General features: G+C 42.1%; 23 protein-coding genes, 1 long non-coding RNA gene and 2 pseudogenes across 34 annotated transcripts; 13 read left to right on the forward strand and 13 right to left on the reverse strand.

Moving 5' to 3' along the window:
• Positions 1 to 257: 257 nt before the first annotated feature.
• pex11b (peroxisomal biogenesis factor 11 beta) lies at positions 258 to 6471 on the forward strand. Its single transcript, XM_033636252.2, has 4 exons — positions 258 to 540; positions 3666 to 3781; positions 3862 to 4063; positions 4184 to 6471. Exons 1-4 carry the CDS (start codon positions 485 to 487, stop codon positions 4596 to 4598), a joined length of 789 nt encoding a protein of 262 aa, XP_033492143.1. The 5' UTR covers positions 258 to 484; the 3' UTR covers positions 4599 to 6471.
• Positions 6472 to 7390: 919 nt separating this feature from the next.
• Positions 7391 to 14642, reverse strand: ilf2 (interleukin enhancer binding factor 2). Its single transcript, XM_033636297.2, has 15 exons — positions 14502 to 14642; positions 12961 to 13020; positions 11516 to 11558; positions 10849 to 10953; positions 10667 to 10744; positions 10175 to 10277; positions 9740 to 9805; positions 9430 to 9546; positions 9083 to 9161; positions 8870 to 8957; positions 8625 to 8686; positions 8419 to 8533; positions 8197 to 8287; positions 7892 to 8058; positions 7391 to 7623 (listed from the first exon to the last, which is right to left on the reverse strand). The coding sequence occupies exons 1-14, from the start codon at positions 14504 to 14506 to the stop codon at positions 7907 to 7909; spliced, it is 1164 nt and encodes a 387-aa protein (XP_033492188.1). The 5' UTR covers positions 14507 to 14642; the 3' UTR covers positions 7391 to 7623; positions 7892 to 7906.
• A 287-nt stretch (positions 14643 to 14929) lies between these two features.
• LOC117263133 (coagulation factor XI-like) lies at positions 14930 to 22999 on the reverse strand (annotated as a pseudogene). Its single transcript, XR_013493596.1, has 6 exons — positions 16949 to 22999; positions 16641 to 16800; positions 16345 to 16454; positions 16101 to 16244; positions 15860 to 15981; positions 14930 to 15759 (listed from the first exon to the last, which is right to left on the reverse strand). The product of XR_013493596.1 is annotated as a coagulation factor XI-like (transcript).
• A 141-nt stretch (positions 23000 to 23140) lies between these two features.
• Positions 23141 to 28710, reverse strand: LOC117263327 (coagulation factor XI-like). The gene is made up of 9 exons (XM_033636592.2): positions 28551 to 28710; positions 26787 to 26943; positions 26335 to 26444; positions 26078 to 26240; positions 25754 to 25872; positions 25535 to 25667; positions 25328 to 25434; positions 23580 to 23739; positions 23141 to 23419 (listed from the first exon to the last, which is right to left on the reverse strand). Exons 1-9 carry the CDS (start codon positions 28609 to 28611, stop codon positions 23317 to 23319), a joined length of 1113 nt encoding a protein of 370 aa, XP_033492483.2. The 5' UTR covers positions 28612 to 28710; the 3' UTR covers positions 23141 to 23316.
• A 2532-nt stretch (positions 28711 to 31242) lies between these two features.
• LOC117263328 (uncharacterized) lies at positions 31243 to 33041 on the reverse strand. The gene is made up of 3 exons (XR_013493570.1): positions 32889 to 33041; positions 31578 to 31737; positions 31243 to 31445 (listed from the first exon to the last, which is right to left on the reverse strand). It is a non-coding gene; the product is annotated as an uncharacterized LOC117263328 (long non-coding RNA).
• Positions 33042 to 35957: 2916 nt separating this feature from the next.
• Positions 35958 to 39071, reverse strand: LOC117263709 (glutathione S-transferase A). Its single transcript, XM_033637315.1, has 6 exons — positions 38823 to 39071; positions 38609 to 38674; positions 38295 to 38400; positions 37420 to 37538; positions 36354 to 36439; positions 35958 to 36266 (listed from the first exon to the last, which is right to left on the reverse strand). Exons 1-6 carry the CDS (start codon positions 38988 to 38990, stop codon positions 36134 to 36136), a joined length of 678 nt encoding a protein of 225 aa, XP_033493206.1. The 5' UTR covers positions 38991 to 39071; the 3' UTR covers positions 35958 to 36133.
• A 4249-nt stretch (positions 39072 to 43320) lies between these two features.
• Positions 43321 to 47177, reverse strand: LOC117263708 (glutathione S-transferase A-like). The gene is made up of 6 exons (XM_033637314.2): positions 46899 to 47177; positions 46048 to 46113; positions 45813 to 45918; positions 44358 to 44476; positions 44173 to 44261; positions 43321 to 44084 (listed from the first exon to the last, which is right to left on the reverse strand). Exons 1-6 carry the CDS (start codon positions 47064 to 47066, stop codon positions 43952 to 43954), a joined length of 681 nt encoding a protein of 226 aa, XP_033493205.1. The 5' UTR covers positions 47067 to 47177; the 3' UTR covers positions 43321 to 43951.
• Positions 47178 to 47304: 127 nt separating this feature from the next.
• On the reverse strand, positions 47305 to 50565 carry LOC117263710 (glutathione S-transferase A-like). Of its 2 annotated transcripts, none has more exons than XM_078176003.1 (6): positions 50317 to 50565; positions 48581 to 48646; positions 48400 to 48505; positions 48203 to 48285; positions 48030 to 48115; positions 47305 to 47945 (listed from the first exon to the last, which is right to left on the reverse strand). In XM_078176003.1, exons 1-6 carry the CDS (start codon positions 50482 to 50484, stop codon positions 47813 to 47815), a joined length of 642 nt encoding a protein of 213 aa, XP_078032129.1. In that variant the 5' UTR covers positions 50485 to 50565; the 3' UTR covers positions 47305 to 47812. The 2 variants fall into 2 exon arrangements, with proteins under 2 accessions (XP_078032129.1, XP_033493208.1); XM_033637317.2 differs by having other exon boundaries at positions 48203 to 48321.
• Positions 50566 to 50671: 106 nt separating this feature from the next.
• fhod3a (formin homology 2 domain containing 3a) lies at positions 50672 to 121475 on the reverse strand. 3 transcript variants are annotated; one of them, XM_078176004.1, is made up of 28 exons: positions 120907 to 121475; positions 113673 to 113782; positions 108182 to 108249; positions 82474 to 82541; positions 81364 to 81469; positions 75830 to 75924; positions 74908 to 75019; positions 74641 to 74735; positions 74217 to 74360; positions 73761 to 73996; positions 71577 to 71981; positions 70631 to 70690; positions 69667 to 69801; positions 68133 to 68183; positions 65074 to 65291; positions 62268 to 62594; positions 59394 to 60091; positions 58907 to 59047; positions 56791 to 56949; positions 56490 to 56672; positions 55204 to 55323; positions 54822 to 54983; positions 53556 to 53746; positions 53241 to 53445; positions 53070 to 53105; positions 52578 to 52785; positions 52299 to 52463; positions 50672 to 52187 (listed from the first exon to the last, which is right to left on the reverse strand). In XM_078176004.1, the coding sequence occupies exons 1-28, from the start codon at positions 121069 to 121071 to the stop codon at positions 52105 to 52107; spliced, it is 4746 nt and encodes a 1581-aa protein (XP_078032130.1). In that variant the 5' UTR covers positions 121072 to 121475; the 3' UTR covers positions 50672 to 52104. The 3 variants fall into 3 exon arrangements, with proteins under 3 accessions (XP_078032130.1, XP_078032131.1, XP_078032132.1); XM_078176005.1 differs by lacking the exon at positions 53070 to 53105; XM_078176006.1 differs by lacking the exon at positions 71577 to 71981 and having other exon boundaries at positions 51849 to 52187; positions 120907 to 121474.
• On the forward strand, positions 76538 to 78589 carry LOC144467392 (uncharacterized; annotated as a pseudogene).
• On the forward strand, positions 78729 to 80607 carry LOC144467391 (uncharacterized). The gene is made up of 2 exons (XM_078175908.1): positions 78729 to 79822; positions 80433 to 80607. Exons 1-2 carry the CDS (start codon positions 79066 to 79068, stop codon positions 80480 to 80482), a joined length of 807 nt encoding a protein of 268 aa, XP_078032034.1. The 5' UTR covers positions 78729 to 79065; the 3' UTR covers positions 80483 to 80607.
• A 7097-nt stretch (positions 121476 to 128572) lies between the features above and the next one.
• LOC117263272 (sodium-dependent neutral amino acid transporter B(0)AT1-like) lies at positions 128573 to 138247 on the forward strand. Of its 2 annotated transcripts, none has more exons than XM_033636506.2 (12): positions 128573 to 128927; positions 131113 to 131223; positions 131992 to 132129; positions 132220 to 132401; positions 133121 to 133231; positions 133312 to 133424; positions 133550 to 133678; positions 133778 to 133940; positions 134034 to 134238; positions 134336 to 134495; positions 134651 to 134813; positions 137827 to 138247. In XM_033636506.2, the coding sequence occupies exons 1-12, from the start codon at positions 128729 to 128731 to the stop codon at positions 137965 to 137967; spliced, it is 1815 nt and encodes a 604-aa protein (XP_033492397.1). In that variant the 5' UTR covers positions 128573 to 128728; the 3' UTR covers positions 137968 to 138247. The 2 variants fall into 2 exon arrangements, with proteins under 2 accessions (XP_033492397.1, XP_033492396.1); XM_033636505.2 differs by having other exon boundaries at positions 128575 to 128927; positions 131083 to 131223.
• Positions 138248 to 141045: 2798 nt separating this feature from the next.
• LOC117263200 (sodium-dependent neutral amino acid transporter B(0)AT1-like) lies at positions 141046 to 149435 on the forward strand. Its single transcript, XM_033636394.2, has 12 exons — positions 141046 to 141486; positions 142044 to 142184; positions 143340 to 143477; positions 143616 to 143797; positions 143928 to 144038; positions 145833 to 145945; positions 146021 to 146149; positions 146229 to 146385; positions 146479 to 146683; positions 146797 to 146956; positions 148672 to 148834; positions 148960 to 149435. Exons 1-12 carry the CDS (start codon positions 141288 to 141290, stop codon positions 149164 to 149166), a joined length of 1905 nt encoding a protein of 634 aa, XP_033492285.2. The 5' UTR covers positions 141046 to 141287; the 3' UTR covers positions 149167 to 149435.
• A 5276-nt stretch (positions 149436 to 154711) lies between these two features.
• LOC117263861 (sodium-dependent neutral amino acid transporter B(0)AT1-like) lies at positions 154712 to 161375 on the forward strand. The gene is made up of 12 exons (XM_033637555.2): positions 154712 to 154988; positions 156491 to 156631; positions 156744 to 156881; positions 156962 to 157143; positions 158535 to 158645; positions 158727 to 158839; positions 158976 to 159104; positions 159975 to 160131; positions 160213 to 160417; positions 160542 to 160701; positions 160853 to 161015; positions 161196 to 161375. Exons 1-12 carry the CDS (start codon positions 154790 to 154792, stop codon positions 161334 to 161336), a joined length of 1839 nt encoding a protein of 612 aa, XP_033493446.1. The 5' UTR covers positions 154712 to 154789; the 3' UTR covers positions 161337 to 161375.
• A 3452-nt stretch (positions 161376 to 164827) lies between these two features.
• On the forward strand, positions 164828 to 175884 carry LOC117263862 (sodium-dependent neutral amino acid transporter B(0)AT1-like). Of its 6 annotated transcripts, XR_013493592.1 has the most exons (14): positions 164890 to 165282; positions 168192 to 168332; positions 168418 to 168555; positions 169482 to 169663; positions 169746 to 169856; positions 169944 to 170056; positions 170152 to 170280; positions 171240 to 171396; positions 171868 to 172072; positions 172180 to 172339; positions 172563 to 172725; positions 172894 to 173088; positions 174730 to 175523; positions 175627 to 175884. XR_013493592.1 is itself a non-coding variant. In XM_078175727.1 (13 exons), the coding sequence occupies exons 1-13, from the start codon at positions 165084 to 165086 to the stop codon at positions 175328 to 175330; spliced, it is 1812 nt and encodes a 603-aa protein (XP_078031853.1). In that variant the 5' UTR covers positions 164891 to 165083; the 3' UTR covers positions 175331 to 175884. The 6 variants fall into 6 exon arrangements, 3 of the variants coding, with proteins under 3 accessions (XP_033493447.1, XP_078031853.1, XP_033493448.1); XR_013493591.1 differs by having other exon boundaries at positions 174730 to 175884; XM_078175727.1 differs by having other exon boundaries at positions 164891 to 165282; positions 172894 to 172999; positions 175323 to 175884.
• Positions 175885 to 177576: 1692 nt separating this feature from the next.
• Positions 177577 to 183958, forward strand: LOC144467416 (coagulation factor XI-like). The gene is made up of 3 exons (XM_078175998.1): positions 177577 to 177588; positions 181405 to 181550; positions 183596 to 183958. Exons 1-3 carry the CDS (start codon positions 177577 to 177579, stop codon positions 183735 to 183737), a joined length of 300 nt encoding a protein of 99 aa, XP_078032124.1. The 3' UTR covers positions 183738 to 183958.
• Positions 183959 to 185382: 1424 nt separating this feature from the next.
• On the reverse strand, positions 185383 to 189783 carry heyl (hes related family bHLH transcription factor with YRPW motif like). The gene is made up of 5 exons (XM_033636645.2): positions 189226 to 189783; positions 187033 to 187099; positions 186860 to 186943; positions 186682 to 186763; positions 185383 to 186506 (listed from the first exon to the last, which is right to left on the reverse strand). Exons 1-5 carry the CDS (start codon positions 189303 to 189305, stop codon positions 185818 to 185820), a joined length of 1002 nt encoding a protein of 333 aa, XP_033492536.1. The 5' UTR covers positions 189306 to 189783; the 3' UTR covers positions 185383 to 185817.
• A 13234-nt stretch (positions 189784 to 203017) lies between these two features.
• zbtb8b (zinc finger and BTB domain containing 8B) lies at positions 203018 to 208333 on the forward strand. The gene is made up of 5 exons (XM_033636254.2): positions 203018 to 203154; positions 203759 to 203951; positions 205706 to 206615; positions 206773 to 206951; positions 207569 to 208333. The coding sequence occupies exons 2-5, from the start codon at positions 203778 to 203780 to the stop codon at positions 207881 to 207883; spliced, it is 1578 nt and encodes a 525-aa protein (XP_033492145.1). The 5' UTR covers positions 203018 to 203154; positions 203759 to 203777; the 3' UTR covers positions 207884 to 208333.
• Positions 208334 to 210362: 2029 nt separating this feature from the next.
• Positions 210363 to 214149, forward strand: LOC117263990 (tissue alpha-L-fucosidase-like). Its single transcript, XM_033637744.2, has 7 exons — positions 210363 to 210917; positions 211161 to 211295; positions 212212 to 212455; positions 212547 to 212747; positions 212843 to 213033; positions 213162 to 213261; positions 213355 to 214149. Exons 1-7 carry the CDS (start codon positions 210556 to 210558, stop codon positions 213490 to 213492), a joined length of 1371 nt encoding a protein of 456 aa, XP_033493635.1. The 5' UTR covers positions 210363 to 210555; the 3' UTR covers positions 213493 to 214149.
• Positions 214150 to 217386: 3237 nt separating this feature from the next.
• Positions 217387 to 218090, forward strand: LOC144467299 (uncharacterized). Its single transcript, XM_078175592.1, has one exon. The coding sequence runs from the start codon at positions 217474 to 217476 to the stop codon at positions 217990 to 217992; it is 519 nt and encodes a 172-aa protein (XP_078031718.1). The 5' UTR covers positions 217387 to 217473; the 3' UTR covers positions 217993 to 218090.
• Positions 218091 to 219999: 1909 nt separating this feature from the next.
• On the forward strand, positions 220000 to 224723 carry LOC117264177 (tissue alpha-L-fucosidase-like). Its single transcript, XM_033638033.2, has 8 exons — positions 220000 to 220524; positions 220603 to 220737; positions 221023 to 221160; positions 221306 to 221411; positions 221702 to 221902; positions 222150 to 222340; positions 223865 to 223964; positions 224121 to 224723. The coding sequence occupies exons 1-8, from the start codon at positions 220187 to 220189 to the stop codon at positions 224253 to 224255; spliced, it is 1344 nt and encodes a 447-aa protein (XP_033493924.2). The 5' UTR covers positions 220000 to 220186; the 3' UTR covers positions 224256 to 224723.
• Positions 224724 to 236592: 11869 nt separating this feature from the next.
• dlgap3 (discs, large (Drosophila) homolog-associated protein 3) lies at positions 236593 to 399695 on the reverse strand. The gene is made up of 13 exons (XM_033637576.2): positions 399521 to 399695; positions 312134 to 312204; positions 257699 to 258876; positions 250257 to 250471; positions 245873 to 245975; positions 245576 to 245792; positions 242154 to 242692; positions 240424 to 240518; positions 239232 to 239451; positions 238252 to 238546; positions 238071 to 238162; positions 237703 to 237849; positions 236593 to 237041 (listed from the first exon to the last, which is right to left on the reverse strand). Exons 3-13 carry the CDS (start codon positions 258773 to 258775, stop codon positions 236727 to 236729), a joined length of 3315 nt encoding a protein of 1104 aa, XP_033493467.1. The 5' UTR covers positions 258776 to 258876; positions 312134 to 312204; positions 399521 to 399695; the 3' UTR covers positions 236593 to 236726.
• Positions 399696 to 412499: 12804 nt separating this feature from the next.
• gja4 (gap junction protein alpha 4) lies at positions 412500 to 416971 on the forward strand. Its single transcript, XM_033636401.2, has 2 exons — positions 412500 to 412649; positions 414787 to 416971. The coding sequence occupies exon 2, from the start codon at positions 414796 to 414798 to the stop codon at positions 415942 to 415944; it is 1149 nt and encodes a 382-aa protein (XP_033492292.1). The 5' UTR covers positions 412500 to 412649; positions 414787 to 414795; the 3' UTR covers positions 415945 to 416971.
• Positions 416972 to 430237: 13266 nt separating this feature from the next.
• Positions 430238 to 433490, reverse strand: smim12 (small integral membrane protein 12). The gene is made up of 2 exons (XM_033636544.2): positions 433419 to 433490; positions 430238 to 431307 (listed from the first exon to the last, which is right to left on the reverse strand). The coding sequence occupies exon 2, from the start codon at positions 431277 to 431279 to the stop codon at positions 431007 to 431009; it is 273 nt and encodes a 90-aa protein (XP_033492435.1). The 5' UTR covers positions 431280 to 431307; positions 433419 to 433490; the 3' UTR covers positions 430238 to 431006.
• Positions 433491 to 435724: 2234 nt separating this feature from the next.
• On the reverse strand, positions 435725 to 443194 carry pef1 (penta-EF-hand domain containing 1). Its single transcript, XM_033636118.2, has 5 exons — positions 443083 to 443194; positions 440335 to 440563; positions 438959 to 439114; positions 438276 to 438419; positions 435725 to 438106 (listed from the first exon to the last, which is right to left on the reverse strand). The coding sequence occupies exons 1-5, from the start codon at positions 443101 to 443103 to the stop codon at positions 437877 to 437879; spliced, it is 780 nt and encodes a 259-aa protein (XP_033492009.1). The 5' UTR covers positions 443104 to 443194; the 3' UTR covers positions 435725 to 437876.
• Positions 443195 to 444631: 1437 nt separating this feature from the next.
• Positions 444632 to 451457, reverse strand: gjb9b (gap junction protein beta 9b). Its single transcript, XM_033636603.2, has 3 exons — positions 451312 to 451457; positions 446358 to 446835; positions 444632 to 445861 (listed from the first exon to the last, which is right to left on the reverse strand). The coding sequence occupies exons 2-3, from the start codon at positions 446745 to 446747 to the stop codon at positions 445433 to 445435; spliced, it is 819 nt and encodes a 272-aa protein (XP_033492494.2). The 5' UTR covers positions 446748 to 446835; positions 451312 to 451457; the 3' UTR covers positions 444632 to 445432.
• Between the last annotated feature and the right edge of the window lie 125259 nt (positions 451458 to 576716).

Consider the following 576716-nt stretch of genomic DNA (forward strand, 5'->3'; position numbering starts at 1 on the left):
TTGCAGTACTACATAGTTTTGGATGCCAACCACCATTATAGAAGAAGAAGAAGAAGAAGTGTCGATTCTTGTTTTTTAAATATATTTTTATATATTTTATATTTTTAAAATATATTTTCATATATGTTTCTACATCTATGAGAGAGATTTTTGTATTTTTCCCTTTGCTTTACCGCTAAGCCTCAGCTCCAGTCCAGCAGGTGGCGGTAATTCACCTAAAACCTGTCTTAAGTTCTTAACTGTAGGTAAAAACGAGGACGAAGAAGAATAGGTTGAACGGACTAAAGTCCTATCTGTGTGGAAGGAAAGCGGGATTATAAATAGTTAAATCTTCTGTCATTAAAGCTCTCCTCCAAATTCAGCTTTTGACAGCACTAGCAACATTAGCTGCTAACTAGCAGCTAATCAGTCGCCGACATAAACAGGGAGCAGGTTGACAGCTAGTTTAGCAGCAGCTCTTAAAGGCCAAGAGGACCCCGCCAGTATGGACTCCTGGGTTAGGTTTAACGCCCAGAGCCAAGCCAAGGAGAGAATTATAAGGTAATGTCACTCATTTTATTAACTATAACGATAACTTTTGAAATTGTACTTTATGTTAGCAACAGATGCTGGTGTTAACTTGCTAGTTAGCTAACGCTAACGTTACATATCTGCTAGCATAATGAACAAACAGTTGCTAGTTTGTTGTAACGTCAGCTGCAGAGAGCAGAGAAAGGTTGACATCAACTGGGTTGCTCAAGTTATTTTATATATTTAATTTGAAAGATAAATTCTGCCTTTGGTCTTTAAGTAAAGTTCACTGTAGCTAACAGACTGTTTTGACATTCACTTCAGAGGGCTGTTAATGAATATGAAGTAAGTCTAAGTTCATGTTCTCCATGTTGTTATAACAAAACAAGTGCATTTGAATCGTATCTTCCCCTTGCTTTCACTTTGATTCAAGTAAAACACACGGTGGGGAGTTACCATGAAAACCTCTCTCTCCAAACTGGCTTGGTCCTTCAGTAATCTTTCATAAAAGATCACTGGTTAAACCGGTTTGCCTGTTATCAGGGCGCAGTTGTTGAAAAAGTTTAAGCCTGATAAGAATGATCTGTATATGGACATCTCATGTTTTGCTATCCAGAAATCCATGTTCCTTACTCTGCTGATTTATTCAAAGCAACAGCAAAGGAAATACAGTACAGGCCAAAAGTTTGGACACACCTTCTCATTCAATGCGTTTTCTTTATTTTCATGACTATTTACATTGTAGATTCTCACTGAAGGCATCAAAACTATGAATGAACACGTGGAGTTATGTACTTAACAAAAAAAGGTGAAATAACTGAAAACATGTTTTATATTCTAGTTTCTTCAAAAGAGCCACCCTTTGCTCTGATTACTGCTTTGCACACTCTTGGCATTCTCTCGATGAGCTTCAAGATGTAATCACCTGAAATGGTTTCCACTTCACAGGTGTGCCTTATCAGGGTTAACTAGTGGAATTTCTTGCTTTATCAATGGGGTTGGGACCATCAGTTGTGTTGTGCAGAAGTCAGGTTAATACACAGCCGACAGCCCTATTGGACAACTGTTAAAATTCATATTATGGCAAGAACCAATCAGCTAACTAAAGAAAAATGAGTGGCCATCATTACTTTAAGAAATGAAGGTCAGTCAGTCCGGAAAATTGCAAAAACTTTAAATGTGTCCCCAAGTGGAGTCGCAAAAACCATCAAGCGCTACAACGAAACTGGCACACATGAGGACTGACCCAGGAAAGGAAGACCAAGAGTCACCTCTGCTTCTGAGGATAAGTTCATCCGAGTCACCAGCCTCAGAAATGGCAAGTTAACAGCAGCTCAGATCAGAGACCAGATGAATGCCACACAGAGTTCTAGCAGCAGACCCATCTCTAGAACAACTGTTAAAAGGAGACTGCGCGAATCAGGCCTTCATGGTCAAATAGCTGCTAGGAAACCACTGCTAAGGAGAGGCAACAAGCAGAAGAGATTTGTTTGGGCCAAGAAACACAAGGAATGGACATTAGACCAGTGGAAATCTGTGCTTTGGTCTGATGAGTCCAAATTTGAGATCTTTGGTTCCAACCGCCGTGTCTTTGTGAGACGCAGAAAAGGTGAACGGATGGATTCCACATGCCTGGTTCCCACTGTGAAGCATGGAGGAGGAGGTGTGATGGTGTGGGGGTGTTTTGCTGGTGACACTGTTGGGGATTTATTCAAAATTGAAGGCACACTGAACCAGCATGGCTACCACAGCATCCTGCAGCGACATGCCATCCCATCCGGTTTGCGTTTAGTTGGACGATCATTTATTTTTCAACAGGACAATGACCCCAAACACACCTCCAGGCTGTGTAAGGGCTATTTGACCAAGAAGGAGAGTGATGGAGTGCTGCGGCAGATGACCTGGCCTCCACAGTCACCGGACCTGAACCCAATCGAGATGGTTTGGGGTGAGCTGGACCGCAGAGTGAAGGCAAAGGGGCCAACAAGTGCTAAACACCTCTGGGAACTCCTTCAAGACTGTTGGAAAACCATTTCAGGTGACTACCTCTTGAAGCTCATGGAGAGAATGCCAAGAGTGTGCAAAGCAGTAATCAGAGCAAAGGGTGGCTATTTTGAAGAAACTAGAATATAAAACATGTTTTCAGTTATTTCACCTTTTTTTGTTAAGTACATAACTCCACGTGTTCATTCATAGTTTTGATGCCTTCAGTGAGAATCTACAATGTAAATAGTCATGAAAATAAAGAAAACGCATTGAATGAGAAGGTGTGTCCAAACTTTTGGCCTGTACTGTATATAATAATAAATAAATAATAATATATAATACAATATATCTTTTATATTTCCTTAATAACCAGTGCTCTAAATGGCACTACATATCACAATGTAGTCTGCTAGCTGTGTAAAGAACAACAGGTATTCACCCCAAAATAAAAAACACATAGTTTGTTTTAGTAGCCAAATTTTGGAGATATTAGCTGTAGAGATGTCTGCTTACTCTCAATTACAATAGCACTAGGTGGCACTTGGCTTGTTGTGCCCAAAGTGCCAATAACATACATTTGAAAAACTCAACAGCAATGTCTCTTTCCAGAAATCATGGCCCAGATACTCAAGATAATCCCCAGACCTTGTTGTGAGCAATTTCATGTAAGAGCTATTTTCTTTTTACTGAACTTCACCTGCCAACCGTATCACAGAGCAGGAAGAAGCGTGCATCTACTCATGACGAGAGACTTGTGCTCATGACAGCACAGGATGTAAACAGCAATGGCATTCTCCATTGTTCCTACATGAAACTCCTCACAGCAAGGTCTATCTTGTGTAAGGAGGTCATGATTTCTGGGAAGAGACATCGCTGTTGAGTTTTTCAAATGTATGTTACTGGCACCTTGAGCACCACAAGTCGAGCACCATCTAGTTCCACTATATTGGAGAGAAGGCAGACATTTCTACGGCTGATCTCCAACACTCTGCGACTCACAACAAAACAATCTAGACTGATAAATGGCACTACAAGTAAGAGGAAAAACGTCTTTTTGATTTTGGGGTAGCTGTCCCTTTAAGTGTTTTAATTTTAAGATGCAGTCATTTTGATCAACTGAACTGACATGTCCGAACAGCTTAATGAGCATGTGTGTTGTGTACTCACAGGGCTGCTCAGTATGCCTGCACTCTGCTGGGCTACACTCTGCAGAAGGGCGGGGCATCAGCTGAACTTCGCAGAACCATCAGTCAGCTGGAAGCACACATGAGCCTAACAAGAAAGTGTGAGTGAAGCACCCGGTCGAGGTGTTTTCCAAGCACCAAAGCTGAAGGGTTGTGGCTGATGTGTGTTTGTGTCCCACAGTGCTCCGTCTGGGAAACTCTGTAGAGGCGCTGGAGTCTGCCAAGAGGGCCATACACCTTTCTGACAGCGTGCTAAGGCTCTGCATTACCATCAGCCACCTCAACAGAGCCATGTACTTTGCCTGTGACAATATTCTGTGGGCTGGAAAAACAGGCCTCATCTCCAAACTGGACCAGCAGAAATGGAGTCAGAGATCTTTCAGGTTAGTCGTGTAGAGACAAATGCATTCATAGTACTTTTTAAAATAAATAAAGGTATGCCCTCTTTGTGTAGTTAAAGAAACTGAGGCTGATGTGACACCTCATGTGGTTGAAATCTGCAGGTACTACCTCTTTGCTCTGATCCTCAACCTGACTCGAGATGTGTACGAGCTTCGCCTTCTCATTGAGTGTGAAGGGCGTCACAGAGCCGCCAAATCCCCGTCATCACCCAACCCCAGCACCACCCTGCCAGCTGACCACCTGTCGTCCCCTTCCACACCTGCTGCTCTGACTACTGTTGCCCTGCCTGTCATGTTGGCGAGGTTTCGCAGACAGCTCCACCTGCTGGTGACTGTCCTGTACAGCAACCCGCCGCTGCTGCTGGACCTGCTGAAGAACAGTTGTGATATCTTCATCCCACTGGACCGGCTGGGGATTTACCCCACAGGGCAAGGCTTTGTCGGTGCCTGTGGCCTGGCATCCTCTGTCCTCTCCATCCTCACCATGGTCCATCCCTGGCTTAAACTCAAGCCATGACCCCAGGTACACAGTGGAGGGGGCCATCAGTGGAGCTCCCAGGAGGACTGAGATGAGAATCTAACAGGGCTAACACACGGATCATTTGGTGATCACATTTTGGAGTAGTGGCAGGGCTTTTAAATCCTCCAAATATCCTCAAACATGTTGCATCCATGAGGAGCTTCTTTCACTCTGCATCACGTACTGATTAACAGCTCTCGGCTGATTACTGACCTGCATGTTTGAACTGTTACAGCTTCATGCTTCAGATGGACGCATAGCAGCGCTGCACAGAGCCCACACTCTCCAAAGCTAGTCCTTACCCATGATGTCATTCGACATCAAAGTCCTTTATCATCTGCTCCCAATACTTAGTACTAAGATCTCATACAATTCATAACAGGAAGAATGTTGAAAATACTAAACTCACCTGATGGTTGGCAGTGGCCCACAAGGTGGGAACTAATGACATCACAGCAGTGCAAAATCAAACTTTGATAATAAATACACTGATTTACCCTGATAGATGGCTCCCTTTCAGTGAAGTCTGTACATTGAGTGTACAGTTGGTCCATTTATCCCCCATAGCGATGACTCGTTTGACTGGGTCTCTAGGCAGGCCCGCTCCACTTTCCTGTGGCCCACCATGAACTGAGCTCAGTGTTGGCTTCCATTAATTTAGGTTAACAGATCGACGCATACAGAAGCTGAACCAAAATGCTTCAGGGATGAAGGCTATCATTCTGAAACAATCCTCTCTCCTTCCTTTACTTCTCGCCCCTCAGTGTGTCCCCTTTGACAGGCTCATGTTGGATCAGACCCATCATCTTGAGCTTGGCAACCAATTTAAACAACAACCATGATGTTTCGCTTTCATGGAAGCCGCCTTTGTCAGTCAGAGTAAACCATGTTTGTGTTTATTAGCAAGTGGCTAACTCAAGGTGTGTTTCGATCCACCTATTTTTATGAGTTTTAAGTTTGCGCATAAAAACTTGAAAAAAAACTCAAAGCATTTTACTCACAGGGCTGCTCAGTATGCCTGCACTCTGCTGGGCTACACTCTGCAGAAGGGCGGGGCGTCAGCTGAACTTCGCAGAACCATCAATCAGCTGGAAGCACACATGAGCCTAACAAGAAAGTGTGAGTGAAGCACCCAGTCGAGGTGTTTTCCAAGCACCAAAGCTGAAGGGTTGTGGCCTATGTGTGTTTGTGTCCCACACAAACAAACTTGAAAAAAACTCAAAGCATTTTAAGAAATTTTTACATTTAGGCCCCTTTTTAAATCACGTTATCTGCTGCCTGCTTTTCTGCTTATCTCGCTGAACCTACTCCAAATGTTCGCATAAGATCACATATGTTCCCATTTTCTTTTGCTGATTTTGATAGAAACCCAACCACTGTTGTTTACACCTGGTGAGTTTGTACTTTAAGCTTTTGGAAGCCACTAAGTGACTGAACTGTCCTGTGAGACAGAGATGCAGGAATATAATGAACTCCACACTGTGTCTTGTGAGGAGGAAAGCATTGCTGCACTGATCTTTGAGGGCTGTAAGGTTCAGGTCTGTTGACGCCATCCAGCTGTGATGTAGTGTTGTACTCATGAAGGTGCATATCTGAAGTCTGATTGTTGCAGACAGGCTGATCCTACACCTCTCCCACTCTTTTCTACTGTCATCACAGCTTACTCCCAGTCATCGCAGATAACGGTCTTTGGCTATTTAATGGTCAGAGGCTTCCAAGTGCAGCCACTAGATGGAAGTACAAGCAGGATCATTAGCCTGAGTAACTATTTAAAGATACAGAGTGAGCTAAAAGGGGTTTAGGGATACAACATGATAGTCTGGATGTGAATCTTTTTGACTTTTAACTGTCAATAAAAGCTTTTATTGAATGTGCATTTCCAGTTATTACCATGCCTTATACTTATATATAACCAATTTCCACATACGTAAGGTAAGGGGACTCTCAAGGCACCTCTCAAGGGACCACTACAACATGCAAGATCACAAATGGGATGGGAGCAGCCATCCAGACAGCGGCATGCTGTATTTTGGATGAGCAGTTTAATCGGCTATTTTAATCCAATCATCAATCAATAGAGAGGCATACGATTTGATATGAGAAGTGGTACTGGTTTGTTTTAAGAAAGCAGTCCCTCATATGAGTGATGTGACCTATCTATAAACAACATGCGGTCCTCTGGCACCTCCTTGTGCTTCCAATGACATTTGCAGAATTCACCATGCATGTAAGAAGACTATCAACCAATGCTAGGCGGGGAGTCTAATGCAGCTGTCAATCACTGCTTGGGCACAGCAGTGTACACAAGACAAGTAAACATAAAAGAAGATGACCAAAAGCTTTCACAGAAGACCGTTGTGTTTACTTGCCTTGGCTGTGCATTTGAGACTCCTTGGCTGTGATTGGTTTTTGTTCAAGCGCTGTGGATTCTTGCAGGAGGAAGAGGTTTTCTGTCTCGTACTACTGTCAGGATATAGTGATAATTTCACTAAATATGATAAAAAGGTTACCTACTGTACCTGTAATGATCTAATGCCAGTTTTTTAATTAAAAAAAAAATAAGTCACCCATTCATCAGTGAACATTCGATGGCATGTTGTCATTTTGGACCTTGACCATCAGTCAAACTTTACACCCATCTACATTTCTTTGTGCTGAAATCCTTTGATTCTAATGGTCATTGCTGTTTGCAATAAAGAGCATGCGTGTGACTGGACTGTTTGATCTACTTTGAGCTTTGACTCATCAATACTAGCTTTAACTTTGGCACAAATAAGACTCGGGCTAAGTAAAATTAAAAAAATGTTTATTCAGGGTGTTACTGTTACAACAATGACGTAAAAACCAAACAAAGGGAAAGTAAAAACATAATAAAAACTCAAAATAAACAATACTAGTCAGGGGACCAGTGGCTCTCAGGTGGAACATTTTTCCTGCTGGTGTTTCTGTCCAGGTAACATCCAAACACACACCGTGGCCCGTCTGGAAAGACTTCTTAAATAGGCTTGCTGGTAAGCTTATACTGTGGAAAGAGAGCAGTGTGTTAGTGGACCTGTGATCATCAGTATACTCAAACCACTGTGTTGTAGTGGTTGATATCAAAAGCTGCATGGCTAAATAACATTAGGGCTGAGTGGTAAAATGGTTCTTGTGTTCTTGTGTCTAACTTAAACCCTATTTTTTCATCAGGAAAAAAATCAGGAAATAATGAATAATATGTCATGGTATTCTGTAAAATATCTGAATTGGTAAAGCTAGGTGTTGGTGCTACAATGTAGAGATGCCCCAACCTTAGCTCCTCCTCATCACTCCTGGGTCTCCATGCTCTCATCCTCTCCATCTCCTCCTTCGTCCAGAGCTTCATCCTCCTCCTCCTTCCTCTCTGGAGGTTTCTCGTAGGCCTTTTCTGACGGAGTGACGATCACACCGTCCCATGTGGACATCTCTGTTGCCAGGTCTGCAGCGACGGTCACACAAGACTCTGATTAGTATTATTTACTTATTTCATGGTGTAGGCAGGAACAGTTTGTAGAATCAAAAGTAATCAAAAGTATCAAACATGCCACTAGATGTCCAATGAATGACATGATCTTACAGCTGGCGTCTCCCTCGAGGCCGAGGATCTTCCTGTATCCTCCATGAGAGAGAACCCTCACCAGTGTCTGAGCTGTGAAACACACCATGTCCTGCATAAACACACACAAACTCAACATCAATGCACTGTCACGAGGAATACCACTTTTAGAGACACACATCTGAAAGTGTAGGATGCTCATGCTCTGTGTAGCCTGCAGTAAAGTCACAGGAGCAGACCTACCTGCTGTTCCAGAGTCATGACTGTGTGCACCCGGAAGTTTCCACTCTCACAGGGGTCGGTGATGCCCACTGAGCCAGGCAGAAATAGACCAGCAGCCAGCATCTGCAGGCAGCGCCTTTAAAACACACAAGCCCAACACAACGTTACAACAATGTCCCGTCTATAGTGGCGGTGTCTACATGAAACTGAGGTGAGTGGGAACCAACCTGTATGCGACATTCAGTGACAGGGGCTGCCTGGAGGGGTTGTTCATCACCGCAGAGTGGCCCTGGAACACAAGGGAGAAAAGCGTCACCGCTGTGACCTCATCACAGGTATTAACACAACCCTCTACAGCTCCTGCCCAGTGTACCAGTCAAGGCTTAAATTGTAAATGCAATCACTTTTTTTTTTAAATCTGGGTCAAATGTCAGGACTCTGGAAGTGTGATGCAGCCGACATGAGGTCTTACCAGCAGGTCCAGGATCCAGGGAGTGAGAGGTTCAAAACCAGGAAAGCGCAGCCTCAAATCCTTCAGCAGGCGAATTAGCACTTTGACCCTGAAAATTGTAACATCAAAAAAATCCAATACATTATGAGAACCTGTTGTGTATTTGTGCCTATGCATGCACAACCTCTAGTAATAAACAGCAGGCCTAATGGGTGTTACAAGAGACGTCCTTACGTTGACTGAGAGGCATTCTCCTCGAACCAGCGGGCGTGGCGAATGGCAGCAAGCGCACTCTGCAGCACCTTGATGTCCACTGAAAAAACAACAACAAAATTTAACCTTTGCATCCCCATCTGGATTTAAAGGGACTTTGTGGTTCAAAACAAGCACTGTAACCCCTCAACTACCAGGGTGTCTTCTCAGCTGTCCTTTTTCACTGTTTAATTATTATTATAAATACACAATCACAAATGGTGCAGAGATGACGGTAAAGGACGTCTCTGACTAGACTAGAGATCACAGTCTATGCTAGAGATGTGGAAACATGCTGAGTGTGTGTGTGTGTGTGTGTAAGCTCATACAGTGCAGCTCAGGGTCCAGCTTGCGCAGGTTGGGAGGGACGGTGGTGATGAGGATCTTGACTGTGGCATCAGCTGAACTGATCTCAAAGCCCGTCTCATTGGTCAGCATGGACAGCACTGAAACCAGCACATATACATTACATAAGCAGTTTGACATCGCCAGTTAACTTTAGGCCACTGCGGTAATCAATAATCGGTGCATCATATATATTATTATTATTATATTAATGACAGAAACAAGGAAAAGCATAGTAAGTCCCCTTCAAATTGTATATTTCATTTGTTCACCCCAACAGTTCCTCAGTGTTACCTTCAGTAGGATCCTGTGTGCGAAGGGTCTCCACCACCTTGTTGCCAAGAGCAGCGACAGCCTCCACTATAAAGGAAACAATCATCATCCATCCATCATTACACAGGTTACATTACAAAGGACTCTAAATAAAGCTTGCCTAACTTTCTCTCGCCACTTTGATTAATGTAATAAAAAGACAATGAAACAAGAAAGGGCAATGCCATTCACATTGACCAACTCAAGACTGTTTCATTGGCAGCTGGATATTGTATTAAACCTCAGTTCTTTTTTCAACAAATCAACACGTGTCTCTTGCACTTGAGTACTAAAACACTGTCAAATACGCAAAGAATCAATCAATTATCTAAATGTAAAGAATTCATGAATCAAATGTCTTGACTTAGAATCAATATCCACATTAAGCAGATGACATTACTTCCTCAAATAACTCACATGTAGGGAGGATCTTGAGGATTACAACCAGGTCGGCCACATTGTGTCCGGTCGTCATGGTGCCCTTCTTGTACGACCCCACCTGACGCACCTCTTCAATTTGCTATGAAGGGACACAGGTACAACATTTTTAACATGTACGTAATGTAGCGTTATTAACCAGCTCATAATATTTGCAGGCTACACATCTATTTATTTTTAAAACTTGTGAAACAGCAAATATTTACACTAAACTACGTTTTTTTAAGATACTTAATATGACACTGTGTTTATCCAAGTAACACTGTATAGTTTTCTAAATATATAAAAACTCCTGAGATCATTTTTGTTCACACTGACACACTGTTAAACTGGTACGATCTTCTGGCAGAACAGTTCATCAATTCATTTAAATCTTTAATTTGTCACACACATCATCATACAAGCACAATATGTAGTTATATGGTGCACTGTACACACTGAACTATAGTAATGTGAAGAAAAACCACTCACCACTTCAAAGTTGCCCGGTGCAACAATCAGGTTGTCAATGACATTGTTGATCTTTGTGACCAGGGACAAGATGGAGGACTATATGCAGGAAGATACCAATAAACATCGCTTCTGTCAGTGAGCAGTCAACAGAAATTGGTGAGGCAGATTGTTATCTAGTCAGCATGTGTTTGTGGACTGACCTGCTCTGCAGGTGTGGGGCTCAGGTCCTGGTTTCTCTTCAGCAGACACTCACTGAAAGCTGTCTCGTCAGGTGCAGGCTTTACTCTGGGGAAGGCCATCTCACACTTGGGATAAACAACAGCCTATTTCAGTACTCTGAGTTGTGACACTACTACAGTGGTGTTATGAGGGGGCTGGGCGATGCGTGGAAAATCAGATATCACAATATTTTTTATCAATTACCTCTGTATGTGTATTGTGACAATGTTGTAGGGTTGACTGGTGGTGCTTTCACAAAATATTTACACAATTAGATTTTTAATAAATAATCAAGTGGGTGAAGGCAAATAATAAAACAGCTAGAACAAGTTCAGAACATTACATCACTTTACTGTAATGCTGCCTTTATAACCAGGAAAACATCTTGTCTCATATACCGATATCAATATAATAACAATATACTGCCCAGCCCGAGAACATGGTCTCCTTAACATTAATCACACAAAAACATATCATCTGCCTGCAGTGATGCCCAGGTGTACCCCAGGACTGTGACATCACTGCTGGGTGGGGTTACAGGTGCAGAGAACACTTCTTCTAAACTTCAGCCAACCACATCTAAAAGTGCTTGTGGCTGTACTTACTCTTTAAATGCATTTCTTGTGTTAAACAAGTTTTGTTACTCACCACATAAAAATCAAACGGGATGTGTGGGACAAATGGACGGTACCTGAACAGGAATGTAGAAAAGAACAACAGTTTGTAATTTTGTAATAATGACTTCAAGCAATGACCACAGAAATATTCAACTAACGTGGGGCATCAAGGATGGTTGGATGGATGGCATTATTTCACATCGAATTAGTTGGTGATATAGACAAAAGTTAGTCATTATTCTCACAACAATATATTTATTATTAAGGTTGTAAAATGATTCTGTTTGACTAAGGAAAAGTGCTCAAGGTTTAAAACACTCACAATACACAAAAAAAGGTCTACCTGGAAATAAATCATGACATGAGGAACTTGTCAGGAATGAAGCAAGAAAAAAAGCATGATGGACTAAATAAAAAAAAAAAACACTCAGTATCAGCTGTATAGAACCTGTTTCATTTCAGATTCTTTTTTGGTTTGTTCCTGAGATTCATCACATGTAGTGCTTTCTTTGAACAACAGTGTTTCCTAATACACACTGACAGGTGTATGCAGACTAGAGCCATTTTGGGGGGTTAAAAAACAGTCAATTTTGCACTCATTTCAACAACATACAGCAGGTGGACACTGTCTCTGAAGGGCTGCTCTTGGGTGAGTGCTGAAAAGTGTTTTGTTCAAACCCTACGCACAAACCATTACCAAACCAAATTATATATTATCATCATGAAGGAAGCAAAGGAAAGGGAAGGCTGTATCTTTTAGTTTTTCAGCAGTCAAATGTATTTTAAATTAGGTACTAATGTAAAGGCAGGCCGATCACCTAAGTGTGCACTGCCCTGTCTAATAAAATATTATATTGGAATGGACTCTTCAGTTAACACTGTAATAATTCACGTATGGGAAGAAACTGAACAGGATACGGCTATTAAGAGTTTAGCATGTTTCCCCATGGAATCAAATACACTTCATTGTCCCAGTAAGGAAATGTGTGTTTTAAAGATTTTTTTTTGCCTTTAATTGACAGGACAGTTAAGTGTGGAAGGGGGGGGACATGCAGCAAAGGGCCACAGGCTGGACTCGAACCCGGGCCGCTGCAGCAACAGCCTTGTACATGGGGCGCCTGCTCTACCACTAATCCACCGACGCCCCGGAAATGTGTGTTTTAACAGTCTGCAGGTTAATGCTGCTTAGGGAAAATCATACATTTTATATACAGGGCTGCAATAGTATGTTTAGAACAAAATTCTTCACCCAGCCCTAGTTAACCCATCTGTTAGCAGTGAATTATATAAAGTCAAAATTAGAGACAGCTTCAAATGATTTCAGAGATGTGCCAGAAATCAGAACACTGTGGTGTGTGAGGGAAACATTATGAACCTGAATCTACCTGCATGCTAGAGTCCTGCTAGGTTGTTTCAATCGATATCTTTAATATGTTAATGAATAAAAGTGAACAGCAGCTTGGTGGCTGAACTTACCCTTGGACCAGACCTCCGCGGGACCCAAAGCGGCCTCCCCGGCCCCTGCCGCGGTCCCCTCTGGACACAAACACAGAGTCAGAACTTCTTAAAAACACATGCTCATCTATGCTAATGTTGCTGTGGCATCTTAGTTTAGGCATCATTTAATTCTGCCAGAAATCAGCATCTTTATGAACTTACCCATTTCCATATGAACAGCTATTTTCCTACATGTTAACCTATATCTAAGAGTGTAAAAACATAGTTTTATTAACCACACTCACCAACTACTGACAAGACAGAGGCCTCAAAGTTGACCCATATTACATGCCCACCACTCCTGACACAGACATCTTATTGAAATATAAAAATAACAGTTCGGCTTTCTGATTGGAAAGCTAACAAATTCTCCACAATTTCAATAGTTTTGTTCCAAAATAAATAAACAAAGAGTTTTTTTTCCAACCAGTGGCTTCAAAATAAAAAAAGTAAAGATCTGTGCACCTTTGCACGAATTTGCACTAGAAATTTCTGCTGATTTGGGCTTCCTTTTGATTAAATTTCATTTTAATTTTCAGTTGTGATGGCAAACAAATGTGAATTTTAATCTGAGATAAAATAAAAAAAATCATAGGCAGCATTAAGGAATTGTATGTTTGACTGACCTACCGACCATATACTCACAAGTCTGCTGTTGTCTGACCAATATTGGCACAGCGTTAACACTTCAGGAGATGCACACAAGTGTCTAACTTTTTAACATCTTAAAAAAATAAACAAATAAATGAATCTGAGTTTAGCCTTTTTTTTCTTTTTTTTGCAAATTCTAATTAAAGGACAGAAAAGATGCCAAATTTGCATATTTATTTATTTATTGTGGATCAACACTACTGAAGTTGTGGATAACCTTGTTCGTTAGTTATAATCAGAAAAACACACAGCTGCTATTTTTGAAGAAGATATCTGTGTAATATGGGTCATCTTTGAGGCCTCTTATCTTCTCAATGGATGACCGTTGTGGTTAATCAAACCACAATGTAACTTTTACTTATACAGGTTGACGTGTAAAAATATATATGTGTTTAAATGGAAAGAGGTTAAGTAAGAAAGTGATTGATTTCTGGGGGAATGCTCCCAGCTATCAAGCTAACATTATCTCGCTAACCTAACGTAACGTTACTCAAATGCTACACTCATTCATTCATTCACTTACGTTAGCTACTTGTCTGGGCGATGTAGCTAACATTAGCCCACAGTGTAGCTGTTAACTTGCTTGCGTCAAGGTAAAACAAAACTCCACAATTCAAAGATGATAAGAATTAATATGCTTCACGGCGGCGACACATAATAATAATAAATAGCGCTATTGAGCAGGCTAACTTACATCTCTCACATGCTAACGTTAGCTAGTAGCCATCGCTCAAACAATGCACGCTGCTAGCTTCATGTTACGCTAACATAATTCCGCCTACGAGTTAATACCTACAGTCAACACATTGGTTATATATGACTGTCAAACTAAACTGAATATATTATTGAATGTACTGGAGTATAATTACCTCATTGCGTACGACGTTTTGATGATTTAATGTGAAAATCCTAAGAGAATTGTGGACCGGCTCCCTGCGGCGGCCGCTGCTAGCTACTGCTGCGTCCGCCTCCTCTTCTTCGTTGGTGTCTAACAGCAGCTTGCATCCTTTGCATTACTGCCATCTTCCGGAGGTAGTTAACTCCTACAGCAAGGACACTCAACTCGCTTTGTGGGCCACTTTGCAAAATGACATGGGGGCAGGGGCTAGTTTATTAACAAATAATAGTAATATTTATCAGTATATATAATAAATTGCCTGTAGTTTTCAACCTTGCGACGTTTGCTGTCCACATTCATCTTCGTTAAGAGGCACATCCCAGCACTCCACAGGTGTGTGCAGGGGCGTTTCTCAGATTTGCATACATTTGGGGCACATAAAAAACGAATAAAAATCAAGTCACTTTAAGGTGATGCTACGACATGCATGACAAGAATCAAAATCAAAATCAGCTTGTAGCTAGTGCGTAGCCTACACAATCATGGAATTTGACTGTGGTTTTTGTTGCTCTCTTGCTGCTCAATGTTTATTCAATATACAAGATACTCCATAGTTTAGCTTCCCCACTCCTGAATCAATTTATATTAACAGTTCATAAGGAAATAAGACAAACAAAACCATCATAGGGGAGACTGTTACATGAAACATTGCTCATGCTCAAACTGCCTTTTCAGTTATAGCAACAACAATGTAATGCTCTACCTACAAATGTAAGAGATTATATTAATCTTAATCAGTTTAAAACTAATGTAAAAAAAAAAAGCTAAAACTGGCTAAATGCAGGAAATACATAATTTAGTAGTGCTAGAAATTATTGTAATTCTGGAATAATGCATGCCATACAACACCCTTGGTTCCCCAATCATTCAATAAATCATACATTTTTGCCGTTTTCTGTGGAGACATTTTCTCCACAAATTCAAAGTAGCACAGCATAACTTACAGATTTACAAATGGTCATTTTGTGGGTGAAATGTATCCTTAATGCACGTGACTCAAGACACTGCTATTTGGGGAAAGCCCCACACTCCCTATTTCAAGTGCCCCAAGTGTAGGAAAATAACAATATGCATGACCACAGCCAACATACTCTACCTGACGTAAGCAAAGAAGGTGCAGTGGTGATGAGCAGAACACAATATCTGACAGTGTTCAGGAGAGGCCGCAGGCAGAACCTCGACGTTGTGTCCTGGGACGTCAATGTTTGGAAAAAGTTTGCCCTGACATGCTGTATAAAACAAGCAGTCCAAAGAGAAAGCATGCGCGACAACAACCCGCACTGGTTGTTGCTCCAGTCAATACTACCTTTGGTAGGAGTATTAGATTACCTGTGGTACAGTGTCCACTATTGATTGGTAGGTTATGGGAGAATCCAGATACTATACCACCCTTTGCCAACACCGTAGGTGTCCTTGGCACTGTCCAGCTGAATTTGAGGTAGCACTTGTACCTTAACATAAGAGAAACAACATCGTTACAAAACGTCATAACTCAAAATGGCCTTCTTGCTGGTTGAATTACACCTTTGTGGGTAAACTCAAATGAGGACACTGGAGTCAATCAATTTACCTGGTCCTTTCATCTCTGTAGTTCCCTGACAGGCAGGATCACGTGTGCATTCTCTCTGACGGTCCTCATAGTTTGCTGTGAACAAGGTCCGGAAGTCTGCCCCAGGGAAGTCCACATGATGATACACCCCACGCAGACAGGGCTCTAGCAGATGGACAGCCCGACAGAGAGATAAGAGGAGTTTTACCACATGCTATTAATTGCTGATGGTTTTAATGGTGGTTTAATATGGTTGTGCACTTACTTGGGTCTGGGTTGCAGGGTTTCAGAGAAACGCCAGAGGTGTGACCGTGCAGTGTATTCTGAACTCTGGGCTGTCCAGAGGGAGAGGCCTTGAGGTAACAGAAGAACTGCCTGGTGGAGACAGAGCCAGGCGTACCAAGGTCAACAATTGGCATTTAACAAGGTAGACAAAGGTTTAAGGGCAGCTCTGGTTAGACAAAGGTTGTGTATTTGTTAGAACTTTCATTTTGATTTATTTTCATTGTCATGTCATATGTCACCTTTTAATCACTCTGTAATAAGTTTCTAGTTTTATACCTGTTATCTCTGGTCCAGTCTGGACGAAGGAAAGTAAAGAAGCGACAGGCAGGGTGCTGGGTGCAAAGCAGCTGACAGTGCTCAGCATCAGGAGAGGTGACATGTTTGATATCTGATCCTGGGAAATCCACATCCCTCAGGAGCGATTGTCTACATGAATCTACACTCATGAACAAATGGAAAGAGAAACACATAAACATTTACCTGTGCATATAGGCTTAAATTTGACTAATTTAGTAAGTGGTAAAATACATAACAGCACTTACATATGTGGCTACATAGAGTAAGGAAACAGTATTATTTATTACCATAACTCATGGAGACCCCACAGAGGCAGAGCAGACCCACCGCAACCAAAAGTGTTCCCATCCTTTCAGTTCTGAAGCCAGTAAAGATTCTTCAGTCACAACTGCAGTCAAAGAGCTTCCTCAGCAACTGCAGGAATTGCCTGAAAGACAACATTGGAACTGACACATTTATACATTTGATCGATTTGCATGACTGATTGTTGACACCTTCAGCCATTGTTTGGCAGTAACCACTGCACAGGTGACCTGATGTGTAATAACCAAGAAAAATACACACACCCAAACCTACAAGCTAGAACAGCAACTGTCTCTATTACTAAACAAGCATGCAGGAGAGCAGAGCATAGCTGATAATTCTGCGAAGTCATGTCCATCATTTGTTGGACAATACCAATGAACTCCTCACAATCAATAAACTAAATAAGTAAGAGGCCAGAGCCTCTGTCAATGATTATTTTAACATCAATAACTAGCTTGAGTTTAAATGGATGTGATTTTTCCTGTCCTGGGCTTTAAGTCCAGGAAAGCCATGTCTTGACACTCTACACCTGCATGCCACTGCTTCTTGACTGAGCAGCACATCCGTTACTGAGGGTAAATATCCTGTTTTAATAACATCACTGCCATGTACACAGGCTTCGAGGGCTATTTCGGACTGAGAAAACTGTACAAATACTATCTTATTTCATCCATTTTACACGATGACAGACAGACTGTTGTTACAGCTCATTCTCAGGTTACTGTACAGCCCGCTTGAATCACCCATCGGCTCTCCTACTCACGCTTGCTGCACAGGTAGGGGAAGCCTGTTAAGGTTAAGCAGAATTAATAATGGCACTGGTATCAATAAAATCGTAGTCATGAATATTGAAAACATTTTCAGAGTACTAGAATACACTCAAGTGAAAAGTACTGTCACTTTAAAGACATTTCATTCAGGTAAATGTACTTGTATAAAAATGTGCTTTGATGGCATAGAAAGAGATAAAGAGATAAAGAAAACCCCAAAATAAATTACATTTCTATTTATGTGTTGCACTCTTAAACAGACAGGACTCCACCAGTCTTCTGCTTGGCAACTTTGGTCTCCCCACCCATTTGTACGTATGTCCATCCATCCCATTCTTGTGAGATTTTAACAAGGCGTTGTGGGAATTTCTTCAAATTTGGCACAGTTGTCCACTTGACAATGAACTGATTAGATTGTAATGGTCAAGGTCACTGTAACCTTGCATCTGTCTCATTCTTGTGAACAGAGTGTCTCAACAACACCTCAAGGGAATTTCTTTAATTTTGGCACAAATGTCCACTTGAACTCAAGAATGAATTGATTAATTTGAATTTGGTGGTTGTAGGTCAAAGATCAAGGTCCATTGACTGATTATGACACAATTTTACACAAATGTCTAATAGGCCAAACACTGGGCTGTCCAGAGGGAGTGGAAGTAGAAGTGCCTGGTGGAAGGTGAAGCATGTGTACTGAGGTCAGCATTCAACAAACATGAATAAGGCAGACAGGCAAAGGCTTCAGGGGAAGGGTGGTGAGAAAAATGTTAAGTGGCAGTAGATGGCACTTGAATCTGAATGCACCAGTGGAGCAACCAGACCTCCATGTGATCCAGCAGAGTTCAGTAATGTAACAGGATGTAAGGAGTCATAGGTGGCCGAACATGACTTCTCTTACTGCCAAAAAAGTTCATGCCCATCAACTCTATCTGAAGTTAAAATAACAAAAGGTTATTGTTTTATGCTTTCAGTCAATATTTGCCCATCAACCAAGTATCATGTGAACATGAAACATGCATCACTGCCGTTCCAGAGGTGATACGTGCAGGTACATTACAGTTTACATTTGTATATTTGACCTGTGGCATGCATGACTTGTAGCTGACAAAGTCAATACCTGGAAGTAACCACCTCTCAGCTGACTTTATATACAATAACAAAGTAAAACAAACTTAAACTGGAAACCAGCAGGACAGAGATCAGGGATTAAAACCCAGCAAAAATCATGCATATCATTTACAGATGAAAAATGATGTTAAATGTTCAGTGTGTGGGATTTAAGTAGATATATAGGCAGAAATGGAAATATGTTGGCTTAAGGACATAATCACCTGAAAATAAGAATCGCTGGGTTTTCGTTACCTTATAATGAGCTGTTTATATCTCCATGCGGCGCAGGTCCTCCTCTATCGCCATGTTGCACTGCCATATTTATACAATAGCCCAGGATGGACAAACCAGACACTGGCTCTAGTTAGAGGTAATCTCATTTTCTCATCAGCCACCTTAGTTATAAGCCCCTCCACAACAAGCAGCATTGCAAAAACACAGATTTTATAGTGTTAAACTGCTTTATACAGTGTTTTTACTGGTTTTAATTACTGGGTCCATTTGTTTTGGAGAAGATGAGATCACCCGGTCTGTTTGACCTCTTCAACAATGAACATTTGGGGAATTCTAACAGGGAGAAGTTTTGCTGGTTCAGATCTGCAATCCTCACCATGCTACTAAATCATATCTTAATCTTACACACGGTTCCTTTAAGTAAAACAACCAATGCCACAATATAAATATAGCCTACCTTATCCTCTTGAGACCCTGAGTCCTCATATAAGGACATCACATTTTGAGTTCTCTGCAACTTATATTTCATTCCACTTAACTCAGACCTGTTGTCCTTGTTCATGGACACTTTTTTGACCCATGTAGTAGTAAGTAACATAGTAAGACCACAATACACTAATCCATGTAAAAACAAGATGGCAGCCATCTCTCCCAAGTCAGTCTGGAGCCAATCCCAACACAAAAGTCCAAAAGTCCAAAAGTCCAAAACCTGACCACATGTTATGGTTGAAACTTTCTTATTTATGATTAATAATTAATAATTGACATGGCAACAAAATGGACCAATTTTAGCAGCAGTAACAAGCTGAGATGCTGTTAATTCAGAAGTGCGCGTTTGAGGACGCTGGGACTTAATTATCATTGACAATGTTGAGTTTTTTATTTATACTTTTCGGGTCCTACTGATCCAAAATAGCTAGGACAAATAAAAAATGTATGCCAAACAAAGTTAAGGTCTCAGGAGTATATGACACCATAGATACCTTATAGTGTCAGAACAGAGAGCCACTTATTGACTGACTAAATGAATAACAGACACACTGAGAGAAGTAGTTTCTTGTTTGTTCTTCTTTTGAGAGTTTGAAGAATATTGTTCTTCTTTCACTTGAGGGCAAACATGCTAATCATCATTAACTGATGCTTGTTTTCCCTTTTTTTCAGGCCTTTATTGCAATTAACCTAATATAGCAGACTGTATTTTGAGTTATGCTATTGCCTAAAATATAATAGTTGCACAAAGTGTCAAATTACCGTGTTTAGATCATGTTCTGTCCGACGTTTGCGGTTAATTGAGTTAGGCTGACATGCTACGTCATTGGCATTTAGCTGCAATGTCTAATTAAAGCCACCAGATGTCACTGTTTACTCCTAAAGTTTCTTAGGCCTGCTTTAAAGTTAAAGGTGCTGTATGTAAGAATGTGGCCAAAACGGTTACTGCACTCAAAATACTGCTGCGAGTCATGTGTACAAATACAGACATGGCCGTCAAAGATCCTATTCTTGGTATGGGATGGAAATAAAGTAACTTTGGTTCTTGCTGGTTCTCATTTTAAATGCGGTTCTATTTCTGCCGCAGTCCTTTCACGCTGCAGCGTGTGCACCCTCCACCTCCCCATCACCATTAAGTCTTCTCAGAATCAGCCTCATTCGTCTCATCAGCCATCAACCACAAAGTTATCAGCCACCACCACCTCTACCATTGTCTAGACTCCATAGGGGGATTTTTCTTGCTGCCGCATGCGCCCTTAATCACAATAAAGTCTCCCTCTGAAGTCCAAGCGCCAAAAACTTCTGTTAAATCTTATCAGCACAAATTATCTGTCAATCTATACACTCATATCCCGTAATATACGTTATCTTTATTTCATTCTTCTGTCTGTCCTGATTGAATTCACTTTTCAGTTTGTAAGATGATTTTCATTTTGAATTTACTTTCCCCACACACACTATTCTATATCACCAATTGTAAACCCAAGCCGTTGCTAAAGGATACAAGATCAAGGTCACAGATTCTCAGAGGTGAGCATCAAATGTTCATGTAATCAGTTTGTGTGTGTATCATAGTGTGTATCCAACAGGACAATGAACCTAAGCACACAGCCAAGATAACACAGAGGTGGTTTAGGGACAACTCTGTGAATGGCTCAGTGGGGAGAGCTGACAATGGCTGTCCATGGATCTGCTTGAGAGGAGGTGCAGAGAATGGCAGAAAATCCCCAAATCCAGGTGTGCGCAGCTTGTTGGGTCATACTCAAGAAGACATAAGGCTGTGATTGTTTTTCTTGATAAGTGATACATTTACAAAAAACCCAAAAATGATCCCTGAGTCCCAGCTTCAAGCTAGAGACGCAGATGTTACTGTTTATAAAAACAAAATCAGGACACATGAAAGGGAACAAAAATATTTAAACCTACCTGTTTGTTTAAAATCTGAGCTTGCCAAGATTCAAATTAATGGATAACCTGGTGATGATCAGTGCTAGACCTTAAGACAGACCTTAAGGGAACCATGAACCGTAATGGTTGTATCACCTAATCAATTAATTTTTTGAAGATGCATCCACATTTTACTCCAAAGGGGAGAAAAAAACTGACCTTGTGGTGTTGTGGCAGAATGGGGTTTAGTTATATTTCTCATCTGCAGCTTAGAGTGCACAGTTGCCCACGTACAGTTTCACATGGTGTGTGTTTGGGATACAGGTCATAGGAAATTGCAGATTAAATAGTCAACTGAACCCATTAAGAAGAGCAATGTATTCAGAGTTATTGTGAATTTGATAGTACGATTGCTTTATTGAAAGTACAGTAGTACCATTGCCAATAGTGGGATAGTTAGTGAGCTAAAACTGTACATTAGTAGTTGAGGTAGCACGTTGAAAGGCACATAGTTAAAGTCTTGTATGTTGTATTGACTTAAAAGTGGGGCACACTGGTAGTTCACATGGGAAAGGTGCAGCTAGCCCTTGTTGCAGCAACATACCATGACTTAGTCATACCAAAAATTAGAAAAAACCCAAAACATTCGGCCACAGGGGGAGCCACAGCAATCTGTCGCATTTTAGCCATTTTTAAGCTTTTTTCTGTTGTTATAGCGCCACCCAGTTGCCAATTAGAGTTAAATTTCTCCAGTCACCTTGAGGCGTCCTGTTCTATCTACCATGTTTAGTAAAAATCGATACGGCTGTTAGGCCTAGATAAGAAATTAGCTCTCTAGCGCCCCCATTTTGTTTGATGGGGTCAATAATGGAGGGGTCCCCTCAGATTATGTGTGGTCATATGCCTACAAAGTTGCGTGGTGATGGGTGAAACCCTTGAGATGTTATACACCTTTATGTGATGAGCCACGCCCTCCGCAATATTCATTGCCTTATAGAAGCTCAGTTTTAGTAAGTTTTCCAACTTTTGCCAAGAGGGAACTTTAGATATTGGTCCCTAGATTATGTTCATGGAGTTTCATGCAGATCGGTCAAACTTCCTAGGAAGAGATCGATTTGAAGTGTTTTTCAAAAAATTCAAAATGGCGGAAAATCTATATAAGCGGAGGTTATGGGTTCTTGAGGCAAATTTGTTCCTCATGAGGAGAGGCATCTCTGTGCAAAGTTTCATGTCTCTATGACATACGGGGCATGAGATATGCCCATTCAAAGTTTGCAATTTCAATCGGTTGCTATAGCGCCCCCCTTTGGCCAATTGATGTAATATTGCTTCATTTGCATCCTTCCATGACCCTCTACCACTGTGCCAAATTTCACATGGATTGACCAAGTCAGTGAGGAGAAAAACGTGGAACAGACACACACACCCACAGACAGTTTTCGTCATTATAAAGTAAGATAAAACCATCATGTCTGCATTTCCTGCCTGTGACTGTGAGAATTGACCCTACACCATATTAGGTTTACTCTGATATCCTTTAAACTGATGACCAACCTTATACACTGGTGCAGGGTAATTAAGTTTTGGCTCATCTATGATAACAGTAGCTCCTAGAAGTACCTCGGTGTGTAGTAACACAATGACAATAAAAAGTTGTATTGTGTTAATAATGATGCCTAGTGATAGTAGGTTTTATTTTTTTTAATGGTAACTTGCATCAGTTATTGATATAACAGAAAAAAACAGATTTAAAGTAATGATTAGACCATTATATTGTAGATACTGAGAAGTTCATTTCTGGTCTTATTGAAAAACACCAAACCCCCTCTGTTGATGACCATCCTTTATTATAGTGGAGCACTCTACACACAGTTCCTCTGGTGGAAGCCTGACACAACATTGGCCAGTTTGGTAACTTTAGGAGGAGCAGGCATGGTGATGACACGCTTAACATAGCAGCGGCGCCTAAAACACAAAACAACAACAACAGCATCTTAAATTGTGCACAACAAATATAACTCTTATCATATTATTAAGTGTGTCTGATTGCTGAAATGTTGTTGCAACTTTATTGACAGTATTTGTGTTTATGAAGGTTTGCATGTGTGCATAAAGAATACTGTACCGGTAACTGCGGTCAGAGAAGCTTTCAGTTACGTAGGCGTAGAACTGGCAGTTAGGATCAGCAGTACAGGTGCTCTGACATATGTCTGCATTGTCCATCAGCTCAAAGCGTATGTCAGAACCTCGGAAGTCCACTCCCTCGTGAGCAAGCTTAACCCAGCCTGTCAGCAGAGAGGAACGGTTAGACTTCACCAACAACAGTATTTCAGTATTTCACTGACAATAAACTAAAAGGATAAACAGAAAAACATTCAGATGTGCTGAATGATTCCAGTCTTTGTGATATCAAATCACATAATAACCAAATCTAATATAAGAGTTTGTCATTTATCTATACATTAGAGGAAAATTGCTGAGATTTGATTTATTATGAAATTATTGAAACATGTTGGAAATCAGTGGAAGTTGTCTTTTCATAAATACAGACAAAACATGACAAGGAAACGTCCAGATTTGGCCAGTTAGAGCACTATTCGGATTTGGTCATTTGCACCTGGATCAGTGATTTAACCTTACCATATAATGACGAAAACTCTGTCTGTCTGTGGGTGTGTGTGTCTGTTCTGTGTTTTTCCCCTGACTGACTTGATCAATCCATGTGAAATTTGGCACAGTGGTAGAGGGTGGGAGGATGCGAATGAAGCAATATTATATCAATTGGCCAAAGGGGGCGCTATAGCAACCGATTGAAATTGCAAACTTTGAATGGGCATATCTCATGCCCCGTATGTTGTAGAGACATGAAACTTTGCACAGAGATGCCTCTCCTCATGAGGAACAAATTTGCCCCAAGAACCCATAACTTCCGGTTATATAGATTTTCCACCATTTTGAATTTTTTGAAAAACACTTCAAATCGATCTCCTCCTAGGAAGTTTGACCGATCTGCATGAAACTCAGTGAACATAATCTAGGGACCAATATCTAAAGTTCCCTCTTGGCAAAAGTTGGAAAACTTACTAAAACTGAGCTTCTATAAGGCAATGAATATTGCGGAGGGCGTGGCTCATCACATAAAGGTGTATAACATCTCAAGGGTTTCACCCATCACCACGCAACTTTGTAGGCATATGACCACACATAATCTGAGGGGACCCCTCCATTATTGACCCCATCAAACAAAATGGGGGTGCTAGAGTAAATATGGAGCGTGGACTGGTAGCTGGAGAGGTGCCAGTCCCCCCAACTGCTCGGAGCGCCTGTCATGACCGATTGCTGTGGCTCCCCCTGTGGACCAATGTTGTTGTTTTTTGGTATTTTTGGTATGACTAAGTCATGGTATGGTATGCTGTACATAATCACGGAATCTGTCAGTGTGTCATTCTGTCAGTCAGTCATTCTGTCTGTCCCACGTTTTTCTACTCACTGACGTGGTCAATGTATGTGAAACTGCACATAAGCATTGAGGACTGGCATAGGTAGACGGTGACAAAGCTACCAATGGGTATGGACTAGTTCAATGTTACTTTGAAAAAACAGCAAAATATTAAAATGGATTAGCTGATTCCAGATAGCAAAGAATGGGCTTTCCATACATGGATCATTCTGATGAGGGTTAAACATTTTGAACAAATGCACCCTGATAACGAACCAGTTTAACTAGTAACTATCTTGCTCTCTGAAACACCTCTTAGGGCCAAGTCGGGGAGGGCTAACTTTTAACGGTAACTTCCCCCTCTGAATGTTTTTGTCGAGCCAAAGTTGAAGTAAGTGGAAAATATGAAGGAAGTGTTTGTTAGTGACACATACTGTTATCCAGCTGACAGAAGTGTGCTGGGAGCCCAGATGTGACTCCTGCTTTAGCTGTGGTCACCATCTCATTTTTGTTGCCTTTCAGGTGACAGTTGAAGTTATTACTGAAAAAAAAAGAAAATGAAAACTCAATTAATGTACAAAGAACAGACATGACTCAAATATTTATTTCACTCTGAGAAAGTTTTGTCACACACACAGTACCTGACAAAAGAGAAGAAGGTGCAGGACGGATGGGCAGAACACAATGTATGACAGTGTTCGGGAGAGGCTGCAGGCAGAGTCATGAAGTCACTTCCTGGGATGTCAGTGCTTGGGAAAAGTTTGCCCTGACATGCTGCATTAAACACAGGGAAATACAATAAGAAAGCATGCACAAAAACCTGTCAAATGTTTCATTAATACCAATACCTGTTTGTGTACCTGTGTCAGAGTGTTGAGCCATTTGCACATTGTGGGAGAATCCAGATATTACACCTGTCTTTTTTTCTACAATAGGAGTCCTTGGTACGGCCCAGCTGAATTTAAGGTGGCACTTGTACCTTAAACAAAAAAAGAAATAACATAATTAGAGAATTGACCCTACACCATGTCGGTGCCAGCTGGTACTTCCTTCTCATTCGCTGATTAAAACTTTCGACCTGAAACCTCCACTGTTGATGTGTCCCAGTGTGTCAGACGATGTGTGTAACAACTAGTGGGAGAGCATAAAGTGCAGCAATGTAACATTACGTAATCCAGTTTTACCTGATCTTCTCTGTTGTGTAAACCCCAGTAGCATAAGTAAAGAACTGACAGGCAGGGTCCCGTGTGCATTCCCTCTGACACCCCTCATAGTCTGCTGTGAACAAGGTGCGGTAGTCTTCCCCAAAGAAGTCCACGTTCTGGTACACCTTAGACAGACAAGGCTCTGGCAGAGAGACAGACAGAGTAAAGGAGAGTGTGACCATGCATCATCAATTAACTAATGGTTTTCATAATGGTTGGAATGGTGTTGAACCTACGTAAGTCTGAGCTGCAGGATTTGAGAGAAAATCCTGAGGTGACACCCAGCAGTGGAGTCCGAACATTGGGCTGTCCGCTGGCAGTGGTCTTGAGGTAGCAGTAGAAGTGCCTGCAGAGAGGGGCAGATGTTTGTGAACAGATGAAAATGGTAGTTAGTACCCATGAAAATTATATAATAAGCAGTTTTTAAAGATAATACCTTAATGTATAAACTGAAAAAGAGCTTAGATCATAAACTGCATGTTTTTTTCCCCTTTCATTAACATTGCTTTTTGCATTCAGTACCCTCTTGACTTCTGCTATTGCATGGTAGCACTAAATGAAAAAACGTACAACTCCAGTTTTCACTTTTCAGAGATTAGAATTATTTTTTACTGTCTTGCTAACCTCTTCAGAAGAAATAAGTATTACTTATGTATTTCTAATTATGTGTGTACTGCTTGTTTTGTACCTGTTGTCTCTGGTCCAGTCAGCCCTAATAAAGGTGAAGAAGAGACAGGAGGCGTGCTGAGTGCAAAGCAGCTGGCAGTGCTCAACATCAGGAGAGTAGACAGATGTTATGTCTGTTCCTGGGAAATCAGTATTCTCCAGAAGCTGTTGACTACAGTCTAAAGAAATGGAAAAAGCAAACACAGATGTTTATATGGAGAACCTAACATCCTGAAGGGTGATATTTTTGTTTTATCATGTGTGTTAGCCGATTATCTTTCAAGAGATAAAAGGTTAATTACACTGGTAAAAATAAATAATGGAACACTTATTGGTCACAGCATAACACCAAGACAGTTAAACTTCAGGGATATCAATCTGTCCATTCAGGAAGCACAAGTGATTGTCAATCAGTTTGACCTGCTTTGGTGCAAATGATAGTGACAACAAGTGCAGTGGAGAGGAACAAGCAAGACAACCCCGGTAGTCCAGCTTCTCCAAGATGGCACATCAATACATGTGGTTGCAAGGTTCGCTGTGTCTCCCAGCACAGACGGCCATTACAGGAGGAGAGCTGGACAGGGCTGTAGAAGGGCATCAACCCAGCAGCAGGACCAGTATCTGCTCCTTTGTGTGAGGAGGAACAGGAGGAGCACTGCCAGAGCCCTACAGAATGACCTCCAGCAAGCTACTGGTGTGCATGTTTCTGACCAAACTGTCACAAACAGACTCCATGAGGGTGGCATGAGGGCCCAACGTCATTTAGTGGGACCTGTGCTCACAGCCCAGCACCATGCAGCTTGATTGGCATTTGCCAGAGAACACCAGAATTGACAGGTCTGCCACTGGCGCCCAGTTCTCTTCACAGTTGAGTGCAGGTTCACACTGAGCACATGTGACAGGCATGAAAGAGTCTGGAGACACTGTGGTGAACGTTATGCTGCCAGTAACATCAACCAACTTGAATGGTTTGGCGGTGGGTCAGTGATGGTCTGTGGAGGCATATCCTTGGAGGGTCGCACAGACCTCCATGTGATAGCCAGCGGTACCCTGACTGCTGTTAGGGACTGGGATGAAATCCTCAGAGTGACTGTCAGGCCTTACGCTGGTGCAGTGGGCCCTGGGTTCCTCCTGGTGCAGGACAATGCCTGGCCTCATGTGGCCAGAGTGTGTAGGCAGTTCCTGGATGAGGAAGGCATTGATGCCATTGACTGGCCCTCTATTCTGACCTAAATCCAATTGAGCACCTATGGGATGTTATGTATCGGTGCCTTGTTGCCACCAAGTGGCGTCACAGACTGTCCAGGAGCTCACTGATGTCCTGATCCAGGTCTGGGAGGAGATCCCCCAAGACACCATCCGCCGACTCATCAGGAGCATGCCCAGACATTGTCTGGAGTGCATACAAAAATGTGGGGGCAATACACACTACCAAATCATATTATGAGTTGCCGTGATGAAATTCACACAAGTTGGATCAGCCTGTGTTTTCAGTTTTTTTCTTTGATTTTGGGTGAGATTCTGAATCCAGCCCTCAGTGGGTTGATGATTTAGGTTTCCACTGACCATTGTTACGTCATTTTGTTCTCAACAAATTATATAGTGTACATCAGTAAAGATTTTCAACTTAAATTATTTGTTGGTCAAGATAATTACGTCTGCACAAATAAAATATATCAGGTTTCAGGACTTTAAGGCTTTGTACATTTACATGTACAAATACACATATAAAATACACTGTACCACTTATAAGTGCTGAAATGACAGTATCCAATAAATGCATTACCTTGACCAAAGGAGAGGCTGCAGATACACAGCAGACCCACTAAAATCCAATGTGTCTTCATCTTCTCAGTTTTGAAGTCAGTAATGATTCCCGAAGCACAGCTGCAGTTAAAGAGCTGGCTCTGCAACTGAGAGATGGTAAAGGGACTGTTTCTCAAGCCCCAAATTTTAAGGCAGTCCCATGCGAACTATGACCTGTTTTGTCTATTGGCTCTTTCAGAGTCCAGATTAAAATCAATATTGTGATGTTTTATCACGAGGACCTTGGAACAGTGTTCTGTTTACTTTTGCTCTGCTGACCTATTCTTAAATGTGATTTTGCCGTTTCATTGCCAGTAAACTGTTGCTTTTATGGTATGCTGAATCCTATCACTGTTATATTTTCACCTCTTTAGAATGTGACTAAAAAGTGTCTCTTTGTGGTCTTCATATGAAAACATTTGAAAACCGGTCTATTGCCGCCTTTTGGACAAATAAGGAATGACAAGAAAGCTGCAAATTCATGGATCTGAATGGCAACAAACCAAACCAAAGGACAGTCAAAGCAGCAGAGGTTTATTTGACTTTAGCAGCATCAGCTGTCAAAACTAAAAAAATTGCTGTGAGAGAGCAGTTTCGATGCCTGTGGTTCAATATCTTGGTGTAGAAACCAGCAGTATACGGTTACACAGACCTCTGTAAAACACTGACCTTAAATTATTAAAGCACACAAAGCTGAAAGTCAGTTTTTAGTGAAGCTAAAATTTCCTGAATATGGCCACTGCCATAGTGTGCTGGTGACATAATTTGGAGCTAGAGTCTGTGCAATAGCGATCTCTGCTGGTATCAAGTTCCTACCCATACACCTGTCTGACCAATTGCAAACAGCACCATTGATAGCAAGCATATTGGCCTCAATCCACCCTTTTTTATCATCAAATTACTAGCTATAACCAAACTTATCAGAGGGATAAAGACTTGAACACATCAGTGCAATAAGAACAACCTTATACCTTCTACCTCTTGGCCATATCTTTGGAAAATTTGGTATTCAATTCCACTGTTTTGTCGATGACACCCAGCTCTGTCTGTCCATCAGGCCTACTTCCACTCTTCCCCCCAAATCCCTTTCTGACTGCTTCCTGGATATTAAATCATGGCTTTCATGCAACTTCCTCAAACTTAACAGTGATAAAACTGAGGTTCTCCTTGTGGGTAGCAAATCTACTCTGGCTAAACCACACAGTTTCACTCTAACCATTGATAACTCCAAAGTCAATCCATCCATCCCCTCAGGTTAAGAGTCTGGGTGTCATCCAGTACACTGTCCTTTGAGGCCAACATCAATAATGTCACTCAAAAATAACAATAACTGGACAGTAACCATCTTTGGGAAAAATTTATTTGGCATGTACTTGGAGTTTTTAGTTTGAGTCAAGGCCCATATGCTAACATGGAGGGGGTGGGGTTTATGACCTATACTGCAGCCAACCACCAGGGGGCGATCAAGATGTTTTGAGGAGCTTTCATGTCGTCCATCTTTATAGACAGTCCATGCTTTGCAGCCAGTTAGCTTAGCTTAAAAAAATATACCACCCCTAAAGCTCTCTAATTAAATCAACACATTACATCCTGTTACATTTCATACAAAACAAGTTGCAGCGTAAGCTAACTGGTGGTTATGTGCTGGACTATTTCTTGACTTGGCACTTACTGTTTGGTCTGATGTTCTGACAAATAGAGCTAAATGTGTCAGTCATTTAAATCTAAGATACATCAAAATCTATGATTGTCATAATTCTCTTGTTGACCTGATACAATTTCAAGCAGTTACTGCCACCTACTGGTGTAAACAGAGTCCTGCAAAGCCCTGACCAACGTGTGTGTGTGTGTGTGTGTGTGTGTGTGTGTGTGTGTGTGTGTGTGTGCGCGTGTGTGTGTGCGCGTGTGCTTGTCTGGAAACATATCATGCCAGCATTTCAGTCTTTTCACTGGCTCCCAGTACAACACAGAATCAACTTCTTAGTTATCCTCATAGTCTTTAAAGCACATTTAAAACAAATTTATTTAAATGCATTAGTGTAACACAAGGAATGTGCTGAAATCAAGAAAAAGAAAACAATGTCAAAATGTGTAGAGCGCTCTAGATGCTTGGGGTTGATGTCTTTGTCTTGGCATCCCTGACTTCCTCCATCTGGCCACTTTAGAGAGCCAAGAGAAAAGCCTGTGATTCTCCTTAGTTTGCTCAGGCTGTGTTGTTGTAGTGTCAGTTTCTCAACAGAAGAGCTCCTCCCTGACTGCTCGCTCCTCCAGCAGCTGGGCCAGCTGGCTTTTCTGCTCTGTTTTCAATCTTATAATGAGGATGTTGAGGCTATATGCTGCTGCAAAGCTCACAGAAAGCTTACGGGTGTTCATGATCTTTTTTTTACCAATTTTCCACCAACATGGAACGGGTTAAGTTCGGGTTTGTGCATCTAATTATGGACAGCTGTGAGCATTTGACCAAAAATAAATTGGTATGAAGCCTGAAAAGTTGGTTGTTAGCTGCAACCAAAGAAATTATACTGGGTAGGTTTGCATTGACCTGAAGTGTAAACCATGACGACATCGCTCATATTCTACAGGCTGAAAAGAGAGGATGGAGAAGGCAACAATGTTAAAGTCAAGTGAGAGGATACTGACATTCAAATGAATAATGCAGGCTGAAAGCAAACTGATGTTCTCTCTGTTTTATTGCTCTGTTTACACACAGAAAGAATAATCTGCAGCTTAAACAGCATTCAAATGATGTTAAATGTGTGTGTGTAGAGCACTCCACACACAGTTCCTCTGGTGGAAGCCTGACACAACATTGGCCAGTTTGGTAACTTTAGGAGGAGCAGGCATGGTGATGGCACGATTGATATAGCAGCGGCGCCTAAAATACAGTACAACAACACCATCTTAAATTGGGCACCACAAATATAACTGTCATCATATTACTAAGTGTGTCTGATTGCTGAAATGTTGTTGCAACTTTACTGACAGGTGTGCATAAAGAATACTGTACCAGTAACTGCGGTCAGAGAAGTTTTCAGTTACGTAGGCGTAGAACTGGCAGTTAGGATCAGCAGTACAGGTGCTCTGACATATGTCTGCATTGTCCATCAGCTCAAAGCGTATGTAGGAACCTCGGAAATCTACTCCCTTGTGAGCAAGCTTAACCCAGCCTGTCAGCAGAGAGGAACAGTTAGACTTCACCAACAATAGTATTTCAGTATTTCACTGACAATAAACTGAAAGGATAAACAGAAAAACATTCAGATGTGCTGAATGATTCCAGTCTTTGTAATATCAGATCATGTAATAACCAAATCTAATATAAGAATTTGTTTCTTATCTATACATGTTAGCGGAAAATGGCTGAGAATTTGAGAAGTTATCAGCACTCAGTTACAACCCGAGCAAATCAGGCACACAACACTTGCAGGACGCAGGACATAAGGCACCACCTCTGCGTGAAATAACCATGCTTTTAAGGGAGTCCTCAGACAGGCCAGTCGACAAACAACATTTCCAAAAGTGGGCCCCTCTTCCACAATGAATCAAAAAAAATGGGGATCGCACACCTCCGGAATGCAGAAAAGTTAATTTATTTTGTCATCAATACAGAAAAAAGCTCAACACAGAGTGCTTTCGGCTGTCCGGCCTTCCTCAGTGTGTGAGTTCGTGTTCATTGTGCCTCTGATTACTGGCATGCTGTCACTGAGTGCATCAGGTGTGTTTCACTGTTCATTAATCAGGACAGCTGCAGGTAGTTTAAGAAAAGTTCCTTAAATAAATGTACAATTACATCAAAGCCTCCAGGAATCTGTAACCACTGTAGATATGAATGAATATAATACATACATATAATTGCAAACTAATAATTCATTTCATATTCAAAAAATGAAACACAGTAACAAATGTCAGTCACCAAACTTTTCCTTATTAAGGACGCAAAAATGTAAAGACCCATGTAGACCTGCATCAGTGGAATGAGTTTCTCAAACACCAAATATCTAATATCTAACTAACTAAATTATCAAGGTTGTAATGAAATAAATCCATTCAAAATTGTTTGAGTGTGTGATACTGATTATCATGCAACACTTCAAATGTACATTATCATTATGCATAAATATCAACTACAACAATGGCAAAACAGAATAAATGGGCTATGTCTGGAGGATATGATGCTTTTGTGGACTGTTTTACAAGAAAGGAGTCATATTAAAATCCTCATTCAACCCAGAAGGAACCCACCCACCCACTTACTTTAGTTGAGCCAACATTATAGTAAGGGGAACATATGAAGGAAGCGTTTATTAGTGATACATACTGTTATCCAGCTGACAGAAGTGTGCTGGGAGCCCAGATGTGACTCCTGCTTTAGCTGTGGTCACCATGTAATCATTGTTGCCCTTCAGGTGACAGTTGAAGTTATTACTGAAAAAAAAGTGACAAAAATGAAACCTTGAATAATATACAAAGAACAGATGCAACATAAAACCAATACTCAATCACACCACGACAGTTAAGATACTCTCAGCTAAGTTGCTGGAACAACAAATAGGCTAATATAACTCAGCACTTTCTAATTACCAGTGCAGTGCACAGACATTTTATGAGCAAGTGAAAAAAAGGGCCACCATTTGTGAAGCACACCCTGCCAGGAGACTTCTATGTGTCTGCTGGCACCGGAAGAGCTCTTGAGGCCTTAAACAACACATTTGTGCACATGAATGAGCAAGGAACATGTCTGTCTGAGGTGTCTCAAGATCTCAACTACAGTACAGGCCAAAAGTTTGGACACACCTTCTCATTCAATGCGTTTTCTTTATTTTCATGACTATTTACATTGTAGATTCTCACTGAAGGCATCAAAACTATGAATGAACACATGTGGAGTTATGTACTTAACAAAAAAAGGTGAAATAACTGAAAACATGTTTTATATTCTAGTTTCTTCAAAATAGCCACCCTTTGCTCTGATTACTGCTTTGCACACTCTTGGCATTCTCTCCATGAGCTTCAAGAGGTTGTCACCTGAAATGGTTTTCCAACAGTCTTGAAGGAGTTCCCAGAGGTGTTTAGCACTTGTTGGCCCCTTTGCCTTCACTCTGCGGTCCAGCTCACCCCAAACCATCTCGATTGGGTTCAGGTCCGGTGACTGTGGAGGCCAGGTCATCTGCCGCAGCACTCCATCACTCTCCTTCTTGGTCAAATAGCCCTTACACAGCCTGGAGGTGTGTTTGGGGTCATTGTCCTGTTGAAAAATAAATGATCGTCCAACTAAACGCAAACCGGATGGGATGGCATGTCGCTGCAGGATGCTGTGGTAGCCATGCTGGTTCAGTGTGCCTTCAATTTTGAATAAATCCCCAACAGTGTCACCAGCAAAACACCCCCACACCATCACACCTCCTCCTCCATGCTTCACAGTGGGAACCAGGCATGTGGAATCCATCCGTTCACCTTTTCTGCGTCTCACAAAGACACGGCGGTTGGAACCAAAGATCTCAAATTTGGACTCATCAGACCAAAGCACAGATTTCCACTGGTCTAATGTCCATTCCTTGTGTTTCTTGGCCCAAACAAATCTCTTCTGCTTGTTGCCTCTCCTTAGCAGTGGTTTCCTAGCAGCTATTTGACCATGAAGGCCTGATTCGCGCAGTCTCCTTTTAACAGTTGTTCTAGAGATGGGTCTGCTGCTAGAACTCTGTGTGGCATTCATCTGGTCTCTGATCTGAGCTGCTGTTAACTTGGGATTTCTGAGGCTGGTGACTCGGATGAACTTATCCTCAGAAGCAGAGGTGACTCTTGGTCTTCCTTTCCTGGGTCGGTCCTCATGTGTGCCAGTTTTGTTGTAGCGCTTGATGGTTTTTGCGACTCCACTTGGGGACACATTTAAAGTTTTTGCAATTTTCCGGACTGACTGACCTTCATTTCTTAAAGTAATGATGGGCACTCGTTTTTCTTTAGTTAGCTGATTGGTTCTTGCCATAATATGAATTTTAACAGTTGTCAAATAGGGCTGTCGGCTGTGTATTAACCTGACTTCTGCACAACACAACTGATGGTCCCAACCCCACTGATAAAGCAAGAAATTCCACTAATTAACCCTGATAAGGCACACCTGTGAAGTGGAAACCATTTCAGGTGACTACCTCTTGAAGCTCATGGAGAGAATGCCAAGAGTGTGCAAAGCAGTAATCAGAGCAAAGGGTGGCTATTTTGAAGAAACTAGAATATAAAACATGTTTTCAGTTATTTCACCTTTTTTTGTTAAGTACATAACTCCACATGTGTTCATTCATAGTTTTGATGCCTTCAGTGAGAATCTACAATGTAAATAGTCATGAAAATAAAGAAAACGCATTGAATGAGAAGGTGTGTCCAAACTTTTGGCCTGTACTGTATATGCACCCAGCAGCTGCTACACATTCACATTCACATTCTATGTTTGTCATATATTTATAGCAGGCAACAACAAAGAAAGCAGTGCCATGCCTTGTACACTTTGGAGGTCTATACAATAAACAGGCATTCAAAATTAACAAATCTTTATACAAATTTGAAAAATGGTGTATTCTGAACAAATGAAATAATTAACCAAACCATCAACCCTCCAATCTACAAAGGCCTTTGTTCAGCTGCAATAATAAGGCTCAGTGCATTCTACTGTCCTCTCCTCACTTTATTATTCATTGCTTTCCTTTGCGCTCCTCCTTTCAATTTGTTCTCCTCTTTTCTTTTTTTTAATAGTCACGTACTAATAATACTCATAATTATTTCCTAAATTTGCTTTAAATATTCTTAAATATATCTTAAATATTCTTATACCTCAAATTTAAATGGGATTTTGGTGTTTCATTCCCAGTATGCTGTTGGTTTTATGGTATGTTGAATCCTATCACTGCGTTATATTCTCACCTCTTCAGAACACGCTTTTAGCTTGAGCAGCGTGAAACCTTTACAACTATTATGTTTTGCAGTGAATGGGGATGAATTGTTGCTTTTGGAGGCCTGAAACTATCACCCGATTATGATTTTGACTTGCTTTGTTCCCAGGGTTAAACAGTTTAGTAAAATGCTGATAACAAAAAGCCTGGGATCAAGGCCATAATGGTCGATGTTCGGGGGGTTCTGAATCAGCTCACACACAGAATTGCCGTACATTGTAATACTGAAACGGAGGTAACAATGACAATTTTTTATCTATTATTTTGATTACATTTGCTAATCATTTTTAACTGCCATGTTGTGACAGTGGTGCTGGTTCATTGTTGTCATGGCATAGCATTTTTCTTTTAATTTCCTGTGGTTCAAAATCCTGGTGTAAAAACCGATAGTTTATGGTTACACAGACCTCTGACACTGACCTTGAAATTATTAAAGCACACAAAGCTGAAAGTCATTTTTTATTCCTTTCGTTAACAGCACAAAAATAATCATCTGCTGTTTCTGTCACAAATTATGCACAGAAATACAAACCACAGTAACAGCAAATGTATATTTCTTCAAAGTGGTATTTATTACACAACAGGAACAGTTCCAGTGTGTCTGCTGATGCGTGTTTGAATCTCAGATGTCTTTCAGTGTGTCTTGTGACTGTGGGCTCTCCAGCCAGGTAGGAGGCCAGGTGGCTTTGATGCTGGGTCTGTCCTTCAGACCGTTATAGTAGGCTGTCAGTTTAGGGTAACGCTCCTCAGATAGCCTATAGAGGAGAGAAAAGTTTGTGTGAACATTTGCATTAAATTTGCCCAGCAGCTATAAGTTATTTCCAGTCATTTCATCCACGTACCCAAAACGGTAGAGATAAGCGATGCTTGGATAAACAGTCACATCAGCCAGTGAAAAGCTCTTCCCTGCCAGGAAAGAGCCCGATGCCTGAGAAGAAGGAGCAAAAGAGTTAGGGCTAAAGAACGGACAATGATGATACTCATGTCAGCAGCTGAACAGGGCCACACTTTTCGCTGTTGTGGATGCTATACATTAGCTAGTTAAAATACATTATAGTTGCATGTGTTCCACATGTTAGGACATGAACTTATTTTCTTTCTTCCTGAGAGTAAGATGACAAGACTGATACCACTCTTATATCAATGAACTAAGAAGCTAATGTCAGCAGCATAGACTGTAGTCACTTCACAAAAATGAAGCCAAGATATCCTGCATACGCGCGCCGCCATCTTGTCCTGGTGACATAATTTGGAACCACAGCAATCTCTGCAGATATCACGTTCCCACCCATGCACCTGTCCGACCAATTGCGAGCAGCACCATTGATAGTGAGCATACTGATTGGCACACACACCATTTTTAACATCACATTACCAGTTATAACCAAACTTTTCAGCATGATAGGAACTACCTCAAATGACAGAAACAATCTTTGGGAAAAATTTGACATGTACTTGGTTTTTTTTTTATTTTGACCCATGTCCCATTTGCTAACATGTAAGGGGTGGGGTTTATGAACGGACTACTACTTCTACAAATGTGGTTAAAAGTGGAGTAGCTCATTATGTCAGGTTGAAAATATCGATCAGCAGGTGGCTTCACGCTCCCCTGTGCATCTCTTATAGGGATGAACCAATGTTTTGTGTTACCCACAGACAGAGCTAAGCTAGCTGTTTCCCCATGCTAAGCTAAGCTATACCATACAGACATCATACATATCACATCAATCTTCTTATCAAACTCTCAGAAAGAAAGCAAATGCTTTGGAAAAAAAATGCTGCCACAGCTAAAATCTTACAGAACATCCAACATGTAACTGCAGCGTTAGTTCCTGAGCATTGTGTCACTTCCTTCCTCTGCAGCTCTGTGTCTTTTGTCGTGTGTGTTAAAGGAGATTTCATGTTTACCTTCTGCAGGTATCCCTCCCACAGCTTGATCTCAGTAGTCAGAGCCTCTTTGTTTCTCTTTATGGCCGAGTCGTGTCTCTCTCCCTGCGGGACCTTCCAGGTGTAGTAGATAACATCGCCTGCAAAATGTTACCACAGGCATTCAGTCGTGACGGTGGCACTCAGAGGATTGCACGATATCAGCAAACGTTATCCGCTCATCATACAACATCCACTACTACACTGTGCTTAGACTAATTGGTTTTACCTCCCTAGGCGTTGAGGGTGGGGTCAGTAAGGACATTATTATGTAACAACAGTTTCAACGTGAAGAGAGAAAAAGTGGCTACAACAAAGTTTGAGGCAGCCTACTTAGAAACTGTTCACTTTGGGAACTGTATTTCTGATTTTGCTGCCTCTCTTGTTTTTGCAACCCTCGCCAAAAACAACCCCGTCTCATGACTTGAGCTTTGCATGCAAGCTGGTCTGAGCATGTGACCCTCTGTGGGATTAACGTTTGACCTCTCGACATCTAGCTGTTTTAAGGGGTGCACCACATAGAATTAATGCATGGTGCAATAGCTTAATAATATGAATGCACAGCTCATTAGTGCACTGTGTGTGTTTTGAGCAACTCAGGTCCTCTGAGGAGACTGAATGAAGACATGAAGTCTCAGAGGTTTTAAGGTGGCAGCTCTGTGTATGATGTTGCCAAGAGCACTGTATTTCAAAGTCCCATAAGGCGAATGTCTAAATGACAACAACATCAGCCAAGTCATCAAGTTATTAGTGAGACGCTGAACCTAGTGATGCCTTAATAACTTCATGTTCAAGTGGCTCAAAGGTGATGACTATTATTTCTTAGTAAAATACTTTTCATGTCAGGGTTAACATACCCATTTTCTGGTTTAGGGTGAGACCCTCAAACATGCGCTGGTACATCTGTGCTTGCTCAGCTGGGCAGTCAGGGATCAGCTTGTTTCCCTGGGACTTGAACTGGCTCTGTTGTTGGAGACATGAAAAGACGGCTATTATGAACAGCTGCATGGCGCTCCGGTGTCTTTTCCTTTGAGGTGTAGGGTGACTGTCTTTGAGGCATTGTTGAACACACAGCACAATGAGTCCTCCTACTTATTAACTCCTTGGTGGAATATGGCTGCATGCATTTTTAACTAGGAGGCCTGAGTTTGCACTTTAGCCAAGTTCTTACCTCTAGGTACATGCAGGCAGCGTAGGACTCATTCAGGACATAGTCTTTGTGCTTGAATGTAGGAAGCTTTAAGAAAGACAGATTGGACAGAAAACTTTATGTAACTTTTTTAATTTTTCTAATAAAATTAATATAAATGTGTGCATATCAGGAAAAAAAGGCAGTCTGACACTATCAGAGGAATATGTCTAAGTAATGTCTGAAGTGATCTTACCTGTCCCCTGGGATTCATGTCTGTGACTTGCTTGGACTTGTGCTCCATTTTCTCAAAGGAGAGCAGTTTCTGGTTGTAGCCCTGCAGGTTCTTCTCCTCCAGAGCGATCATGACCCTCCAGCAGGGAGGAGAGCCGGAGCCCCACAGCAGAGTCATGTCCTTGGCCATGGTTTCAGAGTGAGCTGCTACACCTGACTGTTGTTCAAGCTGTGAGAAGTGGAGGAAGTGGAGAGAGTGAAGCAATTGTGTGGCAGATGTCTATTTTATAACACACTCCAGCCCTTTGCATCCGGATTGGTGGACTTAAGTTCCAACCCATTTTTGTGTTATCACCAAAGATTTGTGACTCAAGACAGTTGAGATAGTTCACACCCTATCCAAGCATGTTAACCCAACCTTCTGTTAAAGGGATAGTTCAGATTTTTTTTGAAGTGGGCTTTCATAGGGTGCTTATCCATAGACAGTATGTTACATGCAGTAGATGTCAGTTGGCACGCCCCCAGTTTGGAGAAGCAGGAAGGAAGCTGACAAGGGAGCTCAGCCGTAAACTGCTGTGGAGGTGTCTGCAACAAAATGTATTTTAGCCACCGAAAAATATCAGTTTAAGTGTATGCTACATTTAGGATATTTTCACCACTTTACCTTGCTGTCAGACGGTGATTCCCAACTGGAAAATGAAGCTGTTATATCACTCTCTTCAAAGTCAGACTCCATTGAGAAAAACAGTGATTTAACACAGGAGCTGCTGGTCCACCACTGCCTGGAACAGTCATTTTGTTTGTGTTACTGTGTGACTTTGGCATTTAAAAGGTTAATTTGGATTCAACAAAATCACATAATAGCACAAACTAACTAACTGACTGAAGCAGCTGTGGACCAGCAGCTCCCTTGTACAGGGAACTTAAATTACTGTTTTTGTCACTGGAGTCTGGTGGCGCTGACGAAAGCATGGAGGTGGAAATGGAGCTGTTTACGGCTTCTTTGTTAGAACGTCCTAATGCATATTATCTAAATATAGCGTACACTTAAACAGATTTTTTAGGTGGCTAGAATACGTTTTGCTGCCGACCCCCATCCACACCTGTACAATGCTTTGCTTACGTGTCGGACTCCTGTTTGTTTCTCCAACCTGGGGGCGTGCCAACCAACATATACTGTATATTTCAAACTGACTATAGATAAATACCTCATGCAAACCCACATCAAAAAATCTGAACTGCTCCTCTAAGTCAAGGCGACATGAAATTCTGCATTATGCCTCTAGATGCTTATATTCATTGGCATTAGCAAAGTCACATATGTTGAGGAGAGACTTCTCTTGCTTTGAATAAATACTCTTTGATCCTTGTCACGCAGATCATGATAGTAGGGTAAAAAGGGAAAAAAGACAGGCAAGAATCCAACACTGAAATAAGAGGACATTTTGTGCAGTGACAGTAATAACTCAATAAGACAAATAAATAATAATAACACTTATACACTGGAATTATAATCAACAATCACCCTATTCACTCACGTTATGACTCTATTAGTTTTCCATAGCAGTCCAACATATATTACTTGGACGATATGTATCAGAGGAAATTCAAGTGGAAGTGTCATCTTGGTGTATTGATTTTATCTGAAAACTACTTCTGCGGTGATGTACTTTACTATTTCTTGATGCACGTCTACAACATCCTGAAATTTGATTGTTGCAGAGTCACAGTGACTCAGCACTTTACCTCTGCACACAGAGAGAGCCAACCCTGGCACAGTCATTAAAACTAAACAATAGAGTCTCTACCAAATGTAATAGATACCACCTGTTTAATTTGTCCCTACATTTGAGCCTCACATTTCACAAGTGAGCCCCCACTATTCATTGTTCATATATATTTTGCAGTTTCTTTGTGCCCTTTTTCACTGAATCAGTCTTTGCACTTCAGCAGTTGCGCTCTCAGTTGCCCATGTCAGCACTGTCATGTATCCTCCTGAGACAGTCTGCAGTCACCTTCTCTGCTATTTTGTTCTGCACTTGCAGTCACAATACAACTTGTTGCATGAAAGACAGCTAGAGAAATCACATGAAGATCATGTGGTGCTGCTGAGGGCGGTTCCGATGCTTCATTCAGCTGCTGACCATATTATTTTAATCTTTCCTGAGAAGTTTGACCAAAGGATTGCATCACAATCTTAACGACGACACATTCAGTGCATTTAGTCTTAAAAATAATGGTTTGTGACCCGATGACATTCCACGTCTTATCGTTTCATCTTCATTATAAAACTCTTCCTTGAGTTTGTCAGCTTCATTTTGCTCGATCAGCATGACATAGACAGGTTCTGCTGACAAAGCCTAAGTAGAAGGACAATAAGCAATGGTATTTACAATACAGCTGATTTTTCTGCAATATTTGGTCATGTTGGCCGATACAGGTTCTACTCTACATGCTTGACTTGGAACATTTTCACATTTAATATGCTGGTTTGAGTCCTGTTTACACAGGTGCCCTTGAAATTGGACTGCTCCCATTGGACCATTCTGTTTTTTAAATAAAGGCTGAATAAATGAACATGGTGCACAAAATTCAGGTTGTAAGGCAAGGAAGAAGTTATCTGATATGTAAACATCATGGATAAATTACTGAATGGGCTCACCGGTCACAGGCCAAGGGACCTCCCTGGGCTTTACCTGCAAAATGTCACCTAAATTAACACGTTCTGACCAGGAAGAGACTCAAAATGACCACAAAGAGACACAAAATGACTATTAAGTGACACAAAACTACCATAAAGACATACAATTACCTTGATAACACAGAAAATGACCACAAAGAGCCATAAAACCACAAAAAGATGCACAACAACTGCAAAGAGATGCAAAACCTCCACAAAGTCTGTGTGTCTTGCTCTTATGTAGAAGAGGTGGTGTGGCCCTTTGCACATCTGTGCCCGGGGGCCCTCTGTCTCATAATCCATGAGCATATTTCAACCCCTTGACAGTTATCAGGCCCATATTTTACAGGTCTCATGTTTCCAAAGTAACATCATCCTTGTAGGCTGATTGCATGTGATCATCAGCGTTTAGCATTATTTCAGTGTCATGAGGTGGCTGCAGACTTTTCAAGCACACTCCAGTTTGGTTTCCAGAGACTGATCTTGTGATGGCAAATAAGAAGACGCTATTTGATCAGATAAATAGTTTACAATAAACAGTATACTCTTTGAGTCTTCATTGTGTGTAAATGCTATACCACTGAGAAACATTCAGTGCATTGCTTATGTTTCACAGGCAGCACACAATGTTGGTTGGATCGGGCGGCCCCGTGATATTTTATCTCTTCCACAGGAAGTAGTAAATGCCTCTGTAATCATCAGCTGATGGTGCTAAACAGGAGAAGCCCCAAGTCGACATTTCTGTAAAAACACAAATAAGTTACATTTGCACATTTCATACATATCATATCAGCATTTCTAAAGTGACATGGTATATATGAACTGACTGGAGAGGGATAGTGGATGGCGTGTAATCTAGACAAGACGCTTGCTACTGTTCGAGACAACAAAAGCCGTTGTGATGTAGCAAGTCATTGCTTTTTTAGGCACCAAATGTGGGTGTTTTGTAGGGAACCATTGCTGCGTTTCCAGCTGGGATTGTGCCCCCAAAACCAGGTATTTTTAAGCTAACACATGATATTTTCCTAATCATAATCAAATTTTTTTTGTTTCTAAATGTAACCACACGTTAACCTGTGGTGCAGTGGAGGGTATATGCAGGTATACCAGGTATACTCAACCACCTATCAGCCAAAGAGCCTTTGGAATATATAGGGGGTATACTTAACTTCATCTTAGGTAACTTTCCCACCTACCTAGTTGTCAACCCACCTCATCAACTACCACTACACCACTGATATTGCAGCCTAAAGCTTCATGGTACCCGCTACATAATAATGTGCAATTGTGTCTGCAGGGACATACAATGCCAACATTTTTCTGGTGCCCCAAGATGAGTGATAGGATGTTACTTAACACTGCCATTGTTTCTCTACTCAGCACCATGAAGGTGGCTGTACACCAGGTAGGGCGTGCAGGATCTGAAGCCAAGATTGTAAGCTTGCAAAAGCCTCTACATAATACATGCACTTAAGAATTCAAGTAACATATACCAACATACACTGCAGTACAGCTGGGGTTGTTTAAAAGAAGCGCAGCACTCCACATTAAACGTAAAACCATTTGTACTTTATGTAAATACCTCTATCACATTTATGCAAACTCATGATAATGCAGGGCTTCTCACTCACCTTTGTGCACGGCAAACAGGTTTTGGCGCGGCCACAGAAACAATAAAACCACTGGATTGTATCACCACAGACACCGCCTACCTTTTTTAAATTGATATGTGAGATTGAAAACCTGTTGTATACATGACCTGGATATTAAGGGTTATACAGTTTATGTAATGCTGTGCTCAGCAACAGTAAAGTCATAACTTTAATAAAAACTCTCAGACTTTGTTCACGTCTCTGGCAGTGACACGGTTTTATTTGCAATGCTACAGTACAATTGTAGAGGCAGTACACTGGTGTAGGATGCAGTTAGTGTGTAAAGCCTACAAGACACGTTGGCTGTAGCGGTGGTTACTTAGAACAAGAGAGAGGTTGGAAGCTATTAAACGAAAACAACTGATGTCATAGGAAAGCCCAAACAAACTGCTGTTATAGTTATAGTGAGTATAGTGATTAGTCAACGACATTGATGTTAGACACGTGCCATGTATCTTGGCAACAAAATCTGCTATGTCAACAATATCACAATGTGACATTTGCCTGTTACCCTGCAACCTATCCTGTGTTTATTAACGGATTTTTGTCACAGATTTGGCAGAAACATCACTGAAAAACCTAAAAATAAAAGTTAATTTTACAAATTAAAAAATAAGATGCACATTTTTGCCCTTGTAAGACTGATATATTGAGAGCACACTAGTAATCAACACTTACTTTCCTTTTTATAATCAGAAAAGTTAACGAGCTGTATCATATTTGACAAACTGTGAGCTGAAAACTATATTAAACAAAAGCAAAACCCTTTTTATAGAAACCAAAACACAAGCAGACGTGACTGTAACGTGCGTGTGGTTCTCAGATATCTTTGAGTGTGTCTTGACCCTTGGGGTTCTCCAGCCAGTGAGGAGGCCAGCTGGCTTTGATGCTGGGCCGCTCCTTCAGCAGAGCGTAATACTCTCCCAGTTTAGGGTAATGCTCAGCAGACAACCTAGAGACAAAGCAGGAGACATTTGAACTGCAGCGTCAAGACTACACATCACTTATTTGGTTCGTGTGACTTTTTCCCCCCCGCTTACCCAAATCTGAAAAGAGTAGCGACAGTAGGAAAAACGATCACGTCAGCCAAAGAAAAGGACGGTCCTGCCAGGTGAGAGTTTGAGCCCAGCTTGAAAAAAAAGAAATGAAAAATAAAGCATGTTTAAACACATCTATACAGGTTGTTTTTGTTTGTATGTGTGTGTGTGTGTACACTATAAACTACCTTCTGCAGGTAGCCCTCCCAGAGCTTGAGCTCAGTGGCCAGAGCTTCCCCGTTTCTCTTTCTAGCTGAGTCATGCCTCTCTTCCTCAGGTACAAACCAGTCATAGTAGATAACTGCGTCTAGAAACACACACACACACACACACACGCACACACGCACACACACACACACACACACACACACACACACATTCAAGGGTTAGTGGCTTCACAGGGTGTATGATCCTATTTCCTTGGTGTATCAAGTATTGCTGAAAGTGTAGCATAATCAAACATCAATAATTTATTGTTTAAAAAACTGCATTGTGTTACAAAAGCAGGTCACGTACAGTGTTGGGGAGTGAGCAGTGACATGTAATTAAATTACAAGACAAATGTAATTGTGATCAGTTACTGAGAAAAATAATTCATTATTAAATTACAGTTACTAATCAAAATGGTGGTGATTATAAAGGGGTTACATATGAATGTATTTTTTTTTTTCAGTAAAAAGTTTCTATGTAGAAAAAAGAAAGTATTTTGTTTTGGGTTGTTTTTTTTTGCTGTGCAGGAATGCCGTCTTTCTGCTCAGCCTATTTCCTGAAAATGCTCAGCTTCATTGCCAAGTTTAAAACATTTGTTAGAAAAGTAATCAGTAATCAAATGTAATAATTGACGAAGAAGTTAAAATGGTAACTTTATTCTTTACATTTTTAACAGGGTAACTAGTAATCTGTAACCTAATACATTTAAAAAATAACCCTTCCAAACTGGTCACATCTCAAACAGCTAGGTGTAAACATCACTCAGACAGGAGTTAAAAGCACATTTGATGAGGACTATTTTTAGCTGCGGATGAACACACACTTGTTGCAGTGAGTATTTTCAGCACCAGGACAGTGAACGTGACTCTAAATTACATATGTGCCAATGTTCATGTGCACACTCCAATTAACGTACACTAACATGTCGTTTATCATGTCAAATTGTGGAAAAGTGGAACAGGCGTCGCTTGTGCCAGAAGTTTCCACTGGTGGCGCACTTGTTCAACCACGCGAACACATCCTCCCTCTTTCATTCCTTCAAACACCTTCTTGAAAAGGTGAGTGATGTGATATTTGCACATATTCAAAGCCCTCTTGACATCCAAGTCTTTCATTTTGTTTAAAAACAGGTGTGTTTCTCTTTGTCTTTCTTTATGGCCATGCATCTCTGCACCAGCACTGCAATCTGTAGGTGAGTGTGTGTAGTTGTGTGCAATGCATCCATGATGACACACAGAGCTGAGTGTAAACAGACAAGAGGCTGTGTGAAACATAGTCACTGAAACATGTCACCCAGTGTTACTGGTTTTGGTCTTTTAATTGGGATGGGACAACTGGAGAAACAAAGAATATCACAAATCTTCCCCTTTAAATTTTGCTATAACTTTTTTCTTTGCAGTGCTTTAAAATAGATATTCATTTATCTGTCTTACTGAGTTTTTCGTAGAACGTGAGACCCTCGAACATGCGCTGGTACATCAGTGCTTGCTCTGCCTGGTTGTCTGGGATCAGCTTGTTTCCCTGAGACTTAAACTGACTCTGCCATGAGGACAGAAAAGGCACAAACATGTCAACATGTCACACTAATAATGTGGAATTTGGTGTTTTAGTATCTGTTAAATTGCTTCATGAATGGAGACTTGTTGGTCGATGGACAGGCTCACTCACCTCCAGGTAAAAACAGGCTGCGTAGGATTCATTCACGATGATGTCCCCGTGTTTGAAAGAGGGAAGCTTAAAAATAAAACAGGTTTTGATGTAGGGTTAACTGCTGATAGCCTTATCACCATACAGCCTCCTCTTTCCTAATGGCACTGGGAGCCAAATAAAACTACCTGCTGAGATGTATCACACAGGTTGGGAAACAAAAAGCTGGTGCACTAACCCTGCAACTTATTTAAAAAACATGTTGGATAGTTAACTACTAAAAATTAAAAGTGTTAATGTATACATGTTTACAGGAAATTAATGGTAGTAAACTTGGGCTGTGTGGTAGAATCTTTAAGCCAAACTCCATTCAAAATCCAGTCAATTAAACCTTATCTTGTTTTCTGGTGAAATACATCCCACAAAAACCAAGAATAAAGACGTTTAAATGACACCTAAAGGCTTATAATAACTTCGGCATGCTGATAGTTCACCTGCAGTATAAACCTGTCACTCAGCATTGCTTTGTTTTAGCGCCCTCTGCTGTGCGTTTGTGCGCAAGGCATATGAGGGCGTAATACATATTCATTAAGCTGGGAAAAAAAGTGCTGCTTGGTGAATATATTATAAGCCGAATTATAAAGGACATCCAGCTGGATCATTTGCAGCCTTCTGCAATGTTTCAACATGTATAGATTTTTGCCGGCAAGCTGGAAAACATTCAGTATATAAGGTTTTGAATGGAGTTTGGCGCCGCCTTAAAGAATATCCAACGGTAAGACTGCTATTAATACAAGCTGTTGCTATGCTCGTGTTATTTGGGGGAGGGGAATGTTAAGGGAAGTTTAAAGTCTAGCTACTCCATAGCATACCTGTCCCCTGGCATTTATATCTAACACTTCTTGGGACTTGTGCTCCATTTTCTCAAAGGAGAGCAGTTTCTGGTTGTAGCCCTGCAGGTTCTTCTCCTCCAGAGCGATCATGACCCTCCAGCAGGGAGGAGAGCCGGAGCCCCACAGCAGAGTCATGTCCTTGGCCATGGTTTCAGATTTGACAAGTGGAAGGCTCTTCGCCTGTCACTGTCAGCTACTGAAGATACGAGTGCACAAAAGAAAGGGGATTTATTGTAACTCTTTCCACAGTTCTTAAGGAGCTCTAGCTGTAATAGAAGCGCATACAGCCACCTACTGGTTAGGAGGAGGTATTACAGCTAAACAAAAACAGTTTAAAATCATCAGTCATCATTTTAGTGCATTGTCAGTATGTACCAAACTGTGCAATATGTATATTTCTTACATAAAATAATGTGAATTCAGCTACTCAGTCTGTGTTTTTATTATATTTTGCTTTTTTTTTTTTTTTTACTGTTTACTTATTATATTGCTTTGTGTTTTTACTCATGTATCTTTTTCTGCACTGTCCCCTCGACTGCTGTAATGATTCAAATATCCCCACCGTGGGACTAAAAAAAATTCAACGTCTTTATTTTAAATGTAAAATATTACATTCACAAATGCAAATGGACTAAAATGATAATGACACAGCACAACTGAAAATGGAAATCGAGACATATCAGACAATATATTGAAACATTACATAAACTCAAGAAAAGTAAAGCAATGAAAACAATTTAAATTTGTAAAGTCTTAAATGTTTTTCTTTAAAAATTGTATAACTATATTTGTTTAAGTTATTTGTATGGATTAAACATGATACAGCAATTTAAAGAAAGGCTTATCTTATCTTAAATGTACAATAAAATGGTAAAGGCACTATTTTTTGTGTTTCAGAGATCCTTGAGGATGTCATAACCATGTGGGCCGTCCAGCCAGTGTGGGGGCCAGCTGGCTTTAATGCTGGGTCTATCCTTCAACAGGCTGTAATATTTGCCCAGCTTGGGGTAACGTTCAACATACAGCCTAAAGAAAAGAAACAAAGCTATGATGTCATCAAAAATCAAGGCACTCTTGCATCATTCGTCCATACCGAACTTGGCCACCTACCCAAAATGAAACGCATATGCAGTGTTTGGAAAGACGATGACATCAGCCAGAGAGAAGGGCCCTGCCAGGTATGAGCCTGCAGCCACCTTGATGCAGAAATCAAATGAAAGAAAGCTGTCAGTATGGTGTGTGCACATATCTCTCAATGTGTGTGTGTGCTGTTCATACGCTACCGTCTGCAGGTAACCCTCCCAGAGTTGAAGTTCAGCAGCCAGAGCTTCCTTGTTTCTCTTCACAGCAGAATCATGCCTCTCCTCTTCAGGGACAAACCATTCATAGTAGACAACTGAGTCTAAGACACAATATGAATATAGTATGTGATGGTATTCACATAGCCTTGGTATTCCTGCGAGGGCTGTATGTAACTTACTGAGTTTATCAGTGAGGAGGAGACCCTCCATCATGCGTTGGTACATCAGTGCTTGTTCTGCCGGAGTGTTGGGGATCAGCTTGTTGCCTTGAGACTTGAACTGATTCTATCAAAGAAATAGAAAGATAATGTCAGTCAGTATAATGTTCCACATATTCCATATATAGTTTTTACACTTTACCTCCAGGTATAAACATGCAGCAGTGGACTCGTTGAGTATGTTGTCTCCATGTCTGAAGGCAGGCAGCTGGCAGAAAGAGGTTACAGAATATTAGCACAAGAAGGCAGGCTTTAAAGTTTGTATTGTGCAGTGCAGTTTGTGTTACAGGTAACATTACATACAGAGCATGGTCAGTAAACCTATTTAATGACAAAATACTTTATTAAAAATACCATTTGCATATCGATTACTCACCCTAGTTACACTGAATTTGTGAGATAAACTTCTCACGTGTCCACGGTGAACGAAGAATCTAAAAACAGAGAAAATTCTTGATGTATAGAAGTGAAGGGATCTGACTACAGCAAAACTACATTAACTTTATCTGTCTAAAAACTCTCACACAGCTTGTTCAGCATAATCCACGTCTCATTAATCCAGTCTTATTCCCAGTACTTCCCAATCACATGTATTTTTCATAGATGTAAAATAATAACTAGATACTGGATGACAAGATTTTTAAATCACTTTTCTTGGCTCAAGGAAAGTGTTACAAATATATAACCTACATTTTATTTCCAATTCTTTATAGAAAGAGTTGTAATTCACCTTGTTTGCATTTCGAGGTGTCCAGTCAACAGTTTTACAAATGTCCCTTTTATGATGGTGGTCTGCAGGGGAAATGCTTTTTGGGCCACACAATTTTTTGCTGCAATACCACAAGTGGCCACTTGGGAAAATTGGCAGTAAGGCTGAGCAGCATTCCTGGGGCCGTGGTATTTTTGCTAAAATATTACTAGCATGACCGGTCTAATGGACCACGCCTGGGCAAAAATTAAAGGCAGCATTGGAGGTGGGGCCCTGTTCATTCCTATGAGAGTTGCTCAGTGGCGAATGAATCCAAAAAAGCTTGATTTCCACCATATGAAATAACTCAAATCTTCCACACTGGAATGGATAAAATCTGATAAACAAGTAATTTTGCAGGGATTGTGATCCTCAAAAAAATGTATCCACTGATTTACAGATGTCTTGTCACAATGTAAGTCTATGGGAAAAAGTCTTTTTGGGCCCAATGTCATAACGTGATGGACACAGAAGTTGTAATTCCACAGTTTGGCCACAACAAAAATTGGCGTCAAAGCCCTGCACACTGCCTGGGGGCCATTTTTGAACTCTGAATTTAGACAAACATGCTTGCCCAGGTGCGTTACTCATCCGTGCGTGAGACTTTCTATGTGGAAGTGTTTTAAAGGTCTAGTGTGTAGGATTCAGTGGCGTCAAGCGGTGAGGTTGCAGTCTGCAAACAACTGACACTTCTCCCGTGTACCAAGTGTAGGAGCACCTTCGAGCTCATTCAAAGGTAACCAAAACACAAGGCTTTTTATTCAAGTGAGTAAATATTCCATTTCTGCCAATCTGTCCCCCTAAATCCTGCACACTTGACCTTTAAATAGCAAGGTTTTGGCTAAAATGCATGTGTTTAAGTACTGAGAATAAGTAAATGAGACTTGGATTATACTGCACAAGTTGTGTACGAGTTTGCAAGCTGGTGTTTTGATATGTGGTGTTTTGGATTCCTGGGTCACTGTGGAGGTATGAGAAAAACTTCTTTGCCAGTTCAGTGTAACATATGGTGAGGAAATGATACACACGATTTAGTGGGTGAAGATTTCTTCTAAATATTGCTGCACCGTTTATTAGTGTCACTGTGTGATTCCTTTGTGATCACTCTGCACATGCTACAGCACACCCACCTGCCCTCTTGGGTTGATATGCAAGACTTCCTTGGATTTGTGCTCTCCTTCCTCAAAAGACAGCAGCTTGTGTTTATAGCCCTGCAGCTTCTTCTCCTCCAGAGTGATCATAACTCTCCAGCAGGGAGGGGATCCAGCCCCCCACAGCAGAGTCATTGACTTGGCCATGGCAGGAGACCGTAGAGACAAGACGCCGATTCAATGAGACAAAATCAAATTGCACAAGTAAAGTGAGCGGCAGTTGCGCACTTTATGGCGTCTCATTGATCCAAAGGTTGCACAGTAGGAGCACACCCACATGCTCTAGTGTGTTTTCGAGAAGTGAAAGCAGTGAAGAAGAATGACATGCACCTTCTTTTTTTCACTCAATGGTTTTTGTTTTTTATTGCAGAGTGTGTATACACAGCATTTCAAGTGAAAGTGTATGTAACCATGGTTTCAGCTCACCACATCATATTTATGCAGCGATATTTCCCTGTTTTTGTTGCACTGTGAGAGGAGCAGATGGGTCAGCTGAGACTTACATTACCCACAATCCTTTTCAAGTACAATATGAGCACAGAGTTCAAAGTAAATGCCCAAATATTGCTCCCCTCTCTCAGCCCCGAGCAAACACGTGTATCAGCTATGACCACATCTGTCATTTCTTTTTATCTTTTATTACAATTCACAGAATAGCCTCTTTTTACCCTTTTCTCTCAGACTATAATACAAGTTTCTACAGAAATTACAAAAATAATACATCACATGAACCGCACTAAACATGCACACTGTAGTACGAGAGTACTTTGTACCTGGCAGCTGACAAGGGCATTTACACATTTTATGCAGAATTATCTGCATGTCCTTCAAAATAGATTATTAAAATTTAAAAAATGTCTTTATCTTTTTGTCTTTTTACACTTTACAAACAGTTCCTCTGAGATAAATACTTCCTTTTGTCTGTACTTTGAATCAGTCGTTCATTTCATCATTAGAAACTATCAATGTTGAGTAAGGTGCAACATGTCCGAGCTATGCAAATAAATATTTTGCCAAAATAAAAAAAGTTAATTCTCATCAACAGTCACACTCGACATAACTGCACCTGTGAACGTGACATTTGTGAGTTATCTGAGAAGTAGGTGGTGACTGAAACAAGATGGAGAGATGGCGAAAAGGTACAATACTGTCCCTTTTAAATGAAAGGCACACGTCAGATTGAAAACCTTTCATGTTCCTACGAAGCACAGCTACACTCGTCACTTGTCAAACGGGCAGCTGCAGAAGCAAACATTTGCCTTCTCACAAAGGATCCTTCTTAGTGAGCCTCTTTGTTTGTGGTGATCTCTTGGCGATTATTTAAAACTGGATAAGAGAACAAATTAACTTTTACAACTTAAATTCACAGCTTAAATAAATGAAAAATGGTGAAGTCACAGCTGCAAAAACTCAAGCAAAAATCATCCCTTTGGACTGATGCCACATTTCAAATGCATGTTTAGATAAAAAAAAGTATCACTTTAATATAGAGGCAGTTCACTGAATTTAAATTTTCTTTTTCTTGTTGAATACATCAGTCCTCATTTGACGCATTCTCTTTCTTCACTTCCAATTTTCTTTGTGCGGCATTAACAATAAACACTATCATGGCTGCAGCTTCATCACTCAGACACATCAGGCAAAATTAGCAGCTGGCAAAAACCTAAAGGGGTTTGTGACTGGATACAACTCTGAAAAGTGTGGCGAAGGCAGATGGCTGACGGAGATGTCGCTTTGATGATTGTAGTTGTGTTTCCACGGCGATGATCACATTTGTGCATCTGGAGAATCGGTTAGTCCTAAAGCTAGAGCTTCCTCTGGAGTCAGACCGTTCTTCAGAGTCCGCCTCACTGTGAGGAGAGGAGAGGAGAGGAGAGGAGAGGAGAGGAGAGAAGAATTCATATTCATATACATGTCAGAATTAGTTTGTGGTATGGAGAAGTTAAGCATTCAGGTCGTACATGACTTGCGGTTGGCCCTGGACCTCCTCCTCTCTCTGGGCTGGGCTCTGGTTCCTGGGCCCTGAGTGGCGGACCTCACTATACGCTCCATGATCTCGTCTGCGGCGTCATCTCCACAGATCGAAGCGTCCTCCACGGGTGGAGTCCATGCCTGCACAGTGCGACCTGAACAAATCAAGCAAAGGTATGAACAACTTGTCAACTTGTCAAGTGCCCTGACTCTTGTTTTACTGTTGAATTCTCTGTGTGACCCTGTGAGGAACTTCTGGTTTCCCTCACCTCCCCTTCCAGGCCGGGATCTTGTCCTTGTCCGAAGCCCCGGGACTGCACTGACCTCCTTGTCACTGCCACTGAGGCTGGTTCTCAGCACGGCTTTCATGTGCTCGTGCTCTGCAGCATCCTCAGCGTGGCCCAAACCCTGAGGCTGCTCCACCTCCTGGCTGCCACTAGGAGCGCTGCTGCTGCTGCCAGAGCCATACCGAGCACACTGATGGAGAGAGACAGAATGAAAGAAAGTAAGAATTCAGCAGCTTGTATTTAAGTACTTTGGGCTTCGACTCAAACATGCTGAAGCATCAAGAAAAACATCCAACCTGTAAAGATTACAATGCTTACTGATCCAATCAGATGTTAAAATCAATGAAAAGGAGACTTTAATGAAAAGTGGTCCAGTCAGGATTAGTGGTTTCATGCACACGCGCCACACACACACACACACACACACACACACACACACACACACACACAGAGACACATGCAGGCAGCCCGTACACTTGTTGATACTTCACTCTCCTCTTCATCATCAGACTACAGGGGAAACAAAGAGTGAAAGTCAAAGAGTTGAAGAGAAAAACAGCCATAGATTTGGAAAGAGAGCAAGAAAAAGGAGTTGAAAGTCTGAGCGTGTCTGTGTGAGGGATTCTGTCTGTGTGTGATGCTCACAGGCGCGTTGACGTCCATAATCATCTTTCCTCGAGTCTTGTTGCGTTCACGGTGGTCTGCTCGTTTCTGTTTCTGTTGCAGCACGCGGTCTCGGGTGGTTCGGTACTCCAGTGCAAACTCACTCATGATTTTACTGAACCTGTGGACGCTGATCTCTCTCACACTGTAAGCCGGATGACCGAGGAACAACAGGAATGAGTGGAACCTGGGAGAAGGAGGAGGAGGAAAGGAGAGGAGGAGTGATGTCCAGATACATGTGTAGAGAAAATATGTTCTGTTAGATAGATGAAGAGAGATTGTTGTGAGGGGAACTACCTGTTGATGATCCTGCGGTGAACAATCTTGAGGATGATAATCCTCTCGGCGCAGTCTTTGAGAAAGTCAGACATCTTCTGCTTCAGCTGGGGCTTCATCTCATGCTTGGCGATCACCTTCAGGTGGTCCCATGATGCTTTGCAGCGCCGCTCCATCTGACACAGGTTCTCCTGCAGCTGGTCGAAATCCACCTGACAGGAGAGATGTTGATACAAGGGCTTTGTAGAAGGAAGGTACTTTGAGGGAATACTCTAATACCCCTGTAACTGTATTGCTTCCCTCTTATAAAGTGGTTGATATCATTCTGCTAGGCTGTAAAACATCATATAGGAATCAAAAGGAGTCACCTAATCTGTCATCGGTGACGTAGTGTAAGTGCATGATTTATCCACTTTAAATTCATTCAACTTGAAGTATAAAGAAGTAAAGGTTCCCCCGGACACAGCTCCCTTCTGGGTGCACGCTGGTGCAGGATAAACCACATCAACCAAAAGACAAATCAAAGTTCCAGAGGACACCAGGATATCCAGACACTTATTTTATTGATGGCTTACATTAAAAACAAAAAAAAGAGCGAACTATACGTTTCCCATGATGCTTCATCAGATTCGCTCTGTGCTTAACTGCTTTGGAACTTTGATTTCCTTTCTGGTTCAACTTAAATTTTGTTGACCTTTTTCTCAACAACCCAGTTTTACATTACAAGAATTCATGAGCAGACTTTAAACAAATTATTCAAGTTCTAAGTTCACTTGCTATAACTCACATTTTCAAGGCAGCAGGTGCATGTATGTGTTTAAATTGAACCACCTTGAAAATGTTTTAATGTAGGGATGCAAAATAGTGCACATACCATTGACTGTATAAAAATAATCAAGGTAGCAACTGTGATGTCACCCATTGGTTTGTGCTCTTCCATTTTAAAGCCTTGAGTTTGTCATTTTGGAGACTGCCTTCTTGGATTTTTGAATTAGCTAAGGTGACCCTTTGCAGACAGTCACTTAAAGTGGCCACGCCCTTAATTATGCATAAATGTAAGCCTTAATCAAATTTAGAATGGTGACTTATATGAAAATGAACAACCTGTACAGCTGTCGTGAATGGAAAAATATGCTATAGAGATCAAAATTGTTTTCTTGTACCAGGCTGTAAACATGTTTATGGAGGAACTGCAGATTTTGGCACTTCCATGTTGGCTTTATGTTTTAACCCTAGAGGTTGCTGCTTCATCTTTAAAAGTTTTCCATTAGTGCGAGTGAAGCATACCTTTGCAGATCGCGTGATGGCTCCAATCTCGGAGTAGAGGTCGGTGCTCTGAGGGAAGTTCTCCACCACCACAGAGCAGGCGTGATGCAGCAGCGACTGCTTATGAACCGTGTCCTTCACCTCTGGAACCTTCTCCAAATATGTCAGCTCGAAGCCTTTCGCCTGGATATATAATCGAAGAAATAATGATTGAGCTCAGGGTTTGTCTAATGAGGTACATGTGTTCTCACCAGATTATAGTGGCTACCTGTATGTGATGTAATTTTTAATCTGCAAATTACAGGCTTAGAAAATACACACTACAATTACTACAAACTACTACAAACAAGAGACGTTTGTCATTATGTCCTAGTGTGATGAGCCTCTAATGGTCATGACTCACATTGGTGCCATTGAGAAAGTTTCCCATAGAGAGCAGTGTGGAGAGGATGTAGCGGAGAGTTTTGTTCTTCTCCAGCTGTTCCATACCCTCCTTCAGATCCTGCAGAGGCTCTGCAACTTCCTGAGATGAAGGAAACACACACACACACACACACACACACACACACCCACATCATTAGCTGAGTCAATTAAGACTACAAAAAACATGTGTTTCCTTAATGTATGGTTATAAAAGTGGTCAACAGGTGCACCGTGTCTTTCACCACATGACATCTGTGTTTGAGGTCAGGACAGGTTGTTCGAAGGTCGCTGTCTCGGTCAGTCTTAGCTATCAAACGTGCTTCTGATTACATGAAGCATTTGTTTTTGTGCTGCTGGTCTCTCCTGTGTGCATGTGTTTGTGTGCCTGCACGGTATGTTGCCCTCCATTAAGCCTCCCACTGCCAAACCATCCCACAGAGTCGATTCGGGAACGGCGATCTGCTGAACGTGCAGTCAGGAATCGTGCCTTTCATTGAGATTAAAGACAAATGCATCCTGCGGAAAGCCGTAAAATTTACAGGAGGGGCGGTATGTTTCTCATTCTCAGGGTTTTGACTTTGAACTTCTCCTCCTGGATGCATTCTTTGCCCGAGTAAAACATGATGTACCACAGGAAGACAAGGTGCTGCTAATAAGCGTGCATATTTTGTTATGATCCTATGATGTAACTATGTTGATGTTTTGCGGATGTTGTTTGTACTACAAGGGATGTTGATACTTACTGACACGGGCACAAGGCACACACAAACGCACACATGCCGTGCACATTTAGTCAAACCTTTATGGTGCAGACTCAGAGTTCATTTGGCTTTGTGTGTATGTCTGTTTCTGCTTTAATCTCTTCTCCTCCACCCCACAGACCGATTTTTGTCTTGTGTAGGGTAAGACAAGGGATCTTAAGGGGAGATAGCAGGTCCCAGTATGAACCACATACAGGTGGTACACATCATCTAAAAAGCTTGGGACCTCAAGATTCATCTGAGATGCAGCTCAGAAGTGTGTGTCAAGTTTTTCTTGTCATTAATATGTCTTAATTATTGTGTTTTGGTCAGAAGCCTATTCAAACTTCTAAAGTTAGAGTATATAAGGGCCCCTTCCTCCAAACCCGTTACGGCCTCTGAAAGACAGTAATGTGGTTGGGCCTTCCCTCCTCTACATTCTTATGAAAAGAATCTACCTATTCTTTTTTTCCAAGTTGTTATAGTTTGATCTAATCACTACAGCACTGTCCATGTTCATACAGACCTTCTGGGTTGCCTCATAGTCCAACTTGAAGGCCCAGAGTTGGAGTCGGGCAGAGAGCTCGCTGATGGAGGACAGAGTGAGGAGGAACTGCTCTGCTGAGCCCAGTGGGACATCAGGGTTGGCCAGCTGTGCCTCCTGGATCTTTTGCTTCTCCTCCTCTGTGGGGATCATCGTCAGGATTTTCTGATGGCAAGGAGAAATTGGGATCAGAGAGGATGGCAGTATTTATACAGATGATGGGTGTTAAATAAGGGGATGAAGGATCTGGGAATTCTTTTTCACCATCGTCTGTATCCCTCACCTCTATGCCCTCCTTGTTGAGTGCGTACTCGTCAAAGTTAAGGATGGCCGTCTTGATAGTGCGAGGAGGAGGCAGCACCGTCAGACCGATGTTGATGGTGTTACTCCTCTTTGAATCCAAAACGATGATCTCCTGACGCTTGCCGTCTGCTGCTGTTTTCTGGTACACAAAAATACATCGAGGGTCACTGCTTTGTGTCGCTTTTCTCAGTGTGGTCTGCTTTATGGGTTTGTAAGGATTAGAGGGATCATCGCTCAGGTTACACTGACTGCAGCTCGTAGGGGCCGGAAATACCATTACAGTTAAGTCTTTACAGTATGTGTGTTTATGTGGGTGTTTGCATAAGTCTGAAGTCATATTGTCACTGCATGTGAACACATGACCTCACCCGCACTTGAGGCTATTATAGGCTATAAATATAAGGAAGTCGTAATGTGTCAGCACATAAACGTGTAACAGAGTAGGTGTTAAGACCTGGTTACTGCCACCAGGAAGTTTTATACCCATCCTATGGAGGCTGGAAGACTTACACTACAGTGCAACTCTGGCACTACTGAGTTGTTACATCTTACAGTTGATGCTATAATGATATGTAGGACTAACGTTTTTATATTTTCATTGAAAATTCTTCAGTGTATTGGTTATATTTAATGCCTGTTTGAGTGTTTTATAGAATAGATTAACATACTTGTTAATGAGATGTACTCAAGAAAGTGAAACATGGAGCCTATGTATGCAGAATCTGTTGTCAACGGGACAAGATTTTGGTATTGGAAGCATTATGGTTTCTGTTTGTGGTCCGAATTGTACTGACGAATGACGATTGAGTGGCAACTAAACAGTTCGTGTTGGTCTAAATGCAGTCTAGGAATCCATCGGCTATCGTCTGTGGATGATTTGGCTTTTTATTAGTTTTTTGTTTGTTTATCAAATGAGGAGGTCTTAGACTGGACATCTGCTGGCTATATCAAAAGCCCCGAAATATTGGCTGTTGCCACCGGAGGATTATTGTGGTAAGACCAACAGCTGATGGGCACCGAGATTGGGCTGCAACTAATGATTAATCCATTATCAATTACTGCCTATTGTTGCCTTGTATAATGAATTTGTCAATAAAATATCAGAAAAAAAATAGTTTTTCTGATCAACTTATCAATTAATTGACTAATTGTTGCAGCTCTGGAATAATGTTGGTTGTAAGATTAATCAGATGGATAAAACTGGTAAGAGATCGAAAAGAAGCAACGTTTAAAATCCAGTACAGACTGATCATTGTACAACCAAGAAATACACCTAACCAAATTATTCAAACCACAAAGGGTGAAAATCTACATGAAACTGGTTTGAACCTTTTCAGTCTCTAATTTTTAATATCTAAAACACAAACTCTACATTCTGATGGGCGAGGTAAGAAAACTGTAGAACCAAAGGAGAGTCTGCCAAAACAGCCTCAGTAGAGTTTGCCCTGACCTCTGGCTTCAGTATTCTGGTGGTCCTTTAAACCCTGATTTCTCTCATTAACTGGCAGCTTTGCTTGAGCTGTTTCCATACTATAGCTGGAGACCACCATCATACAGTCACAGTACGTGTGAAACAGAAGCCGAGTTGAGGTTAGTTACTAAAATGGTTCGGCTCTAACCAAAGTCTCGGAGTTCAAAGTGCGGGAGGCCTGGTTTCAGCTCCCCATGCTAGCAGACCATACTTTTCTTATTTAGAGGCTTTGAGAGAATTACAAAGGATTCAAACCTCCCATGTTTGATCAGGATCAGGACACACGTGACCTTGCTTAACCGTTAAAACATTCAACAACTTTCGTGTTCTGGAGATGATGGACACCAAACCCATGGACTTTGTGGCTGGCAAAGGAAAGGTGTTTGTGACAAAGATCTCTTTGCCCTCTTTTTAATCTGGTATGGTGGAACCACATTTGAACATCAATGACTTACAGACAAATATATAAAGTTGTAATGTGTAGTGGCCATGACGTACAACTTTTAGTGAAACCTCAATGATGTGATGAAACATGAACAAACTGCATACATTTCATATCATACAGTGAGTCGATAAATTGGTGTCTTTATCTTCTTTAAACCCAGATCAGGCACTGGTTGTTTACCTTTGTAACTGGCATTTCCTTTGATTTCGACTCAAACAGGTGTTCCAGTTTGGCTGTGTCAATTTTCACTGGATCCAGTTTGGACCAGAGCGAGTCTCCGCTCCGTTTGTAGTCCCTGTACTGAGAGTCTGTCGGACGCACCTGGTCACAAACAGAGCAAAAGTCGACTACATTAGGTAGAGACATGTGTCAGACAACCCTTTCCTGCAATAAAAGAGGTAAATGAGAGACTCTGAACACAAAGAACCACAAAGAACAGCACTGTGTCTGTGATGACTCCTTAATTGTATCTGGTAAATGAAAACATGATGTCTTCTAAGAGCTCTTGATCTGCAGGAACTCCAGCCAACAACACAGGTCAAATATTTCTGAAGAATGACACTCTACTTTCAGTTATCATCTTCTGAATAAATGCTGTGTGACACTGGATAAAAACAATGATAGCTGTATCTGATTGACGGGAAACAGTAGTTGTGTCATGACTTACCTCACTCCAGAAGAGCCGTATTGTCTTCTTCTTCTTGTTGAAGAGTGGAGGCTCTGGAGGAGGAGGCACTGGAATTGGGGCACTGAAGGAAGGGGGAGGAGGAGGCCTCATAATTCCAATCAGTGGAGGGGGTGGGGGGCAGCTGCCTAGCATGGGTGGAGGTGGTGGGAAGCAGGGTATACAGGGTGGAGGAGGCGGTGGGGGCGGGAGGTCACCGCATCCTCCCATCAAAACAGCATCCAGAATGTCCTTGTCGTCTTCCTCCGTCAGGTCGGTGAAGTTAATGTCCCCGATGCGCAGCTCTCGAGGGCTGGCCAGGAGCTGGTCCCAGATCGTATCTGATTCCTTTTTGGGTGGAGGAGGAGGGGGCTCGTTGGCTGGGACATCCGGGTGAGGGTGGGGCGAACCGAGGTCCTTGATCAAGTCTCCAAACCGCTCGGCGAACGGTCGGATGGTCCCATGGTGCTCTGTCCTGTCAGCCTTGCGGTCGCTCTCCTGGTTGTCGTCCGGTTGCACGTCAGCATCCTCCAGCGCCTCTTTGTCCTCCCCCTCTCCTTTTTCCTTCTCCTTCTCCACATCCTCCTCCTCTTCCTCCTCATCACTGGGCTTCTTGTTCTGGGAGTACAGCATGTCCAGCATGAAGAGCTTGCTGTTGAGGAGTTTGCTGCACTGCTCGTTTACCTCTGCCTCCTTAAGGCCTGAGAGAGAGAGGTTGATGGGGTTAAAAGGAGAGAGATATATGAAAGAGTGCTCACTGAAAGAGATGATGGACAATATGGCATATAAGTGATATCTTAAATGTTTTTAGGTTATGTCATGTTACACAATTTATACGATAATATGCTGATATTTTGAAATCTCCTCTAAACTACTGTAGACTACTAAAATACTGAGGAGAAATGAGGAGGGAAATGTTAAAAAGCCTTTATTGCGGTGGCTAAATCATTAAAAGAGCCAACAAGTTTCGACCACTGCAGGTTCACTGTTATAATAAAGTTAAAAAAGTACTGGATTAATGAAATAAATCAAAGCGGCGCTCTTATACTGAAGCACTCAGCTCATCTCAGGATGGTTTGTGGATGTTTTTGCTGTGAACTTGAAGCTTCAACTGGTGTTAGCAATTAGGGGAAAGCAGCAGACAGCAGTGCGTGAGGAGTTATTCACTGTTAGCCGGAAACAAACAAACTGCTCTCCAGTTCATATAACAATAATATTTCCTCATATGCTCACACACTATCAACCAGGAGAGAGTGATTAGATGGATGGGGGAGTGTGTGTGTGTAAAGCCTAGTTCACATTACACTATTTTCACCGCGATTTTGACGTCGCAGAGGATCTTGAGAGCCACCTTGGGTCGGAGGTGAGTCGGCAGATAGTCTGCCACGACGAGTCCTCATGTGTGAACAAGCCTACGAGCAAGTCGCCCCCTTGTCTGTGACTGGGACTGGATATCTGGCATGCTAGAATACTGGAGAAGTCTGATACGACTGACAAAGAGCAACAGCCAATGAGAGATGGGATACGTCCCACGTCAGCACGCAGGAAGACGGAAGAAATGTGAGGAGGACAAGCCACAGGGTTGCCACTTACAAGGTCCGCTTATTAGCCGCGACTTTTGGTGTGTTTCTAAAGTGGAGTTGCTTATTTGGGCTTGCTCTCTAAACGTCACCTTTCTCTCTATATATCCGTCTAATAAGTTATTTAAACGCATGATAGTCGCTTCTTTTGGGCTTGTTTCCATAGCCCTGGTTGCTTGTTTCTCCCCCAAGATCTGGCAACACTGACAAGCCGGCAATCAACAACAACAATGGTGGTGGCCACAGGATCACGGGGAGCGCGTTGTGTTTGGACCCAGGATAATAAAGAATATCCATGCCTTTACGATGTGTCATCTCCAAGTTTGGTGACGTCACCACGTTATCTGGGGCTCTGTCGGCGAGGGCCCGGTGGAGAAATCTTGTGGTGTGCACACACAGGTCATAACGCAGTTGGCGAGAGTCCCGCTGACAGAAACACACGTCGCCAGGTATGAACATTCAAAAGATTACGATAGTCTCTGCGACACAAAATCGGGGTGAAAATCGTGTAATGTGAACTAGCCTTAAGTCTCATGCCTGAGTACAATCGATACATCGCCCGCCTCTTAGCAATTTTATCATGTTGTTTGTGGCTCTTGAGGGAGTTTTTTGAAATGAAAAAATGACCGTGACCATGTAATTAGGGAGATCTTGGTTTTGGCTTGACACCTAAAATTTTGACCCTTTTTCTTTCAAAAACTAAAAACACCTCTCTGGGCTGCAGGCAAATGTGCACAAGGGTCGCTTTGAGATGTTTGCATGACTTTTTATTTGTTTATATGTTGTGTGTTTATCTGTTTGTCCCAAAAGGTGGTGAATTAACCTGATCAAATTGCTTGACACACAGGTCACACAACACGTTAGTGAGATTTGGGAGGTGTACTCAGTTCCTGTGCCGACCTCTGCCCATTGTTTTCAGACTACAATAGACTGTCGGTCTTGACTTGAGGGTTTACATCCACTGTTGTCTGCAGCACAACACCCACTCAAACATTGCTCAGTAGCAGTACTGTAGATTAAATATTCCACAGTTTTAACATGGCTATAATTGTGTGAAACAGTTTAAGTTTTGAATGAGGGTGATGCTTTTTATATCGGCAAAAACATGGTCATTTAGTGCCATTAACAAAACCTAATTTTGAATAACGATTAAATAATACATGTCAGAATACAGCTAATAATTTCAATTATTTCAAGAGAATGAAAGCTGAATAAAATCCTTAAAAGCATCTTACTGACTTAAAACTAGATCTTGAAACTTGAATGTTAGTTCACAGTGCAGTGCAAAACTACCCACCATTCTCACTGCTCCCCCTCTCCTCTCTCTCCAGAGTGCTGCTGGCGGAGGAGATGCTGGAGGCCGAGCAGTTGTCCTTCTCATTCACTTCCTCATTCTGTCGCTCTTTGTCGCTCAGGATGCCGCTGTCCTCCTCCGCCTCCTCTTTCTCCTTCTCTGGTTCCTGCTCACACTCTTCTCCTTCCTCTTCCTTTTCTGCTGCTGCTTCCTCCCCTACTTCCTCCTGTACTTCCTCTGGCGCTTCCTCCTCTTTCTGTTCTTCCTCCTCTTCACCAGTGGCCTCTTTTTCCTCTGTTTCTACACTGGCACTGGAGTCATCCGCCTCTCCTGTCACATAAAAAAATCTGTTACTTTCTTCTCTTAAATGGCTGTTTACTTTCTGTAATGAAATACGGTTTCAAACATGTGACATGGCCGGCGTTGATGTCTGCACATGTGACGCCCCTGTATCAACACACATTCACGCACACACTAATAAGAAAAACAAAACACACACCCATACGCTAATGTAAACAATATGGCAGGTACAGAAAGCCAGGTTGTTGCAGGACCAGGATATGAACAGGAAATGAAGAATTAAGTTCCTGTTTATGTCAAAACACACACAAACACGTAACTCAACAGTACAGTCCATGCAGTGATGCAGGCAGGGTTAGAATAACACGACACTGTGAGGCCTCATACACTCTCCTAAGTGAGCTACAGTACCTCAGCTCGTGGCTGCACATGCACTCTGCTCCAAAACAAGGCTTTTTTCTTACACAAGATGTTTTGGCATTACACTTTCAAAAAGGTCTTTCAAAAACCCATTCGACCCTTTCACCCATATCCTCTCTCTGTGTGTTTTTTCTGCCCTCCTACCCCCAATGGTGTTCCCTCCTCTTTCTCAGTATTTTCCACAATCTGTCTCGCCTCCCCTTCTTCTGCTCGGGCCTGCATGCTAATTTAAATGTCAGGCTGCAAACTGAAACAATTTAAGGTTAAGAATGATTGCTTTGTGGCGCACTGTTGGGACTTGAACTGACGACCTTCTGGTTTTAATTGTAAGTCCCCAAAGTGTTAACCAGCAGAATTCAAAGTCATTCAAGTGCTCTGAAATCTTTGACACAGGGTGCGTTTACATGCACACTAATATTTCACTATTACTCTGAATATGACAATATTCCAAATTTAATACAGATCACGTAAAAAGCATATTTTATTTGGGTATTGTGAATAAGGTGAATCAAGCATTTTCCGATAAAGAGATGTGGAGTTTGCCGGTATTCAGATTTTAATAGCATTTTCTTGGGCATGTATACAGTGCGTTTGGAAAATCCGGCTAAGTTGAGGGTTTTACCACAGTTTGCGGCACATGCCATCTTGCCTGTTTACGGTCAGCTCTGTGCGTTGTCATGGATACCCTGTACACAAACCAACTTGCTAACAGTTTGTGAGACTGGGGTAGAGATGCACGCCCAAAAGAAAAGCCCATGTTTGCAGTCGGATTGAGAAACAAACTTACTTTCAAACATTGTGAGAGAATGGGATATAAACAGGGTTTCAGATATGCACAGATATCGCAATGCTGACGTTTTCAAGAAGGTGGATAAAGGAATGAAAGAGGGAGGCTGTGTTTGCACAGCTGAACAAGTCCGACACAGGTGGAAAACTGTTTTAAAAACACAAGCGACAGCCGTTTCACTTTTCCACATTTTAACGTGATAAATGACATGTTGGGGCACAGTAGTCAGAGTATGCACAGCTGCATGTAAACGGGAATATTAGTGGAATATCAGTTTTAATCAGTCACGTAAACAGCTTAGCAGGAATATTGTCTTTTTCGGGATAATGGCAAAAACATGTAAACATAGTCAGACACCACCTTAAAATTATAATCCTCGAGATTTTAAGTCGAAGCCTCCCATTTTTTAAGCTATTAACGTCGCAATAGCTAATCAATATATACATTCATCTATGAGATCTGTACATAGTAACAACAACAAGTAATAATAGTACGAGTAATAACAACAAGAGTTTGTTTGGCTGCACTGTAAACAGATACACCCGTTTCTCTTCTACGAGATTCTTTACAATGTAGCTACTCAAGCAGTGTTTGTAAGTATGACAGTTTAGAACGATAATTACCGTTACCACGGTAACCAAAGATGTCGCTAAACCAACTATGATTATTACTTTATAGGTATACTGTGTGGGATTGTCAGTTACAGTTTGTACACACACTTTGCCAGCGAAAGTGAAAGTAAAAGCCGACATCAGATTCAATCTTGTTTTCGTCCGCTACCTTTTTAAAAAGCCCCAACCATGCCTGAGTGCTGTGGGGGTACATGGACATAAACATCCCGAACACAGAAAATCAGAAGAAAATAAGAATATACAGGTGAAGAGAGGAGATAAATTCTGATAAGTCATAAGTGATGACTGATAGGAATGACTTCTTTATGAGTCTATACATTGTTCTTTAGGAAACTCCTGCATTGTATATCTTTAAGGTTTGTTAAATTCAATGTTTCTGCCACTGTTATGCATAATAAGACCACAAATTGTTTTCTATAACCCCTTTCGTTCATATTAATAGTAGTGGTCATAGTAGTGTTAGTGCAAACAGTACTAAGAGGAGAAACTATTGCAGTTTATCAATCGGTTTACAAGACTATTTTCTATCTACCACATCTCTCCATCTGAGCACTTTGGACTTGTTAATAACTCACATCCCCACAGAGACACCATGTTATTACTCAATACTGCGCATAGCACGTCATTATATAACATCTACTCCATCAAACAGTATTCTCAGTTGTCCTACCAGTCTCAGAGGGTGTGTAAGGGGTGGCGGGGGTCTGGGCTTCAAGGTCAGCCTCTGTGTCCTCCTGGGAGGCGAAGGAGGATGGGGTGCTGCTGCGAGATGACGAGGGCCAGGCCTCCGAAGGCTCAAAGGTCAGGTTGAGGTCGGGGCGAGTCCTTGACACGCGGACGTGCTCCCTTTCGAACTCCTCCGCTGCCAGACGCTCCACGTTCTTATACCTGAGAGAGAGGGAGGAGAGGGAGGATCAGAGGAGGCAAAAATAGACTACAATGCATCTTCTGTCTCGCCTTTCTACGCAGCGCTGCTCTCAGTGGTGGTCTTTGCCAAATTGCCTTAAACTAGTTACCACTTTGCCCATTTACTTGAATTTAGCACAAACTTCCAACTGTCTTTGTTTACCTTAAAAACACTCAGACCTGCCATGCCAATCCTCTACCTCGCCCCATTTATAGGCCACAAAGCAGTCATCACTCATGTCCTGCAGGCAACACTTCCACCATCCTGCTCTCCTCTCCTGTCTAGCCAAATTCTTAGCTATCACAAGCAGTCCAAATATGCAACCAGAGGGAGTTTGGAGAAGAAGAGGCAGTGTTAGGCAGGAGAGTGGAGAGGGAAGGAGAATGACAGGGGAGAAGAATGGGAGAGATGGGGAGAAGTTAATGCTAGTTTGGCTGGTGAAATGCCAAACATCAGAAGTGAATCAGAGTAAACCTGTTCAAGATGTGCCTCGATGAGCTCTCCTCCCTTGTCCTTATCCTGTCTCCTCTTGTCCACCCTCTTCCTCTCTTCCTTCCTCTCTCCCCCTACCAAACTTTACCACTCAACCTGCCAGCCAGGGCAGAGATTTATGGCACTGAGTCAAACCTTTCTCCCCCTCTCTCTCTGTCTCTAACCCCTCCTCTTTCCCACCATACCATGAATGTGTGGAGCTTCTGTTCAGAGTTCATTAGCATCAGGCCACTTCAGAGGACTGGGGAAACCAGATACCAATAAATGTGTGTGTTTGTGTGTTTGTGTGTATGTGCATAGGATTAAGAGTGAATAAAGTTAGTTAGTTTCTTCCTTCAGCCATTATTATTGCAGCAAAAAATATCTATTAAATTGAAAAAAAAAAGCAATTGATTTTTTTTATTCTTAAAATTTAATTTGTATTTGTAACATTAATAATTTAAATAATAAGAAAATCAATACTTGGCATCTGTGTATCGATCCAGTATTGCCACACAAAATATCACAACGCTGTGCTGTATAAATTTTTCCCCTCATCCCTAAATGCCACGAGCTAAAACATCAACATGCTAACACATTTAGCATGTTGATGTTTACCATGTTCACCATCGAAGGCTACATTCAGACTGCGGGAAAAAGTGGCCCAAAATTGGTTTTGGAATATGATCTTTTCAGTTCTCATTTTCATATGTGGTCCTAAATTGGATACCTGATTTTTTTGCAATGGGACCCCACTCTGAACCATTATATCAGAATTCATGCTGCATTTACATCTCTGCATGTCATGCTGTGAGAGTCTTGTGGAGAAGCGCTGATGGATGTCGTTAAAACTAACTCTTGAAATCTGTTTCAGTGAGGCCATTAACATCACAATCCCATCACTCCTGCCTCGGACTCTGCATCCACACATATCCGTGTAGAAGCACAAAAGCCATAATTAAAAATTTGGCTCTTTATCTCCTCATCTTCGTCCTTGTTATCATCTGCTCACAAATTCGCTGGCTTTCACTGCACATCAGCATACAACAGCATGCTTTTATTGTTCTTTTACGCATGTGGGTCAGTTCATGGCTGTGACCAGTCTACACTGGAATATGATATTAGCCACATTTTAAAAAATAATATGAACAGCCAAACATAAAAATTGGGTATGAGCAATATCTTCAAACTGAGCATTAAGGCTTGCAGTGTGATTGTAACCACCCCTGTAGTTTGGGGTGTTGGCATGTGAACATTTGCTAATTAGCACTTTGCAACTAGCAACTAAATAATTAGGAAAACACAGTACAAATGAGGCTGATGGAAATGTTACTTTGCAGGTGCGGTGGCTTTACGAAACCAAAAAAAATGTGCTACATGCTTCAGGAATCCAGTTTCAGTCCAACTCTAGTGTGTCAGCAATCGTTTTTGGACACAGTTGTCCGTCATTACGGCCATTATGTTTCATGCAGGTTACAGTGATGTATGTTGTCAGACAGATACATCGCTCAGGGAGGTGAGCTGAAGGAAAAAAACTCATGTTGTCCTGATAACCATGAAATACACCATGAATACATTAACCTCTCCAGTGAATACATCTCCAACGTGCTCTCTCAGCTGCTTATCTCAACCTCTGTCTGTCTTGTGCTTGTTTCCTCCATCTTTTGTCGAACCAAGCTGCTCTCGGTTTATTCTTCCTTTCGCTCTGACTCTCTGACATTGTGTGTTATTGAATCAGCGGTGCTTTAAATTGAGGGCGAAACAGCTCTGAGCCTACAGGAAAAGCGACAGCACTTGGCACAGTGCATAATGCTATAGTGTAATAGTTTTCAGGTTAAAGGGGTTGGAGAGGGATTCTGAGTCGCTGTATAATATATGGCTGCATCGAGTACGATCAGTCCTGAATCTGATCGTGACCTCACATACCCTCTTGAGTAAACCTCTTGCTTCCAGTGATTCCCATTTGTACACGAACATATATTTATTAGCCTCATGAAAATTCTTTGTGTGTGTGTCTAAACGCACACGTGCTCAAGTAAAACATGTGTCTGTGTACGTGCATGTGCATTCAGCGTGAAAAAGCTTGACAAATCCTGGAATCTGATTTTCTCACAGCATGCAGCCAAAACAATCAGGCCCTTGGCAAAGTGCGGCAGTTAAATACAGCTCCTTAAGAAAAGAGAAAACAGGCAGACAGAGCAAAGAAAATCGGTTCAGTATCCCCCCGACCTTTTTAACCTGAAAACAATTACACTGTTACTGAGCTTCCCAAACCACAGGCTGAAACATATTCCCTGAGGCTTCAGCTGTTTTGTGAGTGTGCGCTGTTTTGATTTAGTGCACACACTTACCTCTCCTCCCGTGCGAGCCTGGCCTCTTCCATTTTATCCACATAGTCGCGGCTGTGAGAAACACAGAGAGAACATTTTGAACTTAATAATAATACTCTGCGCCAGTGTAGTCCTCTGTAGACCTGTCATTGTGAATATGATACGTTTGCACATCATGCACACAAGCAGTTAAGGTATTGGCGTAACCCAAAATCCACGTTTTGTATGGTAAAATCATTGATACTGTCCACTTAGTCTTTTTAAAAGTGTATCAAATACTTTATACTTTCATTTATGCAGGCACGCTTATTCTTTTCTTTATTAATTGTTGTTGAGTTTTATTTATTCCCTGCTTTAAAAGATAATATTATTTATTCTATAATAATCTATTAACATCCATCCATCCATTTTTATCTGCTTATCCGGGGTCGGGTTGCGGGGGCAGCAGGCTGAGCAAAATACTTCATATATCCCTCTCCCAAGCAACACTTTCCAGCTCTCCCTGAGGAATCCCGATGTGTTCCCAGGCCAGATGCGATATATAATCCCCTCAGCGTGCTCTAGGTCTGCCCCGGGGCCTCCTACCAGTTGGACACACGCGGAACACTTCTAACGGAAGGCACCCAGGAGGCATCTTAATCAGATACCCGAATCATGTCAACTGGCCACTTTCTTTTTGAAGGAGCAGCGACTCTACTCCGAGCCTCCTCTGAATGTCCGAGTTCCTTCACTCGTTCATTACCCAAAGCTCACGACCACAAGTGAGGGTTTGGTTATGTGAGGTAGATGGATTGGTAAATCGAAAGCTTTGCATTCCAGCTCAGGTTCCTCTTCACCCTGATGGCGCCCGCAAACCACCTATTCATCTCACACTCCATTTTACTTTCACTTGTTAATCAGACCTTGAGATACCTGAACTCCTTTGCTTGGGACAGTAACTCTCTTCCAACCCATCAATATCTACATTATATTAGTATTTATATTGTACTGTATATCTTTCACACTGTATGGTCACTGTCTGTGGCTGCAACACTCAAAATACTTAAAGTAAACACTCTTGAGTTCGATGAAAATATCGATAGCACACTCATTTTTGCTACAGCCAACCGCCTGCTCACTAATTAACATGTCTCGATTGTTTAGTCTGTACAAATATTGAGGTGTAAAAACGATAAGTTGTGGTTTTACGGAGGGTTACTTGCAGGACTATTTCTTGGCCGAGTGCAGTGACTTTCTTGCCTTGCAGCCTCACAGTGACAACAACACTTGAGAACCATCGACTAGCGGACGATTAGGAGAGGGGGATCTCATGAAAGCCAATTTTGAGTTGCAATAAGGAAATTGTTCCAGAGCTTTTGGAGCCCTTTTGACCCATATTTTTTGGCCTCTATTGTTTCAGTTATTATTGAATTAATCTCTCTCTTGTGAGTCTCAAATATTTGCGGAGGTATAACACTAAACTGTTGGACTAAACCTTCAGATTAGTTACATTTTTTTTAAATCTATACTCTCAGTTTGAACTGCAAAAGACTAGACAAGCCCAGCAATGCTTCACCTGTGTTTGTTCCTCTCCTCTCTCTCTATCCTCTGCAGTCTCTCCTCTCTCTCCACGCGGCGGCGCTCTCGCTCAGCCGCCAGAGATTCCTGATGTTGTCGGTACGAGGACGACAGAAGACCTCCCAAAGCAGGCCTGAAGGAAAGAGATAGCAAAGAAAACAAAAAGACAGACTGAACCTCAAATATACTTTTTCTGTGTCACATTTAAATTCCATGCCTGAAGCTTTGAGGAATGCCTCTACACCTCGTCAGTACGGACCTGCAGCTTGTGGTCTGAAATGTTCTTTTTCTCTCTGCTTTTGTTCTGCCTACTGTGTTTTTGGCACAAAGGCAACATTCATACGTTGCCACATGGATAATTGCAATCAGATGCAAAAAAAAGGCAAATTGCACTCAGCTGCAAAACGTCACGAGCATGTTTGTGCTGTAATATCATTAGCACAGTATCTTTTGTGAACTGTGCCGGGGCAGAGAGACGGGGCAGATAGTGACAGAGGAATACTTTACTTCACTACAATGTGACAATCAACATTTCCTCCAAGAGCAATGTACAAAAGATTTAAATGACGCTCTTGCTGCACCACTTTGATGCAACATGATAGTTCAAGCAGCTAAATCTGTTCATGAACATAACACAAAACATGCTCCTTGCATACACAGAGCTTCTATATGTGTGTCAGTGTGTATGTGAAGCACCATAAATTATGTTTTAATGACTTTATTCTCCATGGAGGTAATAGGAGCCACTTAGTAACTGGGGAACCAGAGAGCTGAGATCACATTCACATCAATATGTCATCACCATAAATGCAACACATGGCTGCACACAGTCACACATGTGAGTGTGTGTTTGATTCTGCAAACACACATGAATGTGAACTTGTATGCGAACATGTTTGCAGTACACGAGTGTGTATTTTAAGGATGTCATGTGCAGGCACATGCCAGTGGAGTCCTCTCACCTGGAGCTGGTGGGCGTACTCGGGCTGCTGAGAGACGAGTAGGAACTGAGACCTCCATTCCTGGGTGAGAGAAGGGGTGAGAAAATGGGTGACAGTGAGTGACCTCTCCAGTCAAGCAGTTACACGACACCAAACTGACTTGTGCAGAGCTGGTGGCGAGGAACGAATGTGACACCTTGTTACATAACAGGAATGCTGCTGGTGCAACACCAGAGTGACCCTAATTTGTAATGGCTGTGGTGTTTATTCCCATGTTTCTGGAAAATTCCAGACAAGGTGTTCCGCCTCACTTAGAGTCTCCTTTGAATCTGTAAAAGACCCTTTACTAAAATATATTTATCTTAACAAGTCGTTCAGCAGGCAACAATATTATTTTTTAAGCTAACAGTAAGTTAGCTAAGCAAACAGGGCTGTAAGTCTTAGCATCTGAATATAGGGTTATCATAACAGGCTATATATGGATCCTATCCATCGAGAAGAAAATCTTACACATCAACACAGTGAATGGGGAAAGTAAAGTTGAGAAAAATCCACTGAAATAATCAAACTCAGAAGCAAAGAAAGAGACTACACAGATATACAGGCACTGTACTTGTTCTTGAAAAGAAGGGAAATGCTGTGGCATTGGGAAACAGGGGGTTGCAAACAAGTGCTGATTATCCAAGGATTGACAGAACTAAGAAAAGAGATGTGAAGCAACAAAAGGTGATAATAAGAAACTGACATGCTGAAGGTGAGAGGCTGTGCAGTCGAAGAAGAGAAAAGAACTGGTGACGAGGGGAGGTGATGAATAACAAAAGTGGTGCAAAGAGATTCAAGATGGTGCAAGGATAAAAGCCAGAAAGTTGGAATTGAAAAAGGAAAAAGCGGAACGCCGAAGAGGTGCAAGGAAAGCTTTCTGTGCTTCTTGAACTCGTGGGAGATTGAGCTCTGCTGTCCGTCTGACCTGGGAGACGTTGTTTTGGGTGACTCCTCGTTGGGTGGAGCTGGGGGTGATGGCTCCTCATCGAGGTCGTAGGAGAAGAGGTGGAAGGGGGAGTGGGGCAGGTAGGGCAGGTGTTCCGGGGAGGGACGGGTGCTGCCCCGTGATGGCGGGCTGACCTCCTTGGTGGCTGGGACTGTGATGATGGACCTCTTCCTGGCCAGCAGGGTGGCCAGAAGGGAAGGCTGGGCCGGGGGGCTGAGAGGGGAGGAGACGGGAGGAGAGATGGTGGGGGTAGAGGGGGAGTGGAGGGTGGGTGCCGGAGGTGGTTCAGTCCAATTCCTCTGCTCCTCCTCTTTTATATTCTCCTTTCTGGAAGTGATGGTGATGGACTGGACGGTTGTTCGGTTAACTATGGATGGAAGATGTCTAGGAAGAGAGGAATGGATTGAGAGGAATAAATGGATGCAACCCGGCAAAAGAAAGAGAAGTAGTACCATATGTACCCCACCAGAGACTTAACCAAGTACAAAGGCCACACGTAGATCACACCAACCAGATATACAACCAAAAAGCTTTGCTGCTTTATATATATTAACCCTCTACATTTCCATGTTACCACCATGTCCTAAAATACCTGAGGGTGGTCAGATTAGACACTGTATCAGCCCCCTCCTGCTCATCCGAATCAGACTCAGTCACTGGAGTCTCCTCTTCTTCCTCCTCCTCCTCCTCCTCCTCCTCCTCCTCCTCCATCCCATCCTCACATTCCTCCTCTCTGTGGAGGCAGAGGGGGGATGAATAGATGGATGGGTGGAACATTTAAGGGGAGGACCGAGGGAGAGATGATGTGATACATGAGAAAAGCATGCAAATAGAAAATCACCACACTTTTGAAGAAATGAAGAGATGGAGAGGGGAGAGATGGAGGGTTAGATGAGATCAAATGACACAAACATTTATGACGCTCAAAGACAACAAACGAGGACATGACATCTATGAGACTGAGATAAAGTGATAGAAAAACAAAAGAATTTAGACTCAAAAATGAAATGGGAAAGGGGGGGATGAATGTTTCCCATTCACTCCATGCCTTCTGAGGTTTTACATGCACAAGTAGACGAAACACGATGAAAAGGAAGCGAGGGAGGAATGCTAGGAGGAGAATAAGCTGTGGCTGAAGGACTGACTTGAGCTCAGTGTCACCAAACAGCTTTGTCTAGTGAAACCAGATGAGCCTTGTTGCAGTCGAGTCGGCGTGTGGTGCCAGGTGTTGTTCCACAAGAGCAGAGCCATGTGTGTGTAACGAATGGGGCGGGCAATAAAAGCTATGTTTGTTTTTCTATGTGTGCATGTATAATATGAAGCAGTCTCTGACATAACACATTTTACCCATCACTTCATTCAGTAAACCATTTGCAAGTGGATTTACACACAATCATGTCCATTTTCACTCCATTTTTAAGATACAAATGTGTGCTCGTATGCACACTCTTACACACAACCAGCAGTTTAATACTAGTGGAAGCATGGGGCATAATCTGCTTTAGTCACGTTACACGCTGACAGGATAAAGAGATGAAGGGAGGAGGATACAGAGAGGAAAGATTTACCTTGGGTAAACAGCTACAGCCGGCTCCAAATTCCCCTTTCTGTGCATACACACACAGCACTGAAATAAGCCTGTGCTGGTTTAATAATGTGTAAGCTCGTATTAGAATTACAAACCCTGAAGGCCTGTGCAGCTGCTGAGAACTTTTTTTTTTCTTTTATTGGAGCACAAGTCCACACCAGTGTTTCATTGCAGAATAAAAAACCCACTCAGAGTGCTTTATGTGACAGGAGACACACTAGGAGCTGTTACAGCATGTAGGTGAGGGGCAGTGGTAGGAAAAAAAAAGGCAAAAGGCCACAGAGGTCAGCAGCTGGCCTTTTTGGAGGAGACCTTTGAACTTACATGGATGGAAGGACACCTGACAGTGCTCTGGAGCAGAAAGTGTTGGTACAAGACAGTCAGAACTTCTTTCTAGGGCTCTGTTAACACATGTAGGGCCCTATGATTTCTACAATGCCGGTATCGTGTAATTCGGAATATGGAATAAACTGTAAACCTCATACCTACAGAAAATCAACCCCTTTATGACACTCTTTCAGTCACCCTGTACTGTCAGTTCATTTTGACACTACTTCATCTGCCCCTTCACTCACCTCTCGCTCATGTCCTCAGCTCTCTGTCCATTGAAAGGCTGGAAGCCAGCTCTTTGTGGGGACACAGGGCTGCAGGGAGAGGCGTGACCGGATCGCCCAAGAGAGGCCCTGCGGCTCCGCCTTCTCTCCAGGCCACGCTTTTTGTCCCCACCTCCTAGGCTGACTCGTCGGCGGTCCCGGCGTCCCATTGGTGGAGGCTGGCTGTCATCGTCGCCGTCTTCATGCCGTAGGGTCATCTGGGGGGAAAATTGATTAGGTGTGAAGTGTGTGTGGAGCGGGGAGGGTGACAGGTGCTTCTCACTGAGAATTTTAGCATTAAGCAAATGCACTAAAAATACTGTCAGGAGTCATATTCGTTGGACGTGAGCAGCACTTACTAGCTGATGTCAGATCTATAATAAATCAGTTTGCAATATTTTCCTGTGATGTGTTCCTATGACTTTGTGCGTCTCAAACCTCATAGATGTTGAGCTGCTCGACCAAGTCCAGATCGGTGCCTTTCCGGCCCAGATGTCTTTGGGACACTGTCTCCATGCCCTGTTCCTCCAGACCATCCACCATATCGTAAAACGAGTCCTGATCAGGCAGCGCTGCAAGTGTCTGCAAAATGAAAGGGAGACCAAGAAGTTATCAAGGTGTAACTGAAGTTTATCTTAAACATGTTGGTAGCTAAATTCCACAACACTGTAATATTGCATACTAAGTCATCTCATTTTGGTTGGGTCAGAAAATCCCTGAACAAGCACCACTAAAACTTGTGTGACCCGAGACACCTGCTCAAAAATGTGGGACATCTTGTGCATAACTGAAGATTTTAATAACAAAACACTTAAAATAACCATATAAACATTTGGTACAAAGACATCACAAACATGCACACCTTATTGATGAGTGTCATGGCATAGACTAACAGCTCCGTGTCCACTCCATCCTTCTCATGCAAGATCTCCATCGTATTGGACCACGGCTTGCATCCTGGAAACCAGTCCATTACAAAGAAAAACATGAAGTCTCTCTCTGCCCAACCACCCCTCCCTTTAACTCAACCTGGGCAACAAACCAAACAATTGCAGTTAATAGCGCAGGAATAGAAAGATAAATGAGAACAAGTTCCTCAGCAGCTGGTGGCATGTTGACTTATTTATACCTCTCTTGGCGTCCACGGAGGTGATGGCATCTATCAGCAGTGGGGCGTTGGACTCGGAGTACTCCACAAACACCAACAACAGCTTCAGAGTTGTTTTCACCACCAGTCGGAACTAGAGGGGGGGGCACGACATAAGAAACTCACACAGAGACAAGAAACAATGTACGTAATGGATATAACATGGTCATGTGATCACCATTTTTGAGATCTGTTGAGATCGGTTATTTTTCCACTGTGCTTACATCATGATAGTATATTGTATTAAATCCTCAACTTTGTTTAGGTGTGTCTAGACCAATTCATTTTATTTAAATTTACATGATAAAGATGTAGCAGTACTTGTGGCCAGGAAATACATAGTCAGTCACTCCAAGCACTTCTAGTTGAAAATCTCTGGACTTTTCAGAAAGGTGCCAGTGACATCACTGCTGCTCCTTTAGCTACGCTACTGTCTAACCACCACAACAAAGACAGGAAATCCCATTTGGGGGAGCAGGAACCGAATTTTGTCTTGTCACTGATCGCGGTGTAGTCAACTCACTGTAAATGAAGTGCCACCTAGCCACCTAAATAATGCCAGTGTAAAGATACTGTTGCCATAGAATTTGTCACAAGATTTTTCCAAAATTATCCAAAGGATAGAAACAACGCAATGTTGGGCTTCAGTCACAGGAATCAAGACTTGTACTTCAAGTGCAAAGCAGAAGTGTACCTTCAAAAATTATGAAAGTACCACAAAACCATAAAGACACCACCCTCAGGTCAGGACACAGACTACAATCAGTAGCAGATGTGTTTGTGTGTTTCTGGGTATGGCAGCTAAAAATAATGCTCACAAAATGAATGAATGGCCAGTTTAGAGCTGATGACAGTGTGTGTGGACACTGAGGTTGTTTTTTTCGGTACGTATGCTCGCCTATACCTTTGAACCAACAAGCGTGTACAGCCACTGGATCGTCTCAGCGTGCCCGATGACACCGTTCATCCCGTCTACGTACAGCATGATCTGCCCCAGTGCTGAGAAAGGGAGAGAAGAAAGAAACAGAAAGTTAGAGAGACGGGACAAATATAGACGGATGATTCATCTTTTGTTGCAACCAAACCAAGCACACCCGATAGCAACTGTGTGCAGCACATGGGTCCATCTACAGTAGCTATAAATAACAGGGAAAGCCATCAGGGGATATAGTTTCCTTCCTTATGCTTTGGGTCTTTATGAAAGCACCTAAAAGTTTTTATTGGAGGAGAATTGATAAGAGAGGCGTGTTAATCATGTTTCTGCGTGATAGCTGCTATGTTTCATTGAATTGGACATAAATCGGACATCCTGTGGGTAAAAAAATCCAGTTGACTCTGTGTTTTTTTCTGGAGTAACAGTGTATTAAATATAAAAGCATTAATTCTGATAATAAACCTGTATCACCATAGATACATGGATACTTTATTCCTTTTTAGAGGAAAGCAGCTGCTTCTGTGTTCTAGTTCGTCCCTGCTGTTGCTGCATGTCAAAGCACAGGATGGATTGTATTACACCCCAACTTTCAGAATGAAAGTGAAAGAGATATCTCTATATAAGTTCTTGTGACAAGTGAACAGAGCTTACACAGCTTTGCCGTCATCCTCCTCGACCATGTATTTGGACTCAAATTTGAAAGTTGAAGTTTTGTCTTCAATTCTTGGACAAATCGTTAAACCCTATGGCAAGAAAGGATGTCTGACAACAGAAAATATTTTGTCTGTTGATGACTTTCATCTCTACACCATCACTGGGAAACGACAGGCTTATGTGACTGAACTTTTCATCGATGAGAAAGATTTCTTTGACCAAAGGACTTCACCAATCTCTCTGACTCCTCTGAGTGTCTGAGAGGTGATGAGCCTTATGAGCGCCTAAAGGTTGGTACCGCATGGCCTTGAACGTTGGAGGTAAATATCCAGATGGAGACACCTTAGCTGGAGCCAAAGGCATCATCAGAACTCACTACAAAGCAGGCAGTGGAGCTATGTATAAAAGAGGAATCTACTCAACACCAGACATACATGTTGCTGAGAGAGAGGACTTTGCCAAAACCTTCACATCTAAGACGACGGGGAAAAGTTACAAAGTGATCCTGCAAAATCAAATCAATCCTGTTAAGAGAGAGATTTGCCAAAGATCTGACTACTGGCTCATTCCTGTTCACAAAGGAGTGTCTCCTGGGGAGGAGAAACACATAGTGGAGAGGTCTATTCGACCTTATGGCATCCTGATTAAAGAAATAAGTGACAACGACGATAGCAGCAAGCAAAATAAGGGTACCATTTGCCACAAACTAAAGAAGTTGCTACTTTCTCAGGCTCTGGGATGCCCTCACCACGGAGTATGCTCATCCACTTCATCATGAAATATTGTTTATTTTATTTTGTTGTATTTTTTGTGTAGCATCAAAGGGAATACAACTGCATTTCGTTGGGTGACCCTGTGTTTTATAATAGCAAAAATATTATCCCGTGAACCTTGATGATAGCAATGATGTTAGTACAGTGATGTGACGTTCGCGAACAAGCAGACTCTTTGAACTGGCTCTTTGAAGTGAACGAGTGAGTGGCTGCACTGTCTTTCTCCCTCACAAACTAGTGTCTCTCAACTTGTTCTGGATCAAATAATCTGAAATTAATGGATACAGAGTAAATTAAAGCAAAAAGCAAATAAATTAGGAACTGGCTCATTCACTCTAAAGAGCCGGTTCACTCGTTCACTTCAAAGAGCCGGTTCAAAGACTCTGCTCGTTCGCGTATGTCACATCACTAGTTCAAACACTGTTTAAGTAGAGCCAGAGCAAGGGTCTACTTTCTGCTGCTCAAGAGCCTTTGAAGAGATTTATTTTAGGCTTTACGATCCAACATTTACATTGACTTTCAAACCATCACCACCACCAGTATAAACCACTGAACAAAGAGCTGTGTCCAATATTCTTGGGATGGACGATCAACACCACAAACACGTTACTTAGAGTGGGAAATTTGTCTTGGGCCCTACACCTGTATTGCAGCCATAGAAATGCAACGTACAATATAGTACATAGACAAATCATTATTACACCCAACATAGAGATAGGAAACACAAAAAGATAAATAAATCAATAACATCATCTGCTAAAATCACCTCTATAAAAATGCAAATCAGCAAATCGTCATAATCCAATGCCAGATCTGACTTTATCTGCCATTGTTTAAAAGCTTTAAAGACAGAGGCATGAAAGAATTTTTAAATCTGTCTGCAACAAGGGCAGCAGCTCGTACTCCGTATGCAGAACATGAGAGGATCTTATTGGCTTGACTTAGAGTAGCCTGGTTGAAAATAGACGGCAAGGAAATGCTCTTAAACACCTATTATTGGGAAAAGAAGAAATTGTAAAAAATCTGCACAGTGATGAAGATGATCAAACTGAGTACTTGACTGTTAATTTCTTTGTGAATAACAATTAAAAATATTTAATTTTTACTTTAATATTTTTCAGAAAATAAATAGTGATTAGGAAAATGAATATTTGATAATTTATTGTATCAGTGCTCTGAATCTTTTAACTCCACAGTAACTTGGTTTTCACTGAAATTCACTCCAGGTTTTCTGTTACACCTGAAAAACATGTTTATTACTTTTTCATCCAACCCAGTATATGAATAAAGAGTTGTGAATGTATATTCCCTTCAGTGTTTCATTAGTACTGGGGTGTTAGAGTCTCTGTAGGAAATCCCCCTGAGATTTCAAAACTGTTTAACTGACACAGACCACTGAAGCGTGCCACTGTGAAACTGCACAAATAACAAAAGTCATATAATACTAGTCCTTAAGTTGATATGGAAGTAGTTTTCTTTTCAAGCCCCAATTGTGGTGTTTTCCACACAGACAGAGTTTTAGTTAGTTTTATATGTACAGTAGTTGAGGTGATTTCCTCTCACTGAATGAGCTTTGAACTCAGTATTTAAATCTTTGCAGTGCCACTCTCCCCCTGATTCATAACCAAGTTTCCTGTGTTGATGGTAGACACATTTTGAAAGAGAAAGAATCGTCTTCTTTAAGTGTGGTACATATTAACGTGTACGTGACAAGAGCTCTGCTCACACACGCCAGAACAAGAGAAGGAAACAACAGCTTTGCTATCATCCTCCTCGACCATGTATTTGGACTCAAATTTGAGAGCTGAAGTTTTGTCTTCAATTCTTGGACAAATCGTTAAACCCTATGACAAGAAAGGATGTCTGACAACAGAAAATATTTTGTCTGTTGATGACTTTCATCTCTACACCATCACTGGGAAACGACAGGCTTATGTGACTGAACGTTTCATTGATGAGAAAAATTTCTTTGACCCAAGTTATGACTTCGACTTCACCAATTTCTCTGACTCTGAGTGCCTGAGAGGTGATGAGCCTTATAAGCGCCCAAAAGGTTGGTACCGCATGGCCTTGAAGGTAAAAGGTAAATATCCAGATGGAGACACCTGGTTGGGCACAGGTGGATGGAGGAGTCACTCTGTACCTGGAGAATGGCCTGTTTCCTACCATGGAACAACCTTAGGTGGAGCCAAAGGCATCATCACCGCTCACTACAAAGCAGGCAGTAGAGCTACGTATGGAAGAGGAATCTACTCAACACCAGACATACATGTTGCTGAGGAAGAGCGCTATGCCCAAACCTTCAAATCGAAGATGACGGGGAAAAGTTACAAAGTGATCCTGCAAAATCGAATCAATCCTGTTAAGAGAGAGATTTGCCGACAATTTAACTACTGGCTCATTCCTGTTCACAAAAGAGTGTCTGCTGAGGAGGAGAAACAGATAGCAGAGAGCTCGATTCGACCTTATGGCATCCTGATTAAGGAAATAAGTGACAACAATGAAAGCAATCACAATGGAACTGGATCACTTAAAGGTAAATTAAAGGGATTCTTTACTTGGTCTATTCTGCAGTTTAAACACTTTTTAAACAAATCCAGAGCAAGTGTCTAATTGTCTGTTGCTCAAAGGCTCTTCAAGAGCTTTGTTCAGATTTATTGAATTTATTAGACAATTTCAGTATAGAATAAAAACACCAGCTCAGCCAAGGCCGTGACTAGTTTCCTGTGTCTGTTATCATACTGTCTTCTTGATGTACAATTTACATTGACTTTCAATCTACTGTATAAACCAATTAACAAAGCTGTGTCCAAATTTGTTGTGATGGAGAATCAACAACACTGACAAATTCCAATAGAAGACTGTTTCAATTGCACAGTGATAGCTTTACTGAGTAATGCAGACATTACTTTAAAGGCCTGAAAACTTTTTTTTGTCAATACGAGTCGTACGTCATCATTACTCTGTTAAAACTACAAAGAAAATTTTGTCATTTTACACAAGATTGCTGTATTTGAAGTGGCTGGGCGGGGCTGGTTGATGATAAAGATGATGATTAGCTGATGATTAACTGAGTTTGTGATTGTTAATCTCTTTGTAAATAATAACTAAAGATGTTTTGTTTCCTAACTTTTACTTGGGCACAGACAGATGGAGGAGTCGCTCTATATCTGGAAGGTGGCCTGTGCCCTACTGAGGGACAAGCTTCGGTGGAGCAAACAGGAAAATCTTTATCTGGTGATTTATTGTACCAGTGCTCTGATGATTGTAACAATTTTTAAAAATATATATATATATAAATAAAGAGTTATCAATCTCTTATCTATCATCTCTTCCCTTAAATGTTTTATTGGTACTGTGGCGTTGGGGGTTTCCTGTTTAACCTCTGACTGACACAGACCACAGAGGTGTCTTGTGAAACTGTGCTAACTGCACAAAACAAAAATGACCATAGTCATATAATACAAATAGCTTGATAAGATTTAGGTACAGAAAATGGATTTCTCTTTTTATAAGGAAGTCTGATTAAAAACACAGATTAAGAAAACACATCTTGAGTCCTTATGATAGTCAGAGATCAAAGTAAAGCAGAAAATAAAGTTGATATGGAAATACTTTTCTTTTCTAGCCTCAGTTGTAGTGTTTTCCACACAGACAGAAGTATGTTGTTAGTTTTATATGTATAGTAGTTGAGATGATTTCCTCTCATTGAATGAGCTTTGAGCTCAGTATCTATAAAAGCAACCTTTACAGTTTTTACAATTCCCTTCTTAGTTTATGACCTAGTTACTAAATGCTGTTATATGCTATTTCATTTACATTTTCCAGATTAAAATCATTAAACAACATTTGGAGAATCAGACGGGACTGTAGAAAAAGTTTCTGCTGCATCTGTTGCACAATGCACACAAAGCATTTTTTCTTTTTAAACATGTAGACCTACTGCAGCAGCCTGGTCTTCTTGCATTTTTCCCCTTGACCTTAGCAATCTGTTAAATATATTTCACAGTAATGTCAGTGCTCATTCTTGCAACACTGTGTCTAATTATGTAGATTAGAGAATGAACGAAATGATACCTCTTAATATGTAGTTCTGGTAGTTCTGGTCAGCCTCTGCTCCCACCTTGATGAGACACGTCAGACCTTCAGCCATCACAAACTCATGGACCAGATCTTTGTCATCCTGAAATAAGACAGAGAGAGGAATGGAGCATACAATAGTTTATACAGTGTAGACTGGCTGCACACACACATTGCATTCTCTTTTGTTACCACATGGTGTCAGTAATGTGCAGGATTAGGACCAAATCTGACAGTACATAAACTGTCAATCCCCCCACTGGATCAGGGCAGCTGACACACACACACACACACACCCACACACACACACACACACTACAAAAACCATGATGTTGTTTGTGATTTTGTTGCTTTTGATAGATCACCTCTTATCTGAAAAACTTAAAGGAAGCTGTCTGACCAAACACAAAGCACCGCTAAACTAATGTTGCATTCAGGTGCACTGTCAAAGCTCTGACGTCTCATTTGCACTTAGTCAATGCTTTTCTGTAAAAAATGAGCATGGAACTTGTAATTTTTGTAGAAACCAGTCAGTACAAAGCTCTATGCAGCAGCAGAAGAATCACGAGGACATGTAATAGTTGTTTTTATTCATCTGTTACTCAAGTGTCACTGCATTTGCCATCAAGTACTGACATGACTTCACGCTGTGGTCACATGGTCAAATTTTTGTGGCCGTTAAAGTGTGTGCAAATTGTACTCATGATACCTACAATAGCACCTAAATGCTGCTATAATTTAAAGTTCTCACATTGCTGTTTTTTGCTGAACTCTATGTTATTATATTTGAGTCGTCTTGTGTGCGTGTGTGTGTGTGTTCCAGAAACTGACTCCTCTCATCTTAAAATAAAGATTCACTCAAACACAAATGCAAACACCCACCAACACACACACACACACACACACACACACACACACACACACACACTCAGACCTACACACGCCCACACAGATACACACAGGGAGAGAAATGCCACGTTGATGGAGATCCCTGTCATCATGGAGGCGCATGGTGGCCACAATAACCAACTGTATTCTGCAACAACAAACTGACAGTAATTGCATGTGAAATATGTGTGTGTGTGTGTGTGTGTGTGTATGTGTTACCTGAAAAATTTGCTTTAGAGAGAACAGAGCCCTTCTCAAGTCACGTCCGTTGGAGTTATACAGTCTTTCTGGAGAGAGACAGAGAGACAAAGAAGTGGTTATTTGTCTATAATTCAACAAACAGTACCAAGGCGTAGCAGAGTGACTCGTTTCAAAAAGCTCATACAAAATATGAGCAACAATTTTAGACAAATGTTTCCATCTGACTTGAATCCTTTTTTTTGACACACTCTGATTGCATTGTTCATTCCCCTGTGCACCTTTTAATCCCCATGTGTTTATATAGATCAATAAAACTTGGAAGGAAAATGAGTCTCAGCTGTGCAAAAGTTGCACAATAGTTTGATACGCAGAGGAACACCGGGGAGTCGATGGAACCAATCACACCGCTCGGCTCTGATCACCTGAGGCAGGCACTTCATCACACACTTTCGCCGTGTCCTCACTCCCAGAGCAACACGTGCGTGGGCTCTCTCTCTGTCACACACACACACACACAAACACATACGCATGTACACACACATCGCAGTGGTGATTAGAGCTGTATTGGAATGTTAATGAGCTGCTGGCTGGACTTTAGCAGTGAGGTATTCAGGTCACGACACGGAAAGCACTCAGAACCAACGACTAGGGGCTTGTATACACTGATATTTATCCTTATTATTTCTATCCCTGAACACAAAGAGATAATTAATGCACTTCTATCATATTACAGAGCTTTAAACTGCTGTAAATTGTGACTCTGAACTGTAATTGGTATTTTTTGGTATTACCTCCTATAGCAACATTACAGTAGTCCTGTATATGAATCTGGGGTTTAAGGCACTCAGTGTTGCATTTATACAGTGGTGAAGGAGGTATTCAGATCCTTTGTTTAAGTACAAGTACTAATACCACACTGTGAAAACACTTTGTTACAAGAGTCCTGCGTTGAAAATGTAACTTAAGTAAAAATAATATATAATCAGGAGCATTTACACAAGGTATTAAAAGTAAAATACCCATTGCAGAAAAATCTTAGAGGGGTCTACAGTCTGTGTTTGAAGGATATATCCAGGATGTCAAACTGACTCAGCAGCAACAACAGGTTAAAAAGACAAAGATAGTTAGAAGCTAAAACCCAACTATAGGCTACAGATCACAGTGTACAAGTGAACCACCACATCACTGCTGATCACCACACAAGACAATGAATATAAAGGGAAACTTTGCTGATATTGAACCAGCTGTGTGGCATCGCAGTGTGTGCAGATGAACGGTGTTCAGCTTCATTCCTGTGCCGCTGCCGGCGACCAGACCGGACGGGCAGGGATCTCCAGGGGAAGTCAAACAACGTTCATCTATGCACAATGTAATGACACACAGAGCTGCTTTTTTTTCACTATTTTTGTCATTAGCACACAGGTACAAACACATGCACAAACAGGACCTATTCATGCACAAAGTGGAGAGATGTCAGAGTGAAGGGGCTGCCAGGCGCCCTGAGCAGTTGGGGGGTTCGGTGCCTTGCTCAAGGGCACCTCGGCAGTGTCCAGGAGGTGAACTGGCACCTCTCCAGCCACCAGTCCACGCTCCATGTTTTGTCCGGATGGGGACTTAAACGGGCGACCCTCTGGTTCCCAACCCAAGTCCCTATGGACTGAGCTACTGCCGCACCTGAGTAAATGTACTTAGTTAGTTACATTTTTGGTAAAACTGTGTAATAAAGCTGTTCATTCCACTCCTATGGTAATTTTTGATGCTGTACTTTGTGCTGTTGTACTACAGTTTTTTATTTTGTCCTCCCCTTTATATACAAGTGTTTTTATTTGCATACTGTACTTCTACACAGTACTTGTATTTGCACGTACATACCGCTGATGATAAGAAGACAACAGAAATATTCTCCTAAGTGCTCTGCATTAAGCTCAAACTGTTGAGCAAGTCTGTTGAGTTGAGTGTTCATACTGTTCATTTGTGTGCATGAACAGTTTCATGTTCAAATGTGTGTCAGCAGGGGGTTTGGGAGTCTGCATGTGTAAATCCAGAGTTTGCGTGTTGATGACAAATCCTTCAGTCCATCAGGAGGGGGTTAAAAGCGTACGGAGGTAAGGGCCTGCTGTCTGGAGTGCAGTGGTAACCGCCGCTAAGCTAAAAAAGGCTAACCCAAGGCCGGGGTCAAAATCATTATCATTCCGCACACAGACGAAGAATTACAGGCCGGTCTGTCTCTCCATCTGCAGGACCCTGTCTGTGAGATCAGCGGCGGCACTCATGAAATACATCTGTGAAAGTCTACAGCAGAGATAATCGAATCATCTGAATCATTAGTGCCAAGAGGCAACTGGCAATGAGTGTCAGTGTGAGGAAAGAAGTGACTCCAAACCTAATAGAAAAGCAAAGAGTATGGTAGGAGGGGAAGAGAGGAAAGAACATTTATACATAAGCATAAAAGAGGCAGACTAAGACATGGGGATGGAAAGAAATTAAAGGACAAGACAGAGAAGGAGAGAAACGGGAAGGAAAAGGAAGGAAATAAAATGAAAACAGAGGAAAGGACAGGGATGACCACTGAGTACAGGCCAAGGTCTGAGTTGAGGAAAGGCAGCCAATCGCTTCTTGGTAATCGAGGCAGAGGAGACAAATGAGAGAGCTGAAATCGTGGAAGTCCCCTTCCAAAAATAAATAAACGACATATATGTCTCTGCCATGTCTTTGGAGTAAAATGTTGATTTTTAACCTTTTCTGAGTCCAGCTGACTGAAGAGATGTTTAGTTTACAGTGAGAGCCTGGCAGCTGGAGGGGAACAACAACCACAGTGTTCAAGTGTTTGTGTCAAACCCGACTGACTTCACATTTACTCTGTTGGGTATTTCTCATTCTGTCTGTCTGACAGAGAGATGATTTTGGCATAATCACTACCTGTGGCACAGAAAAGGGCCTGATCCTGTTTAGGTTACACACTTCCTCTTAAAAAATCCATCACCCCAATAATGATTTATCACACTTGTTCGGTTTAATGTTCTCTTTCTTAGAAGCAGGGGAACACAGATAGGTGGCAGGTGCAACAACCTCATTGGACAATTCACAACAGACTGTGACTCAGCTCTTAACTCTTGGTCTGATTTCCTCGTTCTTGTTACTCTAGGTTTTCCTGGAAATCAAGTGGCCACTTAATGATACGGGCAACGCTCTGTCTAACCCTTGAGGGTCGACAGTTGATCCAGTCGGTCATGTGTAATGCTCATGGTCTTCATCAGGCCGTGAGTGGGGCTGTCAGGGTAACCTTTACCAAAAGTGTCTGCTGTCCATCAGGAGCATGTCAGCAGCAGCGATAAGCCTTGAACTTGGCCTCATTCTGGTGTACTGCTGGTGGTGCAGTCAGGTGTGACAAGGTGGGCATTATAGTTAGCTACAGTTTGCAGGGAGAGCTACCAGCATTATACATAAACAAACACTGAATGAGCAGCCGCAATGCACCTGCCCGGGCTGACTGCAGACGCTCTGGACTAGACTTGGAATCGACTTCCGATTTTGCCGATCCACTTCGGTGTACGAGCTTAAACCAGTTTTATTTTATGCAAAGTAGCTACACTTGCATTTGTCATTAAGACACAGTCTGGCAAATTAAAACGTAGTCTACGTGGTCGAAGTCGGCAACCGTCACAGCACTTAATCCAACTTGTTGCAGCGTGTTTCAGAAGCCTCCCAGAAGCTAATAAAAATACACACCTTGTCTATTTTTGATGGCACTGCAATGTGTTGCACAGAGCAACACAAGTTTTCCTGCCAATAGGCACTACATGTGAAATATAGATATGAAATAACAATGAGAATTCATGTATTTTTCGTGACTACAACTGAAAATCTTTGATCCATGTCATCCATGACTAAACTTTTAACGTTAGTTTTTCTGTGGGCAACGGCATAACAAAGTAGGAAATTAGAACAATAAACACAATTAAAAAAACAAACAAAAACAACTTTTAACTACATAGTCTAATTATGACCACATCAACAAAATCTGCAATCTATAAAATTTTGCTGGCAAAATATTCTGCTCTTAAAACTGTCCCAGTGTGGTACGACGCTGTACGGAGGGCTGAACAAAACTGAGTTGCAGCCAGAATGTGGCGTAGCTGCACTTAATGAAATTGTCCCAACCATACGGTCTAGATGGTGGCAAAGATGTCAAAAAGGGGGATTTATTCAGCTTGTATTATCCCTAACTTCACTGGATCATTACATTGGGTATGGACTTAATCTGCAGATGCTGCGGCTCAAAATGAGACCAAACCTTCTTTGGATGTCAGTTTTTGAGCCATGACAAGGGTCAAAATTTGGCCTGCTGCAACAGACGGTGCGGCTTGTTGTTTTTAACCAAGCTGGAAAACAGGCAGTCCCCACCGAATGGTTAAGAGAAGTGAGCAGTCAGCTGTCAATAACTGTATAAATCATTTTAAATCACTGAAGCCATGAGAGGTCCTTGAGCATTCAGTCATAAATGTGCACACAAAATATTAGGCTGATTGGTAAAGTAGTATGTGAGATTAGCTGCGGGCAGACAGATACACACACGCAGCCACACGATCCCCTCCAGACTTACACCTGACGGAGATACTTTAATGTTCAGAGATACATTCTGATATTTTTTCCTGTTACGCAAAATATTATTATTATCCTAAATCCTACAGGGCCTACCTCTCTTCTTACATCTCTGCAACATACTCTTTATAGCTTAGGGAATGGACTGGTTTAGTGTCTGAAGTCTCTCATCCTTGTACCTTGTGCCTGCCTGGCAAACACACAATTTATTTGTCAATGTAATAGTTACATGGCTTCATTTGCATAGGACCCATTAAGGACCTGCTATGTGAACAAAGATGAGTGAGTGATTATTCTTGCTGGATACAGATGATATACAGTGTGTGATAAGCTGTCGGGACACATTGTTTGAGCCAGAGCTGAATTCTGCAACAGACAACAGATTTTTGCATAATCACACTGTTTTTAATGTGAGCATTAAACATCTTCATAAGTCATTCAGTATAGCAATGGATTCTGAAATATTTTGTGAAACAAGTGATAATATCTTCCACTTGTGAGTGAGGGAATTTTATTTGTTTTTGAAGGGAAAAAACCCACAAACCTTTCACAGATTTACTTCAACCAGATCTCTTTATTTCCTTGATACTCAAACACTGAGAGAATTCTTCACTTGTTTTCTTTTAGACAAACATTCATTAGTAAATTTCTTAAACTTATTAAGATTTTTTTTATAGTGCATAGTTGAACCAACAATCCCACGGTCATGCCAACATTGACGTTGTCATGGCGATACCCCGTGATCACCTGATAGCTGCTAACAAAGTCTTTTCAACATAATTACCCTTCTGCTCCAGAGCAAACAGAATCTGACACGCTAAATAATCAATGGGCCATTTTCCCATTGGCACAAAGGCCTCCAGCTGCCTCAACACTGCATGTCTGGAGTGATGGTGTCTTCAAGTTGGAAATAATTCAAACGAATGACTCTCACCTTCAACCTCTGAGCCAAACAGCTTGGCACAACAACACTGCTTCAGTGCCAGCAATTCTCTAAAGGGAGACTGAAATGACAGCAAAACACAAACTAGGATGATAACACATCTTAACAAGAAGCCATCAACTGGAGGAGGAGAGGAGTAGATGTGGGAATGAGTGAGGAGGAAGGAGAGGAAAATAGCAAAAGGATGGGTTTTAAAGGGAGGATTTGTCTGTCCACGTGTCTTTGCTGGTCATTCTCCTTTTTTCCTGGCCCTAGGTTTTATTATTGTCACAAGAAAAGCTGAAACACTCACTGGGATGTGTCATTGTGGTTTGTGCATGTGTGTAGAGAGAGTGTGTGTGTGTGCATATGTGTGTGTGTGTGTGATTGAGTGCACAAGCCCATGTGTAAGCCAGTGCCTGTGTTTGCTGAGTGCAGACAGACAGATGAAGGAAAGACAGAAAGGCACATTTCATTTATAGGTTCGCTTGGAGTTTTACTGTTTTGTTTTGGAGGACTCTCAGTTCTTGTCCACACTGTTTCACCATGACCTCACATGCACTGCAATATGTCAGCCTTAACGAGTCATGTAGTCCCATATTCCGTCTTAAAATTTTTAATTTTCTTAAAGCAAGGGGAGAAAAATCTGCCAGCAAGATGAGATTGTTATTTCCACTTGTTTCTGATGCTTACTTCTGTTTATAATTTATTCTTATAAAATTTCTTATTAAAATAAAACTCTTGGCTCCTTTAATATCGTTTAACAACACACAAAACCTATAAACTGTAAAACAAGTGTCTGTACTCCATAACTTAAGAGCCTCCCCCAGTATGCCGGGTTTCATCTATAATTAGAGCTTTATTAAAGAAGTGACATGAATACTGGAGTCCAGTTACTGTCAGAGCTTGGTTTGCACTCCCATTGGGTTTATCACATCCTTAACTCCACAAGTGAGGACCCAATAGATGTGACAAGACATTCTAATACTTAGGGTCAAAAAGCCTGTTACAACAACTTAATAAAGTATAAAGAATAGATTAAATACCACAAGCATTTGTTTCAGAATAAATGTATGTGCATTGGCACACGTGTGCATCTGTGCGTGGGAGTGTCCTCTGCAGTGAAACAGGGATTCCCCCAGTGTAGAGGCTGTCTGCTAAGTCGTTCAGGAGTGGTCAGATCCCTCCTTCCCCTCCTGCCATAATGAGATTAGTGCTGTGACCCTTCAGCTTTGACTAATCCCTCAACATTTACTGTACCATCTACACATCTCCAAACAGAAAAACACACAGGCCAACTAAGGCTACTCCAGACCTAATCCACAGCAATTACACTCAAAACCACACGTACTTTGTTGTACTGCTGCAACACATCAATGCAAAATCCCAGAGTCCCCAGTTCACATTCTGCTTAGTTGGCCTCGGCAAAGGGCAGCAGCAGTCTAGTACTACTATGCCTAATCCTCAGATTTAACAATAGGCAGCCAGCTCAGCAGATGTTTGTTAAAGTCTACCTGGTTACAGAAACAGTGGCGTGAAGGTGAGACTCTGCAGACTGACAAAACAAACCAAGAGAATCATAAGCAATTATTTGGAATTCAGCACATGAGCATCTCAGTTATCTATTAGCATTAAAAGTAGGTATTGGTACTCAATAGCTTTAAGGTATCGACAGAAATAAGCAAGGACCAAGTCATATCAAAACTTCTCCAGCCAAGTGACAGCTGCATTTGATCCTTTTAATACCCAGATTTAAACGTTGTTCAATTTAATGCAACGTGTGATTGGCCCATTACTGCAGCAACTAACACCTGTATAGTCTGTGGTGTGCAGTGGTGTGCAGTGTATAGTCTGTGGTGTGCAGTCCAGTGGCGAGCGTAGTGTATCAACCAGAGTTGGCTGTCTGAGTTTAGCGTGCCACAATGCCACCAAATCATTTGTAAGTATGGCTGTATTACATGCCTGCCGCATATGGTAAAATTAAATGCATAAAATGCGGAGGGATAATTTCAGGAAAAACTGGGAATAAGCGCAAGCGCCTCGCCAAGCATGTAAGAAACATCAGGGTGGACAGCTGCACCATGTTTGCAAGGCACCAGCATGGTATTCTCCGCAAGTGGACACGCCGCAACTGTTGATTACTTCAGGTAAAATAAATGGTTACTAAGCTACATTGCTGTTTTTTGTGTGTTTTAAACCTTAGCTTGGATCATATTGAAATGAAAATCTCTTTAGACAGGCTTTATTAGAGAGGTTTGTGTGCAAGGTTTTGGATTTCCCACTACCTTATTTAGCATTAGCGACTCTACTTTGACGTTAGTTGCCCCAGATGTGCAACTGTCAAAGCTAGCGATGGGCACTGCAAATTATCTTCAGCTACAAATGCTGTGGTGTGTGGGTTTGGTTTATGCTTCATACTTGTCCCTATACAAATAAACATTACATATATAAATGCTTAGTGCAATGGTTATGGTAACCAAGTCATAATTTCCAGAAAAAGACATTGCTGTTGAGTTTTTCAAATGTATTTTTTCTGCCCTTTGAGCACCACAAGCCGAGTTTCATCTAGTTCCGTTACATTGGAGAGAAGGTAGACATCTCGATATCTCCAACACTCTGCAACTGACCCCAAAACAATCTAGACTGGTACATACCATGACAGGTAAGAGCAAAAATATGTAGTATTGATTTTGATGTGAACTGTCCCTTTATGGGGTTTTATCAGTAATTTAGTGTGGTTGCTGCTTGCTTTACCAACCTCAGCCCTGTTAGCAAAATTTGGATTTTGTGGCTCAAAAACACTGACATGGCGCTCACGGTAAATCCAGAGCCATTTCTGAAGCTTGATGTAACAGATGCTACATTCATGATGTCCTTGTGTAAGCACGAGAGATCCATGATAACCATCTGCTTTATCTTTTTCCTGTGCCAGGCCTAATCCTTTTTCGAGCCATAGCTTTAATGTTGAGCGTACTTACTGCAAGATTGTAAAGATCTGATGAATAAAACATGTACAGCATTTAATATAAAAGTGCTGCAGAGTGACGTTACAAAGAGAATAGATGCAGGCAAAGAGGCAAACCCCGACATCACAGATAAAAAGGTGGAACTTCTTCATCCACAGTATATATGTAAACCTGAGCAGAGGGATTATTTCAGTGTAACACATTCTTTTGAGTCACAGGAAATTTACACATAAGCATTCACTGAGGTCAACCAAGGGTAATATTTTTTTAGAATGGTACAAATGTCTATGGGTCAGGCGAGAGAGGGGCGGGTCACAGCTGGTGGTGCTGCATTTAAGCCCAGTTATAACCGCTGACTCGTGTTTCTGTAGGATTTCACTGCAGCCCTCTAAAAAAGCCTCCACACGGCTGTCTGGGCCAATCAGTCAGTTGGCGTTCAGACGAGGTCTTCGGTGGGATCTATAATAAAGAAGTGAGAGGAGCATGAGGTGTAATGGCACGCTGGAGAGATTGCTTTAATCCCAGGAAGTCTTTCCCTCTCTGTGCTGGTACCACGCTAAATATAGGTGGGTTGGGTATCTAGCATACTGTAACAAGCCTAGATACTGGGTTCAATCGTTGCCCCGGTCATGCAGTGCACAGTGTGTGTGCTATCCTGTAGCCTTACATTCAGTCACGGAAAAACTGAGTCAACTAAATGATACAATTCCACTTATTGCCAATGCAGTTTCACCTGTGTCAGGATTTTCTTACGAACAACTTTCGTCTCCAGCTGACCATTGGAAACAAGATATTTCACACCACTGGCAGACTTGTTTTAAGACAACTCAATGCAACATCAAATGACGCCTTAAAGGGATAGTTCAGATTTATTTGAAGTGGCATTGTATGAGGTATTTATCCAGAGTCTATTACATATAGGATATGTTGGTCTGCACACCTCCAGTTTGGAGAAACAGGCAGAACATGGAAGCTCAGTGATGTACTTCTGTAGACTGCTGTCAGCCACTTAAAAGAAGTCCTATTAAAAAAAAACATTAGCAGTTTAAGTGTATGCTATATTGAGAGTATTTTTACTACTTTACCTCTCCTTCAGACAGCCTGTTTGGATGAGGAAGCTGTTTACAGCTTAAGTTCCCCATCTATGCTCTCGTGAAAGCTACCAGACTACATTGAGAAAAACACTAATTTTGGCTTGCAGAACACATGAGCTGCTGGTCTACCACTGCCTTAATCGGTTAGTTAGTTAGTGTTATTGTTCAACTTTGGTGAATCTGAACTTATCCTTTTAAATGCCAAATTTACACAATAATATAAACAAACTAACTGATCGAGGCAGCAGTGGTAGACCAGCAGCTCCTGCGTTCAGCAGTGTTAAATTGCTGTTTTTCCCAATGGAGTCTGGCTTTGAAGAGAACGATATAACAACTTCATTATCCCACTGGAAATCATTGTCTGACATTAAGGTAGAGCAGTGAAAATATTCTCAATATGGCAGACACATAAAGTGATATATATTTTTATTAAGGTGGGACTTTTTTGAATGGCTATATACATTTTGTTGCTGACCACTTCCACAGCAGTAGATTGCTCAGCTCCCATGTTAAACTCCAGCCTGCTTCTCCAAACTTGGGGCGTGCTGACTGACATCTACTGTTTGCAATATACTGTCTATGGATAAGGATCCCATACAACCTCACTTTGGAGCTATCCCTTTAATATTGGCCTTTTAATATTTCCCAGTACGGGTTTGCATTTTGTATCAGCACCCATGTGCAAAGGTACTGCTGGGTGGCATTTCCTTCTTGTGTGCACTTCCATTAATCTACAGTTAAAAAATAAATACTCCATCAATCTGTCAAAATCACATATTGTTTGGACAATAATGCATGATTTCAGTCTCATGTCAAGTGAAGTGAAAAGGAAAAGTTGGCAGGCAGCAAAGGCCAGACTGCTGTGGATAACTATTTTGCGACTGTCTATTTTCTGTCTGTTGGTCTTGGCCTACAGTGTGAGTACTGGAGGCTGCTGATGGTACAGATGACGATAGAGGCCCCATGAGCTCAGTGTGTGTGTGTTTGTGTGTGTACATGTGTGTTTGTGAAAAGAGAGCAAGGGAGAGTGAGACCTCCGAGGTTTCACTGCAGGATTCATGAGATTTAAAGAGGCAACGGACCTAGACAGAGCTTAGCACCGACACACACATACTGTACTCACACATGCATGTACGCTTGTCCTCTGGCAGATACAGAACAACAGCAGAGGCCTTAATGCTAACGTACTGAGAATAAAAACACTTGGGAGTACATGAAAACAAACTTTTATATGATTCCCATAAATCCACCCTGTGGAAACAAACGGCTGCTATATTTTAAAGTTAACACACTGGCATACACTGTAAATATACCCACGTACACACTATCACACATGCGCAGTTATGCATCTCCAGACTGACACCTTGACCCCTGATGAATGCCATCAGCTGTGAAAGTAGCTCAGCAGCAGATGTCTTCAGGAAGGAAACTTACTGCCACATCAACATGTAAAAATACACACACACACACACACACACACTCGCAAACAAAGTGTATCCAAACATACTCCAAGACCAGAACGTGCCCTGTGCCCTTCATATGCCCCTGGCACCTCTGAATTAGTCCACAAACACATACACACCGAAATAGTAACCACAACACAAACGCTGTGTTACACTGGTGATGACAGGCCTGAGCCCGACAGGCTGCTACAGGTTTTCTCCATATTCACACACAGACTTAATGGTTACTATACTGTACGCACAGGGACAGTGACAAGATATTGTATAATGTATGAATATTGAAGTGTGCAGTTCTCTCTTGTTAGTCTGTTTTCTTGTAACATTTCTAGACATCAATTCTATGCAGTGTAACTAGTGGAAGGCAGTCCAAAAATGTATATGTACTGGTAAATATTTTGACTATCCATAAATGCTGGATCCACCTGAAGTGGATTCCTGTTCCCAAAGCTGTCCAATCTTTAAAGGAAGAAAAGGAGCTTGCTCACATTTTTCTGTCATTAAAAAATTCTGTTCCATAAAGAGCGCTTCCCACAAACGGAGGTGGTGGCATATAATGTAATAGCATATCCTTATATTTTGCACATTTGCTTTCTTGTCAAGAGTTAAATGAAAAGATGATTAATAAAGGATAATAACAAGTTTTTAAAGAGGGACAGTGAGTTGACGGTTCTTATGTTGATGGGCAAATTATTCCAGTCAGAGGGAGCTTTGAATTCAAAAGAGCATCTGCCAATTTCTTTGTTAGTTTTGGGAACTTAGAAATAAGGTTGTTGAGTATGTTGAAGTGCATATGAGGAAATATATGGTGTCAGCTATTGTTTTGAATAAGAAGGAAAATTAAAGTGGATACATCTGAAAATGCACTGGAGCCAATGGTAGTGTCTTCGAGCACTGAGTGGTAACCAGAGGATTGATACTGCTCCCATGTGTACGGTACATGAAAAGCTACGTAGCCAGTTAGCTTAGCTTAGCATAAAGACCGGAAACAAAGGGAACTGGCTAGCCTGGCTCTCTCCAAAGGGAACTAAAACACTTAGCAGTCATTTCAAAGCTCACAAAAGAACATATAATTTCCTGCAGTCTCTGCTGAAAAACACAGCTGCCAAACTTTAGAATGATCAAAGTCTATATTGTCATATAACTTTTGCCTAACTGTTGCATGCGGCCGATAGAGCTGCTCTGGAACTGCATTTCATCTGCATTGTTTTAAAGTGTGACCTGATTTTCTGCAGCGAGCAGCCAGACACAAAAGCTGATTGTAGGAAATATTGTGGTTTTCAATCCCCCACACAAGTGTGCACGTGTGAAACAAGCGCCCAGTGTTTTCCCTCTCTCTCCCCTCACCCTTTGGCACTCTCTCTTTTCCTCTCTCACTTCTCACGCTTGCTGCTGATGTCATCGTTAATTGACTGGATCCACTGGACATGTGCAATGACAGTCCATGTCAGCAATAAGACTGAGAAAATAAATGTTACATGAGAAGATTAATACGACTCTCATGCCTTTATGGTAAATGTGAAGCCACAGTCAGCAGGAAACAGTCATCCAACTTTTGCCCAGCTGTTGCATTCAGCTTCATTATGTCATGTGTAGCTATATATGTTCTTAATTTCACAAGTACAGTGAGCACTGATGATGATGTAATACCATTTAACAATCATGATACACCAAATGATCATTAAAAGGTGGTTTAAGTGTCTAAACCGCTCTTTTTTGGCTTTAAAAATGTGCTCTGGCAGAGTTTTGACAGTCAGTCAGCCAAATAAATTGGCTGGATTGAGTATATAGAAAAAGGGAGCCTGACAAAGAAGCGAGTGGATTACAGACATAAAAGAAAGGAAGGACAGAGAGAGTGAGAAAGGCAAACACAGTAGAAACAGACGGAGAAACTAAAGTAAGACTAACAGCAGCCAAAGCGAGTAAATAGAGAGGATATTGGAGGATATGTGCTGCTTGCTGAGTGGATTAGCTGAGTGAAATCTTGCTCTGACTCATACCACACTTGCCTGTTATTATACTCCTCCCTTGCTTGTGTGTGTGTGTGTGTGTGTGTGTGTGGGGGGGGGGGGGGGGGGGGAGTTTATTTCTGTTTGTGACCCTAATACAGCAGACATGATGACATATGACAAAAGCTACTGTATAAGGGAGTTCTGGCATAGTTAAGTATATATTTGAACAGAGAAGAGACTGTATCAGGTCCACTTTTTAAGTGGTGAGAGCCCTTTAAAGGTCCAGTATATAGAATCTAAGGGGATATATTGGCAGAATATGCAAAATAATATAATAAGTATATTTTCTTTAGTGTATAATCACCTGAAAATCACAATCATTGTGTTTTTGTTACCTTCATATGAGCCATTTATGTCTACATAGAAAGAGAGTGGATCTTCATCCACATGTTGCCATGTTTCTACAGTAGCCCAGACAAACCAAACACTGGCTCTAGATGAGGTCATTTGCGTTTTGCATCGGCCACCATCCTTAGCAGCCCTTGTGCGATGAGCAGCATCAGAAAAACACTTGATTTCTCTAAAGTGAAACTGCTTTATTCAATGTTTTTACCAGTTGAAATCCCCGGATGCATTTGTTTTGGACGAAAAGAGACCTCTGTGGATAATTTGGTTCCCTGTAAAAAGCTCTGGAACATCTGGATCTAAAGTTATCAAAGAAAAAGGTGAGCACACACAGCAGGTGCTGGGCTAGCAGCCCATTACTGATGAGCCACGCAGCATCAGAGAAACACTGATTTGTAACAGCAAACTGCTTAATTCAATGTTTTTATCAGTTTAAATCATCAGAGCCATTTGTTTTGGACAGGAATTGACCTCTGTGGATAATTCAGCTTACAGTAAAAATCTCCTGAACAATGAACACTGAAGGAATCTTAACCGGGAGGAGTTTCAGCTGGTTGCAATCCTAAATGTTACACACTGGACCTTTAACTCAGTATGTGTGTATTTGTAAGATAGCACAAGATAAACTAAATTTAGACAAGATAAGGCACACTGTATAAAACTACAGAAAGCATTTGTTTATACTGGACTTATCCACAGCATGATTTGCACTGATTATGGTTTAGTAAGTATAAAAAAGTATATTAAAAATACTGGGGCAAGGAGCAAAATTAACTCCTCATCTGTTTTAGCCAAATTATTCTCTAAAATTAAACTGCCAATTCCCCAACTTTTCTGGTCTGGAGTCTGGAGCCCAAAAATAGGAGCACATTAAGAACCACAGTGTGTGTTAAACTAAGTTGAAAAGTTTTCTTTCTTTCTTCACTCTCCTCACCTGTAAGTTGGCGGACCACAGCGCTATGACATAACTCGTGGAGCTGCTGCTCTGTCTGGCAGGTGCATTTCCTCCTTGCTTTGTTTTTCCCTTGTGTTTCCTTCCCTAAATGATTTACCATTTCCCTGGAAATCATCCCTCTCCCCATCTCTCTCCACACATCCCCTAAACCCATCATCTCTAAAACCCAACGCTGCATGAGATGCCAAGCCTGCAGATTCTCCAGTGTGTGTTCTGGATGTTTAGCTTGTGGTAATTGTAATGTTTTATTGCATTATGTAATAGCTTCAAAATGATTAAAACAGACCAGCCAGAGGTTTGTGCAGGCACACTCAGCTGCATATATGAACAAGCCCAGACATAACACTCGGACGCACACACACGCACATATGTAGTGATATATTTCTTACTTTCTTCCAGTAAAAGCACTGAGGGTTGGGAAAGCAAACCTCAAACAGCAGCGTGTTTTGCCACCACACAACAGTTGGGCTGCTCCTGTTTGTCAGCATAACTAGAGCCCAGGGAAAACCCTGCCACATCCACAGCAGGCAAAACACTATAGCATTCAGACAGGATCCAGCGCATCACAGCAACTGATCACGGTGACAACAGGCACACAGCTGCAACATACAGCTGGATTACACAGTAAAACCATGAAATCCATAAATAATCACACTGTAGTTTAATAATATGGAAATGTGGAGCTTGACAGCTGAGTGTATGCAGTGCAAAATGCTCAGGTATTTTTATCTGCTTATGGCTTTCTGCATGGACTTTGTTTGATCAGAGTCCCCCTCTATAGCTGGATCTACTACTAAACTCTAGGAAAGCAAGAGGGAAGGTTACAGCTATAGACAACTTGAAAAGTGCTACTGCAGTGAGAATGGAGAACAGCTGCAGGATAGATGTGCTACAGGCTTTTCTACAGCAGCTACTGCTGTAAAGTTATTCCACCACTTCCACTGCTCTACACCTCCATCCCTAATGCCTCATCAGCCCATCTCTCCATCTCCCACAGCAGTAACTAAGGCATGACTCATGTGGGCGCAATGCTTTCAGTTGCTCCTCAGGGTCTCAGCTGCTGGTGAGGGTAGAGGGGAAACTATTTGAGTGATTTTCTCATTCCTTCTTTCTCCCTGCGAAACACAGATGAAAAGAGAGCAAGGTGTCCTGTATTTTGAATGCATTACCGCAGATGGCGAGATAGTGAAAACAAACTACGGACACATAAACACACATTTGCACGGATGATATCATGGCTATGCACAGATAAAACAGATTGAGTGACAGGTCTAAACTTGCCGAGGAGCATGCAAACAATTCATAAGCGGAGCAAAATATCCTTGTTGACTCACACACGTGCACACGGGGAGATCATAAGCCACAACTCCTTGAGCCAAAGCCACAGGTGTCTATGAGAACAAAGAGTCACGAACAGTATGTGAAGTGAAGCAGAGTAAATATAGATTTAGAGAGCAGAGCAGGCAGGCCAGGAAAAGAAAGGGAATGCAGGGGTTAAACAACAGAGGTGGGGGAGTGTTTGGATGAAACCAGTTAGGAGACATGGAGGAGAAATGGAGACAAAAGGACAATGTAGAGCAAGGAGGATGAAGGGGAAATGATGCCAAATTGGAAGTTGTTAGAGCATGCTGGATGAGTTTAGCACAGATATAAGAGTGCAGCGTGTCAGCAGAACCATATAAAATGTCCGGAGTTTTACAAATGCAGAGCCACAGATGTCCTATACCACTGCCCCCTCCCAGCTTACCCATCACCAAGCATTATCTCCTAGTCACACCATGCCATTACCAGGCCTTATCTCCCACAGCGGGGGGGACACCAGCACAGTAAATCACTGTTACAACCAGCTGTGGCCATCTCTGTCTGCAGCATCTCAAGGCCAGACTGCTGTCACTACCACTGCACCCCCATCTGTGCAGCAACACTGAATAGTTACTACTGCTTTTCCACTAGAGACCACCATGTCAGTAAACTCATATTTACAGACTTTGATTTGTGTAATTCCCACTAATGCCATAAAATCCTCCAAATATCTCTTTACAGTATAAATACAGTTGCCAGGGGGGCCTATTATGACTTTTTATCCAGTGAAAGCAGGATTTAAACATACAGCTGAACCTAAGGCATGAAAAGACAGACAGACACAACACAATTCGACTCAGTTTTCGACAAGCTGCTAATTTGTTATGCAACAGCACAACAAGAGAAAATCAAAGCAAGTCAACCTTCACTCACCTCAACCTCTGCCCACCCCCCCCCCCTTTTACAGTACTGCAGGGGGTGATTAGAGACGGATAATTGGGACGCAGAAATCCAGCTGTAAAGACGCCAATTTTTTCTTTGAAAAAAGGGCTAAATTCCAGAGGTAAGTGCCAAGGGATTGAACAGGTTCCAAAACACATGCGAGGTCTTTTGTTCTGCACTCTGGATCTTTTGTTTCACCTGCTGTACAACTCATTACAGGGAGCTTTACCTGTCAGATGGCATACCCTCTCTATATTTGATAACTTAAACTGTATTTAATTGCTACATATCCTTTCACCTCAGGAGAGGCTGGGAAATGAGGCCACATGGGAAACAAAAGCTTTGGGACCCTGAAAACATTCTGTTAAGTACTGTGCAGCTTAACAGTGAAATAATGAGAAAATTACAGCTTGTGCTCAGTCAGTGCAGCTTTATGTAATTCTATCATTAATATTTAATGTTGTTTGTTTTTAACTTTGGCCTTTATTCATGTCTCTTTACATGAGTGTCTTGTGCTTAGTTCTTGTACATTATGTTTGGGGTAGATAAACAGAGCAATAGCTTATGAGGATCCGAAACAACAAACCAACAAACATAGCTACATTTAATTCTTAAAGTGGCTACAATCAACATTTTTATATTAACAATAGTTCGTATGACTACTTGTATGTGCAACTGTTCATCTGACAGCTCTACGTAGCTTTGTGGCAACTCTTAGCTAACTGTTTTGGTTTTCCATCACACAACTTTTGGCTCACTTTCACCGCTTTAACAGCGTCTTGTTGGCCACAATTCTAAAAAGCTACGCTACGTTCTGTGCTACCTGCCCAGCACCAAACAACAGACAAATGCAGAGGAGCGTTTAGCTTCTAAAGAGCCAGATATTTCCCTCAGGAGGTGGTGGAGACCAAAAAAGAGCTAAAAGACAAGTGAATATTGACCTTAAATTCACCAGGGGTCTCATTTATAAAACAATGTGTAGGATTCATACTAAAAATGTACGTATGAACAAAGCCAAAAATGGTCTGCGCCAAAAAAAAAATTCCACAGTTTCTACAATAAGATTTCCACCTCACCATCTGTGTGCCAATTTCCCGTCTCCAACATGTTCATAAGCATGGGTCAAAGTTTCTTCCATTGATACTCGTAAGTGCTAATATCGTAGGCAACTGGACTTGCTTGCGTTTCTTGAAGACGTTTCGCCTCTCATCCAAGAAGCCTCTTCAGTTCATACGTACATTTAGAACTGAAGAAGCTTCTTGGATGAGAGGTGAAATGTCTTCAAGAAACGCAAGCAAGTCCAGTTGCCTACGATATTAGCACTTACGATTACCATGACCTGGATGACTGAGAATCTTCACCAACAAGTTTCCACTGATACTGTTTTTATACATAACAACTTTTACATGGGAAGTGGTGATTGCCTCTTTTAGGCCTTGTTTTGTGCGTGTGTTATGTTTATAAATGAGACCGCAGGTTGATGGAAAAATGCCCCTAAATAAATGTTGATGTGGCTCTTTATTTGTTTTAAGAGGCAACAGTTTGCTGTGTCGTCATCAGATTTTTTCAAAACTCTCAATCTTGTCTTGTCTTGTCAGTCTGTCTGGGACTAGTATTATCGTGGTCCCATTATGTTTTAGGTGACCCCTTCAACTTTCCTCTGGTGACAGACAGGAAAGTTGGTCATTTATACACAAATTACATTCAACTGCCATGAAATATACTGAGCATATATATGCTCAAAAGCTTAAACCTTTTCCATCTGGGACATTTTGCTCTCAGGTTAACTTTGCACATCAGCCATGTAAGAAAATAATTGTCAAATTGCCATCAAATATGCAAATCATGGTTAGGACAGGGCATTATATCAGTATATTTAGATGTGGTGATTAAATGATGTCTTTTCCTGGTTTTAAAGGCTGCATTGTAGTATTCAAATGCCTGATAGATTTTGGCGTCTCATATTGTGTGATTTACTGAGCACTGATGCCTTCAGGTGCCACTGATACTGCTAGCCGTCTTGTAGACCTAAAGTCTTGTAACATTAAATTCTTCCTTTGTGTAGTTTTAAGACGCAATCATTTCTTGCACTACCTTTCAACATTAATCCTTCCAGTTATCCTCTGTCTCCCTAAATCGACCTTTTTCACACCTCTCGCTTCCTGTAACTGTGAATAGAGGTTCAGCACTGTGTTGCCTTCCCGCATGTTTCTGTGCTGTCAACACTTTCTAAAGATAACACCTCCATTTCACCCCCACCCCTGAACCACCTCACTCCACCAGTAAGCTATGATCTACAATAACTCTGCTGCAACGTCTTCTGCTAAAATTAACCCCTAAACAAGGGTTTCTGATTGGCACCCTGAAGGGACTGCAGAGCAAGGGATCATCTGAGAGAGGGAAGGAAATATAGGGAACAATGTGCACGAGTAGAAAATGAGACACAAGATCAAATGGAAGAGAGACATAAAAGTAGACGTGCACTGCACAATGATTTGGATCAGGTCGAACCTTGTTCAACCTTAAGCTGAGGACACTCAGGACACCTGAGAAAAACATTCCTGTTAAACTGACCCCAATCTTGTGGTGGGGGCAATGCAGTGAGTACTGTGAAGAGCTGGATCATTAAAGTGCCAAGAAGGCCTCTCCAGTACAGACACATTGCCTGCAGAGTATTGCTTACACCAGCAGACAAAGTCACTGCTTTGCTGACCATGCCAGTATGTACTCCTTTTCATATACAACAGAAAAACTCATTAAGTAACACACATTATCACAGCCTCACTCACACACACACACACACACACACACACACACACATCACAGAGCATCCTTAATCCAGAGTTGGCAAGCCTGAAAGTAATTTGATCTTTCCGTTAGCAGTGATGCCAAGAAATGCCAAGGAGAGCTGTATTTCTCATCGTAATACTCCTTCTCATAACCTTCTGGCCCTGAAAGAAGATCAATGAACAACTGCAGAAGTTCACAAACCCTAAGATCTCCCTATTGTTTGACCTTAATACAATCAAATCCTGATCCTTGTCAATCAAACCTGAAAGCTGATGAGGACAGCAAGATTAGGAAAATCTGTGAGTAATTGATCCTTTCCTGCATTTCAATCACATAAACCAAATAATTATCATGCATGTGGCAAAGTCAGCCATCAGTGTACTCAATTCAAAGCCATGCAATCCTACTGCACTGAGCAACTGTATGTGAGTCACAGATACTTGATTCCACAAGCAATTTGCATCCTTGATTGTGACTTTTCATTTAGCGGATGATATGCTGACCACTACTCAGACGATTTGAAAGTCAAGTCCCTGAGGGATTAGAGAGCGTTAAACTGGCAGATGAGCGGATCGCTGAACTGACTCAATGAAACAATGATGAGAGGGGGTGGAAAATGGTCAGTAGATCTCTAAAGTGAATGGATCGCTGATTATACATCTGCCTAATGCAGCAGTATTACAAAGTGCCACTCCAGAGTATCAACTACAGTCAGGATCTGGTTGCTGCTCAGCATCTGTGCCACGCTGAATGAAATCTGGATTGCGGGCAATATGGTGAGCAAACTCTCTCATCAGGCCTTGGCACCCGCAAACTTCAACTCATGCCCTTCAAAAGGCATTGCATCTCATATGGTGATGATACAGCCTTTTCTCCAATAAAAAGTTCTGTTCTTGTAAGTTGTTTTTCAAATTATGCTGGTGTAAGGAAATATAGCCCAGCCGTGCTTTTTTTTTTCAAGCCAATATGAGGCATGGGAAGATCCCTCATAAGAACTTGTTTGCGTGGGTGTGTACATCCCATGTGCATGAGTGTGAGAGAAAGATTTAGCTTTCAGCACTTCACACTAAATTAACTCAGCTGTTTCTACAGGATGCATGTGCATTTACAGTACAGGCCAAAAGTTTGGACACACCTTCTCATTCAATGCGTTTTCTTTATTTTCATGACTATTTACATTGTAGATTCTCACTGAAGGCATCAAAACTATGAATGAACACATGTGGAGTTATGTACTTAACAAAAAAAGGTGAAATAACTGAAAACATGTTTTATATTCTAGTTTCTTCAAAATAGCCACCCTTTGCTCTGATTACTGCTTTGCACACTCTTGGCATTCTCTCCATGAGCTTCAAGAGGTAGTCACCTGAAATGGTTTTCCAACAGTCTTGAAGGAGTTCCCAGAGGTGTTTAGCACTTGTTGGCCCCTTTGCCTTCACTCTGCGGTCCAGCTCACCCCAAACCATCTCGATTGGGTTCAGGTCCAGTGACTGTGGAGGCCAGGTCATCTGCCACAGCACTCCATCACTCTCCTTCTTGGTCAAATAGCCCTTACACAGCCTGGAGGTGTGTTTGGGGTCATTGTCCTGTTGAAAAATAAATGATCGTCCAACTAAACGCAAACCGGATGGGATGGCATGTCGCTGCAGGATGCTGTGGTAGCCATGCTGGTTCAGTGTGCCTTCAATTTTGAATAAATCCCCAACAGTGTCACCAGCAAAACACCCCCACACCATCACACCTCCCCCTCCATGCTTCACAGTGGGAACCAGGCATGTGGAATCCATCCGTTCACCTTTTCTGCGTCTCACAAAGACACGGCGGTTGGAACCAAAGATCTCAAATTTGGACTCATCAGACCAAAGCACAGATTTCCACTGGTCTAATGTCCATTCCTTGTGTTTCTTGGCCCAAACAAATCTCTTCTGCTTGTTGCCTCTCCTTAGCAGTGGTTTCATAGCAGCTATTTGACCATGAAGGCCTGATTCACGCAGTCTCCTCTTAACAGTTGTTCTAGAGATGGGTCTGCTGCTAGAACTCTGTGTGGCATTCATCTGGTCTCTGATCTGAGCTGCTGTTAACTTGCCATTTCTGAGGCTGGTGACTCGGATGAACTTATCCTCAGAAGCAGAGGTGACTCTTGGTCTTCCTTTCCTGGGTCGGTCCTCATGTGTGCCAGTTTCGTTGTAGCGCTTGATGGTTTTTGCGACTCCACTTGGGGACACATTTAAAGTTTTTCGTTTTTCTTTAGTTAGCTGATTGGTTCTTGCCATAATATGAATTTTAACAGTTGTCCAATAGGGCTGTCGGCTGTGTATTAACCTGACTTCTGCACAACACAACTGATGGTCCCAACCCCATTGATAAAGCAAGAAATTCCACTAATTAACCCTGATAAGGCACACCTGTGAAGTGGAAACCATTTCAGGTGACTACCTCTTGAAGCTCATCCAGAGAATGCCAAGAGTGTGCAAAGCAGTAATCAGAGCAAAGGGTGGCTATTTTGAAGAAACTAGAATATAAAACATGTTTTCAGTTATTTCACCTTTTTTTGTTAAGTACATAACTCCACATGTGTTCATTCATAGTTTTGATGCCTTCAGTGAGAATCTACAATGTAAATAGTCATGAAAACAAAGAAAACGCATTGAATGAGAAGGTGTGTCCAAACTTTTGGCCTGTACTGTATATATATTTGCATCTATATGGAACAGACAGGAGTGAAAGTGTAAGACAGACACAATAATCGAGGGACTGAGGTAACTTTTTGCCCACTGGCAACATTGGTAAACTATCTTCATTGAAAAAAACAGAACATTTGCAACATTTCTCTATTTCACTGAACACTTTCCAAAAAATGCAACAGGTCAAAACAAGCTATAAAACTAAAAGCATCTCTTATGCCATGGAACTGGAAATACTAAAATACATAAAGAGGTAAGAGGTTGTGTTTTTCAATTAGTTCCACCACGGCTATATTCAAACATTCAAAGCACCCAAACACTCATCATCTCAGTGATTGGACCATCTGGGTGATGCTGTCAAATGTGCATTTGCATTTTGTACATGTTTCCATTCACAGACCCTTCAACAGTGGAGCAACCCCGACACACCATCCTCATCTTACACACAACTCTTTTAGTTGCTGCTGTAGCTGACCCGGGACCTGTAGATGGGTCTTAAAGCTTCAGGATTTCATTTGTGCTCACCATAGTGTGGCTACCCCATTGTACACAACCTCTGTATGAATGGGACAGCTGGCAGAATGGGATCATAGTGTGTCCTTTTGACAATGTGTTATGTGTGCAACCCACAGCAGGAGATTTGAAAAGTAGCTGCTAGCAGTTGGCAGCTAACCCAAAGAAGAACAGCATCCGAAAATGTCCACAAACTGGGAAAACAATAAGGTCCTTTAGCTCAGCCGCCATATAACAGGGAATTATTGTTATTGCCATGTTGTGTCGTTGTTATTGTTTAGAAAGTGCTGACAATGTGTATGTTTTATGTCACACTACAGGCCAACGCTACTGTGTCACGTCACACCTGTCACGCTTGTTTCGATTATGCGATGCTGGCATGCTGTCTATTACACAAAGGAGCAGAATGATGCCGCCGCTGTTCCGTTCTGTGTAAAAATGAAAAGGCGGCATGAAGACGGGACTTAGTAACCTACATAGCCCTATGATGCGATCTCTGTGTAAAAAGGCCTAGTGACTCACACGACCCGCTTGTTGTGCTAACCTCAGCATATGTTATTGACAGTGCACGGCTAAAAGTTTCCGGGTGGAACTTGCACTTGTGAACTTTGGTTCCACCTTACGTGCATCAGTTTTCAAATAAACACAAGAAGTTTGTGCTCTAGAGAAAGGATCAGCACTCAGTGAATAACCTCGTAAGCCCTATGATAAGCTATTATGGCAAGGCTCAACTATACAGACCAGTGAGCAGTGATAACTAACATGTCTTTGGGGTTATCGGGTGGGAACCTCCTTTCACCAGTGTTTCGTCTAGTTGGTCCCACGACACCTCCAGGAGGCTAGACAGTGATCTCTGGCGTCCCAGAGACACTCCCCTAATGCCAGGTCTCACTGCTCCCCGCACCAACCCAATAACCTCCTTTACCTTACTTATGCATGGCTTTCTCAGCCCAAACAGCACCGCCACCTTCAACCAAACCCAGTATACACATTGTGTATTCTGTATGCAGTTGCATACATCAGACCGTGACCACCAGACCGTGGTCAGGTTTTCCCATCCCAGTAACAGCTTGTCTGTGGGATTGAAGAGCTCCCTCCTTCTAAAAAAGACAGGAGCCATATGTCCATGGGTATCTACTGAAGAAGGGGTTAATATTGAGCATGTTTGCGAGTTCATGTGTCTAAGATTGGGTGAATGCAAACTGCTTTTTACGGCATATTGCAAAAATATCTCTTATAGCTAACTCGGCTTCTTCTCCGGAGCCTTTGTGCTCCACTGTCTCACAGAATAACTCATACCGCAGCGGTGCCTGGACAGTGTGACGTGTGTGGTTGTGCTGCTGCCGTGGTCCTGCCAGATGCCTCCTGCTGCTGCTGCCATCATTAGTCATTAGTCATACTTCTACTGTTATTATACACATATGACTATTGTCACACAAGTATACTGTCAGATATTAATACATACTTTCAACATATTGTACCACAGTAGCCAGAACTATAACTATAATATTATTACTTTCATTAATGTTGTTGTAAGCTACTGTCATTACCTGCATCTCTCTCTCTCTCTCTCTCTCTCTCTCTCTCTCTCTCTGTCTCATTGTGTCATATGGATTACTGTTAATTTATTATGCTGATCTGTTCTGTACGACATCTATTGCACGTCTGTCCGTCCTGGAAGAGGGATCCCTCCTCAGTTGCTCTTCCTGAGGTTTCTACCGTTTTTTTTTCCCCGTTAAAGGTTTTTTTTTTGGGGAGTTTTTCCTTATCCGCTGTGAGGGTCTTAAGGACAGAGGGATGTCGTATGCTGTAAAGCCCTGTGAGGCAAATTGTGATTTGTGATATTGGGCTTTATAAATAAAATTGAAATTGAATAGCCTTGGCTTGTATGATAATTTCATTCATTTCAGGCTTACATATAAAATATGTAGCTCACATCCTGAATTGAGAAACCAATGATTTTTCTGTATGTGCACATTTTCTCCCCTAGACACCATTAGTCCAACAGTGACCTTTCACCTCATCACCTTCTCAACCAATCCAAGGCACTGATTCTAGGATCCAGAATTAGCACTGCTATCACTGGCATGGAGAATGTTGGCCATGCAGACAAGTCATGGAGGGAAGAAGTGAGCACAGGTTCAGGGGAAAGAGAGAATGAAAGTGTGGGGTGATATATAGAGAGGGAGTTACAGATGGAAAAGGAATACATTGGTTACATTGCATTGGTATAGGACTGGGCTATTCAGATTTTATGCATCTGGTGGTGAGCTCCTCATACCATATGTTTTCCTAAAATTAAATTAGAATGGCAGTATATTGCTTTGCTATCACAATATATCGCAGTAGATTGAATTGTAACACCTATATCTTGAACCATATCTGTCGCCAAATTCTTGCCGATACACCGTACTAATAAGAAAACAGACACCAAAACCATGCATGTGTTCTCAGTTGATTATTTTTTGTTAACATAGACCGACTGTACATTAAATGATAAGCCAGTAGGCAAGAAATAAGATCTCAGACGAGAAAATAAAGTGTTGTAGAGGCTGAGATGCTAAATTATGAATTGTTTTAAATTATCATCTTCTATCATCCCTCCCTTGTTAATTTCTCATTCATTTCTTTCCTCCTATTCTTATCATAACAAATTGCTGCTATCTTTTTCTTAAAGATTCTTCAACTCCCTCAGTCTGTCTCTTCCACTCTCCTCCTCTCCACCATTACAAACTGGGAAAACTTAAAGTGCTTCACACCATGAAGACTTCACCAGCCCCAGATGTGAAAAAAACTGCACTCACATTTACAGCCACATAGAAAGCTTACTTTCACTTTTCTCTCTCCAAACTGTGTAAAAGCTCCCATCTGTTTAATGCAGAATACTGACATGATCACAATACCACGTTGAATTCGGAGAGATTTCACATACCAGTCAAACCTGCCTCTGAGTGGGAGGTCTCAGGTCTGACCCCAGCATGGACCACGTGTAAACCCCTGGACGACCATCTAAGCATGTAGTACAACGTGTTCTTAGGGCTTGCTGATGTATCTGACAGGGCGTGTGTGTGTGTGTGTGTGTGTGTCCGGGGGGAAACTTGTGTTAAACACATACATAAACATGTCACACAGCACTCACCGATGCAGGCGTGTACACGGACGGTCAGCTGGGTCCGAAGAATAACACTGTGCTTCTTCCCTCTGGACCTGAAAACGAAAGAAGCCAAATTGTCTTCATGAATGAAAGCAACACAGTGTCTAGTTTCTGCACAATAATTTCACTTACAGCCAAACCTAAAAAAACTTGTTTCATGTACTTTCTAGAATTAAGTGTAATTTTGTTGGCATTAGTGGAGTGATCTGTCTTGACTGTAGAGTAGAACATCCTGCAACAATTGAAACGGCTACTGTACTGTTGGCTACTGCTTTCAAGGTCAAGGTCAAGGTCAAATTTATTTATATAGCACATTTAAAACAACCGAGGTTTGCCAAAGTGCTGTACAATCTAGAAAGCACTAAAGTTTTTTTATGAGTGTCAAGAAAATGACATTTTTAAGACAAAATATGAGGTGAGGACGAGTGACATTTTTGTAATGCAGAGGCACCTGGCCTGACGGGAATAGTGCAGACAAACATTGACCTGCATTGGATTTGTACCCCTATACTGATACACATCTGGGCCCTGAGGACCGACAGCAAAAGTGCAGGAGCAGACACAACACATCCCTCCACATACCATCCTGCCATCACACATTCAGCATATTTCCAGTGGGAAAACAAAATGAGCACACACACAAACACAAAGGTAAAATATGATGGTATTTTGAGAGCAAATCAAACTCACTCCTGACCTCAGTTATCCTCCGATCTGCAGGATCTAATCACTGACTTCCATCACTAACATGCTGATATGGCGTCCAATCCAAGCAGGGAAAGCCCTGCTCTGATAACACACACTGCTGCAATACAGCCATAATGCATTGCATGTAGTAAGGATAACACACACCCAAACAAGAGACCAGCTGGTCTTCTATCCTTCTGTTAAGCTCTGTTATCAGCTTTGCTTGGAAATAGAGCAAAATGTTAACATGATCTGTTGAGATACTGATAAAACTGTTTTTCTTGCAAATTCATTTTTATTGCTGTACCTGTCTGATAATGTCTTGTGTGAGAATGACAGTCAGGAGAAGAATTAAACTCAAGATGCAACCATTGGATTGAGAGTATAAAAGACTCAACATATATAATTTCTAACTGTGAGGATAAAAAAATGTTAGTAAGACGGATGGGAGTGATACGATTATTGTATTTTTAGATTTTTAGCTTTTAAATCACTATTTTAATACATCCTGAATTATACAAAAACAGCTCAAATGGCTCGGAGGGACTCTGGCTACAGTGCGTTATAATCTACAGCAATTTCCTCCCAATTTTTTAATTCACTTTTCTTTAGTGAACGCATACTCTGAGCTGTCCTCGTCACCAGAGGCCCTTGTTTACCGTCAACTGTGGTGAGCAGCGTCCTGCCGCAGCTGGAATCACACCACATTTTTGAAGCATAAATTGTGGGTGCAAATCACTGATACCAATCTACTCTTTATAACACTCTAGGCATTTTTCAGTGAATGCAATTTTTAGTTATCCAGTGCAGGTTTGTCAGTAAAAAAGCAGATTTCAAAGGGACACTTCGCCAATTTTAAAGCAGCCTTGTATTGAAACAATGTGGGTGGGATGTGTAAATGAACTGTGGATGAACCTTCAGTCCATCTAATTACTGCCTAGAATTCCTCCCAGTGGAGTGTTTTGCTGTCTCTCCTGGGCTGTTTAGACAAACATGAAGCACGCCAGGCTTTGAAGCCAATTTTTGCAGTGGCCAAACAGTGGTACTGCAATTTCAAGGGTCATCACATGATGCCATTGGGCCCAACTTTTTCCCACAGACTTACAGTGGAAAAGAAATGTCTGTAACTCAGTGGATACATTTGTTTAGGGCAAAACAACCCCTGTGAAATGACTCGTTTTACTGTCCAGATTTGAACCATTCAGTCCAATAATACTTGGAAAGTCTATAAGAGCAACAAGATTAAGTCATTTTATCCCCATTCAAGTTAGTGGAGTGTTAATTTAGAAGTCAGCTGCTTGGCCAGCAGAAGTTAGCCACTTGGCCATGCCTGGCCATGCTCGGCAGTCGTAAGCCTAATGATGTGGAAGCAGTGCCAATCATCCCGTTAATTTCATATCGCAGACATAGACCATTTATGGCTTCATGCATCACTGAGCAACTTTCATAGGAATGAACGAGGTCCCGCCTTCAATGCTGTATCCAGGTCACTTAATACATCCATGGGGCTGCTGCTTGAACATCATGTTACTGCACTGTCTACTTCTAGCTTGAAATGTTTTCAGAAACGTGTCTTAGTGCCCTGTTTAGCTGTAATAACAAGAGTTTGTGAACAGGAAATGGGCACCATATACTGTGTCTTATCTGCTATCTTTCTAGCAGTGAAAAACTTCTTTAGTGGCCATGTTTAAAGATGAGACAGAATTATTGTGAGATTAGAGAAGCTACAGCTTCAGCGAGAAAAGACAGTACACGTGACAAACAGCTATAAATACAGAACAGCACTATGACAACTGATAAATTGACACATCTAGACAATCCAAAATTCACAACCACTATGCCTTTAAGGTGTTAAAACAGCTGTCAAAAACAGCCTGACTTTAAAACACAAGTAAAATATGCAGTGTGAGGCTGAGATGTTGAGAATGATTAGTTTGTTCATTTCTGACACTATATAAATAGTGCTCTTCTGAGGAGGACAGGTTTAGTCGGAAGCATCCATCGTCAACCTCTGTGAGGGTCAAACCCAGCCCAACCTGTGATTCATTTCCTACTGTCAGTGCAGTGTGACCTTGGTAAAAGCCAAGTTTGATAGGATGACAGACAGGCCTGTCCAATCAGACCGGCTCCCCAAGATCTCACCCACTTCAAAAAACACACACGCCTCTATACACCTGTCCTTCATCTGTCACATGGCTTGCCAGGGGCACAATAAAAACACACACAGGGACAAACAAATAAATGTACACATGGAAACCACCATACAGAAAAAGACACAGATAACAACCTGGCTCTGTGGGTCTGCCATCACTTATCATGATTCCACTGCCCCCCTGGTCTCCAAACAGATCAACATACCACAACTTTTCACAAACACACACACACACACACACACACTTACATACACAGCCAGCTGCCATCTCTGTGTATTTGTCAGAGCTCCACATGACAATGCTTTGTCACCAATGTTGGAGACAACAGCTGAGAACAAAATGCATTTCTGAAGTTGTGACTCAGCCCTCTCAGCAGCAGCACTGAACACAATGTATCTCCTGTTTTTATACTGGGAACCTACTAATTCTCTACTGACAATGTTACTGTACACCAGTTTGTATACAGCTTAGTAACTAAGGTGACAACAGCTGGCCAGCTAGTTATGAAGCAACACAGATTTATTGTGAAACCACTGGATTTACACAACAGTTACACAGATAGTAAATATGCATGCATAGTCACTTATAAGCTACGGTAAAACTACTTATTTGTCTGCTAATTGTAAAGTTCAGTATCGCTAATTCAACTGGAAGCTGGCTAGTTTCCCAGTGGCCACTTGTGATACTGCAGCGAAAAAATCCCCTGCATTCCGAAAAGCATTTTCCCCATAGGCCGAGAGAGTTTTTTAAATCTCTGACACCATCATAATGTAAAGTCTATGAGGCAGGTGGGACCTCACAGGCAGGGCCAGTGGGAGAAAGTTTACACTGCGTATTCAGTGTGCAGCATACCACGGAAATACACCCAGATGCTGGAAACTTCTTTTGGCATATGCTCCAAGTGAGCAACGCCATTGGAATGAAAAGGTGCCATCTTGGCATTTTCAGTGGCTAGATAAGTGTGTAGAGTGCAGGAATGAGTCCTAAAATCTGGAAATGAGTTAGCATGTCAGCAATCATGGTTCCCTGGTCCCAAAGTCAGTGTTTTTTTTAAATGTGTTTTTAATTAGGTGCCTGAAATAAGCTTAAGAGGCTTTCACATTTTGTTCTACAACATAAAATACGTCAGTGAAGCTTTTGTATCTCTTAAAAAAAGGTGATTGCTAATAAGTGACTACAGAGCATCACGCCGCGCTGCACCGCGCCAAACAAGGCTTTACAGTTTGGTTTTGGTGGTGACGTTAGGTCATGCGACTGCATTGTTGCTTGTTTATAGCCTAATGTTAGCTTTTAACTTCTGGCGATGGCATTTTGGCCTCAATAATTATCAGAAAGTGGTGTTAATTTGTGATTATCTTGCTGAACAAATGTTTGTTTGCCACAGAGCTTATTTTCTGCAGTAATCCAAAATCTAATGGAAAAATCCCATAGGCTTTTTGACGAGGTAAACAGTGCTATGCTAACTTCCACATCTGCCTGCAGAAAAATGCCATTCCTGGGGCACTCTATTATAAATCTATTGGTTCGCCATAGCACTGAGAAGATAACTTTAACTTGTGTCACCATAACATAATTTTGGAAACAAATGCAGGCATGTTATTTGGTAATTTATTTTCAGTAACTGTATAACGCCTCTGTCTTTTTTATATGGTTCCCCTGTTGAATCTTACTCTTTGTAGCCTTGTGTTGTATAGCCAGGTTTTCTCAGCATTTTAACACTATAGCAGAGGCTAGTTACCTGGGCTGAAATAAAGACCACTTCAATTAACAGTATAAAAAAGTAGTTCACTTTTCTGAAATAAACAAATAACCTTTAGTTATTTAGTAAGGACGAGGGTATGTTTGAAACACTATGCTGTAACTAGGTGTGGATAACACATGATGACACATGATGATACATCAGGCTGGCAAGCTACTTATCATTATATAGAAAACCTCAAACATGTTGAAATTACAGTATATTTTGCAGATTTTTTTTACAGCACAAAGAGCTGACTTATCATACAAATGACATGATTATTGCACATCTGGCAACACAAAAGTGCTATTTCACACTGAAAAGGCCAAATTTTTGCGGATCTTGTTTAGGCCACAATCTACTAACTAAATTAACACAAGGCATGTCAGGATCTAGTTTGCTCACCACGACTGCCACACAGTTTTCTAGGGGGAAATCTTCAGCCCTAGCAGCAGATATTTATTTTCCATTTCTCTTGTTAACCCAAAGACAGACACCAGCATAACTTTGCTGCTGGGAGGTATGAGAAACTGGGAATACTTCATGACAGTGCTTTTACTTTTTGCTTTACAAAGTGATTATGCTGTGTCGGAGTTGACAGGTTTGTGATCTGTGAAATTTTGTTGCAAACAAGATCAGAATATCAATTATTATAAAAACACAGTCAGAGAGCCGTAGCTATGGAAGGGAGGGCACATCTGTCCCGCTTTCCAGAGAGCTTCATACTTTCCATGAACTTGTGCTTCCAAGAAATCCATATCCAGCAGCTTGTGATGCTTCCAATTTATAAGAATGCATAAAACTTAGAGAAGATATTTGAGTGTGTGTAGGAGAGAAGGGTGAAGAGTGTCAGTCTATATGTCTTGTTTTAAAAGATATGAATGTGAATCGGTCTTACCCTGTGTCATCCTGCTGGAAGCCCTCCAGTTCGTCCTTTTGCTCGGCCAGAGAGGACTCCAGATCCAGATAGGTGCCATTGTGGGAGAGCTGCAGCGTGCAGTCGTCAAGCTATGGAAAAGAATGAAAAAAATCTTTAATGAATGAAATGGACCTGAACTGAGATACTGGAATGGATTTAACTGCATTGAACGAAATGAAAAATTGGCATTCATACCCAAATTAGGGATGGAAAATTCGATTGAGCACTTGGACATAGAGGGTGGCATGTGAAACCTCCCTGGGCATGCTATGATGTACGTACATGAACCACCCACAGGAATGACATTGGACCCTGGGCCCATTATTTTTTAATGCACGCTCACTATGTCGCTGCATGTGTTTTACACCCTTTTTTGAAACAATCTGAGCCTGTAAAATAAAGCCAGTTTACGGGGCAAAGACTTCAACATGAATGTGTACAGTGATCCGTGAAAAGTGGGAGAGCCATATGTGTTGCTGCTCTGCTTTTAGCATTACAAAGCTGTTAAAGGAATTAACTAGTAGAGACGTAGCAATAAAGGCTGCAGAACATGAAACCAAAGCTGGAGGCATACAAAGAGGAAGGAGGAGAGATTTTAGTGCATTTGAATGTCAACTGTAAGTGAATAACACTCAAATATAATTTAAAAAATGTGCACAATATGAAGCTGCAATCACAGTCATTCCCACTTACTTAATCCAAGTAAGTAAATACAGAAATACAGAAGCTTGCAAAGTGCACTGAATGTGCTAATTCTGGCAGTGCATGTACACATTTATGCACATGACAGATTCTGTTTTTCACCTCTCCAGAGCAGACCAATCCTGCACCCATGCCTTCTGTGACTGCATGATCTAAGGTAGCACTGCAGAGTAGCCTACGTCAGAACTGATTGGCTGTGCTGTGTAACGAGAAACTCTGCTGACTTTGAGACCAGGTGCACTGTAATATATCTGCACGCCACTGGCATTGATGTTTATGGGTACAGTCACAAGTTAATAGCAGGTGCACGCAGCCATCCCAGCTACAACGCATAAAAAGTAACATACATCATTGTGTTGCTGTGACAATATGAGCTTTACAAGTAATTGTGAAAAGTATGACTAGGTAAATGAGATCAGAGTCATGAGTTGCATTAGCAGTTAGCACCTCTGTAGTATCTATAGGTCGAACCTAGCCTCTGGTGTGCTGCCAAACGCCCCTTGGCTGTTCGGGGCGAGCAGCATGACGACACTCCCTGACCAGCGGAGACCGCAGATCACAAGACCTGCTGCTGCTCTCTGTCTGTCCCTCCTTCTCACTGGGAAACAGAGAGACGGACTGTCGGATGGACTCATAGCATAAATATAACCTTGCTATATTTACTCAGCACTGAGGCAGCATGCACTCAGGAGCTCAAGGGTGGGTGTGTCCGCAGGGGCTGGGAGTTAAAGGGGGAGGCACTGCCAAGGCCAAAGTGTTGCAAAGGAGAAGCTGATAGCCATCCATGTTGCAATGAACTCTGCAGAGCTATGCCAACCTATCAGAAAGTATTTGAGCAATCCAAGCTCAGAGCAGGGAATCATGCGCTGGGAGAAAATGAGGTGACTCTGGGTTCTGCTCCAGTTTCCCCTCACCCCCTCACAACAACATTAATCCTTGTGTGCCAAATGGCTAATCCGTATAGCAAAACACACAGTTCTCGGACACGTCCCCTGTTGAAATTTAGTCAGTTAGGTAAAAGTAAATCCTGTCATAGCCACATTCTCCAAGGTAGACCCCTCTGATATGGTATAGGCAGGAAAAAAACTAGGGAAGAGCCTAAAAAAATTGTGGCTGACAGCTATGTAAAAAGACAGTAAGAGGACCTTGAGTGGACTTTCCCTTTATTAAGCTAAATGCTAACCTTACAATAGCAAGGTACTTACAGTGACAACATGCTGATGTTTAGCAGGTGTAATGTTTACCAAGTTCACCAGCTTACCTTTCTCTGCTAGCATGCTAACAATTAGCACTAAACACATGGTAGGGGAGACCGGGGATGGTTGTACCACAGATTTATAATAGTACCTAGACACTGGATGCTAAGATGGTACCTATTTGTTGTTCGTCTGGCGTACACGGTAAAAAGTTTCTAGCCTCAGGTTTATTTCCACAGTATGCAGCCCACTGAATATGTGCAGTAGTGTTTCTCCTCCTGGCACCGCCTGTGAGTTCCTGCTCTGCTTATAGCCTTCATATTGTGATGATGTCACAGATTTTTATATTGTGTTTCTTGGGTCAACAAAGTTTTACAAATATAAAACCTCCATGGATCAATCAATCAATTTCAATCAATTTTATTTATAAAGCCCAATATCACAAATCACAATTTGCCTCACAGGGCTTTACAGCATACGACATCCCTCTGTCCTTAGGACCCTCGCAGCGGGAAGGAAGGAAAAACTCCCCCCAAAAAAACCTTTAACGGGGATCAAACAGATCAAAAATTCATAATAGAGAGAGTCATAATTGACCTTGTTAGCAGTTCAAGGTGTCCTGTCAACAGTTTTACTGATGTCTCTTTTACAATAGTGTCAAGTGTCACATTAAAAGCTTTTACTGTAAGTAGTTGGTATCACATTGAACGTGCTGGTTTAAACAAGCTCCAAGATACAGACAGAAATGTCAAAAATGTTAGAACCATCCCCGTCTCCCTGATGGAAATGTCAGTTTTTCTGGTATTTTGTCACAAACCAAAGCATCGGACAAACTGAAATTTTTACCTGATATATGAAAATTCAAGGGATTACCACAGTTGTTACAGCTCGTCCTAAGGAGTACATTACTATGTGCCAAATATCAATCCAAATTCTTGTGATGTATCCAATAGTTGATGAGATATTTCAATCTGGCCTAAAGTGGTGGACCAACCGCTAAACCAGCTTTGCCATCCCTAGAACCCGCTTGGCTGCTAACACAGCTGAAATAAATCCACTAATCAAATATTTTACGGGCCATTTTTGTAGTCTAACCCCAATATACCAGCTGTTGAACCCTAGTGCAATGCTATTCTTAATCAAACTTTTCGTGAGATTTGGTGGTTGAAGTTTAATGAAGTACTCCTTCTTTTGATTAAGGAGACAGGGGTTGAGGATGGGGGGGTTAATCATGCCCTGTCCCACTGCCCCACTTTTTATGTAGGAAGAAGACAAAAGCATTTCTTGTGCCCAATCCATTTGCATTATTCAGCAGTTTTTTTCAATATTCCACATATACATTACTGTCTTGTCCTTGAATGAGGCTTTGTTTATGTCTCTGAAAATCCCTCATTCTGTCTCACACATGTCCCAAGATGGAGTCCCACCACCGCTAATACCTCCAGCTTCAGCTCCAGCTCCCTGCTTTCCTTTGCTGCTCCGCTTTATCTACACACATTACTCAATCATACAAATACTGCTTGGACAGCGAGAAGTGAGTCTGTAACACAATACGTTAACAGCCCGCCGTCCAAAGGGTGTCTCTTTCCTAAAACACTCTGCTTGGGTAATAGTAGTAATAACATAACAAAACACATCATGCTGGACGGAGCCGGCAGAGAAGTGGCTCCAGAAGGAACCGCAAGCTCTTCACACTCAAGGCTCCGGGACAAGCCAGGGAAACACTTAGTGGCTAGTATACTTTACACTCATTTAATCAAATTCTCCCAGAAGAGCAAAGCAGAGAGAGAAAGAAGTGGGGGTAGTGGAGTAATTACTTCCACATTAAAACAACACCAAGCCTGCTGGCGGGTTGACACTTAACAATACCCTTACATAACTTAAACGATGACTTTTTAAGAACGTTTTTATGTCAAAATCAGAGCCACTGAGGATCAGGCTCTTTGAAGAGCGTGGAGGAGGGTGTGTTCTACATGGCTATTAAATCTCCCTGTGTTGCTTTAATGGGAGCCCTTTGGTAATGAAATAAAAGTTGAGCTGTGGAGTCTGGGCTTTGTTGTTTTTGAGGTGAATAGGAGTTTTTTTGCTGAAAAACTGGCTGCTGACTGATGGTGAGGCTTCTGCATTGAGCTGAACATCAATACATCATTTTGGGGGGTGACTTGTCTAAGAGTTTAGGCTAGCTCACCGATCTGAGTTTAACATCTTTAACATTCACATGACACTTTGATTAGCTTTGTTGAGCCTAATTGATCATTTCATTTTATTTTTTACTTAAGAGGAGTCAGGTCATGTAAATTGCATATTCCATTTGGATTTTCCAAATGAGGCCTTTTACGAATATAGCGCCATTTCCTGATTAAGATTTGGGATATGCTGATATAATATGGGTTTTAGGAGCATTCCTTGAACATGTGTAGGCTACAGCACATTCTGAATATGCGTCTCGATTGGGGTTTTCACTGCAGTTTGGGACACACGGCATATTGCCTGTTTACAGCTCTGTGGCTTGTCATGGATGCATTTGTAGACAAACCATTAACCTTGGAAGTCAGAGGTCGAGGCTGGGAATGACATTACACACCTGAGTTGATTGCATTTTAAGTTGAAAAAACACAAGATGTTGTGAGCAATACCAGCTCCAGCCAAGTTAGCCATTGTTAGCAATACCAGTTGATAATGCATTACGCTGTATTTTGGGCATACAAACACTGCCAAAACATGTCCACAGAGTGAAGTTGGACAAAACGGTGTATGAGACTGTTTTAATGTGACACAAAAAAGACAATAATAAATGCTAACAAACAGTACATTACTACAGCTTTCACTACTGTTGATCCACGGAACAGCCATCTTGGATTTTAAGATTGGGGTTGGTGAGGTTCCTCCGACTTTCTGAATCAGAATCTGACTTCAGGGTTTGTTCCAGTTGAAATTTCTGAGTGGGAGCTATTCTGACTTCCCAGCGCAAATGGCAAGGCTGAAATAGAGCTGCATACCCAAAAGAAAAGCCAATGTTTCTGGTCAGAAGGAGAAACACACTGACTTTTAAATATTATGAAAGAACTGGATATCAACAGGTTTTTGGATATGCGGAAATATCACCACACCAACCCTTATTGCCTTCATTAGATAGGAAGGAAATAGACACCAAAGGGGGACGAGCCAGACAGCGAAGGGCCGCAAGTTGGACTCAAGCCTGGGCCACCGGTAAGGATTCAACCTCTGCCAGGTGAGCTACCATGGCATCCCACAACACGGTTCATATGATCCAAAACGTCTACCATTGGTGGAAAACTTTGAAAAGTCCTATCATGAGGCAAAGAAGCAAAATGGCACAAGCAGCTTCACCCATTCCACTTTTCCATATTTTGACACCACCCTATGTTAGGGGGATGTCAATGGGAATATTAATGGAATGTTCATTGTCATTAGCTATGTAAACAGCTTAGAAGGAATATTGTCTTTTTTGGGAAAAGGGCAAAAAGCGAGTTATTTTGGGCATGTAAACGTAGTCATTGTGACTCTGTGAGAATCAAAAGGAAACTTCTTTGTTTAGCAGCTTGGATAAAATGACACATCCCATGCACACAAACCAGTGATGCACTGATTTAGCCCTGGCATGTTAACCTAACTGTGTGTGTGTTTGTGTGTGTGTGCATGCATATGTTTATGTGTGTTTGTGTTCGAGTCCACAAACTGGTGCATGGTCAGAGAGGTGGAAGAGCAGAGGGAGGAAGAGGTCAGGAAAACCACGGCACCCAAAGTGAGGAGAACAAAGTGTCGCAGGGATCCAGGCCCCAACCGCAGGAATTCTGGGACAAGTGACCTATACTTTACATGCAGCCCAGCCAGCCATACACAGAGCTCTACCATCACAACATAATAATACAGTAGGCTTTTCTCAGAGAAGAGCACAGAAGGTTAGGAACAAGAAGAGAAAAAGGCGACTTAAACAAAGAAAGACTAAGAAGCTATTCAGGAGAGTGTCAAGCTCTTGCTCGCTTTGGCATTTTCCAATACACCAACTTTTCGATCTGAACAGTCTGACGGGCGAATTTGCAACAGTTCATTTTCATCCCTATAATCTAAGCACAATATCCAGTTGCCATTGCGCACACAGTCTTCCTTCTGATGTGAACAAAATTGCAAACATGAACGCAGGCTGTGCCATCTGTCTGTGTATAGGTTGTAATCATAAGCTTTTCTGTGCTGTGGGCCATTTTTCATTTGTTTTGTGGCTTTTAAAGATGGGGCAGCAAAAGATCTTTTTGGTCTGGAAAACCACTTTGCTGTTGAACGCTGGTTTGCTGTCAGGGTTGTGTGCCAGCACTGGAGCTCTCTGTTTCTCTCTATGTCTCACTTTTATTTCAATCCATCTGTTAAATGTTTTCATCTTGAATTATAAAATATCTATTTACACATTAAGAATACAAACAAGGTCTCAAAGTGTCTGCTCCACATGTTTGTGTGACTCAACCTTGTGAGTAAGGAATGTGTTGCTGTGTTTATATTTATATCTGGGCGGCTTTAAACACTGAAATTCACTAAGAACCACACACAGATACTTTTTCTCTATCCATCGTAATCTGACCAGCGCCTAAATTTGATCATCTGTGATTCAGGCTTTTCGCTGCCGGACACCAGAGCTTCCACTGACTGTCAATCACAGACAAATGAGGCAACTCAGGATATATCTGGTTGCATGGATGCCTTTGCACACCTGCCACAGTGACAGAGCACAAAAAAACAAAAATAAGACAGGATTATTCGCTTTAAGGAGGAGATTCATCTTCATTCTACCCTGCTCACCAGAGAGGCCAAAGGTTAAAGTCTGCTTCAAGTTTTTTTGGGGGGAGATCCAGTGGCACTACAGCAGAGCAAATGTACGCCAACATGGGATTAAATCAGAATATTTTAGTATAACACAAATGAAGTCCATGTGTCATGTTGCTGTGGGCTTTGAGGCAAACCTTGTCTCAGTCCCGAGGCTGGAGAGCCAGTCAGTTGTGCTTGCATGTGTTCTCAAAATAGACTGTGAATGGTGGGTATGAAAGTTTATTTGCAGCAGGCTTCAAGAGAAAAACAGCAGTCAAAACAACCTCATGTAGCCCTGATTTAAACCTGTATGTTCACAAGAATGTGTGCTTGAATCTAAACTTATGTTTCCATTAAGACTTTTATTTGTCCTTGAGTTTCTATTGATTTTATAATGTGGAATTTATCACTATAAAATTCCTGTATTCGCCATATATGACACATTCTCATAAGGCTACAAGTGTAGGGTGAGTTGTTTACCACGCTGGTAATCCTACCTTGTGCGGCGCTTTGAGGAGCCGGTGGATGCCTGCTAACTGGTTGATGAGTGGGATATCCTCCCTGAAGGTATACAGCGGTGGTCTCGTCGGTTCTGGGAAATTCGTGCTGTTGAACGGATCGGTGTCATCTAAAAACTGAACCCTGCAGACAAACGTGGCCATGGTGCATCCATGCAAGTGTCTCCGCCGAGGGGACAGCCCGGTTCAATGAGAGCTGTACCAGCTATGGCTCGGCTCGCTGTGCGCTCCTCTCCTGGTAACGACAACAAACCCGGGTCGCCAAGTGCGCTCCTGTGCGCAGCCTGTCCTCCCGCAGGACAGGGGTAGGTAGGGGAGAGGAGGTTGTGTGTTTGGAAGCCGAAAAGGTGGAACTGAGGAACCGGTCAAGGATCTTGTCTCGCCTCCTTGCTGTGGTTGTGCTCGCACTGAGCTTTTTTGGTGTGTTATTCTCGGAGAGGCAGGTGGCCAGTGATAAAGGGGAGGCGGCAGGCGGACTCCAGCTTGTTGCCGGAGAGTGAAGGATCAGCGCAGCAGCTTGGGACAGCCGGTCTGCTGTCTGTCTGTCTGAGTCCCAGTAAATCCACCCCCCACACCTCCCTCCCCCGCCTCCAATATCTATTTTCCCCTCTGCCTCATCACTCCCTCCTCCCCCTCCCTTCAGATAACTGTCTCCGGCTTAGCAGTGGCTTCCTATATGAAAATGAACTGCACTAATCATATATAAAACATAAATTCATGTGTGGAAGAATATGAACATACATATGTAATATAACGACCTAAAATGTCGTTGCAAATTTCGAGAAAAGGGAAAAATCATGAAAGCAATTATATTTCACCTTTATTGGACGTTATTGCGTCATTTAATAAATAAGCAATGTCACCAAAGGAGCTCTTAAAAGCTAAAAGTACAAAACGTTTTCTGTCAAACTCAAAGTAATACAGAGATAAAAATATTTCCTGTTAAGTTTAGTCACAAGTTTCAGTCTTGCCCAATGCTGACCTCTTGTGTCTAAAAAGTTTAACTGCAGGTATTTCTGCCAGTTAATCATTTCTACCAACCTATCTATTAATGAACCTTTTCTGAGTCTATTAAACCAACTGTTGACTAACAAGTGTACATTTAGTTACTGTACTGAAACCATTGGAGTAAACGGACTGCCACAGGCACTATCATCTTCTCTAGGAGCATTTCTGTCTTGTGTTAATGGTTTTATCTGCTGATGAGATTAAAATTATCTGAGGTTCTGAGTTGTTGATAGTGTCTCCAAACTTAAACACACTATTTAAATTTTTTTAAGTGTCCTTTTAATTTGTGTATTGTAGGCCTTAGTCTGGCAGGGTAGATGATTGAACTGATTAGGCCCCTGTGTTCTCTGGGGAACATAGACCATAGACATCAGCCCCTCCACCTCTCAGGTATTGTGCCTTTTGATCCAGTTGTTGCCATGCATTGGCGACCCCAAGGGGTGGCCAAGGGGGGCCATGGCATATGCCGCTTTTGATGATAACTGTGAGATTTAAAACTGAAATATTGATAATACACACAAATGTACTGTGTAAATAATCCAGTGCTTCTAAAAGCATTTCGGCTTCTCCTCATTGTCACTTTGTCTCCCTCTGCTGACACCATCCAGTTGCGTCGTCACTATCAGTGGTGCAGTGGATAGCACTGTTGCACTGTTACAGCAAGAGGGTTCCTGGTTTGAACCCAGGGCCCTTCTGTGTGGAGTTTTCATGTTCTGTCAGCATGGGTTCTGTCAGTACTCATCCCACAGTCCAAAGACATGCAGGATAGTGTACTTGATGACTGTAAATTGCTCACAGGTGTGGATGTGAGTGTAAAGGTTGTCTGTCTCTATGTGCCAACCCTGTGATTGTCTGGCAACCTGTGCATATCCTGCCTCTGGCCAAATGTCAGTAAGGATAGGCTCCAGCCTGGTATCATGTTGTGAAAATCTGGTATCATGCCAGCCCTAGCTGGTGGTAATGTTCCATGTTTCAGATCCATAAAACAGAATGGATGTGAGGTTTGAATTAAATCTTTTCAGTTAGCTTATCCAGATGCTATTTGCTGTGTTAAATCATAAATATAAGTAATTTTCCTTTGAACTAAAAAAATGACCACCCCTTATCAAAACAACAGAAATAAACACTGTATTTATTGCTGCTGGAGTAAAATGTAGCCTATTCATAATGAAACCCCCTCTCCTGAAAATGGTATGAGCCATTTTATTTCCGTATGCACCCGATGCAAAAAACAAAACAAAACAAAAAAAAAGTCATTGCATCATCACTGCAGTTCACATGACCTGAGAAATGTACTTATCTCAACTAGGAAAGACAGCATGCATACGTGTTAATATGAGTGCAGCAGATTTGGGGAAGGGAAAATTTACTGGACCTTTTCAGGGGCCCAGCTATTTCCATGGGTGGGTAGGCCCTGATAATCAAGCCATCATCATGTGAGTGTGTGTAAATGAGAGGTACAATGCTTTATGGCACAGTCCAATTACCATTTACTACATTACTAAGCCCTTAGTCTGTGCACCTGTAATCATCATCTGTGTATATGAGCAAAATCTATTGTGTAACATGTCATTAAAACCCTGAGGGAAAACTCAGTAGAGATCTTTGTTAACACTGGAGGGCAGAACAACACTTCTTTTAACACTGCTAAACCAAGAGAAAGACACATCAGTTTCATATTATAATCTTGTCCATCGTTTGTTAATGACTGATTGTAAAAGCAGAACAAAGTGCAAGGATTTCTTCACACACCCTGACAGCCAATCACAAAACATTCTCTTATCTGTAGCTCTGTCACATTTTCCAGAATGGTTAAGAATTACTAGCCTTTGTTAATCTAAACATAGGCTGATAATCCTTAAATTGAACTCATTAGCTTGAATGAGTTGATGTGCTTTTAATCAGCCACAAGCTGAATCATAATCATCATGTGTTAAGTATATGTGAAACATCCTGAGGGTTGAATGAATGCGACAACTGGGAACACAAAGCTTTCTCTTTCCTCAGACTTGTGATACAAGGCAAAAAGTCGCCATCTTAAATACCCATAGTGCTGCCTGAGCCAGTCATGTGACATGCCCCACCTGTCGCAAAAATGAATCACGCCAATAACATATCAAAGCCATTTTTAAACAATATATAAGGGGAAAATACCAGCATGTCCACATTTCATATTCCGTATATTTCTAAATAATAAAAAAAAAAACACATCTTGATTCCACACGTCAGCGGCACCAAAGAGGAAGGAAAAGCCATTTTCTCCCAGGATGCAATGGGGCACCCAACACTGGGTAAGTAACCCTTACCCAGTGTTGGGTAAGGGTTACTTTAAAAGTAATCAAAGTACGTTACTGCGTTACTTTCTTTAAAAGTAACCAGTTACTTTACTGCGTTACTCCCTGAGTAAAGTAACTCAGTTACTTTAAAAGTACTTCCAAAGTTACTCCCTGAGAAAAGTAACTCAAGCACTTTTAAAGTACTTCTGAGAATTCTACATTTCCTATTGGGCAATGGACCACAGGGCGCTAAGCCTACATTTTTTTGTCTCCAAAATTAAAGTTATGGACCACTTGCCCTTCACTGAGATCCAATTCTCCCATCACAGCCGTTGACAGGCTTTGTCATAGTGTGCAGTGTTGTGCAGACTGTAATGTGGCACTGAATATGTTTGTAGACTCGTGGAAAAAGAACAAGAAACACTGATAAATATGTGTGGGTATTTTCAAGGCAAGCCGAGGGTAACCAGTTGTCTCAGGTCAGCCCAAATCAAAATGTTACCTGGATGCTGACGTAATTTACTAATACCTGAGGAAAGCTGTGCGCTCTGTGAGTCTCAGTGGCTCACATAGGTAGACATGCGGTTTGTGTTATATTGTCTTTTGTTGACGTGAAATCGAGCCCAGCTTGACGGAAATTTGTGTATATCATATTTTCTTTCCTTTCTTTTTTTTAATGTCGCTGGTACGTAGTGCTCACTTACAGAAGCATATTCGCTGTGGTAGATGTGGGCTGCGACTTTAAGATCGCAAGTAATATGTTGTGTATGTTTGTGAATTTGTGACAAATCTGCTGACGGAGGCGCAGCACATCTGCAGCTGTTCGGTAAGGAAACCAGTTAAATTGGAAACCAGCAGGGACATAACACCGTCACTTTGACCAGTAGAAACACAGAACGATCTGCTGCTGTAGACAACTGTATGACAACAACACCCCAGCGTTTTTAATATTTCCTCTAGGGATGTTACCACACAGAGTAAAAGGGGGAAATGATGGTGTGAAACAGCAGAGGCACTTTGTCAACCCGCTGAGTTAACGTTACTGTCATTAGCATCAAGCTAGCAAACAATGGTACATCCTCACGGTCGGACATAAAGTAATAACATTAACAAATAGCGGTGGGGCTTTTACTCACCACAACTGCAGAGGCTCCCAGCTTCATTTGAAACAGACTACATTATAGACGGTCCGTTATTTATTAATCCCTCTGTGTGTTTATATATTTACTTTTTATCCGCTTCGTTGTCTTTGTAAAGTTAACATATCGCACCGTCATTTCAAACTCAACACTTGTTTCAAATTAAAAGCCCCTAATAACCTCGGCTAGAGAATCCCTCCATTTTCTAAATAGGCTTTTATTCTGAAACATTTGTCTGAACTTCCTGTGGAAGATACAGTAACTTGATAGTTTACTTATGGCGCTTCAAATGTAGCTCCTGCCATCTGCTGACGCTTTTAGGTGACTACAACAACATGTCGGCTGGCACATGGACAGACAGTGACTCAAATAATAGTGAAAGTAATAAAAACAGGACAAGAATAACCCGATGACATCACACACGCCGTGAAAGACGACCGGCGTTCTAAAAGTAACGGAAGTAACTGATGTCTTGTTTGAAAATGTACTTAAGTATTTGATTACTCAAACAGCAAACTAACGCGTTAGGGTACTCGTTACTGCAAAAAGTAATCAAAGTACTCTACCCAACTCTGCCAGTACCTTACCCTATTATATCTGAGAGTGACAGAGTAGAGTTTCAGTCTTTTCTGGTTGAGTTCATGAAGTTTCTGTGTTGGGGAAGCTACCTTAAAAGCATAGCCTAGCAAAATTGTCCATGTGTGTCTCATTCTTAGTGGGCATGTACTACAACACCATCATCGCCTGGGTGATGTGGCACTTCTTCAACTCTTTCCAGAGTCCACTGCCATGGAGCCAGTGTGCTCTCAATGCTAATCTCACCGGCATGTCACCATTCCAGAAAAAATCTTCAGTTCCAGTCTGACATTTTAAATCCATTTGAACAATTTGATTTTCTCCTTTTCTTTACATGTAGATCTGGTGTCAGAGTGCAACACCTCAGAGGCTATTGAAGATACTGGAGGTCTGCAGTGGCGGATGGTGCTTGGCTGCTGCCTGGATTCTCCCCTATATGTGCTGCATTAGAGGCATTGAGACCACAGGCAAGGTAGGTAGTCTATGGCATTAATGTGCAGTCTTTTGTGAACTATACTTTCTTTCTTTGTATCTAATTTTACTTGTTAATAAAGCACTCAGAATAGGTGACAAAGCCCATTTTGATTGGCTAATTAAACTGACATAATGTAAAGCTGTAAATGCAGCACTAATTTTGGCCAAAATCCAACGAGTGCAGAGGACTACTGTGTGGATGTGCAGCCTCTTTAATGGTCTAATGTGTGAGATTTAGTGACATCTAGTGGTGAGATTGCAACATTACTATGAGGGTCCAAGGACAGAAAGATGGCGTATGCTGTCAAGCCCTCTGAGGCTTTATAAATTAAATAAAATTGAATTGAAAAATCGAATTAAAACTTCTCCTATGTGTCAAGAGTGTAGTGAAACTATAGTGGCCGATGCAATAAAGTAAAAATGTGAATCTTGAGCCATTGTTTGATTTATCCATTCTGGGTTACTTTAGAACAATATGGCGAGCTCCATGAAAGACGACCCACTCCGTATGAAGCTTTGAAAATGAAAACACAACAATTATTGATTTCAGGTGACACTAATACTACTGAAAACATAGTTCTGAATATCATATTTCATTTTCTGCCAATATATGCCCCTTAATCCTACGCACTACACTTTTAACTCACAATTAGTTATCACATTCATTTGAAAACACTTGTGTGGTTACTGTCATAAACAAGGCCATCATTAAGACAGTTAGCAACCCCATAGAATAGTTCAATACTTTTGGAAATGTATTTATTTTTGTTCTTTCTGAGAGTCTTTGCATCACATACAGCAAGTAACTCCCATGAAAACAAAAGACACATTTCAAATTTTCTTTTGCTAAATTTAGCAAACAAGATATGTGTTAATTAGTAAACTTTGGAGCAGTTGGTAACACAGGTAATAAGTCACAAGCAAGTCTCAAGCCTTAACCTGCAAATCTCATGCAAGCTCTGAGTTACGGAGGTAAGAATAAACCAAGTCAGTTTGAGTCTTTGCTGTAATTTAATCAAGTCAAGTCATGTGAAATTAAAAAGACGCATTCACAGACTTCTCTGTGGGTTTTGCAGCGACAGATTAAGGTTTGATGTCTGGGTCTTGTCAATGATTTTTGAACTGCACTCGTATGTTGGCCTCTGCTGGTCTGCTGCGTCATGGTTCTAAAACATAACATAACCTGTCAGTGGCCTATCAAGAAAAATGCAACATTAGAACAAAATACAACCAAAAAAAGTCACATTTGCTTTTATTTTGTACAGAAGAGCAAAAATTAACCATTCCAAATAAATTTAATGTTACTATCACATCTTGAGAGTACCCGAGAAATAAAGATCCGTTATTATCACTTGAATCCCTACTCAAATATAACTGAAGTACCAGCAGGCAACAGCAAATATATTTAAATGACTAGTTTTATTACATGTAGCTCACAACTCCTCAACATTGGTAGTTCTGTTGATATATTTCTAAAAAACTGTTTTTCTGTAGAAATCGAATCACTCTTATTTTATTTCTTTGGTTTTTACTGTTGCTGTTGTTTTCTGTTTCATACTTTTTGAAGTACATACATGTAGACTTTTAGACCACTATATAGATAATGCATGCCTTTCATTCTGCACACCCATCTCACACTTAAATGAGTCAGTAGAGGTTTTTCATATAATCTGTTGTGGGAGCAAATGATTCTTCTTCTGTTCTCCTATCCGTAATCTCACACTGACAGTATGGCGGATCCTCCTATAGACAAAATAAGTAGCTGCCTGGGGCGGAGGGAAGGAGGAATCTTGCCCAACGCAGCGAATCTGCTAGGTCTGGCACTGGCTCTAAGCTCTTAAAACTTCTCAATGGGGTTGTTTATTAACAGTTACTAACGTACACGTGTCCTCACCCTGCTGGATGAAATCCACAAAGATCCAAAGTTAAATTATTACTCGAACTGAGGAGTACCTGCACACTGACAGCTGAGCTGGTGACTTCTTTTTTAAAAAATCTGAAACTATGACTTGATGTATCTGGTCAATAAATTATATCAGATGAAGACATTTGTGTGAACTGCTTCACATTGCCCCGATATGTGTGCAAATCTTACTCTCATTGGCAGGAATATTTTATGATGGTGACACCCAGGTCCACTCGGCCTTCAAAATGGTAGGTGAAAGGGACAGATAAATAGAGCCTGCAGGTCACACACACACACACACACACACACACACACACACACACACACGGTCAGTGTGCCAGCAAGCAGCACTGAGGACTTCCGAGCTTCTATCGAGGCACCCTGTCTGACAACCTAGAGACTGGAATAACTCAAAAGACACCATGAGACTGGTTCTTCCAAACCCTGGACTGGAGGACAGGATCACCTCTCATCAGGACCTGGAGAAGATGGAGAAGGAGGAGGCAGGGGACAGGCCCAAGTGGGACAACAAAGCCCAGTATCTGCTCACCTGTGTGGGCTTCTGTGTGGGGCTTGGCAACGTCTGGAGGTTTCCTTACCTGTGTCAAAGCCACGGAGGAGGTACATTCTTCTTATCTGTAACTAAAATGTGAAATGAATGAAAAAAAACAAAACAGTTTCCATAGTGGACATTAAAATTAAAAATTAATGCAGTAAGTCTTATACTTAAACACTTTGTCTGATGAATACACAGGTTACAATAGTTTGTTTAAACCTCGATTGGCTATCCCTAAAATTTAAATAAAATGCAAGACATTTTGTTAGCATCACTTGCATTATAATTAATCATAATGCCTTTGGTTAGGTTTTTTTTTTTAAAAAAAAATTTGTTTAAGATTCTGGTGTGAGTTGACAACACAAAGCCTGAGGAAATACATACTAAGCAAACACTCTATTATCTAAAGTGACATTATCAAACCATGGTGCATCATTATGACCTTAATATCCACACCTAAAGTGATTTAAGTTAAATATTAACTCGAAGAAGTGAATGGATATTGCTGTTTAAAGCTTAGATGTCCATTTTACAGCAAAGAACCACTGATGCATTAAACCGCTGTACATGGTAATAAAAAAAAAATAAAAAAAAATTCACACACCGATGTATCTGGAGTAAAAAAACAACAAAACAATGACTGGTGGCAAACTGGCTTTGTGAATTGTAAAAGCCGTGTTTTTGCAGATTCCTTGAACTTTACCTCTTGGCTACGAGTGGAGTGGTGTGATTACATGTAAACACAAACATGAACCCTGTGCTAAGGTGTTGCCTGAGAGGTGCTCACATATCACCATCACTTATCAGATTATCCAGCATATCTTGAATTAGGAAACTCTCAGAATGATCAGCCAGAGCAGCACAGATACCAGTACAGTACATATAGCAGCTCTGTGAGGCTACTTGGACACTCATAAAGTATATATTTAAATCTTGACCTAAGTTAAGGTGTTACAGTAACCAACAAATCACTTGGCTTCATCCTCTAGGGAACATGAATATATTTGTACATAATTTAATCGCAACCCAACCAGTAACTGTTGAGGCATTTCAGTGTGGACCAAAGACCAAAGAACGCTCATGCAGCAGTTACCTCAGATATTGGGATGGCATTGTCGCAGTAGTTAACACCATTAGCTCTGTCAACACTGCTGCAGTTGTTTAGCACTGTTAATAGAGTTAGCATCCATGATCGAATGGATTGAATTATGATTGTGCAACCAATCATTTTACAGAAGTTGTATCCACCAATTTATAGACGTCTCTTTCCCAATGTAAGTCTATGGGAAAAAGTATTTTTGGGCCCAGTGGCATCACGTGACATTGCAGTACCACTGTTTGGCCACTACAAAAATTGGCTACAAAGCCAATGTATTTTTATATATCTTTTATACATATAATGGTTAAACTACTTAAAAAGCTTCAACACAAACAATTTTAAGATAACAAAATAGCTAACATACAAAGGTTATTGTACATTAGGCCGGTTGAGGGAAAAAACAACTCTTTTTTATCTTGAACTTCCTGTGAACCCTTTAGTCACTGCTGATATAGGCTGAAAACCGTTCAGAGGAGGAAATCTGATTCCCTTTATTATCTCTGTGCCACTGAAGGTAGCGCATGATCTACCGTTCAGGAGAGTCTTTTAACTTAACATTTTTCTTAACATGTAGTTCACTACTGAATGCTTTAGTGACTCAAGTGACAACCTGTACTTGGATTTAACATAATGATAAAATGGCCCAACTCTACCCCAAGAATTACAAATGATTTATCATTAGGAGCTTTATCATATCAGCAGTTTCGGAAAGTATCTTCTATCTGGAAAAGTCCTGATAGCAAAGTGAACTTTTAGCCCTGAGCCTGCTCATCATGCATGAGAAAGACAACAATAAAAGCACCTTTCAATCCCTTATTGTTTGTTACCATTACATTGTATGTGTAACTGTTTCACATGATGTTGAGATTTTGAGAGATTAAAACTGTATAGAATTAATGGGAGCACAATAAACATTGATATATTAAAGGAATCACGCCGACAGCAAAATATAAATATCGAAAGTACTTCTAGTTTTCTGTGAAGCAGATATTATAAATAATTTTTATGTGTTGGGATGTTGCAACTATCACACATGGCTACAGTAAACAAGGTGTTTCTATGCTAAATACACATCTCTTCTATCTTTCCGCTTATCTGAGCTTACCTTGGTGTGTCCACAGGTGCTTTTATGATCCCTTTTATTATCCTAGTCATCTTGGAGGGGATCCCACTGTTGTACCTGGAGTTTGCCATTGGCCAACGCCTTAGAAAGGGCAGTGTAGGGGTTTGGACTGCAATTCACCCCTACTTGACTGGAGTTGGTGAGTGCATAACTATGTGATTTTTAGTCTTGCTTGAAATCTGGTTTTCTGGTCCTGAGTTAAGATGTTGGATACACTTGTCTCAGTCAGCTTTAGTCATTATGGTTGTGGTTTGAATCCCACATATGCATACTTTGAACGTATCCTCATACAAAACTTTGTATGGCATCATATAGCTCATATGATAGCTAACAAATTACTACACCACAAATGGCGTCATATATTTAATGTAAAGTTATGTATCTAAAAGTACATAGGTTAAGAACAGGTAAGCAAAGTTTCTTTGGTTAGGATTCGGAAAAGAAACATGATTGGGCGTCTTTAGATTCAGGCAAGAAAAAATATGTAGGTTAAGTTTAGGGAAGGAAACGTGGTGATGACGTACCTTAAAATAACTCAAAGGTCACTTGGTTTCACACAGTTCCAGACACTGGTTTCCTGGGGCAAAGTCCTGTGTTGTTTGACACAAACTTTCAGTCTTTATACCACTTCCTTCTTTACTCCCGTCAGCACATTAGTCATATGATTACAGCCAATCTGATTACATGGATTAACCATGAATTGCTGGCTCAAGATTATGTGGGCTACATACAAATTGTGGTGTCTTACTTTTCATAGGTAGGCTATATGTACGAACAGTTCATGAGAACAGGCCGATGCTTTGCACTACTGTCGAGGTTCATTAATACCTGCACTACATTGGAAGATTTTATGTAATATATCTACGGTGCAAAATGTTGCGCTGTCTCTTTTCCCCCTCTGTTGCAGGTATTGCGTCCATGTCTGTCTCATTCTTAGTGGGCATGTACTACAACACCATCATCGCCTGGGTGATGTGGTACTTCTTCAACTCCTTCCAGAGTCCACTGCCATGGAGCCACTGTCCTCTCAATGCTAATCTCACAGGCATGTCACTATTCCAGAAAAAAATCAGTTCCAGTCTGACATTTTAAATCCATTTGAACAATTTGATTTTCCACTTTTCTTTACATGTAGATCTGGTATCAGAGTGCAAACGCAGCTCTCCAGTGGACTACTTCTGGTACAGAGAAACACTGAACACCTCAGAGGCTATTGAAGACACTGGAGGTCTGCAGTGGCGGATGGTGCTGTGTTTGGCTGCTGCCTGGATTGTGCTCTATATTTGCTGCATAAGAGGCATTGAGACCACAGGCAAAGTAGGTAGTCTATGACATTAATGTGCAGTCTTTTGTGAACTATAGTTTCTTTCTTTGTATCTAATTTTACTTGTTAATAAAGCACTCAGAATAGGTGACAAAGCAAAAGTAGCCCATTTTGATTGACTAATTAAACTGACTGTAAATGCAGCACTAATTTTGTCCAAAATTCAACGTGAGCAGAGGACTACTGTGTGGATGTGCAGTCTCTTTAAAGGTCTAAGGTCATTTCAGATTTTCTTTTGCTAAATTTAGCAAACAAGATATGTGTTAATAAGTGAACTTTGGAGCAGTTGGTAACACAAGTAATAAGTCACAAGCAAGTCTCAAGCCTTAACCTGCAAATTCTCATGCAAGCTCTGAGTTACGGAGGTAAGAATAAAGCAAGTCAAGCTGAGTCCTTGCTATACCAAGTCAAGTCATATGAAATTCTGATGATCTGCCTATAAGCTAATGCCATTCACAGACCTTTTTTTGGGGTTTGCAGCGACAGATTAAGGTGTGATGTCTGGGTCCTGTCAACGTAACCTCTCAGTGCAAATATGCAAATATTTTATAAAAATGTCAAGTCCCTTTGAGCCATCTGTCTTAAGTCTAAGTGAAGTCAAAGTCATGAATACCAAGTCAAAGTCAAGTTCAGTCCTGATCATCAGATAACATAATATGTTTTTAGAATGGTACAAATTGCTCCTCTAAGTTTTCTCTTTCCTCTCTCTCAGGCTGTGTACATCACCTCCACTCTGCCATACCTCGTCCTCACCATCTTCCTCATCAGAGGACTGACTCTGAAAGGATCCGTAGATGGAATCAAGTTCCTCTTCACACCAGATGTTAGTTATCATTTAAATACTTTGTCCACGTCATTAGCATGGCAGATGCAACACTCTGCTGATGATGTATTGATTTCTAGCTAGATGAGTTGGTGAACCCAGCAACGTGGTTGGATGCAGGAGCCCAAGTGTTTTATTCATTCTCCCTGGCCTTTGGAGGTCTCATCTCTTTCTCCAGCTACAACCCTGTTCAGTAAGCACAGTAGTCAACATGGCATTCGAGCAAAGTGCAGTGAGGTATATATTTCAGGTAATATTTAATCAAATTAAATGCACAATAATTTTTTTTTTTTTTTTTTTTTTTCACTTTTTTTCTAGCAACAATTGTGAACAAGATGCTGTTATCATCTCCATTATTAATGGCTGTACTTCTATCTTTGCTGCCACTGTCATCTACTCCATCATTGGCTTCCGGGCAACAGAGCAGTTTGATGCCTGCCTTAATGAGTATATGCACAAAACAGTATGTCCAATTTATTTGATTTAACCAAGGCAAAAGTAAAGAACACATTTTCATCACTCTTGTTCCTAAATGTCCTCTTTCAGAAACATTTTGATGCTGCTGAATGTATTCGATCTGTCTGAGGGGTCCATCACACACAGCAACTATGATGAAATGCTGCGAAAGCTCAACAGCACGATATCAGGGTTAGAGGTCATTCAGGGGCTGGACCTCAACACCTGCAGCCTGCAGACTTTTCTAAGTGATGTATGTTTTTTTGGAGCCATCATGATGATTTTACTCCTCTCTTATTTAACAAGTCCACTGAATGTTGCGGTTGATTGTATGCTTGTTTTCCAGGGAGTGGAGGGAACAGGTCTGGCTTTTATTGTGTTCACAGAGGCCATCACAAAGATGCCTCTTTCTCCCCTCTGGTCTGTCCTCTTTTTCATCATGCTTTTCTGTCTCGGCCTCTCCACCATGTTTGGAGCTATAGAGGGAACTGTGGTTCCCCTGCAGGACTTAAATGTCTTTCCTAAGAAGTTTCCTAAAGAGGCGCTCACAGGTAAATGATCCTATAGACCCATGTGTGCGGACAGTACATACATTTCTACAGTGGCATAAGGGTTAAGAACTTTATTTTGTGTTGCTTGGGATTTTAGGAATCGTATGCCTCACTGCCTTCTTGATTGCGCTCATCTTTACTCTGCGGTCTGGGAGTTACTGGTTAGCACTCTTTGATGGCTATGCAGGCTCTGTCCCTCTGCTCATTATTGCCTTCTGTGAGATGATGGCTGTAGCCTACCTGTATGGAATGGATAGGTAAGTGGTAAAGTAACAGGAGATTGCTAAGCCTGTTTTGCCGTAATGAATCCTTGGCATCAACATTTAGTCACAGCGTTTTGTGTTTTTAGGGTGTATGCAAACGTGTGCCATGTTGATTATACCTCTTGAGTCAGATCTCCTTTCTTTCACAGGTTTAACAGAGATGTTGAGTTCATGATTGGACACAAACCCAACATCTTCTGGCAGGCCACATGGAGAGTGGTCAGCCCTTTGATTGTCTTTGTCATCTTTGTGTTTTACTTTGCCACCAAAGTCAGTGCCGAGCTGACATACATCACCTGGAATCCAAGCTCGGTATGTTTCACAACTCCTGTTTGCTACATTTCTCTAAATAATCACATTTCAACCCACGCTCACTCCCAACTCGTCAAACACTGATGCTTGGTCATTGACCCTTGGCATTGCATACCAACTAACTGAGGCACCCTTTAGTGGCAGTGCATGAGACACACTGGGTGGTGGCATATTCTGATGCTCTGAGCAACTGCTGTATTATGAAGAGCAAGAAAGTCTGTGAGCAAGGATGGGAGGGCAGGTGTATGGGTCAGATAATGGACAGGAGCCCGCTATTCATTCCCATTTGAAGCCAAAGGTCAACTGAGTTATTTTAATAACTGTATGTGCTACATATATGTGTGTGCTAAGTGTAGCATACAACACTAGTGATATATGTCACATGACGTTATGTTAAGTTAGTAACAAATGTACTTATCTTAAGTCAATCCCTGGGGCTGTATTCACAAATATTCTGAGAGTACTCAAAGAGAGCTCCTAACTTAGCCTAAAAACCTTTAGTAAGGAGTCTTAGCTTAGGAGTGAGTTAGGAAAGTTCTAAGGGCAACTCTGAGCAAGGAGGAGACAGAAACTTTTATCTTAGTGCGGGAGTGTGGTTGACCCTGTTGCTAGGTGTGATGCTTTCTTTTAAGAGATGTGATTGGTTGTCACAGACACACCCTTTTGTGAGCCTGCAATGTGTGGACACCTAGTGGAAATGAAATGAACTGCATCACACTATGAGATTGACAGTGTTGTCATTGTTAATGTGATCACTCTGCAGAGGGAAGATTGAGACAGACTCAAGTCATCTCTGCTTCACTGTTGCATTTTTCCAGTTTCTCAGATATCTTAGTATTGTGATAATTTTATTTCTGGCATTATAGCATTATTTTGTTAGGTGGGAAACGTGTGCATATCCCAAATGAGATCAACCACAAATATTGTCCCTGCATATTCTCATCTGTAGCATTTCATTTACTCACGGTCATTTTGTGTTTAGAGACCATTTCTCCGACCTCTTTGTGTTTCTTTAATTTTCTCCTCTGCTTAAGAAACTCTTAAGCCTTTTAAAAGTCCTCCCTGCTCCTAACAGTTTTTCACCTTAGGAGCTCTGTTAAGGTCTAAGATGCTTTGTGAATAACTTCTGTCTTTACAAGGAACCAGTCTTAACATTCAGGGGAAATTCTAACAAAATGTCACAAGAATTTTCTTAGAATTTTGTTGCCAGGAGCAACTTAGCACTAGGAACATTTGTGAATATGGACCCTGGTGTTTTTCTGAATCTAACCACAGGCTTCTGTTGCCTAAACTTAAGGAAGTAAGCCTAAGATCAAAGTCTTTTTTACCTATGTTATACATTTAATGTATGCATTTAATGAGCTAAAACTTTACATTTCCTGTGAAAATGGAAGTTTATTGTGAAAGGACACAATCCACGTAATGAACATAAATTGACATCCCTTCCATGAGCATCCAAAATGAACACTGAAACGGTATTTTGCAAAGTTGTAGTCAAGACCACCTAAACCGAGACCGAGTCATGACCAAGACCGGAGTGTGTTGAGACCAAGACAAGACCAGACAAGTGCAAGTCACACACTGCAAGACACACTTAATATCAAATGTGGAACATGCAAATTAGAGGCACTACTGATACTTATCTGAAAGTATAAACACCCATAGAAAACAAAGACTGGTTTTTGGACACCAGTTTTGTTGCCACACAGCATATGTATGTAATGTGACATTTCCTGTTTCACAGAGGATTTATTGGAGTTGAACAATGTCAGCCTTTATTGACATGTAGATAATGAATAACACTCTTGCATTTCAGAAAGACAAAACAATACAGCTGGTGTCATGAAGTGGGATAGCCAACTCACTAATGGTGCAAACTATGAATTAACACACAAATGAATAGCATAGACCATCATTTTCTAAGCAAGCAAACCAAAGACAGTAACGAAAAGATGACATTTGTGTTATGGAACAGAAAACAGCTCAACAGTAACAACAAAGTACTCAGTCCAGCATGCTGGGAACTGTGGCAGAAGGCATTGCAGACGTGAAATTTGTATGTGGGTATTTTACTTTGTTTCTATAACCAAAAAAATCCAAACAAATAAACAAAAAGGGAGCTGAAATGAACTTAACCATCTTTATTTAACCCTGTTTGCTTAAAGGGATAGTGCACCCAAAAATGAAAATTCAGCCATTATCTACTCACCCATATGCCAAGGGTCCTCACATCACTTCCAGAGATCCAAGGGGAGAGGGGGTAGCAACACAGCTCCACTTAATGGAGGCTTACGGCACCCCAGATTCAAACATCTAAAAACACAACTCTGTTTTTAGCCTCATTGTAGCCTGTAGCTCTAACTGCCTCTCTGTGCACCGCGCTCACGTGTGTGCTTGTGTGCCACACCAGCGAAAGCACGTGAACACACATGAACGTGGTGCCCATATTTCACTGTCTCACGCGCAGTGCACAGAGAGGCAGTTAGAGCTACAGGCTACAATGAGGCTAAAAACAGAGTTCAAATGACGTTTTTCCAAACAACTTTTTATGTCGGGGCTTCAGGACACTTGGATCACTACGGACGAGCAGTATGGAGATATTTTGTGGTTTCAGTTATGTGTTTTTGGATGTTTGAATCTGGGGCGCCTTTAGCCTCCATTAGGTGGAGTTGTGTTGCTACCCCCTCTCCCCTGGGATCTCCACAAGTGTTATGAGGACTCTAAAACTTCACCTGAGCCTCCATCAGCATATGGGTGAGTAGATAATGGCTGAATTTTCATTTTTGGGTGCACTATCCCTTTAACACAGTTGTGGTGTTCTTGAAATAAAATCCTGAGTCTTCTTTGTCTGAGTCCAAGACAAGACCAGTCTCGAGTACTACAACGCTGGTACTTAGTTTGACATATAGGGCCACTGACCAAGTGTCTGTATTTGACAAGTTGGTAGTGAGAATGTGTTGCATATTTTCAAAAAAAGTATAGTTTTTAAATAATTTCCTTGTCATGTGTACAGGAAAACTTCCCAGTGTTGGAGGCAATACCGTATCCCAGCTGGGTCTATGCTATCATCTTCCTTCTTGCTGGAGTTCCCAGTCTTTTGATCCCTGCATCTGCTTTGTACAAATTATTCCGACGCTGCTGCAAGAAAGATTGACAAGAACATTACACTGTTGCTTGACAGATGTGATCCCATGTTTTTTCAAAAAGAGGCCTGTGCAATAAGGATTGTTTTTAGGGTTTGGTTTGCTTTACTTTGTTGAAATTTGGTTTGTTGAAGTGATTTAATTTTAAGATATATGTGTGCTGAGATATCTTTATTGTGTTGACAGTGTGTTGATAAAAGGATGAGGAATCAATGTAGATATTTATAAGGATTGTTATAAATGCATTATCAGTGAAAAGCACAATAAATGGTGTGAAATATTCTACACTGACATTGACTTCATTTGCATTTCATTTCCTTTGACTTGAATTATGATCAACACAAACAAAATGGTACTTTTGGTACTTTTTGCTTTGTACTATTATGTTTACATCACACAATTTCACTCTTACTTTAGCATTAGTCAGGGAAAGGAATATTTTAGTTTTAGGGGATGTATTGATGCAGCCACAGTCTGGGATGAAATCACTTTGTAATATAAAGCTTCAAACTGTCATCAGTGCTGAACAAATCCAAACTTGAGGCTTCAGAATGGCAGTTCACAAACTAGAGTCAGAGTCAGAGAAAGCTTTATTTATCCCCGAAGGGCAATTCAGTTTCTACAGTCACCCACTTCACATGAGCAAACATACTTCCCACACATCAGTAACAGAGGAGCGCAATAAGTGACACGTGGAGTTGGAGTTATGCAACAAGTAAAACAAGAAACACAAACCAGAATTAAAAGGAATAAAAACAGCTAGAGAAGTGTAGTAAGTGCATGAGTATACTGCACCGATATGTTGCTCTTAAAAAGAGTAAAGTGCCAAAGTATATTGCACATAAGATATATAAATAAATACAAAGAAAGAAAAACTTACTCTGCATTCAGCAGCTTAATGGCAGAGTGAATGAATGACCGAGAGTGACAGTTTGTCTTCCTGGGTGGGGGCAGATAACGCCGTCCTGATGTCGTAAGTGTGAATTCTTTGGACAGAGCATGATCGCTGTTGATGATACTTTTTGCTTTCTGGAGGACCCGTCTCTCCCACAGAGTGTTTAAATCAGTCAACTGCACTCCGATAATTTTAGAACAAATCTTGACAATGCCACTAAGCCAGTTTCTGTCTTTCGCTGACAAACCGTTAAACTAGCACACAAAGGAGAAAGTTAACAGGCTTTCAGTGTACGACGGGTACACAGTACACAAAATGGGTTTCAACACAAACCAACAGGTGACGTCACGACAGCTACATCCATTATTTTTACAGTCTGTCTAAGAGACTTAAAGTCACAATGTGTCAGCCTATGACTGACTGACAGACCCATCCATGTCTATTTTCACATTACGGTTTCCCCCCCAGATCTGATCTAGCCTGGACTGTTCACATTCATGTTTAAAGTGACGCATGTCTGACATCAGTGTGAACAGATCTCTACCCTGAAGCACCTTGCATGCAACCAGTGACGTCACATACATGTGCATTAGAACAACAAAACAAGTTGCATTTGCAAGACAGGTATATTTAGTGAGAAAAATGAATGACAAAGCGGTGCAAGTGTTCATCTGAATGATTTGCTGCAGAGGTCAGTATGACGTGTACCATGGATGTATGGGAAAAACACATGAATTCTGATGTAACCATTTTTACAGTGGTCGCACACCCTATCACACTGAACCAAAAGAGACACAAATGTAGATTCAGGGACGAAATAAAGTTCAAAACAAGGTCCTTTAATTTCAGGGTAGGTTCAGTACACAGATGTCAGTCATGCAAAGGTATCCAAAAATGACAGGCAAAGACAAAATCCAGAAATCCAAAAAGAGGGTCAATATCACAAGGCAAACAAACTAACAAATAAACAGCTGGAGCGCTGACTCAAAGTACAAGACGAACTGGCACAGACAAAGGGAAACCCAGAAACTAAATAGAGGAGACAACGAGACACAGGTGTGCCACATTAGGACAGGTGCAGGTAATCAAACAGGCGGGAAACACAGGGGAGCAGGAAGTGAAGAGACCTGAAATGAGACAGGACGTGAGTTTCAAAATAAAACAGGAAACACAAGACATGAAACATGAGAATTTGACATGGCCAGGGATCGGATATGTATCGGATTTAGGACAGTGCAAAAAAAATAAAAATAAAAATAAATCAGATTTAGGCCACATTTACTTGTAATGTAAACACAGCCCAAGGTGTATCCTGTTTTTCATTCAATACCAGTTGGGATTAGCTCCAAGCCCCTGCAACCATCTGGTATATAAGTATGTGTTTCTAAATGAATGGACGTATACAAACGTGTAATTTGGGTAGAGGCAAAGGTAGATGTAATTTGGACTGACGCACATAACATGTACATACACTGATATCTTTATGGACATCCTAAAAATAACCCTTGATAGCCGCTATAGATGACAAGTCAGTAAACACCACTCTGTAAATGCCGGCGTTAGTCTTTCATTGGTTACTAATTGCATTAGAAAGGAACACTGATAAGGTATATATGCACTCTGAATTGCTTAACAGCTATACTGCAGAAAAAAGTGATAAAAATATGAAGAGAAAAATCCCTTCTTCTACTCTGTAACATTTCACTAAGTAATTAACATAAGCATTCAGCATTTGAATTTCAAATCTGAGAGAAAATGCACCTGTACACACTAATACTGGGTTGTAGATCCCACTGCAATACATAGTCTAATATCTCCAGGACTGGGAAAGGCCTGACCTGACAAGATAAGCTATGATGGGAAATGTGTTACCTCTTACTTTACAATGTTTCTTTCTTTCTGTCATACAAGGTGAGATAAAGAAAATGTACATCTTGCAACACACTCTATGTTGGATCTGCTTGTTGGCCATCAATGAAACCTTGTGGCCTTTAAAGGAATGACAGTAAATAAACAACCAGTACAACTCTCCATTTCCTGCACAAACTCATCTCTCAGAGAAAAGTGTTTGCGGCGGCACCTCATGTGATGCATTAACCATTATCAAGAAGGTTGCACCTTTTTTTACTTAACCTTGCTGACATCACATAATGCAAAACCAACTGTGAGGAGCTACTGATAACTGCGGCCCAGGTGCCATAGGTCACAGTGGATACCTTCGTACTCCTTCCCAGGACACACAGTTGGGGTAAAGGACTCAACGAGACACAGTCCAAGTTACAGTTACAGTTTTACAGTTTCCAGATTGTACGAGAAAGGACGCAGCCCCTTGAAGGCTCGCAGGAAAGTAGCAGAACCATTAACTGAATACCAAAGGGAGACTTAACTGCTACATTTCACGCTTTCTGAGTCCAGTGAAGTTAACAAGAAGCCACCATGAAGCTGAAGTTTCCAAACCCAGGACTGGATGAGCGGATCCCCTCTCATGGGGACCTGGAGAAGATGGAGAAGGAGGAGGCAGGGGACAGACCCAAATGGGACAACAAAGCCCAGTATCTGCTCACCTGTGTGGGCTTCTGTGTGGGACTTGGCAACGTCTGGAGGTTCCCTTACCTGTGTCAAAGCCACGGAGGAGGTAGGCTGCAATGAGGGAACATAAGCAGTTTATATGAATTATTAAAATGATCTAAATGTCTCTCAACCTGTTACATGTAACTAATTTGTGTGTTTAAAGGTGTGTAAGATGTTTACAGACTGCAGAGATACAGAATTGTACACACAGTCAGCTGAATTTTGCTCTCTTACGAGCTTAGAAATAATAGAAATGCCTACTTTACTCAGACTGAGATCTTAAAAGTTAAAACTCAACCAATCAATGCTTAAAAATAGCCTACTAACTTAACATCACCTGACAGTTTGATTCATATAGAACCATTGAAGCTTACTTTTCCTTTACATTCATAATCGTTATCACTGTGTAAAAGTCAATGGATGAGTCTCATTCATGCTTTATGTAATACAAAGTGTAGGCAATAAAATGTGTACAATGCTTTTTATAGCTTATGGGCTTCTTTATGGCAACAGATTTGTGAATAAAGTTTACTGCTGAATGTACTTACCTTACTTGAAGTGCTCATTAAAGTGAATGGCTAGACGTATTATTGACTCATTATGACATTGTGACTGTTTTAGGAGCATTCATGATCCCATTCCTTATCCTGCTGGTACTGGAGGGAATCCCACTGCTGCACCTGGAGTTTGCTATCGGTCAACGCCTGAGGAAAGGCAGCGTAGGAGTGTGGAGATCAATCAGTCCATACCTGATTGGAGTCGGTGGGTAAAAAAAAAAAAAAAGCAAATTAGGTTGTCTATTTTCTTCTTCATGGCCGTGCCAGTGGCAAGACTTCAGAAATGTCAATGGAACAAATATTTAAACTGTGCCTGTGTTCAAATTTCAAACATGTTATTCCTATGGTCTAAGACAGTTCAAAACTATGTCAGTGAGAACACCATAATAGCATTCATTACCTATGGAGCAGCACCAGACAAGTTTCTGGCTTTGAGAGACAGCAGCTCATGTTTCCAATTATCGATGAACCTTCCTTGGCCGTGGAAATAACATACTGGAATTCTTTACTTCTGTGGTGCTGGTTTAGCACTAAATTTTATACAGGCATTCATGGTCACCAGGGGATGAATCCCACTGCACCACCATGGCATTTGCGTTTGTAATTTAATGTGAAATGTCATTTCATTCATTTACATGGATTGCTATGAACTTTTGCACAGAAATACATGTCCCACACAGGATACATTGTAACTACTTTGGTGATCCCTTAGCTTTTTACCCAGTCTTCATCTACATTTCACCTGGTCTGATACTCATACGTAGTTCATGGAAAACATCGCTTAACATCAGCATGTCAGCACTGCCATTGTGAACATGTTAGCATGCTTATGTTAGCATTAAACTCAAAGCAGAGCCTCACACAGCTTCTAGACTCTTATGGCCAATACACACTGAAAGCTGTAAAGACTGTTTTTGACGTCCATCACTCGTGCATCTCACAGAACAGGTGCACTTCTATTAAAAAAATAATGTCTCAGTCCACACTGATCCACATTTTTTTATGCTTCAAGTCTATCTTTGTCACTTAAGTGAAGCACAATCTGCCCTGGCAGCTGTTAAACCACACAAATCACACACTGTTGATTATATGCTTTAAAGGTATTAAGCAAATCTACATTGATTGATCAAGGCTCCTAGTCTGTCTGCTAGCTGTTAGCTTTTACTACAGACAGATTCCCCTACTTGTTACAGGAGGCTGGAAAAGAAAAATTGTGGTTCAGTACATTTTATGCTGTTACTCAGCTTGGTGAATGCAGGTTAGCGCTGTACACTCAGCTACTGACAATGGGGATCCCTGGTTGGTATTGTTAAAAAAAAACACAAAGCGTCACCACACCTGGTTTTTTCATTTTTTACAGGTGTAGCATCCATGCTTGCTTCATTTCTGGTGGGGATGTACTACAACACCATCATGGCCTGGATCATGTGGTATCTTTTCAACTCCTTTCAAGATCCTCTGCCTTGGAGCCAATGTCCTCTCAATGCTAACGGGACAGGTAAGCCGTTAAACATCCAGACAACAGTAAGAAAGAATCCAAAGAACTCGCATCTGCTGTAGGCTACAGTCTGCGGTTACACTTCTTTCCAAGGTTGCTAAGTTTGACCCTTGCCGTCTACTTATCTGTCCTTTGCAGGTGTGGTGGAGGAGTGTGCTCGGAGCAGCACTGTTGACTACTTCTGGTACAGAGAGACTCTGAACACTTCAACAGCTATCGATGAGTCTGGAGGTCTTCAGTGGTGGATGGTGCTAGTCCTGCTGGGCGCATGGACTCTGCTCTATGTCTGCTGCATCCGGGGCATCGAGACCACTGGAAAGGTCTGGAAGTCAAATCACATCTGAATAATTTGAATGAGAGAGTGATGCCTGCTTGCTCACATATATGTTCATTCAAAAACACAGCTACAATATGTCATTGGATTATGCTGTCATTGTTTTCTTTTCTCAGGCTGTGTACATCACCTCCACTCTGCCATACTTGGTCCTCACCATCTTCCTCATCAGAGGACTGACTCTGAAAGGATCTGTTGAGGGAATCAAGTTCCTCTTCACTCCAGATGTAAGCACTGTTGTAATACACCAACCAACATGTCTCAGTGTAATGTGTCTGTGTATAAACGTACTTTTATATGATGGATACAATACTATCTTATTAAAATAATAATTATTGACAGATTCATATATTTATTTATCAAAGATACATTTGACAAGGATTTGTGTTTAACAGACCACCTATCATCAGTGCTGTCTACTGTAAATTAAACATTTTCAAAGGACAACCTCGGGGTCATGCACGCCCTGGTGAAGATTTTACCTTACCAGAATTTTACCTTAGTCTGAAGCACTTTTTTTTAGCCCTCTTTCGGACAAGCTAGCATGTCATGGTTGGTACCAATGGATGCCTAAGGTTGTCTAGTTACACAAGATAGCACTGCCTTTAGCTTAAAAGGTGAGCATGCCACAGCCTCTTACTGTATGTTCAAACCAACAGCCATTAGTTTTCAATGAGAGCCTGGCGACTTGGGCGACTAGGGCGACCTGATCGTCAGCCGTGCGTCTTGGGCAACCAGAGCGGTCCGGAGGGGAGTTAAAACTTGTTTTACTTTATGGTAATGAGCTCTGACGCGGTTCGGTGTCAATCAATCGGAATGCTGACGTGCTTCGATGAAGCGGGTCCCAGAGAACAAGCCATGTAACTTTGGTTCCTACAGCACACTTGTTCCGTCAATGGATATCGAGAAGTTGATTACCTGTGTTCGGTCCCACTCAGTCCTTTATAATGTTGCTCTTGCACCAGCCGATAAAATCCATTGTGCTGATCACGGCACCGGAGGATTTTGTGCACCCAAACCCGACGGCGACAGCTTCTTCGAATGCACAAGACGGCAGCAGTACACATCACAGCAGCGTTATCATCTTCCATGTTGAGTCAATACGATTTTGGGGGGTAAGCATAACTTTCTGTAGGCCAACTATAAGCTTTTTGACTGGACAACAGCAAGCAGCAACTACGCTGCTTTCAAGCCAGTAGTCCGGTTTGTGGCTCCTTTAAATTGACAAGCACAATCAAACGTTCAATGATTCACGTGATGAGCGACTAGAGCGACCAAAGCTGCCACAGATATTTTTGACAGTCGTGCTTCTTGGGCGTCCGCGAGAGACTTTGCCTCTTTGGAAGCTTCTGGTTTGAACGTACAGTTTAAGACAGTTATTTTTGCCAGGGGGGCCACTTAGGGAGGCAGCAATTGTATCAGGGGGCCATGGTCCCCCCTGCCCTCCCTTGGGGGCGTCACTGCTTATAATTGTCTGCTAAATATGAGGCTACAGCCAACAGCAGCTTAGCTTACCTGAACTATTTGACACATACAGTCTTCTTGATTTATTACTTGCATCTGGATGCTGAATGTCTTGTGAAAAAGAAGCAACTGGTGTAATTTTGGCCATTTTGCTATTTTAATTTCCATATTAGCATTACATTAGTCTTGGTCCTGACTCAAGGCGTGACCTGGACTTGGTTCAAAAGCTTAAAACAGACATATGCAAAGAGGCAACTGATTTATCATCCAGTTTCTTTTTATGAGCTTGCATAACATTCAGTCATGAATTTCCACGTCATGCTTTTATTGTATGTCAAGAAAGAACAGACATGAGATTAAATAAAAGAGATAAAATAAACTATGGTCCTGGTGCACAGTAGCTACTATCACCTATTAATTGTTAACAATACCCAGGACAGTAGAAGGTGTTTACTATCATGTTCCAAAGTGCAGACACATCACAACAGAAAATAATTACCATAGGTCAGTTAGCTCAGTTGTACTGTTTATATGTGATGCTTTCTATTCTTATTCAGGTGAATGAGCTGATGAATCCATCAACCTGGCTGGACGCAGGTGCTCAAGTTTTCTACTCCTTCTCTCTGGCCTTTGGAGGTCTCATCTCTTTCTCCAGTTACAACCCTATTCAGTGAGTAACTGCCCAATTCATGCAATGAGGCTTCTTTTGAACACTTCTGTTCACATGACCATATTTATCTTTTAGCAACAACTGTGAGCAGGACGCTGTTCTCATCTCCATCATCAATGGCTGCACCTCAGTGTACTCTGCGACTGTTATCTACTCCATCATTGGCTTCAGGGCCACGCAAAAATATGACGACTGCACAGCAGAGTGAGTTTTGTATTTGACAAAGGAAGCCCTACAAAGACGTAATAAGGATTTGCTTATGTGAACTTAACTCTTTTTTTAGCAACATCTTGATGCTGATGAATGCCTTTAACTATCCTGAAGACAGCATCACAGAAAGCAACTACGATGAGGTTCTGACCCACCTCAACCAGACAAATCCAGCTGTCATTCAAGGATTACAATTGGAGGCCTGTGACATGCAGGTTTTCCTCAAACAGGTCAGTAGATAACCTTTAGAATATCTGTTTTTAATCTCACTGAAATTATTCAGCAGAGTGTCGGTGGTTGAAATATTTGGTGCTCTCCTACAGGGCGTTGAAGGAACAGGTCTAGCCTTCATCGTGTTCACAGAGGCCATCATCAAAATGCCCTTTTCTCCTTTGTGGGCCGTCCTTTTCTTCATCATGCTCTTCTGCCTCGGCCTCTCAACTATGTTTGGGAACATAGAGGGAGTGGTGGTTCCTTTGCAGGACCTCAACTTGCTGCCCAAAACATGGCCCAAAGAAGTTTTCTGTGGTAAATTTCCAAATTTCCTATTAAATACAAAATACTTTTTGTCATGTTGGGATTTAAACATTTGATCTAAAGATATAACTCCATTTTGTGTGTTTTTTAATTTTTTTTTTTAGGTCTGACTTGCTTAGTCTCTTTCGCTCTCGGGCTTATCTTTACTCAGCGCTCTGGAAACTATTGGCTCGCTCTTTTTGACAACTTTGCTGGTTCTATCCCCCTATTGGTCATCGGATTGAGTGAAATGATCGCTGTTATTTACATCTATGGCATGGATAGGTAAGTCTATCAAGGAAGTGATTATTCATACTAGGGATGTTCATAATACCATTAAAACATTAACCGACAATAAGAATATCAGTTGAACAATTAAAAATACATAAATATAATATACTGACGCTACTGGGGAAATGACGAGACAGCGGAGTGTGCTGCTGCCGACACTAAAACGGCTTGACTCTGTCGTTAACATTAGCCATGTGATGCTACCAGTCAGCCCCGTCACTGTGTAACCTCCCAGGCATGGAGCTCACACAGTGTCATGACAAATCAAGGGAAAGCGAGACAGCAGGGCATGGTGACCCAATATGCCATGCCACGTGCAGCTATTTCAACCAGTGTAAGGACATATATGCAGATTTTTTTAAACGCTGGAAAACCTTCTAAAAATAGGCAATACACAGCTCTGCAGTAGTTGAGTATGTCTTTCTGTGTCTTTTCCGGTGTGTCTCATTTGTCGCCATGCAAGCACCAGATAGGCTGAAAACAGCAGTGTCTCTGTCTCTCTTTAAAACTAGGTGCTGACTAATTTGTAACAATGTTTTAGCACTGCTTGGATAGAGACAGATGACATTTGTGGCAACACTTCTACAAAAGGGGCAAAATGAGTGTGTACATGTGGGTGTCATGCTTCTATCACTGCTGACTGGAGCTGGAGCTGATAAATACCTGTGGCTACTGCAGAGTCAATTGCCCTGTGAAAAAAATGCCTATTGTAACCTTTACCACCGAAGACAAAAGCCAGATATTAGTGGGTGTGATACTCAACGAGGCAGGTCTTTATGCAACTGAGACAAAGAAGGCAATAAGAGAGCATTTTAATCTAACCTCAGAACAGAGATAATGTGTCATTCACCGAGGAGAGATAACGAGGTACAGCGTGTCTCGTGACGTAGCAAAACTGTGGTGAGAAATGCGGAAAATATGCTGTCTGTTCGGTTTCAGTAATACTGTTGATAAAAGCAGTAAAACGTAATCTAAAAGTGATAAAATGTTTCAAATGTACAAAACATTGCGTTAAGCCGCACTTCCAGTCTTGATGCTATTTTAGGACACAAGGTCACTCAAGTAATATAGTGGAGTTTATTCCCTTGTGCAGCTTCAACACGTTGCACGTGGCTACTTTATTTACTGTAGGGGAGACTGAGGGCAATTGAAACAATTTTAGGTTTTGATGACAAAAACCTCCTGAACTATTTGAATATGATTTGTACAGTTGGGGACAGTTGCAGCAACTAATGCCTTCATAAAATCCCAAGTACCACAATTAAATCCCATGGCGAGTTAAAACAATTTAATAGGCTATCTTTTAAACAATTCATTCCAGTTCCTGTCTTTAACGCTTTCATCCACACTGGGAGGCTGTGGCTCAGAGGTAGAGCAATCGTCCACCAATCGAAAGATCAGCAGTTCGATCCTGGGCTCCTCCAGGCTGCATGTTGAAGTATCCTTGAGCAAGATACTGAACCCCAAATTGCTCCCGATGGCTGTTCCATCGGTGTGTGAGTGTGTTTAAACTGAGTAGCAGGTGGCACCTTGTATGGTAGCCTCGGCCACCAGTGTATGAATGTGTGTGTGAATGGGTGAATGTGACTCGTAGTGTAAAAAAGCGCTTTGAGTGGTCACTAGATGACTAGAAAGGCGCTATACAAATGCAGGTCCATTTACCATTTACTCAGCTGACATTACGTCTTCCTCTTATTGTTCTCAAACAGGTTTAACAAGGACATTGAGTTTATGATTGGTCACAAGCCCAACATCTTCTGGCAGCTGACATGGAGACTGATCAGTCCACTCATTATGATCGTCATCCTGGTTTTCTACTTTGTAACCCAAGTTACCAAGAATCTCACCTACTTGGTGTGGGACCTGGAGGCGGTAAGTGTTCTTATCACAGTAGTTTAAGCCTAAAGACCTTTTAAATGTGTTGTCTTAAGCATTCCAGACCTCTTGTATGTCGTATGTTGCTATAAATTTTAACATGTCTTCGACTCTGACCGTAGGAGAACTTTCCCACCCTCGAGCCGCGTCCGTATCCTTCCTGGATCTATGTCATCATCGTCATCCTGGCTGGAATTCCCAGTTTATCCGTCCCAGGATTCGCCCTCTTCAGATTCATTCAGAAGAAATGCTGCAAGCAGAACGACAGAGATGATGCAGTGGACACTATCTCTGCCAAAGTAGAAATGAGTAACAAAATTAAGTTTTAGATAGCTTTTCCTTATATTTCATAGCAAAATATTTCATAGAAAATAAATACAGACTTGTTTTATTGTTTGTATGTTATGCTTATGTCATTTTTCTTCCTAATACCCTGTACAATGACAGAAGCGCACAAAATAATGTAAAATAATGTGATTTTGGAGAAGACAGTGATTGTTGCTTGCTTTTCATACTATTGAGAGATTAGAATTATGCTGTGTCATGTTTTCACATGTAGGTTTACGTTGTACATTAAAGTAATGGTGTTTTTGGGAAATGCCCTTACTCACTTTCTTGCTGAGTTACACTGAACAAAAATATAAACGCAACACTTTTGTTTTTGCTCCCATTTTTCTTGAGCTGAACTCAAAGATCTAAAACATTTTCTATACACACAAAAGAACATTTCTCACAAATATTGTTCACAAATCTGTCTAAAATCTGTGTTAGTGAGCACTTCTCCTTTGCCGAGATAATCTATCCCACCTCACAGGTGTGGCATATCAAGATGCTGATTAGACAGCATGAATATTGCACAGGTGTGCCTTAGGCTGGCCACAATAAAAGGCCACTCTAAAATGTTCAGTTTTATCACACAGCACAACGCCACAGATGTCGCAAGTTTTGAGGGAGCGTGCAATTGGCATGCTGACTGCAGGAATGTCCACCAGAGCTGTTGCCCGTGAATTGAATGTTCATTTCTCTACCATAAGCCGTCTCCAAAGGCGTTTCAGACAATTTGGCAGTACATCCAACCGGCCTCACAACCGCAGACCAAGTGTACCCACACCGGCCCAGGACCTCCACATTCAGCATGTTCACCTCCAAGATCGTCTGAGACCAGCCACCCGGACAGCTGCTGCAACAATCGGTTTGCATAACCAAAGAATTTCTGCACAAACTGTCAGAAACCATCTCAGGGAAGCTCATCTGCATGCTCGTCGTCCTCATCAGGGTCTCGACCTGACTGCAGTTCGTCGTCGTAACCGACTTGAGTGGGCAAATGCTCACATTCGATTGCGTCTGGCATGTTGGAGAGGTGTTCTCTTCACGGATGAATCACGGTTTTCACTGTTCAGGGCAGATGGCAGACAGCATGTGTGGCGTTGTGTGGGTGAGCGGTTTGCTGATGTCAACGTTGTGGATCGAGTGGCCTATGGTGGCGGTGGGGTTATGGTATGGGCAGGCGTATGTTATGGACAACGAACACAGGTGCATTTTATTGATGGCATTTTGAATGCACAGAGATACCGTGACGAGATCCTGAGGCCCATTGTTGTGCCACTCATCCACGGCCATCACCTCATGTTGCAGCATGATAATGCACGGCCCCATGTTGCAAGGATCTGTACACAATTCCTGAAGGCTGAAAACATCCCAGTTCTTGCATGGCCAGCATACTCACCGGACGTGTCACCCATTGAGCATGTTTGGGATGCTCTGGATCGGCGTATACGACAGCATGTTCCAGTTCCTGCCAATATCCAGCAACTTCGCACAGCCATTAAAGAGGAGTGGACCAACATTCTACAGGCCACAATCAACAACCTGATCAACTCTATGTGAAGAAGATATGTTGCACTGCGTGAGGCAAATGGTGGTCACACCAGATACTGACTGGTTTTCTGACCCCCCCAGACCCCCCCAATAAAGGTTAGGTTAGGTTAGGTTAGGATTTGTTAATAAACCTCTCACCAGTTCAGACATAACAGCAAAATGAAGTGGTTACTGTTTGAATAAATATATGCCATAAAAATAAATCATGCAGAATATTATGAGGTTGTGAGCGCTTTTTAGGATTTTACCTGGCAACAGTTGCGAAGAGACACACATTTGAATTTGTTTATAGCAGGGCAATAATGATAGTAATATATATCAAGGGGGGCCAATAAAAAAGCTATGCAACTATAGGCAACCAGCATTGCCATCTAAAATAATCATTAACAAACGTTATCATAATGATAAATAAACAAAACAAATTGCCATTATTATTACATTATGGTGTACTGCAGTTTGTGTGGTTTGTTCAAATGGTGCTGTGCTGTACCCCAGCAGAAGCCGGTACTCAACCTGCTGTGGGTAGATACAATCAATATCAAGCACTGTAGTGTATCTTTATTTCATTACAGTGAAATGTATTAAAAAGTCCAAAACTAAAATGGAATATTAGTGTTAAGATGATAGTCATTTCAGATGCGTTGCATGTGTAATTTATCAACAAAAGTAGCTTTCATTAATTTCCGTCATATTTGTATAGCTTTACTTTCTCAGGAAAAATAATATAATATAATGATTCAGTAGGGCGGCATGGTGTTGTAATGGTTAGCAATGTCGATTCACAGCAAGAGGGTTCCTGGTTCGAACCTGGGCCTTTGTTTTCATGTTCTCCCCGTGCCGGGTACTCCGGCTTCCTCCCACAGTCCAAAGACATGTAGGTTAACTGGTGACTCTAAATTGTCCGTAGGTGTGAATGTGAGTGTGAATGGTTGTCTGTCTCTATGTGTCATCCCTGTGATAGTCTGCTGACCTGTCCAGGGTGTAAGCTGCCTCTTGCCCAGTGTCAGCTGGGATAGGCTCCAACACCCCCGTGACCCTCAAGAGGATAAGCAGAAATGAATGAATGAATGACTGATTTAATAATAAATAAAGGAATTCAGGGACTTGACTCCATGGTTAAGGCCTTGGTTTATAGAACTACTGAAATCTCTGGTTTAATTTGCTGCCTTAACACTGACATACAGTGCTGCAGGCTGTAGGAATGATGTTTATTTGTAGGCCAACCTAGATTTTTGATTCCCTTGACATCACACTAATGGTATTTTTTCAATGGATCTTGAATTTTTGCATTAAATAAGCAAACATAAGTTTGTTCAGCAAGATAATCTCAATAAATTAACACAAATTGTATGATTTTAAAGCATAAATGCAATCACTAGAAGTAAAAAGCTCATTGACGCCAAAAGCCATCTTTGGCAGCAGTATCCGTGCAGTATGTCATGTAGTCAGACATAAGCTTTTGCAGCGTTGTGCTGCGCCACCAGACGGCCAGACGTCACCTGTCACAGCAGCATGATACATGGATGGGTGGTGGCAGTTCATAATGCAGCTGAACAGCACCTGTCACGGTAGTATGATATGCCAGTGGACGGCGTCAGGGGGATATGCTGACAGTAATGACGTGATAAAAGGAGCTGGAAAGTCCCTATAAGGTAGGGATGGGTAGTGAATGGGTCCAACAAAGCTGGACTTTCACCCTGGAGTGCAGTGTTTGCTTCCCATATGAATGTAGAGCCAAATAGGGCTGGGTAAAAAAATCGATTCAATCGATTTAGGATCGATTTCATTTAAATTTTGCAATATCGATCCATAGGGCATGAGATCAATTTTTTCCCATGAACCCCAGTCTCGTGCGCGATGACGCAGAGGCACGTTTACGTCCGGTTGACGTTCACAAGCGTGCAGACACGCAATGGCCAACGCAGGCAAAACTCCGCTCAGCAAGCCGTCCCAACTTAAGTCTGACGTCTGGAAGCATTTTGGATTTAAAACAACACAGGACAAAGAGCTGGATAAAACCAAAGTGGTTTGCAATATCTGCCAAGCGGAGGTCAGTTATTTTAGAAATACTACAAACCTCAGAAACCACTTGACAAGGTATCACACTATGCTAACGTTAGCTTCCGACAACAAGCCGAAAGAAACTGAGGGAATCACTAACATTACCAGCCGATTCTCCGCGGGCCATAAAGATAACGGAGGCCATCGCAACTTTTGTTTGCAAAGATTTACGCCCGTACTCCGTAGTGGAAAACGAAGGCTTCAAGCGGCTCGTTCAGGTGCTCGAACCACACTACGTTATGGTGCAACGTAAACATCTGACTGAGACTGTTATCCCCATGATGTATACACGTGTGAAAGACGACATCCTAACGAAAATGCAGTCAGCAGAGAGGGTCGCCATAACCTGTGACACCTGGACATCACTGTCAACGCAGTCATACATGACAGTGACTTCTCACTACATCGACAATGAGTGGTGCCTCATGTCTCATGTGCTACAGACCACCGAGGTTCTCACGAGCCACACCGCTATTAATATAGCTAATATGTTGACGGAGGCCATACAGGAGTGGGGGCTGACCAGCAAAGACCCAGCAGTCGTGACGGACAACGCTGCAAATATGGTTCGTGCGGTGGAGATAATGCAGCTAATGCACATCAGATGCTTCGCGCACACATTGAACTTAGCCTCACAAGCAGGTCTGAAAATCCCAGCCGTGTCACGTCTGCTTGCTCAAGTGAGGCGTATAGCAACATTCTTTCACCAGAGTACGACGGCAAACCACATACTGAAAGAAAAACAGAAGCTACTTCAACTGCCAGCGCACAAGCTAACAGTAGACGTTGTGACTAGGTGGAACAGTGCACTGGACATGCTGGAGCGCTTTTTAGAACAACAGCCAGCTATCTCTGCCACTCTCCTTTCACAAGACGTGCGCAGGAATGAAAAAGATCTGTGCACCTTAACAGAGGAAGATGTAACGATTGTCGAAGATTTGGTGCGGGTCTTGAAACCAATGAAAGAAGCCACACTGGCAATGTCGGAGGACAAGCAACCAACTCTGTCCGTCATCGCCCCACTTCTCACCCTGCTGCAGGATGCCTTGACCCCCAGCCTCGAAGACTCCACCGTGGTAAGGGACTTGAAGGCTGCTGCAAAGAATAACTTGAGGACAAGGTATGCTGTAATTTACATGTTTGCACTTAAAACCTATTGTTTATAGTGAAGAGAAAAAATAAAGTGCATTTGTATTTTGTAACACAGTTGAGCCATTTTCATTATTTAAGAGCAGATTGAATCGAATCGAATTGAATCGTGATTAATCGATTCAGAACCTTATGAATCGAAATCGAATCGATTTAGGAAATTGGCCACGATACCCAACCCTAGAGCCAAATCATGATGTTTTTTTTTTTTTAAACCTAACCATGTGCTTTTGTTGACGTCCTGACATTGGGAGCAGCATCCTGGAACGTCAACAGCAGGCACAGAAGGATACCGCGGAATATGTAGATGTGAGAGGCCACTGACAAAGCAGCGATATGGATAACCTGGGATGAGAACAACACATCTAACCAAAAACCCATTCAAAATTCATTGACTTTGAGACAAGGAAACTTAATGTGTAAATATGCTAACTCATTTCCACGTTTTAGGACTTACTCCTGCAGCGCTCAATGATTTTAAATAAACCCCTTCAAATTAAAAAAACCAGAGTAACAATTTGCCAAAGCAGTGGGTATGATTCATTCTCACCTGTGAAACAAAAGAGTCCATCCAATGATCAAGCTTAATGATTAATTTTTTTCCATTTGGGCCAAAATCTTTTTACAGACTGGCATAAAATGTTTATAATTTCACATTCAATTGAATGACTGAATGACTATAAAAAAAAAAGCAGACAAAAAAAACAGTGTGCAGCTGCTGGTTAATCTACGGCCAGCAACAGATAAAGTTAAAGATCATAAACTTGTCTCAACATTGCTGAGTGGATCACATGCATACTCTAACTTCCACTAATGACTCACCTCTCGTTGACACTACTCTGCTTCAGTGCATAAGTGGTCACGATGATACTGGTACTGCCTAACCCAGGACTGGATCTCCAGATCCCTGACTATGAGGATCTGGACAGGATGGAGAAGGAGGAGGCCGATGACAGGCCCAAGTGGGATAACAAAGCTCAGTACATCTTAACTTGTGTGGGATTCTGCATTGGGCTTGGTAACGTGTGGCGATTCCCTTACTTGTGTCAGAGTCATGGAGGAGGTAAGACAAAAAGATGTCGAATTAGTGTTTGACAAATAGAGTGTGAGGTATCCAAGAGTGAATTTTGTGAACTGCTGGCATTTTATGGTGTATCTGTATATGATCTAAAATCTCTGAAAACTGAATGTTTTCATTTTTAGTAAAATCACTACACTTTATCAAGGTACTTAACTCTGGCTAAGTTAAATTTATCACTCATACATGGCTAGAAGACAGTGCCATGAAATCACCATCAAGTTATGCAAATGATTCTCAAGAGTAAGATATATTCTCAAGTAATGCCTAGCCCTTAGCATGACATATGTCATGACACAGTTGTGTGTGTGTGTGTGTGTGTGTGTGTTGTTGTTTTCATAAGTGTGTTAAGTGAGTCACGGTGAGTCTTTAAGAATGCAGTTTTTTGAGCCATAGGAGGTGGGACAGGTTTCAAAGGTATGCATACATGCATACGGTACTATCTGTTGTTTTTCTGTGACTTGTTAACTAGGGGGTTGAAGGACTGTCCACAGTCCATGTCATGACACACATTACTGTAACAACATGCAACATACAAAGTAACATGTGACATTTTTTTCTGCAGTAAGTGTTTTGAAATTGTGTTTCATTTTTACATAAAAACCTCACTAAACTGTAAAGTCATAAACTTTGCCTATGACAGCATTACATAACGAACATGAAAACTTTACTGTGGTTAATGCCTAAACGCTAACACTTAATAAACACACCACATTTCAACCTTGACAACAACCCCATAGGCCATGTTGTGATGTCATCTACAACACCTCATCATGCCAATTTGTCTAAAAACTAGCTACAGTACACCAAAATAAAACCTTCTTTAATTGACTCAATGCCTCTTCAAGACAACTCAAACTTAATCTGGCTTGAGCAACTACTTTGCTGATGCCTAGCATGTATAATGTTTACCATGTCATTGTTCCTATGGCCCATAATTCTGAAGCCTCAATGGTCTGAAAAATGTCCCAATCCCAAAAACAAATGCCTATTGCTCAGTTAGGCCATTTTTCTGAAAATACACCCCACAGGTATTTGATCTTAAGTACTGGACAAATTGAAAGTTCTAGCTGATGACGGTACTAGATACAAATTCAGGGATCACCAGAGTCAGCAGGTTTTGTGTTCTGGGGCCATGGATGTCTGTACAAATTGTCATGGCAATCCATTCCATAGTTACTGAGGGATTTCAGTCTTGACCACAGTGGTGGACCGTCAAACAACAGACCAGCTTCAATTCCATCCAAGGTGCTACTGCTATACTGGAATTACCAAAACCACAAGGAAAAGAGGAAACCCTAGCTTTCTTAAAGAGACAGTGCAACATAGCAGACTACCATCCCCTGGTGGCTGATAAACAAACTGACAAAAACATAAATAACATCAACACACACTATGTAACCAAGGACATGAGAATACCTCCTTCTCGCCATGTATACAATTCAAAAATTTCCAACCTACCATCACTTGTCACGTGCATTTTTCAGGTGCTTTTTTGATCCCCTACCTGATTCTGCTGGTGGTGGAGGGAATGCCTCTCCTGCTGCTAGAGTTTGCCATCGGCCAGCGTCTCAGGAAAGGCAGCGTGGGGGTGTGGAGGGCCATCAGTCCTTATCTGACTGGTGTTGGTGAGTAAAATAGGCCCATAAAAATTGCAAAAGAAGATGCCTCCCTGGCACTGCAACAATACAAATTATCATTGTCGAGTGTGGTATCACAATCAATGATGCTGTCCCTCAGGTATAGCGTCCATGTTGGTGTCCTTGTTGATTGGACTTTACTACAACACCTTAATGGCTTGGGTCATTTGGTATCTCTTCAATTCCTTTCAAGCCCCGCTGCCTTGGACCCAGTGTCCTCTCAATGACAATCGCACAGGTATCAAAATGCACATCTGCAACCGCACTCCAAAGCAACCACATTGCAGACTTAACAAGGACTGTTTCTTTCACCCTCAGGATTTATACCAGAGTGTCAACAGAGCTCGACTGTGGATTACTTCTTTTACCGAGTGACTATGAATGCCTCAACCTCTATAGCTGACTCTGGAGGAATCCAGTGGCCCATAGTACTCTGCCTGTTAACTGCCTGGACCATCGTCGCTATCTGCTGCATACGAGGCATCGGCACTGCTGGGAAGGTTCATAGAAGCCTCAGTCAACTGAACATTAGCTAAACCTCGCGTCCCGTACTAACCATGGATGTATAAAGAGAACTGGATACAGTGTTGGAACGTTGCTCAATGGCACATGAAGCCAAAAAATTAAACTGCTGCGTGTTAATTTACTCCGATGATTGGCACTGCTTCCGTATTGTGTGGCCCATAGAGCAGGTGCACCAGAGACACTCTGATTTCAGTCAGTGGTAGATATAAGCAGTCCCCTCATTTCTACCCAGTGACTATTGATATTTTCAGTTGAAATGACATCTGTCGCTATTAAACTTGACCCGTTGTAGCTCATAATCTAAATCAAGAACCCTGTAAAGGTGTCTTAAATAAGCACTGGATGCACTACATAGAGTACATGATACATGACATGCTAAAGCATTGAGGTTAAAGCTCCATGTCCCAGAAAACGTCAGCATCATAGCCAATTAATGACCCATGTAGAGGACATGGAAATAAAGTAACAGCATTGTTCTGGCTGTGTGTAGCTAGTTAGTACTTGTATCATATGTATGAAAATCATCTTCAGCATAATACTTACGGACGAACCAATGTGTTTGATGAGCATAATGCTATGTCAGATAAATTTGCCTGGGGTGTCTGCATTTAAGACTTCCCCGCATTCAATAGAGCAGGACAGAGCAGCTACACAGTCAGTCAAAAATGTAACCTGTAATCCCACATAATAATGTAGTATGACATGCACTATGTTTTGGAAGTTCCGCTCAGTAATTACAGTAGCTCGCAAGCTAGTTCACTGGACATGCTAATGTTTGAAGCTTATGTTAGAGCAGATGAACACATTTTTGAATCCATTTCCATTGCTCTTGTATTTTGAGTTTAAGAGGGTAAAAAAGGATGCTCATTTGTGAGTAAATTTACCACTTTAATCTAGAATATTCAAAATTAGTGAGTACTAGCCCCAACAATGACCTCTTTGCCCTAATCCTAACTGCTTCCAACCTTGATGTGGCAACATGAAGAGTACCAGCCAATCACAGCGTGCAGTGGGTTCCATAACAGCGTGTCGTTGGGATGAACGCATATATCATAGCCAAATAGCGGCAGTATGACTATTCTCACCCGGATGAAAATAGACACTGACGGAAAGGACCCACCTTCAAAACTCTGGAGATACAGGGTCATTGCACAGCCCCATGCACACCACTTTAACATGCAGAAAAATCCAAAGCTTCAGAGACAGGCCTCTGTGCAGAGTTACGGTTGCTAACTTAGCTATGAGTGTACGATTGATGTTCTAGAGAAGGGTTAAGCAAATGGTCAATTGTGATAAACTACTGAAAAAAAGACTTAAATTGGGTGTCCATATTCAGTGATTCAGTTTTTTCTTGTCATGACTTCAGGCAGTTTACATCACAGCCATTCTACCTTACATAGTGCTGGCCATCTTCCTGATCCGAGGACTGACTCTTAAAGGTGCCGTGATTGGATTAAAGTTCCTCTTCACACCAGACGTATGTTTCAGATCTTGACAGACAAAAAAGTTAAATCTCTTAGCTCAAAGCCACGTCACAATCTATGCCTTGCTCTTACAGGTGGAAGAGTTGATCAAACCAACAACTTGGCTGGATGCAGGTGCCCAGGTCTTTTATGCCTTTGGTTTGGCATGGGGAGGCCTCATCTCCTTCTCAAGCTACAATCCTGTTCAGTAAGAGACATTGGGAGGTGTTTCTTAAATTCCAGTTCGAGTTAATTGTGCTTAATTTGGTTAAAAAAGGTGGTTGCCATTGTCAGACCCAAAGTCAACATGTGTCTTGGTTCTTTTGCTCATTTGTTTTCCCAAGCAACAACTGTGTGAGAGATGCAATGATCTTGACAGTTGTAACTGGCCTCACCTCCATCTATGCTGCCACCGTCACCTACACCATCATTGGCTTCAGGGCCACAGAGAAATATGACAACTGTATCAATGAGTAAGTAGTCACAAGACGTGGATGTCGATAATTTCCAGGTTTTGAAAAAGTTGGTGAATATTTTATTTTTTCAATTACAATTAATTGATTATTATCAAAATGCTGATTTCCAATCTTTAACTCAAACAATTCAATAATATGTCCAATGTGTATACAGTCTATCTGTGATTACTTTGTATATCTCAATCTAGTCTATCTCAATTATCATCCCTCCTGGGAGAGTATTTACCAAAGCAATAGTCTGTTAGCCATGCAAGTAGGGTGGCTCTAGCTACACTTCGGAACGCCTTTTTGGCAAGGGGCAACCTCCAGGTCTGAACAATGAAGCCAGTGTGGAAGAGCCAAAAACTGCAGTTCCTCAAATGGCCACTTGAGGGTGGCTCTAAAAGCAATTCAATCCTCATAGACGCCGATGTTAAAATATTCAACTTTACACCATTAATTACATGTTTACAGCCGGGTACAATAAATGGTTGGTCTCTATTTAATTATAGTATAGTATTTATATATATAACTCACCCATTTTTAGAGGCATGGCTGCTTTAGTGTCAGGGTGTTTTTAAGACGCACCCCTCACTTCTCTTCAAATCTGACCTCATGTCCAAATTTGGTCACTTCTGGCTTTGGAAATCCAAGATGGAGACAGCCAAAATGTCAAGCTTGAGGCTTCAAATGTGAGTCCACAAACCAGTCATGGACATCAACATACAGTCTGTTTTTTGCATGTTATAAGGTCTGTGGATGTTGTGTCCTACTTTTACATAGGAGTCACACTAGGTAGAGGTTACTTTACAGCAAGTATGTACTTTTCAATGCAGGTATGGTCATGTGAGTATTGTGAGTGTTAAGTTGACATATTTTTCTCCCTAGTAACATCAGGACATTATTAAATGGATTTGACCTTCCTGAAGACAGCATCACTGCAAGCAACTACAAGGAAGCCTTGGATCATTTCAACATCTCCTCACCTGGTATTGTTCTTGGATTGGACATCAAACCCTGTGACATGCAGAGGCTTCTCAGCGAGGTGACTATATTGATTAATTTCTGTCAGATTCCCAAGTTATTATAGTTTTTTGCTCTTTATGACTAATTTGTGTTTGTGCAGGGAGTGGAGGGAACAGGTCTGGCCTTCATTGTGTTCACAGAAGCCATCACCAAGATGCCTGGTTCCCCAGTCTGGTCTGTCCTCTTCTTCATCATGCTTCTCTGCTTGGGACTCTCAACTTTGTTTGGCAACATTGAAGGGGTGGTGGTCCCACTGAAAGACCTGGGTGTATTCCCTAAAAAATGGCCCCACGAAGCACTGACTGGTAATATGGTTTTAAAAACTCAACCCAGTCAGCTCCTCAGCTTTTATATACCAATGAAACATTGTTGGTGTTTGATTCTGGTTGATGTTTTCACACAAGTTGTATTTGTGTATTTGTGTTTCAGGAGTAACCTGTGCGGTCGCCTTCATCATCACCCTCCTGTTTTCTCTGCAGTCAGGGTTTTATTGGGTAACTCTCTTTGACAACTTTGCTGGATCTGTCCCACTTCTGACCATTGGATTTTTTGAGATGATAGCTGTTGTTTACATCTACGGCATAGAAAGGTTAGTGCTTATTCAGACAGTTTTAGCTACATATTTTCTGTCTGTGTGCTGTTTATGAAGATGGCCGACCTATAAGTGCGGTGTAAAAGAGATGACTTAATGGCATATTTAAAAACTTTTCAAGACTAATTAAAATCCTCTTGTGTGGCAGGTTCAATGAGGACATAAAATTCATGGTCGGACATAAGCCCTCCATCTTCTGGCAGATTTCATGGAGGTTCATCAGTCCTCTCATCGTTCTGATTATCTTAGTTTTCTACCTGGTGACACAAGTTCAGGAGGAGCTCACCTACTTAATCTGGGATCCCAATTCTGTAAGTATACAAGCTCTGTGATCAGCTAGTGTTGCTTTTTCTATGACCTTTTTCCTCTAATGTTCTCTCATTGCAAAATACACACATTATGGCACACTTAACATTTTTAGACTCCTGTTGTTCCTCTGTATCAAAGCATAATAAGCAGCTTGTGAGTAGATTCTGTTTTGCGGTTTACAGGAGGAGTTCCCATCTCTGGCATCAGTCACGTACCCTTCGTGGATCTATGTGATCATCTTTCTTTTGGCAGGAGTGCCCAGTCTGGCAGTGCCTGTGTATGCATTATGTAGGCTGATCTTTGTTTGCTGCAAGAAAAAATAAAATCTAATCGAAAAATGAGCCAAATTTCTTAAAAATCCACATATTTCAGAAGACAATGATTTTTTCCATTTTGTAGTGTTAGATTTTTGCATTAACATGACCAATGTTTGGATTACAAGGGTCTGTCTATTTGTGCCATTGCTCATGGTTTTAAAGCACAATGCTAATATTTTATTGATGCACTTCAATAATGCACCCAATAGGATGTGTCCAAATCCAAATAAGTTATTAGTTATAAGGCACAAATAAAGCAATGGAAACAGATTTGTTCTGCTCAGAGTTTCCTGTTAGTAACTGACATGTTGTGAACAGACACATTACAAACACTAACACACAAACTAGTCCAGCAATAGGCATGATAGGAAATGTGGGCCTTCACTCAGTAATCTTCATCATTTTGGTTAAAAGATAAAAATGACCATTCTGTTTGTAACATATGACTTTGATTTCACTAACTAATTGTTTCATTTAGGCTACTACACATCAGTGAATAGGGATTGCTATATTTTGTAGTTGCCCAGCACACAGCAGGCAGCAGGCTAAGAGCTAACCATTGAAATTCTTGCATCGAGGAGAAGGAGTCATCATGTGCAGGAGTAGCAAGATCAAAGCCCAGTGTGGCAGCTGGTCTCTTTCAAACCCCGACAAACTGAACTCCAAAATAACGCTTAGAACCTGCAGTTTTTAGTTGTATGATGTGTTGATTTCGTCCATTTCAAAAAAGATAAAATATTGAAAAAGAAAAACAAAACTCAACATGCTATCCTATAGCCTGCAAACCATGCCAACTTCCTGCCCTTTATCTGAATAAAGGTACAGAGACAGATTATATTGTTGGTTGAGCAGATACAAATAAGGACCTCTGTACACCTCTGGCACTTATATTTCTTCTCATGCTTTGTGCAAATGTACTGCTGCTGCATCAATATACTGCATCACGTTAATTTGCCTGCTATAGGACAGCACTAGTTCCATCCATCCAGGTTTTATACCTGTTTATCTAATGAAATAACTTTGTCTCTGTGAAATATAAGTTTGTCAATATAACAACACATGACTACAGAATTGGATAGCAAATATCTACCAATATCTGAAAATAAAAACCAATATTTTTTAGATTAGAGGTGAGAACCATTGGGTGGGAGTCAGTCAGGCAGGTTGGTTTTGTTTTCTTGGGCATAGGAAGGATGGTGGACTTTGTGAAGTTATGACAGACTAAGCCAGTGACTGGTTGAAAAGCCTTAAGTTTGAGGACCTGCCCACTGACACCACCTGGGCCCACTGCTTTCTTGGTGGTGACACCGCTGGAAAGCCCTTTTGAGAGAGATGTGAGAGGTACAGTAGTTGTGGTCTTCTTTCTAATATGTTCAAGGGTAGACACAAAGTTTGTCTTTAACAGCATTGGCTCTTTGGTTTCCATTTTTAACACCATACAGTATAAATCTTTAAACAAGCAGGATATGTAGAAGAGCAAGTTGGCCACGAGAAGGAGACACTGTACTGACAGAGCACACAGTGGTAGTAACATCAGCTGTTGCAACAAAGCAAAACATACTGTAGGGAGCAGACAAGATACTTCGCATGTGATAGGGACAGCAGTCTTTGACAGCAATGTTTAAGTGGCTTTAACTAGTAAAATGTTTACTGTGCACTCACACTGGAATAATAAAACTCCTTTTCATGCACTCTTCCACCAATGGTATGTACAGTAGTGATCTATTATGTTATAGTTCATTTAATTAAATTAATTAATTTCCATTGCAGATGGATACTATTTTGCCATTATAATACTGAACAAATGAAAGCTGAGATGGATTGATGTCTGTAGTGTTAATACAGTGCGCACTTAATAACTAATAATCAGTAACTTTATTAACTCATCATAATAACAAATAGGTTTTATTAATTTATGTTCCAGGCCAAACTGAACTTTGCCTCTTGCACTTTAAATGTCCTCAATCAATAGCCAGACTATTCTCCTTTAATGATTCACAAAATAGATACTTGACTTTGTGTTGATGTCTTCCATCAGTCAGTTTCACTGACATTAGTGGAGATGAGAGAGAGAACCTACACTGAGTTGCATACCATCACTAAATGTTTGAGAATAAAATGAATTAGTGCTACTGTCAAAACTAAATGTGTTGTATCTGGGAGCAGAAATGTTCTTGCTACTGCAATCAGCTTTTATATAGGTGGTTTATCAGTTGAGCAGGTCACTAAAACCAGACTACTGGGTGTTAAATTAGGTTAGTTATGGCTTTGGTGGGATTGAACTGATTACATTGTTTCTTTGATGTGAGAGGGCATTGAAATTTCCTTATGGGATTATTCAGACGCATTTAAAGAAAAACGGTTTATGTTTCTAGTGCCACCACGCTGACACAAAACAAAATACACAACGTATATAAAGTTAACAATTGAACAAAAACACTGGCATAACAAAATAAATACCTAATACAAATGGGAAGTAAACAAATTAAACAGATAGGTATTCAGAATAAAAAGTGTAGGAGGACAGACAGGAGAAAGAACAAGGTCGAGAAAGAAAGACAGTCAGCCTTTGTCGGCACTAGTCCTTTGTTGCTGATTTGGTGTGTCTGGGTTTTTACTCACGCTATAGTTAGTATAGTTATATATAGTTTTGCCACCATGTTTGATGGCAATAAATGTATTTAATACAGCGATCTAGGAATATACAACATGTAAGAACAAATCTGAAACAATAATGATAAAATTAGCTGAGTTCAACTCAATGACACTCTTCAAGGTAGGGCCTCAAGATTAGACAATAAAGCAGGACCCACCTTGAGGGCCTTATCAGCTCAGCTGATATGTTTTAGTGCTGAATCCCAATCAAAGCTGGAAATAAATCAGCAAACGTAGTTGACACATGGCAAGGACTAAACTTTTGGGGGCCTTTGGAGTTCTGGGGCCCTGTGGCAGTTGTTCACTTTGCCCATTTGGTAATCCAGCTGCGGGTATGCCATCTGCAAATAAAGAATTAGTTATTCCCATTACACAATACAATCTATTACCACAATGATTAATATTAAGAAGAAAAAAAAGCATGTCCATCTCAATAGTACAACAGATGGTAAAGCGTGAATAGTAAGTGGACTGATGCACAAGACCTTCACACATTAATTATTAACAATGGCCAGGGCAACTGCAGATGACGCCGTGCTATTATCTCTGAAAGAGTTCATGAATTCAAAGGAATCTCTCTCTCCTGTTACAACTCTCCTCAGTGAGTAACTGAATTAGCCATACAGTTAGAGGCAGTTTGACACTCCTCACATATGGTGATTTCCCTTCATGATATTCTTGTGAGCAGGAACCCGTTCTCATTGTCATCGTCAATGCCTGCGCCTCGCTGAATTCTGCAATGGTTATCTGCCCCATTATCAGCCTCAGGGCCACACAACAATATGACTATGGGAGAGCGACTTTCAAGTTGGACAAAAGGTGGAGTGCTTCCTTAAGCATTTCAATCGTACGATATTCTTGCCGTGACTACCATGCCATTGTTTTATTTGTTTAATGTTTGATTAAACTGAATGACTGGTAGTCTTGAATGGTGGCATAAAAAACATAAATGCAGAGTATGCATTGGCTAATCTGTGGATTGCATCTGATAAAGTAAAAGACCATAAACGTGCTTCAACGTTGCAGAGAGGATACACTAAGCCCTCACTTTGACTTCCAAGACTGACAGTGTAACATCTCAGCTTCAGCAGGGTCGCCATGAGACTGGTAATTCCTAACCCAGGACTGGATGACAGGATCCCTTCCTATGAGGAGCTGGAAAAGATGGAGGAGGATGAGGCTGGGGACAGGCCCAAGTGGGACAACAAAGCTCAGTACATTTTAACCTGTGTGGGCTTCTGCATTGGGATTGGTAATGTGTGGCGGTTCCCTTACTTGTGCCAAAGTCATGGAGGAGGTAAGCTCAGGTGAAAACAGTAAAGGAACATTATATGATTATGGACCATGTATTCTTGAATGATTGTTTGAAAAGTGTGTTTGAGGTACAAAGGACTACTGTGTCTTTGGTTTCCTGGAGGGACTTACTGTAGCAGTGTGGAGCGAGTTTGAAAGGGCATGAGATACCTGAGCTGAGAAACCTTTCACTTTCAATACAATCACCTGCCCTTTGTACATATATATTTGTGTTTCTCGTCAAAAGTGGCCGTCTTAAAGGGGAACACCACCTAAGATAAGATATGTTATTTCCATGGCCAAGGAAAGTGTAATCAATACTTATGAACAGGAGCTCCTCTCTCGCAGGGGACAAATGGCACCCTAATATGCACAGATATGCAAAACTTCAGGGGTCTTTCAGTTTAGCTTGATTGCAGTTCCAGCGGTGAGTGAATGTGGCAAGAGCAGGCAGGCAATACTTGAAAGCGGTCTGAGAGTCGTGGACTGTACCATTAGTGCAGGGGAGTCTTTTGTGAGGTCAGATGTAGCTAGCAGAACCAGGAGAATTGAGGGATGCAGGACTGGTGTTGCACCATGCAGCCACAGAGCCGAGCAGGTGGGAACCAGGAAGGGGGCAGGCAGGAATCAGAGTCACAGACAGAAGGCAGAGGTAATTACCAGAGCAGAGACAACGGACGCAGGTCAGGAACAAGCAGGGTCGGTACTGGGGAATCAAGTCACAAGTGAATGCTGGAATTGGAATCTGGCAATGAGGTGGGCGTGGCTGGCTTGCAGGGTGCAGGTGAGTGGAAATTTACCAGTAGCAAGTGAGGGGGAGAAGCAGACTGTGACACTAAGGATTATTCTAACACCTTATGTGTAACAGAGTGGATATAATATTGACAAAATCAGTACTGCAGTATTTCAGTGTCCCTTCTCCTGACCTCGCTTATGTTGGAAAAATGATCCCATTAAATGGCCAGTAGTGAAATACTTTGATATTTACAGCTATTTGATCAAATCACCACGTAAGATCATCATGTAACAAAGATCAAAACCAGGCCTTGCAAAACTTAGTTAGCCTCAAGCCTCAGGATCCCACAGTTTCCCCCTCTTTGTTTGTAAATGGATGTTTGGATATAGTTTTGCTGTAGTTAAATGACAAAAACCAGTACAAAGAAACATAAACACAGCAACACAGAGACAGAAACTGTATACACATGTAGCATTGGTAAGCAGCCAGTTTAGCATTTAGCATTCTTATTTTAACAAGGTACCGTCTACACACAGATTAGCAGTTATATTAACAGTACAAAGGAAAACTTTATGCCCTTTGAGGCCCAGCAAAGATGTTGCAGGTACAAGCAAACGACCCACCTAACTCTGCCTGCCAGCTACAGTACAGGCCAAAAGTTTGGACACACCTTCTCATTCAATGCGTTTTCTTTATTTTCATGACTATTTACATTGTAGATTCTCACTGAAGGCATCAAAACTATGAATGAACACATGTGGAGTTATGTACTTAACAAAAAAAGGTGAAATAACTGAAAACATGTTTTATATTCTAGTTTCTTCAAAATAGCCACCCTTTGCTCTGATTACTGCTTTGCACACTCTTGGCATTCTCTCCATGAACTTCAAGAGGTAGTCACCTGAAATGGTTTCCACTTCACAGGTGTGCCTTATCAGGGTTAATTAGTGGAATTTCTTGCTTTATCAATGGGGTTGGGACCATCAGTTGTGTTGTGCAGAAGTCAGGTTAATACACAGCCGACAGCCCTATTGGACAACTGTTAAAATTCATATTATGGCAAGAACCAATCAGCTAACTAAAGAAAAACGAGTGGTCATCATTACTTTAAGAAATGAAGGTCAGTCAGTCCAAGAAACACAAGGAATGGACATTAGACCAGTGGAAATCTGTGCTTTGGTCTGATGAGTCCAAATTTGAGATCTTTGGTTCCAACCGCCGTGTCTTTGTGAGACGCAGAAAAGGTGAACGGATGGATTCCACATGCCTGGTTCCCACTGTGAAGCATGGAGGAGGAGGTGTGATGGTGTGGGGGTGTTTTGCTGGTGACACTGTTGGGGATTTATTCAAAATTGAAGGCACACTGAACCAGCATGGCTACCACAGCATCCTGCAGCGACATGCCATCCCATCCGGTTTGCGTTTAGTTGGACGATCATTTATTTTTCAACAGGACAATGACCCCAAACACACCTCCAGGCTGTGTAAGGGCTATTTGACCAAGAAGGAGAGTGATGGAGTGCTGCGGCAGATGACCTGGCCTCCACAGTCACTGGACCTGAACCCAATCGAGATGGTTTGGGGTGAGCTGGACCGCAGAGTGAAGGCAAAGGGGCCAACAAGTGCTAAACACCTCTGGGAACTCCTTCAAGACTGTTGGAAAACCATTTCAGGTGACTACCTCTTGAAGCTCATGGAGAGAATGCCAAGAGTGTGCAAAGCAGTAATCAGAGCAAAGGGTGGCTATTTTGAAGAAACTAGAATATAAAACATGTTTTCAGTTATTTCACCTTTTTTTGTTAAGTACATAACTCCACATGTGTTCATTCATAGTTTTGATGCCTTCAGTGAGAATCTAGTAGTATTCTAGTGAGAATAGTCATGAAAATAAAGAAAACGCATTGAATGAGAAGGTGTGTCCAAACTTTTGGCCTGTACTGTACCTGCAGGGGGAAACCACAGCAGAGCAAGAAAGGCAATCATGGGGTCATCACAAGGGTTATAAATGTTAGTTTGTTCACAGGCAGGGGCCCTGTGGGACTGCTTTACAGCCCAAAACATTATCAACATCCAAGCTTTTATAAGCTGCATAATCATGTTGATATTTAGGATGATGAAAAGACCTATGAATATCTTTAATGCACTATGTATAACTATTCTACTCATACATTTTTCAGGTGCTTTTTTGATCCCCTACCTGATCCTGCTGGTGGTGGAAGGGCTGCCCCTCCTGCTGCTGGAGTTTGCCATCGGCCAGCGTCTCAGGAAAGGCAGCGTGGGGGTGTGGAGGGCCATCAACCCCTATCTGACTGGTATTGGTAAGTAAAGTAGGCTCTGGAATAATTTGTCCAAAGCAGATGTGAAACAAAGAAAGTAACATTAGTTAATGATTCTGTCCCTCAGGTATAGCCTCCATGCTGGTGTCCTTACTAATTGGACTTTACTACAACACCTTAATAGCCTGGATCCTGTGGTATCTCTTCAATTCCTTTCAAGCCCCGCTGCCTTGGACCCAGTGTCCTCTCAATGACAATGGCACAGGTATTTGAATATACACACAAAGATGCTCATTAAGCACCCATATATACCGATCAGCCAAAACATTAAAACCACTGACAGGTGAAAAGAACAGCATTGATCATCTTGTTACAATGCCATGTTCTGTTGGGAAAACGTGGGGTCTGACATTCATGTGGATGCCATCTGGCAGGCTCTACCCCCATTTACACCAGTGCAGGCCAGGTAACCCCCCTGATGGCAACAGTACTACCAATAGCAGTTGCCCTCCAGCAGGACAGTGCCCCGTGCCACACAGCAAAAACTTGAATGGCCCGAGGAAGGTGACAAAGAGCTCAAGGTGTCAGCCTGGCCTCCAAATTCTCCAGATCCCAATCTGATCAAACATTTGTGGGATGTGCTAATACTCCACCTCACAACTGAAAGGACTCAAAAGATCTGAAACTAACGCCCTGGTGTAAGACACCACCCAGAGGTCCTGTGTCCATGCCTTGACAGGTTAGAGCCAAATCTGGTCCAAGGAGCACCAACTGTGAATTGGGGGTACCTCTGGGGCACCAGCACACCCCTCAAATGTCCGGTCAGATTGGGATCTTGGGTATTTGGAGGCAAAGTCGACACCTTGAGTTCCTTGTCCCATTCCTGGGGTCATTCCTGAGCAGTTTTTGTGGGGTAGCATGGCGCATTGTCTTGCTGGGGGGGCAATGCCATCGACAAGCGCTACTGGCATGAGGGGAGTTTATTTTGTCTGCAATGGTGTTTGTGTGGGTGGAGCACGTTAAGTAGCATCCACATGAATGCCAGGACCCAAGGTTTCCCAGCAGAACACTGCACTGTAACAGGATGATCCATGTTACTCACTTCACCCGTCAGTGGTTTTAATGTTTTGGCTGATCGGTGTATTACTTAAGATTAAAACACGTAAAGATAACTGTTTCTTTCCCCTTCAGGATTTGTATCAGAGTGTCAACGGAGCTCCACTGTGGATTACTTTTATTACCGAGTGACTCTGAATACCTCAGCTTCTATAGCTGACTCTGGAGGAATCCACTGGCCTGTAGTACTCTGCCTGCTCGCAGCCTGGACAGTCATGTGTGTCTGCTACATACGGGGGATTGGCACCTCAGGCAAGGTTTGTTAGACCCTCACACAAACGATATGCTTTCTCGAATCACCACTGTCAACATTCTTTTCTTTTCTTTTCTTTTCTTCAGGCAGTATATGTTACAGCCATTCTACCTTACATAGTGCTGGCCATCTTCCTCATCCGGGGACTGACTCTTAAAGGTGCCCTGAGTGGATTACAGTTTCTCTTCACACCAGACGTATGTTTCAAATTGATATCATAAAAAAAGCCAATTATATGTCTGTTAAAACAAAGCCAAATCACACTGTATGCCTCACTCTTGCAGGTTAATGAGTTGAAAAAACCAACAACTTGGCTGGACGCAGGTGCCCAGGTCTTTTATGCCTTCAGCTTAGCCTGGGGAGGCCTCATCTCCTTCTCAAGCTACAACCCTGTTCAGTAAGAGACATTTCAAGAAGGCCTGTCACCTAAAGATTGTAGCCATTCTCAGACGTGATGTGTCCTGAATCTTTTGTCTTTTTTCCACTCCCAAGCAACAACTGCAAGCAAGATGCTATGATCCTGACAGCCATAACTGGCCTCACCTCCATCTATGCTGCCACAGTCACCTACACCATCATTGGCTTCAGGGCAACAGAGAAATACGACATCTGTATCAGTGAGTGAGTAGTCACAGGATGTGAGCTTCAGTGTTTTTGGAACAGAGTAGTCCTAAAAGTACATCACTATCACTCACATGCTTATATGTAAGATGAACAGCATCATTCCTCCTGGGAGGGTATTTGCCAAACTGATGGTCCTTTAAAGGCCCAGACACATAAAACATAAAGAACTAGTGGTGACAAAAGCTGACTGTTGCACTTCATGTCGTCTGTGTCTTGGCCAAAAAGTTAACACATTGCGAAGACCACAGCCAACGGCCAACTAGCACGTATGCTCTGCACCTGCATGAGAAGACATAACTTGCCCTACAAAGGGGAAACTGGAAGACTGACAGGACGAATTCAAGATGCTAGGTAGCTCATTAGCACATGGACAACACAACCTCTTGTTGAAAGAATGAAGGACATCCAAACTGAAACATCTCAGTGACTATGGACTGCCATTAAATTTTGTATAGATATTCGCGGCCTCCAATGAGTGATCCAAAATAACTTTGGTGATCGGCTGATTTTTATTTTACAGTGCGACAATTACATTGACATATGTGGCTTAAGAGAAATGTCTTGACAACTATTGGGTGTTACATTTGGTGCAGTTCATGTTCCCCACAAGATGAACTTAATGTGGTGTGTATATATGACTAGCACAGCTGTAGACTGAGATAACAAAGTTTATCCGTACTAAGACATAACTTTGGAAAGAACCATGTTTTCGGCCAAAGCCAGACGACTAAAGCCTCATAAACTTCATTAAAGGATGTATTTTTGCAATGAATTTAGTCATACTAGGAAGTAGTGTCTTTAAAATGGACGTAAGAAATGATTGCAGCAACCAATTAATTACTTTTTCAATGTGCATATGAGTGTGTGACTATTGAGACTTTAGAAATTGAAATTCATCCCTTCATTTAAATTCCAGTGATGTAAAGTTATTGATCACTGACATATTGTCTCCCTAGTAACATCAGGATATTATCAAATGCATTTGACCTTCCTGAAGACAGCATCACTGCAAGCAACTACCAGGAAGCCTTGGATTATTTCAACATCTCCTCACCTGGTATTGTTCTTGGATTGGACATCAAACCCTGTGAAATGAGAAAACTTCTCAGTGAGGTGACCATATCAATAAATATCAAATTCCAACAGTTTGTATGATATCTTACGAAAATGCACATACAGTGGTTTTTACGATATCTAACGAATTAGCGTCCCATGAATGGCCCAAATTTCTTTACGTACTTAACATAAAGTTACATACTGAGGGTAAGTTATGTTTAAGGAAAGAACCGTGGTGACAACATTCCTTAAAATGACTCAAAGTTCACTTGGTTTCACATGGAACACAAACACAGGTCTCCTTGGGAAAGTCCTGTGTTTGTTTGACCCATCCACCACCCAAACCTGTTTTCTTGCAGACTTTTGTTCCTTAAACTACTCCCGTCTTTACTCCTGCCAGCACATTACTCACTTGATTGCAGCCTTCTCGCTTATGTGGGTTATACACAAATAACATGAGTTATATACGAATTGTGGTGCATTAATTTTGCTCGACCTGCATTGTGATTAATGTTTGTGTTTGTGCAGGGAGTGGAGGGAACAGGTCTTGCCTTCATTGTGTTCACAGAAGCCATCACCAAGATGCCTGGTTCTCCAGCCTGGTCTGTCCTCTTCTTCATCATGCTTCTCTGCTTGGGAATCTCAACCTTGTTTGGCAACATTGAAGGGGTGGTGGTTCCACTAAAAGACCTTAATGTTTTACCGAAAACATGGCCACAAGAAGCACTGACTGGTATTGTGTTTTGGAATTACAACAATCTGCACATTGGCTTTGCAACTCTAGATGAATTATATTATTCTTGTTTTAACATCGTCACCTTCTTTTCGTATTTGTTTCAGGAGTAACCTGTGCTGTCGCCTTCATCATCACTCTCCTGTTTGCTCAGCAGTCAGGGTTTTATTGGGTAACTCTCTTCGACAACTTTGCTGGATCTGTCCCACTTCTGACCATTGGATTTTTTGAGATGATAGCTGTTGTGTACATCTACGGCATAGACAGGTTAGTGCTTATTCAAACTATTTTAGCTACATATTTTCTGTCTGTGTGTGCGTTCTTATTTATCTTGATATCTGCTGCAAAATAACCATACCGTTTCAGTAGCACCATGATGTGTCAGTTGTTGAGCAAAATCTCATGGTAATGGCTGATCTATTTAAGTGCAGTGTAAAAGAGATGACTTTATGACATAATACAAAACTTATTAAACTCTCTTGTGTGGCAGGTTCAATGAGGACATAAAATTCATGGTCGGACATAAGCCCTCCATCCTCTGGCAGATTTCATGGAGGTTCATCAGTCCTCTCATCGTTCTGGTTATCTTAGTTTTCTACCTGGTGACACAGGTTCAAGAGGAGCTCACTTACTTAGTCTGGGATCCCACTTCTGTAAGTATATAATCTCATAACCATCATCTGCATTCATTTTTATTTGATATTTCTGATCTCAGCGTCAGCATCCATCCTTTGCAACCTGTCATCAGTATTACCCACACCTCAACAAAGTTTGGACAGTCATTGCATACAGTGCTAATCATACTCTTCTGTGGTTTACAGGCGGAGTTCCCGTCTCTGGCATCAGTAACGTACCCTTCATGGATCAATGGGGTCATCTTTCTTTTGGCAGGAGTGCCCAGTCTGGCAGTGCCTGTGTATGCATTATGTAGGCTGATCTTTGTTCGCTGCAAGAAAAAATAAAATCCAGTTCAAGAAGTAACCAAATTTCTCAAATAAAGTCAAAACTAAATGTATTACAGTCAGGTCCATAATTATTTGGACAATGATACAGTTGTCATCATTTTGGCTCTGTACACCACCACAATGGGTTTTAAATGAAACAATGAATACCTGCTTAAAGTGCAAACTCTCAGCTTTCATTTAAGGCTTTTTTCAAAAATGTAGTATGAACCGTGTAGGAATTACAACCATTTCTTCACACAGTCCCCCAACTTTAAGGGCTCACAAGTATTTGGACAAACTAACATAATCATCAATTAAACAGTCAGTTTTAATACTTGGTTGCAAATCCTTTACAGTCAATGACTGCCTGAAGTGTTGGACACATAGGCATCATCAGATGCTGGGTTTCTTCCCTGGTGATGCTCTGCCAGCCCTTTACTGTAGCCGTCTGCACTTCCTGCTTGTGTTTTGGGTGTTTTGCCCTCAATTTTGGCTTCAGCAAGAGAAACGCTTGCTCAATTGGATTCAGGTCAGATGATATGACTTGGCCATTGCAGAACATTCCACTTCTTTGCCTTAAAAATGTCTTTGGTTGCTTTTGCAGTATGCTTCAGGTCATTGTCCAACTGCACTGTGAAGCATCGTCCAATGAGTTTTGAAGCATTTAGTTGAATCTGAGCAGATAATGGTGCCCCAAACACTTCAGCTTTCATCCTGCTGCTCTTCTCAGCAGTCACATCATCAATAAATACAAGAGAACCAGTTCCACTGGCAGCCATACATGGCCATGACATAACAGTACCTCCACCATGCTTCACTGATGAGGTGGTGTGCTTTGGATCATGAGCAGTTCCTTCCCTTCTTCCTTCTCTTGTCTTCCCATCATTCTGGTAGTTGATCTTTGTTTTATCTGTCCATAGTATGCTGTTCCACAACTGTACAGGCTTTTTAGATGGTTTTTGACAAACTCTAATCTGGCCTTCCATTTTCAAGGCTAACCAATGGTTTGCATCTTGTGATAAACCCTCTGTATTTATTCTAGTGAAGTCTTGTCTTGCTTACAAGAGCAGCAGGATGAAAGCTGAAGTGTTTGGGGCACCATTATCTGCTCAGATTCAACCAAATGCTTCAAAACTCATTGGACGATGCTTCACAGTGCAGTTGGACATTGACCTGAAGCATATTGCAAAAGCAACCAAAGACATTTTTAAGGCAAAGAAGTGGAATGTTCTGCAATGGCCAAGTCATATCATCTGACCTGAATCCAACTGAGCATGCGTTTCTCTTGCTGAAGCCAAAACTGAGGGCAAAATACCCAAAACACAAGCAGGAAGTGCAGACGGCTACAGTAAAGGGCTGGCAGAGCATCACCAGGGAAGAAACCCAGCATCTGATGATGCCTATGTGTCCAACACTTCAGGCAGTCATTGACTGTAAAGGATTTGCAACCAAGTATTAAAACTGACTGTTTAATTGATGATTATGTTAGTTTGTCCAAATACTTATGAGCCCTTAAAGTTGGGGGACTGTGTGAAGAAATGGTTGTAATTCCTACACAGTTCATACTACATTTTTGAAAAAAGCCTTAAATGAAAGCTGAGAGTCTGCACTTTAAGCAGGTATTCATTGTTTCATTTAAAACCCATTGTGGTGGTGTACAGAGCCAAAATGACGACAACTGTATCATTGTCCAAATAATTATGGACCTGACTGTATATCTTTCTTTAAATACAAAAACAAAATATACTGACTAAATTCCACTATTTTATATATGTATATACATATATATATATATATATATACATATATATATATATATATATATATATATATATATATATATAGTATATAAACACTGTCTTTGTGGTATGTTTAAGAGCAAGTTTTAATATGGACGATGACATAACACTGTGCATATGTTTGTATTTGTCTCTTTGGTGTTTCCTCACAATGCATTACAAATATTTCGATGGACAAAAGATGTAGAACAACAAATTGGCCAAAAGAGGGAGGCCTCATGTTGCTAAAATATAAAGGCACTAGATTCAACAGAGCACAACACATGGAGTAGGCAAGATGCCCAGATATAAGGATGTTTATGGGTTATACACACACACACACACACACACACACACACACAAAACCCTCTGTGCGGAGTTTGCATGTTCTTCCCGTGTCAGTGTGGGTTTCCTCTGGGTACTCCGAGCTTCCTCCCACAGTCCAAAGACATGCAGGTTAACTGGTGGCTCTAAATTGTCTGTAGGTGTAAATGTGAGTGTGAATGGTTGTCTCTCTCTATGTGTCAGCCCTGTGATAATCTGGTGACCAAGGTCCAAGGTGTACCCTGCCTCTCACCCAATGTCAGCTGGGATAGGCTCCAGCCCCTGCTTCTCTCTCTCACCTGCTACTGGTAAATTTCCATTCACCTGCACCCTGCAAGCCAGCCACGCCCCCCTTATCAAGACAACTCCTCTAACCTGCCTCCACAGCTGCAGCTCATCAGCCTGGTATAAAAGTCTCTCCAGCACACACGCTCTTTGCCAGATTGTGTTTCAACCTCATGCAAGACTTTCCAGTACTCCTTACCTGCCTACGTCATCTGTTTCCCAGTAAACTCACCGACTTACCGGCCTTCTGTCCCTCACCACAAGTTCTGCTTCAGTGTCTCTGGTTTCCATCTGCTTGTGGCTGTGTGGTGTTTTCCTGCCACAACGTTTCAGCAGGAGTGCTTTCACCTACCTGTCTGCCCCAGAACCCAGAGACTGTGTGTGGGCTCGGAGCCCGAAGAATGAACTTTTAAATGAATATCTTCGTCGGCTCAAGTTTCTGTTTATTCTGTGTTCAAATAAAGGTCATTACCAACGGTCACCAAGTGCTGCATTTGGGTTCAGTCACATTCGTTACATAAGTGTATGTATATATGTAGTAACTAATCATAACCCTAAGAGAAACTGCTTTGGTGTTTTTCAATAAGAGCGGAGATGAACTTATCAGTATCTTATAATGGTCTAATTATATCTGTAAATCTATGTTTTCTCTTAGTTATGTCAACAACTGATGCAAGTTAGCATTAACATAAATACATAAATAAAATCTACTACTACCAGGCATCACTATTAACACAATACATCTTTCTGCCACAACACCACAAGGTCAGTGTTTTTTTGTCTCCTCTTCAGATTTAAATGTGCATTCATCTGCAAAAAAAAAAAGGAAAATATGAATTGAATAAGTGAAACAACCATCATGATGGTTTATTGACTGCATATGAATGGCTAACTTTAGGTCGGTGTAAAACTCAAACAACATCACCAGGTTATCCATTAATCTTGAGTCCAGTCACATTTTAAACAACAGGGAGGTTTAAATTGTTTCCACTTCCTTATATGTGTCTTGATTTCCTCAAGAACTTGATTAACTTCTTCAACAGTAAAATCTATATCTGTGGCTTACAGCTGCACCTGAGAGGGCATTAGAGCATTAAGGATTCATTTCCCCCTCATCAATCAACAACCAACAGGATTTTAGGAATTCTTGCAAACTTATCAAAAAGGAAGAAAATAACTCTGCACCTCCTCAAGCTGATCCAGGGACAGTAATTTTCAGGTCTCCCCAGAGAGACATTCACAGAGTTGTCGCTATACTACCTGTGCTGTGTTGTGTTGTGTTGGGTAATTGTCCTGTTGGAAAGTAGACACACTATGTTACACACACACACTGATTACATGTACATTCCTCTTTGTCTTGTGGTGTGTGTGGTGCTATGGAAAATGGGAAATTCAATGTTAAAATCATCTTACTAACTGAAAAGTGACTTGCAATTTAACCCAAAACACTATGAAATTTTGCAGTGATGTTTCAGGTGAAATGATAAAATAACCACAGTAACACAATATAAAGCAAATATTCAAATTAATATTTACACAAAAACTTTTCTTTCATTACAAAGTGATTGTCATGTAACTCAGGCTGGATGAACCAACGGGGTAAACAGTAACACCTAGTGGCTGTTTTCAAACATGACAGCAGAGCACCAATGACGCTGCAGTTATTTTGCACCACTCAATTAACCACAGATGTCAGACTGAACATTACCTTAACTTGGTAATTTGACACTTTGTGCGACTATAAAACCTTAGACACTAGCATAACTCAAAATACAGTCCACTGTGTTAAGTTAATCATGAACAAAGACAAGAATGCATACAGCACACCCAGTTAAAAATGAATGCAGTCTAAACAACCTGCTCATTTATGCCAGTGATTATTGACAACATCCATAATTAATAAACTTCTCTTAGTTGTGTCCTTATGTTTTTTCACAGCAGGTCAGGGCTGTGCAGAGTTTGTTTCCAACCATCACTACACGAGTCAACAATCAGTCACACAGATAGTTCAGATGTACAAATGTGGGGACTGAACAGCCCTTTGGTCAGTTTGCAGTTGCAGACTTCTTTGACTGTGCTTTAAGAATCTTTACTGGCTTCTACACTGAGAAAATGAGAATGTGTTTCATTTTAGAGGGCCTGCTCCGCCTCTGTGGGGTCTCAATTGGTCAAGATGATCGTCAAAGTAATGCTTAACCATTGGTGCAACATGCAACACCTCTATTCTTAGGTAGATATCATACAAGCACATGCTCTGTGTTGTTATGCATGCTTGTTGTGGCTGCCGATGTGCAACCACACAAGTAATTATCTAAACGTGTTTCTTTTTCCATTTCTTTAGAATGTTGTCCAGAGCTTCAGGAGAACGTGAATTTGTATGGAGAAGACATAACATCTCTCTACTCCCGTGATGTAGAACATTGTCAGCAGCTGTCTCTTATTTGCCTTTGTACGGCCTGACCAGAGTGACGACAACAGGTGTGTTACTAAAAATACACACTGAAAATAGAAAATAAAGCTTATATCTGTAAAATTTGATCATAAAAACAAAATCACACCCACTGTGGTTATCAGATACAATTGTAGGTCTGTGTTTTTTTCCTACTTCCAGTTATACACCCCTGAAAGTTACTTATCAGCTTCAAATATGGGTGTATTGAATATTTAATTGTTCAGAATAACTAGGACTGTTTTAAAATGAGGATAAAAGACCTGACTTTGGCTATGTTTCAACTTTATGATAAAAACATGTCTGGACCACTTTTTTTTTACATGAAGTTCAAAGTTCAAGTCCTGGTCAAAAATGATGCTGAGGTTTCTGGCTGAGGGTTTTACAAGAAGTGTTAAATTGCCAAGGCTTTCCAAAATTAGTTTTCTTGTTGTGGATGGACCTATAACAATGACAATGGATTTTGACTGATTGAGTTGGAGAAAATTGTCTGACATCCAGTATTTTATTTCTGTGATACAGTTGTGGAGGGCTGCTATATTAGACTGATCACCGGGCTTGACTGGGATGTACAACTGTGTGTCGTCTGCATAACGATGAAAATGGATGTTATACTTACGGATGATGTCACCTAGAGGGAGCATGTAAATGGAAAAGATAATAGGGCCCAGGATCAACCCCTGGGGGACACCATAGGAGACATCAGTGGGGGAAGAAACAGAGCCAGCTATAGATACTGAAGAGTATCTGTTAAAAAGGTAAGACCTGAACCAATTCAGGGCCATGTCAGTGATTCCTGCCCACTTCTCTAACCTGTCAATTAAAATGTCATGGTCTACCGTGTCAAATGCAGCGCTAAGGTCCAAGAGAACTAAAATGGAACACTCACTGGCATCTTGAGTCAACAGGAGATCATTGCAAACTTTAAGGAGAGCTGATTCTGTGCTATGAAGTGATCAAAAGCCGGGCTGGAATTTTTCGAATAAGTTATTGACTGATAGATGATTTTTTAATTGTTTGAATACAGTTTTTTTCTAGGATCTTTGATTAAAAAAGGGAGCTTTGAGACTGGTCTGTAGTTGTTCAGAATGGATGGGTCTAGATTGGGTGTTTTGAGCATTAGGCAAGTTAAGTTACTTTGGTTAGATTTAGGAAAAGAAACATGATGACAATGTATCTTAAAATAACCCAAAGTTCACTTTGTTATACACAGTTATGCACAATGGTCTCCTGGGGAAAAGTCCTGTGTTGTTTGACCATTTACCACCCCAACCTGCCTCTATATGTGGACTTTATGTCTTTATACTACTTTCTTCTTTACTCCTGGCAGCACATTTGTCATATGATTGCAGCCTTCACAATTTGTTGAAAAATTGCTGGCTCTCAATTCATTATATACTAATTGTGGTGCGTTACTTTTGGTAGGTATACAGTGCATGAAAACAGCCTGTACAAGCTGGAAGTGTACAGGGCTGTCGCTACCGGACAGGCAAACTAGGCAATGCGTCACGCAAATTAAGACCATGTTCCGCATGATTGGTTGCCACCTGCGCTAGCATTGTTGGAGTACCGTAGTACTACGGTACCTCACGGTACCACTACTGTGGGATAAGTTCAAAGTCCAATCGCAAGAGGGTGAGTGTCCATGCGCCGTCCAATAATGGCGCGTGGTGGTCACCTGGCACTCAATATCAATATAACAAATCATTCAGGAGCACGCTGTGCCAGTACAGGCGAATCCTGCCGGTTGTGGGTTGAACGGGGGTCACAGACGTTGTATTCTTGTCAAATATGGCTTAAGATAAGGGCTTACCAGCGACGGAGAAGTCCGACTCCAGGTCCAATAATTTCCTCTTTGTTGATTTCATGACTGCCCAGTAGTACCTGGATAACCGAGCCGCGGCGGCACACAGGTATGTAACGTGTCAGAGGAGAAACGAGCCATTCACATTTCTCTCTTTGTGGCAGGTAATGGTCCACAAACCTCATCACACTTTAGGGACTGTTCTTTACATATGAAGGGACTGTTCTTTACTTGTCAGGAAGGAGGGTGGCTGGTTGATTTTTATTTTATTTATTTATTTTATTTTGATCCCCTCTATGTTAATCACTTATTGATGCTGTTTTTGAAGTATGAATAAGTCAATAAGTAATTTATTCCATTGAAATATCATTGATGTATTATAGAAAAGTGATTTATCTTTTTATAAATGACAAAAGGCACATCTGCCTCATTTTTGCTGTGGTATCCTGATACTACTCAGAACCATGATACTTTCACTGGTATCGTACTGTGGGTTCCAATTTTGGTACCGTGAGAAGTCTCTGATGACTAAAATTTGCGCTGGCGGCAGGTGTCCCACATTGTCCCTCACAAACTTACTCCTTGTCCCACATTTGGTCCCACATTTGGTTTATTGGGACCTGGTCACCCTAGAGGCGGGGGGGGGGCTCCAAGGTGCCTCTTGCCTAGGGCCCCCAGAGTGTCTTGAAACAGCCCTGGAAGTGTAGGGTGGGGTTTGAAAGAAGTGGGCATTTACTTGTTGCCTGGGAACCAGACGGATCTGTGAACTAATTTTTTATTACCTCTGGCAGATGAATCTGGTCCACTCAGCTTTGGAGAGATTTCAAGCAATCGTGTGTCTAATATGGGGTGTTTCTGAGAGGATGACATCATGCAGTCATGCAGCAACAACTTGTTTATGCAAAATAGTAGATAGCATAATTTTTAGCTCACACACCCTCATGCTGGGGGCACTACAGTGAGCTTACGCCATTAAGGCGTTTTCGAAAATAATCAAGATGGCTGTAGTCAATGTGGAACTTTATGTTGAAACCGCTATTGCGTCAGATGGCAACACTCACTCACTGCCACACTGATGCTTCCATCACAGCTGCATCCTGTAGTCCATTTATATCTGTCTGTCACTCAGAACAACGTTACGTTTCATTGCTACAATTGTTGTCAGCCTATTCATTTGCAGGGGTTGCAATGTGTTTTGATTTAGACCAAAGGTGAATACAGTCTGAAAACAAAGTTAATCTTCTTTTCTTTCATTTTTTTTGTGTGTGAATTTGACTGCTGGACAGTTTGCTGTTTGTTTGCCCCACACAATCTGTTCCAGCTGTACAGTATGTTAGCTGTACGCTAGCTAGCAGCAGACGCACCAACTGTGACTGTTTTCCTGTGTCTGTGTTCAGTTCAGCTCTGAATGATCTTAAAACACACCAGAAATGTTCTTTATGTTATTTCCCTTCAATCTTTCTTCCTCTTTTTGCTTCTCTGTACATTTCTTTTCACAAGTTCACGTTTCACGTCAAATTGCATTTTTACATTGAATTTGTATGTAATCATGACACCTCTAAAATTTGCTTTGCCTTTAGTCTGAACACTCAGTAATTAAAGATACTTTCAAGTTGCATTCTGGGAGATTTTCTCAAACCCTTCACCCCAGACCCAAGTAGGCAAACAACCATTTTAAATAAGTTCAGTGGCTACACAGTGGTTGGTGGTGACAGTTTCCTTTACTCTGTTTGTCTCCCAGACCCTAGGTGTACCACGACGTGGACTTCCCAGGGGCAAACTACGAGAACTTGTTCACAGCAGAGTATGAGGTGTGTCAGAGAGTCTACACTCATGACCCCTCCTGTCAGTTTTTTACCTTTTTCAATGGAAACTTTACATTGGCAGAATACAGGTAAGAGAGGACTTACTTTAAACAATATTTTAAACAATATTGTCTTTTTAATTTCATTGTGCACCACCATGTTTCTACAGAAGCCCAGAATGGACATTCGCTCCCATTATAAACCTTCTGAATAATAAACACTGAGGGAATTCTAACCAGGAGAAGTTTAAGGTGGTTGCAGTCTGCAGTCCTCACTGCTAGATGCAGGGCCGTCGCAACCAGACAGGCAAACTAGGCAATTGCCTAGGGCCCCGAGCTGAAAGGGGGCCCCCAGAGACGGCTGACATTGGTCCATATCAATGACAATATGATGGAACCCCTATAGACACTGCAACAATGACAACATGTTAGAATCCCCCCTAATGGGGCCCCCTACTAGCTGCTGCTTGCAAGTGGTTAAGTAGGTTGACCAGACGTCCCGCATTGTGTGGGACTGCACAGCATTTCTGTCTCTTTTCACACATCACGTAAATTGAGACCATGTTCCACATGATTGGTTGCCACCTGCGCTAGCATTGTTGGAGTACCGTAGTACTATGGTACCTCATGGTACCACTACTGTGGGATAAGTTCAAACTCCAATTGCAAGAGGGTGAGGGTCCATGCGCCGTCCAATAACGGCGCGCGCTGGCCACCTGGCACTCAATATGCTGCTGCGGTGGTTTGTATCCAGTGACATTTCAGGTATTAGCTGAGCTATTGAGTATCTTTAAGCAGTGAAAGTTATTATTTATTTCTTTTTACTCGTAGGTTAGATTTGTTTATATATGCTACAGTGATTTGTTTTCCACAGAGCTCTATGGTGCAAGCATTTTACTCGCGTTTATGACTAAAAATAGTTTTGCGCAAGCAAAACAAATCATTCAGGAGCATGCTGTGCGAGTACAAGTTTCAGCCAGCAGCAGAAACGAAAGGTGAATCCCGCCAGTTGTGGGTTGAACGGGGGTCACAGACGCCGTATTCCTGTCAAATACGGTGCAAGATGGGCTTACCGGCGACGGAGAAGTCCGGCTCCAGGTCCAATAATTTCCTCTTTGTTGATTTCATGACTGCCCAGAAATACCTGAACAGCTGAGCCGTGGCAGCACACAGGTATGTGATGTGTCAGAGGAGAAACGAGCAGTTCACATTTCTCTCTTCGTGGCAGGTAACGGCCCACAAACTTCACTGCACTTTAGGGACAGTTTTACTTATGAAGGTACTGTTCTTTACTTGTCAGGGGAGGAGGGTGGCTGGTTGATTTTTATTTCATTTATTTATTTTATTTTGCAAGGTGCCTCTTGCCTGGGCCCCCAGAGTGTCTTGAAACAGCCCTGGCTAGATACCACTAAATCTGCCTAAATCATATACTGTACACTGTTCCTTTAAGCTCAAACCCTTCACAGTGATCCACAGAAATGTACTTTTATTTTGAATTGTGTTGGTTAACTTTTGCAAGTCACAGCTCAGTAGACGACTGACACCTGTTGACTCTAACACCAGTTTAGAATTAATAATTAACAGGGTGCGATGATGGTGTGCATACCAGTATTATTTCTTCTTCTGTTTGTAGATACAAGTGCCATCTTAAATTCAGCATGCCGGTGCCAAAGGCTGAGGCAAAGGATGGTTTAGTGTGCAGATTCTCACACAAAATACACATAACTCAACAGTATGACACAAGTACACAAACTCTTATAATAAAGCTCATTGGTCAATGAAGCATCTTGCAGGCTGCGTACACTCTTGGGTTCTGTAGTTTGGCCACTAACAGCAGTCTAACCCTGTACCTCTCTGCTAACAGACTGGATTAGAGACTGGAGTAGATTTCTGGGGTTCTGACATTGCCAAATTGCTGACGAAAGGTGCAAAGGCGTGCCAAAGGACATGTACTGAGGATCCCAACTGCCAGTTCTTCACGTATGACACTAAGTGTTTTTCATGGTTTGGTAGCAGGTATGTCTGTGTCATATGCATGCATGCGATGATGCACAAGCAAACTTAAATATTGTCAAACAGAAACACAGAATTGATCATGACACATAATAAACGATGCTGTTTATTTTATGTTGGAGGCGCATATGCCATCTCAAGCATTTAATCGCCATGCCTGCTCCTCCTAAAGTTACCAAACTGTCCAATGTTGTGTCTGGATTCTCCCCGAGGAACTGTGTGAACATGGCTCTAGAAACACACACACAGACAGAAACTGTATAACTTGAGTTATGTATGATCCAGTAAAAGGTTCAGCACTGCTGCATGAATAAGTTTATTTACACATCAGAAGAGAAATATCTCTCATTTCCTGATTTCAGACACTTTTTTCTCTTATTTCTGCCTCCTCCCTGCATCTTTTCCTCTCTCAGCTTGAACCGCTACGTCGGTCTGCGCCGCACACCCTCGCCTCACGTACACACTCACACACGCGCACACTTCCCTCCTTCTTTCTCCATCGTTCCCTCCCCTCCTTCCTCTCTTCTCCCTCCAGCCTCCCCTCCCCCGTGGGAAACCCAGTGCAGTGTGACTGTGGTTGTCCTTCCTGGAAGCTGTGGTGGTGACTCTGGCTCCTCCACTCAGAGGCTAGAATAGTGCCAGCCAGCCTGTGTGTGTCTATGTTTGTGTGTCGTCTGTGTGCCTGTGTGTGTGCACGCATGCACCCTCCACAAACATTCCACCACCGTACCGTCCGTCCGACCGCCGGCCAGCCTCGCACGAGAGCCACGCCGCCACCGCGGTTCAGTCCTGACGCCAGCCCTGAAGACTCACATTACACACACACACACACACACACACACATACATACAAGACGTGTGTGCACACAGCACCACATAAACAAAACACTAAGGGAGGCACAAACACATACACTCACACATGGGGCAGCGAGCACATGAGACTGGCCTAAGCACACACTAGCACACTCACTCAAATAAACAATATGCACTTTGCGGAACACACACATTTTTGGACCACAGACCACAGACATTGCATCCTGAAGTAGATCAAAGCGTTCTCCAGCAGTAAACACACACAGGGCTCTTCTCTGCTCTCTCATCCCCGCGGAGCCGTTTTGGTGAAGCACGACACAATTATGCTGATCTTCTTGAGAAACAACTCGTTGCAACTGTCATTCATCATTGTTTAGAGGGTTTCTCGCTCACCCTCTATGTGCTGGCTGACTCTCGGTGATTCACACCATTTCTCTTTCTGTCCTCTTAAACCTTCACAATCCCTCTCATCTCTCCTTAACCCCGTCTCCTGCCTCCCTCCCACCCTGTTATTGAACGTCTACGCCAAATCAGTCACCCAACCACAGCCCTTCAGATCTTTTTCTTTGTTTTCCCCTCTCTTGGTCTCTCCATCCCTCCCTCTCGCCCTCGTCTTTACTGTCTGTCCATTGTTGAGGAGACAGTGGCGCAGACAAACAGGGAGAGAAGATATCCGCTGGTGTACCACAAGATTGGAGAGAAAGAATGGCAGAGAGACAGCAGAGGAGAGGAAGATACATAGACTGATATGAGGGTAAAGTTAATTACAGGGGACTGCCAATTAGAGGGCAAAGTGATGGGTCTGTTTGCCTCGCCGCGGCATCCCAAAAACATCACCAGCTCCCACCATGTTTATCCTCTGCAGCCACAAGACCACAGCTCCCATCAGCCATCACTGGAGACAGCTTAGATACAGAGGGGGTTACGGCTGGAGAACATGCAGGCAGTGTTTGCAGACATGGCTAATATGGATAAGTGGGTAACATGTAACTTTCTGCCATTCCTGTTCCATTTGTATTGATAGCAGATAGGTAAGATAAGTATGTGTTGCCATTTGATTTTACAGTCAGAAAAAACACACAGAGGAAAACATGGACAAAGGTAAAGGCACTTAGTCTTTATAGATATTTTTGTCAAACATTCTTCAGACTGGAAAATGTAATCAAATGTATAAATGTTTTGGGGAAAAAAACAAATATCACAGTTAAAAGATCAGTAAAGACTCAACATCACTGCTGAGCATTTTATATATGGCTCTGTTGGGCACTGTGTACGTGTGTATTTGTCAAGCAAGATCTTCAATTTTATTCATATCCTGTATTCTTTCACATTCCTTCATTGCTCCATTATATATGATTGATTGTGATTATCTGAAACTTCACCCACAGTCTGATATGGCTTTTAGAGTCCCTCAAAACCAAAGACAGTCATCAAAGGTTCAATACGTCTCTCTCCAACGGTTTCATATTTGCTACATGGTGCACATGGGAGCTCCATGTACACTGTACAGAGTTCATTTGGAAAACCAGAGCTCAGAAAGCTCCGATCTCAGTCCCCCATCCCTGGGCCGACTTGGCTGGTCCGCTCAAGCCCCTGCGCTGGGCTGTGGGAGACCCCAGAGGTGCGAAGGGCCTGAAAGAGACTTGCAGTGGGGCAGAAGATGATGAAGTAGAAGAGGAGGAGGAGGAGGTAGAAGGAGAGGAAGAGGAAGGGGTGGGGAGGGGAAGAGGCGAGGCCCTGGTCGCGCTGTGAGGGGACGGCTGAGTGGGTCTGGATGGGGCTAGGGCCGGGGACGCTGCGAGGGAGGGCAACCTGTGGACTGTGGCCAGAGCTGTGGGCGCAAGAAGCGGTGGTACACCCTGCTGGCAGCCAGCCAGGGGGCCGAGGCGGAGGGAGGCGGGCGGCGGATAGCTCCCCAGCAAGGCCAGATCCCTTCGCCCACTGGGGAACGAAGGTGAGGAGGAGGCCGGTGAGGTGGGGGAGATCTGAGGGAAGGACGCCCACGGCCAGGGAGGAAAAGGCAGGGCGGAGGCTGGGGGCGACTGCAGGAGAAGGGGGTCTAGCTCACTTGCACAGTGGGAAAGGTGGGAGACAAGGCGGGCTCCAATAGGGTCTGGCGACTCCCCATCAAGGGAGCTGAGGTACCGCACCACCTCTCCAACGCACTCTCTAAAGCCCAAGGTCCTGTAGTCAACTGCCAGAGCCCTCGCATCAAAGTAACCTGAGAGAAAAAATGAGAGCTTAGTCATACAATGAATAATACTCATGGAATGCGGTTGGTCATAAAAAATATAACTGTGCATGCTGTGTGCTTTATCTCTTGTCCAAAACACTATTTTCCAGCATTATTCCGACAAAGTGAATTGTTTTGCAAGCAACAAACTCAGCAGTCTCACCTTTTCCCCCCATGGCATGCAGGAGTTTGAGGTGATCCACGGTCATCTGCAGGATTTCCGCTTTCTCCAGCTTGGATGAACCCTGCAGGTGAAAAGAGCAACATTTTACTCATCAGATTTTATGAAGCTGCTTTCTGTTGTTTAAGTAGTAATCACTTGTGGATTTACGAGGAGTCACCTGTTTCTCAAAAGCACTGGGCACCAGCCTCCTGAGCTCTGACAGGCTGTGGTTGATCCGGTCTCTGCGCCTCTTCTCTATGATCTAGACAGCAGGAAGAGCAGAGGGACAGTCAGGGCCAACCAGAGCGACAGGACTAAAAAGATTAGGATCCAAGGCTGTAATCCACTCACCCCTCTTCTCTTCTTTCGGGCCAGAATCTGCGAGGCGCTGCCAGGAGACATGGACCCAGTGACTGGGCTGTACCATGGAGATAGAGGGAGAGAGAAATAAGAAAGAGAGAGATGGCATTGGCACAGAGAGAAACATGTTAACTTTGATTCCACTGCATATTGTTATTATTACTCTTCTTAATATGACACAGAGGCAGGATGGCACATCAGCTCCCTTCAATCTAATTTTCTTTTTGGGCACAGAGCAGCATAGAAGTGCCCGGGAGAGGAGGGAAGACGAGATTGTTTTTGGTTTAATGCGTTTCTGGACATTAGTCTCAGTGAAATGACATGCTGTTCTCCTTTCCATCTGAGCGAAAGCACTTTTAGAAAGATGATTATATAGCTTCGGGGCGATGCTCTCGCTCGCATGGGGCTCCAGCATGCAGCATGGGATCTGCTCCTCCTGAGTACAGTCACTCAATATGGATTGTGTTTGTTTGTGAACTCTCATCTTACAGGGCCTGAAAGAGCCTGACAGCTTGGAGTTCCCTTCAAACTGCCCCACCAAAGACTCGCTGCGTTTCTATTAGATTTTAACATGAGGGCTGCCAATTTAGCTGTGTGTTTTTGTTTAGGTTTATGTTTGATGGGGCTGACTTAAAAAGGCGGCACTGTCTTCTGTTTGCACGTCACATGGCAATTTGATTTATCCAAACTGTCTTTAGCGTTGCTGGCTCACTTGGTTCTCGTGATGTAACCAGAGTTGCTGTGAATCTGTTTTTATATGTTGTTGATGCACTGTTACAGATACACTCCGATGAATGCTTTCTTTAATCCACATTTCTGCATTTCCAGAAGAGGAATTTGATTAATTTGCCTAAAAAGCAAATTGGTACGATGACTTGTGAAGAGTGTGTGCAGTGTTTGGAGTCATTTTAATGCTTATCAGATATTGTTCTGCATTACTGAAATAAGTCATACATAATAGGCTGCAGTTACAGGGCTCGGCATTGTAGGTCACATTTGCATTTAAAGTTTTAAAGGATATTTTTTTCAATCAAACAAAAATAATTTTAGTTTTTCATATAATTCCATATATTTAACTATATATATATGTATAATGAAAAAAACTATTATTAACTGTGTGAATTTGTGACACACACATTTCCTGCATATATAACCTTAATACAACAAAACTGAAATTAATAATCTTCTTTTATTCTTTTAAAATTTCAGTTTTTTAAAAGTGAATTAAATCTTAAATACAGCAAAATGTTTGTATGTCATATACTTAAATATATTAAAAATAATTTCACTGTACTCACTCGCACACACGTGCCTCAAATTTTCCTACAAAATGCTACGAACTCTTCAGTTCGTGGGGAGTTGTCCCTCGTCTCTGTTGCCTCGTCTTAATTTGACAGTTCTGTTTTTCTGCTTTATGCGACATCAGAGTTCCTGAACTGGAAAGGACTGAAAACTTAATATTGCCACATTACAGTAATTTACAGTTATTTACAAAATTAAAAATATTTGGTGAATAAATTGTGAATCTATGAATCTATGTATTTGTTCTGAAGATATTTTCTATATGAAGTGGATTTATTTTCAAACGATACAGTGTCAGAAAATCTCGCTAAAGATGTCAGCCGTTATTTTAACCTATATTTATCGCATGTCATGCATGCAGTGATGATTACCAACTTCTGTATTTACTCACATGGACAAGTAAAAGAAGCAAACATGACGCTGTTTCATTTACAGGGGAATGCAGTGAATATATATTTTGGTGATGATGGGAGATTTGCTGCCAGAGGCCTGAATATCAACTTTAAAATGACAGCTCAGCTTTTTTGAAAGGCAATTTTCTGAAATATATTTTCAGAAAAAGGAAATAGAAATAATGTTGGAGCTGAATGCAGAAAACTTTTAAGAGTAGGAGTAACTATTTTTTAACATCATTGCTTTATGAACAACATCCGCCTCTGAGACTTAAAAACCAAAACTTTTCCTGCAGTTTTTCAACTTGTCTGCAGTTCCATGCGTGACAGCATTTTGGTGTCAAAATGCTTGTAAAGCCCACAGTTTACAGCCAAGTACATTCAGAGCAAATTTGTTTTCAGCTTCTAATTTCAGCTGTATGTAATTTCCCTTTAAAGCGTGATTTGAGGGCATGTTTAACAACCTCAGGTGTGGTTGGTGGATGCTCACCAATAGCTGTCTTCTTGTCCCACGTCAATAAACTCGTCTGTGTCCGAGTCTGGGGAGCTGTAGTCGTGTGGTCTCTTCATGTCTGTGCCCCTTCCTCACTGGCTAGACTGACGGGTAGATGACAGATGATGTATTTGGGTGATCCTGTCGACCGCTCTCTCTGCTGTGTGGAGGCAAAACGCTGAAGACGGTCTCCCCTGTAGAAGAAGCACTCACCCTGTGTGCCCCTCACTGTCTGTTCCTCCTGCGCTGGTACTTATAAAAGCCTTGTTGTCCTTAGTTACTTCTTGTCACTTGTGTTTTTTGTTGTTGTTTCTTCATGTGTCTTCTGTCGTCTCCTCTGTGAGTCAGCGGTGTCACTCTATCGACCCCCAAGGGCCCATGACAACTAAGAAAATTCACAAGCTGCCTTAGTCTTTTACTCTATCACTGGCATCCAATCATAGTCTCTCACTCGCTCTCTCTGTTATTTCTCTCCTGGCTCCCTCTCTCTGTCACAGCCACCCAATGACAAAATAGGACTTTGGCAGTTGGGGCAGGGTTGCCAGTTTTGGCTCCCCCGCCTCTTCTCCCTGTCCCTCCTCCCTGCCTTTAATCTGGCCTTCCTCAGCTTGTCACCCTCCTTCCCTCCCTCCCCACCCCGCCAAGCCCCATCTTTCCACCCCTTTGCTCAGTCATCCTCAGTCAATTAGCTTCCAATCTCATCCTGCTCTCCTTCCTTCCTTCCCTCTTTCTATCCTCCTTTCTTTCTATTTATGCTCCTTTAATTACACTGCTTTTGTAGAACAATGGCAGCGTGAGGGAGGGAAGGAGAGAGGTGAGGAGTGTGGGAATGATGGACTGTGAAAGCACTCCATCATCCACAGGGGAGTGTGTGACAGTGCATAAAGCTTGACTCTCACACAGTCGAACAGGTGACTTAAAGAATGGAGTCACTGAACTACTTTTTGGGAGTGAGTGTGAGGGACAAACAGCAGAGAGACAACACTACTGCAGTGATGGGTAGACAGATGGGTCACCCATGACCCTAGGCAGCTGTCAGTAATCAACCACAATATGAAGAAATCCTTTTTCTTCTATCCTTTAACAATACTTCATATTGCTTTAATGCTGTTTACTAAGATGTAAAATCATTTATAACTTAAATCCTGATCAGTCTGTACCATAGAGAGAGCTGGATACAGTGTTGGAGGCGGGGCCCTGTTAATTCCTAGGAATTTGTACAGTGACGCATGAGGCCAAAAACGTTTGACTTCCCTGATGTAAAATAACGTGGATCCTACGCATCCCATAGAGTAAGCGCACCAGAGATTTCATCGCCCAAGCGGCTAACTTACAGTTTAACCCTCTGCTAACCTAAATGGGGATAAAAAATGAATTCGTGGGCAGCTCTTCCAGACTTTAAAAATGTCATCGGACCGAATGGATCTCGTCCCAATAGTGAAATGGGTCACTTTGTGGGGGTTGTGGTGCTAAAGAAAATGTATCACTGATTTACGCACGTCTCTCACAATGTAAGTCTATGGGAAAAAGTCTTGCTTGGCCCAATAGCATAATTTCATAGTTTGGCCACTATGTCAAATTGGCTTTAAATCTCGGTCTCTTCCCCCACAGCCTTATCAGATGAGCATTACTTACTTTTAGCTAACTACAAATAGCGTTATCCAGGACTTTTAGATAACAATTTCAACTGTTTATCGTTTACATTTACTTAACTATTCCGTTAATGTATTGCGTGCAGCTAACTAATTCAACCATCTATAGATTATGTAACGTTAGCAAACTATTTTAAATGTTTATCCATAACATTTTAGGGAGTACTTCACCCCATGTTATGTTAACTTTCTAAAGGAAGCTTTGTTTTTCTTGCAAGCGTCTGGTGAATGAAGAATCCAAAAACAGAAAAGTCTTCATGAATTGAAGTTATTGGGGTCGAGTTTAGCAACAGTAAAACCATATGAAAAGATCAGTGTACAAACTCTAACAGAACTCGTGCAGTATAATTAAAGTCGAATTTATCCGGTCATATGCTCAGTACTTCCCAAACAGACAGCTCTGTCCAACGGCGATCCGAAAGGAAATTGAAACTTATCTACGCAACATATTCTCGCTCCAACCTCGTCACATATTGACGTTTGGTCATGGACTTTCTGCAGTGACATATGACGTGCAAGGTACCCTGGGTGCGTTGGTTGTTGACGCACTGGGACATCATGTCAACTTCTGACTGCTACAATTTTTGACTGTTTTCAAGATACACTTCAGTTTTCACAGGAAATGAACAGTTTGCATACAGTGTCTTTAAAAATAAACACACTACATCAGTACAACACTGCGAATTGACATTTTTTTTCTTCAACAACAAACACGTGGTTATGTTTAGCCAACGCATGCATGGTGGTTGGGTTTAGGCAACAAAAGCATGTGGTCGAGTTTGGGAAAAAAAAAATAAAAAATCGAAACGATCCCCAGCCTTTCAGGTGAAAGTCTATAGCTGTTGGACACATCCGCCACCACTTCCGCCCACCCTACTCGAACTTTCGCCTCCTTAACTTTGTTGTTGTGTTGTTGCATTTCCCCCTGATGCCGCTGTGAGCTTTTACACAATAATGTAGGTGTGGATATAGGATGACTTCGGAGTGAGACTGTGTTGATCTATGCTCTATTCAAGGTCAGACTCCATTGACAAAAACATTTTGTCATTTTACCTCACTGAACACCGAGGCTGCTGGTCTGCCACTGCCTCGGTTGGTAGTTTGTATGTGTTAATGTGTGACCTTAGTGAACTAACTAAGCTAAATTGACTCTTGAAAAAAAAAGTACACAACCCAATAACAACCCAACCCAATAATGTGACTTTTGACACAGATTTAGCAGTGTTTTTGTTTTCTTCCCAAAATCAGGACATTAAAAAAATCTTGCCAGTTGAAAGAGTGAGAATTTGGAGCTCACTCACAGACCTTTAAGTAAATGTTATACCCAGCCTCTTCCAAACATGTGTGTGTGTCAGTGTGCAGAGATGAGGGCAAGTACAGGGGTCAAGAGAGGAATCAGCCCAGTGAGTGTCTGAACATCTGGGCTCTTCACTGGACAAGATAGCGCTCTCTGTACACTCACACACACATACACACACGCAATTCCTTGCAGCCCTTAGCGCTCGGTTCCGCTGCCACCGTGGGAAGATTGCTGGTACAAATTGCCATGGAAACACGAGGCCCAGGCGCCCGTTGTTGGGAGCAATGCCTGACTGACCCAGCGGTGTGTGCATATGTGTGTGTGAAAGACGGAGAGAGGCCAAGTGGCATGCCCCCTTCCACACAATGCCCAGCTGAGTGTGTCTCTTCCTGCCTGGCAGACTGGAAGGGTGTGTTAGTTTAAACATACTACAATGCAGGAGAACGAGATCTTTGTGTGTGTTTTTTGAACAAGTGAAGCCCTTTTATGTCCTTAATTTGATCCTGTAAGTTGCAAAACACTCTTAAAAAATCAGGTATATATTTTCTTATTTCTCTTACTCCAGATGTTTCCTTTTCTTTGTCTCTTTCAAGATGATGTGGCTTTCAGCAGCTTTGTTTTTCTGTTTGTTTCTCTTGCAGTAGATGTAACTGAGCCCTGCCCGCCTGCATTTTATCATATCATACGTGTAAAAGTAATAAACTAAGTTAAAACATGTGCATGTGCGTGTGTTTGCAATATCCCAAGTGTCAGTAATCAGTGTGACCATCACCAGGGGGCTTAAAGTGTGGTGAGTATGAGTCAGGACCAACAGAAAAGAGAAATCCCTCTTTCTCTCCCACCCTCCGAACAACCTCCCCTCCACATATCCTTTCATTACCAATCATTCCTTAATTCAGATCTGGATCTCATTTCAGCATCAGGGAAGAAAGAGTCTGCGAGAAAAGAGACATCTATGAAGTCAGGCTTCAGTCTCTTCTCTGTTGTTATTTTTATCACCCACCCACCCTTCTCTTCAAAGAATAACTTTCGTCTCTGTATCACTAGTCTTTCATGTTTCTTTGTTGTTGTTTTTAAAAAAAAAATTAAATCACTCTGGTTTCACTCATCTTTTGTGCAGTCCCAGTTGTTCCAGGATGATGAGGCAAGATGCATAAAAGCAGGCACGAAGTGGAAAGTAATTAAGAAGATGAATGAATAAATAAATAAATAAGTTAATTATGAAAATAGTTTCATGGTGGGGGTGTGTGAGGATTGTGATGGCGAGGAAACATAAGAGGCAGAGAGCTGGCACAGAATGGTGGGATGGAATTCTGGGAGATTTCTGGCGATCTTGGTCGGCCACTTCAAGTCCTCTCCCTCCCATCCCTCCAAACCACAACAAGGCGACGTCCCTTATTGAAATTAACAAGCTCATACTTTTACAATTTGCACACACACGCACACATGCGCAACTCCAATATGAACGTGTGAACGCTCAGGGACATACGCACAACTGATTCATACAAGCACACGCACACACGCAACTGCTTCACACGAATGTGGACAGTGCATGCCCACAATTTATAAGGCACAAACACTCAGCTGCAATTATTGCTTCTGATGCATGACTATTGCTATTGTTTGAAAGTCTGTGAGATGGAACCAGCTCAGCAAGATATTTTGTTTGTGACTTTTTCCGCTGCATTCATGTCAAACTGAATAACTGGTCAGATATGTCTCACTGCGTGGTTGACTTTGATTATTTGCACTCTGTTTTTCAGCAACAGAAAACCAACTTTCAGCAGTGTTATTTCCCTTAAATGTAGTGACTCCTGTGTAAAGGACGCTCAGAGGAATACAGCTTAAGGGGGGAAATAAGTAAAACCATTAGACATCAAAAAGATACAAAGAGACAGTCTTTTCAGTGCATTTCATGTCTGTCACAAAATACGATACATCATTCAGAGACACGCTGGTTGAAAGCTCAAAGAGCTGAAACTGGGCACACATCTCATATATCACATTTAGACCATAAACTATCTTCTGAAATATATTCTTTTTTATTTCCTACATTATTCTCCTGTATTTGTGTTGAAATCACTGATGCAATTATGATGATGATAAAGAGGAAATACAAAAATTAAAAAAAAAAAAAATGACAGGAGGGGGCAAAGCCTAAATGGTGAGCCACTGAATTATTGTTGTTGAACAAATCTTGCTGGTCTTTGATTTAAATATCCACTGAAATGCAGTTTTGTTTTTGTGTGAAGCATTTTATAACCATTGCTTTAACTCTTAAAAAAAATAGCTGGGCCAATACATCATGTGCGCTGTCATTGGTCATTGGTTTGTCGACGATAAAGCATTTTTTAAAATATTTTTTTAAAACTTTTTGCAATCATTATACTCCTGTATTTGTGCTGAAATCACAACCGTGTTTATAATGATGCAGGAGGAAATTCAAAATTTTAAAAAAGCCATGGCATGAGGGAGCAAAGCCTCGATGGTGAGCCACTAAAGTCGTATTCTTTAACAATTCAGCTTGTCTTTGATTAAAATTTTCATTTAAATGCTTTTAGTCAAAGGTTTGTTGTTTGTTTTTGGTAATCGTGAGGCATTTTATAACCCCGGCTTTAATCGTTAAAAAAAAGTAGAGATGTTAATTAGAATGGTGGTGTTTGCAATTATATCTTTCAAATAACAAGGTACCTCGAAATAACTTCTCTGATCAAACAGCATTAGTCAAAAGCAAATGTTTGTTCACAGTCTGGAACCCCTGCCAAGAATATATGAAAGGCCAATTGTGGTCAAAGGAGCCCTGCATGGTGCCCTGCTGTATGCAAGTGCTATTGACATACACCCAAAAAAATCAGTAGATTTCTTATTGGTATGAGGCCTTCATAGTAATCGGCCTGTGGCTGGGTGCTCAGTCACTGGGGTCAAGATTGGATTGGCATGGGAACTGGCACCGGAGTAGCTTGGCACTGTCTAGGCTGGACCCATGAGGGAATTATCTGCCCTTCAGACACATAAGGAATGCCTGGGACCTGTGGCACAGCCTGTCTGGCCGTCTCCACGATTCACTCGGCATAACCTGGATACATGAGGCATTCCTGGGAACGCCACGTTTGTTCCTATAGGGTGTTTCCAAAGAGGCCGTTGTGTTGTTTATGATCTGACTGAGCTGATATGAGGTGTGAATAAACCCCCAGAGAAGCAGGGTTAGACACAGTCAGTATATATGTTTGAGATAGTGGCTGCTGTGATTTGAGGTGTCGAGAGGGCAGGAGGGCTGCGGCGATGGGTCATGCTGCCTGTCAGAGAGCAAGAGACGCAGAGAGAGAACAGAGAGAGAGAGTGAGTCCTCCCTCCTCATCCGGCTCCCCTACACACAGATAAATAAAGAGGCTAAAAGCCGGAGAGAAGAAGCAGAAAGGAACTTTTGTGGCTTCCGAGTGGGGTCCCTTTCATGGCGGTTCCCACAGCACTAGGCCTGTGATGACATTCACCATGTTTCACACACACACACTCACACACACACTGATGGGCCCTGTGACTGCGGTGACTTTCGCTGGTGCCGGGCCCCAGACGGGACGGCGAGGGCCCCGAGAGCCACAGGCAGCCATTGTGCTGTCGCCGCGGAAACCAGCCTCTTTATGTCAGACATGTTTTTCTGTTTGTTTTCTTTTTTATGTCTTTAATGTGGGCAAGGGGGAATGTCCCCCCCTCCCCCTCACTGCTCTGCGTTATTTACCCCCAATACCCATCTTCCTCCTCCTCCTCCCCCTCCCACCAATCCATCCACATTTGTTTCTCCTCTTTTCCTCCCTCCTCCTCTTCCACTCCCTTCCTCCCTTATGTTGTCTCCCCCTTTTTCCCCCTGGAGATCGTCATTTGTAAAGCTCTTTGCTTAGACAGCCCATATCTTTGTCGTGGTGTTGCGGCCTCCCTCTCACTCAGCTCCTTTTTATCTATACTTCATGAGGTTTTGGCACAAACTGGCACTTTTTCTTCCTGCACTGAAAAAAAAAAACAATGCGCACAACACTAAAACAACAAAACCTTTCCCCAAAAGAATTCTGCCTTTCCCACGCTAAACCAATTTTCTTCACAAGATTAAACAAACTCCCAATAACAAAAAGAAAGACACGGGGGGGGGGGGGGGGGGGGGTGAAGAGGAATCTGGTTATGATTCCAGTCTCCCAAAAAGCCAGCAGAGGATGCCCCAAAGTCCTTCGATGAGAAAAACAAACTTAAAAAAAGGCAACTGTTACTATTTTTAAGTGCTTGAAGAATGTCGCTCTGTGCCATGACTCAAAGGCACGCCGGCCCTCGTCCGTAATCAGTTCATTCTGACTGCACTCCTCCGCCACATCACACACAGGACGCAATCTTTTATGAGCCGCAGAGAAAGAGGAGGAGAAAAAGGGGAAAGTGAAAAATGAAAGAGTTCAAGGCTAATCCACCGTGTCCCCTCAACCATGCATGCAACTGTGCCTCATTTGATCACTGAGGGTTTTAAGACTCAGCTAATATTAGCCACTGTAAAACTAGTTTTCACTCGGGCGTTTTGACTTGGAAGCTGACTATCATTCAAGTTTATGGAGGAGACTAATTTTTATTGCACTGAGTTATGTGATGCTTAATCCCTCTATCAGCTTTCTATTTCTGTCAGTGTCTAAAGGAAATGGTGACAGTGATATATTCAAAAGGGAAAACATCTGCTGCATAGTCATCTTGAGATTCAAAGATCTGGATTAACTGGATACCAGGGTGGTTTAGCAGAGCACTCACCGAGTCACAAACCCAGGAGATGGTGCTCCATCCCAGTTTTACGCTGCCCCAGACACCCTTGGCTGCTGTTCTCTGACAGCCTCTCACTTCCCCAAATCCCTCCTATAACTTTACACCTCAGATTACAGCCTTATCAGGGAGGCATCCAGCTGACACCTTGTCCCGACGGCAGCTCGGAAGAGACGGCATAAGCCCCTAAAAACCAGCATAAAAACCTGCCGCCACCGCACTGCTGGGCAATTTTTAGCGTTCCCAGAAGGGGATAAGAGTGAGTGTGCAGCGAGACAGAGGAAGACTTTGATGGAGCAAGAATGATAACAAACATCATTTCCATATCCTGCGTACCACTGGTACCACTTTTATTGGTTGTGATAGATGCTTTTATAGGCTAATTAAAATGACTGGAACTAACATAAAGGGTGCACTGAACATATAATTGTTTTTTTCTTTAATGATGCCAAACTAAGTCTGCTAATAACTATCTTAATTACATACTTTGTATTACTGTATTGGAGTAAATTTCGGTAGCTTTGGTCAAGTTTGCATTTCTGCTATGTCCAGAGGCAGAGCCAGACACTGGAAACACTCGGGGCTCAGCCCAAACTGAGAGGTGTCGGGGCGCATGCTCCCCCAGGAAGATTTTTTTCCTATTTGGAGCAGCTATATGCACTGTTTTTCAAGCCATTTGAGATAATAGAAAGCCTAAAAATCTGTACATCATTTAGGAAAAAGAGTTGCCAAGGAAAAACAAAAACATCCTGTAGAGCCTATGTAGTAAACCTTTCTATATACAAGCAAGACGGTGTTAGCGGAGTCTCCTTCATCACCTTCATATCATCGCTATTTAATAAACAACACCTACATCCTATTATCTTACTGACAAAACCTCTGTCTGTGTGTCTGTTCCAAGTTTTTCTCCTCACTGACTTGGTCAATCCATGTGAAATTTGGCACAGTGGTAGAGGGTCATGGGAGGATGCGAATGAAGCAATATTACATCAATTGGCCAAAGGCGGGCGCTATAGCAACCGATTGAAATTGCAAACTTTGAATGGGCATATCTCATGCCCCGTATGTTGTAGAGACATGAAACTTTGCACAGAGATGCCTCTCCTCATGAGGAACAAATCTGCCTCAAGAACCCATAACTTCCAGTTATATAGATTTTCCGCCATTTTGAATTTTTTGAAAAACACTTAAAATCGATCTCTTCCTAGGAAGTTTGACTGATCTGCATGAAACTCGGTGAACATAATCTAAGGACCAATATCTAAAGTTCCCTCTTGGCAAAAGTTGGAAAACTTACTAAAACTGAGCTTCTATAAGGCAATGAATATTGCGGCAGGCGTGGCTCATCACATAAAGGTGTATAACATCTCAAGGGTTTTACCCATCACCACGCAACTTTGTAGGCATATGACCACACATAATCTGAGGGGACCCCTCCATTATTGACCCCATCAAACAAAATGGGGGCGCTAGAGAGCTAACTTCTTATCTAGGCCGAACCGCCATATTGATTTTTACTAAACTTGGTAGATATGTAGAACAGGACGCCTCAAGGTGACTGGAGAAATTTAACTCTAATTGGCAACTGGGTGGCGCTATAACAACAGAAAAATGCTTAAAAATGGCTAAAATGCGACAGATCGCTGTGGCTCCCCCTGTGGACCAATGTTGTTGTTTTTTTTTAAATTTTTGGTATGACTAAGTCATGGTATGGTATGCTGTACATAATCACGGAAACTGTCAGTGTGTCATTCTGTCAGTCAGTCATTCTGTCTGTCCCACGTTTTTCTACTCACTGACGTGGTCAATCTGTGTGAAACTGCACATAGGCATTGAGGATTGGCATAGGTAGAAGGTGACAAAGCTACCAATGAGTATGGACTAGTGTATCTAATTGTTCTTCATCATTCTGAAACCAAAACAAAACAAATGTTGAGTGTGCTGAAATTTCACTCCTGCCCCCAAAAAGGGCAAAAATTGCCTGATGTTACTATTTTAAGTCACAGAACGTAGGTAGGGTAGGAATTTGGCATAAACATCATTACTAGAGAAGTATAGCTCCACTGATTTCCTGGTGAAGTCAGAGAGACCGAGGGGAAATGACACAAAGTTGAAGGTATTTTAAAAACCCAAACGATCCGGGGCTTTTGAAAAAACATTTGGGGCTTAAGCTCCAGAAGTCACACCCAAATGACTTTAATGAGCAGCTTTGATTATCGTAAATTTTCCAAAGATCACCACCACACCAGTGCGTAATCCTCTTTGGCTGCCTATTTCCCTCCTTAACACAAATATGTGGATGTATCTTAGAAATCAAATCACACATTTAGTTCACATTGGCATGATTAAAGACAGTTACACCATAAATTGACGCAGATTGGTGCATAAAAAAATCAAGTGTTTGGCGCTCTGGCAGAATGCACCATTTTATATGTGCCTCCCCCCCCCCCCCCCACCCCTTCAATATTGCAATGAAACCTTTGCTCTTGTGCTTGGGAATCACAAATATATCAGATCACAGGCCTATCTGATGCTCTCGTTGAGGCATCTGGTTGACTGCCATGAGACAACTTCCCAGGCCTCCACTTTCCACATTTTGTTTTTATGTGAACACAAATGCTGACATTTTTGACATCAAACAAACACATGACAATACAACGACACAGCACTTATAGCACAGAGATATATGGATGCAGACAGACAGACACACACACACACACAGTTAAGTACACACAGCAGATGTCGGTGCAAAACTGCCTTGCTGAAAAGCATACTTGCGCAGTGAACTAATTCTATACACTCTGCATGTGGCTCATGCACAAACACATGCTGTCTTTCTCAGACAAGACTTGCTTGAGGTCCATGCTTGAGGACGACTAGCTAACTGTATATAGTACAGGAGGCTTTGATCTTTGGACTTGGCTGTGGCAAAGACAGCCAGCCAGCGCTGAGGCTCTGTGCTACCGGAAGCTCGTGGTCTGGGACGGCTCCATTTACTACTCTGTTCTGGTGCTAAATATACAATAATAAAAAGGCTGGCAGATTTATTTCAGACTGTGATACATTTCCTCTCCAGCAAGGGAAGAAAGGACTGAGCAAGAGACAGACGTCTCCAGATCACCGAAGAACATTAAGTGATAATTACAGAGAGAGATAGACAAAAAGAGAAGGACGAGGTTTCCCCCTCTCGCTTTTCTCTTCCTCTTCCTCTGCCACCACAGAGGAGAGTGGCGTCTCCAAACTAAAGAGGGGCGCCCACTGTATTAGACTCTCAATGATTGGCTGTGATTGCATTATCTGATCCCATGAGGGATAAAAGGACAGCAACACACACACACACACCACATGCCTGTATTTCATTGCTCAATGATTACTGCCTCCTCAGAAGTCGAACATGGCTTTTTTTGAAAACATCTTAAGACATGTAGCCATAAAAGAAAATATGATTCAAATTCAAACATCGTCTTTATCTTTTCAGTCAGTTCTCCGAAACACACAAGCACGCGCACACACACACATCCACACACTCATACTCCCCTATGTACTCGACTTCACCACCAGTCCACCGCACTCCTCTCAAAGCTCTTTGATCCCCGGTCGAGGGTCCTCTCCGCGGTGCCTCTGTCTGAATTCCAGAGATTCTGGGATAATTCAAACGTTTCACGGCACATACTCGGTCCCCCCAGGAGACAGCGGCGGAGATGGAAAATGCCACCACGGTCTCTCTCCCTCCATTGTCCCTACTCTTTAATCAGGCTCTCTCTGTGGCTCGCGCTGCCACCGTGGTGTGTTGTCTCAGCCTGGGAAAATGCCGGCCTAAGTGGCTGTTATGTGCTGAGGCGCAGACCACAGGGACCCAGAGGGGTGCTGCTGGAGCCCTCGGTGCCAGCCGTGGGTCTCACAGTGGCTAACACACACAATGAGTGAGGTCCCAAATCTGGATGCAGCCTTACATAACAGTCATCTCTACATCTATTTACTTTTTAGACTGAGCTTAGATCTGTAAATCATGTGGCATCATAATCACAGGCAAAACCCAGTCATAAATCATGAATATTATTTGTTCCTAAGGGGTTGATGGGTGTAAACCAGCATTCAACTGCCACACAGATAGGACGGTATTGTAGAAACTCCAGTGTGACTACTTGGCTGTGAAAGTTCTGTGGAGAGGGAGTTTCCTGCCCATATGTCAACAAATGACCAAAACAAAGGCTTTGTGTTTCCCTGAGTCAGAGCGAGAAGAAGGTCAGCTACCTCAAAGTTCAACCCGATTCAGCTTTGCTCTGGGATAGACCCGCGTTAGGGCTGGGCAGCTGGGTCAACCGACGGCTGTCCTGCCTTCAGCCGGACACAATGCTCCATCAGGTCAAGTTTACAAGGACTGAGTCAAACCCTGCTGCTTTATACCAGTTTATATTTAGTGCGTATAAGCGTGAATAGAACTTTTATGAGGTGCCATAAATTTCATTTTCAAAAGAGGGTGAGTATGGAGGCTCATGTACGCCTACCCTGTGGTTTCTCCAGGCCACCACGAAGCCTTTGTATTCGCCCTGTTTGCCATGGGAAAATATCTGAAACAAATAAGTTGCTCAGTCGGCACCCATCAGTGTAAAAAAACACATCTAAGAGCTGTGGATTGTGCTGAGAGGGTGTGGCGCAGTGCTGAAGGAACTACTTGTTTACCCTCTGCCGTGTCTGAAAATAAAAAAAGGAATTATTTTCTCTCCGAAATGGAAAGCAAATAAACAAGTATTCTTGAGCAGACAATGTGGGCAGGCGCGAGCCGCCTGCGGCCGTGCAGCCGCATGCTGGGCCTGGTATGAGAGGGAGGGTGACGCGATGAGGTTCCTCCACACAACATCATCACCCTCATCATCGTCATGATCACTATCAATTAATTTATGCAATGGAAATAGGCAAGACATAACCCAGGCTTCTTAGAAGTTGAAGAAGAGAAAATATTCAGTTGTCAAAAACCATTTATCAAAGGGGGGTTAAGACACATGTATATTGTTAACTGCTCAATGATGAAATGTTTTGGTCTGAATGGGAAGAAAAATTCAGGTAAGACAAACATAAAGAGAAATTAAAACTTCCCAAGCTATGAACACTAAAGAAAATCTAACCTGGTGAAGTTTCACCTGGTTGCAATCTGCAATCCTCACTGCTAGATGCAACTAAATCCCCCTAAATCTTACACACTGGATCTTTACTCTCTTGTCAAATAAACAAACTGACCTGTCTATGTGATGCAACTTTCATTTTTTGTTAACTCCTGCTGGAGACCTGTCAGTATGGGAGTCAACTGAAGGTTTTTGGGGAATAAAGTTGTACATTTCTATCCCTTTTTTTAGAGACGGTCATTTTTTTTTATTGATCACAGCTGAGTGGAACATAATGTCTCAGATCCAGTATGTGATGCAGTGTCTTGCGACTATCAACTGAGCTACAGCCACCCCAGGACACAAGAGCATCCATAGCGCGAGACAAGACTAACCACACTAAAGCTTCCACAGCAAATGCAGGCTGACACTGTGATGTTTATTTAACATTGAACACATGAAGAGAAAGAGCTCTATCAAACAAGCTGGTGTACAATCAGTACTGCCATGTAGCAAGGTTATACCATGATCTCAAAGAGTACAGACAAGTCGATAATATACAGATTTAAAAACTTAAATAATCCTAAAAAATATTTTTGTTGAAAACTCAATTAATTACTATAATAACCTATAAAAGCACGGTGTTATAAGTCAGTTTAAACTATTCAATTTACACATGAAATCTGCATGTTGTGCAAAAGCATTTGATCTCACCACTTGATAATTCTGATATTCCTGAGAGTCCCATTGTCATATTACACAATACAAAGAACATACATTCAAATTAATTTAATCTTATAAGTTTGTCTGTCTAATTGTACCTTTACCAATGTTTGCTGGGTTTACAAATCAATTTCTATCCCTTCTAATAAGCTATTTTTCAAGTAAACCCACATTTAGGCTCACAGTAAATGCTGGAGCTGTAGCTGCAACGTCACTCCATCGTCGGCCACTGATTGGTTCATTGGAAACGTCACTAAATCTGACAGCGGAAGTAGTTATGTGGACACGGAACAATAAACGCTGCTAATCTCTGTCTTTGTGTTATGAGACGGGTTTTCCCACTTCCAGTCGCGTAATTATACAGGTGAGACCGTATTATATGTCATTTTATTTTACGTGTGTATCACTAAGCTTCGTAAAGTTCAGTCTGTGTCGTAATGCTTCCGTTTTGTTTGATAAAGTATCACCAGTTGGCTAGTCGGCGCTAGCAACACAAGTTAGCTTGTAGGCAAACATAAAGTGACGTTAGAGCTATCTAACTGTTCTCTTCTCTTTTTATTTCCTCTGTCAAACGTGTGTCTGGTTTAATATTTATGTGTTTAAGACTAGTTGTCTTTTAAGGTATTAAACGTCGCCTAAACGCAGTGAATAAAACTGTACACACACCCAGTGACTAGTAGCTTATCAAGTGAAGTTGCTGATGGGGGTTTCCCACTTCCCCTTACACCCACTTTGACTTAACACTGTAATAATTACATTGGTGTACTCTTAAGTCAGTGGAGAATTGTCTTCTAAACAGACAAATTCAAAAGTCAAGTGTCACAAAAGATCATTGAATATGTAGTACATTTTAAATCAAATGTCTTGACACTACACAACCAAAAAGTTCATCTTTATCATTTTGCTGTTTCCCCCTTTAAATTGACACTCACTGAACTGACTGTCTCTCTCTTTCCTCTCCCTGGCAGGGCTCACCGAGGTGTAGACATGGAAGTGCCTTGCTACATGCCCAAACTCCTGTTTGAGCTCAATGAGCAGCGTAAGCGGGACTTCTTCTGTGACTGCAGCATCCTCGTCGAAGGCCGTGTCTTCAAGGCCCATCGTAATGTCTTGTTTGCTGGGAGCGGCTATTTCCGGGCTCTTCTTGTTCACTATCTGCAGGTTAGAATATCTCATATCAGTGCTGCCTAATGTGCACTTTTGTGTACATATATGTCAAATGCAGTATGCCAGGATGTCCTACTGCATCTGATCATATTTTGCACTTTGCAGGCCAGCATGCTTTTTATGGCTATTCTGACCCACAGTCCTCTGTACAGTGGAAAATAGGCACATTGGCTGAGCTGCAGACAGATGACAACTCATTGATAGGCAGTTGAAAGCTCACTGACAGTTGTCAGAAGCTGTAATGACGGATTGCAGCACATGACCTATGAAATAGACAGGAATGGGAATTGCTTAAGTGAACAAAATATTCATTACGATAACCAATAACAAAAAGATATAACTATGAAAGTTACAATGTCAGAGAAATGCACATGTATTTACAATAAATGCAGTTCTGGGTTTGGTTGAAGATGGCAGTGCTGTTTGGGCTGAGAAAGCCATGTGTAAGGAGGAGGAAATCCAGGAAGAGGAAGGTTATTTAAGTGTGGGAGTGGTCTATTTGAATCCATTTTGTTTGAGACCATGCTGCAAAGTGAGTGTGTTTGCTGATCCTGTGAGTTCATTTATCTCCTTTAACTTTAGCTTACATTGCAGTTATGCTATGTAGCGTGTGAAATAGAGTATGGTGAATGTGCTAGTAAAGGTAGTATCAGCATTGCTTCTGCCTGGAGCTCGCATAAACGGAGCCTGGGTTTGGTTGAAGGTGGCAGTGCTGTTTGGGCTGAGATCACTGTCTAGTCTCCTGGAGGTGTCATTGTTGTGAGGGCTCGTCTTGGGGAGGTAGACTGTACAGCCAAACCCGGCGGGGGAGTATGACAGCCTAACAAGGCTTCCTTCCCTGGGTCTACCTCCTCTGTGGTAGTATAGGAAAGGTAAAGGAGGTTGTTCGGTTAGTGTGGGGAGCAGTGAGACCTGGCATTAGGGGAGTGTCTCTGGGACGCCAGAGATCACTGTCTAGCCTCCTGGAGGTGTCGTGGGACCAACTAGACGAAACACCGGTGAAAGGAGGTTCCCACCCGATGACCCCAAAGACATGTTAGTTATCACTGCTCACTGGTCTGTATAGTTAAGCCTTGCCATAATAGCTTATCATAGGGCTTAGGAGGTTATTCACTGAGTGCTGATCCTTTTTTTTTTTTTTTTTTTTTTTTAGAGCACAAACTTCTTGTGTTTATTTGAATACTTACCTAAAAGTTCAAACTACATATATTTCAAAGTAACAGCAGCAGAGCTCTCTCCAGCATGACGCCTGTCTCTGGCGAGCTCAGTGAATGGTGTTTTGTTTAAACTCATGATTGAGTGATACCATTAAGATCTGCTGTGTTCAAAATCACTTACGTTTTCTTTTTAACACAAAATTTTGCACCACAGACTACAACAGATATATGAGCAAGATTGTCAAATTGCAAGGCACAATGTGACGACGATGCAACAGAATGTAATTTGTAAGTGTAGCTGCGTTACATACTCATAGTAAAAAGAAAAAGTTTGCTATTTGTTATCAGTCATTAATTTAACGCCTTAAAATGTTCCAAAAATGCAGCTCACTTTCTAAGAAAGCACTGATGAAGAGTGTAAGAAAAATGGCTTCCTCATGGTGGATTTTGGAAGCAAAGTGGTTTGGAGGTTTGGTCTGATTTGTTAATGTGACAGCTGATTCTTCATTGTTCTTGCTGGCCATACATTGCTGATCTTATCAAAGAAGGGCATCCAGTGTACCTGCTAAGATATGTACTGTCTATTTTCAGGATAGTGGACAGCGCTACAGCACAGCATCGTTGGACATTGTGACAGCCGATGCCTTCTCGATTATCCTGGACTTCCTTTACTCTGGCCGCTTGGCCCTGAACAGAAGCAATGTCATTGAGGTGATGTCAGCAGGCAGCTACCTGCAGATGACTGATCTGGTAAACTTCTGTAAGGGATACATCCGCTCATCTTTGGAAATATGCAACAAAGACAAGGAGAGGAACACAGAGAAGGAGAACCAGGCACAGGATGGAGCAATGGGTCCTGCAGACAGCGGCACTCCGGCTGCAACAATCTCCAGTGGCACAGGGGCTGCGGAGCCTCATTCGCAAGCTGCAGAGGCAGACAGAGGGTCGGGTTTAGGCCCGGAGTCTGTTACCTCGGCTAGAACCCCCTTGTCCATACCTGTCACCACAACTCCAGGCACCGGCAGGGACATGGAAAACGACTACCATTCCAGGGGGGAATTTGCAACTGGTAATGAAGGACAAAAGGGACACATGGATCAGACTAACCTCTCATCCTCTTCATCATCTGCTTTGACCCCAGAGTTAGTGAACCCCAAGATAGAGTACGACCCAGATGAGGAGCTCATGGAATCCCCTGACACCAAAGACCTAGCCTCATTTCCTGGGCCATCTCTCCATAACCCTCATCATAGCAGACTACTTCCTCCCTCTCCCTCCAATGAGCGCTCTCCCTTGGGATACAGCCCATCCTTTAATGCAAGGCACCTGATGGAGATGCTGGCCAGAGGTGAAGGCCCCAGTCCTCTGGGGGAAAGAGTGGGGCAGCGCTTTAACCAAGGACTAGGTAGCAGCACGGGAGGAGGCCGAATGGATGAAGGATTAGGGTTTGTGGGATCATCTATCATGGAGATCCAGTCTGACTGGCTCGGAGAAGACACAGGTATTTGGCAGAGTGTGACATATGTTTCCCTGTAGCCTTAAATTAAACATCTCGAAAATAATACCATATTGCATTCAGTAGATTTTAAAGAAAAAGAATTTGCAGTGCTTTCCTACTGATGTAAATCTGAACTGTTGGCCTCTGTCTCCCCCTGCAGGTGATGGTTTGGTAGTGCCAGTGAAACTCCACAAGTGCCCGTTCTGCCCGTACACTGCCAAGCAGAAGGGAATCATGAAGAGACACATCCGCTGCCATACAGGAGAGAGGCCGTTCCCCTGTCCTATGTGCGGCAAGAGGTTCACAAGACAGGAGCACCTTCGCAGTCATGCCCTCAGTGTAAGAACTCAGCGTGACTGCAAGATAATCAGCCTAGTGTTGTATCATGTTGTGCCAGCAGGACAGCAGCCTCACAGCCCTTACATGCAGACGTGTTACCATGGTTACCAAATGATATGCATGAATAGGTTATACACAGTTAAATTATAGGATAGAATCGTGAAGCAATTTCATGATTAGCAGATGGATTTATTAGTAGTTTAGTTTTGAAATCCTGCAAAAATCACGTATCTGTGATCATGAAATCCTGTGGTTGGTCACTTTGCTTTCACACCACAAACAAACTGCACCAGCATATGTTTGGAAGCGGGCCGAGACCCTCGTGTTTAAGCGGTCTCAGTTCGGTTGTTTGGTCTGCACCAGCGTTCACAGCAGCCCAAATGTACAGTGCTGTCCAGGCAAATGGGCCTGAGTTTGTTTTAACTGAAACCAAACAGGTTAGGAGTGAAAGCAGAGGGAAACTTTAGGGTGAAAGTTGAAGGTAGCTTTTGTTACAAAAGGCAGTAAATATTTTTGCTCCTATATTATTATTCTTCAGCTATAAGATCTAAAAGTTAATTTTGCCCGTGCAAACTGATTCACATCATGTTGTCTCTCACTGTGTTCACCACTGACAGGTCCATAGGCATTACTGGCCAGTGTCATGTAAGAGCTGCAGGCGAACCTTCACTGGATCCAGCGTTTCGCCAGGACTCAGACGCTTCGGCATCTGTGACAGCTGCAACTGCGTGACCACCACCCATGACGACTCCGCCTCCGTTCACCCCGCCAGCCAACCAGAGCCCATGGAGCGTGCAGACGGGGCCACAGATTGGTCCAGTTTTATGGACGATGTTGATGAAGTGGAAGTCGGCAGAGTTGAGGACTTGGTAGAGAAACAGATGCTTGAAAGGCAGCTGGCTGTCTGCACTGATGTAGGTCACACGCTGTGAATCTGTGGCCCGCTGCACTTAGAGAAGAAGACCATTCCTTAAACTGTTAAACTAGTGTTAAGTTAACTGTGGCCATACTGTTAGTGATGTTAAATTATTACTGTAAGATGGCCTTATTTATTGACTTGTTTGTAACCACAACATGTGCCCTTTTAACTTTTGAAGATATTGTCCTCCAGTGATTTGCCTGGCAGCAAATACTCAGTGTTTTATCTCTTTATTTGTAATCATAAATGTGGTTTTTAATATTTCTTTCTTTCTTTGTGCAGTTGCTAAATTCCACGTGTCTCTGTATGTGCTGCACAAAAAGAGAACGTGGCTTTCAAGCTTACATAAGATAGAAAAAAGCTTGTTTTATTTAATAAGATGGCAGTTTGAGGATAAAGGAAGTTTTGCGATCATACCGGAGCCATTGTAGGTATTGTTACAATAAATGTATTGTGTAATTGTGCACATATTTCCTTTGATCACACTTTATGCATTAATGTGCTTTTCTACGTGTAGATACTTTCTTAGCTTGTGATATTTGTACATTTCCCTGCTGCTTGTCATGGATTCACATCAACCTGCAGTATTGATACAGAAAATGCCGTTTGGCGCCCTCTAGTGGTTTAAACCCAGAAAATCTGTGAGAGTTGTCACTAAAATCAGACTTTTTGCATTGAGGAAGCAACTGACTTCATTACAATGTATAAAGACATAATTTAAAATGATTTTACTCTGTTTATTGGAATAGAGGAGAGGGGACAGTTGGGACGGTGCCTTTTTAGGAAGTTAGAAAGCAGCTTTGCCTGTGCCACTCATTCTCACCACACACAGCCACACTTTTCACTTTGAACGTAAAAGTGGAGACCTGATTAATCCTCACATTTTATTTACAGTTTTAAAAATTACACTGTGTACGTCTTCTACCATACTGTTTTTAGCTATGCCACATACAAAAAAAACACATCATTGGAAAGCTGATTTTCTGGCCTATCAGTTGATGCTACTGTTAACTGTCTGAAATGTTGTTGGTAGCAGGTACAGCAGTCTGAAGTGTGTCTGCTCTCACTGGGACAGCTGAGACAATACTGTTACCCAGAGGCGGCTGGGACAGTTTTGTTCACAGTACCTTGTTACAGATTAACAAAAAGTAGACCAAAAATAAAACAAAGGCTTTTTCTAATTAAACAGAAAAAGTAGTCATTTGTTTGTGATCCCTCAATAAAACAAAGGCTTCTTCTAATTGAACAGAACCCACTGCAAAGTCCAAGAGTGAATGTTTACTGCATGAACTTCATACAGGTCTACATCTCAACCCCTGAGCATAGTGTGTGTCGAGTTCAACTACTGTAAAACTTTAATTAAAAGCCTAGTCCCAATTAAACGCCCAGTCCCCTTACAAGCCCAATGTGGCTACACATTTTGAAAAATAAATGCCTGTCTGACTTAGAGGCCTGATCTGGTTGTTAAGCAGTTCTTTTTTTTTTTAGTAGAAAGATGTATAAAACCAGATTGTTGGCTTCCACAAATTATGTGTGCGTTCCACAATTACCTCGTAAGTTATTCATATTCCTTTAGTCTGTATGGGTCCTCAGATCAAAAGAATCAAACGGGTATTTCGTGAAAATTAATCCAAGTTGTGAGGATTGTTTTAGTGGGATAAAGTGGGGTTGTGTCTATGCCGGATGCTGTAATCCTTGAGAAGCGTTACTCTCTTTTACTGTGATACATTGTCTGTCAGAGCTAGATCAAATTAATGATTCATACTTGATATATTATCTGAAGCCTAATTTTGAAACAACTAGTTTTCAATACTGGATTAAATAAACAATTTGATCGTGTTCCCATCTTTGCTGAGCACCAGTTTGTGTGAAAGAAATTAAAAGCTGTCCCAAATAGACGCCTCTTGATTTCAGTGATTTACGCAAATAATAGCTCAGGATATTAAGGTAAGTTTTATGGTATGCAACTTTTTAAACTTTTTTTTTTTTTTAACTCAACAGCCTACATCAACCTAAAGGCTTCATATAGCCGACCACACTGAGCTGATAGGTGCCACTGAGTGAAGACTTGCAAGACAACCAAATTCCATATCTCAGTAGTTTATGAAAATATAAAAATTTTACATGTTTTCTTTTTCCGAAAGAAATGTGTGAACAAGTGACATTGGAAATACAAGGTGTCCAAATTTGAACTGCTATTTTTAGCTTTGATTTAAATGTTTTCCCCCTCAGAATAAGGTGTCCAAACCCATCCTATCCACAGGCCCAACCGTCCTGCCGAGGCAGAATTTTGGGAGAATGCACTCCTTGTATATCTAAAAAACTTAAATTAGATAACTGTATCTATTCAGGGATCATATTATTTTACTCTACAATAGTAGCCTCTAAGTAATGAGAGATCATTTCATGTCCACACAAAACTGTCCCAAACAACCCCACTCTCCCCTACACAAAGTTGGTATAGTCCAAGTCAAAGTATGATCGATGTTGTTTAGGTATCCCATGTATGAACTGAAGGGCGGTCACACTATTTGTCCGTCCCACAGCAGCCTCAGGTGTGCCTAATGCAAATGTTCAAGACAGGTCACCTGGCACGGCTGAGTGTGCGAGCAGGCCTAATAAGAGCCTTTTAAACGGCAAAGGACTACAGTAGAAAATTGCCCACGAGGGATCACATCACTTCATATGCGACCTACATGTGTTATATCTTCGATATCTGTGTTTCCCCTCCTCATGTGGGGATGTGGATGCACAGCGCGCTACGCAGCAAACTGGACCAGTCTGGATGCCAGACCTCTGCCCCAGTGGTTCGACCAGGCCAAGATCGGGATCTTCGTCCACTGGGGGGTCTTCTCAGTCCCTGGCTTCGGCCAGTATAGTGAGTGGTTCTGGTACTGGTGGCGGTCTGAAAGGCGCACAGAAGAAGTGGAGTTCATGCAGAGAAACTACCCGCCGGGCTTTAGGTACGCGGATTTTGCGCACGAGTTTCGCGCGGAATTCTTCGATCCGGATAACTGGGCAGAGATATTCAAAGCCTCTGGAGCCAGGTATGGTGAGCAGCTCTCTTCCTGGTGCTACACTGCCATGAAAATGCAGCAGGTCTCTTTTGTTGCCAGTGTTTGCTCAGCAACAGCCGCACCTACAGGTGTCATGTGTGCTTGCTTGCAGGTGGTGTTCAGCGCATAGGACAATCATCTCAAAAGTCAGATCAGAATACTTTTAACAGAATGCCTGCTCACTTCCTTGTCTCAGAAATGCATAAGGACATTAATGTGTACATGCTCCTCCAGGTATGTGGTGTTCACATCCAAACACCACGAAGGATTCACAAACTGGCCCTCAGCAGGCTCCTGGAACTGGAACTCAATGGATGTAGGTCCTCACCGGGACCTGGTGGGAGAACTGGCTGCAGCTGTCAGGAAGAGGTAAGAAAATTAGACATACACTGCATCTGCATTCATTCAATTATATCTTTAAAAGAAAATCCCCTAGTGAGTAGACTGTAGCACAAATAAAGAAGAGGAAATTAATGAGGTAACAATAAAATATAATGTGAATAATGTTTGAGTCATATCTACAGGACTGCATCCAAGTAGGATGGAACTAAAAACAAACTTCTAATATTAGACTCTTGTCTGTTGAGCGTGCAGCATAAGGAAATCTCCCTTCCCCTTAACCTTGGGAGCCATGGCAACAGAGCCAGCTATAGCCTTATCTGGGCAGCTGTACTCCCTCTACTACAACTTGGAGATGATAGATGGAGTGCATTCATAACAAAGGTCAAGTAGCCTGACCTCGAGGCCTCTTTTAGGCCCTCTGCTGACCTGACTGTTGCCTTAAGCATAACTATCATCCATTTACTGACTGAGGCTAAAGGCTGTAACACAAAAAAATTCCCTCACAGTGAACGCAATAACCTCAGGAGGTCAAAATGAGCTATTTTGGATTATTTTAAGTAGACTCTCTATCTTCTTTTTTATTTTTATTTTTAACAATCATACATATTTTATAGGCTTCTTCCTGACACTTGGCCATTGTTCTGTTACTGGTTGCTTTAACTGCAGGGCTAGGCTGTCTAGCAGAGAGTAAAGGCCCAGAGAATAAAGCTTGTGCTCAGGTCTTGACTGTGCCCTCATGAATAATAATCTAAACTTTAAAAATGACTTTTTCGTTTATTTTTCTTAACAGAAATAAATTAAATGCTGAGATATAGGCCTACTGTATATTTCTAAACAGGTTTTCTTACACCCCTTCAAATCAAGAAAGCCTCATGACCCCCTTAAAGCTTTGGCGTCCCCTAGTGGGGGTTGGGAGTATTCACTAATACTTCTCTGCCTACAGGTCACTGCGTTTGGGTCTGTACCACTCTCTGTATGAATGGTATCATCCCCTTTTCTTGTTGGACCAAGCTTTGGGGTTCAAGACTCAGTATTTTGTTTCCCGTAAGACTCTTCCAGAACTAGTGAACCTCGTGACGGCATACAAACCGGATCTGATCTGGTCTGATGGGGACTGGGAAGCACCAGATACCTACTGGAACTCCACCCAGTTCCTGGCCTGGCTCTACAACGACAGTCCAGTGAAGGTGAAAGAGCGTTTACAGCAACAAGTTTCAAACTATTTGATAAATCACAGCAGTCTTTTGTTTCTATGGATAACGACTTGTGTCTCTTCAGGATGTCGTGGTTACCAATGACAGGTGGGGTAAAGGCTGCTACTGCAAACATGGAGGCTACTATAACTGTGCTGACAGGTACACGCCTGGTAAACTTCCAGACCACAAATGGGAGAAATGCCAGTCCATCGACACCCGTTCCTGGGGCTACCGAAGAGACATGAAGCTAAGTGAAGTCATGGACCTGCCGTCCATCATAAAGGTGACAGGTCACAGCAGGTTATCACCCACAACTGATACATGTCCAGTTATTTTGTGATTAAATATCTGGGTTAATGTAACACTCTCTTTCCTCAGGACTTGGTATATGTGGTGGCAATGGGTGGTAACTACCTGCTGAACATTGGACCTATGGCAGATGGCATGATTGCCCCGGTGTTTGAGGAGAGGCTGAGGGGACTTGGTGCCTGGTTGGAGATTAATGGAGAGGCCATCTATGCCTCCAGACCCTGGAGGGTCCAGACGGAGAACAGCACTGTCACTGTCTGGTGAGGTTGTTATTTTGTGCTACTTATGCCAGATTTTGTGCCGGCTAAGCCAAATAGCCCAGACGCCCCTCTCCCTATCATACTTGATTTTGTGATGCAAAATAAGCCACTTCTTGCTCCTGTTATAGGTACACCGCCAAAAACAATACAGTTTACGCCATAATCCTCGGCTGGCCGTCCAAACAGCTGCTTCAGCTCACAGCACCAAGGACGTCTGGAGCCACAACGGTAATTCTTACACTTTTATGCCTATAAAGTTTAATCCCAGTTACCTTAATGTGTCAAAATCATAAACTGCACACTGCTCTTTTGCATCCACAGGTTACACTTATGGACTATCCCAACGTGCCACTGAAGTGGGCATCAGTGACACCAGCAGCTGGACTGATGATTCTTATGCCGTCTATGCCAGTATCTCCTGGAAAAGCCTGGGCTCTGAGACTGGAGGAAGTAGTGTAACGTCAGAGAGTTGTGACAAAGTCAAGTGAAAGGGCATCTCTCGCACACTACAGTTTCTGTGTGTGCGTGATAATATTATTTACTATGCGCACAGTAATATGAAAAGGGTGTCAAAATGCAAAGCACCATTTTTGGGTCAGTCACAGTGAGCCATTTAACTCCCTCAGCTATCTACTGTAAAGATATATAAACACACACACTGTATATAATCTCAATCTGCCTTTGAGAATTAGAAATATATATATATACTTACTGGTGGATGGGTATCTTGCCTTAACCACTGTATTAAAGCCTTTAAGACTAGTCATGCTTCTGTTAATCGTGGTTACAAGCCCATTTTTCATAGTTTCCTAAACAAAGATAAATCAAGTGTACAGTACACTCAGCGTGCGTGTGTGTGTGGGTGTAATGGACAGTTACTCGTGGTTATTACTGTAATATTTCTTGTTCAATTTAAAAAGCCAAAGGAAACAGGAAAACAGGCGGGTGGCCCTTCGCGGTGCCCTGGTTCCCGATGCGCCGGGGACATATGCCTTGCAGTATCACCGCCTCCTTGCCTCCCTCGTCCGCCCGGGCCTGGTTGGGCTCTCATTACTGTCCGGTCCGGCGTCTGCTGGTGGCCGGCGCCTGGTGTGGGCCCGTCCGGTGCGGTGCTGGTTCTCTCCCTGGTGGCGGTGCCGGGCCCCCGCGCCTGGCTCCTTGGGTCGGGGGCGGTCCCTGGGTGCGTCCGTGGGTGGGGGCGGGCGGGTGGTGGTTGGGGGGGGGGGGGGTGGCGGTCCGCGTCGGGTGGTGGGTGGGCGGTGGGTGGGCGGGCCCTCCTGCCCCGCCTGTCTGGGGTGTGTCTCTGGCTCTCTGGGGGTGCCGGCCTTCGCCGCCCTGGGTCCTTGGGCCTGCGTGGTGTCCTGCAGCCTCTGCGGCTCCCTGGTCTTGGGGTCTGGGCGCTCCTGCGGTCTTGGGGTGCCATACCGCCCCCCTTCCCCCGCAGGGCTGGCCCTGGACCCTGGTGATGGTTTTCATAAACACATTGGGAGGGTTCAAATACACACATGCATGTTCGATACTTCAGCTCCGTGACGCATCGCAAAGAACCAATGGGATCACTCCAAAGGGGCCCACTTGCTTCTCAAACCTACCACACCGCGCTGGCAACTCTTCTTTGCAATTGGGCTTTCCCCCTCCACCAAGACTCTCACATTTTTGGTGTTCAGTATAGACTTCTCTTTTGTTTTTGTTTTTCAGTACAGTATAGTAGACATGTATATGTTTATTTTCGATAATCTGCATGGAGCACAACCACCTCAAGGCCACAATACATCAGCTACACTGCCTGTTTCTCCCCTGTTTTTTTTTTCGTTTGTTTGTTTATTTGTTTGTTTTTCCTCCTTCTTCTCCGCATGCACTATCACTATATAACTCAGGACTTAAGCACCTGCCCCCTCCCCCTTGCTTGTTTCCTTACTTTCCCCCTGACACACTTTGGTGTATCACGGCCCTCTTTGACTCATATTAGGAAGTTTTTCCAATAAAGGCTGTTAGGCTAGTCTCCAGGGAGGGTGGGTGACGGTCACAACCACGCATTATGGGTATAAAATACTTGACTGCAAGATTAACAGTGCCTCAATCTTCACAAGAAGCTTACACCCTTTAGTGGCGCTAAGCTATGAAGACCAATGCAGACAAGTGAAAAAAAAAAAAAAAAAAAAAAGGAAACAGGAAAACATTATTTTCTTTCAGAATTTTCAAGCAGCTCCTTTGAAAAGCGATTAATCATTGTAAATATTCATAAGCATAAGAGAGCTTTTCATAAAAACCTGCACAATCACATTGTTTCCTACAGGTCCCAGAAGCTTCTAGGTCAGACCGAAATACGCAGTAACTGTTACGGACCATTTTTAATTTGAAGGCCTGACTTTTGGGGTGAAGAGCACCCAAGGGGAAAAATACTTGCCTTATTTTTAGAGGTAGTTGCAGACAAAGTTTTTTGGGTAGCAACTGGTACTGAATCATACATGAGTTGGGTATTTGGTTTTGCTTTATATCATCATATGTTCATATTTTAGTTTGCTGCCTCTGTATTTCCAGCAGCTTCATGTTTTTTAGAGTCGGCGGCAGCGCTACACATCTGCTTGTTACAGGTCGAAGGTGAAGTCAGGAAATTAGGGACATGTTGTGAAGAAGTTGTTATGGATCTCTGCAATATTTCTTTAGAGAACATATGTTGCCAAGTAGAAATTGTGGACGTTCAAACACATCATGAACCCTTACCTCATTTTGCTGACATGTTCAGATAAAATAGGACAGTCATGTTTGTTTTTAAATGGTTGAAGCAATTTATTAGTTCAGTCATTAATTAATTAAATCATTAATGTAACCTGACTATTCATTAAAAAATATCATCCAACTTTTCTGCCATGCTGTCCCTGTTCTTTTCCTGCCTGTTTCCTTGGTGCCATATTGTCTACAATGGACGTGTGTGCGTGTGTAACAATCATAGCTAATTATGGACCACTGTTGCTGCCATGGACTCACTGCATTAACTGTTTTATATATATATTTTTAAGTAACAAAAATACTTAATATATCTGCGATATGACAGGGTGCCACACGATAGCATAGCACACGATTTTATGGCAGTTGGTAGCTTAGGAACATGCTGGTGTCACCTTAGAAAAAAAGGCCCATTTTACTCGAAAACATTTAATACTCACTTGAAATACTTCAACCTTAAAATAAAGCATGAAAATATTTTAATTATAAGTCAAACACTTAATAAAATGCAACATTCTGCAACCACTTTTGTTGTTATGAGCTACCCTGATTGTTGGAGCTGTTCTGCTCTTATTACCAAAATGAGAAAATTAACATGCAACATGGCTTTTCTTGCAAGATCTGGGACCAGAGATTTTTTTTATTTTTTATCCTTTCTCTGTCCATACTAGTTAGGGACTGTTCTCTACCTGAGCCTCTCTGGAAAGTACATGACCCTTCCTCCACCATAAGTTAACTATTAGATTTTTAAAACTTACCCTTTAAAATTTGAAAGTTAAAAGTTGAAGGCAAATTCCTGGAGTTGAAAAAAGCCTTGGTTTTTTATTCACGTTTGTCATGCATGCTGGTTAGTTTGCACAATGGTTTATTTTTGGCCAAATTTTAAAGGATAAATAAAGTGATTTTGATGAAATATTAGTATTTCAAGCTCAAATTAGAATTTTTCTTTATTCATTTTGTTGTCTGACAAGAGGGTTTGTTGCACATGAAATTTGAAAATCCAATGATAATTTCTGTTTTTACAGTTTTTGGCTATGATGAATCCTTTAATTTTTGCCATTATTAAAGAAAACATGCATCTGGAAGCCATGTTTTTTTTTTTTAAAAAAAATTGCCAATAAAATAAATACAAAATACAAACATTAAAATGTGTATGCCCCTCCCCTCAGCCAACATAAAAACTAAAGTCCCTCTCCAGTGCTTAAAATATTTGACATGCCTCCCCCATTTTTGCACCACCCTCTCTCTCCCCCCATGAGTAACGAACAGTCCCTTATCTCAGAGTAAAAATTATTTTCATATAAAACACATTTGTCCTAACAATGCAACATGTTTGGTGACCCTTATTTGTCCCATTTTACCTGAGTTAATAAACATAACATCTTGTAGGGGATGTGCGTAAAATTAATAACAAAATGAAATAAAATAGGCTGGTTGGAGACACATAAAATAATAGAAAAATAATTTAAAAAATAAATAATGCATAAAAATAAGAATTATAAAAATTAGTTGATTAAGTATCACCCTATTATGCACAAATGGGCAAAGAACAAATCACGGAGCCACCTGAAGGGGGCGACAGAGAGCCTACTTTGAGTCTAATGTGCCAAAAACCACAGAAGAAGAGCGATTATTTTACGACTTTGTTTTGTTTTCAGCAGAAAGCGAGTATCAGGTGCTCCTTGAAGTCCCCACCGGACTGAGCGGTGACACATGGGGAAGTCTCGGGACCTGAGTGAGTTTGAGCGGGGCATGATAGTTGGAGTGCGGCGCGCCGGCTGCAGCATCTCAGAGACGGTGAACCGGCTGGGCTTCTCAAAGACCGCAGTGTCTCGAGTTTACAGGGAATGGTGTGAGAAGCAGAAGACCTCGAGCCACCGGGGGTCCTGCGGGAGGAAACGCCTCGTCGATGACAGCGGGGAGAAGACAATGGAGAAGGTGGTGGAGGCTAACAACCACGCTACGACCGAGCAGATCCAGGCTCTGTACAACAGCAGCGGGCAGAGGAAGCCCATCTCACTCACCACCACCCGGCGGACCCTCAAGAGGCTGGGCTACAGCCGCAGGGCTCAGCGGCAGGACACACTCGTCCTGGCCGGGATGGACGCTTTGGCTGAGTACACATCCTGCCCAGAACAGGTGGAGACATCCACAGACTTATTAAAGAGCAGCAGCGACAATGAGCAGGACCCAAGTGTTGCCACAGACTTAACGTGCAGCAACGAGAAGTAGCATGAAGACTTTGCTCAGAGGAAAGCATTTGTTTATGAACACAACATTATGTAAGTTTTGTAAAAAATGAAAAAGTAAACACATTAAAACAAGAAAAATCTGTGTATTTAATTCATTTACTTTCATTCAACCAGAAAGTCCCATTGAGATTGAAGATCTCTTTTCAAAACACACTGAAATGCAACAAATAAAACATCCTCAATAAATCCTCAATAAAAAAACACGTCTCTATCACCACATTCTTAATGATGCCCTTAAATTCATTGATGGATATTACTGTTTCTTATTTTAATAAAAGTTTGTCACCTTCCTCTGTCGCCCAGCACATGCTTATCTAATTATAGGTTTGGGCAGAAGTTACTTTTGGTGTCAGTGAATTTCCTTATTTCATTTTTTTTTAAGTTATTCCTTCTACCTTTTACAAAAAACATGATTCATGATATTGGATTTTTTGCCGATGACAACTCAATTGACCAATAACTGATACCAATGTCAATATATCCACTTTTTTCCCTGAATCAGTTTCAGCTGCTTTGGTGCAAATCAAAGTGACAGCAGGTGTAATGGAGAGGCAAAAGAAAGACAACCCCTAAAAAAAAGGGAATATTTTTTTACATGTGGTGTCCACAGACAGTCGCTCTCTCCTTATCCTTCTTGACTGACTCTGCTCTAGATTTGTCTTCTGTTTGTGTCCTTGTCAATACTGTTAGCATTTGATCGGAGGTGGGCCAGAGCAGTGAAACCAATGCCTAATATCCTATAAATAACAGACACCTCCAAATTTCTTTCCTTTTTTTGTTCAAAGAAGTACATTTTAAAATATATTCATACATTTACAAAACAGATGACAAACAGCCTGTGATGTCCCCAGAAGAATAAATGCACTTAAAATAATATTTCTCAGTTTCTCCACAATCAGTCACTACTCACAGTCATTACATGTGCATGACTCCATACACTTCCACTCCTGTGTGGTAATCCTGACATCACCACACCAAACTAAGTGAAAGAAAAGAGCTATATTCTGGTCGGGGTGGAGAAGCCTCTGAAGCTGCATTTTACATGAGGAAAAGCTACACAGTGTTTAACTTGCTCCTGAAACCTGGCACCTCTCAGCCTTCACAAGTGCATGACTATGGCCCCCTTTACACCTGGCGTCAACATGTGTTTTTTGTGATTGGATTAGATCGGATAGCCCTTGACCACATACATTTACACCTGGTATTAATATGTGTCTCTGGTGTCCACATCCAGATCCGTTTGCTATCCGATCACGCTCCGTCCCGCTGACATCACATCCTCCTCTTCTTCTTCTGCAAACATCTCCAGCAGCAGACTACAACATCATATCCTGTGCATCGCAATAACAACACTTTTGTCGGACTAAATGGAGAGCAGACACTTAGTCTTGTCGTGACTCCATCCTCGACTATCATCCACGTTTTCTTTTTCTTGGCAGTCTACAACTACCCGTTGAGTGTTGTTGTCTTCTCCTTCTTCCTGTGTCCAGCTGGCGCACCTTGCTTACGTATTTTTGCCCAGGGAGTTGTTGCATGTGGATTGGAAACACATTTGCATTTACACTTGTGTTCGCTGTGGTCACAATGCGTCCCTGACTGCCTTCAGAAGCGGTTTGGCAAACAAACAATCCGTCCTCAATGTGTGTCGGTACACCTTTCATGAGGTCAAGAGCAATCTGATTGCAATCTGATCACATAAAAACGTATGCTAATGCAGGGTGTAAAGGGGGTATATGAGGTGTGCAAGGTCATCCAGTGGGCCGGATTGGACCCTTTGTCAGGCCGGTTTAGGCCCCCGGGCCATATGTTTGACACTTAGACCTTCATGTGGGCTGCGTAAAGTTTACAACTTATGACAGGTATTTTATTTAAATACAAATTTAAGAAATGTCCCCTTGTATATTTTACATGAATAAGTTTCATGCCTCATACAACGTTTATTTGTTAAATAAAGTTGTAATTTACAAAAAAAAAAAAAACACGAGATGGTCACGTGATAATCCATGTGTCATATGATGGGAAACAACACACTGAAGGGTCACAACAAAAAGTAAAATCCCCGTCTAATGCAGCCAGCAGTGAAACCACTTTATATCACCGGAGTCTGGTTGACCAGTCTCTAGCATTTAGCTTCCTGTTAGCATTTAGCATCGAGCTAACCTGCAGGAGGAGCCATGATACCCGCACTGCTTCTTCTCGCTGTGGTTTCCCACTCGGCGGCTCGGTACACTCCGGACTGGACCAGTCTGGACGCCAGACCGCTTCCTTCGTGGTACGACGAGTCCAAAGTGGGGATATTTATCCACTGGGGCGTGTTTTCTGTCCCCGGGTTTGGCAGCGAGTGGTTCTGGTGGCACTGGCAGGGACAGCAGCCTCCGGACCCGAAGTGTGTGAGCTACATGACAAAGAACTACCCACCTGGGTTCAGCTACCCGGAGTTTGCGCCCCAGTTTCACGCTCAGTTCTTCAACCCGGAGGACTGGGCGGACATATTCAAGGCTTCCGGTGCCAAGTGAGTGCACTGAACATGTTGTTGACCTGCATCTGCTCTGATATACTGTGTGTCACTTCCACTTTATATGTATTGCAGGTATGTCGTCCTGACTGCCAAACACCACGAAGGGTTCACAAACTGGGGCTCTCCCAACTCCTGGAACTGGAATTCAGTGGATACTGGTCCTCACAGGGACCTGGTGGGAGACCTGGGGGAGGCAGTGCGCAACAGGTGGGGCATCAAGTGTTATAAAGCTCAGGGAAAGTGTTTATAGCTGATAGGAAAGTGCTGACAGGAACATACCAAGACCAAAACTTAAACTGCTGTGACCCTATTTTCCTCTGACATCGGTGAATTGGTCTGTTGGTCAGCAGTGTGGTGTATTACCAGCCTGACATTTGCTGTGAGAGAAAACCTGGGTTTCATTAGTTTAAATGCCTGAATTTTAGTTTGCAGTCTTATGGATTCTGATTGTTGTCAATGATACAGTCTGTCTTTTTTTATTTCCTCGTTTAGGTCATTGCACTATGGACTCTACAACTCCCTATATGAGTGGTTCCACCCTCTCTACCTGATTGACAAGAAGAATGGATTTAAAACACAGGAGTTTGTGATGCATAAACTGCTACCAGAGCTGTATAACATGGTTGTAAGGTCTGTAACTCTTATATTACCTCATCAGCTGATTGCAATTGAAACGTGTTTATTGTGTGTAATACTGATAATAAAGTCAGACTTGTTATATTGATATATGCAGCCTGCAGTGTGTTTAAACCTTTGCCTTCTTGTTGTTCTGCAGGTACAGACCTGAGGTTATCTGGTCCGATGGGGACTGGGAAGCACCTGACACCTACTGGAACTCCACCGAATTCCTGGCGTGGCTCTACAATGACAGCCCTGTCAAAGTGAGTGTTTTCATAACAAGGAGGTGTAACTGAACTGTGCAAGAATGCTGGACATCGAGTTGGGATGGGCATTTTAAGTAATTTCCATATTCGAGTACAGAAACTAAAGAAAGTCTGATGTAAGAATAGGGTGCAGAATGAACGCTTTTGTGAAATGTGAGCAGAGGGTAAGCTGAGAACACACTCAATATGAAGTGCATCAAGTGCCGCCCCAGCTCCTGTATGCAGCGTCAACAGAAGACAATTCAATTCAACTATTACATGTACTAACCACAATTTCCTCGCCTTAGGATACCATTGTGACCAATGACAGATGGGGAGCTGGCTGTTCCTGTAAACATGGCGGCTATTATAACTGTGACGACAAATACACTCCAGGCCAGCTGCCCAAGCACAAATGGGAGAAGTGCACATCTGTGGACACGTTTTCCTGGGGTTATCGTCGAAACATGAAGATGAGCGAACTGATGGACTTACCCTCGATCATAGAGGTGAGGATATGTGATTGTATCATTTTATAACTGATCACCAAATCTGTAATAATAGCAAGGCTGATTCTGCTTTCTGCTGTTTATAGAATACAGGTCATGTCTGTTCTTGTGCACAGCTGTCATGGACAGATTTTTATGGCTCATTTTTCACTGCTTCAAAATGTATATAAGAATAACACTGATCAGTGAGGTGTCTCTGTCCACTGACTGGTTGTCCTCCTCCTCCTCCTCATGCCTCTTGTCACAGGATCTGGTTCGCACCGTGGCCCTGGGAGGTAACTACCTCCTGAACGTGGGTCCCACACCTGATGGGATGATCCCAGCAGTGTTTGAGGAGAGACTCAGAGGTGTCGGAACCTGGCTAGAAATCAACGGGGAGGCCATCTACGCTTCCAAACCCTGGAGGGTCCAGACCGAGAACACCACTGTGCCAGTCTGGTAAGAAGCAGAGCGAGAGCTGAATCATGAGAAGTGGTCTGTGATCTCACAGTTCCTGTCAGTAAAAAATGAAATGAGTGCGTTCATTTGTTGTACAGGCTGAATCACCATGATGTCACACTAACAAAAACGATGATTTCTGCGTAGACACCTTGCAGTTGATTTGAATTGCAGAGATATGTGAAATCATCGTCATTTCAGCTGGAACTGTAGCATTTAAAGATGTGTAGTTGAACACCAGTGGTCTGACCTGTCTAACGTTTCTGTTGTGCTTTTTCTATGTACTGTGTACTGCAGATGACTCTTAAACACAATCATCAGCCCCTTAGCATTACCAGCATCGACCAACAGGGGTCCCACAGGTCCTGAAAAAGTCTTAAAAGGCATTAAAGCTATTAATCTAAAAATAAGGCTTTAATTAGTACTAAATGTCTCAAATCTTAAAAATGCTAAGACATGGGAAGTCAGATTGTATGAATTGTTTTTTTCTGACGTTGCATTCTAAAATCCCAAAATAATTGGTAACGATGATTTAATTTAGGCAAAATTGTCCCTAAGCCCTCCTCACTGATGTCATTTCATGTGTTTTTTTTTCATCAGTTTTAGTTACTGTAAAATTCGTCGTAAATTTAATTCTGACTGGCATTTTAAAGTATTAAATTTAACTTGCCTTTAACTGCAGGAACTCTAAACTAATCTGACTCACTGACCTGCTTTGCACCTCAACAACTCGGTGATGATGTAGCTGGCCATGCTTGTCCATTCACTTACTTTGCTACTCATAGTGTAAACATACCGTAATACATTTAAACAACACTGATTATAAAATTATAGTGTCTGTGTTTCAACCTACCTGACCCTTATTTGAAAAACACAGTGTAGCCTCACCTGCCTCAGTGGTCAACAGTTACGTTAAGTAGCCTACAATACCTTATGCTTCTCACAAAGTCGGCCATGTGGACCAGGCTACCAGATTTTCCCAAATCCTGTCATTGTTCGGCCCTCATCTTCTCGACTGGCACTAGCTGTTGTCTGTCTGTCCCGGATTTCCTCGCTTTTCAGACGCTGAATTCAGAGCCGTCTTTGAGCTTTGCTTTTCGCAGATGAAAACACCCTTCTCCACTCTTTTATTGTTATCAAGCACCCCCACAGACAAGAAGACTGAACCATTTTCTCCTGATATCTCAGCTATTCCTTGCCCCCATTTCCTCAGCGCTGTTAAATTGTATGTATGTGACACAGGGGTTGTGATTCAGTTTGTAGAGGACAAAGGTAGACTGAAAACAGTGTTTATACACTCAATTTTAAGTTTGATTCGTTAGGCCAAATCCCACTTAAGTTAAGAATAACATTTGCTATGATCATGTTGAAGTGAAGGACTCACTGACTGAAAGGCATTTGGGGGTATTTTGTCTTTATTTGGATGCAACAGTAGAGTTACATACAGGAAATGCAGGGACAGAGCCACCACTGGATGCCCTGAAACTGAGATCATTTATGCAGCTATTGTCTCCATTTTTTTAGGTATACATCTAAAGGAGGTGCTGTGTATGCCACCATGACAACCAAACCCCCCAAGCTCACATTGCAGCTATTGGGACCCAAAACATCAGCAGTCACTAAGGTAAAGAGACTGAGACAGTGTTGTCTAGTTTGTTTTTCAGGTTATAAAAACTCCAAAGTTAAGCTCTGACAATAAGAAATATAACTTTGTTAAATACAGCAATTACTCATACATGAAATATAAGGAACTAAATAACTGACCTTGTCCCATGTCCAGGTGAACTTGCTGGGGAACCCAAATCCACTCCCCTGGGCCCCGGTCCAACCCGATGCTGGCCTTACCGTCCTCCTGCCTGAGCTGCCGTATTCCCCCGGTCAGGCCTGGACACTCAAACTAGTCGGTGTCCTGTGAGCCTTAAACCCTGGAAGTGTTCAGCATCTTAAAGGCTGAATATTAAGAACTGCTTCATCTCAGGTTATGATTATGGTCGTAGGATTAAGGGGAAACTTGTGCACTTTGGTTGAAGTGACAGCACATGTGTAACGGATTTGTATATGTGCCAAATGAAAGAATGCAACACTCCTCTTCAATGATTCCTTTGTGGCTCAGATGACTAAAGATTTAATGTGTCACTGCCTCTTGATTATGCTCTTTTTTTATTAATAACTGATTGAATGATTATGACTGAACATTGGAATCTTCTGTTGAGCTTGTGAAGATTTCCTGGCAGCTTCTCAGCTGTCTAATTGCTGTGTCAGAAATGATTCACTTCTTCAAGTGGTTTGTTGGAGAATGAACAGTTTACATACAAAGCTGTTTTTTTATTTGTTTACTGTATGATGCTTTTAAAATGGCTGAATAAAAGATGATTTACGGTAATTTTTCTGACGAATGGTGGGGTTGTGTCATACTAATAAATTAGGGATCTGGGGAAAGCGGCAAAGTTTGGTACATAGTTCAAACTTTAAAGATATTAAAATAGTGTTTCTTGTAGAGCCTTTAGTTTTAAAACACTGGAATCCCTTAGAGTAAGGTCGAGAAGTTGCCTTACTATGTGTCTAATGGCACTTTAAGCACCCTTCACATCTCATCACTTCAGGAACTTCATGTTCCTTGCTGCCGTGTTGTGTTGTACTCAGACACAATTACCTCCTCTAAAAACTCAAATCGTATCCCTCTGTAGTCCCTGACAAGATGTTCAAACCTCTAAAGTGCTTTTTACACTAAGTATGAGTGAATCACTTCTTTTTTTTTACACTAGGTAGTACAGTCACGACTGGGAACAAGATGACATGGTACTTCCAGATGACTGTTTTGATGCTCTGTGCCGCACTTGTTAGCGCCTTTAATTTCAGCTTCAGTGCCTCAGGACGCCATTACTCATTCACCTCCCGCACTTTTATATTTTACTAACTCCCGACCTTTGCTTGTAACCTGTTTCTCGTACCCTGAGGCTACTGCTGCATACTCTTAAATCTCAGCGGGACACTTTATATTCAGTAGCAGCGGCCTTTATTTGTGAGCACAGTTCTTTACGGCTATCGTGTGAACGGACAAAAATATCCCCTCGAATTGTCAGTGTGAGTTTAGACCTGACTGGGAAGAGTATACCCAGGGGGACTGTGTGTTTGACTCAGGATGCCAGTGCTAAATTGTTCCCTGTCCTCTCTTTTAACCTTCCTTAATGGGTGGATGTGCTCTGCTTTGGCATTTGCATTGCAAATTGCTACAGGCAGAGAGAGAGACGACGAAAACGGGGAAGAAAATGGAAATTCTCTAGGTAAAATCCTTTTCTTTGACCTCTGCTTTGCATTTTGGATGGATGCTGCCCAGGTGGGTATGTCTGCATTGCAAAGAAATGTCTACCTATGAAGTCATTTAGTCTTTTGCTCTGTTTCAAATTATATTCTCATCATTGGGATGAGATAATGCCAGATTAGGACAGATTTAGAACTTAAAATCAGTGGTTCTCAACCTCTTCTGTGAGGGATACCTTTTCTATCATTGTGTGAGTGACCACTGACTGTCATATTATAATAAGTGCATAGAACAACTGATAAACTACAATTAAGCCAAAAAGTGAATATAATAACTGCAGGACATTTACCCTCCAATCCTCCAATAAAAACATGAATGTAGTACTTTTATTTTGACAAACTGCTAGAACTCGACTCATAGATGCAAGTTTGTCTCTGGTAAAGTAGGCGGTGGAGATATGCAACCTCAAAAGCAATGGGAAAACATAAAATGTAAAGAAGATGAAGCAGCATGACATTTTGTCCTAAATTGAAAGAGAAAAGGCACAAATTGTTGCATAACTTAAACATTTTTCAGTGAAGGACATCATCATGCACATAACTGTACATATTTCCTGTTTGCTTTTATTCTTTTCTTGTTGTTACAGCCGCCACTCTCTCCACCTTCATTGTGTGTGTATGTAAGCCTAATTTTTTTCTCTGTCTGCCAAGCTGCCTGCACAGACCCTGGACCCCGAAGCTCCACCCCCTCTGTCCTGATTGGTGTGGCCTCCAGTGCTCCTGACTGCCCAGTCCACAGCTCACCTGGGTTCCTGATTGGCGTGGCACCAGTGCAGTAGGCCAATCCCAGCCGCCCAATTAAGTCCAGCATCTACAAAAGCCCTGCCAGGCTGTGAGTCCAGTGGCTGACTGTTAGTGGCAGGTCAGTGTTTTGTTGGGAGAACTTTGTGTTGTGTTGTTAGAAAGCCAACTTGTAGCTTTTTGGTAGATCTTGTGAACTCTTAAAACCTTGAAGTGTGGCCAGGTTTTAGAGCTTGTTCAAGGACTTTTGACGAATTCCACATTTTCCTCCACACACAGGTGATTCTCTGTATTAAGCCTAGTTCACATTACACAATTGTCACCCTGATTTTGCATCGCGGAGATTATCGTAATCTTTTGAGTGTTCATACCTGGCGACGTGTTTCGGTCAGCGGGAGTCTCGCCAACTGCGTTCTGACCTATGTGTTCACACCACAAGATTTCTCCACCGAGCCCTCGCCGACAGAGCCCCAGATAACGTGGTGACATCACCAAACTTGGAGATGACACATCGTAAAGGCATGGATATTCTTTATTATCCTGGGTCCAAACACAATGCGCTCGCCGTGATCCTGTGGACGCCGCCATTGTTATTGTTGCATGCCGGCCAGCTTGTCAGTGTTGCCAGATCTTGGGAGAGAAACAACCAGGGCTATGGAAACAAGCCCAGACGAAGCGACTGCAGTCCGACATAGTATCATGCGTTTAAATAACTTATTAGACGGATATACACTGCCTGGCCAAAAAAAAAGTCACCACCAAAAAAAAAAGGTCATACACTCTAATATTTCATTGGACCGCCTTTAGCTTTGATTACGGCACGCATTCGCTGTGGCATTGTTTCGATAAGCTTCTGCAATGTCACAAGATTTATTTCCATCCAGTGTTGCATTAATTTTTCACCAAGATCTTGCATTGATGATGGTAGAGTCTGACCGCTGCGCAAAGCCTTCTCCAGCACATCCCAAAGATTCTCAATGGGGTTAAGGTCTGGACTCTGTGGTGGCCAATCCATGCGTGAAAATGATGTCTCATGCTCCCTGAACCAGTCTTTCACAATTTGAGCCTGATGAATCCTGGCATTGTCATCTTGGAATATGCCCGTGCCATCAGGGAAGAAAAAATCCATTGATGGAATAACCTGGTCATTCAGTATATTCAGGTAGTCAGCTGACCTCATTCTTTGAGCACATACTGTTGCTGAACCTAGACCTGACCAACTGCAGCAACCCCAGATCATAACACTGCCCCCACAGGCTTGTACAGTAGGCACTAGGCATGATGGGTGCATCACTTCATCTGCCTCTCTTCTTACCCTGATGCGCCCATCACTCTGGAACAGGGTAAATCTGGACTCATCAGACCACATGACCTTCTTCCATTGCTCCAGAGTCCAATCTTTATGCTCCCTAGCAAACTGAAGCCTTTTTTTCCGGTTAGCCTCACTGATTAGTGGTTTTCTTAAGGCTACACAGCTGTTCAGTCCCAATCCCTTGAGTTCCCTTTGCATTGTGCGTGTGGAAATGCTCTTACTTTCACTATTAAACATAGCCCTGAGTTCTACTGTTGTTTTTCTTCGATTTGATCTCACCAAACGTTTAAGTGATCGCCGATCACGATCATTGAGGATTTTTTTTTTCCGGCCACATTTCTTCCTCGAAGATGATGGGTCCCCACTATCCTTCCAGTTTTTAATAATGCGTTGGACAGTTCTTAACCCAATTTTAGTAGTTTCTGCAATCTCCTTAGATGTTTTCTCTGCTTGATGCATGCCAATGATTTGACCCTTCTCAAACAGACTAACATCTTTTCCACAACCACGGGATGTGTCTTTCGACATGGTTGTTTAGGAAATGAGAAGCAACTCATTGCACCAGTTGGGGTTAAATAACTTGTTGCCAGCTGAAAGATAATCGCCCATGCAATAATTATCCAATAGGAGGCTCGTACCTATTTGCTTAGTTAAATCCAGGTGGCGACTTTTTTTTTGGCCAGGCAGTGTATATAGCCTAGAGAAAGGTGACGTTTAGAAACAAGCCCAAAGTTGGGGCGCCGGTGGCTTGGTGGTGGAGCGGGCACCCCATGTATAGGGCTGTTGCCGCAGCGGCCCGGGTTTGACTCCAGCCTGTGGCCCTATGCTGCATGTCACGCCCTCTCTCTCTCTCTCCCCCTTTCACGCTTGTCTGTCCTGTCCATTAATGGCTAAAAAGCCCCAAAAAATATCTTAAAAAAAAAAGAAAAGAAAAAGAAACAAGCCCAAAGTCGCGGCTTATAAGCGGATCTGGCAAGTGGCAACCCTGTGGCTTGTCCTCCTCACATTTCTTCTGTCCTCCTGCGTGCTGACGTGGGACGTATCCCGCCTCTCATTGGCTGATGCTCTTTGTCAGTCGTGTCAGACTTCTCCAGTTTTCTAGCATGCCAGATATCCAGTCCCAGTCACAGACGAGGGGGCGACTTGCTCGTAGGCTTGTTCACACATGAGGACTCATCATGGCAGACTATCTGCCGACTCATCTCCGACCCAAGGTGGCTCTCAAGATCCTCTGTGACGTCAAAATCGCGGTGAAAATAGTGTAATGTGAACTTTGGCGACAGCTTTAGAGACACTAGGTGCAGGAGTGCTGTTTTTGTTGTTTGGTTTTACAGTTAGATTAGGTAGTCAGAATTTGTTTTCCTTTTATTTTTGATTAGTCAGATTGTAAGCTTCATAGCTCCAAGAGAGTCAATTAAGTATTTATGATTCTGATAAAAAATTTTTTTTACCAGAATGCAGGAAATGAAGTGTTGACCTATGCTCTCGGTCATAAGAGTGACTATAGTCTACAACTAGAATTCGGGTCTTAATTATATCTAACTATCCAAATCTTTTCATAAGGAGTTCCCTGAAGTGAAATCTTATCAGTGGGGGTCAGCGGAAATTTTGGCGACCCCCCCTCTGTGTGGCCCCCTATATTGCCTGTAAGAAGTTCCTTTCACTGCTTAAATCATTTAACAGAGTCAGAAAAAGAACACAAAAGAAGGACACAGGAGACACAGCACCTTTCATTTAACTCGCTAAAATAGCTTTATAATAATCATATTAATAGTAATAATATTAGCCATTAGAAAATGTTTTGACAACGTTGACAGTGTTACATTCTGTGTTGGGGTAAACCACGTCACAGTGTGCCATCTCTCTGGGCTTCAGCGCTATCAGACGTGCTCCTTTGACACATCTAGATCCATAAAACATACAAGATCAAGAAATAAATTTGTATGTACAAAATGAGAACCACAACACCACAAACAGAATCATGATTTACACTTCACTGTGCGACACCCTCCACTGCCGTCCAGCACATCATCAGACTGCATCTCCCTCTCGTCTCCGTGGTGTTCTCATGCATCTTGTGTATCCACTGGTGGCGTTATGAAACAAAGTTCATGTCTTATGGCATCGCTATTGCTATATGCTCCAGTCAAATGTTTGTATAGGAGAAAAAACAAAAGCATTTAATGTTTGTATGTACAATATGCTGTCTTGGCACTGAATCAAACGTGTATAAAATAAGAGAACTCAAGATAAAGCTGAGCTTGAAGACAGAAAAGCTCGCTGTATCAAACCCGTTTGATTAAAAATCATGGTGTTCAGTGAGAAATACATGAAAGAGGAGGAGAGGTGGAGAGAGTAGACAACAAGGGGCTATTTAGTTTTTGCTACATTATAGAGTAGAATACAGAGAGAGTGGAGAGTCTGTATCAGTTTGATGTCCATGTTGTTTTCCTCCTCTGGCAGAACCAAGAGTTCAGAGTGGAATAAATGCACATGGAGAAAGAAGGTCTCATGTTTGGATCTTCCGTTCAGTCCATCTGTTCAACGCTGACTGTCCTCTTGTGATCTCTCACTCCTCGTTGGAGTGTCCATCATTGATCCCAGAGAAAAATGTCTTCCCAGAGTTAATGTCAGTTTGCTTTACTTGTACTCCGTCTCCTTAGTAGCAGCGATTTAAGACTTCTCATCATAGATTCAACAATTTTTTCTGTTATTGTACACAAGACTCGCCCTTGAATATAGAACAATGTTTACCCATAGCTATAATCAACAACACCATTTATAATAATGCGAGTGATGGCAATAATTAATCCTTTCAATGACAATAATCATACTAATAATAATCATATTGTAATAACAATATATGTAATAGTGAGAATAGCAATGTCCATTGGCAACAGGTATTTACATTTCTTTGTAAACGTGAGGGTGGCAGGGTATTATTTTTTGTTAATTACACAGTAATTGCTCAGTTGTCTCTGACCCACATGGTTACCTGTGTGTATACTGTAAAGCAAGATTACAGTTTGAATACACGCGCTCACACACACACACGCACACACACACACACACACACACACATACATACAAACACAATTACACCTCAGTGCTAAAGGCACATTGGAGTTTCAGTTAAATATCATCTGGGGTGTGAGCTGCTCTGGAGGCAGAGGGACGCAAAACTTCTAAGAGGAGAGCCACGGAAATGTTTTAAGGAAATCTGGTTAAAGTATAGATACGTTTTAAAGATATAATCCTTTAAATTTTTTTCTGAAATCAGACCTTATTTTTGATACAGTTCATGGCTGCCATTTTATCAGCAATACCTACTAATCCATTTACATTCTCTAATGCCCTTTCAAAGTAGCAGTTTTCAGTGTAAGTGGCAGGGTCCACCACCAGACGGAAAGTTAACATGAAACTATGCATTGGCGCACACAGCGTTACCTTATCAACATTCTTAGAACCCATCAGCTGTATTCGCTGTCTGACTTCCGGCAGACGGCGATACAACCTCTGGGGGCAGACCCACGATTTTTTGGCATTCCGGTTTGATTTGGGCAGAGGAGCCAAATTTCCGTTTCCGACTTCCGTTTATATATAAGTAAATATGCTGAACCACTGTGATGGATTCAGAGTTTGCAGTGACGCTAATTATGTTCCGCCTTGTTAGTTCACCGCACGGACCGTGTAACCTGGCAACAACTGCAGCCAGCTCAAACGTGATTGGTCAATATCACGCAGACTACAAACAGCCTACAACCAGAAACCAGGGCTCTTCCGCTCTTCTTCCGGAGGCAAGATCTCCGGGGTTTGCCTACAGACTCTACATTCACTGAATGTAGAGTCTGTATATAGAGACTACCTTATCAATAATGATATCAGCCTTGTTGTTTTGATCGTTTCACTTGAATTTCATTGCTAGGCGACAGCTTGGGCCTATGTTTACTTCCTGTCAGCTAATGTCATTCACATACGCTGGAAGACATTCCAACAGGAAATACAAAATATTTATGTTGTCAAGTCTGAAATGGTCTCATTAAGTTACTGCAAATGCTATCCCCAAATTTCCTATTGTTGCTAGTTAAAAGCTTTCAACTGCTAAAACATGGGGCAACTGGGATTGTTCTCTAAACCAGTGGTTCCCAACTGGTCCAGCCACGGAGTCCAGATCTCTGCTCAGTCATTAGTTCAAGGTCCACTCGGTTGAATATATTTAGTGTTATACATGAGTTTGGCCATGTCGTCAAGCTCACTCACTCTACAGCAGGAAATGGTACTTCAAAATAAAAGCTTTGTGCTGGAAATTCAATGTACTCAAAAAATGAAATGTGTTTTTTACAAACTTGCTGTCCATTTAGAATGGACCCGGGACCCACAATCTGGGACCACTGCTCTACACAAATGCCTCTACAAAACAAGACATGGAAAATTTTCTCCATTTTTTGACAGCGGATCAGTTTTAAATATTGTAGGGAGTGATCGAACAAGAAATAGCAGCCAAAGCTCACAGCTCGTGTTACTTAGCGAGACAAAATAGGTCCTTGGCTTCTCCCACTGAGATTTAACTCAACCAGTAACTTTGCTTTTTCCTCCAGAGCAGCTCTGCCTCTCAGAAATGTCTGCATAACTAAAACTCAAATCTGCTGCTACAGCATCCCTCCTGCTCCCCTTTGTTGCAGATGCACAGTATACAGCCCACACACACTGGCTACAATTGAGCTCTCGCCTCAACCACTTCTTTCACTGCCTTTGATTCAGCCCCTCTCCAGTTTCGGAAAAAAATGGCTACAAGAGAATCTGGGCTCAAATGATCTCCCCTTTCATTCAGAGAATATGGACAACATTCCTGCGGGACTGATCTGGTCCTGTATTTTCAGGGTCCGTCGGTTGTGTGGTGTTAGAGAATCCCCTGAGGACAGAGGCCTGGGTCGGGGTTGGAGACACTGCTGCTAGAAACTGAGGTACTCGGAGTTGACTTGTCCGTCTGGCTGTCCACGAGGGGTTTTTGCACTTCTAGAAAGAGGTGAAAGGGTTCGTATAGTAGTCTGTCTGGTGTGTTGGTGAGTGCTCAGATCATGTTTGTACAACTATACACCCAGGTGCTATTTCTAGCTGAGGCTCCTGTATTTATACTGTGAAGATATCGCACAGATGGGTGGGTAAAATACTGAACAAAAAGTATGGAAATCAAACCACCAAAAATGTGTTTGCAATGGACCTGTTTCAAGGCAAGGTGGCTGGCTAACACCTGTGATCTAAAGTATAGAGGAGAAAGTCAGCGAGAGTTGAAGAAGTAGTAGTTGCTACGGTGGATAACGATCCAACAAAGCCTCTTTGATTCCTGGTGTCCCTCAAGGACGTCTCGTAATGGAAAGACCTCGCCATCCCTCTGTGTGTAGGTTTGAGGATTGTGAGGGTGGAGTCAAGAGGCCTTCACAGTAGAGTAACAGTATAAAAGCAGGTATTTGTGCTTTGTTTGATGAGGGCTGTGTCAAACACCACTGAGATGTTGTCAAGTTTGAGGGTAACAGAGGAGAAGGGTGAGGGGATAAAAGGGCTGCTCCGCAACCCACACTGCTGCAAAGGAATTAAACATGAAGTCTGATTCTCAGCCCTTTTCTTCTCCATTTCCAGGGCAGCTTGTTTTACATGGAGGCTGTTAAATTGATCTGTTGAGATTCAAATCAAAAACATTGACTGCTGTTTCAAGGTTGCCAGTTTCATTGTCCTCCAAGGGTATCATCTTTGTACAAAGGCATGACTCATTGAAATAACGACGTTGTAAAATCCTGTCAATTCTTTTCAATCACAAAAAAAGGTTCGTAAGCTACAAAATTTGCTTCGCTTTTATCAGTCAAAAATGAGATTCTGCTAAATTTTTCCAAAGGAGGTCGACAAAAAACATGCAGTATTAACATCAACAAAATCTGCCAGTCTCATGTGGGTATTGCACGTGAAAGTGAGGGAGACAAGGGATGGTGTGTCAGTACAATAAAAACATTTTTTCAACAATAGTCTCTGTAGATTTTTATACTTTTCTATTTACATATCTTTCTATATATATACTGTAAACTGTGTTCAAAGGAAACCTCCACATATAGCTGGTTAGGCACATGTAGTTGGTTCTAAAGGGGGAATACAGGGAGAGGATACAGCAGTATATGTTGTTAGAACCACAGACAGATATACAGTAGGCCTAAGGAGGATCATACTTGGCAAATAACACTCTTGCCAGTTATACCCTGTGAACCTGACCCAGCACTCACAAACTGAAGATAATAATCATTTGAAATTGTTTTTCACATGTACTGAGTCTGGATATGCCACACAGCTGTAGTATCACACAACGCTATAATCTATCATAATAATACTGTAGTATTTCACATTTGATATATGCTGTTTTTGTACATATATTGTACTCAATAGTCTCTACTAATCTAGAAATGTAGATTATATTATAAAATATACATCTCCCATTAAAATATCCCATTTAGCCAACACATTCCATCCAAATGTTAGAAAAGGGGGGAAAAACAGATCATGCTTAAAGATTCTTATATTTTATGTCTTTAAAACGGCTGATTTGGACTTTTCATTGGGCTTCATCACGTCCCTTACGACACACAGCCCTTCACGTTCACATGACACGCACAAGCCGATATGCACCATCCATACCAAACAACTAAATTAGAAATATGTGTCCAGACATAAATAAATAAGACCCCTTCGAAGCTTTGTAAATCATGCTACACTTTGTTCCGCGGAAACACCAGATAGTATGATTTCAAGAAGTAAATAAATAAGAGGGGAGAGGAACACATAGTGCAACAAACATACAGTATAATTCCAGTCATAACTAGTGTTACTTAAAGGTACAGTGTGCAGGATGTAGAGGGATATATTAGCAGATATGGAATATAAAATGTTTTCTTTAGAATATAATCACCTGAAAATAAGAACTATTGTGTTTATGTTAAGTTAGAATGAGTCATTTATATTTACATCAGGAGCGCCATGTTGCACCGCCATGTTTCAGTAGCCCAGAACAGACAGACTAAACACTGCCTCTAGATAAGCAATCCTTCAGTGACAAGCAGCGACAGAAAAACAGATTTTTCTTAATGTGAAACTACCTTATCCACCGTTCTTAATGTTTTTAATCACCTGGTCTGTTTGTTCTAGAGAGAGGGAACCTCTCTAAACCTAAACATCCTAAACGTCTGGATGTTACGTTAGACAGTGCTGGGCTAGCGGCCCGTCAGCGACACACCAAACAACATCAGAGAAACACTGATTTGTAATGTGAAACTGCTTTATACAGTGTTTTTATTGGTTTCAATGTCTGTCTGTTCTGGAGAGGATGAGACCTCCTAACCTCCTAAAAGTTAAACACTGAGGGAATTCTAACCAGAAGAAGTTTCAGCTGGTTGCAATGTGCAGTCCTCACCACTAGATGCCACTAAATCCCCCTAAATCTTACACACTGCTCCTTTAATCTCATCATATTACCAGTTACACTATGAAGTTGCTTCTTTTCCATCATTTCACAACAGATGGTTTCCTCTCTTGATGACTCTTTGGACGGGCTTTGGAGGGAGCTACATTAAACACGACTCCTTTTGTTTTCTTTGCCGTTGGAGAAACTACTTTTCTCCTTTCATCAGCGGTGTGTGAAATTGAGGGGATTGTACTTCAAGTTAGGCGAGTGGATTTTGCTGAAGACTTTGGCAGCTCTCCTCCCTTTCACTTTATTGATCCACTGCTTTATCTTTGCAATTATGCAAATGCACCAGGGCAAAGTCCACTCTCAGTATTCAAGAGAAGACAAGAGAAAGAACTAATAAGGTAATAAAGAAACTTATCTCCTTTCATGGCTGTTTCATCAGGGCATCTGTTAATTCCTGACTGAGGTGGAAAGAACTCTCTACAGACCACTGTTGTTGGTTTGGGTCCTCATTTGACCACTTGGTGGTGCTATAGTCTCACAGTGAAGTGGGGGCCTTCTCAGTAAAGTCTTGAAAAGCCACCAAAATATATTCCCCTAAAAATTCCCAGCAACCCCACCCCTGAACACTTGAAACTTCAGAGAGACTACATAAAAAGCCAAACGGCTCTGTGTTTTTTTGTTTGTGATGCTCTCTAGCTGTCAAGGCTGTGATGCTACACCGCAAAAAAAACTCCTTTTGGCAAACACAAGTGTGCACTCTATGTACAAATAGCACTTGCACATTCAAACAGCCTCACTGCTGAATGCTGAGGGTAGTCGATGGATATGCAGGGAAGCGGGGAATATTCTTTGACTTGGTGCCTGGGTGCACAGATGGCACCTGGGTGAAAAGTGCCAGCTGTAGTTGACTGACTATGCCTCGAGGATGTTCTTTGGGGATTGCCAAGCATCTGACTTTAAGGGCATTTAAACTGATGGTGAGAAATTAATCCATGTTTATTCATCCATACTAGTAGCATCAGTTAAGAGTGCGGATATATCGTAGTTGATTCTGTTGCAAATGGCATTCAGGAGATGACAACAGGGGAATCCATAGGGAGATTCTGTCATCTCTTCATCTCCAAAGAGGTTTTGTGCCTGTTAAGCCCTTTATTTTCAGTGATGGAGAAGTGCTAGGTGAACACGCACAAGCATGCTACTACTGCGTGAACCTCCGCTGACAACTGTTATAAAAGTGGACTGTTTCTTGTTTGTCAGCCAAAAAGAAATTCAGAGAATTCTTAAAAAAGTCATATCTGCTAGCTACCATTTCAGGTCTAGGCCTCTGTGTCAGTAAAACGTCCAAATTTCAAGACACTAAAATGGCTGTCATTGCTTGTTTAATGAGCAAGAGAAGTGAATTTGCAGTAAGTGAAGTGATGGAAATGCTGAAGGGGAGGGAAGTGGATAAACGGCGATGACCCACAGAGGATCCAAAACTAGGCTCAGAGAAAGCCTGAGATTCAGATCAGATTCGCAGGGGTGAGTGAGGAGGTGTTGTGGGACACACCTCAGTCTTGTGTTCAGAGTCGTGTCTGGGCTTCGGGGATGTAGATCTCAATGCTGTCCGCACTCTCTGTGGCCGAGTTCTGCCTGAAGGAGGCAGTACGCTTCGTCTGCAGCAGCCTCCTCCTCGCTTCTGTCCTCTGACGGTCCCCAAGGTCCAGGGACTTCTCCCTGATGGGTAGGGTATGTCCACCAATCCGAGGCACAACCAGGCCCCCTGGCCCACCTCCTCCACCTCCGGCTCCCCCATCCCCGACGCTATCGGCCCGGAGGCTGCCACTCACCCCGCCTGCTGGCTTCTTTGGTAAGGGAGGAGGAAGCTTCTTATCCTCCTGGCCCAGCAATGGTGAGACGTAGATGTAAGATGAAAACGGACAGTGGATTTTTGTGTCAGGTGGTGAAAAAAAAAAGGTTTTGTATGGTTGAATCAAAGGGATCCCATGCAAATGCAGTGGAGATATTGGGAGAAACAAAGAGAATGACAAACCAAAGAGCAAAACCACCAACAAAAGGGTAAAATTCAAGTGAGGAAGAGTCACAGGCCGAGACATTATGAGAGACAAAGGACCAACCGACAAAAAAATAAGCAAAAGGCATCTCAGCATGCATCGGGTGATGTAAAAAGACATGAAATGAGAGAGGAAAAAGAAAAAGAAGAAAGGAGAAACAATTGTTAGTTTGTTATCAAGAATAATGTAGTTGATCAGTGAGTAGCCTAACCTTTACAGACAATAATGAAACAAGTTTTTTCTTCTGTCTGATCAGCTGCAATAAATCAAAAAAAAAGCTGATATGCATTTAGATTCCTAGCGGTTTAAGACTCCATCGTCTCGTGGGCAGTTCAGCTCAGTTCCTCTTGCTGTTCTGTATTTTCACAGCCTGCAGAGGCTTGGAGGGCACGACCATCTGCGTTACTCTTCTGCACACTGCCATCTTAGGTCTGGGGGATTGCTGTAGGGAAAGCAGGGCTGTTTGGTTCCTTGGGCCTCTCACCTTCTTTTCAGGTGGGAGCCTCCAACCAGAGTCCTTGAGCCTCTGGAGGTCCTGAAACTTGACCCTGACATCCTCTATGTTGAGCTGGAGCAGGTCCCAGAAGCTTGCCAGGTCCTGAGAGGTTGGCTGGGGGTACGCTGATGGGTCCTGGGTGAGCAGGGAGACAGGTCATGACATGTGATGGGTGACAAAGTAATATACAAGGATTTGAGAAAGAAATACAACAAATTAACACAGGACAAGTTATTTGCAACAGTGTTTTTGCAGCCAAGCTAATTTTGCCTTTAGCGGTATTGAATCTCAGTAAAACCATGCACCATAATGTAATGTGTGTTGTCATGGTTTTGCATGCAATCGCACATACTCACCACACTCTGTTGGCAGAGGCGGAAGAACTGCTGGACTTTCTGAGACATGAGCATCTGGGCACTGCCAACTGCATTTCGTATCAGCTCAAGAACTAGAGAGGAAATAGCACACGAGTAGTTTTAGACATCATTCATTTTTTATCCTTCCCCTGATCCCATTCAAACCTCCTCCCAAACTCACTCTCCTCTGGCAGTTCGTTCTCCTCCGCCTCCCTCTCCATGTTCTGACACCAGCCCTCCATCCTCTCCACCTCTGTCTGCAGGAGGCGCAAGAAGAACTCCCCGTCTCTCATGCAGGGCGAGGCTCGGCCCGAGTCGGGCAGGCTGCGGGGCCCCTCCAGGGATGGCGTCCCTGCCCAGGCTCTCTCAGAGCTGATTGGCAGAGGGGAGTGGGAGCGTGGAGGCAAGTGTGGGTGCTGGTGGGGCCGTGGGTCCGCTGAGCAGGTCTCAGTGGTATAACCACTCTGGATGAAATCCTGGGTTAAAAACAGTTGGACACATAGTATTCGGCAGTGGTGGGACCAGGTCATTATTATGCAAGTCACAAGTCAAGACTGACAAGTCCCAAGTCCTAAACTTTAAGTTTCGAGTCCTAAAGAAGTCATAATGCACTCTACACCAAATGTTTAGCCATTTTAACACCTGAGTAAGAATATATTACAGTAATTTTTTTTTGTTTGAACAAGTTTGTTGGAAGTTGTTGTGTCCCCGTGTGTACTTTGCTAGGACTTGGACTTGGACTTGGACTTGCTAGGGATAAATAACATTAGTTCATTAAGGAAATGAAGGGAAATTAATTGATTAATGGCAAATACTTTTTAACCTTTGGGTTTGGGGGAAGGGAAATGTTTTCAAATCAAAGGGCTCAAGTCCAAGTGAAGTCCACTTTATTGGTGTTGAAGTCCAAGTCGAGTTGCGAGTCTTTTTTGATTTTTTCAAGTCGAGTCTAATGTTATTAGATTTGTGACTCGAGTCTGACTCCAGTCTTAATCATGTGACTTGAGGACACATTGGTGCACCTCATCCTCAATCCTCATGTCCTAGTCTTGTGGGAATTCATTTGACCATAAGGTAGGATTGAACTCTGTCTTTTCCCTACATCTACATGAACGAAGAACGACACTGGACCGCTGAGTAATGAATGTATTACTGCAGATTTACCTCTCTGTAGGCCCACTGTCCCTGTGTGTGGACAGTGCGATGACACTCTGTGTACTGACTAGCTGACTCCGGCTCTGACGAATGCCTTTGGAAGGAACAGCCAAACTGGAGACTCTTGTCCTGCGTTGGCACGGCGATGCTGAGCCCGGGGAAGCCCTCGGGGTCCAGGTCGGCCTGCACACTCGCCGTCACGCTGTTGGAGCGCTTGAAACGAGCCCGCCTGCAACACAGAGAGTCACAGCAGGCCCAGAGCCATCCAGTCACGCAGAGTATCGCATGCAAAAGCAATGCTCAAATCATTTTTTTTTTTCTTCTGATAATTGTGCATCCCTGTTGGAGCAGGGATAGTCATGCTGTCACTGCAGCCACTACTACTCACTCAGTTGTGATAAGCCCTGCTAAATCCTCTGGCATATGACGCACCAGTATGTTCAAATGCCATGTCAATGGACTCAGTGATGAGTGTTTACTCTATTACAACTTTATACCCCACCTCCCCTCATCCGTCTTTGCTGTCTGATGAGGTGTGAGATGTGACTCACATTTTCGTTCTCGCACCTCTCTTCTCTCCCCAGATGTCACACTGTCATCGTCGATGATTGAAGGAGGTGGGGGACATTGTTAACAGGTGCACGATTACGCACTGTTCGGGGTTCGGAGTATGTGATGCTGTTAGTACTCACATGCATGCGTGTAAATCTGACCCATAAGCAATGCTGGATATAATTAGGAGAAGGGCTGCGTCACGTGTGAAAGTCATGTCAACCCGATGAGTTGCAGTAGTCATGGTTACAGCAGAAAAACAAGACATTCTTGGAACAAAGTGTGAGTGAGTTCAAGCTGTGATGTCTGATGAAATGTTTAATGAAATAATAGGATCTAGCCTAGAAATCAACTATACTGTAGGTGGCTGCACAGTCGGGCGCCAGGGAGACGAAGGTTTTTTCAAATTATGTATTAAAATTATTCACAAAACTTCCTGAGCAAAGACCAAAAGCTCTTGATGAAGCCACGTATTTTGGGGAAAAGATAAATTAGCAAATAAACAAATGCACATCTTAGTTTGCATGTTTATGTCCATAATTAAGGCAAGTTAAATGTCAGGCAAAATAAAAACACCTCAAGTTGGGAAGAGAATTAAAAGAAAAATACTTTTTTCCCCTGCTTTGATTTCTAGTTGCATCACTATTACCTTTTGTCATCTTCCACTTGGACTCCTATAGAGTGGACCTCCGTAAGAGCTTTGCCTTCTGCGTCTGAGTCTGACAGAGTCTCTGAGCTGTCCACCTGGAACAGAAGAAGCCACAAGGGACCACAGTCAGGGCGAAACACAAACCCTAAGGACGTCATGCAAAACCAAAGGAATAATTCGACATTTTCATTCATTCATCATTTAGTTCTCAGATCTGTCCAATAAAAGGCTATAACCACAAGGGGAAATAACTAGCTTGGCTCTGTCCAGAGGTAAGAAAGTCTGTTGTTTGTTTTATCTGCACAAAAAGCAAAAGTTTAAAAACAAGTTGTGGTTTTATGACAAAGATACAACATGCTAATAATTGATCTGTAGAGGGTAGGCAGATTTGTTGCCCATGCACCGAGCCAGGTTCGCTGTTTCAACTTTATCCAAGTTTTTAATGGATGTAGCAACTCAACATCACCCAGTGGTTTGTTGACTTGTGCCAAGCTGTAAACGTGTTAATTTCTCCTGTAAAGCAGCACATTTAACATAGAGGTCTACGGGGATTGATGTTTTGGAGCGAGCCCCAAGTGGCCATTTGATGAACTGCAGTTTTTGGCACTTCTGCCTTGGCTTCATTTCCCAGCCTCAGAGGTTGCCGCTTGGCTAGGCTACGCTCAATTCCAGATTGTTGCTTTATAGTTAATGCACAGACATGACAGTAGTATGAATCTTCTCATCTAACTCTTGGCATTAAAGCACATTTTCCAAAATATTAAACTGTTACCCCTTTTCCTCATATTTCTGTGTCTAAGTGACTTATGGAGGCAACAATTTTTGTAATAGGTCTAGTATTAAAGAGACTGCTCCAGCCACAGCAGCACAACATGCTGCAATTGAATCCTTATTGTGCACCATCAATTTACTTCCACTAAAATAACTCGTTTTTACCAGTGACAGGTTCAGATTGTCATTTTGAGTGTCTGACAACATTTTGGAATGAACCCTGAAAAATATATTTGTACTTTTCACTGATCTGGTATGCTTTAGTATAACCAAGTCTCTCGCTCAAGGAGAAGCCTTGTTCTGAAATATTGCAGACTTTTCCACATTTTTGAAATACTCAGCCATGACATTGAAAATCTTATAGATACAATTAAGCAACACTTCCTGTACTCCAACACAACAAACTCTTCCCAGCACTCCTCTCTTCAACTCTAACTAATATTTCCACCATGATTTTTCCTGCAAGAAATCACCCCTCGTGAGACTTCTCCTTGAGCGAGACCAGATCACAATAAAAAGACAGATGAGCAAAAGGTACTGAAAAATGTTTAATTTCTCTGAAGGGTCCTTTCCATAATGTTGCCACTTCTAACAACAATCTGATCCTGTCAGTGGCAAAAACAGGCACTTTTAATGGATGTACATTGATGTAGAGATTACAGTGCAGCCACTTTCACTGCTGCGGCTAGCGCAATCTCCTTCTACACTGAACCAGTTTAAAAAATCTTCTCCATTAGTCACTTAGACACAAAAAGGTCCAGGTTGACAAATATTCATGGTTCCTTTTAACATGTACCTTGCGCAATTGTGATTGTATTTGGATTAGTCAATTAATCTTTTAGTTGATCAACAGAAGAAAAATCTAATTTTCCACTATGTTCTGACATTCTGTAGACTGACAGATAAAAATGATGAGACTAGTTGGTTGTAGCCTGATGAATGAAAATGTTCTCTCTCACCTGCACAGCTATGGATGGCCTCCATTTTCTCCCACCGCGTCCCTCGTCCTGACCCGCAGCTTTACTCAGCACTATGCTGTTCTGAGGCAGAGACACTGACTTCCCCAGGCTGCCCCCGACCCTGCTGTCCCTCTCCCTGGCTGGCCTCGGTGGCCCCTCCAGCAGACTGTCAGCCGAGCTGCTGTGTTTGGCCCTCACTCCAACTCCTGGACCCCCTCCATAGGGCACCAGCTCCCGCGAACCCCTGACCCCATCTAGGCTTTCTGCCGAGTTACTGTGCTGTCGAGAACGTCCAGGGCCTGTGGCGGTGTAGTAGCCCCCTCTGGAGGAGCGACCCGAGGGGCCGTCGGAGCTGCCCAGGTCCACGGAGTTGCTGTGCTGCTTGGGGCGCCCGGGGCCTGAGCTTGAAGCCAACTGTCCGCTGCTCTGGAAGTAGGCATCCTGGGTGGACTCGGTGCTGCTCTGCGCTCGCACAGAGAGTGAAGACTTGGACATGCGAGGTGGGAGTGGGGGAGGAGCACCTTTACGATAAGGAAAGACTGAAGTGTCAGAAGAGCGGGAGAAAGGAAGACAAAGGCATAGTGGGCTGTTAAAGCGAAACGGGTACATCAACAGGGAGCAGGGGAGATGGATACTTACAAAAGGGACAGACTGGAAGGAGAAAGGTGAAAGGAAAGAAAAAGAGTGAAAAGAGGGAAATGTTGGCATGAAAGGGGGTAAACCAATACAGAGAGAAAGAGAGAAAACATCAAAACCATTAAATAATAATGTCAATGCAAGATGTGACAGAAAGATTCATAAACGCAACTCAAGAGCTCCATTTCTTTTCACCAGAAATCAGCTTTTGGTGTGACTTTCAGTGAGAGGCAGGAAGCGATGTGGTGGAAACAAAAGACATGACAGAAGTGACAAAAGAAAACCTCTTCCCTTGAGCTAACTTAACTCTGCTTCTTAGGAAGATAAAGTAATTTTCTTGAGAGAAATATTAAAACTAGCAGCACAGATTCTGTCTCTTCCTGCTCCTGCACAGCCTCCTTCAAATGTGCATGCACACACACACACACAACACACACACAGCCACACTTTATTTTCGGCAAATAATGGATCAAACTTTAATGCATTTCTTTCCAAGCATCTTAATCCCTCAGCCAGCTTGTCACGGTTAACAAAGATCCTGACCATGAAACTCTGAGCTCCAGTTTGGGAGCATGCATGTATGGAAGTATCTGTGACTTTGAGTCTGTCGACTGCACATATGTGTTCATACTATAGTGGAGGTACAGTATATGACACTTCACAGAGGCTTTAATAAATATCAGGGGGGATTTGCTGGTGTAAAATTAGACATTTGAGTCCTGCATGGAACTGGAGTGGCTTTGTGGTCTCCTGTGCACACACACAGACACACACAGACACAGACACACACACTATCACAAATTACTGCAGATTTACTGTTTACATGGATGTATTACTGAACAGGTCTACCAGGCACAGGCCCGGCCTTCACCTGAAAAATGCAACTCAAAGACACATGCTACGGCCAGGACAAGTCAACCACAAAAAAATAAAAATAAATAAAAAACAACTGCAAAGAGAAACAAAACAACTACGAAGAGACATAAAATGACCATAAAGAGATGCAAAACAACTACAAAGAGATGCTAAATAACTACAAGGAGATGCAAAACAGCTACAATGAGATGCTAAATAATTACAAGGAGATGCAAAACAACTACAAAAAGATGCTAAATGACAATAAAGAGACACAAAACAACTGCAAAGAGAAACAAAAATAACTACAAGGAGACGTAAAACGACTACAAGAGAGGAGAAATGACAACAAAGACACACAAAACAACTACGAAGAGACATAAAATAACTACAAGGAGATGTAAAACAACTACAAGAGAGGAGAAATGACAACAAAGACACACAAAACAACTACAAAGAGACATAAAATAACAACAAGGAGATGCAAAACAACAACAAAGAGATGCTAAATAACTACAAGGAGATGTAAAGCAACTACAAGAGAGGCAAAATGACAACAAAGACACATAAGACAACTACAAAGAGATGCTAAATAACTACAAGGAGACGTAAAACTACAAGAGAGGCAAAATGACAACAAAGAGACACTAAACAACTACAAAGAGATGCTAAATGACAACAAAGAGACACTAAACAACTACAAAGAGACATAAAATAACTACAAGGAGATGTAAAACAACTACAAGAGAGGAGAAATGACAACAAAGACACACAAAACAACTACGAAGAGACATAAAATAACTATAAGGAGATGTAAAACAACTACAAAAGAGGAGAAATGACAACAAAGACACACAAAACAACTACGAAGAGACATAAAATAACAACAAGGAGATGCGAAACAACAACAAAGAGATGCTAATTAACTACAAGGAGACGTAAAGCAACTACAAGAGAGGCAAAATGACAACAAAGAGACACTAAACAACTACAAAGAGATGCTAAATGACAACAAAGAGACACAAAACAAGGAGATGCAAAACAACTACAAAGAGATGCTAAACAACTACAAGAGAGGCAAAATGACAACAAAGAGACACTAAACAACTACAAAAATACGCTAAATGACAGAGGCACAAAACAACTACAAAGAGACACAAAATCACAGAGAGACATGTAATGAGCACCAAGTAACACAAGAACAACAACAAAGAGATGCTAAACCACCACAAAGTCTGTGTGTCCTGTCCACCCACAACTGTATATTATGCTTGAGTGTGAACATGATCCAACAAATAAATCAAAAAATGATTAGGAGAACCATAACACACCAAAACATGTTTCAAATAAAGAGTGATACAGAAGAAGAAGGCAAAAGATTGAGACTACAACAGGAAGACAGACAGCCAGACAAACAGAGAGAAGGAAGCAGCTGGAGAGACTCAGCTATCATCATAATCATGAGCACTCCTGTACCTGCGATCACACTGGGGAGGGTGATGGGAGAGATGAGATACAAAGATGACAGAGAACAAAGAGCATGCACAATAACATGCACACAACTCTATACTTGTAGCATATACACAAACACAAGGAAAAGTTCTGCAGATTTATTGGGTGAAAAAGTGAGATCTTACAGACTGACGGAAAAGAGAATAAAAAAGGTTAAAAATTAAAAATGGATGCACACATTGCACGCAGCTGTGCAATGAGCCCGGGTGTAGCCTATGTGTGTGTGTGCGTAAACTTGCTTTTGTAGAGGTAAGCAGACACAAGCTGTCATAAAATTCCTTCTCACACTGGCTGTCCCACTGTGTCTCCCACCAGGTTGCCTCCACATAAAAGAAAACCACGCGTCCCTTTAACACTGATGCAGACACCAAAGACTTGCATTTATTGGTATGCCACACCACACGCACGCACACACTCACCGGCCCCGCCCTTGATGCTTCCCTGGGGGCCCGACATGGAGAAGACAGAGAGGCAGTCGTCATCCTGGGAGCAGCCGGCCTGGATGGCACGGACGTAGCTGTGGCTGCGAGTGCGGAACACACCTGGAAGGTCCAGAGCCTCGACGGCTTGAGACTCCACCTCCCCGAACATGGTCTCACACACCGCCTCGAACTGGCGGTTCAGTGTGTCTCCCAGCTGAAGGTCAAGATACTTAAATTTAATACATTATAAATATACACAAATGCATAATTCACACAAATAAACCAGTTTGTTACCTGCGAGCTGGTCAGAGAGCGGGTGTAACTACGAGCACGGGTGTGGGTTTTGGGTGTAGTTCGGCTGTTGGGGTAGGAGTCTGTACACTGCTTACATGAGTACCTATAATAAAGAATACACAGCAGTAACAATTACAGTGTGTGATATCATAAAAAGCAATCCTACACTTACTTGCTATTATATTCTGACTGTAAAATCTTCAGTTGTGCTATTTCTGTCCAAAACTCACTGCAGCAGCAGCGGCACACATTTAGTTATCAAATAAAATGTCACTGAGTCACGCTCTATGACTATGCCAGCTGGAGTCATTTTGAGTGTTGTGATGCTGCCATGTCACATGGGAACTACTGCAATGCATTGCATTATGACTGTCACTTGTTTATCTTATTTGAAATCATTCTGAGCATTTGAGTGAATGTGTTTGTTCATGGTGGTTATTCAAAAGTGCAGTTGAATGTGTCCAAGATTTTAAGAAGGTTATGTGACGTTATTCACAACTGTATATACTATCAGGACGTCGATACTTTTTAAATCTATTTTTTAATAAGGGTGTTTGAACTTTGCTGGTGGGATAAAAAGATTGGATTGTTAATGTTTGAGCTGTACATATCGACCCAATCCTTATCTCGAGATACTGTGGTTTGCAGACCATTTGAATTTAACTCAAATCTGTCACAGAATATCTTAAAGGGGGCTTTCAAACGTCTGGGAAAATAACCCCAGTGACATCATCAGGGTTATTGTCCCAGCTTAAAGGTGTCACACTTTTAACGCGTGGTTTGCATTACAAACTATTAGAGTTGGGTACCGTTCATAATTGAACCGATACGGTACCGGTACCGGTATCTGGAATTCGGTACTGGTACCAAACGGTACCTTATTTCGGTACTTTTTAACCCTATGGGCCCTAGGCGTTTTTGGGGTATTTTTACTGCCTTCACTTTTAAGCTCATATCACAGTCATTCTAAAGGCTACATACACATGCTATATCTTGTTTTTTTTCTCAGGACAATCTGGGCTAACCAGATTTGCCATCATTTCATGTTCTTCTATGTGCCTGTATTTTATATTAATATTTATATCAATGAAAAAAACAAATCTGTGTGCCTAAATTCTTACATTTTTACATGTATCTCAGCATAGCAAGTTGGAAAATGACATATTCTGCTCTTGAATCTGGCAATATAAGAACCACGATGCTGGGACATTCTGTCACTTCACAGCTGTCCAAAACATGTGGTTTGTGCCAGGCGGACATGTTTGCCAGTATTTTTTCATTATTGCAAGAAATTCCATTGACTCATTCAAAAGTCAAAAATGTGTTTTATCTGAAAGAAACATGCAATATTTACATCTTAGATCATAGAAAAATAGTCAACCAAGTGCAATGATGTCCTCTAAGATAATATTTGTTTTTCAGTTTCAGTTATATATTGGAGAGACATTTTGGGCATTGGTGGGGGGACACGTGTCCCCCTCAATGTATATGGTGACTACGGCCCTGTCAGCATGCATTAGGCTGCAGTTGTCTGGGTGCGCAAAGGTGAAGTGGCTGGTCTTGTCATACAAAGTTTGATGGAGTGTCAACTGGACAATATGGAGATATTTGCATCTTGAAAGCTGGACTACAAATGTGGATAGACAGGGAGAAACACACGCAAGCCTAAGACGTGGTAAGATACGATATTCCTCACTATATGAAGTGACTGGTAACAAGATCTGTATAATGGGTTGTAAAGAAATTCGTCAAGTTTTTATTTTGTAGACAATTGATCTGTATTTAGAGCGTGATGGGATGACAGTACAATGATGTGTGTGGTCCTGCGCTTTCATGTGATATGCGTGGCATTTCTGTGCAAGCCTGCGTTCGCGAGTAATCCATCCAAGAGTAATGTGTGTGTGCAAAGCTGTATGAAAGCTCTGTTAAACATCATTTTATTGTAATTTTTCGCTGTGAAAACACTGGATTACCGACAAGTGCTTGGCCTTGTCGGAAAGCTACAATTCTGCTGTTTCCGCTGATATGCGTGGCTTCTGGCTATGACATGATCGCAGAGAAAATCCACAGAGAAGAACGGGTGTGAATTTGGACGCACTATGCGTCGTTCGGGCCCATAGTCTAAACTTCTCAGTTTCAACATTTTATTGAGAACATTTAGGAACACTGCTGCACATTTATTTTTCTACCTTTATATAATCACGCAGTGATTGAAGTTAAGGTCTCTTTTCTAAGAGAGACCTGAATAAGAAACATTAATGAGATAAAGATAAAGCCTATGCTCAATAACACTGGCATAATCACGCCTCTTTATGTAATTAACAAATAGCAACGAGAGTAGGCTGTGAGTGGCTCAAATAACACTAATAAATAACATAAAATAAACAAAGTTAACGAATGAAACGAATGAATTTAACAAATGAATCACTTGGCCATAATATTGCTGTGGTGCTGTTGCTGACAGACTGCGGTCCCAATCCCATGCGTCTCTCTTCCAAGATGCGCCCGCAGACGCTAAAGGCCCGCTCTGAAGGCGCACTGGATGCGGGGATACTGAAGATGAAACGCGCCAGCTTTGAGTGCGCTTGGAAGTAGAGGGCTCAGTGTGCCTTCAGACCTTGTTTGAGCTTCTTTTCCACATTTGTTAACTCCATCCTGTCGCTATAGGCTACATCCCGATCCCGCAGTGTTTTTTTTTTTGTCATGGGGGGATGCGAATGAAACAATATTACATCAATTGGCCAAAGGGGGGCGCTATAGCAACCAATTGAAATTGCAAACTTTGAATGGGCATATCTCATGCCCCATATGTTGTAGAGACATGAAACTTTGCACAGAGATGTCTCTCCTCATGAAGAATTTGTCTCAAGAACCTATAACTTCCGCTTATATAGATTTTCCGCCATTTTGAATTTTTTGAAAAACACTTAAAATCAATCTCTTCCTAGGAAGTTTGACCAATCTGCATGAAACTCAGTGAACATAATCTAGGGACCAGTATCTAAAGTTCCCTCTTTGCAAAAGTTGGAAAACTTAATAAAACTGAGCATCTATAAGGTAATGAATATTGCGGAGGGCGTGGCTCATCACATAAAGGTGTATAACATCTCAAGGGTTTCACCGATCACCACGCAACTTTGTAGGCATATGACCACACATAATCTGAGGGGACCCCCCTATTATTGACCCCATCAAACAAAATGGGGGCGCTAGAGAGCTAACTTCTTATCTAGGCTGAACCGCCATATTGATTTTTACTAAACTTGGTAGATATGTAGAACAGGACGCCTCAAGATGACTGGAGAAATTTAACTCTAATTGGCAACTGGGTGGCGCTATAACAACAGAAAAATGCTTAAAAATGGCTAAAATGCGACAGATCGCTGTGGCTCCCCCTGTGGACCAATGTTGTTGTTTTTTTTCTAATTTTTGGTATGACTAAGTCATGGTATGGTATGCTGTACATAATCACGGAAACTGTCACTGTGTCATTCTGTCAGTCAGTCAGTCATTCTGTCTGTCCCACGTTGTTCTACTCACTGACGTAGTCAATCTATGTGAAACTGCACATTGGCATTGAGGACTGGCATAGGTAGAAGGTGACAAAGCTACCAATGGGTATGGACTAGTCCTCAGTAATTACAAAACACATGTATTTTAGGTAAAATTCTCAAAGTTAAACCTATCCAAGCTCCCCTCAAAGCCAGACTTCATTAACAAAAACATTTATTTTACCTCACTGAACACGAGAGCGGCTGGTCTACCACTGCCTCAATTATTTAGTTAGTTTGTGTTGTTGTGTAACTTTGCTGAATCCAAACTAACCCTTTAAATCACCAAAGTCACACAATAACACAAACAAACTAACTGACTGAGGCAGTGGTAGACCAGCAGCTTTCATGTTCAGCGAGGTAAAATTACTGTTTTTGTCAGTGGAGTCTGGCTCTGAAGAGAAGAGAGCATGGATAAGTTTCACTTTCAGTTTAGTTGGGAAGTACTGAGCATACGACTGAATATATGAGACTTGCATTATATTGCACGAGTTGTGTGAGAGTTTGTAAATGGATGTTTTGCTGTTGTTAAACATGGTCCCCTATAACTTTCATTAATCAAAAATTTTCTCTGGTTCTGGATTCTTCATTTACTCTGGAGGCATGTTAGAAAAACAAAGCTTTCTTCACAAATTCAATATAAACCGGGATGAGTAATTAGTACACAAATGATAATATGGGGGGTGAAGTATTCCTTTAAAGGGATGTATTTCAGAATTTCTAAAGCTCAACAATAGATAAGCATTGTACAGAATTTCCAAGCTTTGAAAGGAGCAAACAGGTGTTCTACAGAAACATTAAATGGGCTTGATCACAACATAACAAAGGCTGACCTTTGATCCATGCTGATCGATCGTCTGAAGGCATCCCTCTGGGCGATGAGGGTGGACTTGGGTGAGGCTTTTGGGCTGGTGTCAGAGTCGGCACTGTCGTCGTCACCCATGGCCTTGATGTAGCTGCCGCTCCGCATGCGACGGCATGGAATCTCCCCTCCGCTGTCTGTTGCACCACCACTGCCATATCCACCACCCCAGTCTTCTGAAGGGACCTAAGGTGCAATCACATTCACATGAGCGTTCCCATAGTCATAGGTAAGTATACAAAGGTCAGAGGAGGATTAATCAATTGCATTATATAGTGAGTGCAACCATGTACAGACATGGTCAAACGGTTTTAGTAAGATTTTCTGTAAATGGGTTAAACACTGTTAAAATGAGTTCAAGTTCAGTATGCATTCTTCTTCTACACCACTGTTAAGGGAAAAGCAGTTGATCACAGTGTGAATTAATTAGTGTTGAGATATTGAAGACGTTTTCACTGCACTGTTGGCAGCTTCCTCCCAATATCTGCTATTAAAGTCAAAGGACTTCTCAACAGGAAATATATTTCATGACTGAAAAATATTTCACACCTCGAACAGAAGGAGAGTGATGAATCAGACATACAGTCATCGACCATGGGCACCCAGCGTAAAGCCAACACACCTGCATGCTCATGCACACCGATGAGAGCACATACACTCATGCACGTACATGGGAGATGATGTTTAAGAAATGGAGAAAGGGACAAAGGGACTTACAGAGAGAGAGAAACTCTGACAGCTGGAGAAACACTGACACAGAGAAGGAGAAACAGCGTAAGCTAGAAGCCGTCAAACAGAGAGCAAATAAAGCGATGAACAAAAAGGCAGGAACACGAGCAGAGTAGACAGACAGACAAAATGTAAGCAGACAGACAGGAAAAGGGGCAGAAAGAGAGATGGACACAGATGCACAGGGTGGCAAAATGAGAAGCAGAGACTTAAGCCGGCAGAGAGCAGGAAGACAGATGGGGAGATGAATGAGAGTCAGATGAGGAAACAAAATGAAAAACACACACACAGGAACACGGTCAAGACAAGAAACTGAGGAGGTAGACAACACATAGAGAATTGATACGAGCGATGATGTGAAACACAAAAATGTACATAGACAGGTTCCCACTGTGGCCATCATGGAAAATATATTACATACATTATTAAGTCAGGATGCCGAAACACACCCCTAAAATTCAATGATATTCTAAAACATTCCAGGATTTGTGGCGAACCTGACCGATGAAAAACAGAGAGCAAGGCAGCTCTAAAGAGAGACAATGAAACACATCACAGTTCCTGTCTTTAAAGCTGCATTAATTGATTTTTTGGCCATTTGAGCTCACCATAAAAGCTGCAAATGGAGAAGCAATTACCTTTTTACATTTCCAGCTGAGAAAGAATTAACATCAGCAACGTTTTGGAGCTGTGCTTCTGGCCACCTGATGAACATAAGTCCAATATTCACTTTCTTTTTCCTTTTGTCTGACCAGCCAGCAAAACAGGTAGATTGTTCCTTTGGTTTATTTGCTTAATTGACACTTGGCTGACCCAGTTACAACTTTAAACCCCTCCATTTAAAGAAAAGTGCCAAAATGGATAAGACAAAATGCAAGAAAGGCACAGAGAAGTTATGGTCCAAGAAAATAATTTTAACCCGGCCTTTTCAGACCATTTTAACAACTTGCTGGCTGGTCAGAGTAATCGCAGTCAGTGGCTCCTCTGGTAGCAGCACAGCGTCACTCCCTCTCCTTTTTTCCCGTGCACATGCAGGCTGGAAAGAGTTACTTTGATTATGGTCATTTTATCATCAGCCTGTCAAAATGTAAGCCTATGTGAAGCTCGACAAAAAAAGTGTGAATGTGACACAGCCTGCCAAAATAAATGCAGCGGTAACATAGACTATAGAATAATAGTTGCAGTCACCCACAAATTTGTGGGCTGCCATTTTGAAGCCTCGAGTCTGGCATTTTAGCTGCAGCCATCTTGTTTTTAGAGCCAGAAGTGAACATATTTGGATTAGAGGATGGAACTGTGGAGAAGTGAGGGGTGGATCTAACTCGCAGACTGTAGCTCAGCCTCACAGGAAGCCTGTCACTCAAGCAGCCACAAATCCTTAAGTATGTGTAACTTTGGGCCTTTCTAAAATGCAAATGTGTGAGTTATACAAAAATTCAACCCCATAAAATTGTCATGAATGCGGGGAATTATACTGTTTTGGAGCCAGCCTCTAGTGGCCATTCGATGAACTGCAGTTTCTGACACATTGGCTTCATTTTCCAGCATCAGAGGTTGGTTGAGCAGGCTGTTGATCTTGAGCATACAGGTCCATGGGAAAAAAAAATCTTTCTGAGTCATCCAAAACAGGCTTTTTATCTCGCTAGACATTCTACATTCTAAACCAGCTGGTTGCTAACATTTATTTGTGTGTGGACAGCCCGATGTCACTCCCAGCTCCTAAAATCCTGATGCCTGATCGGTGGCCATCGGCTTCAAACACCAATGAACAGAGGTACTCTTCGCAGTGGTATGAAATGCATTGGGCAGTGGCAGTTTTTAGTAGTAGTATAAATAGAGAAAGTCTGTATAGCATGGGTGGCCGAGGAGGCGGATGGGTCCAACTCTGGTCTTTCAGCTGGGAGAACGCTGTTCATGTCCTGTGTGAAACCAAAGTCAGTTGAGGTATTTTAATAACAACGTAGCATGCTATGCTGGTGACGTGTGTCGTATGATGTTACATTACTTTAGAAATAATCATAGTTATTTTAAGCCAAACCATGATGTTTTCTTCTAGACCTAACCACATACTCTTGTTTTGCGTTGTAAGTTTATTTTGAAAAGAGGCTGTATGCATTTAACGAGCATAACCTGTACATTTCCTGTGTTTTTTTTTTTAAAGACACAGTGCATATAACAGGTGTAAACTGACACAGTCCCTGGGCGTTATAAACTGATGCTGCAGGTAGCATATGGACAGTTTATCTGAGAAATTGCTTTGATGTAATTAGAGCTTGTAGGCAAGAAAACCAAAGCTAAAGCTAAAAGAGGCTAACAGGCTCTGCAGCACTGATGGGAACTGCAGGGTTGGGTGATAATTTTCTGTGGCTTTGTCTGATGCCTTTCACATTACACATATTTCATTCATTGTTAATATAAACTGTTAATATGAACTGACAAGTGAAGCTTTAATTAGCACCATATCAGATGAGAATACCAATTAACCTTGCACAGAGAATTCTATTATTCTGGAGGACCACTCAGTTGGAGATGTAAATATGTGTCTAACATGTGACCCCACTTCTTTTCCACTATGGTGAAAGCTTTACACCGTCTAACATGAAGTACTGTGACAGCAGCTGCTTGTGCATAAAGCCCTCGATCTCTCGGTTTTTGCAAATGCTGTGAGGTGTGTGGTCTAGCACGAGCATGTGACCAAATAAAAACACCTACACACGCTGACACACACACACACACAGTCAAGGCCCCCAGGGTTTGGCATCTAGCTGAGTGTGTGTTTTTAAGGTCATCACTTAAAAGATGATTCAGCCTAATCTCCTGATCCCCCTGGCCTTCTACTATCTCTCTCATTTTCTCCTCCTGCTCTTTCTCTGCTCCTCTCGTATTGCCCCCTGGCTACCATCACCTCCTTTATCTCTTTTCTATCCCTGAGCTTGCTCTGCTATCTCTGCATCCCTCCACCTTGCTCTTTCCCCCCCGTCTATCTTTGTCTCTCTCTTCCTCGCTGTTTCTGTCTTCATTTCACTATCACTCCATATTCTGGTTTCTATCATTCCTTATCTATCAGACACAGGCCGATGGGAAGGGAGAGGCTGAGGAAACGGAGAGCGCTGGGTTCTGACTCCACACGTCAAGTTGGCATCGACACCATGGGTGAAAGCTTTGCACATGTCCCTTTGACCCTGACCACAGTTATTCAGACTTGTGAAGGTTCACTTTTTTTTTGTTATTTTCACTTCAAGCTGCTTCACGTTTTTTCTCGTTGTGTGACAAAAGGAAGGCGAGAGAGATGACCCAGTGTAGACGAGTACGTACATGTTATTGTTACAAAACACCAGTTGGTAGATTGGAAGTATGAATATTTTGTCTCTCTCTGATTTAGGCAGGGGTGGATCTAGAGAAGTATTCATGAGGTGGCATAAATATATATGCTGATTTAATTGCAAACATCACTGTTAGGTGCAGCAGCATGGTCTCCCTCTGCCTGCTTCACACCTGAGTGCAATGTACACTCAGGTAGAGAGAGGAGGGGACAAGAGGGACAGGGAGTGGCACATGGCACAGCACATGGCACACAAACAGCAGATCAGGTAGGGAGGAATCTTTTTCTTCCTCCCTTGTTTTTCCTCTCTCCAAGCAGATTCTTTTCCCCCCATGCTCTTTTAGGTGCTGGGGTTTTGCTGTTTTAGTTTGGGCTGGAGAGTGGCAGTAGTTACGTTATTCGTCTCTTTTGTTTTCTTTAGGTTTAATTCATGTTTTAGGTAGTTTAGATGGAGATGCTGGGAGCGACGACCCACTGCGTGGTTGGCCCAGCGTCTTCCCTCCGTTTGTTCCTTTTGGCCAGGGTCTCCAGTCCCTTTTGTTTCTCTTTAGTTTGTTTGTGCATTTGTTTAATGGTTTGGGGGTTACACAATAAAGCTAGTGGGTAAACTGTTACCTTTGGTGTGGCGTCCTCTTTTTATATGTTGCAGCCTCCTGCCTCGATTTTGTTTCTGTTTGTATGGAGGCCGTAACAATCACATGTATCAGTACTGGCTTGGAAGAAGCCTCCAAATATATTTTAACTAAAAAAAATGACATTATTGTGACACATGAGTAAACTAGTGAATAAAAATACCAAAGCCAAGAAGCCATCAGCAGTCATTGTGTGTGGTTGGAGGAGAAAACTGAGCTGCTGCCCACTGCAGGCACAGCTAGCGGCAGCTCGGTAAAACCTGCAGGCAACATCTCTTGCCTCACTTGCATTCAGATACTGGAGTTTGCTCTTGTAAATTTCCAACATACATATACTGTATATATTTTACATTAGATCCATCCCTGCTTAAAGGAGCACTCTGGCATATTTGAATTAATTTTAAATGTACTGTATTTGCACTGCATGCTTTCTGTTTCTCTTCAGAAGAATCACTTTGTTTTCCAAGTTCTCTACTTTGAGATTTTAAGACTATTTCAGTCAGACAGCTCATGTTTTAAATGTTTATTTCAACAGTAGATGATAGAGTTTGGCCTCTAGACTCCGGCCTCATCGCTCCCCGCAGGTATGTTTACATGAGATACTGGAGTGTGACGATTAAATATATCCCCACCCTTAGCCGGAGCCTGCAGGTGGATGCTGGGTTGGAGGTGGGGCTGAGAGAGCAAGCAGCAGTACTGATGCAGGGCAGCAGCAGCATTGACAAGGCAAAGGGAGAGCTGGGAAGAGTTTGCAGCTTCAATAGATCACCGATTGGGAGGGTGTGTTTTGGAGAGCGACGTATGACGTGTGTGTATGAAGCAGTGCAGCTCACGTGTCACTCCGTTGTATCCATGACTTTGTGATCACTTTTTTTTGCCATGGAAACAACTAATTTGGGCTCATCAGACCAACAAACTTTGTGATACTGTTGAATATGAGGATATTTCTCTTTAATCTCTCATGTCCTTGTCGAGTCAAGGTCATCAAGATCTTTTCAAAACTTTTAGTTTCAAAACCTGACATGTTATTGATACACATTGACGCAGTGAACAGGCAGAAAAGGAGCAACATTCCCATTCATTTGGAGTCGTGTGTGTTGCCACCTGATGAATGGAAGTCCAATATTGACTCTCCTTTTAGCTCTGTGCTTTTGTTGCCTTTAACACCTGAGGGAAATATGTGGCTATTTAACCAGTTAACAGCTCGCCGCTAACTGTGGAGGGCAGGTCGCCCACAGCTGGTTTTTAGAAGTTTTTTTTTTAACACTAAAGTTGCAGGTTATAAAACAAAATGCTGCCAGAGATGGGTGACCGCTTTCATTTACAAGTAGACATGTAATCCATTTTTAGTATAAAAATATCAATAGTCCTTTAAAGTCAGTTACTGAATGCATGATGTCTCTGCCTCCACTTATCTGGCAGCGAAGGTTGTCTTCCACAGAACAAGGCTTCACTGTGGAGCTGTTGCTTCAGTATGGCACCTGTGCCGCTGTTTGTCCTGAGGTCGAGTACTAGCAGAGTCGACCTGAACAGCTCTAAATCTGCAGCTCCAGGAAGCTATCTGCTCTGAAGCCATGGATCAATCTGGCTGACTTCAGCACATCTAAGAGCACACACAAAATTCACTCCTCACATCGGCTCCCTCCCTTCTCCCAAAACTGCAAGTGACGCCTGAAGATATGAGAAAAGCTGCAGTGGTGAAGTTCATTTTGTGTCCTAAGGTGTGAATGTGAAGGTAGCCGAAGGCACAGACGCAAATTGTTTGGGGTTTGTCCTTTGAAAACACTAACACACACAGCCGTGCTCTCTCGGTCTCTTCTATCAGCAGACCTCAGCTGTGTCTAAAGGATGAGAGTTGGAAAAACACCAGGGACCCCTGTGGCTACCTGCTGTTTCCGTAGAAACACAGCCTGCATGGCAGCTCTACCTCAGCACAGCTGGAGGTTCGTACGTGTGTGTGTTTGTGTGTGTGTTTGCGAGCTCTTTCAACTGACTTTGTAGGTGCACTGTATCAGCCATTAGCTTCTCATTTTGGGGAAATCATGTATAGAAAATGAGAGAGAGAGGGCAAAGGGAAAACTGCACAGATTCAGTGATTGATCGTGATGACTGGATCTGGGAGATGGATTGCTGGGAGAGACATTAAATCTCTCAGCGTGGGAGACAATCACTGCTCTGTGACAGTCTCTCAGGTTGACGTCAAACCCTTTCAACCCTGTACTGAACCCCAGTTTTTTGGCACTACCGTCATGCTTTTAGTCATGCAAACAGGAAGTGTTATGTCGTCAACGACACATGAGCCCCATTTTAGCCTATATTTCTTTACATTTAGGGGACTCTGCACCACGGCGTTGTGCTGCATTAGCTGATAGGCTTCAAACAATATGATGGAATCATTTTGAAACAGAGGAATGAGTCCAAATTTGGCGATTAATAGGGATGATGTAGTTACAAGAGCACTGTCTTAACATGATTTTGAAGTGATTTATAGATGCTTATCTCAAGTGGCGCTAGAAACACTGCCATCACCAGAAATAGTAACATGCACCCCAGTTTGAGTTATGACTCAGAGAAGAAGGTGTGAAATACTTGATGCAAAACCTATAACCTGGAGCTAAGGGTCAACCTGCATGAGACAGGTAATGAGCAGCAATAAAATCACCCACATACTATATTTCCTACACAAAAACACACACAGAATCATTGGTTGACATGCAAGCATACACACACCTGCAGGTAGTGAAAGGTCCTCTCCTTCAGCTTACTCTCCATGGGCACAAGAGCCTTCTCGTAGCTTCCTCCCCTGGTGGAAGGGTACACCTCCCTGGCCTGACTCACTGTCATGGCTGACCAGGTGCTCCTTTTCAGGGAGTGGCCGTGGTGCCCGTGGTGTCCCCCTCCTTCACTACCAGACAGAGCCATTGTGGTACAGGCCATGCACTCCCCAGGTCCTGGCCCCCCACCACCACCACCACCACCACCACGCTCCTTGGGCCTCTTCATGGTGAGCTCCTGGATGGCTGCGTCCAGACTCTCATGTCCGCTGGGATATCCCCGTCTACCCCCGCTGACTAGGAAGCTGCTGTCGCTGTCAAGGTTGTCGTCAGAACTCCACCAGCCTGCTGTCCTGCTGCGGTGGCGCCTGCCCGACTCGTGCCGCGAGTCTCCACTCTTGCTACGCTCTCGAGATTTAGACCTCCTGGTAGAACGGGGCTGGTGACCTGTATAGTGGCCTCCTCCATCCTCCCCTCCGCTCCTGTGGCCTCCTCCTCTCTCGCCACGGTAGTCCCCGCCTCCTCTTGTGCCGTTGTACTCCCGTTTGGTTGGTGCCTCTAGGGAATGGGACTTGGCAAAGAGGCGCTGCACCGAGTTGACCAGGTGGCGGATACGTGAGGGGCTCTCACTGCGCGGCTCAGCACCCCCACTAGCGGTGCGCTGGTACTGCAGCGTGTGGAAGCCATCAGGATGAAAGGGCACCTGCTTCTCAAACTGGTCCATCAGGTTCGGGGGAATGCGGTGCATCTTCCCTCCGTGGCCTGTCGACAGGCACTCTTCACAAGAGTCAAACGACTGGAGAGGTGGGTGCTGGCTCGGGTGGGAGCGGGGAAAGGTTCCCCCTCCAGAGTGACTATGGGAGTGGGAGTGGGAATGGTGCCTCTCCAGCGCCAGGGCCTCAGCCGGACCCCCTGGAGGGTAATAGTGGCCATCGCTGTGACCCTGGTAGTAGTCTCTGCCCAGGCCGTCACAGTCATCAGGTGAGCAGTGGCAGGGGCCTCCTCCACCACCACCGGAGGAATGCTGGGACATGCTACGGCTGACATGGTACCCTTTCACAGGCGCCGGGGCGTGGTGGGCCGTCCGGGCCGAAAGGGGGCGCTGTGGGCGTGACAGGGCTGCACCGGTCTCACCTGGAGGCATAAAAAAGAGCAACAGTTGAGATTGTGTGTCTGGGGAGATGGGAGTGAACGCAGCGTGTTTATGCATAAAAATTGGGGAATCTTATCAAATAATTGAATCAAGTGTTCAGTCTTGCAGTCAGTAATATTTAACTGTCTCATTACACAGACTAACTGAGAGATGATGAGGTGCTGTTGATCACTGCACTTGTGTTACCTCAGTAGCTGCTGAGATTTCAAGATCAAGACCGAGCAAAATAATGTATCAGGATACATGAGAAAGCAGTGGTATATTCCATAAACAATATGATTCTGAGTGCTTACAGGCATGAATAACGTATTTGATTTTTGCCCTGTATATGTTTGCGTGAGACAGAAAGGTGGGAGGTGCAGTGGAGTGTAATTTATTGTACGACTTTTCAAATGAATCACAACAAAAAAGAAATGGACTTTGTAGATTGATGTCCAGATTGTTTTCTCTCTTCTATCAAGTGGCCTGTTAAATTGAAAGTGACAACAATGTGTTTTTTTCTCCTTATTCTGATTAACATTTTTATTGATGCTGCACTTCATTCTTTTTTACCCAAGCAAAGACAAACAGTGCAATAGTGAGCATTCATCCCGCAGGCTGCAATAAGGGGGCCACAGACAGCTCTCTTCTCCTCATTCATCTCAACGGCTGCTGGGCTGATAAATCAAGAATATTAGCCTTTCTTTCTTTCTCACAGTGCCTCTTCAGTTTCTGCTTCGCTCTCCCATTTAGCACCTCCTGCTCCTCTCTCCTGTTTATCGTTATATTCATCAGCTCAGGCGCTCCTTGTTGTCTGTCTCTTTTTCCTCCATCCATGCCTGTGGGGAGTCCCGGAGCTTTCGCATGATTTACAGCTGAGGAAAAGTGTGCGTTTATCGATCACATGCATCCTAATGCAGGGGAGATAGAGAGCGTCGGCAAGTGTCCAAGCAAATTCACAGACCTCCGCGTTATCAATTACAGGGTGAATTCAGTGTTTGAGTAGCAGCCGAACATTAACATGATTCACAATATGCAGGTGAACAGGCAGAAACTAACCCTGCTGTATTCCAGTGCAAGAGAGGATGAGAGCTTCTCCACGAAACAAATGAAATCAATACACCTTGCCAAGCTGCAGCAACAACGTTGCACAGTGTAAACCTTATCACCCACACACTCTGGTTGCTGTAAGTAAAAGTAAACAGAATGGAAACAGCCAATCTTTGTATTACCTTTCTTTTCAGCACATGGATAAACACTGAGATTACACTCCAAATGTGGTAGTCATGTATTTTATTGGACTGGCATTAATTGCTGCTGCTGTAATCTCATCCTCTATTAACCACATTCTCCACTAACTATATAATGAATCAAGGGCACGCAGCCTCTTTATAATGCACACGAGCATTTCCTGTCATTTCTAGATTTGATTAAATTGAGATGAAATGAGTCGATGAAAGCCTGGAATCGAGCCGCTCGGCTGGATGGGAGTCACCGAGCTCCTGCAAGTCTATCTGTGCTCGTGTTTGCCGGCTCTCTTACAGAGATGAGAGATAGGGGACAGATGCTGGGGTAATCATTAAATAGAGCTTGGCCTGTTTGCCTTGATTGGCTGAATGAGAGCTGCCACCCAGGAAGCACATCCATATCCAGCCGTGTCATTGGGGTAGCCGTGACGACCGGGCCTCGCCAAGTCAGCGTCCCACCGTGGACAGATTTCTGACAGCTGTGGTACCTGGGTGGATGGGGCCGCATCTTGTTCGCTTTAACAAGGCTAGGACCAGTGGTGCCCAAAAGGGGGAGAGGGGGGGCTAACATTACTGACTTTAAGAGGATGTGGGGTGCTCAATTTTTAAGCTAAGGCGAAGGAAGTGGCATCATGGGAAACTAGACAACCTAATGCATTGATTGGTACCAACCATGTGGGCATTGCTTGATGGAATAGAGGCTAAAAAATACTGCTAAAATTGGCATTTTCAAAGGGGGTCACTTAAACTTTCACCTCAAGATATCTGAATGAAAATGGGGTCTATGGGTACCCACAAGTCCCACCTCACAATCAATGAACCTCCCCTAGCAGCACCAAATGTCCGTCAACCGTTGTCATGGGAAAAGCCCACCCAGTCGTCTGACGTTTTGAAACAGTTTCCATCAGTATGTCAAAAAATTACTTTTATAAAACTAAAATAATATGCACAATAACTGCTGTTCATTATAGTTATTTTTCCTTGCACAGAAAGTGCAAAATTCTTAGAGATAAAAACAAAAATAAAGATACACGTATGTATCTCAACTCATTTGGCGAGGTGGATATCTTTTGCAGTGTGTCATGCCTGCATGTGTGTGTCCCCGTTTATGAATAGACAGCAAAGTGAGCAGCGCCGCTCTGCCTGGAGGCGTAAATTAAACCATGTTCTGTTTATTATGAAGTCTTTGGCTTTGGAGCAGGCTGCCGGCTAGGAACTGTCAGTCACGGTGACACGCATGCACGGGCCCGCATGTGTGGTTGAGCTTGCAACACATTAAAAAAAAAAAAAAAAAAAAAAGACATCCATCTGCAGACAGACAAGTGAAAAGATAGAGAGGTATAAAAGACGCAGCAGAACGTCGGCTGTCTCTTTCCTTTATTTCCTTCCCTCTATCCATCTCTCCACATGTCTCTCTCTCCTCTCAGTCTCTCCTCGTGACCTACTTCTATCCATCCTCCAGTCATGTCTCTCCCTCCCTACGCTCTCCTCCTTTCTTTGTTTTTTCTTTTTTTTTTTGTCTTAACCTGTCAGTCCTTCTGGCTCTGTGCCTGTCAACACTTCTCAGTGTTGAGTTAATTACAAAGTTTGTTTCCATTCTTCATCTCTTGGCCTCTACTGATCTTTCTGTCATCCACCCGTGTTCTCTCTTCTTCATTTCTTTTTTTGTTGGATAATTGGAGTACTACAGTATTTTGTACACACACTTTATACACCAAACAATAGTTGCTTCCTGTGTTCTTGTGTGTTTTCAGGGATCTTTTCAAATCTGAACATACTGCTTCTATTTGATTCGACCCTACCTACATCTTCTTGTTTTCTCTCTGCACTTCCACTCCTTTTTGGTAAACTCCCGCCGTCCTCTCTGTGTAGGCAGAACTATATTCTGTATCTGCTCAGTAGGGAGTTGGAGCTGTACAACATGCTGTCATTGTTTAACACCGCTTGGCATCAACGTGATTGTTACAGAGGCTTCAGTCTGGAGCTGCTTCATTTTAAATATTCATGCGATCATGCCAGCTGCTCTGACCCACTTTGCTCACAGCTGAGTCTGCCCGCTCTCTGCCATCGCTTTGAGTTGTGGGTCAAAGTGTGTTTCGTGTCAGCGAGATAATGTAAATTCAACAGCAGAAATACCGGAAATGATACATGCATTTTGGTATGTTTTTTCTCACTTAAAGCAAATATGCTTGTCAGGAGGCAGGACGAGTGAACATGAACACCTCAATATGACTGAATGTGACCAGTCAGTAGATTGCAATACAGTGATGGTGGAGCATGAATGAACCAGCTGACGATAAAATGTGCCACCTCCACAGAATGCATGTAACGGTACATATTTCATTAATTAATATACATTCTCAGCGGCTGGGATGAGAATCAGCACCTCCAAGTCTGAGGCCATGGTCCTCAGCCGGAAAAGGATAGATTGTCCACTCCAGGTCAGGGGGGAGGTCCTTCCTCAGGTGGAGGAGTTTAAGTATCTTGGGATCTTGTTCACGAGTGAGGGTAGGATGGAGCGGGAGATTGACAGGCGGATTGGGGCGGCGTCAGCAGTGATACAGGCGTTAACTGGTTCGTTGTGGTGAAAAGGGAGCTTAGCCAGAAAGCGAAGCTCTCGATTTACCGGTCAATCTACGTTCCAACCCTCACCTATGGTCATGAGCTCTGGGTAGTGACCGAAAGAACGAGATCTCAAGTACAAGCAGACGAAATGAGTTTCCTCTGAAGGGTGGCTGGGCTCAGCCTTAGGGATAGGGTGAGGAGCTCGGACATCTGGGAGGGACTCGGAGTAGAGCCGCTGCTCCTCCACATCGAGAGGAGCCAGTTGAGGTGGTTCGGGCATCTGGTAAGGATGCCTTCTGGACGCCTCCCTTGGGAGGTGTTTCGGGCATGTCCAACCGGGAGGAGACCTCGGGGCCACCCCAGGACATGCTGGAGGGATTACATCGCCCGGCTGGCCTGGGAACGCCTCAGGGTTCCCGCGGAAGAGCTGATGGAAATGGCTGGGGAGAGGACTGTCTGGGCTTCTTTGCTGAGGCTGCTGCCCCCGCAACCCGGACCCGGATAAGCGGAGGACGACGAGTACAAGTAATATACAGTATTTTATGTCACAGCTATTTGAGGAAGCAAAAATAGCTTTCAAAGGGTCAGTTCACCCAAAATCAAAAGTTCATATTTTCCCTCTTACCTGTAGTGCTATTTATCAGTCTAGATTGTCTTGATGTTAGTTGCTGAGTGTTGGAGATATCAGCCATAGAGATGTCTGCCTTCACTCCAATATAATGGAACTAGATGGCACTCGGCTTGTGTTGCTCGAAGCACAAAAACATTCAAAAATTTCAACTGCGCAGAAGGAAACGTGCATCTACTGCTAGTTCACCTAACGCCACTGAGCTAGCTAACGTTAGGGCTCACCTGAAGAGGACGCTATTAATATTTACATCTTGTGATTTCACAATGAGTAGATGCACACTTCCTTCTGCACTGTGATACAGTTGGGGGGGGGGGTGGTGTAGTTCAGTAGAGAAAGAAAATAGTTCACCACACATGCCAACCGTATTATCATGCAGAAGGACGCATGCATTTACTGCTAGCTCTCCTAGCACCACTGAGCTAGCTTATGCTACAGCTGAACTGACGAGGACGCCATTAATGTTTCTTGTCACACTGTCATGAGCACAAGCCTCACATCCATGAGTAGATGCACACTTCCTTCTCTCCACTGTGACACAGTTGGGGGGAGTAGTTTGGCAAAAAGGAAATAGTTCCTACATGAAACTGCTCACAACAAGGTCTGTGGATTATCTTGAGTAACCTGGTCATGACTTCTGGAAAGAGACAACTCTCAGAAAGAAAGTGTTTTTAACCTAACCGTTAACTGTTCCTTCAGTATATACTGTATATATGTAAACTGTCATGATTACTTTAAATAGGTTTTCATTTTGCTACCAGAATGTGAGACAATGAGAGACAATCATTTGGACAAGGCAGCCACTGTCTGGGCTTTTATTGAAATGGGATGACGCTGCGCGGCAGTGGGTATTGTGTGCCTGAAAACTGGCTTTGTTTGACTGCAGATACAATGAACGAAGCCACAGCGTGGTCAGGGCCAGATATGTGGACTCATTTGAGAATACGAGAAGTGGAACTGCACAGAACCCTTATAGAAGGGTCTTACAGTCAAACAATGGGAAAGTTTTCATTAGTCTGGTATCTGTCCATATGTGCCAGTACAGTAGACTTCAAAGATGCTATTAACCACTGGAGCTGTGCATACCCATAATAGAGAGTGCGACAGACAATAGTGAAACATATAAAAATGGGAATGGAAATAATAGAGGATTGGCTCAGCTGTGTGTTGGCCTGCACTTCCTTCTTCGCCAGCCAGAGAGACATGCATGCTGGGAAACTGGCAGAAGGACTGATTTGCTCTTCTCAGCTTTCAGCCATGAATGATCTATTTTAATTTTTCCACTGCCTTCTCTCATACACAAACACACAACACGCCACACACACTGCTCTGGCAGACGGGTGACTGCCGTGGCTAACCCATCGTGATCCAGAAAGAATCAAGGATGATGGGAAAGATGGAGCACTTCAGGGGTGACCCGCGGAAGAGGACCCGTAAACTATGACTGCAGCGCTGGGCTAGGCGGCTGCGGCATGTCAGCTCTGTGCCTACGGAGAGGGAGGCGGATGTGGAATAAGTGGTAAGAAATATAAAGAAAAGATGATGTCTTAGGCTTTTAAAAAATGCAAGGCACTTACTGGCCTGGTAAGCATTCATATCTGTTTGGATGAAAATGTTGAAGCTGCACACTTTCAGGTGGGAATTGGCAAGAGTTAATATGAAAATATGTCGGTGCAGATGGGTACCCTGCACCTGCAAGCTCACATCCATGTGCAGTCGCACGCTCGCTGGGCATAAAAATAGGTGTTGGTGAAGATGGCTGACAACTGACTACTTGAGACACCTATAAGAGGCAGAGAAGAGTGAGAGGAGGAAAATGTAGCAGAAATGCAGCAAGGCAGACGGAGAGGAAATGTTGGAGTGAGAGGCAGAGAGAGTGTAGGAGTGAATGCGAGTGAGAAAGAGAGAGATGATGGCCATAACACAGGGGAAATATGCTCCCATCATAAGGGCAAATTTGAAGAGTGCCTAGGGGGCAATTCCTCTATCTTGCTTTCCTAGTCTCCTCCTCTTGCCCTGTTTTCCCATCCCTCATCTTTCCTATATTCTATTGCACAATCTGCTTCCTCCATCCTAATCCTACCTCCAATTCTTTCACTTTCACTCCTCCTCTTACAACACGTTAGCAGAAACAACCGTTGCAAAGGTTTTTGACATTTGGTGACATGCAGTAGTTAAACAAGTCCGACTGCTTAAGTTTACAGGACCTGGAGGTCAGCATAACTATTTTTAAATCAAGTTCAATTCATGGAACTTTATTTCTTCATCAAGAATGTTGGTTGTGGTGGCAGCACAAAATACAGACAAACTGCCTTCCCAAACAACCCATGATGCTGTCTGATCTAGCACCACTATCACGCCACCTCTGTGGTTGAGCTTTGGTAAAGTTTAGACACAAAAACTACTTGGCTAAGATCGATTGCGGTCATGGTTAAACAGGGCTTCTTCAGTGTTCACCAAGTTATATTTTAAGACCTTTTTTAATACCATATAAAATGCAATTTAATACCTGTTTTACAATCACACCACTCAAAGTATGATGGAAAACCAGCCGGGAAGATCTGGCCTAGAATTATCTATTATATCACATTTTTGTCGGTACTTCCCAGCGGTATATAACAATAACTCCTAATGATATAATAAATTAAATTAACACAACATGGATCATGACAAGCGGCAGAAAATTAATGGATGGATTTACCAATTAAAAATGATTCATTTAAATTGATTAGAATTGGCACTTGCCCATTATGAGACGATAGCTTCCTCACTACTGTAGCTGGCAGTGGTGACAGTGTTTGTTTGTTGGTGCTGACTGAAACTGAAAGAGCCTCCTGCGCACACAGCCTACTGTCGCAACTATTCCACTTTTAGATGGATAACATCTCCCACCAGTCCAATCAGATACATAAAAAAATAGGATTAATACTGTCTATAGCATGAAAGACTTTACACTGTAAAACATCACAGCCCCATTTAATTGTGTCCACTTGACTTTTCTCTATAACTTAAAGAGCTCTGACAAGTTTTGGATTGATTGTTTGAGTTTTTGAAAGTTAAACTTACAGTAATTCATTGTATTTGACACTGTCAGATCCGATGAAGAGGTACTAGGTCTGCTGAAGTTCCTTAATCCCTAAGCCTATCAAGGTCTGCAGACAGGGACGTAACTTTTTCATTCCTTACAGATACACAAGTCTCCTCTTGGAAGACTTTAGTTCTGAAGTAATACATCGACTTCAACTTCCCCTATGGAACCAGTGAAACTTTCGAGAGACTTAGTTGACATTGTGTCATCTCCCTACTTACCTAGCTGGTCTCAAGAAATCTAACAGCCACCTCACCAATGGTTGAAATGAATCATAACAGTTGACTTTATATTAATACAAAGTCACATTTGCATTCTGGAGCATAAAGGCCTCATAGAAAACTTTAAACTATTAAATAAACACTAGATCAGCAATATACAGGCATGGTAGGAAATGAGGGCAGTCCCATCGTTACTAGACTATCAGCTAACTGTGAAATACATTGCTGGAAAGTCAATAAACAATGATCCCATTTCACACTACACCCATCCTTGTCATCAAAGTGGGCTGTATGTAACCCCTGAACTAAAATGAGCTTGACATCCCTGTCTTGGATCTCTGTTTTCAAGGCAACTCAACTTACAGCCCATGGGCCAAATCTGTCCAGTGATTGTGTGTGAGTGCCCCCCAACCATTTTCTAATTCACAATGAAGTAACTAATTGACACTGGCAAGTTTTTTTAAACTTCAAATGTAAATAAGGTGCCAGAGTGCATAAAAACCATCAAAATAGAGCTGGTTTATCAAAAACATGAGCACAATGACTGGCCCATAGCCCTGTCATTTTTTGTCATGGCCTCTAGGCAAAGCAAGTTGACTATCCTTGTTCTAAGGCTTTTAAAACAAACTTTATCCTTTTCAAGTCTTTTTGAGATCTGCAGATACAATGTTAAAAGAAACCAGTGTTGACAGATGATAGGATGCGCAGCAATCTCTAATGTCAGAACAAACACTTTGCAGGGCAATCCACCAACCCCGTCCTTATCCCTAAGAGATTTTGTGGCGCTCCAACAACTTCAAACTGTTTAAGTCTTTGTATCTTTGCTTGAAAAATGCAGGTTTTCAGAGTTTCTGCAGGGTCAATGCAAATCTAAATATGTGCAGGGCACTTTTTAGAACTTAAGCCAGCTCCATACATTTTATTTAGAGGAAATGCTATGCTCCATGTGACCAAGGATATCAAAAAGAAGGTACCTCAATGGGCAGTGAGTACATTTTCTCAACTGACAAGGAATTTGATGCACTTTCTTCCTCTATTCTTGTATACAATAAAATCAAACTGGTCAAAATGTATTCCTGCGTCTTCAATGAACCTGATGAAGAATCACATTTAGCATTGAGCTGTATGTTTACGCCACTGAAAACAGCCTGAGAAGGCTTCTGACTGTGACTTAATGAGAAGGAAAATACCAACACCACTTAGCAGAGTGCTGCTTGGTAGTAATTGGCCCACATTTTCCCTCTGTACCTCACATAACATGAGAGGACATTGCCGGGGATATTAGACGAGGTTAAACGGAGATCAATGAGAGAATAGCAGAACAGGCCCATTCAGAGAGTCAGTCATTAGACATCAGTCCTTGACCCTCTGTAGGAAGGCGCTAGTCCTTCAACATACACACAGTCACATACACTGTAGTGATTGTGCTCCGGGAACTTCTCCTCTCCTTCTTCTTCACTCTTTCCTTCTCTCTCTTTCTACATCCACATTGGATGTCTCTCCTCAGCTCTTAAGTTGTCACTTCACAACTCTCTTTCCTTCGCTGTGTCTCCCCCTCGCTCCCCCTCTCTGCCACTCTCCTTCTCTCTCTGTCTCTCTAGTCACTCGTGTTGTGTTGTATTACAAACTCTCCTGACAGAAAATCAAAGGTAGATGCAGAAACCACAGCTCAGAGGAGAATCAACACACACACACACACACACACACACACACAGGCACACACACACGACGAACAGCAGCTCAAAGTGTCTTCCCACTGTCATAAAGTTTGGTCGCCTTAAAGTGTCAACGTCTGTGAAATGGTCTTTTAAAAACCTCCATTTTCACCTGACTGTGCTGTTCTACTTGGACTTCATCAGTAGTAAAACAATGACATAGATGTTTTGAAGGACTGTTTAATCAGAAACTTCAGAATCAGAACTTTTATTCTCAACAAACGAGTTATCAGGCCATTAAATGGCCATTATCAGTAGTAATAAGCATCATAGATAAGGGTTAGAAGGGGTCCTGCCACACCTATTAGGTTTAGAAGGCCATAATCAGGGCATGAAATGGCCGTTTACTATTAGGCAAAACCTCTTGTGGCTGCATAAGAACAACAGAAGCAAAAGAGGAAGTCGAGCGACATAGTGTCCAAAATAAACTTTTTGACTTACTGGCCAAGGGGACTGGTAGATAAAAAAATCCAACAGCCAAGCTACCGCACAGTCGAGAGCAGGAGCAGCAGACCGGCGGTAAGTGATAGTTTAGTTTATGTATATTTTTTAGTGGCTAAATTGTATACACATGGATATGACTTTAGTTTTTGATGATTTAATACATTATGCAGTAGAACATTCTCAGAATAATCACAGAGGTACCAGGGGACCTGTTGAACCAGAATATTATGGGGTTTGCAACTTGATTTGATTTTTAAATAGAATTTTTAAAATCTGCTCATGTAGAAATTAACAGGATATTGTTGTGATTTTGGCATCTAGTTTTTAAAAATCCATTCCATCTATTTTCAGCACTTATCCGAAGCCGGGTCACAGGGGCAGCAGGCTGAGCTGAAATCCTTTCCATGAATATCAAAACAGCATTGGAGACAAGGGGCGACCCCAGTGGAGGCCAACACCCACCAAAACCAAGTTTGACTTTGTGCCAAGTATGCGTGCATAGCTCTCACTTTGGTTATACAAGGACTGGATGGCTCATAGCAGTGACCCCAGTACCCCGTATTTCCGCAGTACCTGCAAGACTCCTTATGGGATGCAGTCATAAGCCTTCTCCAAGTCCACAAAGCACATGTAGACTGAATGGGCAAACTCCCAAGACCCCTCCAGCACCCCTGCAAGGATCAAGAGTTGGTCCACCGATCCACGACCAGGACGAAATCCGCTTTGCTCCTCCTAAATCCTGGGTCCATCAGTCGGAGACCCCTTTTCATCACCCTGGAATAAACTTACAAATGTATTTCCCTAACCCTACTGAAACAAACAAGAAAAAATTAGAACCTTTGCTGTTTTCAATAACCTTCGTGGCTATTCAAGTATAGTTTACGGAGTCTACAGGAGGCAATTGAATGCACCATGAAGTTCCTGTAGCTGTGTTAGTGAGAAATTCGTCTCTGACACAGAGGACAGAAGCAGTGCGACCATGAATGAAACAAAAATGCAGTATAAACTCTTGGCTATCTTGACTATTTAGTGTAAACATTTATCCGCCGGTGTGACCGATAGCCTTCTAAGATTTACTCACCAAACAGAAAATGTACCTGCATTTGGCACTTACCCGGTGTTAATAATGGACCCTGAAGTGACAAAGTATAAAGAATGAGAAGGAAAACTTGTGGTGGATGGAAGGGAGGGACAATAGATGGGTCAAACAAATACAGGACTTTCAGCTGGGAGAGCTGGATTGTGTCCAGTGTGAAACCAAAAATCAGCGTTGACTTATTTTAACTGACCTACTATGATGTTTTCCTGAACCTAAGCAGAAAGTTTTTGCCCCTAAAGAGTGGAAACTGACAAAACTGCGACAATTTCATAACATTAGATATGCCAACAGACATTCAATGGGCTGATGACAGCCTCTGAACATAACAGTAGGTGTGGCAGGCCTGTTCTAACCCATATCTATGAATCTAACAACCACAGGTAATTGCCATTTAATGGGTTGGCCAAACATGCTTGTAAACTGGCAGAAGGACTGATGTGCCCATCTCATATTCTAAGCATGAATGATCTATCATATCACACACACACCTCTCATGCTGCCAACTGACAATCTTTGCCTCTGCTTTGCCAACATGGTCAAGAGGTTCTTAAAGTGTTGAGAAAAATGTGAAGAAATATGAAAATCCATCCATGACAACTGGGCTAAATCAATCTGTCGAAGAGGATCATGTGATATGATCAAAGGCCCAAGAAAAAGCTTCAAAATGAACTCTGTAGTGAGGTTGGTTAGTCAGCTACTGTTTCCAAGATAAAGAATTTCTTACTTCTCCTCCAGAAACTCAAACAATGATTATGTTCTGGACCCAAAGTTTGACTGACAGGTGATCACCGGGAAGGAAAAATCACAGCAAGGTGTAATTAAGAGCAAAGACGAAATCAGAAAACATCATGCAGTGTGACAGAGCTGTAATTCAGGACTTTACCAGTTTGTAGACGGATTCCCGGCACACACACGCTCACTTCTAACTCCTCCAAATGCTGCACATACATGGACACTGGCTGCAGCTGTGTCCACAGATGCAAATCGCAGACAGGCCGAGGGATGGACACACACACACACACACACACACACACACACACACACACACACTTCTAACTAGCTGACTAGTGTTGCTAGGTTACTTGGTGAACTAGATTACTACATGTAGAGCATATTTGCATAAATCTCACATGGGTGTTCATACACCATGAGAGAGAGACAAGGAGTATAGTTGTCTTCTGGGGTCAGTAATGACGACCAGCCTCAGCTTATCCACCGAGGGTGCGACCATGTCAGCAGTGCGGAAGGATTAGGGGTTTATTTGTGTATGTTTAGTTGAATATGTTTTAAATACAAATGTAAGCATGTTTGCAATGCAAATAAAGCATACATGCAAAATGTATATGTGCATTTGCATAATGTATGTGTGTATGTGTGAGGTTGCTAACGCTGCTGCTTTGATGTGGGATTGCCTCGTACACTGGCTTTGAGGAGTAAAGCCAATACAGAGGTGGGCCAACTGCTCTCCTCCAGTTTCTTTTCCTTTCCTTTCCTTTCCTTTCCTTTCCTTTCCTTTCCTCTGCTTTGCTTGTCTTTCTTTTCCTTTCCTTTTCCCTGCCTTTGTTTCCTTTCCTGTCATTTTCCTTTCCTTTCCTTTTCTTTCCTTTCTCTAATTTTCTTTCTTTTTCTTCCCTTTTTTCTCCTTTTGTTTCCTTTCCTTTCCTTTTCTTTCCTTTCTCCAATTTTCTTTCTTTTTCTTCCCTTTTTCTCCTTTTGTTTCCTTTCCTTTCCTTTCCTTTCCTTACCCCTTTTCCTAATTTCCCTTTTCTTTCCCTTTCTCTCCTTTTGTTTTCTTTCCTATCCTTTTCTCTCCTCTTGTTTCATTTCTCTACTCTGCTCTCTTTTTTATTCCTTTCCTTTTCTCTCATTTCCATTTATCTCTATTGGCCTCCTCCCCTCTCCTTTCTCCAATTTTCTTTCTTTTCCTTCATTTTATTTCTCCTTTCCTTTCCTTTCCTTTCCTTTCCTTTCCTTTCCTTTCCTTTCCCTTTCCTTTCCTTTCCTTTCCTTTCCTTCCTTGCCTTGCCTCTCCTTTCCCCTTATTTCGTTTCCTTTTCCTTTTCTATAATTTCATTTACTCTTCTGTCCTGTCCTTTTGTTTCCTTCCCTCTCCTTTTCTCTTCTCTTGTTTCCTTTCCTTTCCTTTTCCTTGTCTCTCCTTTTTTATTCCTTTCCTTTCCTCTCATATTCGTTTCTCTCCTTTGTTCCTCCTCACATTGCTTTATTCATATTGTGCCTATTACATTTTTCGCTCCTTCCAGTCCCCCTGTCCTCTCCTCCCTGTGATTCCTCATGAAAGCAAACTAATATCAATGCTAAAAGTGCAGCGTACAGTCTAGAGAACTCTAATATCGAACAGATGGAGGAGGCTTAATAACATTTAATCTCATTAAAGTGCAAAGGAAATAGTTTAGCAGTCATCTCTGCTAAAGTGTTTACATCATTTAGTTAAAAGGCAGGCTCAGTGTCCGCTGTGCCACACGCAGCATCAATCAATAGCCGTTTGGATTTTACACAGTCGTGCACACATACAGGTACAAAGACACACATGGCAGCCTATGGATACACACAGAAAGATGAAAACGATGTCGTGCTGAGAGGTGTTCTGTCGCTCTGGTAAAAAAGAGACGCAGCTGTGCAATAGGTGAGAAGTGGCAGGAAGTGAAAATACTGTTATTTTGTGGTAGAATGTGCATGTGTAGCCTACTACATTTTCCTGCAGGCTGTGCATGTACCACTAGCTTACCCCCGTCCAGCTACCACCACTAGTACCTATTAAACAAGACAGACGTGCACTTTCCACAGAGAGGCTACGAAGTGAGCATAGAGCTCTGCAAGAAGGATACAGCAGCCTCCCCAGATTTTTTTTCTGATAAAAGTGATCTACTCAGCAATACTGATACCATATCAGTGCTGAGATGCACATTTCTGCCTTGAGCTCCCATCTTGATGCAATACAGTACAAGCCTAATATGGGATGAGAGTGGAGCTATGTGCTTGACTCTTGAGACTTGGGTTTGGATCTTTAACTTGATTTAAAGCAAAAATATAATTCATATTGAAATCCCATGTTTTGACCCAGTAAAACTGATGAACAAGACAAGCCTGGACATTCAGACAAGTCCAGCTGGAGTAACACACTGACGCATTCAAAGGCTTATCAGATATCAAAACAGTGTAATACTCACAGAAAGGATTTGAATGATGTTATCTGTTGTTACGACAAACACGAGGTAAACAGTAGCCTAGGAATACGTTGTTCATGTTACAAAGTAATCTATCAGCAATGTGTGCTTGCATGTATGTTATTTGCCAGCACAGTGCCTTGCCAGATGACCACAAGTTGCCTGGCAGTAAAAACTAAGACAACCCTTTTTTTCGGGATGAACAAGGCCTAAAGGTCTGCAATCATGCTAGCAGCTATGAGACTTTACTGAGACACATCATTGCTTGAGCTAAATGCTAAGGTCGGCATGCAAACATGCTCACGATAAGAATGCTAACATGCTAATGTTTAGCAGGTTTAATGTTTACTGTGTTCACCGGCTCGGTTTAACGAGTTAGCATGCTAACATTTCAGTAGCACGTTAGCTGAGGTTGATGGGAGTGTCAGTAGGTTTTTGGAGATGTATAGCTGTAGATGCATTATGTTTGAAGTGTACACAACCACGCCCATCACACATACAAGACAAACCCACCAACATTATTTGAACCGTGACACAGCGCAACTGTACCGAACAAATGCAAGGCCAAATAGCAAAATCCATTTTAATTATACATGAAAACATGACTCACCTTTTAAGTAATGAGATGTGACCCTTACCACGTTGCCTAAGTTTTAACCCTCTCTAATAACCTGCTACTTTATAGCTAGCTAAATGCTAACTTAGCATTTCCTGTAGGGCTTCTGCTTCTATACCAAGGGGGGGAAGGGTGTAGACTGACATGTAGGTATGGTGGGCACATGGTGCTGGACAAACTGAAGTTTTGGCTTGGTGATGGTGGCATGGTGCCTCACAGCAAGATGGTTCCTGGTTCAAACCGGGGGTGATGGAGCCCTTCTGTGCGAAGTTTGCAAGTTCTCCCCATGTCAGCGTGGGTTTTCTCTAGGTACTCCTCCCACAGTCCAAAGACATGCAGGTTAGGTGACTCTAAATTGTCCGTAGGTGTGAATGTGCGTGTGAATGGTTGTCTGTCTCTATGTGTCAGCCCTGTGATAGTCTGGCGACCTGTCCAGGGTGTACCCCTCGCCCAATCTCTGTTGGGATAGGCTCCAGCCCCCACTGTGACCCCTATCAGGCCAAGCGGTCAAGACGCAAAATGAATGAATGAATGGATGGTGCTGGATGAATCATCATGTCTGAACCAAATTTCAAGACAACCCATTCAATAGGCTAGTTGATGAGACATTTGACTCAAGACTATAAATGTCAACCTCATGGTGGCACGACAGGAAAAGTCTGACAGTAGAAAATTTGTTGAGATACTTTAGTCTGGATCAAAATGGTGGACTAACAATGTGACATTGCCAGAGAGCCCCACTGCCGGCTGGGCAAGTCTTGCATAGCCATACACCTTGAACATTTAATTTGTAGGGGCAATCATTCACAGGACTTGGTCTCAATTATGTAAAAAACAACAACCTCTTGAACACTTGGAGCTTGACATAGACTAGTCCCGAAACATTTGAAAAAAGCTCTTGATGTAGGCATGTGTAATTTTGTCTCAGGTGTTGGGGAAAAAGAAGCAATAGTCTCCACAGACACAATAACTCATCGAGAACATTGTATACGGCTGTCACAGAAAATGTCCCATTTCTTATTTACAAGCCTCCAAAGCATTCAAGCATTACCAAGACGTTTTTCAGTGGAGATGAGCGATGTATGTAATTCCATTATTGCTTCGCTTACGTGCTGCCCTGCCAGACAAAAGTCATCTATTTCACTTAGTGTTAAATTCGTCGGCGCTGCACCGTGGCTGGCTTTTGTTATTACTGTACTCTTTTTGTGTCAAGATTATGTCCGAGAAAGGAAAAAGAGAGAGAGAGCAAAGGATGGAGGAATAGCGAAGGATGAAAAAGACAGCCTTGAAATCCCACCGATGCAACTGTATGCCACATGAATGTACAATCCTGTTCACTCAATTCATATTCAGCACAGAGAACTGCACACTTCTATTAGCCTAATATTATCCAAATCAAATTAACTGAGGGTAATTTCATTTCTGTAATAGATACTATCTAATAGGATATGCACACTGCCATGTAGCATTACAACTGCTGTTCCTTCAAAAAGACAGATAGTCACCCAACACTGCCAACATCTGACATTTAGTCATGTCATTTAAAATCACACACACACAAATTTGATAAATAAATGGAACGCCATAAATCGGCATTGTGGTTTGAAGCCGCCTACTAACCCAGCACAGTGAAAAGTCAGCAGTGTTATAAATGGAAAGGTCTTCTCATTCATTCCAGTCACCATTCATAGTTAAGAATCAATGAGAATTGCTCGCAGAAAATGAGGGAGGGAGAGATAAAAATAAAAACAGAGTGACATTCAGGAGTCATTCATTGAGGATGCAGACAATAGAAGTAAGTATCGTGCAGGAAGAGAAGTGAAAAAGTACTTTGCTATTGTTCCCAGTCTCATTATGGAGTACAAAATCGGCGCAATCTAACCAGGCAAAACAATGAGACCACACGAGAGCGGGAATGAAAAGAAGTGGGAAAACAGGAGATAATGAAGACTTCATTAATCAGCGCTGATACCAGCCCTCATTTATCATGCCATTGTTGAAACCAATACAAATTCCACCGCTGAGATGTCCTTAAAAAAGCCTGATGGTGGAAACTTTCCCACTTTCTGTCATAATTGGTAGAATTGCACACTGAAAGAAGACATTTGCCAGAACAGGAATCCAAAAATCTTTACACACTTCACGCAGCGGCCTCGGGCGAAATTTACAGGTGGTGCGTGTACTTTAGATTTCCAATCAATTCAATGGAGTAGAACAGGAGGATTTGAATGCAGGAGCAAAGGGAACGACAGTCTCTCCCTGCTGTTAGTGGCTCACTGTGCCTTTGATTTTTATAGCAATGAAAACTGCCGCTTCAATAAAATGTTAATGAGATAAAATTGTCAGACACAGTGAAAATGAGTTTGCAGATCTAATAAAATTGTCAAAGAAAAGATCAGGGAGAGCTGCAGGTTTCACTATAGGTTATGCAGATGAATAATGCAAGAAAGCTCATTTTGTTTCTGGGTGTGGTGACTAAAGACTATCTTACATGTCAGAGATGTTCATATACAGTGATATAGTCATATGTTAAAAAACTGGGAGTATAAACATGAATGTATAATCTTTAAGCTTCTTTTTTGTTATCTTTGCTGGACTAAGGTTGGTCATTTTGCACCCTCACTAAAATGACAGATGCTGAAACTACGACAGATGCACGCTGCAACAGAAACTGTGACCTTCTGTTTTAAGTCGCTCAGTAAATCACTGAACAGTATTTCAAAAATACATGTCATTTTCCAAAAGGACACAGTAGCCTCCTCCTGCACCGCTTCAATTACTTTGACATATTCTGTGCTGGTGGTTTGTATCATGTCTCAGCAGTGACAGGTACAAGAGGATTGTGTTATCTTGAGGATGCCTCTATCCACAGGAGTAAGTAATGCTGAGTGATACAGACAATAAGTTGTTAAGATCACTTGTTTTTTCCTTTTCAGGGGAAAATGTGCTGAGTTTTATGAGCTCACAAAGCTGCATTGTTAAGTATAAGAAGGTTTTACGTGTGTAGGCCTGATAAAAGAATATCTGATCATATCTAGTATTAAAGGATGAGCTCCATTTTTTAAGCCTGTCTTGAAACAACACTCACAGGCCCATATATACATTCATATAGTTACTGGTTGCTGTGACTCATCCTACTGGCTGTAAGGAGGTCACTTCCTATTGTGATCCCAATTTAAGTGGTGCAGGGCAAAATCTACAGTCCTCGTCTGTTCAAAAGTACGAAGTTAGACGTTTGGTCAAAGCTAACATGAGGCCTCAGCATTCTGACTTGGTCAAATCAAGTGGCTACTTTCCAAATAGACTTAGGCCATGTCCACACGGAGACGAGATTAGGTGTATCTGCAAAGGCTTTTTATTGTATAGACCTTTCGTAAACACGGAACTGAAGATGCCACCTTCGCGTTTCCGTATTTACAACACAATATGCCTCTTTTCTGAAGCAAAGCCACCATAACCCCACCTCTCCCTTAACCCGCATGCGCTAGGCGTACAGGCGCCACAACAACAATGGCTGACTACGCAGTGGTTGCTTTTGTGCTGCAGAAGAAGTATCAAGAATCAAGTGTGACCCTTGTGTTTGTTTACATCGCACAAGTTTTATGCGCATGCTCCATTTCTTATTCTTATTCTCTGTTTTTGGTGTACTTTGTACTCTACTAGCTAAAGCTCAGGCATAAAGCAAACGTTCCCACTGCTATGTCAAAAGTTCACCTCAAAATCAAAAATACGCATATATCCTCTTTCCTGTAATACTACTTATCAATCTAGGTTGCTCTGGTGTGAGATGCAGAGTGTTAAGATATCAACCGAAGACTGCCTTTGTCTGAATATGATGGAACTAAATCATTTGAAAAACTGGCATGGCACTTTGAGCACCACAAGCCGAGTGCCCTCTGTTTTCATTACATTGGAAAGAAGGCTGACATCTGTATGGGCAATATGGCGATATCTTCCAACACTCTGCAGCTCATGCCAAAACAATCTAGACTGATAAATAGCACTACAGGTAAGAGGAAAAATATGTATTTTGGATTCTGGGGTGAACTGTCCCTTAAAACCGTCCAAAGTTTTAGAAATACTATGATAGAAAAATTTTTATGTTCATGACTGAGTAATGAGGACTGCACTTTTTTGTAGCAATACATAGTTTAATATTCAATATAACAATGTCCCTTTTACAGGTCAAGCTCGAGAAACACTGGATCCTTTACTTCCCATAATGCAACTCAAAAACCAACTGCTTTACTTGTAGATGTGCATGACATTTAAAGTCCACACCCTCAGCTAGTTATGCAGGCTTTCCATTAAAAATGGTCGTCTCCAGGCTACAGAAGACATTATATAACTGTTTCCACAGGCTGAATTCGTGGCCCTGATGTGTAAAATCAGTGGAGCTCCATTTAAATGAGGCTGTGCGAGACTTCCCTGACTTGAATGAAATTAGCTTGCAAAGTTCAAGGGGTCATATATTTTAATGCAGCTGATACCTCATTTAGAAACAAAAATTCTAACTGATAGATACTAATTATCTCAGAAAAAAAATAGGCTGAGTAATAATGAAATCTGGCTGCATGCTCACACGATAAATGAGGTCTGTTGCTGTTTCTCTGTGTTCTTGAAGAGTAACTTCAGATCCACAGATAATCAAGATCATGGAAGTAGTGGAGGGGAAAACGCTTATGGGTGCTTATGGGGACAGAACGCATGGAAACAGCAACTTGATTACCTGTCTGACTCACAGTAATTGAAGACAATGTATCCATGATTAGTGTTTCAAACAGTAAAACTACAGTGTGTATGTGTAACTCATACTTTTGCACTCCCTCCACCATGTGTCTTCTTATCTATGCCTGTGTTGCTGCTGGGGGACTTATCATTTTTTTAATTCCACACAGCTTCACTGGCTTGCAAAGTTTGTGTGTGTGTTTGCATGTCTCACTGAGCTAGCGAGGATGTTCTGTCCATCACCCATCAATGGAGACAATAGACGACAGCCATGAACCCTCAGAGAAATATCCATAATCAGAGGGAAACAGAGAGCTGGGATGACTCAGAGGGACACGCTTAGCGAAAACTTTCTGAGGAATTTTGGATCTCTAGCGAGTTGGAGACGAAATGACTGACAAGCCATCTGTGGGAAACAGATGAGCTAGACAGCTTCAGCTGAGAAAGTCTTCCTACACAGAGGGAGCAGCTATATTCAGCAAAACAGTGGGGAGTAAATCCACCTTAACTCAAATTTACACATTTGTAGAGGAGCCTACCCATCTGCTGCTGATATCTTCATGATGAAATCACTGCTTCACGGTTGTATGCCTCCATGCACATGTCAGTTGCGCAGTTTACATCCATGTCTGTAAAAACATGGATGCTTCACACACATCTTCCCCTCAGTGGTGCAGAAGATCTATACAATCAGCACAGTTTCAAATGTCACCTCTTCATCATTTCCTCTTACTAGACATTTTTGTGTCATAATTACCACAGGAATTCTTGAGTTATGGCCCAAAACATGTTTTGTGAGGTCGCAGTGAGCTTGAACCTTTGACCACCAAATTCTAATCAGTTCATCGCTGAGTCGAAGTGAACGTTTGTGCCCAATTTTAAGAAATTCTCTCAAGGTTTTCTTGTGATATCACGTTCACAAGAATGAGAAGGATGCAAGGTCACAGGCACCTTAACCTTTGACCACCAAATTCTAATCAGATCATCGCAGAGTCAAAGTGAACATTTGTTCCAAATTTGAAGAAATTCCCTCAAGGTTTTCTTGAGATATCGAGTTCACGAGAATGAGAAGGATGCAAGGTCGCAGAGACCAAAAGCACCAAAATGAAATCAGTTTATTGTTGAGTCCAAGTCGATGTTTGTGCCAAATTTGAAGAAATTTCCTAAAGGCATTCTTAAGATTTACGAGAATGGGACGGACGGACAACCTGAGCACTTAAGATGTGACCAAACCCAAAAGGTAAAACCCTTGCAGGAGCTCACTCTAAGGACAAAGTAATGCTTCATCTGAATGTTCAATATGAATTATTGTCCAACTGTAATGCAATTGATTTTTCTAGCTTAGCCACCTTTTTAATTTTCTTCACATCCCTGGCTGGAATACAAGCTGGACACCTGCCATTTGGTTGAAGGAAGTATGCAGGGAGGGAGGATTATACGAGCTCAACAGGGAAGGATGCAGATCCGTGAGGGGAAGAATTCACAGACAAACAGTGCTACCATCTTTATTAGGAAACATTTAACTCCCCCAAGTTGTGTACGGCTGTCACACAAGCATATAGCTCTTCATTTGTACAGACAAGCTTATAAAAAAGAATCATCTTTAATAATTCTGTCAATATTCAATCCACCTGTAATTCATGTAATCCCATTGTTGAACCCCAGAACCGCAAAGCAATTTAGTTTTAATGTGATGATGCATGGAACAACTCATAAGTGTTTGAGCAGCGGTGATTCATTTAGAGGTCCAAGTGGTCCAACTTTTTAATAGAAGTGATTCTGCCAAGCACCGTTTAGTCTACAGAGTCATATTTCAGTATAATGCAAAGAGATGTCAGAGCTTTTCGAGGGTGGATGTAACATTTGTCTCACTTGTAATTATAAGAGAACCACTTGTATTACAGACCTTCTCTTTCAACTAATAAACTGCTCTGACTGTACTCTACAGTGTACTACTAAGAGGTGCTGTTCAGTGTTGCACTGGAAAAGTAATGCCTTGTGTGTGTTCTTCAAACAATGGTAACACATCAACGTGTTGTTGTGTCGCTTTAGAGTTGCACTATCAATACTTCATATTGACAATGGATCAAATGTGTGCGTGATTATCACCTTCTCAAGTCTATCGGGCATTTTAGTTTCTTTTACTAAGTGTTTTGATTTTCTTCTGGTTTTCTGGGGTTGAGCTGAATACTCGGATGAAACAAGTATCCGGTTCCGACATTTCTGGTTTAACCCTCACCCACTTCCTGTTTAAACTCTGCCCATCCTGAGTACTGACACAGATAATTCGGCGGTTGAACAGATGTAGATACAGATAATGGTGTACACACTCATTCCTAATATTTTCCATGTTTTAACGTTCAATATTTTCAGTGTAAAAGGCTCACATAAACCCACTACACTCTACCTGCCCAGCACCAAACAGCAAACAGAACAGTTAAGCGGACACTTGTGATCATAGTTGAGCATCTACAGGCTAAAAAGTCACATATTCTCTCATTCACTGGTGGAGACCAAAACAGAGCTAAAAGGAGGTGGTCAGAAATATGACTCCTAACAAATGCTAATGTTGTCTGCTGGTTAAGAGCCAGCTGTTTGCTAATGCAGTCACCACTACAGCCTCAAAAAATGGTAATATGTGAGATGTTTTGTAGCCGCATGGTCTGTTGCCCCATGTGGCTACAAAAGAAAAAATCATCTCATGTAGCTTTAAAGACATCATCATCATCATCATCATTAGGGAAACAACATATTCTCCAGTGAGATATATAGGCCTAGATTGTTTTTACTTAACTTTTGTCACAAATATTTATCTGTGACCTGTGACTTACTGAAACTTAGTGTGACAGTGACCAAAGTAAAGAAAAGTAGGCTAATAGAGTCAGCGCAGTGCTAATGCTAACATTAGCCACCGCTAATCACTAATAACTCAGTAAAGCAGACCAGGATAGAGTGTGTTTAATAGCTTATAAATGTAATCTATCATTTGTAAGTGGAAGATGGTGTTATATCTTCTTTCAAAATATTGCCTTAATGTGTTATTATTTTTTCTATCTTAGCACAAAGTCACTGAACTGTAGCCTAGCAGCATTATTGCAAAGTGAAAGGCATGGCTTCTGGGGCCCAGAATCCATATACTATTCCCTAAAGTAATAATTGAGTGTAGTAGATGTTCTTCTCTTGGCCTAATATTCAGTTTAGGGTATTGAAGACGTTTACTTGCCATTGTTGGGGATCCTTGATTTACATTTAGAGCAGCCTAGATTATTATGGCATGGCTTCAAATGAGGCAGATTTGTCAGCTAAACATTCATTGTGTGAACTCATCTCCAGCATAATCTGACAAAATCGGTTTCATGATTAGAAATATTTACGTCCAAATTCATACCTCACAAATATAGATAACATAGAAAAATAAGTGTTGCATCGTTTTAGTTGGCAGGAGTGAACATTTGTTATTCTCATCATTTATTGTGTAAGGATTTCAGAATAATGAAGACAGATGGAGAACTAGGATCTACAGGATTATTTTTTCCTCTGCAGCTATCATGTTTTTCCTAAATGATGTACAGATTTTTTTAGGTATTCTATTAGCATGCCCCTGTATCCCCCTGGGTTTGGACTGAGCCCTGAATGTTTACAATGTCTGGCTCTGCACCTGTTTGGCACATTAAGTACATGTTTATTGTGTATTTTATTCAACATTCACGAGTATCTCCACTAATTAAAACCCAGAATAACAAATTGTTCTATAAAACATAAAAAAAGGTTTCCGAGCCACTGAGTTATAAAATTGAGGGGGTGACAGAAAACTGTAGCCGTAGGAGGAAAGTGAGAGTGCAGACAAGGTGCAGATGTGTTAAGAAAGCTTGGTGTCGAGGTTCACGAGCCTCGTTAGTTCTGCCTCTCACAGGAAGCTGATCTCTCTAATCAGAATAAGCAGCTTGTCAGCGCACACTTCTCATCATCTAATTAATCACAATCAGACAGGAATCTACAACACATTAGCGTTACCTAGACATCACACAATCTCACACACACACACACACACACACACACACACACACACATGCACACACACAGAGAGTAACGCAGTCTGACTGGCTATGTGTGTTTTTCTTCCTCAATATACTCTTAAATATGTACATGCATCTGCAATGCGACCTCACTAAGTTTCAAGGGCGCCGTGAAAGTGGAACGATTTGGACTCATCACACTGATACTAACCCTTAACGGCCTTAACTTCTCAGCCAGCTGTGACGAGAAGGAAAAAAAAAATCTGGAGTCAATCAAACGAAAGATAAAATCACAAAAGCTGAGAATGAGAGCGAGAAGGAGGTGCGAGAGTGGGAGAGAGGAGGCGATAGAATTGCTCGGGTGGGGAGACAGAGCGATTTAAGGAGCACCGTCAACCACTCGTTCCCATTCTTGACTCCTTGAGGATCAGAGGGAAGCTTGGTGTCGTTCGCCTGTCTGCTCTTTGATGTGTGCTGTGTGAGAGATGAGGCTCCCGGCCTTTCATGTCGTACTTTGTATTCAAGCATCCCAACCCTGGCAAGAATTACAGTAAGATAGTCATTTAGTTCAAGCTCATCACGCGGCCGATTTGCTTCTTCAGAGGCATTCAACTGTGCTTATGTTAAGGTTGCGCCCACTTCAACAAAGAACATCTATTTCACAGCACAAAAAACACATAGAAAATATCAGTATCATATATTTTTTATAGTGAATTAATTCCTGTGCCTTGAACACACCACACTTACCACTATTCAACTACTATGTAACATCAGTATAGAGAACTGCATGGCAGTAAGGGTATGCAGTGATTTCCAGAGGCAAAGGTACATTTTTCCTTTAGCAAATAGATTTAATAAAAAGAAAAAGTAGAGTCTAAAGGTCAGGGCTTTGTGCAGTTACAGTCTTCCACTCATGGTCAAGAGGAGCTCCAGACTGAAACACTGGTAAGAGATCATCAAGCAAGGTCTGGTTTATTCATTCTGAGAGAAAGAGGTGCTTCTGAGCGGTTTGTCCCAGTCTCCAAGAGGAACATGAGGCTGAAAATAGAGTGTTTTATCCACCTTAAAACATGGTGCTACAGGCAGTGTTCCTACAAATGAACATATAAATTGAGGCAGTATATATATGTGCTTTATATTGGTGCCAGATTCTCAGAATCAAAAAGCAAGAATTTCATCTGGGATTTATCATTTTGCCAAATCAATCCAGTGAGAACTCAGCTGTGAAAAAGACATACATTTCTTCACCACAGTAGCTTCAACATCCGAAATAAAAAAAGAGATGGGGCTTTAAATCGACATGTATTTCCTTTTGTAATATGCTACTGAAGCACTTGTGCCAAATATTTTATCAGTGCTCTAAATTATCCCTCTATCATTTTGGCTTAGCAGAGAGTCACTTCTTAATGACTCCTTGCTCTTATATTAAGGATGTTAGGATAAGTTAATATGCTGTGAAGAATAAAAATTTAGCACAATGACAGACTGCTGGGCAAAGTACCGAACAGAGACAGAGAGGCATATTTTTAATCAAAAGTTGGACCCACTTTGGATTGTGTAACACTGATGGGACAAACAAACTTGATGACGACGATATAATCTGTGACACCTGCCTCTTGGAAATGAAGCAGAACCGCACAAAGAACATGATTAGTTACCTCGTTCGTCATCATCACAATTTTGTGGAGTGAACGGGTTATACAACCACACCTGTATCGGCCTATAGAAGATGTGATGGTACTAAAGGAAAGCTGAAGCTGTGCACTAGCAGGTTTCAGCATACTATAATGGTCAGGAGGACAATAGGACTCGCTGTGTTGATGTTTTGCAGGCAAAGCCATGCGCTAACAGCAGCCATCATTCTGCCATAAGGTTCCATAATGTACTGTAATATACCATTAAAGCATTATTTTCCTGGAACAGCCTGGGTTACACGGGTAGCTTTTCAAGGCAACACACTGAGGAACAGTTTGTCCTTGTTGCTTTGCTAAAGTGGTCAGGGACTCACAGCTGACACCAAGACATTGCACAACACCTTTATAGATGCTTGGAAGTGTAACATTGAAAGACTGCCAGAGAGCTCTGGAACAATACAGCAGATCCCTGAAATAGACCGTTTTACCAAAAATGAAATACACTTTTTTGCTTTCCTGCCAAAAGTTAGATGGGAGGATCGTTACTCCTCTCATGTCTCATGTCTGACTGCTAAATAAGAACATAGAGCTGGCAAGCGGTTAGCTTAGCATAGCATAGGCTGGGAACAGGAGGCCTGGCTCTGCTCAAATGTAACAAAGTTTGCCTACCAGGACCATGTCATGTTTTATTTATTTAACATATGAAAAAAGAGGTGTAAAACAACATTAAGATAAGCTTACAGGCTACTGGCTCCACCTGACATTTGGTGCCATGCCATTGTTCCAATTGACCTATGGCTAAGCCCCGCCCTCAAATGCGATGAGCCAATCACAGTGTGTATAGCCATTCCCATACACTCGGACATTCTCTGCCTGGACGTTCATTGAAATGCATTACAGAAAGTCAGTTTTGTTTGGTTTTATGAGCTTTTTTGGAGATTTGAAGTTTAAAAATTGTCAAACGGTGTGTATGGGGTACATGCAACTCCGACACAAGGTATCCTGAGAGGCTGGGTGACGAGGTGTATTTTTTACACTTTAAACCACATCTCAACCGAGAAAAGTGTCTCCTTTGGATAAAGTTGTGCGCTAACGTTAGACCACAACATCAACTCAACGTGAATAAGATTAACAATGATGTCTACATCTGTTCTAAGGTAAGTCAACATCGTGTTTGAGGCAACATATTGTCACTTTGCTGGAAAGAAATATAAAATGATCTTTAACATCACTAGCTAACGTTAGCTAAAGTTAGCCTAACGTTAGCTCCTAGCTGCATTGTTCATCATGTCACCTTGTTTGCTGGGAGTTCATTAGCCTATTTTGTTCTAGCTTTGTACTTTGGTGATCGTACATCATTGTTAGCTGTTGTCCAAAGGGCTCTAGTTAAGCTAATGTTAACTTCTTGAGCTTAGCTTCATTAATTTATCTGTAATTCGCAGAGATAACAAAGGTTGGCAAACGTTATGCTGAATGATTCAATGTAAATAATGTTACTGCAGCACCAAACTAACGGAGAGACAATCTTGGAAAAGATGGTAAAAAGGCCGTTCCTTTTCTCATATTCTGAGCCAAAAACCTTAACTTCAGTGGAACAATGCTGATCCTCTATCTTGTCTTTGATGGCGACGGCAACGAGATGCGGTTCACAAGCGTACACTGTGACCTGTAAATTTAGGCTTGTAATTTAAGCTTTTCATCGACCTTCTCAGCAATAAAATGATGAATATATCCCTCCAATGTGTAGTTTAGGCCCTTTTGGTTACTTCTCAATGACATCTGATCGTTATGTCCCCAAAAATCATCAATTGCCTCCTGCGAAATGCCGTGTACTGTGACACCTGCCATAGCGCCGGTCACTGAATGTTGATAGTTTGTCCGAGTGAGCTTAGCCATAGGTCCAATGCTGTGCCTCAAATCGCGTACTTCTGTACTTACACTTAATATTTTGCATGCATAAGTGCGTTCACTCTGAGAAGTATGGAAAAATGCAGTGCACTATGAGTACCCGGATGGTGCAATCAAAACGGTCAAGAAGTTGAGTGTGGAACTATGGACACTTCTCGTCCTCAATGGTCACCATCTTGGCTACGTAGCGGAAGGGGAGGGACCACTTTTCAATCTGGAAATGGCGGCCGAGGACTGGTGACCGTGAACGTCGCTGCATTATACAACTATACATGTGTTTTTTGCACTAAGCACCACTATACTCAGGGCTGCCAAGTTTCAGAAAATGACAAGAGTGAGACTTTAGTGTCATGATGCGTTTGGAAAAAAATTGGCCTTTTTTAACATCGATTTGGCCTGTTTTAACGTCGATTTATACCTTAAGACTGATGTCCTCACCTCCATGCCAGCGGCTCTCTCTGCACTGTGGCCTCCTAATGCTAGTTTTACAGTGGTTCTCAAAGTGGATTCCAGGGACTCTGTGGGTTCCTTTAGGGGGGTCTAAATTGACCCTTACAAGGTCTGTAACTCTGACAGTGTACAAATGGAACCAAATGGACCCCAAGGATAGACCTTGAAATTTCGAATTTTGAGAAACACTGCTTTAGGGGGGTCTAAATTGATAATTACAAGTCTGTAACTCTGACACACACACACACACACACACACACACACACACATTGAGACTAACGTTAGAGTCTCTTTTTCAAGTGTGAACTGGCCAAGAGAAGAGGCAAATAAATGTTACACAGCTCTGCAACAAATACAGGACAATGATAGACTTATAGCAGCCTTAAAACAGTACATGTTAACTAGGAAACTCAAGGAGAAACAGCGAATCAACAGTGAACAAAATTGGGTAGTTACCTACCGTCCGTCTTCTAGCAAGCAGGAGAACGTCGAGTGGGTTTTAAATGTCGGCGCTGTTGTGTGTGAAAGATAGTTAGAGACGCCAAGACCCGCCTTACGTTGCTTCTGATTGGTTTATATTGCGTGGTGCCTTCCGTGGTTGGTTAGATTTAGGCACAAAGGACTGATGGATTGGTCTGGGATTGGTTATCTCAGTCAGTCAATCAGAGTTACTCGAACTACGGCAAGCCGCGAGGACCAAAGTTTATTATCATGAAAAAAATATAGAGTATTGAATGGGGAAATATAAGCGTGAGAAATGTCAAGTGTGGCGTGTGGTGTGAGAATGGGTCAAATTGCGTGACTGTCACACTCAAAGCGTGACGCTTGGCAGCTCTGATACTGTTGCCAGAATTTAAGCCAGCATTATGTTTATTGGGTTAATTTGGCAGTCTGTTATGATTCAGCACCGCAAACGATAACGCAAATGCTAATGCTAGTTTGCTAACTAGCTACTCTGCGGTCATCATTTCCGGTAAGTGCACAACGGCCATGTTTGGTTTGAGACAACACTACTCTGTCGAAATTCGCGCACTATGCCAATAAGTACATAGTAGTGCACATAGTATACTACATGGAAGTGTACTAACGGAAGTACGCAATTTGAGACACAGCACATGTGTCCAACAGCTCAGTATCCCGAAAACAAATGTACAATTGCTCCGGGGTCCTGTTTCTCCGAAAATAATGTTACACATTCTCCCAAACAGGAGCACATGGCTAATTATTATGCAGAATGATCACTGGACCCTTCTACTACGGCAAAGGAATGATCCACCCTACCTGCCTCTGATTGGTTTACCCTGATAATCTTAATTAAAAAATTCTGTTTGGGAAAGTGTGAAGCATACTTTCAGAGAAACAACCTATCTGAGCAATTCGTGTTTGTTTTTGGCATACGGGACAATCTGACAAATGGGCTTTTGGTCATTTTTGGACATTTTTCAGACTGTTGGGACCCTCATATTTACCATTCAAACATAAGAATGGTGTTGATCTCGGTGTTCAGCAAAGCCAATGAGCAGATTTCCCAAAGGTCCTTGTATGATTAACTATCCTGGCTCTGTTTAAATGCTCACTCAGAAAAGCTCTTTAATTTATGCCACATCTTGGCTGTTTTGATCCATACAAAAACTATAGTTTAATAATAATGACAAGTTGTGGTTTTACAGGGTGCTGCATGCTTTTTCTTGATTAATTGCAGTGACTTCATCAAGTCTCTGGTTGTCTGGCAACCTCATAGTGATGACAGGCTAGCAGTTCCCCCCTTCTTCCAGTCTTTATAGTCTTAATTCTAATTGCTAAAATAACCACCTGCTGGGATTGAATTCTTATTTCGCATACAGACATGAGAGCTGTTCCTTCAACTTCACATGACCTATTTACGTGGTGTATTTAGTGTCAGTAATATACTACATTCCAGCAGAAATACATGACCTTTCATTTGAGTGACAACAAAATAAAGACAGAAAAAAGTCTCCGTGTGTATCTGACCTGCACTTTGTAATCCAGTGGAAAGGTTAGCGAGCAGCAGGCTGACTCATGCTCGAAACACACAGAAATACAAACACACACTAACACACAGCACACAAAAGAGCGGGTGGAAAACACCCCGAGTATCTGAAAAGGTCAAGGGTTGTGGATCAATTCTGACAGGGCCACTGGGATATGGACACAGATGGCGCATAATCTCCCATCCTCTCTGAATTATGCAGGGTGACTCTCTCTGTGTCTCCTCGCTCGCCAAAATCACAGCCAAAACATTCATTCAGTCCTAGTTAGTTTCTACTAACAGCTCTTGTTGGTTCACACTCCCGTGACACAATGAAGAGAGAGACGATGCTATGGTCAGTCAAAAAAACTATTTTAAGAATAATATAAAATGTGCAATTGTCTTTGTTTTAATGTGTAATATAATACAAACTGGATTTGTGCCATTGACAGCAAATTTGAGGACAAACTTGTGAATCCATGTCCCATTTTTTATAACATTACTACATACTTATATTAAAATCCTGGCAGTTCATGATGTCATCCAGCATAGTGGATATGTAAAGTTTATTTTTGATTTAATTGCTGATGGAAAAATTTCAGTTTTAGCACTCCTGTTTTAAACTTTATAAAAAATGTGTTCCCATATGTAAATGAAAGAGTAAAAGATCACGGGGATGACAATGTACTTGTCCATGCAAATTTAAATTCTTTCATGTGGCTAAAATGATTATTTCTGCCGTCGCACAGGTAATTCAATTATTGATTAAAGTAAGGGGCTTTGATTCAAAGCAAGGTAGAGATCAAAATACTTTTTTGGGGACAAATCTGGGACAGCTTTCTCCTGCCTACAAAAGCAGGGACAAAGAGAGGACGAGCACCATGTCAGCTGTGCTCATAATTAATTATTTTTTGGATTACTTCACAGACTGTCCAAAACGACCAATGCTGCAGCAATAATGACCCAGTGACATTAAAAAGGGGCAACACAAATGTCCCCACAAATATGAGAGAGATGTAGACAAAAGAAATGAAAGTAAAAGAGGAGGACAGAGGATGAGCTCCACTGCCTTTCAATTACTGTCCCCTCTCTCCTTATGTTCCTCCAGCTCTCATCTGAGACAGAACTGTGAAATTGAATTGCCGAGCACATCTCAACAAACAACGCGACTCTCCACCTCTCTGCCAACAGAGGAAAGGACCGGCACCATGACAGCGACAACACACCCATGTCAGAGCCTGATAAGTTCACTAACTATTGGAAAGAAAACAAATCTGGGGGTTTAAATCAAAAGTGCAGTGGAGTAGCTGAATGGACCAGTGAGGTGGGAGGTATTGATGCACTGTATGATTGGATATGGTCCTGTGCTCTGAGACACTTCCCAAAATCTGGTCCTTCAAGTGGTGAAAAATGTATCTATTCACATTCTATATCGTCAAAATGTTAAATAACTTCTCCTTCAAGAAATATCTGGACATTTTTTGGAAATACACTTGTTTGCTTTATAGCAGAGAGTCAGGCTAGATGAGAAGATGGATACCAATGTCACGTGTATATGTAAAATATGAAAATACATCTAGCAGCTGGTTAGCTTAGCTTAGCATAAAGAGCAAAAACTGGCTTCATTGTTGAACTTTTTATTGATGCAGTATTGAAAATGAACCTTTTTTAATTGTAATTTTAATCAACCATGTGTTTCTCTGAGACAAAAACATTTCCATCTGGTCCATTTCTTGTTCTAAGAAGCAGTCTGAGAAATATTTGTCAGACAGAAGCAAACTGTTTGACCTCACTTTTCTGAATAATAGAGTAAAAACTAAGTTAACTGCGTCTCCAATATGCTGAACTTAAATTTGACCAAGACATACAGACAAAGTAGTATTAAGTATTCAGAGTGAGGAGGGCACGTCTGCATTTAAAAAAAAGAGTGACAGTAGCATTCTCTTTCTGAGTTTATTGGAAAATCACTCAGACAAATCTGAGTGACACTGAACTTTCACTTGCAGACAGCCTGTCTGACATGTGCAGGTTGAAATCTAATGATTGAAGTACAGAAATAGCCACTGTAGCACAAATTGGTCCCTGTGGACATTATTGCTTCAGATTTTACCACCACGTTGGAAGAAATAATATGTAGAGCAGTCTCCCTCTTGTATCCAAAGTGTTCTGACATTACAGTTGATATGGCTGAAGGGTTGACAAGGATGACTTTCTTTGGGAAGAAAGCAAACACAGCAGTATCTGTAAGTGCGTTTCCATAAACCATAGAAATGCGCAAACATAAATATCGCAATAAAAAACTGGTAATGGAAACACCTACATTTCGAAAAAACTCTCAAATAACAAGAAAAAGTTTTTATGCTCTCATGAGGTGGTTTTTCAGACGTGTCGATATAGAAGTATATCGCAAAAGTGTAATGGAAACACTTTTTTCGCAAATATACGTCACCGGACATGTAAGTCCTCTGTGAATTCCTCGTTCACGATCCTCTCCCAGAAATCCTTTATCTGTGGTCACTGCCACACATAAGGACTTTGCCTTTGGAATACCACTTGCTCTCTTCGTCTTCGGTTGTAGACTACTGCAACAGCAGCAGCGGCAACCAAGATGGTTGTTCCAGCTTGCAAGAGATTTGGAATGTCCACCTTACTTCCGCAAACAAATTGGAGTCTCGCGGGACGAGATTTTACGAGAATTACGGCTTATATGCAAAACACCTTTAAATGGAAACACCTGCAAGTCGCAATTGTACTTTGTAGAAACTTTAGAGATATCGCATTTATTTTGCGCAAAACTATAATGGAAATGCGACTAGTGTTGATACAGTGTAAAACGTACTTTTTAAGTTTATAGGCCACTTGGGGGCAGTGGAAACAAACTGTAAACGCAGCAACGGTATCACTGTTTAAATTGGTGAATGTGTTAGCAATAGCACACACTTAATTATTACACAGTCATGTGTCGGTCCACCAGATAAATATAAGTCCAGTATTAACTCTCTTTTTGCTCTGTTTTTGGTCACTACCAACGTCTGAGGGAAATATCTGGCTCTTGAACTATATGCTCCATGTGTTAACCAGTTAGTTTTCTCTGGTTTTTGGTTCTCTGCAGGTAGAATAAGGTGGGTTTTCGAAGCTTTTTTGCTGTTAAAAAAACAAACAGTTGATGAGGCTGAACTAAAACACTAACGTTGTGGGCCAATAAACCAAAAAAAGCAGTATATTAAATTAATAACTGTTCTAAAAATATCTTCAAACACATCAGAAAAAATCAGATTCCTATTATATGTATGTATATTATGTATACCAGGGTATTTTAAAATCTCGATGGTATGATTTTTAATACTACCAAAGATACAGATGCGCCTCTCTCTATTAAACTCATTATATACAGTGCACATCATGCAGTAGGTCAGTCTCTACTGGTCTTGGTTGACTGATATTCTGCCTACTCTTCAACCAATCAATTGGTAGCATTGTGTGTCCACCAAAGCATTTTTTTTCCTGTCTCAGGGCTTGACATTAACGCTTGCCCAGACCACGTTTACTGTATGTTCAGACAAGCGGAATGCCTCAAGTGAAAAATTAATCGCATGTCCACTGTAATATTATCTGAAAAATAAACTGCACTGTATCGCTGGGAGCAACCAGCTAAGCTGCATGTGTGACCACCACGTGTTAAATGGGACTGATGAGGAAAAAATAACATACTGGACCCTGTTGAAGCTACCTCTGGGGTTGATGTCATATACAGCACAATGTTACTAATGTTAAACATCTCTGTACACTGCATGTGAGAGAGACCTGTAATTTTTAGCCCAGTAGCTAACTCTGGTGTGATCCTGTTCCTTTCACAAGGTTTATAATTCAGCTTTGAACTGCAGTTTCTTGTTGGAGACTTCATAAAATAAATCCAAGGTGATAAATCCAACACTGAATGTCTTCTGTGATTATTTTTCAGGTTTGGGACAACACCACAAAGACCAACAGTCACATAGGAAAATAAGTCCTGAACAACTACTGCCATTTACAGCTGGGAAAAGGAAAACACTCTGGGGAACACACAGCCTTATTAAAGTACCACCAGCGATTGTCCGACCAACCAGTCGACCAGAATGTGACAGCCCTGGGATATAGGTGTGAGAATACTACCTTTCTTGACATTTTTTGAGTTTATATTGTTCATATATGTCACAGTCTGCCTCTCTCCCTCACCTGCTCCTGGTAAATTTCCATTCACCTGCACCCTGCAAGAGCCAGCCACGCCCTGCTCATCAAGACAACTCCTCTCACCTGCCTCCACAGCTGCAGCTCATCAGCCAATCAGCCTGGTTTAAAAGCCTCTCCAGCACACACGCTCTCTGCCAGATTGTTCTTTGACTATATATGCAAGACTTTACAGCATTCATTCTCAGCTTGAGTCCCAGTTACTGACCCTGCCTGCCTCTGACCCGTCTATGTTACCTGAATGTCTTGGTCAGCTCAAGTTTCTGTTTATTGTGTGCATAAATAAAGGTCATTACCGACTGTCAGAGTGTTGCATTTGGGTTCAGTCACATTCGTTACAATATATTAGACTAAAAAAAGCTTGTGCACTGTGGCGGACTCGCTGGTGGTGGTGGTGGGTAGCACCACACACGAATACCATCATATATCATATACCCTGGTGAAATTTCTAGAAGGTCTGTCAAATTAGATACCGTCCAAGCCCAGTGTGGATGCAACAAAACACACAAAGGACACATACACAATAACAAAACCTCAATCCAGTCACACTCTACCAAAGTAATGATGGATAAACGGGCAGTGTTTCTGTAGATGCTCCTGGCCTGCTTACACGGGCCCTCTCCAGTCCCCACTATGTGTTTGTCACCCTGAGGTGAGGCACCGCACTGTGGACAGTCTGCCTGGTCCTGCTTAGCCTCAACCCACCCACCCCCCATCCATCCCCACCCTGGAGGCCCTGGGGCACCCCTGGGCTTACCAAGCTTCCTCGGGCCCACAGTTGGTGATCTAGTTTTACAAGCTGACACATATGGGATCCCTCTATTATTCATACTCCAGGGAGGTGGAGTATTGGAGTCTTGTACCATGGTGCCACAGTGGGAGGGGGGCGGAGGGGGTGTTTCTGCATCATTAACACAGTGCGTATTAGTATGTACGTGCTTATTATTTCTGGATGGAAGGGGTGTTTAACTTTGACATGGGGTTATGTAACATATCAGATGATCCCCATACAGCATCAGTGTATTACAAACTGACACACACATAGAGGAAGTATGGCTGAAAGTCTGTCTATGCACATTTTGCACACAAATGATGCAAACACACACACGCTGATATTCCCATGAATGCAATCAGAATGAAAGAAACACACGCTTACAGGCAGTGTGGCTGAAAACGTGATTTGAAATCTACAGGACTCTCTCTTTACACACACACGCACGCACACACACACACACACACACACTGATTACTTCTCTCTGCTTGTACATGAGTGGGCCTCCTGACCAGCACAGAGGAGCTGGGAGTGAATTACAAACCATTATCCCTTGTGCTAAAGCAGTTACAGCTGAAACCTGAGAGCCCTCACCGGAGGGTAGAGATGGAGAGAGTGCAGACAGAGAGAGAGAGGGATAAGCCAGAGCGATGGAGAGAGTGTCTTTAGGACAAATGGAAATGAGGAGAAAACAGATGGGGGAGAAGGTGACGGAGGGATAGAATGACAGGAAAAAACATGGCGATGGAGAGCGGTAAGAAGGAGTGGAACGTCAGCTCTTGACATTTCTCTGCCACTCCACATGAGGTGAACTTGGCTGATGGTGTACCTTTCGGGTTTGTTTTTTATTTTCACCTCTCACTCCTCGCCCATTCTGTTCTTATCTCACCCCCCCCTCCTCTTCTCCCCCTCTTTGCCCTCTCTCTGTTCCATTTTCCTCCGTCACTTTGTCACAGGTTCATGGTTTCCTTGGAAAGATGACATCACATTAGTCACAGTGTTTAATCAAATGTCATGATCATTTCACAGAACTCTCTTTCTGTGCGTGCGTGCGTGTGTTTGTGTGTGCGCGAGTGTGTCAGTAATGTCACTTCCACTCTTGGCAGGAACAGAAGATTTATCCCTATGGGGACTCATCTCACGGCTCTCTGAGAAAAATATGAGCAAAGGAGAGAGGGGGGGTTAGAGAAAGCTGAGGAAAGGGAGCTAATAAGAAAGTGTGTGTGTGCATGTGTGTGTGTGTTTAAGTTTAAGAGAGTAAATGAAAAAAATTGAAAGGGGTTAAGGGATGATGAGGGTGAAAGAGAGGAAACCAACTTGCAATTATGAAACAAAGGACGAGAAAAAGAAAGGACAAGCTCTGTTGCTGGCTGCAGGAGAGACGAGGACAGGAAGTGGAGGGGAGGATGCACAGCAGTGCTGTCCTCGAGGAGTGGGTATAGGGTAGTGGCGGTGGTGGTGGGTGTGAGCCGGGGATAATCCTTGTATCCCATTGTCTCCTGTTTTCAAACCAATTATTGTCATCTGCAGCCCCATGAAAGAGAGTTAATGAGGGGAGCAGAGCTTTGGAGTGTCAGGGCACAGTCAGGGGAACGGAGATAAAAAAACAGAGGATGGAGAGAATGAGGGGATACGGGGGGAGAAATGTGGCGGTGATGCCAAGGGATAGAATGTAAAATAAGCGAGAGAGAAGAGAAAAAGTCAAGTGTCAGGGAAGCAGGCAGCTCAGTGATGCATTTTGTATGCCCTACACTTTCTTTTCCTTCGTCACTGTCACATACAAATCCTCCTTTTTACCTTTTTGTCTTCGGAAAGAAACTAAAAACTAAGTTTAACTGGTTTCATTTTATGTGTTTATACTCACAAAATCCAACCAAATCAACTTCAAAGAAACATACATCAAATATAACTTAGAGAAAACAAAAGGTGTGCTAGCTTAAGACAGATAAAGGCATCTCAAGTGTTGGCAAGAAACAATGCGACACGTAGCAATACCACTAGCTGAAATTCATATCCCAGTACCAGTCAGGTAGCTACATGTCAACCCTGAATGTTAGTGGCTGGAATCAGGAACTTCCCACAACCTCAAAACTTGTCAGAGCTCAAGTGGTTCTCGGGAATGGTCAATGATAAGGGCAAATTCATACCAGAGCTCTCTACAAAAGGACAACCCCTCTACGAGCTGCTGAAGCCGAAGGTGGACTGGCTGTGGGGAGCTGCACAGCAGACTGCAGACCACCTTTCAGAAACTTAAGACTGCCTTAGCATCGACACCTGCACTCTCCTTCTATGAGGGTAGGAGGCAAACTGTGGTATCAGCTGATGCCAGTAGTCACAGGCATGGAGGAGTCCTGTTACAACAGCATGGTGAGGAGTGGAAACCTGTGGCCTACTGACTCAGGGACGCAAAGACCAGGTATGCTCAAATAGAGAAAGAATGCCTGGCTGGTGTATGGGCATGCGAACACTTTGAGAAATACCTGTTTGGACTTGACAGCTTTAAACTGATGACTAACCACAAGCCCCTGGTACCCTTCATAAACAGTAAAGACCTTGATAATGTCCCAATAAGTTGCCATAGACTGCCGATGAGCCCGATGTGCTTTAATGCAGAGGCCGTGTATGCACCTGGGAAAACTGTAGCAGTAGCTGATGCACTCCCAAGGGGCCCTGTGCAAAGCTACGGGGATGAGACATCCAGTGATGACGTGGCTGCACAAATAGACTTGGTCTTAAGTCATGTCCCAGCTTCACTACAGAGGATGCAAGAGATTAGAGACCACACAGCCACAGACCCCCAGCTCCAGGCAGTAAGGCAGTTCATCCAGTCAGGCTGGCCAGTTCATGAAAAAACAATACCAGAGACAGTCAGGGACTTTTACAAGGTGAGAGGTGAGCTGTCAGGGGTAGATGGGTTAGTGGTCAGCGGTAATCATATCATGATCCCCACCTCTATGAGAACAGAGATACTAGACAGGATTCACTATGGCCAAGAATTTTACAGGACGTAGTAACAAAGGTGACTCAGTGTAAGTTTTGCAGAGAGAATAGAAGCACACAGAGGAAAGAGACATTGATGCCAACTGGTGCTGCTACCTTCCATGCCATGGCAAAAAAGTAGGCGTAGACCTGTGTGAGCACAAGAAGCAGTCACATTCGGTAGTGTCAGACTGCTACTCTAGATACTTAGAGATCCTGCAATTACCTGTGACAACCAGCAGCCAGGTCACAGAAAAGCTAAAAGCCACATTTGCGAGGTACAGTATTCCAGAAGTGCTCGTGGGTGGTAATGGACCTCTGCTAGTTTCTGAGGAGTTCACACATTTCAGTGAGAATTATGACTTTAGTCATGTAAGATGTAGTCCACATTATGCTCAGAGTAATGGCCAAGCTGAGAGGGCTGTACAGGTAGCAAGAGGTTTCCTTAGGCAGGAAGACCCTCTCCTGGCTCTGATGGTCTACAGAGCCACACCCTCTTGTCCACTGGAGTGAGCTCTGCTGAGCTGCTGATGGGACGGACAATCTGGACAACTTTACCCACTCTGTCCAAGAACTTGGACCCAAACTGGCCAGACAGGGAGGAAATCAAACAAGCAGATGCAGCCACCAAGCAGAGTAAAGCATACAATGCTACAACAGAAGGAACGGAGTAAGGAGCCTCCCCCTGCTGAACTCAGGAGACAGTAGCCCCTTTTACACTGGCAGATTTTCGGTGAATGTTGGGCCGTTTTGCTGGCAAGCTGCGAGTGTTTAGACGGATTGGTGAGTTGATCCGAGGTGCCCAATTTTCTGCCGCGTAGGGGTAAACATCTTGGTGGAACCTTTTTGGTTTAAAAAGAACGAGGCGCCCTTCCGCCACGGGAGGGGCTGTTGATGACGACGCATGTGCGACCAACTGGCAGTGGACTAACAGGAAACAGCTGATAGCAGGAACGAGCAGCTAGTAGCAAGAGGGAAACGCAAACCTGACAGACACTGTAAAGATGAGCAACTGGGGAGACTTGCGCGCCCTCCTTGCCCTCGCAAACGAAGAGGCCATTAACCGTCAAATGACCGGAATGGTGACGGACAGGCCAACTTATGAGAGAATCGCCGAAAGACTGACCAGCCGCGGCTTCCCTTGGAGTATGTCACTGTTTACGTCACACACATCTTATATGGTGGACATGGATTAAGGGGGACAGTACGGGAGAAACCGACGACATCTGTTAAATGTACCTACAGTACCTACACACCCACCTACACCCACGGAGCAGGTTACTGTAGAGGCAACTGAAAATTCTCACACTGAAATAAACACTCATCACACAAATACAGACAATTTGGCTGAAGCAGCTGCCACACGCACACAAATGACAGTTACTGTGACCTGATCAAGTAGAGCTGGATTTGTGAGGAAAAAAAGAAGATGAGAAAAACAGAGATGTGTTACCTGTTAAATGAAACAGACATGTGCTACTTGTTAAGTGTTAAAATTGAGTTGTGAAATTGCTGTGAGAATGGTTAAAAGAAAGGTGACTGTGAAATACACCATGGAGGTAGAAAGAGCGACATAAGAACTGTAAGTGAAAAAGTTCTTTATTATATTCAGTAATGTTGCAAGGAGAATGTTAATCTCATAAGAGGAAAAGGTGTGTTAAAGGATGTTTAAGGAATTTTCAGAATTAGCGGGTTTAATATTGAGAGGAACACATCTTTGAGGGGGAGATGTAATGTTTGGAATTTCCTACAGTAAGTGTACCTTGAAGGCATCAGTACAGATCTTGCGATAGCTGCAGTAACAAGATGTTACGAGATATCCAGGAAGACAATTGATGTTATGTTGTGTTGATAACGTGGTCCCAGGCTTACAAATAAATGCCCCCAAGCGTTGGACATTGGGGGCCTCTTTTCCAATTATTTTTTGGGGGCCCCAAGCACATTGTCTACACATTGTTTCATAGGAACCCCCTGCATAGTGTATCTTTAATCAATCGATCTGTACATCTAATCCTACCTGTGTCCAGTATGTCAACATTTTGTGTTTCCTGTGTTCACTTGGTCTGTGTTGAGTATTTTCTAACCTGTATATATGTACCATGCTCAAGGCTATGGCCCACGTCTTCTCTCTGCGCAGACCCGACAGGTTGTCTGTTGTGGGCTGCTTTTACCATGGTAACCACACAACATTTTTATCTTCAATCCATTCAGTCAATCCTCAATCTATACAGTCCATGCAGTGTTTGTACATGGCTCCCGACAGTATGTCTCTCCCTCTCATCTTGTCAGTAATGTCTGTCTCTTATTGATATTTCCAGTGCAAAGATGCCACTAATGCAAGATTTACTGAGTCACAGTTACACATGTGGTTCTATCTTTCAATGTGACGGCCAAACTGTGAGCCAAAATATTAACATTCGGTTAGAGATGACATAAAATGGAAAGATTTATTATGCTGTGTCGTCCAGTGCTCCCTGTATTATGCTGCCATAGCTTCCAGGATTGTGCCAAGTTAATAAAAATACAGTGTATTATTAAAACTATATCAAATTACCCAAAGCTGGAAACCCTAATATACTAATTTCACATATAAAGGAAAGGAAAGTATCTTTTGAGCATTTTGTGCTTTTTACTTGGAGCCAACAGTAAAAGACGACAGGAAATGAGAGGAGACGGATGAGGAATGACATGCAATAAAAGTCAACGAGCAGGATGGGTAATCATTTTGTTGTGGATCTATTTTGTCTTCTTAATAAGGTTGTTTTTGGGACTTCCTTTTTAGATGTCACAGCAGTGAATGGGAAATGTATTTCAACCCTTATAGTGAGTAAGCAGCGATGCCTGCTTACATTTATGCCTATGCATTATTCAAAGACATACGGCATATTATGATGCTTTTCAGATCGGTGAATAAACACTTAATGCTCACATTACCCAGTGTGCACGTGTCCTCTGTGTGTGTGTACGTGTGTGTTGTGTTGCTTAAAGCACATGTTGTTTCAGCTGTGACTGGCAAGGCAGGTCACTGTGGGAGCATGAATGCTGCGAGTGACTAGAATTTGCAACTGCCTCCCCCTAGACACAATACACACACAGTCACTCATGTGTGAAAAACACACACACTGAGAGCACGGCCTGAATCTGTTGAATTTTACAGCTTCAGAACTGCACCTACCTCACTTTACCAGCTGCTTTTGTGTGACAAATCCGTTCTGTTTTAGGCTCAAACCCTCTTATTACCTGCTCCGACAACTCAGTCACAACTGAAATGAAATGCAGCGAGAAAGATTGCAGCTGATAAGGTGATAATGACAAATGAGGATGTGATTTTCTTTTGCAGGTTTTTTTTTTTTTTTTTTTGGCGTGTGTTTATTAGAGTGTGCAAGATGAAGAGAAGGTGGCAGAGAAAGACAAGACAGGAGAGATGTTCTAGCAGTGATGAAGTAAGAAGACAAGAGGAAAAGAACGCTGGGAAGTTTTCACCTTCTCTTGAAAATCTCGACGCTGCATTCTTGTCACTTGTTCGCATGATCAATGTGAGGATGTGTGAGGAATGAACAAGGGGAAAAAAGATAGCTCGCTGCTTTTAGTCAGCAGTGAGGGAGACTGCCATTACTGCCCAAGATCACCCCTTAGTGTATAAGCACTTGCATGCATTCATTACAATATGTGCACATTCATCAGTCTATATTGTTTTAAATCCTATAAGAGCCCACAGATCCACCAAACTCCCCCTCATCAAATCAATGTAAACACAAACTCACCATTAAAACAGGATCACTCAAAGTATAAGAGCAGCATTGTCAGTTGATTACGAGCTAACACAATGAAAAAATTACATCTTGGCAGGATTACTGCTAATCTGTAGTTGCAGTACATATCATCCTCTGATATGCATGTAATTGGCAGAGTCATTAGTGAGTGTCTTTTCCATATTAAGCATTCACAAAGGAGGATCAAAGCAGATCTGCGATGCAGGGAAGGTGTGGAACGGCTTTTTGTCTGTTTTATCTAAATAAAAGAATTTAACTGTACAGCTACAGTATGCAAATGTAATCCTATATCTCACAGTAATCTACTGAGACAACATCAACATCATCAAAAACATCTGAACACTTGGCACTGAGTGTATTCATGTAGTCATTTTTGGAATGTCAGGGTGTGATAGACAGCTATGATGGAAGGCTTGGCAAAGTGTCAAGTCTCTGCAGATACGGAGGTGTCAGGCTACATATCAGCAAGGAAGGACCTGACCGAGATAAGAAATCAGGACCAGCATCTTACCCTAGTATGCCATGTGCACATTTAAACATCGCTGTAAAATTTGATCTTGTCTACAGGTTTATTTAAAGATGCCAAGCTAAATATCAGTCAAATACACAGTAACACCTTATCCAGATAAATATGATCTTACATATATAAAAACAGTAAAAGATGGTCTTGTAAATTTCAGGAAATGGCACTTAAGTTCTTGAAATTAAAAGAAATACATGAGATTTTTGCAAAATTGTTTTTCATATGTGCAAAGACTGATGTAGAAACTTTATGTAGAACTACATAAAGTTGTACCAGAACAAGACTGAGGTTTGGCTCAGACTGCCAGCCCAATATGGTTTTGGGCACATCCAGATTTGTGCACATTGATTCTAGAGAGTTTGGACAGCAAAAAAAACCACTTGAAACCATTTCTTATGCCTGGAAGTTTTGGGGGGTGCAGCGAAATGCTGCCTACCTACTTTTGTTCATACAGAATGTGCCTTTTTCGGGGCAATGGGGGACGTGAGCAAGTAACAAAACGTGTAGCTCAGCGTGTGACGTAAACAGTGACGTGGGAGGGAAGCTGCGGCTGGTCAGTCCTTTGGCGATTCTCTCGTAAGTTGGCCCGTTCTTCGCCGTTCCCGTCATCTTACGGTTAATGGCCTCTTTGTTTGCGAGGACAAGGAGGGCGCGCAATTCCTTGTCTCTTCAGTTGCTCATCTTTACAGTGTCTGTCAGGTTTGCGTTTCCTTCTTGCTACTAGCTGCTCATTGCTGCTATCAGCTGTTTCCTGATAGTCCACCACCAGTGGGTCGCACCTGCTGCATCATCAACAGCTCCTCCCACAAGTCTTCAACAGCCCCTCCCGTTGTGGAAGGGCGCCTCGGTCTGTTTAAACCAAAAAGGTTCCGCCAATATGTCTACCCTACGAGGCGGGAAATTGGGCACCTCGGATCAACTTGCCAATCCGACTGTGTGTCTAAACCAGGGGTAGGCAACCTGTGGCTCTTTAGCCCCTGTGCAGTGGCTCCTTGAGCCTTTGAGAAAAGAAGTCTATGGAAATTCATTCTATGAATCCAAATGTTGCTGAACCTCGATAGCAGTGGCTGATTAGCTATGGATGCCAAATCCAAAAAAGTAAATTGAATAAAATAGAGAATGTAGTAGTGCATGGGCAGATTTGTTTGCTCTTACTGCCAGCTCTGCAAAATTTAAGTACCAGATAATTATTAATAGTGCCCTGCACAGTGTCCACCTTGTGGTAAAACATATTAACAAATGCTTATTTAGACCATAAGTATACACTAACTTAGACTTAATAGGCTATTTACCTTGATTATAAGGCTCAAACATGTTTTGCGGCTCCACACAGATTTTTTCAAATTATTTTTGGTCAAAAATGGCTCTTTTAATGGCAAAGGTTGCAGACCCCTGGTCTAAACGCTCGCAACTTGCCGGCAAAACGGCCCAACATTCGCAGAAAATCTGGCAGTGTAAAAGGGGCTATAGAGAACAACAGTCTGTGGAGATATGGCAACAGAGTTCTGTACTGTGACTTGACAGCGCAATCGTTTGGAGGGTAAAAATGATGGGCATACATTTCTCATGCTCCCACATTGGAAAGCCACGTCACCAGCACAGCTCTGGAGTTGACGTTGCCTTTCTTGTTACGACAGCAACCCATGCCGATAGATTGGCAATGTCTAGAAACACAAATCCGATGTGATAACTTGCAAATAACAGCACAGACAGTGTGTCTTAAAGATCTCTTTTGAGAAACAAATTGGGTTTGCCTGTAGTCTGAACGTAGTCAAAGAGACCACAGCCATGCTAGCTACTCTGTGAGGCTGTACTTAGGTGCAGATGTGCTTTAAGCTAAATGCTAATATCAGCATGCTAAGACTGCAAACCAAAACAAAACACAGCTCCCCCAATCATCTGAACAAGGACAGCCTGTTAACACAGAGTGGGTGTCAATACTGAGAGTTTTGGCAAAAAAACAATCACCATGACATTACATCTAATAGTTTAATATTTATGAGACATTTCACTGAATACGACAAATATCCCAATCACAAAGTCATTAGGATGTATCCCCTGGAAACCATGAGCGCGTGTTCCTAATTTTGTGCCACTCTATTGTGTAGATGTTGAGGTATTTCATTGGATGAGTAAAAACTATACCATCTGGGATACTGGTACCAAGTTTCATCCAATCCAATGGTTTCTGAGATATTTCATTAAAGTGGTAACTAACCAGCTGACATCGGGGCACTAAAAGCCGTGCTGTGAGCATGGTTACACAAATGGAATGCTAATATATCATATTTTAGGACTACTTTTAAGACATGACTTTACACTGAATGACTTTTTGTTAACATTTTCTGCAGTGAGGCCCTGTGTTCTCATCATTATCTGGCTTTGCGTAGAGCTCTCCGACTGCCAGCACTAATTTTACACATTTAATTGCCTATCAAGCACCAAAAAACCCCTCAGATGGAGACAAACTTACACAGACTGGCTAAAACTGCTCCCAACTCTATCGCTGGCTAATTATTTCTGAAATTTGTGCCAACATATTTTAGCTGCGATGATCCTGAGTGTAGACAGAGAGGCAGAATTGGACCTCAGACCTCAGTCTGTGTTGGGACACTCCTCTGCTGCTTTTTGGCCCTGGCATATTTGTGTAGAGAAAGAGATGGGTGTGAATGAATGTGTGTGTGTGTGTGTGTGTGTGTGTGTGTGTGTGTGTGTGTGTGTGTGTGCGCAACAGAGATAGGGAGGGGGGTATCAGAGGTAGAGGGAGGCAATGACTGCTTCAGCCTTCATATGATTTAATCAAAGCCATCCATCACATCTGGATAATTAGACAGCAGCATGGCTTGCATGACCAGCGCCCATCGGTTAGAACACACACACACACACACACACACACACACACACACACACAGGTTGGAAACCCTTCAATCTCTCCCTCTTCTCACACTGTATGATATGGGACTTGAGTAGTTCAGAACAGATGAGCCCTGCTTTCAACATTGATAAAAGATATCCATAAATCATCTGGAGTGAGCGAGGGAGGGAGAGAGAGACGGAGAGAAAGTGAGTGACACCATGAGTGGAGGAAAAAGGGAAGATGGACAGCCAGAGAGGTAGAGATGCAGAGAAACAGACAATCAGAAAGAATATAATATCACAGCCATTTCCAAACTAATAACACTCGCTAAATGTTAATTTTCCACACAAAATAGCTAATTCCATCTTCTCATTGAAAGTTGGATAAGCAAGAATGTTTCAGGAAAATTGTATTTATCATTTTAATCATTTATAGGATTCATTTTGTGGACTTGTTTTGCAACATTTACTGACTATGAATTTAGCAATTGGCTGAGTTTAACCTGTTCTGATCACAATCGAGATGAATAGCAAAAACACGGATGGAAACCACAGTTTGCTACGATATTTATGTCAAAACATCAACGAACACCACTGACCACTCGGTGAGTTTCATGGCTTTGAAAACAAACTTTTAGGGTGGTTTTAGGACCGATTCACACATGGCCATAGGCAGCAGTGTTAAGCCAGGCAGGGGAAAGCCAAATTCTTAGAAAATGAGCAATCGTCTATTTCATCATAAACAACCCAGAAATGGGGCTCAAAGTGCAAAATACCGGACTTCTCCTTTAACTATTCATTAAAAGTAAATAACCCACGTTTTTTGGTTGAAAAAAGGTCTGTTTTGAACATTTATTGTCATTTTCCCTGTTAGGTGGTCTTCGTCTATTGTAATGCATGAAAAAAACCCACATAATTAAGTATCCTGATCAAAAAAACGTTTTAGATAATGATTTATGAGTGCATTTAGAGTAGAAATCCACCATTAAAATATTTTGATAATTAACATAATAACATAATTTGGTGTTGAACGGGTTAAGTGGTTGCCTTTTCTTTGAACTGGAAAACACAATCCGTTTTTAAAAGACCTACAGGAGCCCTGTGGCACAAAATAGTGGACACATTTACAACATGCTTTTTTTGTTATCTCTCTTTTATTGTGTCTATTTTGCTGTCAGTAATACAAAGCAGCAGCTTCGGCTTTTGACAGTGACAGATGGCCCTCTGTCTGTGCGGCTCGGAGAAGAAGAGGCAGGAGAGTAAATAACTTTTTGATCTGGAAATTTAAACAATCCTGTAGGGATGATAGCAAAAGCAAAGCTTATTTTCTAGCCGTGAGTGCGATATAAAAAGTACATCAAATAATATGACTCTCATATTAAGTTGTTGAGAACGGGGTTGGCATGCAGAACTGCTACAGAGAAAATGATTCTCAGGCTAATTCTCTTATCTGCGGCTGATAAGCTGCACTGCAGATAATCAGGAAGCACAATTGATAACCTGTTCTCCTGCAGGCTCACTACAGTCTGCGTCTTCTTCACAGCTACACAAGCCAAATTACACACGTCCTGATGTGCCTCCTAATGAGATGCTGTCCTTCACTGCTACAAAAAGCTGCTGTTTGAAGTGTAACTCTCGCAGAAACCATATGCTGACAGTAAAGAGACCTGGCACAGAGCACATCCAGCAGCATGGATAGGCAGTGCAGGTCCAGGCCCCCCCACTGAGTCACTTGCGCCTGTCTTGGATGAGCCTCTGTCCCACAAGTTAGACTAGATAAATTTAATGTATTATATCATTCCTTATTGCGGGGTGAAAGTTTGAAAGAAATGGTTCCGCTTTTGATCATATGAAGTCTAAGTATATCCTCTGCAGGTGATGAGCTCGGCTGGTTTTAACTTGTGTTTAACAATAGCCCTTATTACACTGCCTATTGAAGGCGGGAATGTAGCACTGTTATTTTTCCTCGCCATTCCCTACATAAGGTACGGCTGGGAAACGTGGAGGCAGAGTTGTCTCATCTTTAAAGCAGCAGTGAAGGTGGTAACAGTGCCAAATCGACATCTGTGTTAAAGGGAAATCCAGAGGATGGGATCATGAACGTGCCAGGTTGGTTGTTTTGACATCATTTTATGTGTAAAAAGCAGCTAGAAGCAGTTAGCAGCTAACTCGAAGACGTGACAATGAAGTCTAGGAGCTCCTTACCCGCTGGGCAGAGGACTAGATCAGCTGCCTTATAACTGGGATAGTAAATTATTGCCACGTTATGCCTTTTATTATTGTCTATAAAGTACTGCCAATGCCTCTCCAAGGCACTGTTGTGTTTCAGGTCACCTCTGTCATGCCATTGACTTCCAGGACACTGGTGTGCTATCTGAAATTTCACACTGCGGCAGTATGATGCTGCTGTTGTTTGGTCCTGTGTAAAAAAGCAAGGGTGGCTTAAAGAAGGGACTTCAAAGTGACCCAATCGCACAGTCTGTGTGAAAAGGGCTTACTGTATGTAAGTGACGCCAACTTGTCAAGAGTTTTGCAAGAGTTTTTTTTTTTTCATTTCAGCCAACGTGTGCCCATTCTCAGAACCCATCGGCTATCGGTCTACCTATGATGAACCTCTGAGGGCAGCAGGCAATATTTCAGGAGGTGCAGCATTGCAAACAAATGTCAGCTGATCTCTATAAACAGATATCTGCATATGGATGCCTGTACATTTTTCAAAAAAGCTAATAAAAGCTCATGGGTTCGGCGATTGCATTTTGGCCAATGTGTCCACCTGCCTCTAAAATGTGATTGGTCAATTCAACTCAGATGACAGACTGACACCAGTAAACTTATGGTATGAAAATCTTGTCCCGTTGCCTACGACTTCTGGATACATATGCAGATATCTCTTTATTGACATCAGCATATAGCTAGCTTGGTTTAAGTCTTAGCAATGTAAGTATTGGTAATGAAACGAAAACTAGTGTTGATGTTACCAAGCTAGCAACCTCAACAGGGACAAGCACAGCCACTACCCTGCCATCTTCTCTCCCTCTCCTTCACCACCATCACTACTGGGACCTGGGTTTTCATTTTTGCCACCAGCAGCTACCAAGTTACCTCAGAACCAGTTGTGCATCTGTTAGAAGCCGCTCTCCCAACGCTCACAGGAAACTCTAAAGTGTGCCGTTTAAACCTAAACAGGTAGCTCTAGATAGTTTTCCACTTCTAAGGTAAGAAGCACCAAAACAGACTGTGGCTTAAGTTAGAAGAAATGCGAGATGGAGTGGAGAGAGTTTACTGAGGAGATGCCATTCATCTGGGAATCACCAGCTGCAGCTTTATTAGGTGCAGCCTGAGCCACAAAGTGCAGTAATTAGGCCACAATTATATTACTCATATCTTTTTGTGTAAGTTGTTCTCCTGAATTGTCTCCCAGTTTTTAGGTGGTAAAAATAATGCTCCTCACTGTATGTTTTCCAAAATCGAGTCATAGATCCATGAGAGTAGAATAAAAAGTCCCCTGAGCTGTATACTGTCTTAGTCTTGCTTGTAGTGCTGTCCATGGTGCTGTTGTAACTGTCACAATGTTTTCTCATTTTTAAGTATGTGAAATAAGGTATGGTGAATGTGCTAGGAAAGGTAGTATTGGCACGGTCACTACCTGGAGCTTGCATAAACGGAGCCTGGGTTTGTTGAAGGTGACGACATGCGCGCGTTCCCTAGCACCCATTTTTCAGGGCGCAGATAACCTGAGTTCAACTTTTGGAACGCAGCAGCACGCATCGCATGTCATGTGATGAAGAGCAAATAATCACAACTGACAGATATCTTTCCCTTTATCCATAAATACCAGTCTGTGGTTAATATGGCGAGGAAGTTGATCGTTTTAGTGCAGGGCTGCCAGAGCTTTACATCTGTCTCACAGACAATAGGCCTACACACAAATAACAACTGAAAGAAGATCAATTCAGCACTCAGGATTTCAGGTAAATAGGCTGTGATACTGTGCTCGTTAAGGTTGCTTAGCACCGTCAGACGCAACCCGCCACCGTACACAAGAGGCACAAGAGTAGCACCCAGCACTTGACCTCACGTTTTCCAGCATGTGTACTGACTGTTTGTGTATGGATTATTAGATTTAATAGTGGGGTAAGACTGCACAACTTAACCATACTTTGCCATTCACATAAATAACAGGCTGTACTATCAGGTCACAATTAATTCATACAGACATCATTAAAATATTCAGTACATGCACATTAATTCATAGCAGTCTTTTAACATATGAACCTACATTATATCGAACTATTCAATATGAATTCATTGTTGCATTAAAAGGTCTGGAAAAAAATTACCAGAACTAAATGCTTGGCCAGCTTCTCTCCTCATTCTCCAGGACTGGCATAGAGCCACGAAGCCATATACACATGCAAGCAAGTGAGCACAGATACACACAGACATGAGATAATGTATGCACACCCACACACAGGCACCCATTCAGAAGTGGGACTTGAGTGAAGGGGAAAAATGGAGGGAGGTGACTCATTTCTGCAAACTACAGCTCACATGACATCAATTTAAAGGCTTTTGAGGACTTCGCTGTACTGAAAAATGATGTGGAATCACACACGCTGGAACAAACTGCAATAAATCTCAGTTACAGGGGATGACAATTATCAACGGCAATGCTATATATATACTATACACAACACCATACACTGTACACAACATTTATGGAAGCAAATAAACCATGGCCTTTGCAGTCACTAGATCTCAACCCTGTTGAACACTCAATCAATCAATCAATCAATCAATCAATCAATCAATCAATCAAAGCAGCACACACTACACCACATTCAAGAGTAATATACTGTAGGCACACATTTGTACTCCCGTGTGTTAGTTTAACAGTATCACAACTTAAACAACAGAAGGCAACAAGACCACACAGGTGTTTTCACTTTGCTGATGAGACATTTCCACTCATCAAAGTGGGAAAACAGGTGTTACTAATGACAATAATGACGGCAACGTTGCATCCAAGGGTCAAGACAGTGTGACAGTGAGCCAGCAAGCATGGTACCAGGACTCTGAAACTGAAGCAGCTAAACAGAATTCAGACATTATTCAATTATTATTTACACTTTAGTTTTCATACTGTGACTGTCAGAATGTCCTCAAGTGAGAAAGGCCTATTCATTTGTTACCTTTACTGGAACTATGACATCATGTCCAGGATGGAGGGCAGGGTTGGGCTGACATGACTATTACTCGATTAATACTTAATAAATATGCGACAGCTGTTCTCAGTCACACTGAGTAAAACTCACAGGACAGTTATGGAGATGTCAATCAAGCACAGTTACACGCCCTACACGCCCACATTGTCTTGAGAGCTAATCTGCATTGTAAGTGAAAACACCTGTGCGGGTGCCCAGAGTGTGTAGGGTTTTTAAAACCATATACTGGGACACCATTTTTTATTTTTTTTCCAAGGATGATGAAGGAACTACCCACCCCAATATCCCTCTGATTGGCAAGTACTCATGGTTGGTTAGGTTCAAGCATGAGGAGGAGGAGTGAGATTGGTTAGGGTAAGGGTCATGCCTTCGCCATATAGAAAAACCGCTGGGCAGTTGTATGTTTCCATGAACCAGTCAAGTTGCACTTACACATTACATCCATGTCGGTGAAAACATGGATGCTTCACACACATCTCCCCACCAGCAGCACAGAGGATCTATGCAATCACCACATTTTTAAGGTGCCCCAAGATTAGTGTCACTAACTTAACATCTGACCAAATGTCTTCCCTTCTGTTCCTGAGTCATACAGAAAAGTGTTTTTGCAGAATGTTATGATGTCACAGTGAAGTTGACCTTTGACCTTTTGGATATAAAACATCATCACTATCATTTTATCCTAATAGACATTTGTGTGAAATGTGGTCATAATTAGCACATGAATTCTTGAGTTATGACCAAAAACATGTTTTCGTGAGGTCACAGTGATGTTGACCTTTGACCTTCAACCACCTAACTGTAATCAGTTCATTCTTGAGTCCAAGTGGATGTCTGTGCCAAATTTGAAGACATTCCACTCAAGGCTTTCTTGAGATATTGCTTTCACAAAAATGAGACAGACAGGGTCACAATGATCTTGACCTTTGAGCTATGACATGTTCGCAAGAATGGGACGAACATATGTATGGACAGCTCGAAAACATAATGCCTCCAGCCATGGCTATCAGCAAAGCAGAGGTATAAAAAAGGTACTGTAACCACTTGTAAAAAGTTTTGAGTACATTTAATCAAGCATAGTGCTTAAGTACAATTTTGGAATACTTGTACTGTACTTGGATGTTCTGCTATGTTATGGTACATATCAGAGAGAAATATTACTCTATGCTCTTTACTACTACATTTTAGGGATGCACTGATCCGATATCTGGATCGAATATTGGCCCCGATATCATCAAAATAGATGGATCGGGTATCAGAAAATGCAACCTATACCTCGATCCTTTCCCTTTAAATCTATTGTGAAGCGAGCTACGTCATACGTCATGGAGTGAAGGAGAGAATTTGCTGTGTGGAGGTATTTCACACTATTTCAACTGCTGTTGCACAATTGTTAATTTTTGTTAATATAAATAGTTCATCATTGCATTAATCTGTTTTATCTTGTTTCATTTTATCTTAGGAAAGAACTGTGTAGTCATCAATGCCTAATGCCTCTAGTCTTTTCTGTTCTACATGTAAAGGTATATAGCTTTTTAGGTCAACCATGGTATCGGATCAGTATCGGGTATTGGGTATCCCACAGCATCGGGATCAGTATTAAAACTGAAAAAGCTGGATCGGTGCATTTGGCAGCTGTAGTATTTTCAGATTACAATCTCTGCAAAAAAATACTGAAATCTAAAATACAGTGCATTGTGAGAGTTTAAACCGGTGGTTTCCAACATTTTGTGCTTGTCACCTTACAAAAAATGTAATGTCTAGTGTCTAGGGCATCTCGTCTCATTTCTGTGAGTTGTTTCCTCCCTAAACTTCTCAGATAGTTACATTTAAAATGAATCATTATTTTACAAAAAGCAAAGATTAGAGAAACAGAGAATACAAATGTATATAGCATAACTTTTTTTTCTATTTGCATTAATCATCTCACCCCCTTCAGATTTATCTTTCTGTAACTCACAAGGTGCAGGCTATTAAATTGCAAGTAACTTGTAAATTTTAAGTTATGCTTCACTGATTAAACCTAACTGAATTGTGAATTCAACTGAATGCGATCTATGGTAAGTGGCTCTTGTATAAGTGCGATGTCTCCATATAGAAACTGATGGACATGGCAGAGGCAACATCTATCATCACCTAGCCCATGATTTTCATGTATCAGGATGCCTCATCATGTGTGATCTCTTACGTAACCCACACACCTGTCAGAAGCGATTGCTCTGCACTCGCCCTGACGGCAACAACAGGCATGGCATATCACCGTAGCAACAGTGCAAAGCCACGTTTAGACTGAAAACTGAGGGTTTCCTGTTCTTACAATTACATTTTGATGATTCTGTTATTACACTCATAAAGAACGTCACAACCTATCTTGCCCTGCCATCACACCAGAGAGGATACACACACAAACACACACACACACACACACAAGGTGCACTTTGTCTCTAAGTGGCCCTCTCTCTGGCTATAAATAAGTCAAAGCTTCAAAGCTCCATGTTTTTCTGATTAATCCAACACTGGACAAAAAAGAGTGATGCATAACTGTATGAGCTGAGGTGGTGATGGATAAAGAAGTGAATAGCAAGGATAAATAAACAAAATGACAAATGGATGTGAGGCAGATGAATGGAAGACAGTTAAGTGGTTTTAGCCAATTAGAGAGGGAGAGGAGATAGATCCAGAGTGCTCCCAGACACCAGATGGACTGAAGAGTGCTGGCGTCACAGCAGTAACAAAAGACTCAGGAGGAAGGAGGGAGGGGAGAGGGAGAAGAGAGTGAGGAAAGGAGGAGACTGAGGCTAAGAATAGTAGTACAACCTCGGGCCAGCACAATCGGTTGGCCCTGCTTGCTATTTTTTACTTTACTACTGTGCCAGCCAGCACTTGTCTGCCATCTCTCCCTCCTCTCTTTTTGTATCATTCTCTCCATCAGTCATTTTCCAAAATGTAAGGCCAACTTCAGCATCCATATGAAACAATCAAGCCGCATTCCCAACCAATGCATGATGGTAGGTACACCTCAAACCGTTGTATGGTTGCAAATGTGAACCACAGCTTCTAAAGCACACCATCTACAGAGACTAACTCAATCAATACCGCTTCACGCGTGAGATCAAACACAAGACACTCGAGGCCGAGGGGAGAGAACAGAGTGAGTGGCACGCTTCTGATCCACACCCGCTTAGAGCTGCTTCACTGACGTGGGTTAATCCTTAAGAGGTTCCACTGGGAACCCTCACTCACTCCTCCAGGGGATGGATTTCAAGGACGTACAAGACAGAAGAAGGATTTATATGTGAGGGTGCAGGTGACAAGCAGCCGCAGGAATTGCATGTGAGTGTGTGTGTGCACATGCATACTCTCTGCTTACCACAGTCTCATCAGGAAATGGTGCTCCATGCCATCAGGTAGAATCGGCCGGCTAAATAACTCTCAGTCGCTCTGCAGACAGGAAGAGACAACAGGAGAAACATCAGGGAAGCTCAAACAGCAAGATGCTCACATGAGCTGAATTGTGCAAACTCTATACCTGGCAGGAAGCGCTAAGCTTTGTCTCTCTTCCATTTCTCTGCAGTACATCCCTCCCTCTGTCACAGGAAATGCACCCCTCCCCATAAGCTCCGACCTGTAAAATAGTCCCTGGCGGTGGCTAAAGATGTAATGTGGTGGAAAATGTGTGGCTGAGCCTGTTGGTCCCGAAACAAGAAGCTCCCCTGACTGCCTGGCTAAGGCTACAGCCCCCCTGCTTGGAGCACTGTGGGCCCTGCATGGACCTATGAATGGAGGGACGACAGGAGCACATGAGGAGAACAAGTGAAGAGAGTAAAATCAGCGGTGGAAATAAATGTTTGGGAGTGGAAAGGAACAGATAGAGAGACAGAGGAGGGGATGACTAAGAGGCTAACAGCTTAATTGAGTGTGTGCTGCATCCAATTACCTCCTAAAGGTAGCAGAATGTGTGAAATCACTTGGACTTCAGAAAACAAAAAATACACACACACACACACACACACACACACACACACACACACACACATACTGGGGCTTACACAAAAATAACAGTGTGAGCGTGTCAGCTGATGTCAGAACATGTGTGTATGTAAATCTGTACACACCAATGGGGATAATAAGACAAGAAACAGAACAAAGCATCTTTCATGTGTTGGAGTGAGCTGAATGCTAAAAAGCTAACCGCGGTTGCGTTGGAGGCTGCCACGGGGTTCCACACACTTTATTACCCTTCCATTAGCATTAGCATTAGTCCAGTGATTACTATTAGCTGTTAGCATTAGCTCCCTGGGCTGTTTTCTTTCTGTCGTTTTGTGCCTCATTATAGCTAACGCACATCCTCAGCATGTGTTAGTTTGAGGTTCCATGGCAACAGCGGCTAATGCACAGACCACATTTACAGAGTTTGAATCCATGTGAGTCATCTACAAGACTAGTGGATACATCCTCACAGTTCCCAAATGCCACAACCAAGAGTCTGATTTCATTTCAACAGCGCATCACCTGGTAATTATATTTGCTGGGCAAAATAGAGTTGTGTCACACGCATGCAGTCGCATTCAGAGACCAAAGTACATAGTCCATGATCACAGAAGGATTTTAATATGCACTGTGTGACACGAGGTGCTGTATCCTCGCCAGTCCTACACGGAGGATCTGCCGCTGTCGTTCGTCAAGCGGAGCATGGCAGATGCTCTCATGAGCTCCCATTGATTTGCCGAAAAGCGCATGTGCGCGTGTGCTTGTGCTTGTGCGAGTGTGTGTGCGCGCAGGGGTGATGTGTCGCTAGCTAGCTGCAGAGATAATTAGAACACAACTCTTTTGCTGTCCCTGCAGGCCACTGATCCAGCTGCTTTCATCTAATATAGGTCAGCTGTGACAAAGCCCTCAGCATGGACACTGATCAGCTCTGCTCGCTCTCTCATACACAAAATATGCAGTTGATTTACACAAACACACACATGGACACGCTGTCTCACATGCATGTTGATGGTACATATGTTGCACATACAGGCGTGCACACTTTGCAGGTGCGTAACCACACTACGGCCTCTACTTTAATGATGGCAGTCACAACGGGTGTGTGAGTTCAGAAAAACTCACTGGCTCACAGCTTCATCTGCCCACCAGTTTCCAGCTGCTGCCCACACACTGCCCAGTTCATGAATACAGCAAATGAGTAACTACAAGCTCTTCACAGCAAAAGAAGATATTGCCAGACGAAGTCAATGCAAATTTGCTCACTCGTTCCAAAATCAATACCAGACTGGAAATAATCTTTAGTTTCTTTGACAGTAAGTTTGTGTGTATAATACTCTGTGGAGCAGGAATTGCATTAGTTTATAGTTTAGTGTGGTGCTGAGATGTAATGGCTGTATCACAAACACTAAATTAAAATTGGATGCAGAAAAAAGATGTAATAACTGAACCCATTTGAATTCTGATTATATTTTGATTGTTTTCTAATGATATGTGACGTTGCTTGGTGACTCTCTCAAACGCATCTGTCACATCAAGGTTGTCACATTTCATATCATGTAATACTTTCCGTTACATAAAGCTTCACGGTTACACAGTATAACAGGCTGTTTAGACTCTGAATTGAGGATTCTCATAATGTAGCAGACTTTTGTTTACCAGTAAATGCCTGGAAATCGTGTTCTTTTGCTTAGCTTTTCTGTAAGTTTATCCTCTCTCTCTCTCTCTCTCTCTCTCTCTCTCTCTCTCTCTCTCTCTCTCTCTCTCTCTCTCTCTCTCTTTTTCTTTCAACATAGCTGGAAGAGCAAATTTATCTGAACACTTTGTTCTCTGGCAACAACTGTGGGATTCAAAGTTCTCCTCTGCATATAACCTCTAAAAATGCAGAGAGGGCTACAGCTTAGTTAACAGCAAATCCTCCATATCCTCACAGACACTTTCTCAAATGGCTGCACAATATGTCTTTTCAGCATCAACGCTGCAATGTACATATGCACAATGGTTGCACAGCAGGATGCGCAATGTCAAGCAAAGCAAATCAGCTCAAACATATCAGGGCATGGTCACACATGAGCAAAATTAACAAAGGCAATTTTTCACCCACTGTCCACTTCCATTCAGTCTGAGCAGAGGGGTGAATAAAACATTAGCTTTCTGTGGCAAAGCAAATTTGCATCGTGGCCTACGCATCACATGGAGTTCAACTTTCGTAAACTCTGAGCGGTAAGTTGTTGCCTCAGCCAACAGCAAAGAAGAGAGTCTGATATTGCCATGTTTAACCACAGCATGAAAAATACAAACATGAAAGATGCTGCCTGGCTGGTTGCGAGTCTAGAGACAGGCATGGAACGTAAGAAAAAGGAAAATGTATCACTAATTTTGTGATATTTATCACTACCGCACAGTGGTGTGGTGGTTATCACTGTTGCCTCACAGCAAGAGGGTATCTGGATCGTTCTCAGGAGAGAGCCCTTCTGTGTGGAGTTTGCAAGTTTTCCCAGTGTCAGCGTGGGTTGTCTCCGGGCACTCCGGCTTCCTCCCACAGTCCAAAGACATGCAGGTTAATTGGTGACTGTGATGTGAGTGTGAATGGTTGTCTGTCTCAATGAGGCAGCCCTGTGATAGTCTGGTGACCTGCCCAGGGTGTACTCCACCTCTTGCCCAATGTCAACCGCGACCCTCAAGAGGATAAGCGGTGAAGCGGTTACGAAAATGGATGGATTGAAACCCAGTAAACACAGTTAAGCATCTGAAGCTACAGTATTCTGCAGTGTGTGTCTGTTGTGATTGCTGCACAGAAAATTCTTCACTGCAAAGTTGCAGGACTGTAAAGGCTAGTTACCAGCTACAAGCCAGGCTAAAGCTAACTGAGTTAGCCTAAAGAAACCAGAAGTCTCCCAACTACGGTCTGGAGCCACAAGGCAGGAAAGGTAACGTTAACACTAACATTAATCAGCAAGAGAAGTTAGGCTTATAAACAACGGAAGCATGCCCCGCTACTAGTCGACCACATCCTGAAAATGAGCGAGGAATGTGACGGGAGGAACATAAGGGGTTCCCTTATTTTATTTTATATGACATGTTAGATCATTGATTAGCCTGGATTTATAGAAGAGTATTATATGAATACAATGGTGTCATGGTGAGTTTCCCCCTCCTCCCCCTCAGAAAAGCCTACAGAATAAAAAGTCATTTTCAGCTTTTATAATTATCTTCATTTTCTATGCAGATGCACTCCCCAAGTCATCTGGTGAAAATGCCTGTATTTTTTCATTTCACAGCATATATTATATTGAGGGAAAAAAATCACTGTCAGTTTTTTTTTCCATTATTGTGCAACCCTACTATACACACACATGTAAACCTTTTTGCACCCTCAGACCCATTTTCTGTACTTCTTCCACACCAACGTTTAGTATCACATATAGTCCAGCCACTACCTGCTTCCACGGGGTCACCAGGGGTCACCTCACTGAGAGTGCAGCGGTCAAGACTGCTGAGCTTGATGGGATGTAACCGAAAGAGAAGCTCAGATGAAGAGGAGTGAGGTAAGAGCAGAGAAAAGCAATTATTTTCTCCATTTTTTTTTTCTCTATGCACTGGACTCTGTTGCCCCTCTTATTTCAAAGGCCAAATTCATTTAGTCCCACCACTGGAGTACAGGGTGCGAGTAACAGTGACTGCTCCACGTCCTCAGGTGTTTTGTTCAACCTACTGTATTGATGACCAACTCAACAGAAGAGCATCATTATCTTCTGTCTGCTTTACTACAGGGATCTCACTAATGGGGCAATAATTGGTGCAAATTACAAAGTGAACAAGTAGTGGCGTAGCCTTTGGGATGGCTTGATTGAGAGGCCTACGCTATGTCGCATTGCGGGAGATGCATGCATTCTCTTGACTCTAATCACCACTTTTCTTTCTCGTTCAGCCTCTCTTTATTTTTTCTCCCTACGCATGCCCGGAGAGTGCAAAGCGAGCAAGTGGGATCATGCAAGGCTTTTAACAACTGCGGCTATTTATGCAAATACAATCAATATTTGATAGTCCCCTTCTCTACCGACGCTCTCCTCCCCTCTCACTTCCTCTCTCCATCTCCCTCTCTAACAAGAGACTGCAGTAGGGGCATTAATTAGGGCCAGACATGCGCCAAGGATTCCCCACAGGGATGAGCAGTAAGGCCAGTTCATACCAGGCCAGGAGAGGACAGGTTTGGCCTGCCCACTGCAATCAGGAAACAATGAGAGACCACAGAGACAGCAGTTGCCGCACAGTGATCCACAGCAGCCCTGCTTAACTTTAACAGCTCTATTGAACTGGCTACTGTAGTATCTGTTATAAACAGCTTTTCATTTGTTTTAACTTGGCAGTATTTTGTAAGGTGATGAATTGTTTAGTGAAGTTGGCTTAGGCCCGTCCCCTTTAGTTATTGTTGTTATGACTGCGAAACTTTCTGTCTTCACAGGGCAGTTTAGAGCGATAACACAGGCAGATTTTACACTAGAAACTCATAGTATTTTTTGAAATAACGGGTAAAGGTAAGTCGCCAATATTGTAACCTTTTTCACTACATCTGTAAAATTTTTAGGTAAACAACCTGCATGTATCTGCTATCACAAACCACCTAACGTTTCTCAAGAGAGAAAACAAGTCATTAGGAATTAAACCAAAGGTGTAACGATGAATGATGTGCACTAACTCCCGGAGAGTCAAAAGTGTAGCAAGCCACTAAGCTTTACAGTCAATGCTATACCCACAAATTCCATTTATTTTTGTAGTTTTATTGACAAAACTAGAATTACTGTCTCTGCTACTCAGTGAAGTTGCAGTTACAACATGTAGCCACAACAGTAGACAATGCTTCAGATATGGATGTTGCTGCAAAGAAGCTACATATTCTAAAACATGGGTGCTTTACACACACCACACAGCACAGTTTCAAGATTAGCACCCAAGATTAGTGTCACCAATTCAGTGTCTGACCAAATGTCTCCCCCTTAATTGCTGAGGTATGGCGTTGAATAATGACCAGGAAAGTGTTTGTGCAGAATATTATGATGTCACAGTGAAGGTGACCTTTGACCTTTGGATATAAAATGACATCACTTCATCATTATATCCCTTTAGACATTTGTGTGAAATTTGTCATAATTAGTGTGTGAATTCTTGAGTTATGGCCAAAAACATGTTTTGTGAGGTCACAGTGATGTTGACCTTTGACCTTCAACCACCAAATTCTGATCAGTTCGTCCTTCAGTCCAAATGGATATTTGTACAAAACTTCAGGAAACTCCCTCAAGGCTATCTTGAGATATTGAGTTCGTGAGAATGAGACATATGCAAGGCCACAGTGACTTTGACCTCTGACCAACAAATTCAAATCAGTTAATCATTGAGTCTAAGTGAACGTGTTTGTCAAATTTGAGGAAATTCCTTCAAGTCCCTCTTGAGATATTAAGTTCATGAGAATGAGACGGATGCAAGGCCACAATGACATTGACCTTGACCACCCAATTCTATTCATATTATTGCTAAGTCCAAGTGAACGTGTTTGCCAAATTTGAGGAAATTCCTTCAAGGCCCTCTTGAGATATTGAGTTCATGAAAATGAGACGGATGCAAGGCCACAGTGACACTGACCTTTGACCACCCAATTCTAATCATATCATCGTTAAGTCCAAGTGAACGTGTTTGCCAAATTTGAGGAAATTCCATCAAGGCCCTCTTGAGATATTGAGTTCATGAGAATGAGATGGATGCAAGGCCACAGTGACATTGACCTTTGACCACCAAATTCAAATCAGTAAATCATTGAGTTGTTAATAAGAATGGCACAGATGTATGTACATACGTGAGAACCCAAAAACATGATGCTCCCAGCCATGGCTATTGCCACCATGGAGGCATAAAAACAAACATACAAGTTATGTACAGTACAGGCCAAAAGTTTGGACACACCTTCTCATTCAATGCGTTTTCTTTATTTTCATGACTATTTACATTGTAGATTCTCACTGAAGGCATCAAGACTATGAATGAACACATGTGGAGTTATGTACTTAACAAAAAAAGGTGAAATAACTGAAAACATGTTTTATATTCTAGTTTCTTCAAAATAGCCACCCTTTGCTCTGATTACTGCTTTGCACACTCTTGGCATTCTCTCCATGAGCTTCAAGAGGTAGTCACCTGAAATGGTTTCCACTTCACAGGTGTGCCTTATCAGGGTTAATTAGTGGAATTTCTTGCTTTATCAATGGGGTTGGGACCATCAGTTGTGTTGTGCAGAAGTCAGGTTAATACACAGCCGACAGCCCTATTGGACAACTGTTAAAATTCATATTATGGCAAGAACCAATCAGCTAACTAAAGAAAAACGAGTGGCCATCATTACTTTAAGAAATGAAGGTCAGTCAGTCCGGAAAATTGCAAAAACTTTAAATGTGTCCCCAAGTGGAGTCGCAAAAACCATCAAGCGCTACAACGAAACTGGCACACATGAGGACCGACCCAGGAAAGGAAGACCAAGAGTCACCTCTGCTTCTGAGGATAAGTTCATCCGAGTCACCAGCTTCAGAAATCCCAAGTTAACAGCAGCTCAGATCAGAGACCAGATGAATGCCACACAGAGTTCTAGCAGCAGACCCATCTCTAGAACAACTGTTAAGAGGAGACTGCGCGAATCAGGCCTTCATGGTCAAATAGCTGCTAGGAAACCACTGCTAAGGAGAGGCAACAAGCAGAAGAGATTTGTTTGGGCCAAGAAACACAAGGAATGGACATTAGACCAGTGGAAATCTGTGCTTTGGTCTGACGAGTCCAAATTTGAGATCTTTGGTTCCAACCGCCGTGTCTTTGTGAGACGCAGAAAAGGTGAACGGATGGATTCCACATGCCTGGTTCCCACTGTGAAGCATGGAGGAGGAGGTGTGATGGTGTGGGGGTGTTTTGCTGGTGACACTGTTGGGGAATTATTCAAGAACCAGCATGGCTACCACAGCATCCTGCAGCGACATGCCATCCCATCCGGTTTGCGTTTAGTTGGACGATCATTTATTTTTCAACAGGACAATGACCCCAAACACACCTCCAGGCTGTGTAAGGGCTATTTGACCAAGAAGGAGAGTGATGGAGTGCTGCGGCAGATGACCTGGCCTCCACAGTCACCGGACCTGAACCCAATCCAGATGGTTTGGGGTGAGCTGGACCGCAGAGTGAAGGCAAAGGGGCCAACAAGTGCTAAACACCTCTGGGAACTCCTTCAAGACTGTTGGAAAACCATTTCAGGTGACTACCTCTTGAAGCTCATGGAGAGAATGCCAAGAGTGTGCAAAGCAGTAATCAGAGCAAAGGGTGGCTATTTTGAAGAAACTAGAATATAAAACATGTGTTCAGTTATTTCACCTTTTTTTGTTAAGTACATAACTCCACATGTGTTCATTCATAGTTTTGATGCCTTCAGTGAGAATCTACAATGTAAATAGTCATGAAAATAAAGAAAATGCATTGAATGAGAAGGTGTGTCCAAACTTTTGGCCTGTACTGTATACACTGTTGTATTCATATAAACATTAATCAATCAGGCTGTGCTGACAAATCTAGTCAGTTACAAATGTAATGTGTTCTGGTCGCGTCTATTCTTTGGCATTCCTTGCAAACTAGAACTAGCCTGTAACGTGAAAACTACGCTAACTAAAAAAAGAACAGATATATGAGGACAACTGAGTGGATTTGAGATCCATGATATACAAATTCAACTTTATATTAAGAAAAATACCCCTGGATCTTAATTTTTACTTAGTTTGTGCTTAACTGGTTTTCCAGTTGTTGTTCCCTGCAGCGTGGACGAACGAACGACTCTGCAAACATGATAATGTGCCAACAGATCGATGCCCATGGTGAATATCCCAGGCAAAGAGTCAATATTCTTTGAAGACTGCCGTTCTTGTTTTGCAGTAAGCAAGTCAGTCTTTCTTTTACCTATTCTTAGTATGATAAGGAAGAATGTAAGATCAGGCATTAGTAATTCTAACAAAGCCTGCTGTGATGCTGCTTAGCTTATCTACTTTTTTATATACATGTTTTTACTGTTATCAGTAATGGGACAAAGCTTTTAAGATAATCATGGCAAATGTAATGCTAATGTACCTGATTATTCTGAAATATTGTATATAAACGGCAAACAACAATGTTGATGTTATTATTCCAAAATGTCCTTTCCACTGTTTGTTTTGATGTTTGTTCCTTTGCATTTTAGGTCCATGTAAATTACTGTACATAACAACATTAATTTGGCACTACAACAGGAAGACTGTTGACCTTACAGACGACAAGACTTATTTCCAACCATATACCACACAAATTCCCCTTAACTTTCAAGAGCTGTAATGAGAACATAACTGGAATTGGTTAAAATATCCATCCTGTGGACAGAAGTAACTGTGAATAACTGACTGGTGCTGTGATGACCTGGACATATACCTCAACAAACTACTATTTTTCCCCCATTAAAAATCATGTGTAAAGAGCATTGTATTACTGTATTCTCAACTTTGGGGAAACTGCTAAAACCGAAAGAGTCCAAAGGCTTAGTTCCGTTTGCAAACCACTGTCCTACATTTAGGACATAGCACATAGATTCTTATTAACTTCTTAGGGATTTCCACAGGATTAGGTTCAGACAACCCAAGCAACTTCCTTAACACCAGCCATTTCCAATTAGATCCTATTAACAGAACACTGACTTCAGCTCTGCAAACACCCTATAGGGGATTTCCGTCAGCTTAACAGGGGGGAAAAAGTTTAATAACAGTTGCTTGTATTCCTTCCATATAGCTAGTGTGTGCTGCGCAGATTTTCATTCCACGCCATGAAGTAACCCCCGGATCCCACCGATGCATATCTTCAGTAAGACATACAGTTAAGTATCATGCCTATCACACATACACACTCTAAGGATCATGCTAAGAACATTTCTAGGAGATCATGTATACTGCAAATGCCTTATGCACCCTGCCTGCTGAAAGGATCTCTATTAAGCTGCGGGAGATGACAGAGCTTTAGAGACTGCATGGGTCAGGCTTTCTCAGAAAGTGAAGAAAAAGAGATGAGGAGAGAAGAAAGCAAGGACAGGTCAAATGCTTCAGATGTAGCAGATGGCTGACGAAAAGCAATAGAAGAGGAAAGGTTAATAGCATGAAACAGGGACGGTTGAACTATTTTGCTGCTTTTTCCAAACAGAGATCAGTCTAAGGGTTAAGCTTATAAATGCACCTGCATTTATAACAACAAAAATCATTGCATTTTATCAGAATTAATAGATGTGCAAGCATTCACTCATAGGGGTAAAGTGACACACAAATATGTGCCCTGGTCTGAAATGCAAACCATTTTGACAGTGCTGACCTTTGAGAGGACTGGACAGTCCAAAATGGAGGAACTTATCATATAAGCTATGTCATACCATGCAGGTTTATGTAACTCTTGTTTTTTTTAGCATAAACTGCTCCACAAAAGAGCTGTGGCATTGTTTACAGTCACCCACGCCACACAAGAGAGAACAAGAGGTAGATGAGACGTAGAGTTCCATAGTTCCATCCATCCATTTTCTACCCACTTCATCCTCTTGAGGGTCGCGGGGGGCTGGAGCCTATCCCAGCTGACATTGGGTGAGAGGCAGGGTACACCCTGGACAGTTCACCAGACTATCACAGGGCTGATATGTAGAGACAGACAACCATTCACACTCACATTCACACCTACGGACAATTTAGAGTCATCATTAACCTGCATGTCTTTGGACTGTGGGAGGAAGCTGGAGTACCTGGAGGAAACCCACGCTGACACAGGGAGAACATGCAAACTCTGCACAGAAGGGCTCCCGCACCCGGGATCAAACCAGGAACCCTCTTGCTGTGAGGCGAGTGCTAACCACCACACCACCCCACGTGCCGCCCACATACCGTGCAGACGTAGATTTGTGGATGGTAAAATTGGAGTTAACTGTAACTTGATGTCCAGTTAAAGGGATATTTTGCTGATTTTCAACCAGCTTTGTGTCGTAAACATGTGGGCCGTATGTGTAAATGTGAGATGAAACCTCACTCCATCTAACCAGTGCCCAGATATTCCTGATCATCTCTCAGCTCAGGGCCAGTGACATTCTGTCTGATGATACGGATTTTCACGGACTCTAGGGATGTTGCTCAAACTACAGATTGTACTTTTGCATTTCTGTATGCCCACTACCATGTACACAAAGAGCATAGAGGCAGATCGAGAGAATCAGACCAAGCTCTCAAACTCAGACCAAACTCCAATCAAGCTGTGTCAATTAAATATGAACCAAGAATCTGTTACTGTGTTGCCTATTTCTCATATAAAATATTTTAGAAACATTTTTAGAAAAATTCAAGATGTTTTGTTAAAAGCTAGCTGCCATTTTGTTTCCTGTGCCAAAACAGACAAGTTCGCATTATGTTACCTACCAGCAGGAGCGTTTATTGTTCCAGTGCGGCATTCTGGTAATTGTAGGATTTCTACTTCTTGGGCAACTACTACTTCTTGTTTTCTCTGGTCATTCACCACCAGTGTCAAAAGGATGTGCATCTTTCGACCGCACAGGCAGCCCAGTTTCATGACTTCCAGCAGTAAAATACTTTTTTAAGCATCAAGATTTAAAATGGGTGTAAAGTTGAGGCAAGGGTTTGGATTCAGTTTTGGATAGATAGATGTACCATGTGTGATCAGCTCATATTATGTCTTTGATTTTATTATTCACAGTAACTTTACATTTTTTATTAACCAGGAACGCCCACCTTGTCTCATCAATGCAGTCGACATACTGATGTAATTTTATTCTGGATTAGACAGCAGTGATTGCGGTGACCATTTGCAGTGGAGATGGCTTTGCTTGATGTCTGTTTCAGGAAAGGAGAAGCCACCTGATCCTTTTACTTTGAACTAAAATTAAATGCTAATAGTGTAACAAAACGGTAACACAGAACTGTTGTTTGCACTTGCACACTGTACTTTGAAACTCTTTTGTATGAAACCAACATTAAATGTATGACATCAGCATAGAAATGTCACACTTTTGGCCTCCACATGACCTGTTCCATCACCAGGACTGTCACCTTGCCAAATCCTCTCCACATGAACAGCTGGACAAAGATCTTGTAAGTACACACACACCGACACACGCACACAGGCAGCTGGATGCAAAACAAGCACCCCTCATCTCCTGTCTTAATGGGTTTTAGACTCTGTTCTGACTGTACACAAATCAAATGAATGTACCAGCTCGGGGCACGCCTGCAGACACGCTGAACATTAGAGTGAGGTTGTGGTGATATGGTGCTCTTAAGCTGGCACAGAACTGCATGCATAAATCAGAGGGAGCACTGCTGAGCCGAACAGAGGAAGTAAACGGAGAGAAGGGCATGGGATGTTTGAAATGAAGGTAAAAAAGTACGAGAAGGACATGTGGGGAAAGGTTGAGATGGATCAGAAAAATGAACACGCAGCAGAAAAGCGACAAAAGTCTTTTTTCTGCTTCACTGGGTTTCATACAAGTGAGCCATGTGTTATTGTTACATCTGTGCATGTACTGTAAATATGTATGCGTGTGCTTATATGAAAGTGAATGTGTGTGCACAGACACAGCTGTGCTTTGCTTTACACTCCACTCACACATATTCTCTGTGGTCAGGGCAAAACACTTAAAGCCCAGCTCCCTCTCCAGTACTCAGCTGACAGCTCACCATTTTTCATAGCATTTCTACTGCTCTCTTCCTCCCTCTCTTCCTCTCCCTCGACTCTTAAGGATCCCTCGGTTCTCATTAGGCGATTCCTTGGCAGCAGCTGGATACAGTAAGTGAGTGTTTCTTCTCCCTTCAATCAATCTTTCACCCTCTCCTACTCACTCCTCTTACCCTCTCACTGCACTTCCACTTGTACAGCTTAAAAACCTCTCCTTGCTTGCTTCCTCTCTCCTCACCTGCAACCTGAGCCTTGCCTTTTCATTTACTGCTATTCTTCTATCCCGCCCTTATTGTCGCTAAATTGCTCAGCTCTCCTAGGACATGACGGATGATGAGGAACAACAGAGCAAAACAAGGCAACAACATTTCAACAACAACCTGAAAACAAATTTGCAGAGCTCACGGTGGCCCCACATTACCTCGCGTTATTCGCGAGTCACAAGCGGGCAATTTGGAGAATGACTAAAGTTATGATTAATTCATTCCACTGCTGCTGGTGAATATAGCAGTAGCAATGATGCCCCTGAGCATCCAAACAATCAGTATCTTTCTCATTATTCTCAGTCAGAGCTGCAAGAGATTTTTTTCTGTACGTGTGTGGGTACATATCTGAAATGTATGCACATGTGTGAATCACTAAATGTAATTTTTCATCTGTGTCCCTTCACCCGAAACTCAATTCTAAGCTTGCTAATGCATTATGGATCATTAGACAAATATACTGACGGCGCACTGATTACTGAAATGAATGATGCATGCTGTTTTGCCCCATTGTGGGTGCATAAATGTGTGCACTCGCAATTGTGTGCGTACAGATGCAGACTCAAGGCAATGAATAGGATGTCCATTAGTGGCAGACTATTGGTAATATGACACAGGGGTTACAGCTACAGCATCATCCTAAACCACGTCATCAGGTTCCAATCAAGGTCACCTGTAATTTAACATTGAGAGTGAGAGTGGGAGGTTTTGCACCGACATGTAAAAAAGACCAACATATTTACAAGCAAATTTAAATGAAAACCAAATTTGTACAAGTGTGGTTTGGTCATTTTAGTTTTTATTGTTTCAAAATGTTAAGTTTTATTTCATTTTTTATTAGTTTTAGTATTAGTTTTAGTTTTTTTATTTATAATATGGGGGTTACTTGTTCTGAGAGAATATAATATTTATTTACATGAGCACATACGTGTGAAAAGTCTTCGGCAATAGACCCCATTGTGATGTCATCTATTCCAGGAGGGTGGTAAAGACATACTAGATTAGGGAACACCCCTTTTTGTTGGGTATCGGCATTCTCCTCCCTCTTCCCTCATGTTTCTTGATTTTTCCCCTCTCCCTAGTGTTTCTTGTCTGTCTGTGTTAGTCTCTCCCGTGCTGCAGGGCGTGGCTGGTCACTCTCCCACTCTTGTTCATCCCTGCCTTCTCTGCCTCCACTGCCTCCACTGCACACCTGCCATTAATCAGCCTATCAAGAACTCACCTGCCTGCTCACTATAAAGACTCTGAAGAATCTTCGTGTATATTTCGCTGCCTGTTTTTGCCTTTTTGTCGCCACGTTTTCCCTGACTGCTGCTCATCTCCAGTCGTGAGCCAGCCTTGCCCTGCTTTGTGTCTGTCCCTGAGACTCTGAGGATTGTGTTGAGTTTTTGTTTGGTGATATTTCTACTCAGAGCATTCCATTAAATTTTTGTTATCTTTTGACTTTTTGTCTCCGAGTCTGAATTGTTGCATTGTGGGTCCTATTCAGTACTCAACACTTCTATGGAGTCTAGACGCTGGTGGTGGTGATGAGACGAGATGAAGAGGGAGCTGAGGAGCTGGATGTGAAGATGAGTGGGCTTTTGATGAGCTCATCCTAGGCTCTGGATAAGGTGACTGGAGGTGAATGGGGTGGGGGAGGGCGAGACGATTCTGCGTAAAATGACAGCTGATAGTAGCAGAGAGGAGAGCAGTTTTAAAGTTAAACAGCAGCAACATGATTGGCTGAAGGAGATGGTGGCAAAGTTTAACTAGCCGCCCATAATCAGCTGACTGGAGAAAGCAGTGGAAGAGGGGATAGAGAGAGACAGTTGTGGATGGATGTAGCATAAAGATTCCTGATTGAACACTTTGCGAAAACAGTTGACTCACAGCCATAAACATCCCAGTCTCAGTAAACATATGCATCAGTGCCTCCTCATGCTTGTTGTTTTGACAGCTATGACCGACTTGGCAGAGACTAAAAGGAAAGACATTTGCTGTGTATTATTATTCCAGTAGTTTTGTAAGTACACACTATCTTTCCACTTAGTCTTTTTTCTCAGTTGACCAAATATTTTCCCACAAGTTTCAGTTTTTAGTTACGTTTCAGCAGTGTCAGGGAGTAACTAGTTACATGGAACGGAATGAAAATACTAAAAAATGAAAAATTGAAATAAAATTTTATATGTAGATTCATTCTGTTGCTTTCAGGGTGCATGAGTGCCTTCTTTTGGCATATTTCCCAGTAATGAGGTTCAGCAAAGCTGTTGGGACAAATTTGGGTGCAACATTTCTGAAATCATGTTTTTAGGTCTTTTAAGCTTTATTGCTCAGTTTAAATGTTTGTTAAAAAAGTAATTAAAAAGTAAAAATGTAATCAAATGTAATAATTTACATTACTTTGATAAAGTACATAAAATAGTTTCATATTTGTAGTTATTACATATTACATTTTAAACAAGGTAACTAGTAAATATATTACATTTCAAAAGTAACTCCGATAACCTGGGATTCTCGCCTTTAAAGGGATAGTGCACCCAAAAATGAAAATTCAGCCATTATCTACTCAGGTGGTTCAGGTGAAGTTTTAGAGTCCTCACATCACTTGCAGAGATCCAAGGGGAGAGGGGGTAGCAACACAACTCCACCTAATGGAGGCTGACGGCGCCCCAGATTCAAACGTCCAAAAACACATAACTGAAACTACAAAATATCTCCATACTGCTCGTCCACAGTGATCCAAGTATCCTGAAGCCCCGACATAAAAAGTTGTTTGGAAAACGTCATTTGAACTGTTTTTAGCCTCACTGTAGCCTGTAGCTCTAACTGCTTCTGTGTACACCGAGCTCACGTGTGCACGCTTGCGCGAGACCGTGTGACATGGGCACCGTGTTCATGTGTGTTCATGTGCTTTCGCTGGTCTCGCACGCAAGACCATAAAACAATTACGTGTTTTTGGACGTTTGAATCTGGGGCGCTTCACCTGAGCTTCCCTCGGCATGTGGATGAGAATGGCTGAATTTTCATTTTTGGGTGCACTATCCCTTTAAGAAATACGTAGTCATATTCTTGTACTTATACCATGCAAATGTTTTAATTATCTGTGACATTTCCAGTGTTGTGCAAGTTCACAATTAACAAGAGTTAGCTCAAAATTAACTTTACACAGATTAAAATGAACTAGTTTGTGTTCATAGTACATCATTTGAATTTTGAACTAAGTTCAGGTTAATTTCTTATGTATTTTTCAACTTGATGAGTCATTTCAAATTCATTGCAGATGTGGCTGTCGCTCTGACTTGTTTTTTAAGACCAGGCACGCACAATTAGCATAAAATGCTTAGCATGCCTAGGTTCAGAGTTAGGTAGGGGGAAACGCATTGAAAGGGAAACTGTCGTCGACACAACACCGGCATGCCTGGTGCCACTTATTCTCAGGTGCCATAAAACACAGTGTGTGAGCACTGGTAACTCTCACAAGAGCACAATCATGTCTATGCACAACACCAGGTGCTTCGACTTCGACTTCAACTTCAACTTCAACAGAAATGCCACTGCTCATCAACTGACACTTACATTTTTTATGGACTACTCAAATACTCAAACTTACTTTTAAACTGTAAAACTAGTTTCGCATAGCCAGAGCTATCTCGCACTGTGCCAGCATTGGAGAAAGGTCTTGCTGAACCCATCATAATTCCACACAAAGGAATGATAGTGGAATAGCGGATAGTGGAAGGAAACGAGAATTCCGTCTGTAATAGGCGGGCAGTGGCAGGCTTATACACACAGTCTACATTTTGAGCCAAACTATTCAATCTGAAATTTCAGCTATTTAAAGTGTATTTAAACCATCCCTGATGCTTCAACTTCAACTAAAATTTTAATTGCCTCTATCGTTTCAACTGTAATTTCAATTGCTTTCCTTTCTTACCCTTTAAACTGTAAATAAAAATTTGAGCTGCTTTTGTTTCTTACACATCACAAAACGTCAGCTGACACTTTAACTGCTTTAAGCGCTACGGTTTAAATCGCAACTCCCATTCAACATCTCAGATGCAGGCAACTGACAGTTTCAGATATGTGTTTACAGTGTCGTATGTTTTCAGCGTGAGCAAGCGCAACTAAATTTCCCTCTTGCCTTTTTCTCATTACTCTAATGGGTCCTTGTTGCATGAAAACAAGTGGGACCTCTATGTTGGCCCCATTTGTACCACTTAGATAAAAGGACACCTTCATGAGCATATTGGATCATTTCAGCCGTCTTTCAACAGCCATTAACAGTTCATTTACATGAAATGAAGCTTATTGATTTAAGGCCCTTGCATCATTTTCAAGAGTGCTTTGGATTTCTTTTTCACCACAGAGCATCAGCTGTTTCTGCTATCCTCTCAGTTGACCAAAGTGCAGCTAAATAAGTGTGCCGACACCAGTCTTCCCATCTCACTTCATCTGATGCAGTGATGATCAGCCAATCAGAAGTGTAGATTTCCACCAAAGGAGGGGGTCGAATGAATCAGAGCAGTGTAGGGGTCAAATGAAGGTCACAGATGATGTCACGGTGGAGCGAGTCTATTCGTGTGAAGTCATCAAAGCCTCATTATTCCTTTCACTCAGGCTCGCTCGGCCAAATTAGCTCCACCACTAAGGTGCGTGTGCGTGGATGTGTGTGTGAGTGTGTGTTTCTCAGTCTCATTTGTGCCAGTGCTCAGTGTGAGTGCAAACCGAGCTGGTTTTTGTGCGCTTGTGCATGAGCGTACAGTATATATGTGTGTATCTGGGTGCTAATTGAGTTTAAAATTCAGCTGTTCAAAGAAACACACAGCACTTGTGGTCAGATGCTGTTCATGGAAAAGGACACATCATCAAAAAGTGCACCATCAAACAACCCCATTACAATGACAAGTATTATGGAGGAGGCAGAGAGAGACAGAGAGGGAAGCATCCGAACAGAGGAAGGACGAATATCTCTCCTTCTTTTACCTGCTCAGCTATCCTCACTATTTCCATCTGAAACATCTTTTTAATCAAAGTGAAAGACAGACAGAGAATGATAAACAAACAAGAAAGGAGTTTATATATCTTATCATCATCCTGGCGTTGCGCGCACCAGCGGAACCAACAGGCGCAACACTCGTCACTGACTGGCTGCCTCCGCTGCAATTTGCATATTCCTGCTTGCATAATACGCATAGGTTTGTGTGTCTAATTACAGTATAACGAGCATCAAAATTGATTGCTTGCATATCTCCTCTGTTTGGGGAGTCATTCTCGATCTAAACAGTCATTTGCAGTGTGTGAGTGAGTGTGTGTGTGTCTGTGTTTATTTGCATGTCTTGTAAAAGCAAATGATCCTGTGACCTTTACGTGAGGGAGGGGAGGAGGATCGTCGGTGATTCACACACCGCAGCAACCACACACTGAATGTCACATTAGGTTAATGCATTGCTTTTGCAGACTGAAGATTCACCTTATCATTGGACGATGTAAAACCCTCCATCACATGAAGCTTTGCTAAAGGCCAGCACTGTCACAGCTGCTTTGTGAGTCCCCAGGTAACTGCTGCACATGTTAGCCACATACATATGGACGAGGGATGTCATTTTTGGCTAGTTTGCTTTTAATAGCCCGACTCATTAACCAGTTAGTATAGACATTCTTTCCAGCAAGCACGCTGGCATGGAAACCAAAACATCCAGTGTATCTGACGCAGGCACGACTCAGTTTTCCTCTGATAATGAATGTGTTTTTTACACCAAACTGCCCTTACGTCTGCGTATACATGTCCTGTGATGTAAAACGCAGCAGTGACAAAGCCCATTTGGAGACCATGCCTGAATTTAAACAACCATTTTCTGACACCAAGTATATTCAGCTTATACCAATTAGAAGGGGAAAAGGGCTGCAAAGACTAAAATTGCACTGTAGATGTCAGCCGGGCCTACGTGCACACCCAGCAGAGAGTGAAAGTGAGGGACATCTAGACACTAATTAGCGCATGGGAGCAAAGTGGCGCTAAGAGTTTTGACAATGAGGAATGTCGTAATTCTGAATCTTCCTTTCTCCCTCCTCTCCCATCCCGTCCCTCTCATTAATTGGCTGTCACGCTTGTGAGCGTCTTGATGTATGCCTGGTACGTGTGTGTGCGAGCGTGGTGATTGTCAACATCAGAGTGCCGTGGGCTGCGGTTGCCCCCGGCGATGAGTGGCCACATCATTAGAGGGAGGTGATTATCTTATTCCGTGTGACGATGCTGACTACATTGGTGACCTACACACACACACGCACACACTCTCTGTTTCTCATTCTTCGGCAGTTTGTGTCACACTGTTTCCATCAATCTGTCAATTTTCAGACATTTTATTAAGCGCTCAATTCTTTCTTTCTCCTCTCCTGATTTCTATCTTTGCTGCCCCTCACTTTAGACCCATGCTTGAACACACACACACAAAGAAATGTGCATAGTGTGTGTTTATGTCCACATAGTAGAAAAGTTTAGAAGACCCAAAAAGAAAGAGAAAGACATCACACAGAGTCAAGGCGAAAGGAACAGAAATAGAAAAAAAAACAACTAAAAAGATAGATAACTCATTTTCTCTCCTACTGAGATTCATCTACGGGCTGTGGAATTGTGCAACGCCATCTTTACTGCTTGGCTTGTAGCCCTTAAGCAATACAGGGATTAGCGTAGAATTTGTTCTGTGAAGCTCCTGCTGTACTATGTGGCTGTGATCTAAAATAATCTATCTCAATGCATTAAGACCTGAGGGAGAGCTCTGTTAAGAGCAAGGAAAAACAAAGAGATGAGGGTGTTCGCTACAAACAGTGGCTACAGGATTCGGCCTATTAAGTCACGGTGTAAGATCTCTTTCAGCCTCTGCAGAATGTCAAACAATTGGTGAATAATAAAGGGATGCTGTTACCTTCATGTTACCTGGCAACTTGGGGAAGCAACACGACTCACTTCAACTATTACCTTTAACTACTTTATGTTTGAGAGGGAGCATTCTATGGTAATTAATTTGCTGTATAATGATTTGCTGCTATTATGCAGAGGCTGACTGAAAGCATATTTTCTGTCCGACACTGCTGGATGCTCGATCTGACTCCAGCCTTGTTACTTAGTAACATGGAAGTTTTGCTGCTGCTTCCTCATAATGTGTTTATGAGGTAATTTTCTATTTCCATTGCCTGTGTTTGTTATTTCCTGTTCCTCATATCACTGATTATGATGCTTTAAGAATGAAAGATAAGTTGAAAGATGATATGAGAGATAGAAACACTTTACTTTCCTGGCCTGCATTTCAATCTGGAACAAATGAAGCTGCAATCTATACAGGAAAAACAGCAGGTTTTAATGTGTTTGCAGTTATCTGTTTTGGTTTGTTGTTTGTTTTTTATGCTTTTATGCAGCTCGTATCAGATATGACTGGATTTGGGATACATGACTGTACTAAATATGGCTGTCACAGCTCAGCCAATCAATGTGACTGGAGATCAACTACGGACTCTTTGTATTTCCATGATTTTCTGCTACAGAACTAGTTTGAAAGAATAGTTCAACATTTTGGGGAAAACACGTATTTCCTACCCCAAAAAAGTTACATGTGAAGGTCAATAGGCTATCACTGTCATGCCTTGGCACTAGCAGCTAGAACCAGTGGATGATGAGCTTAGCCTGTTTCTATTCAAAGTTTTACAAGAGTAAGAGTCTACAGTCATGATAGTGGCTTTGTGGTCTAGATACTAGAGACAAGACTTTGTCAGGCAGTGCCTCATGTTGTTGGGTGGTGCTCTCGCTACGAACTGATGCCTGTTGCTGGGCTCCTCCTTCGTTTTGCCTCTCAACGACAATGCAAACAAGATGATACTTGGCAAGTTTGTGGCCAGCAGAACTCAGGACAGGACTCCAGGAAGTCACAGTCGACAGAGATTATAGTTGCAGCACAAATCTGTCTCTAAGATCACAAACTGTTAGCCTATTTTTTACATTACTCTTGGTGCACAGATTAAACAAAGATACAGTGTAATGAGCTTTTGTGGAGAGGTCTTTGTTTTGATCTCAACGATCTGTCTCCCTGCCTGCAGTCTATATGCTAAACTAAAATAATCTAGCCTGGTGAGACCATCCTCTCTCGCTCTCTGTATCAGCCTGGACTCGCTGCTGCCCCAAACACTTTCAGTGGGTGGGAAAACTCCCCTTGAGAGACAGTCCCTCAGCCAATCAGCATAATAAAACATCCGTTAACATCTTCTTCATCACCAGCTGAGCCAACTGATTTATCAAGCTTTTGCCAAATCCAGTCTCGAGAATAGGAAAAACCTCTTTTTCTCCAAGAAACTCTGTGAGTGGATACTTGTGTTATTGACTCTGTTTCGGCAATAACTTCACTTATTACTGTGTTTACTCTACTGACCTTAGTGTTAGCACTTGTTGCTTTGGGAGCTGTCATTACTGTTCTGCAAGCGGTGGCCTGCATGTTATGTCATCACCTACATCACAGTCCCTGATTGGCTGCTTATGTTGTCAACTATGACTATGGTGCAGATCCCTTGAATCTCGGATTTTAGTTTCTGGATATGAGAATATATGAGATATAAGTCCAAACTGATACAGAGCTCAAAACAGAACGTTAAGCTCACTTCATCAGGATGATCTTACAAGGCCAAAGCTAATCGACTTAGCCTCTAGCTAAATAGCCTACTTAATGGACAAACATGATGGCAAGAAATTGAATAGTTCCCAAAATGCCAAGCTGTTCCTTGAAATACTGAACCCCTTCATTTAGTTTTGTCCCAAGCAAGACTGAATTTGAAACATGGGACAAGCTAAGATCTAAATCATGCTACAGAGAGGATGGTAGGAGTGCAACAATTGAATTAGTTGCTCACCGAAATGTGGAGATTCAGTAAGTCAGCAACTCTCCCACAATTGTCCAAATTTGATTTATAAATTCCTAAAGTTGATTAATTAGCTTGGCTCACTAACAAAGACTTACTATGTTTTGGACACTTGCTGCGGTAAATTTGCTTTGCTGCTTCAATACATTTAGACATAAGCATGATTTCTCATCTTATCTCTGTAGGAGGGTCGTAAGAGTCAAAACGAGTTTGACTGACACCTTTTGAATAGACTTGCACCAATTAATCGGCAGTGCTCGGAATTGGGCTGGTTTTCACGTCGTGACCCGCCGTGACCTGTGACCGGCCGGTCAGTCTAAAACATGACGATTTAAAACGGTCACATTCCTGGAGCGCCGCATGGTTGACATCGTGTAACATAAGAATCGGCCAAAATCGGAATCGGCCATCCAAACACTCTGCAAATCGGAAATCGGCCCAAAAAATTCGGTGCAAGTCCACTTTTGAAGCAATCATTCGAGATCATTTCCCTCCCCACCTGTCATGTTCAGTTTCTCAAATGAATAAAGTAGATGCTTTTTGGATAGTCAAAAGATAAAAAGGAAAGGAAATGATGATACAGATATATACTAGATTTGTGACATGGAAGTATTTATTTCAATAATTTACATCAAAGGGCCAAGTGTCTGGAATACTGTGATGTCGATATACAGTGAATCTGATGACAAAATGGAGGTGGTGCAGGAAAGGCACAATGAAAACAGATTTTTAGCAGTTTTGAAGCTTTACACAGGTGACAGGTGCCTCTAATGGTAAGTCAGTTCACTCAAAAGGAATTGAAATGTATGTCATGATTATGTGAAGCCAGTCGGTAACCGTTCTATCTGCTTAGCTTTCCTTTCGAACCATGAGCAGGTTATGGAAACACAAGTCAGTCTGATGTGCAGCCGAACTAGCAGGGTGCTGAAAATTTGAACAACTGTTTTGGCACTCTAAGTCTCTTCCTGCGATGCTGTTTCTCATTATCTTCCTGTGTTAATCCTAAGATCTGCTCATTAAGCAGAGCAAGAACATCCACACACTGTCAGCAACTCCACAGGAGCAAAGTGCCAACACACAGGGACGTGTTCATGTACAAAGAGACACACACTATAACTCACTCCCTCTCCATATGTGTCAGTCACATGATGGAGCCATATCTGCTTTCATTACACGCTGAACCGCCTCAGATTTCCAATATGATAACATGTGGCATTTCACATTGCAATTATTCATATATGACAGTCTTTATAAATACACTGAAGGCCAAGATTTTCACAGCTGTTCATGCTGGTCTGCCAAGTTGGTCTGTTTTTTTTACGTGGGTTGGAGTCTGTTTGGGATATGAATTATCTCCCCAAACATAAACAAATACAATATGTATATTTGGCCAAAGAAATCTGTCAGACCTGATCTCCGTCCGTGCCCACTGTGTGCATCTGTGCATGGTGCTGCCTATTTTAAATTCATGCAATTCTCCTTCGCTGACCAAACTCCTCTGGAACAGCTCACAACAAAAATGACAGTGTATTCCTTGAACCACATACTGTAAAACAGTTTCACACAAGATGCAGCCTTGCATAACATAACTGCGGTTTTGCTTTGCTGCCCATCCCCGCACGCTCCCTTCTAGTCCACTCGGAACACACAGTGACATCCATATTGCATGAGAATATTGCTGGGTAGCCCACTAGTCAAACATGCAGACAAGTATGCATACAACCTCACACAGAAACATGCAGACACAGAACGCACATACAGTACGCGTGCACGCACACAGGGACACTCATTATAAATTATGAGTTCATGCTTGGAGCCTGCAGCCCAGATATAGCACCTCTTTTTCTTGTAGTTTTATTAATTCATTGAATGGGAGCTGTGTGCACCGCAAGCCTCACTGACCATCATTTACCATGCAGTGCACTAACAGCTGGAGCGTATCTCAAATAGAGTATAGTTGCATTTCCCCCACTGTCCTTTACATGACAACAAAGCTAGCAGCGGAGTTATTTTTGATCCGATGAAAAGCGCAGGAGAGGAATGCTGCAGTCAGACAGAGTCAGAGAGAGAAACTGCCTAAACTCAGTAAACTCAGTGTGCTTGTGATGTTTATCAGCGAGCAGAAAAGACGGGGCTTAAATAAAGGAGGAGATAATTATTGCCAGTTAGGGAAAAGAAAAGACAGAGTTGTTAGCTACGGATTAAAAATAATGTAAATAATGCATGTAGCATACTACACAGTTTCTCAGAGTACATACTTGGTTATGAAACCTCTCCACTTTTCTGTTTTTCACACTTTGGGTTAACCTTACCGTCTCTCTCTGCTTCCTTTTGCTGGATTTCTCTCCTCTCATGCCCTGAGGTTGTGGGCAGAGTGCCAGCAGAGAGAGTGTGTTTGTGGGTCTCAGTAGAGTGTGTGTAAACTCGACCCCTCGCCCACCTTGAGATATCCGGACCATCAAATATGCATATGGCAGCTGGAGCAGCTATATGGTTTTTGTGCAGTGAACTTTGCACCAGGACTAGGAATGTCAGGTTTGGTTAATTTTGCTTTCCACAGCTCGACACCCATTAACCTGTAACTTACAGGCTAATTACAAAATCAAAGTTATATCACATAGAAGACTTTCCTTTTAGTCCGGGGCTCTGTTGACTCAGTGAGCTTTAGCATCACATTTCAAAGTGCTTTCCATTAAGAGTGGGTGATATTTTATGTTTTGTGCTGTAAATGCCTTTTTATTTCATTTTCTGTTGGCTGCGCTGACAGCCATGTTAACATGTGGAATCATACTGCCCAATGTTCACCCTCCAGTCTCCACTGGTCACCTCCCCAGTCAGGTGGGAGCCAGCTAACAGCCCCGACCTTTGGAGATTAGTGCTTGTCACACGGTGGCAGGCCGGTGTTGCTGCAGAAACGTGGTACCCACCTTCCATTCTCGCCACCTTATGGCCCCGTTGAGTGAGCGGCTTAGCCAGACCTTAACCACAGGGCATCATGATGATTTTGGAACAACGGGACTTCGGAACAATGGGTTTAATATGGTCGGACCAATGGGCTGTCGGACCAATGGGCAGTTCCCCCCACCAGGTTGGGCACAATGTTTCCGAAGCAATGCTTTTGGGTTGGGATACATTGCTAACAGTAACCGCCAGATGAGCAGTGCAGCTAGTCAGCTCCCACCAGGCCCACTTAGACCCCGATCACACAGAAAACGTTTGCCAGGGCAGACGTTGCACTAGACTTTTTTGTCGCCAGTCATTTTGACCGACAGGGTCATAAAAATACGGTCTTAATCTATTTTTACCGGTCATTTTAATTTTCGTTTTTAAATGATAATAAAGATATTCAAAGACATTGAGTTTTCATTCATTCGTTTTTAATAAATCCAACAAGCAAGTTATAAAGTGTGCATTAATAAGGACATGAACGAAAAGATAAACAGACATCCACACACCCGTGCCATTAGCCTTCTTATGTCAACAACGCTACATGAAGCAGATGAATGACTTTTTCTCTGCAGTTTGAAAACAGCAGGCACTTAAACCACTGACTGTGCATAATATATTAACAAAGCAATTTAACGAAATTAAACAATTACAAATAAAATCTGAACAAAAAATTGCAAGAAATCAGGTGACTTGAACATAGCTCACCTGCAGCCTGAACTCTCAGTCACCTTCCTCCTCTTGCGCATGGACTGGAACTCTGTGCCGGCTTGTGTGTAATCAAACACATCAAGGGAGGTTGCTGCGGAGGCGATTGTCATTAAGTACTTTTGCCTTGGACAGACGACTTCTCGTGGCTGTTTTGATGTTGATGTTCTGAAGGCTAAATCCGCGCTCTGCTGCCACACTGGAAACTGGAATTACCAGCGCCACTTCAGCCACAGTTTTAAAGTCGGGGAACATTTCTCTCAAAGAAGTTCATCAGAAGTCAGCAAGACTCTCTGAATGAGGGGTTTCCTGATCCTGCAAGCACTCGCTTCACCAGGAGGAAATCCCGCAGCATGCGCTCCTTCTGCACCAGTGGTTCAGCTGCACCAGTGTGTGAGCCGTAGTGGTCACGGACGTGCTCCAAAGCCTCCTGTCCATAGCTCTTCAGCGCGCACTCCACCGCCAAGTGGGCAGGGGTGGTAATTGCAACCGGTCAAAATGACCGACGGCCTTCAGATTTTCCGGTCATTGTTGTAAAAAAACGGTCAATGACCGAGAATATCTGGTTAACCGCAGATCTGTGTAGGCACATGAGAGATTATGGTAACTGTGGTAACTGCGGTTTGTACAGTTGTATCGCTCTGAGTATCCAGCAACCTCTTCCACCAGTTTCTCCTCCATCGTTTACGAACTGTAAACTTATTGTTGTGACCACCGCAGGAGGCCCACCTCTCAAATCATCCAATTGGACAATGGGGAAAAAAGCAGAGATGACAACCAGCAAAAAGGCCAGGTGCCTATAGAGCGCAGAAATGCGAGGCACCTAGCGACACAAAAACTGCGTTCAAGAAGCTTCATTCTCATTAAAACAATTACAAACAGGCACCCACAGCCCCAAAAATGCTTTCTTTGTGATTGGGGTCTTAGTGTGCAGTGCAGCACACTGAAGAACAGCAAAACTGACCTGTGTGTAACCAATCAAACATAACCAAATAACCTGACTGTTGATATTTCTAAGACTATACTGTATATAGGAGATAAAGCACAGCTACTGTATGCAACATCCCTCCACTTAACGCCATCTCTGAAGCCGATGCCAAGGGTGAAACTTTCTCATTCTTGTTGCAGACCCCTTCCTCTACTCTTGCCGCCTGCCTTTTTTATCTTGATTTTTTTTTCTAGCTTAGCATCAGCGATTTCCTCTCCTTTCACCAGCACAAGTTTCAAGCTGAGACAAGGTTGCGCCTGATGAGAGAGGTTCACACAAAAGAGCAGGAGCGTGATGAAACAAGGATTTGCCTCACATTTACTGAGCGTGCACTACAGTTCCAGTCTGTTCACCTGGAAAAGTATGAGACAATGGGAGAGAGTCAATCCCAAAATGCCACCCACAGTCCTCACTCTGGCCACGGCTTCACACTGTTTCAAAAGGGATTGTTAACATCCAGCCAGGATGTATTTGTTGGCAGCTATGTGCTGTCCAACACTATGAACTGTAATCCAATGAGCCACATCTCATCTCGAGGAGGCCTGGTTGCCACTTGAAGGAATTTCTATATAAAGCTAGACACAATCCCGCCATAATGGGCTCAATCACATCCTCTCATAAAGAGGAATCCAACCCAAAAATGACTGACCTTGTACTGCTGGGCTTATTGTATTGTTCAGTGTTTTTCACCGCCTCTCAATATAACAGCATACAATGTTGTGGCCACAAGAGAGTCTGTGTATTTTTGAGCCTAGAGACTCTCCTTGGCTGGATAAGTTTTCACATAACACTCAAGTTGAAAGAGTCAAGGCATTTTAAAGGTAAATTGGGTGCACCAAAAAAGTAAATTGCAACACTTGGAATGTGTTATATGTACATTTTGTGCATTAGTGCTTTCATCTGTCCGCCCTTGAATTAAGCTTGGTAATGGATATGCTGCTGCCTCTAACACACAGTATAGATTTCAAGTGATGAATATGTAAATCAAAGCATGTCCGCCTTTTGCAAAAAATGTGCAGATTCTGGTTGTTTTTAAGCTCCTGCACCTAAAACTATGCAACAGCAGGTACACATCGGTCAATTAATCTGAAGCACAAGAAATGCATACTGATCAAGACCCAATACATGGAAGAAATTGGAAATTCCTGGCCATGCTGGGGGGCATGGCTCTGTAGGGTGGTAATATTGGTCTGTCAGTTGTTCCATCAGGGTGAAATATATATCAACAATTGCCATGAAGAAATTCATGTATCCCACAGAATGAATCCCACTGACTATGGTAATCCCTTGCATTTTCCTCTTGCACCAGTTTTAATTTTTAGTTACATGCCTCAATAACTAGTGGGTGGATTGTTTCAGATTTGGTGCAGACAATCATGTTCTTTTCAGGATGGATGATTTATTATCTCTTTGGTGATTTCTTAACTTGTCATCTAGCACTGTCTGCAGTGACTTCAATTTATGGTCAAATACCTGCAAGACTAACGACATTCCCATCAACCTCAGCTGTACTTTAAGGTGCAAATTAGCATACGTTAGCATGCTAAAATTCAAACCTAAGATGCTGACAATGGGAAACATTATATACCTGCTAATGCATGTTACCACACTTACATTAGCATTTTGCTCAAAGCACCACAGTACGGCCTCACAGAGCTGTATGTAAAGATGGACGACATGTCTCCACTCCCTCCTGTAAAGAAGTGAAGCGAAAATATCCCAGATACTGCCACTGCCATCTTCCTTTGGTGAAATTATTTGAAGCCAGTTTCCTGTCCATACACTTGTCTGACCAATCGCGAGCAGCGCCACTGAATGCGAGCTCACCAACTGGCTAACACTGTTGTCAATCATGTTGTATAATCTCCGTTTTATAGCATTAACAAACTAATTAAGACCAAAGTTATCAGAAAAACAAACACTTAAACAAACAGTAGCATGACAAAAAACTACCTTTAACGACAGAAACCATCTTTGAGTTTTTAGTTTGGATCATACTATTACTATTGGGTGAGCTGTCATGTCATCCATCTTTATATACAGTCTATGATTTCTGGGGCATTATGTGAAATTGAGAGCTTATAAATGGTCTGGACACAGATCAGAACATGGCTTCTGAGCCAGAAGCTAACAGCTAACAGTGCTAACTCCACAAACAGCGCTAACAATGGAAACAGTGCTGACAGAGCTAACAATGTTAACCAGGGTGGTAGCGGAGGGTGGGCACTATGTGCTTCCACGACGTGCAAAGCAGCGGAAATTTGGTAATCATGCACACAAGGCCAGACCAGCTTACCACAACAAACCACAAAGAAATTCGGATTGCAATGCTACAGAGGTAGCGTGACTCTCTCTGCTTGGGATGCCATTACTCCACCGTATCTCTACATAGCAAATAGTAGTTCGCTGCTATATTAATGCTCTGAATGCTGCACACAGAACCTTTAAACTGCACTGAAAAATGAGTCTCTGCAACGCTGCCAATTCCTCATGACAACTGGACTGATATTTAAAACAGACTGATGATTCTCTACGCCTAAGCAGTCATGATGAAGTCTGAACTGAACCACAGTGAATGGGCATTTCAGTCATGCACAGAGACAAAGCTGGTGAGCAGGACAAGGTATTATGGATAGATATTTAAATAAATATATCCCTGCAAGATGGATAACTGACATTTTCAGGCCATGTGTGGCTGCCCAGAGATGTGGCCTCATAACACAGAGGATCAGATCTCAAAAGTCCCATTGAGATGATGAGTGGAACAAACTTACTCCTGTGTTGAAGTGCAAGAGACTGATACAGCCATGCATGGATGGTCACAGTGACACACACACACACAAAGACACACACACACACACACACTTAAGTCCAGTGACATACTCATAGTCTCTAATTAGCACTGATACTTTGTTGTAAAGGGCAAAGCTGTCTGCTGGCTTTTGGGCATGACACTCCAACGATAACCTTCCAGTCATCAGGAGGAGGAAGGGTGAGGAGATGAGAAAGAGAGATTGTATCACATACACACACACACACACACACACACACACACACACACACACTATAACAGCAGATAAACACTCAAAATGGCACTGTGATATGTCGCCTGTGTCTTTCCAAGGCTGCTTTTGTGCGCGTGTGTCATATAGTTGATCGTTTGGTAATGTCATTGTGAGTATGTGTGAGTCATCTCTGCGAGGGGATTCGAAACGCAGCGAACGTTATGGAGCAAAAAGCACAAACAGTTTGACTCTTTATCAGTCCCTGTCCCCCTGAGGAGGTGTATGCAGAAACCTGTGATTCCTCTCACCTGAGCCAAACTCCCCAGTAAGCAGCAAAAAAGAAGATATGAAAAGATTGATGGCAATTGTGTTTAGAGTGGCTATCGTGGTGTGAAGGGAGAATGGCAGGGCATGTAATAGAGACGAAGGGAGGCAGTTAGGGGGCACATGTGCGCGAGGAGGCACGGACAAGAGAGTCAGAGAAAATTGACTATGTGGCACTGCGACATTCAATGAGAGAAGAAAACAGTGGCAAATTGATTTTGGATCAACTTCTGAGTAGAGATTTGAGTGCAACTATGGACTCGTGCAGTCAAGATATTACCATATTTGAAATGATCTGCATGCTCTGCTTAAGTAATTCAAGTAGCATAGGTCGAGGAGGTGTCTCATACAGTAGACTCTCCCTCAGTCGCTCAGAAATCCATCCAGGTGTCAGTGGAGCGTATACAGTAGGTGAGCTGAACGCTGCGATGGGCTTGAAGCTCAATGAACCGTGAGTCCTCCACTCTCTCTGTCTCATGTCGGAACAGATGGCAACACTGCCAAGCCTCACACTCATCCATCATTCGCCATTCATTTAGCCAGGCAGTACATAGGTGTGTGTGTGTGTGTGTGTGTGTGTTTGTCCACAGTGTACTCTGAGGTGAAACGACACTGAGGAGATTGGCTGTCAAACAGGCCCACACGCTGAAGCTCAGCTGCAGGATTTCAGGTTCTTTCTGTTTGAGCTGCCCCCCCCACAAACACTGAGCTACATTTTAAAAATATGCATGCGTCTCAAAGTCGCAGCAGTACATCTGCCTGACAGAAAAAAAGGAGAATATCGGATACGTTGAGCAAAATGTAAAATAAAAGGGTATTGGTAAAACATATCATTAGATGATGGATGCCATGTGTCAACTGTGATTGCTCTGAACACGGAGGCTACTGAATGTGGCACAGTGTTGGTGATGCCTGTCAAAACCCCTCCGGTTTTCTCCCTCCCCTCTCCGAAGCACTGGAGGAGAGGAAGTGCAGATGTGTAGTTAGTGTTCAACTCATCATCTCTCTCCATCCCTCTCTCCCTCCTTGTAGTGATTTGTGTGAGGATGGAGCGCCTTGGGCAAAAACGCTGAAACCATCTGCTCTGCTAAGCCTGCCTCTCTATCAGCTTTTTGCTTAGAGTTTCTCCAGCCTTTTTCTGTGGTCTTTCTTCTTCTCCTTGCCCTTTATAACGCTGTGCGATTTCCTCCCCCTTTGCTCCACTGATCATTAATTGTGCTTTGTTTAGTTTGTGCAGGGTAGCTCAACAATGAATTCAAAGCATGGTCATGAATTTCCATGCTTATCGTCGGAAAATTAGGCTGTTTTAATACTGCTTGCAATTAAAATGCTTAAACTCAATGTTATTTTATTATTTAACTGAACAAATAGCTGGAGCTCCGGAGCATAGCTGCTGATTTTGATCAAGGAGCTTTTCACGGCAGGTATGATAGATGCTTTTTTTTTTAAACTTTTTTTTTTTTTAACCCATCTCAAATACTGCTGAGCCTTTGTTTTCTCAACCATCTGCTCACAGGAGATGAGCACAAACGCCTGGCTTCTGAAAAGACAGCAAACTCTCTCAGTTCTTGTTTTAAAGTCAGCTTAGCAGATAACACATGATGCTACGCGTTTCTTATGGCACACGCCTTCTGTCAACCTAAAGAAGAACAGCTGGTTAAATTTGAATGCTAACAGGCCTGTGCAACAGAGAGCTTCCTGGTTTCACACCTGACAATGTTTTCCAACCTTCAGTCTTCAGAGTCTAATAACTTCCTGTTACCCCTCCAGACCTAAGGCCCTGGTCTCACGGCAGGTGTGTGTTGCTCTGACTCTGTTGACAGAACATAACAGACAGAGAAAATGAGTGTAGTGTTAATACTGTTCCTGGCATCGCTGCAGGTTCTTTAAGTTCCCTCACCCCTGTAGTGTGACAGCCAACTCTGTCCGATCGACTAAGGAAAGTGAGCTTCACTGGGTTGTAAATGTATTCTGGTCTTGCTGCTAAAAGACCATCTAGTGATCTACTGGTTACTCTCCGTCCATCTGTTTGAAACAGCTTTGCTGTATTTTCCTTGCAAAGCCCCAGCCCACTTTATTACTTTTGTGCCTATCAAGCTTTTTGTTGATGCATTACACCTCTGCAGTTTACAGTGGTGGTGGCAGATTTACCTCTCAAATCATCATAATATTTCAAACAACAGCTGCTTAATTTCAGGCAGAAGCAAAAGCAAAAGCAGCCTACTCATTTCCATCTGGAAATTGTCAGTCTTGCAGCTGAACTGACGACTGTCATGAGGTGATTTTCCATCCGCCTTTTTTTGTGCATTCTCAGTTTGCACAACAAGACCTGCTTGGAAACACAAAAAAATCTCACAATTTTGCAAAAATGTTTCTACTCTTGGAGGTGGTGATAAAGTTGGTGTAACAATAAAAGGTGCAACCAAGTGCAATGGAAACAAATGCAGAGCGTAAATGATGACATACAGTCATGACGTACTGCCATTACACAGACGATTTCACGCTCTCTTTGCTGTCTCTGGATGGCTTTAACACCATTTATGTATGCACCACAGGCCTGTTAGCAGAACTCTTCCAAGAGCACATAGCTCTGATATTAGTAGTTTAAAATTCTCTGTTGTCATTGTTCATTGTGCTCTATGTTGTAATACATACTTTGTTTTCCTTCGTTTGAGGTTTGACTGGTGCTCTTTCAAAGCTAGCTACTTAGGCTAACATTAGGTACATGAGTTAAGCTGGTTTGCTTAGGAGTTCTCTACGCAGCAAACCAATTTGCTATGTAAAGATACAGTGGAGTAATGGCATCCTGAGCCAAGAATTCAGTCACACTACCTCTGTGTGTGTTGTAATCAGAGCTTCTCTGTGGTTTGTTGTGGTAGATGGTCCAGCTGTGTGTGCATGTTAGTGCATCAGTGTATCCCACTGGCTAGCTAATCGCCATCAATATGCACTGTGCTCATACGGCTCTGTTTCCTCCCTGGTTAACACTGTTAGCTCTGTCAGCACTGTTGTTGTTCTTAGCGCTGCTTATGGAGTTAGCACAGTTAGCTGCTAACCTCCGGCTCAGCCATACACTCTAAATATTGTATAGAGACACTTAAAGGATCAGTGGCTTCCTGCAGTGGTGAGGCTGTGATAGGACCTCGACTCCCATGGTAACAGGAGTGCACAAAATATCAGTGGCTTGAAAAATGGAAATGAATCTGATGTCAGACGGAAGGAAAAGCCGCGGATGAAAAGAGAGAACATGCTGGGAGTCAGGACAATCCCTCAGACTTTAAAGACGGCTTTAAAAGTCTGGAAACACTCTCTGTTGTGCACCCTGGCTTGCATCTTTTCTTTTCAACTTCTGCATTTTATCTGTCATTCAGTTTGCATCCCGTAAAATATAAACCAGCGGGGAACACTGCTTGATTCATTGCAACAAGGGGAGCCGCTCTCCAGTAAACTGCTGCTTTCTAAACGTGATCAAGTCAAACAACCCTGCGTCCAACCCATTCCACCAGTCTATTCATTAACTAATTAAGATAAATGGCCACTTAGCCAAATCAATTCGATGAAGACTGCTGCACTACCAAAGTCCAGCCCTCTACCAATGAAGAAAGCCCGGTGAAGCAGTGAGGCTGACAGAGAGCTGCCTGAACCCAGGAGCTCAGTCTGGGTAAACATAGTTGGGTGACCTTCCTTTTATTCCTCATGCTCTGGTGTATTTTTATGTGCATTTATAAAAGGTCTAAGGTTTGAATGCCTGGTGTAGGTGTAACACACAATCGCACAGAGAAAAGATAATAATGTATTCATAAAATATATTGCATTCTGGACTATGAACAGTATCACAGGCCTCTGTAAACAAACAGGCAGCGATCTGACAATGCTTCAACCGATAAATTATTCTGTTTAAATTATGCTTTTATTATGCTGTTGGAGGTATTTGCATGACCGGAGAGCAGATCTGTGTGTTCATGTGTGTGTGTGTGTGTGTGTGTGAATTCAACAATACAAGCCATTCAATTTAGTCCATAACAGTCCTAAATTTTTAAATGAGGACACAGAACAAAAGGGTGGGTGTGTGAGGGAAAATGTACTATTAGAAAAACCTGTGGACAATGAGCCAGGGGAGAACTTTTTAGGGTTTTGATCATTTGAGACACAAACTACACAATACATCCATTCCACACTTGGGCTACTGCTGGCAAAGCAAAGTCCATTCAGTAATTATGCTGCTTCAGCTTTCACAGGAATGAGGAAGTCACTTACTATTGTCAGATATGTCACTTGTCCAAATGATTCATAGGACACTTCTTGTTTCCGATTGAATGGTGTTAGTAAGTTTGTGAATTTTACTCGTCTAGATTCTGATGCTGCTTGATTTGGGGGTGTAGCTGCCGAGCCACAGCAGAATCCCTCTGCTGTTACCTAATGCAGCAGTTCCAGATTTGTGAAACATTTCGTACTGGGCTGCAAGGAAACAATATGCACTTGATCTGCATGTGCAGATTTCCTGTTATGGTTGCAAATGGCTAGCAGAATAGAAAATAAAAACACAGAGTTTAATGAAGCTTGAGAGTTTCTTCGGAGGATGTAGTGGAGAATAAAACCTGTAACATGTGTGGTGCTGTATAATACGTTATCCAAATGTAACAACTTTTTCAACTTTAAAGGGATAGTTTGGATTTTTTGAAGTAGGGTTGTATGAGGGACTTATCCACAGTAAGGTTGTCATTAGTCTCGCCACCAGACAATCAGAGATCTCCGCCTTCTGATAGTCTGGGGACACTCCTTTCTAAAGTGTGTTTAACACACCGGCGAAAACGGCCGGCAACAAAGCAACGCCTCTTGCATTTTTGAAAAGGACACGCCCTCCCGGAAATGTGCACTCCCCCTTTTCTCGTCTGCAAGGAAACAAACACACAGAGAGCTCGAAAATGGATGCCGAGAGATTTAACTCCGTTTTATCAAACGTGTGCTCAGTCCACAAGATTGTGGAAATGAAGGACTTACAGCGACTTGAGCCATTTTGTACCGCTACACTTGTTTCTAGACGGACTATATTTATGAGCACAAGAGTTCAGCGAGCCACTGAAGGACCGCCCTGCGGATTTACTATTGGTTCTGCAACGTAGGGAGTTGTTTTAAACTCTGAAATTGTGGGAGAAAGTCATCAGTCTTCAGTCAAGCAAAGCGTCTAAAGACTGACTTGTGAGTCTAGGTTGTCATGAGAACCGATACTTCGGAACCAAGTCGATGCCAACATGCAAAAAATACGTCGGTGCCTGTTTTTTTTCGGTAACCTAAGTACCGGATACAACTTTGCCCTTAGCGGGCCGCGTCGATTCCTGTCGGAACTGACGAGGGTAGTATACGTGCATCAGTCTGTGCCGAGGACAAGTGCCGAAGAAGAACGCCTGTTCTCCATTGTCTTTGCTAGAAACAATGGCTTCTACAAGTGTTGCTGGAGCCACAACACCTCGGTTTGTTGTTAACAATATCGTCTGTAACGTTACTTAACGTTGCGTTTCACATACATGAGTTCTGTTTTTTTTATGTCTATCGAATGAGTAACGAGAATCGTGGAAATTCGCTGGTATTGGTATCGACTACTGAAATTCTGGTATCGTGACAAGCCTAATCCATAGTCAGTGCATCACCTACAGTAGATATCAGTTGGCACTCCCCCAGTTTGGAAAAGCAGGCAGGAGTGCAGTCATGGAAGCTAAGCAATGCACCGCTGAGGACAGGGCAACAGCAAAATATATTTTAGTCACCTAAAAACCTACCTTGCTGCCAGACGTTGATTTCCAACCAGGAACTGAAGCCATTATAATGCTCTCTTCAAAGCCAGACTCCATTAACAAATCCACTTATTTAACATTGCTGACAAAGAAAGCTGCTGATCTACATCTACCTTCATCAGTTAGTGTGTGTTTGTTATTATGTAGATTCGGCATTTAAGAGTTGATTTGGATTCAGCAAAGTCATATACTAACACAAACTAATTAACTGATCAAGGTCGTGGTAGACCTGGTCTGGTGGCTTTGACTAGAGCATAGATGGGTAACTGAATCTGTTAACAGCTTCCCCGGTCTGAAAGGGCTAACAGCAAAATAAATTGGTGAAAATGTTCCCAGTATAGCGCACACTAAAACTGTTATTGAGGTTTTTTAGGGAGGACTTTTGTTAGGTGGTTAAAATACATTTTGCTGCTGCCCTTTCGGCCACAGCAGCACATCACTTAGTTTCCATGTCAGCACCCCAGCCTGCCTCTATCCCTTTAAAGGCTCAAGTTCGAGTTCAAGTTGGGTGTCCATGTTCACAACTTCGAGGAAAGAACATGTGATGGACTCGACTGTGACATCAGTCTGTCTGACACCCTCTCTGTCCAGCTGCATTAACGGTGCAGGTGGGAAGAGACTCGGTGGGTCTCAGTGGTCTTTCTGTCTCTCACCGTCCCTCTCCATCAGTTGCACCTTTTTCTGTCTTCTTCCACCAATCTTTCTTCTGTCCCTGTACTCACAGATATAAAGCAAAGTGTCTAGTCAGACAAGAGATAAACTCGAGGTCTGGCGAATCTGCAACAGATGGATGATGATGAGTGAGTGTCTTTTACTGTACCACCCAAGGTTTAGCTATGGATCTTTTGTGGATTCGGTGTGATCCGCTGGTGGGATGAGCAGCTATCATAACTGAGAACAGGCTTAACTAGTGATCACAGCTCTATTATCACAGACAGCATGTGTATTATAGGAAGGAGTTTTTTAAGAAGGACTTCCCTGTATTTTAGCTTCTTATACTCCCTGTCCACGTGCATCTTGAAATGGCAGTTCTAAAATTAAACAAAGTGTCATAAGAACTATAGAGAACATCACAGATCACTAGTTTCATGCATATTACACAATCTAATAATGAAACGAGCGTCTTGGACCACACTAATCTGAAGCAAAATATACAAAAGGTCACACATTAGAAATGCATCAAGGATTTTTCTATGGTTTTAAAGGCTCTGTAAATGGCAACAGTGTCAAGGACAGCAGGCTGATGCATTTGATTCAGACTAGTTTTATCTCCTCTGTTGCTACGCTGCACATCTCTGTCCTGATAGAGTGCAATCTGTTTTCCCAACTGAGCAAACAGGCCAAACCAGAGCACACATGTTCACATGCGTACTAATAAAACACCCATGTGCACAAATGCGCACACACATGCACAGAAATAAATGAAATAGAGGCATAAACACACATGTGCATGTATAAGCACATCATGCACGCACTAGATAAACAAAGCAGAGAGCATTTGAACTCCTCTCGCACAGTCCAAACTGTAGCAGGGGAGCTGTATCAAGCAGAGATTGGTAATAAAACTTTTCCTTAGTCAATGGAGTCTGTGAGAGTGTGTGCTTGTGTGTGTGTGTGAGTGTGTACTATTTGCTGCTCTCAGCGGTGTGGGAGGTCTGATTTGTAGCTGTAATATCGACAGGCAAGGCCTTGGAATGAGGTCTTTCCTTCAGGGAGTCCTCCTACCCTTTCGTGCCTGCACAGAAATGCTCACACAAATCTCCAACACCTAACCTTAATACCACTCACCACTATGTGCACAACTTTACCTTAAAGAACGAGTCACATCAGCCTTTGAAAGGGTGAATCTCTTGGAAAAATTAATTCCAGTGGAATTACTGCAACCACTGGCTTAGCTCGTGGGTTAAAGAACGTGTTAAGTTTTGTTGAAAGGTGACATGCAAATTCACGCCATTGACCAATGGCTAGTCTCTATATACAGACTCTACATTCAGTGAATGTAGAGTCTGTAGGCAAACCTCGGAGATCTTGCCTCTGGAGGAAGAGCAGAAGAGCCCTGGTTTCCGGTTGTAGGCTGTTTGTAGTTCGCGTGATATTGATCAACCACATTTGAGCCGGCTGCAGTTGTTGCCAGGTTAAACGCTCCGTGCAGTGAACTAACGAGGCAGAACATAATTGGTGTCACTGCAAACCATCCATCGCAATGGTTCAACATATTTACTTACATATAAACGGAAGTTGGAAACAGAAATTCGCCCCCTCCGCCCAAATCAAACCGGAATGCCAAAAAATCGGGGGTCTGCCCCCCAGAGGCTGTATCGCCGTCTGCCGGAAGTCAGACGCCGAATACAGCCGATGGGTTCCGAGAATGACCAATGGCTAATCTGGCTCACAGGCCGTACACTGTGGGTATAAGCCACCTATCTCAGATGGTAACCCACTTCCTGAAAGTCATCATTTTCAAAACACCTGTTGCTATGTGAAACTAGTCTTGCAAACCTATCTCCAACCTTATTGTAGCGCTTTGTGTGAAACAATTTCCAAGGTAGCAACCAACATACTAAAACAGGGGATTTAGCAATTGTAATACCAGCTTTCGTCCCTCCACGAAAACAAGTTCCCTCCCCTAAACTATTTTGCAAGGGCACCGTTGCTGCATTCTGGGCTTAGCCCCACCAAAGACAATATGATTGGTTTGAAGAACTATAAACAACACATAAGGTTTTCTTTCCATACTGCAGAATTATGACGGGTTCAGCCAGACCTTTCTCCAGCACTGGCAAAGCCCAGGATAGGATATGTGAGACGAACCAACGGCAACGGTCTTGACATTGCTGACCTTTAGAAGGGGAAGCCAGAATGTCCAAGATAAAGGAAACTATTGTGGTTGAATAGCTAGCTGTGCATCACCATTTACTTTTATAACCTCTGAGTATAAACTTGTCCTCAAAAGAGCAACGGTTCACAGACAGCTGCAAAACAGGAATCAACGGTGCAAATCATCTTTGGAATACACTGAGTGAACTTAGTTAGTTAGTGACGTAGCCAATGACCTTAACATCAGTAAGCATGTAATCTTGTTTGCTCAAAGACCTTTTACTCCTTCTCAGTAACTCTTTACTGAATGAAATTATATACAATCTTGTGAACAAACTTCCAGGGGGGGTAATGGCAGAGTACAGAGAGAAAAGAAAGAAGATTGCTATAGTGACCGACTGGTGCTAGGATGTTCCTGACTGGCTCGTGTGTTAGATGTTTGCTTACCAACCAGTACATAGTTTATCAATGAACCCTGTGAGTACTCACTATTGTCGTATTTTCCTCACTGTCGATTGGAGCTGGAGCTGATAAATACTTGTGACTACTGCAGAGTCATTTGTCCTGGCAGTGAATGCTGATTGTAATCTTTCCAACTAAATACAAAAGCCATATGTTAGTGGGTGTTAGTGAGGTTGTGTGCAGTTGGAAAGAGGCTTATGTCACCAAGATACAACAACAACATATTGTAATTTGCTAAGACAACTAGATGCATTTATCTGTGCCATTTTTATGTTGTGTCCAGGCCTTAACTTTGACATAATCCAAACTCCTACCTTCACCCTAAACCGACGTACAAAAAGGTGTCCATTTTGTTTTCAAGAACACAAGCTGCCTGTCAGAATGCACAAAATGGTCTCACACCAAACAACTCCACATCTAACACAAGGACAGCTCCATACTCACCTTTCTTGCTTGTAACATTGAATGGAACAGTTGAGACACAAGGGAATCTGACAATCAGACAGGAACACATCTTTGGCTGTAACATCTTGTAAATCAGAGAGTGCTTGGAGGGCGATGCACTCTCTCTGCAGTTGTCCATACTTCTCTCACACCCTGTTCCTCTACTGACACACTGGCCAATTAAACTTCTAAACCCTGACACTCAGACTGCCAGCTTTTTGGAGTATCTGGGGTATTTTTCTGAGTGTGAGTGTGTGCACACTCAGGATATACCGTCCCGGCGTTTCTGTCAGGCAATGGATGGATTCCTGTTTGACGGTGAAACTGCAGAACTTTTAAAAGGTATGAGACAGCAAAAAACAGCCCACTTCCCTCCCCCGCCCGCTATCCCTGTGCAGTATGGCATAACAGAAACCTAAAAGAGGGCTTTTCATTTTCTCTGTCTTTGTCTTCAATCCTCACTGGAGTCACTTTAAAACATATTAAGCTGTTTGTTGTCCGTATACCAAGTCTTATCCATGAAGCTCAGCCAAACCTCAGACAGAAAGTAAAACAATTCTTGTGATGCCAAATAGCTCATCCTCAACCACAATTAGGCTGAAGAAGGGAAAGAAAAGTCACCTTCAACTAAGTAAGGAGAACAAGTCCAAATCACTTCAGTGAGGTTGATTATGAAATTCACCAGAGAAGGGGATCTTTGGGACGTCTGGGCAATAAATACTCTGTATTTCTTTCTTTTTTATATATCTTCATGCCAGTGATAACCATGGCCAAAGGCATTATGTTTCGAGTTTGGAATCAAGAGTCTGTACATGTATCTCTGTACATCAATCCATCCGTCCATCTGTCCGTCCATCCGTCCGTGTATCTTAGGGATGCCTTCATGAGCTAAAAGCTATTTTTTTGCATTCGGGTATGTTTTTCAATGACAATTTATGATTGTTTTTTTCTTCATGTCTCTCTTGGAGGGATCAGTGGGTCAAGAAGAGCCTTTCTGTCCTCTGTATGCCAATTGAATATAAACAGTTTCCTTGCCCCTCCCTTCAAACACCCCCCTCCATGCCAAAATGTGAAATTAAGAAAAAAACAATGAGATTGTCCCTGAAAAACACATCAGAAAAAAATACCAAAATAAAACACTGCTTAACACCTGTGTTTTATTTTTCAGTAGAACTTTTCACTGCCAGTGTTTCGTTTTCAATGCCAAATTTTATTTCTGATGCCAAAAATAACAGTCACTCTTCTAGCTCCATATACCTTGAGATAATTTCCTCAAATTTGGCACAAACGTCCACCTTGACTCAAGGATTAACTGATTAGAATATAGTGGTCCAAGGTCAGAGTCACTGTCACCTCACAAAACATTTTTGGCCATAACTCAGGGATTCATACACTAAAACAAATGTGTTATAGGATAAAATGCAAAGTGATGACATTTAACATCCAAAAGGTCAACTTCACTGTGACATCCTAATGTTCTGCAAAAACACTTTTCTGATCATTACTCGGTGTCATATCTGAGGAACAGAAGGGGAGACATTTGATCAAATACTGGTTTGTTGACACTAATCTTGGGTGCCCACCTTGATGATGTGCTGATGGTACAGATCTTCTGTGCTGCCAGGGGGAAGACTGGTGTGAAGCATCCACGTTTTAGAATTTGAAACTACTTTGCAGCAACATTCATATGTGAAGCATTGTCTACTGTCATGGCTATATCTTTGTGCTCTGTCCTGACCACAAGCTCATTGTTCTTTTCATACAGTCTCTAATACAGCATGTTTCTCACTGCAAAATTATCCACTGGAATCATACATGTGATTATTGTGATCCACTTTGCAAAAAATACACTTAATAAATTTAATAAATTCCTCTTAAAGTCTTCAGTACATTTATTACATGAGTCTGGACACACATAGATGCAACAGAATTGACTGGTTGGCCTAGCCATATAACAATGTTTTAGTAATTCTAGTTTTACTAGTCCATACCCATTGAGTACAGCATACCATACCATGACTTAGTCATACCAAAACTTAGAAAAAACCCCCCAGAACATTCAGCCACAGGGGGAGCCACAGCGATCGGTCACATTTTAGCCATTTTTAAGCATTTTTCTGTTGTTATAGCGCCACCCAGTTGCCAATTAGACTTAAATTTCTCCAGTCACCTTGAGGCACCCTGTTCTACATATCTACCAAGTTTAGTAAAAATCCATATGGCGGTTAGGCCTAGATAAGAAATTAGCTCTGTAGCGCCCCCATTTTGTTTGATGGGGTCAATAATGGAGGGGTCCCCTCAGATTATGTGTGGTCATATGCCCACAAAGTTGCGTGGTGATTGATGAAACCCTTGCGATGTTATACACCTTTATGTGATGAGCCACGCCCTCCGCAATATTCATTGCCTTATAGAAGCTCAGTTTTAGTAAGTTTTCCAACTTTTGCCACGAGGGAACTTTAGATATTGGTCCCTAGATTATGTTCACCCAGTTTCATGCAGATCGGTCAAAGGAAGAGATCGATTTTAAGTGTTTTTCAAAAATTTCAAAAATGGCGGAAAATCTATATAACTGGGTTCTTGAGGCGAGGCATCTCTGTGCAAAGTTTCATGTCTCTACGACATACGGGGCATGAGATATGCCCATTCAAGGTTTGCAATTTCAATCGGTTGCTATAGCGCCCCCCTTTGGCCAATTGATGTAATATTGCTTCATTCGCATCCTCCCATGACCCTCTACCACTGTGCCAAATTTCACATGGATTGACCAAGTTAGTGAGGAGAAAAACATGGAACAGACAGACACACCCACAGACACAGAGTTTTCGTCATTATATCGTAAGATGACATTATGACAATATTGTGCCATTGGCAGCACGTCATTGCTCTCACATGCATGACAGTCCTATCACAGTGGGGCCACACACTCAATCACAATTTCAATCACTCATTTTGCACTACAAAGTGACAGCGCTCAAAGTATTTTGAGCTAATCATATGATTTCCAGGTGGCTTGCTAAGGCTGATTGACAACCCTATTCATTTTCTTTTCAGATGAAAAAAGCTAGAGGAGATGAAAAGGCCAGAAGATCTCTGAGTATTTCAAAAGCGTGGACGCCATCAAAGATTCAGTTCACATTTGACAAATCCTGGTCGGCGCAGAGCCATAAAGATTGCAATAAAGACTGTAAATGATTGTCACACACGGGCGGACCGTTTCTGAGGGTTATCAGAAACACGGCGAACACCTGCAGCAGGCCTATGCATGTGTGTGTGTGTGTGTGTGTCTGCTCGTGTGCTGATTTGAATATGTGTGTGTTTCAAAGTGACCGGCTGAGCGCGTACATCCACGCAGGATTATGGAAACAGTGGATTACTTCCTCCGCGCCATGAAGAAGCTCCTTTAAATCCTAAAATGAACAGTCAAGGAGAGGACAGCAGCTTGAAAAGACTTGGAGAGATGAAATGGTTTTCTTCTGAGTCATTCCGAGTGTTTCCTGCTAATATGGTTGCAACAAAAGTGACCTCGGGTTTTCAGAAAAGAGATGCTTTGTGAAATAAATCAGCTGTTAAAAAAAAAAAAAATCACAAATACTGTGAATATTTGTCAACATTTGTTTTGGGTGACAGCACTTTTTTGTTGAATAAAGTGTCAGTGTGTGTGTGTGTGTGTGTGTGTGTGTGTGTGTGTGTGTGTGTGTGTGTGTTTGTGCATGCACATTGAAGCATGAAAGAAATGTGTGTGTGTGTGTGTGTGTGTGTGTGTGTGTGCATGGCACCAACTGTGAAGGCCCTGACACCCAGCAGTAAACAGTCGAAGAAAAAGCAGGATGACTGAGCCCAGCAGCCTGTTAGACTGTTGATAAAGGAGAGACCTTCCTCTAGAACACAAGAGCAGCAAAACATCAAGCCTCTCCTCTCCCTCTCTCTACTTCTCCTCTCCCTTTCTCCAGATTTCTCCTTCACTCCTTTCCCCCTTTCTGCCCAGCATCTGTCACTTACTGGGAATGCCAATGGCAAAGACGAAGGAGCAAAAGAGAAGATGAGGGTGAGAGATGTGAGGAGGGAGGGAGGGAGGGAGGAAGAGGAAGGATACTCGAGGAAAGGAGTGACAGGTGGTGTTAAGAGTCCTTCCAGGAAACTACAAAGAGATGGGGGGAAAAATGGATGGATGCATGAAAACAATAAAATGACAAGCAGCCAAAAAATAGATACCTAGATGAAGACAGGCGTAAGAAAGAGAGGGAGATATACTGGAAAGTGTGAGTGTGTATGTGCGCGTGTGTGTGTGTGTGTGTGTGTGTGTGTGTGTGTGTGCATGAGAGTGTGGGATCTGGCAAGCGCTGCTTTTGGCCTTCGTTGGGGAGCTGATAAATCCAGAGCCGTTTGACTCCTGCCAGACGCCGCCCCGCACACACACGCGCGCGCTCGCACACACTCAAAGCACACTACATCTCCATCTGTTTGACTTGTGCCAGTTGCCCCCTTTCAATTACCCAGCATGCCTTGCTCCCACAGAGAAATGAGCCTATTCAATGAGCGCTGTGAAAGAGAGACAGATGGACAAACATAAAATACAGATAAAGACTTTAGGAAGAGACGACAGGTGCTAAAATTATCCTCTTAGTCACGTGAGTTCGATACTCTCTGTAACTTCTGTAGAGGTTACCTCATTAGGAGCATCATTATAGCAGGAGCGTTGCTGCTCAGGTTGTGCATGTCATTAACGAGAGTATTTGAAAATACACAAAGCATATATGTGTTGTTATTCCTCAGTGTGCTCCCAATCAGTCAATGCTGCCAAACTAAAATATTAATTTTGCTGTGCGACATGCCTCGTCTTCTTTTAATGGATGTTTTGAACGGGGAAGTGTAAGCATTATGTATTTGTCTGGGTCAGGAGTCAAACTGACTCGTTTTCTAACCCCAGGATTCTAATGTGGGAGCTGGCATGATAACCTACTGCCCTAGAAAGTTAGGCAACAGTACAGTGGCAGTATTGAACCTTCTGTCATCACAATTACAGGGCAGAGTATTGAATTCAGATACCACTGTAAAGATAATGCTTTTTTCAATGCAAGGTTTTTACTTAAATAAAATAGTGTGGAGCAGGCATGCTCAACTTGCTTTGCCCAGGGGCACGCTGACAGAAATGAATAATATTTATCAGTGTATATAATGAATGAATATCTTGTTTTTGACCTTTCAGCTTTTGCTGTCCTCACTCATCTTTGCCCAGAGGCAAAATCAGTCGCAGCAGCCCCACACAGGTCAGGCGTTTACAGGGGAGTTTCTAAGATCTGAGGACATTTGGGGCTTAGCCTGGACCCCAATGGGGTGGGGTCCGAGGGATCCTCCCTTGGTACAGTTGAGTGTGACTGGTGTAAAGGCTCGATCACAGCAAAAAGTAGCACAGCAAAGTTCATCCTTGTGAAAAATATGGAGCTATGATCTTGGTGATTAGAGTGCAGTAACTTTTCACAGGGGCTACATTGCTAACAAGGTTAGCTAACAATAAAAAAATAAAAATTTGTGCAACACAGCTAAAAGCTAACCTGGAAACCCAGATGCCCCCCCCCCTAACAAATTCTAATTTGCACTGCACGGGGATCTGGCCCCGACGAGCAGAGCCCACTGAATCGCCTGTCGGACCAATCAGATCAGTCTATCTGACAGAGGCGGGCTCTGGGCGGGCGTAACATGATGAAGACAGCACTGCGCTGTAGGAGTCGAAAAGTAAACAGCCAGGCAGCTGCCGAAGGACCGCGTCCATTCAGTTTAGCTTTGGAAGAAACGCTAAGCCAACTACACTTATCTTTTTCCTTGAGAGAGGAACAGAGGACTGCTCTAGAAGCCTTTGCTTCTAGGAAGGATGTTTTTGCCGTTTTGCCGACAGGCTACGGCAAAAGCATAATATATCAGTTAGCCCCACAAACAAATGGGGCTTAATGCAATGAATACGTCACCTTGTTTTTTGCTCTGATTGGCCATCGTGCTATCCAACTGCGTGCGGCAGCATTTGAAATGCCTCAGTTAGTGCCGCCCCTTGGGTAGGAAGGGTGTATCGGTGAGTGCCAGACTCAAAATCTTTCTAGATTTGAGTCTGGATTTCCAGGCTAGCTAACAGCTTCCTCTTTTTGAAACTCCCTGGTTTTCCATCCCTTCAAATGTCAGTTCAATCAGGGCTATTTACTATTGGGCGAAGGAGCAAACTGGCTTGTCAAAGGTACCTACACTGAATCAAAAAAAACTCACCCTCATGCACAATTCCACTGATTGTGGCGATTCTATCGAAATAATTGATTTCACTGCTAAATTTCTTAATTTTGAATGCAACATTTTAATTTAAATCATAAACTTTTTGATCAAAGAATAAGTATGCAGATCTGACAGGACATTAACGAGCAGCTATTGGTACTTGATGTTATGGAGACAGTTTGTTGTGTACCAAAAAGTAGGCTCTTGAGGTTACATACCCAGCTCTAGTCAGGACAACTGCACACCATTAACAATACTTATGTATCGCTCATTTACCCTGTGAGGTCAAAGGTCAAGGCAGGGATTTAGCCTTTTTACTTATGTTCACCTCTCTAAACATCACAAAGACTGTTACAAGTGTGTATTTCACACAGTAGCAACTCAAGGTCAACGCTTTATATCTGTCCATCACAACAGCATGTACTCATTACGTTTTATCATGAATGACAGCGTGTTCAATTTGTGCAATTATGTTTCTAGCATCGAATGTCTTGAACCAACGTGTCACCTGAGGCTGGGGGTATTGTCTCTCTTTGTTGACTGGTTGCATAAATTAAAGTGCATCCATAGCCCTGATATATGCTATACTGAGGGATAATGAGATGTTGTCATATCTGTGGGATCATCTCCCTGGTAACAGGCAAAGGCGGTCTTGTCGATCAAATGGAAATGCTGTCACTCATAGAGCTCTGAACAGGAGGGAAAAAACAGGGAAAACAGGAAGCGGGGGAGGATTAAGTAGCGGTCTGATTTACATGCTACGGACTTGTCTGCCTGAGGCGAAACCTTCAAAGCACCTTAACTTTCTTCAATATCACACGAACCCCCCTAACAAGTGGGGAGGTGAGAGTTAAGAGCCGTGAGGTAGATTTCTGTAATAGTTATCTCAGCCCTCAGGTGAGTCATGGTCACTACATTGCATTAAGCCAGCTGCTGAGAACAGCATAAATTCAAAGACTCAACGCCAGGGTGGCCTGCAACTTAGCCTCCATAAATCCTTTTTGGTCATTAAGATATTCCTTGGAGGAAACAGGCTAAAGCGGCAGAGCTCCTTAGTTGTTCCTGTGTGGAGTTTGGAAGCGTTGATTAACGCGCGGCGGTTTCCATTCTGCTGACTCATTCGGGGACCAGCCTCTTCTCCCCACCTCGTTCAAATAAGAGCAGGGCAGATAAAGGGCTCCACTTGGTCAACCACTGCCGGAGAATGTGAGATGGGCTAATGAGAGCTGCATGGCCCAGGCCTCCAGAGTGGTATGTGTGTGTGTAAGAGAGAAAGTCTTTATATTTTGGCTATTTTACAGCTAAGCCTGTAAAATTAATAGGGCAGCAGCCGTGAGGAACTGTTGGTTTGAAAACAAATCGCACACACACACACAGATGTTAAAAAAAAAACAAAACAGAGCTGCGCCGTATGTTGGCTGAACATGAAGCTAAACGAGTTACAGATACACACTCACACCCAGAAACAAATTGGCGTGATGTAATGCACAGAAGAAGAAAAAAATACAACATGCTTTGCTCGCTTCCAAAATCTAACATCATTCCAGCCTCCCACCCTCCCTCTCCTGTCTCTGCACAGCCGCTGTAAGTAGGGCACATCAATTTTTCACACTGCCTCTGTCTTTCACTCACTATGTGGCTGTGACCACCTGTCTGGGCCACATGTGTCATACTCCTCTCTATGTGTCCCGTCACACGGCATCCCGCCCATCTCGTCAAAGAAATCCTCACATCTCTACTCCCCTCTGCTCCTCTGTGGTCCCTCCTGTATGCCTCTCCATCCATCTTCCTCTCTTTCTATGTGATTTCTATTCCCTCGGCTGTGAATCTCTTACAGCAACATGCCATCCATCCTCTAACGTATGCAGTATGTAATAATCATGGAGGCAGACACACACACACACACACACACACACACACACACAAGTCATGCAGATGGCCTGATAATGACATGGAGATTAAATGGCGAAGAGAAAGCATGGACTTACTGATGCTGATTCAACCCTACAGACACACACACACGTGCACAAAGGCCATATTCGCCTTATTCGTACATCTCACTGTTTCAGATTCATACAGAATCTATAGCACAGATATAATTTCCCTCAATAGAAATATAATTCAAGTTCAATAAATGAAACCACCCATACGCCCATGGAGGGGCAGCAATCCCACGCTACTTCACGATGTCATCAAAGTAAGTCTTTTGTTCCTGTTTTGATCCTTTTACTGTGAGAAAATACTGACCATGGTTAAGATTTTTCTTTTGTCTGTATCTTTTGTTCACATTATCAGCTAAAACGCTTACAGAATTTGTTAAACCATCTGTACAAAGAGTTTGACATGCTCCTGAGCAGATTAAGGTTTCTTCGTCTACTCATTGTTTTATTCATTGACATTTTTCATTATCATTGTTTTCAATCTATCTCAGACTCTCAGGCAAATGTTCTGACAATAAATAAAAGTATGATTTCTTCAGCTTTCACTCTTGTTTTTATTTTATTTATTGGTTTCAGAAACAAAAGAGTGACTAAGGGCCCTATCACACACACCTCTTTCACTTTGATCTGAACCAAATTCTCCCTGGCCACAGTTCAGACCCAACATTTTTTGGGTAGAGGAGACTCTGCTGGATAAACTCCCAAAAACTCTGACACTTCTCAATTATTTATCGGAAGGATGAGAAATGGAATAAAGGAGGACAGGAAAGCCCATCTACAAACCTTAAATGTATCGGGGGATGACGTTCACGTTGGTGATGACGACAGCTATGTCATGTATAGTTCTTAGTGCACTCGCATAATTGCAATGTAAGACCAAAACTAACCAGATCAAAAATGCAAACCTTGGTTCGGACTTTTTAGGTATGAAAAGGCCAAAACATTAATTATTTCCCCAGTTAATATTTCAGATACTGAATAACTTGGGCAGCTGTGGCTCAGGAGGTAGAGCGGGTCGTCCTCTAATGGGAAGATCGGCGGTTGGGTCCTCCCAAGTGTTGGGCAAGACATTAAACCCACTTGCTCCTGATGGCTGTGCCATTGCTGTGTGAGTGCATATGAATGTTTAAATGATGACCAGGTAGCACCTTGTATGGTAGCCTTGGCCACCAGTGTATGAATGAATGTGTGTGAGAGGGTGAATGTGGCATATAATGTAAAATACTTTGAGCGTTCGGAAGACTAGAAACGTGCTTTACAAATGCAAGTCCATTTACCATCCTTTGCCCAAAACATGTAGCCTGGAAATCCAGACTGAAATCTAGAAAGATTTTGAGTCTGGCACTCACCGATACACCCTTCCTACCCAAGGTGCGGCACTAACTGAGGCATTTCAAATGCCGCCGCACACAATTGGATAGCACGATGGCCAATCAGAGCAAAAAACAAGGTGACGTACTCATTGCATTAAGCCCCATTTGTTTGCCGAACAATGGGGTTGACTGATATATTATGCTTTTGTCGTATCCCGTCGGCAAAATGACAAAAACGTCCTTCCTGGAAGTGAAGGCTTCTAGCGCAGTCTTCTGTTCCTCTCTCAAGGAAAAAGATAAGTGTAGTTGGCTTAGCGTTTCTTCCAAAGCTAAATTGAATGGAGGCTGTCCTTCGGCAGCTGCCATCTTGGCTGTTTACTTTTCGACTTCTATGGCGCGGCGCTGTCCTCATCATGTCTGACTTTGGTCACAACAGCACTGCATGGACGCATGGCCTTGTTATGTAAAACACCACATGGCTTCAGTGACCAATTAAACGACAGCTGACACTATTTGGACATTTAATGAATAACTTCATGTACAAGTTCATCACTGCCAGAACTGACGTTCACCTCTATCACTGCTTAAGTTAAGGCAGTCAGTGTCTAAGGAACTTTGTCAGTATGACCGCCAAGACTGAAATTGTACTAATAACCCTAATAATAGAGGCAAATATTCTCTACAGTCAATAAACTCTGTTTGATTATTTATGTGCAATAGTGAGTACTGTATCCCTTTTCATTATCTATCACTTAATCTTTACCCTCAATACTTTATCCAACATGCTGCTCTCATTATACTGGCTATGAAAGTGAATGTATGGTAAGATCAGTCACTTGGCTAAATCAGACAGACCCTGACATCCTATCTCGTCATCAGTGTAGTTGCGTTGTGATGTAAATTCCGTTTGCAGTGGGATGTAATGCCCCTTCTTTCTTTCCCCTGAAGCTCAATAATTCTGTAACATTAATAATTTCTTGTGATGTTATCTGAGTGGATCTTTATTTCAGGAGAGGTAGGGTGCCCACATGATAAAACCCTGCGCGCACACACAGGATATAATGTGAAATCAATAAAAGAACCCCATCATTAGGAAGACAAAGGTCAAATCTCTAATTTCATTACTTCTAAAACTTGTCTTTAATGTACTTTCCGATGCAGCTGGTGAGAAATGTCAGGTCAATTGGTGTCACGGTTAAAGTTCAGAGTCGTGCGGTTGATACAACTTTTTCCTGACAGAAATATGGGCCAGGTGTGACGGGCTGGAGTCTTTACTGGAGGCTTCCTCTGTGAAAATGCTAAATAATTCACACAAAAGGGCAGTTTTGAAAAGCCTTAACCACCTGGGCTAACTTATCCAGTATTGTACAGGGGGCAAGTCACAGCCCACATTGAATAATATGCTTTCATTTCAGCCTACTTCAAAGCTAATATGTCTCTAATACCAGAGGAGCCCACCTGGGATCTCCTTGACATTAATATTTGGGCCTGGGCGGAGCAATAAGAGAAAGATTGAGAGGGAGGTCAATCCAGGTCACATGAGTGAAGTCAGAAATGTGAGGACATGTGTTGTTCTTACACCACATAGATGAGATTATAAGGATGAGATAATTGTAATTATTTATTATCTATGCTACAATTTGTGCCTTTTCTGCATCAATTTATAGCATGAATCTCTCCATCTTGTCAAAATAAAAGTCCTCAGCTGCTATCATGTTTTTATTGGGAGAGGGGAGGCAAATGTGCATGTTATAAATATTGAGGGGGAGGTGTCCCCTGTGCGAAAACACTTTAAGAACACCAAGAAAGGGCAAAAGAACTGCAGCAAAATATGCACATATGTGTGTTTGTCAGGGGGCGTCACCTCGCCAGTAGCTTTCTGCAAACATGACAGCTATAAAATAGCTGTAGCTGGTTAAATAAAGAGCTCCGGAGATGGTTATGTGGTGTCTTTGGTGAGATAATCCATTTGTCAACCAAGCTGTGGGCTGAGGACAGGACCCAATACACAGAGACAGACGGAGAAAAGGAGGAAGGGATAACACTTGGCGGTAGAGGCGCAAACAGAGGAAGGGTAGAAAATAAGAAGTAGACAAGAGGGAAAGACAAACAGCGAGAAAAGACTGCAAGGAGGCGATTGAGTGGTTAGACAGATGGAGGGTGTAAACACAGGAGAGAGGGAAGGAGGAAGGAGGAAGGAGAAAGGACGGAGTGACAGTGGCAAAAGATGAAACTGGGAGCAGAGTGTATGGGGAGGAATCAAGAAGCATAGACTATAGCTGGAGGCTTTGAGATACTGTATGAAGCAATAAAACAAGCAGGCCTGACAAGAGAGCCAGGGGGATAGAGGAGGGCAAAAGAGCAAATGAAATGAAGGACAAAAAAAGATGAAGACAAAGCAGAATCATGAGGACATTGGTGTGTGTGTGTGTGTGCGGATGAAAGTACAAAGAGAAGAAACAGCAGAAGGAGAAGGGGGGAAGAGAAGATGGGAGGAAAAGGGAAAAACGAGGACGGAATGAGAGAGAATGGGAAAGCAACGAGAGAAGATAGAGACGTGAAAGGGCAGCGGAGCGGCAGAAATCATTTCCCTCTGGGGGTCGCAGGATCGGGGCAGTGGAGTGCAAATGCAACATTATAAACACTCAGTAGGCTATGGCCGCAACACAAGCCATCAATTTGCCCTGGATGTGCAATGAAAAATATCCTCATTGCTTCCCTTCCAAGCGTTCCCCACAGGAATGGAGCTGCTGTTGACTCACCGCATGTATGGGCAGCAGAATCCACGTCTCATAAGGTCGGCATTCAGAGCATTTTACACCACCCTTTATGACAAAGCATGTCCCTACTCTTGTGGCAAAAATGTCTCAACAAGGTGGTTGTGTTCATGCTGTGTTACTTCATGTGGGATGGAAGGTTGCGAGGGGCAAATTTCTTGTTCTTGATTTGTGTGACTGTCGAGTTAAAGCCATCCTCCAGTGTGTTTTGGCATTTTTATGATGTTTCTGAGTCATTTTCTGATAATCAGCCACACTGTTCAGCAAATATTTTTTTGACAAATAACGTATTTTTTTCCTCAGAATTTAAGTAAAAGAAGGTTATTGCTAAAATGGGAAGAGGATGTATGGCTATAGAGTGCTCGGTGTTGGCTGACACGGAAGCTAGCATTGCCCTTTTATGACTTTTGAAGCCTAAATGCAATCACCAGAAGAAAAAAGCCAACGTGAGGCTATAAATGAACTACACCACAGTCGTAGAAGTATCTGATCTGCACACCATAAAGTCTGAAGCCACTGCTACGGCTGAGGACATCAGCGGACAACTCAAGAATGCAGATTACTCGGGTTATGTAAAGGAGACCAAACTGGCATGGGAGGAAGGAAAATTGTCTGCCGTCATCACTGAGGAGCAACGGGGAGGCTCAATCAGGTGCCCACAGTGGGCTTTGCCTCCTCACAAGTGAAGCCTTACAGCAAGGGAATCTTCAAGGACAAGAAGGCCATGCTGTTCCCCTGGACCCACCACTGGGTCTCATGAGTCTATGTTCGGTGCCACCACAACAAGGCGTTCTGTGGTCTTATTTAGCCACTTGTTGACCTTTTTCAAGACACATAAAAAGCTTGATGATTCACAAGTGAGGTATTTAGTACTGTATTTCATGTCATAGAACAAAACGATAAAGTCTCTTAAGCTTGTGTCAACCAAAGACTTTCTTTTCAGGCATAAGGTCGAAACCCATTCAAAAAACGTATTGACTTTAGGACTAGAGAACCGGGAGTGTTAATTGCTAACTCGTCTCCAGGTTTTAGGACTCATTCCTGCAGTGCTCTATAGTAGAATCTACAAGTAGTATTATAGCCTTGGTTATGTCTCTCTGTTCAGGTGTGTCTATTTACCCGTCTGTCTGTTAAATTAAGTGCAATACCACTGTTTTCCAAGATACTGTAGCTGCAATCTGCTCACCATGGCAATGGTTTACATCAGACCATTGACCACACCTCCATTCTCTTTTAAGAAAGAACTGTTAGACAGGAAATAACACTTTAAACTGTTCTGACCACACTCTAAGGCATGGCAAAATGATTGCCTTCATGGAAGGCTGCCAATCACACATATGGGGATAATGGTACGCACTTTCAGGCAGTGGCTTTCAAAAGTGACAGATGTAGTTCTGTTAAGAATGGAGAAAGAGAAAGAAGTTTCAATCCTGCCTTACTTCCTAACCTTTCGCACATCTGGCCAATTGCTGTGTGGAAGTGATGGACATCCGAATTCTGAAATAAATTAGGTAGGAGGAGGTTTCAGATGCTGTTCAATGATCAACAGGGACGTTGTTTGAATCATACTAGCATCTTTAGTCGAGTGCATGTTTAAAAGATACACTGCACGATCAATCTGGCGCTATATCCATTAACATTTCATTTCATTGAATGATGGATTTTGGCTGATTGTCCATGCTTCATCCATGACACTTCTGCATTATTTACTCAATTAAGTATATGCAATTATGACTTGGCTGTTGGCGTGGATGGTATTCACGAGTCAGAGACTGGATATGATGATGATCACAAGAGCCAAATGATCTATAAAAAACCTCAGTCTGTGTGCTTTAATAACTGCCAGTTGATCCATCATGTGAAGATGAGCTAATCAATGTGATCCTCACGGGACGAACAGCCATCGCCCTCATCATGCAACCTTGAAAGTTGCTTCTGTGATGCACACAAAAGTAGGGCACAAACTGTTAGAAGAAGCAGTTGTTTGTTAGTTTAAGGGAGTGTGGAGCAGGTCTTGTGTCCGAATGAACAAGGTACTCATTGTGCCTGGATATGTTGTGCTCTTATGTGCTTAATGGGCTTAGATAGGACTTGAGAGGATTGCAAGCAATAATACTACCGAGTTCTGAGGTTTAATTTCATTGATAATATCACCTTGGTGCTCTGAGCCTCAGCCTTTATCCCTTTGTGCTGCTATGAATCAAACCTCTTCCTTCTCTCTCTCCCTTTTCCCCTCTGTCCTTTCTTGTTGAGGTATTGCTAACGTGTGTAAAGTTTGCTTCTGCCCTTGGATTATGTGGTCAAAGATATCAATAAATAACCTTGAGCGTTTCTTTCCCCACTGCGCACTTTTTACTCCCTCACACACGGACATACAGAAATCTGTGCACATGCTGGCTTAAACACACACTTGTGTATGAACCAATAAACATGCCTTGCCGGAGGCGTTTTCATTATTAAAATTCCCACAACCAGTGTGGGAGAATGGACGCCTCCCATGCAATCAGTGACACACTTAATAGCTGGTTTTCATTCATTCATCTGGGTTGTTTCCCTTACGTCTGTTCTTTCTTGCCATTATTTTTCATACGCTCTGCCCCCAGACTGGCTGCCTCAAAGCCACTCTAATTGCATTGGGGATCGGCCTTTAAAGGGTTGCCATGGTGACCGGTAGAGCCTTCACCGCGCCACATGCCTCGCTCGCTTTCCTAACTTTAGCTAAAGCTTGATCGCTTGCTATCTCGCTCTCTCTTCCCCTTTCATGTGCCACTGTACTTCCTACCTCATCTATACTTTTCCACTTCACTCCATTCACCCCTTAATTATTTCCCACTTTTCCATGCGGCTTGATGAAAGCGAGGGGGAGGCCTCCCTGAGGATGAGTGATCTGCAGATGTGGGAGGAGAAGGCCTCGCCAATAAACACTTTACATGTATGGATGCACGCATTCACACCCACACACACACACCCTCGACCCAACCCCTCCAAAAACACACACACACACATTGCTTTGAAAGTCATCCTGCTGTGTTGGCCAGGGGTGAAGCAGAAGGGATTGAACGGCAGCCCAGCCCAAAGTGTGTGTGAGCGTCATCACAGCTGGCCAGCAGTAAATACACGCCGGGTGACAGCTTTCACAATGAGGAGGCAACGTTGTCAGTCAAGGAGAAATACCTCACCAGAAACTTTCCCACACTTCAACTTTAATCACTGCAGTGTTGGTGAATACACAGCACTCAGGAATGCAGCAGTGAAGTGTAGATAAACAAGGACCTCATGCTGGAGATATTTACACATAAGCAAATTCTTAATGATATTTGTGTTTTGGAACTTGTAACTCAAGCAGTGCAGTTGGTAATGTTTTGAAGCATCACTGATAAAGTTCTTTTGCAAAACCCTGGATTTAGCTGACAGTGAACATTAAAAATATGAACACTAAGATCATCAAGGTATTGATAACATCAGGGGAACACAATGGTTATAGCACATAGAGTCAATGTATGGCTAAGGTTAGCAACTAAAACCCTTGGTTTAAGGTTTGGAAAGGTCATTCTCAATCACACATGGCACAGTGGTGCAGTGGTTAGCATTGTTGCCTCATAGCAAGAGGATTCCTGGTTTGCATGGAGTTTGCATGTTCTCCCTATGTCAATGTGGGTTTTTTCCGGGTACTCCAGCTTCCTCCCACAGTCCAAAGACATGCAGGTTAATTGGTGACCCAAAATTGGCCGTAGGTGTGAGTGTGAATGGTTGTCTGTCTCTATGAGTCAGCCCTGTGATAGTCTGGTGACATGTCCAGGGTGTACCTCAAAGTTCACAAATTACCAGATCCTTGAGGACACTCAAAGTTATACTTCAACCCCAAATAACCATTTGCATATCAGTCAGTCACCCCGTGTCACAGTGACTTTGGACAACTTTGATTTTATCTATGCTCTCTTCTCCACTGATAAAAATGTATGGTGAATATTTTAACCCTAGCTCTATTAGGACTATTGGCCCTCTCCAGGGCTCTATGGGTAATACTCAATGGGCAAATGTGTGCATGTGAGGAGGATAGCATATAGAAGGGTTAGTCTGTGTGAGACAGAACAGGAAATTTCCCTTGCTAAACATGGGAGCTGCTGGTCTACTGCTGCCTCAGTTGCTTTGTTTGTGTTAGTGTGTGACTTTAGTGTTTAAAAGTTTTAGTTCAGAACCACCAAAGTCACACAATATCACCAACAAACTACCGATCGAGGCAGCGGTAGACCAGCAGCTCCTGTGTTCAGTGAGGTAAAATTACTGTTTTTGTCAGTGGAATCTGGCTTTGAAGAGAGCATAGATAAGTTCCACTTTAAGTTCAGTTCCCCATCGGAAAGGCTGTCTGTGAAGTACTGTGCATACGACTGGATAAATGGGACTTGGACCATACCTCAAGGGAATCCTTATGATTTCAGTTTATCAGGACTTTTCTCAGTTTTTTTAATTCTTCGTTTACCAGAGGCATCTGAGAAAGTTTTCCTCATGAATTCAACATGACATAGGGTGAGTAACTGATATAAAAATTGTCATTTGGAGGGTGAAGTATTCCTTTAAGAAAGGGGTATGATCTATGTAGTCCAACCACATCAGAAGGCAAATCCTTTATTGTCATCCCAACAGCCACTTTCCGATGTGGGGTGAAGAGTGTGCTGTCATTCAGAGACTATCACATTATACTCTTGATAACTTCGGACAATGTCTCAAGAAAGAGCTTCACCTTTCACCACACCAAACAGTGATGTCCCAACATACACCTGTACACCAGTGCAGCAAGGTGAACAAAAGTTAAATCACTCCTGCAAAAAACACAAAAGAACAAGAATATTTCAGAGATGATAGACAAACTTTTGTGGGTATCACATTCAGCTGTCCAAATGGCTGCGGATTAAGTGGCTGTTATCTATGCCACCTGCTGTTCAAACTGTAAACAAGTCCAAGTGTGCATGTAAGGGTGTGCATGTGTGTGTGTGTGTGTGTGTGTGTGTGTGTGCACGCACGTGTGTGTGCATTGGAGATGACATTGATCTGCAGCCATGTTCAGCTGGGTCCTGATCCACAGCCAGCACCAGAGGAAGTCAGAGCTCCAGTAGATTTGCCAGTTTATAGCACACATACAGTATGTTCCTGTCTCCACTCACACACACACACACAAAAGTTCACACACGTAAACAGTGACGTGAGCAATAAAGCGCAAAAAAAGCCCAACGGCCTCTGCAGCTCTATTGAGCGGTGTAACCTGAGCATGAAGAAAACATTACTGCAGAGTGTCTGTTATTCTTTCCCTTCATCTCCTTTGGTCCTGTGGGGCATGGACTTTTCATGCGTGCGGGTGGCACGTGTGTATTTCCACAACTAGTTAAACTCAATGTAGGTAAAAGTCCCTGCTGATCTAGCCATTTCCTCTTTGCATCAAACAAGCCACAGGGAGAACCACACATTCCACTTACCTCTACCTCTACCTCTCTTTCCTTCCTGTCACTCCTCCTCTCTGCCTCCTTCAGCATCTCCACCCTCTGATGCCTTTTCCTTGTACTGTCTAGTGTCTACTCCCTCCCAATGTGTCTCCATGCCTTCTTCCTTCTCCCTTTCCCCCTCCGCTCCCTACCTCAGCCTAACCGGTCCACGTCTTCCTCATTCCTCCATGCACAACTTCCCCGCTCGCTCTCCATCTCCCTCCTTCTGCCTTCAATAATTTAAGCGGCTTTTCTCTTGGCGTACAGTACGTGAGGTAGGAGTCCCTTTAGAGACACAGACAAGCAAGCCTGAGAGCCTGAACATCACTGATGGAAGAGTGAAGAGTGTGTGCTTAAATGTGCGTGCCTCGAGTGTGCGTCTGTAGAAAGAGCGCTCTGCATGTTTAAAGAAGAAGAAATGGATTGCAGGACCTTGGATATATCTATTTTAAAATGTGTGTGGTCAATGTGTAGATACTGTCAGCTGCTCGAGCTGCAGTTTTGTTGTCTGTGTTGTGTTGAGCTGGCAGTGGGAGAGTATGTGAGTATGTCGACAGGACGAATGTGTTTGGTCTCTACAATGCAGTTGTAATTTAATGTTTTCTTTGTCATAAGTAGCCAGTTTAAAATTCACCCTTCAATAATTTGGCTTAACCCACTGAAAAGCAGTATCTTAGCGAGTAAAGCCTTAGTAATGTGTAAATTGGTTACCAGGGAACAGTAGTGTCATCCAGTAAAGCAATCAATTATGGAAACAGGAAGGCAGAAAATGACAGTTAAGGGGGCAAATTATGCCCCCAGGAACAGTGCCAGGCTTTGACGCCAATTTGACATAGTGGCCAAATCGTGGCATTACAACAGACAGGCTGGTAACACGATGGGCCAAGAAAGACTTTTTCCCTTAGAATTACATAGTGATAGAGACATCTGTAAATCTGTGTATCCATTTCTGTAAGTCTCAACCCCCTCTCAGGATTTGATCCATTGGTCTGAAAACATTTCAAAAGTTTAAAGGAGCCCCATGATCAAATCTTTTTAACTACATTCAAGTTAGCAGAGCGCTAAAACGGAAGTTAGGTGTTCGGCTGGTGGAAGACTCTCGTGCACTTTTTCTGTGGGCCCAATGATGCAGAAGATCCCAGTAATTTTATACCTAGGAGGTTAAATGTTTTTGGCTTCAGGCACCACTGTGCAATTTTTATAGGAATGACCTGGGATGAACTTTCTCCAACACTGTATCCAGTTGTCTTTATTGATCCATGGGGCAAACGATATATTGAACTTCCCCACTGATCTGTTGTAAATGTACTATATTACTTATGATATATATCTCCATGGAGAAATGTGTGTTTCAGAGTTTGTAGAAGGCCCACACTATTCAGCAGCTTAAGCAAGGTTTATGCTTCTGCATACCTACGACGCAAAGGGCTTTGCGGAGGCGTTGCGTCCCTCTGCGACAGATGCAGAGTCGCGACGTGCACCTGCAAAAAACTGTAACCACGCGTTGAGGCAACGCAGACCCAACGGTGATTGGTCCTTCAAACTACATCATTTTTGGCATTTTGCAAGGTTTCACTTCCTGCTGCAGTACCACAACACCGCCATTTTCAAAAGTCGGGCCATTCAACGGGCGTACAGACCATCGGCACAGTCGCCTCTCTCTTCGTCGTCGTCGTCGTCACATTTGTAATAAGAGCACTTGTTGTTCAATGTTGATCATTTCGAGCTCCAGCAACAGTCTTTCTCTCTCAGTTGCCATCTTCACTGTGACTAGAACAAAGCCGGAAGATAAATAAACAATGAACGAGCAACGATGCTGTCACAGAGTCTGGGTAGGTATATAAGAGAACACCGCACCCCCAAGTGCTTTGGCGGGGAATTGCATAGTGACATAGACCAACAGGACGGAGAACTATGATAGGCACACAGCAACTGCGGAACAAATGCGTGCATGTTGTGTCGAGTGTATGCAGAAGCAAAAAGAAACTATAAGAGTGAGTGAGGAAATATCTGATTATGTAAACCTAGCAACCATTATTTGGTCAATTAGTTATATTTGGCACAATGGATTTGACTCACTGACTTCAGGGGGCAGCCATATGTATTACCTTATCTATACAGCTCACATGTTAGCAAGCTGATGTTTGTTTTCTCAGTTTGGTTCCCGCACCTGGACGTTACTGGGTGTAAATACTTAGTAACACGTAAGAACTAGTTTGTGTGTTGCAACCCCTTTTAATTTAGTAAAACTCAGAAAGCACTCCTGTTATAGCAAGGCTAAATTTGAACTTACAGAAAGCTGGTGCAACCGCCTCCTGGTTCTAGTTTGATACTACCTATACTGCTGGATAAATGGATGGATGGATGGATAGATAGGACAGAGGCTGGGAAAGGAAAGGAAAAAAAGGAAAGAACAATGCAAATTGTAACACGCTAAGAAGATTCAGGCTAATGCCGCGTGTGAATAAAGCAGGTAAATCCGTTAAATCTTCCACTGTCTTGAGGTTTGTGGAGAGTGAGAGAGAGGAGCAGTCAAAGGGAATGATGCAAAAAGATGAAGCCAGAGAACAAGAAAGGCTAGCATCATTCCCCCCAACCCCCTACCCCCCACCACATGCAGGGAAAAAGGAATTTTAGGTCAAGTAGGAAAGCAGTTACTGAGTGCGCTTGTACCAGCGTCCAGAGAATTCAAATGGGAAACCATTCGACTTGACAAGGACATTAAAATCCAATTTATTCAGATTATGAGGCCCATGCGTTTCTGGGGTTATTTTGGACAGCTCCTCCCCATACAGCACACATGCGCACACACATATCGCTTTTTGAGCTGAAGGCAGCTCTTCTGGAGTTACATCAGCAGTATTATTCGGGATTTGTCACTTTGGGCACTTAACTATGATCCAGGCAGAGTATGAGCCTGATCAGTCTTCATCACTGCTCGCCACATGTCGATGTCCATAACTGCACATTGATCTGTGAGCTGGGGATGGATTTGGCTACACACACGCAGAAATGTTAGTAGGTGTGCCTCATCTTCTGACTTCTCTAGCGCACACTGACATGCACGCAGATGGTGAACACATCATGCACACAATCATGGAGTGGTCAATTCTCATTGTTTACCGTTACTTCAGGAAACTTCCATATGCCTTTAATGAATGGCATTATGGTGCCGGTCGGAGTCCACTCACTAATGGGAGGGTGAGTCTGACATTTCACCAGTCTGAGTATTACTCCTACAATTACCTCTTGACATTTCTGCATCAGACTCATATTTAGACCTCTTTCACTGGGCTCAGTTGAATGTGTGTGTCTCTGTGTGTGTATGTCGAACGTGGACGATTAATCCTCTTATTTACCACCACTGCAAACATTTACAGCTGTAATTTCCATCCCTGCCTTTGATAGTGAGTGGGCTTTTGGGGCTGCCAGTGTATCTGCATGGACCCAGGCTCCAAATCCCCACAATGGCCACAAACTCAACTCAGTCAGGACGTAATTGAGTTTACGTCTCTATCACCTTGCTCTCATTTAAATAGGGGATGGGATTCGATTTTTGTAAAGGGGTGTTTTTTTTGTGGCTGAGGCGGGAGAATGTTAAAACGTTGTGAGGGATCACATAACGGCAGTTTGAATCAAAGGCTGTCTGAGCAGCAATGATATTCCCTCACTTTACTAGGCTATAAGGAAGAAGCTGCCTTTGTGTGTGTGTGTGTGTGTGTGTGTGTGCGCGCGCGTGCGTGTGTGTGCGTGTCTATGCATGTATGTAGCTGCTGCTTCTTCTACATTGCCTAACTTCAAAAGCAGCGTCTCCACTTTAATCTTCTCTTCTCCTGCACTGCGGACCCAAGGAAAGACAGAAGAGAGAGACCCAGGCTCTTTGTGCCACTCCCATCCCTCTGCTTCCCAGGCATGCCTCCTTTTCTCTTTCTGCTGTTCTCCCTCAATTTTAACACACTGATGCACACATACACTTACCCTCTGTCTCACCCACACGTATTCACATCCTCACTGTCTGAACACACAGCTCTCACCGCACACACTGGCTGGCCTTATAGTGACTTACAGTAATAGCCTCATCTTTCTTTCTCCGGCTCACACTCGCACAAACATACACAGTCACACTGCATTGCAAAGTGTTGGCGCAGTGAGGTGAATGTATCAGGCATATTAAGTCATAGTAGGAGGCTGCTGAGCAGCGGGGTGGGGGCGGGGGTGGGAAAAGGCTGGCACTGCCACCTTGTGATTTCCACCACCACAGCGTCAAAAATTGAAAAGCCAATTCCAATTGGACCCCAGTAATTAGAACTGACCCGAGTGGCTGCACTGAATGTGGAATGAGAGAGAGATGGAGAGGGGCAGAGGGGAAACAAGGACAAATGACCTAAACCTGGAGAAGTATTGTCTCAGTGGATAGGTTTAAATGAACCCCACGGAGGCGAACTGTCATCATAACAACCATATAATTATGTTTTACAGCCAGGTTTGTTACATCTGCAGGATTCTCCGATCTTAAGGGAACTGCACAAACGTTTGGGGAAGAACATTTGCTCTGTTTTCAGGCATAAGATGAGATGATAGATATTAATCTCAAACCAAGAATTCTACATTCACATTAGGGCAAAGAAATACATCAATATTTTCAGTGGCATCCCCAAGCAGGGGGCAGGGAGGGCCATGGCCCCCCTGATACAATTGGAGGCAAATATTATTGTTTTTAAGAGTCTGTGAAACTAGATGACATAAGGCATCCATTGGTACCAACCATGTCAGCATAGCTTGTCAGGAACGGGGCTCAATAACACATCAGAGTTAGACTACATTTTTTTGATGGAACAACTGGATATTTTCGAAGGGCTCCCATGTACTCTTAGTACAAGATATCTGAATGAAAATGGGTTCTTTGTGTACCCACAAGTCTCTTATTAACTTTTCCTAACAATCAATGTACTCCTTCAAATTAAAGCTGTATATTTGCCTTTCTAAGAGAAGGACAAACAGCCTATTTGAAGAACAATGCATTGCTTAACACGTACATAAAGATACATCACATATTAAAACAAGATTGTTGTGAAATTTTAAAATATTGAGTGTGACAGAAGTCTATTTACATCAGATTAATAGTAATATTAGCAAATTACCAAAGTATATCAATAAGCAATTCCATAAGTGTAGTGGTTAGAGCACTCGTCTTCCATGCGGAAGGTCGGGGGTTTGAATCCTGCTGGGGTCAGCGTCAGCAAAGGCATGCGGTCGCAAGAGGCTCCCATTGCCGAATCAAACGGGATCAGATTCCTGAAGGAGGCGTCAGGATAAGAGAGTAACTCCGGAATCTGCGCCAAGTCTTTAACAAGGTTGCGTCTCAGTCCTGTTGTAGATGGGAGGTTCCAGGTGTAAAAGCGGATTCAAAATCCATAACTCCATATTGACATAGTTTTCAACTAGACTATATACTTCAACAGCATAGGCAAATCCCTGTTATGACTCTTGGTTTTGGTGTGCCACCCCAAGATTTTCGGTGGCCCCGTCTAGCCACCCAAATTCTGTGAGCACTCCTGGATACTATAAATCCATGTCGTGATATGAGACTAGTTATATTTTGGATATCATAATAATTTGACCTTCATCAGAGCATACAGGGTCATATGGACTGAGAGCTCAACAATAAAGTGAAACACTGCAGAGATGTAAGTGAGCGGAAATCTTCTTCTACCAGTTTGGACTTATTCATGTTTCCAGCACCTTGTGAGGACCTAGCTGGGTAGTGCGGTGGTAATTCTGCATCATGGTTCACATAACGAATTCATATAATGATCTATTCCACGATTGGCTAAATGAATTTGTCATTTTCACATCTGTCTTTCCTGACAAACAAGATAGGTTGTGTTAAAGAGTTTGGATTGGCCAGGCTAGGCGAAAGAAATCTTGATTCCAGCGCCGTACCTAATTAGCACACGAGACTGATATCAACCTTCTTAAATTGTCTTACTTTTATTAAGGACGCTAATTAGATTATTTCCCCAAAATGTCGAACTATTCCTTCAAAACGATGTCCATCTCAATTTAAAGTTTAAAGTCAGTTGTATTTTTCAAGAAGTAAAGTTTCCAGGGCTCGGACATGATTCCACTTGCTTTTAATGCAAATGAATGTGTTCGTAAGAAATGTCTTCAAAACTGTCTTCTGTCAAACATATGTAATGGAAAAACCTTAAAACAAGTCTATTAGCATTGGTGAAGTGAATGACTCAGTCCATTGGGAGGAAGAAAAAAATATATGGCAAATGTTGTTGGGCTTAAAATGAACACAGTCATGCTATTACTCACTCCTCCACCGGTCCCCGCTTCCTGCGCCCTCCCTCCACCTTTTAGAATTTCACCTTTAATTCACCTCCCCTCCTCCTCCTCTGTCCTTCCCCCATTCTCCATCGTCTCTTTCACCTCACCCTCACCCCACCACCATGCTCCTCCTTCCTTGATTCATTCCGTTCCAGCACCCTCGTCCAACCTTTCTGCCGACCCGTCCCTCATCTCCCAAGCTCTCCATCACTGCTGACCCTTACATCTCCTCTCTCTCACCCTCTCTTAAACTCCCCATTGGTTTTACCTTCACCCTCACCTTGTCCTTCATCAAGCTCCAAACCCAGAGACCCTGATATGAGAGGCTGGAAATTAAAGAGAGAGGAACAAGAGGAGAGGAGAGGAAGGGGTGAGCAGAGAGAAGGGAAGTTATAAAATGTCAAGACTGAGTGACAGGTGGAATCATATAAGTTGGAGGGGAAGCTACGTATATATATGAGGTAAAGGATTTATTTTCAAAGTGCACACACACACTTGTACTTTCACAAACATACACACCAGTGCACAGCAGCTGTCAGAGAAAATGGTCACACTGGGTTGCCCAGGGTGCAGCAATGTGAGCTCAGAGGACACAAACACACACACACACACACACACACACACACACACACACGCCGCAACATGACCACATCACTCGTTTAATTCCTTCCAAAACTAAATCTAACACAGAGCTTTTAAAAACCCTATTTAACCTCTGCACAGCTAACAATTTGAAGTGGTCATTTAACTGCCTTTTGAAATGGAACTGAACGATTAAACAGAAAATTGTGGCTCACAACTCCAAACCTGAAACCTGCACAGAAACCATATCAGTTTACTGATATGAGATAATAAGGTGCTCTCAGCTTGTAGAGAGCACAATCTGTTTCAGCATTTAAATAAGGTATGACTTGGACTGAAAGACTACGCTTTCAAGCCCAGTTGGTTTTATTGGCATAGGTAGATCAATGCTTCCAATTATTCAGCTACTGATTATTTTAACGATTGATAAAATTGACCGTTTTTTTTTTTTGCTGATTGATCACTTAGACTTGGATGCTCTCCATAAAATGCAAAAAATGTCGATCACAAATTCCAAAAGCCCAAAATCTTCAAATAGCCTGTTTCGTCCAACAGCCTGAAAGCCATGTGCACTTACAGGTTGTTTTCACAAACTGTTCATATGGTGTCCTATGAAAAGTAATGCACCCAAATGCCCATGTATGTGAAAAGGTTGTGATCATGTGACCAATGCACTGATGGGAGTAAACATTGAAGTCGTTGCACGGTCTTGTAAGGACATTGCTTGGGGTGGTGGATGGGGAATAAAAACCTGGACCTTCCCTCTGGACTTTTCCCTGGAGTCGCATTAAGGTACATCTTCGGCACGTTTCTTTTCCTAAACCTAACCTCAGTAACTTTACCTGCTTAAACATAACCTCCTCAACTTTACATCAATTATCTTATTGTACATAAAGGATGTAATGTCATTTGTGGGGCAGTAATTCATTAGCCTGGTGAAACCATCCTGATCTTGTGAGCTCATATTCGATTTCGCTCTGCAGATCAGTCTGGCCATGCAATCATTAAGGCGCATTCTGGCATTGGTTAAAGCTTACCTGGCCAATCACAACCGTTTATTACTTTGGGGCGGGCACGTCATCAGAATAGGAGGGACAAGGAGTGGAGTGAATGCATTTCGTAAACAACCAACATGGCTACTGATTTTGAAACTGCAATGGTAAATGTGTTGAACGGATTGGAATGTATATTTTCTTTAAAAGCAGAACAAATGGCTGCATTGAAAGGTTTTATTGGAAAAAAGGATGTGTTTGCCGTCCTTCCTACGGGGTTTGGTAAACGTTTAATTTACCAACTGGCTCGGTTGATCGGGAAAAAGATGGGACTCAGTGAAAACCCAGTGGCTATTATTCTCTGCTAGTTGCTCTCATGGAGGAGCAGGTCAGGAAAGCGACCAAGCTGGGAATCACAGCCATGCAACTCGGAGTCCACAGTGAGGAGGAAATCTGCAAAGACGGCAACACTCTTTCCCAGACATCATCACAGCTAATCTCCGCTGCAGCTTTCTGGTCTGTTTACAGTGGCGTTGTGCTAGCCTATGTCACACGTTTCATTTACTCTGATTGGTTTTCCGTCTTTCCAATTGCGTGAAGGGGCACTTTGAGTGACAGCCGTTGATATCGCCCCTCGGGAATAGAGGAAATGTACACTCCGTGTCCAGACCCATTCGCGTTTTTTGGGAATTGGGTCTGGACACGCCAGGCTAGTAATTTGTAGGATTTCATACAAACTGCTCTATGAGAATACATTGACTCTTACAAGACACTAAAAATGCTGTTGCCAAGATAAAAAACTTTTTACATACATTAGATTTTAACCAACGACCTCCAGTTTTCCCAGTTGGGGTCATTACTCAAAAAAAGTAATGTCTTACACGTTACTCATTATTTCTAGAAAAAAAAAAAAAAGAGCAATGCAGTACTTTACCTAATTACTCCCTGCTTAAAGTTATTTGGTACACGACTTGTCACATTTTTTAAGATTAAAGGCTCTAGTTTCGCAGACCGGGTGAGGTGGAGGCACAGCGCACCTGCGCTTCACCAACTGGGTGTGGCCAGGCGGATTTTGCAAGTTTGGCACACCGTGCGCCCTGGCGCAGCTACTCCTCTTTCCCACCTCTGTCCCTCCTACCTGCGCAAGTCGGAAAGAGGGAGGAGAGAAGGCGTGGAGTGGGTTTTACACACATCACACCAATCAAATGAGCCCCTCTCCTCGCCCTTAAATGCGCCGCGCGAAGGCGTAATGAGAGTTTACTCAATTCACCATGGCAGAAGAGAGCAGCAGCGTCGCACGGCCAAACTTCTCCCAGAAGAAAACTGATGTTTTGGTCCAGGAGGTCCAAGCTCGCAGTGTCCGAATATATGGAACTGCGAGCAGACCTCCACGGGCTGATGATGCAAAGGTAGCCTGGGAGGAGGTCACCACAATTGTAAATCAATGTTGCATTTCTCTCGTGCGCGCGCACTCTCTCTTTCTCTCTCGCAGTCTCACTCTGTTTCTTTTCTTTTGACTTTTCTGAGATGACAGATGCTGAATATATACTCCCTATCTGATGCTGTGGCTGTTTGTGGTTGGCTGAGAGGGATGTGAACTCATTAGTTTACAACTGTGTTAATCAAATCAGGTTGGGTTTCCATTACACGTGCCAAACGTGCCAAACAGTGCCAATCCCCTTTGATCTGACATCAGATGTGACAGGACAGTCGATATAGAGATACATTTATGTGCTGATTGCAGATAGTTGCATTGAATAGTGTTTTTTTGGGTATTTATTGCATCGTTAATGTGCCTGATATTCTGGAAAAGCTGCCTGTGAGGTTTTGGTGACATGTGCGCACTGTCCGCTGGTCAGCCAAACTTCAGCTTACACCAGCTGCGCTCCGCCTGTACTGACAGTAGACCTGGTTTCAGCTGGCAAGCTTTTAGCGCACCTTCGGCGAAGCCTTTTGGCATGAAACTGTCACTGCGCCAAGCTGGATCTGTCGACACCTCCCCCTGCTGCGCCGCCACACCCATCTCAGCGCACCTCGGTCTGCCAAACTACCAAACTGAGCGCGCCTCAGGTTGCGCTGCTCGAAACTAGCTCTGCACGGGGTTCGCCACCCTGCGCCACTCTGCACTGCGCCGGGAAACTAGAGCCCTAAGTTTTTACCTTCATTGATAGGGCCAGGTAAAGACAAACAGGAAACATGAGAGAGAGGGAGGGCTGCCTCACTGCTGCAAAGGACTAAACCTGTATGGGGTGCACACTTTACCATGTGAGCTTGAGGTGGCACCACGTAATTTCAAATTAACAATAACCTCTAAACCTTTTAACCTCATATATGCACTCATATCAGCACAAAACAAGGCTCAATGGGAGAATCAAGACGGCAATGATTACAGTAACTTAGGCCTAACACTGAAACTGAAGGACATTTTACTAAAACATGTAGCCCTTAAATCATTATATAATGAACAGTACTAATGAAGGCATCAGCATAGGAGAAGCTGGAACAAGCAAACATTTGAATTCTTCCTGGATGAATCACTTAAATGATTATTTGCTTATCAAAATCAATAAATAGACCGAGCAATAGCACCAATCCTCTTCACAAAATACCCACAGGCAATTATCTGTAACACTGTACGAGCATTCCGACAGTAATCATTGTGAGGGAGTGTGTGATAGTGAATCGGTGATGAGTGCAGCCAATAGTGGGGGTGAGCTGGAAACCAGTAGCATGACAGGAATGGTGGGAATGTATGCATTCATGCATTTACAGGCAGCAACACATATAATACATACACTGGAAGTTTTGATGTGTTGAACTGCACGTAGACATTAAAACGCACATACCCATACACACACACACACACACACACACACACTCACTCATAGGGGTGGTGAATGTATTCCATTAGCGGGTGCTGTAGGTACCAGAACTCTGGCTGTGCTCAGTCTCTAATGGCCTTAGTCCTGCAGCCCTCCGGTGAGCCAACAAATGCAACTGACTGTAACAGTGGCAGGGGTGTGTGTGTACGTGCGTGTGTGTGTGCATGTGTGCGCCTTGGGAGTGTGGCCCCCCTGTGGAGCTTGTCTCTCACCTCTCGCCTGCTGGTGGCACTGCATTTGCCACCACTGTTTACACAGCCAGGGGTCAGATAGAGTATTAAATAACTTTTGCTGTGTGTTCGACAACCACAACCTCTACTGTAAGTGTTATTTCTACTAGTTAAAATAATTGTACCACTACTGCTGACATTGTCCCACATATCTGTCAAAATAAAAAGATAAGTTCACCCCTGTATTTAATTCTATTATATATATAATTATGATTCATATTCAAGTGTGTTTCCTCATTAGCTGCTGCCGTCACATTGCAGACAGAGGTCAGGGTCCCTGCAGTATCATGTCAGGCCACTGGACCTTTGCTCCCCCTGTATTCAGTCAGGTCAGAGCTGTGTGACAGCTGTGGGCCCCTCCTGCTCTCGTCCTGGCAGCTGCCACTGCCTCTGGCACTCCTCCAGACGCACCACATTTAACCCGAACTGGCCCCGACTGTAAATTAGCATTGCTGTTATAATGACATGTTGCAGAGTTTGTACAGTTTTACTTTGGGGACAATATAAATGACAAACTTGCAATTCCAGTGTTCAAGCTGTTTTCATTCAACTGTCAGATTATTATTTTTAAATAATGAATTCCATCAGCTGGAAAAAATCAAATAAACAGGCTTAAATAAATGTTGTGTTTGGCTAATTCAAAAAGTGTCAAGTAAATGGAGTTACTCTGTCGTGAACTGATTAGCACTGGACAAGTTGTTATTGTAATAAGGTCTGAGCTGATTCCATATTTCTTGCTAGCTTAAGACGACAGCACTGAAATTCATTTTGGCAATAGTACAGTGTTTCAGCTAATGACACAACAGGTAAGACTTCATTATATTCTGTTATAACTGTTGTGTAATAAGATTAACGATTATGTTTGGCTGGTCAGAGAAAACATATCACCTCTGCACTGATTTATTTTTGAAAAGTGTCAATGTTTCAGTTACAGCAGCCTTTTTCAAGACATATCAAGCAAGAATAGACAAGAATATGTCTTGACAAAAAGCTTTTTCCCCATGAACACCATTTTAAAAGTGACATCTGTAAAACTGACAGGACATCTCGAAATGCATATAAGCTCAATAACGACTCTTTCTGTTGTGAATTCTTAATCCATGGAGGTTTTATATTTATAAAACTTTACTCGAGTCAAGAAAAATTATTTTAAAACATGTGACATCATCATTATGTAAAGTCTATGACTTGAGCGGGACCTTGCAGGTGGGGCCAGCTTGAGAAACACTACTGCATATAATCCATGGGCGGCAAACCGCAGAGGTCATCCAAGAAACTAGAAACCTTTTGTGGCACAAAGTATTTTGTCACTGACATAACATTGCATGCATTACTAATGTAGCACGCTACACATACTAGCATACTAGGCTATGTTTTTATTAAAAGAAGTCAACACTGACTTTGGGACATGAATACTGGTCTCCTAGGTGAAAGTCCTGTGTTTGTTTGACCTATCCACCACCCCTCCTGTCCATCCTTTCGGGGATCCTTCTACATTTGAACAACCTTAGGCAAACTGTTGCTTTTTATGTACGGTTATGTCACTTTCTCGTTTGCCCCCGTAATGGAGCTGCCAAACAATAAACATAAGTATGGGTCATACTATGAGCTCACACTCAACCTTTTTTTGGTAAGTGCGGGCTGGGCCAAAACGTTGACACTTTTGAAATTAAATCAGTGCAGAGGTTACCATGTGTGATTGATTTCACTATTTTCTCTGAAAACAGAAAATTGGGGATATAAATTCCTGCATCACAAAGGACACAAGGCAAGTGGTGTGTGTGTTGCCTTCTACTTATGATTATATTTAACCCATATAATTTATTTGAAGGATGTATTATCAAATGTATTGATTGTATAATTTCACTGTGCTGCAAAAATTCTGATTCCATACATCACCACTATGAAGGAAAAGGAAAACAAGTCTGGAGTAAACCCCGAACTTAGTGTTGTGTTGCTGCGAAAGGAACATAAGCAGTAAGGTAAATGTAAATCTGTTTTTATGTATTTCTGGTGACATGCACTGTGACTACACAGTAACAAATCCCACTACACAACATCATCCTGGAGCAGGCTCGGTATTGTCGGAGGTGTAAAAGTGGAGCTTTTAGGGCCCCGCATTTGTCAGCTCCGGAGAAAACACCGCTGACAGCAGACTCTCTCGCACACAGTAATATACCTCTGATGGATGGCAAAACGTACGACAGGATTTTTGCTTCATCTACCTTACAGATTACACTCCGACTCAAAGACAGACCCCCACAGAGACAGAGACAAGGAAAAGACTTGTGTGCTCCGCATATGTGTCTGCATGTGTGTTTCTTCTTCGAGACACGCCTTGAAGGAGGAAGGAGACCACGGACGTTTTACTTCTCAAAACTCACATTTAGTCTGTCTCTTTCGCTCTGCTTCCTCTCTTCCATCGCAAAGCACCAATCTCTCCATCACATCCCGGGGTGACTCAGCACCGCACTGATCAAACACCGTCTAGTCCTTCCTCTCCTCCATTTCCATCTCCTTTCCTCTCTGACAGACAGTCAAAGGCGCCCACACACAAACCGCTCCCTAAAATGCCCCCCTGAGGGACCAACCCTGTATTCTTGAAAAGTAAGAGGCGCCCTCCAGGAGCAGGCTTTACAGAAGAAGTAGTGAATAACTAGCAGGAGAGAAAATAACAAGATAAGATCACAAACACAACACACTCTCTCTCTATTCTTTCCCCCCTTCTTTCCTCCAGCACCAGTGCATAGCTCGCAGCAAGGATACCAGGAGACAATGGGGCATATTTTTCTTTCTTACAGCTCCACTTATCTCTCCCTTTATGATATTTTCCTATGACTTTTTCTGCGACACTGTCCTTAAAACCTTGAAAAGGCTGAGAAGCACAAAAAGTCAGGGGCTAATAAATCTACCTACATTTGAAAAGAGTCTTTAAAGTCTCCGTCTTTCCATTTAACTGCAGGTGTTACAAATCATTCTGATAGACAATCCAATCTCAGATGAGCTGCCCAGCAGTCCAGAGGATTAGCGCTCATGACGGAATGGATAACACTGATAGTTATTAGTGCAGTGGCTTGTGGGAAAGCTAAACAATCACCCATATGATTAGGTTTCAAGAAAGCATGACATGAGATCAAATGACCAGATCAGCCACCATCAAAGGGCAGAGGAGGAGGAGATAAAGAGGACTGTGCGTTGGTGATCTTATCTTTGTGGTCGGGTTTCAGTGGTTAATAAGTTCTCCAATGGCATTATCTCCTGATCACCAATGACACCTATAAACAAAGGGCAATGTGAGTGAAGAATGATGACGATGGGGGACGCAATCACCTTGTTAGCATAAGGACCAGAATGCGTCCCCTTCTTTAACTTAGCGTCCCTCTGCATCTGGGTCCAGACCAAGACACTGCCGGAAAAAGGAGATTCTTGGCAATCTAATGATAATGGTATTGGTTTTGTACCCCATCGATTAATCAAAATACGTCACGTTACGTAATGATTGTCACCAGGCCATGATTTTAGAGAAAGACAGAGCCCATTGGCCCAAACTGGGAGTTCATGCTGTACTCCAGGGGGCTGTCCCATTGGTTTATGTCAGCAGAACTGCGGCCAATTTGACTAAAGATGTTAGCATTGAAAGTTAGCAATTGTCTTGACACAATATTGAAAATTTGGATTAATTTTACCATAAAAAAAGACTTTTCTTATGCAGGACTGGGCTGGACTTTAGGGCCTCTTCAAAGGTAGACAGTAACCACTTTGTTTTCATCCCGCTTGTTTACCATTGTACCATTGTTCCAGTAAAACTGAATTAATTATACTTAGGTGGTTTCCGTAAACTGTGGAGAATCTAAAGCAGGTAACAATGTGTGGTACTCAAATTTGTTTATCTGAAACCAAACAAAAACCCCACTGTCATGAATTGTACCACTGCCAACACAGAAGATAATCAATGCGTCCCTGGTAATATCTGGTCTGGTGCTCCAACCTCAGCATATGACTTCACCTCAGCAGCTTTAAATTTAGACTGTAAGTAATTTCTAATTATTCGTTGCAGACTCTGGGATTTTATTTTTTAAATGCTCAAAACGAATGATTCATTTGACATTTTGAACTACAGTACCACAGTGTATTTTTCCCCATTTACGGTGATTAATAATGAAAAACAGTGTACTCCATTTAAAAAAATGTCTGTGCTGTGATTGCTCATTTTTATTATTCCTTATTATTCCAAAAATAAATGTGGCTGCACCAGCTATCAAGTTGCTGATAAATGAATTTTAAAATGGAGTACTACGTGTCACCTGTCACACATAGTATATAAATTGGCTGTGTATATTCTTGGATGTCAATAGGTTAGTGCTTGAATTACTGCCCTACGGTTGTATTGTCATGAATCCTCCCACTCAGTAGTTTGTTTTTGGTGACTAATTCTCATGTCATTCCAGACCCTGCCATTCCTCCATGCCTGGCCTTCATTCATTCCCTTCACCTGACGCTCCCCGCCCATCTCCTCACCTGCACTCTATTCCCTCATCAGTTCCCCGCCCATCTCCTCACCTGCACTCTATTCCCTCATCAGCTCCTCATATACCAGCCCATTTCCCCTTGTCCTCTGCCAGATTGTCTTAGTTTCTTGCTAGCATTCCAGCCCTTACCTTTTCAACTGAAAATTGTGTAACTCTGCCTGATTCCCTGGACTCTGATTCCCTGCCTCACCCCTTAGGTTTGCTCTTTCTGACTGATCTTCTGGTTCTGACCCTTGCCTGTTTGTTGGATTAAACCCTTTGGACTTTGAATTGAACTGATTGTTTCTTGTCGTGCTTGTGGTTCAGATTGCTCTGAGTCAGTGACCGTCACATGTATGCCTCCACCAACCAGTCAAGTTGCAATTTACATCCATGTCTGTCCAGACTCATATGTAGCCACGATAGTACAATACAATGCATCAAATATGGATGTTGCTGCACAAAAGCTACAGTATGCATTCCAAAATGTGGATGCTTCACACACATATTCAACCAGGCAGCACAGAGGATCTATACAATCAGCACAGTCTGAAGGTGCTTTAGATTAATGTCAAATTCATTATCTGACCAAATGTCTCATCCTCTGTTCCTGAAGTACAGCGTTAAATAATGGTCAGAGAAGTACTTTTGCAGAATATAATGATGTCACAGTAAAGCTGACCTTTGACCTTTTGGATATGAAATGTCATCACTTCATCATTTCATCCGATCAGACTTTTGTGTGGAAATTTTGTAATAATTAACAAATGAAAAATTGAGTTAGGGACAAGAACATGTTTTGTGAGGTGACAGTGAAATTTGACCTTTTGCCACCAAAATCTAATCAGTCCATCCTTAAGTCCAGGGACATTTGTGCCAAATTTAAAAAAAATTCCTCAAGGCGTTCTTGAGATATTGCTACACAAGAATGGAGAATGGAATGGACAGACAGACAGACAGACGGAGGGACGGACAACCCAAAACCATAATGCCTCTGGCTTTGGCTTTCGCCAGCACAGGGGCATGAAAAAAAAAACTTCCCACAGTGGCAGTTCTGCATGTTTAGCTGCCGTACATGAACTTTCATTCTTTTCTACGATTCCAAAATGGATTTATGGGTGTTTATCTGCGACATGTATCCACACTTCTCTGCATGTCCACCTTGCACTGACATGTCGTAGACAATGTTGCCAGTACCCAAAACCAGCAGCGTGCATGGCGTGCACCTGCAGCCTTTGAGGGCTCCAATCATGCACAAAAATGAGTCATGGCTGGACTCTTCTATTTTCAGACAGAGCGTTTTGTAGGCTTGAGCAGAAATCCTCACTATTTTCTAACTGAACTAGACCCGACCTTGTTCCACTGTAATTTGACTGATTCATATAAAATACAGTTTTGTCATCAGTGTAGTTAGAAAATGAAGTGTTTCTGCTATTAGTCACATCCATTCAGAGGCAGCAGGTCACCATTTTTAGTGCCACAGCAATCCCTCGTCTCACGTCACCTTACATAATAATGAATCAAATTTGTTTCACACAGCAAAGTATTCAAATCTTAATACGGGGAAAATCCTCATAACTAGATCATGTAGGGCAGTCATGTAACATGTGGGTGGACTGTAGGCTACTACTGAGTACTAAATGTTTTTTTCTACTTGTGAATACATCCAACCAAGTACACCGTGGGTTTCGGCCCTTCGGTGTCGGTGGCTTTTTGGCCGATTGAGCACGTTGAATCGGTGGCAAAGCTAGTCGGTGAAAGAGATCACTCTGATTGGCTGTTCAGGTTTTATTCCCTCGCCCCTGTAGCGAGTGAATCTGCCTATAGTGAAACCGGGGCTAACCAGTGCTTCCTCCTCAGGCTCCACTTCAGTCAGCTGCCCACAGACCCACTGCTTCTTCCCACTTTAACCTGAATAACAAACTGGAGCTAGCTGGGAGCATTAGCCGAGCGTTAGCCAGTTAGCCTCCGCTAGTCTCTGAGCTAGCCCCGGCTCTCCGTTTGGATCCAAACGGAGCACCAAGCCCTGTTTTTTATTCAGGTTAAAGTGGGAAGAAGCAGCGGGTTTATCGGGCAGCTGAGTGAAGCTGAGTGAAGTGGAGCCTGTGGAGGAAACACCGGGACCGTGTGAATGTAACAGTCTGTGGAGTTCCTGCAGTGCTCGGCTGCGCAGATAGGTAACACCTCAGCTGTCAAGATGTACCACTCTGTCACTCCGCTCTCTCTCACGCAGGCGCAGAACGTACGTGCCACTTGGCCGTTGGATGTAGTCCGTGTAGTGTGTTCAAATGCAACTGACACAGGGTGACGTGAGGCGACATGAGGCAACGTAGACAACGCAACAGTTGGCTTTTGTCGCCACTAGTTCTTTGATGTCGGTTTGGTGTGTCCGCACCTTAAAGAAACCAATGTTGATGCAGGAAATTGGAAATGAACAGTTGTCTCACATGACAGCGCCTAACATTTTGTTAGAGCATCAAACCACCCCGATCTCTCTCTGCAGACTGTGGCTCGATAATAATGTAACGCTGATTCCTACTTTGCTCCCAATGGACAAGAGTCATATGTGATCGTTGGGTATTTGATGATGTTGTCATTGTTCATTGAAGAACGCTCTCTTCAGCTTAAGGGTCAAGTATAAGTAGAAAGAACAAAGCTGGCATATAGGGGGAAAAATAAAAATAACTGCCGCGGAGTCCCTTTTTCTCTCTTGATATCAATATTGCAAGCTTGCGGGCTGGCGTATGCATGTCACCATCAGCGATGCCTGGCAACAATGCCTTCAGGATCTCCTGCATTATTCAGAAGGCCCAACAAGCACTAGGGCTCTGCCATTATCTATTTAAATCTGAGTGCAGGCATGTCCCACTGAAAGCATGTACTTGCATTGCCACCTGCCCTGCTTACAAGAGATTGAGAGGGCCACAGAAAAGAGGCAAGGGACTGCCTGATGCAAAAAAGGTAGGAAAACATGCAGAGAGAGAGGGTGGGGAGGCTGAAATGTTATTGTTGGGAGGAGGGGGGGGTGACAAGGAGGCAGAGAGGTAGAGGTCGCAACAAGATGAGGACAAAGGAGGGGGAGGAATTAAGCATGACAGCTATTAGAGTAAGGCTGAGGAGTTAGACAAATGTAGTAAAATAAAAATGGGAGACAAAGTCTAGAAAATGGAGGCAGGGTTGGAAGTGATGGAGGCAGATATTAAGATGGCATTAGGGAAATAGGCAGAAGATGAGATGGGGGAGGAGTGGAGAGAATGAGATGATGAATGAAGTGAAGGAAGAAGGAAGAAAGAGGAAGGAAGGAGGCAGCATGAAAGGGTAGGAATGCAAAGTGAGAAATAAAAGCCAAAAGAATAGGGAAGACAAGATAGAAGGCAGGAAGAGAGCCAGAGGAGAAGGCGAGGAAATGAAGGAAGGACTGAGTAACTGAAACTGAGCAAAAGAGGAGGAAAGAGATTTTAAAAAGTGGTGTACCTTTGGGAGAGAACGGGGGGTAAATGAAATGAATAGCAACCGTACCATGTAGCATTTAAAGACTACTCCTCTCTATCATTTCATGTCTCTCTCCCTCCCACCTCGCTCCCCTCCATCACCCATTCATCAAATCACTGCCATCCCTTCATCCTGAGTCATCGACGCAATTGCTCATCCACTCCATTAGGCCATCATCCCACCCTCCTTTATTCGTGCTTTTCCCCCTCTGCTCCTCCATCCTCTGATCATCTTCAGGTGAAACACATTCCTCTCATGGTGCCAGTGTGAGGGGAAAGCCACATCTCGACCATAAAAACATCCAGTTTAACACATCATTTAATCTGGTTTCATGTCTTTTGATTTCATTGCCATTTACTTGCCACTGGGGAGAGATAATTTCATATCAAATCAATCAGCTTGTTTCAAGGATTTTCCATGAATCGGGCTACATGCTTTTCAGCATGTATGCCACTTGCTTTTTTTTTCATTTAACTAAAAGCAAAAGACAGAAAATTAAAAGAAACTGACTAAAAAAGTGTGTTTATCAGCTCTAACTTGAGCTGCATGGTAGCCTGCTCTGGCTAACTAGCTTACTAACTACAGTAGTAACCCAGAGATGAGTTAGCTTTCTAGCTCAGTTCCCTGGTCTTACAGTCAATGGGTTTGTTTGAATGGGTTTTGGTTAGATGCCTGAGATAAGGTCTGTGGTTAACAAAAGAGACTTTCACGTTTTGTTCTACGACATAAAATACATCAATAAATACTCTACGTGTAAATTTTGAAGCCGGACCTTCCCACATTTTCAAAATTCATACATTTTATTCCTAGGGTCTAAGACAGTCCAAAAATATCAGTAAGAATTAACAACTCAAAAGTCAAATTTGTGGTGTCATAGGGTATAAACTCTAAAACTGCTCCATAGACAATGAATTGGGAAAGGTGTTCGAGATGCCACTGAGAGCACCCAGGGTAATGTTCTGAGTGTATGGGTATGTTTTCTGTTTCAGAGCTGAGAGCACGACAGTAGAATAAAGTTAATTTGGGTATAAAAAGGAAAACAACATCCTGTGGGTTCATAATATCAGGGTCCCATCATTGTCTGTGGAGCAGCTCCAGACTTACTCTCTGGTTTCTGGCTTTGGGCGAGAGCAGCTCATGTTCATATATTGATTGATTCCCTAGGCCATGGAAATTACATACTGGAATTCTCAATTTAGGTGGTGTTCCCCTTTAAGTCATGGTGCAGTTTGTTCATAGCCTAACCATAGCTTTTTACTTCTGCCCATTGCCATTTAGGCTTCAAAAATCATAAAAATGGTGTCCAAGACTATCTTGCTGAACAAAACCCATAAGTATAATGAACGTTTGTTTGCCACAGAGCTTATTTTCTGCAGTAATCCAAAATCCAATGGAAAAGTCCCACTGGCTTGTTGTCGAGGAAACCAGAGCAATATCAACTTCCATGATGGCCTACAAGTAAATGTCATCTCTGCAGCATTCTCTAATACTAGAACACTAGTGCTGTGTCTCAAATCGCATACTTCTATACACTTACTATTTTGAGTGCAGAAGTGCGTTCACACTGAGAAGTACGGAAAAATGCAGTGCACTATGAGTACCCGGATGGTGCACTCAAAATGGTCAAAAAGTTGAGTGTGGAACTATGGACACTTCTTGCCCTCAATGGTTGCCATCTTGGCTACATAGCGGAAGGGGAAGGACCACTATTCTACTACTACTGGACACTACTGAAAATAGCAGCAGAGGACTGTGCGACCGTGAAAGTTGCTGCATTGTACGAATTGACATGTTTTTTGCACTAAGCACCACTATGCTGTTGTTGGGTATAAGCCAGCAGTATGTTTGTTGGGTTACTTTAGCAGTCTGTAATAATTTGGTACTGCAAACAATAACGAATGCTAATGCTAGTTTGGTAACTAGCTAATTTGCGGTCGTCATTTCCGGTGAGTGCACAACAGCCGTGTTTGGTTTGAGACAACACTACCCTGTCGAAATTAGCACACTACACCAATGAGTACATAGTGCACATAGTATACTACATGGAAGTGTACTAACAGAAGTATGTGATTTGAGACACACCATAGGGGTGCGTTCATAAATCCAATCTGGTGCTCTGTACTTAAATGACAGTGCCGTTGTTCTATTTCTACATGAATTAACGAACCATTAAGTTGATCCTCTTGGTGCTCTGCTTCTCCCTATCCCCAGACAGTGCTCCGGCATTCAGAGCGAGTATTTCTGAACACACCCAAGAAACTAGCTGACTGGCTAACTAGCCTTCAACATCATCAACAGAAGAGAATGCTGACTGTTTCTGACCCAGGATGGTTAACTTAAGCTTCAACCTTTGGCACTACATCATGTATGTAGCTTAGACTCACTGTATTTTGGACACTTTCTGCAGTATACCTGCTTTGCTGCCATAATACATATACTGGACTACAGTCAACGGACATGGTATTCCAGACCTGTGCTGCTGTCAACTCACGGTAATCCTTACCCCTCTGCCATGTTCGTGCAGCCGTGGGTGCACATTGGAAACTCACCCCAATTATTCTCAAATGAATTAAGTAGATGCTTCTTGAATGGTCAAAAGATATGAAGGGGGAAAAATGATGATACAGATATATGTTTGATTCATGACCTGAGAATATTTATTTAAATAATTTACATCAAAAGGTCAAGAATCTGTACCATGATGTCTACGTCAGCCATCATGTGCACTTTTCCAGGGTTCTTTAATCAGGTGGAAATATTGAAAGTCAGCTGTTTTTCCAGTTAACTCATGGAACTAGTGTCAGTGATTAAGCTAATGTTAGCTCACAGCTAATGACAGTTGTCACAAAAACCATCATCTTTATGCCTTTTTCTTTGTTAAATTGAAGATTTGTTCTTTCGAAAATTACTATAATTACAAAAACCACTGTTCCTTGTCACAGTGGAGAGGTTGGAAAGCACAGCAACAGTAGGCTAACTCGGGGGGGGGGGTCGGGCTATTGAACGGTCAATTTAGTTCAGAAAAACATTTTTATGACACTTTAAAAACTTCTAATGGAATTACACAGATTCTTGCGCTCACTAAGAGTACAAATATAGATGCTTTATTTCTGTTTTGATGACAGTAATTGTATGATATTTTCATGGAAACAGCTGCCCTATCATCCTATCAGTCATGCAGAGGAAAAAGTGTTTTTCACAACTGGGTGCCGGCTGCTTATATTATTTCTGCTGCACACAATTGTCATGGGAAACAATGAGCAGAGTGTATTCCCCCTGACAGTTACTATGGAATATACAGTTAGAATATACAGTGCAAACACACATCTCCTGGGCTGATTTTCTCAAGCACATAACACAGCAGGAAGCATGTTTGATATATCCTATGCCGTTGTGCATTTACTGTGAATATAGGGATTTACACACACACAGAAAAGCACACACACACACACACAGAGGAATGGGGCCATAATGTTGAGCTCCCCACGTAATGAATGGCTGTGACTCACAGTCATCAATCACAAATTTGTCAATTCATCAATCGTCAAAGAAGGCAAGGCTGAAACACCCCTATCCACACGCAAACACACATTTTTCTATCAATATATGAATGAACATATGCTAATATGATTCATTTCCAGAAGCACTTGAGCCACAGTCCTCGAATCAGCTTCTCTCATACTGTTTCTCTCTCTCTCTGATTTTAGCGTGAAATGCTCAGTGATCATTCTACCGCAGTTCTCCATGCAGCCCATAATCATTGCAGCGTTCGCTCACTTATTCTGTCAGTCAGAGAGGAATGGAGAGGGCCAGCTAACACCCAACACCCACCCATCCTCCTCTACCCCCCACCCCCCACCCCCTCACAAACACACACACACACATATCAACAACAACCGCTCAAACAAACACACACTGGCGAGCGAAGGCAAACAGACAACCCCTGCGTTTAAAGACACACATGCAGAGAGGCCAACTCGCCTGGCTAGAAATGGGCAATGGACTTGGGCTTGGGGCTTGCTAGGGTGGAAAGGGGAACAATTTCATGCCCAAGTGCATCAGAGAAGAGTACACTGGGAACACGAGCAAACATTTTTCCACCCAGATAGGTTACAGCAATTACCCTCGCCTCTTTAACCTTCCCGCTCGCCTGCGAGCTCTGTTTCAGGTCCCATCCACAAGACGATTCAAACACAGAGTTCGTATTGGAGCGTTGAGGGGGTTGGGCGCGTATCTTTCTCTCCATTACATCATTTTGAGCACGATGAGCGGCCCGCACATCTATTGTGGGCGTGTACTGCACGGATGGCGTTTCTTAGTTTGGGTTGACCCGTTATCCTGCAGCATGTGTGATTAAATACTCATCACCCGGGATGGGAGGTGGGATGTGTCAAAACAAGGTGCTAACTCTCCAGTAAGAGCAGCTCCAACAATAGGTTTATGGATATGAGGGGGAGTGCTTACAATTAAAAGTGTGCAAGTGTGAAGGATATGAAAATGCATCTGTATGTGTGTGCATGTGTGTGTGTGATGCCCTCACTCCACCAAACCTGGATTAACAATACAGGCCTTGCTATTTTATTAGTGTTTGTCTTGTCGCCAACTCTGCAAGCCTGCCAAAAGAGAGTGGGGAAAAGAAAGCCTTCCTGACACAGGGGATAAGATTATCATTAATATTACTACAAACACACTTAGAAAATGTCAGGGTGGTATTAAGCACGAATGGAACATCTATTTAATGCCTCTAGAAATATTAGATTGACCATCCTGACACTCCCTGCTAAATCCCTGTGTATGTACATTGGTATGCTTCCAACTTTCTAAGTTACAAAACTTAGCAGAGGTTAAGCTATCCCGACTGTCCGTCCCTAGTGAGGGTCAAGTTCCAAAAACGTTGGTTTCTACATTCCTCATAACGCAACCAAAGCATCTTTTTGTCAGACTCTACCTATGTGGTCAACGCCCATGCCAAGATCATCAGGGTAACTCTATCCGGGTGTTTTCATATTAAGTACGATTGATTTGTACTGTGCCCAAGTGCGATTGCCCCCCATTCTCCGCTCCCCAGCCGCTCAGCTTTCACATTATTAATGTTACTTCATGCGAGTACACTTGCATCATCATCTAGACAGCCGCTGCTGTCAGGAGCAGCGCTCTCCACCTCCTGCCAGAGCTCTGACTGCAGGTCAAAGGCGACAGTGGAGCCAGATTAGGGTCTGTTCGCCATCTGATATAGAGGCATCAGCACTGAATTGAGACTGTTTCATAACTGGATAAAAACTCTGTTAATAGCAGTCCACTTCCCTGTTTTGGTACAGTTGGTGTTTACACCTGAGTATCGTGCCCGGATACGGTACACACTGTTCTCACTTATCACATGAACTAGTTTTTGTGGTCAAGTGTAATCCGATCCAGGCTCAGGTCCCTGATGTGTAAGCCCCAAAGCTTGGGTGTATTATGGGACAATGGGCCCCTGGACATAGATATGCAAAAGGTACCACCACCCCTCCTACATAGGAGCCAGAAACAAAGACTTTCGTGGTGTTTTTTTGTCTCTTTGCAGACCCTTTGCATCCTTCAATGGTCATATTGAGTCTCTTCCTGGTCAGTACTTTTTAATTTGAGTGAAATTTTGCGGGTGGAGGTCAGGGGATATGACACTTTGGGCCCCTGGGCTTGCGCTTGGTAGATCCATTCAGTATCCATGCCCCCAAGTCTTTGGAAAGCTCCCTCTAAAGCCAGCTGTTTGAACAGACTGAGTAGTACTAATGAGGTTATGTGTAAAATTGGTGGCATACCCCTTTAATGTTTCCTATACTGTGCACGCTGCATGAAATAAATAATTTCTTGAAGCCTCTTGAAGCATTTCTTTTAAATTGCCTCTCCTAACTGATGTGGGATGGAGAAGGTGAGTGGGGCCTTTAAAATGTTTGACTCGCTGTATGAAATTTCATGAAGTTCGACTTGTATCTCTCAGATCGAAGTGATGCACCTGCTCAGTTTGCATATGCATTGTGTTCTTGACTAATGTTTGTCTACAGCAAGCCTGAGGATAGCAGATTTTCTATCCACTGCAACATTCAGTCAATACTGACTCCACTCTGCATTAGAAAAAACCATCCATGCACCTGGTTATTTTAGCTTCAATAACGTCTGCAGCATCTAATCATCTCATCTCTGCCGCCCAGCGTTTCATAACGTCAGTAATCTCCCTCCTTCTTTCTGTTTGGCCCCGTGAGGCAGATACAGCTGCAGGACAGGCAACATCTGAAATGACTGATGTTACAAACACTGATTAATGCAAAGGTAAATGTTATACCGTTAATTACCACAGGGATATTAGCAGGCAAGTCAGATTAGAGCATGAATCAGTCATGGTGGCCCCTGCTGAACCTGAGCTGATTATTACGCTAGAAAAAAAAAAAATCTGCATCCTAATAATTCAAATCAAGAACCACGCCCATGCCTCTTATCACTCCACTCCACATCTTATCCTCCGCGCTGACTTTCATCCACTTAGAGTGTAGTTTATTTCACATCTGTCGTTGTTATTGTATTTTGATTTGTTTTAACACTATTAGATGTTTAATGATACAGCTGCAAAAAAACTGCTTCCATGTGGACTGGTTGATGTCTTGATCAACCGGACAACATTTTAAACCATACCTCTATAAAGCACGTATATGACAGAACATGGCGTACTTATATTGTGCATGAATGGAGGCCGATCTGCTGGTTGTGTCTGTGAGAGCCCAATAAAACCCCAAGTGCTAGAGTTGAATGCTCTTTATTGATATGCAATATGCAAAATGGCCTCTTTATGGCTTAACACTCAGAGTGGTTTATAAGAGTCAGGGGCTGAGGGGGAAGGAGAGGCAGAGAGATGAGCAGAAAACATGAAGAGAGAGAGAGAGATGCGGGGAAGGAATATGTGGATAGCCAGCCACCGCTACCTTAAATTGTGCTTTTCTGCAGCAGCATTCATCTAGATTCTAAATGAATGCACTTTATCAACATAGAGAGGTTTTCTTTCAAATAACACCATCTCCTCTGCCCTACGTTTTCATGCAGCAGTCGGCTTTAGAGGCAACTGTAACAATATGAAAACCCTCAAAGCCCTTCACCTTGTCATCCAGACCAGTATTGGTTTCCCACCACTGCAGGTTTTCAGCACGGAGCTTTGAAATACTGTAAAGATGATAACAAAGTGCTTTGTTGCAAAGGGATATGCTATCAGTGCCAGATAGTATTGGGAGAATAAAGTCATGGGGATTCTGAAAGGTTTAACTCCACAGAAGCTATTAATGGCAGGGAAATCTGATATGCAACATTGTCCAACATTCTGAAGACGGTCTATAAACCATTACAATTCTCAATGCTCAGTGCATTACATTAAGCAAACCTTGAATCAAGTTCAAATTAAGTCTGGAGTTATTTTATGATGTTAGAAGTAATGTTAGAAAACCTTGGCACTCAGCTTTTGGCATCACTTGGTTTGTATGGTTGGACATTTTCTATTCACCTTCATCTATTAACTGTTTTATTCATCTGTTCATTATATAGAGCCCAGTCTCACTCCAAAGTCTTCGAAATCTGGTGCTTGGGCAGTGACTTGTGGTGTCAGACACAGACGGAAAAAGCCGTCATTTAACGTCGGCATGATACGCAACCGATCACGTTATAGTTTAACGGCGCTTGGTGGCATCAAGGGGAAACACGGCGGGACAAGGATGAAAGTTAAGGCGATGAAAGTCCAAGTAGGGTGGCTGTGAGGGGTGGAGGATGGGTCCAACAAACAGCTACTTTCACCCGGAAGGCCAGTGTTCGCATCCCGTAAGATAATAAAGCCAAACCTTGTTCTTTTTTCCTAAACCTCACCACGTGCGTTAGTCGTTGGAGAGGGAAAAAAAAGTCAATTTGCGTTATTGTACTGATGTAGTGTGTTTATGTTAAGAGACTGTATGTTAACGGTAAATTTCCTGTGAAAACAGAAGTGTATCTTGAAAGGAGACAATTCATGTAACAGGCAGAACTTGACACAGTGTCCCAGAACCTCAACAACCTACACACCCAGGGTACCTAGCACGTCGTATCTGGACGTGGAGGGTCCATGACCAAACGTCAATATATGACGAGGTCGGAGTGAGAATGTGCTGTGATACTAAATACTAAATACTTTGGTTTATGACCAAATACATGCAAAACAAATAACACTCCCATCAGCCCCAGCTGCACCATGCACGTTCACAATTCTCAAGAGCAAATTCAAAGTTCAGTCCCCACAGATTAAAATGAACTAGTTCACGATGAAAGTTTCACTGTTTGAATTTTGAAGTTCCCAGTTCAAAAAATGAAGTAATTTATGGTCCTGTCTTCTGTTTTGTTTTTGTTTATTTGTCAATTTAAATAATGTCCTGTGATCATTATATAAATGCCCAAGACTGGTCAAAATGCTTCAACAGTGTGTCGTTTCAAATTCGTTGCCAATATGGCTGACGTTCTGACGTTCTAAATGTTAGATTTTTTTTCCATTTGAGTCTGTAACATACTGATTTTGTTCATAAAAGTCTTTCAAATATCTGTATGAACTGCCTTCATCAGTACTGGTAGCTGTGTAGCCAGTCAGTGTTGTGTCTGTGCACTGGGTGCCATAAAATAAAAGTTAACTGTCACGAGAATGACGCTCACAGTCAAGCTTATAAGTTGCAAACTGATGCATTTGGTTCACTGTTCACCAAGATGAGCATTTAGTGCATTCATGAACAACACTGATGTTAGCAATGCCATCATAACCATGTTAGCATGCTGTTGCATTTAGCTCAAAGTACAGCCACACAGTGCCACTAGCAGGGCTGTAGACATTTAATCTTATTATTGGGTTTGTATGAGCAAAGACTGAATCAGTGTTGAGCACAATCAATTCATGTTATAAGTTGTTTGGACACTGACCAAATCATATATCCTGTCAGTTATTGGACATTGTGCAACTTTGTGCCAAGACATTGTTTGTGTCCCAACTTATTATGCAGGATAATGAACTGAAACCTCTCAGTGTCTGTCATCTTATTATGGATCCTCAAGGTGTTGCCAGTCCTGCTCCCTGCCTCTCTTTCCCCTCCCTGAACACGGAGTGTGCAGAAACCTTACACAGACGCCAACACGGTACTTAATCTTCATGCACCCATCATGACGGAGCATCATTACCGAGCTTCTTATGTGATGGTGAAAAGAAATAATGGGATTTGTGCAATGCGTGTTGATGCACCAAAATGAGCCCTGGCAAATTCAACCCTACACACTGCAAGAAATGTCCAGAGCCATATTGCCTATTCTGTTTTTTTTAACTTGGTTCAAGAACTGAAAATCAATTTTAAGGTTGAGTGAGACTTGAGAAGTCACAGTGAACTGGAATTTTGACAGCATCTTGCTTTCTTAATGCCCTGTATTTCCTGGCGAATGAAGACAAGACAGTTTGATAAGACAGAAAAGGATTGTATTTGCTGTTGGGAGTTTTTATTTACGCCCACAGCGATGAGTTATAATTAAAAATGGAAATGTGATATAAATACTGCAATTTCTATGGATGTGTATTGTGAATAAGTTAACACAAAAAAACCTTTGTTTCCACTGTCTTTACAATCTTTGTTCTGCGTTATCATCCACTGCCCCATCAAACTGAACCATCTTTTCCATTTGATGGACAAAATGAGCACTATGTCGTGCTACAACAGAACCTGCTGTTTCATCACACCAATTTCACATCTGACAGATTGCAGGCAGAAAGTGCAATTGATTGGACGGTGTCTCCGGCTCTTTCTGCAAACTGATTGTGCAAGCAGGACAGACTCGAGAGGAAACCAAGAAGGTGCAGGAGGGAGTCAGCTGGATGTGGCACATTCACTCACCATACCAGAAAATAAAAAATGAATCCTGAGGTTTGAATGATTTCGAGGAAGGATGGGTTCGAGTGTACCGGGCAAGTGTGACACTTATGACAGTATTTATGGCTCTACTGTAGCTTTAATCATAGGTGAGGATTTCGGGGCAGGGGACACGGCCCTCAATCCTGTCCCCCACAGGATGCAGGGAATTAGTCGCTCATAATGTTCAAGTGGACGACCCCAAATCACCCATTTCATACGTGTCCCCCCCTAATGGTGAAATGAAATCTATACCCTTGGCTTTAATCATGCCACAGTACCTGGTCAGTCAGTCAGTCAACACTTCGCTTTGATATCCAAATGTATTTTGTTTCATGTCCTAATCAGGTTTTGGAGGCCAATGGTGTTTGATGCAAGGACGTTTAGCTAATGTACACCACATACAACATCAGAGCCCTTTTACGCATTAACTAAGGCAACCCCCCACCCACACACACATGCACTAGTGCACACACTAAGCAACATACAGCCTGGATTCCCAGTAATCAGTGGGGAAAAAACGCTACTCAGGTTCCTTTAATTAACTCCAAATGCATTACATGAACACAAATCAAGCTTATGCAGTGTGCGGTTTATCCATAATTTTCCACAATCAACCTTCACACCTGCATGGTGTGGATGAGCCATGTTCCATATGTCAGATCTGTCCTGTCTTCTCACATTAACCAAATATTTCAACTAATACCATGAGATACAGCAAGGCAGTGCCATAAGAGGGGCTATATTGCAGTGGTGTGGCTGTAGCATGAAGCAAAAGAGGCGGTAACTGAGACAATTCATGTGAAACCAGATGTTAAGGAGGGAGAATGGTCACCATCTTTCAAAGGAGCGCCAAATGTGCATTAGAAAGGCACGACTGCGCTGTAAAAGCTCGCCTCCTTTAATCCTTTAATCATGTACAGTACACAGGTAGGGTAATAAATGTGCAGCATCTTTAACGACCCCCACTTCGCCCCCCTGGAGGATTTCCTGGACCGGGGTGGTCCTGAGGAATCATCTCCTCCCTGTCCCAAGCGCCGTGCTCGGTATACGCGGCTCTCGTGTGATTAATTAAGCCATTGTGCACCTCTTGCTTTGCAGTGTAAACGGGCTACTTCTGCAGCCAGCAGCCGCCAATTCCTCTCCGGGACATACACACATACAACACACATACACGCACAAGCGCGCTTTCACGGTCAGCGAACAGCGAACATTTACGCACGAATGAAACTCGGCGATCACCAACACGTCCGAGTCTTTTCCATATGTGTTTTGGATCGCACAGCCAAAGACCATTTGGTGCTTCTGTGTTTGAGTGTGTGTGTGTGTGTGTGTGTGTGTGTGTGTGTGTGTGTGTGTGAGGAGGAAGGGGGGTCGTCCTGCGTTCACAAATGGCGCAACTTCTCATTTTTCTCCTGTCAAGTTGACACAGCTGGGAGCCCCGCTGACAGCACGCCGACCTGTCCCCGCTGCTCGATGCAAGGCTGCACCGATGCACACCAACATCTAGTCGGTATCTTCTCCACATAGTCAAAAAGACAAAAGCCTGCTTGCGCTGCATGCGCGGACAGTGAGCGTTCAAAGAAGATGTGCAGAGGAGCACCTGCACCTCCAGCCTCTTAACCCCCCCCCCCCCCCCCCCCCCATCCAACCGCTTCACGAGTGTCCTACCTTGAAGTCGAGGTTTCTTCGCGACGTTTTCACTCAGTGTGATCTTCGGTGGAGTATCAGAAAGAGAAACACACGCCTATTCCGCAGCTCCCCGGTCGCTGTGTGGAGGAGAACGGAGGTAGCAGGAACAGCAGTGAGAACCAGCGGTGCTTCATTCTCTCTCTCTTCCTCTCCCTCTCTCTGGTTCACAGGCAGGGCTCCCCCACTGAAATATTACCGACAACCGATTGGTCCACGGGATCCACGGCGCCCCGCTCAGCTGCTCTAGGAGGGGCCAAATAAAACCGAGGGGACCGAGAAGACCAGCACACCACAAATGAATCGGTCTTATGAACCATTCAGTTATAATATCCAGTCATATATATACATATATTTATTTATTCTAATCAAAACGAGTGATACTTAGATTTTAATCAGGCACACTGTTTCCAAGGTGGTTGCATTTGGTTACAGATTTTCTTTAATGCAAATAATTCTAATAATAACTGTGACTCTAATAATAATTCACGCTTATATAATATGGCAGGTTCTTCATTGGGTTTAAGTCTACTTCATCACTTTGCCCCAAAACACTTGACTTTGAAAGCAGACCTATAGCAGCTATGCTTTAACTATAGTAACAGTGCAGAACCTTGCACATTCGGCACTCAAGACCATCCAATAACCTCCTGAGACCTTGTATCCTCATATGAGGACATCACATTTGCTGTGTCCTTTGTTTGTGTGTCATTCTACTTAACATTGTCCTGTTGTCCTCGTTCGTGGACACTTTTTTGTCCCATCTAGTGGCCCTGGTGGAGCACCGAGAACATGATCAAACTCGACTATCTAGAGGAAGTAAAAGTCGTAACAAGGTTTCCGTCAGTGAACGTGCAGAGGGAGCATTTGCATAATATTGAATTGAATTTAAAATCCTACTGTTAACTTATAAAGCTCTAAATGGTCAAGCTCTGTCATATCTTAGAGAGCTCATAGTGCCTTATTGTCCCACCAGAACACTGCGCTCTGAGAACGCAGGGTTACTCATGGTCCCTAAAGTCTCCAAAAGTAATTCAGGAGCCAGAGCCTTCAGCTATCAGGCTCCTCTCCTGTGGAATCATCTTCCTGTTTCGGTCCAGGAGGCAGACACCGTCTCCGCATTTAAGACTAGACTTAAGACTTTCCTCTTTGATAAAGCTTATAGTTAGGGCTGGCTCAGGCTTGCCCTGTACCAGCCCCTAGTTAGGCTGACTTAGGCCTAGTCTGCCGGGGGACCCCCTATAATACACCAAGCACCTTCTCTCCTTCTCTCTCTCTCTCTCTCTCTCTCTCTCTCTCTCTCTCTCTCTCCTTTGCTAACACTCATGTCCTGTTACTGCATCTCGCTAACTCGGCCATACTGCATGTCACTAACTCGGCTTCTTCTCCGGAGCCTTATCCGCTGCGAGGGTCATAAGAACAGAGGGATGTCATATGCTGTAAAGCCCTGTGAAGCAAATTGTGATTTGTGATATTGGGCTTTATAAATAAAATTGATTGATTGATTGATTTGTGCTCCACTGTCTCGCAGGTTAACTTCTATCACAGCGGTGCCTGGATAGTGTGACGTGTGTGCTTGTGCTGCTGTTGTGGTCCTGCCAGATGCCTCCTGCTGCTGCTGTTATCATTAGTCATACTTCTACTGTTATTATACACATATGATTATTGTTACATATGTATACTATCAGATATTAATATTTACTTTCAACATATTGTACCACAATAGCCAGAACTATAACTATAATATTATTACTTTCATTAATGTTGTTGTAAGCTACTGTCATTACCATCTGTCCTGCATCTCTCTCTCTCTCTCTCTCTCTCTGTCTCATTGTGTCATATGGATTACTGTTAATTTATCATGTTGATCTGTTCTGTATGACATCTATTGCACGTCTGTCCGTCCTGGAAGAGGGATCCCTCCTCAGTTGCTCTTCCTGAGGTTTCTACCGTTTTTTCCCCCCGTTAAAGGGTTTTTTTGGGGAATTTTTCCTTATCCGCTGCGAGGGTCCTAAGGACAGAGGGATGTTGTATGCTGTAAAGCCCTGTGAGGCAAATTGTGATTTGTGATATTGGGCTTTATAAATAAAATTGATTGATTAATTGATTGACTGATTGATTGATACACTACCCTATGTAAAACAAGATGGCAGCCATCTCTGTCATGTCGGTTTACATCGAATCCCGACACAAAAGTAGACAAGATCCAAAACCTGATCACATTTTATGTTCGAATCTTGTTTATTTATCATGAATAATGTTTGTAGTTTGATATTAAATACAATTGTGACTCATTTTAGCAACAGCAACAAGCTAACACACTGTTAATTAGGAAGTACTCGTTTGAGGACATTGGGACTTTATTATCGTTGACAAAGTTTTTTTATGCTTATCAGGTCCTACTAGTCTCAAATAGCTAGGAGAAATTAAAAATGCATATCACACAAAAGTGCGGGTCTCAGGAGGATGTAAGAACACAGTATGTAATTGTTCAGTTTTTGTACTGAGCCTTTCTCCTTTTCATTTTCTGTCACTCTAATGTTCTCCACTTACAGAAGTCTCTGCTTCACCATAACCATCAACCATTGTGGTGATACCCCCCACAGAGGGTCCTATGGGTGGCCATCTGTGTCGCCTATAGGAAGATCTTCCACTGAAAAGTAATACGTTACTCATTACTGATAATTGTAGGGGCTCAAGATTACCGTCCTATTGTATTTCTTTGTCTGTGTGTTGCTTAGGGTTCTATTGAAGAATCAAATTAACCTGAACCTGAATATGGATGAGCCATTCACACAGATGCACAGCATTACTAGAGTGCAGACTATACATCACTCTGAGGTAAAGACCTCACCCAGGATGTTTTTAACAGCGGAGCCACTCTGTCATAATCACGCCATCACGTCAGGCACTTAACTCAGATGGCAGCTACTGTAAATGGGTCAGGAAGAGAGAGAAAGCCAGAGGAAACAGAGGGTCGTTTTCAATAGGCCTTAAGGCCATTTCATGATGGTGTGGGTGTTTAGTTGCATGATTGAATACTAAGTGGGCTCATACTTGAAAATAATAATAACAGTAATAATAATAATGACCTACATTTATTTCTTCCTTTAACTTTTCAGCTGAACTGCTGGAAATGCGTAAACTTGTCATGCACTTGTCGCATGACAGTGTGAGAGTGAAAGCGGAGTCAGAGACAGACTGAACAGGTGTGCATGTGCACATGAGAGGGCGTCAGAGCTTTCTTTTTTTGTCAGTTCCTAAAGAGGACCGTCAGTTGGCACCTTTGGTGTTAATTTCTCATGATGCTGCTTAAATACATTCAGCGCCGCTGCACCCACAGAGACAGAGAAACAGAGGTTCCTCAGAAGTAGGTAGCTACAACGGGACCCACCCTATGAGCTCTTTTATTCCATTATTTTCAAATGCAGCCATCATGTGTATGTTTTGTGAGAATCATTTTACAGAATGCTAAATGACAACTTCTATCTCAGCTCATCTAATAATGGCCTGTGGGGGATGTCGGCCATAGTGCAGAGTTTATGCTAAAACTCAGCTTCCCCTCTTTCATTAGCAGCTGATAAATATTCATAATACGGTACTTTAAAAAGGAATATGAATGATGTCTAGTAAAAAGTGATATTTTTCTGAAAACATAATGAATTATTTTACTCGATAGCTTGTGATTTTCACCCACAGGCGATCACACAGTATTTCAGCCACACTTTAATTTACTGCCGCAGCCCTTTTCACAAGGATTCAGCATCTTGTCAAGTACTTAGTCATCATGGGAAGTGATCATGCAAGTAGATTTTGGTAATTCCAAGTATTTTTAATGTATCGACATTTGTATAATCGTTCAGTTTATCTATTAATAGCAGTGACGGCTGTGGAGCAGGAGCAGCTCGGTTGCACTGGCAGTCTTTAGTTTCAGCACCATGGTCAGTGACACTGATACAATACCACTGTGTGAGACTGTGTGTGTGTGTGTGTGTGTGTGTGTGTGTGTTGTAATAATACAGGAAAAGACCTTGAAGTAAATTTTCTATTTTGTTTTTTTTTTATATGACCAGAAACAGAGGTCCACACTTGGTAGTGTACAGCGACAGTCCACTGTTGGTAATGTAGAGGTGTTTGTGTGTGTGTGTGCATGTGATAACTGTTGACACTGAAATACTGAAACTAAAAATAAATGTGTTGACTTTCAGGACGAAAGTGTCAAGTCAACCTCAGATGTGAGTTTCGACTTAGTCCAAGTCAGCTTAGTGTCAAACTCCATGAACACAGTGTGCTCACATCTGCCTTTGATTACTTTATAAGGTGATGTTTCAGATCATGCTGAGAGCTGCCTACATGGAAAGGATGTAGATCTGCATGCCATAACACACACATGCTTCCAGACTCCAACCCCAGCAGTAGGTTGAGTTATCACAAAGTGATTGCAGGGAAAGGGCTATGAGTATTAAACATGCCAACCTCCCACACTGACATGTAGTATATCAACATGCAACCTTGGGGCCTAAGCTTTGCTACAGGCAAGTGTGTTTTATGCACTCAAGAGTGCATTAATGCTCATGTAAAGTACAGGAGAGAAAATCACGCTTTAGTATATTAGCCTTGTTATGTTTGTGGTGTCTCTCTGAGTCAAATGCACTCCAGCTCAGCCATGGCACACCATTTTCCAACATAACCAGGCCACTGAGATGTAACTGTACACCCCCTCGCCCCCGATGGAAGGCAGCCTAATGAATATTTATCGGTTCACTGGGTCAAGGTGTAATATCCGCATTTTCAACACAACACAACACGGGCCCTCACCCTTCATGTATGTGGCAGGGCATTCATCACCGGGGCTAGAATTGTTTACAGCTCGGCCTTGCGCCACCTGCTTCACAGCCTGCCAGCAGATCCCTTTGTATCTTCATTAGCACTCATCCGAACTGCGCTAAAGCCAGATGTCAGAAGGTTCTGACCCCTAGTTCACTTCGAATAAAGTCAACCCACTGGTTGCAATTTTGTGTCATGAAAGAGTTTGGATTTTCTCCCCCTGTGAACCTGCGACTGTTCTGCAGATCTTGAGATTGAATTTACCATGGTAACAAATACATTGTAAATGCTATTTCCTGCTCGAGAAACATTGGCTGGATTGTTATTTGAAAAACCCATAACCCCCTTACACACTTTAACAGGCCAAGTGTTAGCAATGCAGGTGTTTCCCATAAGAATCAATCCTTGGAAAACAAATGAAAGTCAATGGTAAAAACAAATAGTCTTTCTCTCTCTGCGGCTCTCTTGGAAATGCAGAGTCCAGAGTAGATTTCACTTTGCACAAGCTTCCCCACATATCCCATCAGCATATACAAATACTCATCCATGCATCACATTGAATACGTAACATTCAAGAGATGACTTGACAGAAACTAAGTATGGCAAGTACTGCAATGTAAAAAAAACAAACAAACAAAAAAAAGCCAACTACAGTATCACATAAATACCCTATAGAGAGTTTTCCTTCTGCGACGGCTCGTGTTTACCTGTGGCTGGAGTGCATTAACCCCACTGGGCAAAACAAATTGATCACCTTCCAAAAAAACGGCCACTCAATTGATCCCTAAACAAATGTGATGAGCTCTATCCACGGCTCATCCCCTTTGGGCCTTTTGACGTGGGGAAACTTGCTGATCTGCCGTGTCCTCCTTTTCTAATAAAGCTGTCATCAGCTGCCAATGTGCACTTTCATGGCGTCGCTCCAAGCTGGCTGAGATCAATAGCGCCTGTCAGGGACGGATCCCTAGGCATAATAAGGCTGGGAGACACATGGTAAGTAGACCACATGGGGGATCTAGGCAGTGCTCTGATTGGATATGGCCCCTTAATTCAACACTGAGACTTGACACTGTGTTTACACATGGGGAGGAAAAAGACAAGAGAAAAGAAGAGATTTGGTCATGCATAAATATAAGGTAAACGGTACCCTACTGAAGAATCACGAGTCAGTGGTGACACTGATTTGTCCACTAAAAGGGGAGAGACTTGATATAAAATGTATGAGATGCAGGGTGCAGCTGTATTTAGTTCCTGTTGGCACAGCGGTGATGTCACAGACCCTGTTAGTGTAGTGGGATATCACCCTTCTCACGTCAGCCTACTAGGCTTCAACACATGCTATATATATATATCTATCTATCCATCACTTCAGAGGATCTACAGCTCTCCCAGTATCATGCATATTTCATCAAACAACATGCAAGGCTTGGGAGCCCATAATTCATGTAGCTTTGACATCTTTACTAACCAGGCAGCACTGATAGACACGCACCGCTTTTTGTGCTTGGAAATGTACTGTTAATGTGACAGACTGATTGGAGTAAGAGTGATTCTTGTGCTGTCCCACGCAAACACACACTCACACTCACACAATACACAGTATTACTGTAGATCACGTAATGTAACCCCAGAAAAAGTAGTGATATATTTACTTAGTCTTGCAGGTTAATAAAACATGATAAAACATGTCACAAGAACTTCCCTGTTCCCCAAAGACTTCTTTGTATCAAGGATCAGCCAAATCCTTTTGTAAGATAAATTCATTTTAAATGAGAAAGTACATCACTGCATATGCAGTATGTATGTATGTATGTATGTATGTTTGTATGAAGCCTCTCTGTTTCTTATAGATAAGATAAAGGCAGCTGATCATCTAGGCAACACGGAGCTGAGATAATGAATTGATTATGCACAAGGGTCAACAGCCATGTTTGCAGCTCTGTGAAGCTGTAATTAGGCACAGCCGTTAATGTAGAGACATGCTAACATCAGCATGCTAAATGTTTACCATGTTTATAATCTTAATTTAGTGTGCTAGCATGCTGATACGTGCTACGTAATAGTAAACACACGGTATAATTAAAGCTGAAGGGCATCTGATTTGTCTTGTCTATTCACAGACTGAATCAAATAATGGTGGTAACTTCTGTGACATTACTCATTGTTTTGTGAACTCCCATTTTGAAGCCTCGAGAGCATTTCGGCAGTCGCCATCTTGGTTTTTTGGAGCCAGAGTTGCCATGTTTAGATGAGAGGGTGGAGCTGTAGAGGAGCAAGGAGTGTATCTGACTCATGGACTGAAGTGACACCTTGCAGACAGTGACGACGCCCCTAATTATGCGTAACTTTAAGCCTTAATAAAATATAAATGGGTGAGTGATATAAAAATACAGTTGTCATGAAACAGGAAATTAGCTGCAGAGACCAAACCATTTTTGTACCACACTGTTTTTTTATTCTGCTTTAAAGTCGGCCATTTTAACATTGGTGTCTATGGAAATTTACTCCCTTCTGGAGCCAGCCTGAAGTGGCCATCCAAGGAACTGCAGTTTTTGGCACCTCCACACTGGTTTCATTTTTCAGCCCCAGAGGTGGCTGCTTGGTATTTAGTCATAAACTAAAGTACTGCACAATTAAAATTTGACCTGATGATGGGACAAGAAGAAATGTCAGGGAATTACGAGTTCAGCCTGAGGGGACTTGGAATGTTTGTACTTAATGTCATGGCAATTTGCCTATTATCTCAACAGTTTCGATATTTCACTCAAAACCACAAATGTAAACCTCATGCTGGTGCTCAAGGAAATAACTAAGATTCATCCTCTAGGAAAAAATGTCAACCTCTTGGTGGCGCTAACGGTAGTAGCCAAAAGCTGCAGTTCCTTGAATGGCCACTTGAGGCTGGCTCCAAAAGCAAGTCCTCATTGATGCCCATGTTAAAATGCCCAATTTTAAAGCAGAAACAAACACATTTACAACCTGGTACAAAACAAACAAAGTACCTAACTAATATAAAATGTTTTTGGTCTCTCTAGTTCATTCCCCCATTCTTGACAACAGTACAAGGGGTGAACTCTTATGTAACTCACCCATTTAGATTTCATCAAGGCTTAAAGTCATGCATAATTAAGGGTGTGGACACTTTGAGTGGCAGGAAGGCCTGCATCACTGCTTGCTCCTCTACAGCTCCACCCTTATCCAAAATGTTCACTTCTGGCTCCAAAAATCCAAGATGGTGGTGACGGCCCTAACTCCAAACTTGAGGCTTTAAAACAGGAGTCCACAAACCAATGGGTGATGTCACAATGGCTCCATCCATTTTCTTTACACTGTTAATGGGCGGCACCAGAGGATATCACTAGAAGGCAGGGGATCAAAGTCAGTGAGATTGAAAATTTAAAAATTTAATGGCAATTCCTTCAATAGTTGTTGAGATACTTAGAAAGATTTTAATATTCAACTCCATTAAACAGCTTTATGTGAGTAAATGAAGAGACTGGGTAGAAAGTGTTCCAGCCTGTTTTTCTACAGGCAATGGTTGCAGTTCATCATTTAGCGAAGCAAGGTAAGGTTGATTGAATACTCCACCATTACTTATTCATGTAAAAAGAAATCGCAAACATGGGCATGATTTGTTGGCTGTCAGTATTTTGTTTTTTCTTAAGGAACCTTTGCTGTCAAGTAAATGGATCCAGTCATTTTGTTGTGTTCAGTTGTTTCATATCAGCCCCTGAGGATAAACCTGCCTGTTTGCGTTTACTGTGCAGGTTTTAACAGATGACAAAAAAAAGTTCCAGCGATTATTCATCCTCAAACTCATACTTTTGGTGTTGCAACCCATCTCTGAATTAGTGTTCCCATTCCACACTTGGATCTGAATTATTAATTTCTCTCATGTACACTCAGGACTGAATAAGTCATAAAGCACAATAGTGTATGTTAAAATCTGTCCGGCGGAGAAGAATTGAACTTGAAGCTGGCAATTATTTTCATTGATAACTGTACCGGCAGGGAAGGAACACACTGAACACAGGAAGGCATTACACATCTCCTGAATGGAAACAGTCTCATTACTCTCTGTCGGCTGTCCTCACTTCCCTCCTCGCCATTCATCTACAGATGTAATGACCAAAGAAAGAGAAAGACGCTGATCTGTCAGGATGACTCACTGTCAATTTACCAAGCTTTTTATAAAGCTCCGCTTCTCGCAGCAGCCGGGTAGATGGACCCAGCCTCCTAACTCTTCTTATAATCTACATATTGACACATACAGTATGATGGTGCAGCACTGATTGGGAATGACTGTCAGGAGATGACTTCTCCGCAAAGACTTTAATGTGACTGAGTGTGGTGTCAGGAGGTGATAACCGGATTGGCCATTAGCGGTTGGATTTGTACAGACTGTGTTATGACATGTGATTTGGTGCTGAACAGTGTTATGGCTAGTGAGGCTTTTTTTGAATTTGTGCCATCATGCAGTTAATGTATTTGAATAAAATACTTGTTTAATCAATCACTATTTCAATTTCTTGGCGCCATGAGAAAGCCATTGGGTTTAATGCTCACAGCGGTGTACAGCCTTGCTTTTGTCAGAATTGATTTAAGATATGAAATCTAGTCTTCCAGCAACCTTTTATTTACGGTTCATACTCGGTTTTGCATCTTCAAAAGGAGAAAGGCTTGTTTTGTAAATATGCATTTTTCCATTCAGTTTATTGCAAAGATGCGCCTCAAGGTTTTGCATTATCTCCGTAAGGACTTTCGATGAGCAAGCACTAAGCACAAAGAATCTGAATTATGGCAACATCCTGGGCTTGTTCGGGTTAGCTGAAGCCACACATCTGCAAAACAAAGCCTGTGCACCACCAGCTGTCTGGGTCTTGATGAAGAAAACTAGACAGGCTGCAGGTTTTTCAATAAGCACAAACACAAGGTGAGATCTCTGTGCATAGTTTACATCAGCAAACAGAGCTTCTCCTAATAAGTGTGGTAGAATCTATTAAACTGCACCGAGTAGGTTATTTTATTATTTGAAAGTAAGATACATGTACATAAATTCCTTTAAATCACTTGAGTCTAGGACACACACTCACAGTAGGGCTGTACCTACATTTAATTCAATTCACTAAAATCATTTAAATACAAATTGTGGCCTACAGGCAGGGGCCCACCATCAGGACAGGGACACCAGGCCCCCAGAGAAATCTGGAAAAAGGGGCCCCTGATGGTCACTCATATTGGCACATTTTGCAATGACAACTATAAACCCCCTTACACCTTCTATAACGGCACCATACAGTGCACCACCACTGCCAACAAACCCCTAAGTGGGCCCCCTTCTGGTACCATATGACAGCTGGATGCCTTTAGTAAAGACAGGGTTTAATGGCTTTCTTTGCCCGGTGCCCACCAGAGTCTAGGATGCCTACATGATCTAATTATAGCATTGTAAACCTTAATGGGAAGTAAACTCAACTAAGTACAGCACTTAGTATGACGAAGCAGCAACCTTGTTATTAACTTAATTCCAGTTGAGAGGAAGTGCTCAGACCATTTACTCAGTACCATACGATGAAAACACTCCATCACATTCAGAAATGTTTTGTTTGGGTATAATCTCCTGGATGTAAGAATTGTGCTTTCCTTATGAGCAGGTCCTTGTCTGTGGAGCTCAAGATGTTACCTGCCATTTTTCTAAAGTAATGCACAAACCAGCCACTGGCTCCAGATAAGGCTGTTAACGTTTCCATGTTTTAGAAGCCCATCTGCAAGAAGCAGCATCAAAAAACCACTGGTTTGTAAGTTGATACTACTTTATTCAGTGTTTCTATCAGTTTAAATCACCTGGTTCATTTGTTTTGGAGAGAACAAGATCTCTGTGGATGATTCGGCTCCTGGTGATGACCTCCTGAACGTCTGGATCTTGTGTCTTCAGAGAAAATAAGGGAGCCACCTGTCTCCAATATGCCAAACAGCATCAGAGAAACACTGGTTTGTAACATGAAATAGTTATTAAGAGGAGCTGACCGTGACGGAGACCCTAATTCAGCTCCTGGTAAAAACCCTCTTAACGATGAACATTGACAGAATTGTAGCTGAGAGACGTTTTAGCTGGTTGCAAACTGCAATCACTGCTAGACACCACAAAACCCCCTTAAATCTTACACACTTCACCTTTAAGTAAAATAACTAAAGTATTGGGAGCGGAGGATCCAAACTATGATGATGGTGTAATGTGAACACTTTTTCTCTCAGCACCTGTAACAAGCTGAAGTTTTGTGTTAGAGCTCTTGAATTTTTGCACCACGTACTCTTATTTGTCTACTACAAACAGAAATGGTTCCAACTTCTCAAACTATATCACATAATTAATTAACTGATGTCAAATACAAGGAGTTCCATTGTTACAACTTGCAAGTTACTTACCAGTTGTAACAAAAAGAGTGAAGAATTAAAAATTAAACAATTACAAAAATACAGATAAAAAAGTGACACATATACTAATTACCAATACCTACTATGGTTTAACTTGCTAAAATGTACCTGTCAGATGCTTGGTAAGGTGAGTTCAAAATACAAGTCTGCCGCCTCAGTCAGGACTTTTGTGCTGATCCTTGTTCTCTGAGGTTTCGTAATATCTTGAGTATCTGCTCAAAGTCACGTGCCAGATAGAGTATTATCTAGGGACAGTCCTTACTGTCTCTCCCTGATAGATAGATAGATAGATAGATAGATAGATACCATCCTCACCCGTCAGCCATAGTTTAGATAGCCATCGCAACATGGTGGTTTAAAATTAGAGAAGATAAAATGCTTCACATTTTGCGTAAAAATGACTGTCATACTGGAAAATCAGTATTTTGCCTGTAAAATCTGCATAATTCATCATCACATAGCTATGAAATTATAGGTCAGGAAGGAAGGAAGTGGCTGTACAAAAACATATTACATGAATCATATACCATCCTGTCTTGGTTAAAGTGGTGCCGTTACAACCACCCTGTTATTATAACCAGTCTCCCCTACATTGATGTTGTAGTTGGCAGAGATGGAGCTAATTTGAAAAGGTAGTTTAATCTCTCATTTTAATATATTTTGTATCCAAATCTGAAACAGAAAAGAAACTTTCAACTACAATTTTGAATAAATGTACGGGAATAAAAAGTACAATATTTTCCTCAAAATTTAGGGTAGTAGATGTGTAAAGTAGTAGAAAATGGAAACACTAAAATAAGTGCAGTACTTGTGTGAATATACTTTCCATTCCATTTTTCTACATTAATCTTAATGGACACAATTTGACCCACAACATAACTCATCCACAGTATACCTACAGTTTGCAGTGTGATATGAGACAGTAGCAAAACAGATGAGCAAAAAGTTTGACTAAATCATGCAGAAGATGCAAACCTATGGAGCTCACTGAAACGGTCTACAAGTGAAAATATAAGGTTTCATAAGAGGCATGTATATGTGGCACCATTGATCGGTGCGTCATGGGCTTTTCCGAAATAAGGTGACTGGCGCCATTGCGTGGCATCATGGAAAATTACAGCATCACAGTCAGTCCCGTTAGTAAATAAATAAATAAATGAAATAAAAATAGAAAAACTAAATTAATAAAAAAAAACAGCTGGTGTGTGCGCTGAATGGACAAAGACATGATCTGAAGTATTCTGAAGGCTGCTGCACAAAATACTATAAGTTAAAATAATGTTTATGGAGGACACTGGGAGGCTGGTCTGGTATTCGGTGAGTTCCTGGTCTGATTATGGTGCTCTAATTGTGAGGTTATTTATTATAAAAGTGCCGCACTGACTGTAAATTAAAGTGTTTAATTTCCCCCCTAAAAACACGACTTTTAAAACCATGTCACTCTTTCCAGTGCAGCCTATTGTTCATTCCTGCCTTGACTTCTTAAGCTCCTTCACCTCTCACCTTTAAATAAGCGAAGTCAGGCGATATTCCCGTGTCATTAATACAAATCTGTGCTCTTTACACAGAGTTAAACCCTAAACGCCGGAGCGCAGTTACGCAGAGCTACTTTGAGTTCATCCATCCCATTTCCTGGACGGAGTTCCTGAGGGAGGGCCAAAGGAGCGGGCATGGGAAAGTTCTCCCCACTTTTTCCGATTACATCGATTCTTTTTAAAGAAGGCAAACACAAACCCGAGCGGAGCTGCGGACCGCTGCTGTGAGGAGCGGAGGGACACGGCCAGAGGACACTGAGTGCTGAAACCAGTGCGCCAGTAAGGAGACAAAGCCCACTTCACGAGAGAGAAAGGTAGGCACCTTTTCCAATTAGGAACAAACACAAATTAGAATACTTAATGTGACCAAAAAACAGCACTTGTATTGTCATATTACATAATCATGTCCCTGTAGTTGCCGTGTATTTGATATTGTTTTTTAATCCCACAAAGTATCACAATAAAAAAAGTACTTTCTACTGACTTTTGGTGCGTAATTATACTTTTGTGTTATTATTTTTTCACCTTATGTGCAGTGAATTAAAGAGTGAGCTTTCTAAAGTGGAGTGGAATCTCTAGTATTTTAGTTTTCAATATAAATGATGAATCTGTGGGACTTTATATTGTGTTTTATGATTATTTATTAATTTATTTACCCTGCTTTGTTGTGGGCGTTGTTTAAAATTCCATATGGTTTCTATAGACAACTTAAAAAACTAAAAGTATGCCAGTAATAAGGCGAGAAATGATACTAAAAATAGACTTATCACTGGTGTTGTGAAAAGCCTTTTGTAACTTGTAGTGTCTGCGGCAGGAATTAATTTTTTTGGGTTAGTGTTTTATTGTATTTTATCACTGCCTGACTGAGCAGATTCAGTGCCCGGGGAAAGCGTCCCCTGCCCCCAACCCTCACACCCCCCCAAAAAACTTTCATAATTTTATTTATGTACTGTGTTTATCACAAACAACAAAGAGACATGAACACAAATAACTTAACTAAGAGGCACATATACAAATTTTGTTGCCTTCTTTTTCTGTACTAGGCCTTGGATGGCTTTCGCCTTTCCATTTCTTTACTCTAATACTCCCTGCATACGCTCCACAATGCTCTAGCATGTTCTGACTGTGGTGATCACTCACTGATGAGCACATTAAGGTGAGCTGCGTTGCCACGAGAGGTGGTACCCACACTGCGGATGGTTAACACTTTGGATCATTTCCCCCTTATATTTGTTGCTTTCAAATTAAAAAATAAAATAAAGTTTTTGTTAACAGTCTTATGTCATGCTACTTTTCTATGTTGGAACTATTTTCAGTCTGTTGGTATTCTGAGGAATGTCTTGTAGAGATAAAAGTAATGCTCCAGACAATACTCCCAGAAGTGAATCAGTCCATTTGTCATTTTTGTGCTTGTTCAGCAGGCCAGACTCTTTGACAGTCCATTGTCTTGTCTCATCCTGTCACAAGAGTTTGTATTTTCACTGTTAGGGACAGTTTCTTTTCTCAGAGGGGAAGAAATAACAAAAAACATAAATAGTCTAAACAAGTGGACAAGTGTCACAGCGGTGCCTCAACTCCCCCACACAGGATGTTTATTCAGATGCATTTGTGTGTGTGTGTGTGTGTGTGTGTGTACAGAGACGCACACACACAAATTGAGCTTCCCAGCAAGTCACTGACTGTGTCATTTATCATTAACAGTTTAAATCAATACCTCAGTATTGTCCAAGCTTTAATTGATTCATGAATCCAATTAGAAAAATGAATGTGCTTGTGTATAATAATGCTGTATAGTGTAAAAGTACGAGTGGCCCCCTCTTGGACTGATTCAATCCAGTTTCACTCTGCACAGTTTCCTTTCATATTACACGTTAACTTAAGCACCATGTGTTTTTGCTTTAGTTCATTTTACTGTATGGAGGCCTTGTTTTTCACATCTTGATGATGAGGAGTTGAACGATGATGTGAGCTCATGGAAGAACTAATAGAGGGGGGCTGCAGCCAGATACACATGTTCCCCAGTAAAAAAAAAAGACACCATTATAGTGAAAAGGTTGGAGAGACTTAGCTCATGTGTTTGCTTATAGAAATCATTAAACACTTGTGCATTAGCCATGCGTTAATAAAAACCTTTGAGGATTTTGTTGTGGAAACAAAATATGCCAATTAGGTGTTAAGTGGCATATTGAAGCCAATCTGTTCAACAATGGAGCAATAAATATAAAGGTAGAGGAACTGTATGACCTGCAGAGCGACTACACGTGCAGGCAGGTATAATGGGGTCCAGACACGCGCTTCACATTAGGGGAGTTCAAAAGGAACAGCCACTAACTTAAAAGTCCTCATTTAGTGTCCTTGGTTATATTCTGTGCTGCAAAAGGTGAGTTTATTCAAAAATCTTATTTCTGACATTCTCTCGTTCTCCCCTGTCCGTCCAACTGTCCTTCTCAGGAGCAGAGGATGTCCAGAGCTGACTGGTCCTTCCTGGAGCACCTGCTGGAGGAGGGCCAGGAGTATTCGACAGGCGTCGGCCGCGTCTGGCTCACCGTGCTCTTCCTGTTCCGCATGCTGGTTCTGGCAACTGCCGCCGAATCTGCCTGGGATGACGAGCAAGCCGACTTCGTCTGCAACACGCGACAACCTGGTTGCACCGCCGTGTGCTACGACAAAGCCTTCCCCATCTCCCACTTTCGCTACTTCGTCCTCCAGGTCATCTTCGTCTCCACGCCCACCATCTTCTACTTTGCATACGTGGCTATACGGGCGGGGAGAGACAAGAATAAAGAGGAGGATGGGAAGGAGGAAGGAGAAGGTGCTGGGGGTAAGAGAGGAGAAACAGTGATAGAAAGGGACAATAACAGTGTGAATAAAGACAATGCAGAAGAGACGGAGAAAAAAGAGGACAGTGGGAAAGTTAGAAAAGCTGACAGGGCTCCTCCTGAGGCTCCAAAGCTGAAAGGCAGGTTGCTGTGTGCGTATGCATTTAGCATACTGTTAAAAGTCCTACTAGAAGTCGGCTTCATCGTAGGACTGTGGTTTCTTTATGATGGCTTCTTCATTTCAGCAAAGTTTGAGTGCACAAGGGTTCCTTGTCCTCACACAGTGGACTGCTTTGTCTCTCGTCCCACGGAGAAGACCATCTTTACCATCTACACTCAGGTGATCGCTGCCATATCCGTACTCCTCAACCTCGTCGAGCTTCTCCACCTCCTCCAGCTCGCCATCTCTCATCGGCTGGAGAAACGCTACCTTGCCCAGCACCAAGACTACCTACCTCGGTCAGAGCAGGTACCAGCTCAACAGGACGCTCCAGAACTCCAACAGGATGCGCTACAGTCCTACAGAGCAGGGAGTCATGTCAACATCCCCATGCAGGGGGAGGCTGCGTACTATCCCAACCCCTGTGAGAGCCATGGCGATCTGGCGATAGAGGTGAACTGGGGACCTGGGGAGACTGGGAGCGACCTGCTTCCTAGTTATATGAACTGCATGGAGGCTATAAAGACAACACACTCCCCGAGAGTCCATTATAAGAAACACGCACACCACACTGGGAAAAACACTAAGGGTGCTTATAAAGGACACTCCAAGCAGAAACATTATGTATGACGCATTCAGATGTGGTGATAAGTCTCTTAGGACCATGAAAGGTTTGTTTGGTGTCGTTCATTTTATGGTATAAATACTATCCTGCACATGACACTTGACTATCAGGAGTGAGAGCTTGAACAATGGAGAAAGGAAGAACAATTATTGCACTGTGAACTCGATGCCTCAGAGGCAGGCAGATATTCAAACAGAGATTTACGAAATAAATGGACCTATTGAAAACATTTCAAGAACACTCCTCAAGGCAAAGAAAATGAGAGTCCACAATGAGAGAAGATTACAGTCATAAGATGTTACATTTAATGGCTTTAGGGTGGACTGCGACAGTGGAAAAATACAGTGCGATGGGGGTCTGCAGAGGGGCTGGGGATACGTGTGTATGGGAGAGTGTGCAGTAGAACCAGATTTAAGCATATTCCTCTGAGATCTGCACTGTAACTGCTGGAGTTCTTTGAAGCCCCCCCCCCCTTCGTCGTCTCTCCCTCTCCCATGGCTCCGTCCACACTGCGGAATGTGCTGGTCTCTGGATCCCGCTTTGCTCCCAAGAGGATAAGGCCTGCGTGGATGCATGCATGCATGCATGCACACACGCAATGTACTTTTCCCCTTTCACCCAGTGAGTCTCGGTCACTCGAGTTGGGGACGTGAACTGGGGAAGACACAGGGGAGCCAAACCAGAGGAATTCTGGGATTGTAAGTGAGTTGTCATTGCCAGTAACCATAGTAATTTAGCTATGAAGAAAGAGGGGCGAGAGAGGAGCACTGCATACTAGATCATGAGAGCTGAATAATGGAGGAACGACAAGCATCCAGTTGGAAAATCAAACCTTTTTCGAGAGCTTGAGAGGACTCAAAAGATGCATTAGTGATTGCACATCGAGTGGACGGAAAGCGGTACAGACATGTGCAAACTTAATGAAAGTAAATGACCAATTTTGGGAAAACTGTATTTAATGTTTCAAGTATTATGAAATACCAATGTTATTATTTATTATTTTGTGGGAAATAAAGTTTAAAGTTACATAAATTTATGATGACATGGTCAAATTACGGTATTAAAATGAATAACTATCAGTATATGCATTTTACCTGTTCTACAAAGGATTTACTGAACAAAAATTTCAACATAACACTTTTGTTTTTACTCCAATTTTTACAGATTTAAAGAGAGAAAGACTTGTACACACACAAATGAATAATTTCTATCAAATTTTGGTCACAAAATTGATAAAATACATGTTCATGAGCACTTCTCCTTTCCCAAGATAATCCATCTACCCGCTGGGAATGGTAAATGGGCCTACATTTGTACAGCGCCTTTTCTAGTCATCCGACCACTCAAACCGCTTTTTACACCACGAGTCACATTCACCCATTCACACACACATTCATTCATTGGTGGCTGAAGCTACCATGCAAGGTGCCACCTACTACTCAGTTTTTTACACACTCACACACCGATGGAAGTATCCTCGGTTCAGAATCTTGCTCAAGGATGCTTCACATGTAGACTGGAGGAGCTGGAGATCGAACTGCTCATCTTCCGATTGGTGGATGACCTGCTCTACCTCTGAGCCACATGAGAAAAGCCCACCAAGTCACAAGTTTTAGGGAGGGTTCCATAGGCATGCTGACTTCAGAAATGTCCACCAGAGCTGTTGCCCATGAACTAAAAGTTAATTTCACTATCATAAGCCATCTCCAATTTGGCAGTACATCCAACCAGCCACACAACTGCAGACCACGTGTCCCGACATAACTTGTGTACATCTGTAGCTCTAGTCATGTGAAATTCAGAATTCATAGTAATAAAATATACTTTTCAAAATTAAAACTGAACATTTTCAAGTGACCTTTTATTGTGACCAGCCCAAGGCAAACCTGTGTAATTCTGATGCCGTTCACACCTAAATTTGAAAGAAATTAGTCTTGTGTGCATAAAAAGGTCTTACATCTTTCATTTATACTGCTAAAAAATAGTACAATAACAAAAGTGTTACATTTGTATTATTGTTTGGGGAATTAAAGATGCCATACAGAGACTATATTCCATACAACCTGGTCTCTTGTGTACTGTAGGGATGAGATTTCTGTGTGGGGAAAATGTCTCTTTAGCGTATATTGCTTGTGTCCAACCACTATCCAAATACTGTCACAATATGGAGGCACTGAATCGCTCAAGTGAAAGCACTTTGGGAATGATCGAAAGGCGGAGGTGTGGAGAAGTGGATGAGCCGTACAGGGCATCATGAGCATAACCTCCTGAGTGGGAAAAATGGAGGGAAATAATGTTAATTCAATGGCTTTCAAACCCGTCGCTCTGGCTTAAGAGGGAAGAAAGACATCAATTATATGCCAGTAAAAGTTCATACACGGTGGAACAGCACTTTATGCTGGCTCTATTTAATATCCCTCAGGGAGCCCTGACTGTTAGCGCTGTTTTTGTGGATAGAAATTGATAAAAATCCAGCACCTTCAACAAAGGTGCTCGCCCAGGCTCTCCATGAATTAAGCCATACGTCTTTTCAGAGACACGGCCGCAGTGCTCTGCAGCATAGCACTCATTTCCAGCAATTTACAGAACTGTCTCCATGACGATAAGCAGTTATCTATAGCAGGAAAAGGAGGTTTATGGGAAATTCGAGTGAGACAGGTTCTCAGAAAACAAACTGCTTGAACAGCATGAGGCCAAACAAGAGCTGCAACAAGCAGCTGAAAACAAAAATAAAAAACTTTTTTTCCTCTTCTGCTGCAGTTTTATCAAAATGTTTTATCGTTTAATAATAATAATAGGAAGACTGATTCTCTGTCCTCAGAGTGGAATGTGTTTATTGTGGGCAGCTGCTCCCTGTGTCAAGAATAAATTGGCAGACACTGCTGGGAGAACAATCCAAACAGAGCCTGCCGAAGCTGCCCAGTTCAATGCCTGTTCACAGAACTTGGCTGGCATTCCCGTGCTGTCTTGTTATCGCAGCGCAGGTGGGTGGGTGCATGAGCCTGCGCTCGCGTGCGTGTGTACACGTGATCGTTCATGTATGTGTTTCCACAAAAAGCCAGGGGGTCACGGAACAGATTGCACAGTGTGACCCATATCGGGATCTCTGCTGCCAACCAAAGCCAGCAGCGGAACAGCAGAGCTCCCTTTTACATCCATCTTCCTTATAGCCGATCGAGCCGGAGAAGCCCGACGCCCCGCTCTATTCTTTCCACAGAGTAAACTCTCACCTCTTGTTCAGTGGAGCAAATACAAACCTCCAAGATGAGAACAACATTGCAGGTTATTTGCTGCTCCAACGACCATTTTTTCTCTACAGTCAATACCTACCTGCCAGAGAAACTGCAGCCCTCCTATCAAGCCTCCTAACAGTGCAGGTAAAAGTGACGCTCAGGCTATACGTTCCTCCATCACAACAGCTTTTATCAAATTTTCTTATATTTTTTGTTTTGATTGGCTAATATTCACTAGTCTAGACTATTTCCCAAACACAGACACATGCTGCTTCAAGAGGATATTCCAATAAGGACTTCACAATGGAGCTAATTGTTTGTGTAAAGCTGTGCAAATAACCTGAGTCATTAGCTGGAAGACCCCAATCTGTGCGACAGGTCATCCTTAACGGTTATACATGCAAACTCTGGGATCAGCTGCCCCATTCTGACTGTGTTTCCTGACATTGTTGAAGTCACCGCTGATGCACTTCCTCACTCTGCTGGTGAAGCCACATACCATTGATCACACATGAAGACAGGCAGTAGCTCAGTTTAGTGAATGAGCGTACACTTACGCACTACAGCAGGGCCGTAATCACCTATTTAACATAGATTGGAGGGGGGCACCTTTTCTAATCAACACTTTTTGCGGCACCCTCAACAGTGGTCTGGGGTAAATTCCCACCTGGACAAAAATTTTAAAACTTAACAGCTGAACTGACCATTTCAGAGCATTTCGAAACAAACATCTTAGATCAAGGCTTCTCAAAGGTTTGACAACTGAGTGCCATTTTAGGGAGCCAACATATGATTGAGGGGAACACTCACATCACATACTTCCATTAGTACACTTCAATGTAGTACACTATGTATACTAGGGCATTAACAGAAAAGTTGACGTGTCGACGTCAGTGGCACAAGTCGACACACCTCGGGAAGAGTCGACAAGTTGTGTGTTTTTTCCCTCTCTCTCTCTCTCTCTCTGTGTGCTTGTGTACGGAATGCAATCGCTGCCTCTGATTGGCTTACACTGATACTTTATCCTTGATAAGTGAACATACTCGGGCGTACTATAAGTGGAGCAGACTCCGCGAGGAATATCCGAAGTCATTCGGGCTTTCATAGTCGAGCGCACTTCTGTGTTGTAGTTTCCTGTAAAAATGTCCGTGAAAAATCCCTGTGATGTGAAAAATACATGCCGAGCAGTCATGGGTGCGCGGAGCGGAGTCCGCACGGTCGTAAAATCTGAGCTTTGCGCACACAGGGCTTGCAGACGTCAGCTTTGAGTCTACGCGGACCTCCGCAGAGTCCGTTCCACGTACATTCCGCCCGAGTATGTTCGGGCCTTCAGACACACATCACATGTGTGGAGATACTTCACTTTCCTCCGCCGTGTCGATGTGATGATGTCATCAAATGACTTGTCAACTCGACTTCGACTTTATTGACAGATAAGTCGACCTGAAAAAAATCAAAGTCGTTAATGCCCTAATGTATACTATATTCTTCTTACGTGGTGCACTGACTTCAGCAGGGTAGCGTTGTCTCAAATTCTGCACTGCCATTTTGCACTTACAGGAAGTAACAAAGATTTTTTAATTTAACTGCCTCCCGTTCTTCTTCATCCTCTTTTTTTGAGAATTGAAAATGTTGGGTGGAGTATTATTGCCAATATTTGACCGCTATCTCCACTCACACAAAAATCAAACTTACGTCACAACGTCAACGCTGATCAAAAAGTGCTGCCATAGCTAGGAGCAAGTTAGCTAGATAGCAAATGCTACTGTTAGTTAGCAAACTAATGTTAGCACTCACATTCTTGCACAGAAGGGCTCCCCCACCCTGAGTTCACTGTAAGGTGACAATGCCAACCACTGGAACATTGTGCTGACACATCGATTGATTGATTGTACCTACCCACAGCAATCCAGTAATAATGAAGGGACACACACACCCCCACCCCAGTATTCGAATTTGCCCTAAATACTCTCAATGTATGAATAAAAAATATATAAATAAAAAAAATGTTATGCTGTGTTAGGCAACAATGCACTGCTATCCAGATTGTCATTAGCAAATGCAATCATAATGATAAGAAAATAAACAAACTGAAAATTGCCATTATTATTACCACCAGTTGTAGTATTACAGTGTGCTGCAGTTCTGTGTGAGGCAAGTGGTGTTTGGGGGTCATTTTGAGCATATTTGAATATATATCATTATTATTATTATTGCCTAGCACTACAGTACAAATGCTTTTAGAGTGTAAAGCAGTTCAAAGTGCCATCAAGTCGCTACTGGGTTTCAGAGGGCGGCAGCTCTTTCCTTAGGGAAGGTCTTACAGTCTGCCCGGGCTCTGGAGGGACTTTACAGGACACTCCTACTGTATGCGCCAAGCCTGTCCAAAATGAGCCACTCTGTTGTCATACTTCCTGCCAGCTGTAGCGCTGAGAGTCCTGCGAATCTCCAGGAAGCGAACTGTATAGGCAGAGAAAGCAAAGAAGGCACACTGAAGAAGTTTGGAATGACCAACGTGACCTCAGATCACAAAACTCAGACTTTCACTTTCTCTGTCTCACACACTCACACACACACACACACACACACACACACACAAACACAAACAGCAAGCTAAAGGGTGAATGAGGTTGTCGAAGTTATACAAGTTCTCTTTATTTGACTGTAATTAGAAGTAATGTGCCTCACACAGCAGAGACCACTTTTCAAGGTTTAGCTTTTATGTTATAGCTTTGCGTGTGCCAACTCCCTTTGTTTCACTCAACGTTCTGTGCACGCACACAATGTCGACACACGGTTTTCTCTGTATCAATAACAATGTCATGTCCAAGGCACCCAGTCCTTAATTTGGGCATTTGTGCTACTCAACAAAACAAGACAAAAACTGCTTTGAGCAGTTCCTAAATTTAAACTCTGGAAAGGAAGCGGGTCTGTATCTGTTTCCTCTTCCAGTATTGTTTCTCCCCAGGGATTGGTCGGGTGGGATTGTCCACCCTGACAATTGGACGGCAGTGGGCATTGTTGCATTGTTTTGTCCCAGCTCCCCCATGTTTTGCTGACCTAATGTCACGGCCGCTCCATCAAAGGCCAGTGAAGGATGAGGGAAGTGGGCAAAGTGCCGGCTACGCGGCTGGAGTCAATTAAGAGGGCTGGTACCACTTATAGCTTGCAGAGTGTGTGCGTGCATGTGTGTGTATATGAGGTAGGGTGGGGCACGCACAAGGCACGCTTGTGCATGTTTATTTGGTGGTCTCTTTTAAGCAATTGGTTGTCAAGCTGAATTACAGGTCGAATTATTTAGGACTGTTTGCATCACTGAGTAGAGAGTGGTCTTTTGGGGTGTTGAATTTAAAGTTGGACAAATCAATATTTTTACATTAGTAATAAGTCAGATGACTATAAAGGTCATTCATAGTGACAAACCCACAGATAAATATCGTCCAACTCTACAATCTGCTTCAGCTCTGTGGAGCGTATTAGCGTTTTTCATCTCATTGTTTTGGTTTGTTTCATAACTTCAATGTCTTGCTCCTCTCTCATTGCCCTCATCGACTCCAACTTTTTTCAGTCACAAAACTCTGCTAAACAGACTGTGCGCCACCTGCCCACAACCAAACAACAGACAAAGTTGGCAAATCTAGTGAATTTAGTGGAGCATTTAGCATGTAAATAAGCAAGTACGAGCTGGTGGAAACCAAAGAAGGAGCTAAAAAGAAAGTGAATAATGGCCACAAACACCAGTTAAAATGGATGCTAATGTTGCTCAGTGTCTGCTGGAAGTGTTTATAGCAAAGTGTTTGCTAACATGTTCATCACAACAACCTTTTCAAACAACATTATGCAAGAATTAGTATTTTGGCAATTTGGTGCCCCTACAGTTTTGCACCACCGTCATAATAACAAATTCCTCCTGCTGGGTTGCAAACTGCTCATACTGTCTTGATGTCAGCTGTATTGACCTGTCTCATGGCTGATGGGAAGACAATAACAATCCAACAGCAGGGTGTACATCTCTGCCGATGTTATTTATGAAAGATTTTGACAGGCTGTATCGCTGTCACCCTATCTCCCTGAGTCTCACGGACAGCTGGGGCTCATTCAGCCCTGACAAAGGTAGCAAAATGTTTATTTAAATGGAAAAGGTGGTGCCTTGAGCCCCCTGTTACATTATGCAAGTGCACTACCTTTGAATAAACGTCGCTGCTGACTGGGTAACACCACTGACATACCAACCAAACGAGAGAAAACCTTTGTTAAGGTCTGTTGCTCACCGCTTTTCGACATTTCGAGGAAACATGTTGTTCAACTTATGTTTTCAAATTTAACGAGACCCTGTGCATGTGTACTTGTTGACAACTGAAGGATGTGAAACCAATAAATATAATATCAGAAGCCAAAGAACCATGCTGACTGACAGTGTAAAGTAATATTACAAAATGTTTCACACTGCATATTTGTATTTGTGGCATTAGAGATGAACCCTAACATAACAACAAGAATAACAACTAGAGACTACTCCAGCCCTTTTCCTTCTTCCTATCCCCCTAGTTCTGTCTCAACTACACACCTGTAAAGTTTCGTGACTGAATCTTGCACGGTTGTGAGGCTAATGTTTGACTAAATCTGTCTACGGACAGACAGAAGGACATAAACACTTATGTTCCCAATACAATACAGTCTCCAGGACCACATTTCACAAAGATAACACACACACAGGCTTACGAGGCCCTTCTAGTTTGCTAAGCGTTTCATTGTGACTTCAGGCATTTCTCAATCTGCGTTCTTGCCTGTACTTGTGTTCTTTCGGACTTGTGAAACATCATCAATCGCAACCCAAGTACTGTTCCAATTCAAAGTCCGCATCCTGCCAGGCACAGTCCAAATGCCCGGATGTGAGCTTGATCTGCCTGTTCCATCTGGGATGCATCGGGAAGTGACTTGTGTGGACTTTTGACAGCCAGGTATCCCAGAATGCATTTCTCATACACCAGCGGCAAAGGCAGCCTTTTCTTGGGAGTTTGTACTCCCGAGTTGAACTTGCCAAGTCCGAACTTCCAAGTGCGCAAGTCCGAACTTGGTGTACTTGGTATTGAGAAATGCCTTCCTCTTTGGTCTCTTTACCTGTGCCATGATGTCCGTACTAAAAATACTGAGGTCGCTTTTTTTTCTTCTTTTTAAATCTGTATTTCAAATGGTTACCAAACATAGTTGGTATAAAAGACCCCACCAGAATCCCTGCACACAAAAATGAAGCATTGAGAAAATAAAATAGAAAGCTGCAAACAACTGAGCTAGCTACTGCTGTTAAGTGTTATCCCATCTTCAGGGAGGTCCTACCAGCTCACCAAAGTTACATGGTACAAGAATAGGTGATTGGGGTGTGGAACAGGAATCAAAGAGTTGCCATTTCCCTTGATTCAAGTCAGTGTGTGCGCAAAATCATTTTGAAGTGTTATTGTAAGGTAAAGAAGTTGACTAATGTTGCTTAGTGAACATTTTTCATTCTTAAAATGTCCCTGAAAATATACCTTCAAATGTTTTAACTTGGATTTCTGCTACAAGTGTGTGTATGAGTTTGACGCACAGCAGTACCTTTATTCCTGGTAGTGTGTGTGTTTGTGTGGTTATTTAATAGGGGATGTGGTGCCCTTCCAGCAGGCAGACAGCTCTATTGTTCCTGCAGCAAAGGGAACACCGTCTCCGGTCTGTCCACTCAGGATGTTGGATTGGACCTCCTTAAAAAACAAAAAAGGAACAGCCAGCATCACCCGCACCCATTATCCCCATCATCCAGCAAGAACAATGGAGCACCTCCAACATCCCCCCTCCTTTCCCAGGAGCCTCTGTGCTCGGTTCCCACAGTACTGTCCAGTTCTGGACCATTGTTAGACGGCAGACCTGTCCTCTGATTGTTCCCTGGAGGACACACATACCTTTCACACACCTAAACACACCACACTGCTTGTTAAGACTCTCTGTCTCAGAATAATTTTGCTGCACCTCCACCTCCACCGCCACCTCTCCATCCTCACTATGGAAACTTCCAACAGCTTGCAGTAATTGCCTCTCTGAGCATGCACAAGCGAGGTCACCGGAGTGAAGCGGGTCATTCCATTGATAGCAAACTTAAGAGGGGAGTACAAGCTGATGACTGCCGATAGCACAGCATTCACCACTCCGGTGCCAATGTAAATCTGGGCCTCATAATCTTTCCCCATTTCACTAGCTGGCAGGGTAACGTAGCGGAACTTATCCTGGCACACTGGAAAGGTTATCATCCATTAAGAGAGCTCCTGGGGCGCGGGAGAGGTGGACCTTTCTGCTACATTATTTAATGCAGGAAGGGACGCGGGACTGGAGTAAAAGTGTCAACAAAACAATCATTACAATTCTCTCTAAGTGCACATGAGTTATTGCGTGTCAGATTTAAAAAGCTTCATAAAGTTTTCTCATTTTGTAGTGTTTTACAACAACACTAACTTCTCCGTCTTCAATCGATGGTGGATTCTTATTAAAGTCTTTGTACCCTGACCACATCACTGCTCTTGTTTTAATAATGAGGATGGTGAAGATTTCCTTGATTAGGGAAGGTGGAAACTTTTCCCTCTTTCTGCCTACACAGGGAGATCAAAGGTCACACAGGCAACGTCGTCCTACATATTCTGTCAGCACTCGGCTACATTAGTCCAAATAAGCACAGCATATTTTTAATCACCACACGGGTAAAATCACAGAGCTGCGAAGGTGAATCATTGTTTTTGCTAGACTACTATATAAATCTGTCAGTGATGGAGTGTGAGATAAGAGCAGAACTTCCCTTAAAAGGAGAAAGTGAATTTCAGCCTCATGTTGTGCTGATTCTTGTATCAAAAGGAATGTTTTCACAGAGCTATCTTGTTGCACATGTTGCTCTATAGTGTAAAATTAACAGCAATGACAGACAGCAGCAGGAGCAACTGTGATCTGCATACAAACGGTGAGACATAAACGCATCAGTCACTGACATAATGCTTGCTTTCACATCGTCATACTTATCCAACGACAGCTTGTCCAAGTTGATCCCAAATGCAGATTAATCTGTGACTGTTCTTCAGACGTGGTTAAACTAATCCAGGCTATCACAGTTATCAGGCTATAATTATATTAATCCTTATCCAGCTAACTGTGGTGTTTCATTTAAAGGACTGATGGGTTAATCTTAAGTAGAACAGTACACGCTTATTTTGAAATAAAGAGAACATGAGTGAGTTGGAGCACCAATAAGCACTCATTTGATTGACTCAGTCCTTAACTTAGATAAGATTAGTGTGCCGGGTAGCCTCCCAGCATGCACTGGGGCAACAGATTCACAGATGTAAGTGTCACTTTGTGAGTGTTTTTGCATTGTTATTGGTATCATCTTTATTTTATGATTAGTTACAAGCAAATGCAGGTGCAAACCTGTTCTGCAGACAAATTTAAATTCACCTTTAGTGTATAAACTTGTTCCAATTTAAAATAAATGGTTTATTTTCACTTAAATCCACTCTGCTCTTATAATCCAAGTTCAGTTCAGAAATTAAGGTGTTCAAATGTTAAATTTATCATAGTTAAAGGGCATGTTTGTGGTTGTATTAGCAGGGTGTCTACACGTGTCAGACTCTTAAATTAAATGCTTTTTAAGACATTTTCAAGAGTTTTTAACCAAATTTAAGACAGATTTTTGGACAAATTGTTTTCATATTCAAACATTGTAGGTAAGACGTATACATGTACAGTACAGGCCAAAAGTTTGGACACACCTTCTCATTCAATGCGTTTTCTTTATTTTCATGACTATTTACATTGTAGATTCTCACTGAAGGCATCAAAACTATGAATGAACACATGTGGAGTTATGTACTTAACAAAAAAAGGTGAAATAACTGAAAACATGTTTTATATTCTAGTTTCTTCAAAATAGCCACCCTTTGCTCTGATTACTGCTTTGCACACTCTTGGCATTCTCTCCATGAGCTTCAAGAGGTAGTCACCTGAAATGGTTTTCCAACAGTCTTGAAGGAGTTCCCAGAGGTGTTTAGCACTTGTTGGCCCCTTTGCCTTCACTCTGCGGTCCAGCTCACCCCAAACCATCTCGATTGGGTTCAGGTCCGGTGACTGTGGAGGCCAGGTCATCTGCCGCAGCACTCCATCACTCTCCTTCTTGGTCAAATAGCCCTTACACAGCCTGGAGGTGTGTTTGGGGTCATTGTCCTGTTGAAAAATAAATGATCGTCCAACTAAACGCAAACCGGATGGGATGGCATGTCGCTGCAGGATGCTGTGGTAGCCATGCTGGTTCTTGAATAATTCCCCAACAGTGTCACCAGCAAAACACCCCCACACCATCACACCTCCTCCTCCATGCTTCACAGTGGGAACCAGGCATGTGGAATCCATCCGTTCACCTTTTCTGCGTCTCACAAAGACACGGCGGTTGGAACCAAAGATCTCAAATTTGGACTCATCAGACCAAAGCACAGATTTCCACTGGTCTAATGTCCATTCCTTGTGTTTCTTGGCCCAAACAAATCTCTTCTGCTTGTTGCCTCTCCTTAGCAGTGGTTTCCTAGCAGCTATTTGACCATGAAGGCCTGATTCGCGCTTAACAGTTGTTCTAGAGATGGGTCTGCTGCTAGAACTCTGTGTGGCATTCATCTGGTCTCTGATCTGAGCTGCTGTTAACTTGGGATTTCTGAGGCTGGTGACTCGGATGAACTTATCCTCAGAAGCAGAGGTAACTCTTGGTCTTCCTTTCCTGGGTCGGTCCTCATGTGTGCCAGTTTCGTTGTAGCGCTTGATGGTTTTTGCGACTCCACTTGGGGACACATTTAAAGTTTTTGCAATTTTCCGGACTGACTGACCTTCATTTCTTAAAGTAATGATGGCCACTTGTTTTTCTTTAGTTAGCTGATTGGTTCTTGCCATAATATGAATTTTAACAGTTGTCCAATAGGGCTGTCGGCTGTGTATTAACCTGACTTCTGCACAACACAACTGATGGTCCCAACCCCATTGATAAAGCAAGAAATTCCACTAATTAACCCTGATAAGGCACACCTGTGAAGTGGAAACCATTTCAGGTGACTACCTCTTGAAGCTCATGGAGAGAATGGCAAGAGTGTGCAAAGCAGTAATCAGAGCAAAGGGTGGCTATTTTGAAGAAACTAGAATATAAAACATGTTTTCAGTTATTTCACCTTTTTTTGTTAAGTACATAACTCCACATGTGTTCATTCATAGTTTTGATGCCTTCAGTGAGAATCTACAATGTAAATAGTCATGAAAATAAAGAAAACGCATTGAATGAGAAGGTGTGTCCAAACTTTTGGCCTGTACTGTATATGGTTTGATGCAGAAGTAGGTTTTATGTGGGAATATGGTTAATAGAGTGACTTGGGTCAAACTACATTTTGGCAGGTAAGGGTAAGTATAAAGTAAAAAGACAGTATTAGGTTCAGTACCAGTGGCGGCTGCTGGTCTTTCAAACAGGGGAGGCTCACTTTAAATTTACATCATAAGATTTGTCATATTGTGGCGAGGCAGTAACTTATAAAAGGAACATTTAATTGAAGCCGTTTTTCAACAACACTCATGCCATAGAACCACAGCAAAACACCTCAACGATTTTCAGATGGGTTTAAGAAGAAGAAGACTCCACTCGCAAATATCCGCATGGGACTGAGCTCGGAATGCGACGATGCCAGTGTGTATTTCCAAAGTGCTGTCAATCACAAAGGGGTTCAGCCTTTTAGACAATTCCTCCAATCATCATGCATACACCGAGCGTCCTCTCCCACCTACCGCTCCATTAGGTCCCAGGGAAGCTGAGCCTCCCTGGAAGTGACGATTTTGTCGCATTTATCCAATGACCATCTCGCTTTGCTGCATGAAAAAAACCTGCTCAGCGCTGTCTCATAGGAATGCTTGGAGGCTCCGTGTCCACCATGCTGACACGAGAATGTATGACAGGGGGTCGTGTTTGAAAACCGGTGATAAACAGCTGATATTTGAGCATCATAGTCATGATGTTAAACGCATCCTAGCGCACATTTAATGCAATGTGAATCATTACTTTAATGTAAATTCAATAGTGCATGTTTGCCCATTTCTTCTATGAAATTTTAGGGAAGTTCGGCCTCCCTTGTTGTCTCAGAGCAATCGTCCCTGGTTCAGTGGTAGGTTAAAAGATTAATAACATAAGAAATGTGGACTTTGAAACAGAACAGCAGGACTAATTTTGACAAAAAAATGGATAAATTTGATAAAATGTTTGTGACAATTAAGACCTGACTATTTAAATGGTTAAAATGTATAAACTGAATTTAAGATGTTTTAAGACTTCTTAAGAACCTGCAAACACCCTGATTAACCTTCGAACATTCAACAGGTGTCTTTTTTAGGGTTGTTATTTAAAGAATATCCATTTAATTTTGTGTATTTTATCATAAATAGATGTGTAACTATCAATAGTGGAAATTACATTGTAATAATTGCCCTAACAGATTGTAATGATTTCTCAATAACCTACAACTTCTCATCTAAAACCATCATACCTACTATATAAGAATGATTTGTATCTGAAATTGACTTCATGTGTGGGTGATTGGTTAACTTTAAAAACACTTGTGACTATGTCTGTGACTTTTATCATTTCATATTATACCAGAGGCACAACACTGAAACGTCCACAAGTCAGACTCCAAAAGGTCAATGAGTTGGCGGTTTCCCCGTTTATCATTGCTTTGTCTACTGCGCTCCCTCGAAAATCATTTCCTCCTTAAAGCAGAATGAGCAGAGTCATTACTTCCTTCCTTTGACTTTGATGTTTCGTTCTGTCCTTGGCTGCAGCACTGTTTCATAATCAAGTGGGATCAGATATTTTTTTTGGACCTGAATGTGAAACAATGCTGCTGAAACGCGTGACAAAAACCGAAACTTTTATTACTTTGTTAGAAGAAATCATCAGTAGGAGAGAGACAGTGAGGTCGAGAATTCTCTGAGACGACTGCCAGCGATAACTGAAATATCACACAGTAGCATGTACTTTCAGAAAACAAATTTCCTTTATTCATCATATTTTTCATAATAATTAAAACTTGGTGTGCAAACCATCCAGACTTTCTAAAATGAAAGTATTGTGTAGATTTTCCAGACTAACTAGCTTAAACTTCCTGAGAAACCTCCCACACTGTTGGCGTCTTTTGTCACATACCATCAAAGGTTACATGAGATAAAAGGAACTAGAACAAAGACCTGTCTCTCTCCTCTTCCTCCGCTTTTATGTTCACAATCAGATGTCCTTTCTCAACATACAGAAATGATTAAAAGGAGAAATGCTTTTCTACAGACTTGGAACATGAAGATGATTTGCATCTTTGTCATCTCTTGCATCATTTGCATGTGATTTAACAGCGAAGACAACAGTTGTGTCATAATACCACAACTAGATATAAATATAACAGAAAATGACCAATGCCCGTCAAACCATGTCATCAGTTCAAAGCTTGGGTCCGTATTTAAGGGTGTTTTAATTATAGTGTCTTGTTTTAATTGTTGATCAGTGCATGAACAGGCTTTATGTGTGACACCAAGGGGAAGGTCAAAGAATCACATCCAGCACATAAAAGCTAAAGTTGACTCCATAAAAGTCCAAATTGTGTTTTTACACAGGTAAGCTGATGCAGGAGTGAGGATGTATGGCTCATGTGAGTAGGAGGAAACGGTGTTTTTGCCTTCTGGTTCACCCTTGTTGCCCCGTTGCATTATCCTCCTGCTGAGAAAGGGTAATCGCAAGTGTCTCACGCCAGCGCAGGTTAGCTCTTCTCAGACCGGTTCCTATTCAGAGCTGCTCTAGGTGTGAACTCCAGTTTCTCTTTGAGGCTAAGCACCTGGGTGCTGTCCATACCCTCTTGTTCCTGCAGCTTCCTCTCCTCCCTCAGTTCCAGGATGCTCACCTCCTCCCGAGGTTTTGGGGTCCCTCTGATAAACCACTCCAGGTGGTAGCCCACTGCTCCCACCACAAAGGCCACGGGGAAGGTGACATAAGGGGCATAGGTCCGTACCGCCGTCCAAACTACAGGCCACATGACTGCAGTCCGCTTTGGCTCCCGGGTGCTCAACAGGGGAAAAACATAATTGTGTTTTAACTTACATTAACAGTTGATCACAGTGTAATTCAATATTAAGAGGGAAAATGTAGCTACCAGAAAACTTCAACTAATAGCCTGGGCTATTATTTGCTTAAATCACTGAAATATTCGGGACAGGTGTCTACATGGGACAGGCCTTTAATTCATTTCACGCAAAACTGTTGCTCGGCAAAGAGCGGGAAAGAGCGGGAAATACAACCAAATTTAAACCCATATGAATATTATTTAAATAAAAAATTAGACTTCAGATAATATATCATACATAGAGGCATACTGACACTAGGGCTGCAACTAACAATTATTTTCATTGTCGACTAATCTGTTGATTATTTCTTCGATCAGTCAACTAATCATTTTATCGAAAAATGTGTTAAAATGTTGAAAAATGTCGGTCTGTCTCTCCCAAACCCAAAAACTATGTCATTTAATGTCTTGTTTCGTACTCACGCCAAAGGGTTTTAGTTCACCATCATGGGAGAGTGTGTAAAGCTGCCAATATCTGAACGTAAGAAGCTGCATATAAGAGTATTTTGGGATACTTTTATAGTACTTTTCTATGAAAAAAGACTCAAACCGATTAGTCGACTACTAAAATAGTCACCAATTATTTTAATAGTAAATTAGTCATCGATTCGTCGACTAATCATTGCAGCCCTAACTGACACAATCCCACTTTATCCTGTGAAAACAATACTCACAACTTGGACTCATTTTTATGAAAAACTCTTTTAGTTTTTTGATCCGAGGACCATAACGGATTGAAGGAGTATGATTAACTTACAACGTAATCAAGCAATGGACACCTAATTTGAAGTAGCAAACAACCCAGTTTTATACATCTGAAGAATTTCTATTAAAAAAAATGAGCTGCTTTACAACCAGACCAGGCCTCTAATTGAGACAGGCGTATATTTGTCAAAATGTGCAGCCACACCAGGCTAGTAAAAAGTTTTACTGGAACTGGGCTTTTAATTTAAGTTTTACGGTAAATGTACCTAACAGAGCATTACGTACAAGTGCCAACATGTAACTGACTTTAATAACACACTGTTACCAACAAGACAGTATATTAAAAAATGTCATTTTGTCTTCCATCAGGTTTTAACCACAAGGGGGGAAATCTGCAGAGAAAGTGTGTCACATTTTAATATCATATCAAAACTATTGAGGGCATAATAATCTTTATTAGACATGAAAATAATCCAGCTGGATTTGTAGTGTTAACACCTGGGATGACTGAAATTGACAGTGTCCACACATGCATACAGTATAAATCTAGTGTAGTGTATTTATAACATAAGCAAGACGCCAGTCAGACACCAGACATCAAGGCCTGTCTGTCCTTCTCATGCCCTCCTCACCTTTGCTTTGCCCCAACCAACAACATGTAGTTTACAAAGCGAATGGCGGAATAAACGAGCAAAACAGCCCAAAACGTAAGTCCAAAGACAAACAACAAAGATGTTAACAGCTTAAACATATGCCAACATAACGTTAGCATTGCTATGTCAACGTTAATGCTAACTTGGGCTCTCTCAAGGGAACTTCAGACATGGTTTACAACGTACAAGTTAAAAAACTATGACAAAATGCGTTTATTGTTGTGTTGTTGTCTTGCCGAATTGGAAAGAGGTTCTCCTCAATTCTGAAAGAGCATTTATTTATGTCTGGCACCGTGTGGTTTACTTTGTACGTAACAAACAAAAATTAAATGGTCAAATTTGCTATGGAGTTTGGCATGGCGCCGGCTAACCATTATCATAACCAACCGATAGCGAGGAGCGTGGCGGGAACAAACTTGTGAGGCATGTTAAAATATGAGAAAATGTTTCGTATTTATTTCCCTAGGACTATCGTTGAGTTTTGAATTATGTAACAGGCGTTATTGCGTAGAAGTCTCGACACGAAACTGCTTGTAACCGGCTACACTCAGGTAAGTTAATAAGTAACGTCACAGTCCGAGCGGTGACATTCAAAAGCTGCATCCGCCATGTTTGTTACAAGAGTCTGTGTGGCGTTTATATCGCTCTAATATTTTGAAAATGACATTAGTTTCATTCATTAGCCTTCACTCACCTTTACCGTTAGCACTTTGGTGCAGCAGTGGAGATATACGCAATATCTGTGCGACAGTCTGTCACTTCCTGGTTGAACTTGATTGGCTGATGAGCCTCGCTCTGCTATAACGAAGAGGGTTGTAACTGTGTTTTCCTCGATGTTTTAGCACCGCCTAGTGGTCAAAATAGGACACTACATTGAGATGAGGAATGCCAAAATATGCATTTCATTTTTTGTTTGTTTCTTTTAGGTACCAATTGCATAACACCTGACATTACTTACTATATACACTAACTATAAATACATGTATACTCAATTTAAGATCATTAAAATGTGGACTCACTGCAGTAAAAAAGACTCAGTGATGCACTACTTGGGTTATATAGTATGTTAATATAACATTGCAACATTTATAATGTAATTTTCTTGTTTGTGTATCATTTGAGACCTGACACAAAGGTTTCCCACATCTTATTAAGCTGTAAAACAGTTTAATACTTCATAATCAAATAACCTAAAAGCATCTGCTTTATGAATAAGAGGAACTGTGCTCGTGCATACATGCATGTTTGTCCCTTCCCTGACTGGAAGCCTCACAAATACCATCTCTCTCTGTGATCAAACCACGACGGCATTCTTGCAAAAAAAAAAAAAAAATCCTCCTCTTGGGGAATACTCATGAAAGGCTGACAGATCTGTCACCAGCGTTGTCGTACGCTGACGAGGCGTGAGCTACCTTTCTTGGATGACAAACCTCTCAAGTGCAAAGATGGTTTTTCTTTTAGTTCTGAGAGCGCAGCTTGGCATATGAGGACTGATACACGTTCAGAGGCTTGGTGCGCTGTATAAAGACAAACAGTTTCAGAAGTTTTGCTGTTGTTTACTTTAACTGCGTATGAGGGATGCAGAGAAATTGTGTACATTTCAGCCACCCGGTGGGAAGCCATAAATTGCAGCGTTGACTGTAGGGGGAAGAAAATATGCTACTGTAGTTTCTGGGTAGTGAATCGGTAAGTGTTCTTTGCGAGGCTCCGTATGATTGATGACACTAATGTTTCAGCTCCCAGGCTCAAAACTATAGCATGCAGAATGCGGGGCTGATCCATAGCGACTGGAATGCAGCCTGTCATGGAGCGATGACCAGTTCTGACTCATTGGTCATTTGTGCAGAGGCAGAGAGTTTAAAACACAGAGCTATATTTGTATTAATATGCTACGACTTCAAATGAGTGTTCAAATTATTGTGATTAGCAGGATTCTGTGTGGGTGATTATGCTTCACGCTTCCAAATGATTCTTTTAAGCAGTTCCTCCCTCTATGCTGTCCATCTTGTAGTTGCCAGAACTGGCATTTGATCAGTGCTGTCAGATAAAGTGAAATGTGCTCATCCCCCCTGCAGGAAAACATTACTAGTGCCAGTTCTGCTTTACCAGCAACCTCAGCAGCGCCAGGATTATTTCATCAGCTCCTGTTCATTAGTAAATGAGATTTAGAGCTGCACTAGCCAAGAGTTTTATGTAAAAATACAACCATCTTATCAATCTCAATCACAAACCGGGGCTGACAGAGTGAAGCGTTACATCCTCACTAACCGCAGCCCCGCAGACCTGCTCTATTTGCCCGAGTTAATTACAGATGTCAGACATGGTCAGTGGTGGGAAATTTCCTCATTACACAGGAAATGACAATCAGGACTTTGGTTAAATTACTGTTGAATCACATTAGCCAGAAAAGGCTCTCTCTGAGGGCTGAAACCTACAAGCGTGGTGCACTTTTGGTCCCCAAACTCAATGTTTAGACAGCGGTCAAGACACTAAAGCACATGCGTGTTCAGGTGATGTGTCAGACGGGAGGGAGAGTGGAGGACCTGGGACGGCTAAGTTTAGCCTCAGATTGAGGCGGAGGGTGAGGGGGTAAGGAGCAGACGGATGAGAGATATGACCAAAAAAGATGCACCAGAGAATTTGATGGATTGCCTCTGGTTTGGAAAGAGACGAGGAGGAGCAGGAGGACTCTTGACACGGACTGCGATCAAGCAGAGTCACAGATGGTGAGGGATAGAAGGGCCAGATGTGGAAGGGGAAGACAGGGGCTCTTTTGCTCTTTTGTGCAGCCAATCTGGCCTGCGAGGGAGGGATTAGTCACTGATTTGGGGCATTTTGGGTTCAAGGGGTCATGAGTAGGGTTTGGATTTCAACTTGCCATGACTGATATTAAACAAAAATACAGTAAACTACAGTAACAACTGCACTTTAGTTGAGATAAAACATCAATTCTGACGTGATTTTCCTCCATTTAAGTACAAGAATATGAATCAGTCAAAATGTGACAAAAAAAAGCATTTATTTGTTTTTGGCAGTTAGGACCATTTTGGCATATTCACTGATTTCAAAACACAAGTGTATCATCTCTCAAAGTACTGGCCCCACCATCACTGCAAATCCCATTTCACTACAGGGAACACACTGTCGTGCTGTTGGGTCTCTTCTCCTTTGTCCACAGATATTTTATTTATTATTATTATTATTATTTTTATTTATTTTTATTTAAAACTCGCTAACGGAGGTACACCTTAGCAAAAACTAAAATAAATTTCTTTCATTCTCAACACTTACTGGCAGAGCTTTACCAGCAACACCCTACTAAATGTGAGAGTGTAATATTTCTGATATTATAAAATGTGGCCCTGTTTAGCTTGATTACACACATACAATATAAAGCAATGTTCGAAACAATGTGCAACCACTGCATGGGAATACACTCTGGAAATGCTGAATATTTCCTGATATACATACATTTAAAAGGCGGTTGCATAGGAATAATTTAAAGGGTACCTGGTATTTTTCAACCTGGAGCCAATTTTCCCAGGTTTTTGTGTCGAAGCAACTAATGGGAACAGTTTTTGAAGTCCAGTATTGAGTGAGAAGGCTGCAGCTGGCAGCTGTGAAACAGGCTGCAATATAACCAAATGGGGCATTTGTACACTGTGATTTCACATCCACTGAAGTGTTTAGTTTTGCCACTGAGGGGCTCAGATTATTATTCAAAGTGTCTGACAACATTATAGAGAGGATCCTACTGAGACTGAGCTTTTTGTTGAAGTGTGAGATCCTTTTTGTTCAATGAGGAAACAGTTGCCAAACACACCAGACTCCATTTCAATGAACAGTAATTTTACCATTGTAAAACATACTTCTTTAAAAGTCAACCAAGACCAAATACAACTCACAAAAACTGTCTTGGTTCATCTTTCTGCAGTTCCAACAGTCACCAACTCTGGTTTGGTAAATAAACCCTAAATTCACCCAGTTAGATGTGAAAACATGCTTCTTCTATACACCCCAAAATGACTGTTGATTTAAATGGAGTCTGGTGAGGTTGTTGGCAATTATTTCAGGGCTGTGTCTAGCTAAACTAAAAGGATCTTACTCATGAAAAGCAGGTCTATCTCCTTTCCATAATGCTGTTAGACACAATCTGAGCCTGTCAGTGGCAAAAACAAGTTTTAGAGGACATCAACTGACAGTGCACAAATGTCCCGAGTGGTCAAACTGCAGCCTGTTTTACCACTGGAGACTGGACCAAGTTCACAAAATGTTGTTTTCATCGGTCACTTAAGGTGTTTTCACATATAGTCCTTTTTAAATAAACTGAACTCAGTCCTCTTCAAGTGCACCAAAAAGTGGACCAACAGAAAAAAGACTCACAGTTGAATTCAAAGAGGACACAGTTCTCTATCTGGTCAACTTCAGCTCTGACGGACCCTCAGTCCTCTTTGAAATATTATGAAATATATTGACGTAGCTTATTTTTTTCACTTTGACCTGGCACTTGATTATGAAGCCCCTCGCTTTCAGATGAACCACCAGATGACCACCTTCTGAGTATGGTTATGGGTCTGAGTTCTCTTGGAGTGTTCACATATGTGCAAAAGTCGTCAGAGGTCGTTCAGGGCTGAAAAGGACCAAGTGTGAAAACACCCTTAGACACAAAAACTTGAGAAAATAGGATAAAGTTTGAAAAATACTCAAGTAACTCTTTAATGCTGCATGTGAGCAAATTCACAGGATAATGACTGTCAGCAAATCTCACATGTAAACAGAAGCTCTCCTGTTATCTCAGTTAAACTATTCAGAATTTCAATCAAATACTGGTACTAGTAAACAATAATCTTTGTGTCATCAAGGCATGTATGGTAAGATTATGACTGTGACCTGCTGACCCCTGGTGAAGGATAAGCCATCAAGTAAAGGCTTCAGCTGCCTTTATAACAGCTGCTGAACTTTATCCAAGTGCATGGTGTAAGGCTTTATCTATTTACAGCAACAAGCCATGGCATAATGTGTTCTGGCTGATATACTGTATGTATACCAACAGGTAGGGGCACTTATGGTAGAGCATTGAGTAATATATGACCTGAACATGGAATGATACTGTGAATCCACAGTGCTGAGGGAATAGCCAGTGGAATGAGGCTCACATGAGCCTGGTGATGGCCCCCGAGAGGAAATCCTCATAGTTAAGGCGGATGTTGCCTGTCATGGTCGTGTCTTTCTCCCTGAAGACCTGCGTCATGCTCTGGAGCTGGGTGCACACGTGGATGAAGCGGTCCATCTGAATGCCCGGCCGTGCGCCTCGCACGGCGAAGCGTCGCACCAGCGTCTCGGAAAACTGGGGACTCAGGTTGTAGCCCATCTGAGCGAGGGCTGGGGACAGGAGAGGAAAGAGAAACAAGGTCGGAGTTAGTTTTGTTTTTCCTCTGCTGAAAGTCTTGGGTTTCATTTTGGTTTTAAAGGTCCAGTGTGTAGGACTGTGGGGGATATAATTGTTAATTGTTCAACTTTAACACACACACACACACACAACTGGGGATACCTTGGTGTAGCTCTGCACCATTGATAGTGCCTGAGCGGTCCCTGTCGTACTGCTGAAAGAGTGCTCTCCACCGCTGCATGAAGTCCCACAGTGCTGAGAAGCCAAACAGGTCCATTCGGCCCGACCGCGTCTTGTCAAACATGTCTAACAGGAAACACAAAGCACAGCACGTTCACACAGTTTTCTTCACTTAAAGATCCGCATTCTTTTAAAACAGGGCAAAAATGTGAAGCACATTTTCAGCATGTTTCTGGCGATCCCGTCGTCGATCATCATGGATCCTCTTGTGTTGTTTAAAAGTAGCCCATAAGAGTCACACATTTGTCATTATGATAATGGAACACGAGTCCCTGCTTTGCAAACACAACTGGAATGTAGAGACTAACAGGTACCGTTTTTTAGCCTGACTCCAGGCTGCCTAAATGTCTCCCTTTAGAAACACAAGATATTCAGAAGGTTGAGAGATTTAAAGGGCAACACACATATAAAAGGAGCCAGCGTTCTCTGCCCTGCCCTTATCTGTTTGTTTTCCTAAATAACCTCTTCCTGCTCTTTGCTGTAGCAATTAAGATCACTAACAGTATCTTACATAGTTAAACACTGAGTCATTTTGCCTGAAGAAACACTTTCAAACACCGATTTATTAACACTGTTGAGCACCTCGCTGCAGCTGTATGACTTACTGATCATCATGAGGCAGGTCTCGTCATTAAAAGTGGACCAGTTGGAGTTGAAAAGAGCCTGCTTCAGCTCCTTTAGGTTGATAAAGCCACTGTGGTCCGTGTCGACAGTGTGGAACCACTGGTATGCCTCTGGGTTAACACCAGGAGGGATGTTACCTGCAGAGAGGGGAAATAAGAGCAGTAATAAGATGGTGAAGACTGACTCTGAAGGTGCCCGTGATTGTTTTCTTAGCATGCTCTTGTTTCCATCACTACTTCTTCAATCTGTCTGAGCCAACGAGTTTGATTTATTCCCTTTATTATTTCCCATCATTAGGTTTTTTTTCCCAGTTTTTATTTCACTGAAGCTCTCATGCTTTGAGGGGTAATGGATATGAAAAGAGAAATAGAAGAAGAGCCAAGAAAAAGAAGAGGGTTCTTGGAAATGAAGCGGCTGCCTCGTTCCGATGCAAAACAATTACTTATTTATTGAGAGATGAAGAAACACGCTCCTGCTGTCTGACAGTTGAAACTGCGCTGACTCTGTCAAGCAGAAACTTGATCATAAAAAAGAATACATCTGTGCTTGACTCAGGCTTTTAGCTTTGGCGTTTAGAAGGCACTGGATTGGGAAAAAAGCACAATATATAATGACCATAACATAAACTGTGTGTAGCACTGACATGGCAAATATAATTCCTATAACTAAGACGGTTTTATATGCAGTTACGGTATTTGCTTATAGAAATTAAAACAACACAGCAACAAAAAACTGCAGCTGCAGGGTCAAGGGTTGAGGACAAGTCATTTCAGTGAGAGGGAGAAAGTGTCAGGGCAAGAGGCCATTACCTGAATACATGGTGGAAGAGAAAGGGGATGTTAGAAAATACAGTGTGAGATGAGGGGAGGAGCAGAGGGAGGGCTGATTGTCAGGAAAATGAATGGGTAGAAAGGGACAGGTGACACTTGAGGCCAGACCCTGATGGAGTCTGTCCCTGTGGGGAGTGATAGCAACATGGGATTTCAGGTTCTGACTTACGCTGAGCTGCTACTGGAAACAGTGTAATCACACACACATATACACACACACACACAGCACACTCTTTACCCATCTGTCTCGTACTCTGTTTAGCCCTCACTCAGTATTACCGGAGTCATGACTCCAGCCGTGTAATCCTGCTGAGGGGCACAAACTGAACCCTGTCTCTACATGACTGTCTGGGAACGTAAGTCATTTTCTATCCGTCATCCCACCAGAGAGTGAGGAGGAGAGAAAATGAGGGGGAAGCAATGAAGAAAGGGAATGAGAACCCATCTGCAGTCTCTCCGTGTTCAGAATATGCCTCCCACAGGCAGAGGTACCGCAGAAGCAAGCTCCAGTCTCGGCCGATATTTACCTGCAGGGGCATGGTGCCCGTAAGGTCCTCCATGGGGCTGTCCCCCGTAACCCCCATAATGCCCGGCAGGGGCACTCCCTGGTCCATGCCCATATGGCACTCCTTGACCTGGGACCCCATAAGCACCATGAGGAGCTCCTGTTTGATGTGCGGCACTATATGGCCCATATGGACCACTGCCTCCCCCGTATGGAGCACCTGGTTGGGGGTTGCCTCCTCCTGGATAGCCCTACAGTGACACACAAGAGAAGGTCACTGAAACTGTATGATCAGTGCTAGATATTAAACGGGCTGTGTGTGGCTAGATGGATCCTTGTACAACCTCTTTTGTGAGATGAAAAACACATGAGCTAAATACTCCCTGCCTAGTGATGCAAGGTAACTAAATACATTTACTCAAGCACTGTAATTAGAGAAATACCTCACCTACAAAATGACCATTTGTAAATCAATTAGTCATGCTGTATTACCTTCAATTTGCAAGGATAATGTTTTTTTCTCGCATGCCCCCCAATGGTGAAAATATTAATTTAATGATTGATTGGGGACCCTATTTAACATCAGCAAAACTAAATCAAAACATTTGCGTGCACACTCTGTATCATCCAAGTCTCATTTATCCAGTCTTATGCTCAGTACTTCAAAACACGTGAATTGTCAGCAAAACCTTATAATTTAAAACTAAACTGAAAGTGAATCTTATCTATACTCTCTTCAAAGCCAGACCCCAATACTCAGGTTTCGTGAAAATTCATGTGTTTAGGAAGTACTGAGCATACGACTGGATAAATGAGACTTGGATTATACTGCACAGGTTGTGTGAGAGTTTGAAAACACGTGTTGATTTAGTTTTGCGTTGTTGAACGTGGTCCCAATCTATAATAAATCAATATGTTTCCTTTTTCCATGGAGGCATGTGAGAAAAACAGTGTTTTCTTCAAGAATTCAAGGTAACACAAGCTAAATAATAGATTTACAAATGGTCTTTCTGTGGGTGAATTATTTCTTTAAATGCACTTTTGAGATACTATATACTTATACTTTGCACCCCACTACAACTCAGAGGAAAATATTCTTTGTAGCTCACTACATATATAATTAACATGCAGGTTAAGATAACACTTACAAACATATAATTAGGGTTGCAGCGCAGCCATGTGCCCGTTTTAAGGTATACTGTGATGCAAAAGTTGACAGTTATCATTATCATACCGTGTACATTTGCTCATCTACGATACTGAAAAAAAGTGCAACTGGATGAAGAGTCTCCCCTTTATTTTAGTTATTTTTTAAACCGTAGAAATTTTACACATACCTCTGTTAACAAAATGGTTTCAAGTTTCAATTATAGTAATAAAACGTTTGTTCAACCAAAAATAACCGTTCCTTTTTAATTCCTTTAAGGGTCATTTTGACTTATAATAATAAAAATTCTGTGATACTGTGATAGTGTGCGCCACTGTCACCTCAGGTTAACTTATATCGCAGCGGTGCCTGGATGGTGTGACGTGTGTGGTTGTGCTGCTGCCGTGGTCCTGCCAGATGCCTCCTGCTGTTGCTGTTATCATTAGTCATAGTTCTACTGTCATTATACACATATGATTATTGTCACATACATATACTATCATATATTATTATATACCAACAACATATTGTACCACAATAGCCGTAATTATTATTATATTATTATTTTCATTAATGTTGTAAGCTACTGTCATTACCGTCTGTCCTGTCTCTGTCTCCATCTCTTTCTCTGTCTCATTGTGTCATACGGATTACTATTAATTTATCATGTTGATCTGTTCTGTACGACATCTATTGCACGTCTGTCCATCCTGGAAGAGGGATCCCTCCTCAGTTGCTCTTCCTGAGGTTTCTACCATTTTTTCCCCCGTTAAAGGGTTTTCCTTATCTGCTGTGAGGGTCCTAAGGACAGAGGGATGTCGTATGCTGTAAAGCCCTGTGAGGCAAATTGTGATTTGTGATATTGGGCTTTATAAATAAAACTGATTGATTGACAATATTTTCAGAGACAGTTACTGTACCGTAGAATCTCATACCACAGCAACCCTACAGGTAATTAGTTTAAAATATTATACAGGATCATGTAGCCTGGATTCAAGGCAGCCAAAATTAGCTCAATTAAACTTATCAAAGCTTCTTGCGTAATTAATACATAATAATCCAACTGTAAGTTTACTATAAGATTCTGGAGGAGGTCATTTTCAAGACTATTACTTTAACGTTTTGCTGACTTACTTCTGTACTTTCCTGTAAACATTTTAAACGTATGACTAATGTGTTTACAGTGAGATAATGTTACTTTAGCTAGCAAAGATGTGAACACTTTTTCCGCCACTCAAACTACGTCATTTAGGGACATTTTGCTCAGAAAAACTACAAAAACATCGCCACAAGTTAACAATAAATAAGACAGACTACCCTGTTAAGTTAAAAACATGTACACACACAGTGTTAAACTATAACACCAGCAATGTTAGCGCGGTTTAAACTCATATAACGTTAGCAAAACACACCTCAACATAATCATCGTAAGCTACTAACTGATGTTATCATGTAGCAACAGTTTACATTGTTAACTGCTACCCTTAGCACACAAATGAATGGCTAACGTTACCTGTGTTTCTACGTCATAAACCATTAGTTACGTTACGTCGAGGCAATAAAACAGGTAGTACAGCTATTTAACAATATCAACATGTTATTTTTATGAACATATATAGATACCTGGCCGTGGTGGAAACTCATGTTTGACAGACTTTACTTCCTTCAACAAGGCAGCAGCCGTGAAGGCGGATACAGCATCGTCAGACTCGGGCTAACTATTGGTGCATTTCCGGGTCCGTCACAGCCGCACCCGCGTCTCCTGCTCCTGATTGGACGGCAGAGTGGAAAGGCGATGACGTCAGAGCGAAGAGGTGTGAATCACTGTGTCCGTCACTCTCATGACAACCCAATACTTTGTAAGTTAGTCACTTAACTGTGTCGTTATGCAATAGACACCGGCTTAACTGAGAGTATAATGGAGGTTTGGCTTCACAATAGGCCTTCTTAAGGGATTTATTTTAATCTCATCAAGTTTTATAAGTTCTATACTATTCCTATATTCATAAAACATAAATAAAATGCACAATGCAGTAGTATGGGAACTGTATTAATGCTTAATTATTGTTTTATTTCAATGCATTTATTTTTATTTTGACTTTTTGTAGCAAAATATATCGTGTCCTTTCCCATTTTGTATCTTTACAGTCAGACATGAACCCTCAACTTTAATTCAGAATCAGAATCAGCTTTATATCAATGTAATGAATGTACACATACAAGTATTTTGAAGTTCTTTAAATATTTGTCATGATCCTAAGTTTGTTTATATTCTGTTACCCTATGGATTTTGCTTTGGAGTTTTCTGTCTGTGCTCCTTGTTTCATATTATTCATTCATGTGTTTTATTTTGTAGATTCTCTCCTCATGTGCCGTGTCTGGTTTTACATCCTGTCATTGTGTGTTTTCCCGGCTGTTTTCTGTCACACAAGTCTCATTAGTCCAGCTGTTCCCAGAGTCTTCCTTTCACACCTGTTCTGTGTTAGTCTTGTCTGCTCCACCCTAGTTGTAAGCCAATCTCCATTTCCCTCCTCTTGCCCATGTCGTCCTACCCCAGCTGTGTCTCGCTCTTGTGAGTAGTTTTCTGTGTATATACCTGTGTGTTTCCTTTTGTTCTTTGTCAGTTCATCTGGGTTCATCATGTGTCATTCCTGTTCTCACCCTTGTGTTCCTGGTGTCATTCCCTGCTCCGTTCCCTCCCTGGTGTTCTGTTTGGATGGTGGATTTGAGTTCATTGTATTTTCCCAGTTGGTTTTCAGTTTAGTTTTGCCTCTGCTTTCATGGACTCTTAGTTAGGCCTACCTGCTTGTACCTGCATTTGGGTTCTCCTTGAACTGAGGTGACAATATTAACTGATAACTGGATTTGATTTTGCATTTTACTTCAAAGTATTTTAAGTGTTTTACTTGGCAACTTATTTTCTTAAAAGAAATATAGCAAAGATACATATCATGCACTTAAAGTAACACTTGAGGTAGTCAACTGAATATATCCTTGGTAATCTACCAAAAAATGTCCCAAATTAATCGACTTCACTCAAAACGGAAGTCAAATTTCCATACGTGTGTTCACATACTTCGAAACATTAAAGCTGATTCTGATTGCTGATTGTTTCACGTATGATAACCCTGAAAAGGTTTTTCGAAAAGAACAAAGGACACTTACTCGGAAATATTTTGACAGTGAAATAACTTTGTAGATATCAACAATAAATACAAAAAAATAAAATATATCATCTGGAGTCTTCATTTACAAAAAAAAAAATCCAAATTTGTGGGTATAAAAACATTTGTGTATTTTTTTTTCAATGGTATGTTCATACATGCGTCATACCTTCATTAAGCAATTCACAAAATATCAACAGGAGTAACTCTTGAACAGTAAAGAGCATTTTCTTCATCTTGCATGTCTGAGAGTAAAAAACCTTCAAGTGATTTCTTCCAATTACTGCGTCAACCCGACAGGAAGTGCTCTGTGTTTGTTGTGTTTTGTTTTATCTATTAGAGGGCAGTGTGTGTGTTCAGGGAGAGGGCCCGCTCTCTGAACTGTACAGTATTTACATCACTTGGGGTCTTTCAACATTTTATACTTCTATTTACAAAGTACTTGGTATAACAGCTTAAACATACTGTGTACTTCTGTCCAAAAAATACAATTACAAACACAGACATGCACACATTCACACACTCACACACACACACACACACAAACCAATTCCAAAAAATATTCTAAACCCTTTTACTTCCTCTGTAATCCTCCCTTTTGAGGGATTAATTTGCATGCATAAGGTGTGCGTTCCTGCAGACATGATAATATTTACAAAACGCTGCCTCAGAAATCCCTGAATTTGATGGATATCTCTTTGGTGTTGAGCAGCAGTTCTCTACAGAGTCTGATGAATGCATTTGCCTGCAATAGCCCCTTCAGTACTTTGCTCAGTTTTTTTTCAACATGGCCGCCGCCCAATTGTTCATCATTTTTTCTGAGATGGCCCCTCCTCTTCCTTGATGTTACTGAGATTCTGGATAGAGACTGTAGGATCCACTCTGACTGACGTTTGGGACCTGAACTCCGACCTGGGCGCTGCCAACGGCGTCATCTCGTGATTCTCTGCGAACAACCTCCTCTCCGCCTCGGTTTTCCTCTTGATGAGTTTCTGGATGCGTTTGCAGATGAGGTAAATCATCTCGCAGATACACATGAGGATGCAGAAACCAGAGGAGACCACCATGAAGAGGGTGAAGATCTTCTTCTCGGTGGGACGGGATATGTAGCAGTCCACCGTGTTGGGGCACGGCGCCAGGGAGCACTTGGACAGGCGGGGCATGTCGTAGCCTTCATAGACGTGGTACAGGATGTAGAGGAAGCCAGCGTCGAAGCCAGCCTTGAAAATCAGACTCACCTATTGGAAAATAAATGAGGGTTAAACTGGGAGAAACATTTTTCAGGAAGTTAAAATAAATGAAGCAAAAGTCAATTTTCCTGTCCATCCATCAAACAAGATCTATGCAATTTTTCAGTCGCCAGTCTGAGATAATAAATGAAGGAAGATAATTGACCTAATGCAGGATCTATAATAAAAAAGATAAAGATTCTCATACAGCTTCTGTCTCATTTGAAGTGATGGTGAAACTTGTTTGTGATTGGGCCAAGAGGTGCAAGATAAGCTGTCAGAGCTGGGTTTTTTTTCTTGCGATCAGGACAAAACAAATCAAACATAATTACACAAATGTCTTCTCCTGCCTTTTGTGCATAGCCACTCGTCCATGGCAATTATTTTTGACATTTTCTAACTATGACTAATTCGGTCTGGTTGAGGCCAAAGCACAGCTGTGTCTGCTTTTCGCATGTGACGTCTGCAGCGAGGCCAGAAATAAACTTTCATCCTCTGTTCTTACCAGGTATGTCCACCACAGACCCCCACGTTTCTTCCCAGGGTTGGCATACAGATGGGCGCCCTTGTGCGAGGCGGTGTACTGCATGTCCTTCTTCTCACGATACTTGACGTGCCCCACCACCATTAGCGACGGGCAGGTGACAAAGATGAGCTGCAGGGCCCACAGACGGATGTGGGAGATGGGGAAGATGTAGTCGTAGCACACGTTGTTGCACCCTGGCTGGGCTGTGTTGCAGACAAAGTCTTTGCTCTCGTCGCCCCACACTCGCTGGGCTGCCACCACGAACACCATCACCCGGAAGACGAAGACCATGGAAAGCCAGACGCGGCCGAACACAGTGGAGTACTTGTTGACCCCACTGAGGAGGGCCTCCAACGCAGACCAGTTCATGACTGCTGCCTTAGAGGTGGAGGAGGGGACGGAGGAGGCTGAGGGGGATGAAGGAGCTCCTCAGGAGACCAGGTGGGATGAGATGAACCTGAGAAGTGAAAGAAAGACAAAGCAGATTAGAAAAGGGATAATGGTTCAAGAACTTATTGAAAAACTCTCTTTACATTTATTAGATAAAGAGCAGTGCACATTCTTCTTTTTATATCTATTTCATTTTATGAAGTAAGGAGTGCAACAAAGTTTAAGTGATTTAATAATGAACCTCCCTTAAGTTGGACGACTTGAGAGAGACAGCTTTACAAAGACGTGTCACAATCGGTGCTGCAGCTAAGATATCCTAAAATTTAGTCCCTCAAATTGTGTGAAATTCCGGATCAATCAGATGGTGTCGTTTTTTTTACACCCTTCCTGCCTGACAAAGGCCCACATCTTTCGAACTCTACACTGCCAGTTTATAATCCAGACATTCTGATTTAAATCTGCTGTTGTCACGTCCAAGCTGACAACCTTGATGACACCACTGTGACATCATCAGGGTAGCTTCCTCTGATTCAACAAAGCTCCTCCACAGCCCCAAGAGATATTATATTAGCCCCTTTTACACTGCCAGATTTTCCACGAATGTTGAGCTGTTTTGCCGGCAAGCTGCGAACGTTTAGACACACAGAGCCGGATTGGCAAGTTGATCCGAGGTGCCCAATTTTCCGCCTTGTAGGGTAGACATATTGGTGGAACCCTTTTAGTTTAAAAAGACCGAGGCGGCCTTCCGCAACAGGAGGGGCTGTTGAAGACTTGTGGGAGGAGCTGTTGATGACGCCGCACGTGCGAGCCACTGGCGGTGGATAAACAGGAAACAGCTGATAGCAGGAATGAGCAGCTAGTAGCAAGAGGGAAACACAAACCTGACAGACACTGTAAAGATGAACAACTGGGGAGACAAGGAATTGCGCGCCCTCCTTGTCCTAGCAAACAAAGAGGCCATTAACCGTCAGATGACGGGGACGGTGAAGAACGGGCCAACTTACGAGAGAATTGCCGAAGGACTGACCAGCCGCGGCTTCCCTCCCACGTCACTGTTTACGTCACGCGCTGAGCTACACGTTTTTTTACTTGCTCACGTCCCCCATTGCCCTGAAAAAGGCACATTCTGTATAAACAAAAGTAGGTAGGCGGCATTTTGCTGCACTCCCCGAATTTGTTTTTATACTGCCAATGCTGAAAAAAGACTGATTGGGCTTTCCTGCAAATTTGCACAACTCCTATCTAAAAAGGGTTAGTGTTTTCACAGACTGAATGGTACATGCATGTAAACTGAGCCTGACATATAAAATAGGGGCTCTTTGATGTTTTAGACATTTTTAGCTGTCTCATCAACAATGCTATCACTAACGCAGGGTAATCCAACCTGTTCTCATTCCCAGAGCATCAAATACTGATGCTTTATCATATCAACACCAAAGGAAGCCGTCAGTGTCTTAATGAAATTCACCAGACATACTTATGTCACATTATGTTACGTAACAATCTTATTCAAGCCAAAACATGATCTTTTTCCTGAACCTAACCACGTGTTATGGCTTATTTATGCTCAACGTTAGCTACATACAGATACGGACAAAGCCCTCAGTCCGTACTCTGCTGTTTTTTGTCTGTATTTGCACACGTCTCCCAAAAGCTCACGTATACGGACAAAACGGAGCAGTACCACTGGAGATCATGGGGGCAGCGTAGCGAAGTTCAAGCGAGATACGAATGTAGGACATCACAAAGACATTCAGAAAATGGCAGAACATCCACCTGTTGCAATGAAATTACTGGCCTCACAGACCACCACTGTCTGCAATGCTGCTTCCGTTAAAAAGTACATTATTACAGCCTCCACCATTGTCACCTTGTTTGTTGTATCTATGCCAACATACTAATGCTTTTACAGCTGTGCATCATACAGATGTGTAAAGGGTAACTGTGTGTCTATATGAGATGCCAGTGTCTGTGACAAAGTGACAATGTTTGACGACGTGGGAAAGAGGCAATTCTGGTTGATTTCAAATTATATAAAGGACACAACTAATGACAAAATACAAAAGTGTTTTAATAAAATTATCGAATAAATTTTCCATTTTCAGATCAATTCAACTTTCATATTGTTTTTTTATTTATATGAGTAATACTGTATTATAGCAATACTGCAAAAAGATATTACCACTTTCCTATTGTGTCACTCCCCCGCACTTAGAAGCTGAAGAAACAATGACAAACAAAAAAGCAATTTTGAAATGATGATCAGTTGGGAGGCGACAAAACAACCACACATCATTTTCACAAACACACTCCCGGTCATAGCTGATCCGTCTTTACACAGAGCTGCCTTTTTTACAACCGCCTCCTTATACATTAATGAGTGAGTCATCATCGGAGCCTCCCTTTGCTGAAAAGACAAACCAACACTCTCAACTCTATTAGTCAGCTATTTGAACAGTGTGGCTGATCAGGCCGCCACAGCCATCTGTGTAATCCCAAGTGCCTATTGCAGTCTTGCTTCTTCAAAGCACTGTTAGGGGATAGCATTTCATTTGTGATTGTTAAGCATGCCTTGATGGTACTGCGGGACCTGTGCTCTGTGACAGAAAGGGGATTTTAGTTAAAATAACACCATGCGGATTTAATGGTGCGATCGTGTGCAGACTTTAAAGATGGAGCTGTTATGGATGACCTGCATAGTTAGCTGGGTTTCTGTGTTTCTCTGTGTGTGGGTGTGCTTCCAGATTTCTTTGGCTCGATGTGTTTCCTCTTCCCATTTGTCTCTCTGAGGTTTGGTGGTGTGTAAATGAAGTGTTTGCACGTAGGTGTGTGCATGCATGTGCAGAATGAGTGCTTAAAAAGAGTCATTGTCGAGTGAGGGGTGGAAACATCTTTCAAATCCATATTTGATTTTGTTACGTAAGTGTAAACACAAGGAGGGTCGAAGATTTCTCTTCAGCAACAGAAAAAAAGTGTTCCTCTTATGCATTTACATCTCATTCTGATGAATGCTCACGGCCTGACAGGGAACAAGCTGGATAACAGCCCCGCTGTCCACTGTTCCATTTCAATTCTGTCTCGTCTAATCCAGAGTATTTGAATTCAGAAACACTTCCCTCCTGCTTTTCCGACATCACTGTAGACATATTGAGCTGTCAAATTAGTTGCTATTTTCTCTCTCATCCAGCATTCCTGACTATTAAATTACACGGCATAAAAAGACTCGCTGAATGCCTTCAGAATCACAACATGGGCTACTGAAAGCCAGACGCTTTCAATCACCGCTGATGTTACCTGCACTTTACCTCTCCTTCTAAGTGGATAACACAACCAGTGGTATTAATCATCTGTCGCTTTCGCACTAACATATAGAACATTTATCAGGGAGATTTCTCCCTCAATTTCATACAAAAAGCACACTCACACATTCACAGACTTTGAGGTGACATTCACGCCGGATAGGGAAAATAAAAACAACCTCAGAGACAACAGTATATCTTGTCTCGGGGAGATGGCAAAGCTGGACCACAATTTGTTTTCCTATTTGCTCTAGATTGCAATGTCGCCTTCCCCGCCAACAGCAGGCGGCCTCGTCTATCTCTTTGCCGTGTGTTTGTCTTTCTCTTTGTTTTGACAGACGAGACGTAGTATTATGCTTTCTCAACTGAGAATCCTCAGGTTATGTGAAGCATTTGATTCTAAAATATTCATACTCAGTGCAATGCAAATACAGCTCCAGTGTGGGATCCTGGATTTATATAAGAGTCTAACACAATGTGCAAGAGTTTTGATTCTAAGTGACCATACACATTTTCAGCATCACACAAACAGGTGCAGTATTATGGGCAGGGATAGTTAGAAAATACCCCTTTACACTTGTTTAAATTCCCTTGATCCTCAGGGCAGAGCTCCATTATGTCTACAGCTTTATCTAGCTCCCTGTGTACATAACTGCCTCATCTGACGCAGCGTAGATCCTTGACTGCGACTTGCTCTACAGGTTGAGCTAGTTGCAAATACTTTTCTATCCACCAAGTCTACATTGTCTGTATGAGTCAGCGCTCCTGGCTAATAAGGTGGGGTTCAAGTTCTCCTGTGAGCCCCCCCCCCCCTTCCTTTTCTTCTCCCCAGCTCTGCTTTTCTGTCTTTCCCTGTCATTCGCACATCTCGCCTTTCTCACCCTCAACCTGACTTTATTCCATTTTTTTCAAGGTAACACATACCAACCGCAGGAGTAAAGCACAAGCAATCCATGTATAGTTTTATTCGCACTGCTTCCAGTTATCTGTCTTTACAAATCTCACTCTTTTGTATGCACCGGGGCTGAACTCTTTCCTTGACATACAAGATCTTCCCTCGCTGCGTGATGGAAAAGAAACAGAATGAACAATGTTCTTGCCCTTTTAGTGTCCCTTTTTCTTACACTATCTTTTGACCTCTTGAATCCTTTCTAGTATTCATCTGTTATGAAACTGAAATGTATCTACATTACATGTATTTTCTTGATTTAACACTCCCTACACATATAGATAAAGTCTCTTACCTTAGACACAGAGAAGCAGTGTAATAGACAAGTTTTCCTGTCCCCAGCTGGCCTCGTGTGGATGCTAACTGACAGTCTCACCTGGATATTTTTGAGGGGGTTGGCTTTGAGGTGTGGACCAGCTGGAAGAGTCGGGAATGGGAGGGACGGGTGGAGCATCGCATACTGACACATACTCTCACACACTGGCAGTTTCAATCTTGGCTTGTTTTGCATGAGCAGACCTGCCTCGGGATGTTTTTGAAGGAAGACAGAGAAGTGACAGAGGTAACGTCAGAGAAAGGAAACTGTACTAGTCAGTTGGACAAAGGAATGGAAAATGATGATAATGAGTTAGACCAAAAGGAAAGGTAAGCAACAGGCAGGTGGTAACCAGACAGATGGAAGACTTGTATAGTGTTGTATATGATATGAAACTGATGCACATCAGTTTGTGAGAATGCTTAGGTTTAAGGTATTTAAAGGAACAGTTCACCCCAAAATTAAAAGTGCATAATTTTTCCTATTACCCGTAGTACTGTTTTTGTTTGAGTTGCTAAGTGGTGGCGATACTGGCCATACAGAAAAATAAAAACATTAAAAAAATATATATTAAAATATATATATATATATATATATACATTTGAAAAACTCAACAGAAGCATCTCTTTCCAGAAATTACGACCTGGTTACTCACGATAATCCATGGACCTTGCTGTGAGCAGTTTCATGTAGGAACTATTTTCTGTCTATAGAACTACACCTGTTAAACGCACCAACACACCAAAAAGCATGTACATCTACACATGGATGAGAGGCTCATGCTCATGACAAATTAAGATGTAAACATTAATGGCATCCTTCAAGTTTGAGCTGTTAAAATATGAAGCCAGTGGAGATGTGCCAAAAACTGCAGTTCCTCTAATGGCCACTTGAGACTGGCTCCAACTGTGGGTCAATTCATATAAACTCCCACGGTGAAAATGTCCAACTTGAGTGCAGAAATAAAAACGTTTACAACCTGGTTTTGGTCTAACTTCAACATTCATGGCTATACGGGAGCTAACTTTAAGATAACTAACCTGTTCACATTTTATAAGGCTTAAAGTTACGCATACGCTTGAGGTTACAACTTTCTGCGATGCAACACAGCCACAGTCTATGAGTCATATCCACCCCTTGTTCCTCCGCAGCTCCACCCTCTCCTTCAAATATGGTCACTTCTGGCTCCAAAGATCCAACATGGCAACAGCGGAAATGCCAAACTCAAGGCTTCAAAACAGGTGTCCACAAAACAGTGGGTCACGTCTCAGTAGCTAGGTCCATTTTTTATACAGTCTGTGATCGGTACAAAGAAAAGTCTGCAGATTATCTGAGTAACACATGATTTCTGGAAAGAGATATTGCTGTTGAGTTTTTCCAACATTTTTTTTTGGTGCTTTGACCATCACAAGCCGAGTGCCAACTAGTTCTAGACTAATAAATAGCACTACAGGTAAGAGGAAAAAATATCCTATGTTTTTTTGATCAGGGGTGAACTGTTCCCTTAACCTTTAGATCCCACTTAGTGTCATCAACTTGCATTTCCTGCCATACTACTGTGCACTGTGATGATTTTAAGTGCACAAAAAGACAAAAAAAATGTCAAGTCTTCCTTCTGAGCCTGCTCAAAATGTAAGTCTGATAAATATCTAAACAGTAGTTTGGAATAGAAAGTAAAAGAAAACACAGGGGAAATTACAGTATGCCATTTTTAAAAGAAAACCTGTAATGGGCCTGCTGATGTCAGCAAACATATCAAACAAAAACACACCCAAAACCCCCCATTGAGATCATATTTATATCCCGCCGTCTTGTATCACATTTATGTCTTCCAAGCCCTGTAATCAAAATTAACACATGGCAGCTAATCCCTGCAGGAAACAGATATTAGATGTGTCTTCACTGCAAACAATCCCATGCATTCCTCAGGAGGGAGTGGCTTTCAGCCCTGTTTGTGTTTTTTTTTATTGTTTGTTTGTTGGATTTCCAGGTAGTAGACTGACACACCCACTTGTTGGCTGTGTATGCCATGAATGCAGACGAAGTAAGAGATAGCAAACAGGTAAACAAAGGTTCATGTGTGCACTTTTAGAACACATACATGTGGTAAATGACAGTTTCGACAGTGTTGTTACCATGTTTGTAAGACAGAGAGAGAGGAGAGAGGGGAGAGACGAAGGGAAAGAAAAACAGACCTCAGGCTAATTACTAAGTTCAGTTAGGGTGTGCCAACGTGATGTTAGACAACCTTCTACACAAACTTCCTCACAAGCCACAGTGCAGTTTTTCTTATTTGCTTCCTCTTGTTACATCACACCAGTCAGTCCTTTTCCAAAAAGTGTCAGAATCAAAATGGTACAGTCTGCTAAGCCTGTATTCTGCAATAAATATTATAATATCTTGCATTGAGAGGAGGCAGACAGGAGAGAGATCAGACAGAGAGAAGATGAATGTCTCTCTACAAAGAATATGTTATGCCCTTCACTGGCCTCTAGAGAATGCTGATGCTCCATCGTTTTATTGCAGTTTTTTTTTCTGTCAGACAGAGGGGAGAGGAGAGAGAGAGAGAGAGAGAGAGAGAGAGAGAGAGAGAGAGAGAGAGATAGAGAGAGAGGGAAAATGTTAAGCAGACAGAGAAGCAGAGATCTCATCTCCCCTATTAAAACTAAGCAGCCACATCATCTGTGATAAAGAAAGAGGCAGCATCCAAGAAAAGCTACAGAGTCAGTTGTCAATAGGGATGCTGCTGTCTAAATACAAGCTATTCCAGATGATTTAATTGGACTGAGCAACAGATTTAATATTTAGACTAGAATCAGCGCCTAGCAGCTGTATGCCTCTGCACACCAGTCAAGTTGTAGTTACAGTTCACATCCATGTCAGTGAAAACATGGATGCTTCACACACACCTTGCCCCCTGACAGCACAGAAGATCTATACTATCAACACAGTTTCAAAATGGGCACCCATGATTAGTGTCACCAATTCAGTATCTGACCAAATGTCTCCCATCTGTTCTGAGTTTGAAACTTTGACCTTTTGGATATAAAATATCATCACTTTTATTATATTATTCTATTCGACATTTGTGGATTTTTTTTTGCGTGATTAGCATATGAATTCCTGAGTTATGGCCAAAAACATGTTTAGTAAGGTCACAGTGACCTTGACCTTTGACATTTGACATTTGACCACCAAACTCTAATCAGTTCAGTCTTGAGTCCAAGTGGATGTTTGTGGCAAATTAGAGGAAATTCCCTCAAGGTGTCCTTAAGATACTACGTTCACGAGAATGCGACAGACGAGGTCACAGTTACCTTGACCAAATTTTAATCAGTTCATCCTTGACTCAAAGTGGATGTTTGTGCCAAATTTGAAGAAATTCCCTCAAGGTTTTCTTGAGATACTACACTCACAAGAATGCGACAGATGAGGTCACAGTTACCTTGACCTTTTACCTCCAAATTTTAATCAATTCATCTTTGACTCAAAGTGGACGTTTGTGCCAAATTTAAAGAAATTACCTTTAAATGTTCTTGAGATATTAGGTTCACAAGAATGAGGCCAATGTTGGCTGACACTGACCTTAACCTTTGACATTTGACCAGCAAAATCTAAACAGTTCATTGTTGAGTCCAAGTGGACATTTGTGCCAAATTTGAAGGCGTTCTTGAGATATCGCATTCATGGACAGACGGATATACGAACATATGTATGGATGGACGTACAACCTGAAAATATAATGCCTCCAGCCATGGCTATCATCAGTGCAGAGGCTTAAAAACCAGCAGCTTTTTGGTGAGAGTAAAGAAATGATATCACTGCTATACATGATCAGCGCTTCACTTCACTTAACCACCCACCACAGCACATTCAATATAAGAAGGAAGAGGCTCACTCAAACACATGAGCGATGATGTGGACATGCTTAAGTTTTCCTTTTATTCCCCTCACCGACAACAATCATACACTGGAAAGCTTCTCATCATCCGCCCGGTTGAACAGTCATGATCTGAAATCTTCATTTCTCTCTTCATAAACTTCATCTTCATAAACCGAGGACACTGAGATGGAGCAAAAACACTGAGTGCAGCATATGCCTCCGTTTATTTGTGAAGCAGTGTTTAAGTGTAAAATAACCATTAAAGCAAGCAGTGCACAAAATGTTAGCAAACCAGTAGTCTGCCATTGTTGAGAGGCCGAAACATAGTTGAAAGATCGGTTTTCAAAAATATCTGTATACATGTAGACGGGGCCTAATCATATCCCTCTAACACGAATACACTGCTTTCACCACTGTTTTCATTATGTGAGCATGTTGGTGTCAAATTCCCATTATCATAGTGCACGTCACCACTGTTGCCAGGAAACTATACTGGTTTTGATGCAGGTTGGACTGGTGAAACCACATTAGCATAAATGGCTAATGTGGGACCATTCGAGTCAGCTGCAAAGAAGTTGAAACTGAACACCACTCTTTCACTGCACCCCTAGAAAGAAACCCCCAATACATTATGTTGCGCTTGGATATTATCCTCTCCCCCATACATTTGTAAAGCATTTTATCTTGTTTATTTATCTCCTATCATCCAGTGCTATAGACCTCCCGAGGATATCATTATCACTGCTTGTCCATCGTGATTAAATATCCATAAATCCACATGGGAACCACTGAAAGAAGACGCTACAGAATGTTTTCATCAGTATCAAATCCTGATATTTCTCAAGTTACCACTAATGATGTGAATGGGACAAGCAAACATATATTTTCTTCTTCTTCTTGCTAGCATTTGTTTTGGGAGCGAGTAAAAGAGAAATGCAACTTCTTTTAAATACTCCTTTTTTTTCTTTTTTCAACACAGCTGTTTGCAGGACGCATAGTGATGAGGTAATATATCACTTTGTTGCTGTATAAGAATAATAACTGTCGTATGACAATGGCGAAACAGAGTAAACTTTATTGTAGCCACCAACTTGAATGCATGTAGAGATGGAACCTGAATACCTGTCAGAAAGAGGGACAATTCAGGATCTGTTTTGAATCCTTTCAAATCCCACAATTCTCTCCATCTGTTGACCGACCGAGGTTGACTCTTATTTCCGCCTGTGCTCTATCACTGTCCCTTTTAGCTTTTTCCTTTTGTTCTTCCTTTTAACTGGCTAAGGTGCTACTCACTGTAAAACTTTGCCAGGGAAATGTTAACCTAGGCTCTTTCAGCCTGTGTGCCAGCTCCGGGGTACAACCCTGACTCTCCGTTGGATTAGCAAACCTTCTGTTGCTGCAGTTAAACAGGTTTGATCCAGGGCTGTTGCTGGCCACCAGCCTGCTGTGACCCACAGTGCTTCAGGGTTTGTGCTGAACAAACATGAGCCGCTACAGCCACTGACTGAAGGTCTGTCTCCTGAGCTGCTGCCCCCTCACCTCCCAGGGAAGTGAGGTGGACCATGGGGTGGCTAGCTAGCTACGTCTTGTCTCATTTGTGGTCTAATAAACAGAGAGAAAAGTTTGTGTGCAACTCTGTAGTGAAATAAAACACCTAAATGGTGCCACTAGGACACATCATCAGAGATGAACCCAGGGTCATAGGGTGTTCGGGTCTTAGATCATCAGGCACTCTCACCTGGGCGACCCAGCCGGGGGTGATCAGTCCCTCTGCTCTCCTGTAGGCCCTCTTGATCCACAGCCACCTTGAGGGTTTCTCTGCAGCCTCACTGATGTTTCTGGTGGCTTTCCTCTCCTGCAACCCTCTGATGCCAACGAACCTGAGTGCCTGCTGCACAGATTGCCAATACCAATGTATTCGAAACACTGGATAAGGCCTACACTGCGAAGCACATGTATGTGTCCGTGGGTGCTTAGAACAGACATTGGTGAGGGGAAAGCTGCAGGAGGGGGATGTATTTTCAAATTCTGCCGTTCCAGATTTCTGCCTACCTCAGCTTTAAGAATAACTATATACAGTAGTAGCTGATGAAGTGGGTGTTCCACTACAAAGAGGAGTAGGTTACTGAGGAGAAAGTGGGTATACTATTTCGATAGCTTTGTGGTTGAAAGGAGGGTATACTGTTAATGGCCAGAAAAAGAGGTCTGTATATCCTGTAGCCTCCATTACACCACTTACTGTATAGAAATAGCCAGCCTTGTTGCTGCTGGTGTCATTTTCTTATGTAGGTCATATAGAGGCATCAGTATTACACTGAGAAGGTTTCATAACAGTTAAAAACTCTTCGCTTTAATTCTAAAGGAGTGTCTGAGGCGAAGCGCCTGAAAGCGATGGGATTCAGAGCTCCTTTTAACTGGAAGATATCTGAAATAAAGTGAAAAATACACAAGTAACTCACTCTTGTGAGTCTGCAGGGCAGACTTAGTGACAACAATTTAAGAGAGGCCTGCCTGAAAATGTGGGTTCACAAGTGGTCTTAGGGCCTGAAGAATGAAAAGCAACTCCTGCTGAGGGAGTAGAGAATATATCAGTGAATGTTTTCTTCCTATTGCAGAAAAACATTTTAGGTGAGGGCGGCCAAAAAGCAACCTCTTCTCCCAAACCCCTCTTGAAAGTGCAGACGTTGTAGAATCGAGAAAACTGAACCAAATGAGCAAATCACTGGATCAACACCTCTTTTCCCACACTGCTTGTGGAGAGCACCATTCAGCGGTGTATCTTGAAATGGTGGATTACACCACTGCATTCTCTGGATAGTGTGCACAATGTCTGCTGGCAATCCTGAATGCATAGAGGAATCTTGTTGCCTCTGTCTTTTTATAGGTCAGAACCCTGAAAGATTAAATGGGCTCAGACTGATTGGCTGAGCATGCACATGCATATTCTTGTAATGCTGGAGCTGCTAAATGAGTCCCATTAGAAATGTGTGAAATAAAACTGGAGGACAAGTTTATTATCTGTATGGGAAATCAAAGAAAATGAGGGCTTTATACTTGGTAATGAAAGCATACTGAGATATTTAATTTCGAGACATTTAAGAGAAATAAGTCTCTCGCCAAGAAGACTGCGAGCTTCTGTCTCTCACAACAAACTACAAAGATGGAGGAAAAGGCAACGGTCAAATAAAGGTTCATGTTCTCTTGACATTGGTCTGTTTGTTTGTACAAAACCATCACCATTAATTTGACATACTGATGTTCAAAAACGCAACACATAGCTTTTCGCTTGTCAGGTCTGAACGGTTTTACTTCAAATATCCAAACAATGCTGTATCCATCCATGCTGACACAGTCATCCTGTCGACTCTTATGCCTTGTCTCTCTGATCATCCTCAACATACCACTCTCCCACAGCTCACCCCTCCACCTTCTCTTGTTTCTATCCCCATCCCTGCCACCACCCATCCCTTTCCCAGAGACCTGTCCCATTACTGTCACAGTCACTGCTCCAGCTTGGGTCATTCCCCAGTGTGTCAGAGCTGGTGACACAGAGCCGGCCCCCCCTCGCTGTGTGTTGTGACAGCACCATGTCTCCACCGCCACTGTGGATGATGTCAGGATGCCCCCTCGAGGAGGTCACCATCTTCTCTTTCTCTCTCTCTCTTCATGTCTTTCTCTGTCCGTTACAATGACTCAACGGGATGCTGGTTTGTGGAGAGGAAGGTTTGTCAAGAGGGACTGACTGGAAAAACACAAAAGTGTCTGTGAGCTGATTTATGCTGAGAGCCACTGATTACAGCCAATCAAATAACCGTTAATTATACTCAGTGGGCCCCACATGAAATTCACAAAATGAGTCAGAGTTGCAATAAAAATGTGTAGGATTGTTTGACTCCATATGTACTTGGCTTTTTGCTGGGATAACAGTCAATTATGCTTTTCACTAAGGTGAGCATGTAATTTGCTCAACTGCACAACAACACTTGAAAAATCCTCAGCAACAACACAGGCTGCAAACATTATGTTTTCACCTGTTATTATCCTGCAGCGGTTTGCATCTTCCAAGGTACGTATATTCACCCGCCGTGGATGAAACCAGCATTTAAGGTCAGTATTTACACAAACTGTGGCTAACTTTTCAGAAGCAGAAATACAAACATGGCCTCACTGTCTTCTTCTTTGCTGCACTTGTACAGCATCCAAACCAAAAGGGTTATGTTAGAACAAATACAGATTAATTTATCATGCTATACTAACAGGGCTAACCAGCTGTACCTACAGTGCTAACAATGTTGCTCCTTATCACCTGGAGGTGCGGTCCAGTTGCCAGAAGAAAAAGTTGGCATTGTACGTTTCAGCAAATCACAGATATGGTGCGTTGTATGCTTCCTACATATCATAACATTTCTAAAGTGATGTAGATTATGAGCTTACTTTGTCATGTGGATGTAGGGGATGTTAGATAGCATGACACCTGAGCGAGATGCCTGCTAAGCTGCAAGACCATTAATCGAGCCAAACAAACAGCAAAACAAGTTGCATTTTTACGAATCGTCACAGCATTTCCAGCGGCTTTTTAGCCACCAAATATGGGTGTTTCTAGGTGACCTTCCAGGGGGGATAGTACCACAAAAAATGCATGTTTTTTACTAAGACACCACTGTGTTTCCTGCTGGGATAGTGTGACACAAAAGTGGTTGATTCTTACAGAGACATTGCTGTGTTTCCAGCAGGGATAGTGACATGAAAAGAGGTTGGCTTTATGAGGCATCGCTTTATTCCCGGCAGGGATAGTGCCAAAAAAGCAGTTGGTTTTACAAGATGTAGTTGTGTTTCCAGCGGAGGTAGTGTCATGAATAGCAGTTGGTTTCATGAGACATCAGATTATTTTCATGGGAATAGTGCTACAAAAAGCAGTTCATTTTACAAGATATAGCTGTGTTTCCAGCGGGGATAGTGCCATGAAAAGCAGTTGGTTTCATGTGTCATCATTGTGTTTCCAGCAAGGACAGCACCACACAAAATGTCTTTTTTTTCTCCAAGACATCTCTGTGTTTTTGTGCCACAAAGAGTGATTGGTTTTACAAGTCTTTACTGTGTTTCCAACGAGGATTACGCCATCAAATACGGGCATTTTAAGCTAGAAAATGATATTTTCCTAACCATACCCAAGTGTTTTTTGTACTTAAACCTAACCACACAATAACCACAGCATTGTTGAAACAAAAAGTTTTAAGATATCTGCAACATAATAATATAGAAATATAACATTATCTGTGGTTTGCAGAAACATACATTGCCAACATTTGATTTGACGACTGTGTTTGGAGGTGATGCCGACTTCTAGCTCTACCCTTTTACAGGCTGCTTGTTTTTAATTAAAACTAATTAGCTGCAAACATTAAAAAGTAAGCTGGAGATGAAATTTCCAACCAACTCACAGTTTTAGTTTTAGCACTGGCATCATCTGATACTTGCATTACTCTGAGCCAACAGTTTTCAGCTAACGAGATGCCTGCCTTTGTTTTCTTTAGTTTGAAATCTGCTGTTTGGAAAATTCCTACAAATTTTGAGTTTCAATCTATTATTTCAAGACTGTGTTGCAAACGCAATAACACATAACTACATGTAACAGATTTGGGGAAAGGGTCTGTGGTACCATGGTAGCACATGCCATTTATTGTCTTCTCTGCTACAGTGAGTAGGTCAGGGTTTGCTATTCCAGAGAGCAACCGTTCCTTTTTGTATGTGAGTCTGGCAGTGATTGTGGTGTTTGAGGGAGCAGTGAGCTGCATGTAAAACTACACTACATTGTTTTGTTGTCTGCTAGAGCAGACAATCTGGCTTCTAGTGATTAAGCAGTGAAAGGCTATGATGTCTATTGTCTATTAATAAGTGGAGGACTGTGATTCTGATGTTAACTGTTGACCTTGTTAATTTAGGTTCTTCAAACTTAAATAGTTTGTGTGATTTATATTTCAGGTCCATGGCCCGGAAATATAAAAAAAGAACGCCAGTAATTTGAAAATCTATTATTATGTAAACTCTCATATAATAAATAATGCATGCTATTCAGAAATTATCTTCAATTATCTTGGTGGTAAAGTGATGCCTTTAGCCTGTGACCCTGCATAACAATGCAGTGTAGGATGATGCCAAGTGATGGGAATGCATGCACAGCAAGGAGTATTAGGGGGAGATCTTGGGCAGATTGGATGCCACTCCTTTGGGGGTCTCCTCTTCTAATCTGTGTACCACTTCTCTGCAAGGAGACATATTCATCATTATTCTACAAACATCCATTATTAATCTAATCCTACACCTTTTTAGAGGCCAACTGCTGCCCTGCATAACAATGCATTTCAATTTAATGTTCTCTAAAATGCAGGTGTAGTGTTAGTGAAGTTAAAGATAATTTCTATTGATTGCAATTTAGGTCTTGTTTGAATAGTTTTGGTTATTGTTATCAGACTCTTCAGTCCTATTTGGACAGGATTAAAATTACAGACAGAGGTGGGGATAATATAGTCACTGTGCTCCTCTGTAATTTAACTCATCACTCCAGATGGCATTTTAACAATCTTAAAGTAACAGGACATGACCTGTAATAGGTATGAACATTTTAACTCAGTCAAATCTTAACACGCAGACATGAAACACATTGATATCATTCAGCTATTTACACTTCTCGATGACATTAGTATTGCTGATGTCCATCGTGAATGAATCACTATAATTGTGCTCAGAAATCATAGAAAAAAGGTGCTTCATAACTTGACTGAGAACCATTAATATCACTGTTTTCTTAATACCAAAGTACATTGCAAATAGGAACTGCAAATAGCTAATTTGGCATACGTTTAATTGTGCCAGTGTGCCAAAATATGAACAAATCTAAAGGTTAAAAAACACAACTGACATTTTCTGTCGTCATATATACTTCTGAATAGGCCTTGCACATGTTAGCTCTTCTCACTCCAAAATACAACGATGTCAGGCGACCAGTGAGATCACAGAGAAACAGTCAGTAACTGCAACTGCAATCATTATCAGGTTGGGGGTAAAAAATTACCCACATACGCAATCTCAACAGGATTAAAATCACTGACCAGAGCCAGTGATGTTACGATCAGCTCACTTCAAGACATAAATCCAATCTGAATGTGGCTTAAAGGGAAACGTACTTTGCCAATTTTCAACCAGATCTGTATCATAGCAATGTAGGTAGTATGTGTAAATGAACTGTGGGGAACTTCTCTCCATGTTACTTGCACCCAGATCTCCCTGCTCATCTCAGCTCAAATCCTACTTGGGCTGGGCCTAGGTCTGTTGCTCAAACGACAGATTTTACTTATGCACCATGAACACAGAGTATGGAGGCAGATTGAGAAATAGAAAACAAGCTTCTGTTGCTTATTTTTCACCTAAAATGTCATTCGACACATATTTTAGTGTACTGTTTGGCTGTAATATGAGAATTTGTAAACAGGAGGTTGGCTCCATACTGTTTCCTGTATTGTAAAAATGGAGGAACCAAATATTGATGTCAAAGGGTTTAAGTAAGCGGTGCTGATAAAATATGAAACACGATTCTGTTACTACATTGCCTATTTCTCACCTTGCATGGTTACAGAAACATATTTTAGCTTAACTGTAATTTGAGATCATTTGTTACCAGTCAGCCACCATATCATTAACAACGTTAAAATGGCCTAGCTTGCATTGCCCAACAGCAAGTAAGTTTATTGATCCAGTATGGCCCAGTGCATTGCTGTAGGCTATTTGTAGGATTCCTACCTCTTGAGCAAAAGCAACCGTCACAGCCAGCAGCTCTGTGAGACTGCACTTAAGTCTGTGGAACTTGGGGCTAAATCCTAAAATTACCATGTTAACTTGTACACAGTGACAATGCTAACATGATGATGTTTAGCAAGTTATGTTCACCATGTTCATTGTAGTTTAGCATGTTAGCATGCTAACATTTGCTAATTAGCACTTAACACAAAGTACACCTGAGGCTGGGTAAGCTTCTAGTTTTTTGTAGATTTGGTCATAGGGTACTGGTCAAATTAAACTTTTGAGAGTGTCAGATGAATTCATTATCCGGTTTATCCTGAGTGGAAGACAAATGTCTTTCATGACAATCCATCCAATGGCTCTCAAGAGAACTGACCTAGAACCAAAATAGTGAACCTGCTGTTTGCTCCAGAGGGAAAAATCAAGGATTTTCTATCGGCATTCGAATTTATCCTCTGGGCATTAGGGCTATATCTATGAAATGTAATGGCAATCCATCCAATAGTTGAAATATTTCAGTAAGAAGCTAAAATGTCAAGTCAGTTTAGTTTGAGCAAAAGTCAACAGATCACCAAATCATTAGGATTCACCTTCTGGGGTAATGTCCGTGCAAGATCCAAAGGCAATTCATCCAACAGTCATTGAGAGTCTTGACCACAGTGGTGGACCGACAGATGGACATTTCCATCCCTCGCAACCAACATGGCTAAAAAGACAGTCAGTCAGATTGTTTAAATCAGATGTTTTAAACAAACCCCCATGTTAGCCTTCTTTGAAAGAGAGAGCTCAGATGATTTTTAAAGTTACTATCCAAACTGTCCATTGTTAACTTCCATCACAGTGTACAGACCAACTCAATACAATGAGGGAATTTTACAAACATTTTTTGGCTGTGCTCACTTTTACCACCAAATGAAAATGTCTAGATAATGACTGTTTGTCTTTTACCTGGTAATGAACCTCAATGATCCTTTAAATAGTTGTAATGTGAGTTTAAGTGAGGCTTTTCTGGGTGATATTCTAAATACTCTTTTGTGGCCACATTCTCTAAGGATAGCTATTTTTAAGAATTTATTTGTTTGCTTTTTGGAAAGCATTCCAATCAGAAATTGAGGCCAAAGCCAAGTTTGTACCCCAGTAGACTCCTGTTCAGCGTCTAAAATATCCCAGGCTATTTTTTAACAGCCACACTAAAGGCAGCTTTCAGATTTTGCTGATGCTATCTGTAAGCTCTTTAAATTTTAAAATACCATCTTGTTATGTTTCAGTTTCTGAGAAACTGTTGCTGCTCGAGAGAATGACCTGGCTCATAATGACACAGCAGAGGTGGTTAGTACACTCGGCACTGAAGAGCTTTGCAGTTCCTCTGTATTCTAGCTTCAGTTATCTACTGCAGAAATAATATGTGCACACAGACATACACACTGCTGGTAGTCAGATCCTGTCAGTCAGAGCAGCGCCCTTTAATTTCCACAGGGTGCTCAGTGGAGTTAGGAGATCACACTGTCTACAGAAGAGTGTTACTACTTATAGTGTCTGAGTGAGGCAAAGCTGACTGACTGACTGACTGACTGACTGACTGACTGGTGAGCATGGCCCAGGATCCCAAGTATCAGGGGCCTCCCTGGCCTTTATCTGCAAAATGTCACTCAAATTAACACGTACTGACCGGGAAGAGACTCAGAGACCCAAAAAGACTACAAATACCCATTTTGCATGAACGTTGAACAGGTTCTCTCTCCCTCTGCACCTTTGAACTGTTCAGTGCATTTCCACTAAAAGCACATTGGTTTACAACACAAACAGTTGGTTCCCCCTTGTAACCAAAAGTAGTAGCTTTTTCTTGACTTGAAATACGAACTGTGACAAGAGGATAGGGAAGACAACAATAGAGAGGTTGAGTGAGACATCATTGGAAATAAAGAGCCTGCAGTGATCTCATTAACAGTTCGTCCGTGCTTGTTTTTTGGATAAAAACAAATACCTGTAACAACAGAACAAACGCTCCGAGGTAATCAATGCAATCAGCCATCCTACTACTACTGTCTACTTGTGTTAGTGCATTGTTGATGACACATCCTTGATTACAATGGTTCTGATCAAGAACTAGAGCTTATGTACTGTAGAGAAAAGGGGGTCAAAGAGATGCAAAGCCACCTCAAACAAACACAAAAAACTACAAAAAGAGGCAAAACAACCACATAAAATATACAAAATGACCACAAAGAGACACAAAACAACCACAAGGAGACATAAAATAATTACAAGAAGACACGAACAACCATAAAATACACAAAATGACCTCAAAGAGACAAAAAATGACCCCAAAGAGACACAGAACAACCACAAGGACAGAGAAAATAACTACAAAGAGACACAAACAACCATAAAATATACGAAATGACCTCAATTGACACAAAGTTACCCTAAAAAGAAACAAAATAACCTCAAAGAGACAAAAAAGACTACAAAGAGACACAAAACAACCACAAGAAGACACAAAACGACCAAACAATATAAAAAATGACCTCAAAGTGACACAGAGATACCCAAAAAGACAAAAATGACCTCAAAGTGACACAAAGTTACCCTAAAAAGAAACAAAATAACCTCAAAGAGACAGAAAAAGACTACAAGGAGACATAAATTACCATACAATATACAGAATGACCTCAAAGAGACACAAAGTTACACAGTAAAACACAAAATGACCTCAAAGAGACACAAAACAACCACAGGAAGTCACAAAATAACTATAAAGAGACACAAAGGCACCTCAAAGAGACTAAATATGACCACAAAGAGACACAAACGACCACATGAAGATGCATGATTACTACACAGAGATACAAAACCACCACAAAGTCTGTGTGTCTTGCTCCTATGTGGCAGAGGTGATGGGGCCCTTGCATGTTTCTGCCCATGGGCCCATGGTCTTATAATCCGCTCATGCTGGTGAGGGTCAAGAGGAGTTGTGGTTAGATCACACAGACAACTTGTTCACACATTTCTACCCACATATGATCCTCAAAGTATACCCTCAAAGAAAGAAGATGCTCTGCATGACTCACTGCAGCCTATTCAGAGGACTATTAAACGTGTCAGCGGTTTGAGTCATGAGAGTGACCTTTTCACTGTTTCTAGCGAGATGGATGTAGCCAAAAAGAGAAAGCTTGAAATATCATTAATCTAGCATGGATGTTAAAAACGAAACTTTGATGCTCATACTGACGTCGGCAGTTAATGTGCTACAGAGCTTGGACAGCGTATTCCTAAACGTTTTGGCTTCACACAGCGCTCTTATTACCGCAGATGTGAAATGACATGATTAAATTTGCCTTAATCTGAGTGAATTTTGGCCACATAGGAGTCAGAGTAAATTTAGCAAGGAGGACATTTTTCTTTTTTTATGCTAAAACTTTGCAATGACTTTTAAAACTTTGTCGCTAATGAACACTGCCACTCTCTTCATATCTTTTGTCAGTCTCTCTTATTTTCCAGTCTTTTTTGTAATGACTTTTCAGCTGTGATACTGTTTGGCTCCAAGTGACTCAGCAAGATGCCATACGTGCATCGGAGCGGCATGGAGAGAACAAAGCTGGGAGAGCGAGTAAACAAGGATCGGAGCTTTCAACCCAGTTTGAAATCATCAAGCTACAGAACTTATGATAGACAAGTTCTGTGCCACAGATTTATCCCAAATGAATAACACATTAACACCTGTCAAAGGAACCCAGGAATGACATGTTCTGTTTTCTTCTTTTTTTTTGACAATGTCTGTTCAGATAGTTCCACTCCCATCGCCCACCCCTACCTCTTTAACAACATCTTCATCAGTCATTTAAGTGGCTGAGGAAATGACTTGAAGAGACACTGATTATAATTTCACTTCTTTGTTCTGTGAGGCTTCTCATTACAGATGAACAACTTGTTATGCAGCATCACCTATGCACGTGAGGATCTCTAAGTGGCAGCCGACTAGCTTCTACCTTAAGACTATAATATAAGAGATCACTGTTCTCATTTTAAGCTGCTGTAAATGAATGAACAAAAACAAATGAATTGAACTGATGGGAATGACAAATGAATGAGCTGACTGGGTTGTTACTGTTTTTTTGGGAGCTCATTGCAAAGACCATTTTCTATCCCCATAACCCCCGTATAGTTGTCATGAATGTTGACAATAGCTATGGAGCCCAAAAATGTTTTTTCCACCAGGCTGTAAATGTGTTCTGCTGTAAAGATGGGCATGTTAAAGCAGCTGTGCGGAACTTTAAGTTTTCATTGATTATAGTGCCCCCTTTGGTCGAAGCAGTATGACACCCACAGTCTGGTGTCATAAAATTCCGACTGCAGCTGGCATTCGGCTTCATTCGTAAAATCTCGACTGCAACCGGCAATTACCGCATGCATTTGTTTTGGAGAGTGAGAGGAAAATCATAAATGTTCTGGTGTAGCTCTGAATTTCTTATAAACTGAGGACATCTGCCTGCTGTATATTTGTGTTCATGGTCACAGTCACAGATAATTTTGTGGCGTTTGTTGTAACGTTACTAGACAAAAGCGGTTCACATCAGCTCAAGTTACATTTAGCTTGCTTATAACTTCCATGTCGTCATATATTGAAGTGAAACAACGTCTAACAAGTTGCGGTATATTCTCTAAATAAAAACAAAAATGACATACCTGTCGATTAGGAAAAGGGCCAACTCGGGATCAGTTTTAAAACCTTTCAAATCTCTTAGCTCTCTCCACTGGGTGAATGCCCAACGGAGGTTTACACGTGTTTGGGCTCGAGCCCTATCACTTTCCCGTTTAGCCTTCTTCTGTTCTTTTTCTTTTAGATGGTGCTCCTTCTTTATCCGCCATGACATCAAAAGTACAACCAAGTCCTTATAGATACATCTGGTAAAACTGTTATGTGTTCAGCAATGCCTGTTGCGTACCGCTTACTCGAAGAACACTCTCTATAAACATGGCTCTTCTTCTTCTCTCAATTTATTGGCGGATTGCAAACAACTTCCAGGTGCATACCACCACCTACTGTACAAGAGTGTGCAATGTGTCCAAAATCATTCACTGCTCCCTACTACATGTCATTTAGCCTGTTTCTTAAATCCTACTCGTAAACACGGCTCCTTCTTCTTCTGTGGTTTAATGGCTGCAGGCCACTGCGGGCGTGCAGACTTACTTCCACCTCCGGGTGCCATATTCTGGTTTGCTGACTTCCGCTGTGTCCAACCCGACCGAGGCTACGCTAAATAGACATATAGAGAAAGGCTTTTTTGTCGCTGTTGGGTTCAAATAAATATGCGGATCTTCAAGGGGGGGTGATACGAACTAGGGACAGTTTTATAAATGGTAAAAAGTTCCACACAGCTGGTTTAAATGGAGGTCTATGGAGAATGATTCACTTTTGAAGCCAGCTTCAGTTTTTGGCACCTCTGTTTCATTTTTCAGCCTCGGAAGTTTCTGCTTGGTTTTATCCTAGTTAGCAACGGCCACAGTGCTAAAGAAAATATTGAAGAACCTTGAGCTGCAGTTCCTCATATGGCCACTAGATGGTGGCTAAAAGACATTTTTTGCATTTATATCAAGGCTTAAAGCTATCCATAGTTAAGTGCGCGGCCGCTTTGAGTGACAGGCTGTCTGCAAGGCATCACCACAGTCTATGAGTCACATCCACATATGGTCTATTCTGGCTCCAAAAATGCAAGATGGCGAAAATGGGAGTGCACAAACCAATGGATGATGTCACTGTGGCTCTGGCCATGAGTTTTATTTTTATACAGTCTATGGTAAATATGTAGGGAAATCTCCAACTTTACTATGAAATAAAAGTCTGTACATTTTTTCCAACAACAATCACAGCTAACTTTATATAATGTTTTGGGTCCTGGAGACCCAGCTCTCTTTGACAATTCAAAAAGCAGACTTAATATTGAATTATAACCTTGATGCTAATAAAGGCTTATTTATACTCGTTTTACATATGAAAGTAGATATGTCTATTTCAAACGTTGTAAACGTCTCTGCCCTCATAACCAGGTCTCATTCCGAAGTCGTCAATATCAGGCACTGGGGTAGTGACTTGCAATGTCAGACACAGACGAAAAAGGAAGTCCTCTCACAATAGGTTCGTTCGAGATGAGCCAGGCCTGCGCAGATTCGATCACCGGCGATCGGCGCACAATGCATGCCAGTTAGTTTTGTGTCCGACTTCATCCCGACTTGCTCTAACGTATTACAAAAGTGGACGGCGATAAAGCCACGTGAGCGAGGCGGCCGCAGTTTTTAGAGCCAGGCACTGCAGTTGCTCTCCACCGACTGCACCGCCTGGCTCTCACCTGATCTAACAGCTGATTGGTTCAGATGCCGACTCAACAATATGACGTTTTAGATAAACTACTCATTTTTGTTGAATTCTAGAGATTAAGATTGTATTTGTCTGATCTGAAGGTTTATTCTGTGAACAGAAAACATGTTGTGTGACTGATGGTGAAAACAAACTGATAAATGGGTCTGATCACTTTTTTAATGAACTGACATCATTCCAGACAGGATGTAAGTGTGTCTGTGACTTCCTGCACGGACTGAAGGCTGCTGGAAACTGTCGGGAAACTGTCCGACTTCACCGCAGCTTTTTGTCACCGCCCCCCGCTGCGGCCGCCTGCTCTCGTCTACTTTTCAGGCGAGGCGCAGTTCATCTCGAACGAGCCTATTGAAATGATACATGGCCAGTTGCTGTTTTAGTTTAAGGTTCCCGGCGGCGTTGGGGGGGGGGGGGGTCCTGCCCATTTTTCCAACAGCCCATTGGTCTGACATCCCATTGTTCCAACCATATTAAACCCATTGTTCCGAAGTCCCGTTGTTCCAAAATCATCATGATGCCCCGTGGTTAAGGTCTGGTTAGGTTTAGGCACAAAAACCACTTGGTTAGGGTTAGGAAAAGATCATGGTGTGGGTTAAAATGAAAAAGAAAGTGGCAAACACATAAGCCGTGACCCTGCTCCACCTCAAGCCTTTCCCAGCTGACCCAGAGCCGGTCGCGACGCACCATCAAGGCAGAAATACGCCCGCCGGGAGCCGTTCAGCACTGCGGAGAGCTCCCCACACAACACCAACCCCAGAGTTAATAACAGGAGGTTATGGTGTTTCATTCTCTCCTCTCTATGACACTTGTATCTCGACCAGTGGCCTACTTTTGTTGCGTTGCTGATCCTCTATGGTACACAAATACAGTAATAATCACATATCGGAACAACGGGACGTCGGACTAATGAGAGGTCGGAACAATGAGAGGTCGGAACACTGATACGGCACCGTCAGGGGGAAAAGTGGCAAGACAAGAACGAAAATAAAGTCCGAGTTGGGTTGACGGGAGGGGTGGTGGATGGGTCCAACAAACACCGACCATCACCCAAGAGACTGGTGTTTGCGTCCCTTGAGGTTGTAAAGCCAAACCCTATTCTTTTTTCCTACACCTTATTTTTTTCCTAATCATGTGCTTACATTGGCTTAACCCAACCATGCTATTTTGTTGCCTAACTCTACTACATCTGTTTATTGTTGGGGGAAAAAGTGTCAAGTCGCAATGTTGTACTAACATAGTAAATTTATTTTGAAAGAGACTGTGTGTAAACGGTAAATTTCTTGTGACTTCGGAAGTGTATTTTGAAAGACGACAATGCATGCAACAGCCAGAACTTCACATGGTGTCCCAGAACATCAGCAACCAACACACCCAGGGTACCTTGCACGTCATATCTGGACATGGAAAGTCCATGACCAAATGTTGATATTTGATGAGGTCGGAGTGAGAATGTTTTGTTTCATGTGTCCTTTATGCTGGCATAAATACAGGCAACAGATAGCACTCGAGGGCAGAGTCAAAAGTTTCACACAACAACAAACGATGTGATGGTGGAGGAAATCATAATAATGTACCTTTAAATAGAGGCATCATTGTAGACCATTATATGCATACATCCAGACATGTGGGCAGAGAATTCTTTTCACTTTATTACCGATTCGTTCCAGTCCGCTATTATTTAAATTTCTTTGTCGTCTCCTAGAGTTGTATCTCACTTGAACTACGCTACACTGCCTCAATGATCTCCAGTATACAACCCCCATTTAATCCATATCCATAAGCTTTCAGAAAATGTGCACAAATATGGACAAGATGAACATAGACTACGGACAGAAGACATCCGTCTCCGTATCTAACGCTGAGTTTGAGCCTATCAAACTCAGCGTAGTGGTTGCCATTTTTTCATCCCAATTGACCCACAACCAATTTCCCAATTTTGTATTTTTCAGGCTTCAGTAACTGTAGAAATTGCCCCTAATAACAGCCTCCCATCCTCAAATCTCCTCCCAGTTCAGTGTTTTTGTTTGGAAATTAAATACAAACAGTCAGCTGGGAGGGATTGTGGGAATTGGAGGGTGTTGGTGGATGCTATAACAAAATCTGGTCGAGCTGTGTCCCTAGAAAGTCCAATACAACTGAATGGAGTGAAAAAATAAAGATTGATGCCCAACCTAAAGCGCTTCTTATTAAAGAAGTTCTTTTAACCTTGAAGACAAGTGTCGAGGTGGAATCATTTTACTCTTGAGTTAATTCTCCATGGATTGTCAAGCTCCTCCAGCCACCTTCAGAGACGTACTCCAGGTGAAAAACAAGGTGTTTAATTCTATGGATAATGTCAGCAGTTTGTTTACTAACCAGTATTTGCTCATGTCTCTGCATAAATTATGACTTATCACACAAACTCCAACAGCATGATGAACATCCGCGCCTTTAGAGAGTTGAGGTCAAGCATAACTTCAGGCAATGCAAGACCTCTTGTCAGCTTTGTTGTAGTAACATGGATGCGCTTTTTAAGTGAGTCTTATTTACAGTAAAAATTGCAACTTATTTTGGTCAGTGATAAATAGTCTGGAAAAAAAACATAGGCCTTTATTCAACAATGAAACAATATCTTTCAGAATTAAATGTATTCATTTGAATTTTAATTCGACCTCCTTAATTACTAACGGAGGAACAGCAGGAGTTTTTCGAGCCACTGCGGCTTGTGGAGCAGTGTCAAGCAAATTAAAGACAACCACATGTAACCATTCTACATTAATGATGAACTCTTAAGTATCAGTACCCTTATTACAATACATTAAAGCCGTATTATGTACCCCATATGTTGCTGGTCCTTGAATCCCCTGTAGAAGTTTTCCTCTCAGAGTCTCCATCTGGCATGATGGCTTTCTGAGACGTCTCAGCAATAATTGCTGCTATTTTGTCATCTATGGATAACACTGAAGTGGTACTCTGCCCCCCTCCTGTGGCTCTGACATCTCTTTTGTGTTCTGCAATACCGCTTTTGCAATCATTTTCAGGTAAATCCATTTTTTCTTCACCTGTGGCACACTTCTTATTACAGGTGACAAAGCCTCCACAAGATTTGTCTCCTGGCCCCATGCTGGGATCGTTTTTTTCTTGGACAAGCCACTTGTAAACGTGGTAGATAAAACATTTTGCTGCAGAAGACCCTCATTAAGCAGTAGCTCAAACTTATTGTTGGTGAAGTTTTACTTTTATGTCTTTTTTATTTGCTCTGTTTTTCCAGAACATGCAGACCTACATCTAGTTTACAAGAGCTTTTAAGGGGATGCTTTCTGGTGTATTTTATTATGTAAAAAATATGTTTGAGTATTATCAGATGGGGATCGTAGAATTATGCATACAGATGTATATTTGATTAAAGGGGCATTCCAGCAATTTATTATTCAACAAAGTTGGAGGAAGTACAAGACACAGATTAAAAGAAGGATGGTCAAAATTGAAGCAGTAGAGGCTGAGATACCCAAGTATTGGTTTAAGACCCAAGACACTGGATCCTGCATTTCCCATCATGCAACTCACCAGCATATTTTATTAGACCAGCTCATGTCTTTCAAACTACATACATGCCCCGAATATTTGTAATATATGGGCTGAAAATTTGCAGTCTTCAATCCCAAGAAGAGATAATCCCAATGACATCACATTTCAGCTGCAATAAGAATATTTTGAAATTGTACATTTCTGCAGACCACAGATATGTGACATTTGTATGTTTCATATGTATCATATCAACATTTCCAGAGGAATGCAGTTGTGATGACAGGTATAGGAGCTATGCCATTAGGAGGAGGAGACTGGATTGCATGTCACCCATAGGCAAAATGGCTCCCAAGCTGCAGATCACTGCTCAAGACTGGTGAATCCAAAACCAACATCATCTTGATTTCATGTAGTGATTGTTCTGCCAAATCTGTCTGTTTTTAGTGAGACATTCTTGGCATTTGTAGTCATGATAGTGCCACCATAACCCTGTGTTTTTTAGAGAGATGTTTTTCAAGTTATGATTGCACCACGTAAACTAGGTGTATTTTATCAGGACACTGGTGGTATTTCCAGCTGTGACTGTGCAAGCAGAACTGGCTGTTCTTTAGTGAGACATACACCGATCAGCCAAAACATTAAAACCACTGACAGGTGCAGTGAACAACATTGATCATCTTGTTACAATGCAATGTTCTGTTGGGAAACCTTGGGTTCTGACATTCGTGAGGATGCCACCTGATGCTCCACCCATTTAAACACCAGTGCAGACCAAGCACCCCCATTATGGCAATGGCACCCCCCAGTAGCTGTGGTCCCCCCAGTAGGACAATGCGGCATGCCACACCACAAAACGGTTCAGGAGTGGCCCGAGGAATGTGACAAAGAGCTCAAGGTGTCAACCTGGCCTCCAAATTCCCCAGATCCCCATCTGATGAAACGTCTGTGGGACGTGCTGGTACCCCACCTCACAACCCACGGGACTCTAAAGATCTGAAACCAACGCCCTGGTGCCAGACACCAAAGGACACCCTCCAGAGGTCCTGTGTCCATGCCTTAACAGGTAAGAGCCAAGTCCAGTCCAAGGAGCACCCACCATGGATCGGGCGTACCTCTGTGGTATCAGCACGTCCCTCAAATGTTCGATCAGATTGGGATCTGGGGTATTTGGAGGCCAGGTTGATGTCTTGAGCTCTTTGTCCCATTCCTTGGGTCATGCCTGAGCAGTTTTTGTGACGTGGCATGATGCATTGTCTTGCTGGGAAGGTCACTGCCATCGACAAGTGCCTTTGCCATGAGGGGGTTTATTTAGTCTGCAATGGTGTTCAGGTGGGTGGAGTGCGTTTAGTAGCATCCACATGAATGCCAGGATCCAAGGTTTCCCAGCAGAACACTGCACTGTAACAAGATGATCAATGTTACTCACTTCACCTGTCAGTGGTTTTAATGTTTTGGCTGATCAGTGTATTTCCATACATTTCCTGTTGTGACTGCACCACCAAAACTAGGTGGTTTTTAGCAAAACAATGGCAGTATTTCCAGTCGTGATTATGTCACCAAAATCAGGTGTTTTTTAGTAAGACATCAACAGTATTTCAAGCTGTGATTGCAGCCCAACAACTGGGTGTAGCTAGACATTGGCGGCATTTCCAGCCATAATTGTTCCACCAAAACCGGGTATGCCCTATTGTAAGCCGAGACATGATCTTTTTCTAACTTCTACAAAATAGTCTTCGTGTCTAAACTCAAACACATGTTAACCACAGCGCTTTTGAAACTTAAAGTAACATAACGCTTCAACAAATGAAATGTTACATATTTGTGGTTTGCAGGAACGTATAATGTCAATATTTATTCTGACATTTGGGTTCCACAGTTACACACCATCAGGGCTATTTTAGACTTCAGAAAAGCTCCCTCTAGAACAACAGAAAACATAACACAATTGTTCTCCTAAGCCGAATGATACTCCCTAAAATGAGTAAAGTGAAACAGTAAAATCAATGAGTGCCCCTTTAATACCAACATACAGGCAGTTCTTACTTCCATACTTTGCATTTGTTTTGCATGTGGTTTGATTAATGTGTTTTGAAGAAAATACCCCTAATGAATAACAAGGCACAGCTGAGGCTCTAAAGGCTGGACCACTGGATAAGAAAATAATAATTCAGGAAAGCAAAGGAAATTTCACTTTTGTCTGCACTGCAGCTTAATACTATGCTGTAAATATATGGAGTGGCAGTCTTTGAGTGTGTGAGAGCATTCAAAATGTTGTGGGCACTTAATTAAATATCCATCTATTTACATGTGCAACCAAAGAGCGCTCTTTGTTTTTCATGTTTGTGTTTTATTCCCTTATCTCAAATTACTGTGTTTCATTAGTGCTTTGTGCACATATACTTTGCACGTACAGGTGAAAGCTCTGCACAGAAGGCTTTTCATCCTAATAGGTGCAAACATGCACATATACACACATCCCAAAAGTGATTACTGAAGGTGGGAGAGGTGGAGAAAATAGGTGTCTTGTCTCTCTTCCAACTTCTTTCCGGGCAAACAATCAATGGTGGCCCAGCAACAATTGAGTTACTATCATTTAGTGTTTTCCGGCTCTGCTTTGATGCCGTCTACTTTCCAGACGAGGCTTGATGGGACTGGGGGGAGAAACTGAATTAACTTAAGTCACAAGGGGAGAATGGCACCTGAGAGCTTTGGTTATTCAATAGACCACCTTTCATTCACTTGCTCTCCTCCCTTGCTTTTTCTCTTCCTCTTTTTTTTTTTTTTTTTACTCACTTTCCCATGTGTGCATTAAATGCCTGGCTTCTTGGAGACAAGGTGAACAGAGACACCCAAACAAATGCACAAACAAAGTCTCTAATCCACGAGCCAGACCTGGCATCTTCGCCAACTGTTTGGACTTGTTTGCTTCTGTTGACTGTGAATTGTCTTGGATTGCGAGTGTTTAAAAATCTTTAAAGGATTATCGTGGGCATTTCAGGCAATTTCCCGGACTAAAAACAGCATTTGCATGCTTGTTTGTTATCGCTGTTGTCAATGACATTCGGTTCGATAATTGAATTGAATAAAGCAATTATACTACTCCCTTTAAATAGACTAAAACCTTCAGCAACTTAATTGAAAGTCGGAGCTCCATTATAACCTGAAATGTTTTTACATCCAATTTTGGTGTTATTGTCTGTGTAAATAATAAAGTAGGAAAGCTGCCCACTTGGGAGCCATTGTAAATGAATACACAAGCCACATTATTTGGACATGAAACAATATGTTTCCTAAACAGAGTCCTAGTTTGAATTATTTCCTTTTTGTTTAACCTTTATTTTATGCCCTGTTGAGATCAGGATACCTCTCTTTTTGGGAGAGTCCTGAATACAAATGACATCCAAATTGGAGCAGCTAACTGTGAGACGGTCCAGAGAGGCTTTCCTGCAAACTAGAAGGCATTTGGAACTCCAAATAAAACAAATGCAGCCGTGTGCAAACAAAACATTACCTAATCAACAGTGTTGACAACAATAATCACTTTACCTTCCCCAGTATTGATTGGAAAAATGCATTCAATGCGTTAGCATCTAATAGTTTGTGATTACATTACTGTAATTAGTTGCATTATAAATTCCACTCAATTATTCCATGCTGCTTGTGAACATAATAGCTAACCTTTCTAGTGTTTGTTATTGCTTTGATATGAAAATGAAACCTGCAGATTCAAATATGTAATGTAAATAATCCTCATTCTGCTCAACACTGCTGTTTAATCTGAAGACACATGTTAAAGGGGAACACCACCTATATTAAAGCCACAGTGTGTAGGAATTTCTCCCATCTAACGTTGAAATCATATATTGTATTCAAACAGATGGCGCACTCTAGCGCCTCACTGTTTCAAACGCGTATTGCAACAACTGTAGCCGCTGTGTACCAAAAAGCTATGATAACACTGATGAAACCATGTCATCCGATACTACATGGAGTAGTCATTCAAGCTCCTACACAGACACACGCGATGCGAGTTGACAAACCCCCTCCTCACCATGCTGGCTGTGTTTATAACGTAGGACTGTTAGGGCGAATGTAAATTGAAACAAACCGATCACATCTTGTCCTTTGACAACTGACAAGTGGCTCAACCTCACACACCTCATCCCCCTCCTCGCATTACTGCGCCGCTAACAGCTGTTAGTGGCCAGCGGCACTACTGCCGCATAACAAAGTCCCACTCTTTGAGCATAATGCAGGATCATGTATTATGCAGCATCACGGGAGACGGAATCCTCGTCGCCAAGAAAGTGCAAAAGGGAATCAAAAAGGCAGCGTGACCGGCGAATTAAAAAAACAAGGGTCAGCATTGGGGTTGCCTTTCCCAGGTGGAGAGAGCTGCTGAAGGAGAAAGGTAATACAATCACAGGCCAGCACTAACAGCGGCTAACAGCGGCGCAGTGATGCGAGGAGAGGGATGAGGCTGTTAGCGACTGGCCGCTAACAGCGGCTAACAGCGGCGCAGTGATGCGAGGAGAGGGATAAGGCTGTTAGCGACCGGCGAATTAAAAAAATGAAGGCCCACATTGGGGTAGCCTTTCCCAGGTAGAGAGAGCTGCTGAGGGAGAATGGTAACTTAATGCAATCACAGTCCAGCGCCGCTGTTGGCTGTTAGCCGCTGTTAGCGGCCAGTCGCTAACAGCCTCATCCCTCTCCTCGCATCACTGTGCCGCTGTTAGCTGTTAGCCGCTGTTAGCCGCTGTTAGCGCTGGCCTGTGATTGCATTACCATTCTCCCTCAGCAGCTCTCTCTACCTGGGAAAGGCTACCCCGATGAGGGCCTTCGTTTTTTTAATTCGCCGGTCACGCTGCCTTTTCTATTCCCTTTTGCGCTTTCTTGGCGACAAGGATTCCGTCTCCCATGATGCTGCATATGCATGATCCTGCATTATGCTCAAAGAGTGGGACTTTGTTTCAAATTTGCCAGGGTAGTAGCGAAGCGCCTCTTGCTTCTCTCCTTCGGCTCCTCAGTCACGCAGTGCTGGCCTGGCTCTCAACGAAAACGCCGAAGGCGGTGCTGTATGTCCCTTGCTGGCGGGTGTATTCTCAAGATGGCGAAACGTAATGGAACCCCACAGACGACTTACCCGCACAATGTACAAACAAATCCCAAATTCTCCTTTTACGAGAATAAGTCAGATTATTGGTGGAGGTAATAGTACACCAGTGATGACATATTTATGAATGCAGACATCAATTTTTGCCAATAAACAACTGAAAATGTTACACAATGTCCCTTTAAGAATTCCAACATGTTATTTTCATGGCCTCGGAAAGTTCAAACAATATTTGTGAACATGAGCTCCTCTCGCTTAAAGCCAGAAACTAGAGAAGTCTTAAACTTGTGATGTCATCGAGTATTAAGTCTGGAGCTGTTTCACGGAGCATGAATGAGAGATTGATTTTATGGACCCACAGAATGTTTGTTTGCTTTTCCAAGCTCAATTCAAGAAACTATTTTAAAATGTTACAGGGAGAAGTTGCAGTGGATATAACTGGCCAGTCTTAGCTCAACTTAAGCTGACTGATTGTGTCACCAGGGACTCAAGCTTGTCAAGTCACCAGTGGCTGGTTTTAGAATGTAAGGCACATCACCTGTTTCACTAGCCAATCAGCTTGTGGCAAAGACCGCTGGCCAAGTCAGTTACAAACTGTCTGCAGTCGGTGTGTTTGCTTGCGGTGCCAGTCTCTGACAACAGCCTGTTGTCCCCGCTGAGCCCGTTGTCGAGTCCGTCTCATTAACACCCCCACGGCTGCTGACTGACATCACTCTCCGTCCTCACGATGGGTTGCTGCTATTGCTTGCTGTATGTGCACATCACACACATACTCATTGACTGATTAATTGACGCTGGTCATTTTGTTTATTATGATGTATTTATAAAGAATATGTCCATCTGAAGCTCAAGTCGTCAAACTGTAGCCAGTATCTCACTATCACTATCCTCATTCATTATCTAAGGGTGCTTTCAGACCTAGAGTTGTCTTGCTCTGGTCTGAATCAGGGTCTACTTTTAGTACAAAGTTGCACAGTTGCCTAGAGTTGGTTCGTGTTCTCGCGGCAGCATTTACAAGCGGACCAGATAAAATGCCTTGTGTGAGAAAGCTGCTCTTGATTGGTCAGAATTTCCATGTGGGAAAAATCCAGGAAGTAAACAAAATGTTGAAGAAGAGTACAGTTGCAAGATAAATGTGACACTTTCTAATGTCACAATGGAGGGACGGCTACGCAGGTTGATTTTAGCGCTGCTCATCATGGACTATATTGCTGTCATTGGTCATTTTAGTCAAACCATACAGTTTGAAAACGAGGCGCGGCTCCAACTAGAAAACAATGTTTTGATGCATTGGATGTGCTGAATGTGCATATTAAGGCAGTACAGGAGGAGGTGCACATTAATAATCCTCCAGGACCGTAACATGCTCATGTTTAACCCAAACAATGTGTCATGTGACTGCAGTTGGTTCAGATCCAGGTTGGAACACGTTCTCACCACAAATGAACCGCACCAGAGTTCGTTTGTATTCGGACACAGACCACCTCTTCAAGAAGGTCTCGGTCCGGTTGTTTTGGCGCACACCTGTGTGCGATTGCTGTGTTCACACCTGCCCAAATAAACCCCACTTGGGGGAAAATGAACTTGAGCTTGATTGAACCGAACCAAACAGGGCAGGTATGAAAGCACCCTAAGAGGCTAAAATTCACAACATAAAATAACAGTTGTCCATATAGAGATGATACACCGTTTGGTCTAGTAGCATCAGTGTGAACTTACAGGGTTTCAGAATATTGCAGACCGACACATTGGAAAACGTTGTTTTCAATTCATCTTGTTGCGAGTCTTTGTCTGAACTGGGCCACACACCCAAATAAACTTTATTCTATTGTAGTGCCCTCAGCTCTGAAACAGAAAATGTATCCATATACTCAGAACATTCCCCTGCGTGCTCTCAGTGTTAGCCATAACATTTTTCATCATTCATTGTCTGTAGAGCAGCTCCAGACTTTATATTTGCTGACATCACAAGGTGAATTTTATCACTTTTCTTTTAGGATTTGGGAGAGTTGTTCATGTTTACCCTTAAAAGGAAACTCCAACAAACTTACACGTGAGATTATAGTTTATTTGTGTCCTGCAGGACTTTTCAGCCTGTGAAAACAGGTCACTTCTGTGGTTCTGGGTGAGTCGCCTCTGACTGATCTTGAAACTTAACAGGAAGTCTCCTACACACTGGATAGTCTGCAGTATCAGAGATGTGGGCATTTGTCAGTCTGGGGAGTTGCATTATGGGATGAGTACTGTGGGATCCAGTGTTTTGGAGCTTCACTGATACCAAGGATGGAAAGTTCTACTTAGACTTTGATTATGTTTTTTTTATGTCTCTTGCAAGTTTCCCAACTTTACTTAAGTGCAGTGCTAAAACATTAAAGTAACCCTTTAAAAGATACGGCTCTGCAGTGGCCGTCAATAAACTGTGGTATCGTTCAAAAGTTGAGCTGGACTGTTCATTCTCGACTTTTAAACAGAAGTCGACAAAAGAAACTCAACTCAAGGTCAATTTACTCAGTTGTTCTGGACTTTTTGATCATGATCAATGTTTGCTCAGTCCTCTTTATGAAACTGTAGATGCCACACTTTACATGATTCTAAGTCTTCAAGGAGTTTTCATTCATGTTGACTTTCAAGTTTTGCTTGACACTCATTCAGAAACTAATCTAATGGACAGTCTGAAGACACAATACATGATAATTTGTCTGTAGTTCTTTGGTTTACATACAAATATATATTCATTCCAATAAAACTAGACTCATTCAAATAAGCTTTCACTGATGTGGACTGAATAATTTCCTGGACTTGAAAATGAATGTCCTATCCAGACATAATACATAATATGAATACATATTGAGTTTTCTGCCTAGGTCTGATGTTGTCCATACACTCTTTACGTTTAATCTGGATGAGTGGTGTCTTGCCTCAGTTCACTGCAGGTCCCTGCAAAGTCAGAGAAATTACTGTGACTGTTTGTGACTGTGTGGTCTGTGAGTGCATGTGTGTGTGCATACGTTTGTGGGAGTGTGTACAGTATGTGTCCCTGTGTGTATGGGCCATTGCGTCCAGCTCCTTCTTGCTTGAGCTCCAGTCTGTGGAGGTAATGAAGATCAATGAGAGGAATGGTGGAGGCCGGCTGAGATCCAGGTACTGTCTCCCTGTTTCAGGCCAAAGCTCTATCGATCCCCCCGTGCTCCACTCTGCCAGCATCTGATAAAGGGCTTCTGTACACACACACAGACACACACGTTTCGAACGCACACACACTCGCACAAACTCACTCATGTGCACTACCAAAGAAACACACCAAGTTGCTCAGGCTTAGTCCCTAATGCTGGGGAAGGAGTTAAGCCTCCATCACCCCTTTACAGTTTTCTGCACTGTCTCAAACACCTAAAGGAAAATGTAGAGCTCACATTTCATCATTGTCAAATAATGCTAGCTGAGTATAGCTATTTTTCACACTGCAAATTGCCTTGTGGTGGTGCTGCTTTCAAGTACACTTTGTAAGCTCTTAACTTCAGAATGCAGACGATGGGAACACAAGAAGTATATCATGCAGTCGAGAGCTGTTTTCACTGGCAATAATGAGAGGACGGGTCCTGCAATAATAGCAGTCAATTTTTAATGGCTGTTATAGTACTTTAGAGATCAGTGGCGCCTGCAACATTCTATCTTGTAGAATGTAAAATAACGGCAGCAAAAACTCTTTCACTCTCACACTGGTATGTGGTGGTGTGTAATTTTTTTTATTCATTTACAAGGCATCCTAATATGTTTCTACACTAAATTAAATAATTAAAAGTCAGTAGCGGATCTTCCTAAGAGTATTGATGGGTACGATGGAGTGCATTAAATCCCTTTTCCGCTGCACAAAAAAACGTCTAACATCTGGCTTTTGTATCTCATGGGAAAGGTTACAATCGACATTCACACCCGGACAAATAACTCTGCAGTTGTCAAGGGTATTTATCAGCTCCAGCTAATATCAGCAGAGATGGAAATACAACACTCGGGCGGATGTGCTAATTTTAGCCTCTTTACCGGTGAGATGCAGTAATGGGCCACCACAAAATACTGTCTGTCTCCGTCCAAGCAGCACTTGAATAGGCCTACTGATCCAAATTTAGTTGGCACCCAGTTTGAAAGAGAGACTGATAAAGTAAAGCCCAGCTCAGACCAAAGAGTCGCGACGAGACGAGTTGAAACAGGCAACAACTTGCAATGAGCCGTTCTAACGTTATAAAAATTTGCCAGTTCACACCAATGCAACTAGATGAGATATGTGTATCATCTCTATGCAACAACTCTCTGTTCTTCTGTTGTGATTTCCAGCTTTTCAGGCTTATTTTGTGGCTGAATATATTTGTAGCTTGTGAACATATGAATGAGGATAGTGCATTTGTAGTAGTGATGAAACAGCAAGAAAATGAGCATCAGATGGACTGTAATCATTATAAATATGCCACAATAATATAAATAATCAGCACCAATTAATCAGTCAGTGAGAATGTGTGTGTGGGGGGGCATAAGCACATACAGCAAGCAGCAGCAGCAACTGACCGTCTGACACTGGCACACCGTGAGGACGGAAAGAGAGGGCTTGGCGGGGACAGAGCGCCTGCTTCAGCAAGTGAACACACCAATTGCGGTCATTCTAACTAGACCAATGGACTTCACTACAAGCTTATTGGCTGTTGAAATAAGTGCTTTACGTTCTAAAACCAGCCGCTGGCAATTTGACCAGCTGAGTTCAAACCAGCCAGTTCACACGGCTGCAACTTTTCTCTGCAAGGTCCCGAATCTTTGGTCTGAACTGGGATTAAGAGATATAAATAAGAAGTAACCATTGTGACATTTCTGGCCTTCAAGTTATTTTCTACTGTTTACTAACCTGTTTGCCGGTCTGTTCATGACATCGGATGTGACACACGAGTTAAACAAAAAAAAGAAACAAACAATAAAGTCACACTCATCCACTACAGGGCCTGTACACAGCTCTAGTCCACTGGCAATGGGAAAGGAGTCTTTCACCCATTTTTTAGCAGGTTTTGCCATAGAGACAGAGCGCAACCTGTCATAATCTGAAAGCCACGCCCCCAAAGGGGAAATGAGGCCTGCTTTCCCCTCACACTCTCCCCCTCCGTTTCCAGCCCATTGAGTTTTCCCTAAGTCCAAAAAGTTGCTGTGTGGTGGGCTGCACGGCCAATAAAAACCCAGAGCCTAGCTTTTATCAGCTGCTGAGCAGAAAAACGGAACATTGTAGAAGACAAAAGTGGATACAGGCAATAAAACGTGAGGCTTCAACAGGGAAGAAATTGTGGGATCCTGACACTCAGTATGCCGATGTGCGCAGCAAACACTTTGTCAAACCCTCCAAATGTATCTTTTAGAGTATCAGTTAACTGTATTTATGTATGTTAAGCTGAAGCAGTGACAGTATGAATGCAACTTCTGTTATAATTGTGCCCAGCACTCCGCGATTCAAGCAGTCCATTCCTGCGGTCCGCTCTAGCACTTCTATCAATCTACCAGGATGTAGAGGCATGTCTCAAAACAACAATGTGTGCAGGGAGTAGGAGCAGGCTGACGGCTGAGCATGCCGAAATGCTCATCTTCTTGAAAAAGAATCTCCACGTCATGTTTTTTCCAAGACGAGCAAGGTAAGGAGAAGGGACACTGAGGTAGACCGGCAATATCAAGCTTATCAATATACCGTTGCCTCTCTGGTAGGCATAGCGTGCTAAAATAATCCTTTGCCATCTTATTATTAGCTAATTATTAGCTAGCTATAGCTAATAATTTTAGCTAGCTAGCTAGCAATTCAGTTGTGGAGACTTGAAGGCGCGGCTATGGAGGCAGAATGACAGCAAACGAGCGAAGAAGCGGAGGGCAGTGTTGCCAGATCTCGCCAGACAAATAAGCAACCAGGCCTGTGAAAACAAGCCCAAAACAAGCGACTTTTTCTACGGAGCCCCCCTAGGTTCCGGTGAGAGAAAATTAAATAAACTTTTACAATCCGTGGGGACGGATTTTAAACTGTGGGTACAGATTGTCAATTTACATCCATGTGGACAGATTGGTAAACTGTGCGCAGTTTTGCAAAACTGTACCCATGGTACACAGTTTATTTATTTTTCTCCCCCATGAGCTTCAGGACAATGACTACAAGAGGGAGTTAAACCACCTTTTAACATTATTTAACATTAGAAAACAGATGGGATATCAAATATAGACTGACATACCAAGTACATTATATACACAGTAAACCTCTGATAATTAAAATTTGCACACACAAATAAATATCATTCTGAATTCACAAATTCTTTATTTATTATTGCTTTTTATTTACTCATCTAACTTGTTTCTTTTAGTTACAGGACTGATGTTTTCCTAACCAGAAAAAACACATTGCCCTGCTCTGCCTCTGATTGGCTAGTACTCGTTGCCATCAGGGTCAGAGCCAATTAGAAGCAGGATGTGGGTGGGAAAAAACTCTGCTGTCTCCTGTGTGTATGGGGAAAGGGGAGGGACAGAGGGAACAGGCAAGACAAACTATCCTAAGTTTAAATAACATATTGAAAATATCTGCTTGACAACTTATTATGGAGCTGGGAACAAGCCTAAATAAGCAACTACGCTTTAGAAACAAGCCCAAAAAAACGCGACCCGCGACTACCAATATTTGTAAGCGACTTTACAGAACAACAAGCCCAAAGTCGCTTATAATAAGCGGACTTGGCAACACTGGCGGAGAGGAAAGCGGGCCTCGTTTCCCCTTTGGGGGCGTGGCCTTTAGATTATGTCGTGTTGTATTCTGTCTCTATGTACAAAAAAAAATGCCTACACATTAATTTTGGTGAAACAGGAGTATGCAGTAAGAGAAAAAGAAAAGGCAAAAGGCATCAAGGGTGCAGTACAAAAAACACAAGAAAGATGAAGAGGAACATACAGTTTGCAGTTGCTGTATTCTTTTATTGTTTCTTAATTATTATTGTTTGTTAGTTAAGTTGTTTTTTTTTAAAATAGTTTTCTCATTAGCTCTTGTTTGTAATAAATGCAATAAATACAAAAGATAAGACGTTTCGTTTTTGGTGGGTGAGGGCTTGCCAAGAGTACCAAATCTGCTATTAATTTTTACAGACTGCACTAGTATTTATGGGAGCTACTTGACACTTACACATATGGTATAGATGTATGTGTGCACATGTGCCTACTTTAAATAATTTAGTTGTAAGAGCCACTACATGGCATGATAATAATGATATTCATACTGGAACTAAACGTGCAGTCCCCGAATGAAAGGATGCCCCATTGTAATCTCCGTGTTCAGATGTTGAGGAAGGATCTCAGTATCTTTAACAGCAGTGCCAAGTTCCAGCTCAAAAATCTCAAATGATCACATCATCTCCAAATGCCTTTTGAAATTTGCCCAAGATCCATCTCAATATGTTCTAAAAGGTGCTAATTGTCTTGGCTTTCCCAGAGCTGTATTTCCAAGCGAAATAGTTCAAAAGAGATTAGATAAGTGTACTTTCCAGACAAATAGCTCCTTTTTCCCGCTTTATAGTGTATGGAGCAATTAAAAGAGGCTGTGAATGCCAGAGCCTGGCTCGGTACCGCTATTTCATTTAAATGAGCGAGCCAGAGAAGCCTTTTCCCTCAAATGGGTGGTGGCTGGTCCTGGGCCAGTTTTGCATGTCTCCCTCTGATGAGAAAGGTAAGGCCACGCAGGAGACTAAGCTGAGCCTGTATCTGAGCCAAATGGTGGTGTCTGAGCAGAAATTTGCTACAGACTCGCAATTAGCATGACATGGCTGTTAATGCTCTGCGAACTGCACCAACCGCTTCGCGATGCCAAACATGCATTGTATTAATTGACCTAATTAGCATAGCTATGAGAAAACAGAGCAGACCTACATTTTCTACATGGTGGTGTGCTACTTCCTCTTCATGTCTTTTTGGGTAATGTGTCTTTGTATGTATGTGCGTGTGCAAGACAGACAGAGAGGAAAGGGAGATGAGATATACAAAAAGTTCAATCAAGCAGGCGTTAGCTGTGGGCCAGTGTTAGCCTAAGCCACCCTGTGTTTGCATCTTCCTTCGCCGGAGTCTATTTCTCTGTCACAGCAGACATTTCACTTTTCTGCCTTTTCTTTGTGAGCAAATGAGACAAGAAACTTGAAGACTCGTGGGCATCTCCTGGCTCAGAGCGAGGCACAGAGGCATCTTGTCTTTCTCCCCCCCCCCCCCCCCCCATTCTTCCCCTCTTCTCTCTCCTCTCCTGTTGATCTCTCCATCTTATCGTCCCCGCTTCCACGTCTCCTCGGGCGAAGCTTAGGGAGAGGCAGTGCTCTCGGATGGATGGATGAGAGGATGGTGGGTGGACAGACAGGAAACACTTGTCACCCATTACGACAGGCGAGAATCACGTTACATGATTCGCGTGGCATTTTTCCCCCGAGGGTGCCTGATATGCCCATCATGCAGCTCAATCCACTTAGTGATGATGAGGGGCCACGCACCAAGATGCATATTGCGGGTGTGTAAACACATTCAATTGTTTAAATGCATGCATGCACAGTCACACGAGCATGCACTCACATGCTACTTCTCTTTGGCTCTTCAAGGTTATGAACAATGCAATTAAATTAACCCTCAGTGTTCAAATGCAAAAAATAAATCAATGTAAAAATAAAAAAAGCAGCAGCAGGCATGACAGCGCTGGAGTCTCTTTACTGGCCCCTGCAGACTTTATCTACTCAACTACACATTGAAATTTAACACACTTCTGCATTATCATAAAGCACACATATACACACACACAGACATAGTGAGCTTGGCCCTGGTGTTCACCACCTCTCAACGCGGTGATGGTGTTATGCATTTTTATGTTGGGCCGAGGCCCCTCTCTAAATAGGGGTGTCACGGGTGCGAGGTTCGGTAACCTTGTGCTTTATTGTCTCGGAGCTGGAAAATGGGTTTTTATACCAGGGTGAAGATGAGATAAGGCTCTGTCAGGAATACTGGCCTCTCTGCCTCTTACCATCGCTGCTGGAGGCTTATTGCAGCAGAGGGGACTAACATTCCATCTCTTCTGCGCTCTGTCTTGTATAGATTTTCCTTACTGCCACTTTCATTACATTTGGCGCTTTCTTTTCTGCTTTGACTTTCATGTTCTCTAACTCTTCCCTGGCACCCTCAATTTCACCCATCTTCATTATGCTGTCATTAAACCAGTTCTGATTTCATTGAGATCATTTATCATTCTGTTGCATGGATTCATTATCGGAATCTTTTATTGCTTGCCTTTTTTCCCCCTCCGCCTCTGTCTTTTTCTCAGCCTGACCCTGCAGTGAGACGGCCCTGGTGCATAGAGATTTTACTGTAGCTACTGTGAGTGTGTGTCTGCCTGCGTGGGTGAGAGAAAGACAAAAGATACAGAAAGAAAAACTATATTTCTCACAGACATTTGTCCTCTACTCTTTCCCTCTCTGACCACTACTTTGTCTGTTACCCCCACGTCCTCCTCATGCTGTCCCCTTGTTGTCTTCCTCAGCTGAGGCCATGTCCCATGGGGTCACATCTGGTGACGGGCCTCCCTTCCCATAAATTGCTGCTGCTGGATAAATATGTGTGCAGCTGTGCTGACACTTTACCTCTAAGTGCCCCCTGTTGCCCAGGGTTGTCTGGCTATAAATTGTCCCAGGCTGAGAGGCAGGACGGAGGCTGGATGTGTGATGCTCCTTGATGTTAAATCAGATCCTTTTCTCTGTTGCACACAGCGGTGAAAGATTCCATTAGAAAATGTATCAGTACAACACTATCAATACAAACTTCTCTGTGCATGGTCATACAGTTGGTGGGTGTAGTTTTGTAGAAACAAAATGAAACTGCTCAGAACAAGGTCTGTGGATTAGCTTGAGTAACTGGGTCACGATTTCTGAAGAGACATTGCTGTTGAGTTTTTAAATGTATTTTGTTCTTCTGAGATTAAGAGCCGAGTGCCATCTAGTTACATTATATTGGAAAGAAGACAGACATCTCTAAGGCCGATATCTCTAACACTCAGCAAATCACACCTTAATAATCGAGATTGATAAATAGCATCGCAGGTAAGAGGAAAAATGTGCTTTTTTTGGATTTAGGACAAACCGTCCAGTTCAACGTATGCAAACTTACCTTTAAAGCTACCTTTCTTGCATTTCACACAGCACTTAGAAAAAACATCCACAACTCCCACCTCCCTCCAAAGTCCCATCCCCCTCCTCCAACAACTCCACCTCCCTCCAAAGGCCTACTCCCCCCTCCTCCATTACGTCCTCATTACGTCTGTGATAGTCGTAGGCGGTGGCAAGGTAACGTTAGATACACGGAAGAGGAGAGCGAGTGTAACGTTACAACCAAGACAGTCAAACGCAACCCCAGAGTTTTACAACTCAACCGGAGTCAGTGGTGACTGATGAGTTTTAGAATAAAGTTACAGTGCTAACGTTAGATAGTAGCGTTAACGTTACTAGTAAGTGGAAACGCACAAGGAAGATAACGTTAATGTTTCAGAGGCTACACTACAGTAGGCTAAAGTTAGCCATTAGCAACTGGATGCTGTGTTGTCATATATAACGTTATATTAGAAGCAAACTAAACATAACGTTACCTGTCCTGCACAGTCCAACGCAACCCCAGAGTTTTAAAACTTATCCGGGGTCAGTGATGATGAGTTTTATAGTATAATGTAAATGCTAACGTTAGATAGTACTGGTGACTGGCAACAAACAAGGAAGATAATACAGAGGATCAGGCTAGGTTAGGCTACAGTAGGCTAATCGTTAGCAACTGGATGCTGTGTTGTCATTTATAACATTATAGCCTAAGTTACATTCGAGGCAAACTAAAAATACCTGTCCAGCAGAAACTCTGCGACCATCTCGTCCCTTTTTAGCTCAGGATGAAGCTGCATCAGTCTTCGCCATCACTCGAAAGCAGAGCCGATGTTGTGATGTGAGCGGTTACGTCAGTCGGAGGCCTCCACGTGGGGAAGGCAGACAGGACGCTCGGCCAGTCATTGTCGCTTCAGATAGCAAAGAAGTTTGTGAGGAGGAGCCATTCATTGTTGCCGTGCTTAACTAGCTAATATTGTATGATATTGGCCATTTAAAAAACTAACTGCCTCACATGAGAGATGCTACCTGGCTGGCAGTAAGTCTGGAGAGAGGAATGGAACATAAAAAAGGAAAATGTATCAATAACATAATATTTTGTTGTATTTAAGGCAACAATTTAAGGTGGTAATTCTCATGTGGCCCTCAGTAGGGTCCTGGGTGGCCCTCTGACTACTTTGTTATTCACAAAGAAAATAAAATTGATTCACACTGGGAATTTTTTTGTAGTTTCAATGTGGAAAAAAGTGCCATAGTGCATAAAGGCATAAGAACAGTGCTTGGACCCTGAAAAAGGTCCAGGCTGGGCCTCAAGTGTCCTTAAATCCTACGCCAAACGCCTCTGCACACACCTGACCCATGCCTCTTGGCAAAAATGAGAGAGGACAGCAAATGTTGAAAAACTGAAAACATGCAATTCATTTTTTATGCAGTGTGTTGATAAAAAATATGGTCATCAGGATTATTGTTTAATAACTAGCCTGCGCTCTTCTGTTACTTTCCAAAAAGTGCCCCCAGGCAAAGCAAGTTGAGTTTCCCTGATTTAAGGTGTACAAGCTCCACCCCTCTCCTTCCTCTCACACCTGTACTGCTGCACTGCTAATCAGGTAACTGCTGCAACTTGCTGCTACCTCTTCTTCCTGTTGCAGTCAAATTAATATCAGCCTTAACCCAGTACTTTTACATGGAAGTGGATTTTCCCTGTCCTGCTTAGCATCCCTTCACCTCTGGACACTTTGTGGCTCTTTTGAAAGGGATATCTTTCTGCTGAAACACAGCTTCACTTCACCAAGGTAAGTGTTTGCTGCTGCATGTGTTAATGTCTTGGCTCTGCTCAGTTGGTGTTTGTGTGTTTGGTAATATGCTACAAGGTTTGCTGAAGCTGCTGGTTGTTTGTTTTGCTCTCCCAGGTCTTTTCCTGGACCATGTCATGATGTCTGCCAGCTAACTATCTTCTGCTGTCATGCTGCTATCTTTGTGGCTGTGTCATTTTGCTCTGGTTGTTTGGGCACATGCATTGTGCTTTTAATGTTGCATACGTGCAACATGAATATTCATGAAGTATTAATGAGTACATATTTCCATGTCATGTTAGGCTGTGGTTGTTTTAGGGATGACCTTTTAGCTTAATGCCAACTCTGGCTTCGGGTTTGTAACATCATTTTATCTTGTGCTCAGCTCATTCACATTCAGCTTCACAGGAAACTCATGTCCACATGGGATAAGTAGATTTTTCCACATATGTCATTCAGCTATATAGCAAACAATAAGCAGTAAAGATATATTTCAACCCAAAGCAGTGGGTTTATATGTCAGCTTGCTTTATTATTTTTCATATCATAATTGCATCTAAACTGCTGAGCTCCTCCTCTAAGGTTTACACGGCTGCTACACCCTGCTCCACTCATTACTGACGCTTATCAGTGCCACAGGTTCCATAAGAAGAGACTGTCTGCTCGCTTCAAGCCATAAAATGTGGTGTTTAAAATGCTTAAGTTAATTATTCTATGCTGCATAACTGATGTGCCTTTACTTGCTGCTGCATATCAGGTGGGTTGATATCCAAGTTATATCCCACAGAATGGTTGGGGGTGCTGATGATGGTGCTGAAGACTTGCTCACACACGTTATCTACGCTGTGCTTTGGGGTGAAGTTTGTTATTGTCACTTCCCAGTCTGTGCTGTGTTGAGGAGAGTGGGGTGTGATGAGGTCAGAGCCTAAAGGGAAGATGCTAACTATCCACTCTGTGTTGACATAATTGGTCTGTTCTACATTATTTGGTTGAGTGAATGCATTAATGGCACGATTGCTAATGATTCTGAGAGAATAGAATCTCAGTGTATGTTTACAATAACTTTAGGGTAGAAAAGTCAAGTGTCACAGACATAAAATCAGATAGCGCTGTGCAAACACTGCCTCATTTGGTAAGTTTGTAGCCACCAAAAAAGGCCCACCTAAGAAAAATCGATAAGTGTGGGTTAATGTGTTAGATAAAGCAGAGAAAATATTTGAAATGTAGCATACACTTACACTGATGAATTTGGGGCGGCAGTAGCTCAGTCCATAGGGACTTGGGTTGGGAACTGGAGGGTCACCTATTCAAGTCCCCATCTGGACCAAAATATGGAGTGTGGACTGGTAGCTGGAGAGGCACCAAACCCCCCAACCGCTCGGAGCAGCCCCCTCACTCTGAGATCCCTCCACTCACTGCATTTATAGGTCCTGTTTGTGCATGTGCGTGTTTGGACCTGTGTGTAATTGACAACAGAGTGAAAAAATTGAATTGAACGAAAAATTTGAAATTGAATTTAATAAAGTATATAAGAAGCAGATTTGCCCCTTAAAACCCAAGAACTCTGATGTTGTTATTTTGCAACAAGTTACAAGTGCATACATTGTATATTCTAACATATTCATGATAGTAAAAGCTTTGCATTTCTCTGTCACTGTTATTTAATGTTCATGCCATTTTGTTTTTGGTCATATGTATGACTATTTTGTTCAATGAAACAATCAGTATTCCTATTATCACTTACTGGTCATCGGTCACTTGTATAGTGGTTAGAGCACTTGTCTTACATGTGGAAGGTCGAGGGTTCGAATCCTGCTGGCTCAATGTCAGCAAAGGCATGCGGTCGCAAAAAGTTCCCACCACTGAATCAAACTGGATCAGATTAATCTGAGCTAAGTCCTCAACAAGGGTGCATCTCAAACCCATCATAGAAGGGTGGTTCCAGACATAAAAGCAGATTCAACTGGTAATCGGCCACTTGAATGTGCTATCATCTGTGAGTGCTTTTTTTTTTTGTTATCCGTCATTGTGACTTCTGACATCTGTTTGTGGCTTAGCCAATAGGACAAATCTTCTGCTGTGCAGAGGATTGTAGGTCAGAAAAGCACACTGGCGTGCTTACTACAAAATCAGACCGGATGTAGTAGAACATTCTGGCATTTTTGGCATACTGCATTTGACATACTATGTATTGGGACATACTAAATATTTTTCTGGCATACTATAGTATGGTAGTATGGGTATTGGGACGCACAGTGTCGTCTCTCTTTTGCTTAGAAATGGTGAATTTACAGCTCATGGTAACTTAATACGACAGTTTCTGGCTTTTGTTTAGTGTCAGCAAAAACATTTGTCGCACATTTCTGATCGATTGTTGCCACAGTTAGCTTGTTTAGTATATTACGTGAATGCCGCTGTCACACGATATGCTCCACTGAGCCCGTTCAAACTTTCAAACTTTATGTGGAGCAAAATCCCAAATCCTTGAATAATCGTATTGAACAGCCAAATTAGATTTCTTTATTTGTAATTTTTGTGCTCCACATAAAAACCAAATAGTGTTTTACACATGCCACCAATCGATAACTATGCTTCAATGCAATATATCAATAGAAATATAATTGATTCGACTATCATAATTCTGAGTCAGGTACAGCAGTAGCCACCAGTTCACAGCAGTACATTGATTAGTTTCCCTGCCAGTAGATTTGGTTTATCAAAAACACAAGCCTAGCAACACACATGAATTAAGTACAGCAGAAATGACGGATAGGTAGAACCACTGTGTTTAACTATATATCTGTAAACGTTGCAGTTACAGCCTAAAATTACAACAGAATTAAACAAGACTGTAGATTTTACATCTCTGTAATAAAAATCAATTGCCAGTTGTCAACCTGGAAGTGATTGTTGTTGTTAGTGAGACGTCATGGTGATTTGATCTATAGTATGACAATCTGAGGTTGCCAGTGGTGACACTGGGAAGTCACTGCACCTTGCCATTAAATAGTTTGGCATATAACCTCCTACTTAAAGCACAACATGTTGTTTACACTTTGGAGTTTGTATGGATTAAACAAACAAGATATAATATGCTAATGAGTGAGTTTTAGATGCACAGGTAAGCAGATCCAGGATAGCTGTGTCCCTCTGTTTCCAGTCTTTATGCTAAGCTAGGCTAATCAGCTTCTGGCTTTTGCCATTTTTTCCATCTTTGATCATGTAACTTTAGGTAGGAAAGCAAATAAGTATATATTCCAAAATGTAGAGCTATTCCTTTGTCACATATCTACTTGTCTCATGTGCATTTGCTTTCAATTTTGCTTCATTAATAGGAACAATTGTGTTGGCAGTCATTTTTAGATCAGTCTTTCATTCATCCCACCATCTGATATTGACAGATTCTCTGCAAGCTTCAGCTCTGCTTGTGCTAGAAGAACACGGCTCTTTTTGTGCTTTGTGCCATTATGCGAAATCCCTTTATGAACTTAAGTAATCTCTGTTTTCTTGTGAATTCCAACCTGCTGGCACACAATGTAAAATACAGCGTAGAGGTTGACAGTAAGTAATTAGTGTGGTGAGGACATTTTGTCTATATTTATGTCGTGTGCCTGATTCAGACATGCAGAGGTAACACATTTTCACATCTAAAGCCTCGGCAACAGTCTGTTTCATCAGTGTAATGCAAAAATGTCTGTAATGTCAAAATAGGAAAATGACCCTGGATTTAATTAGTGTCATCACCTCTCTCAAAGTACACAAAACATATGCACCTGTTTTGGTTGAATCGCCAGCTTATTAGAAATGAAATTGAAGTTTTCTTTGTGGGGAAACTGAACAAGTTATGGCTTACACAACAAGCTAAGTACATTGCAGCATAGCACATGAACCTTGTGTGTGTGTGTGTTAGGAGTCAGAGATGTTATCCATGAGACATATCAAAGGCTATCATCTCTTATTATCTTGTGCTGTGTTTGGGTTATTCTCCCTGCTTGCGGTTATCACCCGTGGCTTGGCTAAAGGGTGCATAAGTGAGCAGGGTGGTGCAATAAACCAACACGCTTGCCACAAACCAAACATAACCAGAACGCCAACTTTCATCCCTTCTGTGGGAAGAGAGGATGTTAATTGGTTGGACAGAGCAGCAGTTTAGCCCGACTGTTTGATCTCAGAAGAACAAAAGTCTTAAATGCCCTGAGGGAGTCAAGGAGTTCAAGCTAGGCTGCTCTCTTTCTGACATCAGCTGAAAGAGTGTATTTTCATGTAGTGTTCTTCGTCTTGCTTTCTCAATTGACATGTTCTGAACTACTTTTGAAAGCTATATTATTAGGAAGTCACTTTGAGGAGCAACAGTCTCAAGGTCCGGAATCATGAAGCACTTGACATTATCACGAGTGGATGAGTCTGTAAGATGCTGTTTCAGTTAGATGCTGGTAGCTCTGATTGCTGTGTCTGATTGGATGCTCCTTCATACACAAAAACCACCTGAGCCCTCAGTGTCACATTACTCCTCCTGAATAAAAGTCAGGGGTCATTATCAGTCGGTGAGTAATGCGCAGGCAGGATGCTCGGGGTACAAGCCACTTGTCTTTGTTGTGCACAGTGGGAGGCTTGGGCTGTAATTAAAGAAAGTTAATTTGACTCCTCATGTGGAGTAAAGGATCTTTTCATCTCAAAGACAATATGCTTGCTTCTTGCCTGATTGATGCTGTAGGATAATGTGTGCTGGCGTGTATTTTGTGAGAGTGTGTGACTAATCTATTGTGCAGCTGTGAATGGCCTTCCTATGACACTCCTCTCCTCCATCTGCCTCGGTTGCCATGATACATCACAGATGTGCTCCCTTGTTGCCTCACCTTCCTTATCTCTTTACAGTATTTTTCAGCGAGGGACAGGCTCAATTATAGTTCTGAAAATACCAACTGCTATCTGGTAAAGGGATATGAAAGTGTTGGCCATTGTCTGCCGGTACCTTTGTCCTCTTTTGCAGCATAAGTCAGTGAAATATGTTTAAACCCTGTGTTAAGGGAGGATGTTTGTTATTAAGATTTATAAACAGTGCTTGTAAGATACTGCTTTTCGTAGCATATAATATTACTGCAATGTGAATCAGAGTGAGCTGAAAGGCGAGCATGATCGCGTTTGATTTACTGCGGCAGCTTGTGTCTTTGATGCAGAGAACAAGTGCAATGCAAGCAGTGTTCAGATTATTCAAAAATTGTTTCTCTGAGGGGTACGGTGAACTTTTGATTGGTGCCTATCCTCATCCTGGAGCAGCGGCGTTCCACAGCACCACTTCGGTTAGTGGGGGGCAGTCGGTGCTACTGACAGAGTGAGACTGCCGCCTGGCTCAGTGAAGCTGAGCGCCGGGGCTTGGATTCCCCCTCCTTCTGTCACAGCGCAGAGAGTCTCAGCTCTCTGTCTCAGTGCTTTTCTAGGTCAGGACGATCACAGCACTGCAGCAGCACACACACAGCAGGCACAAGTGCATCCACACAGACACCGACGGTGTACAGTATGATCGCACAATGAAGTGCAGATGTTTGTGCATTGCACACACACATGCATCAATAAATAAATGCACAGAAAAACACTTTAAATGCAGTTTGATGTATTGAGACACAGCAATTTGTTGTCTTGTCCACTCCTGTTAAGCCTATGGTACAGCCCTCGAACAGAGACAAAGACAGCTCTATTGTAATTCTGCAATTGCGAGACCAGCATAAAGCACGAGGTCGTTTATACAAGGTCAGTTAAGTCGAGCACACCTGTTCTTTTGCTCCTACGCGGAGCACTCTGAGGTGCAGTATATGGGCATTATGATTCATCAGTATCCTCTCAGCATTACTCATTTCATTCTTTTTTAAACACTTGTGCCAATCACAGTGGTGCACCGCAAGGATGGCTCACCAAATGGAGAGAACTGCATCTCCAAGTGGGAAAATAATCGGCAATGCAAATTTTTATCCAAAGGAAGATGATGAACTCCTTTTTAAGAATTCGATTTGTTGTGGAAATGTTGAAAGTCTGGGCATGTCATGTTTTCTGCATAATGTCCCACATTTCATTTCGCAGCTCAATTCTCCACAAAGTATTTGTCATATGCAGACTTTGGGAAAATTAGTACAATAAAAGTTAAAATGAAGAAAAGAACACTGATTGTTTTACTCAAACTAAAACGGTAGCACTTAATTAGATTTGGCCACAGTTCCATGTGACAATAACGCCACTGCTGCCAAACTAAGTGAAGCGGTTCGTTTAAGCTGATTATGATTGCATTAATTGATATATTTCTATAATCCTGTTTACATGACTATCAGACACAGCTATTGACTCACCCGCAGACAACATAGTCCAAACTATCTCAGCAGTTATCCAAGAGCCATTGTTTGCATCACATCACTGAAAAATGCGTTTTTGAAATAAAAAGAGAAACACTGCTTTGGACAAGTTGGAAAGGAGGCTGTGAGGCTCGGGTTGTCAGGGGCAACAGCAACATTATCATGGCTTTCTTGGAAGGAAAAAAGAAGGGAGAGAGAATTTTTAATAGTCTTTTAATAGTCCACAATGAAAACCATTTTTCATTGTGGACTTTAATTGTGTCCCAGGATGTCACACATAAAACGGGATGATACTGAGTTTTAACTGTGTCTGACGTGTGCTGGAGCACAGAAGTTTGTGTGCTCATTCTGGGGCAGTCAGGTTGTGCATGATTGAAGTGAACAGTGGATGCCTTCAGGTGGCAGTAGGGATTCAATCAGCTGAAGCTGAAGGCTTACATACAGCCAGGAAGCGGAGGTTGTTGAGTGCATTAAACATTTCTGATGCTGGATGTCTGCTGCTTGGAGAGTGTTTAAGAGTTTGTAGTGTCTGTGCATTTTTGTCAAGTACTTGGTTTCTGATTACTGACGGAGTCGCCAATTATCAGCTGAATGGCACTGTGCTGAAAACACCTGCTCCTTGGATTCTCCATGCAATTTCAAAAAGACAGCTTTTACTAAAACATCTCCATTTGCAATTCTCTTGTCTGCATAATCTGTCATCTTTTTGTGTCTCTTTGTCTGTCATTGTACCGTCTGCTCTGCGTTAGGCATGGAAATACTTAAGTGACTAGCAAAACATGTTTTAAAGGTCTAGTGCGTAAGATTTATGGGGATTTAGTGGCATCTAGTGGTGAGGATTGGAGATTACAACCAGCTGAAACTTCTGCCGATTAGAATTCCTACAACATTTATTGTTACTGGAAGCCAAATTATCCGCAGAGGTCTCCAAAACAAACTGACCAGGTGATTAAAACCAGAAGGAGAAGTTATTTCTGATCTAGACGTTCAGGAGGTTTCTACCATGAGCTGAATTACTCCCAGAACTCTCCTCCTCTCCGAAACAGACGTACCTGGTGATTTAAACCGTTAAACAGTTCACTTTACAAATCAGTGTTTCTGGGATGCTGTTTGGCATGTCAGAGACAGGCCGCTAGCCTAGCAGCTGCTGATGCGTGCTCACCCTTCTCTCTGATAGCTTAAGAGCTAGACACCGAGGAGGTTTTTACTGTGAGCTGAATTATCTGCGGAGGTCTCTTCCTCTCTAAAACAAATTGATCCAGTGATTTAAACTGGTAAAACCACTGAGTGAAGCAATTTCACTTGAAAAAAAAATCAGTGTTTTTCTGATGCTCTTGTCACAGAGGGCAAGAACTCGTATGGCCCTATGTAGAGCCACGGTTTGATTTGTCCAATCAGGGCTACTGTAGAAACATAGCAGTGCAACGTAGTAATCTCCATTGATGAGGACTTGCTCCCTAAGGTAACACACACACTATTCTTATTTTTAGGTGATTATACACCAAGGAAAACAAACCTATTGTATTCAATTTCCGCCAATATATCCCCCTAAATCCTAAACATTGAACATTTAAGGTCAAGAAAATACAAACTTGTTGCAGTGCTGGTGTGCCAGCCATCATTCTGCCATTAAATTACAGCCCAGAGACAGTTAGATGGATAGATGGACAGACACAGAAAGATTTAGAGAACATTCAGAAGACTATCTTGTTTTGAGGGGGCAGAGGTTTGTTTAGATAAGGAACAGGCTGCCATTACCCCAAATTAGTAGCAAAGTGTTCAAAGAGCTCCTTCTGATTAACAGAAATGGTCCTGTCGGCCAAATAGACAGTGCCAGGCACAAATTAACCATCAGCTTTTGAGACACTAATTGAACGTTCTCTCTAAACAACTGATAGTATAAGGTTCACATTTCTATTTATGCTTTTTCTTCCCAAACCTCTATCCAAAACTGCTTTTCCCCTTTAGTGGCCATTGAGACTCCCTCACAAGGAAATAGCTTTTGACAAAGCAGCCGCATGAATAGGAGAGAGGATAGAGAGCCACAGTGATTTGAACCCTCATTGAGAAGTTGCCATGTCAGTCTTGGCACCGTGCGGAAGAACATTTTAAAACAGCTAGATGGTGTGCATATCAAATGGAGAGGAGTGCGATATCACCAAGAGATGAGCAGCCCTCAGATGAGACAACACAGTTTTGCCATTGAGAGATAAACAGGAGAGAAAGGATGGGGGAGAAAAAAGCTACACAAACAAACAAACAAACTAAAAAACACACAATAATGAGCATTCCCCTGACTGGTCTGATTGCATAACTCATCAGCTTTCACCACTGTCTTTTTTGCACCCTCCCAGGAGTACCTGCTGTGCAAAGTTTGCAAGCAGAAGTTTGATGCTTCTGTGGGCTGTTTTGAGGGAGAAAATAGAGCTTGCAGATCATTATCTGTAGTGTCTGAGAGTGTCCCGACCAGAGTACTATGAAGGGTTTATCAGATGACATAGTGATAAGGTCATATTTGATCACAACTGAATGAGTGAAAGGTCAAATAGAGAAGAGATACAGTGAGAAAACATGCAGTTTAAATGAACCAAATATTTCCCAGCAGTGCGATCATGTGATGGTTTTGTTGCTTCGTGAAGACAGCAAAGACAAACTGATGCTGTTTGACTGTGAATCCCATCATGTGCTACTACTACACTACATGGTGACACCTGAGAAATCCATATGTTAGAGACCTTTGCAAGGCTCAACCAGGCTTATTCCCTCAACACTAGTGTACACAGAGATTTACTGAGCTATTCATCTGTTCATTTCTATTCCCCTACCTGTCACAGAGGAGGTTCATGTGGTTGCCAGTGTGTGTGTGTGTGTGTGTGTGTATGTGTATGTGTGTGTGTAGATGTGGGTCTTGTCCCACCGTAGAAAGCCACAGAGACCTAACAATAATGTGGCAAAGTTGCTCAACATGGCGTGAAATGACTTTATTGCATTTTTACATTAAAAGCACTGATAGAATACATTTCTAATAAAAGGGACCACAGTGCCCCGGGGAGCAGGCATGGGGTCTGCCAGTCATGCGAGGTGACGTGCGAACATGCTTTTTTTAGTGTGTGGAAAAGAGAGTGCGAGCGTGGAAAAAGGAACCCAGTAATCAAAACGGCACGAGAGCCAAATGAAACGCGTCAAATTTGCACTGTGACGTTCTCGCGCCCAGACAACCTTTGTAATGGTGCTAATCAGTGTTAAGTTGTCAAGACTAACATGAGTGTTATCAAAAAAAGACTGATTACCTGTTACTCATGTGACAAGGGGGCGATTGTATGCACGAGCAAGGTGCAATGAAGCAGGCTAAATGATAGATAGCATGGGGAAACAAAGTGGTTTGCCTCTATTGGGATTAGACTGATGACTTAACTCTACGGTATGTTCACCTGAAAGACCTCTGCCTGTTGTGTACACACTCAGAATGGAGCACAACAGCGGCTGCTCAGGGAATACCGCTTGGTACATGCACACATGGCGCAGATGTTTCCAGTCATCTCTGTCAGCTTCTTTAAATCTGTGCTAAATTTATGCTAAATTTACGCTCCTGTGTCTTTTTCGCAAGTGTTGCTGGTGCTTTTCGTAGTTTGCATTGTGGTGGCGTGTAGCTGCAAGTCACTTTTTGGGACGGGGAAGTCAACTCATTACTGTGCAAACTCTCCTCCTGTCGACTCTGCTATCTGGCTAGGTCGTGATTTTCAAATGTAAACATCAGTATGCATATAGGAACAGATGGAGAAGATGGGCACCAGCCAAAGTAGCATCCTGCCAGTCACTGTACCAATGTTGCATAGTAAACTTGATGACCTCCATGCCCTCAATAGTTTTTAGCTGGATATCAGGAGCTGTTTTATTTCACTGAAACTTGGCTTAATCCTGGCATACTGGACAGCATCATTAAACCAAGAAGTGTGTGCCTTGTGGTGAATAAGGACTGGTGTGACAGTGGGAATGTGAGGTACTCTCCTGTTCCTGCTCATCCTGCACCACAAGGAAGAAACTGGATCATTGCTATGCGCTGTCCAGAGGCTGTAGAGTAAAGTCTTTGCCTGCGTTTGGGTGGTGCAACCATGCGGCCATCTTGTTAAGGTCAAGACATGTAAAAACAAACTACAGTGCATGCCCCCAGTGACAGGAGAGATGCAGCCAATCAAAGTCTGGAGCAAGTTCCAGGACCACACTGATGATGTCACAAATGACTCTAATAAATTCACTGAGTTTGTGGGGATTTAATTTATAAAACAACAGAAGCAACCTCACCTCTGACTACACCCGGCATCATATGGTGTTTCTGGTTTTTCGGGCAACAAAAACTGATCTGCAGTTAACTCTCAGCTAAACAGACATCTCACTTCTCTGCTTGCAGCCCTCTGTGGTGGAACGTTTTAAGTACCTCCAAATGTTTCTAAGTGGTATTGTTGATGCCGCTGCTGTTGCAAAGAAAAAGCAGATCCCTTTCCATTTTCCTCAAAGTAGCAGCTACCAACAACACGGGACACAAGTGCAAGTTTTTCATTCAGTCTATAAGGAAATATGAAAGCAGATAGAAATGGTGCCAGGCTGCCAGAATGACTGGATTGCCAGTCAGCCTTCATTTTCCCAGTAGATTTCGTACCCGTTGGCAGACAGAATTGCATAGTGAAAGTAAGGTTTATGGGGAAGCAATGTAGCCTACATTGCATTTACTTCATAATGATACGCTAAAGCAAAGAAAAAAGTGTCTATTGCCAGTTTAAGTCACTTGAACTGTTGGAAGCTTAAACCCAAATTAACTGAAGGGATCAAAAATGACTGAAAATGATTCAATCAGTGGATTTAATAATGGATTTAGTTTCGAAATGCTGTTTTAATGTTTTAAAAGACATGGCTAAAGCAGCCAGTGCTGTTTGTTTGTGCAGTGTTGCGTCTTACTTACCTCTTCCTCCTACACAGCACCCAGTATGAGCCCCCAGAACTGTGTTTCGCCCATCCAATGTGTGGCTGGACCAGCATTACTCCCAGCCTTCTAATGTGTGTGATCAAACCACAAAGGCCTCTGGCTTGCAAGGCTCCAGCAGCTGTCCAAAGAATATCTTGTTGGCTTTGGTTGTCCAACACATTCTAGCTGAGATCAACATTCAGAAGAATTGTGGGGAGGAAGACATTTTGTCTGTGCTGACATCTGAGGAACAGGTCTTATTACAGAAACCTTTCTGAACTACAGTTCTAAGGTCACATTTTGTTCTGTCCTTTTTGTTTGCAATCGCCAATGGACACTGTGAACATGTGATAGAAGCAAAAGAAAGGAAAATGCATGGGAGGGCAGTATTGCCTTTTAGCAGCTCCCTACAGCTTCCATTTTAAAAGAATATCCTGCACGGTACACCTTTTAAGGTTCAGTCTAAGTGCAAGCTTGGAAGCGCAGTTTAGAAACCACAACTACAATTAGGTGTTGAAGTAAGGCCTCATATTTCAAGCTTTTGAATGGTGCTCTTAGCAGTTAAGAACAATAGCACCATGGACTGAGGAGATTTCCGCAGCACAGTGACTGAATTATGGCACTTAAAAACAATCTTTGAAGGATCTACAGTTGCAAGACACAAAGGTAACAATGTAATGAGGGTTGGGTCTCAATAGCAAGATCCATTTGTGTTGTGTTGTATGTGTTTTACTGCCCTCTATGGTGGAAAGTTTCAAGCCAGTTTTACCTCTGACCACACCCAGCATCACGTGTCTCTGATTTTTTTGGGCAACAAAAACTGATTTGCAGTTAAAAATTACAAAAGCTCCCAGTTAAAGTGGAAACAGACAACTCTCCCTCCCCCAGGTGTTTTCAGGTGGTATTGGTGGCGCTGTTTCTAAGACACTGGATAGCTTTCCATTTTTCCTCGGAGTAACTTCTACCAAAAACACAGGACAAAGGCATGAGTTCAGTCATTCATTTAGTCTATAATGGAGATATGAAAGCAGATAGAAATGGTGCCAGGCTGCCAGCCTGACTGAATCGCCATTCAGCCTCCATTTTCCCAGTAGATTTTGTACCCGTTGGCAGACAGCATTTCATAATAAAGGTGAGGTTTATAGGGAATGTTGGACTAAGAGTCTCATCCTACTCTCCAATGTGCTATGTGTGAGCTCAGTCCTGCGTGTTCTTTAATGAAGCAATAGGAGAAGATATTCGGTCTCAGTTAATGTAGTTTATTAAGCAGTAAAGGAATAAAATTACAGAGCTCTGGGTCTCAACTTCACGTCCCTGACGAACAACAAAGGTGTGTCAGTTCACGAAGTCTGACCTCCTGTCCTTTCCCTGACCCAGTATATTTGAGCGTAACAGAGTGTCATTGTGCACGCAAGGCGTTGTCCTCTTCTCATTGGCAGTTCCACTTCCTCCTTCACCACACCACGCCCCTGCCTCCTGTTAATCTGACTCCTTCCCGCTGGCGGTGGGGGCGTGGTTCCTGTTTTGAAAGACAAGAGAACAACACAACTCCCTACACGTGCTGTACCTTACTATCTGTATATCACTTTCTATTCTTTTTAACATATTTGAAACTAATTATCTAAGCATTGCGGTATGTGCTCCTCAGACTTCATGTCTCTTCCTCTCCTGTACTTCTCCACTTCTGCAAAGCAAACACATTCAGATCAGCTGAAATCATCTCAGTATTCTCATTGTTCACACGTCTAAAACTTATATAGTGAAACACAACTTATAGTAAAACACATAAAATCCTTCTATTCCCAACAGGAACCATTCTAGCCTAAACACAGATGGTGGTTCTATAGGTCTTAATTACATTGTGCAGTCAACATTTACTTCATAATGATATGTTAAAGCAAAAATTGCCAGTTTAAGTCACTTGAAACTGTTTGAAGCTTAAAGCCAAATTAGCTTTGAGGGCATCAGGGATTTTCAATGATTCGATCAGTGGATTAAATAATAGATTCAGTTTCCAAATGCTGTTTTAATGTTTTAAAAGACATGGCTAAAACAGCCAGTGCTATTTGTTTCTGCAGTGTTGCTTCTTACTTACCTCTTCCTCCTACACAGCACCCAGTATGAGCCCCCAGAACTGTGATTTGCCCGTCCACTGTGTGGCTGGACCAGCATTTCTCCCAGCCTTCTAATGTGTGTGATCAACCCACAAAGGCTTCTGGCTTGCAAGGCTCCAGCAATCATCCAAAGAATATCTTGTTGGCTTTGGTTGTCTGACACATTCTAGCTGAGATATCAACATTCAGAAGAATTGTGTGGAGGAATGGGTCTTATTACAGAAACCTCTCTGAACTCTAGTTCTAAGGGTACTTTGTTTGGTTTCCTGCCCTTGCTGTTTGTTATCACCAGTAGGCACTGGGTACACATGATAGACGCAAAAGAAATAGGTGAATGGATAGGAAGGCAGCGGAAGTCCAATTTCGCCTTCCAACAGCAACCTATCATGCTTTCACATCCCATCGTCAGTGATGATGCTGTCAGCCCTCACCAGAAACCCCAGTGTCGGACAAGCGCTTAATTGCCTGGCAACATGTGTAAACAGCCCATCCTCTGGAAGGGAAGGAGGCTAATTCAAGCTGAACCCCATGGCCGGAGGGACTCTGACACATAACGTGACCTAGCAACAACATCACAGCATGGCTAGACCTGTGTAACGTGTGAGTGTGAGTGATGGAGAGTGAGAAAGAGAGGGAGGGATAGAGAAAGAGAGAGATGAGAAACCGAGAAACGGGTTATCATCATTACAAGGCTAATCACTAACATCTGCAGTGAACTACCACATGGGAGCAACGGAGGAGGACCATTTAGTTAGTGCAGATTTGTGTGTTCGTGTATCTCTAAAAGTTATTTTTGGCATGACTATTGAGGGCCAAGGCAAGCGAAGCAGTAGCAGGTGTGATTTTGAAAATTGCCAAGGGGCCAAACAGCCTATCGCTCAAACAAGGCAAACCTCCATTACAGGATTGTCCAAATGGAACCAAAAATATTTCTTCCTTTCTCACGCTCTCCGTTACTGTCTCTATCAGTTCCTCCTCTCCGTCCCTCTGCTGTCGTATGTTACAGACTGTGCTGACGGATAGCAAAAGAGCAGCAAAGCAAAGGCAGAAAATTCATGTTGTACCTTAGAATCATTTTGCATCAGATAGTCATGAGTTTCAAAAAGATTCAGGTGTTACATTTGAAAATCAATCCAGTGTTCTTGAAGGTTTGATCCCTGCAAACTCGATGCATTTCTGTCCTCAGGACCTGATATTCATCGAGCTTTGGATGTTCCCCTCTATGCGCCAGAGTGAGTGTTAGTCAACTGACTCTTTTAGTCATTTTATTTTCTCCTAGCTTTTAAGATTTCACTTAGAGGGACTCATTCAATGCATAACCTTGGTGAATTTTAGCACCAGTATACTTCGTCAGAACTGCTCGTCAGAGGGTTGAATGGTTTGAGACTCCCCCACACCTTTCTGACGTTGGATTGTGGGGGGATTGTAACTTTCTGACACCAACAGTCTGACATTCACAAGCAATGTTGGCCAGACGTACAGATGTGAGAAAGTCAGGTTGGAGCTTTTCTCTGTAGCTGTCTCTTCCAACTGGCTGTGGCGCTATCTTGTGCGTACAACCAAGTGCAACACTATGACTGACTTCCAGGAGAAAGTCTGAAAATGTGTGCCATTGTCTCCACATCATATGATATTATTCAAACTGGTAAGTGAGGACATTTGAGGTTAAGAATAAAATGAGGATTGAATTTAAGCTTGTATATGTTAAATTCAACTGTGATCTCACCTTCACAGACAGCTAAAAATAAATCAAGCCATGATCTCGTATTGAACGCCCCATCAAATAACTTTTTAACTGATGTTGTCTATAAATATTCATCGGTGATGAGAAAACTATTCCACAAATGACAGGGTAACACAGATCACTTGGAGGAGCTTGTTATGATCAGGTTCCTGATGGGATGAATGATTGCCAGTGGAAGATCCTCACACACGCTTGATTCCCTGCCTGGATGGTATGAGTTTTGTTTTTTGCTTTGGTTCAGCTTGGAGAGAGATTACTGAGCGGGGCCTCTCTGCCAGTAGTGCTTCCAGCAGCCGTTAGACAGTTATCAGGGCAGAGAGTGTGAAATTATCTCTCACCGTGGTGACTGTCCACTCGCTCTGTCCCATGCTCCACTGCAGCATCTAATTAGCACCTTCCTGATGCCCTGTGCCACCACAGAGATACTGTACAGGCAAAGAGAGATTGACACAGAGGATTGAATCTTTAGAAGCCAGAACATGCTCACATGTACAGACACACTGTTGTACTAGCAACAAGGCAATACTTTTGATCTGCAAGGGGTTTGTTCAGTATTGTTTAACATGGACCCTATTTTCTCATTTTTTTGTGTGTAAGTGACTAATGGGGACAACATTTTCTCTGGAACTGGTCCAGTATTGAGTGAGCCAGCTGCAGTCGGCTACAGTGTGTCAATTTATGTCCACCAAAATTGCTTGTTTTTGCCACTGGTATGCTCAGATTGGTATTCTAATGGTCTGACAATTTATGGAGAGGATCCCTACAGAGATAGACCATGGCCATCTTGCACCGGTGATGTCCTTTGGAACCGAAGTTGGTGTAGCATCGACTTCTGTGTTATTGAATACGCTCTATCCGTCCAATTGCAAGCAACGCTATTGATTACGAGCACAGCATTGGCACACACAGCTCTCAGTCATTATATCAAACCCCCTAGCTAGCTGTACCCAAACAGAACAACGAATATTTGGACACATATGGGGCAGTAGCTCAGTCCATAGGGACTTGGGTTGGGAACCAAATATGGAGATTGGTAGCTGGAGAGGTGCCAGTTTGCCTCTTGGGCCCTGCCGAGGTGCCCGTGAGCAAGACATTGAACCTCCAACTGCTCGGGGCACCTTCCACCTTCCACCTTCTTCTTCTTCTTCTCAGCATTATTATTATTTTTAGCATTATAAGATCTACCTTATATGATAGAAACCATCTTTGGAAAAATATATATATTTGATGTCTGCTTTGTTTTTTGGAGTTTTGTTTTGTTTCTGTTGGCTTTGAATTAAGTGTTTATATGGAGATGAAATTACTCTTTATTTAAATGGAGTGTGGTTGGTTTGGCTTGTTTCTTGTTAAACAAAGGATCTAACTCGATAACCAAAAAGTCTTTCTCAAAAGGGATCCTTTCCATTAGTTGTCAGTTGTCACTTTTAGTGGCCTCAAATGGTTACATTGCAGCTTGTTTTGGCACTGCCAGCTGCAGCAGTCTCACTTTATACTGGACAAATTAAAAAATTGCTGCTCCCATTTGTCACTTAGGCACAAAAACATGGGAAAATAGGATGCTGGTTGAAAAATATTGAACTTATCCTTGAGTGAAAACACAACTGCTGTATAACATTATTTCAGGTGTATGATGTAATCAAAGCTGAACTGTAGACGCAGGTTACTGTATCATTATGCTGCTGAAGTATTTCTAAAGAAAACTGAAGCACCTAAGGTTAATAAATATGAAGAAAACAAAGCTTTCTATGAAGTCTCAGGAGAAAGCACCAGATGTTCCCTTCCCACTAATGAATCTATATTGTGTTTAAAATGAAATTTGCCGGTAAAGCTATAAACCTTGGTAAACATTTTATAGAAACATATAGTCATACAGTGTGGGCATGTTGGAGATTGTATCAAAGATCAAGTGATTTACAAGTGACATTACAAAATGGGTACTTCAGTTATAATTAAAGACGGCTGCATACCATGATCTTATGCATCATGCATAAGGTGATCTCGCTCGAAGCACTTGCGCAGAGTTTCTGGCGAGCTGCTGTTTAACTTTGTAATTTTACTTTATAATTAATTAGCATAATTTTCTAACAGAGATGTACCCTTCTGACATTTTGAAAAATTAATCACATTGTTATTCGTGATTCACCAGACGAACACATGGCCAGAATTGTAAATTAACACATAAGTGCAGCTGTAAATATGTAAGTAAATACCAGCCGCACCACCTTTAAAACACCTTCAGTGCATAACTAGGCTGCCAGGACAGGTTTATGAAAACAAAAGCTGAAGTTTAACATCATAATTCTGTTACTATTGTGTTGCCTTATTCCATAAATTAATACATAATGCACCGTAACATAACCTGAGCTCTTTTTCTTGTCTATGATACAATTTGTGACTGTTATTTTTAGGATTGCTCACTCATTATCTTGTGTATGTAAAAGAGAGACGGGCATGCAGGGGTGAAATGCCATAGACCTCATGCATTTCAAATAAAAGATCAAATAAAACAGTAGAGATGAACAGGATGGCAGGAAAAAGAGTTATGCAATGGTTTCGATCTAAGTAGGACAATCATGAAATTGTTCTATTCTGCTTTTATTGAGTCTCGTCTTTCTTTGAACATGGTCCGTTGGTTTGGTAATCTGAGCCTTAAAAACAAGAACAAGTTGTGCTGTAAGATCACTGGTGTTACTTTTAATAACCTCCAACATCTGTATGAAGAGAGGGTCATCTCTAAAGTTTGGTCGATTGTCTCAGACTCTCAACATCCCCTCCATGTTCAGTTTCAGATGCTTCCATCAGGGCGGAGGTTTTGCCTCCCAAAATGTAGAACAAAGCGTTACAGATCATCCTTTGCTCTGTCTGCCATCGCTTTTCTTAACCAGCGATGACCACTAATTGTCCATGATTTATCCCTGGCAATGTGTGATTGTGGATTCTGTGTTTTACCTTACCTTACCAATCCTTACCTTACCGATCCTTACCTTTCCGATCCGATCTTTACTGATCCAATCTGATCCTTACCGATCCGATCCTTACTGATCCCATCCAATCCCATCCGAGAACTGTCACTATGTAAATGTATTAAAGCACAAAATTAAAGGCCCAATCCACTGGAACAGTTTTGGACATTACTGCATGGCTATATGATAGTGTTTTAAATGAATAAAGTAGCCAAGATTGCAACCACCTGTTGGTGTTTAAGAGATCAAAGCAAATGTGGTGTCTTTGTTGGTTCTCCTAATCTCAGCAAATCTCAGCATCAGCCTACTCACTCAGTTGTTACAACTGATCAGTTAGCTTGAGCAGGTTGCAGACTTACTGAATGACTAAACAATTGCAGCAGGTAGTAGCTACAGGATGCTGTCAGGGTATTGACGTGGGAAGTGTTTACTCAAGTATGCAGGGTTTCAGTCTTGGTTATGTTTTTCTATCCAGTAAGTGGTTGTTGAGGTGTTTCCAACACAGGGAGTACACATTGTTGCTGGGTAAATCCTCAGAATATCAGCAACTGAAAAAGCAAATTAAAAAATCTGTAACAAGTGTGTTTGAATATGAACACTCGCTGTGTATGGCAGTGTGTGACATCTACCTCATACCAACTCAGAATATGCTCTGGCATACATTTTACCAATGGAGTGTGTGACCAAACAAAAGCATTGTGTCTTAGCAAAAGATGAGCCAGGTCAATTTTTTTTTGCTGAGCAACCTTTAGTTTTTCTGCTGGAGCCCTCAGCATCCTCGTTAAAACTCAGATTTGTAATGTCATCAAGTTTAAACTCCTGAGCTCCTCCATAATGAATTGGTGAAGATGTTATAGATGACACTGAGAGCACCCAGGGGAATGAGTATGGACCGAATTAACATGTGTACAATAACTTCTGGGTAGAAATGGCACTGAGCAATCGCTGCCCACCTAAAAAGCCCTACCAAAAAGTTGATATTAATTTTTGTGTATGCAATATTTAGAATATTTTGACCACCTTAACTTAGCCATCAAGAGTGCTTTTATGGTGTGTAAGCTGTTATCACAAAGCCCACCAGAACACTGCGCTCTGAGAACGCAGGGTTACTCGTGGTCCCTAAAGTCTCCAAAAGCAGATCAGGAGCCAGAGCCTTCAGCTATCAGGCTCCTCTCCTGTGGAATCATCTTCCTGTTACGGTCCGGGAGGCAGACACCGTCTCCACATTTAAGACTAGACTTAAGACTTTCCTCTTTGATAAAGCTTATAGTTAGGGCTGGCTCAGGCTTGCCCTGTACCAGCCCCTAGTTAGGCTGACTTAGGCCTAGTCTGCCGGAGGACCCCCTATAATACACCGGGCTCCCTCTCTCTCCCTCTCTCTCTCTCTCTCTCTCTCTCTCTCTCTCTCTCTCTCTCTCTCTCTCTCTCTCTCTCTCTCTCTCTCTCTCTCTCTCTCTCACTCTCATCCTATTACTGCATCTTGCTAACTCGGCCATTCTGGATGTCACTAACTCGGCTTCTTCTCCGGAGCCTTTGTGCTCCACTGTCTCTCAGAATAACTCATACCGCAGCGGTGCCTGGACAGTGTGACGTGTGTGGTTGTGCTGCTGCCGTGGTCCTGCCAGATGCCTCCTGCTGCTGCTGCCATCATTAGTCATACTTCTACTGTTATTATACACATATGACTATTGTCACACAAGTATACTGTCTGATATTAATACATACTTTCAACATATTGTACCACAGTAGCCAGAACTATAACTATAATATTATTACTTTCATTAATGTTGTTGTAAGCTACTGTCATTACCTGCATCTCTCTCTCTCTCTCTCTCTCTCTCTCTCTCTCTCTCTCTCTGTCTCATTGTGTCATATGGATTACTGTTAATTTATTATGCTGATCTGTTCTGTACGACATCTATTGCACGTCTGTCCGTCCTGGAAGAGGGATCCCTCCTCAGTTGCTCTTCCTGAGGTTTCTACCGTTTTTTTTTTTTTTCCCCGTTAAAGGGGTTTTTTTTGGGGAGTTTTTCCTTATCCGCTGTGAGGGTCTTAAGGACAGAGGGATGTCGTATGCTGTAAAGCCCTGTGAGGCAAATTGTGATTTGTGATATTGGGCTTTATAAATAAAATTGATTGATTGATTGATTGAAAGCCACCAGAATCTTTTGATAAAGCAGTCATTTTAGAACATGGGAGTTGCCGGTCCACTGTTGCCTCAGTTAGTTAGTGTGTAATGCCATTTTGGCCAGGCCTTGCTCGTATCATTTGATCTCAAGCAAATCTGCCTGGTAAAATAAAGGTTTAAATAAAAATAAATAAAGAATAAAATGTAAAATATTTGCAAAATAAAATAATATTATATATGGAAAATAAACTATTTAAAATATATGCAGACTTAAACTGATATTGATGGTTTTAGTTGGGCTGTTTTAGGTGTTTAGCAAAGCAGCACTACATAACATGAGCACAGCAGAAACGTCAGATACATTGGACCACTGTTAAGGATATATCTTTAATCGTTACATTTACAGCCAAATATTACAACAGAAATTAACAAGTTTGCAGATTTCACATATCTCTGCAATTCATAACAATTGCCAGTTGTCTACCTGGAAGTGTTGGTGCAATGTCACGGTGATTCAGTCTATGGGTACATGTTCTGTTTCAGGACTGAAATCACTACAGTAGAATATGTGGGTATATAAAGAATACAATCATTTTGTGGGTCCATAAAATCAAAATCTCCCATTCATTGTCTATGGAGCAGCTTCAGACTTTATACCCTATGACATCACAAGTTGGAGACTTACCTCTCTGGTTTCTGGCTTTGAGAGAGAGGAGCTCATGTTCACAAATATTGACTAAACTTTCTTAGGCCATTGAAATAACATACTGGGATTCTTTATTTGGGTGCTGTTCCCCTTTAAGAGCCTGTGTTATGCTGCATGTCCACCATATGCGACCAATTTGCCGAAACTTGCGTCTGATCTGCACCACCGGTCACTTGTGGTTGCAGCTTGATTGGCTCTGTTGATGTGAGCACAGTTTGAATTATTCAGATTGTCACACCCTCTCGTAGCTGCACCATCACATCACTGTGGGTAAAATAGCTGTTACCTCCATCAACAAAAGTGGGGTGAAGTTGGAGCTGAATCTTTTGAAAATGTATTGGATAAATGTCATTAACCATGAATCAAGTCACTTTTGGATATTGTAATTATTTATGCTCATACCAGTGACACACAGAGCTCACATTGAAAGCATCTAAACATTTAATTAGCAATTAAAACAAGGCTTTATTTAGGTTTTTCGGGTTGGCACCTCAGGCCATTCATTCAGTCAGCTCAAACACCATTTTTGCAATTATCTTATGTTTTGTAGCGTCTGCCGAACTTGTCTAAAAGTGATTGTGGTTTACATGCATGGCCGTTCTAGTAATCAGCAACCTGTCAATCAAACCTCCATTATTAACATAATTGAAATATCCACATCTATCAATACTGCTGCTGGGGGTGAGTGAAAATGTGGATACAAAAGGCAAAATATGGCCTTTTTTGCTATTTAAAGTTGACGCAAAATTCAATTATAAACCCACCAAATCTATAAAAGTTAACTCTACTTGGAGTTTTAACGTATGTCCGAAGCAAAGGTATTTCTCAGTGCTTTACTGGGAGGGCCACATACACATTAGAACACGCGCTCCCAAAAATACAACAAGCTCTCCTGTCTGGTGGCATCAGACCCCAGAGAGCTACACGGGATAAATCGTCTAAGCAGACTAAAGCACAAAAGTATAGACAGAGTAAAACAATGGCAAGACAAAAAAACGTCGACAAGAAATGGAAATGGGGACTTTGAAGAGGTGCATGGGACTCACTGCAAAGGAAAGACAGAAACGGGAATATATAGAGATTTGAAGGAAGTGGAAATGGAGCGCAGGGAAAGAATTGAAGCAAGTTGAGAAGTAAGATGGAAAGGGACAAAGCCTCTGAGAGAGAATTGAGGAGAGAATGACGGAGCGGGGCTGGACAAAAGACTCTGCTGAAAGCAAGACAAGAGCAGCTGAAGAAAGAAACAGTCCAGTGGAAACAGCTGAGGATGATGGAGGAAGGCCGACACAAATGTACAGAATCCCAGTGGGAGATATTGACAGTGGTCGAGAGTGGAAGCTGAGTAGGATGAGCTTTGTGCTCAGGGACAGACACTCCTCTGTAACACGCTCACTTATCTAACCTTAAGGCCACTGCTGCCATGCAAGTTAGAATACTAACAGAAAAATCAGCAAAAAAAAAAAAAAAAGATGACCAGAGTTAGTTTCAACAATTTAATTAATCTCCCCCACTGTATCCTTTTAGTTTAATTTGGGAATCCATCCATCCAAAGCCAATCAAACGGCTGCCTCAGGATTTTCAAAGGTCATGGCATCCGCCTTTTTTGTGATATTTTCCCCAGACCTGCTTTAAGGAGTTGCACAGCTGAAACACAAACTTTTTTTTCCCCCGAGTGTGAAATTGAGGCATGAACATTCAGACTGATAATCTGGGATAGTGTGTGTCTTATTTCGGCTCAAAATGTATCTGTCTAATTAGTGAATTTGGAGCTGAAAACCGTGTTGAATTTTTAATTTCTGAGGGAACACAGCGTGAGTGTTAATAATTCAGATATTTATGGCTGGATGCATTTAATGCCAGCGTTCTAAGCTATTTAGGTTGCAACAGAGGTATTTAGCACCAAAAATACATTTAATGTTCTGTTACTCACTTCACATTCACAAAGTTTGGCTTGTTTAGAGCAAAATCCATCTTTTTTTCCTGCCAAAGCAAATGCCCTACCCCTGTATGTCATGCACTGTATAATATGAACCCAAAACTACATTTTATGTTTTGTTTTCGTGTTTGTTATATTTACATGTGTGTTGACAGGGAGACAGCACGGAGAGGCAGTAAGAGATGTGTGAAGGATTTGTACTGTCTGTCAATAAGGCCATAGTGTAGGCCTTGGGTTATTCATTTCCTCTAGCATTGTGTTCTCTCACATCCTCTTCAAAATCTATTCCAACAGGCCTGACAAGTGGTAGTGATGCATTAACACTGAATTTTGCTGCCTCGGAGACCATCAGCCCCACACAAGACGGAGTGATAGAGACAAGAGAAGCCTGAAGGATCCAAAAAATAATGAATGCAGCCACCCTGGACCAACAGTAAAATACGTTATATGGCCTTTGGGATCTAAATGTACTCCATGACTCGGCCTTCAACAGCACACCTTGTTTAAAACGAGAGAAAAATGCACACCTACACTTGACAGCAGCGGCACAGAGCACAACGCCGTGAAGCATCTGCCATCCCCCCTCCATGCCACGTCCCATTTTGTGCTGCCAGCCCACAACTTTCTTCTTTTTTTCCCCCCTCTCTCTCTCTTCCTGCAATGCAAAAGAGTTGCTGGTGTTGCTAATGGAAACGTCCCATTAACCAGGAACGATGAAGAGATGAGTCAGGGAGGATCACAGTGACCACACTTCTGTCTCGCCATTAAGCCGGCTGGAAGTAAAGACCATAATGTGCAGAAGGCTAGATCAAGAAAGGGAAGCAGCATTTTCACAAACAAACAGTGTTTGTTAGAGAGGAATACAGTTAATTAGGGGGCAAGTCGTGCAAGATTCTGCGAATCCCTCAGGCATCTATGGATACCGGCCCCAGATAGTCTGTGGTTACTATTCCTTTCTCTATTTAAGTGGCAGGTTGGTTGTTGTGCATAGTAAGCTTACTCACCTCAAAGAGAATCGGTTGGTGCTGTTAATATTATTTCATGATGTGTTGTACCCGTCTCAGAGGCCTGCGCGTTATTGGTTTTCTTGTTTGTGTCTTTCACTGTGGGGGACAAAAAGAAGAGAGGCAGAGGAAATGCAGAGAAGGGCATAACTAGATTCTTAGAGATAGATGCTATGCAATTATTTTGAGTTATGCAAACATGTGTTTGCTGCATGACTCACAGCTCATGTGGGTGGTGTTTTTTCCGTAGCCCTCCGAATGCAACCCAAAACAAAGTGCTCTGTCACTTGGTGCAATCGAACCCCATAGGATGGCACAAAATCTTCTGCGGAGGACAAAGAAAAATAACACATGCAAATAATCACAGCAAGAGGAGGGGATTCAATACAGATGATTTATTTGCATATTTGTTGTTATGCCTGGACTTGCTCGCTGTAACGGTTAGCAAATGTTGCATTTTGGGAGGTATAATCAACCTCAGACAAACAAAATTTTGTGCTCTGTCGTTATCTCAGTTTGCTGTAATAACATACACAACGCACTGCTGTTGAAGGGCATGTTCCACCCTGATGTGATTGATGTAAACATGGTGAGGCATAAAACTAGTCATATAAAACATTCTTATGTGCACTTGTCATGCCTCGCGATTGGCTCTGCATGTGCATTTGGCACGGCATTGGGAGAGCACTCATGTCCATACTTTACAACATAACTCCAACGGTGGCTTGTATCCGGCAACCTTAATCCAAATGGTGAACTGCTCTTTGATTTATCCACGTGTCAGACATAGGGCTCTTGGCACCGCCGTGCATGAACAAAGGTGGAAATTATGTGAGATGTAATTCATGAGGACAGAATGGACAGCCATAAAGGGATCCCAGTGATGACTGCTCAATGTGTTTCAGTGGGCCTTAGGGGGGAGTAAGTAAAGGGACATGAGGTAACACATCTCCGACTATTGCACTTAATCTCAAAGACGAACCTTACACAAGGCTATTAATATTTCCCACACGGAGAATCCGACACCGTGGGTATCTGGAGGGCTGCAGAGTTGTCACCAACTGTGCCCTCACAGAGCAGCACTTATTCGAGAAACTTTTTGTTTTTGCATCCATTATGCTGATCTATTTTAACCGCCTAATAATCGAGACATAAGGGTATAGATGGGTGAGGAGTAAAGTACACAGAGCATCAGCAACTTTAGCCTGCAAGGAATTTATTTGTTATTTTGAGTCGTTTTGAGTTCTCTTCGTCAGCACTCTCTTCTTTTATCGTATCCGCTGGGGTTTGTCTCCATCTTTTACGCAGACATAAATTCTCACACACCATGCACGTCTGTCATGGTGTCTCTGCTCTGCAGCTGTGTCTCGTCCTCTGTGGGTTTTGACTCAGGTGTGGCTGCATGTTGGCATTGTGGCACTAGTGTGTCCCCTGGTGCTCAGTCCCTGGAGGCTACACACTGGCCGCGGAGTGTGTGCATATAAATGTGTGCGTGTTTCTAAATGTCTCACTATGAGTCTGTTTTGACTTTTATTTTTCATTTAACTTATCCAGATGACAGAGCCTAGAAGCTGTGTGTATTTAAATCTAAATATTTATTGCCAACATCTGCAACAACCACTTTTTTGTTAGCTTTAATGATTCAGATGTCTTTGAAATGGAATTGAAGTTTTAATCTCGTGATTGTATGCCCATGTTTTCTCACTTGTCTCGCCCATCTACAGGCAAACATTTGCATCGTAATACTCACAAAGACGGAGAGAGCCAAGGAAGAAACTACCAATATTTACCCAGTCTCACTCGTCTCTGCCAAACATATAAACAAGGGGAAAAAAGACAAGAAATGCAAATTAAACTGAACAAGAAACAATAAAACTCTCAGATATAATTCAAGATGAGAATTGACCGAGGGAAGAATTGGAAATGATGTTGCATTACTATTCCAAACCCCCCCCCCCTACAGAAAGGGGCTGGTAGTGACGGATGAGCTCATACATCACACACACCACAGCGCTGACAGCTGCCACTGTCACAGCTCAACTCCGACCCTCCGCTTCATTCATCTGACTGCGTGTGCGAACACATTCCAGGCAAGTTGTTCGCCTCTGCTGACATGGAAACATAACCACACACACACTTGCACATGCACTGAAACTAACAAAGTCTCATATTTATCTGGCTCTGCATATTTATGCTGATACTGCACGCATGTGTTTGCACCTTCACAGACACACGGAGTTTATTCCTCGGGGCTAAATCCCCTTATTCCCCATTTTCCCAGTCCAGTGGCCCTGCAAGTGGGTTAATAGTGTGCAGGGGGGCTCGGACAGACCCTCTGGCATCGGCTAATGGTGGGTACGGTTAGCGTGAAAATGCCACATTGACCCCACTCAGGTACCCCCATTACTCACACACTACCTCTGCACATGTTCCCACATTCCCCATGTAGGTGTGTCTTGGGTTGTTTTTTGTCTGTAGGTCTTGATGTAACAGATTTGCTCTCGTCCACGGTGGTCATATATCAACTGGAGGAATCGACGGGGGTGATGGGAGACAAGTAGCGCTCATGTGGATGCTGGTTGTTAAGCTTCATTTTCAAATGCATTCTGTCCTAAAGGGCACATTCAGGCCTGGCTAGTGACTCATCTGGATGTGGTGTATCAGACCACTTTGAGTAATCGTATCAAGATTGCTCTGGCCACGCTCGTGACATGGCTCTGGGGTTGGCAATGTCTGTCCATTTTCTTAAATGATCTCGGGACAATGTCCAGGAGTCAGGTCTGAACATTATCTAGATTTTCCATCTAACACATGTAGCACATAAAAGGAGACCACCTATGTCAGATTTGCTTTCACCACGCCTGTGGAGCGTGTGCAGGAGGCAGGACATGATATGGATTACACTGCGGTCTCATAGCTGGTTCTTAATTTGGTCATAAACGAAAGTCTCTTGCCGTTCCTTAAATCCGTCCAAGGATTTCTGCATCAGCCCTTACCGACAGAAGCTGCCGAATCTCGTCACCTCAATTTAGACGTTTTCATTGCCATTTCACATAAATGACTCTTCGTCTTCAAACGACATGATAGAAACATCACCTGCTCACTGTGAATTCTTCGGACACCTGCATTATTCACATGAGTTCGATTCGACATTACGAGTTTTTACTAGGTAGCTGGCAGAGTAAAGTCTGTTTAATGTCTGATCCAAGTGATTCAAACATTTGTGTTCTTGCATACTTGCGGGTAATGCTTAATTTCAGGTTTGCCGTGCATGTGTAAAAGGGGCTTCTGTTAGTGTGTGTGGTTGAGCCGTCCACTACTTTGGTCCAGACCAATATATCTCAACAAGAAGGATACTGGATGAATTGCCGTGAAATTTTGTACAGCGATTCATGGTCTGTGCCGCTCTGAAGGTATGTGTCTGTGTGTAAATCTGTGATTGTCACTAGTTTGCCTTAACTTTTGCCAAAAAGATTAAAAATAACTTTTGTTTTATGACATTGTATTGTGCTGCCATGATTAATTACTGCAATGAACTGAATTATCCGTGTCAGGCCGACAGATCCTGACGAAATTTCTTCCCTTATGATCAATTTTCATATGGCAGTAAGTGCAATAATTTCCTCTGATGTTCAGGGATATGGTCTCTCCTCCCTCTGCTTTATAACACTGCAGGAAAAACTGCAGCGAGGAGTGCTTGACAAAAATCATCCAAACTCATACTAAGAAATTACTGTACCACCAAATTGGCAGTTTTTTTCCCAATTAAATGCTATGGCAGCTGATTTCACTGATGAGCACATATCAAACCAAAGAGGGGGGGACTAATCAGTGAAATCAGCTGGAGTGTTGTGAGGAAGATGAATGAAACGCTGCAGACTCTTGGCACACCATGGCCCTCGGGTGGAGACCTTCTGCTCTGTGTAGTATGTGCCTAAGCCAATTGAAGCACCAGGGTGCTCTGGGTTTGAATTTTCTCTCTGTTCTCATGTTTCAGAAGTGAGTGCACACACTCTCCACATGGTCATTTGCAAATCAAACCCGTGATTATGTGCATTTTGTCTGTGATCGCGATCCTAAGTCATTTTCAGAGTCAATGGACCAGATCAGTCTTGGAGGCAGCCTTTTATTCTCTTTCTCAGTTTTTGAATCCTTCCTGTCTGCATCTCAGCCGAGGCTCTGGATTCACCACACAGGCGATACTTGCCTCCCAGAACCCTATTATTATTATTATTATTACTTTACTCCCTCATTTACTTTTAATGTTGCAGGCCCTAATAAATCCTGCCTGGTTTCGCCTTCCTCAGATCTTACTCAGCACAGTGGCTTTGCAGGGGAATGAGGACCTTTTCAAAGCATGATTCACCGTGTGAAACAGTGCAATAACGACAACATCATCGTGACGGAGCGGTAAAATACAGAAGTTAACCGACTTGCCTGTGTAAATAAAAGTAAAATTATGTAAACAAATAGCAACGGATGGTATTTCAGAAGGTTAGTGAGGGATTTTGCGCCGCAGTTGGAGCTAAAGGCGAATAAAATCAGTTAAGAATCCAAATGAAGAAAACAAATAATATAAATAGAACAAAGTGTGTTTTTACTGCTCTTCGAACCATCACATAGACTTGTTAATTGTTCTTTCTCCTCTGTCTTTATTCCCTATATGTTTCAGCGTTCCCTCTCCGCCACTTGCTGCTCCCTTTATCCAGCACATGATCTACACTTCACAGAGCAATCTTTTTATTTTTATCTGCCTCTGTATCCCTCTTCTCCTTTTCATAAGAGGCTTTACTGTTCGGTTTTCTTTAAAGTTTAAGAGGCCTAATCAAACTGAAGCACACACGCAGATGTGTGCAGCATATCTTGGATGCTAGGTGAAGTTGCCAGCTTTTGAATTCAGGGTGTAGTGTTTGATTGACATCTACATGTAAGACAGTTTTTTTTAGCAATACTAGCAACATAGTTCTGGGGTTGGCAGTGTTGGTTTGTAAGTCTGGTTGGTCCACCAGCAGACTGAAATATCTCAACAACTATTACACCATGTCTACACATCCTGTAGAGCAAGAGCAGCATGTTGGCAGAGCAGCAGCAGCACCTTCAGTCCTCCATCAAGAGCTCCACACAGGATGCCTTCAGGCACCGTACTGAAGTGTAAAATACATGTCCGGTTGAGGTTATGGCTGTGAATTCTCGGAGCCTATCAGCTATCATCTGACAGCAATAAAGCCTCCGAGGGCAGTGGCCAATATTTCGGGGGTTCCAGTGTAGCCAGCAGATATCTGGGCCAAGACTTCCTCTTCCCTGTGGCTGTCATTGTTTACAGTTCAGTTCAACTTGAGACAGGTCCAGACAACATTTCGGCTGATCTCTGTAAACAGATATTTGCATCCCAATCCAGATAAATTAGAAAAAAAGAGTTGCAATATTGCATTTTGGGCAATGCGTTCAGCCTCTTTTGCTCTCCACATGGACTGTTTACCTGCAGGCAACCAAAGTACACTCATCTGTGACTAGTCGGTATAGTTCTGGGCAGTGTGGCCCAAAATTGGCATCACGGTATTTTTCAAGATTCTGGTGGTTTCATGGGGATCACAATATTTTTTCTTTTTATATAGGTGGTGTGAGGTGTTTGGGGTGGGATAAGGTTTGGTTAATGGTTATTCTACTGTCAGGAGGACAGCGTTTCCTGCAGATGACAACAATTTTTTTTGGCTGTTTATCTTTGTGTATCAGTCTGTGTTCCCTCTCTAAATTCTGAGTTCTTTGAGGGTCCATGAATGCAGCACAGGTGGAACTTTCCTCAGCAGTAGTTTGTGGAGCTTTTAGTCACACGGTACATTACTGATCAGTCGATCCAACCAGAGCTGATCAAATCAGATCCATGGATGTAAGAAGCAAGTGAAAGTAAACTTTTAGACCCAACGTAATAAATGGTTAAACTTCACTTTGTCTGCGCCTGACGTGCTGCTGCTCCATATGCTCCCACAGTAAGCTCTATGCTGTGAAAATGTGGAGCAACAACAGCGCACCTAATGAACCGTCCAGCTCCAGAAAATCAAAACTTGTCAGTAAATATTTTAGTCATGGCGGGTTGCCACAAAAAATGGATGTGTTGGAAAACCCTGGACGTCATGGATCTAAAAACATTTCAATGTCATCATACTATGGGGTCACAATTCTCTAAATTCACCATTTGATTAGACTTTTGATTTAAGGTCATGATGCGATTTGAATTTTAATTTTAACTTTTTTTCAGTAATGATGACTATGCCGTTTTTAGAAATTTGAATCTTGTTTTGTAAAACTCAACAGATCATAGGTTTTATGCCCTGACGACTCTTCTTCATCAAGTGTGATGTAACTGCTTTAATTTTATGGATGGGAGGGATTTACCACAGGCCATATGTTCAGATTGAAATAATTTATGTAAAATGTGGCCTAATAAATAACAACAATTTATTTCACCAACTGTCAATTAAAACACCATTTAACACAAAAACAATGGCCACTAGATGGCAGAATTTTACTTTACAGAAACAGCTTGAGTTTCCTCACCTGCAAAAAGCCATTTTTACTTTGACTTATCAAGCATAAAATGCAGACTGTAGTTTTTCTGTCAATGACAAAAAGCCTCCACATGTATTTTCACATTTTGCACAGATATCCCTGTTTCTCAGAGGTTGTATCCAAATGACTTTTGTGATTCCTTGACTTTACCTCTCGCAAGTTGACATGACTTTTTTGTTTTGACCTTCATGTTCTCCTCAGGATGAACTGTATCACTGCGGTGATCCCTTAACTCTTCATCTAGCTCATCAGATCAAAATTTATCCAGTACTTTGATGTATAACCAAATAACCTGTAAAACTAATGACACCAGCCTCAACTCTACTTTTTGTTCGGTGCTATTTAGCAAATATTAGCATACTAATGCTGTGTTTCAAATCGCTCACACTGAGAAGTATGGAAAAATGCAGTGCACCATGAGTACCCGGATGGTGCACTCAAAACAGTCAAGAAGTTGAGTGTGGAACTATGGACACTTTCACCCTCAATGGTCGCCATCTTGGCTACGTAGCGGAAGGGGAGGGACGCTACAACCATTTCATTGTATATTGTATATATTTCAGATTGTCTACTTTACTATTTTATTACTTATTTTATTTTATTGTCTACTTTAATATTTTATTTTATTTTAATGTCTACTTTAATATTTTATTTTATTTTAATGTCTACTTTAATATTTTATTTTATTTATTTCATTGTCTATTTTAGTATCTTATTTATATCTTCATCTTTATCTCTTGTTTCCATTCATGCTGTATTTCTATTTCTACTTTGCACGGAGCATTGGAACAAAAACAATTTCCCCCTGGGGATTAATAAAGTATTCTGAATCTGAATCTGAATCTGAACCACTTTTCAAACTGTAAATGGCGACCGTGAACGTCGCTGCATTGTACAAATACATGTGTTTTTTGCACTAAGCACCACTATACTGTTTTCAGGTATAAGCCAGCAGTATGTTTGTTGGGTTAATTTAGCAGTCTGTAATGATTTGGTACCGCAAACGATAATGTGAATGCTAATACTAGTTTGCTAACTAGCTGATTTGCTAGCTAACAGAAGTATGTGATTTGAGACACAGCATAACTCACTAAATTAAGAGTGCACATGATGAACACTTTACCTGCTAAACATCAGAATTTTAAATAGTCATTGTGAGAATATTAGCATGCTGACATTAGCATTTAGCTCAATACACTGTTGTGACTAAGTACAGTCACATAGAGCCTCCAGCATGGCTGTAGATTTTTTAAGTCTTGTTAAACTCCCATTTGGTGGTAGAGTATAACTCTACCAGAGAAGGAGTGATAAATTTTGCGCATGTATTTTGTGTCAGTACATTCTGAAGTGTTTTTCAATGTAATTATTCACCTTACAAATTTCCTGTAGCTGTGTGTGAAACAAAAAATAGTGTGCGCTTGTGTGATGATAATGTCAAGAATGTGAAAAAGCCTTGAAGTGAAGGAGCTGAATGTGAGCGGCAGGTTTTGCGTTGTTAGTGTTGGATTTCAGAACGACTTGTCAGCTACAGTAAGTGACAGGGGAACAAGCAAAAGCTGTTATTGTTGTGCCTGTCAGGCAGAAATTCAGGACAGCACACCCATCCCTCTCTCAGACATTTATCTATCCTTCCAGCTGCTTGACTCCAACCCAAACAAAACACTGATTGCTCTCACTTCTACACATTTTTCATGAGGAAATAATTAAAAGACATGCCTCTGATTGGTGACTGAGTGTGTGTTTGCAAACAGTACATCACAGCAGTCAGTCTACCATGATATCTTTGTAAAATAATAAATAAAAAAAAGTTTCCTTTTACTTCTCAAACCATTTTTTCCCTGCAGAAAATAATCTCAATTATTAGGGTGTTGTAAAGGTACTTGAGATATGAGTCATGAGTAATAATACCCGGAGCCGACATTGAGCACAATGGGCTTTATTTTTCCATCATTCACTTGTTGCTTCTGTGAGAGATGACACTGTTACAATACATGAGACTTTTTCTGTCTCATAGCACAAAATAGCCGCAGCTCTGCAGAGCTTTGATAAGGTTATTGATCCAAGCCAATGACTCAGTGACTATGTGCACACTGCAGCTACTGTAAATGTGTCTAATACGTCACTCTTCACAGCAAGCCGACTAAATCCTGAGAAGTTCACACAGCTTGAGTAAAAAAGAAATGACAAGAGACTGAGACAGGTGTATCCAAACACAGCAGAGCTGTAGCCACACTCTCCTATACACTCACTGTATCGTTGAGGTGTATTAAGTTTGTTTTAGCTTTGCAGAAATAGTGAGATCTGGCAGTCTAAAATTTTCAGTCGCTGTCTTTTTACCTCAGTTTTTCTCTCTAGGCAGCGACCCGAATCTGAACTTTACACTGGTAAGTGGTTCACTTAAAAGGAATAAATATCTCAGGAGTGGGTGAAGTTCCTGTCAGAATGGGTTTATCACAAGCTGAAGGATAACCTCACAGCTGCACAATGGTAAATATGGCTATCAGACACATACAATGGCTGTATAAATGCAGCCAGTGATTACTCACTGTAAGTGCTGTGATTTCTTGGTTTTCAAAAGCTCACCTTTTTGCACACATTGTTTGGGAATTGTTATTTTCTCCCCATGAAGTGATGACTTTTTTTTAAATAATAGGGTATTTTTACAAAACTATCTTGCACTCACTCTGGTTATATACTAAGTCTCCCCAGTACAATACAAAATGCAATCTCTTTCACCCATTCATGCATTGAAGGTATATTCATTTTTCTACAAAGCTGATTAAAGTTAACTGTTTTGAACTAGTGATAAAGTTTGCTTGGTGAGCTTGGTGAATTTTGGACAGATCCATACACAGTGGAACAGAATACCTTTTACCTTTTAGTTCTTTATCAGTCTCTTGTATGTCTTCTTGAATATCCACTCCATGCCTCTAACCTGTCAATGGTGGACTCCTTAAGAGATGACTTTTGGAGCATACACAGATGTAACAATCTGATTTTTAGCCAATGTCTTTTGTCTTTTGAATTATAAATGGCTCCGTTTATAGTTGAGACTTAGATGAAAATACTCATATCTGTCCAGTAAATATAAAGTAACAGGCAACTGCCATTTAGCCTCGCTAGCATAAGAACAGGAAACAGGAAGAAACAGTTAGCCTAGATCTGTCCAAAGGTAATAAAAAATGTGCCTACCAGCACATCTAAAAATCACTAATGAACACCTTATGTCTCGTTTGTTTAATTAGTTCAAAAACCGAAGGGCAACAACGACAAGCTGTGGTTGGGGATTTCTTGGCCAGGAGCAGTGACTTCCTGAAGTATTGCTGTCACCATGAGGTTGCAAGGCAACAGAGCCTTCAGGAAATGAGATTCACTATTTAATTAATGACCTTTCGAGGTGTTGGTAGGCGATCTTGTTGCCTTTTGACAGAACCAGGCTGTTGTTTTCCCCTTTATTGTTAGAGAGTGGTGTCTATTTTCTCTCACCTAACTCTTGGCAAGAAAGTGAGCAAGCATATTTCCAAAAATATTGAAATTCCTGTGAATGCGTGTTAATAACTTTCCTTAATACTTTTAAAACGTATGTGTGAAGCACAAATTGGTAGGAGTTAAAGTAACAAAGATGAACACTGTTGCAACAGCTCTGTGTGACCCAAAAAGTCCCAGTAAGTGTGAGGTATGTCAAAAGTTTGTCAAAGGGAGCTGCCTTAACACTTTTCAAAATTAATGTGCATCTCACACCCTGATGATCTGCCACCCAGACAGAATGGAATCAATAGGTGAAGAGGTCACTCTCACTGCCACCCCACTGCATTTCATTTTCTTCCTCATATACATAACACTTCTTCATTTTTATATTCGGACCACAACTGATTTTCAGCCACAAACACTGAGCTCCTGTTATGAAAAGTGGTGCCCCCAGAATTTTTTTATGTTGGGGGCATATGGGGCCACTGAATGTCTTGGGATGGCACAACAAAACCAAAAGATGTAACTGAATTTCAGGAATTCTGTGCTGATGAACTATAAAGGCTGGTTGAAATCTATGTCAGTATGAAAGTTAAGGAATCACACACTAATATACTTTGGTTTCTTATTTTGAAGGTAATAATACTAGGCTAATTATCTGATGTGCATAGACTAGTACCGGTTCATTCATCAAAGTTTAAGTTCCCCAACGATCCTGGGTAATTAATATATACATGTTAGACAATTTGCTGTTCTTCAAATAGGCTGGTTGTCCTTTTCCTTAAAAATACATATACACAGCTTTAATTTGAAGGTGGATATTGATTGTGAGAAACAAAACCTTGACAGGGAACAAGCCCTCTCAAGTTTAGGGGCGACTCGTGGGTACCCATAGAATCCATTTTCATTCAGATATCTTGAGATGAGAGTTCAAGGGACTCCTTTGACAATCGCAATGCCAGTTGTAACCTTGCCAAAATTAAGCCTAATTTTGGAGCGTTATGTAGAATGATATGGTCGGTACTAGGGATGTTCCTGGCGACTAATTTCCCTAGCAACTAAACAAAAATTTTAATTTTAGACTAGTCAACTAGTCAAAAAAACGGAAAACACTCAGAAGTCAAAATTTAGCACAATTCATGAAGTATTTGAAACATTGTCCTCAAGATATATTGTGTACTTTAAAAGCCCTTTGAAGCCTTTAATCACGATCTTCAACAACCATGTTGGATTTTAAATGCCGCTGAAGTACGAGACACTTTGTGCCGTGCGGTATGAATGTGGACATGACAGCAACTCAGTCTAAAGTTAACCACTAAAATAACATCTAAAATAAATAAATAGCCTCTGACTATTAATATTATTATTATTATTATTATTATCTGACAACAACTCACTTAAAGTTAATAAATAATATAACATCTCAAAAAAGATTCATTGCTGCTGAATTAATTTTTTAGATCAAAGTACTGCCAACTGATAGCTCTGTAGCACCCACTAGTGGCGGGCAGCTGCATGACAGTTAAGCAGCCTTGTACAAGGTTCTGCATTTGAGTGGGAAACTGTGTATTCATTAGCATAGTGTGAACCAATATTGATCCAGTTTTAAATACCACACATTGGCCCGGTCGGTGTCCCCACAAAGATGGAGCTTCCACTCTGATCACAGCTCTAGTTAAAAGTTTTAAAAGAAAAGCTAGTTTTCTGTCATCTGTGTGACAACCGTATTGACATGAGCTCCTTTCAAAACACAGTGAATTAAGATCTTCATGGACTTGTAGCTTTTAAGTAAGTGGTTTAGAAAGAACAAAGGATCTTGAGGGACAAGGATTGAATATAAAGTGTTTTTCTAACCCAAGATTATATTCATTCATATTCATGCCTGCTTTCATTTGAAGGCTGGCTGTCTCCAATTTGATGACATATTGCGGCCTTCACCCAACTTAAACTTGGAGCTTCTGTTTTGAAATGCAGCATTTAATATTGGAAGATGCAGGAAAGGGCAACTGCCATATGTGATCCAGTAGCAATTCTGCAAAGTATGCAGCAGTATGTGTCTCTTTTAGGTCAACAACTCTCTTAACCCAGTGAGCAGTAGCCATGGGCAACTTATGGGGAATGTTTTACCAGACATATACATGGATGTTAAGTTTGAGGGTTAGAGGTGGTGGGGTCAGGCCGTCTTGTGAATAATAAGTTGGTGCCGACGGCATCATTCTGCACTAAATGAGTTTATTTCTAAAAAACCCTCCAGAGAAAGCGAAACAACAGTGTCAAACTTTACATTTATCACAGGGAAGCTAATGCTAATTTCCACTCTTTGCACTATTGAGTGTACTCCTACAGTGTTCATATAGCCATGGTACTTTAGATTTTGGCTGAATTTTTGAACTGGCTCGAGAAGAACAAAATGATGGGACTCCAGGGTACAGATATTTGACATGTATACCCATGTAATGAGGGATAAAATGACCTGAACCACTCTCTCCGCCTGACCAGGCAACATAAGTGGTCCCGAGTGTGTACCCTGCATCCCTGAGGCAAGAGCCCCTCAGTTTCTGCCTTCTCATCCACCAACTGTCCGAGACAAAAAATGGCTGATCCATTAATAAAAAAATTGACACACTGTCTAAGCTTAAATGTCTGCTCTAAATTTTTCTTCTGATAGAATTTCCAGTACAACAGACGGCAATTAAAGCAAATGACTGATCTCAACTTCTATGAATGGCAGTTGTAATAGTACTCTTTGACTTTAGGCGCTCTTTAAATTGGCTGTGAATAAGATTCGGATACGAGTAGTTAGATTGGTTAGGTGGAGTCACGGCAGAGAAGAGATTGTTTAATTGGCAATAAAATTGGCAAAAAAGTAAAACTGGAGTCATTCGTTTTGAAATAATTCGATATTACATTTACTGAAAGTGATAAATGAGCTATTACTTTAATAGCTTAATCTGAAACGGCTTGGTAAAGAGTCCAAAATACATTCCTAAAGTGACTCCATACATGAATTCATTACTGAAATATATTATGTAAAACCAACAGGCTTACACTGTCTTTTCCATTCTTCTGAATTATTTTCAAGTTTTGAGAGTTGAGGCTTTTCTGTAGATTTAAACCCTCTGATTCTCTGCTGGTTTCAATAGGGTTGCACACACACACACACACACACACAGTCCTCTGTTCTGGTAACATCCCATATCTGTATTTCTGATTAATACTAGCCCGTGGTCATCCATCAACATATGGCTGTCATTACCCCAATCGAATCCTCACTCTGAAATGCATTTAGGAAAAAAAAAGAAAATCTGACTTTTTTTTTTGCTCATCGTCCCATCTGGTGACATGGATAATTAATCACCTAAGCGATGTGCCTCCGTTCTTCATTATTTAGCCCCGGAGAAGAGGCTGACGCTCCTGTGTGTGTGTGTGTGTGTGTGTGTGTGTGTGTGTGTGTGTGTGTGTGTGTGTGTGTGTGTATGGGGTTTGTAGCAGCAGAGAGCAAGAGCGAGGTCTGGCTCACTATTTCAGCTTGTTTATGGCAGCTTGTTTGCTTGGCTCCAAACACAAACATGATCAGATTAACAAACAGTACTGCTCAGGCAATCAGCCCCCCTGTGATACAGTATAACAGTTCAACTAATGAGGGGCATGAGGTATGAACTTGTTCTCTTCTCTTTTTTTTTTCTTCATTTGTTCCCAGAATAAGGAGGATTACATGGATTTTTGCATCAGGTAATGCAGCATACAGAATAGCAACAATGTATAGAGGAGTACAAAATCCCCAGGGAGTGGGCAAGATTTCAACTATGCAGAGATTTCTGTTGCCAAGACGTGAAGGATTTACTTATGCTGGAGCTTTGCCAGTCCAGACTTTGGCCTTACAAAAACTGCTGCAAGAATTTTGTGCGCTGGTTTAATCACAAAGCTGGTTACTTTCAGCCCCCCCGTGAAGATGATGAAAAATGTGTACGCTGATTGTGTTTTTGCTGTGTTCATTGTTTCCCCTCCAATTTATTTCAGGTTTAGAATGGCAAAATGAGAAATGCACCATTTTAAGTGCTCATAATGAGTCATGAGGGCAACATATAGTAATAAAAAACTTCATTTTGTTTTTCTGCTGCATGTCTGTAATAAACTATAAAGAATTCTGTGAGTTTGCAAAAGTAAAAATGTGTTAAACTGTAGAGAGAAGGCAAAGATTACATGAGATAACCACTAAAAGACGAGACAAATATCTCAATGAGTTCATTTAAAGGATGGTGTGCTGCACACTCATCTATCCAGACTGCTGAGTTTAGGTGCGAATCAATTACCTGCTGCTAACAACTGTAAAATCTGATTCAAAGTTTTCAAATAAAGCAGCAGTGAGGTATTCACGCGTTATCCTGTGTCTTATTTGCGGAGAAAGGTAGAGCCCATGTAGGTTTTAGTTCAGAACATAGAAAAAAAGACAAACAAGGGGAGCATATTCCTCCTTGCAGATTTCTTGCCGGCAGACAAACACATTACAGATACATTATTAAGCTTGAGCCTCTCTTCACTGTAGGCCAGCAGCAACCTTATAAGCCTCTACGTGGGAGAACTTGTGAAATACATTCATGGGCAAGGTAATGGAAAAATATTGGACAACTGAAAGGTACATATTGATCTTCCTAATGGCTCTCAAAAACCGAAGTACTCCATGTAGACTAAAGACTAAAGGTTTTACTTTTACTATTGCAAAGTCAAAGGGCTGCTGTGAAACTGAGCCTACTCGGGGCAACAAAGACGTTTATCTTGGGTGCTTCGGCACAATGGACCTATGGCTAAGCCACGCCCCCTCCACTCACTCGGACAAACTATCAGCATTCAGTGACCGGCGCTATGGCAGGTGTCACAGTACACGGCATTTTGCAGGAGGCAATTGATGATTTTTGGGGACATAACGATCAGATGTCATTGAGAAGTAATCAAAAGGCCCTAAACTACACACTGGAGAGATATATTCATCATTTTATTGTTGAGAAGGTCGATGAAAAGCTTAAATTACAAGCCAAAATTTACAGGTCACAGTGTACGCTTGTGCATTGCATCTCGTTGCCGTCGCCATCAAAGACAACAAGTTAAAGTGCCACTGAAGTTAAGGTTTTTGGCTCAGAATATGAGAAAAGGATAACAGCCTTTTTACCATCTTTACCAAGAGTGTCTCTCCATTAGCTTGGTGCTACAGTATTTACACTTAATCATTCAGCATAACATTTGCCAACCTTTGTTATCTCTGCCATTACAGATAAATTAATGAAGCTAAGCTCCAGAAGTTAATGTTAGCTTAACTAGAGCCCTTTGGACAACAGCTAACAATGATGTACGATCATCAAAGTACAAAAACTAAAATAAAACAGGCGAATGAACTCCCTGCAAACAAGGTGACATGATGAACAACGCAGCTAGGAGCTAACGTTAGGCTAACTTTAGCTAACATTAGCTAGTGATGTTAAAGATAACTTTCTTTCCAGCAAAGTGACAATATGTTGCCTCAAACACGATGTTGACTTACCTTAAAACTGATGTAGACATCATTGTTAATCTTATTCACGTTGAGTTGATCTTGTGGTCTAATGTTACCACACTACTTCATCCAAAGGAGACACTTTTTTCGGTTGAGATGTGGTTTAAAGAGTAAAAAATACACCCCGTCGCCCAGCCTCTCAGGATACCTTGTGTCGGAGTTGCATGTACCCCATGCACACCGTTTGACCATTTTTAAACTTTAAATCTCTGAAAAAGCTCATAAAACCAAACAAAACTGACTTTCTGTAATGCATTTCAATGAACGTCCAGGCAGAGAATGTCAGAGTGTATGGGAATGGCTATACACACTGTGATTGGCTCATCGTGTTTGAGGGCGGGACTTAGCCATAGGTCAATTGACAACCAGAGGATATACCCTCACATTAATACAACTGGGCTGGACAGATCTCATCCTGTGAACCTTTTTTGTGCCTGTCCAGCCCACTTGTATTGGTGTGCAGGTATCTCCTCTGCCATCCTTACTTTTACTATTGCCGTGACTAAACACTGCGATGCTTATAATTCCTTGCCTCATACAGTTTTGAAAACAGGATGCTAATTGTTCTTGTACTCATTGATCTAGTATCACTAACAGTTTGAGACTTTGTAAAGTTCTCACTTATGAAAACTAACACTGCCCATAACAGGAAGGAAAGAGAAGAAGAAGAAAAACTGGCATCATCTCAAAGCCTTGCTCCAGACCCTTCCAGAAATACTCTGTAGAATGTAATTATCCGGTGAGATAGAAGTGGCTCCAATATCAACCACATTCGGTTCGAAAAAGGAGAACATCAAAGCACATGACCTTTGTAAGTACTACATACATACATTCACCACAGATCTTATACATGCCCACATCCTTATCAGCTCACTTAGGCCCCTCGCATATGCATTTATAGAACACAGTGATTATTCTGCATGCTGGATTAGAGGTGATCCTCTCTAAATCAGCCACGCAATTGACCCAGGATAACACAGCAAACCATAAGCCTAGCAACAGTATGTGTTTTATACAGAGACCAGCTTTTTTAAAATGCTCCCCATCACTATGTAAAACTACAAATGCTTTGAAGCTGTTACATTTGTCACCATATTCCAAATACCTCTCAGACAATGCAAAGAGACAGTTTGGGGACACACTCTATAGGCAAGAGTATGAGAATTATTTCAGGTTTGTTGCTTTTTGGCTTTTGTAATTTTGTCCTGAGGTTACAGTAGAACTTTCAAATAGTACTGTGCATGCAGAAAACTTAGGGATGGTAAAGACTGTTTAATGCTTTTTCAAGGATAGACACAAAAGAGCACCAGACAGGCTGCCCCTGTACATTTAGCATTCATGCCTTTTGTGCATTTTATGATGTCTGTGTGCCTGAAAGCGGCAATTTTTACTTTGGTGCAGGGTTCATGGCAGATCCTTAAAAAGTCATAAAAGGCACTGAATTAATTCATCTCAAACTAAGGCCTTAATAGGTATTATAAGTCTTGAATCAATCTTTCAGAAGTCTCAAAAATGCTAAAACATGCAGATTAGGATACCAACAAAAGTCATATTTTGTTTCTGGCTAGAATGATTAGAGGATCCACTGCATGCTAGCTAGCGGTCACTGTACTCTGGATGACATGGGGAAGAGCTACTTCAACGTAATTGGCTATTTAACTAAGATATTGTGGCATGGCTGACACCGGTACATGGCAATGCATATAAGCAGGGGTGATGGGAATCTGGCACTGTGCCGGATTTCCAGTGTGCGGCGATCGGCACAGACAGTAGACGAGCTCTGGTAGAAGTGCTTTAAACAGAGACCTCTCGCTCTCAACCTTTGGCTTTTGCTCCCCACCAGACCAAAGTTAGGCTACTAGCCAATCAGAAGTAGAGCAGGGGCAGGTCTTTGGGGGAGGAACAAACTTGGTCCAGAGCCAACTTCAGATTCTAGTGGAGCGCATGCTGTAGACACTCTCATCAAGATGGAGAGTAAGTTAATGAAACCCGGGGAAAACGTTCAGATAGTCGATAAAGGACTCAAAAATAAATGGCGTTGGGCATGGGTAGAAGAGATAGGCATAGACAGAAAGCCTTTTGGGAGCTGGTGCAAAAAATTAAGGGAACCGGGTGCGTGTTTCTGCACATTGTGCTCACGTAAATTGATGTATTCAACCAGCGGCAAGAAAGTCCTATCAGGGCATGAATTAGACTCTGGTCATAAAGCTGTTGTGCGTGCAATAAAGCACGTAACGCGTTTACCGGGGGCTGCAGTCACCACGGACATATCGGCGTCGATGACATATCATGTTGTTGACCAGAAAGTATGCGTGTGCTCCTTCATAGCAGAACATGATTTGTTGTTCGCGATCCCACAGCCCTTTGTGAATCTGTGCAAAAAGTTAGCGGTGTAAAGTTAACTTGACTGTAGAGTCATTGTTTCGGGCCTGAAGCCTCTAGTTATGGGGCAGTTAAAGCTAGATGACGACCCATTCCTGATGCCTCAACCTGAAATTTTTTTTTTTTTTTTTGCTATCACCCCTGTATAAGCCTCAGTGTATTTTATGGAAAAGTTTTTCAAACTTAGTATGGGAATCAAGGCAGTGGAAGCCCACATGCAGCGTGAGGAACACAATTGCCAAGAATACTTGCCAGTTCTGTTGATGTAAAGTCATGGCTTTTTTCTCTCCGGTTTTGTTAATGCAGAACTGGTCATAAATTTAATTCTGAGTATCATTTAAGAAGTTTTTAAAAAAAATCTTAAATCTAACTCGCTTGAAAGGGGCTCTATGCAAAGAGGCTTTGAGTTGTTCAAATTGTAACACATTTACTGTATTTGTTGCGTTGTAGTGGTCGTCTCTGAGAATACTACTTACAGTAATTGAGAACACTTGCAATATACAGTAAAGCAATTTTCACAAAATATTCTGCTTTCACCAAACAAAGTATGAGTACGTTGTTTTACAGAGGGTGCCTCATGGTGCCTTGTTGCTTGGGTATAGGTATTAAATCTATTTTAGCATGCCGTGACACGATTATCATCATGGAGAGGGCCCACTGCTGCTTTAAATAAATGGGAAATGGTCCAGCTGATGGGCACTTATTAGACCTTGTGTGAATTGTGATTCATGATTGTATTATTGTATTATATTGTATTATATTGTACTGCAGCGTCTGTGGATATAAATGTACACTTCAGTCAGGAACACTTTATTCAAAGAAAAATTAATTTCCATTTGCAGTATTATATTTGGTGGTATGGCTCTGTTCTGGGGCCTCTCTGCCTTTCATCGGCCAACACAGAAAGCGTCTTCCATGCGCCTACGTGGATAGCCCAAGGTGGAGAGAGCATACCTCTCCACTCTTCTGCGTGCCTACGTGGTAAGCTGAAGCTGGTGAGAGCACACCTTTCTGCCCTTCCGCACGCGAACGAGGAAAGCCTGAGGCAGAGAGAGCAAACCTCTCTGCCCTTCAATGCGCCTACATGGAAAGCTTAAGGCAGGGAGAGCAGCAGCAAAGATCCCCTGGGAGCAGAACAGAGCAGCATCAATGACAAACAGACATTGATAAGTCAGACACAACATGAAAAGGAGGAGCTGGGGTGGAGGCAAGTTGCAGAGCGGCTTGCAGAGGAAGCAGCAACAGATCGCTGTTTGCGATCAGCTGATGTAGCTGGGATGTGAGCTAAGGGTGACATCGTGTCCTGCCTGAACTATCGCTTTGCTCAATTTTTTGAAGCTTGTTTGGTGTGTTGCGCACTTATGATTCGGTCTTTAACAATTCTTTATAATAGATATTTGTGTGTATTTGAACATACGGCTGCTCTCTAAATGTTATCTTGGGCATTGCCATAATTAAATGGTGTTGTATGTAGTTTGTGCATTCCTCCACTGTGTGGTACTTCAGGTCTGAACAGGTTAACTTTGTTTGTTAAACAATAATGCCTAATGTCTCAGCGGACCAATCTCACTTTGCTCCAAATTTTTCCCACGCCTGGCCAGTGTTAAAATGAGCGCTCTGTTTCAGGGCTAATTTAATTGTCCCGTCTAAAGTATCAACTGGCTGCAACAAATGGCCCAGAAATGCCACTGAAGCCCAGCAGAATCAGTGAGCAGATCTAGTCCCTTTTTACTCGTAGAAGCTTAAATGGAAGCACTGCAGCCATAATTATGCCGTTTGAACATGTGCACATATTCCAATGTTCCTGCATTAAGCTTTAACAAGCATTTATAACAGATGAAACGGAAAGCACACAGTTTTTGGGACCCATCGAAACATATGAACCCAGTTTTACACACACACACATAGGGAGAATGATTGGGTTACCAGGAAATGCATTTGCAGAAACCTCCAACCTCCATCCTCCCTTGGCTTACACTGATTTCACTGTAATGAAATCATATCATGTTCCCTAATCAGAACTTTATTACACCATGTCAGAACAAAATGAGTGGGTGCAGGAGAAGAGCGGGGGAGCATGGATTCAGCATGACAATATAGCTTACATTTGTACATGAATCACACAGCAGAATGGGAACATGTTGTACTGTTTGACATTACTGTTTTGGCCTTATTTAGTGCAGTCAGGAGGTTTTGGGGGCAGTATTATGTGGACCATCACTTTGGCTCGCCTACAGCATGTTGGATTTAAAAAGAAACAGTAAGGTTCAAGTGCTAACTGCTCATTTAAAGTGTGTGGTTATTGAGTGAACAGTGTGCTCCAGTTTCAGAGCAGCGCAGATAAGGAGTTAATAACCCTAAGCTAGTTGCACCAGCTGTTGGTACATTCAAAGTCAGTAAACATTACGTCTCATTGTTTTATTTTGACCAAATATTCTGCTGTCTAGCTCTGCAAAGAACACAACAATAACAAATTTGTCAGCAATGTAGCTTGTTTACTTCAGAGCCTCTTGGTTACAGTAACCTGTCAACAACATAATCATCACATCACCTGTTTAACTGATTTCAGCACTTTAGATAGCAGACAATCGACTGTCCTGTTGTTATTGCACACATGTGAACTAACCACAGACACTTGCCTCGTTCATGGACCCTTGGCTGAAAATAGGGGAAACACTGGAATAGATATTTGGCAGCATTTTTGGCATTAAAATTAAGATATTTTTGGCCTGGGTGTTGTTCCCATAGGGGAAACACTGCCTTGAACAAGCAGGAGATGAACATGGCTCCAGTACAGGCCTGGCACATGATCATCGGGAGGATACCAAGTCTCTGCTGATGCAAGTCATTGACTGAAATGGATTGCAGACAAACTATAAAATATGATGACTTAATTTAAGTTTATGTTAACTCATCCAAATGCTTGCGGTGTTCTAAAATTGTATAAAAAAATGTATGAAATGATGAGGATGTACTTTAAATTACAGCTAGACTACAATGCCAAAAAATGTACCACTGTCGAGTTTCTGATGCACTGTTTCCAGGAAGTGAGTGATAGTGCATGCTAGCGCAAACAAAATGACATTGCATGGGTAGTATAGTTTAATTATATATCAATAAGTTGAAGAGACTTGTGATATCTTGGGGTGATTATCTAGATCCTTCTTTAATTTGTCATTTTATCAGTAAGCCATTGCTTTGTCAGTAATCTCAGAAAACAATTTTATTTGAATATTCAAGTTAAAGACCCCTCGATATAGTTAGATACACTCCCTTTTTTCTAACTGATTAAGATTAAATGTGTATTAATTCTTGCTCAAATGTTCAGTTTGCCTGGGTATTTGTCACACCAGCCTGGTTTCTCCTGCCATCTTTGAAAGTGATTTAGGTGATTTTTCATGTGGTGTCAGAAAAGCAATCTTGAGGATATAAGCAATCACCTACTCCCTAATATTATTCCATACACAAGTACAAATACACACATACACAATATAACTGTGTGTGCCAGGCATCCAAAAATGGTTTGAAAGCCTATTAACATGCAACAAAAGGAAAAAAAAAATAAGAAAAAGAGAGTAGGCTGATTCATTCAGCAATGTTGATAATATATTCCATCCATGTTATCATCTATAAATGAAAGGGTATGTGCAACCAGGTGATACTGTACACAAGACCCAACTGGCGCCAGAGACTGCCATAGCAATCATATAGATTTTATTAACTATGCATGAAAAGACTTGTCTCCATTCAACTAGGTGGCAGCAAGGCAGCTTCAATAAGAGCTCCAAATGCAGGCCATAATGCAGGAGGGATTGTACAGTCAGTGCATAAATCAAAACAATAAATGAACAGGTAAATATAATAAACATGAGCCTCATGCAGCAACATTCCCTTAAATTTCTCTTCTATTTTCTCTTCATGTTCTGGTAACAGCAAATATAACTGAAACAACCATCTTAATTTGCTCTTACCCATGTGTGCTGAATAATGAATCCCACTTGATCATAAGAACCCTGTTAGCAGAGGTACACTATATAGGGCAGGTGCTAGTGTTACAGGACAGCCATGACAAAATATTTGTCGTGCCAGCAAAGGAAGAAGTATTCAGAAACTTTACTCAAGTAAAAATACTAGTACCACACTGTAAAAATGCGTTTATCCTGGTAAAAACCCTGCAGGAAGTCCTGATACATGTATATGCATGATAGGCTGGAACCATGACATGTTTTTTTGCATGAAAAATTCCGATTACAATAATTGTTGCTAATTCATATTTTAGTCAATAGACTTCCCTTTGAAAAAGTACAGTATTTCCCTCTATAGTGTTATGGAGTACTCAGGTAAAGTAAAAGTGTTTCAGATTTATATTAAACCACAGGACTTAAGCAAATGCACAAACTTCTTGTGTTTATTTGAATTAATTCCACCACAGATCAGCAGAGAGACGCAACTGAAATTACAGTGACTGGGATCAATGGACCAACTATAGTAGTAGTATAGCAGCCCTGAAATGTAATCATCCAATCATTGTAATTACTTTAAGACATAATCTAAATTTGATTATATTACATTCATGATTTTTTAAATTGTTCTTCAAACATGAAACGTGTTATTCCCTAAGCTGGCAACAATTTGTGGTGTGTGAACCCGCAATGTAGTAGTTTCTTCAAAATAGCCACCCTTTGCTCTGATTACTGCTTTGCACACTCTTGGCATTCTCTCCATGAGCTTCAAGAGGTAGTCACCTGAAATGGTTTCCACTTCACAGGTGTGCCTTATCAGGGTTAATTAGTGGAATTTCTTGCTTTATCAATGGGGTTGGGACCATCAGTTGTGTTGTGCAGAAGTCAGGTTAATACACAGCCGACAGCCCTATTGGACAACTGTTAAAATTCATATTATGGCAAGAACCAATCAGCTAACTAAAGAAAAACGAGTGGCCATCATTACTTTAAGAAATGAAGGTCAGTCAGTCCGGAAAATTGCAAAAACTTTAAATGTGTCCCCAAGTGGAGTCGCAAAAACCATCAAGCGCTACAACGAAACTGGCACACATGAGGACCGACCCAGGAAAGGAAGACCAAGAGTCACCTCTGCTTCTGAGGATAAGTTCATCCGAGTCACCAGCCTCAGAAATCGCAAGTTAACAGCAGCTCAGATCAGAGACCAGATGAATGCCACACAGAGTTCTAGCAGCAGACCCATCTCTAGAACAACTGTTAAGAGGAGACTGCGCGAATCAGGCCTTCATGGTCAAATAGCTGCTAGGAAACCACTGCTAAGGAGAGGCAACAAGCAGAAGAGATTTGTTTGGGCCAAGAAACACAAGGAATGGACATTAGACCAGTGGAAATCTGTGCTTTGGTCTGATGAGTCCAAATTTGAGATCTTTGGTTCCAACCGCCGTGTCTTTGTGAGAAGCAGAAAAGATGAACGGATGGATTCCACATGCCTGGTTCCCACTGTGAAGCATGGAGGAGGAGGTGTGATGGTGTGGGGGTGTTTTGCTGGTGACACTGTTGGGGATTTATTCAAAATTGAAGGCACACTGAACCAGCATGGATACCACAGCATCCTGCAGCGACATGCCATCCCATCCGGTTTGCGTTTAGTTGGACGATCATTTATTTTTCAACAGGACAATGACCCCAAACACACCTCCAGGCTGTGTAAGGGCTATTTGACCAAGAAGGAGAGTGATGGAGTGCTGTGGCAGATGACCTGGCCTCCACAGTCACCGGACCTGAACCCAATCGAGATGGTTTGGGGTGAGCTGGACCGCAGAGTGAAGGCAAAGGGGCCAACAAGTGCTAAACACCTCTGGGAACTCCTTCAAGACTGTTGGAAAACCATTTCAGGTGACTACCTCTTGAAGCTCATCGAGAGAATGCCAAGAGTGTGCAAAGCAGTAATCAGAGCAAAGGGTGGCTATTTTGAAGAAACTAGAATATAAAACATGTTTTCAGTTATTTCACCTTTTTTTGTTAAGTACATAACTCCACATGTGTTCATTCATAGTTTTGATGCCTTCAGTGAGAATCTACAATGTAAATAGTCATGAAAATAAAGAAAACGCATTGAATGAGAAGGTGTGTCCAAACTTTTGGCCTGTACTGTATACTAACATCAAACTGCACTTCATAGCTCGGTTAGTGTTAATTTCTTTTCATTGTTTAATGCATTTTAAAACAATGTAAATACTGCTGCCACTAGGTGTATGTAAAAAAAAAAAAGAGAGAGAAAAGGTCTAAATATTATTTCATGATGTAAGTTTAGGGCTCTATGAACTGTATATGTGAATATTGTCTAGATTTTTTGTTTACAACAAATTCTAGCAACCATAAAGGTCTTTTTTGTTTTCCTGTTCTGACATCCAGCGGTTTTTCTGCCACCAGTATGCATGCACAACTGCTGTGACATGACCATGATGTCCGCTCAGAATTGGTCTATTGTTAAAATCTCAATCTTGCAAGCATCGCAAAACTTTACCGGAGAGGTAGATATATTATTTGTCTGGATAAAGTAAAAAATGTCTGAGACACTCAATGGGAGGGATGGGAGGGAGGGTCTCAATGGGAGGGAGATGGGATCTCTTGTTGCTTAGAGGCAGGCAGAGAAAAACTTCTAATTCCTATTGCTTAAGTAGGCTCATGAGCTGAACGGAGACAAAAATGCTTTTGTTTTGATGTATGAATTCTGTATGTGGAGTGAAAATTGTGGGAGTGAGAGCAATTTGTTCAGAACTTTAAAAGAAGATTTTTCCTCTCCTCCACACTCTAGTGATGATGTCATCACTCTAGCTTTGCTGCACTCTTGCTCCAGAAAATGTCTGACAAAAAGCAAACTGCGTTGACTGCGATGATTCAAAAATGGTAAAAGATATCAAAAAGATAAACATAATTTTGATAGTTCAAAGTCTTGTAAACGTTTTAAAGTTGAAATGAAGTCTTTAGCTGAAAGTCTGCAGAAGCAGTAGCATTTCAAAGTGCAGTGGGTTTAAGAGGATTTGAAGATTCTCTCCATTGTTTTCAAGTTGCTGTTTTCTTATTGATGTCACAGAATGTCCTGATGACGCATTAAAGACACTTCCAACATATTTTTTAGGCCTAATATCTAACCTATCAATTGAAAAATATCATTAGATTTGACATTAGCATTTAGCTCAAGGCTCTGCTGTACCAAAGTGCAGCCTCACAGAGTCCCTAAAAAGGCTGTAGATTGAAAATGGATGCTGGTTTACAGTTCTACGCTATATAATAATATGTATATTACATCATATTATATACTGTATATGATACACAATATATTTAGGTGATGTCTGACAGTTTTGCATTTAAGCCATATCTGGCTAAAATAATAAAATGTCCCTCTTCATTCTTTGTGACACAACATGTAACATATAATACACATTAGCCTGCACTTTATATTGCTTAATGAGATCACTGTAAGCCTGTTTCTGTGACCTCTATAGCATCACATTATCTAAAAGATTTCATTTTCTCTCTAATTACAAGAAAGATTCAGCAGTGCGATGTGGAGCTATTATATCTGTGTGTCAGTGCAAAACAACAGTAAACTGAAGCAGCCAATCTTCATATTCAGATCTCACCTCATTATGGTTCAGTAATGTGTAACTATACATACTGCTGGGAGGTATACGAAGGCTTGTTTATTTTTTCCTCATTGCAGCTTGTTCAGTGTCATCCCTTCAGAGTGTGTCCTTGTATTTATTTTATGTACAGGTGTATCATACATGTCAGTTTCATTGTCTTGTTGAATATATCCAATGTCTTTCTGTGCTGTTGCAAGCTTCAGATAATAAAGCGGCATCTACCTCCTCCACTCTGCATGCCGCTCTATCTCTCTTTCTGCTTTTCAATTTCTGTCAGCCTCCCTTGCTCTTGCTCTCTCCCTCTTTACCCCAGTGGGCATCGCTGCCAAGGACGTGCTTCCAACTGCATGAAGGGTACTGCTAACGCTGGTTATAGGCAACATTCTGAAAATAACGACTGCACAGTAAAAGCCGGCTATATGTGCTTGCATGTGCACAAAAATTACAGTTCAGATCATCACAAGACAACTCGCTGTCATTTGTCTTCCACACTCGGGGTGACATAGCTGTTTGTAAAGCTGTCAAAATAATGATTCTTTATCTCTGTTGATAATGACATCTGTTCCTCTTGAGGAGTTTGGTGCAAAATGCCCCTGAATGAGATGTACGTGGTGACAGTGTGTGTGCCTGTGTGTGTGACCATGTGCTCCTGAAGGATGAGCTGGGGGTAGGGAGGAGACGTGATGGGGCGGGGTGAGCAATGTAGTGACGCTAGTCTTGCGTAAAAGACATTTGTGGGAGACAATGGCATGTCTCTTGTCAAACATTTGATCACAGAATCACACCACTTAGTGCCGAACACCTGGTCCTTTAATGGTGTACTGTCAACTGTCAGAAATGGGGATGACAGTAACAAGATGACAGGATCTTGGTGTTCGGAGAATCTTCTTGGGGCAATCCCACGACTGTGATGATGAAAAAATAGTTTCTATAAGAGGGGTTAATCATTTTTTATAAAACGAATAGTTCCAGTCCTTAATTATGATTGGCTGAGCAGCGTCTTAAATACTCTATAAACACACAGCTGTGACTGCATTACAACAGCATTACTGTGCCAGTTATGCACAGCTGAAGAGGGCAACCGCCAATTAAAGCTCAAATCATTCATTTATCAGTCATTCGATGAATGCAAAAAAAAAAAAAGCCCGCAAAGATGCCGAAAAACAGAAACAAAGAGAGCCTACAGAGATTTATATATGAGCAGCCTGGGACCTCACTGTATCACTTCATTGGAGAAATACCTATCATTGCCATTGCCTAGTCCACTCGCCCTTTCTCTCCATCCAAAGCGGACAAACTACAACAATGATCTACAGTAAGACAGGGCTCAACAACAAGGATTGACCCATGCAAGTAGAATGCCACATCGGGCTAGTAAATCCAGCAACTCACTTGCCTGATTGGCAAAGTGATAAATAAGAATTAAACATGTTTTAAACAGGTTTTTTTTCAGAAGCTGATGATAGAAGTAACTAAGGAATGGGCCATCTCCCTTCCTTCCCAACTCTGTTGAGAGTTGCACATGCGCAGTACCGATTGGACACTTGCGAAAAAATGGTGACGGGTGTCTCAAATCGCATACTTCTGTTAGTACACTTCCATGTAGTATACTATGTGCTCTATGTACTTTTTGGCGCAGTGTGCAAATTTCGACAGGGTAGTGTTGTCTCAAACCAAACACGGCCGTTGTGCACTCACCGGAAATGACGATTGCAGCTGTTAGCTAGTTAGCAAACTAGCATTAGCATTTGCGTTCTCATTTGCGGTACCAAATCATTACAGACTGCTAAATTAACCCAATAAACATACTGCTGGCTTACACCTGACAACAGTATAGTGGTGCTTAGTGCAAAAAACACATGTATTTGTTTAATGCAGGGATGTTCACAGTCGCACAGTCCTCGGCCGCCATTGAAAAGCGGTCCCAGCAGAAAAGCTGAAGTGCGAGCTAGCATTTCAATTATCCTGGAAACAGGAGTTTGGTTGGGTGGTGTTAGAGGATGTGGGTAAAGCTCTGATATGTATCCAGTTGTATGTCTTAAGTTTGAGAGCATTCAGTCATTCTTCATTCTTCTACCCAGGAAGAACGTGCAGACTCCACACAGAAGGGCCCCAGCCGACTATCTTACTTAAACCCAGAACCTTCTTGCTGTGCCTTCTCAAGGGCGCATCAAGTTTCTAAAAAATGTTGCTGGGTTGCCACAGCAAGAGCAGTTTGTCGTTAGTCTTTGTTGCTATTTGATAACTGCTAATATGTGAAACAATTTGTATAGGTACAAGTAAAAATTGACTTTTGGCAAACATTATCCCTGAACACTGTAAAGTGAGTTAATGATGTAGCTTGTAGCTTGTATGTTTTTATTCGTAACCTAATATGCTCACTCATTTGCTAGCCAAGCAGGCTACACTGTAAGAAAAAGGATATCGTTGGCAAGTGGCAACAGCTCGGGGAAAGTGAGCATGATAGTTGCTGATGGTATACATATGTGGTAATAATGTCACTACACCAGGATGATAACTTTTATACTGTCCGAGCCTGAACCCGACCTTGACCCAAGTGCAGTACGATGCTGGTATATGACAAAAAAAAGACGGGGACCTCGACACTTAAGAGGCACATGACGAAGGCTTGCCATGGAAAGAAAGACAAGAGTCAGCCTTCAATGTCCATGTTCATATCCTGAAAAAAAATGTCAGGTTTTAACCGGGCTCAGGCTCATAATTGAAGTTAAAGGGAAGGGCGGGGCCAGGCTCGGACAGAACACGAACGGGCTCGGGTGGGGTCGGGCTGGATTTTTTGGGCCTGATCTAAGCTCTAATAGTAAAGCCCATGGGGGTGAACGTCTCTGTCTCCGTGTTGCTCAGGATTTGTAAAGCAGCCTTTCCACTGTGTCTGTGTGTTGCTGCTTAATGTCACTAAAGACGTACACCACTTAGCGAACAAGTGATTATTTGTCATCAAAAAATTCTTGCATTTTTTGTTGCTGTGTGTTAATTTTATGAACGTTGCCAGGTTTTGGTAGTAACCGTTTTATGAGTTTTATAAGCTTATGATTATTGTTGATACGCCTTTAAAAAATGTTGCAGGTTATTTTGAAGTGTCAAGCTTTGATACTGACATTACAGCGCGCTCAGAGACTTTGAGCATTGGAATCAAGCTGTTGAGTGCCAGATCATCTGCGGGTGGTATTTGTATATTCTGGCATGTCCTCTCTTGACCTTTACACTTTCTGCATATCTCAGCCATTACAGCAGCTAAATGAAAATCTTTACAAGGCATTAGATGTTCCAATTAGCACACATCCTGCACACCCAAGTTCATATTGTAATTTATAGCTACAGCATAATGGCACAATATCCTGTGTATTAAGTAGAGAAAAGTACACTGTCACACATATCAAAACATTCCTTTTTTAGGCGTACTCACAGGTTTCTTTATTCCAGAGCTCATTTAAACGAGTTGCCATATAGAGAGTAAAGATCCTTCAATCTCTTTCTACCCACTTCTATCAGATTTCTCTGCATTGCAGCGACACAAGCTGTGGCAGAAATAAATAAATAATAGTGTCGCCATATGATAAAAAATATCAAGAATCAACCTTGGCAAACGCTGCAGGTCCAGTTTCTGCAACCGAACTGAACATTTATACCCACTTTAAAAAAAAAAATAAAAATCCCTCCTATTTCTGAAATTGCATCACGGCCTCGAGAAGAAGGCATCCATATTTATAAGACCTTCTCCCTGACAAGAGTCACTCGGAAGGTAGAGGCAGGGCTAGAAACAAGGAGAGCCTTGGACAAAAGGTCAACCTGGTGTAAATCCCTGCGTCCAAAATGTTCCCCTGCAGTGCTGACACCCAAGATCATCCCACAAGTGCAATAAGTCCCTTTATCAGAAGTCTCATCAAGTCTTGTTTATCTTCAAGAACAAAAGCCAATCCCATAGGACGCTATGAATATGATGAATAGCTCAGCGTTTGTTAAGAAATGCCCAAATTACCATCTAAATGACACTGTAGTAGTAATTACGATGATAACAATAGCAGCTGTGATCAATGAGATAATACTTCCATTATAAACATGACATCTCATGGAGAAATAATGGGGATCATGTACTGCAGTTAGCTGTTACGATGTCCTTTGTGAATCGGATAATTAGAAAATGCATGGGTCAATGACAATGCAGCTGAGGACAAATCTCTATATCAGACGGAACAAAAGAAGCCAACAATAGATGAAGCATACAGCAATTGTTATTGTATTAAGCTGTGGGTGATTTACAGTGACAACATGACCAAACAGCTGATTTCCTAAGGAAAATCCAATAAATATTTCACATGATATAGTATAGGCAGTTTCTCACGTCAGCCTGCTAAAAAGTCCTGCTCCTTTCTTCCACTGAAGTCATTGGATCTCGGCGTAGCCTTGGTGCGGCATCGCAGAGCCTTGCCCCGAAGTTGCTGCTCAACAGAGGGGAAAGTGTTATGGACTGAAGCCCATCAGTGAGCGCTGTAACCTGAGCCTGCTCACCTCTGCAGAAGGGGGAGTATTCAGCAGCAGGCCAGATAACACAGCCGAACCACTCAATAGCTTTGTCTGGCTGGCTTGTATTCAGGCCTGTGAACCCTGTCCAACTCAATCTGCTGCTATTGTTACGCTGAGAAAGCTACAGCAGCTTTGTGACGGGCTGCAGTGTTATATGGCCGTACTCTCCCTCTCTCTTTATACCGTTTCGTCTTCTCATGCTGAGACCCTCTAATTCTCTTGCAGCATGATGACTCTCCTCTCCATCTCAGCCGTCCTTCATTTCCTCATTTTTTTCCTCTCCCTGAGTGCTATGCCTTATTACTCCCTGTCCTCCTCTCCTGTGCATTTTTATGTCACTTTCTCGCCGTCACCTGCTCTCTAACTCACGTTGCTCTCTTCGCAGTCTCGTCAGTCTGCTGTTTGTTGTCGTGTGCCAAATAATTTTGCTCCGTTTTATGTTTCACGGAGCAGGAACATTGACGAGAGACATGGAAGTTCACTTACACAGACATGAGCAGCCCGGGGGCACAAACAGAAACCATCAGCTTCATAATATGCCCGTGTCTCCTGGGCCGGGGTTTAAAACCACAGCAAAGCGGGATTATCTTTTCCCATAAACACTACAACATGCTTCACTGGTGCACGCCGTAAGAGTTGAGGCCAGTCAGTTTATAGTCCGTCATCTTTAAAGATTTAAGCTGGACTTGGTCAGATTTTCATGTAAAAATAAACTTTTTTGGACAGCCCAAATCACAAAGTGGGACAACAAAAAACGAGAAGTCTTCCACCCCCCTTACTGAGATCCTGAACATTCACTGTGTTGTAAAACCAAACCCAGAAAACAAACTAGAAGAAAACATGGATGTTTCTAAAAGAATGCGGAATGGGTAGCTTTGATGAAAGCACACTGACTCCAAGCTCTAATGCTCAAAGACATGCCATACACCAAGCTACAAAATCTGAGACTTTCAAGACAGTCTAGTTTTTCTCTGTAAGAAACTACCATTTGAAGTAGTGTAGGTATATCTACATCACATGAGGATGCAAGGCTACTGGGAAATGGCATCAGCAAAATAAGTAACACCTGCACTCTGACTCCAAAACACCATTCAAATAGGCAGTGCTTTTAATTTCAGTTGGATCTGTCGGATCCAAAATGTATACTGTATGTATGGAGCCCCTAAGAAAACATGATGTGGTGCTCCCTGCAATTGAAAATACATCAGTGTTTTGGAGTCGATGTGTTCCTTATGTAATTGATGCTGCTTTCCAGTAGCCCTCAAGTGCACATGCTGTAATTTGCTTCTTCAAATTGATAGTTTCTCCCTTTAAAAACACTGGCAAGTCTCAGATGTTTTAGCTTCACATGTAGCATGCCTTTCACCAATGAGAATAATATCAGGGCTATGACTACCAATTATTTTAACTTCCAGTTTAATTAATTTAATGATTTTATTTCTATCAAAAAGATGTCAAAAAATTGTGAAAATGACCATTGCGAGTGTTTTTGGACCTAAAACTGTGAGTAAAAGTGCAAGTTTTGGCTATGTGTTGAAGGACTGGGGGTTATGATGTGCCCGCATGAAATCTATAGGCTGAGCTGCGTGAAGATTTTATTTCCTTTCGAAGTATCCACGAGGAGGCTTATTCGTGTTCAGCTTCAGCTTAACCTGCTGATTTTAAAAGGACAGCGGTGAGGGCGAAGAAGGTGGCTGGAGTAAAGAACATATCTGGGAGCTCACTCTGAAAAGGGGAAACTGCCAGGAAGTTGGGTTTAAGGGGAGTTGTGTACGTTGTTTTATGTAAACGTATTAAATGTTTGACTAACTTGTATATATCTATGCAATCTAAAGTGAATCTACTTAGTTATCCATGTCTATAGCCCCTTTTACACTGCCAGATGTTCTGCGAATGTTGGGCAGTTTTGCCGGCAAGCTGCGAGCGTTCGTATACACACAGAGCCAGATTGGCAAGTTGATCCAAGGTGCCCAATTTTCCACCTCGTAGGGGTAGACATATTGGCGGAACCTTTTTGGTTTAAAAAGAACGAGGCGCCCTTCCACCACGGGAGGAGCTGTTGAAGACTTGTGGGAGGAGCTGTTGATGACGCAGCATGTGCGACCCACTGGCGGTGGATAAACAGGAAACAGCTGATAGCAGGAATGAGCAGCTAGTAGCAAGAGGGAAACGCAAACCTGACAGACACTGTAAAGATGAGTAACTGGGGAGACAAGGAATTGCACGCCCTCCTTGTCCTCGCAAATGAAGAGGCCATTAACCGTCAGATGACGTGGACGGTGAAGGACGGGCCGACTTACGAGAGAATCACCGAAGGACTGACCAGCTGCGGCTTCCCTCGGAGTACGTCACACGCTGAGCTACACGTTTTGTTACTTGCTCACGCCCCCCATTGCCCCGAATAAGGCGCATTCTCTATAAACAAAAGTAGGTAGGCGGGATTTCGCTGCACTCCCCGATTTTGTTTTTATACTGCCAATGCTGAAAAAAGACTGATTGGGCTTTCCTGCAAATTTGCGCAATTCCTATTTAAAAAGGGATTAAAGCACCAATAGGTTGGTAAACCTTAATAAATAGTCAGCTCTATCTTGTGGAATAAACACCAGCTAGCTAGTTGCCTTCGTAGTATAATTAGTAAAATTATGACCATTTGCGTTTATTTGCTGTGCTGCACACAGGAGCCGTAGCTACTAACAACACAGATGTGCTGCTAGGGAAAAGGTATAAGCAGGTTTTGATAGGTGCCTTGTATCTGTGTCTTTCTTTCATGTTACAAAACCCAAAACCAGTGAAATTGGCACGTTGTGTAAACCGTAAATAAAAACAGAATACAATGATTTGCAAATCCTTTTCAACCTATATTCAATTGAATACACTGCAAAGACAAGTTACTTAATGTTCGAACAGGTAAACTTTGTAATTTTTTGCAAATATTAGCTCATTTGGAATTTGATGCCTGCAACATGTTTCAAAAAAGCTGGCACAAGTGGCAAAAAAGACTGAGAAAGTTGAGGAATGCTCATCAAACACTTATTTGGAACATCCCACAGATGACGGGCTAATTGGGAACAGGTGGGTGCCATGATTGGGTATAAAAGCAGCTTCCCTGAAATGCTCAGTCATTCACAAACAAGGATGGGGCGAGGGTCACCACTTAGTGAACAAATGCGTGAGCTGATTGTCGAACAGTTTAAGAACAACATTCCTCAACGAGCTATTGCAAGAAATTTAGGGATTTCATCATCTACGGTCCGTAATATCGTCAAAAGGTTCAGAGAATCTGGAGAAATCACTGCACGTAAGCGACAAGGCCGAAAACCAACATTGAATGCCCGTGACCTTCGATCCCTCAGGCGGTACTGCATCAAAAACCGACATCAGTGTGTAAAGGACATCACCACATGGGCTCAGGAACACTTCAGAAAACCACTGTCAGTAACTACAGTTCGTCGCTACATCTGCAAGTGCAAGTTAAAACTCTACAATGCAAAGCGAAAGCCATTCATCAACAGCACCCAGAAACGCCGCCGGCTTCGCTGGGCCCAAGCTCATCTAAGATGGACTGATGCAAAGTGGAAAAGTGTTCTGTGGTCTGACGAGTCGACATTTCAAATTGTTTTTGGAAACTGTGGACGTCGTGTCCTCCGGACCAAAGAGGAAAAGAACCATCCGGACTGTTATAGGCGCAAAGTTCAAAAGCCAGCATCTGTGATGGTATGGGGGTGTATTAGTGCCCAAGGCATGGGCAACTTACACATATGTGAAGGCACCATTAATGCTGAAAGGTACATACAGGTTTTGGAGCAACATATGTTGCCATCCAAGCAACGTCTTTTTCATGGACGCCCCTGCTTATTTCAGCAAGACAATGCCAAGCCACATTCTGCACGTGTTACAACAGCATGGCTCCATAGTAAAAGAGTGCGGGTACTAGACTGGCCTGCCTGTAGTCCAGACCTGTCTCCCATTGAAAATGTGTGGCGCATTATAAAGCGTTAAATACGACAACGGAGACCCCGGACTGTTGAACAACTTAAGCTGTACATCAAGCAAGAATGGGAAAGAGTTCCACCTGAAAAGCTTCAAAAACTGGTCTCCTCAGTTCCCAAACGTTTACTGAGTGTCGTTAAAAGGAAAGGCGATGTAACACAGTGGTAAAAAGGCCCCTGTGCCAACTTTTTTGCAATGTGTTGCTGCCTTTAAATTCTAAGTTAATGATTATTTGCAAAAAAAAAATAAAGTTTCTCAGTTTGAACATTAAACATCTTGTCTTTGCAGTGTATTCAATTGAATATAAGTTGAAAAGGATTTGCAAATCATTGTATTCTGTTTTTATCTACGATTTACATAACGTGCCAACTTCACTGGTTTTGGGTTTTGTAAATTAAAAAAGCAATATGATAGATTTGGGTATGCAGATCCAAGGACTTGCTTTTCTGTCCTTCGCCAATCACAATCCTGCCCCAGAGGCCAAGGTGACATCTTCAGAATGCTTGGTTTCAACATCCAACAGTCAAAAACCCAAAGCTACTCAATTAAAAGTGATGTTGTATGAAATGGAGAAAAACAAGTAAGCTACATTTTTGAGAAGGAAACAATTAACCTCACTCAACAGTTTGTTTTCCTTCCTCCCAACTGGCATCGCCCTGAATACTGTCATGAGCTGAAACCAGTGGATATCTCTATTGCAGAGGTTGACACTATTCAGTCAGTTGTTTTGGTGCGCTTCAGTAACACACATTTACAGGTGCAGATACAGGTTACATTATGATGTTTGTTTGAATGTTTATTTCATGTGCTTGGAAATAAAAGACGACCCCTGCTACCCGACTCCTCCTTTTCCCTTCTAAGATTCACAAATATATTTTGCTTTTCTCATCCCTTTGGTTGCAGTGCGCATTCAGTTGATATGTTACATCATTTTAAGGTGTCAATTATAAAAATAACTTTGATGTGTGACACGTGGAGACCAACAGGAAGACGAAGTGGAAGTTTAGTCATGGTGCTTACACCTAGAGTTCTGATGCAAAACCAGACAATGCTAATAAATTCAGTGAACCACTCACTCAAACAGGTGAGATATACACAGACAGTGAGACAGAGTGATGCAAGCCAAGTGAGTGTGAAACTAGAAAGCAGAACACAATGCAGAGCAGAGGATTTGGTATGCATTAGGTACGCAGTCATAGATTTGTCCGAGTACCTCTTCTTAACCTGTCCTCCTCTTCAGCCGCTGGCATTATCATTCAGTCTCACTGCAGTCGATAATGCCAAGACAACATCACTCAGGCTGGAATCATCTGTTTGATATGCACTGGGAGGCCTTTGTGCCTCATCACATTTTCTGTCTGATGTCCAGTGCTGCGCTTTAGGAGAATTCATCACGTCCCGTCCCCTTCCTGTCCTGCACTCTCATCTCTCCAACGCACCCTGAAAGTAAACAACAAACTCACCGTCCTCCATCTTTCCTTCCCGCATCCCTCCATCTCCTGCCTCCAAAAGTCCTCAGATCAATTTCCCATCTGAAGGGGCCATCTGAAAATTGTGATTTGTTTTTGCTGCACCTTGCCACTTCTTGTTTGTGTCAGTTATACTCTTAAAAACTCCTCCCTCGCATCTTTCTTGGCATTAAACATTTGTGCTCATCACTCCGTGGGTTAGATTAATCATATGCTGTTGCTATGACTAACGGATGACCCCATGAACCCCATATGGCCACCCTGTAATCGTCCTAATTAAGCTTGTCCTGTCATATTCCACTTTCCTGCATTTCACTCTGCTGTCCAAAACCCATTTTTCTTTTTTCTTACTGGCGCCTGCTCTTTTTCTTCTTTTCTTTTTTTTTTGAACCCCCATTCACTCACTTTAACCCCACGTCTCTTTCCCTCTTCATACCCCTTACCTCCGCCACCTTGGAAATGTAATTGAGGCAGTGCTTGTGAGAGGCCTGGCAGTGTATCCGCACAGGGAGCGAGGAAGCGAGTGAGAGGAGCCGGGTGACACTGAGGTGGCCTCCGCTGGCACGGAGACTAACTACCTCCTCAGCCATCCAAAATCCCCAACACAACTTAGGTGATTAAATTAGCAAGTTCTACAGCGTGTACTTTTGATGCATGGCAGAGTTATGCTCTAAAGGTATTTCACCATCACCACAACTTTTTATTCACTGCACTATATCACATTTATATCCCCTGCTATTTCATCTCACCTTGGTTGGAGGTTTAAGAAATGACGACATTGCATATTTTCCAGACTCATTTGAATGCAATAATTGGAGAGCACGTAATACAATTACATTTTATTAAATGTAATTTAATGTCTTCATTAGTTTCCCGACTATTGACAACTTCCAACTGATTTAAGAGTCTGTACTTTGTGTAATTACATATGTAGATGCAAGGTTATCATATCAGATTTAGATGCTCTGAACATTTTCTTAAAGCCACTGTTGCCATGTCCACATGATCGGATTCCTATATAAGCCGTTATCTAACAACAGCATTTACATTTCAGTGTCAAGGTCAGAGTGATCAATTGATCCGTGTACACTACTGTAGCAACATTCAGCACTTCCTCTCGATGTGGAGGAAGAGACAGTGAGAGGCACAGAGAGAAAGACAGATATACAGGGAGCACTGATGGGGAAAAAAGACAAGACACAGGTTACAAGAAAGGAATATAATAACGATATGCAGATGTGGGACTTTATTGCCATTGGCTCTTTGTCTAAACTCACCGTACCCTTGGCTGTCCCCGAAATTAAAGATCATTTTTAATCACTTTGATAATGGAAGCTTCTTTTTTTGTTAAGAGGAAGCTCTGATAGATATAAGAGTTTATGGGAGTTGACAAGGGACATTGCACTGAGGGCATTAGAACTGGCAGCTTGTCAAACAGCCCACTGGAAAAAGAGCAGCAAGTTAAGAGAGGAATACAAAGATGGGGAAGGGGGGAGGGAAGGAGGGAGGGAGAGCCTCTGAGGGCAACCGGCAGGTCACCAGACAGGACGAGTTTCCACTTTGCCTCCTTCCTGCTCTTCATCCTCCACCTCCTCATCTTCGCATTTTCCATTAATTACAGTACAGGACACAAGAGGGGTGCAGAGTGCTCTCATTAGACAAAACAAATAGCCGGGACATGAGAAACTTAATTACCTGGGGACCGGAGATTGTTCCGGTGCTTAGGAGATTTTCTACCTCTAAACAAGATCTTTGCCCTCGCAGTGTGGAGCTCACAGTGACTGTAAAGCTGGGGAAAGGGACATGAGGAAATTCATGATTCCGCTCGGTGCCATTTCTATTCATAGACATAACCTCATCTGCAGGGATGACCTCTTTAAAACATTTTATTGTACTGAATATTTGGTTTTCTTATTAACATCGAAGAGGTATTCTCTCAAGCATGGGCGGATTAAGAGACAGTGAAACCCCTGAGCCCAGACGTACAGAGGGCCCCACCACTTCTTCTGCATAGGAGCAAGACACACTGACTTTGTGGTGGTTTTGCCTCTTTGTTGTTGTTGTTTCACATTTTTTTGGAATTGTGTTGTCTCTTTGAGGGAATTTTGTGTCTCTTTGTGGTTATTTTGTGTTTTCTTTTGCTGGTTTTGTGTTCTTTGTAGCCTTCATGTGTCTCTTAGGGTAACCTTTTTTTGTCTTATTGAACAGTTTGTGTCTCTTTGTGGTAGTTGTGTGTCTTTTTTGGTTGTTTTGTGTCTCTTTGTGGGAAATTTATGTCTTTTTCAGCCAGTTGGTGTCTCTCTTTGGTAAGTTTGTATCCTTTTTGGTTGTTTTGTGTCTCTTTGTGGGAAATTTATGTCTTTTTCAGCCAGTTGGTGTCTCTCTTTGGTAAGTTTGTATCCTTTTTGGTTGTTTTGTGTCTCTTTGTGGTAATTGTGTGTCTTTTTGGTCTTTTTGTGTCCCTTTGTGGTAACTTTGTGTCTTTTTCAATTGTTTTGTGTCTCTGGTACATTTATGTCTTAATTGGTTGTTTTGTGTCTCTTTGACATAAATTGATGTCTTTTTTGACCATTTTGTGTCTCTTTGTGGTAGCTGTGTGTCTTTTTAGGCTGTTTTGTGTCTTATTGTAGTAACTTTGTGTCTTTTTTGGCTGTTTCGTGTCTCTTTGTGGTAATTGTGTCTTTTTGGCCATTTTGTGTCTCTTTGTCATAAATTTGTGTCTTTTTGGCCATTTTGTGTCTCTTTGAGATAATTTCCTGTCTTTTTTGGGGCCATTTTGTGTCTGTTTGTGGTAATTTCCTGTCTTTTCTTTGGCAGTTTTGTGTGTCTTTGTGGGAACTTTGTGTCTTTTTTGGCCATTGTGTGTCTCTTTGTGGTAGTTGTGTGTCTTTTTTGGCTGTTTTGTGTCTCTTTGTGGGAAATTTGTGTCTTTTTCAGCCAGTTGGTGTCTCTCTTTGGTAAGTTTGTGTCCTTTTTGGTTGTTTTGTGTCTCTTTGTGGTAGTTGTGTGTCTTTTTAGGCTGTTTTGTGTCTTATTGTGGTAACCTTGTGTCTTTTTTTGCTGTTTTGTGTCTCTTTGTGGTAATTGTGTCTTTTTTGGCCATTTTGTGTCTCTTTGTCGTAAATCTGTGTCTTTTTGGTCTTTTTGTGTCCCTTTGTGGTAACTTTGTGTCTTTTTCAATTGTTTTGTGTCTCTTCGTGGTACATTTGTGTCTTAATTGGTTGTTTTATGTCTCTTTGACATAAATTGGTGTCGTTTTTGGCCATTTTGTGTCTCTTTGTGGTAGTTGTGTGTCTTTTTTGGCCATTTTGTTTCTCTTTATGGTAAATTTGTGTCTGGATTTTTATTGATTGACATTCCTTATGGAGTCTGTCATATTCAATTAATGTTATTCATTTCCCTCACCTCTCCGTATGAGTTCTGGACAGATGACGCTCCTTAATATCCCAGCAATTGTTTCACGGCCCTTTAATTCTGGTTCTATTCTATCCCTCTCCTCTCTTTTATGCCATGTATTTGTCACTGTAATCACAAGATTTGCCTGTAAGCAGAATAACTGATTGTGCAGGGTTCGCCTAGACCAGGGCCCTAATCTGCACAGGCCCCAATGTAGAGCCATGCGGGATGCCACTGCAATGATTATCTTAATTAAAGTCTGTGTCATTGGGAAATGTGCACAAACGTGCAATATCAACATAACCTCTCATCCAAAGCGAAAGACACTTGCATAACAAGCCAACAGTGCACACACCTCCACAACTCTGCTCATAAGCCTCAGCAGCGGCAATCAGATATTCTAGTCAATAACGTGCCCTCATAAGAAGGAGAAAAAAAGCAAATAAGAGAATAAAACGGTAGATGCAATATTCCAGATGGAATGTTGCCCACGCCTTTGGGCTTTGTCAATAATTGTCAATATTTTCTAATCTCTCGCAACGACTGGGAAGGCGCATATCGGAAAGCGTTTTTGGTATGCAAATCAGGGCGCTATTGTCATCCAAGATGGATGGGCTCAGGAGATGGGCTGAGGGATGTCAGAGAGAAATGGGGCGCAGTGAAATTTGTCTCACCCCCGCTCACCCCCCCACACACACTTCTCTCTGCATTCTTTAGCTTATCGTTATCGCCTTCCCTCGCCTCTGCCAGCGTTACCTCTTGTTTCAAATTCCCCCAATAAAATTTGCCCTACTATTGTCCTCCATTTACCAACTCTTTTGTGTGACCTCTCTCTTTTTTTCCCCCCTCTGCCTGACTCTCTGCGTGTTCACAGATTTAAACAACAGAGATCTCTCCTTTTGCCTCTCTTCCCCTCCAGGCCACATGCAGGTCATTCCAATTTTTACAGCCACACAGAATAGCCTCTCTCCTCCAAGTACAAAAGCCTTTCTAATTGGTGAGCTGTGCTTCTATTTAATTATCTGGGAGGAGGTATATTCTGCTGTTGCTGCAGAAAGCTTCCCTTTTTCCCAAAGTTTCCATTTCTTCATTACTGGCCCTGTTGTAATTTACAACATTGGGCTAATTCACACGGTAATTCGATGAACCCCAAATTAACCTGGTCGGCTAGTATTTTCCCCATTAGCTCGTTTCGCTCCCCCACTCCATTGTCTCGATGATTAAGAAGCATCAATGTCCATGAGCCGCATCAGACATTGTCAGCGGAGGAGCCGGTGTCATTCTGTGTCTGGGTTCACCGGAGCACAGCAGCCGCATATTAAGGACAGGGATGACGGGTGAATTACAGCCGATTAAGATCTGGTAATCACATCACCTGCCTGAAATATTGTCACACTGTGGTGCCAGCCTCATCTCCCAGGCAAGAGGATAGCTTGTGGGGGCGTGGAGGTGGAGGGAGCGGGGGCTGGGGGCTATAACTCAGTACCATTGTACTGCAGAAATGTCTTCAACCTAACCTCTTAATTTACCTACATCATATTATTGTAAGGTGTCCCCCTCCCTCCATTTCCTACCACATGAGCTAAGGTGTAATTGTGTTTTGCAGCAGATGGTTAAGTAGTGCAGCTGCCTTTACAGTCACACTCCACTATAATGTGCATATCATATCATTTAATAATTTGTCATGCAATCAGTGGTTGTCTTTGAGGCTATTAAACAACCAAGACTATTAGAGTGCTTTTACATGACCAGGCAAGCACAGCTCTGGCTGCCACGTGCCATACGGCCCACACTTGTGTCAGTGCTTTGATCCAAACACTGACCATAATTGATCTTCTTTGAGAAGTTGTCAAGTGGCTCTTATTTGACAAGCCAATTGTTCCACTCCCTGCCTCTCTGTGATAGTGGGCATTACTCATATCACTACTGCCAGCTTGACTTGGACATTAGACTGGTGAGCAGAGGCCAGTTTGGTTGCATCAGGGCACACACTCATCCACTAACACAATAACACACACACGGAGTGAATAATACACTTGTTTTATCGCTTCCTGTCAGTAATCCTCAGCAACGGTTGTCTCACCGCAACGCGTTTTATGTGCAACCAAGGCCTGCGGTCCCTCTCTGAGTGTTCAAGTGAGTCGACAATGTCCACTTTCCTCTCAGTGTGTAAGAGCATCAAACATTGTGGAATGCACTTCACAGTGTAAGTGCATTTGAGCCTTGATATGATTTCCTCTCAATTGAAAAGGATTTGGTTCATTTTAATCGTTTAGCTCAGGTTATGCTAAATGTAAACTGTTTGAAAGAGTAAAAGCTTGTAGATGGGAAAATCCCTAAAAGGGTAATTTTTATGTGATATTTCTCGAGATACACATCTTATCTAAACAGTCACATCTGAAGCTTTATCTGTCTCATTGGAGTCATGACAGATATAGAGATGCTATGCATCATAGTTTATCTCACTGATAATAATCTTTTTTATGTGTGGTTGTCTGAATCTTATGGGGATCGTTTCAGTTGGATTTTTTAAATGTTTTTGTCAGTGTAGAGTAATTGTGGCTGTCACATCTGGTCCACTTGGAAAAATCTTATCACTAGAAAAGGAGGGATAACCGCACCTCCTTTGTTTCTTTTCCCCCCCAGCACTTTATGTTCAGTTAAACAAGGTATTAAATTCCTTATCCTGTGTATTCGGAGATATCATTTCTTAAAAATTGTAATGGCTTTTCAATTTGATGCGGCCCATTTCAATTACGGGAGAATTATCTTAAGTAGTCCCAGAAGACAAAAATCTAAATGGAGGTCTTCAATTGGGCAAATGGGAGAGCAAGTTAAATGGTTCTTGACTTCACACTACCCATTATCCACACCCAGGCTGGCACAGCACAAATATCCATCCTTGACCCCAGATCACACCCTCATCACTCTCTTCTCTCATCCCCCCCTTCACATTATTCAACACCCTGTCACTAAGAAGAACATTGTTTGCCCTGCGGGGAATCTCTTCAACTTCATTTTTTCCCACTAATCCAAGAGCAAACCGCGTTGAAATGATTGTTTTTGATCGCTGAAATAATTTATTATTAGTCGGTTTCACGTTCAGAAAGAAAAATCCCCAACCCTCTTGCTTCTAGCTGATTTTCTGCCTGTCAGGTTTATTGATGAGAACACCGCTCCCAAAAGGGTGTCTGATAGTTTAAGCAATCAATCAGGGGTCGGGGGTCAAGACAAAGTTATCAGGAGCGTATTAGATTAGTGACCTAAAGGGATGAACTACTCTGGCGGGTTCTGCTTGGGGTATTAACAAGGTAGAAGTGTGGGCAGTCTGGGTCAGAAGAGTAATTAGATTACCAAGAAACACACATTGTCAACATTATGTCTGTATCGAGTCACACTGGGATGTTTGGCTCCAGGGCAGCTGTTGCCAAGCTGCATTTACTTGCTGACTGTGGCTGTGTTCAAATGACTGCTGGTGCTTTTCTTCACTTTGTCTGGTCTTTGAGTATCTGTAAAGGATCTAAGCATCAGGAAAAGATGCTCACTTGTTCCTTTTTAAAACAGGTAGTCAATACAAAAAGGGCTGAGATCCTTTAAACACAATGCATATACATACATCTCACTAGATGGCACTGTTCCCACTTTCCCTAAGCAGACAGTCTGGCAGAGTGAAGAGCATCCCTTTAGTCTAGCAGGGCTTCCTTATCTTGTCTTGTACTGCATTTCCCATCCAAGCAAATCTGTGAAAACCAAGAACGGGTTAGATCAAATGTTTGCAAGTAGGTGTGCTTGCAAATGTTTGATTCAGTTTTATCAGATTAAGGTGAAGGGCCTGCAGAATTAGAGGCTTTAAGATAATAGTGCTTCAGTTTCCATGAAAATAAAGCCAACAACGACACTTAGAGGGGGCAGATCTTGGGGAAATGCATTGGGGATGTTATTATAACAGTCTTGGGTGAAACTGTGGCAGAAATCCTGTTATTTTTTTATTTTAAAGGGATGATTTGTAGGACTCGAGGAGTTAGGTGAATCTAGCTGTGCAGATTTATTAAATTATTTATTTTTTATTTAACTCATATTTAACCAGGTAAGTCCCTCAGTGGTCAGTGGTCATTGGTCAGGGGGCTTTTAACAGGAGCTGAATTATCTGCAGAGGTCTCTTCCTCTCCACCGCTAACACCAGTAAAAACACTAGCTTAACTTAACTTAAGATCCACACATTCAGGAGGTTTTTACCAGGAGCTGAATTATCCGCAGAGGTCTCTTCCTCTGCAAAAACAAATTGACCCGATGATTTCCTCTGCTAAAAACACTGCTTGAAGTATTTCCACAATAACAAATCAATGTTTTTCCAATGTTGCTCAAGGGGCCACGGTCTATGTGGCTGACACGCAAACTGGAAAACGCAAAAACAGGAAAGGCTCTATCTAAAGCCAGTGATTGTTCGTTCCAGGCTGTAGAAACATGGTAATGCAACATGGCGGACTTTGTGGACAAAGACCTGCTCCCTATCTAGATATCAATGGCTCGTTCTACGGTACTGAAAATGCAGTGATTCTTATTCTCAGGTGATTATGCAATAAAGAAAACACTCATCACATCCTGTTCCATTTCTGCCAATAGTTCCCCCTAAATCCTCCACACTGGACCTTTACCTGTAGAGATGATACTGTGTTAGTATTCTGCAGTCATCAGATGCAAGCCAAGCATCTGCTATGCACTAAAACAACAGCAGCCGAGACAGGCAGAAGGTAAAAAGGGGGAGAGAGGTGAGCAAAGGAACCACAGGGCTTAAAGAGCGAGAGGGGTGAGGGTGGCTGGGATGACTGTGGTGTTGGTGTGGATCAATGCTTATGTCACAAACAACCTTTTTGCTTTTTCCTGCCATCATGGGGACTTGCTATCTGCATGGCTGGGAGGCACGCAGAGAGAGAGAGCAAACAATCCACACCTCGGCGCACCGCGGCGCTTTCTCGTGTTTGAGCAATACAACACACCTGCTCCACTCTTGTGCAGCACGAGGGAGATAAAGAGCGAGAGAGGAGATATTCACAAGGACATCTCCTATTCCAAACATGCCAGGTGACTCCTTTTTGTCACCCAAGGGAGCATCCGCCAGCCATACTCTTGAGGGCTTTTGGAGATGCATAAGCTGGTCATGTTCACTTGAATTCATAAGCGCTACAGGAATCCAATTTCCCTCTCTAGATCCATACCACTAGTGCATTGCAGAGTGAGGGGCTTAGAAACTTAAAATATTATTTCTTGGAAAGTTGGGGAAAGTGTTGGTGGATTAGGCTGATGGTGTGAGGTTTTCACTCTCTACCCTATGAGCACAAATCACATTGTATCATGGCATACTGTCAGTGCAGAGTGCATTCTCTACCTATGCAACCTCATCACCCATTTGCAGATTTTCACATGCTGCTTTACAAACCACTATCTGCCAGATTCATGCATGCATGCCCCCCCCCCCCACATGCATAGACACACACACATATGCCAAGCAAATTATGCTCAGGCTTTGACCCGCCACATCTCACATGCGGATATAATTTCTGTGTGCATATTCTCACATAATCGTATAAACCCGTCTGTGGACTAGATCGCACACACACACTGTTTTATTCATTCACACACACACACACACACACACACATACACACACACACACCTCTGCCCTCCTTTGGGATTATCATGCTTGACGCCTCTCAGACTGAATGGCTGGTTTCACACTGACAGACTGGTGATCTCTGTCTCGGTCTGCTCCTGAGAAGCAACAGAACTTCCCTCCACCCTGCACTCACACTCCAATCCCTTTTGTCCATTGTGTGTATTTAAATCTCTGCCTTAGCGTTAGTGTATCTCAGGAAGGAAGAGCAAGGCAGACAGACGGCGGCAGTAAGAGAGAGAGGAAATGAGTATTGCTTATGTAAAAGAACTCGAATCCAGGTCAGGCTGTAGATTCTTCATTAGGCACTGCTTCCCTTTTTATACGTGGACTCAAATGGGTCCAATGGCAGATTTCAGACACTGAAACTATGCAACTGTTGTCACATATCTTATTAATATCCGCTATAATTAGTTGTGAAAAAAATTAGCTCAGTCAGTCATGAGAAAATTACACACGTGCACATACTCCTGCATGTGATAGTGTGTTGTTGGGTTCAGTGATTTCTCTTAAATACAGGTTGAGTCTTTACACCACAGACTTGTGTCTGCCTGAGGCTAACATATCGCCCTTTACTTTACCTCTTCCTGCCCTTAACCTGACACTTTCTCACTTCTGCTCAACACCCTGTTATCACAAGGAGGGGCTTTAATTAGAGAGGCAGCACCATCCTTCAGTAAGTGAACGGGAAAACCACAGGCTGCCACCGCAGGCGCTACTCAGCCATATTTGTTGCGTTTGTTGGCCTTCTTTGTCACATAACAGAGAAATTTCATTCAGATTACTCATATTTGACACAGCAGATGTAGTGCCACTCAGGAATGAGTGTGAGGAAGTTTAATGATAAGCGTTAAAGATGCAACACTCAAGTCTGATCAGTGATAAAATGATCAGTCATCGTATGAAAGAGGGTGGGAATTTTAATGTGAACGCACCTTGTGACTCGTTTCATTGCTGTTGCCCTAAATCAGTACAGTACCATCAAGCATCTTCTCTTAATTTCCTCATGGGAATGCCACCTCCCTCCTCCGAGAGCAGGCGTGACTTCAAGTTGTCCTCTTGGTAACTCTCCAGCACGTATTTATGTTGGTGTGATGGGGTATAACTGTGTTTATGATGCTATAAAGCCTTTTTGGCCAAAGCCCTCGCTGCCCGCAGCGTGTCTTTAGGTCCGTCATAAAGCTGGAATAGGCTCTGCCCTTGGAAAGGTACTGTGAGTATTAGTGTGTGTGTGTGTGTGTGTGTGTGTGTGCACCCTCTTATGTTAAGTTGATCGTGAGAGGAGCTCCGGTTCCAGCAGCTATCTTTATGGTTACAAACACAACATCATTTGGACTGCTTGCATATCAAACCCAATGGCTCTAAAGTGAATATGTCTTGTCATATTGTATTTACAGAGACTTCTCAACTTCCTCCTATATCAGCAACTTGTTATTATAAATTTTTTATATGCCAGTAGGGTTGGGCTAGTGTAAAAATTCTCCAACTGGTTTAATATTAAGAGCCGAACCAAACCAGACAGGTATAAAGAATTTTACAACTGCGTGTCCTACTTGACTCAGCAGTTGCTCCTCATTGGAAAAAATAATGACACCGTGTCAGAATATTGCGTTCCATTACAAAATATCGGAGCTCTGTGTCCACACTGAGTCTAACAAATATGCATTTCTGTGTGATCGATGTGAACACACCATGCAGGCAAAGCTGTGCTTTTGAGATCAGACTGTAGACGTAACCACTTAGAAGATGGGTGAGTACTTACCATCTGCCTATGTTTGTAGTTTACATTAAAACACACTTTTTATACTGTGATATTTACTTAAAATGACATACAATATAGCCAACAGCAAGTGGCTTTTTAAATATGTTAAAATAAGGACATATCATCTGTGTGTGTGTGTTCCATGTTTTTCTCCTCACTGACTTGGTCAATCCATGTGAAATTTGGCACAGTGGTAGAGGGTCATGGGAGGATGCGACTAAAGCAATATTACATCAATTGGCCAAATGGGGGCGCTATAGCAACCGATTGAAATGGCAAACTTTGAATGGGCATATCTCATGCCCCGTATGTCGTAGAGACATGAAACTTTGCACAGAGATGCCTCTCCTCATGAGGAACACATTTGCCTCAAGAACCCATAACTTCCGGTTATATAGATTTTCTGCCATTTTGAATTTTTTGAAAAACACTTAAAATCGATCTCTTCCTAGCAGACGTTGCGCTAGACTTTTTTGTCGCCGGTCATTTTGACCGACAGGGTCATAAAAATCCGGTCATAATCTATTTTTACCGGTCATTTTAATTTTCGTTTTAAATGATAATAAAGATATACAAAGACATTTAGTTTTCATTCGTTCGTTTTTAATAAATCCAACAAGCAAGTTATGAAGTGTGCATTAATAAGGACATGAACGAAAAGATGAACAGACATCCACACACCCGTGCCATTAGGCTTTGCCCTGGACACACCGGACGGCACTAACACGTCACTAACGCGTCCGGTGTGTTCAGGGCATTATGTAGTTATGCCTGTAGGCTCAGTGACACAAATTAAAATTGTAATGAAGTGATTAGGGTATTGAAAAATGTGTTTGGTTATGCACTGTTGTGTTATTTTAAATTATAAACATGGTATTTTCTCCTCACGTTCATCAGTGCGTGCTTTTGTTATTTTATTTTGAAAATTGGCTGGATTCTCTCGTCTTTTCTGTGTCCGACTTCCTGTTTGGTACGATTCGCTCGATCCAGCTAGACAGAAGCGCTCGCAGCTCCCGTGAAAAATAGACCAGATGCCGAACTGAAGCGCTGCCTCTACTCCGCAGGTGCTGCGCTCTGCTCAGCGGCCTGTGTGGACAGTCAGATAGGTTAACATGGGCGCTGACAGAAAACTGCCTCCGCTGCTGGGCGCCGTGCTTCGGTTCTGCGTCCGGTGTGTCCAGGGTGTTACGTCAACAACGCTACATGAAACAGATGAATGAGTTTTTCTCTGTGAAAATGGCAGCCACTTAAACCACTGACTGTGCACTCCGCCGCCAAGTGGGCAGGGGTGGTAATTGCAACCGGTCAAAATGACTGACGGCCTTCAGATTTTCCGGTCATTGTTGTAAAAATCCGGTCAATGACCGAGAATATCCGGTTAACGCGACCCCTGCTGACTAGGAAGTTTGACCGACCTGCATGAAACTCGGTGAACATAATCTAGGGACCAATATCTAAAGTTCTCTCTTGACAAAAGTTGGAAAACTTACTAAAATTGAGCTTCTATATGGCAATGACTTTAAATATCTGCCTTTCAATGTGCTACCTCAACTACTAATGTACAGTTTTAGCCCACTAACTATATCACTATTGACAATGGTACTACTGTACTTTCAATAAAGCAAACTCACAAAAAGTCTGTCTGAATACATTGCTCTTCTTAATGGGTTCAGTTGACTATTTAATCTGCAATTTTCTATGACCTGTATCCCAAACACACACCATGTGAAACTGTACGTGGGCAACTGTGCACTCAATGGGTATGGACTAGTATAGATAATAACTCATTTAGACTTTATGAATGAGCAGTTCCTCGGAAATTGTGTCCCTTTCAAAGTGAGTGATAGAAACAGTGGTGTAGTGGAGGGCATGTGCATGTATATGGGGTGTACCCACTTCTTTTTTGTTACTGTTTATAATATACCTCCCTATCAACCAAGAAGCCACTGGAATATAAAGGGGAGTATACCTACTTCCTCCTCTGTAAACTACCGATCTACCTAGTATTACACCCACCTCATCAACTACCACTACAACACCAGATAGAAATAAACAGAAGTTCAGCTTATAACAGCAGTGCTGTGTCTCTCACAGACAATTTGGACACCTCTTTTATCGATTTCAAATCCAAAATGTTGCCATATTGGTGCAGTTTTAGTTTTCTTGAGAGACTTAGTCTGCCGTGTCTTGTCGACCATAAAAATACATTGCACTTTGCAGTAAACAAACACAACATGCGGTGCTCTACCCCCCTCCCACTCTACTGAAATTTGATCTCCTTCATATCACTGTGCTTGGCTTGGCAATCAATTTGGGTGCTGCCTGTCAAACACTAGTGGCTCCTTTAGTCAGTTTCTAAACAAGCTGGGGTAATAATAATAACATAATGATGTTATGTTAATCACATGTCAAACTGCTTATTATTGCGATACAAGTTAGATTTAGTGGAGTGAAGTCGTCGGCACAGGTTGCTGATGTAGGCTACTTTTCAATTTGCCAGAACGTGTTTGTTGACAAATGCTGGTTCTGCCAATTTGCATAAAATCAAACTCATATACCGAACTGGACTGGCAAGAGCAGAAATCAACCCAACCCTATGTACCAGCATTGTTACAGTGACTGTATCAAATTCTGCTCACCCTCTAGGCTTGAAAACTGGCTGTAAAAAGTTTGTGCTTTTGTCATCCATAAACAACAGTATGGATGTCAGTGGGTGACAAGTCTTAACAGCAGGAAAAAGTACAACTTCTCTGCTTCCAATCGATGTCCTTAGTGTGCTTCTTTACTTCAAAATCACAGTATCGCCCCAGTTTTTAGCCCCGAAGGGTCCAGTGGACAATGATTATTTAGAACACACTGAGTTTTCAGATGGACAGCGAGGGACTGTATTATGCTGCAGGGATGGTTTGAGTGGTTTCTGTGGACATTTTGATATTTGTTTTCCCACTGTGAAAACTTGACAACATTGCAATCCATTAGAACCCAACATAGCTGCTATTCCTTGCAGTAACAACCACTTTTCCAGACCTGAAAGGGCTGGTTATTTGTTAGTGCAGAGACGGACTTTGGCTGGAACGACACTTTAGACATGGACTTTCAGCTTGCTTTAAATGTTCATTTCAAATATTGTCACCATTGTCAAAATAAAACACTTGAATCAAAGCCACTCTACAAGTGTTTCTTCATGAGATAGCATGATGTTTGCTACTGGAATTGTTTCCCCCTCACCTTCCATTACACGATGGAACAACAGCCAAAAGGTTTTTGCCGCTGTCAGACAGTGAATGTGCCTCCAAGATAGCATTTCAGGTTAATGACTGCTCATTGCTTACCAGCTCTAGAGTGCACACAGGAGTCACAGTGTCAGAGAGCATTTTGACGTGTGAAAGGGAGCAAATGCTTGAACACACACACACACACACACACACACACACACACACACACACAGCACTAAGAGGGGCCAAATGAAATGAAGAAAAGTGGCATCCTGGTAATGTCAAGCAGACAAACAAGCAACTGTCAAAAGGATTAATTGGACGCCTACACATCTTAGCGAGCATGAGTTGGTGTTTTGTTGTAAATGTGGCTGGCTGTTCACTCGCGCTGATGCGCAGTCATTAATAGGTGGGAAACTTAACAGCAAGCACTATCAATCCAAACCACGTGTGTGTCTATGCATATGCGTGTGCACTTGTGTGTTACAGTGTTCCTGTGTAATGTACGTCAGGCTTGCCGCAAGCAGTCAGTTTCAGGTTGGTCTCATTACCAAGGTAATTCCTCCGGAGCAACAGCTCGGTAATGGCAGGAGATGGTAATGATCCTTTAATAGCCCTCCTCATTGCCCACTGGCCAGATCCTAAAACCCGATTTGCCTACTGTGCTCCCACTGAGCCAAGAAGATGAATAGAGAACTAACCATCATTATATCTGCCATAGAAATCAAATCAGAACACCCATAATCTACTTCTCAGCTTCTTCCTTTTTGTCTCATTTTCAAACCAACCATTGCTCAATCTATACGTCTCTCTCCCCCAGCTCCCTCCTTTCTGTCTCTCCAGTCTTTTCCCCTCTCTTCTCATTCTTTTTGCTCGTCTTTTGTCTCCTTGTATCAAGGCTCAGTTTTCCATTTCTATACTTCAAAAGGCGTCAGTAGATTGGGTTCTTTTTTATTGGCATTTGGAGGTAATGAGGGATGACACGATGCAAGTCGAGAGAGCAAATCAACCAAAAACCCCCATGCCAACCTCACGGCACGGAGCATGGGAAGCGGGGCTAAATGGAGGAGCTAGGCCAAGCAGCGGCGTGTGTGTGTCAGCAAATGTGTGAGCATTTGTGTGCTCCGGAGTGTGTTTCATTCTCAACAAAATCCTTATCAATCCTAAGCATTGAACTGGGCCTTTTATCACCTCTCAAAGTTTCAAAGAAAACAATGGTAAATGTTTGAAATTGATTGTGTGGTTGTACGCGCGCGGGCAAGTGGGCATGTGCGTGTCCGACACCCCTGTTATCTGAAGTGAGGAAATCGAGAAAAGGGCCAAAACTCCACACTAATCTCCTCCACATATGGTTGGGTTTCTCACATATCCTTGATAAGATTTATAGGGATTAGTTTGTCCCCCAAAATAGTCAGAGTGTGGAAAAAGGGATGTCTGGAGGGTCCTTTAATCTCTTAGCCATCGGCACTGTTGACACGACGGGCCGATACTGAGGAAGTGAGACCATTTCTTTGTTTGATTCAGAAAGAAATCAGTGTCCAGGAATTGTGTTTGCTTAGTTTAACAAGCTCGGAATGAATAGAATAAAGAATTGGTTGGCCACAATGGCCACACAGACAACAATGTACATGGGGTTGCTATGTGGTCGTTGTCCCTTGGGTGGCTGAGCCTTTGCTGAACTATCTTCCCCCTTCGCTTTCTCTGTCTCTCGCTCTCTCTCTCCGTCACTATGTTCATCTAAATAATTCAACCCAAATCCAGGCCAGTCTTTAATCAGATGTCAGTACTTCCCCACACTGACGGGTGCTCAACACATTATCATAATCATCCGTATCTTCAAACTCGCCAGCTGCTAAAGTCATGGGACACTCGAATTAAACTTAAATGATGCTTTACACGTTGTCTGATGCATTTGTGGCATCATTGGTATTAATGATGTTCAACTCTATCAATATAAATGAAGCTTTTGAATCTGTCTCGAAACTATGCTTTTCACACCAGCCTGAGTCGAGTTAAACTGACCTTGAAATACTGTACAGAGCAATCCTGCAGAAACAAATGCTGCATGAGATTCTTAAAATACTACATTATTTTGTCGAGTATTATACATCCAAGTCTATCCAACCCATGGATAGATTACTATCACCTACTTGTCACAGACCCAGGGGCCCAAAGGGTCAGGGCCCCCCTGGCTTTCACCTGCAACATGTCACTCAAATGAACACATACTGACCAGAAAGAGACTTAAAATGACCACAAGGAGATGCAAAGCAGCTACAAAAACAGCCAAAACAACCTTGAAATTTCCTCAGAGACACACAATGACCTCAAAAAGACACACAACAGCACAACCAGGCACAAAATGACCACAAAGAGACACAAAAAGAGGGAAAACCACCACAACATCTGTGTGTCTTGCTTCTATATAGGAGAGATTTTGTGCATGAGCCAAGGGACTCATTGTGTCGTAATTTGCCCATGACTTAACCAACAATTTTATGGCTCTTCTAGACTTTCGAAATGTTATTAGACCAAATGGATCACATTCTGATAGTAAAATGAATCATTTTGGGTCTGTGATACTCACAAAAATGATCCACTGATTTACATAGGCCACTTTCACAATTTAGGTCTATGGGAAAAAGTCTTGTGGGCCCAATGGTGTCATGTGATGGACCTGCAAATTGTTATTCCACGGGTTTGGCTGCTATTTCAAAGTGGCTTCAAAGACTGGCACTCTTCCTGGGAGCTCGGTCCTCCATCATGACGGGGGCAAAGGAGGAAGTCCATGTACGGAGGCAGTCTGGGTGATGGATGGGTCAAACAAACACAGGACTTTAATGACTGGTAGGGGCGCCAATTCATACAATATCATATGAATCATCAAGATATACTGTTGCACAAGGATATGTTCATCTATGATAAGTGTAATTAGGCCAATAATAAGGCCATCTTTAGTAATAGTCAGGCTCCAATAACCATTTCAGTCAAGATTTTGATTGAACATGAATGTAAATGAAGTCCGACATTGGCACAAACAACAGAGGACAGTTTATTATAAACTTTAATCTGTCAAACAGATCTACTTTATGGCTTTATACTGCAGGTACTGTAGACCTATTACTAACAAATTCAGGCACTGAATATAGATTAATACACAACTGGGTAATAAACCAAATGTAAGAAATGTGTTGCCGAAGTTCATAGTTCAGTTTTGACCCCTCGGTGTAAATTTGGTGGTTTCTCTATAGCTTTTTATTACATCACGTGATGTGCTATGACTTTGAGGCTGTTAGAGACATATGATGTGTCATTAAAGTGTTCAGGGGAAAAAAATGGAAATTTAATTCAATTTTATTTATAAAGGCCAATATCACAAATCACAAAACTTCCCAAAAAACCCTCTAACAGGGGGGAATATGGTAGAAACCTCAGGAAGAGCAACTGAGGAGGGATCCCTCTTGCAGGACGGACAGATGTGCAATAGATGTCGTACCAAACAGATCAACATGATAAATGTTTAAACACAAAAATTTAGACACCAACAATTCTGATGGCAAACTCCATCTGCTGATGAAGGTTTTGTGAAATGACTGAAAGCTCCAGAATTAAATAGACATTGAGTGGAGACTGTTTTGTTAATACATGTTGTCATTCCCAATCAAAAACATATCTTAAGTGCTTCTCTAAGGAGATGCATGCATCAACATAACATTTCAGATTTTTAATGTTTTCTGGTTTCTGCTTCTGAGACATTGATCCGCCAATTAAGCGAGTCGATGTGTGCGCTTCTGAATTAACAACATATAAATGTAATATGACATAGTTCTGAGAAGCCTTAGTTGAGCCTCTGCATCGGCTTTGCATATCCTTAGACTATTATAGCTACTGTACTGTACTGTAGATACAGCTCACTTGCTAACGAGATAAAATGGAAGAAAATTCACCATGGCTACGCAACCTGAGGCGAAGAGGAAGCAGTGATAGAATTCAACTCTTATCAGTCTTCTCCATAGGGGATACAGTGCACATAGGATATGCAGACAGGTTGGGTGAAGTGATTTGTCAGGGGCAACATGTCCTGGAAACAGATTTGTTTGAAGGTGTCAATGTGCAATCTGTTGCACATGTCTGCATGTGTGTGTGTGTTTGTGTGTGTGTTTGTGCTTGGAAAGCTCAGCGGTCTGCAGTTTCACCCACAGTTGCTTGGCAGCTTCTCTCCTCTTTTTTAATTAGAGAAAAAGCTTCTGCAACAAGGGTCACCACTGAAGGAGTGAGAGAGAAAAAGAGGGAGCAGGGTTTGCATTGTAAACTAACGCTGCCCATTCAGCCAGCAGAAATGCAAGAATCCCTCAAGGTTGGTCCTCACCTAATTTAAAACTGACTCAAAAGAAAAATGAAACAATTCAACATATCACTTGCAGTACACTCCGTGTTTACCTCTGGCCTTGTCCTCTCTCAACAAAGACTCTGGGCAAGGTTGCAGGTAACCACTTTTTACAGTTTCTGCTGTTAAATTAAGAGTTTTTTCTGACTCTGTACATATAAAAGCAAAGAACGTTGGAGAGGAAACATCAAACTGTATGAAAAATTGATGGTGCAGCCATATGTGGAACTGTACTGTACAGTATGGCTAAAAGTTAAGGTAAAACATTAATGACCGAAACTAGGCTACCATTAGTGATAGTGCCTTGTTTACTATAGCATGAAGTCGACTGCTTGTATGGAATTTATGAGCGTGTTGTTAGGCCAAACATTAAAGGTCCAGAGTCTAGAATTTACGGGGATGTGTTGGCAGAAATGGAACGTTATATAATAAGTATGTTTTCTTCATTGCACAACCACCTGAAAATGAGAATCGCTGTGTTTTCATCACCTAAAGGCTCATTTATGCTCCCTTTACGTACGAAAATGTATACATCCGTTTCAAACGATGTTACCGTCACTGCCCACATACTTCCATGCGCCCTTTAACGTTGGCATGGATGTTAACCAATATATCCACCAGGGGGCGGCCCAGCGTCAAAAGTTTATGACAACAACAAACTCAAAAACAAACATGGCGACTGTGGAGGAGATATTGATAATGTACCTCTTGTATAAAAGACAAAAACAGAGGCAGCGTTGTAGGAGGCTGTGGTCGGTGAGGCCGTTAAATACATCGCGACTGGAGGATGGAGAATTCTTTTCTCTAGTACTGCCGATGAGAGAAATTGAATTGTTATTTCTTCTTCGTGTCTCACTAGAGCTACGTATTGGGTAGTGACAACAATACTACCCCCATGGTTTCGGGTGGTACTGCTCCATTTGGCCCGTATCTGTAAGCTTTATGGAAACGTGCAGAAATACGGACGAAATGAACGCAGAGCACTGACAGAAGGCTCCGTCCGTATCCGTATTTAACATTGAGCATAAATGGGCCTTTAGAATGAGCTGTTGGGGAGCAGGTGTTTGTCCACGGAGATCGCTATGTTGCCAGTAGCCCTGAACAGACAAACCAAACACTGGCACTGGTAGGGCTATTTGAGTTTTTGCATCAGCCACTGTATTTAGCAGCCCCTCTGCAATATGAGCATAGAAAGCTACCAATTGTTTCAATGTAATACTGCTTTATTCTGTGTTTTTTTTTTTTTAACCGGTTTAAATCACCCAGCCAGTTTTGGAGAGATGGTAACCTTCAGCTCCTGGTATGAACCTCCTGAACGTTTGCGTCTTCAATTATTAGTGCACATTGGCAGATGCAGTGCTAGAGGCCCGTCTCCAATTTGTAATAAGAAACTTTTTTATTCAGTGTTTTACCAGTTTAAACCACCAGGAGTCTCTTTATGACAGTCATCTACATGAAAAATGTGTCCAGAAAGAGGCTTACACACTTTCCATGCAAAAGTTGTGATCTATAAAAACAAACTTGACGGGAGAATGTGCTCACATGTAGGGAAACTGTGACACGTGTATGAACATTTAGGAGATGGGAAATCAGCGACGCAGTTGGTGAGGTGATGAGCCGAGGCCAAATTGTAGAAATTAAATGTGAGAAGAATCATTTTACATATAATGATGTCTCTCACATTAAATCTGCCTCAAATCACACGTTACTTATAGATCCCACTTGATCATAAACAAGTCAGTCCAGCAGTTTTATTTGAGCTAGCGAGCCATAACTTTTCCATAAACAACTTTCAGTTGCAAAGATTAAAAGCCAACTCAAATTTCACATGGAATTGCGCTCAGTATTTCATCAGCTCTGTCTCGCCATCACATTCCCACCCCTGGAGCGCAGAGCAGAGGGCTGGATACTCGTGGTCAGCTGTGGAGTGCACTGCAGCTGGTGAACTGCACACATCAAATAGCATTAATTCACTGCAGAACAGAGCACCAAAAGTGGTCAGTAATATAGTCTATAGTCTATATATCACCAAGTACGACTTCATTTGTCATATAGTTGTGCAGTGAACATGACTGTGCATGTACAGAGAGTACTGGAAACACCGCCTTGGCTGCCACACACACTCTGCCGTCTCCAGTCACCTTACGTACATCTTCACGACCTGCACATATGGACTGTGTAAATCAGCAAAGTCTGGAAATAAAACCAGCGCCAGCTCTCGCACAATCATCACACTTTATATCCTCATCATGGGTCCCAATCATATGGGCAAGATCGCCATAAGAAACTTCAATAAAGAAATACATCATGTTCACCCATCAAACTTCCATCTTCAAATGACATCTCAGGGTCGGGGCTTCCACTGATTATCGCAATCTTTTTTGGCAAGGTGTGAAGCAATCAGTCCGATTGTTGTTAACATATAAATAGTGCGTTGACAATCAGCTGTTGCCATGATTCACCGTTAAGAGTCATTGATCAACAGGCTCATTTCTATGCATCAGCATTCATTAGGTGCTTTGCATTGGCCTTTTATAGTGGAATGTGGGCATGTAGAGCGTGCAATACGGGGCTGATAGACATGCGGACAATTCTGAGTTGATTTGGGATTTATAAAAGGAAGTTGCACACTGGCAGTCGTATGCATGGTTTTATAAATCACAATATTCTTGGGCACGTGCCATCTTCAGCTTTAGTTCGCAGGTACACTTTAAGTGTGGATACCATGCACTGTTTTATGAATAAGCCCGTAGGTCAATTTGCAAAGGAGAGAACACTAAAGGAAATCTAACTCAAAGACGTTTCAGCTGGTTGCAATCTTTGTCATCACCACTAGATGCCACTAAATCCTCTAAATCTTACACACTGTTCCTTTAAATGAACTCAGAACCCTGGAATCTGCAGCACATATGCTTTTTAACTAGCAATATTGTTTTAGCTTCTCACTATCTGTGATGAACCATTCATGAGGGGTAGTCCCACTCCTTTGTTTTCCTTTGTTGCTTATCTACAGCAACAGCACGACATCTCCTATTTGCCCTCTGATGTCCTAAATTAAACACCTCAGAGTTGCTCGGATCGCGTTAGCGTCATTAGCAGTGGAATAATTACTGTGCACAATAGGCTGTGCTGGTATTTAGCAGTGCTGTAACTACTAGTCTGCTGTTCTTTTTTGTTCACCCTGCACCTAGGTGACTTATTCCCCACCCCCTGTTTGCAACTTTTGTTTTGTCCTGTGTTCATGCTTTTTTTTTTAACATCTCTCATCTCTCGTGTGCTGCTTCAAATCCCAAATAGTCTCAAATTTCTTTAGTCTCCTGCAATTTTTCTCCGTGTGTCAGCCAGTCTGAGGAATTAAGTCTCTCTCTGTCATTCTCCCTCCCTCTCTCTTTCTGAACCCTCTTTCTCTCGCTGCTCCCTGCTGTCCACTTTCATTGTCTGCCAGGTACTCTATAGCTCTTTTTCGTGTTTCAGGTGTAAAAATTGGATGACATGTGGTGAGTTGTGGATTAAAGTGAATGTCAATCACCTTCTTTTTTATCCCCTCTCCTCCAGGCAATGCTCCCTGGTGGCTTTACGTACCTGCAGGGATTTTTCATTTCTCTCTCTCCCTCTCCTTCTCTCTTGTCTTCTTGTCTTTCTCCCGTAGCCTTGTTCACACACACCTCACCACACCACATGCTAATTGCATTCCTCAAGTAACTGTTGCCCACACACCAAGTCAATTTCTGACCCATCCGTAGGTCTTTTTTTTCCCCCCACTTCATCCCGCTTGACTCCTCATCTCATTTGCCTTTCCCTGTTTGCTGTCACTACCTGTCTGTCTGTGGCCCTCTATACTTCCCTCCTTCACTTCCTCCCTTGTTAGCCTATATCTGAAGCCTGTGAAAACTAGAAGATGAAAATCTCTGTTCTTTTTACGTGATAAAATCACACAGAGCCGCTGCTGCACCCAAAGCCACTAAGCCTGTGAAGGGAAAAGAGCTTTGAGGTGGAGAAAGATTGGCAGAATGAGTTGAGGGAGAAGAGGTAAAGAAGAGCCCCTTCTTTATCTGTTTGCAGCTTAGGTAGTAGACCACCAGAAATGGCTGATCACATAAAGTGGCCTCCAAATAGCCACCGATTTCATTAGCACCCTAGAGAAGGCTGTCATGATTCACAGACTGAGAGGAGTGATCTCGTTAGTCAGGGTTTGGCCTTTTTTTGTCAGTCAAGGTGGAGACTCAGGCAGTTTTGTTTTTTTTTTTTTTTTGGTAATAATGTGACCACATGTGTCACTGGGGCACTCAAGTTTAGAAGAGGTTGACTTAAGTGTCCGTGGGTGTATTAGGGGCTGGCATCAATCACGGCCAATCAAATCAGCTCACCTCCTTTAAAATTAGAGCAATCACCCACCACAGTGTGCTGACATTTTCATAATTGGAGCAGAGACACCAGACAGGCTGCCAGAAAGTGGAAACTGATCTCGTGTTACCAAGGTGAAATCTCAGGCAGTGCCTCAAATAAAAAGGCTAAGCATATTCTAAAATCAGCCCAGTCTCCAAAAGAAAATGTAGACATTTTACGCTTCTGCAAACCCCTGGTCAGTTCTAGCTGTACGTTGTATACGTTTCACATCAACTTTTCGAAAGTGATGCAGGTCTGGTAAAATGGAAATGAGCTGACTTTTTCATCGTGGGATGGAGGAGATGGTGGATGGGATGACACCGAGGCAAGATGGCTGCCAAGCTGCAGACCAGCAAACAAAACCAGGCAATTTAAACCAAAAGGTGATCTTTTCCCGACCCCAACCAAGTGGTTTTTGTTAGGGCTGTAGTCAACCAAAGAAAATCTTGGTCGACTGAAGTCGTACATAATCTTCAACTAATCGATTAGTTGTGGAAAAAAAAAAAAAAAAAAATCTGCACTTTATTTTTACTTCTGCGGTGGTCTGTCTGTGTCACTCTGCAGTTACACCTCCAAAACACTAGTCGGTGGTGGAGGACTGTGTTAAGTGTAAAGTTTAGTTGAACTAAACACACAGTAAACACACATTAAACATGGCTTAATAGAGACAATTTCAAACACAAGTACACAAATTAACATCTGAACACATTTCCCCCACCAATACAACATGCTAACATTATTAGCACAAGTCTGTCATTTTACATTGTATAAATTAGCCTAGCAGCTGGCCATCTTTTCCTCATATAAAACCAGGGACAACAGCAACATGTAACAAAGGTAACGACACATAATTTGGCTCCATTACAACTCACAACATTCACAGACAAAACAACTGTCTTATACTAAACATGTTTTCCAAGCAAATACAATATGCTAACGTTATTAGCACAAGCGTATGGCATTTTACACTGAATAAATTAGCCTAGCAACGAGCAGTCATGTCTTGACAGTTTATTGTTTCTTATCTGTGAAATAGGCCTACATGTAGATACAAGCTTCGTTTCCACTGAGGGTGTCAGTATACAGAAACTGACAGGAGGTCTGCGTCACCGCGGCGCTGAGCGTTAGGGTGTGCGAGTTCAACGTTGTGTAAACAAAGGGGGTGTTTTGAAAACGCCCCCATTTTCACAGGTAACTTAGCCTGTCCCTCCCGCTGCAGGAAATAATGTATTTATCTTGGAAAGCTGTTGATGTAGCACTTTTCTCCTTATGAAAGTAACACGGCGATTATTCAACCAATGAGAATTTGGTCGGACGAGAGCATACTGTAGCGACCAAATAGTCGACCAGTCGACCAGGAGACTACACCCCTAGTTTTTGTGCCTAAACATAACCACACATTGTTAAAATGTCAAGAAACATAGAGTTCGAAAATATCCGCAACATAATAATATACAAATACTACATGTCTATGGTTTGCAGAAATGCACAATGCCAACATTTAGTCTGACGATTTCCTCACCTGCGTGCCCACTGTCAAGAATATACAGCCATCTAATCTTGTGACAAGTTGAAAGAAAATACACTCAAAGTTGGTTACAAGTTTAAAAAGCTTCATATAGTCATGCGCTGTAATGAGGTTCAAAAGATCACACTTTCCATAGTTTACTTTAGTCTTAATTGTTTAAGTTAACATGTGATAGTGTTAATCTGTGATCTGCAAAGTGGTCTTAATTTGTTCATCTGAGCTTGATTACCTCTTTTTCCACCTACATACACAGTGGAAATGGAAATATTATCCTGATTTGTGTAAAGTTCTCTCATATATTGGTATCAAAGAGTGTTAACTTGGCTATAATAAATCACAAAAGTGTTGAGTGTCAAAAGTGTTTATAGAACATTTGAGTTAGTTTTATTGGATGTATAGTAGTAAAATCCTTGTGTGAGTCGATTCCCTGCCATTTTGTGTCAGCTATAAATTCACATTTACACACACAGTAATATAATTTGTTCACTGTATAAAATGTTTTCACCATTTTTTGTGAGTTTTGTGAGCATTTAATGAGCTTAACTTACCTTGTGGTTCACAGTTATAGGAATTATATCGCTGGAAAATAAAGTGTATTACATCTTGACGTATTCCATTTGTAGATTACGTTTTTGCAAAATCATTCAAGTTAAGTTCTCACTCAAGAGGTATTACTCTCTTGATTATTTCTCCCCATTTTTCAGTGGAGTAGCTCTCTACCTCACCATACTGCCATACAAAACCTATTCAATTCACAAGGTTCTTGTAACCAGCACTGTACCTTTTGTACCAAGATACAAAGGACTGATGGGAACGGCCTGTCCTGACAGTTCAGTTCAGCTCAGCTCAGGATACCCGTCCACAGGTTTGTTGTAGTGAAAACCACCGATGTGTTTCTACTTGACACATTCACAAGCTTTATTCAGATTTTCCACATTTCATGACACATCCATAATTGTGCAGCATTTTGAAAACACCCAGCACATCAATCAATTAGAGGGTGCAGATGGAACATGGAGATGCCTCATACTTGAGATGGCCACAAGGACTCTGTCTGAACTAATGTTATACTCCATCTTTTGTATTATGTTGAGATGAGATATATTGAAAAGGCCTTGGTGGCCTTTACATACTGTGTATAATTGGATGTTAGCAGAAAGAGTATGGCCCCAATCAGACAAAACGCAAGGTGCGCCGCACTGTTTTGTTGTTGTTGTTGAAGCCTGCCCAATCAGACGGAGCACCTTTTCATCTTGCTGCGTCTTTTTTATAATTGTTGCTAGGCAACCACCAAATCACCTGTCCTCAATTTAACTGCTCTTTTGCTGTAAAATAAACTGACAGATCTGTACCTCACCATCCACATAAAAAATGGACAAGTAGGGCACACTCAGGACTAGATATAGGGAAACAGAGATTGTTGTGGGTACATGAGACCCTCAGAGAGAGAGGTGAAATCACAGGGAGTGCCAACAGCTGGTCCAGGAGCTTCGCCTGGATGATGGTTGATTCGAGGCTTATTTCAGAATGAGTCTGCGACAGTTTGACAATCTGCTGGCAGTTGTTGGGTCTAATTATGGCTGGGAAAATGTTAGAAAGTAGTTGACGCTACAGTTTGTTCCAATATGTCTTGCAGCTTGCCTAAGGCGATGATCAAACTGAGCTAATGTTAGCTTAACGAACCATGAACCCAACTGCTTGTTGTCATCACCACTACAGAAGGCTTGCGTCTAACATCATCTTATTGGACAATAGCATACAATGCCCATGACGTCGGGTGCTTTTCTCACTCTGAGATTCCGTTTTTTTTTTCAACTCCAGGTGTTCAGGGCAAAAACATAAGGTGCATAGAGCGCAAGAAGAACACTAGGTGCTCAGCAATGCAAAAGATAACGATATTTAAGATACTTTTTTTTCATTCAAAAGTTGTTCTTTCTTAAATGACTGTTTGTATAAGGGGAAAAGTCTGGGCCACCCTGTCAAATGACCTACACTTTGCTACACTTGACAGTTGTGTGACTATACACCAGTAAGAGAGCAGCTGTTGAGGTCTTAAATTCGGCCTCATGTGGGAAAAATTACAGTAAATCAATCGATACAAACTGGAAACAGTTGAAAACTGTCCACGCATCATATACTACAGGTACATTGACAGTATGCCTATCTGGGGCTATAAATTATCATGGTTTATTGTGATATATTGCCACAGTGTGGTACTTGTCCTGTATGTAGAGTGACAATATGCTCGTACAATGAACTTTGCCAACACACAATGAGATACTCACCTGGAAATCTGCCAGCTCCAGAAGTGCTCACTTATCGTTGAGGTCCTTTTTCTTCTCACAGAAGGGTTCAGGTCAAACAGCCATTACCAATACCTAAAGGCAATTCACTTCACGTTTAGCCAACGTAGCACTTTGATCCGAACTAAATAACATTAGGCAACCATTAGGGCAGTAAGTATGGCCTGGTGTATATATCAGTGAAGGGATGTTGGGATAATCTCCACATCAACCCTTCCAGCAGACATCAGCCTCGCCTGTTTTTTACGGTTTCTTTTTTCTCCTCCAGTCTGATCCAAAATAAGTTTGATAGGTGACATCAATACATCTGACACTTGGCAGTAAATGAGCAGCTGAACCTTGTGAGAGATATCAAATCAGTTGGAAGGATAGGAGAACAAAAGGGGGATGCCAGCTTTACTATTTGGACACTGATCCTTCGTGGATGCTTTGCTTGAATCTCTTCCATCCAAGGTTTCTGTCAGAGAAACTTTGTTCACCCAAACACTTTTATTTCTCCGCATGTTATCCCTGCCAAGACAAGACGGCGCCGGAAAACCTGCATGACAAATGAAATGATCTTTTAAAAACTCATTTTATATGATGGTTAAAAGGGAGGGAAATGCTTCAGTGATGTTACGCTCAGCGAGGAATAAATAA

The sequence above is a fragment of the Epinephelus lanceolatus genome, chromosome 16, assembly GCF_041903045.1.
Source record: "Epinephelus lanceolatus isolate andai-2023 chromosome 16, ASM4190304v1, whole genome shotgun sequence".
In the NCBI taxonomy this organism is placed as follows: domain Eukaryota; kingdom Metazoa; phylum Chordata; class Actinopteri; order Perciformes; family Serranidae; genus Epinephelus; species Epinephelus lanceolatus.

What these genes read in the sequence shown, in the direction of transcription:
- pex11b (XM_033636252.2), top strand. Translation starts at nt 485, where the DNA reads ATGGACTCCTGGGTTAGGTTTAACGCCCAGAGCCAAGCCAAGGAGAGA. An exon ending in GCCAAGGAGAGAATTATAAG is followed by an intron (nt 541 to 3,665) that starts GTAATGTCACTC and finishes GTGTACTCACAG; the next exon opens with GGCTGCTCAGTATGCCTGCA. An exon ending in TGGAGTCAGAGATCTTTCAG is followed by an intron (nt 4,064 to 4,183) that starts GTTAGTCGTGTA and finishes TGAAATCTGCAG; the next exon opens with GTACTACCTCTTTGCTCTGA.
- ilf2 (XM_033636297.2), bottom strand. An exon ending in CGCGGAGGTCTGGTCCAAGG is followed by an intron (nt 11,559 to 12,960) that starts GTAAGTTCAGCC and finishes ATTCCTGTTCAG; the next exon opens with GTACCGTCCATTTGTCCCAC. An exon ending in TCCCGTTTGATTTTTATGTG is followed by an intron (nt 10,954 to 11,515) that starts GTGAGTAACAAA and finishes GTTTATCCCAAG; the next exon opens with TGTGAGATGGCCTTCCCCAG.
- LOC117263327 (XM_033636592.2), bottom strand. Translation starts at nt 28,611, where the DNA reads ATGAAGACACATTGGATTTTAGTGGGTCTGCTGTGTATCTGCAGCCTC. An exon ending in GACTGGACCAGAGACAACAG is followed by an intron (nt 26,445 to 26,786) that starts GTACAAAACAAG and finishes CCCTCTCTGCAG; the next exon opens with GCACTTCTACTGCTACCTCA. An exon ending in GGCTCAACACTCTGACACAG is followed by an intron (nt 25,668 to 25,753) that starts GTACACAAACAG and finishes TGTTTAATGCAG; the next exon opens with CATGTCAGGGCAAACTTTTC.
- LOC117263709 (XM_033637315.1), bottom strand. Translation starts at nt 38,990, where the DNA reads ATGGCCAAGGACATGACTCTGCTGTGGGGCTCCGGCTCTCCTCCCTGC. An exon ending in ACATGAATCCCAGGGGACAG is followed by an intron (nt 38,675 to 38,822) that starts GTAAGATCACTT and finishes TCTTTCTTAAAG; the next exon opens with CTTCCTACATTCAAGCACAA. An exon ending in GCTTATCTCTACCGTTTTGG is followed by an intron (nt 36,267 to 36,353) that starts GTACGTGGATGA and finishes TCTCCTCTATAG; the next exon opens with GCTATCTGAGGAGCGTTACC.
- LOC117263708 (XM_033637314.2), bottom strand. Translation starts at nt 47,066, where the DNA reads ATGGCCAAGGACATGACTCTGCTGTGGGGCTCCGGCTCTCCTCCCTGC. An exon ending in ATATAAATGCCAGGGGACAG is followed by an intron (nt 46,114 to 46,898) that starts GTATGCTATGGA and finishes TTTATTTTTAAG; the next exon opens with CTTCCCTCTTTCAAACACGG. An exon ending in GGGAGGGCTACCTGCAGAAG is followed by an intron (nt 44,262 to 44,357) that starts GTAGTTTATAGT and finishes TTTTTTTTCAAG; the next exon opens with CTGGGCTCAAACTCTCACCT.
- LOC117263710 (XM_033637317.2), bottom strand. Translation starts at nt 50,484, where the DNA reads ATGGCCAAGTCAATGACTCTGCTGTGGGGGGCTGGATCCCCTCCCTGC. An exon ending in CTGCATGTTTATACCTGGAG is followed by an intron (nt 48,506 to 48,580) that starts GTAAAGTGTAAA and finishes TTTCTTTGATAG; the next exon opens with AATCAGTTCAAGTCTCAAGG. An exon ending in GGGAGGGTTACCTGCAGACG is followed by an intron (nt 48,116 to 48,202) that starts GTAGCGTATGAA and finishes TTCTGCATCAAG; the next exon opens with GTGGCTGCAGGCTCATACCT.
- LOC144467391 (XM_078175908.1), top strand. Translation starts at nt 79,066, where the DNA reads ATGTATTTGGACTCAAATTTGAGAGCTGAAGTTTTGTCTTCAATTCTT. An exon ending in TGGAACTGGATCACTTAAAG is followed by an intron (nt 79,823 to 80,432) that starts GTAAATTAAAGG and finishes ACTTGGGCACAG; the next exon opens with ACAGATGGAGGAGTCGCTCT.
- fhod3a (XM_078176004.1), bottom strand. Translation starts at nt 121,071, where the DNA reads ATGGCCACGTTTGTCTGCAGGGTTCAGTTTTTAGATGACACCGATCCG. An exon ending in CCAGAACTACATATTAAGAG is followed by an intron (nt 75,925 to 81,363) that starts GTATCATTTCGT and finishes TCCCTTTCTCAG; the next exon opens with CACTGGGGCAGATCATGCTG. An exon ending in CAGGGCCAACCGCAAGTCAT is followed by an intron (nt 52,188 to 52,298) that starts GTACGACCTGAA and finishes CTCTCCTCACAG; the next exon opens with TGAGGCGGACTCTGAAGAAC.
- LOC117263272 (XM_033636505.2), top strand. Translation starts at nt 128,729, where the DNA reads ATGAGACTGGTTCTTCCAAACCCTGGACTGGAGGACAGGATCACCTCT. An exon ending in GTGTCAAAGCCACGGAGGAG is followed by an intron (nt 128,928 to 131,082) that starts GTACATTCTTCT and finishes GTGTGTCCACAG; the next exon opens with GTGCTTTTATGATCCCTTTT. An exon ending in GCATTGAGACCACAGGCAAA is followed by an intron (nt 132,402 to 133,120) that starts GTAGGTAGTCTA and finishes CCTCTCTCTCAG; the next exon opens with GCTGTGTACATCACCTCCAC.
- LOC117263200 (XM_033636394.2), top strand. Translation starts at nt 141,288, where the DNA reads ATGAAGCTGAAGTTTCCAAACCCAGGACTGGATGAGCGGATCCCCTCT. An exon ending in AGTTCCTCTTCACTCCAGAT is followed by an intron (nt 144,039 to 145,832) that starts GTAAGCACTGTT and finishes ATTCTTATTCAG; the next exon opens with GTGAATGAGCTGATGAATCC. An exon ending in TACATCTATGGCATGGATAG is followed by an intron (nt 146,957 to 148,671) that starts GTAAGTCTATCA and finishes GTTCTCAAACAG; the next exon opens with GTTTAACAAGGACATTGAGT.
- LOC117263861 (XM_033637555.2), top strand. Translation starts at nt 154,790, where the DNA reads ATGATACTGGTACTGCCTAACCCAGGACTGGATCTCCAGATCCCTGAC. An exon ending in TATGACAACTGTATCAATGA is followed by an intron (nt 159,105 to 159,974) that starts GTAAGTAGTCAC and finishes TTTTCTCCCTAG; the next exon opens with TAACATCAGGACATTATTAA. An exon ending in GCCCCACGAAGCACTGACTG is followed by an intron (nt 160,418 to 160,541) that starts GTAATATGGTTT and finishes TTTGTGTTTCAG; the next exon opens with GAGTAACCTGTGCGGTCGCC.
- LOC117263862 (XM_033637556.2), top strand. Translation starts at nt 165,084, where the DNA reads ATGAGACTGGTAATTCCTAACCCAGGACTGGATGACAGGATCCCTTCC. An exon ending in TCTCAATGACAATGGCACAG is followed by an intron (nt 168,556 to 169,481) that starts GTATTTGAATAT and finishes TTTCCCCTTCAG; the next exon opens with GATTTGTATCAGAGTGTCAA. An exon ending in TACGACATCTGTATCAGTGA is followed by an intron (nt 170,281 to 171,239) that starts GTGAGTAGTCAC and finishes TTGTCTCCCTAG; the next exon opens with TAACATCAGGATATTATCAA.
- LOC144467416 (XM_078175998.1), top strand. An exon ending in TTTACATTGGCAGAATACAG is followed by an intron (nt 181,551 to 183,595) that starts GTAAGAGAGGAC and finishes TTTATGTTGGAG; the next exon opens with GCGCATATGCCATCTCAAGC.
- heyl (XM_033636645.2), bottom strand. Translation starts at nt 189,305, where the DNA reads ATGAAGAGACCACACGACTACAGCTCCCCAGACTCGGACACAGACGAG. An exon ending in GGACAAGAAGACAGCTATTG is followed by an intron (nt 187,100 to 189,225) that starts GTGAGCATCCAC and finishes TCCATGGTACAG; the next exon opens with CCCAGTCACTGGGTCCATGT. An exon ending in CCAGTGCTTTTGAGAAACAG is followed by an intron (nt 186,764 to 186,859) that starts GTGACTCCTCGT and finishes TTTCACCTGCAG; the next exon opens with GGTTCATCCAAGCTGGAGAA.
- zbtb8b (XM_033636254.2), top strand. Translation starts at nt 203,778, where the DNA reads ATGGAAGTGCCTTGCTACATGCCCAAACTCCTGTTTGAGCTCAATGAG. An exon ending in TTCTTGTTCACTATCTGCAG is followed by an intron (nt 203,952 to 205,705) that starts GTTAGAATATCT and finishes GTCTATTTTCAG; the next exon opens with GATAGTGGACAGCGCTACAG. An exon ending in CTGGCTCGGAGAAGACACAG is followed by an intron (nt 206,616 to 206,772) that starts GTATTTGGCAGA and finishes CTCCCCCTGCAG; the next exon opens with GTGATGGTTTGGTAGTGCCA.
- LOC117263990 (XM_033637744.2), top strand. Translation starts at nt 210,556, where the DNA reads ATGCGACCTACATGTGTTATATCTTCGATATCTGTGTTTCCCCTCCTC. An exon ending in GCTGCAGCTGTCAGGAAGAG is followed by an intron (nt 211,296 to 212,211) that starts GTAAGAAAATTA and finishes CTCTGCCTACAG; the next exon opens with GTCACTGCGTTTGGGTCTGT. An exon ending in GGACGTCTGGAGCCACAACG is followed by an intron (nt 213,262 to 213,354) that starts GTAATTCTTACA and finishes TTGCATCCACAG; the next exon opens with GTTACACTTATGGACTATCC.
- LOC144467299 (XM_078175592.1), top strand. Translation starts at nt 217,474, where the DNA reads ATGGGGAAGTCTCGGGACCTGAGTGAGTTTGAGCGGGGCATGATAGTT.
- LOC117264177 (XM_033638033.2), top strand. Translation starts at nt 220,187, where the DNA reads ATGATACCCGCACTGCTTCTTCTCGCTGTGGTTTCCCACTCGGCGGCT. An exon ending in GGGGAGGCAGTGCGCAACAG is followed by an intron (nt 220,738 to 221,022) that starts GTGGGGCATCAA and finishes TTCCTCGTTTAG; the next exon opens with GTCATTGCACTATGGACTCT. An exon ending in ACTTACCCTCGATCATAGAG is followed by an intron (nt 221,903 to 222,149) that starts GTGAGGATATGT and finishes CTCTTGTCACAG; the next exon opens with GATCTGGTTCGCACCGTGGC.
- dlgap3 (XM_033637576.2), bottom strand. Translation starts at nt 258,775, where the DNA reads ATGTCCCAGCATTCCTCCGGTGGTGGTGGAGGAGGCCCCTGCCACTGC. An exon ending in GGCCATCCATAGCTGTGCAG is followed by an intron (nt 240,519 to 242,153) that starts GTGAGAGAGAAC and finishes CTTCTGTTCCAG; the next exon opens with GTGGACAGCTCAGAGACTCT. An exon ending in GGCTCCCACCTGAAAAGAAG is followed by an intron (nt 237,042 to 237,702) that starts GTGAGAGGCCCA and finishes TTGCTGGGCCAG; the next exon opens with GAGGATAAGAAGCTTCCTCC.
- gja4 (XM_033636401.2), top strand. Translation starts at nt 414,796, where the DNA reads ATGTCCAGAGCTGACTGGTCCTTCCTGGAGCACCTGCTGGAGGAGGGC.
- smim12 (XM_033636544.2), bottom strand. Translation starts at nt 431,279, where the DNA reads ATGTGGCCTGTAGTTTGGACGGCGGTACGGACCTATGCCCCTTATGTC.
- pef1 (XM_033636118.2), bottom strand. Translation starts at nt 443,103, where the DNA reads ATGAGTTTCCACCACGGCCAG. An exon ending in CGGGCACCATGCCCCTGCAG is followed by an intron (nt 439,115 to 440,334) that starts GTAAATATCGGC and finishes CCCTCTCTGCAG; the next exon opens with GTAACATCCCTCCTGGTGTT. An exon ending in GACCTGCCTCATGATGATCA is followed by an intron (nt 438,420 to 438,958) that starts GTAAGTCATACA and finishes GTTTCCTGTTAG; the next exon opens with ACATGTTTGACAAGACGCGG.
- gjb9b (XM_033636603.2), bottom strand. Translation starts at nt 446,747, where the DNA reads ATGAACTGGTCTGCGTTGGAGGCCCTCCTCAGTGGGGTCAACAAGTAC. An exon ending in GTCTGTGGTGGACATACCTG is followed by an intron (nt 445,862 to 446,357) that starts GTAAGAACAGAG and finishes ATTTTCCAATAG; the next exon opens with GTGAGTCTGATTTTCAAGGC.